Raw genomic sequence first — 576,716 nt, 5'->3', positions numbered from 1 at the left:
ATATATATATATATATATATATATATATATATATATATATTGTCACATCCATATGTTTTTTTGTAAAGTATTGTGTATACTGTGCAGTGCTGTACACTACTGTGCTATTTCAATCCGCATAAAAATGTGTGTCCTTGTTCTTTAAAAAGGGGAGTGGAGGGGCAGTGCTTGGGAGGCAGGGTAGAGTTGGGCACTGCTTAAAAGTTGGGAGATGAGAATACTCTACTGAGATAAAAGAAAAAAGCAATATATATATGTATATATGTATATAAATATATATATGTTTGAATCAATGTAACATTCATCCTAAATCCTGCTCTCAAGTCATAGCAACTGAAGAACTAAAGTCTGTACTAACTTCTGATATAAAGCATTCAGTATAAAATGAAATCTAGAACAATAAATAATGTTTATATTAAACAGCTTTCAAAAATGAACTGAACATAATAAATAAAGTAAACAAAGCACATACCGATTTTATCTATATTAAAAATACGTACATTTTATTTTAATTTTAAGTAATTAGAAAACTAAAAATTAAAGCGGTAGTTCACCCTCCTTCACCCCATTATTCCATTACTTTCGGCATCGTAGCGCGAGCTACGGTATGCCGGTCTTAAATTTTTAATCCCCATACTCACTGTGCTATTGTTGATTGAAGAATCCGACTCCCGCGGGGAATGGGCGTGCCTATGGAGAGGGAGGATGATTGACGGCCGGCTCTGGCACGTCACGCTCCCCGAAGACAGCCGGAGTAGGTCTCGGCTATTCACAGCGCCTGCGCACAGGCTATGCGCAGGCGCCGTGAATAGCCAAGCCTATTTCGGCTATTTCCGGAGAAGCGTGACGTGCCAGGGCCGGCCGTCAATCACCTTCTCTCACCATAGGAACGGCCATTCCCCGGATTCTTCAATCAACGATAGCACGGTGAGTACGGGCATAAAAAATGTAAGACCGGCATACCGTAGCTCGCGCTACGATGCCGAATTTAATTGTCTAATAAAAAAAAACTTTTTTTTTTTTTTTAACAGGGCGAACCCCCGCTTTAACTAAAGAGTTCATTTTTAAACAAAACACAATTTTCCCAAATCCCTGAAAACAAAGCCTTCTAGGCATGGGCTAGCACAAAGGTATATAAATAAATACACAACACAAGATATAATCCAACACTCGTTTATTTACTTGGAATTTATATGGCCACGGTGTTATCCATAAGGGGGTTAAAATTTATTAAAATAAATAATTAAATAAATAATTAAATAAATAAGCCATCTTGGCTAAATATGTATTTAATAAGGAATTAACTGGTGTCCATCCAGCCAAAGCTGGACGACTACTCCCCCGCTTGGACAACAGCATGACTTTCGGAAGAAAAAGGGGACGGGAGGGTGGGCGCTGCTCAGCTGACTGGAGCGGTCTGATAAGCCGGCCACATCTGGATCCTTTATAACCTCCTACAGGGCGGGATGTTCAGCCGACCGTCCGGCCAATCAGCAGCTCTTCCACCTTAGCCAATCCCAAGGCTGTTGCTGCCCAGGGACGGCGCGGACCTGCAAGATACATAACACAGCAGGAGAACTGTATGCTCTCCCTTTGAGCCAGCCCATGTTGGTCCAGCTTAATGCTGTGACCTGTCATTCTGGCATGTGATCTTTATTTTTAAACTAGATAGCATTTAATATTATAATCCATTTCACTGTGTTATGGTAAACTCTCAAGTGCATTAATCATTCTTTCTGCCCTAATGACATTTTCAAAGAAGTAATTCCATCACAGAAAGCTAGCTATGATGTTATCATTTTTTTAAAATGTCACTTAGTAAATGCTACTGAACTTGGTAATCTTTGTATGAAAATAAGTGAATGATGCAAAGTTCTCCTGCAGTGTGCTAGTAATATTTCTCTTTGCCTGTGAAATATATGTTGCATTTGGACATATGGATGGCTCTGAGGTCCACATGGTTTGCAGCTTCCATACGCAATACATTAATTACCATAATTTTAGCATTTACTTTAGCACAGTTGTGCTTAATAGTTTTCCGTCCAGCCAGTGCCGATACTTCGCTGGACTGGAAGTGATTTAATTTTTTAGAGCCGGGAATTCCCTTCAATGTTAAAGTAATCCTAGCAGTTAGGAATCCACTGGATTACTTTTACAGGTGGTGGAAGGAGGTCCCACCCCCCTCCTGCCACTGCCATATTTACCAGGCTCTCCCACGCAATCGAGGAGCCTGGTATGGATGCGACCAGCAGTATCTGGTTCCTGGGAGACAGTGAGAGCAACTGATGTTGTTCCTCCCACTGTGTAATGTCAGAAACCAGAGGTGATGAGGATTTTATCACTTCCAATATCTGTCTCATGTAAACAAGCTGTTACCTGCTTGAACAAGCATCTAAGTAAACTGCTCTTTTTTGATCAGATCCTTAGGAAGCCAAAGGAGAGATATTAGGTCTAATAGACCTCAGATCTCTCTATAAAGAGGACATGTCATAGTCCATGCGATTCCAGGGGATGTTGTTTATTCCCTCTGATAGCAATAAAAGAGATAAACAAAATACTGTGTAAAAAAAAAAAAAAAAAAAAAAAAAAACTTTAAAGTGCCCCCATGCAAATGTGAATGCATACATAGGTCCGGCAAACATATGTAAGTGGCAATTTTACCACACGTGTGAGGTATCGCAGCAAATGTCACAGCAAGGGAAATAATTTTAGTTTTAGTTTAGTTGCCTATGGAGATTTTTTGGTACCGTAGCCACCATTCCATCAGCGGACACAGTTTTAAAGTGTGATAAGTTTGGCATCTAATTACTCAGCATAACACTGTTTAAATTTTACCAACCAATTGGGTATCATATTGTGTTTTGTGCATTTGAAAAACCACTGTGCAAATATGTGACATAAAAATATGCAACAGCCACCATTTTATTCAATAGGGCCTCTGCTTAAAAACATATACTATGTTTTGGGATTCTAGGTAGTTTTCTAACAAAAAAACATATATTTTTTTACATGTAGGAAAGAAATGTCAGAATTGTCTGGGACTGGAAGTGGTTAAAAAATAATATAAACAATTGATATTGTAAGCACATTTATTAAATCAAGCCACAGGCTGTTTAACACTCCTCCAGACTGTGTCTTAGGCCTCGTACACACGACCGGATCTCCGCTGGAAACGGTCCGCTGGATAGATTCCTCCTCCGGATTTGGATCCGATGGCGTGTACACACCATCGGATCAAAATCCGTGCGGAATTCCTCCGCGGTGACGTGTCGCGCCGTCGCCGCAACGATGACGCGGCGACGTGCGTGACGCTGGAAGGTAGATTACGAATCATTACGACGCATGGGAGGGAGGGGAGCGGACGGATTGATCCGGTGAGTCTGTACAGACCACCGGATCAATCCGCTGGTCCCGATTCAAGCGGATAGATTTCTTAGCATGCTAAGAAATTTCTATCCGCTTGAAATGGACTGGCCGGACGAATCTCCGCGGATAAATATCCGCTAGGCCGTACAGACGACCGGATTTGTCTGCTGGAACTGATCCGCGGATCAATCAGGTCGTGTGTACGGGGCCTTTGAATAACAGGAAGGTGAGGCCTCAATCAATCAAGATGCAATATCCCACCCCATTGTGTTTAGCTGTTTAGTGGGCATGGAGGAGGAGGGAGGAAGTGGACTGTCATTTACCACTGTGTATACGCCCACATGTGTGACTCTATCGTCACATGGGCTGCTCTGATGTGCTAAGGAGGGAATGTTCAGGACAGAAATACCCTAAAAACTGAGCATGTGCACTAGCTGCCAACACTGCTTTGGAAAATCCCCAACTGCAGTGGGGACAGAACAACAGAATCAACCAGGTTTTTTACAGAATAGAGAAAAAAAAACCATAGTGACAAAGTGAGTATGAACAGCATTTATTGATAGTTTTTAATGATGTGGGTATAATGACACTTTTGAGACTTTTTTTATGGTGCCTTTGTTCACTCCTCCACTCTATCTATGGAGGGGCTAGGTAGCCACCCTTGGACAGAAGCATTGTCAATATGTGGAAAGGGTATTATTAGATGGGCTAATAGATTCAAATGGACTTAACCCATTATCAACACCAGCTAACACGTTTTAAGGAAATAAAAAAACTTTGGGAAAGGCTTTACATAAATGACAAAAACCTGGCCGTGGTTAAATGTTTGTTTGAACCTTCTAACTGCCACGTTTGCTGGACATCTTGGTCTTTTAAAGAAAGTTGAAAAATAACAGACTTATTAGCAGGATCAACAAGTATTACAACTATTTTACAGTGAAAGGTAAAGTGACGAGCGCAATAAATGTGACTAAGTAATCAAAGTGTTAATCAGTGAACACTGATAATAAACTAAAATTGAAACAAAGTGCTAAATAACATGTAAAACATCAATAATGAATAAAACGTTCAGCCAGCAAGTGGCCAGTGAAAAAATAATATGCACAAGAATAGCTGCAAAAGTCAGCAGGCAAACATAAATATGAAGCCTAAATAAGTCCTGGAATAATAGGCTAATAGTACAGCCTTTATGATATTAAGTGCATAAAAGTGTAGGAAGTTCCATAAAGACAAAAAAATAAAAAATATATAGACTTCTCCAATAGTGATAAAAAAGTGTTTAGGATCTTCTCATGTAGATCTTCAAATAATGTGAGCTCACAATGCGCTTACCTTCCCAAGGTAGTAATCAAGCCTTGATTAAATGGATATCCACAAGAGGTGTTGTTGAATCTGCAACTGGCTATAGATGTCCAGGGCGTCCTGTGTAATCCTATGTTTGTAGGCTCCAGACTTCTATTTGGCAGCGGTGGTGCTCAGCATGGGGAAATAAAAAAGGTAGCTTCCCATAGTGTAGTAAACCAAGGCTATTTTATTAATAAAAACGCTAACAAGTGCATTTTAAAAGATCAGAGAAAACGAAACTGAAAAACAGCTGATGACAGCTTACTGATGTATTGCTTCAAAGATCAGTCCGTCCCTTACATGTTACGCCACGTCACGTGGCTTCATCAGAGGCCTCTGATGAAGCCACGTGACGTGGCGTAACATGTAAGGGACGGACTGATCTTTGAAGCAATACATCAGTAAGCTGTCATCAGCTGTTTTTCAGTTTCGTTTTCTCTGATCTTTTAAAATGCACTTGTTAGCGTTTTTATTAATAAAATAGCCTTGGTTTACTACACTATGGGAAGCTACCTTTTTTATTTCCCCATGCTGAGCACCACCGCTGCCAAATAGAAGTCTGGAGCCTACAAACATAGGATTACACAGGACGCCCTGGACATCTATAGCCAGTTGCAGATTCAACAACACCTCTTGTGGATATCCATTTAATCAAGGCTTGATTACTACCTTGGGAAGGTAAGCGCATTGTGAGCTCACATTATTTGAAGATCTACATGAGAAGATCCTAAACACTTTTTTATCACTATTGGAGAAGTCTATATATTTTTTATTTTTTTGTCTTTATGGAACTTCCTACACTTTTATGCACTTAATATCATAAAGGCTGTACTATTAGCCTATTATTCCAGGACTTATTTAGGCTTCATATTTATGTTTGCCTGCTGACTTTTGCAGCTATTCTTGTGCATATTATTTTTTCACTGGCCACTTGCTGGCTGAACGTTTTATTCATTATTGATGTTTTACATGTTATTTAGCACTTTGTTTCAATTTTAGTTTATTATCAGTGTTCACTGATTAACACTTTGATTACTTAGTCACATTTATTGCGCTCGTCACTTTACCTTTCACCATTCTATTGTATTTTTATTCGATATTTATACATTATTAGATTGAGCAGCATCATCACTATAGTTTATTATTATTATTATTTTACTTTACATCTCAAGGTTTACTAGGTAGGCGCAAGAGCACCCTCACTTTATCAACTATTTTACAGTGAATCTCAGCACGACAAATGTTAGTGACAGACTGTATGATATCTGTCACTTTTTATTTTGTTTGTGGTTCCATTTTAACTGCAGGGTATAACATTATAATATTGCTGCTTTGATAAGTGTGCTAGGCACATACAATGATGACATTTAAACATACAATATTTCCTAAAGCAGTCTATATAGTAAGAAAACAAACATAACTTTCATCTCAATCCTTTGGTGTTAAATTCTGGCCAATATTAAATGAAAGCAGATTTTAGTACAAATTAATTAAACAGCTGCTACTCTGATAGTAAACAAAAACACCAGCCCCAATTAGATGGCATTAGCAATGTTAAAGTGATACTAAAGTCTTGTTTGTTTTTATTTAAAAATAACAAACATGATATACTTACCTGCTTTGTTTAGTGGTTTTGCACAGACCAGCCCAGATCCTTCTCTTCTCAGGTCCCTCAACGGTGTCCCTGGCCCCTCCCTCCTGCCGAGGGCCCCCAGAACAACCAGCTTTCTATAGGGGAACCCGAGCCGAGCCACTGCTCTGTGTGTGTATATCTGCTGTCTTTAACTTTATATACTGTTTAGAAAGTACACATTATGAAGTTTGGGCATACAGCAAAACAGCTGATTGGAGGAAAGGCACACACCCCCTCCACATAGGTAGACTTTTAGCTCTGTTTGTTGAATCATTTAGCATGCTGCTAATCTATTTATAGCAACCTCCCCAACACAAAACTCAGGCTGCTTTCATCGTATGTGACTGAGAACTTGTCAGGAGTTATCTGGCTGATAAAAGAAGAACGGGGCAGGCGACAGCTATGGAAAATAGTGCATTGAAGAGAGATAACAAAGCACTGCAGATATGTGTGTCCAGCTCAAATTTAATGAATCAAGTTTTTACCCGTTTACTATATTCAAGATTTAATATCTCTCAGATATGGTTTGGGTTAAATGAGAGTTCTCTGACCATGAGTGAAAGCTTTAACTCAATAACAACCATTTATTGGTAAGTAGCAAGCAGGCCTAAACTAATACACAATAATCTATCTATTTGAACAGGAAAAGGGTAAAAATTATGGATTACATGAAGGACTACAGAGTATATTCCTTAAAACATTAATCTACAAACAGTAGGACGTAAAATATATAAGACAAACATATTAGTTACAAGTACAAGGCAGATATTTCCCATAGTTACCAGGCTACAGCCTACAAAGGTTTCATTCATGTGACCGCTCTAGTCTGTGTATATCATTACAGGCTGATGTCTCATTGGTTGGCATGGCGTGGCTCTGATTGGTGGGCCTTCCTAATCCTGGGTACGGACATCTCCAATCCCTATACTTTACATAAGTCAGCCCCCTTTAATGCAAATCCTTGTGACCATTCTGAACTATTCTGACAATTCAGTAACTTGACTTTTTCCGGGAAGTTAAGTATTGATTATGGGTTTGCCTCCCTTCATTGCATATCCAAACATGGGATCCTTTGAAGTGAATATTTGTACAACAAAGAGGTTTGGATCCCATTGTTTAGATACACAAGCCTAGGCACCGAATTTTCTGTCTAACAGAGACTTCTGTGAAGATTACACCCCCTACATAGATATAAGATAAATTAAATATATTCATAATTACAATATTTTACAGCTATTAAAGGAGATTTCACATAAACTCATAATAAAAAAGTAACTAAATAAATGTATTTTTTTGACGAAAACAAAATTACGAAACAAAATATTTCAGTGTGCACATGTCTATTAATTTATATAGCTATGCAAGATTCTTTACTGTTATTTTTTATTTACTGAAAATAAAGTTTTCCTTTAAAAGCTACAGCTGCAGAGGTCACCTCTCAAGTTTGTGATTGCTTGAAAGTCTGCTCCTGAATCTGTATTGGTAAATTGTATTTATAGATGATAAGGTTCACACTATTTTCTTTCTGAATTCTTCCTAACCCAAACAACTAAAACTGACAAGAAATCATTGTGCTGTTTTCATGCAATCAGTGGGAGATTGCCATAAGCAAAAGGAAGAAAATCTCACAATGTAGTAGCACAAAATCATTTTGCTGCTGCTTCTGTTTTTAACCTAAATGCCACCAATTTGAGAAACTGCATATTTTACAATTGGTCAGTAAAATAAGCATGTTATTCATTCAGAATACTATCTTGTTTTCTCACGTTTGTAGTAAATTAGTACATTTATGAATTGTTTCAGTGGGAATGGGAAAAATCCAGATTTTAGATCTCTAAAATACTATTATATTATAAATCACTAGAATGGATTTTCAAAGCCATAGTTGGGTTCTGTAGCTGCAACTGCTTCTTCATTTTGTCCTTAAAGGAGTTGTAAAGGATTTTTTTTTTTTTTTTTTTGCTGAAATTACTGTTTTCAGGGTATAGAGACATAATAGTTAACTGATTCCTTTTAAACATAATAAACATAGATACAAATCAATCATATAATGTACCTGTAGTTTCTAGTTTTGTTTTTGCATGTTGTTTCCTGCTTCTGTGATTTACAGACCTACAGAGCCAATACAGGGCAGTGATGGTTTGGAAAACGAAACTGATTGGTGCTGTGGGGTTTTAGACACACAGTAATCACACCTCCTTGATTAGTGACCACAGAGAGAAAGCTCCCAGTACTGTGGTTATCAGGAAACAGACAACTAGGAAGTGTGGAGATCAGAGAAGAATTACAGCAACTTGAGAGCAAAAACAAACAATGAGGACATGAAAACAACACTGCATTAAGGTAAAGGAAGCTATTAAGATAAAAAAAAATCCTTTACAAACCCTTTAATAATATGTAATTGTTTCTAATGAGTACAATTGATTCTTCAGGACCTCTACAAAGGTTATAGGAAGTAGAGTGATCTTGCTATATTTAATTAGCAATTAAAATAGTATTTTTCTAGGACTATTTCCAAAACATAAACTGCAAATGAATTACATAGATTGCATCAGCTGGACACAGTATATTGCCTGTATAACACTAATCATCATTTGTTATGCATTTATTTTTTTAATTAATGCACACAAAGTAGCATGATTAGGATGACTAATTTTGACTTGTAAAGTACAATTTTATAGGTTCCTCTGTAATAAAATTGCCTAATTTTCTGCCATCTTACAAATTAAACTCATTCTATTTGTGTTAGGCTATAACAATCTGCATTTGATACATGTACCAAATGTATAACACCGATTTCTGAAAGAAATAACCCAATTTTAAAACTCAAATGAATGAACTGCAACAATTAAACTTCATACATATAACTGACTGATTTCAAAATGTTCCCACAAAAAATAATAATAGCACCAAAAAGTTTCACAGCTCTGTAATTTTTGTGTGCACAGAGTAAAAGTATTTTTCCAGCTTCAATTAGAAAAAAGAAGCCAAGCATTAGATAAACAGTTTAGGTCAGAATTGTTCTACATTAGGTAAGACAGGTGCCCCAACCGATGATTGCCTATACTTTTTTTAGTACTTGCCCCTTCCTCTTCCAGTCCTAGGCAAGCTGTGCATAGATTACAGGAGGATAAAATATAGTCAGATAAGGCACTATTTAGGGTTACATTTCAGGATGTTGTATCAATGCCAAACGGTTTTAAATTAGGGTCTTCTGTATTTGCCTACAATTCTTGCTGCATTTGAAGTGTAGGTAAACCTTAACTATATAGTTCTCTTTATTTTATTCATGTTGGTCTGTTAAGTTGTTTTAGGACACTATGGGTTTGATTTATTAAAAAGAGAGAGTGCAAAATCTGGTGAATCTATGCATGGTAGCCAATCAGCTTTTCACTTCAGCTTGGTCAATGAAGCTTTGCCCAAAAAAAAAAAAAATCCTGGATTTTGCATACATTTTGTTTATTTATTTATTTATTTATTTATATAATTTTATTTAATTTTAATAAATCTTATCTGTAAAAGCCACCTTTGTGTAGACATCGAAATGGCCTGAGACTTCTCCTGGGTGCCTCCATCTTAGATGGGATGTCAGCATCAAAGTTGTCACTCAAGTGACAGCATATATTAAAGCAGAGTTCCAACCACAATTAGCATTTTTTAAATGTATGTCCTTTCATCCTGCGTTTTTATAATATAAATCTGGTCACTTACTATTTTACAATCCGCCGTTGATCCGCATAGATATTCAAAAAAGATAGTTTATAAAACTATATCTACACCGTTGTCATTTTGCTTGTGGGCATTGTAAAGCCTACAGGCACTTACTTCCTGTAAGTCTTGGATGGGGAGTGATAATTGGACAGCGCACTGCATCCTGGGAAATGATGACACACATTTTCCAGGAGCATTAGAGGGAGATGATGTCAGAATCCTAGGTGGTTTCAAAGGCAGATTTCGTGGGACCGCATAGCAACAGGCATTTCCAGATGAGTAAAAAATGTTTCTTTTTTTTTTCTTTTTTAGTCGTAAGCTACAGTTTAAAGCAAAATAGTTTTTTTTGATGGAACCTACACTTTAATTGTCTTTGCTCCTTCCCAGTAGCTACAAAAAGTTTGTGTAGGGGGGTGAAGGGAAGGGCTGAGGGGTATTTACCTTAGAGGGTAATTAGATACTCCCTGAAGGGGAGAGGGCTATGATGTGTCAGGAGGGAAAGGATCATGCTAGGGCGATGACTCTTCCTGTAGTGGAGTCCTTTTTCTAGCAAGTTTGAAGGCACATCACAAATGAAAACCAAAATCACTGGATGTTAGCATTTAAAATGCCTAATTTTCTGTACTTTTACCTGAATTTCTTTAAGTTGGTGACAGGGTCTCTTTAATCAGAAACCAGGGAGATTAAAGTGAACATGTACTGGAAAAATTAAGTTACGCCGGGTTTTTGTGGATCAGGCCCATAGGGCCAGATCCACAGCCAGCGGGCTTAACTTAAATCTTCCTATTTAAGTTACACCGCCGCAAAATTTCTACCTAAGTGCCCGATCCACAAAGCACTTACCTAGAAATTTTCAGCTGTGTAACTTAAATCTGTCCGGCGCAAGGTGTGCCCAATCTAATGGGGCGAGTCCCATTTAAATTAGGCGCTCTCCCGCACCGGACGTACTGCGCATGCTCCAGACGCGATTTTCCCGACGTGCTTTGCGCAAAATTACGTTACGCCAAGTTTTGTGAATCGCCGGGTAAAAAAAGTTGCGGCGGGAAAAAAAAGAGATGCGGCGGGAAAAAATTTTTTTTTAAAAAATTTGACAGCGTCGCGGGAAAGAAGGGTCTACTTTTACATGGTGTACTAACTTTACACTTTGTAAAAGTAGCCCTAATTTTGCGATTGCAAACTAACAACTTACGGAGACTTCACAAAGGGTTCGTGGATCTCCGTAAGTGCTAATTTGCATACCCGATGCGGAATTTAGACGAGAAATGCCCCCAGTGACGGCCGAGGTACTGCATCCTAAGATCCGACAGTGTAAAACTATTACACCTGCCGGATCTTAGGAATATCTATGCGTAACTGATTCTGTGAATCAGTCGCATAGATAGAAACAGGGATACGATGGCGTATCAGTAGATACGCCGGCGTATCCCTTTTGTGGATCTGGCCCATAATTTTTATCAAGTTGTTATGGGTAAAGTTCAGATTTAAGTTTACAGTAACAATTAATGTAATTCGAGGGCCTACTTAAACCATTATTTTACCTGTATCCAGTCAGAAAGTCATTGCACTACATACGTTTTGGTAGCTCTAAAGGAGATAGTCTAATCAGATCAGATACGAATGGTTAGATTCAGTTCAGGTGTGTTATTGGGACTGATTTTCTCAGACTTTATCTTACTATCCAATGAGAGTGCCCTTAGTGGCCATGAGGCAGTTTAATTGAACAGTAAAACATGCAGGTTATATGGCTTTTGAAGTTAAGGGTCACTAAAGGAAAAAAAATGTTTTGCTGAAATGACTGTTTACAGGGTATAGAGACATAAAAGTTAACTGATTCATTTTAAAAATGATTACAAATAGATAAAAAATCAATCATAAAATGTGCTGATAGTTTCACTTTCACTTTTAAACTGGTTTCATGTTTATGTGAAGTAGAGAGAGACACAGAACAAAAACAAACAAATCCAGGGCAGTGTTTTGTTTTTAAAATGAATCTGATTGGTTCTGAGGAGTTTTAGACACACAGCTTGGACCACAGTGAAAAGCTGCAATGCGATTTTTCATAAGGAGCCAGACAAGCAGGACGTGTGGAGATCAGAGCAGAATTACAGCAACTTCAAAGCAAAAACGAATAATGAGGACATGAAACCATTGCTGCAGTAAGGTAAAGGAAGCTATTTAGCTAAAAAAATATTTTCCTTTAGTGATCCTTTAGGAAAGTCAGCCCCCAGTAGTAATAAAGCTTTTTTTTTGTCTCATAAAGGTATTTGCAGATACGTTGTAATATCTGTTCTTAGTCAGTACATCTACTTCAATCACACATAACAATCATATATGTCAGTAAACTTATAAAACAGTCATGATTAATTTGATAATTCTGATCTTAAAGCCCTACAAATACCTATTTAGCTGGAAGCCACATCATGACATGTTTGCAATTAACAACTTTTAGATGTGTCCACTCTTGCATTGCACTTTATTTTTATTTCTATTCACATAGTGTAACATCTAGAATTCAGTTCAAAAGTCTGCCATGGAAAAAAAAAAACATTTCCCAGTGCAGATATCTTATGTTTTAAATGTGGTTTTAAGATAATTAACATCAAGAATGATTGTAAGTTACTTTTTCTGCAGTAACTCTTGAACTGTATTGGCAAGATGAATTACAAGCCTCCTCCCCTCTCGCACAAAAACAATTGAAAGTAATAAGAAACCTCACAATGCACAGATCAAGTGAGAGCTTAATAGCTTAGTTGAATTCCTTTCTTATGTGGCATCACATTAAAATATCATGGTTGGATAAGGAGGGTACAGAAAACCTTGGCTGTCTGCCAATTATCAATTTTTTTCTTTGGTTATCTCAAGAGATTAAATACAGCAACACAGTAAATGTGTTGAATAATTGAAAGACACCTATGGATTTCTGTTTTACTTGCTGCTACGGAATTACAATTAGGGAAGTTGCATTAACACATTTATTAATACTGTATGTTGTATAAAAAGGGAATCTGTCACAGTATTGTATATAACAGTGATGGCGAACCTTGGCACCCCAGATGTTTTGAAACTACTAAATTGCACTCTGCAGTGTAGTTGAGCATCATGGGAAATGTAGTTCCAAAACATCTGGGATGGCCAAGGCCATCACTGGTATATAAGATTGTAACACAAATGTAACATTTTAATTCATGCTGCCATTGCTAATTAATAAAAAGTGTAAAATCAACAGACTTAGCATATAGCAGTAAAGTTTCAGAAATGATGAATATTGAATTTTGTGTGGGCATAATAAAAGTTGTTTGTTGATCTTATATCGCAGTTTGCCCATTTGACATTTCACTGTATTCACCTGGATGTTTATTCCCACAATCACAGTGCTAAAAAAGGATTCCTAAATACTATTTGATTCTATACTGTGCATACACAAATCACACTGTGCTCTCTAATTGGGCCGGCGGCGGGGGAAGGAGGAGGGGCCAAACTTGCGGCTGAGTTTGCCGCAGCGGAACTTATCAAACCAGGTTCCTGCTGACCCTGAGGCAGATAAGCAGAGCTTCCCTTTTTGGGTGGAGCTCTGCTTTAAGCTGATGTCTTTAGAGAGTCTGGCTACATGTGGCAGTCTCCCCCCTTGTTAGTCCCCAACAGTGTTGCTACTCACTCTGTCCTCTCTTGCTCCTGTGCCTTCAGGAAAGCCTCCTCCTTTGTGTCATAGAAGGATTCTTCCAGCACCCTACCCCCAGCCTAATACAGGACACCCACCATCCTAGCGGGTACCCCTGAGGGCCACGACAGCCTCCTTAACATTATATCTCCATTTTTCACCCAACTTTTCCTGCTGGCATGGCTCATGTCTATTTATGGAGTGGTCTCAGCCCCCTGCCAGCCTATCGCTGAGGATTGACTGAGGCTCCATAAATATTCAAGGCAGCTCCTCCTAACCTTTACCCAGTAATTCTAGAAGATTCTCCAATACCAGGGGGGAGGCACCAGAGAGCTTCCAGGATGAGTCACCCAGCCCTGAACCATACTCAACCCTGACCCAGATCCCATGGCTCAGACTTAGCTCTGAGCCAAACTATATTTTCCATAACAATTCTAAAACACCCTGTACTAACTTCTAGCACACACTAAAGGGTGCTACAGAAATATTGGTCAAATGGTCATTTAACTGTGAATGTTCATTTAACACTTTATTAATAGGGTTAATGCTGCCTAGTGAAATTTCTGTATTTTTTTGGTGATTGTTCAATGGATGTACAGTAAGGCCGAGTACTCACGAGCAGACATGTCCGATGAAACCGGTCCGCGGACCGTTTTCATCGGACATGTCTGCCCGGGGACTGCCCGGGGACTTCTGTTCGATGGCTGTACACACCATCGAACAGAGGTCCGCGCGTAAACAATACGCGGGGCGTGGCCGCGGTGTCGCCGCGTCGATGACGCGGTGTCGCCGCGACAATGACGCGGCGACGTGGGCGGCCTGCCTTTAAAATGCTTCCACGCATGCGTCAAAGTCATTCGACGCATGCGAGGGATGGCGGGCGGCCGGACATGTACGGTAGGTCTGTACAGACAACCGTACATGTCGGGGGGACAGGTTTCCAACTTGTCCGATCCGCCCGAAAATTTTCCGCTCGGGCCTACACACGGCCAAACATGTCTGCTGAAACTGGTCTGCGGACCAGTTTCAGCAGACATGTTTGGTCGTGAGTACGGGGCCTAAATGTCATGTCAAATTCTTTTTTAATAGACCCCTTGATATAGAAGCAGCTTAAATTCCAAAATGTAATATATTAAATGACTAACGACTACAATGCACATTCAGTATAAACGATCTGTGTCCAATGTCCTCCATGGTACATATACCTAAATATGTGTTGTGTTATATTATGACAGTCTTGTTGCATGCAGTAACATGGCCTTTAGTAATGTAAGCCTTGTATAGTACATTTTGCATACGTTTTTTAGAATTATTCCACAGAAGTATTTACCCCACACTTGTTCAGTATTAAGCAACACATTAACAATTATTAATATATTCCATGTTGGCGTTCGTCTCATTCTTCCCTCCTGGCAGATAACACAGATCTGTATCTCATTTCTGAACAGCGTTGCATGGAGGTGGAATTCTTGCATTTGCGCTGAAGAACTGTCACTGTCTGTCACTATGTGACTTTTCTCAGTGCCAGTAGAACTCTTTGTTCCAGTGAGTTGTCAGACCACATCACATCATAATGGTAATTAATTAATGTTGTCAACAGCAATATCATACATTAAGGCAAAATCATTTTAAGAGCATTTATTAATATTTGCAATTGACTTTTTTTCAATGTACGCTCTAATAATTCAGAGCATTTTGACAACAGAGGAGTTAAATATACCCATTTTATTCTATCTATCTATCTATCTATCTATCTATCTATCTATCTATCTATCTATCTATCTATCTATCTATCTAAACATATACATATCATCAGTTATTCCATCCAGCAATAAAATGTTTACTGCACAATATATTGTGTGAATAAAATACAGTTGATTTGACAGAAACGTGTAGATTTCCATTTGTGTGCTTTTTTGTGAAAATAATACCTGCCGCTTTGCATTTAATTTGTGTTTTGAATTACCTTGAATAATTATGCTGCAGATAAAAGTTGAAAATGATTATGTTTATATATGGACAAGCAGTGACTCCATTTCACTGCCAGACCTATTTAAAAAAAATCACACTTATATCAGAAATGAGAGACCCCTATTTGACAGCACAGTAACAGGGCCAGGTTCTCTTTATAGACCCCTTATGTATGTTCTCTGCCCATACATATCAAGGAAGGTGAGGCCCAAATCTGCACCTAAACCAGCCATTTCCATCAGGATACTGAGCCTGTGAAAATGTAAGTGCTCAAATCTGAGCAGTTCAGAAATGGTTACTCTCAGGGGTCATCAATGAATGGGAGGGAACCAGCATGTGGAAGTGTAAAGTCACCCCCATCACTTCTACTGAATAGAAGCAAGCAAGCTCTCAAATTTAAAAAAAGCTCTTGGCCCGTTTTGATGCTTGAGTATGTTTTAAGGCTTTGACGGCTCCCCTATAATAGTTATGACAGTAGAAGTAAAATGGTTAAAGCATCAGAATGACAAGCAGGATCTAGCATTTCCTGCAAAAAAAAGTAAGCAATGGAATCCCAGGTATTTATCTCATGACAGTTATAATTATACAGTACATATATACATATAAACTATTCAAAATAACCACATACTAAACTTGAATATGGGTAAGAGTCCAGTGCAGGCCTTTATACTTAGTTTTCGATCTGTGATGGCATCTTGAGAATGCTCATTGAATATTATTGTATGAAAGTTTTACTCGTGCAGCTATCAGGAATCAAGTACTCACCGAGACCGAACTGCCGAGGGTGGTTCACCTTTACGACCAAGCGCGCCCGCCCACTGAGTTTTGGAACAGGTGGCGGAAGCACGAGGCGGTACCGGTGCCAGTGGAGAAGCGTTGACCGGTGACGGTTGTAGATGACAGGTGCTTCTGGGTGACTGCAGACGGAAACAGGAACAAACGATACTGAAGCCGGATAACCGGTACTGAAAGAGTCCAAGAAACAAACTGGAAAGTCCGGGGTGCAAGCCAAGGTTCGGGGAGCAGAGAAGACAGCAGATCCGTGTCACAAGCCAAGAGGTTCAAGGGCAGGAGAAACAACAACAGAGTCCAGGTCACAAGCCGAGGTCGGGGTCAGAAGAGTTCAATAGAGTGGTGAAGCAATCCGAAGTCAGGTTCCAGGTGAGAGGTGAGTCGGACGGAATTCCAACAGGAAATGGTTTCCAGAGACACAGGTTCAGGAAGTAGCTGACGATAAACCAGCAATCTGTCTACTGACAGGAGCTGGTTTAAATAGGGCAGTCACGCTGGTGATTGGCCCCGAGAGGTCACATGCGTATGCGCACACGCCTAAAGTGCCCAGTTAGCCGCCGGGAAGCCAATCTACTACGCTGGTGTGTTAAAGGAGGAAGTACAGTGCTTTGGCCCTGACAGTGCCCCCCCCAAGGGGCGGACTCCGGACGCCCAAACTGGCCATCAACTCCGGATGCTCCTGGTGAAAAACACGAATTAGCCGAGGGGCATGCACATTTCTTGAAGGTTCCCATGAGTTGTGTTCTGGAGGGTAGCCCCTCCATTTGATCAGGTATTGGAGTTGTCTCCCCTTTTTTCTACAGCTCAAAATGGCCTCGACCTCAAACTCCTCTTCTCCATCAATCTCCACTGGTGGTGCAGGAATAGCTGCCCTTCCCTGAAAAGGGTCGGGGATGGTAGGTTTTAGGAGGGAGGCATGAAAAACCGGGTGGATTCTATAAGAGTTGGGTAATGAAAGTTCAAAAGCTACTTCGTTGATCTTGCGTTTGATTCTAAACGGGCCAATGAATCTCGGACCTAGCTTCCGGGCAGGAACTGGCAACTTCAAATTAGCCGCGGAGAGCCAGACCTCTTCCCCAATTTCAAAAGAGGGACAGTCCTTCCTTCCCTTATCATAGAATTTCTTATAATCCTCTTGGGCTTGCTGCATTACATCCCTGAGTTTCCGAAAGTTAGACTGTAAGGTGGTTATACGTTCCTGGGCAGCTGGGACAGGTATCTCCGGGAGAGGGTCTGGCAGGAAGGCCGGGTGAAAACCGCAATTAGCCCAAAAGGGTGTTTGGTTGGTGGTAGTGTGAACAGAATTATTGTAGGCAAACTCCGCGGTGGGCAATAGAGATGACCAATCATCTTGGGAGGCAGAACAAAAACATCTGAGGTATTGTTCAAGAGTTTGGTTCGTCCTTTCCGTTTGCCCGTTGCTTTGCGCGTGGTAGGCCGATGACAAACATGTTTTGACTTCCAGGGATCTGAAAAGCTCTCTCCAAAATTTAGAGGTAAATTGGACCCCTCTGTCTGAGACAATGGTTTTGGGGACCCCGTGAAGCCTAACGATTTCTTTGAAGAAAATTTTTGCCGTTTCGGCAGCAGAAGGGGTTCCAACCATGGGTAGAAAATGTGCCATTTTAGACAGGCGATCCACGACTACCAGGATTGTCGTGAAGCCCTCCGATGGAGGTAAATCTACGATGAAATCTAGAGCAATATCAGCCCACGGACGTTCTGGAACTGGCAGAGGCTTAAGTAACCCCCAGGTCTTGGTTTTAGGACCCTTGTTGCGTTGACAGATTGCACATGAAGAAATGTAAGTTTTACAGTCTCCACCAAAAATAACGGGAAAGTAGTTCCTTGCCCCAAAATGACCGGCTAACTTACGGTCGTGGAAGGTGCTCAGAACTGATTGCCTGATCTCGGTGGGAACGTAGATCCTGTCTTGAAGCCAAAATAAGCCATCGCGCTCCTTTAGTGACGATGATACTGGGTCCGAGATTTGTCTGGATGCAATTTTGATGGAATTTAACAGATCAGTTTCAGAAACCAAGAGAAAATTCCGGGAAGGCAGGATGGTACTTGGTTCAAGGAGTCTCTGGGAACATCCTGGAAAGTGCGTCCGCCTTTCCATTTTTTGAACCAGGCCTATAAGTAATATGGAAATTAAATCGTAAAAAAAAAAGAGCCCATCGAGCTTGTCTAGGTCTCAAACGTTTTGCGGAGCGCAAGTACTCGAGATTTTTATGGTCCGTAAAAATTATAATCGGTTGAATTGCTCCTTCTAACAAGTACCTCCACTCCTCGAGGGCAAATTTGATAGCGAGGAGTTCTCTGTCCCCTACGTCATAATTCTTCTCTGGAGTTGTTAGTTTCCTGGAGGCAAAGGCCACGGGATGGAGTAGGGACTTTAACCCTTGCCTTTGTGAAAGAATGGCTCCTAGGGCTGTCTCAGAGGCATCCACTTCCAAAGTAAAGGGCAACTTTGGATCAGGGTGCCGTAAGACAGGTGCTGAAGAAAAAATCTTTTTTAGTTTCTCAAAAGCTTCCTGAGCCTCCTGCGACCAGTGAAAATGGCTGCCTTGGTGGGTAAGTTTGGTGATAGGAATCACAATGGCAGAAAACCCGACGATAAATCGCCGGTAGAAATTGGCGAAGCCAATAAACCGCTGCACTGCCTTCTTATCCACTGGTGTCGGCCAGTCTAAGATGGCTTTGATCTTCTGGGGATCCATGGCGACCCCGCCGGTAGAGATGACAAAACCTAGAAACTGTATCGTTGTTCTTTCAAATTCGCATTTTTCGGCTTTCAAAAATAATTTGTGTTTCCTGAGGATAGTAAGAACTTTCTTGACGTGGTGCCTATGAAGCTCAAGAGAAGGGGAAAAAATGAGGATGTCGTCCAGGTATACAACTAAAAAATCGTCCAAATACTCACAAAAGATATCATTGACCAGATGTTGAAAGGTGGCCGGGGCATTGCAGAGCCCGAATGGCATGACGAGATATTCAAAATGACCGAACCGTGACCTGAAGGCGGTCTTCCATTCATCCCCGACTCGGATTCTAACAAGATTGTAGGCACCCCTCAGATCCAATTTGGAAAACACCTGGGCATCTCGAAATCTCTGAAAAAGCTCTGGTATGAGAGGCAACGGGTACCTATTTTTGATGGTGATCCGGTTAAGTTCTCTGTAGTCGATACAGGGTCGTAACGAGCCGTCTTTCTTTTGAACGAAAAAGATACCTGCCCCCGCTGGAGAAGAAGAAGGTCGGATAAAGTTCTTTTGTAAGTTTTCGTCGATGTATTCCTTAAGAGCCGCAAGCTCGGTTTCAGATAACGGGAAGATGCGGCCGAAAGGTATTTCAGAGCCAGGTAAGAGATCAATCGGGCAATCATAAGGCCGATGGGGAGGGAGAGAGTCAGCCTGCTGTTTATCAAAAACGTCTTTAAATTCATGGTAAACAGAGGGGACGTGAGGTGGAAGTTCAGGTGAGGTTACCACAGTTGAACAGGTGGCTACCGTGGGTGCGCAGCAGTTTTGGGCACAAAAGGAAGATGTAAAGTTGACCTCTTTCTTCAGCCAATCGATGCAAGGTTGATGTGTTTGCAACCAGGGAAGTCCTAAAATAATAGGAAAAAGCGGTGAAGGAATGAGATCTAGTCGTAGAAATTCCTGATGACCTGAATCGGTAATGGCTAGAAGAGGCACAGTTTCCTGTGAGACTAGTCCCGATTTAGGAAGAGAGCCATCGGCCAAATGTATTTGCAGGCGTTGATCCTTATTGCGAAGGGGTATGTGGAGTTTAAGGGCTAAATTGGAGTCCAGAAAATTACTGCATGCACCTGAATCAAGGATGGCCGGGAGGCGGATGGTCTTTTCCGGTAGCTGTAAAGAGACGAAGAGTACAAGATGAGTTTGAGAACTATTTGAGACATGAAGGTTGAAAACGGGTTGAATCGGGAACTTACTCGGTCTTATGGGGCAGGTGCGAAGAAAATGACCGGTGGCACCGCAATACAGACACAAGTTATTCTGGCGTCTACGCAGTCTTTCCTCACTGGTGAGAGGGGTTCGAACCAGTCCGAGTTGCATGGGTTCCGGGTCTGGAAGACTGCCGTGTTGAGGAGCCACAGGAGGGGATGCAGCTGGAACTACCCTGGGTGGAACCCAAGCAGGGCGTGAAGTCTGGAAGCGCTCAGTGCGTCGTTCTCGTAAACGTCGGTCCAGCTGGGTGGCGGACTGGATCAAGGCCTCTAACGAAGCGGGAGCCTCGGTTCTTGCCAACTCATCCTTGAGAGTTTCTGAGAGTCCCTGGCGGAATTGGTATTTTAGTGCTGCGTCATTCCAGCCGGTTTCAGCTGACCATTTGCGGAATTCCGCGGTATAATCCTCTACCGGACGCCTCCCCTGGGTTAGATTATGGAGGACGGTCTCAGCAGAAGCCATACGCTGCGGGTCATCATATAACTGAGCCATATGATCAAAGAAAGAGTCCAGTGAATCTAGGATCGGACTTCGTTTTTCCATTAGGCTGTGCGCCCAAGCCTGGGGTTCTTCGGACAAGAGGGAAATAACAAATCCAACTTTCACGGCCTCGGAGAAAAAAGTTCTAGGCTGGAGGTCTAAGTATAAAGTACACGCGTTTTTGAACGCCCGGTATTTTCGGCGTTCGCCAGAAAAACGCTCCGGAGGAGGGACCCGAGGTTCCGGGTGGATCAATCCGACAGCTGAACTGGGAATGGACTGTGATGAGGAAGTCCCGACAGCAGATGCAGCAGGTGGGGGTGCTACCCCAGGAGACCCAGTTAACTGTTGTAGACGGCCATCGACTTGGACATATCCCTCCTGAAGTTTCTGCACCGCCTCGGTAAGCGCGGACACCTGCTGGCAAAGTGTCTCGAAAGGTGAACGCACCCTGTCGGTCTCGGACATTTTTTGTTTTCGGCTGGTTTATACTATCAGGAATCAAGTACTCACCGAGACCGAACTGCCGAGGGTGGTTCACCTTTATGACCAAGCGCGCCCGCCCACTGAGTTTTGGAACAGGTGGCGGAAGCACGAGGCGGTACCGGTGCCAGTGGAGAAGCGTTGACCGGTGACGGTTGTAGATGACAGGTGCTTCTGGGTGACTGCAGACGGAAACAGGAACAAACGATACTGAAGCCGGATAACCGGTACTGAAAGAGTCCAAGAAACAAACTGGAAAGTCCAGGGTGCAAGCCAAGGTTCGGGGAGCAGAGAAGACAGCAGATCCGTGTCACAAGCCAAGAGGTTCAAGGGCAGGAGAAACAACAACAGAGTCCAGGTCACAAGCCGAGGTCGGGGTCAGAAGAGTTCAATAGAGTGGTGAAGCAATCCGAAGTCAGGTTCCAGGTGAGAGGTGAGTCGGACGGAATTCCAACAGGAAATGGTTTCCAGAGACACAGGTTCAGGAAGTAGCTGACGATAAACCAGCAATTTGTCTACTGACAGGAGCTGGTTTAAATAGGGCAGTCACGCTGGTGATTGGCCCCGAGAGGTCACATGCGTATGCGCACACGCCTAAAGTGCCCAGTTAGCCGCCGGGAAGCCAATCTACTACGCTGGTGTGTTAAAGGAGGAAGTACAGTGCTTTGGCCCTGACAGTAGCCTTAAAAAAGCTGTGTAAACCGCCTTGCCACCTATACCCATTACTATGTTAAAGATAAGTTCACATATAAGAAGAATGTACTGAATTTGAGTCTAAATGCAAGGAATGCACCTGGTTATAATTGCTACAGGTGCCACAGTGCTTATGTCAGCTCTCAACTGGCTACTTTCAAAGCTAGTCAAGTGTACAATACCATGACACCTACAAATCTAAATTGAGGATAAGATGGCAATGTCATCGATGGATTGGAGCATAGTAGGGTTTAGTTCTACTTCAATTTGTTAAAGCGGGGGTTCACCCTAAAAAAAAAAAAATGTTCTATCCAGCATACTGCTGACATCAACAGTATGCTGGATTATTTTTTTTTGGTCTGTACTTACCTTTTTCCGTCGTTTTCACCTGGCTTCCGGGTTCTCGCTCCCCCGGGGAGTAGGCGTTCCTAAGCTCTGCATAGATGAGTGACGTGCGCGTCATCGCCTTCCGAAAATACCCGAGTGGGACTCGGCACTTTACGGCGCATGCGCAGTCAGCACTACACGGCAGGCGCAGGCGCCGTAAAGAGCCGAGACCCCGTTGGATATTTTCGGAAGGCGATGACGCACACGTCAATCATCTATGCAGAGCTCCCTGTCGGGGAAAAGGAGCGACATGCCCACTCCCCGCAAGGACGAAGACCCGGAAGTGCGGCTGACGAGAGGTAAGTGTACACAAAAAAAAATTGACAACGCTAGAAGCCTTTATTAAGACTAGAGATAGGTTAGGGAAAACATTTATTTTAGGGTGAACCCCCGCTTTAAGTGAAATAAATAGTGCAGTAAAATAAATATGATAAATTGCTAGCACTTGCTCCTTTTGCTAGGTTTTCAGGTTTAGGCCTCATGTACACTGCTGCTGGTAAACGGACATTAAGGAGTGGTTGGGTGTTTTTTTTTCAGCTGCCCCTGAACTCTCCTCTATGTTATCTTATCAGTACATGTACACAGGGTCATTTATATTTGTTTCTAGGTAGTTTAGAAGCATTTTTTGGAAGGCAAAAAAATGGGTTCAGACGGATGTTCAGAGGCATTTGAAACGCAAATTCCTGTAACAGCTTGTAAACGCTGCTAAGATAAGATTTATTATCATTCTAGAAAACAAATTCACAATGAAATTACATTACTATTCCACACATTATTCAAACATCACAATTATCAACCATGCATTTACCACACAGGATATAATTATACCCAAAAAATCTATATATATAAGTGTCCCCATATACAGTATAAAAAGTGTCCTCATATAAAAAAACTGAAACAAGACAATAAAATAAGACTATGTGACCTGTTTCATTTCATTCTAGCATTCATGCTAAATGTGGTAACTCACGTTTAGCAGCGTTTCATTTACAGACATTTTTAATTTTAACAAAACTCTTCTAGGCTAAACGGACATTTTAGACGCCAGTTTCTAGCTGTCAAGTTAAGTCGTTCAGGAGAGGTTAAACAACATCCTGTGTACATGAAGCCTAAGGCCTCGTACAGACGAGGGGTTATCCGCTGGAAACGGTCCGCCGGACCGTTTCCAGCGGACATTCCTCCTCCGGATTTTGATCCGATGGCTTGTACACACCATCGGATCAAAATCCGCACGGAAAACATCCGCGGTCACGTGTCGCGCCGTCGCCGCGACGATGACGCGGCGACGTGCGTGACGCTGGAAGGTAAATACTTCCATGCATGCGTTGAATCATTACGACGCATGCGAGGGAGGGGAGCAGACGGACTGGTCCGGTGAGTCTGTACAGACGACCGGATCAGTCCGCTGGACTGGATTCCAGCGGATAGATTTTGTAGCATGCTACACAATTTTGATCCGCTGGGAATCCGTCGGCTGGATTTTTATCCACCGGTAAATGTCCGCTCGGACGTACAGACGACCAGATCTATCTGCTGGAACTGATCCGCGGGTCAATCCCAGCGGATAGATCCGGTCGTCTGTACGAGGCCTTAGAAGTAATTAAAATATTCCACCCCTGAACATCATCATTCTTTTGCTGTTTTGTCGTAATTGCAGCAAGTTGAAGTTTAAATGGTCACCACAGAATGACACATTTTTTTTTTTATTATTTAATTCAGCAGGGTATCAAAATTTTGCCTTCCTAATCCTATTAAAATATTGTTTTCATGAGTGCTCTTATTTTAAATTAACAAGAATATGTAGAATTTTTAACTGCTGCTTAATTTATTGAAAGAGATTTATGGTCACAGTAGCAAAATGCATTAAATTCGTGAGCATGCTTATGGCTACAAGCGGGTTTTTAGGTTAATCTAATTTTACAGACATAAATGAGACAACCAGACATTAATTATACTAACACATATACATTGTGTTACATTAATGCTCTTAAGATTGGATACACTCAATTTTCATAGACCAGTGAATTCCATTTTAAAGCCTACAGTTATAAACTTTTTGTTTTTCTTCTGGGGAGCACCTTTTTGTCAGTGATAGAAGATTTTAATCAAAATTCAATACATTAATTTAAGTTAAAAAACATAATATCCCATAGAAACAATTTGGTTTAAAAGTGTATGTGACCCAAAACAAAGAACTTTTCGTTTTTGCTCACCTTTGGTCTGTTAAATATACCATGAAAAGCATATTGTTACAACTGTAAAATGTGCAAAAAAAACTGTTGATTCTGCCATAAATCCTGTGAGCTGATGACATTCTATTTCCCTACCTCTACTGAATGAGTGACAAACACCTCTCTGCTATGTTATTAAGATAAGAGGGTATAGTGTTTTTCAGTCATGTCCTAGGATAGCAAGATTGTTCCTTGATACGTACAGTACCATGAGTAAGCATTGTCATCTTGGAAAATAAAGTGTCATTAATTTGATTAATTATGAGATGCTTGTACTAGCAGGATCACAGGTAAAATAAAAGTAAAAACAAAAAGTGAAAAAAAAAGGAAAATGAATGCAGCCATCATATCTAAGGACTGGTAATCTGTAATATATTCCATTTGTGTTCTTGGGTTTAAGTACATTTTAAAAATAGTTAACCCATAATGAATAATAAATAACTAAGTAAATAAAGAATAGTAAACTCAGAAACAAAAGGTTAACAAATACTTAGATGTGGTGGCATTTTTAGCTCTCTTTTTTTTTCAGCCTAAGAAAAATGTTCACCAAGTACAGAAACTACACGTTTATCTTACCAGAAATCCAGTGTCCTTATAGCTTTATGTACACTGAACTGAAATCTTAAACAAAGTTATCTTCCTTCTAAGCAATCCTCTGTAATCCACAAATTCTCCCAGCCCTATTTAATAATTATGAAGAGAGGAGGACATTGTAGTTCAAATTAGAAATGCAGTTTAGGATTTCAATGCTGCTCCTTCATAGATAAATTATGAAGAAGAAGCATTGTGACTTTAAGACAGGACATTAATGGCAGGACCATTTATTAAAAAATAAAGAAAAAAAGTCTGAAAAAAAAAACTAATGGAATGGAGCCACAAAATCTAAAAACTGGTAAGTTGCAAAGAATTACATTTTGTAAGTCTAAAAACACGTTAGGTTTACAAATACCAGTGAAAAATTGGTTGCATACTATAATTCCTATTATCTTTTTTGATAAAAGTTAATTTATGTATGTATGTGTATGCATACATGCATGAAAACTCGCACTTCTACATTTCTGTATGCAAGAATCCACATAATGAAACTCCTCAACCATAAGCACAATCTGATCCTGTGCACAACAACATCTCATTGTTATTGACATGTGATAGATGCAAGATAGATGTTATTTATTATGTGATTCTGGTACCATTGTAATCACATAAAATGTAGCCAAGATTATGCATCTTCGCAGCCAGATATGTTTTCTACCTTTAATACCCCTGCTGATATGCAACTGAGAGTTATGGAAACTGGAAATCTTGGCCCAGTAAAAAAAGGATTTGCCAAATCAATCCTATGATGAGGCCACAAAGCATCAAAGGGGCCTAACAGAGAGTTAGAAATGTTAAAATATAATAATATAATAATAATAAAATATAATAAATTTGGTTTGTCATCTTAAAATACAATTCCAAGGGTAATCTCTTAGTGCATGTGTAAAATCATATGTAATATACTTCAAAATGTATTTCTGAATTCAGAACCTTTAAATCTTTTAGTAGATGCAAGCTTTACAGTACATGTGATTATTTGACAGGGAAAATGTTAGCTTTGAAATTATAGTTCAAACATATTGTATAGATACTGGTCTAATACATGCCTACATGTTTCTCTTATTTAGACCTTTTTCTGAAGAATATCTGAAAAATTTGCAAAAAAAGCATAGATCAACCAACACGTAATCACTTTTACCATGTTTAAATCTTGTAGCTTCAAAGATATGTTTTTATTCATAGAGAAGCTTTGAACTTGTTTAACTAGTTTAAGACTTTGGATGTGCTACACATGCTCACAAAAAGTCATTATAGTACACAGGACATGTGTAGCATGTTCAATACCTCTGACCTGCTGATGTGACCCAACCCCCCCACCCTCACACACACACGTGTTTCTCGGTCATGGCTGCTTCCTTAGTGTTAGAGATTTCTTTGTCTGATACAAGTGCTTAGTATCCACAATTTACATCTAGAAGCATATAAATACATGTTAGATGCACACACAACAAACTGTAAATATAATCTTCAATCCCATACAGCAGAGGGAGAAGGGAAGGAAGGGGAAGTACAACTGGGGGGATCTGTAGTGGAGAAGGATCTGGGGGTTTTAGTAGATCACAAGCTCAATAATAGAATGCAATGCCAAGCTGCGGTTTCCAAAGCGAGCAAAATCCTTTCTTGTATTAAGAGTGGTATGGACTCCAGAGAGAGAAATATCATTTTGCCCCTGTTCAAATCATTAGTAAGACCTCATATGGAATATGCAGTTCAGTTTTGGGCACCAGTTCTCAAAAACTATATCGGAAAACTGGAGAAAGTGCAGAAAAGGGCAACCAAACTATTAAGAGGCATGGAGGAGCTCAGCTATGGGGAAAGATTAGAGGAACTGAATTTATTCACTCTTGAGAAGAGGAGATTAAGGGGGGATATGATCCACATGTACAAATATATAAGGGGTCCATATAGTGAACTTGGTGTTGAGTTATTCACATTACGGTTAACACAGGACAAGGGGGCACTATTTACGTCTAGAGGGAAAGTACTCTTCACAGTAAGAGCTGTGAAAATGTGGAATAGACTCCCTCCAGAGGTGGTTCTGGCCAGCTCAGTAGATTGCTTTAAGAAAGGCCTGGATCCTTTCCTAAATGTACATAATATAACTGGGTACTAACATTTATAGGTAAAGTTGATCCAGGGAATAATCAATTGCCTCTTGAGGGAACAGGAATGAATTTTTTCCCCTCTCTTCCTGTAGCACATCCGTTTGGCTGGGGGGTGTCGACACTGTGGGGGAAGGACCCTGGGACACACAAAGAGATCTGGGGCCACAGACACAGACATAGCCAGTCACGCATTGCACTTGTGCCCCGCCCCCCTATTCACTTCCAATCTGCTGCCACTGCTCCATGTCAGTCACCGAGAGCCAGGCAAAGCCCTGATAGGAGTGGATTCCAGGGAGCCACGAGAGATCCAGAAGGCAGGACTGGGGGAGCTGTGCAAGGGCAGTAACTACAGAACTGGGGTCAACCCCAGCAGCAGCTGCTGCTACATACCTTTTTACCCACCCACCCTTCCCAACCAACACTTGGTCTATTATCACAACACACAGTGCACCACGTCCACAGCCCAGTGTGCATGCACAAGCAGCCTCGCCTCCTCTAGGTATCTAGGAGGACCGGATGGCAGCTGCCAAGGCAGCTCTCCTGCAGATCTCTGACCCGTTTGGTTCTGGATTAATTCTGGGCTGGGCCCCTGGAAAATGCCACCCAAGGCAAACGCTGTGTTTGCCTCATGGCAGATAAACCCCTGTCGGTATGTCAGCCTGGGTCTGTGCACTAAGATTTATCTTGAGGAGCCTTTTGCTATCTGGCCTGTCCCTGTGGTGGAGTTTCTCGAGATTTCCGGTAGTTGGAGTGCAGGTGGAACGCATACCGGTATTCCCATTACCTTATATACTGATCTTTGTCTACTTTCATGTAAGTGCAATATTATATTTAAATACATCTTTTTAGACTCCTGCACTATGAGAACCCTCTTCTCTCTCCCTCCTTACTCTCATTACGTCTATGAAGTGATATTGGAGTGTTGAAGTGAAGTCTCACCTGGATATCTGGATGGATGTCAATAGTGAACTGGGAGGCTGAAGTGTTTACTTAATCTATTTGGAGTCATGCAGATAGCAGAGAGAGAAGAGATTAGAGAGGAACCTGACTTGGTACAATGGATTCAGGTTAGTACACACTATAGTAGGATGTACTTTATTAATTTTTCATGTCTTACAACCACTTTAAAGGGAAACCCCCACCTGTAGCAAATACAGTGCTAGAAGGAACCTTTTGGATCCTGTTAAATTTGAGCCTCTTGATAGACAGTTAGGGGCCAACTCTTGTAGTAATGCAGCCCTGGTTGACTACAAGTCCACTATTATTCCCAGGAGACCCCACGGGTGCAAGTTGGATCTGTGATCCCTTGTTTTAGAGACCTTAAGTTGTGAAAAGAGAAATGCATTAATATCAACCGGATTTTGAATATCCTCCTCGTGGCCATCTATAACTGTTATAATATCATTGCAGTGGTGCTCCAGTAAAGATGTTCTCTTACCAATAGACCACATTTTTAGTAAGCAGTTTGTTAGTTAGAGCTTGCTCTGTGTCATAAGAATAGCGGTATCAGCTGGATCAAGCTATGCAGTTCAATAACTGCCTTTTTGACATCTGTAGTAAAAAAAATCAAAATAGATGGTACAAATACAAATTTCAATGTGTGGGATGAAATCTGTCCACTTCATGATTTACGTTAGTGTCAGAATGTAGCTTAACATGATGCCTCCATTCATAGTCCAGACTTTCCCAACTGTATTGCTTGCTTTGGCAGTGATGTTTATTTCTATTAGCATTTCAGTGTCATTCATTTAATAAGCTAATCAATAATAAATTGAAGAAAAATAAACTATTTGTAATGTGTTTAACCAAATAAAAAAAGGAAAATGTGTAATATATTTAAATTATGAATTTAAGATTAATAATACCTCAACAATTGTATAAAAAGGCATGAATCAAAGAACATCTGTTTAATCTAATATGCCCTTTAGAAAATTAAGCACACAGAGTAATGTTCTTGAGGGATGTCCTCCAAGGCCAAAACTATTTTGGCTTTCAATTATATAAGGTTAGAACTTAACTGAAACAAACTGCTGAATCTCCAGACTTTTGCCTAGCAAACCCTGAGGCTACACTTGTAGGTGATGAAAAGATTTTCACTTATTTAATAAATTAAAGATCGCTATACTAAACCTAAATGCTACATCCTGTCTGAAGACTACTGTGTAGGGAATAGAAAAAAATAATAATTTGAAAAAATGTAAACTTTGTAAATTTTCCACCAAAATGAATGTGGTTTCAAAATCTTTGAACTATATAATATGCTTATAATAGTGTATTTTAACCACTTGCCGACCAGCCACCGTCATTATACAGCGACAGGTCGGCTCGTTCCCGCAAATTGCTGTAGCTGTACGTACACCGACAGATCCCTGTTCTAACAAGGGCATAGAAAGAGATCGTCTAGTGATCAAGGACAGTGATCTCTCTCCTCCTCCAGTCAGTCCCTTCCAGTTAGAAACACCTTCCAAGGAACACATTTAATCCCTTGATCACCACTAGTGTTAAACCCTTCCCTGCCATTGTCATTTATACAGTAATCAGTGCATTTTTATAGCACTGATCACTGTATAAATGTCACCTGTTCCAAAAAAGTGTCAAAAGTGTTCGATCTGTCCACCAGAAAGGTTGCAGTCCCGCTAATAAAAATAAATTAAAATAATAAAAATGTGATAAAGCTATCCCGTATTTTGTAGACTCTATGGCCCAGATTCAGATACGAGTTACGACAGCGTATCTCCGCATACGCTGTCGTAACTCTGAGTGTGCAGGGTCGTATCTATGTGCCTGATTCTTAGAATCAGTTATGCATAGATTTCCCTAAGATCCGACCGGCGTAAGTCTCTTACACCGTCGTATCTTAGGCTGCATATTTACGCTGGCCGCTAGGTGGCGCTTCTGTAGATTTACGCAAGGAATATGCAAATTAGGTAGATACACCGATTCAGAAACGTACGTCTGCCCGGCGCATTTTTTTATGTCGTTTACGTAAGGCTTTTTCCGGCGTAAAGTTACCCCTGCTGTATGAGGCGTATCTTATGTTAAGTATTGACGTCGGGCCAGCGTCAAATTTTCCATCAAATACGTCATTTGCGTAAGTCGTTCGCGAATAGGACTGTATGTAAGTTACGTTCACGTCGAAAGCATTGCCTATTTGCAGCGTAATTTGGAGCATGCGCAATATTTATGCGAGAAAATAAAATACTACAACCCCAATCGCGCTCTTCGATCAACAAACCAAAACCTACTTCAAATCTCCAAGACCCGCTACAAGTCTAAAGGAGAACGAACATTCGCAGTCCAAGGACCTATGGAACACGCTACCAACTAACATCCGAATGGAAGAAAATCATCGGGCCTTCAGAAAAAAACTGAAGACCCACCTCTTCTGAAGGATAAGGACGATAATGGATAACAAAGATTCGAAGAAGCAGAGAAAAACATACAAACGTTGAATCTGTCACTGAAGGCTTATGGTATCTGTCGAAAGTTCTAAGAAGATTCGACAAGCAGCTAAACTGTACAATGCCTAAATCGTACATTTTCAGTCAAATGCTTTGCCCATAGGCTATAGACGAATTTGAATGTTAGTTGACTAGTAATAATAATTCATAAATATAATTATTACTAGTGTTATACAACACTAGACACTGGGGAAGCATCATGGGAAACATAGTCCACCAGCACCCCATGCTTTCAGTGGTGAGTGCTTCCGAGTCCCTCATCGTTGGATCGCCTCCTCCTTATTGTGCCGATCAATCAGCAAAGCAGCACGCTCCCCCTCCTCTCTGCCAGACCCCCCTCCTCTCTTCCAGACCCCCCTCCTCTCTGCCAGACCCCCCTCCTCTCTACCAGACCCCCTCCTCTCTGCCAGACCCCCCTCCTCTCTGCCAGACTCCCCCTCCTCTCTGCCAGACCCCCCCTCCTCTCTGTCAGACCCTCTCCTCTCTGCCAGACCCCCCTCCTCTCTGCCAGACCCTCCCTCCTCTCTGCCAGACTCCCCCTCCTCTCTGCCAGACCCCCCCTCCTCTCTGTCAGACCCCCCTCCTCTCTGCCAGACCCCCCTCCTCTCTGCCAGACCCTCCCTCCTCTCTGCCAGACCCCCTCCTCTCTGCCAGACCCCCCTTCTCTCTGCCAGACCCCCTTCTCTCTGCCAGACCCCCTCCTCCCTGCCAGACCCCCTCCTCTCTGCCAGAACCCCCTCTTCTCTGCCAGACCCCCTCCTCTCTGCCAGACCTCCCTCCTCTCTGCCAGACCCCCTCCTCTCTGCCAGCTCCCCATCTTCTCTGCCAGACCCCCCTCCTCTCTGTCAGACCCCCATCTTCTCTGTCAGCTCCCCATGTAGCAACATGTGGCACGTGACAATCTGAAATGCGTGGCAGGTGATGTGGCAAGTGACAATCCGCAACATGTGGCAGGTGACGTGGAAAATGACAAACCGCTACATGTGGCAGGTGACGTGGCAAGTGACAATCCGCAACGTGTGGCAGGTGACTATCCGTAATGTGTGGTAGGTGACTTGGCAAGTGACAATCTGCATCTGGTGACAGGCGACCTGGCAAGTGACACGCTGAATCTGGTGACAAGGAACCAGTGGCAAGTGACACGCTGAATCTGGTGGCAGGGGACAGTAGCAAGTGACACGCTGAATCTGGTGGCAGGTGACGGTGGCAAGTGAATGAATGAATGAATGAATGAAAAACTTATAAAGCGCGGCGCATGCGAACTGAATCGCTTCTGGGCGCTAGTTGTTCGTGTCTCATGACATCAAAAAAGCAGAGTTTTGATCCGTCTTCTGAAGGTCAGGTGGTTTTCCTCCAACCGAATGCTGGTTGGCAAAGCGTTCCATAGTCTAGGACCCTGAAAAGCAAACCTTCTTTCTCCTTTGGACTTGTATTTGGTTTTTGGTACCCTGACCAGACTTTGGTCGGTGGATCGCAGAACGCGATTCGAATTGTGAGGTTCTATCTTGTCGCAAAGATATTGCGGAGCCTTCCCATGGATGCACTTATGTGTCAGGCAGAGTGCTTTAAATGCAATTCTGTCTTTTACTGGCAGCCAGTGAAGGGTTCTCAACGAAGGTGAGATTGATTCCCATTTTTTTTCCCAGTCACCAGTCTGGCGGCCGTATTCTGAACGACTTGCAGACGGGAGATTTGGTACTTTGGGAGTCCGAGGTACAGGGCGTTAGCATAGTCCAGTCTGGAATTCACGATTGTTCCCACCACGACTGCTACGTCTTCTTTGGGGATAAATGGAATAAGTCTGCGTAGTAGGCGCAACAGATGGTGCGCTCCGCTGACTACTGACCCTATTTGTGCGTCCATTGTCATGAAGGTGTCGAAGATGACCCCGAGACTTTTGACTTTGGAGCTAGGGGTGATGATTTGGCCCAGAATGGGCGGGGGTGTCCAGGTTGTTGCCAGTTGACTCTTTCGGCTGGCGTGAAACATAAGGAGTTCTGTTTTTGAACTGTTGAGTTTAAGATAACTCTTTGTCATCCAGTTTTCTATCAAAGAGAGACATTTCTCTAAACTGGGATGATGATCCTTTTTGTTGCAGATGCGAAAATACAGTTGCGTATCATCTGCATAAGAGTGATAGAGTAGTTCTTGGCTACTGATAATATCAAGTGACACACTGAATCTGGTGGCAGGTGACGGTGGCAAATGACACGCTGAATCTGGAGGCAGGTGACGGTGGCAAGTGACACGCTGAATCTGGAGGCAGGTGATGGTGGCAAGTGACATGCTGAATCTGGTGGCAGGGGACAGTAGCAAGTGACATGCTGTTAAGTAGAAATATTGTACTTTCATTCTTGAGTAGGTGTGTAAATTGGGGCAGGCTTGTAGGGGCCCGATAGCTTTACTTTGCCGAGGGGCCCATGATGCTATTAAGATGGACCTGCATTCAACAGACACCATAAGCCTTCAATTGACAGATTCGACCTTAATTAATTCAGATTTTGGAACAAATGCATTTTATAACGAAACAAAATAAATAATAATGAATTTCGGGAGTAACTAAATATATTTATTTTTCAGACGAGAACAAAATTCTGAAACAAAATATTTCAGTGTGCACATGTCTAGTGTTTGCTACTGCACCGGAATCCACTCTGAGCTGCATTAAGGCAACTTGCAGATGTAATGGCTACATGGACACAGCTAGACCAGTGTTTCTCAACTCCAGTCCTCGGGGCGCACCAACAGGTCATGTTTTCAGGCTTTCCATTATTGTGCACAGGTGATTTTATCAGTTTCACTGCCTTAGTAATTACCACAGCAGTTTGATCTGAGGGAAATCCTGAAAACATGACCGGTTGGTGCGCCCCGAGGACTGGAGTTGAGAAACACTGAGCTAGACACATCTGCATGACAAAATTTGACATGTATGCAGGAATAAGGATCTAAATGAAGGCAATGTGCAATGTGCATTTGGATCTTTCATCTGCATCCACCACTATAGGCTGCCTGTGCACAGCTTGGGGCAATAAAAAGGTACAATAAAGAAAAATGTCAACGCCCATCTGAATGAAGCATGATAATTGGCTTAGTAGGATATTTACAAACTGTTTGAAGAAAACAAAAAAGTTTGCTTGAAAAACAAAACATTACAATTTTTGTCACTAGATGCTATAAGTTTACATACAGAGTAGCATTTCATTTTCTACTATTGTTAAGACCCTCTATAGTTAGGTAAAAAGTAATTCATATTCACTGATTGGAGATATTTTTCTTTTTCTTCCATCTAACTTTGTAAAAGCAAAATAATCTGCCAATTTCATTTCTACTGTTGAAAGTAATTCTAATATTGGCAAGACAGCCAGATTATAATTAGAATCGTCTGTAGTAAGTTAATAAACACAATCAGTGTAATTACTGTAGTAGTTGCTTCTACATCGAAATATGAACAGTTCACATTACTATACTTATACTGAGATGGGTGTAGAAATGGGAAAGGAAGCCTTTGAAGTTAAAAGAGTTTTGATTATGGAGTTCTTTAATCACCCTACAATCAGTAGTAAGTAATTGAGGGCAGACATTTCAAAGAAATGCTTCAAATTTGTTACAATGTATTTCAAGATTTAGCTTAGTTTAAGTATCAGTTCTTCTTAACCATGATTAATATGGGTTTTGTGTAATTAGTAACTATCCCCTAGTCTCCTCTTTGCAGCAGGCTTTTTAGGAAATAATGAAGTTTATCTTGTACATTAAATACTTTAAGTTATTACAAAATGACAACAAATGATAACGAATGGTAATCTACCTCATGCACTTATATTTAAAGAATAATAAACATGTGTAGTGTTTTAGTAATAATAGCGAAATTAAGGTCACAATTAGAATATTCAAGCACAGCAATATTATAGAGCGCTCACAGTCATTTTATACAGTATGGTACTAATTTTGTGTTGAATAAGACATCACTGGCAATAAATCTGTTGCTGTGTAAGGTGTCCAGTTTTCTCAGACCATAATGACAATTGTATGGAGGTTGACAGATCCTACTTGTCAGTAGAGATGTACAGAACTGTTCGCCGGCAAATAATTTGCGGCGATTTTTGCGCGTTCGCCGATGTGCGCGAACATATGCGCTGTTCGATCCGCCTCCTATTAATTAACATTGAGCAAACTTTGACCCTCTACCTCACAGTCAGCAGACACATTCCAGCCAATCAGCAGCATACCCTCCCTCCCTGACCCTCCCACCTCTCGGGCAGCATCCATTTTAGATTCATTCTGAACCTGCATTCTTAGTGAGAGGAGGGATAGTGTTGCTGCTGCTGAATTTATAGGGAAATCTATAGCTAGGCTAGTGTTTTCAGTGTCCACTCCAATCCTGAAAGACTCATCTGATCTCTGCTGTAAGGACAGCACCCCAAAAAGCCCTTTTTAGGGCTAGTATAGCAGTCAGCTTTTTTTTCCCTGTAATCTAATTGCAGTTGCCTGCTAGGCAGCGTGTGTGTGTCAGGATCACAGCGTACACTGTGCCCAGTGCCACCCACCACTCATATATCTTGGTGGCACAGTAGATAACATATAAAAAATATATATTATTACTGCAATATAATAGTAGTCAGTTGCCTGGCTGGCAGCGTGTGTCAGGGTACAGCGTACACTGTGCCCTGTGCCACCAAGATAGATGAGTGGTGGGTGGCACTGGGCACAGTGTACGCTGTACCCTGACACACACTGCCAGCCAGGCAACTGACTACTATTATATTGCAGTAAAAAAAATTTTAAATGTTATCTACTGTGCCACCAAGATAGATGAGTGGTGGTTGGCACTGGGCACAGTGTACGCTGTACCCTGACACACGCTGCCAGCCAGGCAACTGACTACTATTATATTGCAGTAATATTTTTTTAAAAATATTATCTACTGTGCCACCAAGATAGATGAGCGGTGGGTGGCACTGGGCACAGTGTATGCTGTACCCTGACACACGCTGCCAGCCAGGCAACTGACTACAATTATATTGCAGTAATATTTGTATTTCATTTTTTTTAAATGTTATGTACTGTGCCACCAAGATAGATAACATTTAAAAAAAATGAAATACAAATATTACTGCAATATAATTGTAGTCAGTTGCCTGGCTGGCAGCGTGTGTCAGGGTACAGCATACACTGTGCCCAGTGCCACCCACCGCTCATCTATCTTGGTGGCACAGTAGATAATATTAAAAAAATAAATATTACTGCAATATAATAGTAGTCAGTTGCCTGGCTGGCAGCGTGTGTCAGGGTACAGTGTACACTGTGCCCAGTGCCACCCACCACTCATCTATCTTGGTGGCACAGTACATAACATTTAAAAACCCCAAAAAATTGACTGCAATAGAATAGTAGTCAGTTGCCAGCGTGTGTCAGGCTCATAGTGTAAACTGTGCCCACTTGCCCAGTGCCACCACTCATATATCTGGTGGCATAGTATATTAAATTTAAAAAGAAAAAACACAATTGTGACTGCAATAGAATAGCAGTTAGTTGTCTGCAGGCGTGTGTCAGGCCTACAGTGTCTACTCTGCCAACTTCTGTCAGTGCATAGTGCCACTCATATCTGGTGTCACAGTAGCTTGCGTGACTTATCTGCCACCAAATAGGGTTTAAGCCTCAATGTTTTAGTGCACTTTCTGCCTGGAAAACATAAATTTTTCTGGCCGCTGCTACAGCAGCAGCTGCAACAATACCTACTTTTTCAGGCATGTGTACATGCCTAATTTTTCTGGCCTCTGGTGCTGCACTGTGGCTGCAAAAACAAAACAAAAAAAAGGCACATACATGTGTCAATTACCCTTCGTGATCGTTACATTGTTGTGGTGAAGGGGCTTGCGTATCACAATAAAGCGACCATCTCTATGAGTGTGTTGGCAATGGCAAAGGTTGGCACACCCCAGATGATAAGGTCGTTGCTTCATTGTGAACAGACCAAAAGCGATCGGCTGGATAATTTTGCATAGAAAAAACATTAATTTTCTTTGTGATCATCTAAGGAGATCATTAAAGCCTACTAGGCCAACAATGGGCCCACACTGCAGAATCATTGTTTTCTGGGTCACTTAACTGTCACTGAACTACCTCAGCACGACCATAGGCTTTGAAAAACCCCCATCATCTGCAATCTCCAAAATGTTCATTGACGTCAGTGAGGACAAGGAACGGGACATGGCTAGCTTGGTATCCAACCTTGTGTAAATGGGGAGTTTGCGGTTGTGCAAATGGACTGTTTGCAGGTGTTTGCGGTGCGTTAAATGGGGAGTTTGGTCTGTCAGAGTTTGGTCTGTCACTGTGAACCCTAACCCTATTACAGACAGGGTTAGGGTTACAGATAGGGTTAGGGTTACAGACAGGGTTAGGGTTAGGGTAGGGTTAGGGTTACAGATAGGGTTAGGGTTAGGGTTAGCGTTACAGATAGGGTCAGGGTTAGGGTTAGGGTTACAGACTGTAACCCTAACCCTATCTGTAACCCTATCTGTAACCCTATCTGTAACCCTATCTGTAACCCTAACCCTATCTGTTACCCTAACCCTAACCCTAAGCCTTACACTACCTGATCGATATAACATCATACCTGATGTTTTAAAGCATGTTATTCCAAACAATTTATGAATGTTAGGTGATTTATGCCCTTTATGGATTAAAAACGGACTCTACGTAATTTTCCATGGGAATTTTGCCATGGATCCCCCTTCGGCATGCCACAGTCCAGGTGTTAGTCCCCTTGAAACAACTTTTCCATCATTATTGTGGCCAGAAAGAGACCCTGTGGGTTTTAAAATTTGCCTGCCCATTGAAATCTATGGCGGTTCGCCCGGTTCGCGCATTTGCGAACAAATGCGCAAGTTCGCAATCGGCGTTCGCGAACGCAAAATTTTAGGTTCGCGACATCACTACTTGTCAGGAGACATTTTCTATGTCTTGTCCTGATAAATGCTAAGGTTGAAATTAACGTGTGTTAGGCAGCCTATTAAAATGAATGGGCCACCTTAACACAATGTGCATTAATGCAAAGCATATCTCAATGACATCAAAATCATTCCAGAAAAGTCCTTGAAATGCTGAGGATCCAAATCTCATAGGAATACACTCCTGTAGTATGCAATAAATATTGCATTACAGAAAAAAGAACCCTAGAACACAAAGAAGAACAGATGTAATGTAAATTACAACAGAAACATTTTCGGGATTGAAATCTTTGTGTACAACTGGACACTTTAACTTTGTAACTATTATTACTATTATACCATATGTGGAGTAGATGTCTATGTTACATTAAACTTCCAATTTCCAATTTTAAATGAATAAAACAGGAAAAGACAATCAAGCATACTCAAATATTTGTTAAATATACAAAACAATACTGCAAGTTGATGGGTTGGATGCATTTATCAGGTAAAAATAATCAGCTGTATGGTTTTCATATCTTCACAAAAAAGACCAGAAACACCTGCTTCAACATTGCTCAGAAGGGCCACAAAGGACAACATCCTCCAGGAGGTAATAAAATGGCTTTCAGAAAAAATCCGACATAATGACAGTATTTCAGCGGGCAAGTCGTTCTGCACGCAGACTACCAACAAATACGCTGCATGTCCCGGAGGCTGTTGAGACCCTGCCAATGTCTGTTGATGTATTTGCTGAGCAGATGGTCAGTGCTTGTCACATTTGTAGAATTGTAGAGCAAACATTGCTTTCTATTTAGTTATGTTCTGTTAAATATGTAATTTTAGAACATTTGTGTTTTATCTGTCCATTTTGCCACAAAGAAGACAAAATCACAATGAATTTGCTCCTAATCAAAAACTCAGCATGGCTCATTGACTGCTAAATTTATCTCCCCTTCTTTAAAACAACACCTGCATTTGTTTGACATGGGCCTAGGTCTAAAAATAAAATTGGCTTTAAGATGAAATTACATAAAAACATGACTATTTGTTTCTAAACAATTTACATTAAAAAGAAGCATAGCAAATGTTTTACAAAATAATGGTAATCTTCAAACAGCATGGCAAGTTGGGAATGCTCTTTATTTTCATGAGCAATGTATAATGAACAATACATAGCAGAGATTTAATAACCTGGACTATTGTTTTCTAACAATTATTATAGCAAACCATTTGAACTCAAACCAATATACAGTACCATATTGAAATTGATCTCAGAATATAGAAAAGCGTAACTTTTCTCTGCAAAAGTACATATAAACATGTAAGCTCTTCAAAACAAGTAATTGTGGTGCCAGTAGGACTTTCCACTGTCAGTGGAAAAGAATGTGGATTAAAATGTATGTCATGCGGAGAGCATAGTGATTAAAAAGTAAGCAGAATTGTCTTGCAGAGTTGGGTTCTTTGGCTAGATCGCAACCAAGGGGTCTCTTATACTCATGGAGTTTGTATGTACTCACCACATTTGTGTTCCTTCAGATTGCTCTAATTGTTTCCTTTAGCCCATAAATTTACCAGTGGGTTATATGGTCTCTTATTGGGTATGGCTGTGGTAGGGATATTTGATTTCAGTCTCCTTTGAGAGAAAGAATTAATTGTACATTGTGTAATTTTATCTGTAAGGCTGTATGGTAAAATGTGTGCATTGGATATAGATATTAACTGCTTTCCGACTGCCCACCGTCATATTACAGCGGCAAGTCGACTCCCCTGTGCGAGAGCCCGTAGTATAACGTCGGCTCTAACGCAGGCCACTAAAATACCCCCTATTTTGTAAACGCTATAACTTTTGCGCAAACCAATAAATAAACGCTTATTGCGATTTTTTTACGAAGAATTTGTAGAAGAATACGTATCGGCCTAAACTGAGGGAAAAAAATGTCTTTTTATGTATTTTTGGGGGATATTTATTATAGCAAAAAGTAAAAAATATTCATTTTTTTTTTATTGTCGCTCTATTTTTGTTTATAGCGCAAAAAATAAAAACCACAGAGGTGAGCAAATACCACCAAAAGAAATATGTGGGAAAAAAAGGATGCCAATTTTGTTTGGGAGCCACGTCGCACGACCGCGCAATTGTCAGTTAAAGCAACGCAGTGGTGAATCGCAAAAAGTGCTCTGGTCTTTGGGCAGCAATATGGTCCGGTGGTTAAGTGGTTAAAATAAATAAATTTCAGAGTGTGTGGCCTGGCAACGCATGGAATAAGCAGCAGTCAAAGAGACTGATGGAGGCAGTGAGTTTATTAGAAAACTTATGCTGCATGGGATAGAAATGATTGCCAAACAGTTTTCTGTTTTTGATCAGGTGGACAGATTGTTGGGTTGGGTTGGTGGAGGTCCAGCTGTCATGGCACACATGGTACACATTGGTACAAATTACAAAATCAGAGGAGGATGGAGTAACCTAAAAAAATATTTCAGAGACCACGTGCACAAACACACAGAAGAGCGAGTTTGGGGTGGAGGAACTTGACTGGCCTGCAAAGAGTCCTGACCTCACCTGATATAACACCTTTGGGATGAGTTAGAGTGAAGACTGCAAACCAGGTCTTTTCGAACACATCAGTGCCTGACCTCACAAATGCACTTCTGGAAGAATGGTCAAACAGTCCCATAGACACACTCCTAAACCTTGTGGATAGCCTCACCAGAAGAGTTGAAGCTGTTATAGCTGCAAAGGGTGGGCCAACTCAATATTGAACCCTACGGACCAAGACGGGGATGCCATTAAAGTTCATGTGCGTGTAAAGGCAGGAATCCCAATACTTTTGGAATTGAAGTGTATGTGAGGCTTTGCAGTAGATGTATGTCTGGTTGATATCCTCTACAACCTGTGTGGAAGTTCATCTATTTAGGATGCAGAGACACCTCATTTTGCCTACTTTTGTCTACTTTCTCTGGTATGATCTTGTTTGTCATTGTGGTGGATTTTACATCATGTGAGGAGCTTAATAATGAAAATTGATGGAAAATGTATTCTTAAATTTCACAGTTCACTTTCATTATAGGAAACTTTAATTTAACCATTTAAGCTAAATACTATATATCATGTGTTTGAACACTGGCACTTTTTGGGACAAACCTAATTGGACTACTGCCTTGCAATATCTTAAAAACCTTTGGGCAGATAGTATTGTAGTAACTGAAATGCACCTGGAGCAGGGCACAAGTCCTGCGGGAATGCGTGGGAACGGAGTTCCTGCACCTTTTTCACAGCAGGAACGCAGTTCCCTTTGCAGGACTAGAGCAGCCGAGCCGCCCGATCCAATCCTTCACTAAGCGGCGATGCCCAGTTCGAGTCACTGTCAGGGGCAGGTGAACCTTAGTAATCCTTTATGTTACTGGCCGCTTCCTGTATATGGATTTATCAGGTAGTGTGTGGGTATTCCGTCACTTCCTCGATGCCGCAATGTCTCCTGGGAGCTTTTGTCATTGTTCCTAGGAGACATTGCAAAGGTCTGCCGCAAATTATCGCAGGATTTAGAAAGAACCTGCTTGATAACTCGCAGCAGACCTCCGCAATGTCTCCTGGGAACAATGACAAAAGCTCCCAGGAGACATTGCGGCATCAAGGACGTGGCGGAATACCCGCACACTACCCAATGAATCCATATACAGGAAGCGGCCAGTAACATAAAGGATTACTAAGGTACAGTGGATCGAAAAAAAAAACATGCGGTTTAGTAATTATGCATATGAGCGTATCATTTTTTTTTTTTGGTGGGGGAGTGGATCTTGGGTGGGAGTTCCAACACTTTTTTCCCCAGGACTTGACCCCTGACCTGGAGGGTATTTTGCTCTTAGCCTTGAAGCATTAGTGGGTGGAATGGGCATATCACTCTAATTATACCTCCCAGTCTAGTGGAATCTCAGTTTTTTTGCTGAAATTTGTCCACTTTTTGCTGATAGATCTTAGACTTAGCTTGAACCCACAAAGCAGTTTTATATACAGTATGCTACACTACATTGACAACAGCACCATTATTGGCTTTTTATTTCCCATCTCCATTTAGTTTTACAATCCTGCAAGAGGGCATTTTTTTTTTATGACTAGCTACCCTTTTACACCAGGTATACAGTATACTGTCGGTGTTGATTGGTTTTACCAACAAAGAAACTACTCTCATTAAAATGATAATATGATCTCATTGTCACTTGTAGAGTATTTTGGATTTTCTGAACTATGATGTCAATTTTATATGAATTTGTTTGGTTGTTTTTAATGACCAAATACTAATTTTCTGATGTGGCTTTGTACTCTGTATGGATCATTTTAATACCAATCTCTTTTTTTAATTAAAAAATATACATATTTTTCGGACCATAAGACGCACCTGACCATAAGACACACCTAGGTTTTAGAGGAGAAAAATTTGAAAAAAAAGATTCTGACCCAAATATGTACTAAGATATTTAATAAACTATAACAAAATTATATTTCAACCATGTAAAGTGAACAGCAGTCAACAATGACATTAAGAACCGTCATCACTGTCATTAACAAATAAGGAGAGACTTTAAGGTTTGAGTACTCTTCTAGTTTTCTGGGAACCCCAAGAACTCATCATCGCTAGTGTCAGAATTTATGAAGCTCAGTTGCTCACAATCACTGACATCACTTTCTTCGCTATCTTCATATACGATACAATCTTCAGTTCCATCTAAGGCATTGCTAATGCCACATTTTTTGAATGACTGTACAACAATTTCCTCCTTCACTGAGTGCCATGATGTTTTCACCCATTCACAAACTTGAGTGATAGTGGGCCTCTTCATTCGTCCAGTAGGTGTTAGATCATGATTACCAGCAGCCATCCATTTGTTCCACTCTGCTTGCATAAACACTTTGGCCCAGATTCTCAAAGAAGCGCCTATCTTTAGGCGGGCGTAGCATATCTCAGATACACTACGCCGCCGCAACTTAGAGCGGCAGGTCCCGTATTCAGAAAGGATTTGCGCTCTAAGTTACGGTGGCGTAGTGTAAATGGGCCGGTGTAAGCCCGCCTAATTCAAACTAGGCTGGTAGGGGGCGTGTTGTATGTAAATGATTGGTGACCCCACGTAAATGACGCACTTTACGAACAGCGCATGCGTGCGCATGCTCAATATCACGTCAAATTTTCTAAGTAAATTACGCCCGCTCAATGCTTAGTCGCCGTGAACGTAACCTACGCCCAGCCCCATTCACGGATGACTTACGCAAACAACGTAAAATACGAAGCTGTTCGTACGTTTCCGACGTCCATACCTAACATGACTTACCCCTGCTTTATGAGGGGTAACTTTACGCCGGTCCGACGCCTTATGTAAATGACGTATCTTGATACGTACGTTCGTGAATCGGCGTATATAGCTCATTTGCATATTCAACACGGAAATATACGGATGCGCCCCAAGATACGGCGGCGTAAGAGACTCTTACGCCACTCGTATCTAGGCAACTGTGAGGCGTATCTGATTCTATGAATCAGGCGCAGAGATGCGACGCCTCACACTCAGAGTTACGACGGCGTATCTGGAGATATGCCGTTGTAACTCTTTTGTGAATCCGAGCCTTTAAATGGTTTGTTGATGGAAACGTCGAGAGGTTGCAACTGGCTGGTAAGACCCCCAGGAATCACAGCTAGATGAGTTTTCAGTTCTTTAAAGCACTTTTTTGTAGTTTCTAATATGTGCTCTAAACTGGTAAAGCACTAATAAGGCAGTTTTTTTCAGAAGCCCTCCAGGATGTTTGGACCACACTTTTTCAACCAATACTCTCATTCCATTTTCGTCCATCCATCCTTTGTCATGGACATGTACAACAACTCCTTGTGGAATCACTTTTGGAAAGGTTTTCCTTTTGAAAATTAGCATGGGCGGCAATTTGGTGCCGTCTGCACAGCAGGACAACACAACTGTGTAATGGGTTTTCTCATGTCCTGAGGTTTTTACAGTTATGGTTTTGACACCTTTCTGATCAACAATCCTATTAGATGGTACGTCAAAGGTTAGCGGGACTTCATCCATATTCCCAATCTGGGTGATTTCAGAACCGTTTTTCTTCCTAGAATCAATCACAAATGTGTGAAAAGACAGAATCTTAGATTCATATTCTTTGGCCATTTTTTGCACAATTCTAGATTGGTGCGCATAACAAGGTCAAATCTGTGGCACCACAATGGTGATCCAGTAAAATCCTGAATGCCTTTCTCTACAGCAAGGCGTTTGGCTTCATAAATTATCATGTTTGTAGAGACTGAGAAGCCATTATTCCGATGTGTGATCCGTTCTTTCATGGCCACTTCTAATTGTTGCCTCTGTGAAAAGTGTGCTTACTTTTATTTGCTTTTTGCAGCTGATCCTCCTGTTTCCTCCACTCTCTTATATTTTTTTAGTTGGAGGTGACCCAAAATGTCTCTCCGCTGCTCTGTTCGCAAGTTCCTTAGCATATTTCACTATGTCCAATTTAAAGGAATCTTATATGCAAGCCTTTTCTGCTTCATCATCTTTTCTGCTTTAGGACCTGGTCCCTGGCCCTGCTGTGGGTGGCTGAGCTGGCACCTGGGCCCTGCTGTGGGTGGCTGAGCTGGCATCTGGTCCCTGCTGTAGGTGGCTGAGCTGGCATCTGGTCTTGTAATGGGTGGCTGAGCTGGCACCTGGTCCCTAAAGTGGGTGGCTGAGCTGGCACCTGGTCCCGGCAATGGGTGGCTGAGTTGGCCTGGTCCTGGCAATGGGTGGCTGAGCTGACCTGGTCCCGGCAATGGGTGGCTGAGCTGGCACCTGGTCCCTGCTGTGGGTGGCTGAGCTGGTACCTGGTCCCTGCTGTGGGTGGCTGAGCTGGCAGCTGGTCCCTGCTGTAGGTGGCTGAGCTGGCACCTGGTCTTGTAATGGGTGGCTGAGCTGGCACCTGGTCCCTAAAGTGGGTGGCTGAGCTGGCACCTGGTCCCGGCAATGGGTGGTTGAGCTGACCTGGTCCTGGCAATGGGTGGCTGAGCTGACCTGGTCCTGGCAATGGGTGGCTGAGCTGACCTGGTCCCGGGCAAAGGGTGGCTGAGCTGACCTGGTCCCGGCAATGGGTGGCTGAGCTTACCTGGTCCCGGAAATGGGTGGCTGAGATGGCACCTGGTCCCTAAAGTGGGTGGCTGAGCTTGCACCCGGTCCCGGCAATGGGTGGCTGAGCTGACCTGGTCCCGGGCAATGGGTGACTGAGCTGACCTGGTCCCGGCAATGTGTGGCTGATCTGGCACCTGGTTCTGGCAATGGGTGGCTGAGCTGGCACCTGGTTCCGGCAATGATGATCCCCGCTGATGATCCCCGCTGATGATGCCGCCGGCTGCCTGCCTGTGTTGTGTGACCACCGCTATCCCCGGTATGTGAAATGGCGGTGATGGGGGGGGCTGTCCATTCAGTATTCGAACCATAAGACGCAGGGACTTTTTCACCCATACATTTGGGGGAAAAAAGTGCGTCTTATGGTTCGAAAAATACGGTACATTATTGTACCAAATTATTGCACTTGAGTGTCAAAATCAGATGAATCAAATCATAGGTTGACATGCACAGACATATCTCCAACCTAGAGTCCCCAACCTGTTTTTATAAGCTCTTCCACCACTGCTCATTATCACTGAGTATTTTTCTCTTACATATCCAAAGTATTGCAAGAAGCGTTGGAATCAATCACATATCTTCTGAATGTTTTCTGTGGTCTTCCTTTCCATGCATATGGGCTACATACCAGTGTATATAGTACCAAAGTTGTCAAACTGTTAAAAATACACACACTTATGAACATGTTAATAAATATTTTATTTTTCCCTTACCTCCAGAATATTTTTAAATAAAATACAAATGTATATAAACCAGTATCTGTTGTATAAAATGAATAGACTGTTGCCGTGAACACACGTCCGTTTTTCATGTCATGGAAAAAAACAACGCTTTTCTCGATGTGATTTCTCTCAAGCCTGCCTTGCATACACACGATCGTGATAAAAAACGCTGTAGCAAAGCGCGGTGACGTACAACACGTACAACGGCACTATAAAGGGAAAGTTCCATTCGAATGGTGCCACCCTTTGGGCTGATTATGCAAATTTTCCTTCTCATAACTTGTTTTTGAGCAAGTTCATTTTTTCCCGTCGTTAAAGCCTACACACGACCATTTTTCACGACGAGAAAAACGACGGCGTGAAAAATTACGAGGAAAAATAGATCAGGTTCTAAATTTTTAATGCCCTTTTTTCGTGAAGAAAAATGCTCTGGAGCCTACACACAATCGTTTTTAATGACCAATTAAAAAAATTGCATTTTTCTCATCATGAAAAATGGTCGCGTGTACGCGGCATGAGAAGCGAAAGTGTGAAACAACCAGTAGCATTCCAAAAGTCATCTGAAAGGAATTTAAAGGAATATAAGGGATTCAAATTAATTACTATACCGCAGTCCTTACACATTGGTTGTATAGGTGGAATGGATTATTGTAATTTCTAAGAACCCCGGGCCAGATTCTCAGAAGAGATACGACGATGTATCTCAGGAAACACTGTCGTATCTCTGTTTTTGGCCCCGGGTATCTATGCGTATGATTCCTAGAATCATTTTCGCATAGATACGGCGTAGATCCGACAGGTGTAAGTCACTTACACCGTCGGATCTTATATGTAATTCGATGCTGGCCGCTAGGTGGCGTGTACGTTCAGTTCTCATTTGACTATGCAAATGAGCCTGATACGCCGATTCCCGAACGAATTTGCACCACGTCGTCGTCGTTTACGTTGTTTCCGTAAGTGTAAGGTTACCCCTGCTATATGAGGGGTAACCTTACGCCAGTCTGCCGTATGCCATGTTAAGTATGGCATCGGGTCAGCGTCGTCTTTTTCTGTCGGTTACGTCGTTCGCGAATACGACTTTACGTCAATGACGCTCACGTCGGCGTCATTGACGTTTTCCGTCATGAGCTGGAGCATGCGCACTGGGCTATTTTTCCGCCCGGCGCATGCGCAGTTCGATCGGCGCGGGGGCGCGCTTAATTTGAATACAAGCCGCCCCCTTTGAATTACGCGGCCATACGCTGGGCCATTTACACTACGCCGCCGCAAATTACGGAGCAAGTGCTTGGAGAATATGGCACTTTCTCCAGTAAGTTGCGGTGGCGTGGTGTAAATGGCTTACACTATGCCGCCGCCGATTCTATGAGAATCTGGCCCCCCATATTTAAATTAGTATAATCATTCTGTATAAGTTTTTTTTATCTTGCAGCTATTAACCATAACATGGGAAATGTAATAATTTTAATACTGAGAAGAAGACCCAGTCTAGGATGCAAAAAAAAAGATAACTGTAATATATTTTATGTACCTATTTGTTGAATATTAAAGAATGTTGATGTACATATATGTTACAAAGAACATAATAGGAATACAAAGGAACAGGCATAACAAAAAAGGCATACAAAACATTTGCTAACAGGCTTGCTTGCATGCTGTTCTATCTTATGGAAATACCCACTTTTCCATCATGATGTTGACGTCATGAATCTGGCTGTACACACTTTCTGCTACTGATTCAGTTACAGAAGTTACTCTTATGTGCTTGCTTTTGAGATGCACAATATCAGTAAACTTTTTCTGTCTCAGCAAATATCTATTTGTGTATGAAGTCTTCAGAGGTAGGGAAATAAAAATGGGTTGTCTAATTGTATTATGGATTATAGTATGGTAATCTTCTATAACCCATACATTAGTTAATATTATCCTACCCTAAATAGGTTTTAATATTGAGATAAGACATGGTATAGGAAGCAAAAAATAGAAAATTCTAAATTATTTTAGGTACCTTTTTGTTTAATCAGAAAATCTGGTGGGGATGTTTTATTTGAGATAATAAAAAACACAATCAGCATGTTTATACACCTTTTAGTTGAAGCAGGGTCAATTGTTAACAGCTGCTACAAACCTATTTACTGTAAGGGGACAGAAACCTACTTATCCCCACACAAGGGGCCAGATCCACAAAGCGTTTACACTGGCGTATCTATTGATACGCCGCGTAACTTCTAGTTTGCTCCGGCGTATCTTTGTTTTGTATCCACAAAACAAGATACGCCTGAAGCTGGGCTAGATCCGACTGGTGTACGTCTTAGTACACCGTCGGATCTAAGGTGCATATTTACGCTGGCCTGCTAGGTGGCGTTTCCATTGATTTCCGCATTGAGTATGCAAATTAGCTAGATACGGTGATACACAAACGTACGTCCGGCCGGCGCATTTTTTTACGTCGTTTCGTAAGGCTTTTTTCGGCGTATAGTTACCCCTGCTATATGAGGCGTATCCTATGTTAAGTATGGACGTCGTTCCCGCATCAAATTTTGAACATTTTACATAGTTTGCGTAAGTCGTTCGCGAATAGGGCTTTGCGTAGAATGACGTTCACGACGTAAGCATTGGCTTGATGCGGGTTAATTTCGAGCATGCGCACTGGGATACCCCCACGGACGGCGCATGCGCCGTTCAGAAAAAAACGTCATTTACGTCTGGTCAAGCCGTATTAGCATAAAACACGCCCCCATCTCATCCATTTGAATTGCGCGCCCTTACGCCGACACAGTTACACTACGCCGCCGTAACTTACGGCGCAAATTCTTTGAGAATCCGGGAAATACGCTGTAAGTTACGGCGGCGTAGTGTATCTGAGATACACTACGCCGGCCGCAAAGAAGCACCGTGCTTCGTGGATCTGGCCCCAGGTATGTTAATTGCACTAAAACTTCAAAGTATCCCAACATCTACCCTTGTTTTGGTGGTAGTTATGTTTTGAGAACCTGCCTTTGACACAACTGTCTGACACTGAAGGCTGCAAACAAGTATTTTGCTCTGTAAGGAGGGTACAACAGAAGAAACACGGAGTGGAAATGTTAATCTCTAATTAACCACTATTATAAGCAATTAATATTTGCAAGAATGAGGAAATATTTAATTCCACATGACATTACACTAATCTAAGTGTCCATATCACTTGTGTGAGGGCAAAGATGACAATCCATTGATTAATATTAAAAAAGGAATTGCAGTCATAAATAGAGATGTGCATAGGGTTTGGGTTGAACATGAGTTTGCAGTTCAGCAAATGGCCAAATAAACTGGCTATATTTGGCCAGTTCACCTGCCTGAACATCAGCCAGGAATCTCTTGTTTCCGGTGATAGCACTACTTCAGAAGATCTGCAGATAACAAATCCTGATTTTTCTGTTGCTGCTCTTCTTCAGTTTAGACTCGTATAAATGCTCTTTTTAAGTCTAGTATTCATTTTATTTTTTAGATTAAACTAAAAGCAATTTCAGTTATAAAAGTTATAAAAGCACCGCTAACCTCTTGGTAGTAAACGAAAAATTGCTTTGTGACTAGTTTAGCTTATAAGGTCATACTATGCTCCTTTGTTTTCTCACTATGCAGTCCTTTTGCCAAATGGTTTTACATTTAACAGAAAAATAATAACTATTCAGAATGACTATAAAGCCAGTTCAGGAAATAAATATGCCTTTGGTTCTAATAAGATAATCACTTGTTTAATGCAGCTCATAGAAATTATTGTAATGTGTATAAACTAAAATAATAAAAAAAATAACATTTCCAAATCAAGGGATCCCTGTACAGATTTTGCATTGCCTAAAATAGAAAACTGATAAAACACAGTCTAGTCTAATTGGATTTACAACAATATAAATGTTATTGTTTTCTCTTCACATTGCTTCATCAGATCACTAAGGGACATGCTCTCATATTACATTTTAACTAACACAGTAGCTTAGACTATTGCTGGTCTTATTAGAAGAACACTAAAGCCTACAGAGCACCACATGTATCTGTAGTATTTACAGTGCCCCATCTTCTGTGTATAATGTCACCCAGTGTAAGGGAAAGCTGTTTCCAGGAAAATTTGAGAAATTATGTAAGGAAGGTAACTGACTGCTGTTAAGAGTGCTGTTGCTTTCAAACTATATTGCATTGCAAATATGTAAAATATTTAATCTTTATTCATATGTTTATCTGTTTATATTTATTTTTCCTGATTGCTATTCGAATGCAAAGTGTTATAGCGTTAAGTAATGCACGATTTTAAGGCAGGCTTTGCTATTGATTGGAAGGGAGATTTACTGTTTTACTGGATTGGCGTAAAGTTGTCAGCTGTGAGCGGGAAGATTGGTGGAAGTGTGTTGCTTGGCAATGACTAAGAGTGGAAAATACACGACGAAAAGTGCGCATTGGATCTGAATAACCCAGTTCACACCACTTTGTGGCCTGAGAGGTGAAGCATTACAATGCAGCATTTGGACAGAGCTCCCTGTAATTTTGTATGACTACTTACAATAGGCCCATTCTTCCAATGCACCTCCTCAAGGAAAAAGATACAGCTGCAGGAAGGATACTACCTATAAAAACACACCATATTGAATTCCCTTTTGGATTTAATGTAATGTGACTCAAGGCTTAATGACTCTATAATGCTGAATTCCCATATCATTTTTATATAAGCCATCATATAATAATAAGATGCCATTGGGTGTGGGGTTGCATGTTCACAGTTGCTGACTTTACTAAAAATCTTGACAACACACCTATAGCAGCAGAAAGTATTACCTCCATCTTCTTCAACACCTGCAGAATCAATTCTTCACATAATGTTATGGTCTAGCGCCAAGAGAAATTAGAAAATTATGTTTACGATCATCGCTGAGGCTCTTGCTAGGGCCTTGGTCAAGAGAATGCCATGAGAAAGTTGCAATAGTTTCAATCTACTTTTCATCAAATCCCATTGGATCAGACACAACTTCAGCACATCTTCTCGTTCAACTCTGCTTCTCATTCACAGCCTGGTTGACTTGCAGCATTCATTTTATTACCTCAACAGCAGGGCTATTAGGAGAATTATTTCAATACAGCCCTGGTTGGGCTGTTGTATTCTTAGATACTGTTCAGCTACCAGCCATTTTACTCCATGGATTCCTCGCTTCTCCTGGAAATTATTTATTTATCCGATAGGGACTATTTATGCCCTCAGAGTCCAAATATCTCTACTTACTGGTTATACCCATGTGTAAAAAACACTGGGCACCAGTTTTTTTTGCTATCTTTATCTGCAGGGAGTTATATTACTATTGTTGCCCTATAAAACCTGATAAGGTATCTGCAGTGTGGGGTGTACTGCTATGTTAAATTAGAAGGCCATTGACATTGGCCCTATAGATCAGGGGTCTCCAAACTGCGGCCCAAGGGCCAGATGTGGCCCTTTACTAGCCTTTATGCGGCCCTTGGGGCACTATTCCTCCAACTGATATGAGGCACTATTCCTTCCACTGACACCAACAAGGGGGCACTATTTATTCTATTGATATCAATGATGGGATGCTATTCCTTTTACTACTAGGGGCCCTACTCCTCCTCCTACTGACCACAAACCCGGAGAACACATTTATTCTCACCGGTGCTGGGCCCGGGACATTTTCTGCCCCCGCTGGCCACAATCCGGTCCTCCTAAGGTCTGAAGGACAATAAAGTGGCCCTTTGTTTGAAAAGTTTGGAGACCCCTGCTATAGAGCACACAAAGAATATATGTCCATAGACTATTCTTTTGTGCTTATTCAACCCAATATGTGAATCCCGGGACTGTTCTTCTTATGGCTAAACTTTGGGACTTACAGTATGTGTATAAATGTACACTTTTCTGGAAACCTTAATTGCCTTTGTAGTAACTATCTCGTTTGCAGATATTGAACTATACATGGAGTGAGTTTTGGCACTGTGGAGTTACTCCCACCCAAAATACACAATCTTTTCTTTTGGCTTGAGCACAAATATACTACCACCCTGGCACGTTAGTGTATAATCTCTCTCATTGAGTTTTATTAGTGTCAGGGGACTCTGAATGGCTCCACACCATTTTTCTTTCTATGGGAACTGCACACCTGACCTATTGTGATATAGTTCCTGTGGTTTGTGTTTCTTTAATATAGCAGTGCATGCAGCTTTAGAGTAATAAACTTCATTTTGCATACCATGTTCTATATATTGCAATGTTTTTATATGCCTCGCTGTTTGTATACTATTGATGTTAACAGGAATAATTAACTAGTTGTTAGGGATAGGGCCTGCAGCTGAGTTGATTTTCATCATACAGAGAAATGGATTGTCCCTTCCCAGAGACAGTGGGTCTCCACATCCTGCCACACTCTACGATAACTTAGTTGAGAGTTTTGTTGCATTCATTATGTGACAGTCAGCTTCACACAAACTGATTTTAACTATGTCCTGCGATTCTCACTGCCTATTATCACATCAAATTATATTTGACTAACTAGAGTTTATCTTGAGTTGTGGCTGGTTGCCCCTAGGCAAATCTAACCATTGCTCTATTACACCCTCCCCCAAAAGCTTATAACTATGTATACTTTGAACACTTTGGCCTGGTTAATACCTGTAGGTGTAAGGTTGTTTCCTAGTTCTGTTTACTATAGGTTTTTAACATTGTAACTATTTCATACATTTTAATGCTCATGTATATGTTTATAGTTTATATACTTGAGTTCTTCACTTATCAGCTATTATTATAGATTTGCTTGTGGGGGGGAGTCACTGCTTTCTGATCTATACTTAGATTGTATGGGGCTCCAATTAGTCCCCCTAGGTAAATAGGTTTTCTCAAGCATTGAGAGTTGGCTCGTTTTGTTGTTTTAAAATTTTGGTCTTCTCTCTTTTTTTTTTCAACGGTCTTCTCTTTTTTATCTTCTGTCCTCCTCTTCCCTCTTTTTATTCATCACTCTTAAAGTTGTTGTAAAGGCTCATGGTTTTTTACTTTCATGCATTCTATGAAAAAAAAAGCCAGCCCCCAATACTTATCTCGATCTAGTGATGTGCACGAGAGCAGCAGTTCTTCCGGGTCTCTTTCTCCTCATTGGCTGAGACAGCAGCAGCTTTTTTCAATCACAGTCAGTGAGCCAATAAGGAGAAAGCTGGGGCAGGGCCAAACCATGCTTCATGTGTAAATAGACACACAGAGCAGCGGCTTGGGAACCCACCTTCTCGGGTCCCTCTAAAGCAAGCAGTTTGCTATGGATGCACTCAGCAGAGGGATGAACCAGGAGCACCTGCAGGGGATCCGAGAAGAGGAGCACTAGCGTCATTGTATCACTTTCCCGTGAAGCGCACAAGCATCTCAGACTCCTTGTCACGTACCTAGTAGAAGAGCCCGAACTGCAGAATAAGGCCTCTCTTACGCCTCTGACTCGAGGCCCCTGGTACAGTAAACAGGAGGCACAGTAGTGAGGATTGAAATCAGCGCCTTTGAGTTTAGTGGTTGTTTGAATTTTTTTTTATTTAGCATTACAGAGTCTTTTACTTCAATTGGTCCATGGTAGCACTTTTTCAACAGTATATGAATTTTAACCATAATTTATCATTTGGTTTAACAATAACATTAGTCACTTTACCAATATCATTGATTCTATGTTTAATTTATTTATTTTATGTGTTGGTTAAAGAATATAAAGCCCCTAGCACTTTTTAATATTAATTTACAACATACACCTGTCACATCAAAGAGCAGCGCCATACCCACTATCCCTCTAAACTTTCTCATATAAGATCCTACCCAGGCAGCAGCTCTCATGACATCACACATTTAACCATCTGTGTGGAACACCCACACATTTTCTCTAGTATGACATGTCTGTTATTTAAAAAAAAGTATTTAATGAAAAATGCAAGCCAGAGGACATAAGGAATTTGTTGTGCGGTGACTGTTATTTTATCCAAGTTTACACCTCATTAAAGATTAACGTGTAGAAAATAACGTATGTGTTTCTTCATGCAAGGCACCACTCCTCAGGAATTTCTTTATTGTTTGTACAGTCATACTCAAAAGTTATCATATCCTGGCAGAAATTGTGAAATGTTGGCATTAATATTGAAAATATGACTGATCATGCCAAAAAAACTGCCTTTTATTTAACCACTTCAATAACAGGCACATTCGCCCCTTCCTGCCTAGGACAATTTTCAGCTTTCAGCGCTGACGCACTTTAAATGATAATTGCGTGGTCATACAACACTATACCCAAATATATTTTTTGCATTTTCTTCCTACATATAGAACTTTCTTTTGATGGTATTTTATCACCTCTGGGCTTTTTATTTCTTGCTAAACAAACAAAAAAAGACAGACGTTTTTGAAAAAAAAAAAATTTCTTAGTTTCTGTCATAACATTTTGTTTTCTTCTTCACTGATGGGCACTGATGAGGCAGCACTGATGGGCACTAAAGAGGCAACACTGATAAGGTTGCACTGATGGACACTGATGAGGAGGCACTGATATGTAAAATTGATGGGCACTGATATGCAGCCCGTGGACGTGCTCCGGCATGTTATCTTGCTGGATGTCATATGCCGCCCAGTCAGGATAACAGAACCACTGCCTGGCCATCAAGCCGTCAATCTGCTATAGGCCAGGTGGGAAGTGGTTAGTGATAGCAATCACATGAAGCCATTTATTATTACATCGTTTTTGGATTCTTTTAAAATCATAATGATAACAGAAATCACCCAAATGGCCCTGATAAAAAGTTTACACACCCTGGAATGTTTGATCTTGATACAGACACAGAAGGTGGCACACACAGGCTAAAATGACAATTAAAGGTTCATTTCCCACATTTGTGGCTTTTTAAGTCACAATTAGTGTCTGTGCAATAGTCAATGAGTTTGTTAGCTCTCCCATGGATGCACTAAGCAGGCTAGACACTGAGCCATGAGGAGGTAGAAAAAAACAGTCAACAGATCTGCATAACAAGGTAATGGAACCTTATAAAGAAGAAAAAAGGATATAAAAAGATACCCAAAGCCTTGAATATGCCAGTCAGTACTGTGTAATCACATATTAAAAAGTTGAAATTTCAGGGCTCTTTTGATACAAAACCAAGGTCAGGTAGACTAATGCCGCGTACAGATGATCGGACATTCTGACAACAAAACCGTGGATTTTTTTTCCGACGAATGTTGGCTCAAACTTGTCTTTCCGAACGTCAAGAACGCAGTGACGTACAAGACGTACGACGAGACGAGAAAAATGAAAATGAGAACCAGCTCTCAAATTTTTGTTGTCGGAAATTCCGACAGAAAATGTCCGATGGAGCCTACACATGGTCAGAATTTCTGACAACAAGCTCCTATTGAACATTTGTTGGCAGAAATTACAATCGTGTGTACACGGCATAAGAAAGATTGCAGTCGCAACTGGCGGAAGAAATTCTCAGAATTCAAAGAAAAACCCACAGGTACCCGCAGGAAAAATATATGCTGCTCTCCAAAAAGATGGTGTGGTTGTTTTTAAGTAGCACAATTCAATGATACTTGAACAAAAAAGAGCTGCATGGTTGAGCTGTCAGAAGGAAGCCTTTTTTGAGTCAATGTCACAAAAAATTAGGCATGTCAAGGTGTTGTTGGGCATATTATACCCAGGCTTTTTTGTGGAACTTGTACAGTAAAGGCTTCTTTCTGGTAATTTGACCATGCGGCTCTTTTTTGTTCAAGTATCATCGTATTGTACTCCTTAAATAAACAGCACCATCTAGAGCTTTTCTTTTGTTTGATGCACTGATATTCAAAACTTTTGCTAACTTAAACTCACTTAGTCATATAAAAGTGAACTGGACTTTAACTTTTTCCCTTAATCAGCTTTTCTATTTTAGTTCCTAGTTCCAAAGTTTAATTGCAAGGACTCAGGCTATCACTTAAATTATTGTCAGAATGGACAAACAGAAAGGTTTGAGGATGTCTATCAATCAAAGGAGGACTTGACCTTGCTGACAGCAGGAATCTCTATTACAATTGAGCAGGAAATTCTCAATGTCACAGCAAGACAACATTGAGAACTAAATAGATTGATGGATGGAGTGTAAAATGTGAACTATAAAACAACCTTGGCATTTTAACATCCAAAAATCTCTATGGGAAAAACATGAATCAAATAAAGTTTTTGACAGAAGCTAATTAAGAAGCTACGAGAAGGTTTGGGATACAAGATAACATTTCCATATGCGTTTAAATGATAACTCAGACTTACAAATAGCTCATAACAGTAAAAGACACAACACGCCTAATTTACTAAAAAATACTCCAGAGCAGGGTGAATTGACTATGAAGATAAAGTATCTCACAAAAGTGAGTACACACCTCACATTTTTGTAAATGTTTTATTATTTTATTATGTCTTTTCATGTGACAACACTGAAGAAATTACACTTTGCTACAATGTAAAGTAGTGCTTGTATAACAGTGTAAATTTGCTGTCCCCTCAAAATAACTCAACACACATCCATTAATCTCTAAACTGCTGGCATCTAAAGTGAGTAAACGCCTAAGTGAAAATGTCCAAATTGGGCCCAAGTAGCCATTTTCCCTCCCCGGTGTCATTTGACTTTAATGTTAATGTTACAAGGTCTCAGGTGTGAATGGGGAGCAGGTGTGTTAAATTTGGTGTTATCGCTCTCACTCTCTCTTACTGGTCACTGAAAGTTCAACACCTCACGTCAAAAAACTCTCTGAGGATCTGAAAAAAAAAATGTTGATCTACATAAAGATGGTCTATGCTATATGAAAATTACCAAGACCCGAAAACTGAGCTGCAGTACGGTGGCCAAGACCATACGGTGGTTTAACAGGACAGGTTCCACTCAGAACAGACCTCGCCATTGTCAACCAAAGAAGTTGAGTGCACATCCTTAGCGTCATACCCAGAGGTTGTCTTTGGGAAATAGACGTAAAAGTGCTGCCAGCATTGCTGCAGAGGTTGAAGGGGTGGGGGTCAGCCTGTCAGTGCTCAGACCATGCGCCGCACACTGCATCAAATTGGTCTCCATGGCTGTTATCCCAAAATGAAGCCTATTCTAAAGATGATGCACAAGAAAGCCCGCAAACAGTTTGCTGAAGACAAGCAGACTAAGGACATGGATTACTGGAACCATGTCCGCTGGTCTGATGAGACCAAGATAAACATATTTGGTTCAGATAGTGTCAAGCGTGTGGGGTGGCAACCAGGTAAGGAGTAGAAAGACAAGTGTGTCTTGCCTACAGTTAAGCATGGAGGGGAGAGCGTCATGGTCTGGGGCTGCATGAGTGCTGCCAGCACTGAGGAGCTTCAGTTCATTGAGGGAACCATGAATGTCAACATGTACTGTGACATACTGAAGCAGAGCATAATCCCCTCCCCTCAGAGACTGGACCGCAAAACACACCTCCAAGATGACCACTGCCTTGCTAAAGAAGCTGAGGGTAAAGGTGATAGACTGACCAAGCATGTCAACAGACCTAAACCCTATTGAGCATCTGTGGGGCATCATGAAATGGAAAGTGGAGAAGTGCAAGGTCTCTAACATTCACGAGCTCTGTGATGTCATCATGGAGGAGTGGAAGAGGACTCAGGTGGCAATCTGTGACCCTCTGGTGAACTCCAAGCCCAAGAGGGTTAGGGCAGTGCAGGATAATAATGGTGGTGGTACAAAATATTGACACTTTGGGCCCAATTTGGACATTTTCACTTAGGAGTGTACTCACTTTTGTTACCAGCGGTTTAGACATTAATGGCTGTGTGTTGAGTTATTTTGATTGGACAGCATAGTTACACTGTTATACAAGCTGTACACTCACTAATTTACATTGTAGCAAAGTGTAATTTCTTCTGTGTTACAAAATAGATTACAGCAGACACATACAAAAATTACATTTAAATCCTGCAAGGCTATTTAAAACACCTGAACATATTAAAAAATATGGGGATTTGATTACACCATATGGCCATATAGTGCTACTGCGTCAAAGTACCCCATTATCAGTGGGTCCAACACTATTCATAGAATGAAAGGTTCTGCATCTCAACCATGGGAAAAAAACTCCTCTTTATGGGAGAACTATAATGACTCCTCCTATAACACAGGTGGACACTAATAAGAGGTTAATTTCTTCAATGTGTTCACATGAAAAGATATAATAAAATATTTTCAAAAATGTGAGGGGTGTACTCACTTTTGTGAGATACAGTAATTAGAAGATTTATGAAATGTTAAACCTTGACACATCTGGGTGGAAGTGAGATACTTGGAGTCCTGGTGATATCCTCTGAAGGCTAATTTGGGTTAGATTTAGGTTATGGGTTACATTTGGAGTTTAAATTCAGATTAGCAGTTACATTTATGGGTCATTCTCAGGAAAAGGAGTTTGAAGTTTAGGATAGTGGTTATATTGGGGTTAGATTTAGGGTATATGTTGGATTTGGCAATCAGTGAGTAATACTTTTTTGTGTCTCTCAAAGTTTATCCTCCAAATGAGAAACAGAGGGACCACTGCCCCACATATTACTTTATGTTCTCTGACCAGGGAATACAGTAATTATCATACAATAACCATTATATTGTCTTGGCCATGCCAAAGTTCACCATCAAAGCAGGCAGTGAGCAAGCAATACAATGTCTACTAGCTGCTTCTCAAATGCTCTCTGAAGAGTGATACAAACATGGATTGCTCTTCCAAAAACACCACAAATGTGAACAAGCTCTTAGAGGAAGCTGGAATCTGAAGCAGCTCTGCATAATAAACAGCTCATATCTTTCATTTTCAAAGCTTTTTTTTTAAGTCAGCAGCTACAAATACTGCAGCTCCTGAATTTTTAAATAAGGACACTTACCTGTCCAGGGCACCCGCGATGTCAGCACCCAAGGCCAACCCTTCCCTCGTTCCTCGGATGCTGCCACTGCCATCTTCGGTAGGGGAAACAGGAAGTAAAGCCTTGTGGCTTCACTTCCTGGTTCCCTACTTTGCATGCGCAAGTCATGCAATCCAAATGGTCCCTGCCTTCTGGAAGGTGCCAAATGTGACACCGGAGGGGGGAGGGTTTCGAAAAGCGGAAGTTCCATTTTTTGTGGACCTCCGTTTTAACTGGACAAGCTAGCGTTAGAAGCAGATTGGTTGCTATGTACAGTTACTCTAGATTCTGTCTAGTCCAGTTTTGATAAGTTCCCCTGACTGTGTTTTACAATTCATACTCCTAACTACTGTACTCTAAGAACATTCAATTCTTTATTAGAGTAGGCTGTATGTAAAAAATTCTATAATGGGATAGTTTCATTTTACTAAATGAGTGTGATGAAGATTGTACATGTCTGTGGCATATGTGTGGTCTGACTATAGGGGAAGTAGGCGTAGCCTTCCTAGTGGTATAATTGTGCCAGATTTTTGAATCTCAAAGCGGTACTTTGTTTTGCATAGAAATTTGGCGTTTTATATTGTAGGCCTGTAATTCTTAGAAATAACACAGTTAAATCTGTCCAAACAAAAATCTAATAGACATTCCGGGTATGATAATGTTTGAAACACAAAATCATAAATTATAATATAATAAATAACTGTAAATAATTATAAAAAATAATAGTATAATAATAATAATAATAAAATACATTTCCCCACGGATCACTATCGCTCAATTCTGCAAGTGTTCTAATTTACTATTGCTGTTTTCTAGCTGGTCTAAAACCACTTTTGACTTAAAGGGACACTTTTTGCTTGCCATGGTCAATCTCAAGTTTCCAAGCAGAAAGAACATATATATAATATAAAACTGCATTCAGGGCACTTGACAGAGCACTAAGGACAAAAGGGAGGTGAAAAGATTTGATACACTAATGCAACCTGTAAGATTACAGTGTACTGTATGTGTTATGTATTTTGTACTTTTTGAATTTCCCGCTGGGCTCCGCTCCTATGCATTGCAATGCTCGCAGACTAGCACACAGAGCATCGGGTGGAAGATCCGATGGGAGACACAGCGGGGGGACGTCGAAGGTCCCTGGTAACAAGGTAAGTAACCTGGACCAGGTTTCTGCAATGCAATCCCGAGTGTGGCTCTGGGATTACCGCCAGGAGGGTTAAGTGTTTAACTATGCCCCTTTAATCAGTTTGACCACACCCACAGTTTGCAACAGGACACTAAGTGTGCTGCTTTATTTCTTCCTTTTGGGGGGGTGTAAAAAATGTGTTAGCTACATCACTGTTACACAGCATGCTACAAACTAACAGCACTAGTTGGGTATTAGTTTATGCAGATGGAGAGTTAAAACATTTTTTTGGGTTACTGTAAACTTCCCAGTGCTTTCCAATGCTCAAGGAGCTGTACATGCCATGTACAGCCATCCATACAAGTGAATGACTGTACATGACTAAATTATTGTAAATGTAAATGCTTCTTTGCATCAATATTTACTCACGCATTGCACAGTTCATGCTACATTCTCACCATGGTACCTGTGTTCTGAGAAGAATGAACTCCTGGACATGCACAGATGTTGCATCATCCCACGAACGCCAATCAAGATGGCTGAAGACCCAGCACCTGGAAGAAGCAAGGGATAAAATGTCGATACTGGCAACAAACCTTGGGGATGTCACACCAATTGTTTGGAGAGAGGCAGAACAGTGGTCTGCCTATGTAAACAAGGCATATGCGTTATTAACACGTCATTCTGTAAAGTGTTAATAACAATACAGTTTTGATTACTATACCCCTCAATTTCCTTTGTAAAAACTGAGCAGAAGAATGTATTTAGTACAGATGCCTTCTCCTTGTCTTTTGTATCCAACTTCCCCTGATCATCCCTTAATGGGCCAATATGCTTTGACCTCACTTTCTTACTGTTAATATATTTAAAACATTTCTTGGGATTTTTTTCTAACTCTCCTTCACTGTGTGCCTTTCATGTGTTTTTTTAGTTGCTCTGATTGCGCTCTTAGGCCCCGTACACACGACCGAGGAACTCGACGGGCAAAACACATCGTTTTGCCCGTCGAGTTCCTTGTGAAGCCGCCGAGGATCTCGGCGAGCCGAAATTTGCCATTGAACAACGAGGAAATAGAGAACATGTTCTCTATTTCCTCGCCGAGGTCCTCGTCAGCTTCCTCGGCCGAAAGTGTACACACGGCCGGGTTTCTCGGCAGAATTCAGCTCTGAACCGAGTTTCTGGCTGAATTCTGCCGAGAAACTCGGTCGTGTGTACGGGGCCTTACACTTCTTCTTGCAATCCTTGTAGTGCTGGAATGCTGACAATGACCCCTCAGCCTTATATTTTTGAAGGCCATTTTTTTCTCTTTTTTATGCATTTTTACATCATAGTTTAGCCACCCAGGGTTAACCTTAGCTCTTTTATATGTATTGTCCATTTTAATGCACTGGCCAATACCTTTTATTTAATATGCTCCTAAAGCACTCCTATATTTCCTCATTGTTCATTGTTCCTAAGATTTTATCTCATTTCATATCTTGTAACATAGAGCGCAGTTTAGAATTGGCTCTTTTGGAATTCAGCGTTTTTGTACTACCCTCATGATTCTTTTTCCTGTGATGTATACTGAAAGTAATTACAGTGTAATCGCCATTTCCTAAGTTGTCCCGTGTTATCACATCTCCAATCAGGTCTGTGTTATTTGTAATCAATGGATCAAGCAATGCATTATTTCTTGTTGGTGCATCCACCAAATGACCTATGAAATTGTACTGCAGTTCCTTCTGCTCATTCAATATCTGTATAATTGAAATACCCATTATAATAACACCGCCCTTATATTATGAATATAATTGTTAGATCAAGGCTTTATTTCTTGTGAATACACCGACTGCTAAATTAACGTATACTAATTTATGAGTGTTAAAATTAATTTATATTATTTAAACATGTTTATGCATGCAGCAAGTATCCAAAATGTCAGCCTCATCTTTGGTAGACATAGGACGAATGTACCTGTGCTCGATTTGCAGAATGTTTGCCCAACTGCTTCTAAGTTCAAATGTTAATCCTAACCCCATGGAAGTCAGTGGAAGCTGAATCTTTAAAATCAATTCTGACCATTTTCAATAGGATTATCAAAGGATATGGGTGTAGGGCATCACCTTGGAAGACATGTCCCAAATATAATTCTGTTCAGGGAGGAGAAGCTTGTTTAACACATTTTTTTAAATATTATTAATGAAAATTAATTTTGCCCTAAACCTGCTTGTAAACTGGTAAACCTAGTGTAGAATGACAGTACATTTTTCTGCTGGCTTGTTCTATTCAAAACAGCAGAAGGACTCCCTAAACTCTATACAAAACAAAACCGTTGAGCTTTTATTTAATATCCATACTAGACCATAATCATTGATTAGACTCTGATATGTTTATTAAATGGGGATCCTTCTAAATATTTATTCCAAACCCTAATCCTGGCTTGCAGCCTGGCAGGTCAGGAAATAAGAGGGGACAGAAAGCATGTGCCCATCCCCTTCTGAACCACACCAGGTCACATGTCCTTAACATGGGGAGGGTACCTTACAATGGAGACCCCCTGGGAAGTCACGATGTCCCAAACTTGTTGGGGGCAAGGACTCCTTCCCCACATCTCTGACCTGGTGTATTTTGAAATATGGAAACCCCTTTAGGAGAAAGGGTCAGATAAGGGGTATTCGCCCACTCTCCTACAAGAAGGAGCAAGGGGTACATAGTACACCTTAGTCATTCACAAAAAATGACAATGTTAATAAAACCACATATTTACAAGTATTTAATAATAATTTAAAAAAGCTAAACAAAAAAAAAGCCCATGGTGTAAATGATCTCTGACATCATTTAGCAATGTAAGTTCATCATCAGTTATGATGAAAGATGCCTGCTAACCGAGAAAAACAAAAAAGTTAATCTGCTGACACAGGTGCTCCCATCATACTATTGCCATCAACTAACAGATCCCTATGCCATAGGCTTGATTGTAAACAAAAGGGCAGGAATGCTGGATGATGCCATCAACCAAAAATAGAACCCCCTGGCTGGCAAATTAATGGGGCCGGAAATGCAACACTGGTTGCTGGAGTGGCAGCAACTACTGGATTCCTAGGAAGCCCTGAGGGGAAGCTGTCACATTTAGTAGCTGTAGCATCACCACTGCTAAATGTATGACTTCCTGCAGTCAGAGGTTTGGCTCGGTGGGTAAACACGCCACTGAAATCACCCATTCACCAAGGTTCTGAACTGCATCTTACATCAGTCTGAACTCAAACCTCATCCATAATCATAGACATTGTTTATAAAAGTCCAACCTGTGCAATTCATGTTTTCATTGAGATTTCCAGGAGACATCATATTTCTTCACAACAAAAAATATCATAGGTGGAGATTCACACTGATTAGAATTTCCATCTAAGACTTGCAGTTTAAAAATATACTCCTGTTCCTCTTTCCTCACACACAAAGCCATCATGACATCCAACATACATTAATGCCATTATAACATACACTGCCGAAATTCACCTTTTCAGAAATCTGTATCATACATAGAGTTCAAAAATAAACTCTCTGCTTTAGCTTTGTTCTATTTTAAACATACAATACAATATACTTGATAAACACTATAATTTCTCTTTGTTTGACAACCCTGTTTGGATGCGTTCCAGGGAATTTATATAGCAAAACTATTATATTTATCTCATTGTTTGATCATACATCAGATCATAAGGATTCACCCGGTCTATGGTGGTCTGTGAAAAGAAAAATGCAAAAGAGGTGATTATTCCAAATCATTTAACCTATCTCTAAAGTCCATTTCTAAGGATAACATACATGATTGTTTTTCTCCATTCAGACACACACACACAAAAAAACTCAACTTAGCATTTCACTTTTAAGTGTTTTCTTTCTCTAATTGCTGTATTTTTGTATGTTTAATCATGGGTTGACTTAATTCTTATGCCATGATTTTGTTAAATGTATACCATATCATTTTCAGATGCACTTGCTTGTCCTTAGCTTACAATAAATCACAATCTGTTATGAGCCAGGGCCACCTGTCTTTTGTGAGGGAGTAACCATCCATTATTATGGGTAACATGTAGTTATCCCTAAATAATATAGATAAAACCTGGCAAATGTGTTCTTTCTCATATCCTTGTTTTTCCTGGTAACATGCAGTCTTTGTTCTTTGTCTTTTATAGAAAATGAATAGAAAAAACAAAATCTTGCAGCGCTGTAGATTTAGGAGTGTTCTATACACCATTAGGCACAATATGGGGCAATCATTTTTGAATAGCAAAGGCAGTAGGTTAAAGGCACAATTTCTTTGCACATTACAATAGATTAAGCAATAGAGTGGGGGTTTATAAATGACAAACTCTGAAGACAGTAATGGAAAAAGAATATTTCTGTAAAATCTTTGGAAAGATACAATAAATGCCTAATTTTATTTTAAAGAATAAAGAATTTAACAGATCAGCAGACAATACATAAATTTGACTTCACTGAGATGTTTGTAATAAGATAGAAATCAAACTTAATTGATCTATAGTCAGACAACTAGAGGTTGCCTACTCCTGTTATAAAATAGGACCAGTTCCAGAGAGGCAAAACGTTACATACGTAATAATAACTCAACGGCTGGTACAGTCATCAATTTTTGTATTTAAATATTTCTTTAATTATTATTTTTGTGTACATTTATTAAATAAATCAAGAATGTATTTAACCACTTCAGCCCCGGAAGAATTTACCACCTTTCAAACCAGAGCACTTTTTGTGATTCGGCATTGCATCGCTTTAACTGACAATTGTGTGGTTGTGCGACGTTGCACCCAAACAAAATTGGCGTCTTTTTTTTTCCACAAATAGAGCTTTATTTTGGTGGTATTTGATTACCTCTTTGGTTAAAATTTTTTGCGCTATAAGCAAAAAAAGATCTACAATTTAGAAAAAAAAGCAATATTTTTAACTTTTTGCTATAATATATATCCCCAATATATATATATATATATATATATAAAAAACAAATTTCCTCAGTTTAGGCCGACATGTATTCTTCTACATATTTTTGGTGAAAAATTGCAAAAGGCGTATATTTACTGGTTTGCGCAAAAGTTATAGCGTCTACAAACGTTCATTTTTTTTATTACTAGTAATGGCAGAAATCTACGATTTTTATTGTGACTGCGACATTATGGCGGACACATCGGACACGTTTGATGCTATTTTGGGATCATTGTCATTTATACAGCGATCAGTGCTATAAAAATGCACTGATTACTGTGTAAATGACACTGGCAGAGAGGGGGCTAAACACTAGGGGGCGATGAAGGGGTTAAGTGTGTCCTAGGGAGTGATTCTAGCTGTGGGAGGGCTGGGCTAAAAGTGACAAGACAGTGATCACTGCTCCCGATGACAGGGAGCAGTAGATCACAGTCCTGTCACTAGGCAGAACAGGGAAATGCCTTGTTTACATAGGCATCTCCCCGTTCTACAGCTCTGTGACACGATTGCGGGACACCAGGGGACATCGCATCTGGGGGTCCTGCTGGCATGGTCACAGAGCTCGTGGTGGGCATGAGCGTCCACCCACTATGCCGTGATTTAAAGGGAACGTACAGGCACATCCCTTTGCGCAGCCATGCCATTCTGCTTACGTATATCGTTGTGCAGCGGTCAGCAAGCGGTTAAACAAATATAATTTTGAAACACAATAAATGTGTTCTGTAAGCTGAGCCTTAGTCGGTTAATTCAGAAAAGGAGTAGATCATGCTCATTTTGCAAAGTTAATGTTCACTTAAAGTGTTTGTTTACTCAAAATTATAACTCACTGTCGGCCCCTATATTATAGGCAGGCATACCACACTGTGTAAGTCTTTTATAAAAATGAGGATTATGAATACCTATTTAGGGTGATCTTCAGGCTAGTCACGTGACTCGCGTCTGCTTTACAGCTCCGATACAGTACATGGTTACATCACAAGGGGCTGAGATCTTCCTCTGACGTCAGTCGTTAGCCTCCCGCAGAAGCTCTGTCTCGGAGATGTAAAGTGACTTTTTTTAGATAGCCCCAAAAATGTATTTAGGATCCTTGTTGCCTGCCTATAATAGGGGGGCTGGCAGTAACTATTGAAAGTTTTTTTATTTTTAATAATAGTGGCAGAGAGGGAGACAGAAACACAGACATATAGCTGACAGGTAGGGAGGAGAGGGTGAGGAGGAGAGAGGAGAGCAGAGAGGACAGCTGCAGATGATGGAGGGGCATACGCAGACCACAGTTGTCAGGGCTCAGCAACCCTGATTATTGTAATCAGAGCAGAGGGGGAATACAGGAAGTGGCAGGATCAGCCAGATTTTTTTTACAGTTTATAGGGGGGCAGATTACACAGCACAAGCACTGTTTATTCTGCTTTAAGGGACCAGGATCTGAATATTTTTTGGGAGGTTAACAAACACTTTATGAAAATGAGTTCACACTGCACTACCCAATAAAATAGTTGCTCAACACCTCACCCAGTATTAGTTATAAATTGGCAGATCAATGTTCTACAGTAAGTGCTCTCTATCTCCCAATTTCAATTTTTAGATTATTACATTAAATTCTATCAACAATTGTCCCATTCCAAACCCAAATAACTTATCCTACCACTATAAATTTTAAAGCAGAAGAACCATGGGGATGTATAATTAAATTTTTGGAATCACAGTGTAAATTACTCAACAACAATAAAAATTATAGCTTATTCAGAAAAGGTAGCTTTTTATGTAATACAGAGTTACATGGTTATGTAGTTACTCAGGTTGAAAATAATACACTAGTCAATCTGGTTCAATCTTAAAAAAACACACACACACAAATAGAAAATCCCCATATAAAAAAAAAGAAAACAATTAAAATAAAGCATGATCCAATTCACTCCAGTGTGGGAAAAAAACTCCTTCCCGATGAGGACTCCTTATCCTTTTGTCATTGTTATCACTGCTAAATATTAATTTCCAATAGGGATGAACTTTATGTTCGAGTCGAACAGTGAACAATTTGTGGTGTTCGCGGCAAATGCGAAAAGCCACGGAACACTCTTTAAAAGTCGATGGGAGAAATCTAAAGTGCTAATTTATAAAGGTTAATATGCAAGTTATTGTCCTAAAAAGTGTTTGGGTACCCGGGTCCTGCCCCAGGGAACATGTAGCAATGCATTATTTTTTTTAAATGCCTTTTTTTTCGGGAGCAGTGATTTTAATAATGCTTAAAGTGAAACGATAAAAGTCAAATATTCCTTTAAATTTCGTACCTGGGGGGTGTGTATAGTATGCCCGCAAAATAGCACATGTTTCCCGTGTTTAGAACTGTCCCTGCACAAAATGTAATTTCTAAAGGAAAAAGGTCATTTAAAACTACTCGCGGCTATTCATGAATTGTCGGGTCCCAGCAATACAGATCAAAGTCATTGAAAAAACACCAGGGGTCCCCCCAGTCCATTACCAGGCCCTTTGGGTCTGGTATGAATATTAAGGGGAACCCCGACCCCCAAAAAAAGCATGGGGTCCCCCCAATTCCATATCAGGCCTTTCAGGTCTGGTATGGATATTAAGGTCAACCCCGCACCAAAATAAAAAAAAGGCGTGGGGTCCCCCCAAAAATCCATACCAGACCCTTTAGGTCTGGTATGGATCAATACCAGACCCTTATCCTGGCCTGACAGGTTGCGTGCTCGGATAAGGGTCTGGTACTGATTTTTTTTATTTTTGGTGCGGGATCCCCTTAAAATCCATACCAGACCTAAAGGGTCTGGTATGGATTTTTAGGGGGACCCCACGCCATTTTTTTTGGTGCCAGGCCAAAAGAGGGGGGTGAGAGAGCGCCCCACCCACCCCTTAAAGTTCATGTGCGTTTAAAGGCAGGTGTCCCCATACTTTTGGTAATATATATATATATATATATATATATATATATATATATATATATATATATATATATATATATATATATATATAAGCAATTTAACTGTTATACATAAAATTGTTTTCTAACACATTTTTTAAGCCTTTTTTGGATAGTCTGGGGATTGAGCAGTCAGATTGTATAGGAACATGAGAATTTTTTCTTCTTATTTTGCATTTTAGACAATCTAATGTTACAGAGTTTTTTCCCCCACTTTTAAAAACAAATTAGATAGGCTGCTTATTCTGAGTAGCAAAATGTCATCAATAAATATTAAATTAGAACATATTTTTTAGAGACAGAATATAAAAATCTAATATAACAATAATAGATTGTAATTGTTCTGACACATAATCTAAAAATTATACAAAGTTGCTGCACAGAATCAAATTATTTTGATAGGATGAATTCATGATACTAAATACTAAATTTTTTAATAAAAAAATAGATTGCATTATCCTTGTGACAAATGAAAAAACTTATACACATTATCATCACAGAATTTAACCACTTAAGGACAGAAGGTGTTTTTCAGATTCGGCGTTTACAAGACTAAAACATTTTTTTTTGCTAGAAAATTACTTAAAACCCCAAAAAAATTATATATTTTTTTCTAACATCCTAGAGAATAAAATGACGGTCATCGCAATACTTTTTGTCACACCGTATTTGCGCAGCGGTCTTACAAGCGCACTTTTTTTGGAAAAAATTAACTTTTTTGAATAAAAAAATAAGACAACAATAAATTTGGCCCAATTTTTTTATATAATGTGAAATATAATGTTACGCCGAGTAAAATGATACCCAACATGTCACGCTTAAAAATTGAGCCCGCTCGTGGCATGGCGTCAAACTTTTACCCATAAAAATCTCGATAGGCGAAGTTTAAAAAATTCTATAGGTTGCATTTTTTGAGCTACAGAGTAGGTCTAGGGCTAGAATTATTGCTCTCACTCTAACGATCGCGGCGATACCTCACTTGTGTGGTTTGAACACTGTTTTCATATGCAGGCGCTACTCGCGTATGCATTCGCTTCTGCGCACAAGCTCGTCAGGACGGGGCGATTTAAAAACATTTTTTTTGTTTTATTATTTATTATTATTGATTTTATAATTTTTTACACTGAAATAATAATACAAAAAAATGTATCACTTGTATTCCTATTACAAGGAATGTAAACATCCCTTGTAATAGAAAAAAGCATGACAGGTCCTCTTAAATATGAGATCTGGGGTCAAAAAAACCTCAGATCTCATATTTAGACTTAAATGCAAGAAAAAAAAAGGAAAATTTGTCATTTAAAAAAATGACAACAAAAAAATTGTCTCTTTAAGGCCCCGTACTCACGACCAAACATGTCTGCTGAAACTGGTCCGCAGGCCAGTTTCAGCAGACATGTTTGGTCGTGTGTGGGCGCGAGCGGGCCGAATTCCAGCAAACATTTGCCCGCCGGGCCTTTTCCCAGCGGACAAATATTCCTGGACTTGTTTTAAAACAGTCCGCTGGAATCCTGCCCGCTCGGACATGTACGGTCGTCAGTACAGACCTACCGTACATGTCCAGGCGCCCGCCGTCCCTCGCATGCGTCGAATGACTTCGACGCATGCGTGGAAGCATTTTAAAGGCGGGCCGCCCACGTCGCTGCGTCATTGTCGCGGCGACACCGCGTCATCGACGCGGCGACACCGCGGACACGCCCCGCGTATTGTTTACGCGCGGACTTCTGTACGATGGTGTGTACAACCATCGTACAGAAGCCCTCTGGCAGACATGTATGGTGAAAACGGTCCGACGGACCGCTTTCACCATACATGTTTGGTCGTGAGTACCCGGCCTAAGACGCTGGGCGGGACTGACGTTTTGACGTCACTTCCACCCAGCAAAGCTATGAGGATGGGTGGGGGCCATCTTGCCCTCACTCGAGTCCTCACACACTAGGCAACAGCACCCGATCTCCTCCGCCGCTACTGATGGCTACGGTAAGCGGCAGAGGGCGCGGGAGAGCGGCGGGAGGGGGGGCCCTCTCCCGCCACCGATAACGGCGATCTCGCGGTGAATCCGCCACGGAGACCGCCGTTATCGTTTACCGGACCGTCCACTGAAAAGATGGATACCTCGGTTGTGGCAGCAGCTGCTGCCGTTACCGAGATATCCATCTTTAAAAAGAGGACGTACATATACAGTGGGCGGTCGGTAAGTGGTTAAGAATATTTTATAGATATAGATATTTTAAAAAATCAGAGGAAGGGAGTAAGACCAGATGTTGTAATCCAAAAATCACTGTCAGAATGTATCCCAAAAAAGTCTGGATCAGGCCAGTGCACTCAAAAAGGACCAAGAAATGGATACAAACAGCATGATGTAGCCTGCACGAAAGCCCAAAAATCTGCCGTCCAAGGAGCAGTATGCAGAAACATTAAGAGGTCTATATATAAAATGTCCATTTTACAAATGTCACTCACATTCGTCCAACTGGACACATTTTTCCAGTATATTCTGTAATAGATTAATTCTTATGATTGTCAGCTCCATCAAGTGGCAACCATGCAGTATATTTTCTCATTGAAATAATTCTAAAAACACTACAACATTTTGGTCACCAGATGACGACTGTTTAGTTGAAATGCGTCGGGTTGACCCATTTTCACACACCGCTCATGTAACTGTACTTTTAAGATAAGCCTATGATGATCATTGAAATGTGAGTTTTCACTTTATACTTTTAATTAAACAATCATAGTGGTTGTTCAGCCGATAGATCATTCTTACCGGTGATGGGAGTGGACGTACCCCCCTCCCGCCGCCCTCCGTTGCTTCTACGGGCTATCCATGTGATTAGGGAGCCAGCATATGTAAGCAATGTTCAAACCACACATGTTTTATATCACCGCGAACATTAGAGCAAGAGCAATAATTATATTGCTAGACCTGCTTTGTAACTCTAAACATGTAACCTGTAAAAAAAAACGTTGCCTATGGAGATTTCTAAGTACCGAAGATTGGTTCCATACCACGAGTGTGTGCAATTTCAAAGTGTGACAAGTGAGGTATATATTTACTTGGCGAAATGTACTGTTTTTTTTTATTATTTATGATATTTTTTTCCCCCAAAAAATTGTGTTTGAAAAATTACTGCTCAAATACCATGTGACATAAAAAGATGCAATGACCGTTGTTTTATTCCCTAGGGTCTGCTAATTGTTTAGCAAAAAAATATGATTTTTACATGTAGTAGAGGATTTCTGGAATTTGCACGGTATGGAAGTGGTTAATTCAACTATCTATATATCTATGAATTAAATCAATTAATTTACCCTAACCAGAATACTATTACTTATTTAATGTAATACCTACTTATCTTGGAGTAGAAAAATACAGTACAGTTAAGTGGAATTATATTTACTTGTGCTTGAATATACTTTTACACTTAGCCTTATATCATTGGTGAATTCTACTGACCAGTCTAATATAGAAGCACAAAGAGAGACTCTCTGCCATTTCCCTCTTGAAATGTTTATAATGCTCAGCTTTAATAGCACTTTAAATTCTGCTATTATCAAGATTATTGGTGACAGTTTGTCACTTCTTTAGAACTGGTGTCTCTTTCAATCAGTCAAAAAGGGCAATTTGATTTTACCTAATATGGCTTAGCGATTTCTCATAACTTTTGTCATAATAAACATAGTATATCAATTGTTGGCCCTGAAATATTACATCTTTAGTCAAAGACACTTAAATATCTATGAAAGGGCTAAAGATGGCATTGTCACAGATTAACTCCTGTTGTAAATTAGTGACTAAGGAAAATTAATGTTCAAGAGGGCTTCCTTATATCGTGGCAACCTTTCACATTTCATGTTCAATTAAACATACAATCCATCAAGCGACATGCCACACAAACATCACAAGGCCAATATGAAATGATTGTCACCATTTCTGTCCAAATACAATAGGCTTTGGAAACAACTACCCCGGTATTTTCCCATAGCCAACCAAAATTGGATAACATGTTAATAGCTTGTAATGGATTTTCACAATTGTTATCAATTGTTTCCCTAAAATATGGGTTCAGGTTTGTGTGCTTAATTCATAAATGTGCTAAATTAGGCTTTATATTTATTAAAGAGCTTTTATGTAAAACAGGGGTAGGCAACCACTGCCCTCCAGCTATGGAGAAACTGCAAGTCCCATGAGACATTGCAAGACCCTGAAAATCACAGGCATGACTCCTAGAGGCAGAGGCATGATGGAATTTGTAGTTTCACCACAGCTGGAGTGCCGAGGTTTCCTACCCCTAATGTAAAGAGAGTTCTCAGACTGTCATTGTGTTTCTGTGATTAGTCCAGTGTTTCTCAATTCCAGTCCTCAGGCCCCCCCAACAGGTCAGGTTTTCAGGATTTCCCTCAGATGAAAAGGCTGTGGTGATTACTAAGGCAGTGAAACTGATCAAATCACCTGTGCAAAATAATGGAAATCCTGAAAACCTGACCTGTTGGGGGGGCCTGAGGACTGGAATTGAGAAACACTGGATTAGTCTAATGCACATTATGTTTCAGATTATATCTGTCAAATACAAAAGTAATAATATAATAATATAGTGTGAGGTTCTAGATATAATTTGAATTAATTGTTCTAGTAGGACATCTCATAATACAGTTGTTCTTATTTTTTTTAACAGATTACATTTTTTTCGGAGAATGTGGTGATTTTAAAATTGACATACAGTATGTAGAGGTCTATTTATACAAAATTGCTGCGCAAATGTCTCAGAAATCACAAAAAAGCATACATAATGCCTGTAATGTTTGTAATATGTGTGAAATATCAGATTCAATTTGTTGCCTTTTGTAGGGCCAATATAACATTCCCTGACAGGTTTTTATTGCTATCTGTGTACCATGTGAAATATCTACCCTCTCTATTTGTCCTGTTTACTATTATCATCAGAGTGCTGCAGATGACGAGGCACGTAAACTGACCACTGTAGTCTGTGCTCAGCAGCCATGATTATCGTGGCTAGCAGAGGCAGGGGGACTCAGGAACTGGTAGGATCAACCAGGTGTATTACCAATTAGGAAGAGAAGAATTGCACAGCACAGGCCCTGTGCTGTTATTCATGCCTTCAAATAAAAACAGGACCTTCATTTATTTTTTTGATTTACAAGCACTTTAACCACTTAAGACCCGGACCATTATGCAAGAAAAGGACCTGGCCCCTTTTTGCGATTCGGCACTGCGTCGCTTTAACTGTCAATTGCATGGTCGTGCGAAGTGAAAATTGGCGTGCTTTTTTCCCTCACAAATAGAGCTTTCTTTTGGTGGTATTTGATCATCTCTGCGGTTTTTATTTTTTGCGCTATAAACAAAAATAGAGCAACAATTTTGAAAAAAATTCAATATTTTTTACATTTTGCTATAATAAATATCCTCAAAAAAGATATAACATTGTTTTTCCCTCAGTTTAGGCCGATACGCATTCTCATACATATGTTTGGTAAAAAAAATCGCAATAAGCATTTATCGATTGGTTTGTGCAAAATTTATAGCGTTTACAAAAAAAGGGGATTGTTTTATGGCATTTTTATTAATAATTTTTTTTTACTACCAATGGCGGCGATCAGCGATTTTCTTCATGACTGCGATGTCGCAGTCATGAAGAAAATCGCTGATCGCAGCCATTGGTAGTAAAAAAAATATATTAATAAAAATGCCATAAAACGATCCCCTATTTTGTAAACACCTGTTCCTGAGTTCCTGAGTCCCCCTGCCCAGACACATCGGACACTTTTGACACATTTTTGGGAACCAATGCACTGATTACTGTGAAAATGACAATGGCAGTGAAAGGGTTAACCACTAGGGGGTGCTAAGGGGTTAAGTGTGTCCTATTGTGTGTTTCTTACTGTAGGGGGCATGGCTGGATATGTGACGTCACTGATCGTCGTTTCCTATGACAGGGAACAGACAATCAGTGACAAGCCACAGAGAAGAACGGGTTTGTTTACACTCACCTCTCCCCGTTTTTCAGCTCCTGTGACCAGATCGCGGGACACCCGCGGCGATCGGGTCCACGGGTCCCGCGGGCGCGGTCACGGAGCTTCTGACCGGGTCACGAGCGTGCTCCCGGTGGCGTGTTCGTGACCCACGGCTGGGTTCTTAAAGGGGACATACATGTACGCCCTTGTGCCCAGCTGTGCCATTTTGTCGAAGTATATCGTTGTGCGGTGGTCCTTAAGTGGTTAAGAGGTTTACTTTCATAGGACTAAAACATCTTTATCAACATAGTACAAAATAAATTTGAAGATTTAAAAAAAAAGATAATGACACCCTTCTTTATGATGGTATATTCAGATCTATTTTGAAAGCAATGTCTGAAAGAGGGACCTTATCACAAGAGATTTAAATAGATATAACTTGCAATCAACATGAATGGGGTTATTAAATGTTTTCACAGAAGACTCATGCAACTTTTACTCAAGATTCACATCTTTTTCTAATTAGATTAAATTGGAAAACAAAGTGTAAATTGTGGATGAAAGGTGTGAGAATCATGTGTGAATAAATGCACCAATAGACCCCTAAGATATGTACTGTAAAACCCCGTACACACGATCAGATCTTTGTCCGACCAAAATCACATCGGAATTTTGACAGAATTCCATTGGAGTAAAAGAGTATTAGCTAGATTCAGAAAGAGTTAACTCTGAATCTGCGCCGTCGTACATTTAAGTGTATTCTCAAATGGAGATACACTTAAATGTAGCTAAGATACGACTGCCTGTGCTGTTGTATCTTAGCTGTCTAGTTCCGCCGGCCGCTAGGGGCGCGAATGCTGATTTACGGCTAGAATGCGTAAATCAGCGAGATACGCCTATTCACGAACGTACGCTTGCCCGTCGCAGTAAAGATACGCCGTTTACGTAAGGCGTTTTCAGGCGTAAAGTTAGTGCAACAAAAAGCTGGCCTAGCTAATGTTAAGTATGGATGTCGTTCCCGCGTCGAATTTTGAAAATTTTACTTCGTTTGCGTAAGTCGTCCGTGAATGGGGCTGGACGTAATTTACGTTCACGTCGAAACCAATAAGTCCTTGCGGCGTACTTTGGAGCAATGCACACCGGGATATGCCCACGGATGGCGCATGCGCCGTTCGTTAAAAACGCCAATCACGCCAATCACGTCGGGTCATGGTTTATTTACATAAAACACGCCCACCTCTTCACAATTTGAATTAGATACGCTACGTCGGCTCAAGCATACACCGCCCTACGTGAATCCAGCTAAACATGTTCTCTATCTAAACTCTGATGGAATTCATCCGATGGGGCATAAACACGGTTGGAATTTCCGATGGAAAAGGTCTGTCTGACTTTTTCCTTCGTAAATTCCGATTGTGTGTATGGGGCTTTACAATCTTTTTTGACTTTTTAACAGTTATAATGAAATGTAATCCATGAAAGACAAACAAAAATACTGCATGTTATAATCGTATGTTTACTGTTTTGTACAATAAAACATACAGGAATGCTCTGGGAGGTTTGTCCAAACAAATACATCTTTGCTGCATATCTTTTCTCAGGTGCAGTGGCGGCTGGTGAAGTTTTATGATGGGGGGGCGCAATACCCCGCCCTTCCACATTTGGTCCCTCCCACTTCTCATAAGCCACACCCCTTATAGAATCCACCACTCCGTCCCCTGTATTCCACTCAATGTCAGGAGTATACAGCTCAGCGTCACAACACAGAGTATATAGTCCCAGCATCACAAATCATGGTATATAGCGCAGCCTTACAGATCGGTGCAAACAAACTAAAATATGACACTGTTAGTAATGAAGGACTCGAAATGGGCAGGAGATTACCAGAGACTGCGGACATACTGCACAAGATTACCAGAGACTGCGGACATACTGCACAGGATTACCAGAGACTGCGGACATACTGCACAAGATTACCAGAGACTGCGGACATACTGCATAAGATTACCAGAGACTGCGGACATACTGCACAGGATTACCAGAGACTGCGGACATACTGCACAGGATTACCAGAGACTGCGGACATACTGCACAGGATTACCAGAGACTGCGGACATACTGCACAGGATTACCAGAGACTGCGGACATACTGCACAAGATTACCAGAGACTGCGGACATACTGCACATGATTACCAGAGACTGCGGACATACTGCACATGATTACCAGAGACTGCGGACATACTGCACAAGATTACCAGAGACTGCGGACATACTGGACAAGAGTACCAGAGACTGCGGACATACTGCAGAAGATTACCAGAGACTGCGGACATACTGCGGACATACTGCAGGAGATTACCAGAGACTGCGGACATACTGCACAAGATTACCAGAGACTGCGGACATACTACACAAGATTACCAGAGACTGCGGACATACTACACAAGATTACCAGAGACTGCGGACATACTGCACAAGATTACCAGAGACTGCGGACATACTGCAGGAGATTACCAGAGACTGCGGACATACTACACAAGATTACCAGAGACTGCGGACATACTGCACAGGATTACCAGAGACTGCAGGAATTACTTGTCCTGCGACTTGGGACTTAAATGTTGCATGACAAGTCGTACCCCATGATTTCCAATGAGAACCGTTCATATCTGTGCGACTTCAAAGTAGTCCCTGCATTACTTTGGTCCCACTTTGATGCAACTTGAGGTCCATAGACCTCCAGAATACACAGGTATTTGCTTTAAGTCACATCAAAATTGCAGTAGAATTGTGCAACTTTCAGACTGCATTAGCCTGAAAGTCGCAAGATTCTGCCACAATTTTTTGGTGCGATTTTGCAGCGACTTGAAGCAATGCCTATGTATTCTGGAGGTCTATGGACCTCAAGTCACATCAAGGTGGGACAAAAGTAATGCAGGGACTACTTCAAAGTTGCACAGATATGAACAGTTCTCATTGGAAATCATCGGGTCCAACTTATCCTGCAACTTTCCAGTCCCAAGTCGCAGGACAATTTGCAAGCGGGGGGTGCGGTGGTGTTGACGGCCGATATTTTCCCTGCACATTAAGTATAAAAAAAGTTGTTTTTTTTATAATAACTGGGGGGGGGGGGTGGTCTGGTGGGGTAGTGTTACCACCCGCTATTTGTGCTGTAATTAATTTTTACATAGAAAACAAATGTTGTTAATAAATGGGTAAATGAATTATAAAAAAAATATTTTTTTAATAACCGTTATTGGAAAAATCTTTTTTTTATAATTCATTTACCCATTTATTAACAACATTTATTTTCTATGTAAAAATTCATTACAGCACAAGTAACACTACAGCGGGCGGTAACACTACCCCACCAGACCACCCCCCCCCCCCCCAGTTATTAAAAAAAAAAACTTTTTTTATACTTAATGCTAAATTCAATCAAATATAAAAAATAAACTGTTAATAAGCTTAATATATTTAACTAATATTAAATAAAAAAAAACATTGATTGGGGGGGGGGGGGTTGTTGCCTGGCATTATTTTTGCTGAATATTAAATATTAAAAAATATTTTAAAAAAATATTAAAAAATATATAAAAAAGAAATTGGATTAAGCAGGGGGGGTGGAGGGTGGATGCCAGCCGCCGAATATTAGATAAAAAAAAAGACTGGGAGGGGGGGGGGGCCACGAATATTAAATGCAAAAAAAAGCCTTTGAATAAGCGGGGGGGGGGGGGTGCAGCTGTGAAGCGGCCGCCGGTCGGGCGCACTGTGTTTGACCCGACGTCACTTTCTGTTTTTCCAGTGACGTCGAAATGAGCTCAGAGACGGGCGGGTGCACAAAGACAGTGTTATGCACCCGCCCGGCCATAACTATACACTCCATCGCGCCGGAAGCAAATGGCGCGATGGAGAGCGCCACAAAGGCATATTTTTTGTGCCAATGTAGCGCCGCGTCTGCAATCCCGTGATTGCACAGACGTGGCGCTACTCCTACAGGACTGTTCCCGGCGTCCGGCGCGCGGACATAGAGCCCATAAGGCCCTTTTTTGGGAAAAAAAAATCTTAAAGGGACAGATTTAAAAACAAATTTTTTTTTTTTTTTTTTTTTTTTTACTGACTGTGGGATGGGGGGCGGCGCCCGGGCGCCCCTATGGACGGGCCGCCACTGCTCAGGTGAACCTTACTACTTTGGCATGATTTAGGTCATTACAAGTACTATGTAATTCTCGATTTATCTTAGCTACATATATAAATATATGGTTTGCTTTACTAACCAGTGTGCTTGACTTTTCCTGTCTATAAACATATGTTCCAGTTGTATCCACACAATTATACTGTGTTATTTTATGATGTACTAAAATGGAAAAGACACTCATATTTATAACACCTTACAGAACCATTAATTATATTGGTGTAGGTTAGCAAACACAGTACTGTACATCTAGTAATTATCTCCAAGTATATACATACATTTCTGGGCTTTTGAAAGGAATGAGTTGTCTCGAAATAAAAGAATATCAAAGATCTTGATAAGCTCTGCTGATGTGGCAAGTAATTAACAATGTTCTACAAAGAACACTCATATGGCTGTCTAGGAAATGATGAGAGCCATACACTGAAAGTGGTTACTATTATCCAGGTCTGATAATGCAATTCATTTAACTGAGCATTTACAGGCTGAAGATTAAAGTGCTGTTAAAGTTTTTTTAACTTTATACATTCTCTGCAGCCCCCCTCTACCTACCCGAGCCCCATCTCTATCCAACGCTGTGCCTGAGAGCAGTGGCTCTCTCTGCTCTCTCTCCTCAATGATCATGGAGGTAGCAACGGAGGGGAATTGGCTCCTGCTTCTGTCAATCAAAGCCAGTGAGCAGAGAGCAGGGGGTGGGCCCTGTGTGTCTAGCAGGTTGCTATGGGGGCACTTGGCAGGTTGGACCCCAAAAGAGGAGGATCGGGGCTGCTCTGTGAAAAACCATAGCACAGAGCAGGTAAATATAACATGTTTGTATTTAGGAAAACAAAGTTTACAATCACTTCACGTTATAAAAAAAGCCCTATCTATTGGCACCTTCCTGACAAATGTAATATTACAACGTTGTATAAAGTAGACAATACATGTAGGGATGTACTAATTCTTAACTCAATAATACATCTCCTGAATATTTTTTTATTCACCTGCCTATTCTTTATTCAGTATATTTATCTTGGTAAGTACCATTATTAACCTTTGCTTTATCAGCAGAGATTAATATCTGATAATAAATGTCTTCTTACTCACTCATGTTTTCATGTCAATTGCAGTCTCTGATCTAAAAGCATAGCATTTAAATAGTATATATTTCAAGTATTAATAATTTAAATAATATGGGCCAGATCCACATAGAAATGGATAGGCGCAGCGTATCAGAGATACGCTACGCCGCCGTATCTTACCTGGCTTTAAGTCGAATCTAGGAAGATTTTGCGCCGTAAGTTACGGCGGCGTAGTGTGTTTCTGGCGGCGGAATTCAAATCGGCGATTAGGGGGCGTGATTCATTTAAATGAAGCGCGTCCCTGCGCCGATTGAACTGCGCATGCTCCGTTTCAAAATTTCCCGCCGCGCTTTGCCCGAAATGACGTTGCAACAACGTAATTTTTTGAACTTAGACGTGACTTACGTCCATCCCTATTCACGGACGACTTACGCAAAAAAAAATTTAAATTTCGACGCGGGAATGACGGCCATACTTAACATTGCAAGTCTATCTATACGACGCAAAATAGCAGCTTTAACTATACACCGGAAATAGCCGACTAGAGACGACGTAAGAGAATGCGACGGCCGCGCGTACGTTCCTGGATCGTCGGAAAAAGCTCATTTGCATACCCGACGCGGAAAACGACGCAAACTCCACCCAGCGGATGACGAAGTATTGCATCTACGATCCGAAGGCGTACAAAGCCGTACGCCTGTCGGATCGAACCCAGATGCCGTCGTATCTTGGTTTGAGGATTCAAACTAAAGATACGACGCAGGAAATTTTAAAGTACGCCGGCGTATCAGTAGATACGCCGGCGTACTCTCTCCGTGGATCTGCCCCAATATGTAAAATATGATACAATACCTGGATTCTTATTATTATATTATTTCTATATAAACGTTTAGACAGGATATGCAAGTATGCAATATGGTCAGGAGTATTTCATTCCTTTGCATTAAAGAAGGCAGTGAGAGACTATGTTTCACACATTGATGTAAGCTCTCTCTCACCATAATTGGCCAGAATGTGCCTAAAAACACAGTAGCAGGCCATGTTGAACATATGATTTAGCCACTAAGCAATTATAAATATGAATGTGCATGTTTGTGCTAATAGAGAGGTGACACCAGGTGCCAGGCTGTTATGGGGAAAATCATTAAGGATTGGTCAGGGACAGCCATCCTAATTGATTAAATATTCTGCCATTTATCATGTATTCTATGAATTATTACACAAAATTGTATTTTTTTATAAAATAACGTTTTGTAAACTGTTGCAGTGTTATAAAAATTATTTACTGTAGAAGCTTTGGTTACCTGGTTGAGGATAGGTGTGTGACCTAGCTTTTGAAATAACTCCTCTTTTTATTCACAGAGGCTTTCCTGTAAAGAACATATATGTAGAGGAGGTTGGTGCACGTGTGGTTCTGAGAGGGAGAAGGAAAATAATTCTAGAGAAACGATGCATGTGAACTGTGGAATATAATCATAAGAAGAAACATTTATTATTGAGTGTTTCTCAGTAAAAAAAAATCTTTTTTGGGGCCTGCAATTTTACTGTAATGTTGTCTATAGGCTCCTTAATTCTTCAACTACTCAAAGATAGATTCAAAGCTGTCAGTTTTCAATATAGTTTATATAAAGAATATGTTACCCCAATATGTTACCCCAACATGTCATATTCTTCCTATGTGCCTGTTGTATCATGTGCTTGTGTTAAAACATATCCTTTGCTTTTTGCATTGCTTTTTGTGTGAAATTCCAGGTGTTCCTTCCTGTCCCCCTTTCCTATTTCAAACTGACTACACTAGGCATGAGAGCATATACTTCCCAGCGTGGTCAGATAATAGCCTGCCTGGCCTCCGACGGTCAGACTAACTTGTGTTGACATGCCCCCCCACAGCATAGCCAGTCACTGGAAAAATCAGTGTACTGCTTGCTCTCCACCCCTATATCTCTAAGCCCCTTAGGCTCGATTCACATTGGTGTGATGCGGGAAACCCTGCGATACACTGGGAGTGTCAATACAAAGTTAATGACACCCCCAGATTGGTTCACATATCACAGTGTGAACTGTCAATTCGGACAGGAATCAAATCGCATGGGTGTGAATACCCATGCGATCCAATTCTGGTGCAGACCAAAAAAGGGTCCTGCATGACTTTGGTCCGAATGCAATGCAAATTCAGCTATACAATATGTATGACTGAATTTGCTTCGCACAGACATCACATGTGATTTTCACAGCCGTGTGGTGCGAATCATATGCAATGTCAGAACGCACACCAATGCCGCTGAGAACTGAGATTACATAGTTACTTATAGTTATCTATTTTAAACTGAATATGTTGTTTTACTATGTGATGGTACACATATACTTTAATATAACTGGTGTCTTTGTGGTTCTCCTTAGGAAATTATGCACAAGGCTGTCAGGGGCAGGAATCAGCTGGGGGGGGGGGGGTCAGGAGCTAAGGTTGGAGTGTGCTTTATGTTAACCCTAGGGCAGGGGTAGGCAACCTCCAGCTGTGGTGAAACTACAAATCCCATCATGCCTCTGCCTCTAGGAGTCGTGCCTGTGATTGTCAGGGTCTTGCAATGTCTCATGGGACTTGTAGTTTCAAAACAGCTGGAGGGCCGAGGTTGCCTACCCCTGCCCTAGAGAATATAAGCAAAGGCTGATATGTATCATTTTTTTATGTACAGTTTGTCCTAATGGTGCCTGATTGGAAACGTTAACATTTTCATAATCAGCTTGGAGGTTCGTGTACAACTACCATCACCTACAGTACATTATCATACATTTAATATCCTTCATGTTTTGAAGTTTCAGGTAATCCAACCTAGATTTTATGTTTTTAATTTACTAATTAGCTAAAATCTGAAAAAAAGGACTCTCCAAGTAAAATTAATGTTAACTAAGAAAAAGTAATGTGGTATATGTTTATTCTGAATAGCCAACAACATGCAGTGGATTACACATAAATGAAAAATCCTTGCACATTATTAGGTGATTGAAATGAAACACTAATTAATAAGAGTAACTGCTACACAAAGGCATGGGTATAGTGCTGGGCATGACTTCAAAAGTGCCTGATTCTCTGTCCTGCTTTAAAGCTTGTATGGTGGATCTGCACAGTATATATGAAATGTTGAGGTGACATTTCATAACTACACACAATTCTCATGAATCCCTGCTGCCTTTTTACTATTTGCCACAGGTAAAAATGACCTGAATACACATCTGTAGTATTTCTGTAAGTGTCTGACAGTCATTCGGAATGGCAGTCCAATATGCCCAAGTATTTTATATGTTCATCATTCCCACACACCAATATGTTTTAACATTTCTATTAAGCACACAGACGATAAGAACAGAATAAAAGCAATTCTGTAGCCACCCTGGCAGTATGATTATGTCAGATTTTTGCAACTCAAAGAGGTACAATCAGTGTTTTGCGTAGAAATTTGGAATTTTATATTGTAGGCCTGTAATTCTTAGAAATAACACACAAGAGTCTAGTAGATATCCCGGGTAAGATAAAGTTTGAAACACAAAAACATAAATGATAATATAATAAATAACTATAAATAATTATAAAAATTATAATATAATAATAATAATAAAATGAATTTCTCCACAAATCACTATCACTCAATTCTGCAAGTTTTCTAATTTACTATTGCTGTTTTCTAGCTGGTCTAAAACAACTTTTTCCGTAAAAGAACACTTTTTGGTTGCCATAGACAATCTCAAGTTTCCAGGCAGAAAAAACTGTATATATAATATAAAAGTGCATGCAGAGCACTGGACAAAGCACCAGGGACAAAAGGGATGTGAAATGATATCATACAGTAATGTAATCTGTAACATTACAGTGTACTGTATATGTTATGAATTTTGTAGTTTTTTAATTTGCCCCCATGCGTCGCGACGCTCACAGGGAGCGGAGCCTGGCACACAGAGGCATTGGATGGAGGATACAGCTGGGGGACATCACAGGATCCTGGGGACAAGGTAAGTAAATGTCACCAGGATCCTGAGATGCAATCCCGAGTGTGGCTCGGGGTTACTGCTAATGGTACTGAAATGTAACTCCGAGCAACACTCAGAGAAAACCGCCAGGGAGATTAAGTATTGTTTTATAATCATTTTACTGCCTTATCCTTTAGATTTCTTTTTGAAATACAGAACGATCCTTTAAGAAATGAATATAGATACGCATCACATAAAATCACTAAAATGTAGAAAAAGAGGCAATATTAAAATAAAACCTCTTCCAGTGATTACATGTCTAAGCAGCATTCAATGTAATCGCATAAATAAGGTGATCATAATTTAAATAAAGAGCACAGTTCAAGACATAATAAAACAGATGTTGAAAACAATAGTATATATCAGAAATGTTTTGGAAAACTGATTGCCCATACTTATATGGTAATCTTGCTTGGTTCATGCTATCATGATTTGCAATCTAATGTACATATTCACATAGCTCTAAAATTATTTATAAAAATGTTGCTTTTTATTCCTTTTTAAAAAAAACATGTATGCTAATCAGGGGTGCCAAATGTCAAGAAAATGTTAAAAAGTTATAATGTGGCAAATGTTTTACTGAAAATAAGCTGTAATGGTAAATCATTAGCTGTAGGGGCAATGATTAGGAAAATGTAAAACTCTTAAAGTGAATGTAAATGCTCACATATACACAGTGAAGCGAACAGCCTCAGATGATAAGCAGAGTTGAAACTAATCTCCCTACATAAAATCTACATGCATATCTGCTGTCTTGCCTTTTCTATATTCTTTAGAATTCCCACATCATGTTAGAATTTTTACTTCCTCATTCAGCACTGGGTGTGTAGCCTTGGCTTACACTGGGAGACAGCTGATTGGAGGAAAAACACCCCCCTCCACATAGGCAGAGGCTTTCAGAGCTGTGCTGTCACAGGACAAACTCTCTACTAATCTATATATAGCAACCTCCTCCCGACACGAATTGCAGGCTGGTTTTATCTTTAATCTAGGAGAACTTGTCAGAAGTTATCAGGCTGATAACAGAGAAACTAAACAACAGAAACACACAGGATTCAGGGCTTTAGAGAGAGATAAGAAAACACTCCAGAGATATGTCTGCCTACATCAAAATTCACGAATCCCGTTTGCATCCACTTTAAGCTTTTATATGGCATTATTGTATATATTAATGTGAAATAAAAGTGGGCTTTTAAACTAGATGGTGGGGGGAGGGTTTAGAAGAAGGGATAGCCAGCAGTGAGTGAAGGACATAGGGTACTAGTAACGGCACTAATGATAATAGATCCATAATACCTAAACCTTGGTAAAAAAAGTTGCCATATCAAAATCGCAGTCTCAGAAAACCTAAGGAGAAAATAGTATGCAGACGTACACAATTGAGACACATGTACACAAATGCCAGGAGCCTAGCTAACAAACGTATGAACTGGAGCTGCTGTTACACAAGGAAGATTTAGACTTTGTGGGAATAACTTGGTTTGACAGCTCACATGATTGGCTGGTAACTATCCAGGAGGATTCCTTGTATCAGAGGGACAGGGAGGGTAGAAGAGGGGGAGGGGTGTGTCTATATATCAAGAATGATGAACGAGAGGAATGACATTGTAAGTGTGGCAAGGGGCGAGGTAGGTGGGAGATAATAGTGGGGGTATGTTACAGGCCCCCTAACCTAAAGGAGGAGGAGGAGCTGGACCTCCTATCACAAAAAAGGTTGCGAGGCAGGGCAATGTCAGCATAATGGGAAACTTCATATATCCTGATATTAACTGGGCACAAGGGACAACTCACTCATTAAAGGCCCGTCCAATTTTAAATGTCTTATACAGCAGGACAACTTCATGTCCCAATTGGTAGATTCCCCTAGAAAGAATGCATTGCTAGATCTATTAGATACAAATGAATCAACTATGATCACAGATGTGGAAATTCGGGACAACTTGAGATCTAGTGATTACAGGATGCTCACATTTAGCATAAATCATAGGAAAAGGAGGCATGAGGGTAGTACAAGAACACTGAGAGCCAACTTTTCTAAACTGGCCTCAATACTACAAGACATAATTGGGACCACATACTTGAAACAATGATGGAAACTGTATCATTAGCAGTAATCAGCATGGGTTTATTAAAGGTTGTTCCTGCCAGATCAATCTGTTAACATTCTATCAGGATGTGAGCTGCTATCTTGATAATGGAAGGCCAGTGGATGTGGTGTACCTGGATTTTGCAAAAGCAGTTGATACAGTTCCCCAAAAATGCTTAATCTACAAACTGAGGTCTGTAGGCATGAACCATATATTTTGTTCAAGGATAGAAAAATGGTTATGTTGGCATGCCCAAAGGGTGGTGATAAATAACGTGCATTCAGAGTGGTAAGTGGGGTACTCCAGGGCTCTGTCCTGGGACCAATTCTGCTCAATTTATTCATTATCTGATATAGAGGTTGGCATAAATAGCTCGATCCCAGTTTTTACTGATGACACAAAAGTAAGTAGGGTAATAACTTCACATCAAAAAATATAGAACTTTACAAGAAGACCTGAATAAAATAATGGGTTGGGCAGCTACATGGCAAATGAGGTTTAAAGGGGATGTAAACCCTCCTGTGTTTTCACCTTAATGCACCCTTGCCACTCTGTGCAAAACAAGCTGCACAGTGGAGGTAAGTATGACTTGCTTGTTATTGAAAAAAAAATTGAACCTTTAGTATCACTTGTTGAAAACATTGCACTTAGGGGATAAAAATATAAATGCAAATTGCTCACTAGGGGGAGAACCTCTGAGGAAATCCAGGATTCAGAAAGATCTCGGGGCACTAGAAGAAAACAGACTGAGCAATAGGCCCCGTACACACGGCCGAGGAACTCGACGTGCCAAGCACGTCGAGTTCCTCGTCGAGTTCTAGGATAAAGCCGCCGAGGAGCTGCGGGCTGCCTTCTCCCATAGAACAACGAGAAAATAAGGAACATGTTCTCTATTTTCTCGTCGAGCTCCTCGGCGGCTCCATCGAGCCAAAACTGTACATACGACAGAGTTTCTCGGCAGAATCCGGGTTTTGACCGAGTTTCTCGGTGAATTCTGCCGAGAAACTCTGTCGTGTGTACGGGGCCTAGTCAAGCTGCAAGAAAACTAAGCCAGCAGAATATTGGCATGCATAAAAAAGGGAACTTACTCCAGAGATAAAACTATAAACCTGCCACTTTATAAAACTCTGGTTCTGCAAAATGTGGAGTGTTCTGTCCAGTTCTGCTCACAAATTCTTAGGAAGTTCAGAGAAGGGCAACAACATTAATAAGGGGACTGGAGGACCTCAATTACTAGAAACAGCTAATTAACAAGCACTCAAGGTATTCTCCCTGGTGAAGAGACACTTGAGAGGAGATATGATTGCAGTACACAAATACCTCAGTGGAGATCCCAACGTAGGCAGAAAACTGTTCCGTCTCATGAAGAGAAGTGATTTAACCTTAAGCTGCATAGGGGGATTTTCACTGTCATGGTAATAAGGATGTGAAACGCTCCTCCTCAATTGATGGTATAATCAGGGAGTATTAATGGTTTTAAAAGCCTCTTGGGCTTGCATCTTAGTGAACACAACATACCAGAATAATGATAATGATTATCAACATTGACAAACATACATCTACACAGGTTGAACTGCATAGACTAGTGTCTTTATTCAAGCTTACCAACTATGAAACTAGGAATGTGACCATGCTTTGCTAAGTCCAATGTTACAATGGAGCACTGATGTTAACGTTTATCTAAACCTTAAAACAAAATTATAATATACTTCAGCTTACCAATCTTTGTGGCTGAATTCATATTGTTTGGGCTACTTTTTTCTTTATTTGTATCTCTTAAATCTGTGAATAACCCCCTCCCTGCCATTGGCTGGCTACACTCACTGGGTTAATTTACAAATAGGCTGTTCACTTTGCAAATACAATTTGTTTGTGTTTACCTATATTCATTTAAAGTTATTTTAAAAGTAATTAAAAAAAATATGGATTACATGAACAGTTGCACTAATACTGCGCAACATAAAAAAATGCAATTACTATCTATTTATTATTCGGGTTCTTTTGCTTTTATAAAAAAAGTTTGGATTTTAAGTGTGTTTTCCTGTACAACATGTGTATTTTGTATGTATGAGCAATATTAAAATATAGCTTAGGATATAAAATAGCTAATATATTACCATTGCAGGAAATTGAATGTCTGCACATTAAAAGGGGAATTTTGACATTTTCAGTTATGTGGACTAAGCATATTAAGGCTGGGCAGTCTACAAGGATCTGTCCATTATGATTTTCACCATTTGCCCTATTCACCAAATACATAAAACTATTTAGGGTATACAAATGTAAATCAAACCAATAGATAATGAATTCAATGTGACTGCAAAGGGTTTTGTACCTAAGCTTAAAATTTAAATGGCAAGTTCACCTTCTAGAAAAAAATAATAAATGCAATTTTTTTGCAGGTAAAAAATGTGTACTTACCTTTTTTCTTTTAGGATCCTGGAAAGCATTGCACCAGCGGTCAGCGGGTTGCTAGTGCCATGCAGTTCTCCTGCAGATTGTCAGTGTGAGCAGACAGCTGCAAAGGCTGAACTCTGTAAATTAACGAATGAGGGGGCCGTGTGGGTGGAGCCCCACTCGTCAATACTCTTTTAAAAAAGTGACAGATATTATGGGGAATTTTCCCCATACTGCTGTCACACAGAGGGCTCGGATCGTAATGTCCTGCTATTCAGTTAGTTCAAGAGAAATATTTAAGCCTTGTTCCCAATGACCATATAAGGGAGTTTAGCAGTCGGGTCAGTAAGGGAAGTATAGATAGTGGATATTTGACTTCTTAACAGACCAGTAGTTTGTCTTATGGACAACAATGTTTAGACAACAAAGGAAATAAAGTGTTCCAATTCTTTTTAAAGACTATAAAATCACTCATACTGCCCTCCTTACAGCTTTACACATTTCCAACAATATGTCCTTTTTAGGGTTCTACTAGAATTTCCAACTGTCCATCCCATAACCGCATATACAATTTCTTGGATACGCAATAGTTGTAAGCAAACCCAATTAAGTTCCCTTTTAAAACATAGTCTAAGAATATGAGACTCCGTAAAATCCTCAAACCTACTCATATCCCACCATCTACTTTCAATGTCACTACTAGCACAGTCTATATTTCCAGGCCCTAGGTTTTTCTGAGATCTTCACTTGGTATACCGGAAACACTACAGAGCATCACATGATTAAAGTCAGACTACAAGTTAGTGACGCTAAGGTACTTGGATCCCTCCAGACTTGTCCACTTTAATCCTAAACTCTCAAAAATACCAACTTCAGGGATTGTCAAATGGCATTGTAATGCACATGTGATGGCCATGTCCACTTTCAAAACATTTTAGATGTATGCCCCCTATTTCTCACTTCTAGTGCTTTAGTCACATCACTTGCCTGTAATAAAGGATGTCCCTCATTGTAAAGGCAGATGAGAAATTTTTACTGCAGGAATGCCTGTCCTCTTCCTGTCTCTGAACTTCTAGCAATGCACTGGTTAATAACTTTTGGTCTTAAGCCCCCATTCACATTGTAACACCGCGTACGCAGCGTATTTTGCAGCGATTAGGTTACTTTTTTTTTTTTACAAAGAATTGCCATTGATGTCTATGGCCGAACGCCAATGCTGCCTGAAAAAAAGGGTCCGGGACTTGTTTTCGGGCGTTTTGTCGCCAAGGTGTGAATGGAGCCTTAGGCAGAACTGCAGTACAGATGGTGCAACATCGACACACACCCTTTTTGCTCTTCCTCCATTGAAAAACATTATTTCATTTATTACACTACATGTATCCCAATCTGTGAATGGGGGAGAGTCTGATCTGTCACAGGATCTCTGTCACAAATGCATTTTAATATCTCTATTTGACAATTCACACTTTGAGCCATGTCACTTTAACCATTGACACCTGTCCCAAACATGTTCATGTCACTACAGGAATAGGATTATGTATTTAAAATAGGGTGGTTTCACAGACTTTCACATGTTACACCATGTTATTAGACAATCAACATCTGTCTTGATAAATTCTGAAGTAATTGGATTAAGGTCACTGAATTACCCATGTGGCTATAAATGTTGGATTATGTTCCTGACACCTATTAGAAATCAAGAAACTGCTTGGATAAGCAATTAACTTTAACCACTTTACCCCAGAAGATTTACTCCCATCATGACCAGGCCATTTATTTGCGATACGGCACTGCATTTCTTTAACTGACAATTGCATGGTCATGCAATGCTGTACTCAAATAAAATGTCAAAAAAAAAAAAATCAATGTCTTAATCAATGTATTCCAATATGTATTCTGCTACATATTTTTGGTAAACAGAATCCCAATAAGTGCGCATTGACTGGTTTGCACAAAATTTATAGCATCTACAAACTATGGGATATTTTTTTTTTTACTACAATAGGCAGTGATCAGTGACTACGATATTGCAGCAAACATTCTGACACTATCTGGCACTTTTGACAATTGCCGAACGAACTGCGCATGAGAAAAACTTGCGGTGGCGTAACGTAAATCGTATACGTTACGCCGCCGCAGAGATACGCCCAGTGTACAAGAATGTGGGCCATTGAGTCTGCTGTACCCGTTGATTGTCTCCCGATTACACACATGCGCACTTATTACCCGGAACTGCTATAGGGTGCACCTGAACTGGTTAACCACTTAAGGACCGCCTCCTGCACATATACATCGGCAGAATGGCACGGCTGGGCACAAGCACGTACCTGTACGTCCTCTTTAAGTGCCCAGCCGCGGGTCGCGACCCGGTCCGAAGCTCGATGACCACGGCTGCGGGACCCGCAGACCCGATCACTGCAGGAGTCCCGCGATCGGAGCTGAAGAATGAGGAGAGCTGTGTGTAAACACAGCTTCCCCGTTATTCACTGTGGCACTGTCATTTATCGTCTGTTCCCTGATATAGGAAAAGGCGATCAATGACGTCACACATCCAGCCCCGCCCCCCTACAGTTAGAAAACACATATGAGGTCACACTTAACCCCTTCAGTGCCCCCTAGTGGTTAACTCCCAAACTGCAATTGTCATTTTCACAGTAAACAATGCATTTTTATAACATGTTTTGCTGTGAAAATGACAATGGTCCCAAAAATGTGTCAAAATTGTCCAATGTATCTGCCATAATGCCGCAGTCACAAAAAAAATCGCTGATCGCCGCCATTAGTAGTAAAAAAAAAATATTAATAAAAATGCAATAAAACTATCCCCGATTTTGTAAACGCTATAAATTTTGCGCAAACCAATCGATAAACGCTTATTGCAATATTTTTTCCCAAAAATATGTACAAGAATATGTATCGGCCTAAACTGAGAAAAAAATTGTTTTTTTATATTTTTTGGGGGGGTATTTATTATAACAAAAAGTAAAAAATATTGATTTATTTTGAAAATTGTCGCTCTATTTTTGTTTATAGCGGAAAAAATAAAAACGGCAGAGGTGATCAAATACCACCAAAAGAAAGCTCTATTTGTGGGAAAAAAAGGACGCCAATTTTGCTTGGGAGCCACATTGCACGACCGCGCAATTGTCAGTTAAAGCGACGCAGTGCCGAATCGCAAAAACTGGCTAGGTCCTTTACCTGCGTAATGGTTCGGGTCTTAAGTGGTTAAGGAACAAGTCCAATTGAATGTAACTAACTACTACTAGGCAGTAGATTGATCTTATGAGTATGATTTCCATGGTACAAAACAAAATTTGATGTTTTATTTGTATTAATAATTTCATTTTATATACAGTCTAGTGGAACAGTGTTTTCCTAATCTGCAAAATATATATGGGAGCAGCCATTCATAAATTTGTAATTGTTTAGACTCTGGTACTGTCACCCTAATTCAGTAATAAGTCACTAACCTGGAACATGCATGCAAGATGTAAGTCTAGGCTTTTTAGAAATCACTGAATATATGCTTTTTCCAGCTCATTGGCTCTAACAAGTTATCAGTCTCAGAGCCTGCAGCATGAAAATTCAATATTTCTATCCTCAAAGTCTCCCTTTCCGTGTGTTTGTACATGGTAGGTCCACCTAAAAGTATGTTTGATTAAAGCTGGCATCTTCTAGTTTTACATACACCTCTGAAATTCAACCTAAGCAATCTTCTCAACATGTAATTAAATATTCTTGGCTAAACAGTTACACTTGCAGCATTATTAGCTAGGCTTTACATTTATCACTGTCATGAATGTCACAATGCACTGTGCCCTAAAACAGCAATGTGTGTGCACCATAAAGTAGTTTTGACAATCATTCCTGGAAAGCAATGTAATAGCTAATTTACCCTCTTCATCAAAAAGTGTCCAAAAGTATTAGAAGCAGAAATAATTTTCCTTTGCAAATTTAGTATCCATATGTGCATGGGTTTTAGAAATGATGTTTCAGTTCAAGTGGAGTATAGTCTTTACCAGTTAATCAGATGCACCTGCTGTTTTTAACGTAATTAATAACTTGTTTACTATCACGTTATGCTTCACAGTAATAATTAGCACAGAAGATATGTAATTATAATTAGATTGTCTCTTGGATTCACCAAAGGCATAATGCAATGGGTTAATGTGGCCTTAATCGGGTGCAAAAATGTAGCATAGAACAAAAGTTTAACGCCACATTTAAAGAAAATAAGGCCTTTTAAATAAAATAAAAAAAGACAACAGTAAAGTTATTTTAACATAAAAGTGAGCATACCCCTACTTTTATTGTATCACCGACCCAGTAGTCCTACTAGGTAGTCACTCCTCCTAACTGGAGGTCACCACCGTAGCCAATAATCTTGCATAAAAATTGGAGGAAATATCCCTCAGGAGGAGACCAAGAAGGAATACCCCCGGGGATATAAGGCACTGCCTTAGTAGCCCCTTATGTCCCCGGGGGTATTCCTTCTTGGTCTCCTCCTGAGGGATATTTACTTCAATTTTTTTACAACAGTAAAGTTAGCCCAATTTTTTTATATTGTAAAAGATAATGTTACGTCGAGTAAATTGATACCCACATGTCACGCTTCAAAATTGTACTTGCTCGTAGGATGGCAACAAACTTTTGCCCTTAAAAATTTCCATAGGCAACATTTAAAAAAATCTACAGGTTGAATGTTTTGAGTTATAGAGGAGGTCTAGGGCTAGAATTCGAGCTCTTGCTACCAATCGCGACAATACCTCACATGTGTGGTTTAAACACCATTTTCACCATTTTCATATGCGGGTGCTCACATATGCATTCACTTCTGCACGCAAGCTTGGCAGGACGGGGCATGTTTAAATTTTTTTTATTTTTTTTTCTTATTTATTTTACCTTTTATTTTTTATTTTTGCACTGTTCTTTTTTTTTTAAATGTCGCTTTTATTTATATTTCTAGGAATGTAAACATTCCTTAGGCCTTGTACACACGACTGAACATGTCCGCTGAAACTGGTCCGCAGACCAGTTTCCGCGGACATGTCCGACCGTGTGTAGGGCCTAGCGGACAGTTTTCTGGCCTAGCGGACAGGTTTCCAGCAGACAAAAGTTTCTTAGCATGCTAAGAAACTTGTCCGCTAGAAACATGTCCGTCGGACATGTCCGATGGTTAGTAGGACTCATCGGACATGTCCGCTGGTTATGACATATAACCAGCGGCCCGAAATCCCGCGCATGCGTCGAATTGATTCGACACATGCATGGAAGCATTGAACTCGCGTGTTAGAGAACGTTGATCTCTTATACGTCACCGCGTTCTCTGTCCGCGGGGATTTTGGTCTGATGGTGTGTACACACATCAGACCAAAAACTCCCAGCAGACATGTCCGATGAAAACGGTCCACGGACCGTTTTCATCGGACATGTCTGCTCTTGTGTACAGGGCCTTAAAGATGAGATCTGGGGTCAAAAAGACCTCAGATCTCATATTTACACTAAGATGCAATAATAAATTAATAAATGTCATCTAAGAAAGGAAAAAAAACATTGCTTTAAGAGCTATGGGTGAAAGTGACTTTTTGGCATCGCTTCCGCCCTGTAATGGTATGGAGATGGGTGGGGGCCATCTTTGCCTCACTCATCTCCATACCAAGCCAGGAAGAGGACCCAATCACCCTCCGCCGCTACCGACGGCTCCGGTAAGTTTTCAAAATTAATTTGAAAACTTTTCAAATCGATTTGAAAACGAATAAATAAAAGAAATCCGAAAACGAATTAAATGAATTAAACAAATTTAACTAAACAATTTTATGTAAATAACAAATCAAAACAAAACAAAACTATTTTTGCACATGTCTATTTGCCAGTACAGGTTTGTTCCTATGCAATGGCTTGTTATGGTTCTGCTAACCTCCCCTTCCAGGAAACAGCCATAACACACAAAGCTAGTAATTTAATAAAGTGTGAAAAAGGCTAAGAAATTTGTTTTAATTGGTGCTCAAGAACAGTTATATTGACCTTTTTAATAAAAGGTTGCATTCCTGAAAATGTTTTGACCATAATTTTTCATGATATGACAATGTACAAGAGTAACACATTGATTTTGTGTGGAATATAAGTACAATGCATTCTGAGAAGCAGGAAAATTGGAAAAATATTTCAGGCATAGTATGTCATAAAAAGTAGATACAAATTATTCTTCATAATAGCAATAACAAGCAGTGCAACAGAATTGCTTGATGCCCCCCCCCCCCCCACAGACCTATTGCCCTATTGTATTAAGTTACAGAACACAAAGTTAACAGTGAACATATAAGCTGAATGCTAGATTTGACAGGGAAACAAAAAAAGGTGAAGGTAAATACTATCAACAGAATATGTTGTTTCTGCATTTTCAAGAATTTGTTGTCATTGTTATCATTTTGTAATGAACATTCCTTATAGCCATTCAAAAAATATATAGAAGAGAATATCAAAATGAGAAAAGGAAACAGCAGAAATAAATCACAAAATTTGCAAATTTTGCAGATTACAAACAATATCTATTTTTATTATTTTATTTTTTTAATGAATTTGCATACTTTGTACTACAGTAGCACAGTTTCTCATCAAGAGGTACTGCTAGAGGATAGATGGTGTACAAGTTCAGGGGGGTTAAATTGTCAAGGTTATAGAAGAGGGAAGGCTTTAAGAAGAGTTATTACATATAGGAAGATAGAGGTTATTACTTAATTGGTATTTTTATAGTGCCATCAATTTATGTTGGGCTTTACATATATATTGTACATCCACATCAGCCCCTGTCCTCACGGAGCTTACGATCTAAGGTCCCTAGCTCACATTTAAACACACACATACAGGTGCTAATAAACCTACTAGCATGCCTTTGGAGTGTGGGATGAAACCTATACAGTCACAGGTAGAGCATCCAAATTCCACACAGGTAGTGCCATGGTTGGGATTTGAGCTGCTGAACTTAATGCTTCCAGGTAGAAGTGCAAACCAATTAGCTACTGTTAAAGCTCTATCCACCACAACAGTGCTAACAACTGAAGACAAACATTATGATTCAGTCTTAGAAGACTTCCAAAAAAGGGGAGGTGGGAGAGGAGAGTGTCTCTTCAGAGCCCTGTGTAAAAGAAAGTGGAAGAAGATAGGGGTAGTAAGTTGCAAGCAATCAATTAATTGCATAGGAAAATTATACTCTAAAGCCCTGTACACATGATCAGTTTGTCCGATGAAAACAGACCGATGGACTGTTTTCATCGGATGAACCGATCGTGTGTGGGCCCCATCGTTTTAAAAAAAAAATAGAACCTGTTTTAAATGTTTCCTATGGATAAAAAAACAATAGATAAGAACGATCGTCTGTGTGGAAGTCCATCGGTCAAAAATCCAAGCATGCTCAGAATCAAGTCGACGCATGCTCAGAAGCATTAAACTTCATTTTTCTCAGCACGTCGTAGTGTTTTACGTCACCGCGTTGGACACAGTCGGATTTTTGACCGATGGTGTGTAGGCAAGAGTGATAAAAGTCAGCTTCATCGGATATCCGATGAAAAAAATCCATCGGATTAGATTCCATCAGATATCTGATCGTGTGTACAGGGCTTAAGAGATTCACTAATGCTATGGGGGGTGGCACAAGCTTAAAGATAATACAGAAAGCTATGTAAAAGATGCCTGAATGTTACTGGTGCATCTAAAACTCTTACTCACAAATAATTAATTTCAATGAATGAACATTAACCCATAGCAAAAATGGCCTGGACTATATGATTTTTGTAAAGACAGGTCATCAATGGTTAGAAGTAAAAGTGAAAAATCTCTATATAGTATACAGAGTTAGTCCAGAGACCAATATACAGTAAGTCATATATTAGTGTGTAGATCACATCCTTTTGGTAGTATAAATGTAGACCATATCAGTGATTGTCCAGTCTAAGGAAATCTATAAAATCCAGCCATATTTTGAGGTAAATACCATATTTTAAGAAGAACCAACCAAGATAGATCATGCTATAATAAGCAAAACTGTTATGAGTCAGAAGATATTTACGTTCTTTTAATATATTATCAGCGTGGCATGTTCACCAATGCCAGAAGCCTGGCGGACAAGATGGGTGAACTAGAGATATTGTTGAATGAAGAGGATTTCGATTTTGTGGGAATTTCAGAGACTGGTTAAACAGCTCTCATGACTGGTGGGAAAACCATTTAAGGGTATTCCCTTTATCATAGGGACAGAGAGAGTAAAAAAGGGGGAGGAGTATGCCTTTATATCAAGAATAATGTACAAGTGAATGTGAGAGATGACATCAATAAGGGAGCTAGGGAGGAGGTATAATCCTTATGGTTAGAGCTCCAAAGGGATGAAGCTAAGGGGAAAACAATACTGGGAGTATGCTATAGGCCCCCTAACCTGAGGGAGGAGAAGGATACGGACCTCCCATTACAATTTGGATTAGCAGCAAGGATGAGAAGTGTTATCATAACGGGGTATTTTAATTATCCAGATGTAGACTGGGCAGAGGGAACCACACATTCGTCTAAGGCTCACCAGTTCCTAAATGTTTTGCAGGACAATTTCATGGGTCAGATGGTATCCACACCAATTAGAAACAAGGCATTACTAGATCTACTGATAATCAACAATACAGACCTGATCGCGGATGTGTAAATACAGGGAAATTTAGGAAACAGTGATCACAGGTCAATTGGCTTCAGTATAAATCACACAAATAGGAAACACAAGGGGAACACAATGACACTGCATTTCAAAAGAGCCAACTTCCTTAAACTACTAACTGCTAGTAGATATAAATTGGGATAAAATCTTAGAAACAAAGAACATGGAGGAGGGAAGGGTTTTCTTTAAGAGCATATTAATAAGGGCATTAGCCATTGCATCCCACTGGGAAATACATTTAAAAGAGTGAACAAAAGTCCTGGATGGCTTAACTCTAATGTAAAAATGCATATAAAAGCAAAGGAGAAGGCCTTCAAAAAATACAAGGCTGAGGGATCATCATCAACATTCAGACGTTACAAAGAATGCAACAAGATATGTAAGGGTGCAATTAGGGCGGCTAAGATAGAACACAAAAGACACATAGTGGAGGAGAGCAAAAAAAATCACAAGAAATTCTTTAAGTATATAAACAGTAAAAAAGGGAGGACAGACCATATTGGCCCCATAAAGAATGAGGAAGGACATCTGGTTACAAAGGATAGGGAGATGGCAAAGGGTATTAAATTTATTCTTCTCCTCAGCCTTCACGAGGGAATCGGGGGGGGGGCTTTAGTACACATCACGGGAAGCATCCTCATGGCTAACAGAGGAGAAAATTAGAAATAGACTTGGGAAACTTAACATTAATAAATCACCGAGACCAGCTGGTTTGCACCGTAGGGTACTTGTGAAACTCAGTCAAGTAATTGCCAGACCATTGTTCCTAATTTTTTACTGACAGTCTACTGACTGGAATGGTACCAGCTGATTGGAGAAAAGCCAATGTAGCACCAATATTTAAAAAAGGGCCAAAATACATCCCTGGGAATTACAGGCCAGTTAGCCTAACATCAGTAGTATGCAAGCTCTTGGAGTGGATGATAAGGGACTAAATACAAGATTTTAGTAAAGAAAATTATATCATTAGCAGTAATCAGCATGGATTCATGAAGAATCGTTCTTGCCAAACCAATCTATTAACATTCTATGAGGAGGTGAGCTGCCATCTAGATAAAGGAAGGCCCATAGACATGGTGTATCTGGATTTTGCAAAAGCATTTGACACCGTTTCCCATTACCGTTTAGTGTACAAAGTAAGGTACAGAGAAGCGCAACAAAGCTAATAAAGGGTCTGGAGGATATTAGTTATGAAGAAAGGTTGCAAACACTGAATTTATTTTCTCTGGAGAAGAGATGCTTGTGACGCTATATGATTTTAATTTACAAATACCATACTGGTGACCTTACACTAGGGATAAAACTTTTTTTGCGGAAGGGCATAAGACAGATGGTCACTCACTGAAATTATAAGAAACAAGGTTTAACCTAAACTGCTTATGCGGTTCTTTACTGTGAGAGCGGCAAGGATGTGGAATTCCGTTCCACAGGCAGTGGTTTCATTGGGGGACATCGATAGTTTCATAAAACTATTAGATAAGCGCCTGAACGACCGCAACATTCAGGGATATACAATGTAATACTGACACATAATCACACACATAGGTTGGACTTGATGGACTTGTGTCTTTTTCAACCTCACCTACTATGTAACTATGTAACATATACAGTATATGAATTAAAAAGACTGTTTAATAACAACCAGTAGTGATGTTATAAACATTAAGGAGGATATAATCTTATGAAGAAATCATCTAAGAAACACATTTAAAAGTCATTTTGAATTTATCTACACTCCCCGCTGACACCACCAACTGTGGAAGAGAGTTTCACATCCTTACCACTCTAACAGTAAAGAACCCCTTATGCAGTTTAATATTGAACCGCTTTTTTCTCCAACTTCATTGTGTGGTCGCATGTCTTCTTTAGAGATCTTAGGTTAAATAGTTTCATTCCAATGCTAGAGTCCCCATTTAAAAATGTGTATATGGCTGTCATATCCCCTCTTAAGTGTCTCTTTTCCATCTGGCCTTGCTTGCTGCAGCTTGTTATTACATTGCTGATTCTATGATCTACCAGAACCCCCCCGATCCTTTTCTATCCTTAATTCCCCAAGAAGTTTCCCTTCCAGCAAGTATCTTGCATTAATATTTTTAGATTTCGAGTGCATTACTTTACATATTAAACGTCATTTGCCATATACAGTAGCTGTCCATCCTGCTATTTTAACTAGGTCTTGTAAAGTTGCTATATCCTGTTGTAAAAAGATTTTCCTGCTTATCATTAGCAAACACTGAGATTGAAAAATGTATTTCAACTTCTACATCGTTAATTAACAAGTTCAAAAGAATGTGTTGCAGGAGAGAGCCCTGGGGTACACTGCTCACATTAATCACCACCCTCTGGGTGTGCTCCTGTAACCAGATGCATATGATCTTATCAATTCCAAAATACCTTAATTTGTAAATTAAGCATGTATGTGGTACTGTATCAAATACCTTAGCAAAATCTGGATACACTACACCCACAGGCCTTCCTCTATCCAAATTACAGCTTATTTTTAGAGTCCCTAAAGTCAGGTGTTAGATTAAGATATAAGAAATGCTTTATCCCATCATATATTTGGTATGACAGATAAGTAATATAGCAGCTTGAAGAGCCAGATGGTCTTGGGTCTCTACTCTATTGGGTTCTTCTGGTAGATCTTAAGCATTAAACAGTTCTATGCGGTAAGGGAGGCTGAATATTATTTTTTCAGTATTGGTATCAGATCCATGTCTAAAAACGGGAACACTGTGTGTGACTTTTTCCCAAGCCTTCTGCATAATCTGTTATTTTACAGCGTAAAGGTGTACTTAACCACTTGAGACCCGCGCTATTGACAAAAGAGGTCAACAGCGCGGCTCTCAGGTGCCAAGTGCACGTCTTTGGACGTCATTTGAAAGCATTACCCGCGCGCGCCACTGGGGGGTGCGCGGCGGGTAACCACTGTGCCGCCGGATCGCTGGGGAGCCGATGCGTGTACCTGGAGGCCGCGATGTCCACCGGGTACACGCGATCGTCGGTGACACAGCCGGTAACAGCAGGGACGTGGAGCTCTGTGTGTAAACACAGAGCTCCACATGCTGTTAGAGGAGAGGAGACCGATCTGAGTCTCTTGTACATAGAGACACAGCATCGGTCACCTCCCCCAGTTACCCCCCTCCCCCCACACAATTAGAACACACCCAGGCTACACATTTAACCCCTTCCTCACCCCTAGAGTTAACCCCTTCCCTGCCAGTCACATTTATACAGTAATTAGTGCATTTTTATAGCACTGATCGCTGTATAAATGTGAATGGTCCCAAAATTGTGTCAAAAGTGTTCGATACGTCCGTCGCAATTTCGCAGTCCCAATAAAAATCGCAGATCGCCGCCATTACTAGTAAAAAAAAAATTATGAAAAAAATAACAAAATTCTGTTCCCCATTTTGTAGGCGCTATAACTTTTGCGCAAACCGGTCACTTATTGCGATTTTTTTTTTTTTTACAAAAATACGTTGAAAAATACGTATCGGGCCTTAACTGAGAAAAAAAATATTTTTTTAAAAAAAAAAATGGGATATTTATTATAGCAACAAGTAAAAAAAATATATATATTTTTTAAATTGTCGCTATTTTTTTGTTTATAGCGCAAAAAATAAAAACCGCAGAGGTGATCAAATACCACCAAAATAAAGCTCTATTTGTGGGGAAAAAAGGACGTCAATTTCGTTTGGGAGCCACGTCGCACGACCGCGCAAATGTCAGTTAAAGCGACGCAGTGCCGGAAGCTGAAATTTCGCCTGGGAACGAAGGGGGTTTATGTGCCCAGTAAGCAAGTGGTTAATATTAAATGCCATGTGGTCTGGTTTCTAAAGCAATACATCCTAGAATATAACGTAATCCAATCAATTTCAGTTTCAGTTGACTCAAGTTGGTCAAGAATGGTATTAAAGATTGTAAATATCTTTGTTTCCGTGTCTTTCCCTGGGAAGGTTTTGGATATGACTGAGATTTTGATGTTATTTCCCCTGCTACTATTTTTCAAATTCTGTATTTAGGTCCTGTATCTGTTAATTTCAGACCAAAAAATATATGCCTGTACATAGGTACAATGAGCACCACTTAAGTCATAAAGCAGCTGATGTTCAGAAATACATACAGGAATTGAGTACCCAAAGTGAAATATGAGAAAGATTGCTCAACCATATCCTGGTGAAAATAGGGAGGAGGAGAAAAAAATCCAATGTTTCAGAGGTGCAAGAACCCCCTTTCTCAAAAACATTGTGTCTGACACAACTTTATTATTCAACTTTAGGTACTCAATTCTCTAAAAATGAATAATCTTCAGTCACCGGTGAGCCCTCCTCCTCACTGGCCTCATCCTATGGTCCTTTGGAATCAATAGTTTCCTCCAAGAGCCTCAAAGCATATGCAAAGTCTAGGCTAAATGGTGCCATGCTCCTCCATTTGTCACAATTACTGAGTCAAAATTGCTTTCACAGCTTACTGTACCAGGGCCATTCAAATCTTATCGTATTTACAAGGTGCTCAGCATTACTGACATACGTGTAAGGACTGTTGAACAATGTGCAGTCAAAAATATATATATATATTTTTTTTTTTTTCTCAATCAAGGTATTTATTGAGAGCTTAAACAGAGTATACAAGTGACATTTCTTTTACAGTGTATACAAATGAAAGTTTTGTACATAGTAATGATCGGTAACATCAATGTCTAGACGTATAACATTTGGTATCTTAAGTAGAGGTAAAATACTGAAAAACAGGGTCCGATATCTAGTTACTGTGATAATTACTGAGGGAAGAGGAGGGGGTGGGGGAGAGGTGGGGAGAGGGGGGGTGAGGGAGATCAGGTAGGAAATGTAAGGGGAGATGTATATGAACAGCTTTCTGTTATTTGCTATTTAGGCAGAACACACTTAGAATACATTGACACTATACGTTTTAAATCTTATCGGTTAGTTGGGCATCAAAGAGCTATCCTGTGCTTAGTACATGGAATTCAGTGGATGATTTGAACAAAAACCAGGGTTGCCAAAGGGCATTAAATCCGTCACTGGATTCCTTTTTCATTGCCAGTATGAATGACACTCTGTCCAACCAGTCCTTAATTGTTGGGGACTGCTTGGACTTCCAGTGTAGGGGAATGAGAGTTTTGGCCGCGTTTAGTAAATGTCTGGTGAGAGTTTTCTTGTACTTACTGATTGGGAGACGGTTGATATGGAGCAGGCATGCAGCAGCGTCAAGTGTAATAGAAGTCTCCGTGATGTGCCTGGTCCACTCAACCACCCCCTTCCAATAATCAAGAATTTGCGGGCAGTCCCACCATATGTGTAAAAAGGAGCCGACCTCCCTCTCACAGCGCCAACACACATCAGAGTTTGTGTGGAACCACTTTTTAGCTTTCTGTGGTGTAATGTACCATTGGGTGAGGATCTTGTACGAGATTTCCTGGTACTTAGTGCTCAATGAGCATTTATGTGCCATGATACATGCTTTTTCCCAGGCTGCGTCCTCTATCTGTATCCCTAGGTCACCTTCCCATTTTAATTTGTGTTTGTTGGTTTCATTAGGTAGCGGTTGATTTAACCATGAGTAAGCCAGAGAAGTGGTATGTGGTACCTGCGATCCTTTAAGGCAAATGTGTTCAAGAGCCGTCAAAGGGAGATAGAATGAGGAGCGGGACTTGGTATTAACCAGGAAGTCTCTTAGTTGTAGATAGAACCAGAATCCAGGTAAAACCTCTTTTCTTTCTTTTTGTAAAGTCTCGTAAGTTTTAACTGTGGTGCCAGAGAGGCAGTGTGTGGCCAGAAGATTGGGGGTTTCTTTTCTGTTTAGGCCTGGGTGGAAGTCTGGGTTGTTAAAAATTGGAGTGAGGGGGCCAGGTATGGAGGCAAGATCATGTTTCCCTGCTATTTTGTGCCATATAGTGAGGGTAGTTGCTACTAGAGGGTGTTCTATTGTCTTAGTGTTCTTGGAATGTGCTGTCCACGGGTAGTATATAGTTTGATGAGGAGCTAACTGTTGTTCCAGTCTAATCCAGTCTTTCTCTCTAGAGTGGCAGTGCCAATCAATGATCCTGGTTATGTGGGATGCTTGGTGGTATTTCCTATAATCTGGGAGGCCAATGCCTCCATTTTTTTTGGAGCGGGTTAGTAGCTGAAAATTTATTCTGGGGTTCCTATCTGCCCACAAGAAGCGTCTTTGTATCCTGCTTAATTTAGTGAAGAATGTGTCTGGAACATATATAGGGAGGGCGTTAAATATGTAAAGAAGTCTGGGGAGGACTGTCATTTTTAAAATTGAGGCTCTGCCTAACCATGAAAACAGTTTTAGGGTCCACTTGTTAAGGTCCTCAGAGATAGATTTTAGGAGGGTGGTGTAATTGGAATTGAATAGGGAATCTATGGATTTAGTTAGGTGGATGCCTAGGTATTTAAGTGTCGTGGGGACCCATTTAAATTGGTAGTTTGACTTGATCAAAGTTAGGTGCTCAGGTTTTAGGGTAAGGTTTAGTGCTTCAGATTTAGATTGATTGATTTTAAAATGTGTGATGAAACCAAAAGTGTCGAATATTTTTTGTAGATTGGGGATAGAGAGGTGGGGTTGTGTAAGGAAGAACAGCAGGTCATCTGCATACGCAGCCACTTTGTATTCCTTATCTCCCGCCACAAACCCATTTACCTCTCTGGAAAGATTAATAGTTCGGATTAGGGGTTCTAAAGAAATGATGAAGAGTATAGGCGAGAGTGGGCATCCCTGACGTGTCCCATTCTTAATATTTATCGGGTTAGAGAGTATGTTGTTTACCTTGACTCTGGCTTCTGGGTTCTGGTATAGGGCCAAAATCCATGACATCATGTTTCCCTCTAGCCCTATATGCGAGCACGTGGCAAACATGTAGTCCCAAGAAATTCTATCGAATGCCTTTTCGGCGTCTGTTGATAGAAGCATTCCTTGAAATTTAGATTTTTGGGCATGGTGAATTAGGTTTAGTGCCTTAGTAATGTTGTCCCTGGCCTCTCTTCCTGGCATGAAGCCCACCTGTTCAGGGCCTACAATTTTGTTGAGTATGGGTTTTAATCTGTTGGCAAGAATTTTGGCCAGGAGTTTCAGATCGACGTTTAAGAGTGATATGGGTCTAAAGTTAGCGCAATCAGTATGTTCTTTGTCGGGTTTGGGGACAACAGCGATGTGTGCCATGAGGAATGAGTTGGAGGTGTTTTTGTTCTTTGCTAAGTAGTTAAAAGTAGAAAGCAGGGGAGAGCATAGTATGTTCGTAAATGTTTTGTAGTATTGGGATGTGAATCCGTCTGGGCCGGGGCTCTTTCCTGCTTTCAGGTCTTTGATGGCAGCCTGTAGTTCTAGAACGGTTATGGGACTTTCTAGAGCGGTGATTTCGTTTCGGGTGAATGAGGGAAGTCCGCTATCTCTCAGGAATTCAGATATGGTTTCTGTTTTAGATTTCTTTATATGGGAGGGTTTGTGTTGATTTGGCAAGTTGTATAGTTTGTCATAGAACCTGTGGAAGAGTTCTGCTATTTTTTCAGGTTCATGTCTTAATATACCCCCTTTATCACTAATGGCGTGGACTTGATTCGCTGATTTTGCATCTCTAAGGGCATTTGCAAGGAGCTTTCCACTTTTGTCTCCCTGTTCGTAGAAGATATTCTTCTTAAAGAAGAGGGACTTCCTGATTTTAATGTCTAGTATTAGTTTTAAGGCCGTCCTACATTTTACCAGTTCTTCTTCAACAGAGATTGACAGTGATTGCTTGTGTTGCGTTTCTAGATTGGCTATTTGGTGTGTCAGTCTGGTAATTTCTTTGTCTCTTTCCTTTTTTTTCCTGGATCCCCACTTTATCAACTCTCCTCGTACTATGCATTTATGTGTTTCCCAATTATTTAGGGGGTTCGTGTCTGCAGCTGGGTTATTTAAAAAGAATGTGGTGATTGTTTGATGTATTTCGTCTTTAATCATCTGTAGAGACGCGTTAAGTCTCCAGTTGAAAGTGGATCTTCTGGGCGGGTCAAGCTCAAGGCATATGGCTACTGGGGCGTGGTCCGAGAGCGAGATGATGCCAATCTCAGCCCTGGAAACGTTTCCTAGGTCTCTTTGAGAGACAAAGATCATATCAATACGCGAATATTTTTTGTGGGGGGCAGAGAAATATGTGAAATCCTTCTCGGACGGGTGTGTTGACCTCCATGCATCCACCAGCGTAAGAGACTGTAGCATGACTTTGATACGCTTCAGGATTTTAAAGGAAACATGAGTATGTCCTGAAGAGGTGTCCCTCAGTGGGGAAAGAGGGATGTTAAAGTCTCCTCCGAGGACAACACACCCATCCGCGAATCGTGTGAGTTCATCTATGATCCTGCGGCAGAACGTAATGTGGGCTGTGTTGGGAAAGTAGACATTGGCTAGAGTGATGGGTGACCCTGCCCATGAGCCTTTTAGAAAGAGATATCTACCCTCTGGGTCCGCTAGGAGTTGTTTAAGTACGAAGGGGGAGTCCTTGTTAAAAAGGATGGAAACTCCTTTGGTTTTGGCTAGGGGGTTCGTGGCATGAAATGCTTTCGTGAAGAGGTTATCAGTTAGTTTGGGTATGTCCTGCCCTTTAAAGTGGGTCTCTTGTAAGAAAACCACTGAAGGGCGCACTTTTTTAAGTTCGCGTAACATTTTGGTTCTCTTTTCTGGTATGTTCAGTCCATTGACATTGTGTGATATGATAGAGGGGGCTTTCCCCAGAAAGGCGTAGGCCATGATGGTAACTTTTAGTCCTTAGGTGTCTGTTTTGGGAATGAGGCAATGGATCCCTGGAGTAGGAACCAAGGTAGGTGGGGGGGGTATGTGAGGTGATAGGTAAGAGGGGCGGGGGGGGGGAAATAGGGGTGAGGTAAAGGGAGGGTAAGGTAGATAGGGGGATAAATGTGAGCGTTACTCAAGTACACACTATAGGTGTGGAGAGTCTACTAGATTCTTATTTTACTAAGAATTAAGTTGTGCTCCTGGAGGTAAGTGGGAGGAGCGCGAGTGGAATGTATCAGATCTACTACTAATGTTGTAGAAATCTAGGTAAATGGTAATAAAAACCTGTATTAGTGTGTTCGTGAGGAAATCGGGGGTCGTGTGACCTGGGAAGATTTGTCATGGAAAGGTATCACCCTTTCCTCCATGTTTCCTTTGGCTCAGGCCGGATAGAGAAATGGAGGTGAAAGAGCAAGGTGAGCTAGTATATAAATCAGAACAACCTGTGTATCCTATATAGCTTACAAATTCTATTGTAATATATGCTACGTAATCACAATCTTAAGTTTCTGTGCAACCGTGCTCAGCAACATTGTCCCATATAGAACCTAATAAAATCTAACAGCCCTGCAGGGAACAACGAACTCAGAGTTGTAAAAATATAAGAAAAATGAAACAAGAAAGGAAAGAAAAATTTCCCCCCTAAAACATAGCTGAATTTGACAACCCCCTGAATATAGTAGGTAAGAGGTGCAAGGGGAGTAAAGTCATGTAACTCCTCTTTCGTTTGCTATAGTCTGTGCATATCTCCATGGTAGAAGATGTTGGTTCTTCACCACCACCGTAGAGGCCTCCCCAGTGGGGTGAGGTGCGATCTTGGTTAAGTAAGTGTTGGTATCTGTCTAGAGGTGGTATACACCCTACGGGTATTTTGTAGGTGTGGCGGTAGGTTACTCACGGTTAGGACCGTCAGATGGACTTTATAGAGTGTCGAGTTTTCAACGTTGTTTGACTGCGGTGTGTCTGTCCTTCTGGGTGAGGTAATGTAGTTCCAATCATCCGCATCTGACGTATCCGGTAGATGTCTCCGATCCTGTGGACACAAGGGGTCTAGGGGTTGGAAAGAAAGTTAGAGCCCTGTGGCTACGTTGTATAAATCTGCATATATCTAAGTATGTGTGGTTTAAGGTTTAAGGTCAGCTGCAGTAATTCAGTCATTCCCCTGCAAGAAATGTATTAGGTGTCAATAATCTGCGGAGGTGGAGTTCTTATCATAGCAGAAAGACCACATCAGTTAAAGTGTTAGTTCCTGCATGGTGACAATAGGGCTTGTGTTGAAGTTTCCTTCCTGAGCCAACAACAGTGTCAAATTCAGGACTCATACTCCATCTGGTGGTGGAACTGAGTATTCTCACTCATAGTGTACTATGGGTTGAATTGTGTGGACTTTGGCTCAAAAAAAAAAGAAAAAAAAGAAAAAAAAAATTGCAAAAAAAAAAAACAAAACAGAAGGGAGGATCAAGGACAGACCAAAATCGGGGACTGGAGGTTGTCAAACTTGCTTCAGATTACTGAGGGCTATTCGGGGAGGAAAAATCTGGATGATCGTGGCTCAAAGATGTTTCAGAATCTCTGTGCTTCCTTCATTCTGGGACTTTTGGAACTCCTAGAGGTAGCAGGTGAGTTGCCAAAGCGGTCATTCTGGTTGTTACGTCGGTTCCTTTGTTGGAGCGGGGAGAGCAATGATGGTGGTCCCGGCGACTGTTGAGGATTGTTGACCAGCGGGGGAAGAAGAAATTCTGCATACCAGTCCGGTAGGCTCACTGGCGCAATCTGCAGGTTTTCACAGAACTTCAGTAGTTCACCTGGTATCCTGAGCAGGTGTTGTTTGCCCATATAGTTGGCCTGTAGAGCGAAGGGAAACTTCCACCTATAAGGCACGTTTTTCTCTCGGAGGACTTCAAGAAGGGGTTTCAGGGCTCTCCTGTTCCTTAATGTGATGAGGGACAGGTCCTGGAATAGTTGTAGTACAGTTCCTTCATGTGTGACCTGGTCCGCCATTCTAGCCTTCCGAAGAATCTCCTCCTTCAGACCAAAGTTTGGGAGGCAGCATATAATGTCTCTGGGGGGGTTGTTGTCCGGAGCTCTGGGTCTGAGGGCTCTGTGAGCCCTATCGAGCTCAATCGGGGATTGCTCCGGCCTATCCATGAGGTTGTTAAAGATGGCGGTTAGGGTAGGCCTCACTTGGTCTGGGTTCACCGTCTCAGGTACACCCCTCACCTGAATATTATGTCTTCTCCCCCTGTTGTCAATGTCCTCGATGTGCCTGTTCATGTCAATGAGGTGGTGGTTGTGGTTAGCAGTTATTTCGTCGAGTCTGAGCAGGGCTCTGTCCCGTCTTTTCCCCGCGCGCTCTGTCACGGCTATCTGCTCGGAGAGCCGCATGAGCTCAGATTTAATGTCCGTGATGGCCACAGCAAAAGAGTTTTTGATGTCCGCCGCAATATCTGCCATCATAGCGTATGTCAGAGGGCTGTCGTTTGCGTCGTTACCTCTGGAAGATTCCTCAGAAGCTGGGAGGGATACTTCATCGTCCTCGTCTAGGTCCTCTTCCATGTGCAGTCTATGCGGCGGCGCCATCTTGGAGGCCTTGTTGCTGCTGGTGAAGCCGAATTTGCTGAGGTTAGTCGGCGTGGTCTTTCGTTTAGGGGTGTTCAATGATCGCAGGGAACGATTGTGTGACCCTCTGCGAAGTTGGGAGGACATAGTCACCCTGTAGCTGGCCTTTTTTCAGTTCCCAGGTCCCACGAGTTGCCGGAGCTCCTTCACACTGCTGCCATTCGCATCGCGCGCCAAGCCACGCCCCCTATTTTTTTAAACATTTACTGATATTTAAAATGAGCTTCACAGTTTTATGATTTTTGAAAAATATGTGTCACCTATTACAGCCTATTTCTTGCTGCTTTAAATATCTCTAGCAATGTTAAAGAAAACAAAGTGTTTTAGGGCTGGATGATAGCCATTAATAGTATTTTGTCAGAGTGAATTAGAAAGTCAGAACATGATCTGGGAACTGCTAACATACCCTTTTCAACATTATAAATTCAAATACTTGCCTTTTGGCATATATTCCCTGCCTATGAGCATCTCATAGAGATATTTATATATTCTTGAAGTATTTGATGGCATAGACGTTAATATTCTACATTATTCCACAACAGTGACCTTGAAATAGGCAGTCAATTAACCATTTTTTCTTTTGAATTTACAATAAACCAGATACAAGTGTTTTAGGATTTTATAAATATTACCAATTTTCATTAACTTGAGATAGTTTTTACTATTAAAGCTTTATACCAAGCTCTTTTAACTTGACCGATCTCCTTAAAAGGCTCAAAATTGATCTATTGAAAGATGCAGTGATTTTTAAAAATCCTGCTAGCTTTTTCATGTGAACACATGGCATGTGCAGTGTAACCCATTGTTCCCTATGCATAGCAACTGATCAAAACCAACCAGATGAGGGAGATAATAGTGGGCAATTACTGGTCTAGCAAAAACCGCTTGTTTGCACCCAGCCCAATAATTGTGCATCTCACAGAGAAAAGCAATACAGAGTCAAATTAACATATACAACGTTATTTTTTTTTAAAGAAACATATTCCATGTTATATAATAATGGAACAATTTTGCCTATAAGTAAAGTAGATGTTGTATGGCAAACACATAAGGACATGTATTGATATTACATATAGGTATTCCCACAGAAGTAATTAACATTGGTGGTCAATCGACCACATGCAGGACATAGGGGAGGTTTGGAAGGGAGACAGCTCCACCCGAACACCCCCAAAGGGCGCTAAACTGTGTTTGCATAGAAATGTCCCCCCCCCCCCTCCTGCAAGTTAACTTCTGGATTTGTGGTTCAAAATATTTAACCAGAGAAAATAAAATTCAAACATTATCAAAAGCAAGTAGTAAGTAAGATATCATTAGCAATGAACAGCTAAACTTCAGTAGAACCATGCAGGATGCTTCATTCAGAGTTGAAGGTTAAAAATGTTAACAATTCCTGGGGAGTTAAACCAATCAGTCCATGGTTGCCACATGTGGAGAGTGTGTGGTTTGTTGCTATGATGTAGTGCTAGGGTTGCTTCATGTGTGAAGTGGACGTTGGTGATGTGTACTACGTCTCTTAATGTGGGGGGATCTGGGTCCCTCCATTTTCTAGAGATTCTGAGTCATGCTGCTAAGAGTATATGCGTTAATATATTTCTCTTCGGATTGGGGTATTGTTCTATATCCAGTGATAGTAATGCTAGGGAGGGTCTCTCCATTATGGTAATATTTGTAACCTCAGAAATTAACTGGAAGATTGAGTGCCAATAATGTGTACGTTTGGGGCAGTCCCAGAATGTATGTATTAAGTCACCTTTCTTTAAACATTTCCTCCAGCATGTATCGTCGAGTGTTTCATCAAATTTGGACAGTTTATCAGGGTTCATATACCAACGATAAATCAGCTTAAATGCTTTTTCCCAAAGGGTGGAGCAGCAGGTAGCCTTATATGTGGATTTACATGCCTTCTCCCATTTGTTGATTGTGAAGGTTTGATCTAGATCTTTTTCCCTTCTAAGTAGCGGTGCAGATCTAGTGAATGTGGTCTTATGGTGAAGTAGGTTGTAAAATAAGGATATGCCTTTATGATGCACTGCAGGGGATCTAAAGTATATCCAGGCTGTCTGGGGAATTTTACACATCCAGTATTTGAGTGAGGCAAGGCAGTGTTGGGTGCGAATGTATAAGAAAATATCAGAGTTTGGGAGCTGATCCTTTTTTTGCAGTGAGGAGAACAATTAGATTTTTTCATTGTCTATCGGGTCAGTTATGTAGGTAATGCCCTTGTCTTTCCAACGTAAGTAAGATGTAGAGAACATTAAGTGGTGTAGGGTTTCTATGGGGATGTGTACTGTCGATTGTATGGGGTGAGTGAAAGATGTCTGCGTAAATCTGGACCAGGTCTTAATTGTCGCCATTATAGTCGGGGACAGGCAGTGAGGTAGTTTTGCTCCCAGATAGGTGGTGAATAACCAAAAAGGTAGATTACCACGGGGACTGAGGAAGATTCTACTTTACCCCATAGAGTGGGAAGGGGGCAAGTTAAAAACCATTCCTTTCATTGGGTGAGGACGGATGACATGTAATAGTCTTGAAAATCTACATAGCCTGTTCCCCCTGCCAAGCGGTGTTTAGTTCGTTGAGAGTGTCGGCATCTGGCATTCTTGCCCCGCCAAATACATTTTGATAAGGTCGTTTGCAGCGATTTGAAATAGCTGAGGGATATAGGGATGGGTACAGTTCGGAATAGATATAGTATTTGAGATGGAACATTTTGAACGCCGCTAAGTGTCCCAACCACAAGAACTCAACAGACGTTAACCTATCGTTTTGAAGTTTAATTCGCAGTGGTAAGTAGTTTGATGGAAACAATGTTTTGGTTGAGTTGGTTAGTTGTATCCCGAGATACGTTATGCTATTTTCCTTCCATGCGTATGGGAATTGTGTTTTAAGTCGATTGCTAGTAGGTGCATCCAGATTCCAGACCTAGATTAAGTATATAAGATTTAGTCTCATTGACTTTGTAGTATGAAACCTTACTGAACCAGGCGAGCGTCTTTTGGATCTCGGGCAGGGATCTATTAGGGTCAGTGTTCATGAGAATCACATCAACTGCAAACAATCTGATTTTATGTTCCATGCCAGCGAGAGATATGCCAGAGATTTTGCTGTTAGATCTTATGCTTTCCGCTAGGGGTTCCATTGTAAGATTGATTATTAAGGGCGATAATGGGCAACCTTGAGAGACAAGTAAATCTTGAGGACCCATTCACATTTAAGTAATCTTTTGCAGTGTATTAACAAGATTTACATAATTATTTGTAATTGATTCTTTAACTTTTACATTTAGCTAGGTATAAATACAAAAGTAACACCCCTGTTCGATTAATTTTAACAGTTTTTTTTATGAATGGCTTTTTTATTTACTTTTGGCTGAAACACCTAAATAGTCAGCATTAAGAGGTCACAATAGAACTAAAAGCTATCAGTAAATTTCCACTTAAAAAAATAGGGATAAAGTGGGCCCTGAAAGTCAACATTACCATTTTTAAACAACTTCCACTTGTTTATTTTTGATCTCCTCACAAAATATGTTAAAAAAAATTCTGCTGCAACACATTCCTTTCCTAATCAGTTAGTATTTACTATTCAACGTGTATTATCTGCTTCATGCTTTAGTAAAATAAACAAAAAGCCATCAGTAAGCTCAATGATCTGAAAAATGAAAATAAATCTCTCTTCATTTTGTGCACTAAAGTAATGGTTGGCTAGTTGTATAAATTGGCTAGTGGCACAATAGTTTAATAGTATCATTGTATTCCCCTTTTCCCCAGTACCTCCTTGAATTGTCCTAAATCTTTAAAGTAACACTATTCTCTATTATATCGCTCTCAGCCTCCCCAAATATCTGAGTTCCTTTTTTATTTTTGAACTGCTGTGATGTGACTTCTTGTTAGAAGGTCGCTATGTTTATTCTCCATGGTCCTACTGTATGTAGGAGCACAAGGAGGCGGGAAAACACAGTAGTAAATAATTTAATGAAAAATCGATTATGGGGCCATTAGGTAGTGAACAAAGTGCACAACAAGATTTTAAAACCACAACTCCACATTCCCAGCACCATGAAAAAAATACACACACACACTAAAACCAAGCAGATAAAAAACAACGACAGTCATTAAAGAGGGATGGTTGGGTTTCTAAACTAAGGACACAATGGATACTGAAAAATATATAGCCCCCACACTGCAATCCAAGGTAAATATGTGAAAGAACCCCCACGCTGCTCTGACCTTTCTAGATCTCTCTACTAAAAAGCTTCTCACAACTCTGTTAAGCCACCTATACACAATTGTAATCAATATAATCAATATAGTGAAGTGCTTTTTCAAATCAAGTTACTGATCCTAATACTACCACAAAATTAAAGCGGAGTTCCACCCAAAAGTGGAACTTCTGCTTATTCGTCTCCTCTTCCCCACCTCAGTGCCACATTTGGGGAGGGGGGAAATGGGACCTGTTTTTGGCAGTGCTGACATCGCTGGACTCTAGGACAGGTACAGTAAGTGTCCTAATGTTAAAAGTCAGCAGCTACAGTATGTGTAGCTGCTGACTTTTAATTTTTAAAGGGACAGGCAGAACTATGCTTTAACATACTTTATGCCAGCATGGTAATAGAGCATATAATTAAAAAAAAAATTAATGTCAATAAGTGAATTTAATATAAGAAATCATGCACACATTTTTACATTAAGTCCCATGTCTAAAGGAAAATCTCTCAGTGTAAAAGTTTATAAAAATACTTTATATCCTCACCACTGTAAATCTTTTCCACTTTCCTGTGATTACTAAAAACTTGCCCATAGTGTCATCCACACTCTCCTTGCATCAAGGGTTATTTAGGTGTGCCCTCACCTCCTTAGTTGGACCTTTCAGTCTCTGCATCTCCTGGATTCCTCCTCTCAAACACACAATCTTCTCTTCCACTTCCCCAGAGTAATATTTGCTCATGCTCATGCTGCCCCAAAAAGGTTAATATGTAAACTTGTATTGGAAGCACATAAAGGGTTACACTCACATGACAGAAAACATGTAACAGCTTATCGGGAAACAATATGACAGTCATTTCTCACATCTCCCTCTTATGTCTCTTACAAGCTATCTCGGGAGTACCACCCACCATGGTGATGTCACGGCCCTGCCTCCTTACAGAGTATGTCCAATTCTTTGAAGAAGTTCTGATTGCATGTAATGCATAAGGAGGCAGGACTGTGACATCACCATGGTAGGTAGTACTCCTGGGAGAGCTTGTGGGGGACAGGAGAGGGAGATGTGAGAAAACACTGTCAGAATTTAATACCGTTACACCAGCAAACAGATGTACTATTTTGTAACTACTGTAGCAGTCATTTTCTGTCTACCTTCAGTTGAGAACTGCTGGTAAAAATTAACAGGTAAGAATAGCAATACTTGTTAACAAATATGCACTTACCAAAATCATTAGTATGTGGGTCCAGACATATCACTCCATATTTCATAAATGCTGTGTTTCCTCTAAGGGACAGATTTAGCAAGCAGTGTGTATGTTGCATATTTGGCGATAACTTGAAATTGTATCGGTTCTGGTAGCAGATTTTCAACTTGGTCCTTTTTTTCTTTTAACATACCAGTTCAACACTCACACCTGAAATGTAACATCATACTGTACTCATTAAAAAGATTTTTAAGGCCCATTCCCACCTTTGCATGCATGATCGCACATGTTTTCATGTGCTGAGGCACATTTCATTAAGGAAACCTATTTATTATAAATGAGCACTCAAGTTGTTTCAGCTTTTGAAAAAGCAGCATACCTCAATGCACAGAAAATTCACATATGTTGCAGTGTGCTATAGTCCAGCTCTGTTTATGTCTACTGTATATGTATACTAGGGTGCCATTCAGAATGAATGTCAGTGCCTTGCAAGGCAAATAAATAAGGGTTTTAACACACCTTACAAGAATGCAGAGGTGTGAATGTGCCCTGAAGGTCAATATTACCATTTTTAAACAACTTCCACTTGTTTATTTTTGATCTCCTCACAAAATATGTTAAAAAAGTTTCTGCTGCAACACATTATTTTTCTTATCAATTAGTATTTACTATTCAAAGTGTATTATCTGCTTCATGCTTTAGTAAAATAAACAAAAAGCCATCAGTAAGCTCAATGATCTGAAAAATGAAAATAAATCTCTCTTCATTTTGTGCACTAAAGTAACTGTTTGCAGATGTACACAAAATTTTACATGTAGAGATATAATCTTTCATGGATTTTTGTTTGGTATTTTTTTTAGTTTATTTGTTGTCAGAAGGGGAGCATTTTCTTGGAGAGAGGTTGGAGGATAAAAATAACACTAGTCAAATAGAGGTACCTCTGAAATAGCTATTTTACAAAACTTTCATAAACTACTAAAGTGGAATCCCAGTTAAAAGATGTGTTTCTAGTACTGGGTGGATAATGATGGGTTGGGACCTCTATTATGGTTTTATCCCTGTCTGTGTATCCATTTTGGAGATTTACGCTTTGTTCTGATGACTGTTGTCACTGGTACAAAAGGTGCCTGGAGTTTATACATTTACAGGTGTAAAGTGGAATTGCCTTAGTTTGGCATACCAGACCTGGTGTCTGTTCTCACAAATTAGATTTTCTTAAAATTCCTGCAGTGTCTCTGGGGCAGAGGTTTCATCTATTACTCTAATTTTCACTATAACATTAAATTTACATTATACAAAATACAATTATTTTGACATATTTTTAAAAGAACAATTCACTCAGAAGTGATGTGACATTTACAGGGTTGTATATGCCTAATCATACAGACTTAGGGCCAGATTCAGAAAGATGAGCACATCTTTCTTCCGGCGTTACGCCGCTGTAACTTTGGGCACAAGTTCTGTATTCAGAAAGAACTTGCGCCCTTAGTTACGGCGGCGGAACGTATGTGTGGCGGCGTAAGCCCGCCTAATTCAAATGGGGATGTTGGGGGCGTGTTTTATTTAAATTTCGCTTGACCCCGCATTTTTGACGTTTTTTTTGAACGGCGCATGCGCTGTCCGTAAAATATCCCAGTGTGCATTGCTCCAAAGTATGCCGCAAGGACGTATTGGATTCGACGTGAACGTAAATGACGTACAGCCCTATTCGCGAACGACTTACGCAAACAATGTAAAATTTCAAAACTCGGCGATGGAACGATGGCCATACTTAACATTAGCTACGCCTCATATAGCAGGGGTAACTATACGCCGAAAAAAGCCCAACGTAAACGACGTAAAAAAAAAGGGGGCGGCGGGACGTACGTTTCTGAATCAGCGTAAATACCTAATTTGCATTTGTATCTTGTTTCTGAACCCGGCCCTTAGTTTTCAGGAAGTACAATTGTGATGTTTTTCCACCACTGACCCTTAGGCCTCATACACATGATAGGTTAACCAGAGGACAACGGTCTGAAGGACCGTTTTCAATGGTCCAAATCGATCGTGTGTAGGCACCATAGGTTATTTAACCTTAGGTTAAAAAAATGGCAACTTGCTTTAAAATTTAACCGATGGATTGCTAACCGATAGGTCAAAACCGATCGTTAGTACGCACAACCATCGGTTAAAAATCCACGCATGCTCAGAATCAAGTCGACGCATGCTTGGAAGTATTGAACTTCGTTTTTTCCAGCACGTCGTTGTGTTTTACGTCACCGCGTTCTGACACGATCGTTTTTTTAACTGGTGAAAGACAAAAGAGAGAGAAGCGCCTCTGAGTATGCTGCTTTTAATTTTAAAACAAAAAATATATCCAGCACTTACATCATAGTAATATGGTGCAGTCGTGGGAGCTGGTGTACATCTGTGGCAGACAGTCCGCAAAGCATGAGAGCTGGGCAGCCGGAGGGAGCCGGGGAGAGAGACGGCTAAGTCCTCGTTGTTGTGCCGCTGCTAGGCAATGAATTCATCAGCTGTTGCGTGACGTCAGATCGGACGGAGGCTGAGGGGGACCACAACGCGTTTCAGAGCCTGCGCACGGAAACAACCAGCGCGCTCCTTTTTCAAGTGTGATGGATAGAGGACAAGGCTCATATTTTAAGCAATCATGTGATCAGTGCCGACCAATAGGAGTGCAAGGATAACGAGCAAATGAAAATAAATAAAGCTGCCTAGTTAAAACTGACTGCGGGGACAAAAAATATACTTAAACTGGGGGATGTTGTAGATTGTAATCTGAAGAGGATAAATTTAGCTATAATGAAGTATATATGAGAGGGTTATATATAATAATATAATAAATATATGTATAGAAAAAGGAGCTATGTCTATACATACATACAAAGGGGGAAGCATGATTGACAAGTAGAGGCAACGTGTTACAAACATTGAGCACTAGGGGGCCACTAGAGTAAGACTATATAAAAGGCACCTCAATTTAAAAATATATTATAATGGCAATGCTTGTTAATGGCATTACTAGGGGTGGTATTAGTATTAGTTTAAGACCCGCAAAGCCATAATGGGGCGGATACAAACATAACATAAAATAATACAATACAAGGACAAGTAGGAACAATCATTAAGCATATTAAGCCCAAATGTAAATGGACACTGGTAAGTAATAGAATATAAGAAAATATATATATATAAATATATATGTAAAAAATACATATACATATATATAGATAACAATGTAACAATGTAAGGGTGGAAGGACATTGATTATTAGAGAGAGGAGGGGGGGGGGGGCGTACATGTAGGGGCACATACATAAACACACATATGCATTTGTCCACATACATGTATACACACACAGTAAAGTTAAAGATGTAAGGAATATTATATTTGAAGTTTAAAGAATGGCGTTAACATCTAATTCTTCGTTGAGGCCGAGAGGAGCGAGACAATCAAGAGTGAATATCCAGAAAGTCTCGCGTTCGCACAGTCTGGAAAAGCGCTCAGCCTTTAGAGAGGCCTCTAGGTATGGATTCAATAACCCATACCCGTAGGCCCTCCGTAGATTGATCATGATGTTCCAAGAAATGGCGAGGCACACTGTGTTCGTCACATCCAGCCTCAACGAAGCGTCGGTGCGCACCAAAACGCTGTCTCAAAGGATTAATGGTGCGACCAACATAGAGTAGTTTGCAGGGGCATGTGATGCAGTAAACCACATAGTCGCTGGAGCAGTTGTAAAAGTTGTCCAGTGAATATGATTTACCTCTATGAAAAAAGTCTTTTTGGCCATGGGTAACGAATGGACAGGTTTTACACCTGGGTTTATTGCACCTGTACATCCCTTTAAGTGGGATCAGGCAGGTAGAATCTAACGGTTTGAGACTTTTTAGCCTACTGGGTGCTATCTTGTTTTTAAGGGTAGGGGCCCTTCTGTACGTGACTTTTGGTTTATCACACAAGGTGGTAGCCAAATGGGGGTCTTGTTTAAGTATGTTCCAATGTTTTGAAAGAATTTGTTCCATTTTTTTGTATTGTCCATGGAAACCGGTGATAAAACGCACAGCAGGTTTTTCAGGTGATTTAACAGTTTTGGGTTTCTTTCCGGGGAGAAAGATGTTGTAAGCATGATCTATCAAGGGTTCAGGGTACCCTTTTTCAAGGAATTTTTGTTTTAAGTGAACACTTTGGAGAATATAATCGCTATCTTTGGTACAGTTTTGGCGTAATCGGCAGAATTGGCCTTTGGGTATGTTTTTAACCCAAAGTGGGTGGTGGCAACTGTCATAATGCAGGTAAGAATTTCCTGCAGTTGGTTTAGTGTAGTTGCGAACAAATATGTTATTCTGTTCGTGACATAGTTCTAAATCAAGAAAGGCCAGAGATTCCTGATTCCACACGAAAGAGAAAGAGAGTCCTAACTGATTGGCATTACAGTGATCGACAAAGCTGTTCACCAAGCTGGTGGGGCCATCCCAGATGATGACAATGTCATCGATGTATCGGCCGTAAAATATGATGTGTCTCGAGAAGGGATTGTCTTTCCATATAGCTGAGTTCTCCCACAGACCCATGGTCAGGTTGGCATAGGAAGGGGCAAAATTTGCCCCCATAGCTGTCCCATGGGTCTGTAGGTAGAAGTCACCTTCAAAATGAAAATAATTATGGTTAAGACAAAAGGAGGTGGCCTCTAAAATGAAGGCCATCTGTTTTGAGTTAAGCAGAGGGTCAGAAAATAGGAATTCCTGTATGGCACGAAGGCCAATGTTATGGGGAATGGAAGTGTATAGGGAGTTGACATCCAATGACAACCAAGAGTAGTTCTCCTGCCAAGCATAGGGGGACAAGAGTTCCATAAGATGTATAGAATCACGTATGTAAGATGGGAGTTTCTGAGCTAAGGGTTGCAAAAAAGAATCTATGTATAATGAGAAGCCACTGGTTACACTGTTCATAGAGGCAACAATAGGCCTACCGGGTGGGTGTAGTGAATCCTTATGTACCTTTGGTAAATGGTAAAAATAGGGTGTGCTATAGAAGTCTTTTCGTAGAAAAGCTGCTTCTTTCTTGTCAATGACTAGGTCAGCTGTAGCGTGTGAAATAAGAGTGTCGGCTTCTTCACGAAAGAGGGGGAGGGGATCACTTGTTAGTTTTTTATAGGTATTGGTATCGGCTAGTAATCTCAAGGCTTCAAGTACATAGGACTGTCTGTCTTGGATTACAATGCCTCCACCCTTATCAGCTGGTTTGATTATGAGGTCAGGATTATTGAGGAAACGTTTGAGGGACGCTCTCTCTCCTGATTTAAGGTTGAATTTATGGTGTTTGCTTAGGAGGGCTGACTGTTGGCATAACTGTTGAAATTCAGCAAACACTACTCTATAAAAGGATTCTAAATAAGGTCCCTTAGATTTTGTTGGGAAAAATAATGATTTGGGTTTAAAGGATGTATGTATAATTGGAGGTGAAGTAACCAGGTGTTGAGTAAGTAAATGAAAATCAAGCTCAGAATTAAACTCACCAGAGTCTGCGAGCAATGGGCTCATATGGGACGTGTCATGAAGGGAAAGATTTAATGTGGTTTCATTGGAAGTGGGGATGGGTGAAGACTCTATCAATAACGGTGTCTCTTTAAGAGATTGTATATGATAAAATCTCTTAAGAGTAAGATTCCTAATAAATTTATTAAGATCTTTAAATAATTGGAATGGGTTGGGTTGGATGGTGGGGGAGAAAGTAAGTCCCCTACTCAATAATGCGGAATCTTCAGGAGACAATGTGTGGGAGGACAAATTAAATAACTTTATAGTTTTTGCTGTTTGGCGCTCAGAGTGATGTTTTCTACGTCCTCCCCTGCATCCTCGTCTATGTGTTTTCTTTTTAGCCGGTGTTTGGAGTGGGGACCCTTTTCTAAAAAAGGCGAGAAGGACAGTGAGGTGGAGTATGATGGTATTTCATCTCTATTAAAATCACCTAGAATTAAATCGAATGGAGTAGGTGGGGGGACATCTGGAGCGACAAAACTAGTACCTATATTCGGGGTATGAGAGGTGGAACTGGATGCAATGCCAAGATTGGTAGTACATGGTGCAGCAGTATTGGTGGAAGAGATATTAGGTGTTGAAATTACAGGGGACACTGTTTCACCAGGTATGGGAATAGAGGTGGAGGTAGAAGGTGGTACTATGGGTTGAGTTGATGGCCTGTTTCTCTGTCTGTGCATAGGTTGGGTCCTTTGGGGTAACTGGTGGTGTGTACGCACGACGGACCATCAGTCAGCTTCATAGGTTAACCTAGGACAACGGTCAGACCGTTGTTCTCTGGTTAACCTATCATGTGTGCGAGGCCTTAAAGTGACAAAAGCTTAGATTTAAGTATAACAGATATGTCTAAAGCTTAGATTTTTTTTTAAATAACAAACATGTCATACTTACCTTCACTGTGCAGTTCGTTTTGCACAGAGTGGCCCTGATAGTTCTCTTCTGGGGTCCCACGGTGGATCTCGCGGCTCCTCCCCACAAGAGCTAACCCCCTCTGGGTAGCTCTTTCCCGAGGGGGTTACCTGCAGCCGCGCTCCCAGGCCATACAATCGGTGTCCATAGCCAATGGCTGCTCTGCTATCAATCTATCCAATGAAGGGCCAATCAGGCATGGGGAGAACTATGTGGGATTGCACCCTCGGAAATTCGGGGCCCAGGTTAGTAAAACGGGGGCTCGGGAGGGGGGCGGTGACTGCAAGGTGTTTTTTCACCTTAATGCATAGAATGCATTAAAGCGGAGGTCCGCCTAAAAAAAATATATTATACAGCAGCTGCTGACTTTTAGTGGTCACTTACCTGTCCAGGGTGCCCGCGATGTCAGCATCCAAAGCCAAGCAATTGCTCAGCTCTCGGCTGCCCCTGCCGCCATACTTGGTGAGGGAATCAGGAAGTGAAGCATTGCGGCTTCACTTCCCAGTTCCCTACTGCGCGCGCACGAGTTGCGTTTCCCCCCCCCTCATCACTGGTCCCTGCTGTCTTCTGGGACCATTGTGTTTCCCAGAAGACAGGACGAAGGACGGGAAGGGGCGTATCTATCCCCGAAAGTGGGTGCAAATACCTGTATTATACAGGTATCTGCACCCCCCCCCTGAAAGGTGTCAAATGTAACACCAGAGGGGGGAGGGTTACGAAAAGCGGAGGTTCACTTTTTGTGTGGACCTCCGCTTTAAGGTGAAAAAACACAAAGGTTTCCAACACCTTTAAAGCTGACTAAGCTAAGTGTTACAGCTTTCCATAGCAAATGACAGCAATTTTTTTACAAAATTCAAGGAGAAGTATTGGGTTATAAAAACAAAAACATGTACACACACCTAGGTGGATGCAGCATCAATCTAATGTTTGATCTGTCCCCCACTGGCTCTGCACTGAGAACTGAGCAATCAAAGACTGCTGATTGCTTAGTTCTCTGCCTCCATTGTGGTCAGTCACCAAGCTCCCTGCTTTGCCCTTTCAGGGCTCACTGAAGTGCTGGGCTGTGTGGGGGGTGGGAGCAGCTGGCTCAGTAGGGCCAAATTAGCTTTGCCCATACTTGTCCTTTAACCTGGGGAACTAGTAATTACAGACTTAACCAAGTGTTGTCCCCTTCCAAATGTAGAGGAGGAGCAGGAGCTCCAAAACTACTTTTTCAATATCAAACCCCAACATTAACAAGAATAGTGAACTTGTACCAAAATGAGCCATTTGGTTGATTATAGAACAATTACTGATTTATCTTGAAGTCAATGTACTCTCATTGATAGAACCTGTAAAAAGAAGGGCCTTTCTGACTCTCCACTTGGTTGGAATTGGGTCTGATGACACCCCTTTTGGACAACAGGCATTCGCCCTGGTTTTGCACTGTAATATCCTTGGCCACATGAACAAGTTATCAACCCATAGACTAGTAAGGTGATTTGCCCTTTCTATTTCTGAATCAAATGAAACCCCTACACATTATGTCCCAATGGATGACCTATCAGCAAGTCAAATCAGTTTTTTAATCACCCACCACAATCATTTGATGTCTCAATTATTCTCTTTTAATTGCCTCTTCGTATAAGACTCTCCCCTTGACCCATGTAGTCTCTCAATTATACACCATTCTTTTACAGATTACCCATCCCCTTCTCTCTCTCTCTTTATATCGAAACCTGGTTCAGAGAATTGGGTACACCCATAAACCCTGAATACTGGTAAAAAGTATTTATATAAAAAAAACTGCTGTTCAATCACTAGCTTCGAGTTTGAGTCGAACTCATGTTCGACTCGAACTTTGCCTGTTCGCCTGCTCGGCGAACAACGAACAATTAGGGGTGTTCGCGGCAAATTCGAAAAGCCACGGAACACCCTGTTAAAGTCTATGGGAGAAATCGAAAGTGTTAATTTTAAAGGCTAATATGCAATTTATTGTCCTAAAAAGTGTTTGGGGACCTGGGTCCTGTCCCAGGAAACATGTATCAATGCAAAAAAAAGTTTTAAAAACGGACGTTTTTTCAGGAGCAGTGAATTTAATAATGCTAAAAGTGATACAATAAAAGTGTAATATTACTTTAAATTTCGTACCTAGGGGGGGTGTAAAGTCAGCATGTGAAAAAGCGCATGTTTCCCGTACATAGAACTGTCCCTGCACAAAGTGTCATTTCTGAAAGAAAAAAAGGCATTTAAAACCGGCTTTTCGGCTCTAATGAATTGTCGGCTCTGGCAATTACAGAGATGATTCATTCATAAAGAAAAAAAAATGTGTGGGGGTTCCCCCAAATTAAATTACCAGGCCCTTCAGGTCTGGAATGGATATTAAGGGGAACCCCGCCGTAAAAAAAAAAAATGACGTAGGGTTCCCCGCAAATATCCATACCAGGCCCTTCAGGTCTGGTGTGGATTTTAAGGGGAACTCCACCCCAAATTTAAAAAAAAATGGCGTGGAGGCCCCCTAAAAATCCACACCAGACCCTTATCCGAGCACGTTAACCTGGCCGGCCGCAGAAAAGAGAGGGGGACAGAGTGCGCCCCCCCTCTCCTGAACCGCACCAGGCCACATGCCCTCAACATGGGGAGGATGTCCCCATGTTGATGGGGACAAGGGCCTCATCCCCACAACCCTTGCCCGGTAGGTTGTGGGGGTCTGCGGGCGGGGGGCTTATCAGAATCTGGAAGACCCCTTTAACAAAGGGGACCCCCAGATCCTGCCCCCCCCTATGTGAATTGGTAATGGGGTACACTGTACCTCTACCATTTCAAGAAGGAAGTGTAAATAGTTAAAAAAAAAACACAGACACCGTAGAAAAAAATCCTTTATTAATAAAAAAAAAAAGTCCAGCGATGTGAATCCACTGTCTCCTATCCAGCGATGGATGATCTCTCCAGCGACGGATGATCAGCGGTCCGGTCCAGCGATGCAGAAAATCCATCCGTCCAGAGCGCAGCAGGGGAGCTCCACTCTCCGCTGGACACAGCCCAGCGGAATGACGCGCTGGAGCTGTGACATTACTTATATAGGGGAAGCGGCCACCCGTCACGTGACCCCGCCCCCTCTGACGCACCCTCGTACGTCACTGGGAAAGACCCTGAAAGACCGGGCTTTCCCAGTGACGTACATGGGTGCGTCAGAGGGGGTGGGGTAACGTGACGGGTGGCCGCCTCCCCTATGTAAGAAATGTCACAGCTCCAGCGCATCATTTCCTGACCTGCCAGGCTGCATGCCCTGGTATGGATTTTGGGGCGGGGACCCAACGCTGTTTAAAAAAAAGACCCGAAGGGCTTGGTATGTTTTTTTCTGGCACTTAATTGTAATTGACTCATCCGCTGCTGAGGATGCAGTGGCTGGCTTCCCAGCCCCTCTCCTTAACAACCAGCTTACACTGTGCCCTGATTGAGCAAAGATTTGCCTAATCAGGGTGTAGAATTCACTGTGCAGCGCTCAGTACATCCCATCAGACGAACACCCCAAATGTTCAGGCTGAACTGATACTCAGGTCGAACCTTTTGCCCATCCCTACTCCTGAGGTTTCTGTAGACCTTCTATGTAATTTTATTACGGCAGGCAACCCTGGCCATTGGTAACCATCTCACTAACTTTCTCTTGCTGAATGGATCACTATTAGGCAGATGAAGTGTCTGACAAAAGAAACTATTGATAAAATGTAATTCTTCACAACTACGTGGGCAGCTTCAACAATCTTCAAGGGCTCTCAAGACTTTCACAATCTTTTATTGATATATGGAACATGTTACTTCCCTCCCCAAATTTTAATCCTACTGCTGATTTCCTCTTTTCTTAGCTTATCTTATTTATATGTTACTAAGTTTGAGTTATTTTCATTATTTATGCACATCAATTGAAAAGTGATACTCTGTCTATACTGTACAAAGTTTGATCAATAATTAAAACCTGTAATGACGCGTACAGACGGTCGTTTTTTGTGATGAAAAAAAACATAATTTTTGAAAACGTCATTTAAAATGACAGTGTGTGGGGAAAACGTTGTTTTATGTGTTCTGAAAAACGACAATAAAAAAAATTCGAACATGCTTGAATTTTTTGTGCCGTTTTTCAAAACGTCGTTTTTTGTGTCAATTAAAATGATAGTGTGTGGGCAAAACGACGTTTAAAACAACGTTTTTAAACCCGCACATGCTCAGAAGCAAGTTATGAAGCTAGCTTCAATGGAAAAGAGTGCTGAACGTAACCCCGCTTTGCTAGAGCATTTTGAAAAAACGATGGTGTGTAGGCAACGTCGTTTTTGAAAATGAAAATGAAGTTTCAAAAACGTTGTTTTATTTCATGATTTAAAATGTCGTTTTTTTCATCACAAAAAACGACCGTCTGTACGCGGCATTAGACATATGATGCTGACACTGTAATGCTTGCATAGAGACAGGGCTGGTGCAAAGATTTTTGACACCCTAGGCGAAACCTAATTTTGCCGCCCCCTTGGCTCTGCTCCTGACTTTGTCCCCCTTTCCCTCCCCATGATACAGTAAAGGTGGCTGGGGTGGAGATTTTTTAGGTGCTTCTCTGCCTATTTCTTCAGCTGTGGTCCGCAGTCCCGCCCCTGCGCCTCTGGACCTGGCCTAAAGACATTATATTATATAGGTTTATAGATAGGTCAGTAATCGGGAGGTGAGGGAAAATTAGCCTGGACTTTAAAAAATATAACAGTTATAAAATTATAGTTTTCTTATTAAAACACATTAGGAAAGAGTATGTGGGTGTCAGGATACAAACCAGTTAATCCTGATTTCAGAGGCAAAGAAAGAGATTAAAGCTTATGGCAGATGTTTTACATTTCAACTTCTCATAAAATGTTACTAACCCAACTTATATATTTTTTTAGAACAAATGTGCTTTATCGTATATTTCAGTTCACTTTTTTTATTTGTCATACAATTTTTTTTCTATGTTGAGAAAACCCCTGAGTGCCCCCGGCCCCCCAAGGTCTAAATCTGGCACTGTGCATAGGATCCTACATATTGTAGAGATAACATTTCATGACAGCATAGGTAATTCTATAAAACTGTCCACTAAAAGAATTACTGTATCATAATGTGACCACAGAAGCAATACCACAGAATACCCTTTCTATTTTTTTTTTTGCATGTGTTACGCATTAAAGGCTTATATATCATTTTTATAAATACATTTATTGCTATCACTTGGATTTTTATTCATATAGGATGTATAGTTATAGTTATTTTTAAATGTGATATAAAGGTGAAAGAAAATGTAAATGTGGTGTTAGGATAAAAAATAAAAATGACTACAGTATGCAGCAAAGTACAACATACTGAACATAAAGCTAAACAGACTTGTTCAATATAGTAAAAGCAAAATTAAAGTACTGTAACTTGCAGAAAACATTTAGAGTAAGTTTTCACTGTCTTTACTTCAATGCATTGCAGTGTTTGGTGTTATGACTTTTTGCACATATTAACAGCTGCTCATATTGCTTTATTGAAAAAGGTCAATATTAAATGTCACCAGGCTATCGATTTTGCACTCTGTAAACTTACAGCTTTTAAAGCTGAACTAGAGGTGAATAAAAAAGGAGAATAAGACACCATTGTATGTATTCATTTAACCACTTATGACCCAGACCAAAATGCAGGTAAAGGACCAGGCACTGTGTCACTTTAACTGACAATTGCGCGGTCGTGCGACGTGGCTCACAAACAAAATTGGCGTCCTTTTTTTCCCACAAATAGAGGTTTCTTTTATTGGTATTTGATCACCCTGTGGTTTTTATTTTTTGCGCTATAAACAAAAATAGAGCGACAATTTTGAAAAAAGTTCAATATTTTTTACTTTTTGCTATAATAAATATCCCCCAAAAATATATATATAAAAAAAAATGTCCTCAGTTTAGGCCGATACGTATTCTTCTACCTAAAAAATCGCAATACGCATTTATCGATTGGTTTGCGCAAAATTTATAGCGTTTACAAAATAGGGGATAGTTTAATTGCATTTTTATTAATTATTTATTCTTTTACTACTAATGGGGTTGATCAGCAATTTTTTCCGTGACTGCGACATTATGGCGGACACATCGGACAATTTTGACACATTTTTGGGACCATTGTCATTTTCACAGCAAAAAATGCTATAAAAATGCATTGTTTACTGTGAAAATTACAATTGCAGTCTGGGAGTTAACCACTAGGGGGTGCTGAAGGGGTTAAGTGTGACCTCATATGTGTTTCTAACTGTAGGGGGGGCTGGACATGTGACGTCATTGATTGCCTCTCCCTATATCAAGGAACAGACGATCAATGACACTGCCACAACGAAGAACAGGGAAGGTGTGTGTACACACACCTCTCCCCGTTCTTCAGCTCCGGGGACCGATCGCGGGACTCTGGCGGCGATCGGGTCCGCGGTTCCCGCGGCTGCGGTCACGGAGCTTCGGACCGGGTCGCGTACAGGTACGTGATTGTGCCCAGCCATGCCATTCTGATGACGTATATCAGCGTTAGGCGGTCCTTAAGTGGTTAAAATGATTAAAAGTGATTTTAAATTCAACCAGTGATGGTTCCCAAAGATCCTTGTATATCAGCTTTCTGCAATCCCCTATTAAGCAGCACTAAAACACAGACAGGGTGAAACAGCACTAAATGCCAATCAAACTCTCCTGAGGTGAAATTGTACTGGCAGTGAACATGTTGACAGGAGGAGAAAGCAATAAGTGTCTTGGCTTGCTGATGTGATAGAGATCAAGGGTCTAACTTAAAGGGGTTGTAAAGGTATTTTTTTTCCCTAAATAGCTTCCTTTTTGGAGAGGACTGATAACAAAAATATATGAGGGACTGCTTATAACAATACAGAACCATGCCTCCTTCAGAAGTCATAGGAAATGGGTAGAAGACATTGGGGAGATAAACGAGGAACAGTGGGAAAGGGCACTTGAATCTGTTCCTGTGGTGTCCGTATCTGCATCTCACAAACTATCGCAACTTTTTATTCTACACAGGGCCTATAGAACAGCGCCACAATTACATAGATGGGGAAGAAGGGATACCCCTATGCGCCCAAAGTGCAAAGTTCAGCAAGGGGACTTCATACACTTAATTTGGAGATGCCCAAAGCTACATAGGTACTGGGAGGAAGTATCCCAGTGTATTACCAGAGTAGCACAGGTACCAGTTCCATTGGATCCCCTAGTATACTTGCTAGGGGCCATTGACCCTGGAGAGTATACAAAAGGAAAGTACTATACGATAACAAGGTTGCTGTACCTGGCAAGAAAGCTCATTGCACGTTACTGGATGGCCCCCGGGGTCCCCACAGGGAAGCAATGAATTGCGTATGTCAACTCCCTGTCGGGTAGAGAACATTTGGCATATAAACGAAGGAAAGCGGAGGGTAAATTTGAGGAGATCTGGCACTCCTGGTTGGGAGACGCGAGTGTTGCACCACCAAAAGTGGTGACGGATAGATTCCTTATGTAGAGTGCAGAGAATAGGGGGGGGGGTTAAAAAAATAAAATAAAAAGAGTAGTACATTGGAAGATTATGTGAATGTAAAAATGTTGTACAATGTATTCTAATTGAATTGTAATGGATGCAGAATAGGCATATGTATGTATTAAATTAGAAAAAAATAAAATAAAAATAAAGTGGATTAAAAAAAAAAAAGTGGTTGTAAACCTTACAATACACTTTTTACTACAGGTAAGCCTATAATGAAGCCTGCACGGTTTAGGAAATATCCCCTGTATCAGCATGTGCATTGCTTGCGTTGCTTCAGCTGACGTGCCATTAATGGAGGCTCCTGTGTGAATGCGCAGGTGTGACGTCATGTCGGCTTCGGGCAATCACAGAGCCAGCGCCCGTGATACCCGGAAATAACTCCGGGAGCGATGTTGCAGGCCGGAGCTGTGTACTGGGACTGCTGCGGTGGCTTTGATCTAAGATGAGTATTTCATAATGAGCTAGTATGCCATGCATACTAGCTCATTATGCCTTTGTCTTGTAGGTTTGTTTGTTTTTTTTTGTTTTTTTTTGTGCGTTTACAACCACTTTAAACAGAAGTTCTTTCACTGCTGCTTATTTCCAATGTGGAACAATATATTTAGAAAGGGAAATAATGGGCATAGATACCTCTAGGAGATTTATAAAGAAGAGAAGCACTTACATTTGAATCCAGTGAACTTCTTCGTAGTAGTCTTATGTTTGTCTGGAGAAGTTTTATATACTTATGTTTAGAAGTAAATTACTTATAAAGTATTTCTCCTGTTTCTTATTGCAAAAAAAAAAATAGTTTCCTTTACCTTACTGCAGTCCTCCTTCACTTACCTCATCCTTCCATTTTGCTTTTAAATGTCCTTATTTCTTCAGAGAAATCCTCACTTCCTGTTCTTCTGTCTGTAACTACACACAGTAATGCAAGGCTTTCTCCCTGGTGTGGAGAAAACCTCTTGAGGGAGGAGGGGGCGAGCAAGAGTGTCAGGACACTCTCTACTTTGCAGATAGAGAAAGGAGATGTGTGTTAGAGGACTGCACTAAGGTAAAGGAAGCTATTTAGGGGTAAAAAATTACATTTACAACCCCTTTAATATATAGGAGGATACCTACTGTATATCACAAGACCAACTGAACAGGTTTCCCAATTTTATGGCAGGGAAAAAACATTTTGCATATGTGCATTTCAACTGTGTTTAGTTGCTTACCTAAAATTAAGCTTTAACCACTTAAGACCCAGACCATTATGCAAGTAAAGGACCTGGCCCCTTTTTTGCGATTCGGCACTGGGACGCTTTAACTGACAATTGCGCGGTCATGCAATGTGGCTCCCAAACAAAATTGGCATCCTTTTTTCCCCACAAATAGAGCTTTCTTTTGGAGTGACAATTTAAAAAAAAAATTGCAATATTTTTTACTTTTTGCTATAATAAATATCTCCAAAAAATGTTCCTCAGTTTAGGCCGATACGTATTCTTCTACATATTTTTGGTGAAGCAGCGTTTATTGATTGGTTTGCGCAAAAGTTATAGCGTTTACAAAATAGGGGATAGTGTTATGGCATTTTTATTAATATTTTTTTTTTAACTAGTAATGGCGGCGATCAGTGATTTTTTTCGTGACTGCGTCATTATGGGGGACACATCGGACACTTTTGACACATTTTTGGGACCATTGTCATTTTCACAGCGAAAAAGTGCTATAAAAATGCACTGATTACTGTAAAAATGACAATGGCAGTGAAGGGGTTAACCACTAGGGGGCGCTAAAGGGGTTAAGTGTGTCCTATTGTGTTTTTCTTACTGTAGGGGGGCGTGGCTGGACGTCTGATGTCACTGATCATGGTTCCCTATGACAGAGAACAAACGATCAATGACAAGCCACAGAGAAGAACGGGGAAGGTTTGTTTACACTCACCTCTCCCCGTTCTTCAGCTCCTGTGACCCGATCGCAACACACCGGTGGCAATCCGGTCTGCAGGTGCCGCGTGCATGGTCACGAAGCTTTGGACCGCACGCGACCCACGGCTGGGCACTTAAAGGGCAACGTACCTGTACGTGCTTGTGCCCAGCCATGCCATTCTGCTGACGTATATTGGCGTGAGGTGGTCCTTAAGTGGTTAAAGGAAGGCACCCTTTAAATGTCCACCATCTGGAGGCTGCAATGCTCACCTTAAATCCAGAACTGCTCCTGTTGTTATTTCAGTTTTCCCTAGGGTGTCCTTAGTTTTCTGATCAAATGCCACTGTGGGCGCAGTGTCATAGGCTGCCTCTTTCAAGGGACATTACTATGACACCATAAATTCACTGTGCAGTGGTCTGCATCATTGAGGACTGCCAATCTGTGGAGAAGAGTTAATAGGATCCTTTAACATCACTTGACTGGCTTGAACACATCTGTAAAAGATACATAAGTATAAAAAAGTGTATATACGGTATATATGGTATATATGTAGAGTATACACACCTCACATTTTTATAAATATTTTATTATATCTTTTCATGTGACAACACTGAAGAAATTACACTTTATTACAATGTAAAGTAGTGAGTGTACAGCTTGTATAACAGTGTAAATTTGCTGCCCCCTCAAAAAAACACAACCATTATTGTCAAAACCGCTGGCAACAAAAGTGAGTACCCCCTAAGTAAAAATGGCCAAATTGGGCCCAATTAGCCATTTTCCCTCACCGGTGTCATGTGACTCGTTAGTGTTACAAGGACTCAAGTTTAAATGGGGAGCAGGTGTGTTAAATTTTGTGTTATCACTCTCACTTTCTTATACTGGTCACTGGAAGTTAAAAATGGCCCCACATGGCAAAGAACTGTTGCTCTACATAAAGATGGTCTAGGCTATAAGAAGATTGTCAAGACCCTGAAACTGAGCTGCAGCACAGGGCCAAGACCATACAGAGGTTTAACAGGACAGGTTCCACTCAGAACAGGCCTCGCCATGGTCGACCAAAGAAGTTGAATGCATGTGCTCAGCGTCATATCCAGAGGTTGTCTTTGGGAAAAATGTGTATGAGTTCTGCCAGCATTGCTGCAGAGCTTGAAGGGGTGGGGGGTCAGCCTGTCAGTGCTCAGACCATATGCCACACACTGCATCACATTGGTCTGCATGGCTGTCATCCCAGAAGGAAGCCTCTTCTAAAGATGATGCAGAAGAAAGCCTGCAAATAGTTTGCTGAAGACAAGCAGATTAAGAACATGGATTACTGGAACCATGTCCTGTGATATGATGAGACCAAGATAAACTTTTGGTTCAGATGGTGTCAAGCTGTAACAGGCGCTGCCTGTTCCCTGTTACCAGGCGCTCTGCGCGCCTGTTATTTCCTATAGTGCCTCTTATACGGCGCTCTACTTTGAATCTGACTGCAATGGGTTACACTTGATCTCCTGCCTATAAAGGCCTGCATAGGAGATACGGGTGTGGTTCTATTATTGCCAGCCATAGCCAGCGGTATGTGAGTCGTGGAGCAGTGCTAGAGGGGACTACAGCTTGTCAGCATGGAGGCCCTGTTACACCAGTGGCTTCTTGAGCTCCCTATGCTGCAACACCGTTCCTGGAAACCATTACTCTTTTGCTGCTGATCTCTTCTCTGCAATACAGCTCTCTGCAAAGCAATCTACAGGACATTTGGCAACCATCCTCTTTCATGAGAACTTCTCTCCTATCCTTAGAAGCTACAAACGGATAAGTAACCTTTGCTTCACTTGTAGTCCTATAGAAGTTCTACTGCTAGTGTTTCAACTGCTACAAATGTGTTATTACATATGCTTATCAACATGTTATATGGGAGATACTACTATGCTAAATCCTGCTTGCTAAATACTAACTAAAAGGCTCAGCAACCTACAACATACCAATGCTATGTCTATCTAATATATGCAGCTATAAATACCTCATCTATGCATAATACATACCTGAGCTATACTGTCTTCCTCTTGCAACTAATAATGATATAATGCCTCTCTCAAGCAATACTAATGTCTCAATAGGAATTACTTCAAGTATGCTACTGTAATTACCTAAACTACTTTACTACGTATACGCAGGTGCTATTACGTTACTAAAGTATATACAGTATACAAGTACCCAGTTGTTACTACAACTCTGAAATGACTCAATAGGAATAACTTCAAGTATGCTACTGTAATTACCTAAACTACTTTATTACGTATATGCAGGTTACTATAGTACATGCAGTCTACAAGTACCCAGTTGTTACTACAACTCTCTAATAATACGAGCTTGGCATAAGTACAAATGTCTTATAGGTCTTGTCCTAATAGTTCAAACATGTTTTCCTTAAAGCGGTAGTTCACCCCCCCGACACATTTTACCATCGAGACAGGCATTGTAGCGCGAGCTACAGTATGCCTGTCCCGATTTTTTTAACCCCGTACTCACCTTGTAGTCGTCCATCGTAGATTTCGGCTCCCGCGGGGAATGGGCGTGCCTATGGAGAGGGAGGGTGATTGACGGCCGGCCCTGGCACGTCACTCTCCCCGAAGACAGCCGGAGTAGGTCTCGGCTCTTCACGGCGCCTGCGCACAGGCTATGCGCACGCGTCGTGAAGACCAAGCCTATTTCGGCTATTTCCGGAGAAGCGTGACGCGCCAGAGCCGGCCGTCAATCATCCTCCGTCTCCATAGGCACGCCCATTCCCCGGTATCTTCGATGGACGACTACAAGGTGAGTACGGGGGTAAAAAATTCGGGACAGGCATACTGTAGCTCGCGCTACAATGCCTGATTTTAAGGTAAAAGAACATTTTTTTTTTTTTTTCCCGTCGATAGGGTGAACCCCCGCTTTAAACTTTTCTTGGCTAAGGGTTGATGCTGTTTTGTGGCATCTCCCTTAGTAACCTAATACATGCCTGCATGCTGCAGGTGATATGATGAAGAGAACCTCCAGACTCCTGTTGCTAGGAGCAACTCCTGGGGTTCCTTACTGTAATCACGCGCATGTAGAGGTGTATTGGAATATAGTCCTTGAAACTAATATATATTTTAATCGTTAAGCTCTGGTCACATGTTGTACTACTTCCATCCTTAGTAAATCAACGCCCTTCTATATGTGACAGGAAGATGATGTAGAGACCCCCCAAACTCCTGTTGCTAGGAGTGACGCCTGGGGCTAATACTGAGTTGTCACATACAGAAGCGCATTGAGGTCCTTGTATCCGCAGTTGTGATTCACTCCCGTTTCTCCAGTGCTGTTATACAAGCATGTGTCGTGGCAACCAGGTGAGGAGTACAAAGACAAGTGTGTCTCACCTACAGTCAAGCATGGTGGTGGGAGTGTAATGGTCTGGGGCTGCATTAGTGCTGCCAGCACCGGGGAGCTACAGTTCATTGAGGAAACCATGAATGCCAACATCTACTGTGATATACAGAAGCAGAGAATGATCCCCTTCTTTCGGAGACTGGGCTGCCAGGGCAGTATTCCAAAATGATAATGGCCCCAAACAAACCTCCAAGATGACCACTACCTTGCTAAAGAAGCTGAGGGTAAAGGTGATGGACTGGCTATGCAATTCTCCAGACCTTAACCCTATTGAGCATCCTTAAATGGAAGGTGGAAGAGCGCAAGGTCTCTAACATCCACCAGCTCCACCAAATATACAATATATGATAAAATACTACCTGAGGAATGTCCTTCGGGGGGGGGGGGGTTAAGTTTTATAAAAAGGCATATTCAAGATTCCCTAAATTTGTTTCATGTACATAAACAAAAAAACATAAATGCAGTGTCTACAAAAAAGGTTTTCCTACTCGACTCATGTACTTGTAACAATCAAGCAAGCCCACATTATTTTGCAGTTTCCAGTACCAATATATTTACCAGCAGGTAAAAGAATCCTGTTAGAGAAAAAAACTATGAAGGCAGTTATTTGTGACCTCTGCGTTTGAAAATGATAGTTGCATGTTGTTGATTTTAACACTTCCACCTCGAGTGGCAGGATATTTTTCCAGGTCACTGACACAAAAACGATAAGAGGCCAGACAAGCAGAAAACTAGTAGGATGTTACTAATGCGAGGCTCCATATTTGTCTTCTGGAGATATTAATCTGATTCTACCTTTTCTATGTTTCTTTTTGCAATCATTTGAACACATGACCAAGTAAGGTAATACATGCCTTTAACTCTGAATTGAAAGGATGAAGGAAAAGCAAGAGCAGTCTTTTATATGTCTGTAAAAGATGCTAGATTGGCAGGTATGCTGAAAGGCATCATTTACCATATTTGCCATAACATAAATTGTATAGATGAGGTAATTTTGTATTTTTTTCTCATGTTAGTGAAAATAATGTGTCATACATGATGAAAGTTAAAAGAGAAAAGGGACTGAACACTCCTTTGTGAAAATGAAGGCATGGTTATTAAAGTGCAAGGACAGACTATTTCCTGTTTATCTGTTGAAAATCCATTGATTCCCTAACTTCCTGTTTGAGCTGACAACACTGTGCTTTTGCTGCACTAAAATTCCAAACAGTGTTGTCATCCCTGCCTGATGGACTACCGAACTCTACATATGAGTATATTAACTTCTGTCCCAGCAAAATTATCCTGCTGTCTTGACCGCCAAAGGCTTTTGTAAAATCATTACGGAGAACTGACCTCCCAGCAGCTACCACTGCAAGAATTTTACAAGCTTAGTAATATTCTCAAAATTGGCAATAAAAGCCATTTTTTGCTACAAAAGCAAGGTAAAAAAAAGTATTGCTGGTACATCCTTTAAAGAAGGAAAAAAGAATCTTGGGGTAAACTCGGGTAATTTCTGGACATATACATTATTGAGCAGTGGAATAGCAGGGCTTATATTTCTGACTGGAGTGATAGTTTTTTTTAGCCCTGGGGCACACACTAGTCTAGAGGAACTAAAGTGTCTGTTCAGTTTCACTTGGACAATACATTTATCCATTTTAAAACACACAAAATAGGTATAAACTACATTGTCTACGTCTGAAAATAGGTCATTTTGGTTTCCCAGCAAGATAGTTAATCATTCCAAAATGCTAACTCTACCGAACAGAGGGTCAGTCAATGAAGTTTATTACATTGACAACTTGACAGCTTTTCATATAAATTAACATAATTAAGTCCATCAAGTCCAACCTATGTGTGTGATTTTATGTCAGTATTACAGTACATTGTATATCCTTGTAGGTTGTGGTCATTCAGGTGCATATCTAATGTTTTTTTGAAACTATCAATGCTCCCCGCTGAAATAATGCCTATGGAAGAGAATTCCACATCCTAACCGCATTTACAGTAAAGAACCCTCTACAGAGTTTAAGGTTAAACTACTTTTCTTCTAGTTTTAAGGAATGGCCATGTGTCTTATTAAATTCTCTTTTGCGGAATCATATCCCCTCTCAAGCATCTACTCTCCAGAGAGAACAAGTTCAGTGCTTGTAACCTATCCTCATAACTAAGGTCCTCCAGTCACTTTATTCATTTTTTTGCCCTTTTTAGGACTCTCTCCAGTTCCAGGACATCCCTCCTGAAGACTGGTGCCCATAACTGGACAGCATACTCCAGGTGCAGCTAGACCAGAGTCTTGTAGAGTGATAGAATTATTGTTTTATCTCTGGAGTTAATCCCCTTTTTATTGCATGCCAATATTCTGTTTACTTTGTTTGCATGCAGGTCTTTTTCCATCCTAGATTCTCACAGAGGTTCTCCCCTTAATGTGTAGATTGCATTCATATTTTTGCCACCCAAATGCATTATTTTACTACATTAAACCTCATTTGCCATGTAGTTACCCACCCCATTAATTTGTTCAGATCTTCTTGCAAGGTTTTCACATCCTGCGGAAAAGTTATTGCCCTGCTTGGCTTAGTATCATACGCAAATACAGAAATTGAGCTGTTTATCCCATCCTCGAGGTCATTTATGAATAAATTAATTAGGACTGAACCCTGGGGGACCCCACTTTACACCCAGGACCATTCCAAGTACTCCCCTTTTATCACTACCCTCTGAAATCGCCCTGTAGCCAGTTTTTAATCCATGTACTCACCCTATGGCCCATGCCAATGGACCTTACTTTGTACAGTAAACGTTTATGGGGAATCATGCTTTTGCAAGATCCAGATATACCATGTCTACGGGCCTTCCTTTATCTAGATGGCAGCTCACCTCCTTATAGAAGGTTAATAGAGTGGTTTGGCAAGAACGATTCTTCGTGAATCCATGCTGATTACTGCTAATGATACCTTTCTAAAATCTTGTATATAGTCCCTTATCATCCCCTCCAGGAGCTTGCATACAATTGATGTTGACTAACTGGTCTGTAATTCCCAGGGATGTATTTTGGGTCCTTTTAAAATATTTGTGCTACATTGACTTTTCTCCAATCAGCTGGTACCATTCAAGTCAGTAGACTGTTCTTAAAAATTAGGAACAATGGTCTGGCAATTACTTGACTAAATTCCTTAAGGACCTTCGGGTGCAAGCCATCTGGTCCCGGTGACTTATTAACTGCTTGCCGACCAGCCGCCGCAGTTATACGGTGGCAGGTCGGCTCTGCTGGGCGAGATCACGTAGCTATATGTCATCTCGCCGAGCAGCCAATAGGGTCGCGATCACCGCCAGGCACCCGCGATCGCTCATTACAGAGCGAGAACCGGGAGCTGTGTGTGTAAACACACAGCTCCCGGTCCTGTCAGGCGGAGAAATGCCTGACCGTCTGTTCATACAATGTATGAACAGCAATCAATCAGTAATTTTCCCTAGTCAGTCCACCCCCCCTTCAGTTAGAACACACCCAGGGAACATACTTAACCCCTTCCTCGCCCCCTAGTGTTAACCCCTTCCCTGCCAGTGGCATTTTTATAGTAATCAATGCATTTTTATAACACTGATCGCTATAAAAATGCCAATGGTCCCAAAAGTGTCCAAAGTGTCTGCCATAATGTTGCAGTACCGATAAAATCGCTGATCGCCGCCATTACTAGAAAAAAAAATATTAATAAAAATACCATAAAACTATGCCCTATTTTGTAAACGCTATAACTTTTGCGCAAACCAATCAATAAACACTTATTGCGATTTTTTTTTAATGAAAAATATGTAGAAGAATAGGTATCAGCCTAAACTGAGGAAAAAATAAGTTTTATATATTTTAGGGGGATATTTATTATAGCAAAAAGTAAAAAATATTATTTTTTTTCAAAATTGTCGCTTTGTTTTTGTTTATAGCGCAAAAACTAAAAACCGCAGAGGTGATCAAATACCACCAAACGAAAGCTCTATTTTCGGGAAAAAAAGGACGCCAATTTTGTTTGGGAGCCACGTCGCACGACCGCGTAATTGTCAGTTAAAGCGACGCAGTGCCGAATCGCAAAAAGTGGCCTTGTCTTTGACCAGCAATATGGTTCGGGGCTGAAGTGGTTAATGTTACGTTTTTCAAGTCTTATTCTAATTCTGTCCTCTGGTAGCCATGAGGGTGCTTCTTGTGACATGTCATTAGGATAAATATTGCAGTTTTGGTTAATGAAGCCCCCCTGGTTCCCTCGTGACTGAGAAGAAGAATACATTAAATACATTTTCCATCTATCCCTCCTTAGTAACCAGATTCCCTTCATAATTCTTTATGGGACCAATATGATCTGACCTCCCTTTCTTACTATTTATGTACTTAAAGAATTTCTTGAATTTTTTTACTCTCCTCCGCTATGTGCCTTTCGTTTTCTATCTTTGCCGCCCTGATTGCGCCCTTACATTTCTTGTTGCATTCTTTGTAATGTTGAAATGCTGATGATGATCCGTCAGCCTTGTGTTTATTGAAGGCCTTCTCCTTTGCTTTTATATGCATTTTTATGTTGGAGTTAAGCCACCCAGGACTTTTATTAGCTCTTTTAAATTTATTTCCTAAGATTTTATCCCAATTATTGTCTTCTAGCAAGGATCATAGTTTAGGGAATTTGGCTCTTTTGAAATTCAGGGTCTTTGTATTCCCCTTATGTTTCCTGTGTTTGTGATTTATACTAAAACTAATTGACCTGTGATCGCTGTTTCCTAAATTGCCCACATCCATGATCAGGTCTGTATTGTTGGTGATCAGTAGGTCTAGTAACGCTTTGTTTCTAGTTTGTTCATTTACCATCTGACCCATGAAATGTCCTGCAAGACATTTAGTATCTGGTGAGCCTTAGATGGATGTGTGGTTCCTTCCACCCAATTGTCTGGGTAATTAAAATCCCCCCCATTATAATGACACTTCCCATTCTTTCCACTAATCAAAATTGTGATAGGAGGTCCGCCTCTACCTCCTCCTTCTGGTTAGGAGGCATATAGCATACTCCCAGTATTGCTTTCCCCTTAGTTTCCTCCCTTTGTAGCTCTACCCATAAATATTCCACCTCCTCACTTGCTTCCTTAGTGAATGTCATCTCTCACATTTATTTCTACATAATTTTTGTTATACAGGCATACCCCTCCCTCTTTTTTCCCTCTCTATCACTGCGATATAGGGAATACCCTTGAATGGTTGCCAGCCAATCATGAGAGCTGTCAAAACAAGTCTCTGTAATTCCTACAAAATCTGAATCCTCCTCGCACAACAGTAGTTCTCCCATTTTGTCCGCCAGACTCCTGGCTTTGGTGAACATGCAACATAGTTTAGACCGGTCGCATACTATCTCCTTATTGGGTGCTCTAAAGTTGCAAATAGGACTTGTTACCTTGGGTTTAGGTGCTTTAGTTAACCTATAACTAATGCCCCCAATACTACCCTCTGGAATATGTTCCATACTGACTATCTCTACCTCTGGACCCTCCCCCCATCACCTAGTTTAAAAGCCCCTCTAACTTTTCCACCAACTTCACTCCCATCAGCTCTGCACCTTCCCCATTTAGGTGCAGTTCGTCCCTTTTTTGGAGCTGGTAATCGACTGAGAAGTTCTCCCCTCCACTGAGGAGCTGTTGTAGAAAACCCCCCTTTTCTACATCAGCTCCTCAGCTTTTTGTTTACCTAATCTCCCTCTGCCTTTCTGGTGGGGCTTGAGGTACCGGTAGTATTTCTGAGAATACTACCTCGGAGGTCCTTTTCCTCAATTTAGCTCCTAAGTCCCTAAAATCGTTTTTTAGGACACTCCACCTACCTCTGACTTTGTCATTGGTGCCAATGTGCACCATGACAGCTGGGTCTTTCCAGCCCCTCCCAGTAATCTGGCCACCAGATCCGTGATGTGCAGAACCCGAGCACCCAGTGGACAACATACAGTTCAGCGCTTCAGGTCTTGCCCTCTCTGTCCTTCTAAAGAATTGAAACCCCTACCACCAGAATCTGTCTTTCCTTTCCCTTGGCTTTACTCCTGATCTCACTGGAGGAGTTATTCCCCTGGCAGCTAGGGGAGTCACTTAGCCCCAGCAGTGCTGGTCCCTGACTGGTTTCACCAATGTCACTCAATGGGGCGTACTTATTGAGATGTTCCAGCCCAGGACCGGCCTCCCTGACTTTTTCCCCTCTATCCTTCCTGACTGTCACCCATCTACTCTGCTTTGGTGGCTGCACTGCTGTATGTCCACCCACCTCTGTGCTGGGCTCTGCCGGAACCTGCCTGGTATGATCCCAACTCTCCTTTAATATGGAAAAACTTTTCAGTGTTGACAGTTGCTTCCCTAGATTCAGAAAAAAACACAAGGTAGTGGCGCATAGCTGTAGTATACAATGTGAAAAAACTAGTGCATATAAGTCCTTTGAGCTATATAGCCCTAGTGTGAGATACCAATCTTTTGTACCCAAGGCAGCCTTGCAAGAGGAGCTGAAGCAGAACTCCAAAACATGTAAAGAGAGGAAACAGAGAACAGGTGCCATTTCAGTAAAACTGTATGATTTAAATAGACAATAGCATTAAAACACTCACATGGAAGTCTCTTTATGAAGGCATGGTAGTGTCCGCTGTGATGACAATCTCCATTCGGGTCAGCGATCTCAAAAGGTCCCTGTGATGCTGTAAGGCCGTGTGGAGAAAAGCTGGTATCCTGTCTGCCAGAGCTTGAAAAAGATGCGCACAGTGTTTCCATCTCATCACTGCGCATGCACCGAAACGCATTGCATCTCGGTCCGTGGCGTTTTCCTGCCTCACGTTGTGCTTCAGACCTCATTCAAGATCTGCAGATTGCATCCCAGACCTTGTTCTGGTTGCCGCCCGAGAGTCGGAAGATACCTGGCGGACGGGATACCGTTTTTTTTTTTTCCCACACGGCCTCACAGCATCACAGGGACCTTTTGAGATCACTGACTAGCAATGTGTCCACATGCAAACAGCCAGACGCACTGTATTCCTTTTGAAAGTTGTTTTGTGACTTTTGTGATCACCAGCATTCCTCCAAGCTGGTTTCTTAACTTAATCCCGGTGTGTCCAAGGCTTGCTTCTTGCCTTGCTCCACGTACTGTATGTTCCAATCTTGTGTCCCTTTGCCTGTGTTTTGCTCTTGTTAATCTGTGTACTCCTAAATGCATTCCATCTTCTTTCTCCTTCATGTCTCTACAGTTTCTTACATGTTTCCCTGCACCGATCTGTTTCCTTTATGATTTCCAGCCATCTTCATTGTCTGCACCTGTGCACTCCCAGTCTGAGTTTCTAATTTGCCTCCCAGTGTATGCCTGTGTTTTCTGGATATTTCTTTGTGTCCCTGCTGCCTTGTAGATCCGGTGTCCCTGCACTGCAGGAAGTCTCACCTGCTCAGGTGAGCAGCCTGCATACCACTTGCAACATACCATCTGCACCTCAAGGAGTTCTGTTGAAGACTAGGTGGTATCTTAGATTCTGCAACTTTAGAACTCTTACTGGTACTAATCAAGCAGCCTTCATATCCACTCTATGACTTTTGCTGCTATACACACAGCTAATACACCAGCTGCTACACTAAGTTCTGGTCAGCCACTACACCCCTGGTGGGAACAGGTTCCTAAGTCATAACGCCTATTTTGATATAAACATTTGATGACTAATAATACATCCTAATATCATTACCTCGTTGTCCTAATTGATCAATTTGACTAACCTTTATAATAATATAAATAGCTCTATGAAAGTCTTATGATCTTGATTGATCTGTCTACAATAATATAACTTTTAACAGAGCAAGCAGGACATGTCTACTGGGTCAGGAGGACATATATTTCCTATTCTGGGCTAATTTCCTTAAAAAATAAATTGAAACAGAAAAGATAATTAACTGGTCATATTCCCTAAACAATATAAAATATTTACACAAATTAAATCAGCAGCTTATAATTATTAACAAAATGTGGGAATATACAGCGCAGGTCTCAACATATAAATAAAGTTAATGGTGTAATATTGAAATGTGCTAAATTAATTCAAAAAGAACGAATAATGCTGTTGCAGCAAAAAATGTCAGATATAAACATTAGTAACAGGTAAAATTAAAATAAGCTGCGCTGCATGAATCATTTACTAATCAAGTGAAAAGATAGTAAATAAAACAAATTTCTCAAACACAAATCGTGTGCACAAATTCACCTGTGCAGACACAAAACCGTGACCTTAATTGTTCAATAAATATTTATATATTAATGTGAATAGCAATAGTCCATAAGGAATCCAAATTCCCATGAAGTTCCAAATAGGTTTCTAAAGAAACAGTGCCAAACAAGTCCAAAGGAAACCGTGCCAGAAAGCAGGATAGATGAAAACCTCCACCTCTTATCTCCTATCTACTTACCAACTCAAGTTGATCTCTGTTAGTGAGATCATATGCGTGTGTGGCTAGCAGCCCTGCTTGGAATTTCCTGGAAGCTCTTGTTCGATGTTCTCATGTATGTTCCACCTTTATGTTCTCAAGAAAGTCTCCCCAATATGGATGACCCAAAAAGGAAAGATGCTGACATACTGTAATACTGTCACATAAAATTTATTGTAAAAAAACAGATTGCACTCACATGTTGTAGAATAAAATAGTGCGTGTAGTAATGCTGTAGCCGGCCGGCACTCTCTATCCGCCCGTCCTTCCGGATAGCAGCGAGGTAGACTATGGTGACGTCAGCACGCCGCTCCTCCCTACGCCGTTTCATCAAATCGCTGACTTCTTCCAGGGGCACGAGCGGCACGCTGACTCGCCACTTTTTATTCTTTTGCAACACCCAGGACTGCCCAGCTCTGAGATCTAATTATTGTAATATGAAAAAAGTTATTTTTTTCAATAAGCCATTTTATCTTATTATCACAAAGCCTAACAGCTCATTTCACACTGTGGACAACATTGAAATTTATTAAAGCTGAAGCCTGTACTAAATAATAAGAATACATATCCTCGCAGTGGGGACCACCTGCATTGCAATAGTTAAATGCTTATTATGTCTAAGGCCGCGTACACACGCCCGATCAAAACCGATATGAATGGACCGAGGTTCAGTTTCATCGGTCCAAACCGACCGTGTGTATGGCCCATTGGTCTTTTGTCCTTCGGACCAAAATTTTAAACCTTGCTTTAAAATCGAACCGATGGACTGCTGACCGATCGGACCAAACCGATGGTTAGTACACAAAAGCATTGGTTCAAAACCCGCACATGCTCATAATCAAGTCGACGCATGCTTGGAAGCATTGAACTTTGTTTTTTTCAGCATGTCGTGTGTTTTACCTCACCGCGTTCTGACCCGATCGGTTTTTGAACTGATGGTACACACATCAGACCATCAGGCCACTTCTTCGGTGGAGCGATGAAAACGGTCCGTCGGACCATTCTCATCGGATGAACCGGTCGTATGTACAGGGCCTAAGAGCTAGAGGAAGAGACAGTATTACTTATGTTGATTCCCTGCTCCAACAGGTTTGGTTATGAATTCTTCTCCCTGAAGTTCTGAGCTGTGGGTGGTCACTCTGTGTCTTCACATAGAATGCATGGCTATTAATCCTGCATTGTATATGGAAAATAAAAGCATGCAAACACAGCCATGGGATGCTTAGATAGGTGGCTGCAGGGAACTATTCACATAGATTGAGGGAGCCTGTGGAAGACAGAAATAAGGTATTACTCCTTATCACTGTACCAGTGAAAGAAGATAGGGGGGTTCCTCACTGCAAGGGGTTTTTCAGCTCATAGTTCAGCCTTATTGATTCAAGGTATAAATCTAACTAGAGATAAACTGATATATTGGCAGAGCCTTAAAAAAGGGAATGGTCAAAAACTCAGACGTTTAACCACTTTCCCACCGGACCATTTGTCAGCCTTAAGACCAGAGGTGTTTTTACAATTTTCCACTGCGCTGCTTTAACTGGTAATTGCGCGGCCATACAATGTTGTACCCAAACAAAATTTGCGTCCTTTTTTTCCCACAAATAGAGCTTTCTTTTGATGGTATTTGATTGCCTCTGCGATTTTTAATGTTTGCGATATAAACGGAAAAAGAGCGAACATTTTGAGAAAAAATGATATTTTCTACTTTTTGTTATAAGAAAAATCGAACAAACTCAATTTTAGTCATACATTTTGGCCAAAATGTATTTAGCCACATGTCTTTAGTAAAAAAAATGCCAATAAGCGTATATTTATTGGTTTGCGCAAAAGTTATAGCATCTACAAACTAGGGTACATTTTCTGGAATTTACACAGCTTTTATTTTATGACTGCCTATCTCAATTCTTGAGGTGCTAAAATAGCAGGGAAGTACAAAACCCCCCCAAATGACCCCATTTTGGAAAGTAGACACCCCAAGGAACCTGCTGAAAGGCATGTTGAGTCCATTGAATATATTTTTTTTTTTTGTAACAAGTGATTGAATAATGACAAAAAAAAAAAAAAAAAAAGAAATTACAAAAAGTTGTCACTAAATGATATATTGCTCACACATGCCATAGTTATATGTGGAATTGCACCCCAAAATACATTCTCCTGCTTCTCCTGAGTACGGGGATACCACATGTGTGAGACTTTTTGGGAGCCCAACCACGTACGGGGCCCCGAAAATCAAGCACCGCCTTCAGGATTTCTAAGGGCGCAAATTTTTGATTTCACTTCTCACTACCTAAGACAGTTTTGAAGGCCATAAAATGCCCAAATAGCACAAAATCCCCCCAAATGACCCCATTTTGGAAAGTAGATACCCCAAGGAATCTGCTGAGGGGCATATTGAGCCCACTGAATATTTTTTTTTTGTACCAAGTGATTGAATAATGACAAAAAAAAAAAAAGAAAAAAGAAATTACAAAAAGTTGTAACTAAATGATATATTGCTCATACATGCCATGGTTATATGTGGAATTGCACCCCAAAATACATTCTGCTGCTTCTCCTGAGTACGGGGATACCACATGTGTGGGACTTTTTGCGAGTCTAGCCGCGTACGGGACCCCGAAAACCAAGCATCGCCTTCAGGATTTCTAAGGGCGCAAATTTTTTATTTCACTCCTCACTACCTATCACAGTTTTGAAGGCCATAAAATGCCCAAATAGCACAAACCCCCCCCAAATGACCCCATTTTGGAAAGTAGACACCCCAGGCTATTTGCTGAGAGGCATGTTGAGTCCATGGAATATTTAATATGTTGCCACAAGTTGCGGGAATATGACAATTTTTTTTTTTGCACAAAGTTGTCACTAAATGATATATTGCTCACACATGCCATGGGCATATGTGGAATTACACCCCAAAATACATTCTGCAGCTTCTCCTGAGTACGGGGATACCACATGTGTGGGACTTTTTGGGAGCCTAGCCGCGTACGGGACCCCGAAAACCAAGCACGGCCTTCAGGATTTCTAAGGGCATACATTTTTGATTTCACTCCTCACTACCGATCACTACCTATCACAGTATTGAAGGCCATAAAAGACCAAGATGGCACACAACCCCCCCAAATGACCCCATTTTGGAAAGTAGACACCCCAAGCTATTTTCTGAGAGGCATTTTGAGTTCATGGAATATTTTATATCTTGCCACCAGTTGCTGGAATATGACAAACTTTTTTTTTTTTTTTTTGCACAAAGTTGTCACTAAATGATATATTGCTCACACATGCCATGGTTATATGTGGAATTGCACCCCAAAATACATTCTGCTGCTTCTCCTGAGTACGGGGATACCACATGTGTGGGACTTTTCGGGAGCCTAGCCGCGTACGGGGCCCCGAAAACCAAGCACCGCCTTCAGGATTTCTAAGGGCGCAAATTTTTGATTTCACTCCTCGCTGCCTATCACAGTTTCGGAGGCCATGGAATTCCCAGATGGCACACAACCCCCCCAAATGACCCCATTTTGGAAAGTAGACACCCCAAGCTATTTGCTGAGAGGCATGGTGAGTATTTTACAGCGCTCATTTATTTTTGAAAATGAAGAAAGATATATATATTTTTTTTTTTTTTTCTTTTTTCAATTTTCAAATCTTTGTGACAAAAAGCAAGATCTGCAAAATACTCAACATACCTCTCAGCAAATAGCTTGGGGTGTCTACTTTCCAAAATGGGGTCATTTGGGGGGGTTTTGTGCCATCTGGGCATTCCATGGCCTCCGAAACTGTGATAGGTAGTGAGGAGTGAAATCAAAAATTTACACCCTTAGAAAGCCTGAAGGTGGTGATTGGTTTTTGGGGTCCCGTACGTGGCTAGGCTCCCAAAAAGTCTCAAACATGTGGTATCCCCGTACTCAGGAGAAGCAGCAGAATGTATTTTGGGGTGTAATTCCACATATGCCCATGGCATGTTTGAGCAATATATCATTTAGTGACAACTTTGTGCAAAAAAAATAAAATAAAATAATAATAATTCTCTTTCCTACAACTTGTGTCAAAATATAAAATATTCCATGGACTCGAGATGCCTCTCAGCAAATAGCTTGGGGTGTCTACTTTCCAAAATGGGGTCATTTGGGGGGGTTTTGAACTGTCCTGGCATTTTATGAACAACATTTAGAAGCTTATGTCACACATTACCCACTCTTCTAACCACTTGAAGAAAAAGCCCTTTCTGACACTGTTTGTTTACATAAAAAACATATTATTTTTTTGCAAGAAAGTTAAGTTGAACCCCCAAACATTATATATTATTTTAAAGCAAAGGCCCTACAGATTAAAATGGTGGGTGTTGCATTTTTTTTTACCACGCAGTATTTGCGCAGCGATTTTTCAAATGCATTTTTTTGGGCAAAAATACATATTTTTTTATTTTAATGCACTAAAACACACTATATTGCCCAAATGTTTGATGAAATAAAAAAGATGATCTTAGGCCGAGTACATAGATACCAAACACGACATGCTTTAAAATTGCGCACAAATGCGCAGTGGCGACAAACTACATACATTTTTAAAAGCCTTTAAAAGCCTCTATGGGTTACCACATTAGATTTACAGAGGAGGTCTACTGCTAAAATGACTGCCCTCGATCTGACCTTCGCGGTGATACCTCACATGCATGGTACAATTGCTGTTTACATATGACGCCAAACCGACGCTTGCGTTCGCCTTTGCGCAAGAGCAGGGGGGGACAGGGGTGCTTTTTTTTTTTTTTTTTTTTTATTATTATTTAATTTGCTTTTTTAATTTTATTTTAAAATGTTCCTTACTTTTTTTATTATTTTTATAATTTTTATTGCCATCTTAGGGCATGTAAATATCCCCTATGATAGCAATAGTTAGTGACAGGTACTCTTTTTTGAAAAAATTGGGGTCTATTAGACCCTAGATCTCTCCTCTGCCCTTAAAGCATCTGACCACACCAAGATCGGTGTGATAAAATGTTTTCCCACTTTCCCAATGGCGCAGTTTATATCCGGGGAGGGGACATACCCTCCCACTGCTTGGAAAAGCAGTTTAGAGGCTAATTAGCCGCTAGGACTGCTTTTACATGAAAGCCGACCGCTGGCTGAAAAGAATGATACCAAGATGATACCTAAACCCGCAGGCATCATTCTGGTATAACCATTCAAAGTCCAGCAACATACCATACGTTGATGGTTCTTGTTGGACATGTATTGTAATCTTTTTTTTTTTTCATGCAGCCTGTTGGCTGAACGAAAAAAAGATTGATCGGTGGGTATGCCCACCATTAGAATACCTCCCTTTATCCACCCACTTCTAATGATGGGCATACACGCACCATTTATATATGCCGAAGCATGGGGGCATCCTCCCGCAAAAAAGTTATGCCGCTCACACACGTATGTACGCCGCATAAAAAGTTATGGTGCATACACACGGTCGGACTTTTCCACGGGCAAGCTTCCGACGGAATTTCGACCGTATGTACGCGGCATTAGGAGCAAAATCGCTCCTCCGCCCCTAATGCCCCCATGCTTCGGCATATATGCTCTTTTTTTAACTGTGGTGGTGAAATCACCTCCCACAGTGTTGGAGTCGCGGCTTTATGTATCGTGGGAGCAAACGCTGTTGCTGTCACGCTAAATAAATCCGTGCTGCAACTGAATGGCGTACCTGCTAAGCAAATGATGGTTAAACATTATAACAAAGTAACATTACATTTTAACATTAAGATCTTACCATACCATACCTGCAAAGCAAATACCAAAAAAATAAATACAGTAAAAAATAAAACATTTTTTAACGCAACCTGTGCCTAAAAAATATACATGCCGAAGCATGGGGGCATCCTCCCGCATAAAAAGTTATGCCGCATACACACGGTCGAACTTTTCCATGGGCAAGCCTCCGTTGGAATTTCGACCGTATGTACGCGGCATTAGGAGCAAAATCGCTCCTCCGCCCCTGCTGCCCCCATGCTTCGGCATATATGCTTTTTTTTTAACCGTGGTGGTGAAATCACCTCCTACAGCGTTGGAGTCACAGCTTTATAAATCGTGGGAGCAAACGCTGTTGCTGTCACGCTAAATAAATCCGCGATGCAACTGAATGGCGTACCTGCTAAACAAATGATGGTTAACAATAAAACAAACATTACAGTATAACATACCATACCTGCAAAGCAAATACAAGAAAACATTGTAAAAATAGAGAGAATAGATATAGAACAATAGTGAGTGGACAGTAGAGAGTGAACATAAGAGAACAATAAAGAGAGGAGAAAAATACAACCACAACTATTTTTGGATTTTTTATTTTATATTTTTTTTGTGTTTTTGTGTGTTTTTTTAATTTTTTTTCCACTTTTTTTCACTTTTATAAAAACTGTAAGAAAACTGTAAACTGAACCTTGCAGATTATGGTCCCTCAAAATGTGATGGCCATCACATATTCCGAGACCCTGTGTTGGTGTGCCTAGGACTGTGTGGTGCTGTACCCTACGCTAAAACTCAATTAGTGTGTGGTAGCGTTTGAAACATACACCAATGCAGAGACCAGGTTGGTCAGGACAGTCGGGACAATAAAAGCGGGTGTCACGCCTAAATCCGAGTTTGCTGCAGACACGACATCTTTTTTGGCGGGATCTTTGGGTAGGGGTACCAGGGAGGACAAAAGGAAAATGCCTCTCATACAGCCGGCTCACTGCATTTGCGTTGGGAAGGTGGGGCACAGCACCATCTGGAAACATAAGGGCTTCGACGATCTCTTCCTGGAATTTTAGGAAGGATCCAGTCCGTCCTGAAGCTCTGTATAGCACATGAGCGTTCAGCAAAGCCAATTGAAACAAATACACTGACACTTTTTTGTACCAGCGTTTGGACCTCCGGGCAATTAGGTACGGCGCCAACAACTGGTCATTGAGGTCCACCCCTCCCATGTTAAGGTTGTAATCGTGGATACAGAGGGGTTTCTCCACAACACCAGTCGCCGTAGGAATTTGGACTGCCGTGTCTGCGTGAAGCGTGGACAGAACGAAAACATTCCGTGAATCCCTCCACTTCACTGCTAACAAATTATTACACTGTAAGCAGGCTCTCTCCCCCCGACTAAGACGGGATTCTACAAGCCGTTGGGGGATGCCCCGGCGATTAGGTCGCACGGTGCCACATGCGCCAATTCCATAATCAAAAAGGTGACTAAAAAGTGGCACGCTTGTGTAATAATTGTCCACGTACAAGTGGTACCCCTTTCCGAATAAGGGTGACACCAATTCCCACACTATCTTACCAGCGCTCCCTATGTAATCAGGGCAATTCTCCGGCTCTACGTGACTGTCTTTTCCCTCGTAAACCATAAAGCTAGATGTATAGCCTGTTGCCCTGTCACAGAGCTTATACAACTTGACCCCGTATCTGGCACGCTTGCTGGGAAGGAATTGTTTGAATGACAAGCGGCCAGAAAACTTAACCAGGGACTCATCAACGCAGACAACTTGATTGGGATTATACAAGGCTGCAAACCGTTCGTTGAAGTGGTTTACGAGGGGCCGAATTTTGTAGAGCCGATCGAATTCAGGGTCTCCCCGAGGACGACAGAGTTCATTGTCACTAAAATGCATGAACTGCAAGATCTGCTCGTATCGTGTCCTGGTCATGGAGGCAGAGAAAATGGGCATATGGTGAACTGGGTGCGTGGACCAATACATCCGCAGCTCACTCTTTTTAGTAATGCCCATGATGAGGGAAAGGCCCAGAAAGATCTTAAATTCGGAAACCGTAATTGGCTTCCAATCTCTGGCAAGGGACAGCTGGGGATTAGCGGCGAAGAATTGACCAGCGTACAAATTGCTTTGGTCCACAATAGATCTATAGAGATCTTCCGTGAAATACAGCGAATAAAAATCCAGTGACGTAAAATCAACTGTATTCACCTGAATTCCGGGTTGGCCAGTGAATGGGGGAAGTACGGGTGCTGCAGAAGTGGTGGGTACCCAATCAGGATTGGCGAATGCAGCAGGAAGGGCACTATGGGGACGGGCCTGTCTTTGTCGTCTTCTTCTTCTTGGTGGCAGCGGGACACTACTAGTGCTTGCCACCTCTCCAGCTTGAACTGCACTTATGGGACTCGCCACGTCACCAAGTGTTACTGCAGTGCTGGATATATGACCAGGATGTACTAGGCCGCTGGTGCTTGCCAGTTCACCAGAAGGAATAGCGGCGCTAGTACTTCTCTCCTCCATACGAGAGCCCTGCGGTTCTTGCACCTCAGCGACAGCAGAAGATCGGGGTCTGGTACGCCTGACCCTAGCAGGGACCACTCCGTCGTCAGAGCTATCTGTCAGGGAGCCACTGTCGTCTACAGGATCGTATTCTGAGCAAGAATTTGACAGATGCGTGACCTCCTCATCACTATCCGTCAGGCTCATAAACAAGTAGGCCTCTTCATCACTGTACCATCGATTTGCCATTTTGGGCTCTAAATTTAGGGGTACAGTGGTGAGATTCACAGGCAAAAAAGCACCTGACCTGTTAGTGACCGAGTCAAGCGCTACCAAAAAAACTGTTAGCGATCGCAGAGATCAGGCCTGACTCTGCGAACGCTGCAGTTATGTGTTTTTGTGTTTTGTGTCAGTGATCGATCGATGGATCGATACTGCACTTCGGTGGGCTGGACTGGGCGAAGGGGCTAAACGCAGGTGCTAGCAGGTATCTGGGCTGATCCCGCTAACCATGCGTTTTTGGGAACCCTAAACTGCAGGGGACGCTAGTATAGATCTGATCAGATCAAGTATTGATCCGATCAGATACTATACCACTAAAGGGATGCGTATGGTGCGTGCGTGGGTGTTAGCGCTATTGGCCGCTGCCTGGGGCGACGCAGACCCTATCTGGCGCTAAAACCAAACTTTGATCACCCGCCGGGCGATCAGGGGGTTAAAATTTTATTGCAAAAAATATGGCGGGTGCCTTGATGCAATAAAAAATTAACTAGCTAAACTGCGTCACCGGTGACACTTATACTGTGATCACTGGTGACAGGGGGTAATGATGGGGTTAAACCTTTATTGGGGGGGGGTTAGGGGGGGTCCCTAGACTATTTAGAGCCTAAGACTGATGACCCTAACACTTATTTTTGTCACTAATGACACTAGTACAGCGATCAAAAAAAATCTGATTGCTGTACTGGGTGACACAGTGACAGGCAGTGAATGGGTTAATTTGGGGGGTGATCGGGGGGTGATCAGGGGGTTAAATGTGTGCCTATGTGACCTGGTGTTAGAGTAGTCTTGTGCAACTCACGTTTCAGATGCTCTCTCCCTCTCGGTCTGGAACGGAAAGACCGACAAGAGGGAGAGAGCATGACTTCCCCTGCCAATGTTTACAAAACATTGCCAGGGGAAAACAACCATTGGTTGGAGCGATCACCAGGTCCAGGCCAGATTTTATTGGCCTGGACCTGGTGACTGATCAGTTCTGCATCGAATCTGATCATCGGGAACGGCGGGGGGCGCGCGCGCGCGCCCCATCGCCGTTCACGCGCCGGACGTCATAATACGTGATCTCGCCCAGGAGAGCCACCTTGTGGACGTATTATGACGGTGCGGCGACGGCAAGTGGTTAATGCTTTTTTCCAGTAAATAGATGTATTTAAAGGTGCAATCATGTTGACCATTTTGCAAGGCTCCTAAAACCACCCACACCCAAAGTTAACTGTTAAGAATACATTAAATTGACAGATCCTCCTTAGGGTTTAGACAGCCACAAAAAAACTATTTAAACACAGTGGGCCAGATTCATGTAGATTTGCGGCGGCGTATCGTATCCCGTTTACGTTACGCCGCCGCAAGTGCTTGATTCACAAAGCACTTGCGTGTAAACTTTCGGCGGCATAGAGTAAAGCCATCCGGCGCAAGCCCGCCTAATTCAAATGGGGCGTGTACCATTTAAATTAGGCGCGTTCCCGCGCCAAACGTTCTGCGCACGCCGTGCTTTGCGTGAAATTACGGCGCCCCAAAGTGTTTTTTGAACGGCGACGTGCGTAACATACTTTCGTATTCCCGGACGTCTTACACAAAAAAATTAATTAATTAAAATTTGACGCGGGAACGACGGCCATACTTTAACATGGATGGTCTAATTTGACACCATCTAAATAGCACACTTAACTTTACCGACGTAAGAGAATGCGACGAACACGCGTACCTTTGTGGATTGTCGTAAACAGCTAATTTGCATACCCGACGCTGGAAAACGACGCAAACTCCACCCAGCGGCCGCCGGAGAATTACACCTACGATCCGAAGGCGTACGAAGCCGTACGCCTGTCGGATCTATGCCAAAAGCCGTCGTATCTTGGTTTGAGGATTCCAAATCAAGATACGACGCGGCAAATTTGAAAATACGCCGGCATATCAGTAGATACGCCGGCGTATTTCTGCTGTGAATCTGGCCCAGTATACTCTAGCTATTCTGGAACCAGACAAATGTTTTATTCAACTTTGCACACCACACAACCTCACACTCAATTCAGATGTTCAGCTTAACTGTCGATGATATCTAATATATCTAACTAATATGCAGGCTGATTATTCTGAAAGCTGCTGGTGTCAGAGGTATTTAGATCCAGTAACAGTTGTCTCACTCTCACTGTATAATTAAAATATTACTATTGATTTAGATCATCCAGTGGCTTCTTATACATCCAGTGGCAAGAATTCCATCTAGTAATTTGTGTCTTGATCTCCATTTTGAAGACTATAATCAATGTGCAGCTATTAAAGATGAACTATCCAGTTAAAGTCTTTACTTACACATCTTTGCAACAGTTTTAGCATTTGAGAGTAATAGGGAAATCTTGATGGACTTGTGGTCATGGGGAGTACTCCAGCAACCACATAAAAATCAGGTTTGAGTGTAGTTGGCATTTAAAGCCTGTGCCTTGTGTATTTTAAAGCATATATTAACCACTTCCCGATGGTCGTACGACTATATACGGCCGCAGGGTGGTTCTACTTCTCTGGGGCGCCGTCATTAGACGTCCGCCCCTTTCCGCGTTCCCCGCGTGCGCTCCCGAGCGCGCAGCGGGGAACTTCTGTGCTGGCCGTGTCCCTTGGACACAGCCAATCACAGATCGCCATGAACGGCCAATCGGAGTGGCTGTTTGCTAGGCGATCTGTGCGGCCAATGAGAGATGATCTCTTATGTTTACGTATGAGATCATTTCTCATTGCCGGCTCTCACAGACAGAGGTGCTGTCAGGGAGAGAGGAGACCGATCTGTGTCTCTTGTACATAGAGACACAGATCGGTCACCTCCCCCAGTCACCCCCCTTCCCCCACATTTAGAACACTATATAGGGAATACATTTAACCCCTTCCTCACCCCCTAGTGTTAACCCCTTCCCTGCCAGTCACATTTATACAGTAATTAGTGCATATTTATAGCACTGATTGCAGTATAAATGTGAATGGTGCCAAAAATGTGTCAAAAGTGTCCAATGTGTCTGCCATAATGTCGCAGTCGCAATAAAAATCGCAGATCGCCGCCATTACTAGTAAAAAAAAATTAATAACAAATAATAATTCTGTCCCTTATTTTGTAGGCGCTATAACTTTTGCGCAAACCAGTCACTTATTGCGATTCTTTATTTTTTTTTACTAAAAATATGTAGAATACGTATCGGCCTAGACGGAGGATAAAAAAAATGTAAAAAAAAAATTGAGCTATTTATTATAGCAACAAGTTTTTTCAAAATTGTCGCTCTATTTTTGTTTATAGCGCAAAAAATAAAAACCGCAGAGGTGATCAAATACCACCAAGAGAAAGCTCTATTTGTGGGAAAAAAATGACGTCAATTTTGTTTGGGAGCCATGGCGCACGACCGCTTAATTGTCAGTTAAAGCGACGCAGTGCCGAATCGCAAAAAGTCCTCTGGGCAGGAAGGGGGTTTAAGTGCCCAGTAAGGAAGTGGTTAACAAATACTTTGCAGCAAAGTATGTACCCGTTTTAAAGTATGTGTATTCAAACTTTGCTATGATGAATATTCATCTCTGGCTCTCTATTACATCAAACAAGTGTTTATGCTTCAATTCTTCATGCTTTATTCATGTACTACACCATGTATTATAAACCTAAAATGTAAAGTCTTACAAATATACAAAATTAAATTACAATTATGAATGAATCAGAATTACAATGTTTACTTAGTGTTTACTTCTCAATCAGTCCAGCAGTTTGCATTTTTATTAAATTACATAAAAAGCTATGGGTATTGAAACACTTTTACTATCAGTTGGTTTTATGTTAATGATACAGTAAGAAGAGACACATGTTTCAGAAAAGTGATACGAATAGATGAGTTTCCCTTTGTCTGATTATGTTACCAGGAAAGGACACTTAAGATGTGGAACATCATTTTAACCAAAGTTGTAGATAGTTTATGCTAGTTAATATTGCCTTTGGAATACATGTTTTATAATTATAAGCAGTATATTGATGCACATAATGCATTTTTAAAATACATAATAACTTTAAGACATGGTGCTACCACTCCATACACTCCCATGTCAGTGACTGCATAACAATATATTTTATCACAACTACTTCAGCAGCTGCAAATATGACTTTGCATCAATGTTTCCATGTACTGTGTCTGGCTGAGAGGCTAAGCCAGGTTCCGGTGGTCCCCGGTGTCATTGGATCCTGACTATATGGCTGTACTCTTTCCCTGGCCTGGACTGGCTCTGTGACGTCAGTCGAGAGCGGGCTTCAGCCATCCCGTTGTCAGCTGAAAACGGGTCATAGGAGAGCAGAATGAATTGCCCTTCTGTTATGCAAAGGAGAAGTACAGCCAAAACTCATTTAGCTGTACTTTTTCTTTAATATTAGGGATGAGCAAATCTGCCTGGGTTCAGATCACAAACAATTTCAAAGATCTTGTTATGCTGCATACACATGATCGGAAATTCCGACAAGAAAAGTCTGATGTGAGCTTTTGGACAGAAATTCCGACCGTGTTCATGCTCCATCAGGTTTTTGCTGTCGGAATTTCCGCCGACAAAAGATTGAGTGCAGGTTCTCTATTTTTCCGACAGAAAAAGTTCCTATCGGAAAATCGGCTCATCTGTATGCAATTACGACGTGCAAAAAAACATGCATGCTCAGAATCAAGCAAAAGAGCCAAACTGCCTATTGAACTTCATTGATCTTGACTCGTCGTACATCTTGTACGTCACTGCATCCTTGACGGTCAGAATTTCCGACAGCATTTGTGTGACTTAGACGTTGGAATCTAAAAACAAAACCACCTTAATTAATAGAAAAAAAAATGGTCAAGGTGTTGACTAGCTATTAATAAGTTGTCCTTAACCTCCTTGGCGGTATCCCCGAGCATGACTCGGGGTGGTTTTTCCATGCTAGGATCGGTATCCCCGAGTCACGCTCGGGGTAGATGTGCAGAGCGTGCAGCGGCGCGGCTTACCTTCTCGCTGAATCCACAGGCTTGGTTTACTTACCTTGTCCCTGGATCCAGCGATGCATCCCCGCTGTGTGAGCGAGCGGGTCCTCGCTCGATTCAGAGTGTCCCTGTGTGCCGTCGATCTCCATTCCCTGCGCCGTTACGACGCACGGGGGCGGAGAACGGCGCCAAATTCAAAAAAGTAAACAAACACATTACATACAGTATACTGTAATCTTATAGATTACAGTACTGTATGTAAAAAATACACACCCCCCTTGTCCCTAGTGGTCTGCCCCGTGCCCTACATGTTCTTTTATATAATAAAAACTGTTCTTTCTGCCTGCAAACTGTAGATTGTCCATAGCAACCAAAAGTGTCCCTTTATGTCAAAAATGGTTTTAGAGCAGCTAGAAAACAGCGATAATAAATTATAATCACTCGCAGAATTGAGCGATAGCGATTTGTGGGGAAATTCATCATAAAAAAATAAAAGTAATGACAGTGACAATTCTGCAACTGAGCAAATTTCAGTGATTTTGAGTTGATTACATTATTGAATAATTTTTATTAGAATTATATTATTATTTGTTATGATTATTTATAATTATTTATTATATTATAATTTTGTTTTTAAAAAATGTCATACCCGGGATGCCTACTAGACTCTTGTTTGGTCAGATTTAAATGAGTTATTCCTAAGAATTGCAGGCCTACAGTATAAAACGCCAAATTTCCTTGCAAATAATTGTACCGCTTTTGGTACGTAATTCCAGACAGAATCATACCGCCAGGGAGGTTAATAGGACTGTTGGATGTACAGATCTATGTAAACTGGCAAGATACATAAAAAAATGTTCCTTCAACATTGCAATTCAAAGAAAAAAATTGCAGCTAGCAACAATTAGGAAATATTCTCTGTGAAAAACATATGTAGCCATTTTTTTCTGAAGTGCATGTGGATAGGGACAGGATGTGAAAAAAATAGGACATCTGCCTTGTTAAAAAAACATATGCAGCCTGTTATGACTGTTGTGCATGTGGATACATTGTAAAGAAGCTACAGGACACATATCAGCAGTATTAATATGTCAAAACCTCTCTTCTCCCACCCCCAAATTTGGCCAAAATGAGAACAGTGCCTACAAGCCATACACTAATCTGTCCAAATTACTTTATCTGTAGTAATTCCCTTGCTTACTCTATCACACCTAAACACATTTCCAGTATGGGAATAGGTTCAAGGGTCCTGATGAGAAGGCTTTCTCAAGGAATACCCACAGCTGCTTGAAGGCGTGGATGTTCCAATCCGCGATCCTTGTGAGATGATATGTGCTATGGTATTTTTGAGGGTTCGGTAGACCAATTCCCCCACTAGACTTGGGTAAAGTGGGTCGGGAGTACTTTATGCGAGGTTGAGAACCCCTCCATAAGAAGGCGGAGCAAGCTTTCCTGTAGGATGTGAAAAAACATGGGGGTTGTCACGACCCTGGTGGTAGAGCCTGATGTGCGGAGGACGGCCTCCCTTGCAGCTCTGACTCCGAGCTCCTGATAGAGTGAACAGGAGGCTCAAGAGTGCAAAGTCGCACAAGTGCCTGGCAGGATCGCTGATGAGTCGCTGGGCTGGAGTCGCTGAGAAAGTCAGGTGAGGACCAGGAGCAACTGTCAGCGGGTATCGGAAGTAGGCAAGCCGGGTCATACACTATCGGGCACGTCAGGAACAAAAGCGGAGGCAGGAAGCGAAGTCAAGGTGCAAGCCAGGTCGGTGTTGGGCTGGCAGCGAGGTAGCAGAAGCAGCAGGCGGAAGAGAGGTCAGAACAAGCCGGGTCAGGTGCAGGTGGAGGCACGCTAAACATTATAGAACGGACAGCACTTGAGTCCAGGAAGTGGCCAGCCTAAATAGCCTGTTTGGCGCCCAAACACTCGGGGGGTGCACGCCGCGGCGTGCGCTCGTGCACGCGCGCCTACGGCGTGCTCATGGAAGCTGAGGTCACAGGTCGACCTCTATGGCCGCCATTTTGTGTACTGGCATGACCTTCCTGACAGGGGTAGGGAAATAGAGATTGACTGTATTAGGTAAAGTAGATGGGGCAGAATTATCATTTTAATCAGGGCTGACCGACCAAACCAGGAGATGTTCAAGCCCATCCATTCTTTAAGGTGCTTTTGGATCTGGAGAAGGGCAGGATGAAAATTTTTCAAGTACAAGTCTGTCAGGCGAGCAGGGATTCGGATGCCAAGGTAAGTAAGCGAATTCTGTTCCCACAGAAAAGGGAAAGACTCCTGGTAGTGTGCCACCTCCTGAGAGGGAAGGGAAATGCTTAGCGCCTGTGATTATGTGTGATTAATTATATAGGTTTGATAGGGTACCGAAGTGTTCTATGACTTTAAGAAGGTTTGGCAAGGAAATGCGGGGTGACTGTAAAGAAAGGAGAATATCGTCAGCAAAAGCAGCGACTTTAAACTCCCTACCCTTCACAGAATTCCCCTTAATATTTGGGTTGTCTCTCAGTCTGTTAAGGAAGGGTTCCAGGGTAAGGATATATTTCAGTGGTGAAAGTGGGCATCCCTGGCGTGTGCCATTGCTGATGGGGAAGGCATCCGACAGGTGACCATTGACCTTCACTGCGGCAGAGGGGCCAGTATACAAGGCTGTAATGTAGGACAAGATACGGGTCTCCAGACCCAAAGCTATGAGTACCTCCTGCATGTAGTCCCAGGCCACCCTGTCGAACGCCTTCTCAGCGACAAGTGAAAGAAAAAATCTATGTGATTTGGAGGTCGTGAGCCATTGATGCAGATTCAGTGTACGGATGGTGTTGTCCCTGGCCTCCCACCCGGGGACAAAGCCCACCTGGTCTAAAGAGACAAGTCCGGGCACCAGGGGGATTAACCTGTTAGGCAGAACCTTTGCGTAAATTTTTATGTCCATGTTTAAGAGGGATATCGGTCGGTAATTGGCAACTAAAGAGGGATTTTTACCCTCCTTAGGAATTACTGCAATGTGAGCTGTCAACATTCTGTCTGGTTTAGTCTGGGGGTCCAGCAAGGCGTTGAATATAGCCAAGAGTCTGGGAGCTAGTGCATCACTGAAAGATTTATAATACTGGATGTAAAAAACATCAGGACTCGGGGATTTGTCCGTCTTCATTTGTTTTATGGTCAAATGCAATTCCGACACCAATATGGGGCCTTCCAAATCAAGTGACTGTGAAATTGGTTTGGGGCTGTATCGGGAGAGAAATTCTTTAATTTGTGTGGCTCGAGTGTCAGCTTTGTTCGGTGAGCAGTCATAGGGCTTCAGGTTATTTAGCTTAAAGTTAAATCTCTCAAATTCTTTATCAATGTCCACATTCTTGACCAGAAGATCACCCATAGGGTTACGTATATGGTGAATTGTAGAGATGGCCTTTGAGTTTTGAACTGTGCGTGCCAAGAGATGACCGCACTTGTTACCCTGTTCGTAGAAAATCCTATGGCCAAGAATGTATCGTCTCCTAGAACGCTTGCCCAGCTCCTCCAGGAGGGTTGCTCGGGTGCGTGTCAAGTCCTGTAGGGTGGCTTGCGTGTGGGTCAGTTTGTGAGATGTTTCAAGGGACTTTATCATCCTGATAAGGGAATTTATGTGTTCTTGGTGTTGCTTCTTGGCCTTTGTGGCCAGGGCAATCAGTTCTCCTCGGATCACGCATTTATGCGCTTCCCAGAGGGAAACCAGCGAGATCTCTGGGCTCAAGTTTTCTGCAAAGTATTGCTGGATTTGTGTGCGTATTTGGTCAGTCACTGAGGGTTCCTTAAGCAGGGAGGGGTTCAGATGCCAAGTCTTTGTTCTGAAAGAGGTTTCAGGGGAAAGATAGGGTGACACTAATTGGGTGATGGTTCCGACAGAAACATTGTTTCTATAGTGGACTGCTAGAGTAGGGAGAGATCCAACTGGAGAGGAAAAAATAGCCGATCCTAGAATATTTTTGATGTGGGGCTGAGAAAAAAGTATAGTCCTTATCCGAGGGAAACATTGTGCGCCAGATGTTGTGCAGGGTTAGGGATTGAAGCTGTAAATTGTTCTGTCTTAACGCTTTGTAAGTCAAGGTGGAAGATCCCGTGGAAGAATATAATAAAGGATTTAAGGGGACGTTGAAGTCCCCTCCTAGAAGTACTATGCCCGACTGGAAAGAAGCTAATAGGTCGCATGTTTTCCGAAAGAAGGCCACCTGATGTTCATTTGGGCAGCGTGATTGGTTTTGACGCGTAGGAACCCTTAAGAAAGATGTACCTACCTTCTGGGTCAATAAGAGAATGAAAATTTGCGTTTTTAGATATGAGGATAGAAACATCTTTTGTCTTGGAGACAGGATTAGTGGCGTGGAACGCTGTACGATAGAATTTTTAGGGATGGCATCCGAACAGAAATGGGTCTCCTGCAGGAAAATAAAATGAGCTCTGTGTTTGGTGAGGGAAGACAAGACTTGCAATCTTTTCTCTGGCAGGTTAACACATTTCAAAGTCAGAGGAGGCATAGCTAGTGGCTGATGCTGCAGAATATTATGCGATAAAATGGAGTGAGGTCGCTGGTTTTAAAGGGCAAAGTGCAGGTAGAGGGACGATGACGGTTAAACCACCTGGAAGGGCCGGCACGGATCCAGCCAATAAGAACAGATAGAAATTAGGTAGAGAATAAGAGGAAGGGGGAGAGGGAGCATGGGGATCAGAGAAGAGAGTAAAAAAAAAGGGGGGAGAAGGAAGATGGGGGGGAGACAGCAAAGAGAGGTAAAAAGGGGTACAGAGAAACAAGAAGACGAGAGGGAGAGTAGAGAAAAATAAGAGATTTCAACCAGAGGTGATATTAGTCTTGTTAAATCACCTAGAAAGGGGAGAGTCTGGAGGGTGAGAAAAAAAACCCAATAGGATTGCTGTGTGGGAACAAAACAAGGGACGGAAACCTGAGAAAGGTTGCAACTCAGGGACTAACACACAGGACATGGTTAGAAATAGGTGATTATAGTGGGGAACCTACGAATTAGGAGAAAGCTAATGCTAAAGAGCCCTTTGAAAAGTGTGGGACTAGAAGGTTAGGGAGCCCAATATTCAACAAATATGACATAAGTAAACAATTCAAAATAGTTCAAACAAGGTCAAACAGTTCTGTCAAGTGCCACCATTGATCACACCTACTTAATCTGACAAAGCGTGCGCCATTGATTGAGTGCCTGGAACGTCAAATAAAATTTGGAAAATTGCCCAAGTGATCATTACCTTGTAGGTAAGCATAAGCTTTTGAATCACCTAATCTAATTCAACGGGATTGGAGAGTCATCTCCCATCTCCATAACTGCAAATTTGACGGACATCTCAGGCAGTCAAAGAGAATCACAGTAGTATCAGTGAAGCGAGATTAACCCAACAGGACTAAAGTCTCTGCCTCCCTCATATGCATATATCCTTACCTAGAGCATCGAGGATGTGAGGTGCCATCAAAAAAATATTAGAAAAATACAAAAATAAAAGCAAGCAAAAATGAAAATGAAAAATAAAAATAAAAAATAATAAAGTTCAGACATACATGAATCTAAAAAAGAAAAAAGGGGGGTACCCCCATTAAGGGATTAAAAGGAGGGGCACAATAGTTCTCAATATGGAAGTTCTGCTCACCCAACCCGTGTCACGGACATTGCAAGAATGCTGGCGTGCAGTATAGAGTGATACTTCCAGAGGAACAAGGCAACATCTTCAGGATCGGCCATAGGCTGTGTTGACAGATCCCTGGGGGGGATTGAAGGAGAAGATATCGATGACCGGGGGGATGGAGAATGATGAGTCAACGTGAATAGACCTTCACCTTCGTCGTCTTGCTAGCTGGTCATAGCATCTGTGGTGTAGTAAGGATTACTGGTTCTGCGGAAGATGAGAGCAGGCGACGGCGCTTGGCAATAAAGAGTCTGTGGTTATTAGGCATCTACGCGCTCTCTTCTCCTAGAGGGCGTGGAGGGGGAGCCCAGGCTGCGTTGGTGCAGGTCGCATCGGGATGCATGGTTTCCCGGGGAAGATGAATCAGCTCTATACCTGTGGGATCTGTGGTGCTGGGCCTTCGGCGACGGGTGAAGAGAGACCGGGAGCCATGGTTCAGCGGGAAAATAAAAGGCATACCCCTCTGGAAGCTCGATGTGAGGGAGATCGAGTTGTCCGCAGAAACCATGCAGGTCCTGGGGTGTGCGCAGTAGCGCAGAGCGACTCCTAGCCGATGCTGAGAGTCCAAAAGGAAATTTCCAGTGGTATTGAATATTTCTGGAACACAAGGCCTTCAGCAGGGGGCACAGGGCTTACCTGTTCTGAAGTGTTATCTGGGACAGGTCTTGAATGAGTTTGATTTCTGCTCCATTATGGAGGATTCTACCTCTTTCTCTGGCCTTGTGGAGGATTTCCTCCTTAAGTGGAAAATTAACCACACAACAGATTACATCCATCGGTGGGTCATTCTCACGGGCAGCGGGCGCAAAGCACGGTGGGCCCTCTCCATTTCCACGGGAGGGTCCGCGGGGCGATCAAGCAAATTGTTAAAGATTGTGCATATTGTCTGATGTAGGGAACCCGGTTCAATACTCTCAGGGACCCCCTCACTCTGATATTATGTCTCCGGCCTTGATTGTCGAGGTCCTGGACATGTCTATGAATATCCAGGAGTTGGGCGAGTTGGGCGTTGTAGGTGGTTTATACCTGTCGGATAGCCGCCGCATGCCTCTGGGTAGTTTGTTCCACCCCATCGATCCGATGTGCTACCGCATGTATTTTGGCTTTAAATTCAGTGACCGCCACTGTAACAGTGTTCTTAATATCGGCAGTCATTGCCTCTAAGTCAAACAAGCTAGGGGGGAGCGCACTTCACGGTCATGACTGAACCCCTGGGTAGCAGTGTATCGGTTGTCATGCTAGGCGAGGCCAGGGTTTGGGCCTGTGAGGCCGCGTGTGCAGCCATATGTTGGGACCGAAACAGCTCTGGTATGCTTCTGCTGAGCTGTGTATCTGAATCAAAGGCTGCCCGGGATGCAGAGGAGCTCTGTGTGGATCTGCTCATGGTGATTGTAAGGAGTAGGTTCCCCTAAAAAGCAGAATACAGTCCCTGGATCGCAGGAGCTCTCGGCTTATGCTGCCATTCAGGTCTCCATCCAGTCCACGCCCCCTCTTTGCTCCTGTTTTTATACATGAAGCTCTAGCTGCCTTAAAATATAACTTTATATTTTGCAAGCATCTAGGAAAGTGGCTGCTACAAATAAATAACCAATCAGCTGCCAAAATTAAGGGATTGATATGTATAATAGAATAAAAAAGAAAAATGTTAATGTTTTTAAAAGTGCTAATATCACACCAATGGTGATATTCTTCGATCTATTCAGTTTTGAATATATTAAGCCCTTCAGTTTAGTAGAATATGTTTTTAGAGGGGTCCCCATCTCCTGTAGCTCTTTGTAAACAGCAATGGCATGCCCACTGTGCTATTTTTTCAGTGTTTGGAATATTTAAGTAGAATCTGATGTCTGTGTCATATGATAACATTATATATCTTTTGTAGACTCCAGTTTAGAAATATTCCTGCCAGGGCTCCTGGCTCTATTCCTGCCTGCCTTGGTTTGGGTGTACACCTCTACCTGGGTGCATTCCCACTGTTGCATTCCTCATAGTACAAAATAAACTGAAGATGAAAAACCTCCCCACTTGAATTCCTGAAACATATAAGACTGTTAGATGGCTTATCTCTCCGACATCTTTCAAAAACTGAAATATTAACTTTAGGTGAACACCACATTAACATTTCTTTGTTTCAACTCTCAGACAGATGGCCTCATATTTTCCTCTAGCACTCTTTGTCATATGATATCAAATTCATAATTTTCTTGATGAAAGCAAGCTACCAAGGTCCTGAAGTATCAAAGCAAGCCATGACATCTCCATCTCCATGCTTCACAGTTCAAATGAAGTTCTTGTTCTGAAACTGTCTTTGGTATGTACCAAATGTGTCTACTGTGGCCAAACATCTTTATTTTTAATTCATCCGTCCACAGCACATTTCTCTAGTCTTTGTCTATATATTCAATAGCAAATTGTGGTCTTGCGCTAATATTCTTTTGGGATAGCAAACTGCTGCAGGATTTGACTGGATTTGACTGGAGATGTCATAGATATTTTGGAGTTTTTGCAGACTTTTGTTTGCATCAGACAGTTACCTTTTGTGATGCATTTTCTGGGCCAGATAGTCCTGGACTAATTACCAGTCATTTTAATCCTACAGTTTACAACGTGTTGATTATTAAAGAGGAATGATTGATTTCAAATAATATGGTGATCTATTCTAATCTCTTGCCAGAAAATACAGTGACTGCTGGTGCAAAGACAATGTATACGTGTAGAATAATAATAGTAAGGTACATTTAGAACAGTCAATATTGTAGTCCATAAGCAGTACTACTAAAACTTCAACTTAGAGTTCATGAGTCCATGTAATAAATTAATGGCGGCAGCCATCCTCAGAGAAAGCCAGCTCTGTCGAATGAAGCAAAGGAGGGGAAAACAGGAAGTGCCACCTGAGTGTAGTATTAGTATAAACAATTTAATTGTTAAGATACAAAACACTCACAAGAAATAGGTTTAAAGACATGTTCATCTGTAGTGTGGTGTTACTCAGGTCTCTCCTAACGCACTTTATCCACAGGCTGTAGAGTTAAAGGTGGAGGAAAAGGGAGGTTTCACATTTTTAAGTTGATTTTTTATTAGCGTAGTGAAACTTTGTTGATTGATGTCATCCAAGTATGTTCAACCAAAAATATTTTTTTCTCCTTGCACTGCACAAGATTGGGTATTTTTTTGCAAAGTGAATTTTTACCACATTTACTAAGTTAATGGAAAATTCCCTTGCAAGGTAAAAAATGTCCTGGCTAACTTAACAGCTTATTTGTCTTTAATAAATCAACCCCATGGAAGGGTCATGAACCAATCTTTGCTAGAAGACATTAAATGGGATACAATCTTGGGTACAAAGAACACTGGGCATGATTTAAGAGCATATTAAATAAAGGTATTGGCCTGTGCATCCTAATGGGAAATACTTTTAAAAGAGCTAATAAAAGTCATGGCTGTCTTACTCCAACATACTGATGCATATTAAAATAAAGAAGAAGGCCTTCAAAAAATACAAGGCTGAGGGGTCAACGTCAACATTCCAACTTTACAAAGAATGCAACAAGAAATATAAGGATGCAATCAAGACAGCTAGGATGGATCACAAATGCACATAGCAGAGGAGAGTAAAAAAAAACAAGAAACTCTTTACGTAGAAAAATAGTAAGAAAGAAAGGTCAGAACATGTTGGCTCCTATAAAGGATGAAGAAGGGAATCTGGTTAAAAAAGACGAAGAGATTGCAAAGGTTCAAAATGTATTCTTATCCTCAGTCTTCACAAGGGAAACTGGGGGATTCCGCAACCAAGTCTGCAATGTTAATCTTCATAACACATCACAGGGAACAACCTTATGATTAACAGTGGATAAAATTAGAAGTAGACTTAAAAAAACGTAACAATAGTAAGTCCCCGGGACCAGATGGCTTGCACCCAAGGGTCCTTAAGGAAGTCAGTCAGGTGATAGCCAGACCATTGTTCCTAATTTTTATGGACAGTCTACTGACTGGAATGGTACCAGCTGATTGGAGAAAAGCCAATGTAGCACCAATATTTTAAAAAAGGGCAGAGATATATCCCTGGGAACTACAGGCCAGTTAAACTAACATCAATAATTTGTAAGCTCTTGGAGGGGATGTTAAGGGACTATATACAATATTTTAGTAATACAAATTGTATTATTAGTAGTAATTAGCATGATGAAGACTCGTTCTTGCCAGCCCAATCTAGTAACCTTCTATGAGGAGGTGAGCTGCCATCTAGATAAATGAAGGCCTGTAGAAGTGGTATATCTGGATTTTGCAAAGGCATTTGATGCAGTAAACATTTTTGAGAAACTGTAAATAATTAAGGCCTGTCGGCATAGACCAAAGGTTGAGTACATGGATTGCAAACTGGCTACGGAGGGGAGTCCAGAATGTGGTGATAAATGGGGAGTACTCAGAATGGTCTGGTGTGAAAAGTGGGGTGCCCCAGGGTTCTGTCCTGGGACCAATCCTATTTAATGTATTCATAAATGATCTAGAGGATGGAATAAACTGCTCAATATCAGTATTTGCGGACACTACAAAACTAAAGCAGAGCAATAACTTATATGCAGGATGTGAAAACCTTGCAAGAAGATCTAAACAAATTAATGGGTTAGGCAACTACATGGTAAAAAAATGAAAAATAATGCATTTGGGTTCCAAAAATACAAATACAAATTACTCGCTAGGGGGATAACTTCTGGGGGAATCTAGGATGGAAAAGGACCTGGGATCCTAGTAGATGTCAGACTCAGCAATGGCATGCAATGCCAGGCTGCTGCAAGCAAGGCCAACAGATTATTGGCATGCATTAAAAAGGGGGTTAACTCCAGAGATAAAACGATAATAATAAACAGCTCAATCTCTGTATTTGCGGATGATACTAAGTCAAGCAGGGCAATAACTTTTTTGCAGGATGTGGAAACCTTGCAAGAAGATCTGAACAAATTGATGGGGTGGGTAACTACATGGCAAATGAGGTTTAATGTAGAAAAATGTAAAATATTGCATTTGGGTGGCAAAAATATGAATGCAATCAACACATTAAGGGGAGAACCAATGTGAGAATCTAGGATGGAAAAAGACCTGCATGCAAGCAAAATAAACAGAATATTGGCATGCAATAAAAAGGGGATTAACTCCAGAGATAAAACAATAATTATTTCACTCTACAAGACTCTGGTCCGGCTGCACCTAGAGTATGCCGTCCAGTTCTGGGCATCAGTCTTCAGGAGACATGTGCTGGAACCGGAGAGGGCCCAGAGAAGGGCAACAATGCTAATAAAGGGACTAGAACAGGGGTCTCCACACTATGGCCCTTAAAAATGTTCAGGAACTACATTCCCATCATGCCTAGTCGTGTCTATGAATGTCAGAGTTTTACAATGCCTCATGGGTTGTGTAGTTCCGGAGCACCTGGAAGGCCGAAGTTTGGAGATCCCTGGACTAGAGGATCACAGCTATGGGGAAAGACTGTAAGCACTGAACTTATTCTCTCTGGAGAGGAGACACTTGAGAGGGGATATGATTTCAATGTACTGTACTGGTGACCCCACAATAGGGAGAAAACTTTTCCATGCAAGGGAATTTAAAAAGACACACTAAAGTTAGAAGAGAAGTGGTTTAACCTTAAACTGTGTAGAGGTTTTTTTACTGTAAGAGCGGTAAGGATGTGAAATTCTCTTCCACAAGCAGTGGTTTCAGCGGGGAGCATCAGTAATTAAAAAAACTATTAGAGGGGCACCAAAACGACCACAACATACACGGGGTATACAATTTACTATTTACATAAAGCACACATACAGTAGGTGAACCCGATTTTGTGTCAATCTCGCTCTCTTTCTCGGCGAGATTGAGCACCTACGAGCCCCATCGCGGGAGCCAGCGCCGAGCTGGCTTGCCGCGATGGAGACAGAGCCGTCATAGAAGCGACGGGAGATCCGACTTGGATTCCCGCCAATTCTACACGTGTGCGGCGTTTGTTATGAATCCTGAGGGGGAAGTCCCCGCCGGATTTTAAATAAAAATCCGGCATGGGTCCCCCCCTCAGGAGCATACCGGGCCCTTAGGTCTGTTATGGGTTGTAAGGAGAGCCCCCCTACGCCGAAAAAAACGGCGTAGGGGGTCCCCCTACGATCCATACCAGACCCGTATCCAAAGCACGCTACCCGGCCAGCCAGGAAGGGAGTGGGGACGAGCGAGCGCCCCCCCCCCCCTCCTGAGCCGTACCAGGCTGCATGCCCTCAACATGGGGGGGTTGGGTGCTCTGGGGCAGGGGGGCGCACTGTGGCCCCCCCACCTCAGAGCACCCTGTCCCCATGTTGATGAGGACAGGGCCCCTTCCCGACAACCCTGGCCGTTGGTTGTCGGGGTATGCGGGCGGGAGGCTTATCGGAATCTGGGAGCCCCCTTTAATAAGGGGGCCCCCAGATACCGGCCCCCCACCCTAAGTGAATGAGTATGGGGTACATCGTACCCCTACCCATTCACCTGCAAGAAAAGTGGTAAAAACACAAATAAACCACACAGGGTATTAAAATATTTTATTAGTCTGCTCCGGAGGCCGCCCCCTGTCTTCTTTATTAGCTCTTTTACCAGGGGGGGCTTCTTCTTTGACGTCTTCGGGTGGGTGGGGGCCGCCGTCTGGTTCTCTTCCACCGCCGGGGGGGGTGGCTTTTAAAAAAGCCCCCACCCCCCCGGCGGGTTTCCTCCGGCGTCTTCGGCGGGGCTCTTCTTCTTCCGCTATCCCGACGGGTCTTCTCCGCTATCCGGGGGGTCTCGCCGCTCTCCGCTGTTGACTCGTCGCACCCCGGTTCTTCGTCTCGCAGTCCGGTCCCTTCTTCCGTGCTGTACGTCTTCTTCCACGCTGTGACGTCATGTTCTTCACTTCTCTTCTTCTCCCGATGTTGACTCGCCGGTCCTCCTCGCTGAAATGACGGATGCGCGCCTTGCATCGGACCTATATAGGCCTCACAGTCCCATCATGCTCTGTACCTACCCATGTGATACCCATGTGGTAGGTATCACATGGGTAGGTACAGAGCATGATGGGACTGTGAGGCCTATATAGGTCCGATGCAAGGCGTGCATCCGTCATTTCAGCGAGGAGGACCGGCGAGTCAACATCGGGAGAAGAGAAGTGAAGAACATGACGTCACAGCGCGGAAGAAGAACTCACAGCACGGAAGAAGACGTACAACACGGAAGAAGGGACCGGACAGCGATACGAAGAACCGGGGTGCGCCGAGTCAACAACGGAGAGCGGCGAAGACAGAAGGAGAACCCCGGAGAGTTGAGAAGACCCGTCGGGATAGCGGAAGAAGAAGAGCCCCGCCGAAGACGCCGGAGGAAACCCGCCGGGGGGGTGGGGGCTTTTTTAAAAGCCACCCCCCCCCGGCGGTGGAAGAGAACCAGACGGCGGCCCCCACCCACCCGAAGACGTCAAAGAAGAAGCCCCCCCTGGTAAAAGAGCTAATAAAGAAGACAGGGGGCGGCCTCCGGAGCAGAAAAATAAAATATTTTAATACACTGTGTGGTTTATTTGTGTTTTTACCACTTTTCTTGCAGGTGAATGGGTAGGGGTACGATGTACCCCATACTCATTCACTTAGGGTGGGGGGCCGGTATCTGGGGGCCCCCTTATTAAAGGGGGCTCCCAGATTCCGATAAGCCTCCCGCCCGCATACCCCGACAACCAACGGCCAGGGTTGTCGGGAAGGGGCCCTGTCCTCATCAACATGGGGACAGGGTGCTCTGAGGTGGGGGGGCCACAGTGCGCCCCCCTGCCCCAGAGCACCCAACCCCCCCATGTTGAGGGCATGCAGCCTGGTACGGCTCAGGAGGGGGGGGGGGGGCGCTCGCTCGTCCCCACTCCCTTCCTGGCTGGCCGGGTAGCGTGCTTTGGATACGGGTCTGGTATGGATTGTAGGGGGACCCCCTACGCCGTTTTTTTCGGCGTAGGGGGGCTCTCCTTACAACCCATAACAGACCTAAGGGCCCGGTATGCTCCTGAGGGGGGGACCCATGCCGGATTTTTATTTAAAATCCGGCGGGGACTTCCCCCTCAGGATTCATAACAAACGCCGCACACGTGTAGAATTGGCGGGAATCCAAGTCGGATCTCCCGTCGCTTCTATGACGCGCTTGCTGGGATGTGCTGTCACTATTCCAGTGAGTGTGAGATGTCGGCGAGATCTCGGCACCCTGTCGCCGAGTATCAGCGCGACGCTGTCGTGCTAAAAGCACAATATCACAAACACCTACTGTACAGGTTGGCTTGATGGACTTGTGTCTTTTTTCAACCTCACCAACTATATAATTATGTAACTATGTAACTATGTAAATCAATCTTTAAGTCTACTTCGTATCACAAAGTAAAATATCATAGTCAAGGGCTTGAAATGAATATCATTATAAGTTGGAAGACTGTTTTGATTAGGAACCATAATCTATCTCCCTTGCAAATGTTATCTCCAAACTTTAGATGATTGTACTGAAGTATTTTTTCATGAAGGAGAGCAGACGGTGGCTGGGCATTCATTTTGAATGAAACAAATGACTCCACCAGCGCATGACTTAATCATTGCTTGAAGGCAATAAGCAGCTACCAAGATAATGTTTTAAAAAGCATTTAAATATACATAAAAGCCTTACTTAGTCACATGGTTGCAGTTTAGCCAGCTGTATTTAAGATAAATTAGCTGCATTTAATTTTACTAACGATTTGCCATATATTTAGCATCAGAAACTGCTTCATTTCCATTGCAAGGAAAAAATGGAAAATAAAAATTGTTTCCTTTATTGGAGTTTTGGCAGGAATAAATGTGCATTGAAATTAAAATGTATGAGATCTACAATCTATTGTATGAAATGATATCGACTACAAAGGATGAATTATCCTTTTTCTCTTTCCATTTCTATGCACATTAATCTCAAGGTAAACTTTAGATTGTTAAATTCATGCCTGCTACAATGTAAAAACAGGATATATTATCTAACAAAATACATAACAATCATATTTTAGAGCTGTCTCGTGAATAAGTAATAAAAATAAAAGAACAATTCCACAACTCCAAGTGAAAACAGTGAGCTGTTGATGCTATCCAGCAAACCCTACAACTTGGTTGAAGTTAAACATCTGCAAACAATGAGTGGGCGTATTTGGAAATAAATCTCATGTATGATAAGCAGGGCTTTTCTGATCACCAGATTACCAATAATAGGGACTGAGGTGGAATGGTGCACTGCCACTATGTTTAGAATGGAAATTAGAGGACATAGTAGGTAGACTAAAGAGAATAAAAGTAAAGCAATCGAACTAAGATGGTTGAAAATATAAACCTGATTACAAAATACTCTCAGCTGGATGTGCATACATTTGCCATAATTCACATATGCCATTTGTAAATACAGTATTGTAGGTGTATGCTTAAAATGATAATCAAGCAGAAGAGCAAACACAATGGGCCGGATTCTTGTACGATCCTGTAACTTTGTGCGGGCGTAATGTATCTGATTTACGTTACGCCTCCGCAACTTAGACGGGCAAGTGCTGTATTCTCAAAGCACTTGCTCCGTAAGTTGCGGCGGCGTAGCGTAAATCAGCCGGTGTAAGCCCGCCTAATTCAAATTTGGATCAGGGGGGCGTGTTTTATGTAAATCTTCTGTGACCCGACGTCATTGACGTTTTTCCCGAATGGCACATGCGCCGTCCGTGGAATTTCCATTGCTCCAAAGTACGCCGCAAAGACGTCATTGGTTTCGACGTGAACGTAAATGACGTCCAGCCCCATTCATGGACGACTTACGCAAATGACGTAACTTTCTCAAATTTCGACGCGGGAACGACAGCCATACTTAACATTGTTACGCCGCACTTACGCCACCATATAGCAGGGGTAACAATACGCTGGGTAAAGCCTAACGTAAATGGCATAACCTTACTGTGTCGGCCGGGCGTACGTTCGGGAATTTGTGTATCTAGCTCATTTACATATTTCGATGCGTAAATCAGCCTACACGCCCCTAGCGGCCAGCATAAAAATGCAGTTACGATCCGACGGCGTAAGAGACTTACGCCTGTCCGATCTAACAGATATCTATGCGTAACTGATTCTAAGAATCAGGCGCATAGATACGACGGCACAACGCAGAGATACGACGGCGTTTCTGGAGATACGCCGTTGTATCTCCACTGAGAATCCGGGCCTTAATATATGGAAGTTCATTAGTCCTTAGATGTGGTGGTTGCAATATTTTCATTTTTCAGACCAAGAACATTTTCATTGAATACAGAGAATACCTAGTGCCCTGATTTTACAACAGATGCAATGTCATTGTAAATTTCTGAGAGCTGCACTGCAGACAATTTTTTTTTTTATTTGTGTCAAATAGTAATCCCACCCCCCATGTAATGAACATGCACAAAGGCAAACAAAATAACAGCCCATCCTGAATGACAACCATGGATCTCTCCACATAAATACAGTAGAGAAGTGAATGTAGCTACCCAGGCACAAGAAGTGTGTTATTCAAAGGATTACAAGGTGAAAAAAGGACAGAAGCCAGAAAAAACAAAACTAAAGGACATCCAGCACATGGACCTCCTACAGTGCAAATAGCAGCACCCCATGCCTTTCTGTAAGTCGGTGCAAGAGTAAATTGCAGGAAAATTTGTTCTGCTCTCAAAATTCGAAGGCCTTGTACACACGATCAGTCCAAACTGATGAAAACGCACTGAAGTTCAGTTTCATCAGTCCAAACCTACCGTGTGTATGCCCAATCGGACTTTTGTCCTTCAGACCAAAGTTTTAGAACTTGCTTTAAAATCGGACTGATGGACGCCTGACCGATCGGTCAAAACCGATGGTTAGTACGCAAAAGCATCGGTTCAAAACCCGCGCATGCTCAGAATCAAGTCGTCGCATGCTTGGAAGCATTGAACTTCGTTTTTTTTCAGCACGTCGTTGTGTTTTACGTTGGACTCGATCGGTTTTTGAACCGATGGTGTGTAGGCACATCAGACCATCAGACCATCAGTCCGTTTTCATCAGTTTGTACTGATCGTGTGTACAAGGCCTTACTGTTCCTGATGGAGAAGGGACACATACGTATGTTAATTTATTAACTAGTTACATTTTTTTGCAGATCTTATATTCAGTAGACATTTGAAGGCTTACTCACTAAGGCAGTGCAAAAAGTGTTGATGATACACAAAGCAGAGTAACCTATAGCAACCTATGGTTTCGGACTACAGTTTTAAATAATAGTTTTGATTGCTGGCTAGTATAAGTTTATTACCTACTGAATACATCTGTTGAAATGCGGACAAATTTATAAATATAGTATATTTTGCATTTCAAAGGATGTTTTTATCTGAAAGCCAGCTGTCACTGGACAAGATGTCCCCATTGCAAGACATGTCCTCATTCCTTGTTCTTTGACAACTCACTATTACAGTTGTTACTGGAGTATGTTCTACAATTGGAAGATTTATCCTCACCTCATATGTTGACAACCCATGTATGTACTTGTCACTGGAACAGGTGTCCCCATCAAAAGATATAACATCACCTTTTGTTCTGTTGACAACCTTTCTTTACAGCTGTCACTCGAGCAGATGCCCCATTGAAAGGCATAACCTCACCTTTAGTTTTGGTGACAACACAATTGTACAGTTCTCACCAGAACAGATGCTCCATTGGAGGGCATACAACTCAAAATTTTAGATTTTCCCATTCGTCATAGTGACAAAAGCCACCAGAACAATTAGAGATGGTAAATCTCTCATAGATAGCATTAAAAACTTAGCAGAGTATAATCCTTCCACACTCCATTAAAAACTAAAAACAAAGTTTTGCCTTAATATACACATTTGTGTGACCGGTCACCCACTATTCTTTTTAATAATAAATACAAGAATATACCATGATTATTATGACAAAACAACACTTGGAAAACATGCTATCTTACCTTATTTTGTCCACCACCAACTTCATCTTCTTTCATTAGAAGATTAGTTGGTCAAACAAAATCAGTTACTGAATCTTACATTGTACCACAGTTCAGTAGAAAGCTAATCATTTGCATACCTCAAGATGAATCATTGTATTTGTGTGATTAGTTTTTGACCCAGGGTCAGTTGTCACAGAACAACCAGGCACTACTCTGTACATGGAGAAAGGAAGGCTTCCAGATTTAAAAAGGAAAGGGACTTCTCAAATCCACTAGGCCATAGATGTTGGGATATTGCCCTTGTCCCTATAAACACGAAGACAAAGTCCTTTGCCAGAAAGACCTCCCTTTCAAGGTACCCTCCTTATGTTAAGGGCATGTGGTCTGGTATATTTCAAGGGGGGGGGGGGGTGTGGCACACTTGATGATTTGCTTGCACCCCTGTCCTGCCAGGCAGGCTGTCTGCTTTGACAAGATCTGGTATGGTTTTTGGGAGAAACCCCACAACATTTTGAGAAAGTTGCTGCATAGGTAATCAAATGTGTCATAAATAACTAGCATTTATGTTGTATCTACATCCCCTGGCTTTCCATACAATCTTCTGCACATACAGTATGTTTTCTTACATGTTTTAGATTTTTCTGATTGGGACTGCTGTTACTGGACATGGCCAACACTTTGTATGGCGCAAGGTATTATCAACTGACTTTGATCATATGGCCTTAAAGTGCTTGTAAACCCTTTACAACGACTTTATGCTACAGTTAAGCACATATTAAGGCTTACCTGTAGCTACCCAGGATATCTCCTAAACCTGAAAGGTTTAGGAGAAATCCCCTGTCCCCTGCATGTGCCGAAGAAATGTGTACTAAAACAAACTGAAGCAACGGCACCAATGTGCCATTGCTTCAGTCCATGTGCCGTTACCGTGATGTCATTGCGGCTTCGGCAAATCACAGTGCCGGAGCTGCGATACCCGGAGGTAACCCCCAGGAGAGATGTTGCCGCCACAGGGGGGGGCACGAGGACCGCTGCAAGGGCTTCGTTCTAAGGTAAGTAATTCATAATGCGCTAGTATGCTATGCATACTAGCTCATTATACATTTGTCTTGCAGGGTTTTTTTTTTAGATTGGGTTTACAACCACTTTAACCTGGCACTGAGTGTTCTTTTACTACAGAACTCTGTTCGATTTCCATCATTATATATTTGGATGACACATGCTACACCTATATTTTACATCAGAAGCCTTTCCTAGCTTTTTGACCTGCATATGGTTACTTCATTAATTCAGTGTGTGTTCCTATATTACTGTTGCAACAAACAGATTGTCATTCATTATCATACAGCTCCATTACACATCTTTGAGTCATGTGAATCGCTGATTTATCTAGTTTAATTAATCTAGCTTAATATACTGTATACCGTATGTGCTGTATAAAAAGGAATACTGGATTTTGATGTTCATTTTTGTATATTTGTATGTGTGACTCGTTCACAGAATTGTACTAACTATCTTGGAGGGTGTCTCTATATGTACTTATTATCCACCCATATAGTGATATGCAAAACATACTAGGGGCCCATCTTCATGTAACTTGTCCTTTTGGAACCAAAAACCAAGTGAGCCATTTAAAAGAATTCCACTATATAAAAGCCTGGTTGATCTGTTTACTACTGTAGTCTTATTTTGCATCCTGGGACTACCATCTGTGTGACATCCTGCTCCATTGTGGCTTCTGAATTTATTAGTTTAGTTTTCTCCAGGCATTGTCTGTGTTTAATTAATTCAATCAGAATCACATTATCTCATTATAAGGCTTCAATGCAATGTTGTATTGTTAGTTTTTGTGATTCTCTTTGGAGAAGAATTAATGAGTGGTCCATGATGCTTGTTTTTATTTTATAAATTTGTGTTCAATGCAACTTGTTGAATGTTTTTTATAGGGTATAGTTTTTTTGTTTGTTTATCGTTGCATATATTTTGATTATTATCTTTTGATGGGTTTATAATTCTACTCATCAGTTCAGTATAGGGAATGTGATTATTTTAATTGGTTGTATTCATGGGTAAGGGTTTTGGAGTGCAGTTATGCAAATAAAGATATTTATCTTCTTTTTCTCTCTTTTGATGTCATTGCTTCGGCTGGCGTTTAAGTTGACTATTTAGTTCACCCAAATGATGACTAGTCAGCTTGTAGCTTGACTTGTAGCAGAACCTGTGGCACCATGAGCTTGAGCCCTATCCCTAACCGTAGCTCATTATTTGTGTATCTTACATTTTAGGGCTAGGGTTATTGAGGAAAAATAGAAAAGTCATACCTGATATGCATTGCCATCTTTTCCTTACTCCTTTCTGATAGTCCTACTTTTTTCTCTTCCCTTGTTAATCCCTAAATACATGGGTAAACAAACAGTAAGAAGATAATTTGTGGTTTTGCACATCTGTTTAAAATATTTGTCTACTTGTTTTTACTCAATATCCTCATGTGCTAGGTAATCAGGTGTTTTTCTCTAGATCTTAATTACATCTTAAAACGGTGATCCGCCTAAAAATAAAAAATAAATTAAAACTAGCAGCTACACAATACTGCAGCTGCTGGCTTTTAATAAATGGACAATTACCTGTCCTGGAGTCCAGCAATGTCGGTACCCGCAGCTGATGTTTCCATCAGCTGTTGAGTGCTGCCATCGCCATTGAAAGTGAGGGTACCCGGCAGTGTACCCGTTCGTCTTCACGCTGGGAACCCTACTGTGCATGCGCGAGGCCCGCTCCTCTCTCCTACTGGCCCGGTGGCCGGGGGGGGGGGAGCACTGCACTGACGTCATGGGCCAATTGTGGCACCAGAGGGGGGGCCCGATGAGCGGAAGTTCCACTTTTGGGTGGAACTCTGCTTTAACATCCTGTTTTCATATTCTTGATTTAGTATTTCAGTCTGTTTTATATTCTCTACGAACATTGTCTTTTAGTTAAATATTCAAACCTTTTTATTTCTATAGTATGTGTTTTTATATTTTGAGATAACGTTTTTCTGTCTGGTACTGAACATAATTAGTCCATTTTCTGCTTACATATCCTGAACAATGCAATTACTTTCAAGCACCATATACAATACTCTACTTCTGTTAATGCTGACATTAGGAATAGATGATTCATTCATTTAATTGAATGTGTAATACTTCAATACACATCTTTATATCAACCTCATATACTGTTGATAATTATATGATATTTGCTTTAGTGGTGTTCTGTATTAGAATGTGGGGAAATTAGGTAACTTATATAAGATATTTCTTGTCTCCAACAGGAATACCAAATAGACATATTTTTTGCCCAAACATGGTTCGACAGTCGTCTCAGGTTTAATAGCACCATGAAGATTTTAACCTTAAACAGCAATATGGTTGGATTAATTTGGATTCCAGATACTATTTTTAGGAACTCTAAAACGGCGGAAGCTCATTGGATTACAACTCCCAATCAACTTCTTCGAATATGGAATGATGGCAAAATTTTGTATACATTAAGGTATGCCAGTATACTTAGTTACTATTGAAACTTCATTTGTCATTACTTGACCAGTATAATTGTGCAAATCTATTTTTAACAAATTGTTTTCAAAAATCAAAAACAATAAATTCAAGTATACTTTTTAATAGGGTAATAATAAAAACAAATGAATCACATTCAATTAACTAAATTAAGTAAAAATTAAAGTTTTTATAAAGTTGTGACTCCACTTGTGAAATTGGCCATACATGATACCAGTTTTTTTGTCTAGCAAGTTGACTGGATGAAAAAAAACTATACTGATTCCCCCTTCCACATATTCACTGTGTCATGGTATTCTGACAGTGGGACCCCCTTGCCATCAGAATACATTGATCAGTGCTATATTCTATTGACTGAATGTGGTGACTGTGTGAATTTTTTTTTACAGTAGGACCAGAACAAGACAAGAATGGCCATACATGGATAACCAATTGTCCAGTTCTTGCTGAAACGTAGTCCTATACTATTGATAAAAGAGATGATCAAACTTGTAAAAATCTGCTGTCATTGGCAAATTGCCCCAAGGCAGAGTTTAGGCCAAAGGGGAAAGGGGAGACGTTTTCCTTTGCATATTGCATATTGTTTCCCATCAAGCTTAAACATATATATTAACCTCATGTTATCTTATTAACACAGTGTCACAGTGTCCTAATCAATGTTAGGACAACAAAACAATAAAATGTTCTGTCTGAAAGCAGTGACTCCAGCAGAGACATTTGTTGCCAATAGTTAAAGCATATCTATAGACACAAGTTCATGACATAGAGTGGTGAAAGAACTAGCAACCTTGTCAGGTTTTTATTGCAGTCTGTGTCATCACTGAGGTGATTCGCTATCTCTATTCTAATAACTAAAAATGGCTGAATGACCCCATGTTCAGTTTGCGGTAGAACTTTCGAACATCGCAGAATCGGAGCTTAACTATGAACCCCATTAAAGTCTATGGGACCCAAACTGGAAAAATCAAAGTGCCCATTTTGAAGGTGTATATGCAAGTGATTGGGCATGCAAAGGGAATGGGCATTTGAGTACTGCCCGGAGGACATGTATCAATGCAAAATTTTTTTTTTTATGATGCTTAACCACTTCTAAACCGCACGCCCTCATATGATGTCCAAAAAGGGGAACTTTGTGCAGTGATATCTGAATGATGCCTGCACCTAGAGGCATAATTCAGATATCCTTTTGTTCCGGCGGCGATCCTGCACACCATACGAATGATCATAGCGGCAGTTCCGACACTTGATCATTCTTATAGGCGGCGGGAGGGGACATTCCCCCTCCCGCCGCCATCCTGTGCTTTGTCGGCTCTCCTGTGCCATCAGGGGACCAGAGAGATGATCGCCATGCGCCGGGTGGGAGGCATAGAGATGACTGGTGACCAGATGGTCACCAGTCATCTCTTTGACAGTCAGAGGCCCGGGTTCGATGTGATGATGTCACACCCGGGTACCTGTAAGTAAACAAACCGCAATTGGGGCTAGTAAGAATGAGATCTGTGAATCTGTGAATTTTTTTCACAATCTCATTCTTTCCAGCCTGGAGGAGAGATGTGAGGTCTTATTGACCCCGCATCTCTCCTTAAAGAGGGCCTGTCACACACTATTCCTATTACAAGGGATGTTTACATTCCTTGTAATAGGAATAAAAGCGATCGAAATTTTCTAATTTTTTTAAAAAGTGTAAAAAATAAATAAATAAGTAAAAAAAAAATTAAAAAAACGCCCCTGTCCCCGGTAGCTAGCGCTCAGAAGTGAACGCACGCGTAAGTCCCGCCCATGTATGTAAACGTCGTTCAAACCATACATGTGAGGTATTGCCGCGTGCGTTAGAGTGTGTGCAACAATTCTACCACTAGACATCCTCTGTAACTCTAAACTGGTATGCTGTAAAAGATTTAAAGCATCGCCTATGGAGATTTTTAAGTAACAAAGTTTGGCGCCATTCCATGAGTGTGCGCAATTTTAAAGCATGACATGTTAGGTATCTATTTACTCAGCGTAACATCATCTTTCATATTTTACAAACAAATTGGGCAAACTTTACTGTTTTGTTATTTTTTAATTCATGAAACCATTTTTTTTACAAAAAAAAGGCGTTTGAAAAATTATTGCGCAAATACCGTGCAAGATAAAAAGTTGCAATGACCACCATTTTATTCCCTAGGGTGTCTGCTAAAAAAACGTATATAATGTTTGGGGTTATGAGTAATTTTCTAGCAAAAGAATGACGTTTTGTACATGTAGGAGAGAAGTGCCAGAATAGGCCCGGTATGGAGGTGGGTTTTAAAGCCCTGTATTGAAGTGGTTAAAGTGAAGCAATAGAAATTAAAAATTACTTTAAATATAGTGCCTGGGGGTCCCTTTAGTCATCCTGTAAAGTAGCACATCTGTACCGTGTGTAGAACCTGTTGCAGCAAAAACTTTCCCCGCAAGCTTTCTTTATGTTGTAAACAATGACTTGGGGAGCCAGTCTGTATGACGTTGCCACAATTTTGTGCAGTCGGAACAAGCTTAGAGATTTTTTGGATAAATTCTGGTGTTTGTTTTGCAGACTTTGGATAGAAATAACAGGTGAGGGAAAATTGAGATTTGGGTGTCGGTGGTGCCTTCATACCTTAACCCTATAGAGGTAATATTGATGAAAGCAAGAATTGGCCTTGCTGTAAAAAAAAAAACATTATTATATGCTCTGGTCAAACAGTGGTGGACAAGTGGGCTTTGGGTGTTGGTGGTGCCTACACACCATAACTATATAGAGGTTTTCTTTATGAAAGCAAGAATTGGCTTTTCTGTAAAAAAAATGCAATTATAAGCACCTGTCAAACAGGTGCAAAAAAATGGTCATTGGGTGTTAATTGTGCCCGTAAAAACTATAAATCTTCTTCTAGATAAAGTCAACACCCACAAAGCTAGGCAGCCTAGACAGTCTTGTAGAGATTCCAAAACCCAAAAACACTTAATCGGCGACATCAGCATCTGCGGCTTGATGGCTGCTACTAATCCAGGAATGATTTATTTTGATAAATGTCAGCCGGTCAACGGAGCCTGTGGACAGACACAGTTTATTTATCTGCCACACAACCTTCGGCATTACTAAATGTCTGTTTCGGAAAGCATGCTGGATGCAGGACCGCCCAACAGCTCAATTGCATACTGTGAATGTTCCGCCCAGTGGTTTATTCTCATGACCCAGTAACCCAGTGGATCGTCAACTGGAAAGCTCTCCATGTCTGATGCAGTTGCTGTCAATGGGAGGTGGAAACACCAAAAAAGTGTCAAAAAGTAAAAACCACAAGAGACAGTTTTTGACAATTCTTTTATTAAAAAAAATTAAACAAAGTGTCCCGAGATATAAATCCACCATCAATCACGCCGCCCAACAGACCCCCCCCCCCCAAAAAAAAAAAGAAACTCTGCCTCCATGGAAGGCCTTCTGTCCACTGATGTATTTTCGCTTTGACAGCTCTTATATAGGCATGGGCGGGGCCACCCGCTGATGTAACCGGGTGATCCCCTTTTACATTACATGACATCAGAATGGGGTGGGGTCACTTGGTTATGTCACCAGGTGTCCCTGCCTTAGCCTATATAACAACCGCAAAAGCCAATAGACAGCATTCACCGGGAGGCATCCCATGTAGGCGGAGTTTTTTACATTATTTCTATTTTTCGGGTCCGTCAGGCGTCAAGACTAAAGATTGATGAACATCACGGGACACTTGATTTTTTTAAAATAAAGGAATTGTCAAAAACTGTCTCTTTTTGGGTGAATGGGTAGGGGTACAATGTACCCGATAACATAAAGGAAGCATGTTTTATGACAAGCACTCTAGATTTAAAAAAAACAAAAACTTTAAGCTGTTATCCTTACTGTAACGCAGTAATATTTTCAACAAATATTTTCAACAAAGAGCACACAAGGCAAGTGATAGTGTTTTAAAAATTAATTAAACATGTGCATTAGTCATTGTATTCCACTGGGTAGCAAGCATAGAAAGCATAGAAAACTAAATTTAAACCTACTATAAATGATTAAATCATAATGGAAAAAACTCACCAGAACATGCGAACAGACAAAAAAATTGTGCGAACACCATTAAAATCTATGGGACACAAATGTGAAAAATCAAAAGTGTTCATTTTAAAGGCTTATATGCAAGTTATTGCCATAAAAAGTGTTTTGGGACCTGGGTACTGCCTCAGGGGACATGTATCAATGCAAAAAAATGTTTATTTTTTTTAGGAGCAGTGATTTTAAGAATGCTTAAAGGGAAACAATAAAAATGAAATATTCATTTTAAATATCATGCACGGGGAGTCCCCTTAGTCTGCCTGTGAAGTAGCGCATTTTTCACATGTTTATAACAGCACCGCAGCAAAATTGAATTTCTAAAGGAAAAATGTCATTTAAAATTGCTTGTGGCTGTGATGCAACATATATAAAAAACACAAAAAAACAGCGTCCCCCCCAGTCCATTACCAGGCTCTTCTGGTCTGGTATGAATATTAACCACTTGCAGACCAGCGCACGACGATGTACGTCCTCTTTTTAAAGATGGATATCTCGGTAACGGCAGCAGTTGCTGCCACAACTGAGGTATCCATCTTTAGTGCGCGCGGTCCTGTACACAATAACGGCGGTCTTCGCGGCGGATTCCCTGCGAGATCGCCATTATCGGTGGCGGGAGAGGGGCCCCCCTCCCGCCGCTCTCCCGCGCCCTCCGCCGCTTACCGGAGCCGTCGGTAGCGGCGGAGGAGATCGGGTGCGTTCGGCTGCTGACTGGGGACGAGACTGAAGGAAAAATCTCCTTCGCCCGTCCCCATAGCTCTGCTGGGCGGAAGTGACGTCAAAACGTCAGTCCCGCCCAGCCTCTTAAAGAAACATTTTTTTTTTTGTCATTTGAAAAAATGACAGTTTCAATTTTTTTTTCTTGCATTTTAGTCTAATTATGAGATCTGAGGTCTTTTTGACCCCAGATCTCATATTTAAGAGGACCTGCTTTTTTCTATTACAAGGGATGTTTACATTCCTTATAATAGGAATAAAAGTGATCAAATTTTTTTTTTCAGTGTAAAAAGTATTAAAATAAATAAAAATAAATTAGAAAACAAACAAAAAAAATTTTAAAGCGCCCCGTCCCGACGAGCTCGCGCGCAGAAGCGAACGCATACGCGAGTAGCGCCCGCATATGAAAACGGTGTTCAAATCATACAAGTGAGGTATCACCGCGATCGTTAGAGCGAGAGCAATAATTCTAGCCCTAGAGCTACTCTGTAGCTCAAAAAATGCAACCTATAGAATTTTTTAAACGTCGCCTATCGAGATTTTTAAGGGTAAAAGTTTGACGCCATGCCACGAGCGGGCGCAATTTTTAAGCGTGACATATTGGATATCATTTTACTCGGCGTAACATTATCTTTCACAATATATACAAAAATTGGGCCAAATTTATTGTTGTCTTATTTTTTATTTCCAAAAAGTTTTTTTTTTCCAAAAAAAGTGCGCTTGTAAGACCGCTGCGCAAATACGGTGTGACAAAAAGTATTGCAATAACCACTATTTTATTCTCTAGGGTGTTAGAAAAAAATATATAATGTTTGGGGGTTTTAAGTAATTTTCTAGCAGAAAAAAGTCTTGCAAACACCAAATCTGAAAAACACCTAAGGTCTGGAAGTGGTTAAGGAGAACCCCTCACCAAAATGTAAAAAAATAAATTGCATGGGGACCACCCAAAATCCATACCAGGCCCTTCAGGTCTGGTATGGATTTTAAGGGGCACCCCACACACATTTTTTAAAAGAAAATATCGTGGCGATTCCCCTAAAATCCATACCAGACCCTTATCCGTGCATGCAACCTGGCAAGCCACAGGAAAAGGGGGGGTGAGAGTGCCCCCCTCCTGAACTCATCCCCACAATCCTTGCCCAGTGGTTGTGGGGGCCTGTGGGCAGAGGACTTTTCGGAATCTGGAATACCCCTTTAACAAGGGGGCCCCCAGATCCCAGCCCCCTATGTTAATGGGTATAGCTACATTGTACCCCTACCCATTCACCCAAAAAGTGTCAAAAAGTAAAAATGACAGCAGATAGTTTTTGACAATTCCTTAATTAAAAAAGAAATCTGTCCCGTAATGTAAATCCATCGACAATCACAGTGCAGACGGTCTGTTATATAGCCACGGGCAGGGCCAACCAGTGATATAAATGGGTGACCCTGCCCCCTTTTGACATCACTGAGTGGCCCTGCCCGTGGCTATATAACAGCTTTCACCACAAAAGACTGCAGTCAGTGGAACACCTCCCATGGAGGCAGAGTTTTTCAGGTTTTTTTTCTTCTGATGGATTTACATTGCAAGACACTTTTTTTTAATAAAGGAATTGTCAGCAACTGTCTGCTGTAATTTTTATTTTATTTTACTTGTTTTAACTTTTTTTACAATGTACCCATTCACATTGGGGGCTTACAAATTACAATAAGCCCTTTGCCAGCAGACCCCCAAAACCACTGGGCAAGGGGTGTGGGGATAATGCCCTTGTCCCCATCAACATGGGGACAAGGTGCTTTGGGGGACCTGGTAAGGTTCAGGAGGGGGGTGCTCTCATCCCCCCTCCCCTTTCCTGCAGCCTGCCATGTATAATACACTGCCACTAACAAACCTGCCTGCCTAATTAAGCTTAATCTATCTCTGTACACACACTACACGCGGCCACTATGTAAACAGCCTTATATAGTGTGGGGCGTGGATTTAGTCTCCCTGAGCTAAGATTGGCCTAATGCACCCAGAATTTGGCTAATTATGGCTCTCTCAGCATAGAGTGCTGTGATTGGCCAAAGCATGCCGGTCAGGTGCATGCTTTGGCCAATCATCATACAGCAATGCACTGCAACCTCACAGTGCATTATGGGGCGTTCCACTGCACTCAAATTTTCCGCGAACGCCACATAATATTCGCTGTTCAGTGAACGGGTGAACACCCGATGTTGGAGTCAAACTTACGTTCAATTAAAAAATCAAGCTCATCCCTAGTGACAACCTCAGAATTCCAGATTTACAGAAATACAAGAGATGCAAGGGAGCAATCATGGTGCCTACAGCAAATATACCGTAATATGAGAAACACATTGCTACAGCAAGCAAAATATATCATAAAATAGTTTTCAAATATATCAACAGTATAAACATTATGAAATAACAGCTAGGCCCCAAAACACATGAACATGGGACGTTGAACCAATAACAGTGAAAGGCCAGATGTATTCAATTATTTTTTCTCTTCAGTTTTAAAGCGGCGGTCCAGCTGTGTAAAAAAAAAAAATAAAGTCAGCAGTTACAAACACTGTAGCTGCTGACTTTTAATAAGCACACTTACCTGTCCAGGGTGCCCGCAATGTCGACCACCCGAGGCCGGTCCGTCCTCCGGATCATGTGTTGGTGCCACCATCCTCACTAAGGGAAACAGGCAGTGAAGCTTTGCGGCCTCACTGCCCATTTCCTACTGCACATGCACGAGTCACACGCCGCTTTGTGACATACACAGGTCCCAGAAGACAGCGCGCCCCATTTCCCAGAAGGCAACGCGAGGGGGAGAAGAGAGAATATCACAGTGGAATAGGAAGTGGCATATAAGGACGATCTGCCTAGCAACAGCCATTTCTGGTAAGTATAAAAATTATTTATTTATTTTGGAGCCTTTTTGGCTTTTTTTTTTTTTTTTTTAGGGTGGATCTCCACTTTAAAGAAGAAAAATATTGATTTGATAACCTTAACAGTAATATTATTGGTGTTTCATTGAAGGCACCTCTGTGATTGACTGAAAACTAGGTACAGAAAAACACTAAAATAAATTATTGTGGACAAATCAGCAAGTCCAGATGGAATACACCCAGAAGGCCTTAAGAAACGTAGCTTTGTTATAACCAAGTCGCTATTTGTAATGTTAAAAACCATTTACTGACTGTAATGGTACAAACTGATTGGTATATAGCAAATGTGATACCAATTTACAAAAAAAAAGATAGAGATACAGTATATACCAGGAAACCCCAGACCAGCCAGCCTAACATCAAAATAATTTTAGGTATTTAAGGGAATGGCACGGGGCTCTGTTCAGAGATTTGACCATGCTAAAGTGTCATAAGTGACAACCAACATAGATGTATGAAAGACCGTTCTTGTTAGACCAAACTGTTATTGTTTTATGAGGAAATAAATGAGAACTTGGATGGTGGAAGTCCAGTGGACATAGTTTATCTAGATTGTGTTAAGGCATTTGATGATATACCTCATAAACCTTTATTCTGTAAAATAATGTCTGTTGAAGTTGATGAAAAAATACTTATTTTCTGAATGGTCTTAAAAGTTGAGTGGTGTACCCCAATGTTGTTCAATTTCTTTTATTAATGATATAGATGTTGAATAAAGAGCTCAATTTCAGTGTTTACTGACCATGCTAAACTATGCTAGGAAATACCTTTGACAATGGATATATCATCATCAGAGTTAAACCTTAATAAAACAGAAGATTGGACAGCTACATGGCTGTTAAGGTTCAATATTTATTGAGAAATGTTAAGTTATGTACTTGAGTGCCAAATATTCATATGCAAACGACACATTAGGAGTGTCACCCCTGGGAGAATCGGTAATGGAGAAGGATCTGGGGGTGCTTGTACATTACAGACTTAGTAATAGCATGCCAAGCTAACAAAGCTATCAAAATGCTGTCATGTATTGAAAAGGACATATATTCAAAAAAAATTAAATCAATAAAATCAATAAAAGACATTGCTGAATTAGAAAGAGTTTAGTGACAGGCAAAAAAAAAAAGTAATAGGGGGATGGAGGACCTCGGGTATGAGGGTCTACTACCTAGATCACAATTATTTATATAAGAGAAGTGGCGCTTACGAGGAGATATGATTACAAAGTACATATATCAAAGGTGACTTCAATAACGTTGATAGACTACTATAAAGTCTCTGAATAGAACATGGGACCATGATTTGAGGTTAGAAGGAAGGAGGTTTAACCTTAGATTGTGGAAAGGGTTATTTACAGTTAGAGAAGTCAAAATAAGGATTCCCCCATCACCACCAGGAAGATTTATAAGCTGGGAGTGTCGACAACTTCAAAAAACTTTTAGATGTCTTCCTCAGAAAGAAAAAAATCACAGGGCTATGGGAATTGTTACATTGTCAGAGAATAAAAATCACACAAACATTGAACTGGATGGACCTGTTGTAACTAGGCAACTACAAACTTTTTGAACTACAAATATTTTGTGTGGATTTTTCAGTTAGTAATCTGGCACAATTTATATATTTAAAACAAAATACAGCAAGTTTGAATTGAAGCTAAAACAGAGATTAGGACTCTCTCTTAGCAGCCGTTTGACAGTGCAGGGCCCATAACAAATCACCAGTGAGTCACATGCCATTCTGTACTTAGCAATACTAGGTCATTTCTTTAATAGCTGAGCAGAACAATAGGGGGAGTGTAATAGTGTAGGCAAGGTCAGTATATGCTAAAAGGGGAGTCATTTACCACCTCCTTCCTGCCCAGGACAATTTTCAGCTTTGAGTGCTGTTGAACTTTGAATGAAATTTGCGTGTCCATGCAACACTGAACCCATTTGAAATTGTTATAATTTTTTTCACAGAAATAGAGCTTTATTTTGGTGGTATCTAATCACCACTGGGTATTTTATTTTTTGCTAAACAAATGAAAAGGACACAAAAATATCTTTACTTTCTGTTATAAAATTTAGCAAATAAGTATTTTTTTTTCTTCACTGATGTGTGCTGATAAGGCTGCATTGGTGGGCACTAATAGTCTGCACTGATGGGCACTGATGAGGCTGCTCTGATGGGATCTTTTGGACTTCAGCTGGTCTTTAACCACTTAAGCCCCGGACCAATATGCTGCCTAAAGACCCAAGGGGTTTTTACAGTTCGGGACTGCGTCGCTTTAACAGACAATTGCGCGGTCTTGAAACGTGGCTCCCAAACAAAATTGGCGTCCTTTTTTCCCCACAAATAGAGCTTTCTTTTGTGGTATTTGATCACCTCTGCGGTTTTTATTTTTTGCGCTATAAACAAAAATAGAGCGCCAATTTTGAAAAAAATGCAATATTTTTTACTTTTTGCTATAATAAATATCCCCCAAAAACATATATAAAAAAAAATGTTTTCCTCAGTTTAGGCCGATACGTATTCTTCTACCTATTTTTGGTAAAAAAAATCGCAATAATCGTTTATCGGTTGGTTTGCGCAAAATTTATAGCGTTTACAAAATAGGGGATAGTTTTATTGCATTTTTATTTTTTTTATTTTTTTTACTACTAATGGCGGCAATCAGCGATTTTTTTCGTGACTGCGACATTATGGCGGACACTTCGACAATTTTGACACATTTTTGGGACCATTGTAATTTTCACAGCAAAAATGCATTTAAATTGCATTCTTTATTGTGAAAATGACAGTTGCAGTTTGGGAGTTAAACACAGAGGGCGCTGTAACATTTAGGGTTCACTTTGTGTGTGTTTACAACTGTAGGGGGGTGTAGCTGTAGGACTGACATCATCGATCGAGTCTCCCTAATAAAAGGGATCACTCAATCGATGCAGCCGCCACAGTGAAGCACGGGGAAGCCGTGTTTACATACGGCTCTCCCCGTTCTTCAGCTCCGGGGAGTGATCGCGACGGGGCGGCTATAAACGAATAGCCGCGCCGTCATCCCGGATCGCGACCCGAGGCTTACCGACCGCCGCATGTACCGGGGGGGGGTCCCGATTGGAACCCCGACCCACGTCAAGCAGAGGACGTACAGGTACGTGCATGTGCCTGTCCGTGCCATTCTGCTGACGTATATTTACATGAGGCGGTCTTTAAGTGGTTAAGTGTTAAGCTTAGAGGACGGATAGTGGTTATATTTAAGAGTTAGATTCATGCTTCAGCTTAGAGCGTAGGCTCAAGTTAAGGTTTAGCATTAGAGATACGTTTACAGTACAAACTGTAGCTACTGTACTTACTTTTTATGTTTTTGGGATATGTTGATTAAGGTTTGGAATTCATGTCCTGTATTGCTGTCCCGGTCTCCAGCAGGAAGTTTTCCCTTCACTCCTATTGTGTTAGCAGAACAAGATATAAGGACATTTTTTCTAATGTTTATACAAACAATACAAACTTGTTTTTTATTAGTAGAATGAGGAATTTTATATTCTTTGTGGTTTACTATCAAGATTATACATGACCTAGGTGTGATATTTTGTGCTAATTTCCATGCTTCATTTAAAATTCCTATTAAACTTTTCCATAAAATCAACCTTAAAAACAAAGGGCCAAATCCTCAAAAAACGGGCTTAACTTAACTTTTCCGAGTTAAGTTACACTGCCGCAAATCTCCCAAGTTAGGTGCCGATCCTCAAAGCACTTACCTGGAAATTTTCGGCAGTGCAACTTAACTCCGTCCGGCGCAAGGCGTTCCTAATACAAATGGGCGATTCCCATTTAAATTAGGCGCGCTCCCGCACCGGACGTACTGTGCATGCCCGTGACGTCATTTTTCCCGACGTGCATCGCGTGTTTTTACGATACGCCGAGTTTTTGAGAAAAAAAAAAGATACGGCAAAAAAAATAAAAAAAAAAAAAAAAAAACGCGTCGCGAGGAAGAAGGGTCTACTTTTACAAGGTGTAAACAGTTTACACTTTGTAAAAGCAGCCCTAATTTTACACATGCAAACTAAAACTTACGGCGAAAAAACGAAGCTGAAAAGCTTTGTGGATCGCCGTAAGTCCTAATTTGCATACGCTAGGCGGCATTTCGACACAAAATGCCCCCAGCGGCGTATGCGGTACTGCATCCTAGGATCCGACAGTGTAAGTCTCTTACAGATGTCGGATCTTCTGCCTATCTTTGGAAAACTGCTTCTGTGGATCAGTTCCAAAGATAGGCACAGGGATACGCAGGCGGAACAGCAGATCCGCCTGCGTATCTCTTTTGAGGATTTGGCCCATACTGTTTGCAGTTACCAACACTCAACTTAATTAAGCAATCAATCAATTCCTAAGGATTAACTACATTCTGACCACAGTACCCTACATATATATTGCGGTTTGCAAGTGGTTTCCTGGGATTATGGCTGAAGCTATCAGCCATATACCCGGTATCTTTTTTTTTTTCAGCCGGTAGCTGGCTTTCTAATGAAAGCTGTCCAAGGGGTTCATTAGCCACTGGATTGCTTCCAAAGATTGCCAGTGTTTTTCAGACTTTTTGTTTTCACCAGCGTGCCCGAGAATCAAAGGCGTGGGCTGCTGGTCACAGAGGCAATGAGAGAATAGATCATCTCTGATTGCCTCTATGGCCTTGGAAGACTGGAGCATCATCATGGCGTCACTTCTGGTCTAGAGCGGAATTAAACAACATTTTTTTTTAAAGTAAAAGATTCAACTTTTTTTTCTGATCTTTTGCTTTTAAAGGTAAAGAAGAAATTTTCAGTCTTTTTGACCCAAGATCTCTTCATAAAGAGAACCTGTCATCCTTATTTCTATTACATGAAATGTTTACATTCCTTGTAATAGGAAAAAAAGTGATCAAGAAAAATAAAGAAAAATTAATGGGATAGTGTAAAAATCAAAAATTAAATAAATAAGAAGACAATTAAAGCGCCCCATGCCTCCATACGTGTGTGCAGACGCGAAAACATACTTACGTTGCGCACACATATGTAAACAGTGTCAACCACACATGTAAGGTATTGCTGTAAATATTACATTAGAGTGAGAGCAATAATTCAAGTACTAAACCTCCTCTGTAACTCTAAACAGGTAACCTGTAAAACATTTTAAATCGTTGCCTATGGAGATTTTTAAGTACCATAGTTTGTCATCATTGCACAAGCTAAATTTTAGGAATCCGTTTACTCAGCGTAACATCATCTTTCATATTTTACCAAAAAAATGGGTATATATTGTGTTTTTTTTATTAATTTAAGTGTATTTTTTTCTAATAAATTGCGTTTGAAAAACCGATGCGCAAATGCTGTGTGACATAAAACATTGGAACAATTACCATTTTATTCCCTAGTGTCTCTGCTAATATATATATATATATATATATATATATATATATATGTATATGTATATATATATATATATGTATATATATATATATATATATATATATATATATATATATATATATATATATATATATATATATATACTGTTGGGAGGTTATAAGTAAATTTCAACTGATTTAAACTTGTAAACAAAAGGTGCCAGAAAAGGTTTGGTCTTCAAGTGATTAAGGCCCATTCAGATTGCTGGGGTTTCAGTAATGTGAGTTACTGCAACTCGTGTAATGCAATGCATACTGATCAGTTCATCAATAATGCAGCCCCAAATTATTTACATTGCAGCACACCACAATGCAAGGTAAAGCACTATTATGGGTTTGTGGTTGCTGCTTCAGAAAACATAGTGCAGGTCTGATTTCAGTGCATTGACAGCCCATTTAAAAAAGTTATCTGCCTTAATATCTCACATTATGAACAGCAATCAAACGAGGGGCCACTGGGTGGTATATACTTTACAATAAAGTACCACATCCCAATACTACTAGAGATATACAGTAAATATAAACTTCTTGGACCACAATCCATGGACTATGGGCACAAAAACAAAACATACAAAATGATATGGATATTACATTAATATGTAAACCTTGTCAGACATCATGGTACTACCAACAATAAAAGAAGAATAAATATCCTATGTATTATCGACATTAGGGGTGCCTCCTCCATAATCATAAAGCTCAACATGTTTTGAGTGGTTCAATTTCTTCAGGAGTAAAAGGTGCAAAAATGAGAATACTACCTATAAAATAAGAGACAAAAAAACATTATAGTGCATACAAGTTGGTAATATACAATCTTTTTTAGTGTTTATATTATTCAGAATCCAAAAGGTGCATCTATCATTGCACTTACAAAACAACATGTGCCTGGGGCCCTAAACATCCAAATGCTGGACAGGTGTATATTACGTCTGCAAATTCAAAAGCATCACAATTATTGACAGTCTATATTTACCATATTCAGAAACATAGCCTGTCACATCACATACAATACCTACAAAATTGTAAATATTGTGTTTAACCCTCAGGATGAATCCATTTAATCCAGTAAAGATCTCAGTCCTATGGTGCATTATATCCAGCAACACAAAAACCATAAATAAGGACTGCTACACTCACAAAAAAAGGAGACCAAAAGGTAAATTATTCACTTGTTGTGGTGCCCATAAAGTCCATGGATTGTAGTCCAAGAATTTTATATTTATATATCTATTAATACCTAACATGTTGACATACAATGGAATAGAAAATTACTTTTAAAATGCATAAAAGTATGTATTCAACTATAAACCAGAATATACAGTACATAGCAGTTTGTATGCTATGTATGGTATGTATGGTAAATATCACCAGTAGTTGATAATAGATATACTAGATTAGGCAGTGTAAAATGTATTCATGCTATTATGTTTTTAAAATATGATCTATGGTGATCACCGATAAAGATATAGTAGGAGAGACTTTTACTAAATAGACATCATTATTTGTTTTAAAATTATTTTAAGATTGATATTATTATTATCATCTGCCTAAATGCCAAAAAAATCTGATAAGCATGTTAAACTACCCTGAGTCTGGTATATTGTTTTTATTTAAGGTCAATTTACATCATCCTTATATTTATATTTAAACTCACACGTAAGAATACCATTGTAGCCCAAATAATTATGGAAATTTACCTTGAATTGGAATATATACCAGTATTCTAGTGTATTTTAACCCCTTCCCACTTGCCCCAGTGTTCATCTAACTGTTCTCGTGTGCTACAAGCGCCTAATCATGTGACCACTGTGATTGTCTGTTACAGTGGTCATATGAACTGCAGCCGGTCCCCTCCAGATCCTGATCATTAGTACATACAGAGAGCTGTCTTTGAATTGTATTCCATTTGTTATCAGCTGGGAGAAGAGGCCTTGCTATGGTTTCCATCACAGTTATGAAAACTCAAATTAAAACCTGATTATGCTCAACCAACCCAAATATGAACTAACTGTTACTCCACTTACCATGCATTGGTTGTAAATAGAAAAACGTGTATTGGTATCCAAAAGTCACTGGAAATATCAGCGTTAAAAACATTATTCAAACAGAGCAAACATACTGGTAAAACAGTAAGTCCGCAGATGGCAATTTGTGACCACACAAAAAATGGAAGATGTAAGATTTTAAAATTGTGGTTTCATCCCCAGGATTGTGTGGCATCTCAGGGGGAAAGTAAATATTCTTGATTGAAACCAAATAATGGCAAGTGGGTAAATACTGGAATTCCATAAATCATAGTCCTCTACAAGGCAGTCCATGTGTCTGACAGGACTCAATAGGTAGTCTCTCACTAGAAACTTGCCATCATTTGGTTTCCATCAAGAAAATGTACTTTCCCCTGAGAGGCCACACAAGCCTGGGGATAAAACCACAATTTTCAAATATTATATTTTCCATTTTTTGAGTGCTCACAATTTGACATCTGGAGATGGACTTAAGCCCTGTACACACGAATGGTTTGTCTGATGAAAACAGACCGATGGACTGCTTTCATCGGACAAACCGATCGTGTGTGGGCTCCATCGGTTTGTTTTCCATCGGTGAAAAAAAATAGAATATGTTTTAAAATTTTCCTATGGATAAAAAAACGATAGAAAAAAACAATCGTCTGTGTGGAAGTCCATCAGTCAAAAATCCACGCATTCTCAGAATCAAGTCGACGCTCGGAAGCATTGAACTTGAATTTTTCTCAGCATGTCGTAGTGTTTTACGTCACTGCGTTGGACACGGTCGGATTTTTGACTGATGGTGTGTAGGCAAGACTGATGAAAGTCAGCTTCATCAGATATCCGACGAAAAAATCCATCGGATTAGATTCCATCAGATATCCGATCGTGTGTACAGGGCTTTTTCCTGTTTTACCAGCACGTTTGCTCTGTTTGATTGATGTTTTTAACTCTGATATTTCCAGTGAATTTTTGATAATAATCTATATACATTTAATTGATTATATGTTGCATCCATGCATTAGGCGGCAACTTGAGGGTCCTTGAACCTTTAGTTTGTCATTTTCCATCACAGTTAGCCCTTGTTACCTGTAGATTTTGTTGACAACAAAACTGAATTCCAAAGCTCAGATAATGATCTCCTGTAATGATGATTTTCACCACAGACAAACATTTTTAATTGGAGAGTTTTGTATTTGCAGTGCACTGTACATATTGTATTTTGATTTAACAATACAAATTAAGAGAAGCGAATGACTGCTGTGATGTACATTTTATGTTTGTATTTGAAATGTTTCAATATAAGATGGTATCAAGAAAATGTTTCCTATGGAAATAATTATATTAACATTATAGCAAATTACATAGTGGCCTATTATGTATGTAGGCTGCATTTACAGATTAACAGTGCTGAATGGTGATAATGTTTCTCACTCTCAATGCAAGTGTATCAATCTCTTCTGTAAGGATATTGAAAAAACATTTGGGCAGCATTTAGATTTTATCTTAATAGTTATTCAGAATGAATGCACTCCCTCTTGTAGATACAGGCTTTAAAGGTACAATTTGAAAGTCTTTGTGTGATATACACCCAAGAAATAAGAAGTCTTGAAGTGTATGCAAACCATAACCATGAACGTGTTTTGTTTGCTTCATTTTGACTGTTAGTTACTGTATACCATTGAAAGGGTTTCTATTATCTCTGTTTGATAAGTGAAAATAATACCTGTTGATCTTGTCAAAAAATGAGTTGTGCTTTTTCTACTCTGCATTGTTATTCAGACTGACGAGTCCTGCCCACTCTGTGAACTACAGAACACCCCACTTCCATGTAATCTCACTTTCTATTCTAGGCTGTTGACAGTTCTCTTTCTATAGATACAGCGCAGTGAGTAAAGCCTGGTACACCCCTCAAGTTTTTTTTGTTGTTTAATTTTCGTTCACTGTTTTAAAAACAGCTGATGAGCTTGGGTAAAGCTCACTGTATTAACTATGCAATATTAGTACATCGATCTCCACGCTGAGCTATTATGTTCTGAGAGGGGGACTGCCCCGCCAGAACACACCCGTCAGTGCTCACAGCCACCAGCTGGCAGTGCTGATTGGATGCTGATCAGATGCAGGTTTTCCAGTGTGCCTGCTTGACAGAAGCCAGCTGGTCAGCTTCTATCAGACAGGCTGATGTACACATGGGCTGAATGTCAGACGGTTTTGTTGGACCGGCCGAAACTGGCTGATATTCCTTGTGTACCAGACTTTAGTGTTGTCACCTTAGGACCTTATTGGTGGCATCTCCCAGTGAAAATAGTGGGAAAAAAAACACATAATAAAAACATTAAAAAAACATATTTACTGTCTAGTAAGCTGCAATATATTTTAATTCTGTTCTTTAGCTTAGATACAATTAAAATAATGTTTACATTGAGTGTAACATCAGAGCAAGCACAAGTATGTCACATACACTTGTACTAGGTAATCAGAACAATGTGTATTCAAGTCATTTAAAATTACTGTGGTTTATTATGTGGTATTGTGATATTTTAAAATATAGTTTAGAGGTGATTATTTTGGCAGAAACTGTCTACTATGTGTAGGAAGACGTGGTAGTAGAGCCACATGAAATACAGGGTGGAGGTGATAGTTTATATGAATGGAAAGGTGAAGAAAATGTTTTAATGACTATGCTACTTTATTATCAAGTATGGTGGTGGGGGTCGAGGAGTTGGTGTGGCCTGAATGGGAATAAAATAGCCTAATAATAATGAAAACAGTCCCTTAATGAAACAGGTTTCTCAGGTTACTCTATCAAGCGTTGCAATATTGATTTAGGGAGTTTTTCTTCTTGTTGTTGTCGTATCAATGTCTGTATAGTCCTGATCAATTTATCATCAGCATAATCATCCTCTTAGAAATGTTTTCTATTAGCTGATTTTTAGATTTTTAGATTTAAACTCAAGTTGCCCATGAGTTCAATGTAATGTACCCCACACACTCAACATTGCCAAATGGTATCATGCTTTCACCTGGCACTCAGAAGCAAGTGACAGAAAAAATATTTATATTGTTGTCTTTTTCCATTATCAGCTTAAAGCTAAGCAGTCAAAAATAACAAAAAATAAATAAAATAATAGACTGTTTAGAATAAACACACTCTAATATTTTTTTATTATTTGGAAAAAATATATATTGATAGTCTATGTATACAGTTTTAGGTACAAATATACAGAATTGTGCATTTTAGCCACCAAAAAAATTGTCCCTAGGCTAAAACTTTCAAAGCTCCGATTTCTGACACTACCTGATGCCTGATTTTTACAAAGAGATGATTGGTTCTTGGCAAGGAGACCACCTGCCAGGCTCCCACACTAATGAGCAGATGAGAGGTTTTCTGCATTATCTTGAAAGGTGGAACACATCCTAATTCAAAACTACTTATGCATTATTACCATTTATAAATGTAATGGGAATATGTAATGTATAAAGGCATATCAACCTTTTAGAAACAGATCCAGCTCAACATTTCTCAGTATGACACAGCCTTGGCCTACTAGGCAATGTGTCAGGTCAGGTCTGTACTTCATATTCCCATCGCACACATTCCTGGAAGAGCTCTCAAATTAGGGTGCTGCAGCAACAACCAGCTGGAAACTGGTTCAAATCACAATGTTTACCAGCACAGCATGGAACGACGTGAAAAGCGTCCAAACAGATGATTTATTGCATGATCACAACACAAGGAGAGTGCAACGTTTCGGAGTCATGCAGAACTACTTCATCAGGCATGTGATGATCAGGTCTATGTCGCACCAAAAAACATTCACAGCTCTGAGTTCTGGAACTACTGGATGTCTGATTTTTACTGATGATTGATGTTTGATGATTGGTTCTTGGCCTCCCACACCAATGAGCAGGTGAAAGGTTTTCCACATTATCTAAAAAGTGGAACACATTTTAATTCAAAACGACTGTTATTAGAATTAAGTAGGTTCTGCGTTATTGCCATTTATAAATTTAATGGGAATCTGTAATGCATAAAGCCAAATCAGTCTCTCAAAAACAGATTCAGCTGTGAAATAAGTTTTAGAGAGCATAATGTCTCATATGGCTTTTAATTTACAGGTGCTTAGGTTTTTTTTTTGTTAGATAAACTTTTTGTTATCCTAAATCAGTGATGGCAAACCTTCGCACCCCAGATGTTTTAAAACTACATTTCCCATGATGCTCAACTACACTGCAGAGTGCATGAGCTTCATGGGAAATGTAGTTCCAAAACACGGAGTGCCAAGGTTCACCATCACTGCGCTAGATCTACTTACTGGGGAATTTCTGCAATATTATTTCCATCTATAGTTCATTTTAATAGGGTTTCCATTTATCCTATTCTATTGAACAAAGGAGCAATGGCTACAGATGAAGCTGTTGATCATCTTTCAGGAATGAATAACCATTAGAAGCTCCTTTTTCACTCAACGTGCACATCTGTTGAACTCTTCTCAGGGCTTAAGTGGTACTGGCATAACTATCCTCTGTCAACATAGAACAATAGAAAATGTGTAATTTTTAATGGACTAAGTCAGTGTTTTGATACTTGAAGGCCTATTCATAAAGCAGTAAATGTGACCTTGGTTAAACATTCACTGGTTGTGGTAAATCAATCACTGTTATTGAAAAAACATGCACCAGAAAGATTCACATGAAATTATAGTTTTCTGAATGTCGGTTTCACTGCTTTATACATATACCCACTTTGTGTTGGTTATAATTATCTTCACCATAGCACAATACTGTCACATATTCTTACAAAATTGCATGGGAAAATGATTCTGTGTCAGTAGGTGTCTGGAATGTGCATTATGCATATTCAAATACATAACTGACAGTGTCAATTTTGAAAATTTCAAAAAGAATACCTCTGAACCTGGGTTAACTTTAAGGTTTAACATAATATACCGTATTTATCGGCGTATAACACACACAGGGGTATAACACGCACCCTAACTTTCAGAGGGAAGTTTCAGGAAAAAAAACATTCCACCGCCCCCTGTGTATAACACGCATGCACAGTTTACCCTCTATTTTCAGGGTAAAAAAGTGAGTGTTATATGCCAATAAATGCAGTATATGTGTCCATAATTTTCTATTTTGGTATTTATCATACATATTGTATTTTTTAAATGCTGTTACTGAGTTTTTTTTAATAGTGGTGTAGACTGTAGAGGACATACGTGTGCTGAGACAGAGATCATAAATTATCCAAACTGTGATTTATATGCAGAAAATGTATCATTATTAGTTGTGAGAAACAAACAATAATGAGCATGCAGTGCAGATAAGCATTTCAGTGTCACTAGCCAGAATTTTTCGAAATGCTTGAAAAATGTTGTGGCCCGTAATAGAGTATTTGCATTTCTGATAACAAGAGGCCAGTGATTTTGTGTCAAAATCTAAAACAAAAAAACAAACCTGTAAAATATTCAATTATGAATTTTGATTCTTGATTTTATTTTTGTAGAAATTATATCAACTCATGTATGGCTGGCATAGGTTACATAAGTACTGTTATAACAGATTGTGATCGTGGCAAATTACTGATCAATGGGATTATCAAATTCCTAAATTTTGACATAGAAAGGAAAGGTAAAAATTATGGTGGATTTAAGTAGGTATTTGAGGTACAGTGGGCTTAATCTGGCCCTTGTTTCTATGGAGGCTCCTTTAAGTTTTAGTACCTTATTTACAATTTTCTTTTTATGTGCAGCTGTAAGGAGGATGACTGTTTAATAATGACATTTTGTGATCACCATATCAGTAATGAGCTGACGATGAATGGATTTATTAAAAAATCTATTCATCACCATAGCAGCAGCAGCAGCACTGACATGGTAATCACTTTTATTTATTGAAAACTTTTGATGATCAGTGACTTTGCTACAAAAATATATGCCAAAGGCAGGGTTGGGGTTAATGTTAATTTTAAATTTCTAGAAATGCTAATTATGTTGTTTTTTCAGAACATTAAAAAAATAAGGTCATCAGATTTTTAAGGTCATCAGATTTGTATAATTTTTTAATGGACCCAGTCAGTGTTTTGATACTTGGAGGCCTATTCCTCTGAGAGCATGAGATCTCAGGACATCCGACTGACCACACACACTTTTAACCACACACCCAAAAATTCACACAATCCTTTGTAGCCTCCCCCACAACCCCCTATTTAATATACCCTACATAATTGGTCACATACTTTTGAAACAAGAGACAGAAATTCAAGGTGTAAAATAATACCTGGAAAACCATAATCAGAGAAATAGTAAAGCTTCAGTAAATTGTAGGTGTGGCCAAATTGAACTAACAGTGGTAAGGACATAACAGGGAATGGTTAAATTATAGCTGCACATAAAATAAGGTATTTAAACTGAACCCAGTCACAAGGGTGTAACACGCAGGGTCAGGAGTGCATAGCGCACACAGTTCAGGGGTCAGGAGTCTGTAACACTGCAAAAGTCAGGAGTGTGTAATGTACAGAGTGAAGGGGTCAAGAGTGTTTAACATAAAGAATACAAATATTTACCTATGTTTCCAGTTACATCAGAGGGGGCAAGACAACAGTACATGTCACTGGGTAACCCAGCAACGCTCCCCAGTTGCATCAGAGGGGGCAGGGTCACCCACAGATGTCACTGGTGGCCCCGCCCTCAGCTATTTAAGAGCTGTCACGGCGGGTGTAGTGCCATTTGACGGAAACCCCACCCATGGAGACGGATCGTGGCATCAGGGTTTTTTTTCTCCGTATCCCCCGCTCGAGAATGGATTACATTGGAATTTTTTTATTTTTTTTTTGTTTATAAAGGACTTGTCCCAAGCTGTAATTTTTTGGGGTGAAATGGTAGGGGTACAATGTACCCCGTTACCAATTCACATAGGGGGCTGGGATCTGGGGTCCCCTTTGTTAAAGTGGAATTCCAGATTCCGATATGCCCCCCGCCCGCAGACCCTCACAACCACTGGGCAAGGGTTGTGGAGAGGAGGCCCTTGTCCCCAGCAACATGGGGACATCCTCCCCATGTTGAGGGCATGTTGCCTGGTATGGTTCAGGAAGGGGGCGCTCTCTCTCGCCCTCTTTTCCTGCGGCCTGCCAGGTTGCGTTATCAGATAAGGGTCTGGTATGGATCTTTGGGGGACCCCCATGCCATTTTTTAAAATTTTGGCGCAGGGTTCCCATTAAAATCCATACCAGATCTGAAGGGCCTGGTATGGAATTTGGGGGGACCCCCACACAATTTTTTTTTCATTTTGGTTCGGGGTTCTCCGTAACAGGTTAAGACGTGGCTCCCAAACAAAATTGGCGTCCTTTTTCCCTGACAAATAGAGCTTTCTTTTGGTGGTATTTGATCACCTCTGTGAGCGACAATTTTGAAAAAACTGAAATATTTTTTACTTTTTGCTGTAATAAATATCCCCAAAAAATATATAATTTTTTTTCCCTCAGTTTAGGCCGATACGTATTCTTCTACCAATTTTTGGTAAAAAAATCGCAATAAGCGTTTATCGATTGGTTTGCGCAAAATTTTTAGCGTTTACAAAATGGCATTTTTATTAATATTTTTTTTTTTACTACTAATGGCGGCGATCAGCGTTTTTTTCGTGACTACGACATTATGGTGGACACATCGGACACTTTGACACATTTTTGGGACCATTGTCATTTTCACAGCGAAAAGTGCTATAAAAATGCACTGTTTACTGAGAAAATTACAATGGCAGTGAGCTTCGGCACAGAGCTTCGGACCTGGCTGCTTCGGGCCCACAGCTGGGCTCTTAAAGAATGCCCATTTCCCCAGCCGTGCCATTCTGTCGACATATATAGTCATGCGGCGGTCCTTAAGCAGTTAATATTCATACCAGACCCTAAGGGTATGGTAATTAACTGGGGGGGAACCCATGCCAGTTTTTTCAATGACTTTTATCTCTATTGCCGGGACCCGACAATTCATTATAGCAAGTAGTTTTAAATGACTTTTTTTCCTTTAGAAATGTCATTTTGTGCAGGGACTTCTAAACACGGGAAAATGCACCACTTTACAGGCATACTATAGACACCCCCCCAGGTACGAAATTTAAAGGAATATTTAACTTTTATTGTTTCACTTTAAGCATTATTAAAATCACTGCTCCCGAAAAAACTGCAGTTTTAAAACCTTTTTTGCATTGATACATGTCCCCTGGGGCAGGACCCAGGTCCCCAAACACTTTTTATGACAATAACTTGCATATTAACCTTTACAATTAGCACTTTTGATTTTTCATGTTCGTGTCCCATAGACTTTAACAGTGTTTACCTGTTCGAACACATTTTTTGCCTGTTCGCATGTTCTGCTGAGCAAACCGGGGGGGTGTTCGGCTCATCCCTAATCCTGTTTGCTGTCTCCAACTATGCTGATCTCTGGCTTCATGATTTAATGGCTTGCACCAACTACCCGCTTTGATTACTGAACCCTGGCTATGTTTTGACTATGTTTACTATTCATACAATTTTTACCACTATAATAAAAGGTGTGAAGGGGTCAAGAGTGTTTAACATAAAGAATACAAATATTTACCTATGTTTCCAGTTACATCAGAGGGGGCAAGACAACAGTACATGTCACTGGGTAACCCCGCAACGCTCCCCAGTTGCATCAGAGGGGGCAGGGTCACCCACAGATGTCACTGGTGGCCCCGCCCTCAGCTATTTAAGAGCTGTCACGGCGGGTGTAGTGCCATTTGACGGAAACCCCACCCATGGAGACGGATCGTGACATCAGGGTTTTTTTTCTCCGTATCCCCCGCTCGAGAATGGATTACATTGGAATTTTTTTATTTTTTTTTTGTTTATAAAGGACTTGTCCCAAGCTGTAATTTTTTGGGGTGAAATGGTAGGGGTACAATGTACCCCGTTACCAATTCACATAGGGGGCTGGGATCTGGGGTCCCCTTTGTTAAAGTGGAATTCCAGATTCCGATATGCCCCCCGCCCGCAGACCCTCACAACCACTGGGCAAGGGTTGTGGAGAGGAGGCCCTTGTCCCCAGCAACATGGGGACATCCTCCCCATGTTGAGGGCATGTTGCCTGGTATGGTTCAGGAAGGGGGCGCTCTCTCTCGCCCTCTTTTCCTGCGGCCTGCCAGGTTGCGTTATCAGATAAGGGTCTGGTATGGATCTTTGGGGGACCCCCATGCCATTTTTTAAAATTTTGGCGCAGGGTTCCCATTAAAATCCATACCAGATCTGAAGGGCCTGGTATGGAATTTGGGGGGACCCCCACACAATTGTTTTTTCATTTTGGTTCGGGGTTCTCCATAACCGGTTAAGACGTGGCTCCCAAACAAAATTGGCGTCCTTTTTCCCTGACAAATAGAGCTTTCTTTTGGTGGTATTTGATCACCTCTGTGAGCGACAATTTTGAAAAAACTGAAATATTTTTTACTTTTTGCTGTAATAAATATCCCCAAAAAATATATATTTTTTTTTCCCTCAGTTTAGGCCGATACGTATTCTTCTACCAATTTTTGGTAAAAAAATCGCAATAAGCGTTTATCGATTGGTTTGCGCAAAATTTTTAGCGTTTACAAAATGGCATTTTTATTAATATTTTTTTTTTTACTACTAATGGCGGCGATCAGCGTTTTTTTCGTGACTACGACATTATGGTGGACACATCGGACACTTTGACACATTTTTGGGACCATTGTCATTTTCACAGCGAAAAGTGCTATAAAAATGCACTGTTTACTGAGAAAATTACAATGGCAGTGAGCTTCGGCACAGAGCTTCGGACCTGGCTGCTTCGGGCCCACAGCTGGGCTCTTAAAGAATGCCCATTTCCCCAGCCGTGCCATTCTGTCGACATATATAGTCATGCGGCGGTCCTTAAGCAGTTAATATTCATACCAGACCCTAAGGGTATGGTAATTAACTGGGGGGGAACCCATGCCAGTTTTTTCAATGACTTTTATCTCTATTGCCGGGACCCGACAATTCATTATAGCAAGTAGTTTTAAATGACTTTTTTTCCTTTAGAAATGTCATTTTGTGCAGGGACTTCTAAACACGGGAAAATGCACCACTTTACAGGCATACTATAGACACCCCCCCAGGTACGAAATTTAAAGGAATATTTAACTTTTATTGTTTCACTTTAAGCATTATTAAAATCACTGCTCCCGAAAAAACTGCAGTTTTAAAACCTTTTTTGCATTGATACATGTCCCCTGGGGCAGGACCCAGGTCCCCAAACACTTTTTATGACAATAACTTGCATATTAACCTTTACAATTAGCACTTTTGATTTTTCATGTTCGTGTCCCATAGACTTTAACAGTGTTTACCTGTTCGAACACATTTTTTGCCTGTTCGCATGTTCTGCTGAGAACCAAACCGGGGGGGTGTTCGGCTCATCCCTAATCCTGTTTGCTGTCTCCAACTATGCTGATCTCTGGCTTCATGATTTAATGGCTTGCACCAACTACCCGCTTTGATTACTGAACCCTGGCTATGTTTTGACTATGTTTACTATTCATACAATTTTTACCACTATAATAAAAGGTGTGATTTTTACTGCATTTTCTGTCTCGGCCTGATTCATGGTTCCTGACAGAAACTCCAGGGAAAATGTCAGCCATCTCAGCGGTGTGTGGACAATGCTGGAAGGCTTTGTTCTAAGGTGAGTATTTCGTAATGAGCTAGTATACAGTGCAAACTAGCTTATTATGCCTTTGTCTTACAGATTGTTTTTTTTAAGAGTTTTTAACCTCTTCAAACGTATATGTGAATATCATTGGACTATAGGGGACCCCTCTAGATCCAGGTGGACATCAAATGATGCCCTCCCAGACTTACCGCAAATGCTGCTTTGCCGAAGACTTGCAACATGACGATCGGTGGGAGATGTGTCCCCCAGACACAATGCATCACTGATTGTGGTAAAGAGCCAATGACTTTGGCTCTTTACCACATGATCACTTTGTCAAATCACAGCTGATCACTAATGTAAACAAAGACTGATAACTCACTGTTCTCTTCTCCTTACACACACGATCATGCGCTTCCTCCATTTTAGTGATAATTCACAGCGCCCTCTCCGAGTGCAGCCTGGCTAAGACAAGCTCTACAAAATTCAGACAGAGAAATCTGTTTAGATGAGTCCCTTGTCCACTTCACTGCCTGGCTGGGAATCAAGCATTAAGGGCCAGATTCACGTAGAGCGGCGCAAATTTAGTTTGTCCTAACGTATGTCAGTTAAGTTAAGGCGGCTGAATTTTGTGTTGTAAGTGCCGTATCCACAGAGCATTTGCGCCCAAATGTGCGCCAGCGTAACGTAAATACCGAGGCGTAAGGCGGGGTTATTGCAAGTGGGAAGGAAGTGGGCGTGCTCCATTGAAATGAGCCGTGACCCCATGCAAATGAAGGGCTGGCCATACTGCGCATGCGCACACAAATCTGCACCTCACTGGGCATGCTCAGAACTCGGGCCAGCGCAATCAGTGAGATAGGAAAAAAGGCCAAGCAGACTAAGTGAGATCCACCATGTGCATAAATAGCCCCACACAAACGCACTTCCATTGCAAAAGTACATCCCTGTGTTCCCCTTCCTAAAGCAAGTTGCTTTTGCTCTGTTATCTCTTGGTGTTTGTTGGTGAGTGTAGTATTGTTAGATAAAAGATTTATAGAAGTAGGAGGTTGTAGTAGTTGTGTTTTTTTTCTGAGTGTTTATTCTGTTTGTTTTTTTCTGTGTTTGTTTTTGAATTTGTATTAGCTGTCTGCTTGTGTTGTTTGATATTGCTGTCTTGTGTTTGCGGTTTGATTTTTGTGTGTGTTTGTTCAGTGTCTTTTTGTGTGTGTTTGTTCTGTGTCTTTTTGTGTGTGTTTGTTCTGTGTGTTTTTGTGTGTGTTTGTTCTGTGTGTATTTGTGTTTGTTTGTTGTGTTAGATTTTTGTGTGTGTGTTTGGTGCTGAGTGTTGGGTGTTATGGCACCAAAGAGACGTAAGCTTAATTTTTCTGTGCGAGAAAAGCAAATACTTGCCAGGGCTATCACCCGATTTGGGCGATATTTGCATGGCCCTGAGAGCCGGGACACCACCCCGGCCAGGAAGAGGGCGATCATCCAGGAGATAACTGATTAGATCAATGCGGGGGGAGACGAGGACCCCCAGTGGGATAGCCAAGAAGATAAATGACCTGAGGATCCTGGTCCATGACAAGATGGCCAAGATAAATGCCCATGCCACGGGCACTGGCGGAGGACCACCCTGCTCCGTCAGGCTGACTGAGGAGGAGTGGGCAGTGGCCCGGTGCTTCCACAGACAACAAGTGGCGGGCCTGCCTGGCTTTGACTCCGAGGAGGGCGTGAGGACAGGTAAGTTATTTTTTCTATTTCTATCTGGTGAGTAGCATGTGTGGGTGGGGGAAGGGAATATGTGCCAAGTGTGTGGATCCTCCAACCTGTGAATGTTTTGTGTCATCCACAGATGGCCGGGAGATTGCAGGGCCATCAGGCCAGTCTGCTCCATCCCCTGGACAACAGGCTGCTGAAGAGCCCCAAGAAGGGCAGGAGTCCTCAGGGGAGGGGAGTGGCCACACCTCCCCTCATGAGGAGGTTGAGGGGGGGAGGATGAGGGGAGGAGGATGGGGATGATCGGATGGACCTTGCCAGGGAAATCCTATTGCCTACGGATGTGGTTCCCCCTGAGGCTACCCCTGAGGCTACCCCTGAGGCTACCCCTGTGGCTGGCAGCAGTCAGGCCTCCATCAGGGGTAGCCCCTCCCACTCCTCCCCCAACAGGGCTCCCCCACAAGGGTCTCTCCCTCCCCTCCTCCCAGGCCACAAGCCTCAGCTGCAGGCAGGAAGGCTACCCATAAGACCAGGGGTTGGCCGAGGTTCTGCCGGCCAATCTGCGGAGGGACCAGGCCCAGCAGACCCAACATCTGGGTCAGGTCGCCCGGACTTTGACCCAGATGGAGGACAGCCTGGGCTCAATTAAGGACTCGGTCAATGATGTGGGCACAAACTCCTTGGCGGTCATAACATGCATTTGTGACCTGCAGACCGCCACAGCAGGCGTGGCCCTGGAGATGAGTGCCCTGACCCAGGCTGTCCATGCAAATACCCAGGCTGTCCAGGCCAATACGGCTGCCCTCACTGTGGGCCTGCACAGAATCGCCGTGGCCTTGGAGGGCAGGCCAGCTGCAGGAGAGTCACCAGGGGAGGCTCCTCCTTCCCCTGCTCCCCCCTCATGAGTCTCCCCTGGTTGGCCGTGGCCTAGCTGTGGCCGGCCCAGGCGTAGCTCACGCCACCACCATTAATTTTGGTTGTACTTTTGTTTTTTTATTTTTATTATTTTTTTAATTATACTGTGATTATGATTTGGTTTATGCGTGTGAATGATGTATGAATGTGGGGGTGACATTCCTGGTGAAAAAGGGTGTCACCCTCAGTTTTGGTGGAGTAGGGATCCCCAGGACCAGGGAGAAGTGATCCCAGGTCCATATGAATGGTGTATGAATGCACAGTAACATAATTGGAGCCGTGGCGTGGCGTTGCTGCTCCCTAGTCCCATTGGGGGTAATTGGGTCTAATCCAATTATATGAGGATGTGATGTGTCTGTGCTAGGGACCACAGTGGGTGTGCATGCATGCATTCTCATTGTGCCATGATTAATGTGTGTGTTTACTGTGCAAAGATGCCTTCTGCGAGGCGTCTCCTGGCTGCTGTTCCCTCAGAAGAGGGGGTACCCTTGGTTACTAAAGTCACTAGTATAGCTATGAGCATGGATGCCCCTGGCATGTTGGCATACAGATTGTTGTCCTGCAAGTGTGTGTGCTCAGCTCTTCCCTAACGGTGTTGCTTTAGCTGACATTTACACGGCTGGTGTAAAGTTAGGGGCACCTCTTATAAGGTGTAATTTTACACCGTGAAACTAGCAGATGCGCACAGGGCGTAGTCTACGCCGCACAAGCGTACTTTTGTGGATCGCCCTATCTCCTACATTTGCATGTTAGCATAGAAAATCAATGGTGTGTCTAGCGTATTTTGCGCTTCAAGATGCGCCGGTGTAATCATTTTACGTAGGATGGAAAAATCTGGTTTTCAGGCATATTTCATTTTGAGGATGAGGCGCAAAGATACGCATCTTTAGATACGTCGGCGTAAGTGCTTTGTGAATCTGGCCCTGAAATTCCCAATAAAAGGGCCAGATATGGAGTAAAGTCCTACAAGCTCTGTGAAAGAGCCATGGGATATTTGTATGTGTTTCATGTGTACAAAGACAAAGATTCCCAGCTCTAGCCCCCTGAATGCCCAACCTTCATCAGCACAAGTGGAACAATTGTCTGGGGCCTGGCATTTCCACTGTTCAAAAAGGGTCTCATATCTACATGGATTACTTCTACACAAGCCTGCACCCAAGACAGTGAGCACGAATGCTGCTTATAATCTGGCAGCCATCCCATTTGCTCACATGGTGGAGGCAATTCTCACAATAATCCTGATGTCATTCACAACACTTGTATGGTGCTATAGATAATGGACACTCATTTCTATTGAAGATATTTCAGTTTATACTTTGATTTCGACTTTTTTACTTGCACATATTGGGACTTTGGCCATATAATGTTATTGTGTTTGTTTACATATGTCATGCACTTTATATAAGGTCAAATATTGGTATTTTAATATGGCTGCATTTGTTTTATTTTGTATTACGTGCAGATATGTTTACTGAACCTGCACTCAAATCCAACCCAAGTAGATTAGCTCATCACTACTGGTTACTAGTTTTTGCCCTCTGCTTGCATTTCTCTGGGTTCAAATTTTTAAGTTCAATTTCTCTTTAAAGCGGTGGTTCACCCTCCATAGCAACATTTTAGCATAAATTAAGACATAGTAGCGCGAGCTACAGTATGCCTGTCTTGATTTTTTTAGCGCGGTACTCACAGTGCAATCCTGTATAGAAGATTCCGACTCCCCGCGGGGAATGGGCGTTCCTATCCAGACGGAGGATGATTGACGGCCGGCTCTGGCACGTCACGCTCCCCGAAGACAGCCGGAGTAGGTCTCGGCTCTTCACGGCGCTATACGGCGCCTGCGCACAGACTATGCGCAGGCGCCGTGAAGAGCCAAGCCTATTTCGGCTATTTCCGGAGAAGCGCGACGTGCCAGAGCCGGCCGTCAATCATCCTACGTCTGGATAGGAACACTCATTCCCCGTGGGGAGTCGGTATCTTCAATGTAGGATTGCACTGTGAGTACCGCGCTAAAAAAATCAAGACAGGCATACTGTAGCTCCTATGCCTAATTTTATGCTAGAAGAAAATTTTTTTTTTTTTGTTTATAGGGTGAACCCCCCACTTTAAAACACAGTGTAAAAATTTGGCGGACTTAACAGGCTGTAAAAAAAAAAAAAGATTATTCTTGTTGCTAGTACACATGCCAAACTAAAATGCACTGCTTTATATTATACCACCTGAAAGGCTGTATGTTTTTATAATTTTTTTTTATTAATCACTTTCGGACGGCATGCCATCGTTATACGTCAGCACTTTGAAGAGGAATATCGTTGTTATGGTGGCAGCTAGCTGCCATAAACCTGGTATCCTCATCTTCAGCGGGTGTTCTGCTTTCAGATAAAAGTGGTCTCCACTGTGGATCACTTTTAATCGGTGGCGGGAGAGTTGCATAAATTCAACCATTTTTATGCATTGTTGTAAATAAAGCGGAGTTCCAACCACAATTGCGTTTTTATAATATAAATCTGGTCACTTACTATTTTACAATCTGCCGCCGATCTGCATAGATATTCAAAAAAGATACTTTATAAAACTATATCTACACCGTTGTCATTTTGCTTGTGGGCATTGTGAAGCCTACAGGCACTTACTTCCTGGAAGTCTTGGATGGGGAGTGATAATTGTACAGTGCACTGCATCCTGGGAAATGATGACACACATTACCCAGGAGCATTAGAGGGAGATGATGTCAGAATCCTAGGTGGTTTCAAAGGCAGATTTCGTGGGACCGCATAGCAACAGGCATTTCCAGATGAATAAAAATTTTTTTTTTTTTTTTTTAGTCATAAGTAGAGTTGAGCGGACACCTGGATGTTCAGGTTCGGGTCCGAACCCGAACTTTAAAAAAAAAGTTTGGGTTCGGGAACCTGAACCCGAACTCCGAACCCCATTGTAGTCAATGGGACACGGACTTTTAGAAAAAAAATGCGCGGAGGTCCCCGCAAATTCAATAACCAGACCCTTTAGGTCTGGTATGGATATTAAGGGGAACCCTGCCGTCAATTTAAAAAAAAAATTACATGCGGTTCCCCCTAAATATCCATAACCAGACCCGTTATCCAAACACGTTGACCTGGCCGGCCGCAGAAAAGAGGGGGGGACAGAGTGCGGCCCCCCCTCTCCTGAACCGCACCAGGCCACATGCCCTCAACATGGGGAGGATGTCCCTATGTTGATGGGGACAAGGGTCTCATCCCCACAACCCTTGCCCGGTGGTTGTGGGGGTATGCGGGCAGGAGGCTTATCAGAATCTGGAAGACCCCTTTAACAAAGGGGACCCCCAGATCCTGACCCCCCCCCCCCCTGTGTGAAATGGTAATGGGGTACACTGTACCCCTACCATTTCACGAATAAAGTGTAAATTCTTGTAAAAAAAATAACACACACACCATAGAATAAAGTCCTTTATTAATAAAAAAAAGAAAAAAACTCCAGCGGTGATAATCCACTCGTTCCCGGCTTCCTGCTCCAACGTTGTCCCGATCCAGCGACGAGTGCGGGTGATCTCCAGCGATGAGAAGATCCAGCGATGGGTGATCTCCGCTCCAGCGATGAGAAGATCCATCCATCCGGAGCGCAGCATCGCCGACCTCCTCTCATCGCTGGACACAGCCCAGCGAATGACGTGCTGAAGCTGTGACATTACTTATATAGAGGAGGCAGGGCCACCCGTCACGTGACCCCGCACCCTCTGACGTACCCTCTGCTATGTCACTGGGAAAGCCCAGAGTCTTCCCTCTTCCTGGGCTTCCCCAGTGACATAGCAAAGGGTACGTCAGAGGGTGCGGGGTCACGTGACGGGTGGCCCTGCCTCCTCTATATAAGTAATGTCACAGCTCCAGCGCATCATTCGTTGGGCTGTGTCTAGCGATGAGAGGAGGTCGGTGATGCTGCGCTCCGGATGGATGGATCTTCTCATCGCTGGAGCGGAGATCACCCGTCGCTGGATCTTCTCATCACTGGAGATCACCCGCACTCGTCGCTGGATCGGGACAACGTTGCCATTACCATTTAACACAGGGGGGGGGTCAGGATCTGGGGGTCCCCTTTGTTAAAGGGGTCTTCCAGATTCTGATAAGCCTCCCGCCCGCATACCCCCACAACCACCAGGCAAGGGTTGTGGGGATGAGACCCTTGTCCCCATCAACATGGGGACATCCTCCCCATGTTGAGGGCATGTGGCCTGGTGTGGTTCAGGAGAGGGGGGGTGCACTCTGTCCCCCCCCTCTTTTCTGCGGCCGGCCAGGTCAATGTGCGCGGATAACGGGTCTGGTTATGGATATTTAGGGGGAACCGCACGTAATTTTTTTTTTAAATTACCGGCGGGGTTCCCCTTAATATCCATACCAGACCTGAAGGGTCTGGTTGTGGATATTTAGGGGGAACCGCACGTCATTTTTTTTTAATTGACGGCGGGGTTCCCCTTAATATCCATACCAGACCTAAAGGGTCTGGTTATTGAATTTGCGGGGACCTCCGCGCATTTTTTTTCCCCGAACTCCGATCCCGGACCCAAACTTTTTCCAATTATTCGGGTTTGGGTCCGGGTTCGGGAAAAACCCAAAGTCCGTACCGAACCCAAACTTTACAGTTCGGGTTCGCTCAACTCTAGTCGTAAGCAAAAGTTTAAAGCAAAATAGTTTTTTTGATGGAACCTCCACTTTACTGTTTTTTATTGGAATCATGTCTTAATAAATGTATATTTTTATAATTATATTGCCCTAATCCGGGGATATGCAATTAGCGGACCTCCAGCTGTTGCAGAACTACAATTCCCATGAGGCATAGCAAGACTCTGACAGCCACAAGCATGACACCAGAGTCAGAAGCATGATGGGACTTGTAGCTTTGCAACAGCTGGAGGTCCGCTAATTGCATACCCCTGCCCTAATCCTTGGGTACCGAGTTAGTCCTCAACACAATTGGTGTCGTGGGGCAGCATTTTGGAGTTGCCCCCGACAACCCTTTCCCCCTTCTCCAAAATCTCATACAAGCTTTAACATGTAATGCAAATTTAAAAAGTCAAATGTTTAAATAAGCAATTTTCTTTAAAATAATGCTTGGTATTTCTGACAGCAAGGCCTTTGTTCATGAACTTCCTGTTATGAGATGGCAACACTTTGTCCCTGTCTGCCAATTGTGCTCTTGCATTGTCATCTTACACATATTATTCAAGTCTAGTCCACTGTTGCCACAGAATACCTGTTCTGAGAAATGCTATGCTGACATCACTGAAAAGAATACATGAAGACAGAAAGTGGTTGCAAAGAGGCTGAAGGAGATCCATAGCACTTACAGTAGATGCCTCAAAATATAAATAAAAAAAATAAAGCCAGTGTTTTATTTAAAACAAGGCAATTGCTTATGATACACATCTCTTTAAATAGAAACATAAACACCAGTTGCCAAATATGCATTTGCACATAGCCTGTGTAAATATGCAAGCATATTTCTCTTCTATCAATTTTGCTTGTCAAAAAAACAAAAAATCTAAGTGCTAGAAATTTCAATTCAGCTTAAAAAACAGTATGTGAAAAAAAAGACTAAGATATGCAAACTCATTTCACCTGTTAGCGAATCATGTTGCATGTCCAATAAAAATCCAGGATGGGTTTTTGTGCTTCTTATTTGCCACTTAAATGTTTTACTGTGGTGATGACGATGATGATGATGTTTTTTTTTTTTTTTATTATTGTCATTTCATTGTATTTGTTCATTGCAAAGTAATGGCAAATAACAGATTTCCACACTGGTTATAATGTATTCAAGTAATGCTTTATTTCATTCTAGGCTTACCATCAATGCTGAATGTCAACTTCAGCTGCACAACTTTCCTATGGATGAGCATTCCTGCCCACTCATATTCTCCAGCTGTAAGTATTCACTCTGTGTCAAACCAATATTCTCTGGTTGAGAGATTTTATGCAATGTATTTGTTATGTATGCCTAGCTTCCAAAGTGCAAGATTTTTTGCTGTGTTTGCAGTAAGTTGTGAGCGTCTCATGCTGCTTGCTTGTAAATTCACGTGTACTATGATCTGTTTGACACTGCAGTCAGTTTGTATTTTAGATGTTTTGCTTTTTTTGGTTTTGTTAAGATATCTGGAGATTTTCCTTTGCACCATCATGACTAAATAGCTCTGTTAACTTTTAAACATACAGTAGATGTGTAATCAATGTTTCCCAAATGAAATTAGGTAATAATGTATATAATATGGAACAATAATCAATATAACTAAAAATCTGATACATCTGTCTCAGTCAGAGATTTTAAACAGCGCTAAAGTTAAGTGACAGTATTAGGTGACCAACACCACCATAAAAGTTTTTGACAGAAAAACCATGCAGAGTGTTTCAGATAGTGTCCAAATGGAGATCCTGAAGTAATAGCAGTGTCCACCCTCCACCGAAATCCTTAGCTCCACCACAAGTGAACACACTCCCCATAGGGGTTTAAACTCACCAAAACGAATAAATAAAAGGCCTTTCAGCAAAGCAGTATTCGTCAAGTATGAAACAATGCGGGCTGCATCAGTCAAGGGGATGATTGCTAATGATGGGCCTCAGATAAAGTAAAAAACAGAGAAGAGCGCTCATAGCGTAATCTCATTTATTAAAAGAAGAAACCCCTTCACCACCAGATCCCCTTATACATTAAACTTACATTGCAAATTCAAACATAAGCATGGAAGCATAAATGGCACTGCAACGTAACCGCCGATCTGCGTGTCGCGATAGAATCTTAGGCTGGATGCCGAATGACTTCCTCCTTCCTGGTTCCGCACAGTGGAGCGCACATGTCACTTCCGGCGTGTCGTATGGGTCACGTCCTTACGCATTTCGTCATTGGCTGACTTTAACAGAGGGCGTCTCTGTTGTAGTAAGCCAATGACAAATCACATAAGGACGTGACCCACACGACACGCCGGAAATGATGTGTGCGCTCCACTGAGCGGAACCAGGAAGGAGGAAGTCATTCGGCATCCAGCCTAAGGACACGCCGATCAGCGGTTATGGTGCAGTGCCATTTATGCTTCCATGCTTATGTTTGAATTTGCAATGTACGTTTAATGTATAAGGGGATCTGGTGGTGAAGGGGTTTCTTCTTTTAATAAACGAGATTACGCTATGAGCGCTCTTCTCTGTTTGTTTACTTTATCTGAGGCCCATCATTAGCAATCATCCCCTTGACTGATGCAGCCTGCATTGTTTCATCCTTGATGAATACTGCTTAGCTGAAAGGCCTTTTATTTATTCGTTTTGGTGAGTTTGAACCCCTATGGGGAGTGTGTTCACTTGTGGTGGATCTAAGGATTTCGGTGGAGGGTGCACACTGAAATTACTTCAGGATCTCCATTTGGACACTATCTGAAACACTCTGCGTGTTTTTTCTGTCAAAAACTTTTATGGTGGTGTTGGTCACCTAATACTGTCACTCAACATTAGTGCTGTTTATAATCTCTGACTGAGACAGATGTATCTGATTTTTAGTTATTTTTATTATTGTTCCTTATTTTGTTTGTTTTAAACAGCTGCTGTATCATTATCTTTCTTTGTGGCTGTTAGAGCTATAAAGAACTGTGGTGTTTTTATCTACTTTTGATTTTTGAAAGACCGCAGGGTCCCCATTTTTTGGTGCTGCAATTTAACCATTTACGTCCCTTTTTGGCGCTGAGTGGTGTACTGGAGGCCTATGGTTACACTTGTCTTTGCAATGTATATAATATGTTACTTACTGAGGCACACCACTGCAGTTCAGCCAACAGGAAAAAAATATGAAATTTTGTAAAAGTATTAAACCTGAGACTTTTTGAGATTAAATACCATTAATAGTCATATAAATAATTAAAGGTGGGAAAAAAATATTTGCTATGATGGACAGATGGGATGGTATGTTCAAAATATGCTTTAAATATAATATTGCTCATACTATTATAGGATACATTTTGTAGCTATCTTTATCCATATGTCTAAATACTGCTGTTCCATTTATGAAGTAAAGCTGACCAACAAGAAATCAGGTAAGAAATGTGAATGCTAAATAATTTCATACATACTAATGTTAAGGCATTCACTATATGCACTTCCAGTTTCAGGCTCTCATTCAGAATGAGGCTTGAACCGCACGCCATATACGCCATCTTGGAAAACCTGGAAGTAGCAATTATTTACTGCAGAGCTTTCATTGGAGCCACAGCTCGTTTATGAGGCTTCTTCATTTATTTTATATAAGGGCAATAACGACAGTGGTTCAGTAGCCCAGATGATGTTCTATTGAACAAATGCGTCGGGATGGACTACTGATGCCACTGTTATTGTCGATTCTTTAACGCGTTTTTATATCACCTCAAATGTGAGTGTTACTCCTTTTTTTAAATAAATAGCTGTGAGATACCTTGCAGAATTACGCTATGTGCCCTCCTGTCTTCCTCTTTTTCCATATCCATATCATCCATCTCTTTGAGCATTATAACCTGTAAAATAACATTGGAAGTTCCACTGCCGAGTTCCTGGAATCTGTGTCTGTTGAGACATCCTTTCTTTTGGTCTATTGACCATACAAGCTTGATTGACCTAGTGAATGTATGCTTATCTGGGTTCAATCTTTTTGTTAAGCCTTATGACATACGGTGGTGGATCTTCTGTCAATTTTCTCGACTATTTTCAAATAGACTGTGTTTATTCACTCACTATATGGAACATTGTCACTTGACTTTGAATAATATCATCAAGATTCTTTGAAGGATATTGAATTTATAATTGTTCATCAAAGGACTATTATATTTGCATTTTTTCACTTGATTATTTTTTTTACATCTCACTACGGTGCATACATGTGGTGTTTTTATTTACATTTTCTGGTTTAATTTGATATACTTATGTTATCAGGCATCTGATATCACGTCAATTTTAGCACTGCACTTATACTTTTTATTTTATTTAACATCTAATGTTAGGACCATTTAACACAGATTCAACCCCACAAAAACTGAGTTGTTGTTTAGAGAGGTGGGTTATGATGGATTTAAACACCATTGGTTTCCCAGAAACCCTAACTTAATGTTTGGGAAATTTTGCAATGGTGCTTATTGCCTATGTTGCACAACTTTTTACACCACTGGCAGCATTACCAGCAATGGAAAATAAATGCTTTTTTATGTCTATTACACATGCATTGAGGTGTCCAGGCTCTCACAACTTCTTGAGCATTTTCTCAAGCTACTGGGAGTCATTCCAGCCTTTATGAACAGAGTGTAATACTGTCTAAGCCTAATTTGCTGAGTTAATTCCCAATGCAGGGTACAGTGTGAAACCTGTCTAGATTGCTGACAGCCTGTGAACCATTAAGCCTTTAAGAAGATCCTGTCCAGTTCCTCTTCCCACTTCAGCAAATTTGATAATACAATGTGCTGAGAATGGAAAAAAAATAAGATATATCCTTTAGTATGGGGTTGGGGTGATTGAAATAAGTAAATGCTTGAGATACATAATGATATTAGTAAGAAAGATGCAGGAGGGACAGATTTGCAGTTACTTAAAGAAGTCTCAGGCCTCGTACACACGGCCGAGTTTCTTGGCAAAAACCAGCAAGAAGCTTGCTGGTTTTTTTTTTTGTCGAGGAAACCGGTCGTGTGTACACCTTTCAACGAGGAAACCGCCGAGGATCTCGTCGGGCCAAAAAGAAAACATGTCTTCTTTTTCCTCGACGGCAATGGGAAAATTTGTCGGCGGCTTCACAAGGAACTTGACGAGCAAAACGATGTGTTTACGTGTGTACGAGGCTTCAGTGTGGAAGAGTGTGCTTTTAAGAAAGAGTATCAAATGTGTGGTGTACATCCCCCTGGAACAAGTCCCAAACTTTGGTCACCCCCAGCTGTCTACTAATTAACTAGGTTAACACCAATTATGAGAGCAGAAAAAAACAAGAGTGAAAGATCAAGTATAGATCTTAAAGATGGTTGTCCCCTCTGGTGGAAGAACTGCAATGTTTCCAAAGAAATTTTAATTGACAATAATTGGATGGGCAGCTTAATTTTGGGTTTGAACATGGAAGTTCCAGAAGAAAGGCAACATCTAATCATATCACATTCACTTTCAAGACCCATTTTTTGTACACTCTAGGTTCCACCAGATTTGTGGTTGATCTAATATCACAGTTTTGTAATAATTTGAGTTGTTCAGAGCTCCCATACTACCACAACTTGTGTAGTGAAACATAAGATGTTTATTTACCCTAGGCCTCGTGCCTTGCCAGAAAAAATGATTAAATGTGGGATGGCATCGGCCAGTTCAATAGAATCCGGCCGACATTTTGGCCCGTGTGTACTGCAATAGGTCTGACAGAAGCATTTGCCTGGCTTCTGTAGAAGAGGCACGACTGAAAAAGGTTTGCATGATCAGCTCCCAATCAGCGCTCTTAGCCAATGGCTGAGAGCACTGACTGTAGTGTTTTAGGGGAGGGAGCCCCCCTGTCAGAACACAATAGCACAGCAGGGGAGATCATTGTACTAACCCTGCTGGGTTGAACAAAGAAAACACTACTAGTGTGTAGTAGGCTTAAGAATGGCCTCTAGTTAAGGAGAAAGTTAGAGCGCACTGATCTAATAACTGTACAAAATGTATAAAGTATTCTAGGACAGATCATAATTTTACCAATGAAAATCCCACCTTTCCTACAGGAAACAAAGGATTGATGATATTCTTTACACTCTTGTTGAGTCGGGGTAGGTAAATCTAGCAAATATCTGGGATGCAAGATACCCTATTGATGCCCAGATAAGGGATACAACCATAAACACAGTGGTATGGAAACACGTTCTGTATTAAATAGCATTTCATATTGGCTGGTCAATATGAAAGTACGATATTATACTCTAAAGATAACTATACATAGTTTTGTTCAGTCTGATTAGTCCCCATGTGCTCATAGTTGAATTTAACATGCATTTAGCTAACTTTGTATTGGACAATTGCTTCCACGCGCTTTTGTGTTGATCAGGTTGATGCAACGTTTACTTTTGTTTGTTTCTGTTAAAATACATTCATTTGAAGTTTAAACTTTTTGTAAAAAATTTTACTTGTGTAAAGATTTGTTCAAATTGTAAGTCAGAAAACATATATTTATTACTGAACTGGTTTAATTTTGCATTGTGAAACCATTTATTAAAATGCATTAAGATTGTGAGGTCAAGATTTAGGGCCATTCACATGCCTCCCTGATGGTAGGGCATGTGGATAATTATCTGCCTATATTTCATCATTAAGTCTGTCTGGGATTACATGAAGAGACAGAAGGTTTTGAGGCAGCCTACATTCACAGTAGATTTGTGGTTTGTTCTCCAAGATGTTTGGAACAACCTACCTGCTGAGTTCCTTCAAAAACTGTGTGCAAGTGTACCTAGAAGAATTGGAGCCAATGCATAATCACTTTCTTTTGTTCGCTCACTTTGCATTTTGTAAATTGATAAAAATATACAATTAAAATATATACTTATGAATGCATTCATACTTTACAGAATTTCTTTACACCTGCCTAAAACTTTTGCACAATGCGATAGATAGATAGATAGATAGATAGATAGATAGATAGATAGATAGATTTTTTTGTCTATATATAGCTCTCTATATATATGTTTAGCAATTATATACTTTTAGCTCTCTATATTTCCAAGCAGTTTTCTTTTACAGGCTAAAATCAAGGTGTTCTTTGAGATTGTCTCACTGTTGGACTACCAATTTAATCCAGGCTCTGGTGATAATGAACTTTAGAGTACAAATTCTAAAAAAATTGAGAACAAGCAATGATCATACTGTTGCACACGCAACAAAGGGCATTATACATGATCATGCAAATTATTCATTAATCCCAACATTGGCCACACACAGACTTATAGTTATTTCAAAACCACATCACCCTTTTCACAAGGGTCTTATGGACCTTTTCACAAGGGTCTATGGTGATGTTTTGGGTTCGTTCTATACTCTTGTGGGGGTGGCAGTGGGCAAACATGTAATGATCTGTGAGTGCCATTCAGTGAAGTAGCATTATGAGCCCAAGCCAGGGGCAATACCATTTAATCCTGGGCTTAGAGGAAATGGATACAAGAATGCTCGCCATCAATCAACCTGGAAGACTGCCATTGTTTATTGGTGGAAAGGAATTACTGTTGGGACATCTCCTAATGTACTTTTACATCTCCTAATGTAAGTTGAGTATTGCAGTAAATTCAGTTAGAGTTCAATTTTAACCACTTTAGCTCCGGTAGGTTTTATCCCCTTCCTGACCAGGCCATTTTTTGTTATACTGCACTCTGTTGCTTTAACTGACAATTGTGTGGTCGTGAGACACTTTACTAAAAAAAAATGATTTCCTTTTTTTCCCACAAATAGAGGTTTCTTTTGGTGGTATTTGATCACCTCTGCGGTTTTTATTTTTTGCGCTATTAACAAAAAAAAAATACTTTTACTTTCTGCTATAAAACATATCCAATAAAAAGATGTACATTTAGGCAAATATGTATTCTGCTGCATATTTTTGGTCAAAAAATTCCAATAAGCATGTATTGATTGGTTTGCTCAAAAGTTATATCAGCTACAAACTATGGGTCAGGAAAGGGTTCACAGTACCAGTGTTCACCAGTGGGTGTCTTCCAACACTCGGGACCTGTAGTGAGAGGACTCACCTGCTGGTGGCACTGTCCACCAGCGGATGTATCTCGGCAGTGTGGAGCAGACAGTACCTCCTGCACTCAGGTGTTACTTGAGGCCAATTACAGGCATTCACATAAATACCCGGCTTATGATTGCTCTCATCGTCTTGGTATTGTCCTTGTGCCCTGACCTGCTATCTGATCCTGTTCATGTACTCTGAACCTGAACCTGTACCTGTTACCTTTGTACCTGATCACCTGATACTGTCTCCCTGTCCTGATCCCCATCCGGTCCCACCTATTACCTTGTATCCCTGCCCTGAAGTCTGATCCATCCATCCTCTCCCTGTCCTGTTGTTCCTTACCCCATCTGCTGATCTCCCATTGATGACCCTGGCCTGGCTAACATTTTTGATTCTGGAATTGCACTTTGTTATTTGCTGATCTTCTGTGTATGACCCTGGCCTGGCTAATGTGTATGATCTTGGAAACTTCCCTTTGGCTGTATATAGTTATCTGTTGTCTGTGGGTTTCTGTTGGTTGGTTGAGCACTATTTGTATTTGGGTGTTTCCTTATTACCACTTATCTTTAATAAGCTTTATATTATTCACTTTACAGTACATGCGTTTTGGTTTCCTCTTTGCAATCCACACAGTCTGGTCACACCTGGTTTATGACACTATGGGATAGATTTATGGACTTTTTATTTATTAAATTGTTTACTAGTAATGACAGCAATCAGTGATTTTTAGCAGGGCTGCGACATTGCAGCAGACAAATCTGACACTAAGTGACACTTTTTGGGGACCAGTGACACTTATACAGTGATCAGTGCTAATAAAATGCATTGTCACTACACTAATGACACCAGCAGGGAAGGGGTTAACATTGGGGGGCTATCAAAGGGTTAACTGTGTTCCCTGGGAGTGCTTGCTAACTTTGTGGGGGTGGTTGCACTGTAGAAAAACAGAGATCCGTGTTTCTGCTTAGATCTCCATCTTCCTTACTAGCAGAATGGCGATCTGCCTTGTTTACATAGGCAGACCGTCATTCTGCCTCTCTCCAAACAATTGCGGGGTTTCCAGTGGACATCGGGTCCACTGGACTCACTGATTGGCTCCGGCTGTGTCCAATCATAGCAGGAGCAGGGCTCCGGCCGCATTTGAAACAAAATCATACAGGTACTTGATTTTACCCTGCTGCAATGAAAAGAGTAATTTCACTTTTGTTGAGAGAAAAAAAAATCCCCTCTGGGACATTGCACGGATTATAACAACCTTTGTTTCAGATTCCTACCTTTTGTTATTCTGAAGAAAAATCCCTGTGTGCTTGTCTGTGTCCTTGGGAGCCGTTTCATATTTATGAATCAGCTGCTGCACCTGAAGGGCTCTAATGAGGAAATTTGCAGGGTCTGCATCCCTTTAGACATGATTTCCTAATGGGGGTATCTCACCAAAAATGACATTTTTGTTGCAGAGGATACCTGACATCTGACTTGTAGCTTAGTGTAGACTTCTGGGAAAATCATTGAGCCAATCAAACAAGCAAAAAATTAAATTGGGGGGGAGTTTTGTACACATTCTGTGTACAGAACAGCTCTAGGTTTCCATATTGCATTGCATTTTACAGAAAATTACAGAGCTGCAGATTGAAAAGGAAAGGTCATTTTAAATAACATTCAATTACAATATGACTTGAGCCGCAATTGTATATACTATATTATTATTTTTTTATTTGCTATTTTTTTCCCCACAAAAGTGGAGTTACCCTTTAAATAAAGTAATATATATACATTGAAATAAAATGTAGTTATAGGCAAAAGTGACTGTTTCTGATTATGCCAGTTTGACATACAATAATCTTTTAATGTCAAAAATAAACATAGGTAAATACATACTCAAAAATGACAGTTTTTTTTTGCCTTTTACAGTATATTTGAGCAATAGTTGAATATACTGCTCTGACTGTCATACAGTGTGAACAATTATCAAAATAAAAATAAAACCATTGGCAGATGGTTAAAGGAGTAATCTAAAAGTAGAAAACAATATAGTATTTCATGTAATATGCTGTAAAATGGTATTGCAAAAATTAATGGAATTTAGCCACTAACATAATAACCCATGGCTTCAGTTTAATTCAATTATATAATTTAATAATAAGAAATGGCATCATACATGACAAACAATATTTTAGATAAAATATTGCTTTCATATTGCTTTTATATTATAGTACAATATCAAATGCCAAGAGGAGTTGCATACTGATCAAATCAAGCTGAGCTTAAAAATCTTCCTCATCTATCAAACATATAGCCTTTGGCAGAGAGATAATACAGATGCAGCCTTTGAAGGCCGCCTAAATGTGAAAGTGTCTGGAAAAAAGGAACAGTACTGAATTGAAAAAAAAAAGTAAAACAAGTAAACACGCTGTAAAAAAATGCAACATAGAATATTAAATATATTATGAAGATAACTATTATAATCATAGTGTTCTTGATTGTGTTTCAAATAAATCTCAGCTTCAGGGAGAATACAAGGAATAAAATAAACTCAAATATCAAAGTTTTGTACCCTAGAGTACTTATTATTTTCTAAATAGCCATGGTAAGTCTGTGCAATAAAAACAAAATTGCAATTGACTTTGTAAAATACAGCAAAGCAAGGCAAAGAACAAAAATTATATGAAAAATATAGTAACCCAGATAAACCAGTCAGCTTTTACTTCGCTGTATGATTGCTGCAGGGTGCCTTGTGTTACACATATTCTGTATATTGTGCTTCGTATTATCATTTCTAAAATGCATTTCTCTATTCTGAATCCAAAACAAAAAGAGGCGTAGAGTACGCCACCAGAAATAGCTTAAATTCTGAGCAACAATCTCGATCAAACAGAAAGTTCAACTACAAGAATGTGTAGTATCAGGAATGTGAAATGTTGGAGTAACAAACACTTTAAGGGTTGTTATCAATGGAGTAACAATCTAGAAATGGCACCGCCATTGCTTGGGGAGCTGTATGGGGTATTTGTGGTTATAATTTCCCTGTTGTTATATCACATTTTGGGGAAAGGGGACGGAAGATATAGATGTCAATCTAAAGTTAAAGGGGTTGTAAATGATTTTTTTTTTCATAATAAGCATCCTTTACCTGCAGACATTCCTTTTTTCACTTCCTCATTGTTCGTTTTTGCTCAGAAGTTGCTCTATTTCTTCTCTGTTCACTTCCTGCTTGTCTGATTGTTACTGACCACCGTGAAGGGAGGCTTTACTGCGGTGGTCAGTGACGTGCTCGCCCCCTCCTGGGAACTACATCTGTGTGGCAGGATGCTCTCTACGTGTTAGAGACTTCAAGGAGGTGTGAATTACTGGGCATGCCGTAATGCATAGTGGGAAATGTAGTTCTTACATGAACGAGCGCCGCAAACCAGGAAGTGAATGAGAGAACAGAAACTAGAACGCCAGAGGTGATATAGATGGAGGAATTTAATGGGTATTTACTTGTTTTTTAACAGAATCATTACACTATTCTGTCTGTCTACCTTGCAGACTCTGTGCCAGATTCAGATACAAGATACGGCGGCGTATCTCCTGATACGCCGTCATATCTCTGAGTGCGGGAGGTCGTATCTATGCGCCTGATTCAGAGAATCAGTTACGCATAGATATCCCTGAGATCCGACTGGTGTAATGCCGCGTACACACCATCACTTTATGTGATGAAAAAAAATGACGTTTTTAAAAACGTCACTTTAATTGACCGTGTGTGGGGGAAAACGTTGTTTTATGTCTTCTGAAAAACGACAAAAAAAAATTGAAGCATGCTTCAATTTTATGTGTCGTTTTTCAAAACGTCAACTTTAACTTCACAGAAATTGACCGTGTGTAGTAAAAAACGTCGTTTAAAACGACGTTTTTTCACCCGCGCATGCCCAGAAGCTACTTATGAAGCAAGCTTCAATGGAAAAACGTGGTGGAACGTAACCTCGCTTCGCTAGAACATTGTGAGAAAAACGATGGTGTGTAGGCAACTTCGTCTTTGAAAATTGAAGTTTCAAAAACGTCATTTTTTACTTCACAGAAAATGTTGTTTTTTTTCATCACATAAAGTGATGGTGTGTACGGGGCATTAGTGTCTTACACCGTCGTATCTTAGGCTGCAAAATCACGCTGGCCGCTAGGTGGCGCTTCTGTATAGTTACGCGAGGAATATGCAAATGAGCTAGATACGCCAATTCAGAAACGTATGTCCCTACAGACAAACAACCTGTTTTAAGTCTAATGAAATGCAAGTCAGGGCACGTGGACAACAGGTGGAAAATAGGCACAGACAGGCAGGAACAGCAGCAGGCAATAGTGTATTGCTGCAGCTTGGCTGACAGGTACTTGTGGACAGCTGAGGCTGTCTAGCCTATACAAAGCAATAATGGGCTGAAAGAAGTTTCAGCTGTCTTCATGTATCCAGACATAAAGTGGTTATCCACAGTTATGGACAAATGTCCAACCCTGGTTGCACACAGATGCATTCAGGGAATGGACATGTGTTCCTTTGTGCAGGTAACCTTTGATGTGCAAATACATAGGAGGAATAGCAGACCACAGTCCTAGGACAATGGGAGAGGCAGAATAGGCAAATTCCTAGGCACAGTGTTGGGTGGGCATATTGGGAGATTTGGCTGCTTGTCCTTTACAAGGGGATGTAAAGGTAAAAAAATGTTTCCCTAAATAGTTTCCTTTACCTTAGTGCAGTCCTCCTTCACTTACCTCATCCTTCGATTTTGCTTTTAAATGTCCTTATTTCTTCTGAGAAATCCTCACTTCCTGTTCTTATGTCTGTAACTACACACAGTAGTGCGAGGCTTTCACCCTGGTGTGGAGAAAGCCTCTTGAGGGGGCGAGCAGGAGTGTCAGGACGCCCATTAACACACAGCTCCTTTCTCTATCTGCAAAGTAGAGAGCGTCCTGACCCTCCTGCTCGCCCCCTCACCCCTCAAGAGGATTTCTCCACACCAGGGTGAAAGCCTCGCACTACTGTGTGGAGTTACAGACATAAGAACAGGAAGTGATTCGCCATGAGATCACCGTTATCGGCAGCGGGAAAGGGCCCCCCCTCCCACCGCTCTCCCGCGCCCTCCGCTGCTTACCGGAGGCGATCGGGTCCTTCCTCCGGACTGGCTGGGATATGAGTGAGGGCAAGATGGCCCCCACCCATCTCCATGGCATAGCAGGGTGGAAGCTGACGTCAAAACTTCACTTCCGCCCATGCTTGTTAACCACTTCCATACATGGCACTCACACACCTTCCCGCCCAAGCCAATTTTCAGCTTTCAGCACTGTCGCACTTTGAATGGCAATTGCGCGGTCATGCTACACTGTACCCAAACAAAATTGTCATCCTTTTTTTCCCACAAATAGAGCTTTCTTTTGGTGGTATTTGATCACCTCTGCGATTTTTTTTTGCGCAACAACTAAAAAAAGACTGGAAATTTTGAAAAAAAATTTAGTTTTTATTTTTTTCTGTAATTTTTTTGTAAATAAGTAAGTTTTGTCTTTCAATTACGGGCACTGATATGGCGGCACTGATGGGCACAGATGAGATGGCACTGATGGACATCGGTGAGGTAGTACTGACGGGCACAGATGAGGTGGCACTGATTGGCGGCGCTGGTATGCGGCACTGATGGGCACTCATAGGCGGCACTGATGGGCACACATAGGTGGCACTGATGGGCACACATAGGCGGCACTGATGGGCACTCATGGGCGGCACTGATGGGCACTCATGGGCACTCATGGGCGGCACTGATGGGCACTCATGGGCGGCACTGGGCACTCATAGGCAGCACAGATGGGCACTCATGGGCGGCACTTATGGGTGGCACATATAGGCACTGTGGGGTGGCACAGATGGGCACTGTGGGGTGGCACTGATGGACATTGTGGGGTGGCACTGATGGACACTGTGGGGTGGCACTGATGGATACTGTGGGGCGGCACTGATGGACACTGTGGGGAGGAACTGATTTGCTTATGTTGCCAGTCAGTGCCCATTTGTGGGCACTGATTGGCATCTTTATTTTTTTCCATACTTTTTTTTCAGACTTTTTTATTTTTTTCCATACTTTTATTTAGCCCCTTTTTTTTTTCCTGCCCTTCCATGGTGGTCCAGGGTGGGCTTCCCTGGTGGTCCATGTGGTGATCCGAGGGGGGGCTGCGCTGATAAACAATCAGCGTGACCCCCCCTGTCAGGAGAGCCGCCGATCGGCTCTCCTCTACTCGCGTCTGTCAGACGCGAGTGAGGAAGAGCCATCAACGGCTCTTCCTGTTTACACCGTGATCAGCCGTGGTTGGACACGGCTGATCACATGGTAAAGAGTCTCCGTGAGAGACTCTTTACCGAGATCGGTGTTGCGGGGTGTCAGACGATCATATGACGTCCAGTCAGGATTCTACAACCACTTTGCCGACGTCAATTTGTCATTGGCGGGCAGCAAGTGGTTAAACATATATTTTCCTGTTGTCATTTTTTCAAATGACAATTTGTTTTTTGTTTTTTTGCATTTTAGTCTAAATATGAGATCATTTTTTTTTTTTACTCCAGATCTCATATTTAAGGCCCCGTACACACGACCGAGGAACTCGACGTGCCAAACACATCGAGTTCCTCGTCGAGTTCAGTGTGGAAGCCGCCGAGGAACTCGGCGGGCCGACTTTTCCCATTTACTAACGAGAAAATATGTTCTCTTTCGGCCCGACGAGTTCCTCGTCGGCTTCCTCGCTGAAAAGTGTACACACGACTGAGTTTCTCGCCAGAATGCGGCTCCGATCGAGTTTCTGGCTGAATTCTGCCGAGAAACTCGGTCGTGTGTACGGGGCTTAAGAGGACTGTCATGCTTTTTTCTATTACAATGGATGTTTATATTCCTTGTATTAGGAATAAAAGTGACCCATTTTTTTTTTAAAACAGTGTAAAAATGTATAAAATAAATAAGAAAACAAAAATATTTTTTTTTAAACGCCCCATCCCGACGAGCTTGCGCGCAGAAGCTAATGCATACGCTAATGAAAACGGTGTTCAAACCGCAGTGAGATATCGCCGCGATCGTTAGAGCGAGAGCAACAATTCTAGCCCTAGACCTCCTCTGTAACTCAAAAGATGCAACCTATAGAATTTTTTAAACGTCGCCTATGGAGATTTTTAAGGGTAAAAGTTTGACGCCATTCCACGAGCGGGCACAATTTTGAAGCGTGACATGTTGGGTATCATTTTACTATGCGTTAAATTATCTTTTACAATATAAAAAAAAATTGGGCTAACTTTACTGTTCTATTTTACTGCGCAAATGCGGTGTGACAAAAAGTATTGCAATGACCGCCATTTTATTCTCTAGGGTGTTAGAAAAAAATATATATAATGTTTGGGGGTTCTAAGTAATTTTCTTGCAAAAAAAAATGTTTTAATCTTGTAAACACTGAGTCTGAAAAACAGGCAAGGTACTTAACCACTTAAGGACCGCCTCCTGCACATTTACGTCGGCAGAATGACACGGCTGGGCACAGGCACGTACCTGTACGTTGCCTTTAAGAGCCCAGTCGTGGGTCGCGCGCACGAAGCTCCTAGTGTGATAGTTTTTTCAATTATAAGTGATTGCGGTTTGATTGAACAAAGCTTACCTGCTGGTGGATAGTGCATCTTCCAGGATAAACACGGATATATATTCCAGGCCCTTTATTTTCATACTTGTGGTGAGTGCATCCCCAAAAGGGGAGTTAATATCCCCCCACGTGGTGACCGCCCCCCTTGGTGAAAGGAGCACTGATTAAGGATTTCTTCTGTGTATTTTTCCATCAGCACTATCATCGATTTCCTATATTTTTTTGATATATAGAAGTGTTTCAAACGCCAGTTTGGAAGTAGCGCTGCTACAGTTTTGCATTGGACTTTGGGACTTTATGTTTAAATTGTTTAGTTTTACTGTTTGTTGATTTTAAGCTGGGCTCACAAATCCTGCCGCAATCCACACTCAGGCTAATTTACTTAACACTACTTTTATATGTGGGATTGCCTCATTTAATGGGAATATTGTAAATGCTGCATGCCTTTGTCACTGTAGCAAGTTGCCTCTGCAATTCCAAAATGTATTTGGAGAGGTCAGCATACAGTTGAATATTTGCATATGGGATAGGTAGTTGTTCAATAGACCTAGATGTCACCATTTTATGTGGAAAAAGTGGATGTGCATGATTACATTGCATGGGACAGTGTCTGGCAGATGGTGAGGTTTAGGCAAGCAGTGGATGCGGTCAGTAGTCAGGTCTAGGGGAGAAAACAGATCTTTGGTGTAGCGCTTTAAATCTCCTGGCTGAATTACATTTGGGACTCCTCAGGGTTTCAAGTTATTCCGCAGTGACCTGTCCTCAAGATCTGATTTTTGTGCTCACATCCACTGCCTTTCCTCAAAATTGTCCTTAACCACTTCAGTACCGGGCCTATTTTGGCACTTTTCTCCTTTATGTAAAAATCACAATTTTTTTTTTCTAGAAAATTTATCAGAACCCCCAAACATTAAATATTTTTTTTAGCAGACACCCTAGGGAATAAAATGGCAGTCATTGCAACTTTTTTTCTCGCATGGTATTTGCGCAATAATTTTTCAAACGCCTTTTTTTAGGGAAAAAAACTGTTTCATGAGTTAAAAAATAACAAAACAGTAAAGTTAGCCCAATTTTTTTGTATAATGTGAAAGATGATGTTACGCCAAGTAAATAGATACCTAACATGTCATGCTTTAAAATTGCGCACACTCATGGAATGGCGCCAAACTTTGGTACTTAAAAATCTCCATAGGCGACGCTTAAATTTTTTTTACAGGTTACTATTTTTGAGTTACAGAGGAGGTCTAGTGCTAGAATTGTTGAACACGCTCTAACGCACGCGATGATACCTCACATGTGGGGTTTGAACGGTGTTTACATATGTGGGAGGACATGCATGCGCGTTCGCTTCTGCACGCGAGCCACCGGGACAGGGGCGTTTTAATTTGTTATTATTATTATTTTATTATTTTTTTACTTAATTTTTTTATTTTTACACTTTTTTTTACATTTTTTCTTTTATCACTTTTATTCCTATTACAAGGAATGTAAACATCCCTTGTGATAAGAATCACTGTGACAGGTCCTCTTTACGGAGAGATGTGGGGTCAATAAGACCCCACATCTCTCCTACAGGCTTACAAGCATGAAATCGGTGAAAAAAAAATCACCGATTACATGCCGACAGCCGCGATAGCGGCTTTGTTTACTTTCGGGTACCGGGCGTGACGTCATAATGTCGCGCCCGGTCCTCCGACGGTCATAGAGATGACTGTGACCGTCTGGTCACCAGTCATCTCTATGGTTCACCAACGAGCGCCGGCCGATTCGCTCTCCGGGCCCCCGATGGCACGGGAGAGCCCGGAGAAGCACCGGATGGCGGCGGGAGGGGGGAACATCCCCTCCCGCTGCCTAGAAGAACGTTTGAGTGGCGGAACCGCCGCTTTGATCATTCTTCTGGTGCACAGAATCGCCGGCTGAAGATGGCAATATCTGAATGATGCCTGCAGCTGCAGGCATCATTCAGATATCACCGCACAAAGCCGAGGACGTCCCAGGACGTCCTCTAGGTCTCAAGTGGTTAAGGGCATCCACTAAGTCTTTTACAGTAGTGTTGATATCCCCAATAGAGTTATCTATGGTATTCACTCTCTCTTCCTGAGAATGTATTTCAGAGGAGACTTTATGGGTGAGGGCAGCAAAGTCAGCATAAAGTGAATTTTTGCAGGGACAAAGGCATGTCCTTCAGCAGCATATCCATCACTGGTTGATTTGAGGTGGGGAAGGAGGCAAAAGTGGACTGATAAGAAGTGTGTGGTGGTGTGTCAAGGACAGCATGGCTCACCTCTTTGTCCTGAAGGTCTGCATCTAGCCTCATCATGGCTTTCACTGGGCTGGCACACAGTGGGCTAGGTGAAGAGGGAGAGGATGGTGTGGTGTCCTCAACATTTCTTCATCTAGCTCCAGACAGCTCCTCAGGAAGGTCAGTGTAGTGGCTTTTGTGGTGAGAGGAGGAGGCAGGGGCTGGAACTGCGGCACCATCTTGTCGGACTCCTCGGGCAGGCTGAATGAAGAATGCCATCCGTTTCTGTGGGAGCCAGTTGTCCTTGCATTTCCAGGACATGACTGTGACATTCCTGAGTGTCCTGGTCAGGTGTGGTGGCTGTTTGGGCTGTCAGTGAGTCCCCCAATCTCTATTATTCACCCCAATAGCTCCAGAGCTTGGCACTTATGCAGCTATCCAGTGCGTGCACTGGCCACACCTCAACTACCATTATATGTGACAGATATTTCCTAGAGAATGGTGAAAGTCACAGACATGTACATTCCGATTCTAATCACGCAACACTGTCTTAGGCCGGGTACACACGGACAAACATGTATGGTGAAAGCGGTCCGTCGGACCGTTTTCACCATACATGTCTGCCAGAGGGCTTCTGTACGATGGTTGTACACACCATCGTACAGAAGTCCGCGCGTAAACAATACGCGGGGCGTGTCCGCGGTGTCGCCGCGTCGATGACGCGGTGTCGCCGCGACAATGACGCGGCGACGTGGGCGGCCCGCCTTTAAAATGCTTCCACGCATGCGTCGAAGTCATTCGACGCATGCGAGGCACGGCGGGCGGCTGGACATGTACGGTAGGTCTGTACTGACGACCGTACATGTCCGAGCGGGCTGAATTCCAGCGGGCTGTTTTAAAACAAGTCCAGGAATATTTGTCTGCTGGGAAAAGGCCCGGCGGGCAAATGTTTGCTGGAATTCGGCCCGCTCGCGCCCACACACGAGCAAACATGTCTGCTGAAACTGGCCTGCGGGCCAGTTTCAGCAGACATGTTTGCTCGTGAGTATGGGGCCTAAAGGTCATCAAAATTCACCTTTTCCCAATGAAACGCTCGCTCTGAATTGATTTCTGATATTTAATACTGGTATTTCTGGAGCCAAAAATACAAAAGCATGCCATTCCCATATAATCTGATGTAATCTACGTATCCTGTCAAGTTTTTCATCTGGCTAGGGTTCTCATTTAAAAGTGTATCTAAACCAAAAAAAAAAAATGTAACATATTGTGGCTTTCCAGTCCCTTGATTTAGTCGCTGTATTAGCTTTTCCTTTTTCTTGCTTTCTAAATCCCATGCTTGCACTTACCATTAAAAGAAAATAAATCTACATTTCACTGGTTTGTATATTAAATATTATTAAATGTTTGTATCTTCAGCCATTGTAAAGGAAAACAAATATATTCTCTTTTTTTCTTTTACAATTAAATAGATTCAGTTGCATGAGAAATGCAGAGCATAAAGTATCTAGACTGTATTGTCAGGGTAATTTTCCATGTGCCTTGGGTACTCTCTTTACAATTCTACATTAAGGAGCCAGCTGGAAAATGCTCTAACTATATTTGAAATATGTTAAATAATTCACCAAGCTTGTTTTTGAACATTTTCAAAGTAATTTAACTTTTTAAATTGTGTTGTGTATTGTTGTTTATGGTTTTGTTTTTATGAAATTTGGAGAATAATTATGTTTGCGTTATATTTTTAAATAATTGTTATAATTCTTTTAAACATGCGGTACTGTAAGGCCCCGTACACACGAGAGGATCTATCCGCTGGAATTTATCTGCGGATCAGTTCCAGCGGATAGATCCGCTGGTGTGTACAACCCAGCGGATATTTTTCCCCAGATTTTTTCTCGGGCCGATGGATTTCCAGCGGATAAAAATTTCTTAGCATGCTAAGAAATCTATCCGCTGGAATCGGCTCCAGCGGATCGATCCGGTGGTCTGTACAGACTCACCGGATCGATCCGTCCGAACCCATCCCTCGCATGCGTCGTAATGATTCGACGCATGCGTGGATATCCTTATATGACAGCGTCTCTCACGTCGCCGCATCATCATCGCGGCGACGGCGCGACACGTCACCGCGGTGTGAATTCGGCGCGGATTTCGATCTGATGGTGAGTACACTCACGTGTGTACCCGGCATAAGGGTTACTGATTGCAGGCATTCAGGAGCAGGGATGACCAGATCTGTGTAACTGCACTTAGGAACCTGAAATTAGTTAAGTTAAACAGACAAGGCCCAAAGGGAGGACATTGTGGACATTTACTGATGCATACGGACAGACAATCTAACATTTTTACAACCTTTATTCTCATATTAATGAATAAAAACATGTAAACACCACTGTTAAAATAAACACAATAAAAACCCTATTTAGCATAACAGACTCCCCTGTATGTTGTCAGTATCACACATGGTATGAGATTTATACCGCGGTAAAGATGCGGCTGTATGTTGGCTGTATGTTGTCAGTATCACACATGGTATGAGATTTATACCGCGGTAAAGATGCGGCTAGCAGGACTTTTGGAGCGCTCCTGCTAGCACACCGCTTCAATGTGAAAGCCTTCGGGCTTTCACATTGAACACTACAGGGCAGGTTTTTTCATGCGGTATAGCAGCGCTATTTTTAGCGCTGTACCGCATGAAAAACGCCTCAATGTGAAAGGGGCCTTAGGGATAGTAACTTTAAAAAGGAAAGTCCTCACCGAGATGGTTCCTGTGTATGATATATAGACACATATATACACCCACACTGTATGCTATATTGTCATGTTAGGAGATCTCACTATATGTCATTGTAGAATCCCAGCTGGTCCACCCATAACAGGTCCATCTAAAAACTGGAATAGTATCCAGCTATCTATATACACCTACATACATGTATGCACATATGCACATATGCATAATAATAGGCATGCATATGAACACATACATACATACATACATATGTTTATACATGTGTTACGACACCCATATAGAACTCTTCCTGTGTATATTCCCCCACAAAGTCCACCTTCACATCTTACTCATTACCACACACATTCACAAATCCTCCGTAACCTTTCATCCAACCTCACATCCACATCCATTAACTTCCATATAAAGCCCCCACCCTCATCTAGACATCACTTACATCCACCACCCACCAACCACACTACCACATCAACCCCCCCCCCCCCCCCACACACACACACACACACAAGATTAACCCTTCGACTATTGAGAAGGCATACAATATGCTAGCAACTCCTGTCCAACTCCATCCAAACTGAGCACACCTCCAGTCCCCACACTTCTCATTAATTCCACTGTTACCCAGGCCTCCACATTTATAAATTCAATAATGAATTCCCACATATATGTCCAACCTCTGATCCACAAGACACATTTCTCTACTGTCCCTAAGTTCGACGTCCAATATTACCCCTTTCCACTGAAATCTCACCATATGCTAAAAAAAAATATACCAGAATGGTTTCCACTTACAGGGCTCCTCCAATACATGCATGTGCTCAGTCCCCGATGCTATCCCAGCACCCAGCTGGTCCTATTTAAAACTCCAGACCGGGTGCCAAACACCAGCAATTGAGAGTACTATGTCATGTCGGTTCAGACCTACTGTATCTTACTCGGCTGGGAGTCAGTGCATGCACAGTGCATCATTAGGACGATGTCAGGTAAGGCAGAGTATGATTAAAGTAAGATTATTTAATGCACACAGCACCAATCCAACACTAACAAAAGCAAAACCAAACCAACAACCTAACTAAATACATTATATACAAATGGAGAAAAGCTGACATAACCAAGGCATGAGCAGGACTGGGACTGGGAAAAAGAGGAGAAGAGATTGGGGAAACAGGATACAGAGAACTAGATAAAGGGTACAAGAGAAGGCAGGGATCAGCAAGCAGAAATATGGCTAGCAGGCAAAACACAGAAGCAAAATGAAACAACAGAAGAGGGTAACAAAATACCCTCCCAGCAGCCAGAATCAGGTGATGACTAATTGCTAGGAACTGCTGGTAGCTGAGAGACACTGGAATCACAACCTTCAGATCTAAGAACTGCAATGCCACCAGTTGGTGAACCAGTTCCTCACAGTTCCCCCCTCTAAGGAGCAGCTTCCAGATTCTCCAACCAGCCTTGGTTATACGAGTACATATAAGAGCTCTAACTGCCAAATAAGTCCAAAAAGGATGATTTTTATAGTCAATAGGTGTGCCAGATTTCCTACTTTCTGGATCTGGTAACTGGCAAGATTCCTTGCCAGTATCAAATAGCAGGCTAGATGTCTGATCGCTAGGGTCTGGCAACTGCCTGGGCACCCTGTTGATCAGATTCTTGGAACAACATGATATTTCAAGTTCCTCAAGGAAGCAGGTACCCCAATTGTTCTACACATCGATGACCACCTGTCATGGTAAGGCACAGATGGTACTATAGCATTCCCTGGAAGATAACAACTACCAGGGCTTTGATGGCAAATGCAGCTAACTGTTACAGAAGGAAGGTCTGTATCCCCAGGCTTTGACAAAAACAATGGCAATAAATTGCAAAAGGGGGACCTAGACAAGGTTACTACTGTAAAAATCTAAGACAGACATGCAGCCCATGCAAGGCACATTTTAACAATGGAAACTTAAAAGCTTCAAACCCTGGCTGGGTAACTAGCAGGAAATCAGCAATGTACAACTAGACAGTAAGCATGAAATCAGCAGAGTCTGGCTGGGCAGCAGGCAAAGGATTGATACAACTGGGCACCAGAATTTCAGAGGCAAGCTGGACATCGGGCACAGGACCATCAGAGCCAGGCTGGGTAGCAGGCTCAGGACCATCTAAAGTAGGCTGGGCAGCAGGCTTAGGGCCAAAAGAGGCAGGTTGGGCAGCAGGCTAAAATCCATCAAAGGCAGGCTGCGCATCAGACAGACTGGACAGAAGGCATCAGATAAGGCCGGACTGGAACAGCTGGCAATGGATCAGGCTAGACTGGAGTAACAGATGCTGGAATCCTGAAAGTGATTTCAGGGCTCTGGGTGGATTTTGCAGCTGGTGAGGAAGTAGTGACTGTACTAAGAAGTGAACCAGAAAAGGTAGCAGTAGCAGAGGAAGATTTCTAGGGGTTGCTAAGGCAACATAGTGGTAGAGGGAGCCTAGACATATGATCAGTTCAACCATTTTACACACACACACTATATAAAGGGGGTCAGAAAGAGGTCCAGGTACTATTACTTTTGGCTCTGAGGAAGACGGTTTGCCCTCGCAACGCGTAAGCCTTAGTTGTAATCTATGTCATCTGGACTCTCCACCTGTTTGGTTCCAGTAGGAGACCCTTTCAGAGGCATCTATCCCCTTAATGGAATGATGTTTATGCTTGTTTTTTACTTTGTTTGTGAGTATTCATGACTTTTTATACAATTTTAATTAAACCTAGCCATTGGTAATGCACTAGGTCGGTGCACCCTTCTTTTCCTTTTACATGGTAGAGGGAGCCTCCAGTGGGTTGAATGCAGGGGAAGTACAGCTATGGGAAGAAAGGATTCCCTAGTAGCATCTGTGGTTGCTAAGGGTAATGAAGGGAGGGATTCATGGTATCTAGAGGCAGGACTGAACTGGTGTGAATGAACTGAGTCTGGGGATAATATCTCTGACCAGTCTTGGAGTAGGGGCTAAACAACGTCCAGTTTACATTTCCTGTGTCTGACTAATGACTGCACAGCAGTCATACAATCTAACTATACTTTTTGAATAAACTATTTGAATAAATAATTATATCCCAATAAGATCTAATTTCCTTGGCCATAATTATACATCGGCTCTTTGGTATATGTACATGATTTGTGGTAGATCTATTTGCAGGCTTGGATATATTGAGGCATTACATGCATGCATGATTGAGTGCAGCAACCATATTTATCATGGCTTTTTTTAGCCCATTGCTATACTGCCAATAAAAAAGCTCCATATTCACTATTGTCAAGATAAACAAATAAATGCACTAATCATCTTTTATGTATACCATTCATCTATTATCATCTACATACATTTATCATATAAACTCTGATATGTGTCTACCGGGTTAGTCCACTACATCATTAATTTAATGTATATACACTTGTTTTTTTTTCACATTTTTGCGTATCTAAAATTTATGTTTGGATTAGGAACATAATTTCATAGATTTTTGCAATCATACATTCATTCACATTTCATATTATCACTTATTTTATATTTCACCTATGACTTTTTACTTTTTAACATATTACATCACGTTGCCTAATATATGTCTATTGATTTGTATTCACATAACACAGTTGGCTATCACCAAAGTAAATTGGAAAGGTTTTGCAGCCTTGTGTCATTATACACAATTTTGTCAGACTCCCACTAATTAATTAGTTTCACCTAATACTTATACAAATCATGTTCCATTTTATTTAGTCTCACTTTTGATATATATATTAGCTTAATTTGGCAGCTCACTATTACTAGTTTTATATATATTTTTTACTCTTTTTAATATCCAAGTGCTGTGTGGTATATCATCCTCTTGGAGGCTTTGTTATATATATATATTCTCACAATATCCACACACATGTTTTGTTGCAATTAGATGTGTTTGTGCTATAATGGTGTGTTATCTCTCTCTGATCATGCACACATGTGATGGCCATTTTCATTTAATGAGATATCATCCATGATTGCTCCTCTTCTGATCATGTGATCACCATGTTAAGAGTATTTATTTTGAATGTATTCTTTAGAGTGTCAGCTATGAATAAGCACTGAGTATCAGTGCGAAACATCAGCTCTGTATCTCGTTTTCACCTTTTTGCTGTGAATTGTAGTGAATTCCATTTTACAATTAAACGACAATTCAGGAATATTTCCAGGAGTGCGGGTGTCCAAATATTTTCTTTTTTGTTGTTATAAAACTATCTTTTCTGTTGATGATCACACAGAGCATTGTGGGAACAAAGAGGAAGTATGTGCTGTTGGTAGGGCTGCCATTAAAGTTAACCTGTTTCTGTGAACTGCATAGGCAGTCCCTATAGTAAAGTAAATGTTTTAGATTGCCCAATATATGCAAAGTAATAGAGCATCATGATGTCTGTACTTTTTGGCTCCTGGGATGTAAATCTAATCCTGAATAGTCCTGTTTTAATAAGGCAATTCTTTTTGTTTGTGTCAGGTAATACACTTCTGTATACTCTGTGGGAACAAGACAAAACACATTTGTTTTCCTTCTACCTTTAGACCCTTTTGTAGTCTAACCTTTTACTGGGTGCTATGTAAAAATCGTTCTTCTAATCTTTTAAACATTCTCATCATCGATCAATTTATGAAGGTCACAGATGAAATTAATGAAAAAAAAAACTCCAAGTGGGACATCATGTAAATGCTTGAGGGAAATGAACAGGTCACATTTTCTATGCAAATTAACAGCAATAGTTTAATGGAATATAAAATATGACAAAATCTGATGGAAAATACCATTACTTCAATCTGTTCTAAAGAATGCCACAATGACATCTGGGAAAGGCAATCTACATTTAGTTAAACATTTTTATATTAAATAAGTATATGTAGACACAGCCCTTGTAAATCATTTAAAAATTGTACCACATTAACCCACATTTTTGCAAAAATATTAGCAGAAGACTGACAACATGTTCTGTCAGTGTGCTATACATTTATTATAATTAAATAATATTAATACGTCATCAAGAAATGATGAAGTTTTAGTAGCCTATTACTGGAATAGAAAATGCTAATAAAATGTTAAAATAGAAAACTAAGAAATTTAGGGGAAATATTGGGGATCACCCACTCTCCAAAAGTAGAAAAATTAGGGCCAGATTCATAAAGATCTGCGGCGGCGTAACGTATCGTCTTTACGATACACCGCCGCAAGTTTTCCTCGTAAGTGCTTGATTCACAAAGCACTTGAGTGTAAACTTGCGGCAGAGTAACGTAAAGAAGTCCGGCGCAAGCCCGCCTAATTCAAATGGGGCGGGGACCATTTAAATTAGGCGCGTTCCCGCGCCGAACGTACTGCGCATGCTCTGTTTTGAAATTTCCCGCCGTGCTTTGCGCGAAATGACGTCGCCCGACGTAATGTTTTGAATGGTGACGTGCGTATTGTGCGTATGTACTTTCGTATTCCCGGACAACTTACGAAAAAAAAAAAATAATTTGAAATTTCGACGCGGGAACGACGGCCATACTTTAACATGGCTTGTCTAAAGTTAAGCCATGAAAAAGCAGGCCTAACTTTGCGACGGTAAAAAACGACTGGCGACGACGTAACGAACGTGCATACCTTCGTGGATCGCCGTAAAAGCTAATTTGCATACCCGACGCTGGAAAATGACGTGAACTCCACCCAGCGGTGGCCAAAGTATTGCATCCTAAGATCCGACGGTGTAAGTCAATTACACCTGTCGGATCTTAGGGCTATGTATGCGTAACTGATTCTATGAATCAGCCGCATAGATACTCTCAGAGATACGACAGCGTATCAGGAGATACGCCGTCGTATCTCTTTTGTGAATCTGGCCCTATGTTCCTATTTGTTTTGTTGGTATACCTAAATTTGTTTAAAATCCATAAACAAAAAAGCAGGATAAGTATCATCATCCCCGGATGCTCAAATTATGGGTGGGGCATGTCTTTGACTCTGCATAAATCCAACAGAAGTCCTGGGTATTAATCCTCCTCCATAAAAACCTGGTATGCTACTTGATCCATGAAGTAAGCAACAACAAGGGGTGCATTTTTATGTTGCATCTTTGTTTTCCAACCAGGAGGACCTGATAATTACTAATGTGTATGCCCCTTATTCTCCTAATAAACACTTCTTCCAGAGGGTATTATCACGCCTGATGCCTTACTTAACAAAAGCTCACTTGATAGGCGGGAATTACAATATTGTGATGAATACAATCGAGGATAGGTCAAACGGTAAGCCTCTTTTCGCAATTCCCCCCACAAAGCAAAGCACACCATTATCATACTTCACTAAGCCCTTGAAACTCGTAGACGTCTGGCGTTTGGCACATTCAGCAGATAAGAAATATACTTTTAACTCCTCTCCACACTGCTTACTAACTAGACTGGACTATCTCTTCTGTACTGTACCACTGCTATCATTTACAAGAGACTCCTGTATTCATGACATAGCGATATCTGATCACAGTCTGGTTTAACTCCAATTGACTAAACTTCTAATGCAGGGTTCCACCAGATTATGGAGGTTCCCCTCATACCTTGTGCATAATGCTGTAGTCCACCATGCTCTCCAAGACACGTGGCCAGACTTTGAAGCCATCAACACCTTTCATAAGGATGATCCAAACCTGTATTGGAAGGCTGACATAGCCTTCCTTTATGGTGGGATCATTTTCTATACCTCCCCCTACAAGAAAAACGCTTCCCGACATGAAAAAATTGTCCAGTGAACCCCTTTTGTCTGCCCAAGCTCAGCTCACTCAGCAGAATACCCCCGAACACAGACTGTGCAAGGGTCCATGCAAACATGCAGAGGGGAATCTCACTTTCTCATCTAGTGCTATTAATAAGATTTTTTTACACCAATTTATTTGGCCAGGACACTATAGATTTCTCACTGAAGTTCTAGACCAGATCCTTTTACTGGAAATAGGCCTATCACTCCTGACCTCACTTAACGCTCCTATCTCATCTCAGAAAGTCACATTGGCACACCCAAATTCTACAAATTACCTGATGCCTACTCTTTTGTGAGTGTACCGAGGCATCTGGGAGGAAGGCCTGTATCTCCTGTCGGGTCATCAAGCGTGCATTAAATTGATCGTGAAAAGAATAAAGACCCTACTGAACTGGGTTTGTACCACCCAATATCATAGTTACATAGTTATTCAGGTTGAAAAAAGACACAAGTTCATCTAGTTCAACCAATACATAAAATCCCATATGCACAATCCTATTCCCACAGTTGATCTAGAGCAGTGTTTCTCAATTCCAGTCCTCAGGCCCCCCCAACAGGTCAGGTTTTCAGGATTTCCCTCAGATGAAAAGGCTGTGGTGATTACTAAGGCAGTGAAACTGATCAAATCACCTGTGCAAAATAATGGAAATCCTGAAAACCTGACCTGTTGGGGGGGCCTGAGGACTGGAATTGAGAAACACTGATCTAGAGGAAGGTAAATAACCCTAGCAAAGTATGATCCAATTTGCTACAGCAGGGAAAAAATCTTTTCCCCTATATTTACCTATAAATGTTAGTACCCAGTTATATTATGTACATTTAGGAAAGAAAAGGCCTTTTCTACTGAACTGGCCATAACCACCTCTGGAGGGAATCTATTCCACATTTTCACAGCTCTTACTCTGAAGAAACGTTTCTGTATTAGGAGATTAAATCTCTTTTCCTCTAGACATAAGGCATGCCCCCTTGTCCTATGTTATGACCTTAAAGTGAATAACACAGGATGTGGAAACCTTGCAAAAATATCTGAACAAATTAATAGGGTGGGCAATTACATGGCAAATGAGGTTTAATGTAGAAAAATGGAAAATGATGCATTTGGGTGGCAAATATATGAATGCAAGCTATACACTGGGGGGAAAACCTTTGGGGGAATCTAGGATGAAAAAGGACATGGGGGTCCTAGTAGATGATAGGCTCAGCATTGGCATGCAATGTCAAGTTGCTGCTAACAAAGCAAACAGAATATTGGCATGCATTAAAAAGAGCATTGACTCCAAAGATAAAACGATAATTCTCCTGCTCTACAAGACTCCAGCCACAACTAGAGTGTGCTGTCCAGTTATGGGCACCAGTCCTCGGGAAGGATGTACTGGAAATGGAGTGAGTACAAAGAAGGGCAACAAAGCTAATAAAGGGTCTGGAGGATATTAGTTATGAAGAAAGGTTGCGAGCACTGAACTTATTCTATCTGGAGAACAGACACTGATTTCAATTTACAAATACCATACTGGTGACCCAACAATAGGGATAAAGCTTTTTTGCGGAAGGGAGTTTAACAAGACATGTGGCAACTCATTAAAATTAGAAGAAAAGAGGTTTAACCTTAAACTACGTAGAGGGATCTTTACTGTGAGAGCGGCAAGGATGTGGAATTCCCTTCCACAGGTGCCAGTCTCAGCGGGGAGCATTGATAGTTTCAAACAACTATTAGATAAGCACCTGAACGACCACAACATACAGGGATATACAATGTAATACAGACATATAATCACACACTCCAGCAATACTTCTGTCCTCGGCCTCTCTCAAAGGGTCACATGTGGTCATAACCTTGGATGAATTGAACAAATGAAGGCAGGAGTGGGTGGTGCCTGGTGAGCACCAGGCAGTGCTCACCAGGCACTGCCCACACCTGCCTTCTTTTCTTCAATTTATCCAAGGTTATGACCACATGTGACTCTTTGAGAGAGGCTGAGGACAGAAGTATTGCTGGAGTGGAGACATCAAATCCAGTCATACAGAAACCCAGGCTGGGGTATAGGCCATCTGCAAACAGAGATCTCTCGTTGGGATCTTTACTTCTGGTAAGTGGCAGTTGATTTGAAGGTGGAGGATCTCTTTCCTATCATACAGCACTGTTCCTGGGTGTCCTGTGGTGTGATGTCACCAAGTAAACCTTAGGAAGGACTTTTCAACATCAACTTACTGGCTATACTTTATCTTTTTATTTTAATTTTTTTTGTTAAACACTCAGTTTGTTCACATTATTAACTTTCATCCATTGCGATGACTTGGACTATATAGTGCATTTGTGTAGCAACTGCTGATGCAACGTAGAGGAAATACGCATTTTTGATTCATATTGGATATTGCAATTTTTTCTGGTATGCATTTGTGTTGTCAATGATTGCACCCTAGTATTTAGCCCAATAGGATACATTCACATTTATTGTGCAGCTTATTATTTCTTATAGGTCTTCAATTTGTGTGTGTCTCACATTTAAAGTTGCAACAATATTCACTTTACACATTACTGTTCCTTTACAGGAACACCAAACTGACAGCACAGTAACACACCTCTTTTTTCACATATACTGTAATCACACACATAGGTTGGACTTGTGTCTTTTTTCAACCTCACCTACTATGTAACTATGTAACATTATCCCTACTTTCATTTTTTTAAGTGATACATTTCAATATCAGGGCACTTCATCTTCTTCATTGGATGCACTACGGGCCGGAGAAAGCCCCAATGATCATACTATCGATGGACGCTAAAAAAGCCTTCGATAGGGTGAATTGGAGTTTTATGAGTGAAGTGCTGAGGGGGGTGGGCCTGGGGACCGCATGATGGGATGGGTAATGGCTTTATATGCGGGCCCAAGAGCAAGGGTTAAAGTAAATGGCACAATATCGGATTACCTTAATATAAGAAACGGAACGAGACAGGGCTGTCCACTTTCACCACTAATATTTGCTTTAATATTGGAACCATTCCTTTGTAGGATAAGAAGTAACGGGGAAATAGTAGGGACATGTACTGGGCATGGGGAACATAAAGTATCGGCCTACGCCAATGACTTACTATTCTACCTTTCAAAACCACAGACATCCTTAACAGCATTAATGCAGGAAGTGGATAAATATGGGAATTTATCCAATTTTAAAATTAACTTCGAAAAATCGATACTGTTACCCAGTCATGTATCTCAAGAGATGGCAAGGACACTGAGGAGGTCGTACCCCTTTGTTTGGAAGAAGGATTCCCTGTTCTATCTGGGGGTACACATTTCCGCGGATTAAAAAAAAAAGTATAACCTAAATGATGTACCCCTACTGACTAGGATAGTGGGGGACCTAAAGAAATGGGCAGAACATTTTCTGACATGGTTTGGAAGAGTGAGTGCTATTAAAATGTGTATACTACCCAGAATTATTTACATATTACATACAGTCCCAATTAAAATACCAGAAACCTTTTTTAAACAGATACGGAAGGCATTTGTAGCTTTTGTGTGGAATGACAAGCGACCAAGGCTGGCCTATGACATCCTGCATAGAAGTAAGGTAGAGGGAGTAATGGGTCTGCCAGACATATCAGTATATTACAAGGGAATGTCGTTGGTTTGAATCTTGAACTGGTGCCATGACTCGGCTAATAAAAGGTGGGTCCCAATAGAAAAGACAATAGCGGGGAGGAACTTGGCAGGGGCCCCTTGGATTCCGAGTATGTCAAGGGGACTTGCGAAGTGGACATCTCCCTTGACCCTGAACACCTTGTCAATATGGGACAGGTTGAATAAAATAGGAGAATACTCACCCCGGGTGTTCCCCCTGGCTCCACTGGAGGGATTCCCATGGTTCCCGCCGGGGGAGCGGGGGGATTCTTGGGGGCATGGGGCCAGGGGGAGATGTCACATGTGGCAAGTTCGCTCCGCAGGGAACCCTAGCAGTCTATCCGGACCTGGTCACAGCTCTAGGGAATATACCCTTAGCAAGATGGAGATATTATCAAATGACAGGATTTCTCAATAAGATGAAACCCCCTCTGAGATCACTAAGGATCAATGTGTGCATTTGGGGGATGCAAGGCACTTGTTGTCTCAGATGTACAGACTGATACAAGGCTCCCAACAGAATAAAGTACCATACTTCATTAGGGAATGGGAAAGAGAATTAAATATGATGCTATCAGATGAACAAATAAAAAAAATGATTAAATCAACTTACTCCACATCTATAAGCTTGCATGTTCAGGAAATGGCCTATAAATTTATGACGAGGTGGTATAGGACACCATTAAGGTTAAACCAGATGTACCCAGCAGCAGATGCCCGGTGTTGGAGAGGATGTGAGCAAAGGGGCACATATCTCCACTTGTGGTGGGAGTGCCCCAGAATTAAAATATTCTGGGAAGCAATTGCACCGTGGATTGAGAGATTGACCCCTACACCTATGGAGTTTACGCCCCTATGTTTCCTATTCCATGGAAAGCCTGGCCCTATTAAAACATACAGGAAGAGTATTGTATCACACTTGCTAAATGCAGCAAAAATATTAATCCCCAGATTCTGGAAACAGATCATCTGTCCAACACTAGCAGATTGGAAAAAAGGGGTTAATCGGATAATGGAAGCCGAAAGGTGGATTCAAGTAGTGAAGGACAAAAAAGGGGAATTTGAGATGACGTGGGCAGGCTGGATACAATATGCACCTGAAATGGGCTAGGGACAAGAGAAATGGAATGGGAAAATAGGGGACGTAACAGATATGTGAGATCCCCAGGGTAGTGGTATATGGATCAAATTATGGAAGAATAAGGAGTTAGATCATTGACCAGAGAGGAATTATCTAGATTCTCTTTTTTTTTCTATTTTTATTTTTTACTTATTTTATCTTTCCTCCTTACTGATCTCCCTTGGAGGGCCCTTCTTTTATATCTTTTTTATAGCCGTGATAGTGTGGAGTAGGATGTCCGCCCCGAACTAGGAGAGAGAGAGGGAGTGCAACCATGGTGAAATAGGGGTAGTGAGGAGGGATATGGGGTGGGCAAATGGAGTAGGTGGAATATAGGAGAGGAGGGACTAAAGTACAATGAGGATAGAGGTGGAACACGGTCACTAAGAAAATATAAAATTTTCTCTTTTTTTTTCTCTTTCTCCCCCAGCTCACTAGTATTACTTTGGTGGGGGGGAGGAAGTATGGAGATGGGCACACCACTCAAAGTGGGAAGTAGGTCAGAAGGACCACTAGAAAGTAAATATAGTTGAAAAGACTCTCTTCATCATACGGTACAATTATATATATATACATGTCAACACCATGGCCATTAGGCCTCTTATGAGGTTTTTTTTTTTAGAGGGGAGGAGGACAAATAAATTACACGGGGATTACCCCTCACTTTATTTTCTAGGGGTAAAACTCTTTTTATTTTATTTTTTATTATTAATTGCACTATGTTACGCTAGTTGGGAGAAAGGCCTAGAGGGTCGGCACATATAAACACGAGAGACTAATAACCAAACACTAGGCACTAGGTCAACAATTATTATGTATTTATCATTAAAAAAAAAAATTGTATTGTTTTTTTTTTTTTCTCTTTTACAAAATAAGAATAGACACAAGGGCCAACAGTGGTCTCGGGGAAGTAGGATGGTGGGATTTTTTTTTCTTCTCTCTCTTTGCACGGGGTATAGAAGGACATAGTAGGAGAACACACGAGTCAAGCAGAAGGGATGGAGGGTGTAGGGACAGAGCAGACATAGGCCAATCTAGCGAGGGGTGAAGAGCATTATACTTTAAAACATTTATTCCTTTTTTTTCCCCTCTCTTTTCTCTTTCTATTTTTCTCTCTTTGGGGGGGGGGGGTAGAATAATTGACAAGTTTTTGGATATGAAAATTTTATATTTTCCATGCAATGTCTAAGTTATTTGTGTAGTAAGTAAAGAATGTACAATGCTGTATGGAATATGTTAAATAAAAAAAAAATGTTGATGATACATTTCAATATCAGTTATAATGATATATTCTTCTTTTACTTGTTTAATACCATAGGTATATTATACCTTATGTTGTTAACAATGTGTTTATTATACTATATCAAGAAAAAACAATAAACATGTTAAAACCTCCAGATTTGTTAGTGATGTGATAAAGTCCCAAGGGCAAAATGGATTGTATTGTGTAGTAGACATGTGCACACTGAAATATTTTGTTTCGGAATTTCGGTTTCGTCCTAAAAATAAATTTATTTAGTTACTCCCAAATTTTTTTTATTTATATTGTTTTGTTAAAAAATGCATTTGTACGAAAATCTGAATTAATTAAGGTTTGAATCAGTCAATTGAAGGCTTATGGCGTCTGTCGAATGCTCTGCCCCCAACCTATAGTAGAATTCTAATGTTGTTTGACTAGTAGTAATAACAAACAAACGGACCAGCTAAGATCGACTGTCTGAAATGATTCAGTGTGTCTCTCTCTTCTAGCAATCGTAAGTGAAAGTAAATTGGCTGTACGTGTGTACTTAAGTTCTAGCTACTTTGCTCCTCCTCCTCTTTGGTTATAATCAGCCAATAACATTTATCATTATCATCATTTTACTTCCCCCACCCATTCCAGCAGCGACCACTAACAGCTCTTTTACTATTGTTTCTAGAATGTAGCATCTTTTATTTCTATGTCAAATAATCTTAGACTAATAGAGTTAGGTTTAGGCACATTCGAACGCAGGTTCGATAGACACAGATCGCTATTGTGACCATCATGTTGAATCTTCTATCTATCTGTATTGAACTGTTGTCGCATTGATATAAAAATGTAATGGATACGAAAATAAAGCATTTTTTTGTTTCGGATCGTTCGGATTTCAGATTTTGGGCGTTCGTTATTGTTTTGTTAAGACAAACACAAAAATCCCAGAAATTCAGACAAAAATGCATTTGGACGATAACAAATGCACATGTCTATTATGTAGTATTGCACAGGGATGCAGGTGCACCACTTTTGTGCAAAAGATCCCAACCCATTATTTTTTTTTATTGTCACTATATATATATATATATATATATATATATATATATATATATATATATATATATATATATATATATATATATATATATATATATATATTAATAATAAAAATATTAGTACAGTAATGCTATTGAGACTTGGTTTGACTTAAAGGAAGGGTCAGGCAACAGATACAATTCCAGGCAACAAATACAACTTAATCTAGCTTATTTATGAGCTGCATATGTGCTTAATTACAATATTAAACAGCTATTGAGAAACAAGAGAACTTGCCACTTTATAAAAATTCCCCAAAATCCTGGTTGTTTTCATTGAGTTACTGAATACATCTTAGAGCCTTCAGTGTCATTGCTTTCTTCATCCAGATAGCTATTGTTTGCCATTTATCAAATGGTGTTGCATTCTTTCTCTGATTTACTGATATTAATGTATTTTTCCTTGCTGAATGACACTGGTGTTAACTGGACCCCTTCTTCCATCATATTTATCGACATAAAGGACACTAGTCCCTGCAATGTATCATACCATATATTGTATTATGTCATACCTTTCATTGTTTTGCTTTATGTAGTGTTACAGCTTTATTAAATCATTATAAGCAGGCGACTTATATATATTGTTTGATACTAAGTTTATGTCACTCTCTTTCCTTTGAATTTGTTTCATTCTTCTCATGATTGAATGAATTGCAGGGAAAACAGAACAACATACTACTCCCAGGTTTCATTACTTTCTGTTGAGCTTCTTGAAATATTTCCAGCCAGTTTATCAGATCATTAAAGCCCATCAGCTTGAATCACAATAGCTTTCAACGATTTTCAAGCACCTCACATAATGCATGTCACTGAGCAGAGATTAATGAAAGACTCCTAATCTATATTCTCCCTCTACTAGTACACTCTTATTAATACATACTGGGTTTTCTTTTTCAAGTGAATAAGGTGTATTTGAAAGGAAAAAGTAATAATTTTCGGCTAATATTTTACAAACTGCTTTTTCTTAATTAAAGAATCTCAGTTTTTTTAAACACTAAACATTTACAAAACATCTTATATTTTGTGGTTTTGTATGCAAGCTGAGAGAAGGAACAATACACTGTATAACACCCTTAACCTGTCAAGAAAAAGCTTCTTGCAAAATCTTTATGTTAAAAATCTAAGTAATACTGTATTTTGTAATCAGTTTACTTTACTATGCAGTAATGACATTGTTGTGTTACCATTTTGTTTCTGTCACGAACCCCCATCCTCAACAGGATTATGTCCACCATATATGCTTCCTTTGTCCAGTATCAGCATGATCCAAGGTCCCTTAGCTCACCCAGTCACTTGTCGGAACATTAGTATAAGGTGGAAAAATGTAAGACTGTTTATTCAAACACAGGCACAAAGAGATATACACTCCCAAGGCAGACAAACAATACAACAATGGTTGACTACCCAGAATCCCTGGGTAGTCCCATTCACTTTTACTAGATTAAAAGCCCCCAGTGTTTGCAAAAGCATGGCTGACATCCTCCTGTCTCAGTGCTGGACCATTTACTAGGGTTGTTTCAGTGAAGACCAAAGTCATATCCACTTTCACAGGAACTCCATCTTCTGTGCAGATGTGAGGTGACAATTGCATTCTCTCCCTGTCGCTCCTGTAGAGTTGATTGTTGTGGGCAGAGGTCAACAGCGCAATGCCCTGAAGCCAGCTCTTCGGCTGAAGGCTCACAGGGTTGTTCCTCCTCAGCAGGAATGTCTATCAAATCCCCAGTCTCTGAAACTGGTGTCTGGGGATAGACGTTCACCATATCTAGATTAAAAGCCCCCAGTGTTTACAAAGCATGGCTGACATCCTCCTGTCTCAGTGCTGGACCATTTACTGGGGTTGTGTCAGTGAAGACCAAAGTCATATCCACTTTCACAGGAACTCCTTCTTCTGTTAGTTGAGGGCAGAGGCCATCAGAACTCTGCCCTGCAGATGTGAGGTGTGGATTGCATTCTCTCCCTGGAGCTCCTGTAGAGTTGATTGTTGTGGGCAGAGGTCAACAGCGCAATGAAGCCAGCTCTTCGGCTGAAGGCTCACAGTGTTGTTCCTCCTCAGCAGAAATGTCTATCAAACCCCAGTCTCTGGAACTGGTGTCTGGGCATAGTGGTTCACCATCTCCTGTCTGTGGAACCCAGAAGATGTTATCAGTGCTGGGCAGAGGTTAGTAGAGCTCTGCCCTGTTGTCAGCACTTCAGCTTTGGGAATGGCCATCTCCAGAATGTCCACTGCTAATTCTAGGGCATGCTGCTGAACCGGTTCTAGCAGTTTCCTGAATGCCCTTTCCAGATGCTGTTCTTTCCTTAGCAAATAGTCCAGATGAAGTTTAAGCTCTGAGACCCCTGCGAGACCGAGCCTAGCCTCTCTGTATTCTAACAGGTCCTCAAGAGTAGGTTTCCCTTCATTGCCAAACATAAAACCATCTGTAAGGCTCTCCCACAGCAACCCAGGGCCACCAAAGTCATATACCTCCGGAGAGGATTTTGTTGTCTGCCCTAAATATTCCTGGAATCCGCAACTCTTATTGGTCACTGGCCCATTGCCCTGGGGTTGGAAAGCACTTGCCCTGGTGTGTACCAGTGACCTCGAAGGCTCCAAGCCAAACCTGCACCAGAATCCACCACTTCCAGGTTCTGATTGCCAGACACAGTTCTAGGGATTGCTGAAAGGGCACTCTGCAGGAGCCCTTGCAACTCTGATGCCAGTTCCATATGTCTGCTAGGATGACCGAAGTCTGCTATCCCGACTTTGGATCATGGTGATGGTTTGGGCATGTTCACAGCCAGGAAGAACAATCCCACTGCTGCCACCACTGTCACGGACTTCCGTCCTCAACAGGATTAGTTTTATTTTTAAATATTATATTTTCTATTTATTTTGTTTTCATATTTATTTTATATTTTTCTTTACTTTTCTTGTCATTTTCTTTCTGCCTCCCCCTTTTTCTTGTTTCTGTTTTACTTTTCCTCTCTTCTTTTCTTCCCTCCTTTTTTGCCTCTTCCCCCCCTTTGTTTTCATTTTTTATGACCCTTTTTTCCTTTTACGTTTTTCCTTTTTTTCCCTGTTTCTGTCTGTCGTGCTTTATTTTCCCCTTTTTTCTCTGCTCTCTTGGTGCTTTTTTTCTTTTCTCCCCTCTCCCCTTCCTTTTTCCCTTTTTCCTTTTTATTATTATTTCTTCTTCCATCTTTGTCTTGCTCAACTCCTCTTTAATCTCTTTTTTGTTTACAAACGGTTTATTGGAATATAAGTCTCAATACAGTTAAAGTTCACATTGGCAAGGAGTACAAAAATACATACATATGTAGTGAACATCAGTGAAGGATATGCATAGCATTTATTCGAGAGGCAGAGGAATAGGTTATGGTTTGTATAAAAGGCTGCACGGCAGCATAGTACAGTGATGTAAGTACTATATGAATTAGTTTAATGGCAAGGAGAGGAGGGAAATATAAAAAAAAAAAAAAAAGGGGGGGGGGGATAGCAGACTCATAAAATGATTCATTGGATCAACAGAGATAGGTCCCACGGCCTCCACTTCTGATCGTATATGCTCATAGTATCATATAAGGTGTGATGTATGCGTTCTGCTAGTTTGATGGACAACATACGATCCATAATTTGGGCCCATGGCACCGTGGCTGAACGCCAGTTGAGAGCTATTGCCCAGTGTATTGATGTGAGCAAGGTATGTATTAGCCTGGTATGGGCTATAGGGATGTCGGGAATAGGATAAAAAAGGAGACACATTTTTGGTGTGAGTTCTATTCTTTTACCTGTTATCTGTTCTATTTTGATACTGACCTGTTGCCATGTATTTTTGAGGTGTGTACATTCCCAGAAGGTGTGGATAAGGGAACCTTGTACTGGGCAACCTCTAAAACAAAGGGGAGAAGTTGCAGGATAGAATGAATTAATTCTGTCAGGGGTAAGGTACCATCTATATTGGAGTTTAATGGCAGATTCCCTAATAGAGGCTGTCTTGGTGCATTTCCGTAGGTTGTTAGTCATGCTGTCCCATTGTTCAGTGGAGAAGGATTCATCTAGATCTGATTCCCATTGCTGCATTTGGTGTGTTTTGTCTGGTAAATTGTGTTCGTTTAGGGTTCTATAGATTCTAGATATCAAGCCCCTATCTCGGGGTGAAGTAAGACAAATTTGTTCAAAAATCGTGAAGGGGTTTTGGAGGGAGAGAGAGAAGTTTTTTTGATAGAATAGTTTGATATTATTATAGTCTGAGAATTCCATATCTTTAAGTTTATATTCTGTTTGCAAATCTAAGAATGTGCGAAAAGTATTATTTTTAGTGAAAGCTTTTAGGTTAGATAGATTGAGGAGTTTCCAAATAGAATATTGGTTGGAGTGTAGGTCGGGGGGGGGGTAAATAAAGGGTCCCCTATGAAAGAAGCTAGGGGAGGGATCTCTGAGGAGATGTTAAACTTATGTTTATGTCTGTGCCATAATAGTAGGTCCTGGTGTACTACTTTATTAAGTTGACCCATTCTTTGAGTTTTAATAGATTTAGACCATAGGAGGCCTTGGAGGTGGAACGGTAGGACAGATTGTTCCTCAAATTCTAGCCAGGGGATATGATTGGAAGGTGCATACCATTGTGCCAGTTGTGTATATCTGGCAGAAAGGTAGTATAGCCATAAGTTTGGCATACTCAACCCTCCCCTCGATTGAGGTCTATACATCAGTGCATATCCAAATCTAGATTTTTTATTTTGCCATATAAATTTGTTTATATCTCTTTGTATAGAATCTAGGGCACTCTTAGGGACCAGGATAGGAAGTGCTCTAAAGAAGAAAAGTAGTTTTGGAAGTATAACCATCTTGGTGGCAACTATCCTACCCATAAAGGACGTATGGAATGCTGCCCATGATTTGAGTAGATCTCTGATGTTTTGAAGTAATCTAGGGTAGTTTTTTTGGTATAGGGACTTGTAGGATGGGGTGATAAGGATGCCTAAATATCGGAAGGAATCTGAAGTCCATTGAAAGGAAAATTTCTCCTTTAGTCTGGCAGTCAGATCAGGGGGGCAGTTAACTGGGAGGGCGGAACATTTAGATAAATTTATGCCTAACCCTGAGAGGTCATGAAACGTATCTAAAGTCTTGATTAGGTTCGGTAGTGAAAGTAAAGGGTCAGAGAGAAACAGGAGGACGTCGTCTGCGTAGAGACTTAGTTTAAAATCTTTCAAACCTTTTGTGTAACCTTTGATGTTGGTATTACTGCGGATGGCGCAAGCAAGGGGCTCAATAGCAAGAGCGAACAAAAGAGGGGATAAGGGGCAGCCCTGTCTTGTGCCCCTGCTTAATGGGAAAAATTCAGAGTTATGGCCGGGGAGCTTAATACGAGTATGTGGATCGTGGTATAATGCTTTAAATCCGTGTAGAAATTCATCTCCTATACCATATCTAGGGAGTAGCGAGTCTAAGTAAGACCAACTGACGCTATCAAAAGCTTTATGAATATCTAAACTAAGTAGTAGTGTTGATCTTGCATGGAGGTTGGAGTCTTGGATGATGTTAGTAGCTAATCTTATATTATCCGTGATCTGCCTGTCAGGAATAAAACCTGTTTGGTCTGGGTGGATAAGGGGTGAGATGACTGAGGCCAATCTGTCTGCTAGTATTTTACCAAAAATTTTTAAGTCGTTGTCTATAACTGAGATCGGGCGAAAATTCTGTGGGGATGAGTGGTCTTTGTTTGGTTTAGGTAGAAGAGACATATTCGCTAGGAGCATTTCAGAGGGGAATTGATTGCCTTGTAGAACGTGGTTGAATAGTTTCATAAGATGCGGAATTAATACTGAGGCAAACTTTTTGTAGTATGTTGAAGAAAAACCGTCGGGTCCTGGGGCTGTGGAGGTCTTTAGAGAACCTATAATCTTGATTAACTCCAATTCTGTGCAGGGTGCATTCAATGCCTCCCTCTGTTGGGTTGATAAGGTGGGAAGTGGGATTTCATCTAGCCATTGCGTCGAGGATTGTTTTGGCGTGTTTTGTGGAGATGATAGAAGCTTCTTATAAAATTTCAAAAAAACCTCCATGACTCCTTTAGGATGAGTGATTAAGTGGCCAGCCGAATTTCTTAGTTTATAGGTATGGGGAGGTTTCGTGGATTGGTTCAGTTTTCTGGCAAACATAGTGGATGTAGAATTGCTATGTAATAAGAATCTTGCTTTTGACCATCTAAGTGCTTTTTCTGTATCTAAGGTTAGTAGAGTGTCTAGGGCTGCACGTTTTTCTTGGATTTGTTTAAGTATATCACTAGAGGGGGATTGATTGTGTTTATGATATAATTTGTCCAGGTCTCTAGTTAGTGTTTTTATGTCGGACAGCTTAATCCTGTTTTTAGTGGAAGCCATCTTGATTAGATGGCCCCTCATGACCGCCTTGTGTGCCATCCACAGAGACGTGGGAAGAATATCTGGGGAACAGTTAAGTGAAAAGTATTCTTCCATGTTGGAATTTAGCTGTTGGATGTTCAGATGATCAGTTAGTAGTGTATCGTTAATGCGCCATCTGTGGGGTGTGTCAGCCAGACCTATTTTTGATGTGGTGAAAGATACAATCTGATGATCTGACCAGGGGCAGGAATGGATGTCTGCTTTTGATGAATTAGCGACTAGAATCGGGGTGCAAAAGATGTAATCTAATCTAGCGGAGCAGTCGTGAGGGTGTGAATAAAAGGTGTAGTTTTTGACGCCAACATTGTGAGCCCTCCACGTGTCTATGAGTTGATGGTTTAATAGTGTGCGATTTAATGTTTTAGGGAAGGCTTTAGATGTGGGTGCTACTTTGCTTCTATCTAAGGATGAGTGAGCGGCTAAATTGAAGTCTCCGCCTATAATCAAATGGGGGGAGGAGTATTTATCTAAAGTATCGAAAAAATTTGAGAAAAATGTTGCATGAGCTTCATTGGGTGCATATACCGAGGCTATTGTAACCAGACGTCCTCCTATAGAGCCCTTTACAATTAGAAAGCGACTCTCTGGGTCTCTGAAGACACTTTGGGTGTCAAACACTACAGAGTTTTTAATAAAAATAGCTGTGCCTCTCTTTTTGGAATCGAATGTTGTGAAATAAAATTGACTATATGCCTTATCAAAAAATTTGGGGTGCTTGGATGCCGCGAAGTGTGTCTCCTGTATTAATATTATGTCAGCCCCCAGTCTTTTATAGTGACGGAAGGCTTTTTTCCTTTTTTGGGGAGAGTTTATGCCATTGGCATTATGGGAGATTACTTTCAAGACCATTTAGAGTATGAGAATGAATGCTAAGGGATGGCACCCGGAGATAGCCATGGGCTGTGCTTGTGAACTGGAATACGAAAATATCATACTGTGAGAGGTAAGCAGTATACCAAGCACCCCAACAAACAATCCGAATGTATGTCAGTACAAAGTTTAAGGGAACATATGAAAGTGATGCGTTATCCCTGAGTGAGGAATCCTTACCATACCAATATCCAATCAAATTGTTTCCTATACGAGACTTGAGTATATACAGGAACAACAATATAAACCGTACGAACATTATTTCAAAGAATTTAAAGCAACTAAACATGTTACTAAATTTGCTATAAGGCTGTAAACAGTGTGAATACCTGAGTAAGGGGTCAAACTGAAAATATCGGTTTGACTTAAAAACAGTAACTTTTGGACCTATACGTCCAAATCTCACCCTCGGAGTCTTGCCGAAAAAAGCTACAGCGAGTACGGTCAAAGGCACTAAATAGCATGCCATAAGATTCATACTTTGACTCCAAGAGTGAGAGGGGGGTCAACCAAGCGGAGGCGGAGAGACCAAGCAACACTCCGCATTTTTATTACACGTGTTATCTAGTGGTAACAAGAGGAAAAAGGGAAGAGGAGAGGGAAAAAAAAAAAAAAAAAAAAAAAATCTGTATCCATTCGGTGCAGGTTGCCTGAATTACATTGACCGCCATATTGAGAAGGGGGGGTGGTTGGGTGGGGGGGGGGGGAAGAAAGAAGAAGAGAGAGAAAAAAAAAAAAAAAGGAAGAGGGGGGGGATTCAAATCAAACCTCCCAGAGAGATTGATAATGTTTGAGGTAACAACCATGGTCTGGGATGATTCAGGGCTGCGTACTAAAGTTTGTACTAGCGTCTGTTGTTCTCTCTTGGATCACTTGGGAAAATCAAAATGTAGCAGTTGGTTAAGTGCGCAAGTTCTGGGTTGTTATGTTGCTTAGAGGAGCCAATGATCGCTACTGGATTGGGGGAGAGGAAAAAAAAGAGTAAAAATAGGACCGAAGCAAAAACAGGGACCATAGGAGAGGGATTCAGAATGTGTAAGTTTACAAAGATGTGTCTTGCATGTAAGGGGGTTTGAAGATCCATCTCGATTATGAATTCCGTCCTGGTCCAGCAAAAGTGTAATTGACAAGGGAAACAGTGGACCAGAAGGGAGCTTCCACTTCCTTGGGGGGGAAGAATGCAGAAGAAGTGAAAAAAAAACAAAAAAACAATGGAAATTAGCTAAAAGGGGCCGTCATGGTGCAACAGTTTCTTTTGCGGGTCAGTAAAACATAGATATAAAAAGATAGAGAACCATTCCGCTTCAAGTGACTTTCATGGGTTAGCAAATCGCAATGATGATCTCATCCTTCTCTGATCTCGTCTTGAAGAGGGAGTGGCCCAAATGGGAGATGGGTGCGGAGTAGAAGGTGGTCTTGGGCCCGTTTCCGGTTCCAGCAATCCAAGTTTAATCAGGAGCTCCTTGCCTTCTGTGACATTAACAACAGAGTAGACTGTTCCATTATGGGGTACAGTTAGTTTGAAGGGAAAACCCCATCTGTATCTGATGTGGGCCGATTGTAGGATCGATGTTACTTCCTTCATCCTGCGCCTTCTTTCGAGGGTGGCCTGAGAGATGTCAGGGTATAATTGAATCCTTGTTCCCTCCAGCATGATATTGTGCGAGTTCCTTGAGGCCCTTAGTATATTCTCTTTGGTGATGAAGTCCTTCATGCAGAGGATAATGTCACGGGGAGGTTTGTCTATAGGGGGTTTAGGTCGAAGGGCCCTGTGGATCCTATCACAGGCGAAGGATAATGGCGGGGTGTCTGGCAGAAGAGATTGGAACAGTTTCGACACAGCTGGCATCAGGTCCGTCACTGACTCTGGGACCCCGCGTATTCTCAAATTGTTTCTTCGATTTCTGTTATCCAAATCTTCTACATGGGCCTGAAGATAGGAATAGTTTTCAGCCAGCAACTCAAAGTCCTTCCTTAAATCATTGTGGGCTAGTGACAACTCATCATGCTTTGTTTCTAGCAATTCTGTACGCCCTCCCAAGGATGCTATCTCCTGCTGTAACGTGCTGGTGGATGATTTCAGTTCTGAGTGGAACTTGCTGGCCAGTTTTTCATACATGATGGTGAGACTGGCGTCCAAATCAGATTTAGTGAGCTGAGAGGAGAGCTCCCATGCCTGTTTGGACAGAGCTGTGTCATGAGAGGCGTGTGAAAGTGCCGGAGAGGCCTGCGGAGAGGGATGGGGACTGTTTTGAGACATCTTGCCTTTCGTTTTGGAGCGGAGTAAGATGTTAGTTGGAGGATATTTCGAACGGCGACCACGGTTCCTGTAGTTTCCAGGCATGCACAGAGGTATACCGCTGGTGTGTTGTGTTGGTGGATTACGGGCGCTGTTGATATGTGAAGAGAGTTCTACTGAGATTATGCACCGTGGATAAGCTCTATTCCTCTTTAACCATTGGAGCTTTTATGCAGAGCCGCCGTGGCGTACCTCGCCCCGCATGCGACCCCCCTTAGTTGAGAACATGTCCTTCAGAGCATCTTGAAATTTACATCCCAAGATGATAACTAGCTTCCATCACTTTCATGCGGTACTGTGGGGGGGGGGGTGCTGGGAAATCCTCCCAGAGCTGGTGGGGGATCTTCAAATAATAACTTCTGGATGTGGCTATAATAGCCAAGGGATGTCCACAGAGCTGCTGCTGAAGGATGTGGTCTGTACAGCAGGGGGATGTGTGACACCAGCTCCAGAGCAGCTGTGTAAGGTAGGACAACCACACAGCCCAAATTACACAAGAGGGCCACCCCCCGGTAGAAGGGCCACCCAAATCAGTCATCCAGGGGGATCCACAGGGTTCTCAGCTGTTTTCCAGTAGTTGTGTGTAAATCAAACACAGGAGGCTGCTGCTAGGCCCAGGGTGCAGCAAGATGGCCGCTGTACACCTCTGCAACCAGGGCTATAAGCACAGCTGTGTATCCCCAGAGTCCCACCGAGGGCACCTTAAGATTCCGGGGGGCTTTTTGAAAGTAATCCGGGGGGGGGGGACCAGGTCAGCACGCCAGCAGCGGGGCCTGATCTCGGATAGTCTGCAGGTCCAAATGGCCTCCGGATGGTGGGCAGCCGACAGCGGCCGGAACTGGTAGAGAGCCAGAAAGTCCCGCAACCCGCCCGATCCGGTCCCCGGTGCACTCCGGACGATGCTCAGGGGGACCTCAGATGCCCGGGGAAGCCGCAGCCCAGCGTGGAGGGATCTCCGATCGGGAAGGCCCCAAGATGGCGGCCGGAGCGTGGAGAAGCCGGGGTGATGGGGCCGACGGGGAGCCGGATAAAGGAGGTATCTGGGCAATGAGGATCCCGGTGTAGGCAGGACACTGACCTGGTGAGTCCAGAAGGGGGGATCGTAGCTGCAGCTCCCGGGCAGTCTGGAGACCGCGTAGGCCCAAGATGGCGGCTGGGTTGTGGAGGAGGGTGCCGGCCGGGAGCCGTATTGTGGCTGATGCCTCTATGTCTGTGACCCAATTTTGGTTACTGGGTCTCCCGGAGGGACGTAGGAGGCAGATGGAGTGGGATTTGTGGCGAAATATCCACTCTGTAATGGCAGATGCCTTTAGATTTAATCCAGGCCTGCGGAGCTCAGCCAAAGTGCGTCCTTCTCCTATCGACTTCGGACACGCCCCCAACTCCTCTTTAATCTCATCCTCTCTAATATTTTCCCCGCTCTTGCATCACTCTTCTCTTCTTTTGCTCGCATTTCCTAGCTTTGCTTCTACACACTTGCACTTTCTTCTGCACTATGGTACACCTAATGCGGTTGTACGACATGGGTTTCCATGGCGTTTGCAGCCCAGCAGATAGGCGTCCTCCCGTCCACCTGTTGCCATGAGCTCTGTGCGCATGTGCGGCATGCGTTGCACGCTGTGATTGCCAACTGAAGCTCCTAAACAGAATTATTACTGATGGGGCCTAGTGGCTGCTTGTTTTTGATTGGGTGCATCTGGTTGATGTGCCCGATCCATTGAACATACACTGACGCCATGCATGCATGCTGTATTTTGCAATAACAGGGATTTCCTGCGCTTGCCTGTTTTAAGTTACTTTAATGCCTTTTGATTTTTAAAGTTTTCTGGTGGGATTCTGACATCATATTGACATCACGGGGGGGGTTGTGACAATTTTTTCTATTTTTACATGTTATGATTGGTGGTTAATATATCAATATTCTGCTTTGACACTGTTGCGCTTTATCACATGCCTGACGAAGAGGCAATGTGTGGCTCCAAAACATTGCACTTATCTCTGTGATGTGATCTCTTTCAATAAAACCTTTGGGCGGAAGTTGTTGATCCATGGTGTGCTGGTGAATATGTACACTTGCTTGATTTTCAAGGACCGAACTGGTAATCGATGCAGCACCCACCATTTCAAGAGCCATACTTGCCAGGAACATGTGCTAAAGCAATATTGACAAGATCTCTATAGGATTATTTCTTACATATATGCTTAATTTGTCCAGTACCAGCACGATCCTAGGACCCTTAGCCCACCCAGTCACTTGTCAGGACATTAGTGTAGGGTGGAAAAACATAAGACTGCTTATTCAAACACAGGCACAAGGAGATATACACTCAGGGGACAGCCCCCTGCTTTGCATAATGACCAAGGGTGGGTTAAACTACATTCAGTAACAAGAGACACACAGGTGTATTCAACTTTCCAGCAGTAGACTGTCTTATCAGCAGGGAGGTCCCCCTCCCTCCACCCAGTCTACATGCTAGAAACACATATATATATATACCATAATAGGTTGCTCCCAAGGCAGACAAACATTAGAACAATGGTTCTCAGTTTATGAGACCACGCTCATACAATATTCCAGCATTTGGAAAGGTGGAATATATTTTTATATTTTCTTAAAGGATATTGTTCAGAAATATTACTGCTCAAACTGAAAGAGCATCTTCATTCTTTCAACACAAACCACACATATAAGACCCTGGATAACAGGGGTAACATGAATTGCTGAGTTCGGTGTGGTTGTACGGTGAGTCGGATTAGTGCAGATCAGACTAGGGTTCTCGGTCACCCTGTGCCCTTAATAGACACAGGGAAACTTACACATAGGAGGGGCCTGGGGAGCTGAACCAGGAGTTTCCATAGCTCTCTAAAGTAAATTGGGTTCCACAAGCCCCCCCGCCCAAGCTGACTCCCGTCATAGTGTCTTTATGTATTTTCAAACCTTATAGATTAGACTGCTAAAAAAAATTACGGTGAATGCTACACCAATTTTTAAAACTACCCAAACAGTTTCCAACTGGCAGTTCTGACATGCAGTGCAATAAAAAATAATTGTCAAACATTCTGACTAGATGCTATTACATATTAACATAGGTTGAAAAAAGACACAAGTCCATCCAGTTCAACCATAAAAAATATCATACAATCCCATATACCCAATTCTATAAGCACAGTTGATCCTGAGGAAGGTGAAAAACCCCAGCAGAGTATGATCCAAATTGCTACAGCAGGGGAAAAAATTCTTCCTGATCCAGAGGCAATCTGATTTTCCCCAGATCAACTTTGCTATTAGCAATCAGACATTTTCTTGTAAGTCCACTTTTTATATAGTACTCTAGGAGTAGTAGTATGTTCTGCAGTATTTATTCACATACCTAATTCGCTAATTTGTATGTTTACTTGGGAACTTTTCTAATGGATCAGGTTAAAATATGATATGCAAGTTATTTTACAGTTTTTTTGTCAGGTTAGGAATATAGGTGACAGTTCGGGTGTTCTGAATATGCAGATGGTTAAGTAATGAATAGCACAAACCACAAGCAGATCTGTAGGCAGAACAGGCTTTCTGGTACTTGTGGTGCACCACTGTAGATGTATGTAGCAGCAATGAGACTGGTGTGTTGCAGGAGCAGGTCAGAGAAGGCCAAGTTGTAACAGAGAGCTTGATAACACAGAAAGGTAAGCCAGAAGCATAATCTAGAGTCTAGACAAGCAGGGTCACACAAATGTAGTTTCAAACAGTCCAAACAGTACACAGAGACAGCAGTGAGGAGAGAGCAAGATTATAGTGAGCTGGGTCATACAAAAGTAATGCACAGAGCAGATACAAGTTGGGTAAAGCAAGAGTACACAAGGTAGCGTTCGCTATCTAATACGCTGGTGTTATGTATAAAGGGTGCTTTACCAACTTAAGCCCCGGACCATATTGCTGGTCAAAGACCAGAGCACTTTTTGCGATTCAGCACTGCGTCGCTTTAACTGACAATTGGGATGTAGGCAGTGGCTCCGGTGCCTGCTACTCCCGCAGCCGTGTGTCTTCTTCCTGTTCCTTCAAAGCTAGACATTCAATAGTATTGCCTGATGCTTTGGCCAATCAGGAGACAGGTCTCACTGACTGATTGGCGGGGAGGAGCGTTAGTTTGAAAATAGAGAAAATTCATTCGCTCCCCTCACACAACAGGGTGGGATCATGACGCAGTGCTCTGCCCCCCGAGCCTACCCTATTTTGAAGCCTATTAGAGCCTTTGGCTCTAATCATGTGCTTCAAAATACACACCCCTGCCTATCTATGCCATAGTAATTCATGTGTCCGGCGTCCTGAAAGAGGCCAGGAACATGGATAGGGAGGGTGGCGGAGGTGTTAGGGGGACCGGCGTCCACAATGCACGGGCTGCCACTGGTCCAAATGGCACCTTAGTGATGGAAGATGTATCATTAGAAAAAATATATTTAACTTTCAACATTTGTGTGAGAAAAGCAGGATTCTAGCTTGCAATAGGAGAGAGCTGATCCGTTCATTGCTGCATCAAAGAAACAATGTTTCTATTATATCTACACACACATTATAAAATCTGTGTGTTTACTGTTCTTCATCCATTTTGTAGATATTTTATAACTCTAACTAACTACCCCTCCTAACGTAGAAGAGAATTAAAGCATAGCTTCTATTTCATCCAGATGAGCCAGTTTACTACATGCTGAAAAATCATCTATAACTACATATACCATGACACTGTGTGTGTGTATATATATATATATATATATATATATATATATATATATATATATATATATGTATATATATATATAGTAGTTTTCAGCTAGTTTATTTTTGCAGACACCTTGGTCTGTGAACCTTGTGGCAGAATAGATCCTAAAAAGATTTTCACATTTTTAAAATTCTAACGCTGCCAGGGTTGCTCTGTGTTTTCTGCTGAATTAGACATGAAAGTTTATAGCTGAATAAATCTCACTCGAATGAACTATTTCCCTTTGAAATCCCCTTTGAAGCACAGGTCACTGATATGTGATTCACTACCCATGCTACTTTTTAGCTCTATGGTTTGTACTGCATTCTACATTCATAGAATGTGTACACGTGTGCTACAGTGGACAAGCAGGCTAGTGAGGTGGAAATTCTGACATATTGGATAATCTGTCAAAGTACAGAAAAATAAGCAGTGGCTTGACAGGAGTAAGACCTATGTGCTTTCATAGGAGATAAATGCCTAAGCACATTTTACTTGAGAATAATTTCCTTCAGAAATATTAGGCTTGGAAATCATGCTAATTAATTCTGAATAAAGCCAAAGAGGAAGCGCACAATACATGACATTAATTTATAGATTTGAACAAAAAATGTAGCATGAACTTTTATTTTCCATAATTTAATAAAACAAAACTCAGTGCCCTGCAGGAAGTAAAAAAAGGTGTTTTCCCATATGATCCAAATATGAGCCGTAATTTTTCTATAGTAAAAACTATAGCAAATTTGGAAGGTAAATCAAGCATATAAACATTAGCACTGAAAATAAAGATACAAATCTGAAAGCATATATACTGTATGCTTAGGAAGATGCCTTGCATATAATGTTTTTCCAAGATATACACATAAATGAGAGTTAATTTTGCATTTAATTATCACACAGTATCCTAGAAGCAGTAGCTCTCTCAAAAGTGCATATCTCAAATATTCAGTAACTCTGCATGAGCTATTAATTTATGTTTTTTTATAGTCAAGCTGGTGTGAAACTCATTATGGGTATTTTTTTTTTTTTGGAATGGCTTTTCCAGTTACACACTGTACTTAATATTTGCAAATTTGCTCTCAATTTTAATATATAGTAATTTTTCCTGTAATGATTTAGACACCAAAAGACACAAGGGTTAGTAACATTAGTTATTGTTCTGCTGAAACATTCATGTGAATAGGTAGATGTTGGCGGGAATGGAGTTTCTAATGTTTGCAATTTTATAGTATTGTGAGTCCATAACACAGAATGTGGTGTAATTAGACAGTGGCTTTAGTGACAGGAAACATTTCTTTGCGTGCAGATGATTCGAATTCTCTATTTAACCCGGACCGTTTGGCTGGCCAAAGATCAGGCCAATTATTGCGATTCGGCACTGCGTGGCTTTAACAAACAATTGCGCAGTCGTGCGACGTGGCTCCCAAACAAAATTGACGTCCTTTTTTTCCTACATATAGAGCTTTCTTTTGGTGGTATTTGATCACCTATGTGGCTTTTATTTTTTGCACCATAACCAAATTAGAGCGTCAATTTTGAAAAAAATGCAATATTTTTTAATTTTTGCCATAATAAATATTCCCAGAAAATATATAAAAATAAATTCTCAGTCCGATACATATTCTTCTACATATTTTTGGTAAAAAATTTGAAATAAGCACTTATTGATTGGTTTGCGCAAAAGTTATAGCAGCTACAAAATAGGAGATAGTTTTATGGCATTTTTATTAATGATATATTTTTTACTAGTAATGGCAGCGATCAGCAATTTTTATCATGACTGCGACATTATGGCGTACACATCGGACACTTTTGACACCATTTTGGGACCATTGTCATTTTTACAGTGATCAGTGCTATAAAAATGCACTGATTACTGTAAAAATGGTACTGGCAGTGAAGGGGTTAACCTGTAGGGGGCACTGAAGGGGTTAAGTGTGACCTAGGGAGTGCTTCTAACTGTTATGCCACGTACACACGATCGGTTCATCCAATGAAAACGGACCGATGGATTTTTTCATCAGATATCCGATGAAGCTGACTTTCATCAGTCTTGCCTACACACCATCAGTCAAAAATCCGATCGTGTCCAACGCGGTGACGTAAAACACAACGACGTGCAGGGAAAAATTAAGTTCAATGCTTCCGAGCATGCGTCGACTTGATTCTGAGCATGCATAGATTTTTGACCGATGGATTTCCCCACAGACGATCGTTTTTTTCTATCTGTATTTTAACCATCAGATAATTTTAAAACAGGTTCTACGTTTTTTCACCGATGGGGAAAAAAAACGATGGGGCCCACTTTCATCAGACGAACCGATCGTGTGTACAGGGCATTAGGGGGTGTGGCTTGCCATTACACGTCACTGATCGCTGTTCCCGATGACAGGGAACAGATGATCAGTGACATGTCACTAGGAAGAACGGGGAGATGTTGTGTTTACACTAACAACTCCCCATTCTTAAGCTCTGTGACCCGATGGCAGGACACCGGCAGACATCGAGACCGCGGGTTCCGCGCCATGGTCACGGAGCTCGCGACAGGGTCGCGAGCGTGACCACATGTCCGGCCAATTAAAGGGGACATGTATATACTCCCATTTGCCCAGCCGTGCCATTCTGTCGATGTACATAAGCATGCAGCGGTCCTTAAGCGGTTAAACAAAAACATTTTTTTTTAATAAAAACTGGAGTTGATGAAATACAGCATTTCACTTTGCAAAGAACATTTTTACATACCATAGATGAAGCTACTGTAAGAGAAAAGTCACTTTGTGACTAATTGTGCTACCATTGTTTTCCATGGATGTGCCCTGTGTATGTATTCCCATCACAGTCAGCTACAGAGGAGATCTGGAAGGTGGTAGGTGCCCCGCAACACCTTAGTGTATATCTGAGGTATATTAATAAATTTGATTAAGAGAGTGACTAATTAAATATACAGGCACAGTGTGATGCCCCATACACACGCCCGGTTTTCCCAGCGGTAAAAAGTCTGCCGGGAAAACCAAGGGGAAAACCAAGAACCTGCTCGGTAGCTTTTTCCCCCCTACTACAAGGCCGGTTTTCCTGGCAGGAAAACTGCCATGAGAGCTTTGGTCGGGAAACACAGCCATGTGTATGCTCCACCACAGGCTTTCTCCATAGAAAAACTGCCGGTTTCAAAAACGCAGAGAATCCCGGCAGGAAAAAATAAAACATGCTCTAATTTTTCCCACCGGGACTCCCGACAGTTTTCCTGTCAGGAAAACTGCCATGGAGCATACACACGGCCAGTTTTCCCAGCCAAAAGCTGTCATGGCAGTTTTCCCGACAGGAAAACTGGTCATGTGTACAAGGCCTAACGATTTAGGCTGGATTCACACCTATGCATTTTTAGTGCTTTTTGCATTTTGCAGGTTTGCACTACAGTCCATTTAACATGGTTTCCTATGAAACACGTTCTGTAGTACAAATCTATAAAATACAAAAAGCACTAAAAATTAAGAGGTGTGAATCCAGCCTTATAGTAGCCCAGTAACCCACATATACTTCTGAATTTAGGATTGGTTCACAACTATGCAGTTTGCTTTTGATCCGTTTCTGCAGTGCTTTTTGAGGTGCATTTTGCTTTTTTTGCACACACACGTTTTTGACAAATTTTTCACATGTTTTTTGATCCATTCTTTAGGGGATCTTTTCTGCATTATTTCTTGTTGGGTATATTAAAAAATGCAAAAAGCTAACCTTGGCAAAATTGCCATATAATTGTGGCAAAAATGCTCTACAAACTTTTCTGCAGCTTCTCATTGAAGTCTATTTAACCAAAAAGCATGTTTTGCTTTTTAAAAAGTCCCTGGTTCTTTCCAAAAACACAGAGGCTAAAAAAAGCATAGATGTGAACGTGTTCCATAAGAAACCATGTTACATGAACTGTAGTGCATTTCTGCAAAAAGCATTAAAAAATGCATAAGTGTGAACCGAGCCTTAAAGTGAGTCTTGTACTAACAATATTAGGTTCAGCAAATAATGCTATATATTGTCATAGATGACAGCCTTCAGAAATGTGTCTCATTATATGATATGTTAGTAATAAATATATATTTTATTATTACATTTTTATAATGTGCGTTTCCCCAAAAGCTCAAGGGTATTCTGTCTATGTTCTTAATCCTTAAAGTAGCTAATTAGAATATAAGTATTGGGCTGAAAAGCTCCCCGGACATCAAACATAAGTGCTAATGCTCTTCATCTCTGTCATGTCTTATTAGCAATTCGCATTGTATTTTAACAGATTTCACTCGTCTCTCTTGCATTTTTATTCTTCTCATTATGCATATAGATTTTCTGTCTTGGTTAAATCTGCTGGAAGGATATGTTCATGTTAAGTTTAGGAGGCATTGGCTAAAGACAAAAATGTCAGCATTCCTCTTCATTAATAGTATACTTAATAAACATATCCTTTCCTCTACTAATCAACACCCACTGAGATTTCTACAGATTGACAGATATAACATGACAAGCAGTAAACACTAACATTTCCTAAGGCTGGCCAAACTTGACTTGAACCTAAAATTGAGCCAATGATGGCCCCCTTGGCACCACCTGGCTAAAAAAAAAATAGATTTTGATCTCAACCCCACAACTATCAATGGTTGTTCTTGGCCCAGATCAGCACATTTCTGAAGTGGGTACGATCAGGCGCTTGTGATCTGCTGTGGATTAGAAGTATGTACAAATTGATAACACTGTCAGCAGCTGTTAAAAAATACCTGGCTGTACCTGCTCCTTATAGAAATCGACTGAGCTGGTGAAAAATGTTTGCTGAACAATGACTGCATCCTATCATATGCAGTCACTGTTCATGTCCAGCTATTTACACAGCCCACATGAGATCTTCTTCTATCCATGCTGTTAGCATGGTTAGGGGACTCAATTTATTTATGTTGTTCAGTCCATGGGGCTGAACGAGAGAAATGTAAATGTGTATGGCTAGCCTAACACTAGCTACCTTTATGTTGGTCTGGTAACAGTATGATGTGAAAATGGAGAGCACATAATGACTGAATTGAGAGAGTTTTTGATATAATTAAATAATTGTTTAATTGTTGGTAAAACAAATTGTATCTTTGTTCTTTTTATCTGTGTTAAAGTAGAATTAAAGGTGTTTTTTTTTTAAATTTCCAACACAGTAAAGAAAGGGTTATAACCCTGTCAGTTTTGATTTTTTGCACTATTTCTGAATATCTTAAAGTGGTTCTAAAGACACAACATTCTATTGATGACGTTGTGTCTGGAGGATCCATAGTGTATCAGTGTATGCTGCAGTTCCCTTACAAAGACCCGGGCTGGGGTTTACAGCCACAAGCTGGTTATGCTTGCCATCTGGTAAGCCTGCATCCCTCATGGTGATCTCTGTCGGTGGTGGTTTTTCTACATCAGCGTTACGATTTAAATTTCAGAACTATTGCACTTCTCGTTTGAACTTCACTGATCAACAGGATTTATATCAGCCTATGTGATTTATGTTTGAATTTCATTCATACGGAATTCACACATTGGACACTGCCATTTATTTATATATTTTTTACTTGTTTTAGTTAATCACTCAGCGCAACTACATTTCTTTCTAGTTATAATGTGGGATGGCTTGAGAAGACTGATTCTCGTGGCGTGAGTACCTAATAAAAAATGGGGAGGGGTAAACATGAAAATAGCCCCCGCTAACTTCCCTCCACCCTACCCAGATCCAGAATACAGAGGATTACCCACAGTAGCTTTATGGTGTATAATATAGCTGGGGAAAGTCTGACTTCAAGTATAGTAGCTTTCAATGGGGTGGGCAATTAGGGAGTGTCTCCCTTCAGAAGGGCATAATATGATGAGTCCTGGTAGCCTAACCAGCAAGCCCACATACAAGTAAATCGCGTAGGGGCTTCATGAGCTATACTAATTATCTCCTTCATCTGAGTAATTTTACATATATGAAAGAGACACTATTTGATTGACAGGGTATAAGTAGTCCTGGGATGCAAAGTGTGGTTGTGTTGACCATATGCATAGCTAAAGGTTTGAAGTATACTTTCTTAGTGATAGGGAAGTGGTGCAGTAAAAACTGAGCTGGAGAAAATTCTAGAGAATAGGTGGTAACTGAGGATATGATGGCATGAACTTTGGTCCAGTAGGACTGAATAGTAGGAGAGGTCCAACATATGTGTAGCAAATTGGGTCTCCTACAAGTTTATACCATAATGTGTAAAGATTACTAAAGCGCTGATGTGAATAAATGTGAAAAAAAATTATGTGAACCAAAAAAATTAAGATAATCAAATGGTGATTGCTGCTAATATTGTGTAGTGTACTGATGTGACAAAAAAAAATGAATTAAGGGTTAATACAGCGAAATCATCAACCTTAATAATTATTGCACAGTGATCCAATATGTGCTGCTAATATTATAATAAATAAAGTGCTTCCAAACTGGTATAAATAAAATGTTTTCCAGAGATCTGACAATATAAAACCAAGTCAGACACCACTGCTGGGTGAAATAGAGGATAATGATACCCAGATCATAAGAAGTAATGAAGGTTTGAGAGCAATCCATTACAGCATTGGAGACCAGAGACCAGAAACCTGATCAGCACAAATTGGATCACTGTGCAATAATTATTAAGGCTGATGATAGCGCTGTATTAAGCCCTAATTCATTTATACCATAATGTGCTAGTAGGCAACACATAGGAGTAAATACCGTATTTATCGGCGTATAACACACACTTTTTTACCCTGAAAACAGGGGGTAAACCGTGCCTGCATGTTATACGCCGATATCAGTTTTTTTTACCAACAGGGGGTGGGGATCGGGCCGTTCGCCCAGAGTACCACCTATTGGAAGGTTGTCAGGCCGTCTGCCCCGCCTCTCCGCCTCTCCTGGCCATGGGACAGCGCTGGCAGTAAACATTAAAGTTCAGAAAACAATACTGCTATATATCATCATATACTGCTCCTCCTGTGTAACTCTCAATGTAAGGCTTTGAATCCCTTAATCAACGCTGCTCGTTGTGGCTGCTCTTCTCCTCCCGCTCCGCCTCCTCCTCGTGTGTAGCTTTTGATTGGGGGAGGAGAGCAGTCACGTGACATCAATGAAAGAGAGGAGAGCAGTCACATGACCGGGTCCACAAGAGAGCCGCGTCAATGGAGGTAATCTAAAGCTTTGCTTTACAATGAGTTACACAGAATGAGCGGTGTATAAGAAGGAGCTGATAGACTGACAGTGTGAAGTTTTCCTAACTTTTAGAGTATTCTGGCAGCGCTGACCCTGTCCCAGTGCTGGGAGTGCAGGGGGGGGTCTTTATAATGAAAGGAGGCTGTGTTCTATGCAGGTGGTCTGTGTTCTATGCAGGTGGTCTGTGTTCTATGCAGGTGGTCCGTGTTCTATGCAGGTGGTCTGTGTCCTATGCAGGTGGTTCGTGTTCTCACAGTCCTGCCAACACTAAAGGAAAACAATTAGGGTGCCCTAACAGCCTTCGCCACTGGCTCCAGATAGGCATACTTCTAAAGTAGACTCGATGATGATGCCACAGCCATTTCAAATATAATAATTAAATAATATAAATTTTAGTCTCCATAATGATGCATGGTAAGGAATACAGTTACAACAAAAAGGAATTCTGCGCTCATAAAGGTTTATCACTCTAATTCCACATAATGTTTGTGAGGAATAACATTCAGTAGATCTTAGTTTGTTCGGAAGAACCAGTTCTTTATGTAGAAAAGATAAACAAATGTATACAGCACAACGCAAAAAAATGTTCCCAGTGCCTGCATGAAAACACACACAATCTTTCAGGGCTTCAAGGGTTAAAATTTTGCAATTTTGTTTCCAGCTGCATTCATAGAAAACAACCGTGCTGATTGTAATTGGAGTACATTACCCAGGACGTCACTATGGCGTTTGATGTCACTTCCTAGTTACTATCTGGCATCTGGGCTCCTGTACACTTTTCCTGTATGTGTCCAAACGTGCTCCAGCCTCAGTGTTTGCAGCTGCTAGGAGCGCAGCACAGAGATGACAGCCATGGAGAGACAATCTTCCTGTTGGAACGTGCTGACAAGCAGGCAGAGAAAAGTTCAGCCGAATGTTAGGCGCCCTCCAGTGGACAAAGTGCAAATTGCATTGAGGAAAAAAAAATTGTAAATGGCTATTATAAATGAAAATCTTTTCTTGATATTACTGACTTAGGTCTTCCAAAATAAAAGAGGGGTTTTGAAACAGTCCCAGACTACGCGTTTCGCCCTATCCAGGGCTTTGTCACAGTCACAGTCAAGTTGAATGACTGTGACAAAGCCCTGGATAGGGCGAAACGCGTAGTCTGGGACTGTTTCAAAACCCCTCTTTTATTTTGGAAGACCTAAGTCAGTAATATCAAGAAAAGATTTTCATTTATAATCGCCATTTACAATTTTTTTTTCCTCAATGCAATTTGCACTTTGTCCACTGGAGGGCGCCTAACATTCGGCTGAACTTTTCTCTGCCTGCTTGTCAGCACGTTCCAACAGGAAGATTGTCTCTCCATGGCTGTCATCTCTGTGCTGCGCTCCTAGCAGCTGCAAACACTGAGGCTGGAGCACGTTTGGACACATACAGGAAAAGTGTACAGGAGCCCAGATGCCAGATAGTAACTAGGAAGTGACATCAAACGCCATAGTGACGTCCTGGGTAATGTACTCCAATTACAATCAGCACGGTTGTTTTCTATGAATGCAGCTGGAAACAAAATTGCAAAATTTTAACCCTTGAAGCCCTGAAAGATTGTGTGTGTTTTCATGCAGGCACTGGGAACATTTTGTTGCGTTGTGCTGTATACATTTGTTTATCTTTTCTACATAAAGAACTGGTTCTTCCGAACAAACTAAGATCTACTGAATGTTATTCCTCACAAACATTATGTGGAATTAGAGTGATAAACCTTTATGAGCGCAGAATTCCTTTTTGTTGTAACTGTATTTTGGTGGTGCTTCTAGGTACCTGGATTTCTGCAGCACGGATGGTTTACAGCCCATACGAGGGTCTTAAATATTATATTGGACTATAGTGTTAACCCATAGAGCGCCAGTGAATCTTTTTTGTATCAATACATGGTAAGGAATAAATATGTTTTGCTTCATTAAATGGGGTAGGAGAGGAGGGCTTATTTTATTGCTTATAGTTCAACTGTAATGCTAGTATTAATTGTTTAAAAGGCTTGCTAACACTTTTTTCTTTAGAAGGTATGAAATATCTACAGATCGTGAAGGAATGGAATGCTCTGGGAGTTGTAGTCTTTCAAACAGAGCTGTGAAAGTCTGTACCTGTATTGGAACACTACAGCTCCTAGAACTTCCGAGTCTCTCATATCTACAGCTCCAGAACCTCCAAATCTCATATAAACAGTTCTTAAATTATACTGTATGAATTATTTGACTACATATTCTTCTAATTTTCATATCTGTAGCCTTATAATGTAAGAATTTATCATTTCTGAAGTTATTGTATATTGTAGGGGCTTAGTGTTGGGTTTCAGGGTTTCAAATAAGTGTGCATGGCAAAACGTGAGAGTGTTTTCCATAGAAGATATGGGTGAATTATTTTCAAATTAAATAATGATCTCTCCAAGGAGCAAATTTGCAAAAAATAATCAGGTTTGGAAGCTGTAACACTCTCCATATTATAAGTAACAAGAATATTAAAGAATAGAAAGTCCAGATATCTGAAAAAATTCAACCAAATCATGCAAAATATGCTTGTACATTACAGTTGCAGCAAACAGTGAAAAAACTGGTGGGTGAATGTGCATTAAACCAGTTATTTGCTACTTGAAAGAAATATGCCTTAATCATTGATATTTTTTATACAAAATGGCCAAACAGCACTATTTCTCAAAAGCATAGAAATCTCTTGGTTCCTATAATCTTCATAACACTCATGAAAAAGATCACTATTCCAATAAGTACAAAATGAGAAAAAATCTCATAGCTGTCTCACCAATTTCAACCACCTCACCAAGATCCCACCTACAAACTGCTAGACCTACATTAAGGAACTATGATTGAAAGATACAAGTGCCACCACTCAAAAATGCATGACTTGTTCAATAATAGCTAACAAAATGAAAAACCTTTACATCATCAACACCCATATAATACATAACATAAAATCCATCATCACCTGCAAAATGGATTGCGTTCTACACTTCCTTGAATGCCCCTGCAGCCTACAATATATAGACAGGGCAACACAAAAGCTAAAAGCAACAATATACCAACACTGGAGGAATATCGAAAAAAGTTTCCTGAACCATAGTGTTTCAAAACACTATGCCCTGTCCCACAATAAATGCACTGATCATATCAGAATCACTGCAATTTAATTTATTCCATGTTCGACACAGTCCTGGTTGTAAGCTTGGGATGGTGTTTGCCACACACAAACACGTCTGGTGGTTGGGAACATTGGGATCAACATCCATTGATCCATTGACCCACAATGTATGGGTGTTGCACCACTCCCTCCTCTTCTGAGAATTAATATCACTCTCTATTGGTTTTGCAATTGCAGCTCACTTGTGAATGTTTTGCTTAGGGACATTTTGCTTTGTGGACATGGGCTTTGAAAAACTGAGATTGAGCTCTGCAGTTACTTTTGCAGGAGTTGTCTTCTTATTCTGGATCACAATTCTGCACAATGTCCTTTTGCCTCTTTCGGTCAGTCATCCGCACTTGTCCCTATCAGACAACGTTTTCCTGCAAACTGTATTTGCTGTAATAACCTTTGATACTACCTTTAGATAGGTGCTAAGTGTAGGGTTTTGTGTTAGCTGCCAGTGCAGGTAAATTTAAGCAGGCCTATGCTGAGAGCTAGGCCTGTTTGTTTTTGATCTGGGGCAGGGGAGTGGTTTAGTGTAGCAGTAGGTGACGACATGTGCTTCAACTCTTGGGCGCCTCCCCTGTTTCCAGTGGAGAATGTTCTGGAAAAGGGGCAGGGCTGAGTGATAAAGTGACATGGGGTACACGTGATATTATTAATACCCAATTTTTATTAATACTCAATACCAGTGCACTAGAACTACCCTTAATGAAATGCGAATAGCTGGAAATAATCTGTCCCCCTCAGCAGAAAGAGATCAATTGTACACTTAAAACCAGTGCTTAAGGCACAAATTGTTCTTCAAAATACTACTCAAACAATCCCATGTGCAATAAAGTTCATACAGTGCCTTCAAAAGGTATTCATACCCCTTGACATTTTCCACATTTTGTCATGTTCCAACCAAAAATGTAAATGTGTTTTATTGGGATTTTATGTGATAGACCAAAAGTGGCACATAATTGTGAAGTGAAAGGAAAATGATAAATGGTTTTCAGAATATTTAACAAATAAATGTGTGAAAAGTGTGGTGTGCATTTGTATTCAGCCCCCAAGTCAATACTTGGTAGAACCACCATTTACTGCAATTACAGCTCCAAGTCTTTTTTGGGATGTCTCTACTAGCTTTGTACATCTGGAGCAACATGTTTACCCATCCTTCTTTGCAAAATAGCTGTCAGATCGGAGGGAGAGCATCTGTGAACAGCAATTTTCATGTTGTGCCACAGATTCTCAATTGGATTTGGATCTGGACTTTGACTGGGCCATTCTTATACATGGATATGCTTTGATCTAAACTATTCCATTGTAGCGCTGGCTGTATGTTTAGGGTCGTTGTCTTGCTGGGAGGTGAACCTCCGCCCCATTCTGAAGTCTTTTGCAGACTCTAACAGGTTTTCTTCTAAGATTGCCTTGTATTTGGTTCCATCCATCTTCCCATTAACTCTGATCAGTTTCCCTGTTCCTGCTAAAGAAAAGCATCCCCACAACATGATGCTGCCACCACCACGTTTCACAGTGGAGATGGTGTGTTCAGGGTGATGTACAGTGTAAGTTTTCTGCCACACATAGCATTTTTCTTTTAGGCCAAAAGGTTACATTTTGGTCTCATCTGACCAGAGAACCTTTTTCCAAATATTTGCTGTGTCCCCCACATGACTTCTAGCAAACTGCAAATGGGACTTCTTATGGCTTTCTTTCAACAATGGCTTTCTTCTTGCCACTCTTCCATAAAGGCCAGATTTGTGGAGTGCACAACTAATAGTTGTACTTTGGACAGATTCTCCCACCTGAGCCGTGAATCTCTGCAGCTCCTCCAGAGTTACCACGGACATGTCTTTGTGGGATTGCAGTTGTGACATACTCTTTCCATTTTCGGATGATGGATTGAACAGTGCTCTGTCACATGTTCAAAGCTTGGGATATTTTTTTATAACCCAACCCTGCTTTAAATGTCTCCATAACTTTATCCCTGACCTGTCTGGTGTGTTCCTTGGCCTTCATGATGCTGTTTGTTCACTATGGTTCTCTAACAAACCTCTAAAGGCTTCATAGAACAGCTGTATTTATACTGAGATTAAATTACACACAGGTGGACTCTATTTACTAATTATTGACTTCTGAAGGCAATTGGTTTCACTAGATTTTAGTTAGGGGTATCCGAGTAAAGGGGGCTGAATACAAATGCATGCCACGCTTTTCACATATTGATTTATGAAAAATCCCAATAAAATACATTTACATTTTTGGTTGTAACATGACTACATTTTCAAGGCACTGTATAGTGTGCGTAAACCATCTACCAAATAAGAATTCCACCACATAGAAAACCCTATACCCCACATTCCCATTATGGAACCATCCCCAATGTATACAAATATGCAACCACAATCTCTGACTAAATCACAAAATCATAAGTGAGAGATTATTATGTAATGGGACTTTAAATGTGCCTCAATGGAAATATACAACATAGAATTGATAAAACATGAAACCTTTATTACAATGGTTAAAAGAATACACCAACACACAGTACAGTGCCATATAATAAAGCATTATACATCTAATGAATTTATACATACAGTATTGAATTGGCATAATTGATAGACACATTTCACAAATCATGTTGCTTCCTCAGGATCCACACAAGTAGTTCAGAAAGCAGCGATAATGCTATATGAGAACACATATTAACAGACATCAAACACAAAAGCAAACTAATCATACTTCATGTATTGTATAGCACCCCTACCCCCCCCCCCCAACCTAAAAACCTCAAAGGCATAGACAAACAAATAACTACATACATTACCAAGAATTACAGACTGTACACTTCAAATAATAGTTGAAGGGTCAAGGGTAATATCACTTTAAATACTCCAATAGTGGGTCAAGAGATGTATGAAAAATCTGCAGGTGTTAATTAATACATAGATGTTTCTATTTATGTAGTGTAGAGATAGTGTTTCTGAAAACAGAAAAGAAAAAAAAACACTGCCGTATGTTTAAATTTAGAGGAGATGCAGTGACGGCCTCCACCCCATAGATTTACCACAACCACAATATGATGACATCTATTGTAATTTAACTTGTGGATTCCTATATAAAACCATTAAACTGAGGAATTGGCAAAGTTAAGCAATAAAATGCACCTTGGCTGTTTTCAATAAACCTGATGTGCGATTTAAAACACAATGACTCCCCTCCATATCTAAACACGAGTACATACATCAACAGGCCCGTCTGCCAGTCATGAACTCGATCAGCCTTTTCTTCTTTACAAAAAAATCATCACCCCCCCCCCCCCCATGATGTTCCCTTTATGAACCTAGGAATAAGATATTCAATGTAGTGAGAGCAACCAACCCCACCCTCAGTGAAAACAGGGGTATTCTCAGAGTTGCAAGGACCATATAGCCTCGTTATCTTCAACTTCATCAAATGTAAGTCAAACTGCTTTTTATTTCACCTCAACAATACTTATAAGAATTGGCATTGTCTATGTATTACACTATAAAGGCTCTCCCACCTCTCAAAACAAAAATTGGTGGACACCTTGGAGCCCTTTCTCCACCCTTACCTTTAAGGAATGCCACCCCACAAGCATTATAGTGTAAAATAACTTCTTATCAAAGGGTCACATTAAAAACAGTCCAGTGATACACAGAGTGCTCAGCCAAGCACTAATAAGGATCTGACAGCTAAGATATAAACACCACATCAGTGCACACCACTTTTACACCATGAGTGGTCCTGATGATGTCTCTATAGAGAGGGTCTTGAGCACTGTGATGTCAGCACACAATAGGAGGATAACATGTTTTGGTGTGGTGCTTCTTTTTATCAGTATTAAGAAGATCATGGGAACCATGGGATGTTTTTAGCAATGTTATCCTGAGCTATTTGACCATTTTGGTCAATCAAATCTGGTGAGTGAGTTATGCCATTTGTGTGCATTCTGAAGAATGTGAAACACAAATATTCTACCACACTAAAAATTTGCCATCACATTTTCCACCTTGTGGAAGTTGTTCTTTTAGACACTGCATGGTTTATGCAATTATGCTTGATTTATTATATACAGCTGGATTGGCTCTGCACAATTTTTTTTTTTTTTACTGTATCGTTTGTTGGATGGAACATTGATGTACTGATTGGGTGCATGTATTGATTTGCATAGCATTTGTGTCATACATTGTATATTTTTTTATATATAATTATTGAAGCATTGCTGCATTTATTTAAAGAGGATCTTCACCCTGTAAACAAAATGTTTTAAGTCAGAAGCTGCAAATTCTGTATCTGCTGACTTTTTAAAAACACACACATTTCCCAGAATTCAACAATGTCCTTACTTGACCTGGCTCTTTGCCGGTCTTTGGGTCCAGGCACTGGCATCTTAAATGTTGGCAGGAGACTGTGACTCCTTTCGGCTTCACAGCCGGCTGTCCACTGCACATACGCAAGCCGCATTGTGCCTCATGAATGGTTTTGCAGTCTCCTGGGACCTGTGACATGTCTGAAGAGGCTGGTGGAGGGGAGGAGGAGGGAGAGATCTTCCGCTCAGACCAGTGAGGCAATCAGACCACAAGTGGGAGCGGGTATTTGTCCAAGTCAGATACCCATTTTGCCCCAAAAAAGACATTCGAAATATGGAATAGAAGGTGGGGGGGGGGGGAGAAAAAACAGAACTTCACCTTTTGGGGAAGTTCTGCTTTAATGCACATTTTTATTTCTATTGTTTATTTGTTATGGTATGGATTATTATTTTGTGTATATTTATCTTTTTGGCAGTACTATATGTTGTATGTAAATTTTTTTATATTATTCAGATATTTATACAGTTTGGGTTGAAAGGATTTAGAGTGAACGTAAACATGTTTGCATTTTTAGCCTCCGTTCTAAAGTCCTAATTTTATAAGTATTACATCTTACTTTTCTGTAGTTATTGATGTCTCTGTGTCCCTGGAAAAAGTTCTAGATCGCCATTTATAAGACCATTAAAGTATTTTTCTGATAGTTTTCTCATGGCTTCAAAGTTTAAACCTGTCATATCTAGAGCTCTTTTAGACCATAAGCACCTAACATCTACAGCTCTCCTCACCAAAGTAATTCATGGTCATTTTACATTTAAATGCTCTAATGAACTTAGAAATTTACAAAAGCAACAAAAATTTCAAGAGTACTTACTCTATAGCCTGCAGAGCTTAAAATGAGCAGACCGTTTCAGACAGTTTTGGATTTCATACAAATACTGCTGGCTCATACAGTCAGAAGAAATCTGCAGCATAAAGTGAAATTCATTACATGTTTCAATCTTAATTAACTTTTGAGGAAGATAATTAAATTATAAGCACTGTGTCAGAAGGCAACCATTTGCCATATTACTGAACCTAGATGCTTAGTGCCTTACTTACCCTCTGTTACATATGGTATTTCATATTTACTTCTGTACCCTGGTAAACATTTGACTCAAGAGCAGAGAATATTTTTATATAATTTCTTTAAGGTTTTAGATAAGATTGTGAATGTGATTAGCTGTAGGAAAATATTCAAATGAATACACATTGTAATTTTTTATTTAAATATATGCTAAAAACAAATACACAGTGTTCATTGGACCATCTAAATCTACCGAATTGTTTTACAGGCTAGTTCTCCTACTTAGTAGTGCTCTTTAATCACTGAAAGATAATTTATGCATTTGTTTTAATGGGCCGGAGCAATATACAAATCTGTTCATCAAATACATGAAATAAAGAAAATGTAAACATTTAAAAATGGTATAATAAAAATTCTAAAAATGTATTAATTTAGAAAAGACATGATAAATGATCTTTAATACACCTACACTATATACTTTTCTGCAACTAAATATATGAGCAAAATGTTGCGGGATTTGACTGTATAAGCCTGAACTGTATTTGGTGGCAATTCTTATAAACACCACTGATCCATTGCCATTTCTGCTGACTTTTTTTGTTCTTTTACACTTTCTTCAGGGGCTTATCAACCAGGTCTAGGATAGCTTCCCTCTCTTTCCATGCTTTAAATAAATGTACATGATAGGTCTGCTTTTTCTTCCACTTGCCTAGTTGGTACACCTTATAGTTTACTTCCCCAACCTTTTTCAATATTTTATAGGGCCCTTGCCACTTAGCAAGGAACTTAGGGCCTAATCCTCAAAAACCCGGCGCAACGTAACTTGTTTCCATTTAAGTTACACCGCTGCAAAATCTCTAACTAAGTGCCCGATCCACAAAGCACTTACCTAGAAATTTTGAGCGGTGTAACTTAAATCGGGCCGGCGCAAGGCGTTCCTCTTCTCCAGGGGGCGATTACCATTTAAATGAGGCGCGCTCCCGCGCCGGCCGTACTGCGCATGCTCGTGACGTAATTTTCCCGACGTGCATAGCGCGAAATTACGTTACGTCGGGCTTTGTGGATTGCGATGGGACAATAAAGTTGCGTCGGGTAAAAAAAAAGATACGCCGCCAAAAAAAAAAAATTAATTTAAAAAAAATCGCGTCGCGAGCAAGAAAGGTCTGTTTTTACAAGGTGTAAACAGTTTACACCTTGTAAAAGCAGCCCTAATTTTGCGTTTGCAAAATAAAACTTACGGAGAAAAAACAAAGCTGAAAAGCTTTGTGGATCTCCGTAAGTCCTAATTTGCATACCCGAGGCAGCATTTCGACGCAAAATGCCCCCATCGGCGGATGCGGTACTGCATCCTAAGATCCGACAGTGTAATTCAATTACACATGTCGGATCTTCGTCCTAACTATGGGAAACTGATTCTGTGGATCAGTTCCAAAGTTAGGACCAGGGATACGACGGAGTAACAGCAGTTACTCCGTCGTATCTCTTTTGAGGATTTGGCCCTTACTTTCCACTGTCTGGAAAAGAGAAATATTTACTGATCTATTGTATACTCGACTATGTGCTTCCTGCACTCGCTACATGTGTTTTTGGACAAGGGGCATTCCTAAGGAAATTCTATCCTACCTGCTATATGCTTCCCAGATGGGGTCTTTCAACAGGGGGTGACCCTCCAACCACTCTATCTGGACTTCCCCCTTTTGCCTTTACTGGCTGCAATACTGGGTTTGACTGGGGGGCCACAGGATAGAGCCTATTGACAGTTAGGGATCTTAAAACTGCAGACCCAGTAACAAGGTCCTCTGCAGCAAAGTAGCGTTCCATCAGCTCAACCAGATCATCCTTCGAATTTAGATCAGCTTGCCTCACCCACCTCTGCAACTCAGGAGCTCTCAGAAACCGGGTCATCGCAACTCTTTCTGCTATTTTCTGCAGCCACCATTTGATCAGGTTGAATAGGTCATACATTTGGAAGCAGAGGATCAATCTGCCTAGGAACTCAAGCTGTGTACTCGCTACACTCTCACTGTAGTTGTAACCCCCAGGCGCCACAAGATCACAGCATTTAGTTTGTCATAATTCCGGGAATACTCAGCAGTCAAGTTGAAGTATTCTTTTGGGAGTTCCTTGCTAAAAGTGGTGCCACAAATGCAGCCCAGAGTTCCTTAGACCAGGCCTGCCCCACAGCAGTTCTCTAAGAAGTACTTAAGAAGGCCTCCACATCATCCTAGGCCAGGGATATATAATTAGCAGACCTCCAGCTGTTGCAGAACTTCAAGTACCATTAGGCATAGCAAGACTCTGACAGCCACAAGCATGACACCCAGAGCCATGAAGGGACTTGTAGTTTTGCAACAGCTGGAGGTCCGCTAATTGCATATCCTTGTCCTAGACTGTCATCTTTTGTAGGTGCTTGGTATGGTGTCACCAGAGGATCCAATGGAAATTTGCAGTCTGGGGTGGTAGCCGCTGTAGCACTCCTGCTAAGGTCTGTTGGTCTTTCTCGGCTGCCTGAGCCAAAGTAGCCACTTGTGCCTCTGTTGTCTGAACCAGGACAGTCACTTGAGCCTCTGTGCTTGCCAGCTAAGCGAGCAACAGCCTGCTAGTTTCCTGTTGTGCAGAAGATGCTTGCTGGCTGGTTTCTTGGGCTTGCTGCTGCTGGGCACTCTATATGGTCATTCTTTTAAAATTGGTATTTCATACATTTACATTTTTATAATATTAGTTCTGGTTCATCCCACATTAGTCTCTTTAAGTAACCACTTTCTTGGTGGAGATCCTACTGTCCCTCTCCTTTTTTCTTGTAGTTTGTGCTCTTGGTTACATGATACTACACTAATCAAGTGTGTTCAGACACCAGACTTGTAACTGCTCCTTTAAGAATTTTTAAAGAAGATCTCCAAACTGTAGTGATGAGGGTATGAATATGTTTTATGATCAAACATCTGCAGGAAGAGGGATGTAGAAAATAATTATATTTGCCCCTTAACTGAGTTTGCAATTAAATACTGTTCACTTTTCAATGTTATAACTTAAAACAATCAGCTGATACTTAAAAATATTTAATGATGCTGGGTTATTTTAAATGAATGAGCACTTATATGTTAGCTTTAATCAAATTTTGTTTCATTAAAATAGCTGAAAGATATTTATATATCTGATTTGTTATGCAATTATTAACATAGCATTTCAGTCCTAACTGATGAGTAATATATTATAATGATTTGAATTTTCAGCATAATAATTGTGTATGTATTATATTATATAAGTATTCCTTAAAATGTTGCATGTCCTTTATTTACATCAGATTTGCATTTAAACTTGTTTTTTCAGCTTACTGTTTCCTGAGATAGGTTTATAAACATTTAAATATGATATCCAGTTTCAAGAAAGTTGGCAAACAAGTACACAGGCACAATGTATTTTTTTTGTTTTACAATTGGGGGAAAAAGAGCAGGAGGTGGGTGAAGGAGTGATTCTGCAGAGGAAGAAATGAAGAAGAACCTTTTTTTAAGTGATCTGAAATTTTAAAGAGGAACTGCATTCTGTTCACATAATTTGTAATAAAATCATCTTTGCCATTCTGTAGCTTCCCTCTAACCACTTTGCATATTATTTGATATACTGTGATTCTGTACTTGCCAAATATGCTGCAGAGTGAGAAATAGAGCTGTGCATGATGTCATAAGCCTAGGTTTTTTTCCAGACAAGAAACAGGAATGTCAGGGCACTAACCTTTTACGGTCGCATTCCCCAGTTGGCTCTGGGTGGAATCGAACCCTGGATCTCTTCATTGGTGGTCCGGGTCCTTGCCTCTGAGCCACTGCTCAGTGTTATTCTGTTTGCTGTCCGTTGGAGCCTGGTGCTGAACCTATGTTACTTTGGACCAATCAGTGGCCTGAACGGCCTATTTAAGCCAGCCCCTTCCTCCTTGCTAATGGCTGGTTCGTTGTCAGCTTTACCTGAAGTACCTTTGAAGATTACCTGTATTCTGACCTGTTTTGACCCGGATTTGGACTTCACGACTCTTTGCCTTCGATTACGCTTTGACCTCCTGGCTTGTTTACTGGACCCGCTTCCGTCTCCATTCCTTTGATCCCTGGCTTCCCGTTTTGGACTCTCTATCTTCTGGAACCCCTGACCATTTGGCTTGTTTCCTGGACTTCCTGCTTGACCTGATCAGGCTCTCAAACCCGTGGACTCTGACTTGCACCGGCATCTTCACCTCATCTGCTACAGCTCCCTTGGTGTCTCCGAATCATAGCTTCAGTGACTTCCAGCTAATCATCTTCCGCTGCCGGCAGCCGGTGCCTCTTTGTGCCCCTCCTCGCTGTCTCCATCTCCAGAGGGTGAGGTGCACAGAGTCGCAAAGGTAGCCACCCTCGGCATCTCGGTCTCGGTGAGTACTTACCTTATCGGTCCTGACAAGGAAGTTGGCTGTATAAGGTATTTTACTGGCAGAAACAAAAATGTTTTACTTTCCAAAGTTAAAACAACAAGGGCAGAAGATTTAATAGATGGAAAGCTTTAAAGATTAGAGGTGACAAATGGAAAACAAAAAAATGGTTTCAAATATCTTTTCTGAAAGTGCAAATGAATTGTTAATTACAATTACAATGTCAATTAGTAAAACTGGATAAGACTAGTCTACTGGTCTACTTTTAGATTGTAAGCTCTAACAAGCAGGGCCCCCTGATTCCTCCTGTATTGAATTGTATTGTACTGTTTGCCCTAACCTTGTAAAGTGTTTCACAAACTGTTGGTGCTATATAAATCCTGTATAACAATAGTGGGAAAAAAAAGTAAGGAAGGCAACATATGAACCTAAATTCACTGAACTGAACCAACTACCGTATTTATCGGCGTATGACACGCACAGGCATATAACACGCATCCTTAACTTTAAGAGGGAAGTTTCAGGAAAAAAAACGTTCCGCAGCCCCCTGCATATAACATGCAGGCACAGTTTACCCTCTATTTATAGGGGGTAAAAAAGTGAGTGTTATACACCAATAAATACAGTAATTTGTTTCCATAACAGCTACATGCAAGGTATGCATGATAACTGTAATGCCGCGTACACACGATCGGTTCGTCTGATGAAAACGGTCCAATGAACTATTGGAGTATTTTTTCCTTTCTCTTTGTTTCTTAAATCTTTATTTTTAATGCTTTTGTTACTGCTAATTTTGTATGGGCTGGAAAGGAAGAGGGAAATGAAGACTGTATAGTATATTTATGCCTACATACCTATTGTGGAACTCAAAATCTTGTGAGCATTTTAATACACCTAGGATGCAAATAAAAGTTCATATTTATGGCCTCATTTACACTGAGGCCCATAATCCTTGATGGGCCATGTGTTTATGTGGCATGAGCCGCCAGTTGCTGCAAGCAGTCTGTGGAGACGCAGCTGGTTCATGGACAAAGACACTCTTCCCAACTGGACAGGAATTTAGGGAGCGGGTGAGTGGCCCCAAACACACACTGTCTGCAGTCATGGCTACCCAGCAGCACCTGTATGCCTATTGCATTGGAAAGAGTGGCTGTGTCAGTGCAGCCACTGTGTGCCCATAGACTTGCATTAACTGTCTGCACACAGCACCTGGTGGCATAAAGATGCATAAAGATGATAGTCTGCAAAGCTTCACCTGCTTCACTAAGCTCTGTGGCAAATTCTCTTGTGAACTGCAACTTGCCTTGCAATGTGAACAGTCTATTGGCCTTAGTAAGCCAACCCTAATATCTCCTGTTCCCCCCGGCGATCTAACAACTGTATGTGCATCATCTGTTTCTCCTACAACTTAATAGCATGATATAAAAAAACTCCAAAGCACAACAAGAAATAAAGAGTATGAGTAAAGGTATGGTTCATGTAAAACACCTTCCAGTCTTAGAAACTTTCCTAAAACAAAACTTCAGGCATATATAAAAAAAAACACAATTTTAACTAGATACTTGCAGTATATATTTAAGATCAATACATGTATTTTACATAAAACTAGCATGCATACACTAGTTCTATATAAAATGCATTTACTTATTTTAATGAATCAACACCTGGGTTGATTGTGTATTTTATGCCTATCATTTATAATCCACTGTACAGCAGCATTTAGATTTAGGGAGAGATGTCCAGCTCTCTAAGCTAATCAAGGCTCTAGAATTTTTTGCATAATGGTAAACATCTGAATATACTTACAGAAGCTTAAAAGACGTGAAAAACCTGCGCATGCTCAGAAGCAAGTTATGATATGGGAGCGCTCGTTCTGGTAAAACTACCGCTCGTAATAGAGCAAGCACATTCATCACGCTGTAACAGACAGAAAAGTGCGAATCGTCTTTTGCTAACACAAAATCAGCTAAAGCAGCCCAAAGGGTGGCACCATCTGAATGGAACTTCCCCTTAATAGTGCCGTCGTACGTGTTATACGTCACCGCGCTTTGCTAGAGCATTTTTAAAAAACAATGGTGTGTGGGCAACGTCGTTTTAATGATGAAGTTGGAAAAACTTTGTTTTTTATACATGCCGAAAAACTACTTTTTTTCATGCCGAAAAATGATCGTGTGAGTACGCGGCATAATAGACTATCAGACTTTTTTTTTTTTTTTTAAATCTTATTCTTGCATAATAATTAAGAAACCAGTCAGAATTTTAATTTAGCAAAACTTTCAGCATTTTACAGACAGAATTACTATAATTACCAGTTTACAATTTGCTTGGATTTTTTTTAAGTGGAATTCTAGGCACACAGCTAAATACACAGCTGAAATGCATTGATGTCTACTGCTTTAGCTGCCAAAGGTCACCCATGCTTTTAGCACTAAATAAAGTGTGTTTAGAACTACTGCTTCTTGACATAGCTTTACTGCTTTCTAGCTTGGATTTTTGTTCACTAAACAGAGGTGATAATGCTGATTCAACTTATAATGAAACAGCTGGAAACCGAGAAGTGACACAGAAAGAAGTGCTTAAAATTAATTGCTTAACAAAAAAAAAAAAGAAAAATCTCTGTCACCTGGCTGTGCAAGTGAAAAACATATGTAAATCACAATGTTCGCTGTAAAGAATTGAAGGTTGTAGGAGTGTGCCTAGCGGTTTGACCAGATTTTAACTTTAATGCTCATTCAGACAAGCAACTAGAGGCAGCTGATTTCAGAGTTTAGGTGCAGCTAAACCCCACATCTTTTTTTTTTTTTTTTTTTTCATTTAAAAATGTTTATTAAGAATTTTTTAACAGAGTACAAGTTTGTGAGTAAACACAAGGAAGAAAAAGTAAAACAACAAATAGAAGCACATAGTCAGAGCGAAAGTAGTTATGCATCTAAAGTCATTAGAAACTTAATAACCAATACATTCAGATATTCAGGCAGTATTAAGGTTGCTAGTCCAGATATCCCACATATCGTCGAATTTACTACATTTGAGCGAGTTAATAGCTAAAAGTCGTTCGAAAGTGTAGTTCTGGTGGACTTTTCTAGTTACATCAGTAAGATTGGCTACACGGGTGTTTTTCCAATTTTGAAGTATCAAGGACCTGGTAGCTAGTAGGATGTGAGATACCACATGCCTCATAGTGTACGGAAAGTTTTCAAGACCAATGTGCAGTATGGCTAGTAAAGGGTTGGGGGGTGTGAGTATTCCCGTAATGGATAAAACAAGTTTAAATACTTGATTCCAGAGGCTAATTAAGCTGGGACAGTCCCAGAGCATGTGAAGGAGGTGGCCTTTGTGTCCGCATTCTCTCCAGCACAGAGGTGAGGAGGTGGGAAACATTTTTGCTATCCTACAGGGTGTATAATGCCAATGATTCACAATTTTTATCATTAATTCCCAATGGTTAATACAGTGTGATGTGTGCTGTATAGTTTGAAATGCAAACTTCCATTGTTCATCTGTAGTAATAGTATCTAGATCAGTGTCCCATTTCATGTGTACAGCCGATTTGTGAAATACCCTTTTATTTTGAAGTAGGTTATAATATAATGATATACCCTTATTGTGTAGAGAGCCACTGGTAAGATGTCGCCAAACTTCTGTTGGTAGGTAAGTAATATGTGAAAATCATGTGATCGGGCACATTAAATTCCCTCTTTAAACAGTCCAGTGATTTCGGGCATGTATTGTGGAGCAAGTCTCGCACTGTGGTTATCCCATGGGAGGGGAATGAATTTAGGGACAACATTATTATATTAGCTTCAATTATGCTTAGAGGGAGTTTAAAGTCTATCTTTTTGCAGTTGCTAAGTTGGCGGGTGTGGAGGAATCTCCAGGCCTGCAAGGAGATGGAGATAGTGGGGGATGTTTGCCTGGTGTCCCAGGGTATCCAAGAGTCTCCCATAAGGACCGCCGGGATATCCGGTATAGGAGCCAGGGATGATTCAATTTCCACCCAAAGCGGTGTGTCGGTGGAGGAAAACCAGCATTTAAGTTGGTCGAGTCTAGTAGCCCACATGTAATCATGGATATCGGTTAGTCCCGCCCCCCCTGCGCTCTTGTGGGGAATTAGGTTAGTCCGTGAGCATCTGGCTTTCTTAGTGCCCCATAGGAGTCTCCATTGAAGATTGGAAAGGGCCTGTAGGTACTGTGCTGGGACGGCCACTGGGAGCACCCTGAAAATGTATAAGATCTGTGGCAAGATAAGCATTTTAAATGCTGCCAATCTACCCATCCAGGACAGTTCATGTTTGGCTATGTTACTGGTTTGGGTTTCTATTTTTCTAAGAAGGGGTTTTAGGTTAGAAACCACTAGCGAGCTAGTGGTACTAGTTAGGATGATACCCAAGTATGGTAGACCCTTTTCAGTCCATGAGTATGGGAGTGATTGTTGTAACTGGAGGCAGTCTTTGGATGGCACTCCCAGATTCAAGATGAGAGATTTGGCGAAGTTCACTTTATAATAGGAAACGTCTCCGAATGATTTCAAAACGTCATGTGCCATAGGAAGTGATACGAGTGGGTTTGTTAACAGCAGGATCACATCATCTGCAAACAAGTTTATAACGTGGGAGTTAGAACCAAAGAGGAAACCTTGAATGCTGTCATGCGTTCTGACGGTTTCCGCCAGGGGTTCAATCATGAGGTTGAAAATTGTTGGGGACAAGGGACAACCCTGGCGGGTTCCATTGGTTATCAGGAACGGGGTGGAGAGCATGCTGGACGTGTATACCTGTGCTGAGGGACAGGAATATAGGGCTAGAATTGCATTCAGTATGTGACCACAAAATCCGAACTTGGACAGTGTCATTGACATGTATTCCCAATGCACTCTGTCAAACGCCTTCTCTGCATCTATGGAAAGACTAAACCCCACATCTTGACACAATAGTATTCTTGGCTATAGCTGCATAGAAACTATGGGGCATATCCACAAAAAGCCGGCGCAACTTAAAAAAATCCCATTTAAGTTACACTGCCTTAAAATTTCTACCTAAGTGCCCGATCCACAAAGCACTTACCTAGAAATTTCAGGCTGTGTAACTTAAATCCGGCCGGCGTAAGGCGTTCCTCTTCATCAGGGGCGATTCCCATTTAAATGAGGCGCGCTCCCGTGCCGGCCGTACTGCGCATGCGCAAAGTTACGTTACGCCGAGTTTTGTGGATCGCGCCGGGTAAAAAAAAGTTGCGTCGGGAAAAAAAAATAAAATATTTACAGCGTCGCTCGGCATGCATTCCTGAGGGAGAACTCCATGCCAATTTTCAAAAAAAAAAACGGCATGGGTTCCCCCCCAGGAGCATACCAGGCCCTTAGGTCTGGTATGGGTTGTAAGGAGACCCCCCCTATGCCGAAAAATCGACGTAGGGGGTCCCCCTACAATCCATACCAGACCCGTATCCAAAGCACGCTACCCGGCCGGCCAGGAATGGGAGTGGGGACGAGCGAGCGCCCCCCCCCCTCCTGAGCCGTACCAGGCCGCATGCCCTCAACATGGGGGGGTTGGGTGGTCTGGGGCAGGGGGGCGCACTGCAGGCCCCCCCACCCCAGAGCACCCTGTCCCCATGTTGATGAGGACAGGACCTCTTCCCGACAACCCTGGCCGTTGGTTGCCGGGGTCTGCGGGCGGGGGCTTATCGGAATCTGGGAGTCCCCTCAAATAAGGGGGCCCCCAGATACCGGCCCCCCACCCTAAGTGAATGGATATGGGGTACATCGTACCCCTACCCATTCACCTGGAGGCAAAGTGATAGTTATTAAACACACGACACAAGGGTTTTTAAAATCATTTATTAGTCTGCTCCGGAGGCCCCCCTGTCTTCTTTAGCTCTAATACCAGGGGGGGCTTCTTCTTCCGCTCTCCGGGGGGGTCTTCTCCGCTCTCCGGGAAGGTCTTCTCCGGTCTCCGGGGGGGCTTCTTCTTCCGCTCTCCGGGGGGGTCTTCTCCGCTCTCCGGGGATCTTCTTCTATCTTCGCCGCTCTCCGCTGTTGACTCGGCGCACCCCGGTTCTTCTCCAGCTGTCCGGTGCCTTCTCCTTCAGCGCTGGCTGCCTGCTATCTTCGTGTGTTAGCTCAATTACTAGCAGGCAGCCAGCACGGTCTTCTGTGACGTCATCTTCTTCTCTTCTCTTCTTCTCCCTTCTTCCGATGTTGACCCGACGCCTCTTCTCGCTACAATGATGGAAGCGCGCCTTGCATCCGATTTATATAGGCCTCACCGTCCCATCATGCTCCGGTAGGTACCCACGTGGGTAGGCACCCACCACGTGGGTACCTACCGGAGCATGATGGGACGGTGAGGCCTATATAAATCGGATGCAAGGCGCGCTTCCATCATTGCAGCGAGAAGAGGCGTCGGGTCAACATCGGAAGAAGGGAGAAGAAGAGAAGAGAAGAAGATGACGTCACAGAAGACCGTGCTGGCTGCCTGCTAGTAATTGAGCTAACACACAAAGATAGCAGGCAGCCAGCGCTGAAGGAGAAGGCACCGGACAGCTGGAGAAGAACCGGGGTGCGCCGAGTCAACAGCGGAGAGCGGCGAAGATAGAAGAAGACCCCCGGAGAGCGGAGAAGCCCCCCCGGAGAGCGGAGAAGACCCCCCCGGAGAGCGGAGAAGACCCCCCCGGAGAGCGGAAGAAGAAGCCCCCCCCGGAGAGCGGAAGAAGAAGCCCCCCCGGAGAGCGGAGAAAACCCCCCCGGAGAGCGGAGAAGACCCCCCCCGGAGAGCGGAAGAAGAAGCCCCCCTGGTATTAGAGCTAAAGAAGACAGGGGGGGCCTCCGGAGCAGACTAATAAATTATTTTAAAAACCCTTGTGTCGTGTGTTTAATAACTATCACTTTGCCTCCAGGTGAATGGGTAGGGGTACAATGTACCCCATATCCATTCACTTAGGGTGGGGGGCCGGTATCTGGGAGCCCCCTTATTTGAGGGGACTCCCAGATTCCGATAAGCCCCCGCCCGCAGACCCCGACAACCAACGGCCAGGGTTGTCGGGAAGAGGTCCTGTCCTCATCAACATGGGGACAGGGTGCTCTGGGGTGGGGGGGCCCGCAGTGCGCCCCCCTGCCCCAGAGCACCCAACCCCCCCATGTTGAGGGCATGCGGCCTGGTACGGCTCAGGAGGGGGGGCGCTCGCTCGTCCCCACTCCCATTCCTGGCCGGCTGGGTAGCGTGCTTTGGATACGGGTCTGGTATGGATTGTAGGGGGACCCCCTACGTCGATTTTTCGGCGTAGGGGGGGTCTCCTTACAACCCATACCAGACCTAAGGGCCTGGTATGCTCCTGGGGGGGAACCCATGCCGGTTTTGATTTTACAAATTGCCGTGGAGTTCTCCCTCAGGAATGCATACCAAATGCCGACGCTAGAATTGGCGGGAATCCAAGTCGGATCCCTGTCACCTCTATGACGCGCTCGCTTGAATGTGCTTTTACATGGTGTTACTAACTTTACACTTTGTTTTTTACACTTGCAAACTAAAACTTACGGCGAAAAAACAAAGCTGAAAAGCTTTGTGGATCGCCGTAAGTGCTAATTTGCATACCCGAAGCGGCATTTCGACTCGAAATGCCCCCAGTGGCGGATGCGGTACTGCATCCTAAGATCTGACAGTGTAAGTCCCTTACACATGTCGGATCTTCTGCCTAACTTTGGAAAACTGATTCTGTGGATCAGTTCCAAAGTTAGAACCAGGGATACGCCGGCGTACGCCGGCGTATCCCTTTTGAGGATATGGCCCTATATGATTAGTTACTTCTAGTCTGTATGTGGCCAGAACTGCCATCCCTTGATGCAAATTGTTTGTGCCAGTCAAAATACCACTGGCATGAATGGTTACATGTGAACAGCAGCAGTGAGCTATAGAGTACACATTTGGCCACGCCGCTGCTGGCTGTAGCTGTTCACATGCATCTGGCTAGTTTCTACTAGTGATCAGCTTTGTATTCGAGTCGAACTCATGTTCGACTCGAACATCGTATGTTCATCGAAATACGAACAAAACGGGTCGTTCGCGCAAAATTTGAGTTACGTTTCACAGACCATAATTCACTGCGGCATCGCTGGCTGATGATTGGCCAAGCATGCACTATGACCCGCATGCTTGGCCAATCACAGCTTGCAAAAAACAGAGAGCCATAATTGGCCAAAGCCAGGGTGGCTTTGGCCAATTATGGCTCAGGGGGTTTAGTACACGCCACACACTATAAAAAGCCGCCTGCAGGTCGGCCTTGTGTAGTGTGTTGCGGTGGTTGAGAGGACATAGAGAGTGTAATTTTTTGCAGGTAGATAGAGAAGGCAGGCAGGCAAGCAGGCTAGTCAGTTAATGTTACAGTGTGTAGAGGATATATATACATCCCAGGTGTTGTACATATATTTATACACTGTATAGTTTAGCTAGATCAGTTCTTCCTAATTTACTGGCAGGCAGGTGATTGTGCTAGCTGCAGTATTCTTACGTAGTGTTGAGCGGAATACGCCATATTCGATTTCGCGATATATCACGAATATATAGCCGAATATTCGTGAAATATTCGCTAAAATCGAATATTCGTGATATTTTATCAAAAAAAAATTTTGCAAAGTTTCGCTAATGCGAATGCGAAACTGATTGCGAAATTTCGCTAATGCGAATGCGAAATTGATTGCGAAATTTTGAAACATTCAATTTAACCTGCCCTTTGGAAAAAGAGTGGTTTTACGTAATGGACCCTGCAACTAACAAGGTATTAATAAAATAAATACATTATTATATAGATTTGAGGGTTTACTTTGACCAACTTGTATATTGATTAGTTTAATAAATATTGAATAACCATAGATTTGGAAAATACAAGTAAACCGTTTACGTTGACATCTCTTAAATGTCTTTATGTTAAACAGTTATTATTCTCATTAAAGAGGTGAAATGCAAATGATGATGACACGGGACAAAAGATGGAAAATTCTTTGAAGATGTGATACACTGGAAAATTGCACAGAAACACTCCACTCTCTCCTATGACAACTGTGGTAGGAGAACTCTGATTGGCTCTGATGCAAAAGAAGGGCGGAGAAAGTCTTCGCGAATATTCGGAAATCGAATATTCGCGATTGCGAATATTCGGCAACATAAAAGGATAGCCTCAGCTTAGCTACTCGGCCCAGGGTCTCTAATCATACCAGCAATGCTTTTAGACGTCGATGGAGATCACTAGGATGTGATCTGTTTTAAAAATAAAATTGAAAAAATACGAATATTCGGAATAGCGAATATTGGCCGCGAAATTCGAGTTATTCGCGAATATTCGAATATGCCATATTCGTAACGAATATTCGCAATGCGAATATTCGTGAGCAACACTATTTACGTGGTTTATTGCCTGTGTCCTCTGTAGTTTGCACCTAAAGCTACTTGGTGTGTTCTGGCCGTGTGCTCTGTAGTTTGCACCTAAAGCTACTTGGTGTCTACTGGCCGTGTGCTCTGTAGTTTGCACCTAAAGATTCAGGAGTAGTGATTTTAATGATGCTTAATAAAAAAAATAAAAAAATGAAAAATTCCTTTAAATATTGTACCTGCTGGGTGTCTATAGTATGCCTGTGAAAACGTCTTTGAGAACCCGGGTCTTGTCCGAGGGAACATGTATCAATAGAATTTTTTTTTTCTAAAAACTGTCGTTTTTCCAGGAGTCCTGAAAAAAAACGCCAGTTTTTAAAACTTTTTTTCTATTGATACATGTTCCCTGGGGCAAGACCCGGGTTCTCAAAGACGTTTTCACAGGCATACTATAGACACCCAACAGGTACAATTTTTAAAGACATTTTTTTTTTTATTTAAGCATTAAAATCACTGCTTCTAAAAAAAACAACCATTTTTAAAACTTTTTTTTCCATTGATACATGTTCCCTGGGGCAAGACCCGGGTTCTCAAAGACGTTTTACAACAATAACTTGCATATTAGGCTTTAAAATTAGCACTTTTGAGGGGGAGGGGGTGAGCAGGAGAGTCAGGACGCTCTCTATGTTGGAGATAGAGAAGGGAGCTGTGTGTTAGTGGGCGTCCTGACTCTCCTGCTCGCCCCCTCCCCCCTCAAGGGAGGGGGCGAACACAACACTCCACACCAGGGAGAAAGCCTTGCATTACTGTGTGGAGTTACAGACAGAAGAACAGGAAGTGAGGATTTCTCAGAAGAAATAAGGAAATTTTAAAGCAAAATTTAAGGATGAGGTGAAGTGAAGGAGGACTGCCTTAAGGTAAAGAAAGCTATTTAGGGATTTTTTTTTTTACCTTTACAACCCCTTTAAAGAGAAGAGTTTTCAGGGATCTTCTAAATATGGATAAATTGGGGGAAAGTCAGACAGATTGGGGTAGGGAGTTTCAAAGGATGGGAGAGGCTCTGGAGAAATCCTGAAGGCGAGCATGGGAAGAGGTGACAAGGGCACAAGAAAGCAGGACGTCTTGGGAGGACTGAAGAGAGCGGCTTGGTTGGTATTTTGGGACTAGGTTAGTGATGTACCTGGGGGCTGAGTTGTGGATGTCTTTGTAAGTTAATGTTAGTACTTTGAATTGTATTCGTTGGATGAGTGGAAGCCAGTGGAGGGATTGGCAGAGAGGGGTGGAGGACACTGAATGGTTGGTAAGGTGGATGATTCTTTCTCAGGGTAATCCAATGAGGAGGGAGTGCAGTAGTCAAGGCGAGAGATGACCAGGGAGTGAATTAGAAGCTTGGTGGTGTCATTAGTTAAAATGGGGCGTATTCTGGAAATGTTGCGGAGGGTAAGGCGGCATGATTTCTCCTTCCAATCCAATCAGTGACCCTCACATTCTGTCTGCCACTTCATCATTCACCCCCTTCTCATCACTGGAGTGTATTTGGCAGTAAGATTCTGCTTCTGAAACAACAATGCCTCTTACTGCTCCTTGCCTCATGTCCGTTCCCTCTGAAGCTATCTTCCTCACCCTCAATATCTAAAATAAGAAATACTAGCACATGACCAAGAATACCCTCCTGAAGTCAATGATCAATTTATGAAATAATTATGCTGATTCATTGTTGCTAGTTTGTGGGGCTTTAGCAGGATTAGCAGAAGAGACTGGAATTGAAAAGGGCACATTAGCAGTATTGGCAATAAACTGGCTGTTCTGCGCCAAGTAGGAGGAAGAAAAGAAACACAAGAAGCATAGAAGATGCAGATGTAATACAATGATGAATTTTAATAAAACAAATCATACATTTAGTGTATGTTGTAGTTGGAGCAGTATAATATGCACATAATATGCAGTCAAATGAACCAAGACAATCCAAACACAGGATGTTTGCAGAGAAGAGTAGGCACAGCCACTTGAGACTTTATTGCAGCTGTCAGGCCTGAAATGCTGGCACTCTTGCACTAAACCTGCTACCATAAGACACAACTCATGATCAGCAGAAGCAGACTGCATCTTAAGCTACTATAAAACTAGAAATATCTTGTATCTGGACTGCCCTGGCTCATATCAGTTTATATCTTGTTCACAGGTACACTGTAAGTGTGTTATATTGTTGTCACTATTAAAATTCATCAGTTTTATTACATCTGGGGCCTCAGTGCTTCTTGTGTTTGTCAGCCATCTGCTTGAGTAGCTGCCGGACTTCTTGACCCTTCTAAGCTGATATAGGACTTTATGGACTTAATAGGCTGTTTTATGTGGTAACAGACAACATTTTAGTGTGCCATTTTGTTCTCTGTATTTTTGTAAATGTACTTTGAAGAGAAAGAAGAGGACGTTTTTTTTAAGCCATTCAATTACTCCCTACATGTGCTGTGACTGTATATCATGGTCCCTCTGAGATAGGAAAGGCAGTGTGGCCATACTCACTCCATTTGCTGAACCTTTCCCTCTCACTTTAAACCTGGCTGTCATTTTTAACAAATGGGTTAATTATTGCACATGCCACAAGTATGGGGTGTTGATGTAAGTATGGGGTATTGCTGCAAACAATGGGCATCTTTGAATATGTCGAAAAATTACAATCCAAAATAAAAAACGCACAGCAAAAGATTATAAGATAAAATATATCTTAATCCAAAAATAAGCCTTGAAAAACCCAGCATAAAATAATAAAACATGGATAAACATGCATTAAAAATCTACAGCAAAAAAAGTGTGTGTGTGTGTGTGTGTGTGGGGAGGGGGGGTCAGTAGGTAAACAGTAACTAAAGCTGGTCCTGACACACATGGGGTAAACCTAAAACTGCTCCAACTTGGACTAACAAACAGCCTCAAGGAACCCACCCTGTTAAAGTGAGGGTGCTTGTACATAAACCCCCATTATTGACCCTAAGCATGCTGACCTAAGTTCATGGGTCAAGCAGCGCATTATGGTTGCAAAGAATTTACCATATATTCACTAGGGATGAGCTTCGAGTTCGAGTCGAACTCAAGTTCGACTCGAACATTGCCTGTTCGGCGAACAACAAACAATTTGGGGTGTTCGCGGCAAATTCGAAAAGCCACTGAACATCCTGTTAAAGTCTATGGGAGAAATCTAAAGTGCTAATTTTAAAGGCTAATATGCAAGTTATTGTCCTAAAAAAGTGTTTGGGAACCTGGGTCCTGCCTCAGGGGACATGTATCAATGCAAAAAAAAGTTTTAAAAACTAACGTTTTTTCGGGAGCAGTGAATTTAATAATGCTTAAAGTGAAACAATAAAAGTGAAATATTCCTTTAAATTTCATACCTAGGGGGGGTGTAAAGTATGCCTGTGAAATAGCGCATGTTTCCCGTACTTAGAACTGTCTCTGCACAAAGTGTCATTTCTGAAGGAAAAAAAGTCATTTAAAACCGACTCGCGGCTATAATGAATTGTCGGCTCCCAGCAATTCAGAGAGAATTCATTCATAAATAATAAAAAAAAGTCCCCCCAAATTTAATTACCAGGCCCTTCAGGTCTGGTATGGATATTAAGGGGAACCCCGCCATCAATTTAAAAAAAAATGACGTGGGGTTCCCCCCAAATATCCATTCCAGACCCTTCAGGTCTGGTGTGGATTTTAAGGGGAACTCCATCCCAAATAAAAAAAAAATGGCGTGGAGTTCCCCCAAAAATCCACACCAGACCCTTGGCCGGCCGCAGAAAAGAGGGGGGACAGAGAGCGCCCCCCCCCTCCTGAAACGTACCAGGCCACATGCCCTCAACATGGGGAGGATGAGGACAAGGGCGTCATCCCCACAACCCTTGCCCGGTGGTTGTGGGGGTCTGTGGGCGGGGGGCTTATCAGAATCTGGAAGACCCCTTTAACAAAGGGGACCCCCCAGATCCTGCCCCCCATGTGAATTGGTAATGGGGTACATTGTACCCCTACCATTTCACAAAGGAAGTGTAAATAGTTGTAAAAAAACACACACACCATGGAAAAAAGTATTTTATAAAAAAAAAAAAAAATCCAGTGGTGGTAATCCACTCTCGGTCCCGTCTCCCCGCTCCAACGTTGTCGGTATCCAGCGACAGGTGATCTCCTCTCCGGTCCAGCGATGAGAAGATCGTCCGGGATCCAGAGCGCAGCATCGCCGGCCGCCTGTCTCCTCTGGAGACAGCCCGGCGAATGACGCTGCTGAAGCTAGTGACATTTCTTATATAGGTGAGGCGGGGCCACCATCACGTGACCCTGTCCCCCTCTGATGCACCCTTTGCTACATCACTGGGGAAGCCCAGGCTTCCCCCTTGCGTCAGAGGGGGCGGGGTCATGTGATGGGTGGCCCCGCCTCATCAATATAAGAAATGTCACTAGCTTCAGCAGCGTAATTCGCCGGGCTGTCTCCAGTGGAGACAGGCGGCCGGTGATGCTGCACTCTAGATCCCAGGCGATCTTCTCATCGCTGGACCGGAGAGGAGATCACCCGTCGCTGGATACCGACAACGTTGGAGCGGGGAGCCGTCCCCTCTTTTCTGCGGCCGGCCAGGTTACGTGCTCAGATAAGGGGTCTGGTATGGATTTTTGGGGGAACTCCACGCCATTTTTTTTTTAAATTTGGGATGGAGTTCCCCTTGAAATCCACACCAGACCTGAAGAGTCTGGAATGGATATTTGGGGGGAACCCCACATCATTTTTTTTTCAATTGATGGCGGGGTTCCCCTTAATATCCATACCAGACCTGGTAAGGGAATTTGGGGGACCTCACGCTTTTTTTATGAATGAATTCTCTCTGAATTGCCGGAGCCGACAATTCATTATAGCCGCAAGTCAGTTTTAAATGACTTTTTTTCTTTCAGAAATTACACTTTGTGCAGAGACAGTTCTAAGTACGGGGAAACATGCACTATTTCACATGCTTACTTTACACCCCCCCAGGTACAAAATTTAAAGGAATATTTCACTTTTATTGTTTCACTTTAAGCATTATTAAATTCACTGCTCCCAGAAAAATGGCAGTTTTTAAAAACTTTTTTTGCATTGATACATGTACCCTGGGGCAGGACCCAGGTCCCCAAACACTTTTTAGGACAATAACTTGCATATTACCCTTTAAAATTAGCACTTTAGATTTCAAACGTTCGAGTCCCATAGACTTTAACAGGGTTCTAAAGTTCACACGAACGTTTGGTGTGTTCGCAGGTTCTGGTGCGAACCGAACAGGGGGGTGTTCGGCTCATCCCTAATATTCACCAAACACACAGGAATTATCTTGATCCCATAGTAGCAGTGAACCCAAACCTCACTCACAATATTTAACTACTGTATGTTGTATTGTGAATTTAATAGGGTAGAATAATTGCATACAGAGTAGTAAGCAGGTAAATCTGCATTTGTTGACAATCAATTCTGCATAACAAATACACTACATAGCAGTGCTTCACATTTTTCCAATGAAATCTTAAAAAAATAAAATAAACAGGCGTGTTTTTGCTGGAAGTAGCGCCATTGACACTGAGTGACAGACAGACAATTTAAAAGATAAAAACAGAAACAACATGTATTTTATACAAATCTACTGCTCTGGGTAATAGTAATTTATTTTCATGACATGTATGCTTCTTGAGAAAATGCACTTATGTTTTCCCTTTCAACATCAGACTTCTCAGTTTTCTTGACAGTTATTAGTGCTGTATTAATCATGATGGGAACTGAGCAAAATGAATATAAACAAACACGCAACAGCTGTGAAGGCCAAAATTATTTGATATCATTTTGCTTATTGCAAATCTGGGCTTAGAAATGTTAACGTGTATCTCTGGTCAAAATGTAAAATAATACATTCATTTCCATATTGTATTTAAATTATGTCTAGCAGCTTGTATTTCTAATTTATGAATATCCTCACAAATTTACTTCCTCTAATTCTGTAATACATATTCACTATGTCCTAAGTGAGTAGACACTGCTGTGTCACACATTACACAGAGCCTGCCTTCTGAACTACAGAGTCTCTGGGAGGAGGAGTTTCAGCAGGCAGAATCAGTAAGAAAGTGCAAGTGTCTGTGACCATAGAACGTCTTTAACAAGGCAAGAAGGCACCACTAAAACCTTATGGGATTTGATGCAAAGTATAAAGCAATCTTTTAATATGTCCTTATTGTATTACCTAGAAGTGGTGATATAGTCAAAAACGGTCCCTGTGCAAAACAAATAAATAAAATACAATTTTGAATGCCTATTAAACCATAGCCAAACTTCAAACACAGATGCCCTGTATACACAATCAGTTTTTCCGACAGGAACCCTTTTTTTCTCAGCAGGAAAACATCTCAAACTTGTCTTGCATACACACGGTCACACAAATCTTGTCTGAAATTCCGAACGTCAATAACGCGGTGACGTACAACACGTACGACGAGCTGAGATCAATGAAGTTCAATAGGCAGTTTGTTTTTTTTTGCTTGATTCTGAGCATGCAGGTTTTTTTGCGTCGTAATTGCATTCAGACAACTGCGATTCCCGATAGGAATTTTTCCTGTCACGAAAATTTTGATCCTGCTCTCAATCTTTTCTTGGCAGGAATTCTCACAGAAAAAGTGTGATGGAGCATACACACGGTCGGAATTCCTGACAAAAAGCTCACATCACACTGTCGGGAAAACTGATCGTGTGTATGAGGCCTTATTCACAGTGTTTAGACATATATATAGACTCTGGCTAGCTAGACTGTGACTGTAGGTGCTATGGCCTCTACCTTTTTGTTATATTAGAAACACAATTAAATCTAAAATATATGTTTTTAAAAGTGTTTTGTGATAAAAATCAGTAATAGGCATTGGCCCTGTCCCATCCAATAAGCTTCATCCCCTCTCTAATGTGGCTTGTTTTATTGGTATTGATACTGCACATAAATGCAGATTCCATGCTTCTACTTTACTGTGCATTCTACCAGGTAGCAACTGGGAGTGAAGAGAAAATTTGGCAACCCATACCCTCCAGCATTTAAAAAAAATATATACAGTATATAGGTACCTTTCCCCTTGCCCCATCTACTCTCCCACCCCAACCAGTGTTTCTTAAACAGATAAGACAATGTTACATCTCCAAAAAACAAGAAAGATAGGACAATTACTGCTTTGCTTATACTTTCAACTCCCCAACTGGCAACAAATCATATAAATACACGTGTTCAAGAGATAATATGGAATGAGAGGTATACAAGGGGCTGGAGAAAAGTTACAGTATTCATTCACTAGTGCTGACTGTGGCTCTGCATGACTAGACTCTGCTTGCTTGTGTGCACTTTGTCTTGCTGTGCTCTCTGCCACTTATGTCTTAAAGTGCACATACTTCAATAAATTATGGATTTTGCATTGGTGAGAATAGTATTGTGATAGACCCAACTGAGACAAGGGTTTTGGAGGAGACTGCACGGTAGCCTCTTGCCTACTGACTATGGGTCCTAGCATTGGAAGGAGCTACAAGCATTTAGAAAGATGTTCTGTTATATAATGCAAAAGGACATTACCACATTTAACAGTAAAGAAAGTCATGATGGTCTCTGGCAACTTAAATCTCAGTGAGGAGATGTATGTGAAAAGAAAGGGGGTAATGAGATTTGAACAGGGTTGGGTCTTCTTGAATACTGGTATCGACCTGTCTGGATGGACACTGACTTGAGTCACCTAGGCTTGTATAGATGACTAGTTGTTATTTAGCTTACTGTTTAATTAGATTACTGTTTTTTTATGTTGACTGTTCCTTAGATGTGCTAATGATATTACTGTTTACAGTTTGCATTGTGTAGGATAATGTGATCAAGTTCTTACCTGATTTTGTGTGGTATATATTCTGTGTGAATTTATAATAGTCACTTCCAATTTGCACCTAAGCTTGTGTAGTCTAGTTCTTGAATGCAATATTCAGCTATAATACCTGGTTCCAGATTGGAGGAAGCTTTATCTTGATGGAGGTACCCAGGCTGGGTGCCAGGCGGTCAATCACAAGTATGTTCATTGACCCACAGGGGCATTGTTAGGTGATGCTTACGTTAATTTTGCAGTGGTTTCAAACTGATATACAGTAATAACTAAATGAGGAAGATCAGCAAATCTTAAATTGTGGAATTATCTGATGATTTGATTATGCCCAATTTTGAGAGAAGCATACTAATAATTCAAGCAGTCATGGTTTATGAATTCAGTAATCCTCCACTGAGTGAACAAATATGCAGAGATCAAAATCAGAACCTTTTCTTGACATGATGAGTCTCGGAGGACGACTATAATGTTAGCCTTGAAGTACTCAGCAATTTGATACTAAGCGGTCAATGTGACACAGCTTCTTCATAAAGAAAGAATTACACATTGAAGATTGTTTAGGTATTCAGCATATCGTTTTCAAAACCCTTGCTTGCATATGATAATACACTTTATTCACAGTGTCTTCTAGTGAAAACACTGATTATTTTATAGTTCATTGACTGAAGCTACAAGTCAGATATTTTCTATTTATTTGTGTAAACATATACAATTATGCAGTTCTATAGCATCTCCCACATAACCCCATGTGGATTTACTGAGTGCTAATGTATAGGAAAAATCCTATGTAATGAACAATTGATTACAATTTTACAGCACTCTTTAAAGGAAGAATAGTCAATATATACTATTCCTATATTTAGTGAAGGATCACACAATTCTAAAGAGGACTTGACAGACTGCTAAAGTTTTGATAGTGCTATATACCAGGATGTATACAATGGAGGTAAGTGGCTTTAACTATGAAACAGTGAGATCCTTTAACAATTGCACAGCTGCTAATGGCTGATGAAGCTGTCAGTTAGCTTTAAGGTGAAATGCCCCCTCAAGGAATTTGCTAAGTGACTCATTACTAATTTCCAGCACTACCAAGCTGGTGCCTTTTAACTCCAGTTTGAATATTTTTATTGAATCCAAGGTAAAGCGCTTTACCCACCCTGATCTGTTCTGTTGAGTTTTACAAACACATTAGTAACAAAACTTTATATTTTGCACTTAAAAGCAGAGCTAGCATGTTTTATGTTCTGGACATGCAAGCTAACCAATTAATCCTTAAAACAATCCCAGTGCTCCACCTGAAAATGCTTCCATCTTCCTTTTTCTATAGAAGAACAATGCCATCTTTGTTCAGGAATTGACCAGGGTCAATATCTATTCTCTGGGACTAAAATCATTCCTCTATGACAAATAATATAAGTGCCTTTTCAATAACTTTTATGTTATGGGTTGTGTGTACACATGTTGTTTCACACAGATAAGCTATACAAAGGTTTCCCCTGATGACATTGTTCTCTCAGCCTGCATTTTTCTCCTTAAGCAAAGTCACTAGCCCAGATTTCCCATACTGCTTTTTTTTTTTTTTTTTTTTTTTATACTGTTGTTGCTTATTGTGACGAACACCCTGCAATACACTGAGCTGCACAGTGCATTCTCCCCTAATTGTGCAAAGCTTTGCCCAATCAGGACACAGTGTACGCTGGTTGTTAAGGAGTCGGGAAGCCAGCCACAGCGTACTTAACAACCGATGAGTCATCAGCTGTCCATGGGTTTCCCTGCTGAAAAAAAAAAAGTGTCTGTTAAAATAAAAGGCATGTGCCCTCCCCCCCTCCCCATCCGTCCATACTAGGCACTACTGAGGTAGAAAATATGCCTTTGTGGTTTAAATGTATGTATAGCCAAACATTTTTTTCATTTGTTTTAGCTAGAGTAGTAGAGGGTTAAAAGCTCATGTTTACCCCAATTACATTTTTGTTGTATGTGTCTTGCTAATAAGATTTCTCTTCAATTTATGCCTTGGGGGTGCAACTGGAAGAGACATTAGGGACATTTTAGGAAAGTTTCTATCTTAGACAGTTGTCACAAGAGCATGTGTGCCCTTGGGAAGATTTCTCCTTATCCTTTACTCTCAGTACAACTCTAAAATGTAGAATTTCCACTTTATGTCTCGGTGACAGTGGTCGCCAGTACAAAAAGAAGAGTGAATCTCCCCAACAGGGACAAAAAGTTGGGATTTATGCACACTTTAAAGGGAAATCTATTATGAAATAAGAATATAGGTTTCTGTTGCTGAACTCTCTTTTCCAAATGCTAATGCTGGCGGTTGTGCTGTAGATTTGGTTTCAAAACTTTCAGTCAGTCACTAACATAAAAAAAACGTTGAGATAAGGATTTCTGAAATTTTTCTGACTCATGAGCTGCATGCGTATGCCAACCGTGTATCTCAGATATAAACAAACAGACATAACTAGGTAACCATCATTGTAAAATGGATGTCAACAATGACAGTTCCATATTTCTCCTGTCACGATTAATGGTTCCTTTAATAAAATGTGATACACTTCCGGTTTCGGCGCTGCATGGAGTAGCTGTACTCTGCATTAGCTTCCGTGGATCGGCCCGTAATTCGGCTTGTAAAGCCCACTTGGATAGCCACCGCTACCCGCAGACCTTCCGGGAACCCTGCTTCACAATAATGTATTGCTTCCTGTACAAAATCGGTCTGCGATCCCAAATGGCCCAGCGCCTGCCGGACTCCGTGAAATCAGCCCCGCTCTCTGACATGGCTGATGCGCCTGACATGGAGGTGTGTGCTGGCTCCACCCCTACCTCCCAGCAACAAGAAAACAGCTGCACAGAGCAAATAGCTCTGGCCGTAGCATCACTTCTCGCCACCACTATCTCAGCTTCTGTGTAGAAAGCTGTCAATGCGAGGATTCTGCTCATAAAGAGCTATGGGAACATGCCTCATGGCTTAATGAGGCAGAGCAACGGATTTTCTCCAAAAAGGATGAATTATACCAGGCTCAAACCACTGAACAAGTGAAGGACAAGACAAATCAATATATTAGCCATAAACTGGAAGACCTGGAAAACAGGTCAAGACACAGTAATCTGTGTTTTGTGGGAGTCCCGGAATCCCTGCAAATGTCAGCCATTGCAGAATTATGTGCTTGGCGTATCCCTGAAGCACTAGGCCTACCAGGTCCTTGCACATTAGAGCGGGCCCATCAAATGGGGATATACTCCACTGACCGTACCCCCCCCCCATCCAAATATTGCTAAGTATCTGTACTATGCAGACAAAGCCACTATTTTGCAAACATACAAACAATCCAGATTTCTACAAATCGATGGAATCAAAATTCTGATTTTTGCTGACGACTCCATCAAAGTCTCCAAGAAACATATTTGCATGGGGCTCCACCAACAAGTTAAATTTACACTGGCCTTTCCTGCCATTCTCTAACTCAAAGCTCCCAATGGAGGTCATCATGCTTTCCAAGATCCATCAGAGGCTGAAATATATCTACACTCTTTGTACTCAGGAAGCCAACCGAATCCCCCCTCCAGGTCATCCCCAGTTTCTTCACCATTGGATCATCACAGCCCACAGAAGGACTACCCGAAGTGCCTCAAAATCTGAGGATCACATAATGGCTCCAGGCCTCGTTCTACTACCCTGGAACTCCTCTCATATGTTACATGGGTAATTCAATGACCATTATTTGATACCTTTATAGTAGTGCTTATTGTTTTACTTGTTATTTGTGTATAGTGGCCTTGAACAGGCTTAGGGTCCCTACCTATCCTATTCGATTTTACTAATCTTTCATCACAGGCTTCACTAATTGCAGCTGTTATGCCTCCCTCACTACAGACCCAAGTTAGCTCCATTGTGCTCCTGACCAAACGGGCGAACTCAAGATCCATCTGTCGGATCTGATGATGGGAGCTGGCTCAAACAGTGATCCCATGTGGAAAAAAGTAAAGTCCCATGACTTTTTTCAATTGGTTTAATTTTGTTATCTTTTCTGTATGTTTATTCCTTATTTGTACACCAGTATTCCCCAAGTCCTCATGCCAGTTTAACACGTAGACTAAAGCTAAATTGCTTAAGCAATTTTCACAAACATCCCTCAGTATATGAGTCCCTGTTGCCCTGGACAACTATTTTGGTATCACAAAACCTGGCATAGATTTTAAGGGGAAATGACAAAATAAAAAAAATTGTGCTGGGTTCCCCCCAAAATCCATACCAGACCCTTATCCGAACAAGCAGCTTGGCAGGCAAGGAAAGGGGGGCAAGTGACCCCAAAGCACCCTCCCCATGTTGAGGGCATGTGGCCTGGTATGGTTCAGGAGGGGGGCACTTGCTCGCCCCCTTCATCATGTCCTCCAGGCTGCATGCTCGGAGTCTGGTATGGATTTTGGGGGGAACCCACGGCAATTTATTTTCGCATGGAGTTCCCCTTAAAACCTATACCAGAATTGAAGGGCCTTGTATGGACTGGGGGGAACACACGCCAATTTTTCCTCAATTTTACATCTTTATTGCCGGGAGCCGGCAATACATTACAGCCATGAGCAAGTTTAAATTAAATTTTTTCCTTTTGAAATTTAATTTTGCTGTGGCACTGTTCTAAACATCACACGGATGCACAACTTTACAGGCAAACTAATGGGACCCCCATGCACAATTTTTAAAGGAATATTTCATTTTTATTGTTTCACTTGCTGTGCTAGCTTATACCAATCATCTACATCAAACGTCTCTGCCATATCTTGTTCCAGTTGATACTTTTCCTGAAAAAATTGCTTTGATAAGATGTCATATACAATATTATACAAATCTGCTATTCACAATAAACCTTTGTTAGTCCACCAGGCAAAATCTTGGCGAGAGACTCAGGGTGAAAGTGGAGTTATAGAACAATGGAGCCAGAGAATTATGCTGAGACCTGAATTTGTAGGTCCCAGACAGCCTATCCCAAATATTTTATGAGAATGACAAAGTAGGACATAAGAATCCAGGTCTATCTTTAGCTGGTAACCACATCAGATGGCTGATTATCCTTGGCAGATAGAGGGAAGATCCTAATTTCATCCACAGTGCATATGATTTCTGTGTAGGATATCTGATCAACTGGACCATAATACAGTCCTGATCAAAAGTTTAAGACCACTTGAAAAATGTCAAAAAATCATATTTTACATTGTTGGATCTTAACAAGGTTCCAAGTAGAGCTTCAACACGCAACAAGAAGAAATGCGAGTGAGACAAAACAGTTTTTGAGCATTCAATTTAATGAAAACAACAAATAAACTGAAACTGTTTTTCAGTTGAGCAAAAGTTTAGGACCACACCTCCAAAAAAAAACTAAACATCCCCAAAACTGAAATCCAACTTCCAAACATGAACTCAGTAATGAGTAGCTCCGCCGTTATTGTTGATCACTTCAAAAATTTGTTTTGGCATGCTTGATGCAAGCGTTTCCATGAGGTGAGTGGGAACATTTCTCCAAGTGGTGAAGACAACCACCTACTGTCTGGAACTGTTGTCCATTTTTGTAAACTTCCGTTGCCATCCATCCCCAAAGGTTCTCAATTGGATTTAGATCAGGGGAACACGCAGGATGGGCCAAAATAGTGATGTTATTCTCCTGGAAGAAGTCCATTGTCCTGCAGGCATTGTGTACTGTAGTGTTGTCCTGTTGAAAAACCCAGTTGTTACCACACAGACGAGGGCCCTCAGTCATGAGGAATGCTCTCTGCAACATCTGGACATAGCCAGTGGCCGTTTGACACCCCTGCACTTCCTGAAGCTCCATTGTTCCACTGAAGGAAAAATCACCCCAGACCATTATGGCGCCCCCTCCACTGTGGCGCGTACAAAACATCTCAGGTGGGATCTGCTTGTCATGCCAGTAACGTTGCATACCATCAGGACCATCAAGGTTAAATTTTTTCTCATCAGAGAATAAAACTTTCTTCCACCTTTGAATGTCCCATGTTTGGTGCTCTCTTGCAAAGTCCAAACGAGCAGTTCTGTGGCGTTCAAGGAGACAAGGTTATTGAAGCCCTTCAATCTCAGATGCCATTTGATGGTTATGGGGCTACAGTCAGCACCAGTAAGGGCCTTAATTTGGGTCGAGGATCGTCCAGTGTCTTGATTGACAGCCAATTGGATCCTCCAGCTCAGTGCTGGTGAATTTTTTTTGGATCTTCCACTTGACTTTTTTGTTCCATAACCCTCAGGATCATTTAAGAAATTCCAAATGACTGTCTTACTGCGTCCCACCTCAGCAGCGATGGCGCGCTGTGAGAGACCCTGTTTATGCAGTTCAGCAACCCGACCGCGTTCAAAAAGGGAGAGTTTTTTTTGCCTTTGCCTTTGATTGCCATCAATCATCATGATTTCATTACTGTAGCTAGCTGGGACAAACCTGCCATGAGTCTGAACAGGCTGTCTGCCATGGGTAATGCTGGAAAATTCAATATATTTATTTTAACCACTTAAGGACCTTGCCTGTTTTTCAGACTCTGGGGCAGATCCACAAAGAAATTACGCCGGCGTATCTATTTCAAAATTCCCATGTCGTATCTTTGTTTTGAATCCTCAAAACAAGATACGATGGCATCTCGGCTAGATCCGACAGGCGTACTTCTTAGTACGCGTCGGATCTAAGCTGCAATTTTTCGGCGGCCGCTAGGTGGCGTTTCTGACGAATTTCGCGTTGAGTATGCAAATTAGCTATTTACAGCGATCCACGAACGTACGTCCGGCCAGTGCATTTTTTTCCGTCGTTTGCGTTCGGCTTTTTCCGGCGTATAGTTAAAGCTGCTATTATGAGGCGTACTCAATGTTAAGTATGGCCGTCGTTCCCGCGTACAATTTTGTTTTTTTTTTACGTAGTTTGCGTAAGTCGTTTGCTAATAGGAATTTGCGTAGAATGACGTCACCGTCACAAGCATTGGCTGGTTCCGGTTTAATTTCGAGCATGCGCACTGGGAAACCCCCACGAACGGCGCATGCGCAGTACAAAAAAACGTTGTTTATGTTGTGTCATGACGTATTTACATAAAACACGCCCCCATTACATCCATTTGAATTCCGCGCCCTTACGCCGCGAGAGATACACTACGCCGCCATAACTTACGGCGCGGATTCTTTGCGGATTAAAAAAAAAAAGATAAGTTACGGCGGCGTAGCATATCTTAGATATGCTGTGCCCGGCACAAAGGTACGAGGATCTGTCCCTCTGTGTTTACCAGTTTAAAACATTTTTTTTGCTAGAAAATTACTTAGAACCCCCAAATATTATATATTTTTTTCTAACACCCTAGAGAATAAAATGGCGGTCATTGCAATACTTTTTGTCACACCGTATTTGCGCAGCGGTCTTGGAAAAAAAATCACTTTTTTGAATAAAAAAATAAGACAACAGTAAAGTTAGTCCATTTTATATTGTAAAAGATAATGTTACACCAAGTAAAATGATACCCAACATGTTGCGCTTCAAAATTGCGCAGGCTCGTGGAATGCTGTCAAACTTTTACCCTTAAAAATCTCCATAGGCGACGTTTAAAAAATTCTATTGGTTGCATCTTTTGAGTTACAGAGGAGGTCTAGGGCTAGAATTATTGCTCTTGCTCTAACGATCGCGGCGATACCTCACTTGTGCGGTTTGAACACCGTTTTCATATGCGGGCACTACTCACGTATGCGTTCACTTCTGTGCGCAAGCTCGTCCTCGTACTATAGACACCCCCCAGGTATGAAATTTAAAGGAATATTTCACTTTTATTGTTTCACTTTAAGCATTATTAAAATCACTGCTCCCAAAAAAAAAAAAATGTAAAACTTTTTTTGCATTGATACACTGGGGCATAGACTTTAATGGGGTTCTGCTGCTTTTGAATTTTCCCCAAACTCAGCATATTGTTCGGTGTTCGCCAGAACACCAGAACAACCAAAGTTCGGCCCGAACTTATGCTCGGGCCGAACCATTCGCCCATCCCTAGTCATAACTAATTAGAAGAGTGATGTCTGCATCTTTATATTGGTCAATTGAAGTTTTCTAGTCCAAGAACTTTAGAATATTTGGTTATGGATTGGATTGAAGCAAAAGGAAATTCATGTGGAAATTACGATAAGCTTGATTGGTTTCAATGGTAAATTCTTTTTTATTTATTTCAGAATTTTTTTAAACTCATTGCTGTTATTCCAGAGGTTATATAAACAGGTTAGCTCCTAAATGTTTAAAATTGTGCTACATGTATACAGGGCTGGACTGGGACAAATATTTGGCCCTGGACTTCATCCAGACTGGCCCAATTTGACAGGTCTCTCCCATGGCGGCCGGACAACTCCTGCACCCCCCCCGGCCACCCAATCCCCCTCTCCCCCTTAACTAGCCACTCTACTTTATTAGAGTAGAACGGCTGGTACTGGTACTCTTATGGGCAGTACCAGTGGGGATGCTAGGCATTTTTTCACCCAGGCAAAGAATCCGTTCGGTGCCCCCCCTTATGGGACAAGATTAGGCAGAAGTGAGAAACTCCCAGGCCATAGCGGTTGAGTCAGCTGTCTGTCCCCTCCCCCATGCTCCTCTGTCGTCCCCCCTACTCCTCTGGTCCTCCCCCTGCTTCTCTGTTCCCCCCAGGTGATCACTGCGGGGAGGGAGAGGAGGTGAGCGCTGCGGGAAGGGAGAGACAAAGGAGCGGAGGGGGCGGCAGTCAGCTGTCACTGAAGCTGGCCCACTGAGCCATCGGCCCACCGGGAAACTCCCTGTAGTCCCAATGGCCAGTCCATCCCTGCATGTATATGATTTCTAAGCATTGCCTATAAACAGCATTTTTTTAATGTTTATTATTCATGAAATTGCAATAGAGTTTTGCTAGTAGTTTACAAACCACGCCTAAGTTATGTTTTTATATAATGGTAAATTCAGATAATCATGGAAAAATATTTTTACTGCATGTGGCTTTCCTCTTACCATGATTGAGATTCATGGTTCTTTAAAGATTTGAAGAAAAAAAACCTGCTGCTTTCAAACATTTAAAAAAGAAAATAGAAAAACAATTGACTCGAAATAGTCTTATATAGTATATTAGTCTTATTATAGTATATTATGCCTAGTACACATGACTGGGGTTCCCGACGGGAAAAGGTCTGTCGGAAATCCAGAGGGGAAAACTGAGAACCTGCTCTCTACTTTTCCCCGTACAGACAATCGGTTTTCCCGTCGGGAAAATTCCAATGAGAGCTTTTCCTCAGGAATCCCGACCGTGTTTATGCTCCATCTGAGTTTTTTCCCTTTAGGAAAATTGCAAAAAATGGCCGGTTTCTGCTACACACGGACAGGTTTTCTGACGGGAAAAAGTCAGTCGGCAATCCCGGTGGGGAAAAAAGAGAGGTGGTTCTCTTTTTTTTTCGGCGGGTTTGGCAGTTTTCCCGAGGGAGCATACACACTAAGGGATTCCCGGCCAAGAGCTCTCCGTCGGAAAACCCGGTGGTGTGTACGGGCATTAGTCATGTTTCCTGTTTCTTTGGTATAACTCAAAACAAATGAATATCTCTTTTCAGCGTATACCCATGCTGCTAAACATATACCTTTTACAAAAAAAACTACTAGGAAACTTTGAGAAAAAACTTTTTGTACAGAATAATGTATTGGGCCACACGTTTAATACAGTAGCTATAGTTTAATTGTTATTTTTGCAATAAAGAAGCCATGTAAGATGCATCCAGTTAGAAGAATTTAAAATCAAATGAAGTATGTCTGGAATCTCATATACTCTAAGCCACAGGTGTCAAACACAAGGCCCGAGGGCCGAATCCGGCCCTCAAGGCCATTTTATGTGGCCCTTGCACCTCTCCTGCAGCTGCAGGAGAGCTCCAGGCCTCCTCTGGTCCTTCTCCAGACCCTGTATATTCTGCTTTCATGCAATGTATCCAGCTTCTTCCCAGCAGCAGCATAAGGTAAGGGGGTGCACTGTGATGTAAGGGAGAGTGGGGGACTCAACTTCTGATGGTGAGTTGGCTCTTGACATCTAATGTAAGGGGAGGGGATGCGCTGGACATCTAATCTTACAGATACAACCAAGCCTTTTGAGGGCAATCATAATACTAATGCAGCTCACAATGAAGTTGAGTTTGACTCCCCTGCTCTAAGCTATCATTTACCCCTTTAAAGAAGCATATACCATAACTATAAAATAATACTTTACTTTTATGGTAATATTTTCAAGAAATAATTCCAGATAATTGGTTTTAATATTCTGGCTTTCTAATTCATTGCATTTGATCAGTCTTCCTATTAAAATAATTTACACCTAGAATGCAGCAACAGTAAAATATATTCAGTTAAACTTAATGGTCTATGGATGAGTGTTTTGAGATAATTTCAGTAAATGTAATGAAATTGTATATTTGCATGTGATTGTTTTTAACTACAATACTGTAGGTATTTATTATACATGTGCTCAGTTTCGTGCAGTGATAAGCACTCAAGCTAATGAAGAAAAAAATGCCACACACAATTTACATTTGTGGGTAGGACTGAAACTCCTGTGTGCCATAATGCAAACTGAGGCTTTATATGATGTTCTCATTATGTAATACACCTACCATACTCACAATGCTTCACATGATACAATGTGTTTTAAACATAAATTATAATTTATCATGAGCCTAGTGAACTATGGGCATTCTTGAAATATTGTCAACACTGCCACCAGTGGCAGTGCATCCATTAAGGGCCCACGGGCATCGCCCCCTCTCTCCAGCCACCCCCCTATGTAAAATGGATAAATTCACGCATAGCAATGTCATTCTTGCCGCGGCATGTTCTAGACATCGCACAGATGCGCCACTTTACAGGCAGACTTAAGCCTCGTACACACGATCGGATATCTGATGGAATAAAATCCGATGGATTTTTTCGAAGCTGACTTTCATCAGTCTTGCCTACATACCATCAGTCAAAAATCCGATCGTGTCCAAACGCGGTGACGTACAACACTACGACGAGACGGAAAAAATAAAATTCAATGCTTCGGAGCATGCGTCGACTTGATTCTGAGCATGCGTGGATTTTTGACCGATGCAGACGATCAGATTTTTCTATCAGTTTTTTATCCATAGGAAAAATTTAAAACATGTTCTATTTTTTTTCACCGATGGAAATCAAATCGATGGGGCCCACACACTATTGGTTTGTCCGATGAAAACAGTCCATTGGTCTGTTTTCATTGGACAAACCGATCGTGTATACAGGGCTTAAGGGGACCCCCAGGCACGATATTTAATTTTTTATTTTTTTTTTGCATTGATACATGTCCCCCAGGGCAGTACCCAAGTCCCCATACACTTTGTATGGTAAATGACTTGCACGCAAGCCTTCAATGAGGACTTTTGATTTTACAGGTTCGAGCCCCATTGACTTCAACTATTCCCGCATATGCCGATTTGACATGCATGTTCGCTGGCAATAGCGCAGTTTTCCGATTGCATGTCTGCCCGGTTGAAGTCTTAATTGGCTTAATTGGGTGCTATTATTATGTACCATACAATCACATATAGGCTATAGTAAATGACCCCCATAGTGTTCATTGTGAATAAATCAGTGTTTACAATTCACTGGCAAGCCACAAATACAATGTTGAAACAATGGTGTGTTGCATTGCAACCAGAAAGAATGTTGAACGGTGTGTGTTGCATTGCAACCAGGGGGTAAAGACAGCCTATTATATATCAGCATGACTCCTCTTGCACTCAGTTTTTTTTTTTTACTTTTAACGTTTATGTGAAAGTGGTTGGCAAGTTTATAGGTAATCGGTGTAGGAATGTATAGTGTGGATAGGATAGAAAAAGAGAGTGGAAGGGTAAGGAGAAGAGCTAGCATATTTTATTTTAGGTGCCACACAATGACAGTTTACAGTGTGGTTAAAGAAGACAATATAAGATCAACCAAAAAAGGTAAATCGAATCAATATGGACAAGGGACATTCATGTTTGCAACTGATGTGATCATGGATTTACAGTTGTACCTATTTCATCTTGTATTTTCCCATGACCCTTTAAAACTGATTTACTAAACAGGAGTTTTGCAACCACTGGCCAGATATTCTTAAGTCTCTTATGTCTCCACCTAAAGGGGTCTTGAGGATTCAAGAGGGACTCCTGCTTAGAATATTCCTAGTCCCCAGGATAGATCACACTGATTTGCTCTTAAAGAAATTAGGTCCACACTTGAAGATAATTTTCACTGCTTTACTCGAGCTTGGAAGGACAGGAGAATAAAGGAGATGGAATAGCCAAAACTCAGATGGGCTCCTTCAACACCTTAGGTGCTCAGCATCCAGAACCATCACACAGCACATCTTCTGGTGTATATCACGTATATAAACCCCATAAAACAAGTAGTTTGGGTATAACTTTGTACCAGTTATGATGCCAGCAACATACCTTCCTTGGCCCAAATGCATCCCCACCCAACTGTTCTTCATTCTGTAAGATTGCCTCACGATTTTAACCCAAAACCAGCATCCTGTGGATTCAGTTTGTGTGGGGACATGGGCCTCATCCACACAACCCTTGTCCCGGGGTTGTGGGGGTCTGCGGAGATCTGGGGACCCCTTATCCCACCCCCCCATGTGAATTTGTAACTGGGTACATCAGGGGTGGCAAACACAAGGCCCGCAGGCCGAATCCGGCCCGCCAAGCCTTGTCATGTGGCCCGCCAGCCTCCACCGCTTGTTTCAGTGCCAGTGCCGCCCGCTCTGTGGCCTGTTGATGATCAGGCCACACAATGGGAGGTAAGGGGCGCCTGCAGCCGGGACAGGGTTAACACAGGTTGCGGCCACCGCTCACCTAGCGCTATGCGGCCATGCCTGTGTCATCTCCGGGCTGCGGCGCAACTACGTTAGCGGCTGATTGGCTGAGCTGTAAGATTGCCTCATGATTTTAACCCAAAACCAGCATCCTGTGGATTCAGTTTGTGTGGGGACATGGGCCTCATCCACACAACCCTTGTCCAGGGGTTGTGGGGGTCTGCGGAGATCTGGGGACCCCAGATCCCACCCCCCATGTGAATTTGTAACTGGGTACATCAGGGGTGGCAAACACAAGGCCCGCGGGCCCAAATCCGGCCCGCCAAGCCTTGTCATGTGGCCCGCTTGTTCCAGTGCCAGTGCCGCCCGCTCTGTGGCCTGTTGATGATCAGGCCGCACAGCGGGAGGTAAGCAGCGCCCGCGGCCTGGACAGGGTTAACACAGGTCGCGGCCGCCGCTCACCTAGCGCTATGCGGCCGTGCCTGTGTCATCTCCGGGCTGCGGCGCAACTACGTTAGCGGCTGATTGGCTGAGCTCTGTGTCTCTCTCACACACAGCTCAGCCTCAGAATCAACACTGACAGTTTGGCTCGGACGCTGCTCGGACACTGCTCCTCCTCTTCCCCTCCTCTTCCCGTCTCTCTACACTGTGTGGCCCGTCCACACCCCCTGTGTCTGCCCTGCTCACACATACCTGGGAAAATGTGAAGGAAGATGCAGGCAGCCCGCCCCTGACCCTCCATCCTGGGGTGAGTAAGCTCACCCTCTCCCACCTCCCAGTGTATATATTAAACAAATTTAAGGGGTGCTCTGTGGACTCTGATGCAAGAGGGGGGCTTTGGTGGGCAGAGCCCCCCTTACATCAGAGTTCCCCCTTTACATCCGAGTCCACAGCATTAAAAGGGGGTTTGTGCGGACTCTGATGTAATGGGGGTCTATGCGGACTCTGATGTAATGGGGGTCTATGCGGACTCTGATGTAATGGGGGTCTATGCGGACTCTGATGTAATGGGGGTCTGTGCGGACTCTGATGTAATGGGGGTCTATGCGGACTCTAATGTAATGGTGCTCTGTGCGGACTCTAATGTAATGGTGCTCTGTGCGGACTCTGATGTAATGGTGCTCTGTGCGGACTCTGATGTAATGGTGCTCTGTGCGGACTCTGATGTAATGGTGCTCTGTGCGGACTCTGATGTAATGGGGCAGGGGTGGCAAACACAAGGCCCGCGGGCTGAATGCGGCCCGCCAAGCCTTGTCATGTGGCCCTCCAGCCTCCACCGCTTGTTCCAGTGCCGCCCGCTCTGTGGCCTGTTGATGATCAGGCCGCACAGCGGGAGGTAAGCAGCGCCCGCGGCCTGGACAGGGTTAACACAGGTCGCGGCCGCCGCTCACCTAGCGCTATGCGGCCGTGCCTGTGTCATCTCCGGGCTGTGGTGCAACTACGTTAGCGGCTGATTGGCTGAGCTGTGTGTCTCTCTCACACACAGCTCAGCCTCAGAATCAACACTGACAGTTCGGCTCGGACGCTGCTCGGACACTGCTCCTCCTCTTCCCCTCCTCTTCCCGCCTCTCTACACTGTGTGGCCCACCCAAACCCCCTGTGTCTGCCCCGCTCACATAACCCTGGGAAAATGTGAAGGAAGATGCAGGCAGCCCGCCCCTGACCCTCCATCCTGGGGTGAGTAAGCTCACCCTCTCCCACCTCCCAGTGTATATATTAAACACATTTAAGGGGTGCTCTGTGGACTCTGATGCAAGAGGGGGGCTTTGGTGGGCAGAGCCCCCCTTACATCAGAGTTCCCCCTTTACATCCGAGTCCACAGCATTAAAAGGGGGTTTGTGCGGACTCTGATGTAATGGGGGTCTATGCGGACTCTGATGTAATGGGGTCTATGCGGAGTCTGATGTAATGGGGGTCTGTGTGGACTCTGATGTAATGGGGGTCTATGCGGACTCTGATGTAATGGGGGTCTGTGCGGACTCTGATGTAATGGGGGTCTATGCGGACTCTGATGTAATGGTGCTCTGTGCGGACTCTAAAGTAATGGTGCTCTGTGCGGACTCTGATGTAATGGTGCTCTGTGCAGACTCTGATGTAATGGTGCTCTGTGCGGACTCTGATGTAATGGTGCTCTGTGCGGACTCTGATGTAATGGTGCTCTGTGCGGACTCTGATGTAATGGTGCTCTGTGCGGACTCTGATATAATGGGGGTCTGTGCAGACTCTGATGTAATGGGGGTCTGTGCGGACTCTGATGTAATGGTGCTCTATGCGGACTCTGATGAAATGGGTGTCTGTGTGGACTCTGATGTAATGGGGGTCTGTGCAGACTCTGATGTAATGGGGGTCTGTGCGGACTCTGATGTAATGGTGCTCTATGCGGACTCTGATGAAATGGGTGTCTGTGTGGACTCTGATGTAATGGGGGTCTGTGCGGACTCTGATGTAATGGGGCTCTGTGTGGACTCTGATGTAATGGGGCTCTGTGCGGACTCTGATGTAATGGGGCTCTGTGCAGACTCTGATGTAATGGTGCTCTGTGCGGACCCCTAATGTAATGGTGCTCTGTGTGGACCCCTGAATCCCTGCACTGTGTACATAGCGCAACCCCTGATTTCCTGCACTGTGTACGTAGCATAATCCTGATGTAATCCTGAACTCTGAATTCTGTATGTAGTGCGACCCATATACAACTGGCCCTTTGAGAGCAACCACACTGCTGATGCGGCCCTCGACTAAATTGAGTTTGACACCCCTGGGGTACATTGTACCCCTATCATTTCACCAAAAAAAGTGTAAAAAAAAACAAAAAAAAACAAGAGCCAGCTTGGGACAAGTCCTTTATTAAAAAAAAGAAAAAAGTCCAGCGATTTAATCTATCTCGACCCGACAATACCGTAAAAAAAAGCCGCTACTGTTGCCTCCTGCTGTGACAGCTCTTATATATCTGAGGGCGGAGCCACCTGGAGACTACATAGGGGACCCCACCCCCTCTGACGCCACAGGGGTTTCGTGCAGTTTACCATGGCATCAGAGGGGGCGGGGTCGCCGGGGTATGTCACGGGTGACCCCGCCCCATCTGACAACACTGGTCTGGTATGGATTTTGAGGGGGACCCCTACGCAATTTTTTTCAAATTTGGTGCAGGGTTCCCCTTAATATCCATACCAGACCTGGAGGGCCTAATATGGAATTTGGGGGACCACCATGCATTTTCTTTTTTTTTTTTTTTCATTTTTGTTCAGGCCGTTTTTTTCAATACATTTTATCTGTATTGTCGGGACCCAACAATTCATTACAGCCACGAGCAGTTTTAAATTACCTTTTTCCTTTAGAAATGGCATTTTGCTGCGGGACTGTTCTAAACCCTGGAAAATGTGCCACTTTACAGACATACTATAGACACCCCCAGGTATGAAATTTAAAGGAATATTTCACTTTTAGTGTTTCACTTTAAGCTTTATTAAAATCACTGCTCCCGAAAAAAATGCAATTTTTAAAACTTTTTTTTGCATTGATACATGTCTTCTGGGGCAGGGCCCAGGTCCCCAAACACTTTTTATGACATTAAACTTGCATACAAGCCTTTAAAATTAGCACTTTTGGTTTTTCAGTCCCATAGACTTTAACGGGGTTCCACGGTTTTCGAATTGTCCCCAAATTCAGCATATTGTTCAGTGTTCGCCAGAACATCTGAACAACCAAAGTTCGGCCAAACTTATGCTCGCCCCGAACTGTTCGCCCATCCCTATTGTGGAGTCATTTGTGGGTACACGGACTGCAAATTGTGTACCATGTATACAATATATATGCCCAACCTCTATTTCCACACCAATAGGGCCACACTCAGTTTTCATAATAATTAGCCATGCATAATTTTAGTGCAGCACATGTCCTGCTTTCTCAAATAGAGGCCTACTACACATCCATACAACCTTCTTGAAGTCATTCTTTCCCCAGACATAGGACAGGCAAACTACTTCTTCTACTCAGGAGAGGAGGTGTGGGGGAGGCACCCTCTGTCAAGAAGAGAAGAATAACTAAGAACCCTTCCAGAACCTTGCATCCTTGTTTTGTGAAAGCTGTGTTCAACCCACCAATAAAAAGCAGGTGTTAGCCAGCTGACAAAACTGGCAAGACTGTCTGGGGTTGCTTTACTAAAGGTAAATACTTAGGGCCAGATTCTCGTAGAATCGCGTATCTTTGCGGCGGAGTAACATATCCGATTTACGTTACGCCTCCGCAACTTAGACGGGCAAGTGCTGTATTCTCAAAGCACTTGCTCCATAAGTTGCGGCGGCGTAGCGTAAATCGTCCGGCGTAAGTCTGCCTAATTCAAATGTGTGACTGGGGGGCGTGTTTTATGTAAATGTTCTGTGACCCGACGTGATTGACGTTTTTCACGAACGGCGCATGCACCGTCCGTGGAAATCTCCCAGTGTGCATTGCTCCTAATACGCCGCAAGGACGTATTGGTTTTGACGTGAATGTAAATTACGTCCAGCCCCATTCACGGACGAGTTACGCAAACAACGTAAAATTTTTAAATTTCGTTGCAGGAACGATGGCCATACTTAACATTGGTACGCCGCACTTACGCCACCATATAGCAGGGGTAACTATACGCCGGGAAAAGCCTAACGTAAATGGTGTAACTGTACTGCGTCGGCCGGGCGTACGTTCGTGAATTTGCGTATGTAGCTAATTTGCATACTCGACGCAGAATTAGACGGAAGCGCCACCTAGCAGCCAGCGTAAATATGCAGTTCTGATACGACGGTGTAACACAGTTACGCCAGTCGGATCTACGGGAAATCTATGCGTAACTGATTCTAAGAATCAGGCTCATAGATACGACGGCGCAACTCAGAGATACAACGGTGTATCTGGAGATACGCCGTTGTATCTCCTCTGAGAATCTGGCCCTTAATGAATTGGACCAAGCTCTGCTAACTTCTATCACCATGTGCAAGCAAGAATGTTCTTTTTGTTATTTTTCTTGCACATGATTGGATATTCCTTACAAAGTAAAAATGTTACCACAGTCATAAAGCTCTAGGGAAATTCCCTTGCAAAATAAACAGCCTATTTGCCTTAAGGAAATCAACTCCTTTGCGTCCACCTCACTCATAGGGCTCTAGAGCAGACCTGGGCAAACTACGGCCCGCGGGCCGTATACGGCCCGGCGGACCTTTTAATCCGGCCCACCCCCGCCGCCGAAACCGCCGCCGCTGCCACGTTAATCACCGCGGCGGGGAACATTAGACAGCGTTCGTTTGAACAGCTGTTTTCCCCGCCGCGCATAGACACTCCCCCTTGGACGGATCTGTCCAATCACGAGCAAGGGGGAGTCAGATAGACACTCCCCCTTGCTCGCGATTGGACAGATCCGTCCAAGGGGGAGTGTCTATAGCATAGACACTCCCCCTTGGACGGATCTGTCCAATCGCGAGCAAGGGGGAGTCACATAGACACTCCCCCTTGCTCGCGATTGGACAGATCCGTCCAAGGGGGAGTGTCTATGCGCAGCGGGGAAAACAGCTGTTCAAACGAACGCTGTCTAATTTTCCCCGCCGCGGTGATAACAGTAGGCAGGGCCGGGAGGGGTCACACGCAGCCACTTGTGCCAACACACGCAGCCACTTGTGCCAACACACGCAGCCACTTGTGCCAACACACGCAGCCACTTGTGCCAACACACGCAGCCACTGTGCCACCATAAATTGTCGCCACTGTGCCAATCACACGCAGCCACTGTTCCCAAACACAGCCACTGTGCCAATCACACGCAGCCACTGTGCCAATCACACGCAGCCACTGTTCCCAAACACAGCCACTGTGCCAATCACACGCAGCCACTGTGCCAATCAAACGCAGCCACTCTGCCCATCACACGCAGCCACTGTGCCAATCACACGCAGCCACTGTGCCCATCAAACGCAGCCACTGTGCCAATCACACGCAGCCACTGTGCCAATCACACGCAGCCACTGTTCCCATCACACGCAGCCACTGTGCCAATCACACGCAGCCACTGTGCCAATCACACGCAGCCACTGTGCCAATCACATGCAGCCACTGTGCCCATCACATGCAGCCACTGTGCCCATCACACGCAGCCACTGTGCCAATAACACGCAGCCACTCTGCCCATCAAACGCAGCCACTGTGCCAATCACACGCAGCCACTGTGCCATCACATGCAGCCACTGTGCCATCACATGCAGCCACTGTGCCAACACACGCAGCCACTGTGCCAACACACGCAGTCACTGTGCCATCAATTGTTGCCACTGTGCCCATCACACGCAGCCACTGTGCCATCAATTGTCGCCACTGTGCCCATCAAACGCAACCACTGTGCCATCACATGCAGCCACTGTTTAATCAATTGTTATTGATTAAACAGTGGCTGCCTGTCCCCAGCCTCTGTCCCCCTCCTGTGTCATGTCCCCAGCATCTGTCCCCCTCCTGTGTCATGTCCCCAGCCTCTGTCCCCCTCCTGTGTCATGTCCCCAGCCTCTGCCCCCCTCCTGTGTCATGTCCCCAGCCTCTGTCCCCCTCCTGTGTCATGTCCCCAGCCTCTGTCCCCCTCTTGTGTCATGTCCCCAGCCTCTGTCCCCCTCCTGTGTCATGTCCCCAGCCTCTGTCCCCCTCCTGTGTCATGTCCCCAGCCTCTGTCCCCCTCCTGTGTCATGTCCCCAGCCTCTGTCCCCCTCCTGTGCCATGTCCCCAGCCTCTGTCCCCCTCCTGTGTCATGTCCCCAGCCTCTGTCCCCCTCCTGTGCCATGTCCCCAGCCTCTGTCCCCCTCCTGTGTCATGTCCCCAGCCTCTGTCCCCCTCCTGTGTCATGTCCCCAGCCTCTGTCCCCCTCCTGTGTCATGTCCCCAGCCTCTGTCCCCCTCCTGTGCCATGTCCCCAGCCTCTGTCCCCCTCCTGTGTCATGTCCCCAGCCTCTGTCCCCCTCCTGTGCCATGTCCCCAGCCTCTGTCCCCCTCCTGTGTCATGTCCCCAGCCTCTGTTCCCCTCCTGTGTCATGTCCCCAGCCTCTGTCCCCCTCCTGTGTCATGTCCCCAGCCTCTGTCCCCCTCCTGTGCCATGTCCCCAGCCTCTGTCCCCCTCCTGTGTCATGTCCCCAGCCTCTGTCCCCCAGCCTCTGTCCCCCTCCTGTGTCATGTCCCCAGCCTCTGTCCCCCTCCTGTGTCATGTCCCCAGCCTCTGTCCCCCTCCTGTTTCATGTCCCCAGCCTCTGTCCCCCTCCTGTGTCATGTCCCCAGCCTCTGTCCCCCTCTTGTGTCATGTCCCCAGCCTCTGTCCCCCTCCTGTGCCATGTCCCCAGCCTCTGTCCCCCTCCTGTGTCATGTCCCCAGCCTCTGTCCCCCTCCTGTGTCATGTCCCCAGCCTCTGTCCCCCTCCTGTGCCATGTCCCCAGCCTCTGTCCCCCTCCTGTGCCATGTCCCCAGCCTCTGTCCCCCTCCTGTGTCATGTCCCCAGCCTCTGTCCCCCTCCTGTGTCATGTCCCCAGCCTCTTTCCCCCTCCTGTGCCATGTCCCCAGCCTCTGTCCCCCTCCTGTGCCATGTCCCCAGCCTCTGTCCCCCTCCTGTGCCATGTCCCCAGCCTCTGTCCCCCTCCTGTGCCATGTCCCCAGCCTCTGTCCCCCTCCTGTGCCATGTCCCCAGCCTCTGTCCCCCTCCTGTGCCATGTCCCCAGCCTCTGTCCCCCTCCTGTGCCATGTCCCCAGCCTCTGTCCCCCTCCTGTGTCATGTCCCCAGCCTCTGTCCCACTCCTGTGCCATGTCTATAACACGTACTCGTACGAGTTTTCCAACAATGATATTTACTGCTTTTTATAAAGAAATAAAAATGATTTTATGCAGTATTGAGTTTAGCCTTTTGGCCCGGCCCTCCAAAATATTTTTAGTTTCTCATGTGGCCCCATCGAAAAAATAATTGCCCACCCCTGCTCTAGAGCCTCCTCAGCATAGTGACTGTCAGGCTGTGCCATACAGATCATCCCTGGGTGCAATGTCTTGCAAGAAAAACTGACAAAATCAAAAGTAAAACAAAATACATCAAGGCTGTTAGGAAACACATCTGTACATACTGCAATAGATAAACATTAATAATACAGTTATATTAATAAAAACACATATGCAAAAACAAATGTTCCCAAAAATGTATGCAGTTATGATACACTAATACAAATCACTGTCATAATTCAATTTTCATCAAGATTATGATAACTTAAACTATGGCTGTGTCATTGTGTTTAAATTGCATTAACAGACTCCTGACCATTTTGCAAACTGCTGAAATACTGCGGTTTAAGTGATAGACTGCTGTGCATTCTTTTTTTAGTCTCACTATTTACGGAGTGTTTGAGTATTTAGTGGGGTGCCTAATAAAAGTCAGGAAATACTGATGACTCATGGAGTCATCTGTAAATCCTGTTACTTGAAAGCCTGAATCCGTTTATCCATCTGCCTATATCAAACTTATCATCAAAACCTTTCCAACCAGCTGCAAAATTTCTATTATAGCTGCTCCAGTCATACATTTTCTGAATGCTTCCTTTCAGTAATCCTTTAAATGCTGCAGTATCTTATTATCGCTAATGAAGCCTGAACTTTACTTTTGATAATATACTGTATAAAGTGATGCATGAACAGCTTTATACATAAACTGTTTATACACAAAATTATTTCCAGGATTTCCAGGCATCATAATATGAAAAACCAGCATTCTGAAATAAAATTTCTCCAACAAATTATATCATAGGTGTATGGGACTTTCCTAGGACCCAATATAATACAAGGACAGATAATATATATAAAAGCAGATTATTACATCTTTATTACAGGACATAAAAGCAGTTCTCAAAACATACAATGTTTTTGTTGTAGAAGCTGGCAGATACGTTTCAGGCATAACTGTTCATTTAGGGCATAAATACACGTGGCTCTACAGAATAATTATAAACATTATAAAACAGCAAAAGCAATAAAAACATATTCAAATAAGAAAACAAGTGCAGCACTATCCAAATTAATTTAACATCTTCCTGTCTGGCCTATAGTACAATTACTGCTGGGCATGAGCACTGTTGTTCTGGGAGGACGTCATATGATGTGCTCCAAGAATGCGAGGCCTCACAGTAGCATGATCTGTCACCGGCTGTGTCCACCGGATCACTGTACTGGCCCACTGCCAGAGTCATGTGATTGCTGTGACCAATCACAGCAGATCCCATGACAATTATAAAAAAATGGCTTCCTTTCATGCCAATTATTGTATACAATTGTGCCATCCATTGTATACAATTGTGTGCTAGCTGTGATTGCCAACAGAGATCACATGGTCCAGACAGGACCAGTCACAGCCCATCTGTACCATGTGATTATATTTGACCAATTAAAGCTAATCACAACAAAAGACACGTAAAGTAAAAATAGTTGCTATACCAATGAAATTCATTGGTATAAGCAATCATAATGTGTAAATAAAAAATATCCTGATCACTTCCCCAGAGAAGTACAGTGTTACTATGGTAATTGTCAGGTCACCTGAGGCCAGGTGACAGATGCACACCGTTGGGGTCAGGAGTTCACCCCTAAGGTAGTGGACCCTATGGCTGACTGCTGTGAATGGAGCTCTGGGTAGTTCAGAAAAGCAGCTTCACTGGAGCACCAACACGCCAAAGGTCAGGGTAGCAAGCAGGCAGAGATAGTAAAAAAACAAGCCAAGATCGGTAACAGAAACAGAAGTAGAGCACACGGCAAGCAGAAGACAGGAAACCAAACACACAATATTGCTCGGGCAAGGCAAGCTTGGACATCACAGTGTTAAATAGTGTCTCTTGTAGAGGCTAGGGTAGAGCCACATTGAGGATAGATTACTTAAGCATGCTAGTGTTAGAGTGCAGGCCCAAGGCTGACACACAGACCAGGTAAGCAGACAAACAGGGCATGAAGGTATTACTGCCGATTCATTAACACTGCATTGCAATGGTCACAGTGTGTTAAAAAATGTAATAAAAAAAAAAATATATATATATATATAAACTTTTGTTTTTTGTTACATACTGTCACCAGTAAGTGTCCCTGATCACTAAGGATGGGCCGAACATCCCCCGGCGCGGTTCGCACCAGAATTTGCCGAACAGGCAAACAATTTGTTTGAACGTGCAAACACCATTAAAGTCTATGGGACATGAACATGAAAAATCAGAAGTGCTAATTTTAAAGGCTTATATGCATGGTATTGCCATAAAAAGTGCTTGGGTATCTGGTTCCTGCCCCAATGGACATGTATTAATGCAAAAAAAGCAGTTTTTTTGGGAGCAATGATTTTAATAATGCTTAAAGTGAAACAATAAAAGTAAAATATTCCTTTACATTTCGTATCTGGGGGGTGTCTATAGTATGCCTGTAAAATGGCCAATTGTTGCCGTGTTTAGAACAGTCCCTGCAGCAAAATGATATTTCTAAAGGAAAAAAAGTATTTTAACCACTTAAGACCCGGACCAAAATGCAAGTAAAAGACCAGGCCCCTTTTTGCGATTCGGCACTGTGTCGCTTCAACTGACAATTGCACGGTCGTGCGATGTGGCTCCCAAACAAAATTGGCGTCCTTTTTTTCCCACAAATAGAGCTTTCTTTTGGTGGTATTTAATCACCTCTGCGGTTTTTATTTTTTGCACTATAAACAAAAATAGAGCGAAATTTTTGAAAAAAATTCAATATTTTTTACTTTTTGCTATAATAAATATCCCCAAAAAATATATAACATTTTTTTTTCCTCAGTTTAGGCCGATACGTATTCGTCTACCTATTTCTGGTAAAAAAAACGCAATAAGCGTTTATCGGTTGGTTTGCGCAAAATTTATAGCGTTTACAAAATAGGGGATAGTTTTATTGCATTTTTATTAATATTTTTTTTTTTTACTACTAATGGTGGCGATCAGCGATTTTTTTTGTTACTGTGACATTATGGCGGACACTTCAGACACTTCAGACGGTCCCCGTTCTTCAGCTCCGGGGACCGATCGCTGGACTCCAGCGGCGATCGAGTCCGCGAGTCCCGGTCACGTAGCTTCGGACCGGGTCGCGGGAGTACAGGTACTAGTACAGGATGTACCTGTACGTGGATGTGCTCAGCCGTGCCATTCTGCCGACGTATATGTGAAGGAGGTGGTCCTTAAGTGGTTAAAACTTTTTGCGGCTATAATGAATTGACGGGTCCCACAGTACAGATAAAAATAATTGAAAAAAAACAGGCCCTTCAGATCTGGTATGGATATTAAGTAAGGCGGGGTCACCTGTGTACATCATGGGTGGCCCCGCCCTCAGCTATTTAAGAGCTGTCACGGCGGGTGTAGCGTCATTCAATGGGAACCTCCTATGAGGCATCAGTAGCGGCTTTTTTTTTTGGGCATCATCGGGTCAAGAATGGATTAAATAATTTTTTTTTTAATAAAGGACTTGTCCCAAGCTGGCTCTTGTTTTTGTTTTTTTATACTTTTTTTAAATGGTAGGGGTTAAATGTACATTGCATGCAATTCACATAGGGGGGCCTGGATCTGGGGGTCCCCTTGTCGAATGGGGCTTCCAGATTCTAATAAGCCCCCCACCCAAAGACACCCACAACCGCCGGGCAAGGGTTGTGGGGATGAGGCCCTTGTCCCTATCAACATGGGGACAAGGTGCTTTGTTGAGGGCATGTTGAGGGCATGTGGCCTGGTACGGTTCAGGAGGGGGGCGCTCTCTCGTCCCCCCTCGTTTCCTGCGGCCTGCCAGGTTGCATGCTCGTATAAGGGTCTGGTATGAATTTTTGGGGGGACCCCTACGCCATTTTTTTTATTTTGGCACAGGGTTCCCCTTAAAATCCATACCAGAAGGGCCTGGTATGGAATTTTGGGGGACCCCCACGCAAATTAAGACATTTTATTTTGCTGCAGGGACTGTTCTAAACATGGGAAAAATGTGCCACTTTACAAGTATACTATAGACACCAAATTTATAGGAATACTTCACTTTTATTGTTTCACTTTAAGCATTATTAAAATCACTTCTTCTGAAAAAAAATCTGTTTTTAAACCTTTTTTTTGCAGTGATTCATGTCCCCTGGGGGAAGGACCCAGGTCTCCAAACACTTTTTATGCCAATAACTTGCATATAAGCCTTTAAAATTAGCAATTTTGTCGGGTGCCGACAATTCATTACAGCCACAATCAGTTTTAAATTACTTTTTTTCCTTTTTTTCCTTTAGAAATGTAATTTTGCATACTATAGACACCCCCCAGGTACGAAATGTAAAGAACTATTTCACTTTTATTATTTCACTTGAAAGCATTATTAAAATCACTGCTCCTGGAAAAACTTTAGTTTAAAAAAAAATGGCATTGATACATGTCCCTGGGGCAGGACCCAGGTCCCCAAACACTTTTTAGGACAATAACTTGTTGTTAAGCCTTTAAAATTAATACTTTTGGTTTTTCATGTTAGTGCCCCATAGACTTTAATGGGGTTCTGCGGCTTTCTAATTTTCCCCGAACTCAGCATATTGTTCGGTGTTCGTCAGAACACCCGAACAACCAAATTTCGTCCCGAACTTATGCTCTGGCCGAACCGTTCACCCATCCCTACTGATCACCTCCACACCAGTTATATAATAACCACATCTCCAAGACCTCAAAACATCACATCTCATGACAGGATGATAAAAGTCCAAACTTTTTTGACTATATTTACCACTTTTTTAAATAATAAAATATATGTTTTGCGAATAACGCACTAGGATGGTGCACTGTTTTGTTTCTGGTTTCAGTGTATCCAGACTTCCCCAGTCTTAAAGGGGTTGCAAAGATAATTTTTTTCCCCCTAAATAGCTTCCTTTACCTTAGTGCAGTCCTCCACTTACTTCATCCTTCGATTTTGCTTTTAAATGTCCTTATTTCTTCTAAGAAATCCTCACTTCCTGTTCATTTGTCTGTAACTACACACAGTAATGCAAGGCTTTTTCCCTGGTGTGGAGAAAGCCTCTTGAGGGGGGAGGGGACGAGCAGGAGTGTCAGGACGCCCACTAACACACAGCTCTTTTCTCTATCTGCAAAGTAGAGAGTGTCCTGACTTGCCTGCTCAGCCCCTCCCCCCTCAAGAGGCTTTCTCCACACCAGGGAGAAAGCCTTGCATTACTGTGTGCAGTTACAGACAGAAGAACAGGAAGTGAGGATTTCTCAGAAGAAATAGGGACATTTAAAAGCAAAATCGAAGGGTGGGGTAAGTGAAGAAGGACTGCACTAAGGTAAAGGAAGCTATTTAGGGGAAAAAATTACCTTTACAACCCCTTTAAGAGGGCACCAAGGTGAGGCACGTTCAGAAAATCCAGGATACAAATATAAGCATCTGCTACCTCTGGGGTCCACTCTCAAGCGCAGGAGCATGTGTACTTGTTTGTCAGTTATATGATAACGCTGTACTGCACTGGTCACAGTATGTAAAAAATAAAAGAGATTTGTTTTTTTTATTTCTTCATTTTCCAACTAATTGTGATAAAAATTACAACTTAAAAAAACTTGCCATGCCTCTTACTAAATACCTTGGACTGTCTACTTTCCAAAAAAGGGTAATTTGGGGTTATTTAATTACTCATTTATAAAATAAAACTAAGAAATATATATATATATATATATATATATATATATATATATATATATATATGTATGTATATATTTATACAAACACACACAGAAGCGGTACTTGACTTCAGTAATTCACCCTCTTTATGTGGCCTAGTCTTTATCTCAGCAGTTAATGGAATGGATACTGTATTTGTAATGCACTAATTAATATATGTAAGGCAAGCATGTAAAAAAAGGACAACGTTACAAAAAAAATTAATATTAGGTAACTATTACAGCAATATTATTTAAGGTGAACCTGCAATCTTGATGTTAGTTTGGCCTGTTTCTGAAAATGATGTAACAAGTAAGAAAATAAAATCAAGCCTCAATCCTGGTGCACTACCTACACATTATTTATATGTTACATATTTTATTGCAAATGTCAAATTGTTGATATACAGCAAATCTTAATAATCAGCATTTAAAATATACTGATAGTTATAATAAATGATGGATAAAATCTGGACAATTGATCTCACACTTATGAACATGAATCTAAATGCTTACAAACGTCTCCTTGCTATGTGTCTGCCCTACTTTACAGCATCTGCTAGGCAGAGTTCCAAATTCAAACCCTGTATAAATCATTCTGACATGTGGCAACGTTAACATTCAGTCAGTGTTTTGACAGGTATTATCTACTTGATGCTCGTCTTGGTAGGTGTAGTAATTTTTATAGAGAATATTCTGCATTCATTATTAATGCAGTTATGTCAAATAATGTACCAACTGAGCTCAGAAAGAAACATTTAACCCATGTACACACGATCGGATATCTGATGGAATCTAATCCAATGGATTTTTTCATTGGATATCCGATGAAGCTGACTTTCATCAGTCTTGCATACACACTATCAGACTAAATTCTGTGCCAAAACGCAGTGACGTAAAACACTACATCGAGCCGAAAACAATAAAGTTCAATGCTTCCGAGCATGCGTCAACATGATTCTGAGCATGCGTGGATTTTTCTCCAATGGAGTTCCACACAGACGATCAGATTTTTATATTGTTTTTTTATCCATAGGAACAATTCAAAATGTTCTATTTTTTACCACCGAAAAAACACAGATGGGCCCCACACACGATCGGTTTGTCCGATGAAAACAGTCCATCGGTCTGTTTTCATCAGACAAACCGATCATGTGTACACGGCTTAAGGCTTAAATAAAAATAATATACCTGCTGTTATAAATTGTGTGGTAAAATATGTAATATTTTCTTTAAATATTTTTTTTCAAATAATTTTGTTAAATCATTGATCATTTTATATTTTTAACAATCCATTGTAAATTCTTTAAATTTACTCTTTCCTTTCCCCATGCAGGGTAAAGTAAACAGGTCACTTAACTCTTTCCTTCCCCAGCAGCATGTATACTTAGAACATAATTCCCTCAAGCTGAGTTTAAATACTGGGACCAGGCAAAGCCCTGTGTAAGCTACAAACCAACTTGACAAAGCTTACATAGTGCTATGGAGGCCAATCAAAAGTCACCATTCATGTGGAGTAGTGGGCAGTTAATTACATGCTCACCCAGTATTAACTTTGTTCCCAAAAACATAAGGGCTGAGAGCATACATGACCTGTTCCTAAAGGGTCAGTTTAAATATTTAGATTAATTTAACCACTTCAATACAATACACTTTCACCCCCTTCCTTCCCCGACCAATGCTCTCACAATTCGAATGGCAATCGCTCAGTCATGCAACACTGTACCCAAATAACATTATGACATTTTTTTGAGACAGATAAAGCTTTCTTTTGTGTGGTATTTAATCCCCACAGTTTTTTTTATTTTTTGCTATATAAATGAAAAAATACCAAAAATGTTAAGAGTGGTACAGAAGGAAGAATGCCAAGCAATCAGGAACACTAAAGTCTGTACATTGCTGGGTGATCAGTCTGACCTCGTTCTAAAAGGGCTGTAGTAATGGGCAAGACCAAAAAAGGTGCAAAAGTGTACCTTCGACGTTTTTACAATTCTTTTTTACATACTGTTGCCAGAGCAGTACAGGGTCACCATAGTGATCCTATACTGCTCCGGAGAGTTAAAAAAACAACAACCTATGATTGCTTTTTGCAGTGATGATCACTGTATAAGCAATCATTTTACACTGTGAATGGCATCCAGTCATGTACCATTGTTTACTATTGTGAGAGATGTGATTGGCCACAGCTATCACAAGGTACAGGTCTGCTGCGATTTTTCCCTGTACCATGTGATCACTGTCACCAATCACATAGATCAGAATCGCAAGCAATGGCTATAAACAGTGACATATTGCACCACTGCACAGGCCTTAGGGCGTGCATGAAAAACTCATATTGGGCTCCACATTCAGAGAACAAACTATAATCAAGCTAAATCATATATTAGGATGCTATGTTATAGGATAATAGTGTATTATTTATCTATTTACTGTGAAATTACTGGTTTGAAGTTATAACTTCAACTTTCAGTAATTTGTCTGTTAAGCCACCTGCTTGAGTACAGATTTTGAAAATATAGTAAATTTCCTTAAGGACAATATATAATAATTTGTATACTACCTATGGTAACTAACCCCTTGCCATCCAGGCCAATTCTGACACTTCTCCACTACATGTAAAAATCATATTTTTTTTGCTGGAAAATTACTCAGAAACCCCAATATATTGTTTTAGCAGACACCCTAGGGAATAAAATGGTGATCGTTGCAACTTTTTAAGTCACACAGTAGTTGCGATTTTTTTGTATAATGTGAAAGTTGATGTTACACCAAGTAAACAGATACCTAAAATGTCACGCTTTAAAATTGCTCCCACTAGTGGAATGGCGCCAAACTTCAGTACTTAAAACTGTTCATAGGCAATGTTTAAAGTGGGAGGTGTTTGAACAGTGGACCTGCTGCAGCTGTATACACACCTATCTAGCACCATGCTGTGTGTGAGTGTGTGTGTGTGTGTGTGTGTGTGTGTACACATCAGGGGGTGGGGCTGCTAGTGTAGGCAAAGCAGGGATTAGTCACTATGCAAGGGGTCTTCAGCACCCTTGGGGCCTGTGCTGAATCCAGTCTCCAATATCTCACTCACAGAACTTGTGTGCGTGAGACATTGACTGACACTGCAGAATTGCCACATGCAGCTACGAAGGAAGCACAGTTCACTGTGCACCCAACCCGCTCCCAGCAACGGAGTCCTGGCTGGGTGGCAGGTGGAACATGGAGACAGACCTGACTGCAGTTTTCTTGTTTTCAAGGTGTCGCTAACTTAGTGGTTATTATACTTTTCCATCACTTACCTTAACTATTTAAACTATTTATGCAATAAAAATATGTCAAGACAACATGTTCCGGGTCTTTTTTTAATAAGACTGCCTTTATGTATTAAAGGAGAGTTCCACCCATTGAAACTTCAGCAACTACAAAAAGTGTAGCTGCTGACTTTTAATAATCATATACTCACCTGTCCCACGGTCCAGCAATGCGGGTATAGGAAGCCTTGCTCCTCTCCCCCTCCTCTCTGAGGTGCCGGCATTCCAACTGGGGGCTGTGGCTTCACAGCTAGTTACGCACTGCCCATGCACGAGCCGCACTGCGCGCTGTGAATGGCCACGCAATCTTCTGGGACCTGTAGATTGCAGGGAGGTAGGGGGAGAGGTACATTTCCTTCTGGCGCCGCAGAACCAGGGGAAAAAGTGGGAGATGGGTGCCTTTAAAGTACCCGCTCCTCCCCCCCAAAAAATGACATGCCAAATGTCAGGGGGTCGTCTCCCCTTAAAGCGGAAGTTGAATTTTTGGGCAGAACTCCACTTTAATATGGCTCAGATGAAGCCCTCATCTAATGTTAGGAACTATTCATGCAGAAATCCATAAAATTCCAAAGATTTCAAATCTTTTTTGTTCGAAGCTGAATGTGTATGTTCATCTGCTACACTGACTCTCATTTTACAGAAGTGTATCCTAACGCTGTCTTAGAATAATAATACATAATAATAAATGAGAACTGAAAAGGAACCTGCCTGCCTGGAATAGTGCTTATGAAGCAAGGCTAAATATGTGAAATGTAATTTCAGAACATAACACTGAATAGAATAAAGTAGTATAAAGGTGAAAATCACTCGATCACTCTTTCACATCATTCTTTGCTGTTCTAAAGCCGCAGTTCAAGAAAATTCTAGGGAATCAAATAATATGATGACTTTATCATGTTAAGCACAATGACATAAAATCCCAATATATCACAGAAAGCATAATAATAGGTTCTGAATCAGCTTGTGGTTTCAGCGTGATACGCCGATCGGCGGATAAGGTGTAGTGACATCTTTCACTTCTATGCTTATTTTGATTGTTGCAATGTACGTTTAATGTAATGTTTTTTTAAATAAACGAGATTACGCTATGTGCGCTTTCTTCTGTTTGTTTATTTCATCTGAGGCCCTTTATATCCAAGTGTCTCCTTGACGGATGCAGACCACAGTGTTTCATTTTTGATGAATACTCTCTGTTGAAAGGCCTGGTTTAAAATTTGGTCTGGTGAGTTTTAACCCCTATGGGGAGTGTGTTCACTTGTGGTGGATCTGGAGAATTCGGGGGAAGGTGCACACTGTAATCACTTTAGGACCTCCTTCTGGACACTGTCTGAAGCACTCTGCATGTCTTTTTTTCTGTCAAAAAAACTTGTATGGTGGTGTTGGCCACTTAATATCGTCACTCAACAACAGCGCTATTTATAGTCTATGACTGAGACAGATTTTATCTGGTTTTTAGTTTTTGATTATTGTTCCATTTTTTGCTTTTTTTTAAACAGCTGCTATATCTCACATTTTTCTCTTTGGCTTGATAGAGCTATAAGGAATTTTTAGGCCTCGTAACAACGATAGGTTAAACAGAGGACAACAGTCTGATGGACCGTTTTCATCGGTCAAAACCGATCGTGTGTGGCCCCATAGGTTATTTAACCATCGGTTAAAAAAAAGCCAACTTGCTTTAAATTTAACCGATGAATTCCTAACCGATGGGAAAAAAACGATCGTTAGTAGGCACAACCATCGGTTAAACATCCACGCATGCTCAGAATCAAGTCGACACATGCTTGGAAGCATTGAACTTCGTTTTTTTCAGCACATCGTTGTGTTTTACGTCACCGCGTTCTGACACGATCGTTTTTTTAACCGATGGTGTGTAGGCGCGACGGACCATCAGTCAGCTTCATCGGTTAACTGATGAAAACGGTCCATCGGTCCGTTCTCATTGGATGGACTGATCGTGTGTACAGGGCTTTAGTCTATATCTACTATTTACCTTTGGAAGACTCTACTGTGGCCCCAATCTCTGGTGCAGCAAATAAGTTATTTACATCCTCCTTTGGCGCTGAGTGGTGTATTGGAGGCATATATTTACACCTTTATTTTTAACTTTTGATAATATAATGTATATATATATATATATATATATATATATATATATATATATATATATATAGGAAACCATGGAAAATGGACTGTAGTGCAAATCTGCAAAATGCAAGAAGCACAACAAATGCATAGGTGTGAATTCAGCCTTAGTCCTGATATGGGACCCAGGATTTGCAGGCTTGGAGAGATTTGGGTGGGAAAGAACCTCCAACCCCGGTTACAGATACTTTGGTCCTGGATGGGTTTACCAGAAGTGTAGACGGTTTTGCTTTTTTATGCTTTACACAAGCTGTTTCATTTTAGCAACTAAAAACTGTCTGCTTTTACCATCATGGCTGGTGATTCAAACTATATACAGTACATGCAAATATACTTACACATATTTTTTATATGTTTACATCAAGATTATTTTCATTATTTGCATATGCATCTTTTAAAACCACTTGCTCACCAGGCCAATTCTGACATTTCTCTCCTACATGTAAAAATTGTTTGTTTTTGCTCGAACATTACATAGAACCCCCAAACATTATATATATATATATATATATATATATATATATATATATATATATATATATATATATATATATTAAAATATATATATTAAAATATATATATATATATATATATATATAATTATCAGAGACCCTAGAAAATGAAATGGCAGTCTTTTATCTCACATAGTATTTGCGTAGCAATTTTTCAAAAGCGTTTAAAAAAAAAAAGTTTCATGCATTAAAAAACAAACAATTTTTTTGGTAGAAAATTACATAGAACCCCCAAACATTATGGGCCAGATTCAGAAAGAAGTTACGCTGGCATATCTATTGATATGCCGCGTAACTTCTAGGATGCTCCGGCGTATCTTTTTTCTGTATTCAGAAAACAAGATACGCCAGAATTTTGCTAAGATCCGACTGGCGTAAGTCTCTTACTCTGTCGTATCTTAGTTGCATAATTACGCTGGCCGCTAGGTGGCGCTTCCGTCGATTTACGCAAGGAATATGCAAATTAGGTATATACGCCGATTCAGAAACGTACGTCCGCCCGGCGCATTTTTTTACGTCGTTTACGTTAGGCTTTTTCCGGCGTTAAGTTACCCCTGCTATATGAGGCGTATCCTATGTTAATAAAAAATATAATGTGGCGCCAGTGAGAGACCCAATCAGAAAATGGATCAAATATAACCTCGGAGGTCACAAGCTCTAGACAGAGATGCTTTTCCAAGGCTGAACCTCATGCACTGTGAATCAAAGCAGTGATGTGATGACATATATCTAGAAAGCAACAACTAAGCTGTGTCTGAAGCAATTAAGATGACAGCCTCCTACGTAGTGCAAAAATGTATATGTGCTGTAAATATGCATATGACCACAGCAACTGTGGATGTTCGTAACCGATAAAGTGCAATGTGCACAATGAAAACAGTGAGAAAACAAAGTAAGTCAGCACCGAAAACAGGACAGATGCTTGAATGGATCAGGTGTCCTAGGAGGGACAGCTGGAACAATCTTGGTCAAACACAAAGAGCAGCTGAGTGCAGAAAAGCACCCCCCAAAACAGGTGAATGTACTTCACTTCCCTGTCTAGAAAGGTGTCAATACCAATTGTACCCCATATGTTCAAGCAAGTCTGGCAAATTAGTCAATGAATAATCATAAACATTCCATATGTCAAACTAGATGCGAGCAGTCCTGTGTATCAGTGGTGAGCTTCATATACACCCTAGGATGTGAGATTAGCAACTTCCACTTATGGGTTACTGTTGAAAAGAAAGACCCACTTGAAATGGAGCATAAATCAAAAGTCCATACACCTTACAATAATGTGAATACAATATCCCTTTTTCTGGCAGACTTGAATTATGTACACTTTGAGGAATGATCCAAAAGAACAGTTGAAAATAGGATTAAATGGGGTACTCTTACCAGATCACGTGGACCCACAACTCACCATACGGTGGGAGGGTCTTCAGAGCTTGTATGGGCCGTTCGCCCTTGCTGGTTACCGTCCGGATTGGTGTCGTCTAGATGGTTGCCTTCAGACGAGATGGACGTTCGTATGTGCACAAAGTGCACTTGTAGCCAGAGTTCCCAAATATTTCAAATGTATGGGCATGCGCCGTAGTGATACAGTTCAGTCAATGCCAGAATAGAGGAGAAAGGAAAAAAGGAAAAAAACTCCTCATAGAGTAAAAATGTAAAACATTTATTTAATAAAAATACTTTCAAGCATCACAATGGTGACAAGAAATCCACAAAATTCCCCAAAAAATCTCTTAAAAACACACGTGAGAAATGGTAACACACAGTAACTCTCCACCTTGATGGATGGACAGGAGAAATCCAATATAGTGCAGTGAACAGAGTGGTAGGACCAGTGTACCCGACCGGTTTTGTCTAATAAAGACTTCAACAGGGGTATACAGCTGGTCCCACAATCTCCCCTGCACTTATATACCCTATACACCCACCTGTATGAGACCTTGTTTCCCTCGCCCAGGAATGCTGGCGTGCTTGTCAATTCACAGAAACTTCCGGGAATTTGCGTTCCACCAGTCGGAAGTATATGGGCGGGGTTGTTCAGTCCATGGCCCATAGGTTAATCTAGTCTATGTCCCTCCGAGAGGGTAATGGTTGTACCTCCTCCTCCTTTCTCCATCCTCCAATAAGGAAGAGATGGAGAGACGCTGTATCTCTAGCCTATCGGCACCGCCATGCGCTCCACTGTGCGCTCCGCCCTGCATTCCACGCGCCGCTCTCCAAGCAATCAGACGTCAGGCCAAATCAACGTCAATATCACATGGTGCGGCCGCATGTCACGTGGCACAGGAAGAGCGCTGGCTTCATGCGCTTCATTGGCTGATACCTTGCGTTTCACAGGGCTCCTCGAACACAATAGGGGCTTTACATTCAAAAGTGAAGTGAAAGCCAGTGAGACATTAACTAGCCTCTCCATAAATGCAAATGTATATTAAAATTTGTATAACTAGTTATATATATATTTCTGTCATACCCTCCTATATTGAAACATCAATGTTAAGTATGGACGTCGGGCCAGTGTCAAATTTTCCGTCGATTACGTTGTTTGCGTAAGTCGTTCGCAAATAGGGCTGTGTGTAATTTCCGTTCACGTCGAAAGCATTGGCTTTTTGCGGGGTTAATTTGGAGCATGCGCACTGGGTTATGTTCACGGACGGTGCATGCGCCGTTAGTCAAAAACTTCAATTACGCGGGGTCAGCCTTCATTACCATACAACACGCCCACTACATGGCTTACGCCGGACCACATACGCTACGCCGCCTTAACTTAGGGAGCAGGTTCTTTCTGAATACAGAACCTGCCTCACTATGTTACGGCGGCGTAGCATATCTGAGATACGCTACGCCCGCACAAATTTACACCGGGCTATTTGAATCTACCCCTATATATGTTTTTTTTAGCAAAGACCCTAGAGAATAAAATTGTGGTCATTGCTTTATATCCCACACGGTATTTGTGCAGCAATTTTTCAAACGCGTTTTTTTTTAAAGTTTCATGCATTAAACAAGAAACAGTAAAGTTAGCCCAATTTTTTTGCATAATGTGAAAGATGATGTTACATGCATTTGCTTCTGCGTGCAAGCACACGATGATGGGGCGCTTTAGTTCTTTTTACTTTAATTTATTTAAAAAAAAAAATTGATTCCGATTACAAGGAATGTAAACATCCATTGTAATGGGAATAAGCATGACAGTTCCTCTTTACAGTAAGATATGGGGTCAATACTGTAAGTCCCCACATCTCACCTCTAAGCTAGGAAGCCTGAAATAAAAACAATAAAAAAAGGAAAACCAAAGGCCAGGTGAGGCATCATAACATTGCGCTCGGCCTCCAAACGATCATAGAGACACCGGGGACATCTTGTTCACCCAAAATCTCTATCATCAGCTTCTGGCACTAGCGGTTCTCTTCTCTGACTCACTGATGGCAAGGGGTGAGTCGGTAGAAGCACTGGAGGGGTGTCCCCTCTCACAGCCTGTAAGAACGATCAAGCGGCTAAACAGTCATTCTTATGGTATAAGGAATCGCCAGCTGAAAAAGAAGATATCTGAATAATGTCTGTAGCTGTAGGCATCTTTCATATATCACCTCAAAACCCGATAATGTCATATAACGTGCCGCAAACAGAAAGTGGTTAAAAGGTGGACTTTGCATGACCAATTTGCAAGACGCTTTTTGAATGTATAAAACATCTACTGCACACACAGTATGCAGTATGTATACCATGTCTCTTGAATACACTGAATACTTCATTTTTATTTTTAGTTCTTATTATTTCTTATTTTTTATTTTTATTTTCTTTGTTTTTATTTTTAATCATTCAATGTCTATGTGTTTTAGTAGATCTTCAAACTATGGTCCTGTCAGGGAATTTATATTAACATTTTATAAGACATTCATGCTTGGGGGTGTTTTTTTGTTTTTTATGAGAGGAAGTTTCCTTGGGTGCATTTAAAGCTGAGTATACCCAGGGGAAATGAGCTACGGTCATGTGAATGGGTTAAGCCTGCGCGTGGCATTTTATGTCAACGAGGAAGTGTTCCTGCTTGGGTGTACTCAAGGCCATGTACACCCAGTGGGAAATGATGTCATGGTCATGTGAGTGGGCAGAGCCCGCACTTGGCTATATAAATCACAGTGATGCCGTGAGTCTTTTGTCTTTGATAACACCCTGTGGGAGGGGCGAAATGCATCAGTATACGGCACCGCAGTGACATCACATCTGATGCAAGCTGGAACGCAGTTTAGGTTGTGAAAGTACCTGTTGCTTCCTGGAACGTATGGACTGTTATTTGATGTCTTATCCTTTTGCCCTCCACTATGGAACATTGCAAACTTTACTGTTATTGAATAAACAAGACATACTTTACTATGCAGGCTCTTTCACCGTATGTCTGAGCCTGCATAGTAAAGTATGTCTTGTTTATTCAAGGAAGGATCGCACCCCGGAGTTGGCGTCTCATCACCCTGCTCACTATACTAAGCTTGTTTGACCAACAACGCAGTTCAACCATAAAGGGGGGGGGGCTGTGGATCCTGTTTTCACTATTTTGCAGCATCTTATGATTTTTCAGCACAGCAACACTTGTGAAAGAAACATGCAAAAGGAAGTTTTCAATTTGAACTTCATATATGTTTATTTCCACAATAGTTTGAACTTTCACTGACTATTGATAGCAATTTGTATATTTGCACAATTTGAGTGTTTTTTTTTTTTGCATTTGTATTCTATGCACAGCATTTGCACTTTATTTTATCCACTAATAGACTTGTTTGCGATGTGGTATTTATACCTATTTTCTCACTTTTTTTGACCTATGTTATGTACAGCAGCAGCAAGTCCAAACATAATTAATCACACATAGCACAGGTAATTTATTTTACACTGAATACTTATACTATGTAAATCTTTGTAACCCAGCTTTATATTTATGATTTTAAGAAGTGTTTTATTGTAATATTTATGAGTAAAGGCGTGCATTATGTTTTTATGTCTGCCAGACTAGATATGTCCCACTAGATATATACCATTTTATTTATTAATTGGTTGTTTTATTTATGGCAATATCAGCCTTTGTCCCTGACATGACATCTAGCATTCTTTGGGAACAATTGCAAATTATAATGTTTGCATTGCTTGCTTGTTACATTTTGCTAATTTTAACAAATATATCTGGAATTAAACCCCCTATTTTTAAGATAGGGTCAGTCAGGGGAGTCCATTGTTTGACCATGGCACGTTGTGAAGTTTCTAATTTTGTATTATTAACCTCTTGACCACTGGGCACTTAAACGCCATTCCTAACCAGATAAATTTTCAGCTCTCGGTGCTCTCACAATTTGAATGACAATTACTCAGTCATACAACATTGTACCCATTTGAAATTTTTGTCCTTTTTTTCACACAAATTGAGCTTTCTTTTGGTGGTATTTAATCACTGTTGGCTTTTTAATTTTTTGCGCTATAAAAGAAAAAAGACTGAAAATTCTGTAAAAAAAAAATGAATTTTTCTCGTTTCTGTTATAAAATTTAGAAAATTCGTAATTTTTCTTCATAAATTTTGGCCAAAATGTATACTGCTACATATCTTTGGTAAAAATAAGTACAAATTGGTGCATATTATTTGGTCTTTGTGAAAGTTATATAGCCAGATTCAGAGAGACGGGTGCGTCTTTAGTTCAGCGTAGCGCATCCCATTTGCAGTACGCCAACGTAACATAGTGAGGCAAGGCCATTATTCACAAAGCACTTGCTCCCTAAGTTACGTCGGCGTAGTGCAAATGGCCCGGCGTAACCCCGCCTAATTCAAATTAGGCAGGTAGTGGGCGTGCTATGTGTAAAGTAACCATGACCCCATGTAAATGAGGGCCGTTGGTACGGTGCATGCTCAGAATCACGTTGCAAATACTCAATGCTTTTGACTTGAACGTAACCTACGCCCAGCCCCATTCACGTACGCTTACACAAACAACGTAAAATACGACGGCTGTTCCGTCGTCCATACCTTGCATGGGCTGCACCATCTTTTTGGTGGTTTATCTTTACGCCGGCGTATGTCTTACGTAAACGATGTAGCTTACTGCGACGGGCATATGTACGTTCGTGAATCGGCGTATCTTGCTCATTTACATATTCTACACATAAATCCACGTACACGCCCCTAGCGGCCAGCGTAAATATGCACATAAGATACGACGGCGTAGGAGACTTGCGTCGGTCGTATCTTAGCAACAGTGAGGCGTATCTCATTTTAGGAATGCGTGCAAAGATACGACGGGCGCTTATTCGGACTTACGACGGCGTATCTACTGATACACCGTCGTAAGTCTCTCTGAATCTGGCTAATAGAGTCCACAAGCTATGGTGCCAATATCTGAAAAGTAATCACATCTGAAGTACTGACGGCCTCTCTCATTTCTTGAGACCCTAACATGCCAGAAAAGTACAAATACCCCCCAAATGACCCCTTTTTGGAAAGAAGACATTCCAAGGTATTTAGAAAGAGGCATGGTGAGTTTTTTGAAGTTGTCATTTTCCCCCCACAATTCTTTGCAAAATCAAGATATTTATAATTGATATATTTATAATGTCATTACAACTTTTTATCTTGCACGGTATTTGCGCAGCAATTTTTCCTATTATAAGGAATGTAAACATCCCTTGTAATAGGAATATGGAATGACAGGTCCTCTTTACGGTGATATATGGGGTCAATAAGACCCCACATGTCACCTCTAGGCTGGGAAGCCTGAAATAAAAAAAATTATCCTGGCTTTGATCGTAGCGGTGAGTTGGAAGAAGCACCGTCGGGTGGCGGGGGGGGGGGGGCGTATTGGAATATTGCAGGATATTGCGGAGTATTGCAGAATATTGCAGGGTATTTCGGAGTATTGCAGAGTATTGCAGAGTATTGCACAGGGTATTGCAGAGTATTGCAGAGGGTATTGAAGAGTATTGCACAGGGTATTGCGGAGTATTGCACAGGGTATTGCAGAGTATTGCACAGGGTATTGCAGTGTATTGCATAGGGTATTGCGGTGTATTGCACAGCGTATTGTGGTGTATTGCACAGGGTATTGTGGTGTATTGCACAGGATATGGCAGAGTATTGCACAGGGTATTGCAGAGTATTGCACAGGGTATTGCAGAGTATTTCACAGGGTATTGCAGAGTATTGCACAGGGTATTGCAGAGTATTGCACAGGGTATTGCGGTGTATTGCACAGGGTATTGCGGTGTATTGCACAGGGTATTGCAGAGTATTGCACAGGCTATTGCGGAGTATTGCACAGGGTATTGCGGAGTATTGCACAGGGTATTGCAGAGTATTGCACAAGGTATTGCAGAGTATTGCACAGGGTATTGTAGAGTATTGCATAGGGCATTGCAGAGTATTGCACAGGGTATTGCAGGGCATTGCACAGGGTATTGCAGAGTATTGCACAAGGTATTGCAGAGTAATGCACAGGACATTGCAGAGTATTGCACAGGGTATTGCAGAGTATTTCACAGGGTATTGCGGTGTATTGCACCGGGTATTGTGGTGTATTGCACAGGGTATTGCAGAGTATTGCACAGGGTATTGCAGAGTATTGCACAGGGATGGCTGAGCATGGATGGCTGGATCTGTGACTGAAATTGTCACAGATCCAGCCCACAGCACTGCAGCTGCCATCCGATCCCTCCCCCTCTCCTCTCACAATGTACTGATCGGTACAGAGAGGGGAGGGAGGAACCGGCGTCATCACATGACGCTGGTTTGTTTACAAGTGATCACTCCGTCATTTGACGGAGCGATCACGTGGTAAACGGCCGCTATTAGCGGCAATTTACCACAATCCAATGTCTTCTAGACCCGACGGTCACGGATGATTCAGGGAGCGTGCCCCAGGGGGCACGCGGGAGCAAGATTCTGGGAGGACGTCCATAGACGTCCTCCCAGAATAACTTGACCGTGCTGTAGACGTATTTTGTCTATAGCGCGGTCGTCAAGTGGTTAATTGTTGATTTTTGGATCAGCGCTGTTGGTGGTTATGTTTTAGATTTTTTTTCTTACACTGTTCTTAGTCTCATTCTTGTGAGCTGGCCTTGGATGGTAGAGGACATATCGGGAAATCTGGCCTCATTCACCTTTATTGCTTAGCTTGCATAACATTAAGTCAGCATATAAACTAGGTAGCCTATTTGAATATTTAAAGATAAACAGTCCACAAAATTTGTGCTTACAAGAAACCCAGTTTAACAAAACAGAAATTAGCATTAGCAATTAAAATTATTATTTTAACTCAGTATCTGACCTAGTCTTTGATGGACTGTGACCTATCCAGTCAGAGCATCTCTACTTTACCTACTGGTATAGGGTAGATAATTATGGTAATGTTTGATCATTCCTGCAAACTTACTACACCCTTTCTCGCATAGACCTTGCAGTTGCTAGTGTAAATCCTGTACCTTGATTCTCAGAGCTGGCTTGCTGGGTGTACTACTGTTAAAATGTTTATTAACTTAATGAAGAGAATGCATTAAGTAAAGAACCTTTTATCTTTACAACCACTTTATTGGTGGTGTAAATATCCTTGCAAAACTGTTGGCAAGGTACCTTTTCTGAGGTGGTTTTGGGCCTCATACACCTAGATCAATCTGACTTTGGATCTGGATACAGATTTTATATGCAGACCTCAGGGCATAAGTATGCACTAACTCAGATGTAAATTGATAATCATTTTGGGGAAGTCTTGGGGGGTTAAGGGTCAGCTGGAAAAAATGAATGGCTTTACCTCAATTTATTCCAACCTAAACTAGGCTGAATAATTTAAATACCAAGCAATCACCATCCACAATAATGTAAAACAGTTTCTGGTTCTTAAAATTGCCCAAAATAATTCTCATATTGAGACTACATTACAAGACGGAAACCCATTCTCTCTTAATTTATTGGTAGAACTATATAAAAAAAGATCTTCCTTTCCAAATGACTCTATATATTTTGCTTTTACCATCTTTCTCCCAAAAATATATATTTCCAAAAGAATGTCTTCTATTACATCCTTTATTTGGAAAAAATCCTGCATAGGAATTGCACAAACACCCTTGGAGCCCTCCAAGTTGAATGGTTTATAAAAAAAAAAAATTGGCCTCCAAGCTGGTTTTGTTTCATGATTGGTAATGATTGATTTAGAAATCCAATGCTGCAATATGTGTGGTTGGAGCAGGTATGGGGTCTTATGAGCATTTTAGAACCTTCCACACAGATGGTTGTCCCATGCTTGCAGAAGTGGAACCTCAGTGACAGCCTAATGCCGCGTACACACGACCGTTTTTCATTATGTAAAAAATGACATTTTTTAAAATGGTCATTGTAACGGAATGACCCTTGACACCCAGAGAATTTTGAAGGATGGGGGGTACTCCTGTGCCAGTGTCACTAATGACTCTTGGGTCTAGGGTCACCCTGTGCCCCTTTTGGACATAGGGTGACTGAGAAATATTAATTATAAATTACATGAGATGGGACATTACTGATAATTCATGTATTGCAGGAGATCTGGACATATTACAGGTGATTTCATTCTGACCCCCAACCGGTCAATAAGAGTGTCTCCTTCAATGCTAATACTGTTTTGTGTGAAAAGTCTATTGATGATAGAGGTGTTGTGAGTTAGCAGTCTAAAAGTCAGATGTCTCCTTTCAGGGGTAGGGAATTAACATGTCAATTATGTTTAGTAAAGGAATGTGTATTATGCAGGTGAATCACTTAAAGTGGTGCCAGTCTAAGGCCACCATTGAGGCCCCGTTCACACCTATGCGAATTGGTTGTGGCTTAAACCGCATTTAATTCGCATAACATTCTAAAATACATTGATTTTAATGAGGCTGGTTCACATATGTGCGATGCATTCGCATTGCGCATTGGCCAAAAAATGTGTGCGTTTTCTAGGCATTGCGGTGCGGCTCAGGTGCAAATTCAGACACATATGTTCCGTTCTGAACAGGGATCATGAGGGGAAACTCCACGCCAAATTTTAAATAAAAAAATGGCATTGGTTCCCCTCCAGAAGCATACCAGGCCCTTAGGTCTGGTATGGATTTTAACAGGAACCCCTACGCTGAAAAACAGCGTGGGAGTCACCCCAAAATCCATACCAGACCCTTATCTGAACATGAAGCCCGGCCGGTCAGGAAAAGGGGTGGAGACGAGTGAGCTCCCCCTCCTGAACCGTACCAGGCTGCATGCCCTCAACATGGCCAAATCACCCTGTCCCCATGTTGATGAGGACAGGGCCTCTTGCCGACAACCCTGGCCATTGGTTGTCGGGTCTGCGGGGGGGGGGGGGTTATCGGTATCTGGTTTAATAAGGGGGCCCCAGATCCCGGCCCACCACCCTATGTGAATGAGTACCCCTACCAATTACCCTAGTGGAAAAAAATTTCAATGGTTGTCCTCATCAACATGGGAACAAGGGTGCTTTGGGGTGGGGGGCCGCAGGACACCCCCCGGCCCCAAAGCACCCACCCCCCATGTGGATTTTTTTTGACTGTTTATGTGCATATAAGTTTATGGACTTATATATGGTATTGGATTAATTGAATTTATAGCAGCACCAGATCTTTATGTATTGTTGCTTTGTATCAAAGCCCTGCTGAACTTGCTGAAAAACAGTTATCGCTGGCTGCTATCCCTCCAGTAACCTCAGCCAGTGGTCTGACACACTCCCTTGTAGTCCTTTGAAAGCGAGCAGGGAGTTCTATTTCTGCCTGGCTTGCTGTAGTGGGCAGAGGGGGTCTCACAGCCCCTGGTCTGTGCCACCCATAGAGGTGGTGTCCTCCTTCTCTGCTCCTTCCTCCTCCTATCTGCCAGCCCTGTCCCCATCCTCCCCGCTGCCACCGACCGCCTGTCATCCCGCCATCTGTCTCCAGTGTGGGGAGAGTTACAGATTGTCAGAACAGAGCATCTCGGGCTGATAGGTCTGTATGTGAGAATGTGTAGCGATACGTATAATAAAGTGAAAAGTGAAAATACACTAAACAATCTACACCCAACATGGTGTTGTGTTGAAACAATTAAGATCAGTCCACACGTGAAATGATGATCAATCCACACAAAAATGTAATAATAAAAATGTCCATCATAGGTAAATATACATAACACAGTAGAGATGTCATAGGACTATATGGACCATTCCAGCAACAATTCTTCAAGCAAATGGTGTGGATGGAATACGCTTACCAGAACTGTTGGACCCGACAACGGATCAATCAAATATGGAATATCCCAACTGGCTGGTGTACAAAACTGTAGACGGAGATCCGTAGTGTAGAGTACGCATCACCGGTGTCCGAATTGTATCAACCAAAGAAAAGGCCAATGGACCCGATAATCCTCGACTGAAGGTAGATCCAATGTTAGTATCCCAAACATATAGATGGCTAGAACATTGGTAGGAGTCCACAAGGCATCTGGAGGTAACTTGGTTCTAGTAGGTAAAAACCCTTTCAAGGGTGGTAGACCAACTGGAGAGACTCAAAAAGCTGTCCTGTCCTCTACACTTCGGATCTCCATCTACAGTTTTGTCCACCAGCCAGTTGGGATATTCAATGCTTGATCGATCCGTTGTCAGGTCCAACAGTTCTGGTAAGCGTTTTCCATCCACACCATTTGCTTGAAGAATTGTTGCTGGAATGGTCCATATAGTCCTATGACATCTCTACTGTGTTATGTATATTTACCTATGATGGACATTTTTATTATTTCATTTTTGTGTGGATTGATCATCATTTCACGTGTGGACTGATCTTAATTGATTCAACACAACAGATTGTTTAGTGTATTTTCACATTTCACTTTATTATATGTAGCACTACACATTCACTTGCACTCTTTTTGAATTTTTGTCACATTCTTGTGTAGCTGCTCCCCTCCTTTTTGGTTGTTTGTTTTTTTGGGATAGCGCAAATATTATTCACATACACACTGTATGTGAGAACACCACTTGTGGTACAGCCACGCACATTGGAACAGGGTGCTCTGTGCTATCTATCACAATTCCGGTGCAGGGAGGCGGGCTGAACCACAAGCTGTGTTTTCACATACAGACCTATCGACCCGAGATGCGCTTTGTCATCCCGACGATCTGTAACTATCACTGCTCCGCACTGATGGACACTGATAATCTGCACTGGTGACACTGCACTGATCGACACTGATAATTTGCAGTGGTGACACTGCACTGATAATCTGCACTGGTGGTCCCTGACATTCATCACTGGTGGTCCCTGACATTCAGCAGCTTTGGTCCCTGACATTCGGCACTAGACATGTGCATTAATTTTCATCCAAATGCATTTTCGTCTGAATTTTTTTCAGTTTAGCTGCTTCGTCTAATCATCTTAGAACATTCAACAGACACCATAAGCCTTCAATTGACATATTCAACCTTAATTTGGATTTTTGGACGAATGCATTTTTTAAGGAAACAAAATAAATAAAAACAAATTTTCGGGAGTAACTAAATAAATAAATGTTTTTGATGAAACCAAAATTCTGAAACAAAATATTTCAGTGTGCACATGTCTATTCTGCACTGCTGGTGGTCCCTGACATTCTGCACTGGCGGTCCCTGACATTTGACTTTGGTGATCCCTGACATTTGGAGATTCTTATTCCAACAAGGTCTATTGGCCTTGAACGTAGTATGCCCTATTCTGGTGATGTTTGAACTCCATTTTGTAGGGCTTTTAGTTTGCTTTAGTTATAATTATAATGACAACCTGCATTCCTATCCTTCAACAACTGCTAAACACAAGATTTATACAGTTATATAAGAACAATGTATTTACTATCAATGCTATCTTTTTCATCAATTACAAAAATCGAAATAAAAACGAAGAAAAGGGAAAAAAAATACATGTAGTTCCACGTTTTCACCACACGATGTCAGGCAGGTCTCCTCATCAACATTCAGCAATGGATTTAGAAGGGTAAAAATGGCATACAGATCACAGTTGAAAAAATTGTTTTTGTAAAGAGGGGAAGGTGAAGTGTACATACATATATATGCATATACACATGCATATATAAATTGCTTACTCTGGGGACATCAATGGCTGCGTATTTAGTGAAACTAACCACCAGACAAGGCAAAACAGATAAATCACCAATAGTAGGAAAAAGAGAAGGAAAAGGGAAAGTTAGCATAATAGATTTAGAATGGTAAGAAAAATAAAAAGTTAAGTATGTTGACATAGATAACTAAACACATACCACCATATCAAACAGTCGTTTGCGTTTTGGGTGGTGGTTGGTTAGAATTATTCCTCTATTTTAGAGATTTATTAGGAAGAGCATAGAGTCATATTTAGTATTGACACATAGGGCTGGATTCAGATAGAATGGTCTATCTGTCCGCCCGGCGTAACGTATCTCAGATACGTTACGGCGCCGTAATTTAGGGCGTAAGTTCTGTATTCAGAAAGAACTTGCACCCTTAGTTACGGCGGCGTAACGTATGTGTGGCGGTGTAAGCCCGCCTAATTCAAATGGGCATGCGCTGTCCGTAAAATATCCCAGTGTGCATTGCTCCAAAGTATGCCGCAAGGACGTATTGGATTCGACGTGAACGTAAATGACGTACAGCCCTATTCGCGAACGACTTACGCAAACGAGGTAAAATTGCAAAACTCGGCGCGGGAACGATGGCCATACTTAACATTAGCTACGCCTCATATAGCAGGGGTAACTATATGCCGAAAAAAGCCTAACGTAAACGACGTAAAAAAAATGCGCCGGCGGAACGTACGTTTCTGAATCATCGTAAATACCTAATTAGCATATTCCTTGCGTAACTATTCGGAAGCGCCACCTAGCGGCCAGCGTGAATATGCAGCCTAAGATACGATGGTGTAAGACACTTACACCAGTCGAATCTTAGGGAAATCTATGTGTAACTGATTCTCTGAATCAGGCGCATAGATACGACCACGCACACTCAGAGATACGACGGCGTATCCGGAGATACGCCGTCGTATCTCTGTTCTGAATCCAGCCCAAAGAGTGAAGAAATACATCGCTTGGTTACATAAGTTAGAACAATTTTTTCAAGTGGTCCTTCTATTGCTGAGACAATTGGTCTTCCAGGGGGTAGAGTAAGTGATTTATGCAGCTTGGGAGTAATATAAAAAGTAGGCATGGTGATGTCCTCCGCTTTAAGAAAATAGTATTCCTTTTTGGTCAGGAGATCAGCTTCAAGTCCTAGTTTAAGTTTATCATTCAAAGTAGCAACAAGTGAGGGAAATGGGGTTTGTGATAGTTTTTTATATGTAGATTTATCACTGAGTAGCCTTAGGACTTCGTTTTCATATAGGGTTTCACTCATTAAAACCATATTGCCCCCTTTGTCACTTCTTTTGATCACAAGATTGGGTGCTTCTTCAAGTTCAAGTAGAGCTTTTCTCTCTGCTCCAGTTAGGGTATTTGGTCCAACCCAGCTCCAATTAACCTTACTAAGGTCGTGTTGGACCAAGTCCAAAAATACTTTGAGCCATTTATGTTTGGATAAGGGGGGCATTTTGGTGGATCTAATTCGTAGATTGGCATTTCTCCTTGTTAGATGACTTGATTCACCCTCAGAACCATCATCCATATTTTCATGTAGTAGAGACATAAGATTTTCAATCACCTCTGTTTCTTGTTTATCAAAGGTTTCCTCTTGGGGCTTTGGGTGACTATCTTCTTTTCTGGAGTGCCAGAGTCTAAAGAGTACTTTCCTTAAGAAAAGGCTGACATCCTTAAAAACTTCAAACTCATTCATAGGGGAAGTGGGGGAGAAAGAGAGTCCTTTTTTTTAAAGTTTAACATGATTCTCATTTAGTGTGAACTCAGATAGGTTCACATTCTTTAGGTCATCGATTTGGTCAGAAGATTGATTGTTTAGTACCTCTTTTGACTCCTTAGTCTCCCGCTTCTCCTGCTTCATTCTGGTTCCCTGTCCTTTACTATTCCTTCTATGTCTCCTTTTCCTCCTTCCTTGTGTTTCTTTTTTTTCGGTATATGATTGGGATCTAGTGATGGTGTCACGCTCCCTAGTTTCTCTAAAAAAGTGACTGATTTTAGCACACTGTCTCTTTCACATTCACTATCGGAGGATGATCCTGTGCTTGTTTTTTGGGGAAGTTGTCTCTGTCTGGAATTTCTTTTTTTTTTTTTTTTTTTTTTTTTATCATTCAAGGTTTATTGTAATAAACAAAGGCATAACAGGTTACATCATATAGCAATGCAGCTGCTCGCAGAGCAGTGATATGATAGGAGCATGGCATAGTAAGTTATAAAACATGCCAAAGGCAAACAAAGAAAACCAAACCAATACGACCCATGTAAAGTGGTGTACAAAGACAGAAGGAAAGAAAAAAAAAAAAGTATTTCCAGCATAACCTTGCTTGTCAATTAGTTAGTATTGCCCGAGGCAAAGGTGTAAAATACTGGATAGTAGGCCTCGGCCAGTTTCCCCTTTCCTCTTTCCCCCCTTCCCTCCTCCTGTCAAAAGAAAGAAAAAAAAAGGCAAAAACAAAAGCAACCACAAGAACAGGAGACCCCGAGGGGGTGCGGACCTTAGGTGGTCGTAGCTTACTATTTCATCAAGCAGCCCTTGCTATAATCGCGAATCATAGCCAGAAAGAAGTAGCGAGAAAACAGAAAAGAGAAGCAGTATAAGGTATGGTAAAAAGTCGATGTAGACAATTTCCGGGAACCTCTCAGGCAGACGTCTGCAAGGCCCCGTCAGGGCAAGCAGAGGAATACCTGAAAGCGACCCAGGGTTGCCATATCTTGTGGAGTTTGTCAACTCGATCAGACGCCTGAGCCAGGGTCTCCTCCATTCCATGCACCTCCGATACCCTCCTGAGCCACTCAGCTATGGAAGGAACCCTTTGAGATTTCCAATACAATGGGATTAGTGACTTTGCTGCGTTCAATAAGTGTCTCGTCAGAGAGTTTTTGTATCTTTTCAATGAGAAATTTGTGACATGTAGTAAGCAAGTGGCTGCGTTCAGGGTAAGGCTTGTATCGGTGATTTGTCTAATCAGTCGGATGATGTTTTCCCAGTATATTGCAATGAGTGGGCACTGCCACCAAATGTGAACCAGTGTGCCCTTCTCCTGTCCGCATCTCCAGCAGGAGTCCGAAATTTGTGGGTTCCAACCATGCATCTTAGCTGGGGTATTATACCAATGGGTCATAATTTTATATGCTGTTTCCTGCATAGCAGTGCTTATCGAGCATTTATGTATCAAAATACAAGCGTACCTCCACTGTGTAGACGTAATCTCCATGTCCAACTCCCTTGACCATCTCGCTCTGAGCTCGTCAGCGGCCCCGTGTTCTGCGTTTTGTAGCCATACATAGGCTTGTGAGGTGGGTTTCACACACCTCGTGCCCTCAAGGCAGATCGACTCCAAGGCCGTAGGGGCCCTACAGCATGCAACCCTCCTGGGGGCTCCCCCCAGGTAGCTCCGTAATTGGAAGTATGCCCACCTAGGTAACTGTGGTATGTTCAGGTCCCTCTTAAGTGCAGCCCATTCCTTCACTATTCCGTCTTTGAAGCAATCCCCAGCCAGAAGGGGCTTCAGATTGTCAGGTGGACCGAATTGTGGGTTGTGTAAGCCTGGTACAAAGTCTGGATTATCCTTTAAGGGTGTCAGAGGTCCCGGTTGAGAGGTGATAGTGGATGTTTTAGCTATTTTATGAAGTATCTCTAAAGTGCAACCCGTGACGGGGTGCAATTTGAGATTAGTCGGGCAGCTTTCCCAAGTGATCCATGGTAAGTGTTTGAGTGGGAGCGGGCACAGGTCCGCCTCCAACGATACCCAGTCCTTCAGTGAGCCGTGGCAGTGCTAGTCAATGACCCTAGTCAGGTGGGTGGCCCTGTAGTACAACAGAAAGTCAGGTAAACCCATCCCCCCACGGTCCTTTGGTTTCAGTAACAAGGAGTATTTAATTCTAGCCCTTTGCGAGTTCCAAAGAAACTTCAATATAGCAGATTTCAGCGAGGTGAAAAAGGCCCGAGGTATTCTAAGGGGCAGGGTGTGAAAGAGGTAGAGCAGACGTGGAAGAACAACCATCTTGATGATGGCCGCGCGCCCAAACCATGAAAAACGACCTGATCTCCAGTTTTCGAAGTCCGCCTCTATAGTTTTGAGAAACCGGGGGAAGTTTTGTTTATAAGTGTCTGCTAAATTGGGCGTGAGCCACACTCCCAAGTATTTCAGAGACTTAGATTCCCACCTGAAGGAGGACGATGCCCTCACTTGGGCTACAACGGTATCCGGCAGCGAGACGTTCAGGGCTTCCGACTTGGAGTAATTAATCTTGAGGTTGGATATATATCCATATTTAGCAAACTCATGTAACAAGACTGGTAGTGACGTCACAGGGTTAGTAAGGAAGAAAAGAAGGTCGTCCGCATAAGCGGCGACCTTGTATTCCTTGCCCAAGATTCTGAAGCCCCGAACGTCTGCGTTATTCCTGACTGTCCTGATGAAAGGCTCTAGGGAGAGTATAAATAGGAGGGGAGATAGCGGGCATCCCTGTCGGGTGCCATTCGCAATCGAGATTTTATCAGATAGCGTGCCATTAATTTTCAGTTTGGCCGAGGGGCCTTGGTACAGCGCCGAAATTCTAGCCAACATGTGGGGGCCTAGGCCCACCTTCGCGCATACGGCCAGCATAAAGTCCCAAGCAACGCGGTCGAAGGCCTTCTCCGCATCAGTGGACAGGAGAAGGCCCTCGATGTTCCCGGTCCGTGCCGCCTGTGTAAGTAGTAATGTTTTTATCACGTTATCTCGTGCTTCACGACCCGGCATGAAGCCCACCTGATCCGGTCCGACCAGATCTGCGAGAATGGGGCCTAGTCTAGTCGCCAAAACCTTTGCGTGTATCTTTGCATCAAGATTTAGAAGCGATATGGGGCGGTAACTGGAGCATTCGGCAGGATCTTTACCGTCCTTGTGCAGTACCGTAATGTGTGCTGAGAGAAAATCGGGCGTAACTGTTCTAGGTTCAGATAGTGAGTCCAACGCAGCTCTGAGAGGGTTCACCAGTATCTGTGCAAAAGTTTTGTAGTAGATAGAGGTGAAGCCATCTGGGCCGGGGCTTTTCCCTGGTTTTAATTGCGAGATGGCAGATGCTACTTCTTCCGCCGTAATCGGGCCCTCCAAGAGAGCAATGTTGGAGTCTGAGAGAGTAGGTAAGCCACTATCAATCAGGTAGTCACGATGTCTGGAATTTCTTAACCGACTCCTACTTTTAATTTGTTTCGTTGGATCAAATATATCAACACTTTCCCAGTCTAGTAAATTCTGTTTAAACTTTTCTTGTTTAGTGTATTTTATATTTTTCTGAATTCTTTCTATTACTTTTTTGATAAATCCGTTATTTTTCTCAAAGTCTGGATCGTCTTTATAAGGTTCTAATAACTTAGCGCTGCCTTCAAGTTCCATTCGTAGTTCGTCTATCTGGAGTTCCTCTTCAGCAAAAATAAGTCGCATCAGATTTAGGCCCCTATTTAAGCATTCATTCTTCCATATTTCGAGAAACCTGGGAGTATGAAGGTGCTCAGCAGGGATTACTCTTTCACGTAGTCTTCATGGAATAACTTTATTAGAGATGTTAGAATTCAGGGAAGAGATGTCCCATTTCCTATTCAGAAATGTAATCATTAATTTTTTATGGTTCTTAAATAGTTTTTTAATTGGTTCTCTCTCTGAATCTTGGTTTTCTCCACCAATAGAGAAAGCTGCTTAAATTTCACTATCCAAATCATCATTGATCATGTATGCCATTTGTATACCCAAAGAAATGTATTCAAACCACACTATCAATCTTAAACCACATATAGAAAATGGCAATAGCCAAGAGCTGTGATGGGATTGCAAGGCAAGAACAGGACCAAAAGGGGGGTCCAAAGAACATAAGCAAAAATTGAATTGATGCCTGGATCAACTGATTTTAAATACCTTATAAAGAAGTAGTATAAATAAATCTACATATAGTTCAGTGCATCTATCCCAATATCATTCACATTGAAAACTATGTCAATGCAGTTCTGATGGCCTAGGACCTATGGCAAAAAAGTGAGAGAATACAGTTCTCTCAAAACAGACCAAAGCAGACCACTGTGGATGGTACAATGAACTTTAATCATAGAAAAACACACAGCAATAATTTATTCAAAAAAGAAGGTGGCAGATGGATAGATTGGTTACATAGTTAAAAAAGAAGACAACGTTCTCTAATTAATTTAAAAACAGGGGAATCGCAGCTGCACATATCACATTCATAACCCAATCAAGCAATCAACATATTCAAACACAGTTGGTTGTAGAGCACAGGGCAAAGTATGCCACTATAGGCCAAGAGAGCCACAAACCCATCACAATGCTTGTGAAACATCTTCGGTGTTTACAACCCAGATTCCCAAAACTCTATAAATATACATCTCCCTTTTCAGTTGATTCTGCTGAACAGTTCTTTCACTGTATTAACTTACCTGTTCTTCCTTCGAAACATAATACAAAGCTCACTGTGCAAGAAATTACAAACTCTGTAAAACTTCTTAAAACTGATAAGAGATCCTACTCTGGTGGATATACAATACGTCAATATTCTATAAAAAGTTCTCAGATGTCATCTACCCTTATCTTCTTTCCTCTTTTAATTTCTTATGCCAGGCAATACTTTCCCCTGGATGCATTAAAAACTTCAATTGTTTTGGTCCCCAAACCACATCAGAACCTGCACTCTAGGTCTAATTATAGCCCCATTTCTCTTTTAAATAATGACATCAGTTTTAGCTAAAATACTGGTTTATAGAATTAATGTCTTCACAAAGAACAAATAGACTTTGTGCCAAAGAGACAATCCAGTAACAACATTCATAGTTCTACAATTGATACACATTACAAAAACTAGATTACTTCATTATATGTTTTTATCACTCAACATCCCTAAGGCATTTAATTCCAATTCCCTATCCCTGCTAAATAAATTTTTTGTGCTTCGTAAGTGGACCTATGGGGATCAATTTTGTTTGGTGTGGATAAATGCTCTATATGCTAATCTCATTGCTTAAATTATTTCTTTATCAGCGCCCTTTCCAATTCATCGACCCACAAGACAGGGTTGTCCATTGTCTCCTATTCTGTTCATATTAGCTTTAGAAATGTTATCACTTGCAATCCATACTAATTTGTCTATAAAAGGCCTTGAAATCACCAATATCCATCACAAAATAATACTTTTTGCTGGCAACATTCATTCTTCTAAATATCACACCGACCCTCATTGCTACACTTTTGTTTGAAATAACTTAAATTTTTCATGGCTTTACCCTATTAACTGGTTGCCAACCAGCCGTCGTCGTTTTACGGCGGCAGGTCGGCTCCCCTGCGCGAGGGCCCGTAGCTATAGGTCGGCTCTCGTGCAGGCCACTAGGGGTGCGTGCGCGCCACCGGAGGCACACGCTCGCCCCCGACTCCCGTGCGCGTGCCCGGTATGAACAGAAGATCAGTCATTTCCCCATGTAAGTCCACCCCCCCTACAGTTAGAACACACCTAGGGACATACTTAACCCCTTCCCCGCCCCCTAGTGTTAACCCCTTCACTGCCAGTGGCATTTTTATAGTAATCTAATGCATTTTTATAGCACTGATCGCTATAGCAAAAAGTAGAAAATATTATTTTTTTTTCAAAATTGTCGCTCTATTTTTTTTTATAGCGCAAAAACTAAAAACCGCAGAGGTGATCAAATACCACCAAAAGAAATATCTATTTGTGGGGGAAAAAGGACACCAATTTTGTTTGGGAGCCATGTCTCACGACCGCGCAATTGTCAGTTAAAGCGACGTAGTGCCGAATCGAAAAATATGCTCTGGTCTTTGACCAGCAATATGGTCCGGGGGTTAAGTGGTTAAGGAAATGTATATTACATTTACTTTAGATTCTATTTATGCTGCTAATTACCCACCCCTCTTCAAGGAATCATCTCAACTGATATCCACTTGGAGTACATAACTATTATCCTGGATTGGTCATATAAATGCAGTGAAAATGTCATATCTCCCAAAACTACTTGATTTATTTAGAGCAGTGGTCATCAACCCTGTCCTCAGAGCCCACTAACAGGCCAGGTTTTATGTATAACCTTGGGAAAATGCAGACTAGAATACTGCAATTACTGAGCAGCAAATTATATCACCTGGGATGTATTTCAGTTTTCTTGCAAACCTGGCCTGTTAGTGGGTTAATGACCACTGATTTAGGGCATTGCCTGTTTCCATTCCATCTCATATACTCAAAATTGAACAGCAAAAGATACTTAAATACATTTTTAGTTCCACAAAACCTCAGGATTCAGCTCATCAGAATCATCCCGATTAGTTCAAATTACAGATTTTTTACAAAATTGTCTTTCAAATACCACAACCTGTTTAACAATTTTGACACCCTTTGACAAAATATGCAAATTAGCTCTCTACTCCCCCGATCTTATTAAACTCCTATGCACTTCTCAAATCTCCACTAATAAAACTACCTACAGTATGTTATTGATGTGGAACCTGACATGGGGGAATCTCTAGACATTAGTGAATGGAATAAAATCTGGTCAGCAATGGCTGATTTTTCCATTAATGCTCTAGCTCAGGAAAATGCACATAAAATACTCTCTTTGTTTCATGACTCCTGTAAAACTGATACATTTTTCTCCTTCAGTTCTCGCCTTGTGCTTTAGAGCAGATGCAAATCAATATCATGGTGGATGTATACCGCCAAATGTTGCTTCCAGTGTTGTTCTCAATGCGGACTGACAGTCAATACTGTCAGCGCTTATTGATATCCAATGCCTCCTTTGTAGTTCTGGCTCCTGTGAACTCAGAGGGAGGTACCGGGAGTAGTGCAGAGAATGGGAGAAATCAGAGGGGGCGCCAGGAGTAGTGCAGAGAGTGGGAGGTGAAGAAGGAGGAGACTTCCAATTGCAGTGCTGATCACAGACTGTGGGAGGGAGCATGGAGCTCAAGCACATGGCTGAATAAGGAGGTGAGATCCAATCATTAGTCTGTGTAAGGCAGCATCATGATGCAGAGTGTGGGGGGGGGGGGGGGTCAGAGAGCCAGAGCATTTTGTGTATAACACATGTAAAATTTATGTTAGTGGTCCGTGAAGTTCAAAATCGTGGGTTTAGTGGTCCGTGAGGTCCAAAAGGTTGTCGACCACTGCTTTAGAGAATGCAATGCTAAATGTATTTTTTTGGCTACATGACAAACTATTGGTAAAGCTTGTAGAAAGTCATCCCTACATTTTATAGAGATAAAACAAAGAATAATGGGTACCATCATTTAAGAAAAATTAACCTCTATTCTATTTGATAACCATTGTAACTTTTTTAAAGTATGGCCTCCAAGTTATGCCAGCAAACTTAAATAATATTAATAATTCTTTGCTTACTCTCTAAATAAACACATTTCCATGTATTCTTTATGGAAGAGCCCTGGGGCCATCATAAAAAAAAAATACTAAATTCTGAGTTTCAAAGTCAGAATTCTGAGATTAAAAAGACAGAATTCTGTGTTTCAAAGTCAGAATTCTGAGATTAAATGTCAGAATTCTGTGTTTCAAAGTCAGAATTCTGAGATTAAATGTCAGAATTCTGAGATTAAATGTCAGAATTCTGAGATTAAATGTCAGAATTCTGAGATTAAAAAGACAGAATTCTGTGTTTCAAAGTCAGAATTCTGAGATTAAATGTCAGAATTCTGAGATTAAATGTCAGAATTCTGAGATTAAATGTCAGAATTCTGTGTTTCAAAGTCAGAATTCTGAGATTAAATGTCAGAATTCTGAGATTAAAAAGACAGAATTCTGTGTTTCAAAGTCAGAATTCTGAGATTAAAAAGACAGAATTCTGAGTTTCAAAGTCAGAATTCTGAGATTAAATGTCAGAATTCTGAGATTCTAAATATAGTAGTCTCTATTAGGAGGATTTTAGGAGCAATTAGCAATAATGTAGTAACACCCATAGACCATCATTCTGCAGACATACAAGTCTGGTGCTCTAGATATAGATCTGTAAATCTATCTTAGTTACAGCATACAGTATGGAGAAGCAGGCAATGCTGGGCTCTCTGGTTCCTCTACAGTCCCACAGTTTACTGTCATTTGCTCTAACATAAAGAGGGATGCTGAAAACGAGTGTATTGTGTGTGTGAGTGGGGGGGGGGATGACACAGCTTCCATAGATAACAGAACACAATGCACCCCAACTTTTAGGAAACATTGCACTGTTGCCCCAACAAGAGGGAATTGTGAGCACAATGTGTGTCTTTGTTCAGAACGGATTGATTATAGCAATTACATGTCTGGACCTAATTCTTACAGAGAATGAACCTCATATTACACATAAAAATCAATACAGGTATATAGCTTGAGAAGTAGCTCAATGCATAGGGTGACAGACTTGGGTTTCATATTTTGTGGGTTCGAATCCAGGAGACAGCACAATTTGTTTTTAAGTTATATGTATATATACATATTATTTTATACATTGCTCTTAGATTAAAATAGAGATGTCCCAATACCAATATTAGTAAATCAATATATTGAAAATGTATATGTCTTCAAAAAATTAAGCTCTGAGCTGGATTCAAACCCAAAACTTAAAAACACAGAAGTCTATTACTCTAACCATTGAGCTATAACCCAAATCATACAACTCTACTGTTTTTTTAGGTTTAATATGGGGTTCATTCTCTGTAAGAATTAGTCCAGACATGTGATTGCTATGATCAAGCCGTTCTGACCATAGACACACATTGTCCTTCTGCCTTCTAGCCATTCACAATTCCCTCATGTTGGGGCAACAGTGCAATGTTTCCTTAAAGTTGGGGTGCATTGTGTTCTGTTATCTATGGAAGCTGTGTCACCCCCCCCCCTCACACACAGAATACACTAGTTTTCAGCATCCCTCTTTATGTTAGAGCAGATGACAGCAAATGGAGGAACCAGAGAGCCCAGCACTGCCTGCTTCCCCATACTGTATGTTGTAACTTAAATAGATTTACAGATCTATATACAGAGCAAAAGACTTGTATGTCTGCAGAATGATGGTCTATGGGTGTTACTACATTATTCTTAATTGCTCCTAAAATCCTCCTAATAGAGACTACTATATTTAGAAACTCAGAATTCTGATATTAAATCTCAGAATTCTGACTTTGAAACTCTGAATTCTGACTTTTAATCTCAGAATTCTGACTTTTAATCTCAGAATTCTGACTTTTAATCTCAGAATTCTGACTTTGAATCTCAGAATTCTGACTTTGAAACTCAGAATTCTGACTTTTAATCTCAGAATTCTGACTTTTAATCTCAGAATTCTGACTTTTAATCTCAGAATTCTGACTTTTAATCTCAGAATTCTGACTTTGAATCTCAGAATTCTGACTTTGAAACTCAGAATTCTGACTTTTAATCTCAGAATTCTGACTTTTAATCTCAGAATTCTGACTTTTAATCTCAGAATTCTGACTTTGAAACTCAGAATTCTGACTTTGAAACTCAGCATTCTGACTTTTAATCTCAGAATTCTGACTTTTAATCTCAGAATTCTGACTTTGAAACTCAGAATTCTGACTTTGAAACTCAGCATTCTGACTTTTAATCTCAGAATTCTGACTTTTAATCTCAGAATTCTGACTTTTAATCTCAGAATTCTGACTTTGAAACTCAGAATTCTGACTTTTAATCTCAGAATTCTGACTTTTAATCTCAGAATTCTGACTTTGAAACTCAGAATTCTGACTTTTAATCTCAGAATTCTGACTTTTAATCTCAGAATTCTGACTTTTAATCTCAGAATTCTGACTTTGAAACTCAGAATTCTGACTTTTAATCTCAGAATTCTGACTTTTAATCTCAGAATTCTGACTTTGAAACTCAGAATTCTGACTTTGAAACTCAGAATTCTGACTTTGAAACTCAGAATTCTGACTTTGAATCTCAGAATTCTGACTTTTAATCTCAGAATTCTGACTTTGAAACTCAGAATTCTGACTTTTAATCTCAGAATTCTGACTTTTAATCTCAGAATTCTGACTTTGAAACTCAGAATTCTGACTTTTAATCTCAGAATTGTGACTTTTAATCTCAGAATTCTGACTTTGAATCTCAGAATTCTGACTTTTAATCTCAGAATTCAGAGTTTCAAAGTCAGAATTCTGAGATTTAATATCAGAATTCTGAGTTTCTAAATATAGTAGTCTCTATTAGGAGGATTTTAGGAGCAATTAAGAATAATGTAGTAACACCCATAGACCATCATTCTGCAGACATACAAGTCTTTTGCTCTGTATATAGATCTGTAAATCTATTTAACTTACAGCATACAGTATGGGGAAGCAGGCAGTGCTGGGCTCTCTGGTTCCTCCATTTGCTGTCATCTGCTCTAACATAAAGAGGGATGCTGAAAACGAGTGTATTCTGTGTGTGAGGGGGGGGGGGGTGACACAGCTTCCATAGATAACAGAACACAATGCACCCCAACTTTAAGGAAACATTGCACTGTTGCCCCAACATGAGGGAATTGTGAATGGCTAGAAGGCAGAAGGACAATGTGTGTCTATGGTCAGAACGGCTTGATCATAGCAATCACATGTCTGGACTAATTCTTACAGAGAATGAACCCCATATTAAACCTAAAAAAAACAGCAGAGTTTTATGATTTGGGTTATAGCTCAATGGTTAGAGTAATAGACTTCTGTGTTTTTAAGTTTTGGGTTCGAATCCAGCTCAGAGCTTAATTTTTTGAAGACATATACATTTTCAATATATTGATTTACTAATATTGGTATTGGGACATCTCTATTTTAATCTAAGAGCAATGTATAAAATAATATGTATATATACATATAACTAAAAAACAAATTGTGCTGTCTCCTGGATTCGAACCCACAAAATATCAATCACAAGTCTGTCACTCTATGCATTGAGCTATTTCTCAAGCTATATACCTATATCGATTTGTGTAATATGAGGTTCATTCTCTGTAAGAATTAGTCCAGACATGTAATTGCTATAATCAATCCGTTCTGAACAAAGACACACATTGTGCTCACAATTCCCTCTTGTTGGGGCAACAGTGCAATGTTTCCTAAAAGTTGGGGTGCATTGTGTTCTGTTATCTATGGAAGCTGTGTCATCCCCCCCCCCCCACTCACACACACAATACACTCGTTTTCAGCATCCCTCTTTATGTTAGAGCAAATGACAGTAAACTGTGGGACTGTAGAGGAACCAGAGAGCCCAGCATTGCCTGCTTCTCCATACTGTATGCTGTAACTAAGATAGATTTACAGATCTATATCTAGAGCACCAGACTTGTATGTCTGCAGAATGATGGTCTATGGGTGTTACTACATTATTGCTAATTGCTCCTAAAATCCTCCTAATAGAGACTACTATATTTAGAATCTCAGAATTCTGACATTTAATCTCAGAATTCTGACTTTGAAACACAGAATTCTGTCTTTTTAATCTCAGAATTCTGACATTTAATCTCAGAATTCTGACTTTGAAACACAGAATTCTGACATTTAATCTCAGAATTCTGACATTTAATCTCAGAATTCTGACATTTAATCTCAGAATTCTGACTTTGAAACACAGAATTCTGACATTTAATCTCAGAATTCTGACTTTGAAACACAGAATTCTGTCTTTTTAATCTCAGAATTCTGACTTTGAAACTCAGAATTTAGTATTTTTTTTTTATGATGGCCCCAGGGCTCTTCCATAATTCTTCACCCCTCTCCTTAAAATGGTTAAAAGAAACAGTATAATTTACAGCTAAAATATATTTTAATTTGGGAAGACTTTGGGCGCAGCACAGCATGTGGACCTAATTCTCCCACCACATTTCCAGGCAGAAGAATTGTTGCATTTAACATAATATATAAAGAAAACAGCGATATAGCTGGAGGAGGAGGTGATAGTTGGAGCTAAATAGGCACAGATGGTAAAAGGTATCCAAAGTAGAGGTGATATAAGTAAGTAAATCACACATTTACCATTGATAGTTAAAATACACCACTATGTTCCTATTACTATTTCTGTAAAATGACAAACTATTCATTGATATAGAACTTAAATAAATCAATGTTAGTAAGTCACAGATTGCGATTACATTCTATTAGTTGTTTATGTTTGCCCCACAGAGACAAATCGTGCTAATGTACAAAGTAATCCACTTATCTACTATTTCCACTATTTTTTATATATTGTCAGCTGAGTCAAATCCATGAAAGACCCAGTTATGTGTGCATATTTTTTAAAAGCTTTCAGTTTTGATTTTTGATGTAGATTTTAAAACACAGCAATCAAATAGAGAGAAACATTTTAGTTAGTTGTATGTGTAAGCTAATTTATTTTATTGTACTTAGATGCAATCTTTCAGGCCAGAATTGATTGGATAAAATAACTTCTTCATAATTTGCATGAAATTGAAAAAAAATATGAGCAACTCCAAACAAGTATGGACATCAGAACCCTGACCTTAAGTTGATCCATTGGATGATGTGACATTAGACTTAGGCTGATCATTGATCAACATTTGGTTGGTTCAGCAGGGTCTGGATTGATTTTGATCCATGTATGATCTATCAATTGATTTCTGCACAACCAGCCTGTTGGGTTTTTCCCAAATGATAGGTGCTGCTGGCTATAACCGGCACCACTAATTATTATGTTCTGCTGGCACGCTCCCCAGAATACAATAGTGCTTCAGGAGATATTACTTCATTAACACTGACTGTGTTGATAGGGAAATTGGGCAGATTTGTGAAAAACTATGTCCTGCTTTGCATGAATGTGGATCTCTTTGGCTGAATCTTAATTTCAATGTTACCTTTGGCAGTTTAGGTTTCGAAAAGCTTCTAGAAGAGAGAAACCAAAGGCTGCTCAAAACGCAATTTCTGTCTTGTATCTGCTTCTGCCATTGCCTAGGCACCCTTAGGTTGACTGGCAGTACCACCAGATACCTCTCGCCTAACATAGTATCCCTAGGCTGATTTTTGGTCCAATCATCTCTTCAGACAAGGCTGACAGGAGCTTTCCAAACCATTCTGCACCAATTGCATTTAATACACTATTTTAGAAACTTCTCGTTCAGAGATTCTTCATTTTGAAAGTTGATGAATTTTTACAATTTTAAGCAAACCACAATTAAATGAGTCTTTAAGAAGTTCTTTAACACTAGCATTTTCAGACTGGAACACAGGTATGTTCCAGCTATGTAGAACACATACAGTACATTTTTCTCTTATGACAGGTTTCCTTTAAGATATACAGAAGTATTACATGTTCCTTTTTTATACTCTATGGTTAAAGCTGAAGGCTTAGCGCTTTGCCTTAATTAAGTGCATTAATGGCACATTGTGTTAACATTCCAGGTCACACATTTGCTTTTTAATTTGTTAAATCCATTTGACTTCTTTGTCTTCAAAATAAATTGTTTTTCCTTTACTGCATTAGTAAAAAAATCACACTATAAAATGTCTCAATTAAATACCTAACCTTTAGCTAATATATTTTCAAACATCAACCTAAATTAGCCTATGTAAATTTCTATGCCATTCAAAACTGAGATAATCCACCAAGGGAATCGAAACATGTTTTATTCTTAAGCTATAAAATATATTAAGCATTTTTTCTATGCAAATATCAGAACATGATATTAGGAAAAACTTAAAAAACATATACCATATATAACTGCTAGAGATGGTAGTATGTACGTCCTCCTGCATCTCCTGCTCATGTATGCATTCAGGATTTGCCCAGGCACCATGTTATCATTGTGACCAATCACAGCGATCATATGTCCAGTAGTGAACAATGGCTTGTCCTTTATAACACCAGTGCTAAGAAGGGGGAAGACAAGGAAGCACTAGCTCAGTGCAAAGATTTATTTATTAGTAAGTTAAGATGCACTTATGCCCCGTACACACGATCAGAATTTCCAACACCCTAAAATCCGTTGGAATTTTTAGTCGGAACCCCCGTTCAAGCTTGCATGCACACCAAATTCTGACAACCCAAAATGTGGTGACGTAAAACCCTATGACGAGCCGAGAAAAATTAAGTTCAATGCTTCCAAGCATGTGTCGACTTGATTCTGAGCATGCTTTTTTTTTTTTCTTCCGAGTTGCACACAGACGATATGAATTTCCTATTATTTTTTTCCATCAGAAAAAAATAAAACATGTTCTATTTCAAAACACCGCCGGAAAAAACACACACATCAGACTTTTTTCCTCAGAAATTCCGATTGTGTGTATGCTGCATTACACAATGCAAGTGAGTTTCCAGCTCAGTAGAAGAATTCTCTCTCTGCTCCCATCCATCCATGATGTAATTTCCACCTGTGTTCCACACTGGTTTTACTTCCTGGTGGCCGCAGGACGCCTATGGAGCTTTCAATCGGACAATACATCTCCACGAACGGTGCTATGCCGATGGACTAACTGAGAAAGATTCCCCTCCTCCCACCGTACACCTACTGAGCTGGAAACTAACTTGCATTGTGTAACTGCATCTTAGGCAGCGTACACACGATCAGTCCATCCAATCAGAGCGGTCCGAAGGACCGTTGTCATCGGTTAACCGATGAAGCTGACAGATGTGCCTACACACCATCAGTTAAAAAAACAATTGTGTCAGAACTCTGTGACGTAAAACACAACGTCGTGCAGAAAAAAACAAAGTTTAATGCTTCCAAGCATGCGTCGACTTGATTCTGAGCATACACGGGTGTTTAACCGATGCTTTTGCATACTAACCATTGGTTTCGACCTATCGGTTATCAGTCCATCGGTTAAATTTTAAAGCAAGTTGAAAAATTTTTGACCGAAGGATAACTGACCGATGGGGCCCACACACGATCGGTTTGGACCGATGAAAAGGTCCTTCAGTCCGTTTTCATCGTTTTTTACCGACCGTGTGTACGCGGCCTCAATCTACTGATGAATAGACTGATAAATCTCTGCACTGAGCTGGCGCTTCCTTCTCTCCCCCTTCTTGTTTCTCACACATGGCTGGCTTACTTTCAGGATAGCTGACGCTTTTTATCCACCCCTATCAACTTCTCTACATGAACATTAATTGTTGGACTGTCTATGTATATACTTTATGTATATACTACATGAGCTAATTGTGTACAAGGAATACTAATGCGCAAACAACAAGGGTGAAAAGGAACAACTAACACTAAACAAGTAGCTGCCAACATAAAGGCGTTCTCACACTAGATAAATTGGTTTATATTTGCAAGTGTTTATTTACATTTGTCATTGGCCATTCACAATTGGATTGCACAGTGTCAATCAGAATTGGATTGCACCGTGTATGTGAGCAGTCCATATACATTGAACAATTGTTTGCACAGAGAATTGTTTTGCACATCCACTGGATTGGAAGTTTCGGATTGTTATTTGCACTTTGTTTGCTACTTTTGCACAACTGTAATTTTGCACATTTTATTTGCAATTGTTTACAATTGGCATTGCCATTTTGCACATTTATATTGTTTGCAACGTATTTATACAGGACTCATTAAGGTAAACTATTCAATTGCACATATTTATCTATTAATAGTTGAGTAAGCGCCATTTTCCCTATATTTACATAAGCTAATTGTTATTATTGTGGGACATCCTGTATGCTCACTCAGCTACTGACCTTGCCCCAGAATATTACCTTTTTTATAACACCATTGCTTACTACTGTGATCTCTGTGATTGGTCACAGTGATCACAGTGTTCAGGGCCAAGTACAGCAGCCCTGTACGATGTGATCCCTGTGGCCAATCACAATAGTAAACAATGGCATCATAAAAGGATGCCAAGCACAGTTAAAGACACATTGCTTATACTGCACAGTTAAAGACACATTGCTTAAACTAATGCCCCCCCCCCCCCAGCAGTACTGCACTGCTATGGTGACAAACAATTGTAAATGAGTATATATTACCACCACATCAGTCATATTGTTTCAGATCCCTCCCACGTGAGTTACCGATACACCAGTTACACTTTCCTTGATCACCACTACACCAGTTACACTGTTCTTGATCACCACCACACCAGTCCCAGTGTCCTGGATCACTGCCACATTAGTCATATTGTCCTTGATCAGCGCTACAGCAGTTAGTGTCCCTGATTCACTACACCAGTTACATTGTCCCTATTCACTGCCACACCAGTGCAGTGTTGCCTTTACCATGGACTTTACTAACCATGGCCTGTTTTCTGACTATGCTGCATGAACCGATCCTGTGCCTGTTTGATGACTATGTCTCTGCGGCATGATCTAAGCCTTCTGTACATCCCGCTGACTATGTTTGTGTGAGACACCAGTATTAGCCATCCGCTTTGGACAACTGTACTCCTGGAACCACAGGAACCCTTTTGTTCTTCTATTCTTCAGCCTCCTGCACTTCCTGTACACTAAACAAAGCATTTTTTGCAAAAAAACATGCACCAGTATGCTAGGCTTGCTTGTCTTATAGCAACTGGAACTGATGCTACACTAAGCTATATTGCCTTACCACTGGTACAGAGGATACCATTACAGTATATTAATTTTGACCCATTTGGTTGATTTGTGTGATACACAAGATACAATGATCAGTACATAACCAGTCCAGACACTGAAAAAGACTCAAGCCCTGTACACATGGGTCAGAATCACGTCAGGAAAAAAACGTTGTTTTTCCTGATGAGATTCTTGGCAAGAATCTCTTGCCACCCGAGTGTACAGACACTCCATTCAAAAGAACCGCCGTTCTTTTGAATGGCAAGAACACGGTGAAGTCATCGCATACGACGAGCATACGCTCGTCACATTCAATGCCATCGCCGCCATCTTGCTGCACCCTACACTGCCCTTGGAAGCTACCGCGCATGCGTCTAAGTCATTTTGAGCATGCTCGGGTTTCCACGGCGACAGGTAAGTATACAGACGCTCAGGTTTCTCTGCAGGAAAACACTACCAAGAATCACAATGAGAAAATAGAGAGAAGGTTCTCTATTTTTCTCGTCGAGATTCTGGGCAGTTTTCTTGACGAGAAACCTGAAAGCCTCGTACTAACGCTCGGTTTACTCGGCTCTGCCAGCAGTTTTCTTGCTGGTTCTTGCTGAGAAAAACGAGCTTGTGTACGAGGCTTCACACAGCTAGTATTGTCATATTTAAGAGGAGTGAGAAACCTCTTTTTAAATTGACAACTTTGTGGGGAAAAAAAGACTCTCCATGCATGTTAGTAAATACCTTGAGGTGTTTTCTTTCCAAAGCAAGGTCATTTTGTGAGTGAAACACCTTGTCCTGGTTCTCCAGGGCCTGCAAAAATGTGATAGGTAGTCAGGAAGTTAGATGCACGCTTGTGATATGGCCATAGTTGGGAGGATTAGCAGAATGTGTTTTGGGTCTAATTCTAAGTACTGCTATGCTGTGTGTTGAAAATATCTTATAAATTGACAACTTTGTGTAAATAAAAATTTTAATTTTTAATTTTCTTTCTTGCATTTTACAAAAACTTGTAGCAAAAAATAAATTTTCAAAAGACTTACTATGCCTTTTAGAAAATACCTGGGAGTGTTTGCTTTTCAAAATAGGTAGTCAAGAAATTAGATGTAGTATAATTTTTTACCCCTAGAATGACTGAAGGGGCTCCTTGGATTTTGCACCCTCCATGCATGTAGGCCAGGGATATGCAATTAGCGGACCTCCAGCTGTTGCAGAACTACAAGTCCTATGAGGCATAGCAAGACTCTGACAGCTACAAGCATGACATCCAGAGGGAGAGGCATTATGGGACTTTTGCAACAGCTGGAGGTCCGCTAATTGCATATCCCTGATGTAGGCTGTAAAAAATGTTGTATTCCCATACTCAGGAGGCATAGCAGAATGAGTTTTGGGATGTAATTGTAAGTATGCCTATGCTGTGTGTGAGAAATAACTTGTAAAAATAAAAACTTTATGAAAAAAGGGCTTATTTTTTTTAAATTACAATCTTTATAAATCCAAAAACAAACAGTGGTGATAAAATACCTCTATTTAATGATAAAAACGTAATTTGGGTACAGTGTCGCATACCTCAGTAATTGTCATGTAAAGTGTGGGAGCAAGGAAAACTGAAAAAGGGCCTTGATTGGAAGGGGGTGAAAGGGTCCAGACCTGAAGTGGTTAAAGTGTACATACATTTTTTTAAGACCGAAGTTCACCATACCAGTAATAGGAAGTTAGTTAAAAAAAGAACATAAAACCCATACCTCCAGTTGTGGAGCAATCTCTGGAATCCTTTCCTTCAACAGTGCTATACCTGGTGACTGGTCCAGTGCAGTCCCTGAGCGTGTATATGGGAAAAGGAGTGTATGGTGCAATAAATGCTGAATGTACACAGATAAAGAGGCTTGGGCGGCCTTGAAACATGTAACCTCGTCCTCCTGACACCACATCTGGTCACATATGTATTTCAAGGGAGTCCTCCGCCATATTTTTGCTTCCTTCACTACAGCTGGTCCTGGGCCCCATCACTGGACAAGAAAGACTCCACATTTTAAGATAGGACTCCACGCTTCACGTGTACAGGTCAGCTGCCAACCGCAGTGATACTTTAAGCACTAATTAATTTCCATCATGTGAGTTGCCAATTTACATGCACCCAATACTGTGTGTAAAATACTGCACTTAGTTTGGCACCCCCTGGTATATCCTCTTGGCCCTAAAGGTTACTCCACTATCCTAACTCTTGTGTCTGTCTGGACCCAGGTGCCTTGCTGTGCTGAGGACTTCTACTAGATGCCTCAACTTGTTAATGAAACAGTGTTTTTGCTCTTCAATGTGAGTGGCCAATTTTTCTTTCACCCCACATAAACATGTTTTATACTAGACCTAAAATGCTCCCTTTTATCTCCTTATCTTGGTGTTGTGTAACCTGTGGCTAGGGTATGACAGTTTGAACTTAAAAAAAATCACTATGAATTATCATCATAGCCATACAAGTGACTGGAAGGGGTTGGGAAAATGGCCCATAATGCTTTTGGCACCAGGGCAGTAAGAATCCAGTCCAGAAACTGGGCTTGCTAAAATTGAAGCATGTAACTCTGTGACAGCGGATGTGAAGGGGGGGGGGTGTCTGCAGCACCATCAACTGTAATGTTACTTGGAGTATGTTGGTGATATAATGGTGACCAGCATTTGCAGAAAGTGAGAATGCAGGATGGGTATTAGGGATGAGCTAAACGTTTTATCCAAACATTCTCTGCTTGGTAAAGATCCAAGAATATTCAAAGAATATTCAAATATTCTAAGAATTTTCACCAAGAATTCCTCCTGCCAAATGTCTCACAGTGCATTTCTTGAGCCATTATTGGCAAAGGTTATGCACCTTTGCATGGTCAGGTGCAATACTTTGGTCAATGTTGGTTCACAGTAAAGTTGTAGCCCACACACTATGAAAGGCTGCTTTTCCAGCAGCCTTTTTGTCATTATGTTGGTGATTTTAGTGTGAGTGAGGGACATCTGACAATGGATTATGGGAAAGACAGGTTAGTGTAGTGAGTTTTCAGTATCCTGCAATGTGCTGCACAGTATTATATTGTGTGCTATATATTTGCTATTGACAGTTAATCATCGCAGTTTGTGTGGCCAGGGAGAGTGAAGAGTAAGTCCACTTTTTGTGTCTGTCAGTGGCAGGCTCTGTTACTGTGTCACTTCTTGTTCCCCATGTTTTTAATTTTGATCTGTTTCTGTTTGTCAATAGTAGGTGGTTTTATTTTTATTTTTTCATTTTTTTTTTTTTATGGTGTTCTCCCTAAATTTAATACCAGGCTCTTCAGGTCTGTTATACATTTTAAGAGGGAAACCCATGCAGGCTAGGGGAGAGTGAGAGAAGTGTGCGTCTGACCTCAAGCGAATGCCAGGACCACCAATGACAGATGACTGTTAACAAAGGGTCAGGATCTACTAGTGATGTCATTGGCTTACCCTCTACCACTCTACTCTCCCTTTTTTTTTTCACCGTACAATGTTTTATTGAAGCTAAATAAAGAATAGTACATGTTAGTGACATAAACAAAGTACATTTGTCAATATAATAGCATTTTAAACAATCATCGGAAAAGGATCAGCCGTTGTCATATTCAGTGTACGGGGTATTGTATGTGTAGTTGGAGTCTCAGTTCTGTAAGGTCGCGATTTTGAAATTAGGATAACGGAGACTAACTAATTAAATTATTCAGTAGAATTCAGATCGAAAGTGCATCTGTACCTCCTATGTTATAGATTAAGTGTTAAATTTGGTACAAGCCAATGTTTCAAAATAATAATATGAAAAGCCATGAGGTGGTTTAGGGTTGTCTATATTATATGAGGAGTGTAGGTAAAGGTACAGAAGAGGAGGAGAACGGGAAGGGGGTTAGGGTGGTGGTGAAAAGGAAGGGTGTTAGGGTGGTGGATGGGGGGGTATACCCCCTTGGTCTCCGTGAAGTATACCTTGCAGGCATTAGGTGGCAACATTCTGATATGATAGAAGTGGGGGTATGTTAAAGATTCATGGAATAGAATTTTTGTGAAAAGTTATTAGTAGTGGCGTTGTTTGTTCTTGATGTGATGTCCACCCAGACTCGTGCTTTGGGTAGGGGAGGGAGGCCCAGTGCCTATATTCAGAAGTCTTGTTTGCTTGGGGAATAAATGTTTCTAGGTCTGTGTTTAATTCGCAAAGTTGGTGGGGTCTAGACTGATTAAACGTTTGTTTCTGTCCATGGTTTGGAAATGGGTCCAGCATGCCCATATGCGAGAGAATTTGGTAGCGGTATCATGTGCTATATAGATCAGTTCTTCCATCTCTGCTATTTTGCATATGCATTTAAGCCATTCAGGAATAGTCGGGGTATGGGGCGAGCCCCAGTGTGTTGGAATGTCTACCCTCTCTTTTACTTCTTAATCTATCCAGACTTCCACAGCTCTCTTTCCCTTTTTCTTCTCACTATTTTTAGTCATTCTGGACATTTTACTCACCAAATAATTGTTCTTAAAATAAGTCCTTTTGAGCTTAGGAATGCCTTATTGCCTTCTTGACTATGAGCAGAGCGTATGGTGTCAGAAAGTGTTCCTAATTCTTATTCATATGGCAACATTGTATTCTTGCTATGACATTACCATGCTGTCTCAGTTTAATTAACCACTTATGATCTCCAGTGAGCTATATTTTCTGTACTGATGGTTAAAGTTTCATGAATTGTTCTATATGCTTGCTGAAGTGCGAAGTAAAATGTAAAACTTAAAAAAAATTCTTAGGAATTTCAAAGGGCCTGGTATTGTTTTTTGCTATTATCTTAAAGTGATACTAAAGTCTTGTTTTTGTTTAAAAATAACAGACATGTTATACTTACCTGCTCTGTGCAGTGTTTTTTCACAGAGAAGCCCAGATCCTCCTCTTCTCAAGTCTCTTGCCGGCGCTCCTAGCCCTTTCATCCTGCTGAGTGCCCCCACAGCAAGCAGCTTTCTATGGGAGCACCCGAGCCAAGCCACTGCTCTGTGTGCCTATTTGGCACCACCCCCTCTCTCATCATTGGCTCACTGACTTTCATTGACATCAGCAGGAGCCAATGCCACCCGTTGTATGTCTCATCCAATCAGGAGGGAGAGTCCTAGACAGCCAAGTTTCTCATGCAACATGGCTGGTTCGAGATGGGGCTCAGGTAAGTATTGGGGAGGCTGAGGGGGGTTACTGTACACGAAAGGTTGTTTACCTTAACCAATTCAACCCGGAACGATTTACCCCCTTAATGACCAGGCCACTTTTTGCGATACGGCACTGTGTCGCTTTAACTGACAATTGCGTGGCCATGCGACGTTGTACCCAAACAAAATTTATGTCCTTTTTTTCACTTTAGTGTACTTTTTACTAAAAGTATGGGTTTCATAAATTGTACTAATATTGTGTGTGACATAGCATAAAAAAATATGTATACCAATATTCTCTAGGGTATCTTTTAAAAAAAAAAAAAACATATTTTTGGAGTTTTAACTAATCTTCAAGCCTAAAATGTGGGCAAGAGAAGTAAACATGGTTCTAGCAGTAACCAGTCACTCCCAGCATGTATTCGTTTTAGCAGGAAACATTGCAAAGTTTGGTAAGGTTATAATAGGTCAGTGAATTTAACAAAACTGCAATTTTTATTTCAATCTCTGTTGAAACACAAACATAGCAAATGAAAAAGACTGCATGGAAATTTGCATGCAGATTTCACTGTAACCTTTATTAGTTTCTAGATAAATTACCCTTTAAGACATCTTGGTTCTTTTTAACCATTGTGGTAGGTTTATAGCAAAAATAAAGCAAAAGATAAAAAAAAGGTCCTTTTTGCCATAACAAGTAATAAGGCGATCAGGTAATTTAATCTCTTGCTTGTGCTAGAAAAATTATAGCTGCTGGCACCAGCTTACTTTTTTAATCTAGTTTTCATAAACTAACCAAAACATAAGCAACTGTATCTGTGCTCTTTTATATAATGTATTGTGTACATTATGAGAATTGTATTTAATTTATTATTTGTTGTAAAACATCTCCTTTGCATCATGTAGGCTTTACTGGAACTTTATACATCAAGAGCCCTGGTACATTTTGCAAAAAAACATAAACCCTGATAACCCTTTACAATGACCTTGGACCATACTGTTATTTCCTATGCAGCATATAAAGTAGTGAATGTGATTTTCACCAAACATTCACTAGAGGTGAATCACTGTCATTTTAACTGCATGCACCTAGAAGATACAACTGCAGTGCATGGATGGTTAACTGCTTGCCGACCAGCGAGCGACTGTATACGTCGACAGCATGGCACGAACAGACAGAACGACGTATATATACGTCCCCTTTAAGATTACGGCATTGTGGACAACCCGCGGACTTGATCGCCGCGGGGATACCCGCGATCATCTCACGGTGAGGAAGAATGGGGAGATGCTGATGTAAACAAGCATCTCCCCGCTCTACCTAGTGACAATGACAGTGATCACCGCTTAGTGTAATCGGAAGCGGTGATCACTGTCTTGTCACACACAGCCCATACCCCCTACAGTAAGATTTACTCACTAGGGCACACTTAACCCCTACAGCACCACCTAGTGGTTAACCTCTTCACTGCCAGTGACTTTTTTACAGTAATCAGTGCATTTTTATAGCACTGATCACTGTAAAAATGACAATGGTCCCAAAAATGTGTCAAAAGTGTCCGAAGTGTCCACCATAATGATGCAGTCATGATAAAAATCGTTGATCGCTGCAAATACTAGTAAAAAAAAAATATATTAATAAAAATGCCATAAACTTTCCCCTATATTGTAGACGCTATAACTTTTGCGCAAACTGATCAATAAACGCTTTTTGCGATTTTTTTTTTTACCAAAAATATGTAGAATAATACGTATCGGCCTAAACTGAGGAAGAGTTTTTTTTTTTATATATATATATATATATATATATATATATATATATATATATATATATATATATATATATATATATATATATATATATATATATATTTTGGGGGATATTTATTATAGCAACAAGTAAAAAATATTGTTTTTTTTCAAAATTGTCACTATTTTTGTTTAATAGCACAAAAAATAAAAACCGCAGAGGTGATCAAATACCACCAAAAGAAAGCTCTATTTGTGGGAAAAAATTACGTCAATTTTGTTTGGGAGCCACGTCACACGACCGCGCAATTGTCAGTTAAAGCGGCGCAGTGTCGAAACGCAAAAAGTGTCCCTGTCTTTGACCAGCAAAATGGTCGGGGGTAAGTGGTTAAAGTAACATCCACTGCTTTATAAATTTACTCCATAATGTTGGAGAAAAAATTTACATAAAGTTCATTTGCACTGTAAATAAAAATGGACTGATGATTTGCATTCTTAAATGCACTGTAATCATATTGTCCTACAGCATCACTTATTTTAAGATACTATATTATAACTCCACTAAGTGTTGCTACATGAGTATGCATGAGTAGATGTGGTAAACTATATAACAATAGTTTGATCATACTACTTTTTTGAGCAAAATCGTATTGCTACTACAAGGAGGAGTCCTATTTAGGACACATTTCTTCTGACACCTGGTTTAAAGTCCCACTATTTCTGGATGAAAAGGAACATTCCCACAGAGCACTAATGACTGTCCAATGACCAGCCTCAAAATCTGTCCCAAGCCTAGCATTTGCAAGTACCATTCATATTGGTTATGGCAGTATTTGGTGATGGCAGTGGGAATCAGATTGGTGTCTGGAAGCCTTAAGGAGGCACTGGATGATTTGGAGTAAACGGTGGTAAGTTTAAACCTTGAGATACATACAGTGACCACAGTCTACATGATCAACACTTCCATTTTTCATCCAGACATATCTAGAGAGCACCTACCCACCCAATCCTTTTTGTTGCTAACCACATAATCTGAGAATGTGTTCCCAAACACACCCACTGCAGGATGTTTGTTGACTCTTACAAACACAAAGTTTTAGCCCCTCACTAACTCATGTCATTTGCTGCCTATATAGGTTGCAGTACACTTTCCCCTGTATAAATAGGTGGTATGCCGCATACACACGATCGGAAATTATGACAAGAAATGTCAGATGTGAGCTTTTGGTCGGAAATTATGACTGTGTGTATGCTCCATCAGACTTTTGCTGTCGGAATTTCTGCCAACAAAAGATTGAGAGCATGTTCTCTATTTTTTCAACAGAAAAGTTCCTATCGGAAAATCCACTCGTCTGCATGCAATTCCGATCATTGATCTCGGCTCGTTGTATGTCTTGTACCTCACCACGTTCTTGACGGTCGGAATTTCCGACAAGATTTGTGTGACCGTGTGCATGCAACACAAGTTTGAGCCAACATTCCGTCAGAAAAAATCCATGTTTTTCTTGACCTAATTTCCGACCGTGTGTATGCGGCATTAGAATTTTTTTCTTTCTTTTAACCATGGAATTTTTACCAAAATTATCACTTAGATCATAGTGTTGGTGTTATGACTGTTCATTTTGTAATCAATATTACTTGCATTATATATTACTGGGTCTATACAATATATTATTGCTGTGAAAAAAAGGGTGTGAATTCCGCACCAAAACTAGTATTGAGAATATAAATAACTTATATAACAAATACCAACAGCTGCTCCTCAACACAGTAATAACTGTGCTAGATAGAAAAAAAGGTGATAGGAGGGTGCTTAACTAAGTGTATAAACTATATAATGTTTAACACAATCTATATATAAAATGCAAGTGCATTAATGATACAACAATAATATGGTAAATGAAAGATAGCAAACAGCTATCCACCAATAAATCTTTCAGTCCGTGAATAACAAGATAAATAAATGAATGAATCCCAATATTAAGTGAAGTGAAGTTCCTCCACCAAGATACAATATGTCATCTTCACCCAAAGTGCTCTGACAAAATTATGCGCTTACCACATGATGGCCACCAGGGATGGCGTGAGTAATACACGTGACCAGGTATTCCCGCCGACGTATGTTTCGCAATGTTTACGTCATGCCCCCTGATGATGTAAACATTACAAAACATACGTCGGCGGCAATACCTGGTCACGTGTATTACTCACGCCATCCCTGGTGTCTGTGGAGCCATCAACAGTGGAGGGAGTCGATGCCGCAGCTTGAAAGCCCTAAGCGAGCGGGATCCCCAAAGATCTGTGTATCTTACACGCCTGCAGCCCCAGGGCCGGGTTGGTACTTATTAATGTAAGAGGCCAATTGGCTACCTTTTTTATATTCCATTTTTAAATAAAACGTTATTACGCTATGGGTGCTATTTATTTTTTGTTTCCATCTGCAATTCTATCATGAGGACACTATCCCAGATCCAGGCTTTTCTCCTATGTGTGCAGACACAATCCTGCTCAAGCTGTACATTCCTTTATTTTTCACTAAAGAAGTCGTATCCATGTGGTTTTGTCAGAGCACTGTGTTTGTTAAACATTATATAGTTTATACACTTAATTAAGCACCCTCCTTTCACCTTTTTTTTAATGTATTATTGCTATCTGAGTGCCCCTGTGTCCTAGTAATCTAGGAATGTTCTGGGTTATAGGTGGAGAATAGGCAGATGGGCAGCATGAATATAGATGGAGCTAGAGCCAGTTGGAAGGGGAGGTGCCCCAAGACATGTTTGGTGTGTGTATTTATATTCTGGGAGCACATAGGCTCCTGGTCTTTCCTAGCAGATGATTGCACCAGGCTGGGGAAGAGGCGCTATCTCCCCCAGCACTTGTTGTCATGTGGCCTCAGGTGGGCGACCTGATGGCCTGTAGTCTGTGTGGCTGACACTGGTCTTAGCTGACAGAGGGAGAGTTTATAGTGCATCTGGTCTGAGATCACAGAGAGAAAAGCCTTCCGGTGGTGCTTTACACACGACCGTTTTTCACGATGTGAAAAATTACTTTTTTTTACGTCATTAAAAACGTTTGTGTGTGGGCTCCAGAGCATTTTTCATGACGTGAAAAATGGGCATTGAAAATGTAGAACATGCTCTATTTTTTTGCGTTGTTTTTAACGTTGTCGTTTTTCACGTAGTAAAAAATGGTCGTGTGTAGGCTTTAACGACGTGAAAAAAACGTGCATGCTCAAAAGCAAGTTATGAGATGGGAACGCTCATTCTGGTAAAACTAGCGTTCGTAATGGAGATAGCACATTCGTCACTCTGAAAAGCACGAAGACTGAAAAGCGCAAATCGTCTCTCACCAAACTTTTACTAACACAAAATCGGCAAAAGCAGCCCCAAGGGTGGCGCCATCCGAATGGAACTTCCCCTTTATAGTGCCGTCATACGTGTTGTACGTCACCGCGCTTTACTCAAGCATTTTTTTTTTTCACGATCGTGTCTAGGCAAGGCAGGCTTCACAATAATCGGGTTGAAAAAAAAATTGTTTTTTCTAGACCAATAAAAATGGTCGTGTGTACGCAACATTAGAGTCCTTGGTGTGAATAGTTTAATTTGGGAGTATCCCACTATATACCTTACCCTATCCAAGTTCTCCAATAAAACAACAAAAACAAAACCCCTAGACCCCTGGTCACTGAAGTAATGAACTTAAGTGTGTGTGCATCTGGTGGTGTGAACCAACCTTGTGCCTGGCAGCGGAGCAAAAAGTGGGAAAAACCCGGTAACATACCAGTGGGTCCTGTGGGGGTAGCACTACATATATTAGCTGTTAATTAGTCTATAAAGTAATTATTTTGTAAAGCAATAGTAAAGCAGCCCATACATATTAAACTAAAAAAAATGTAATAAATGAAACAATTCCCTCATCCACACTTTTGATGTTTTTCAATGTGATCGTATTGTACATAGTGATAGATTGTGTACACCAAATATATATTGTGACATTGACAAATTGGGTAGTGACTGTAAAAGAACTGTGTTCAGTAAAGAGTAGCCATGTGTGACATGGTGGGTAATAAGAGACCTAAAAATAATATATATCGTCTACATTCTTTGTTCTTAGTCCTTGTTGTTACATTACTTTCATTTTTTATCAGTAGAATTTCTTTAAATAATCTAATTTGCATGTATGAGCAGTGTTCATTTTTGGATTGATAAAAAAAAGTGGAACTGGTAAGGAGTTGACAAGTTGAGAAGCACCAATAAAAGTAATTAGAGAAGGCACTCTTCTGGCTTCTGTCATTCTGCTCCTCATATCGTATGAACTCCTTATGAGTTGTCTTGAAAACATCTGTTTCATTGTTGATTGCATAAATGTAAGAAATAGCTTACTGTATTTCTGTGATTTTTTAAATCCCAACTCCACATTAAACCTTGTCATGCAAATATAAAAATTTGAATTGCCACCAGAAAAGGAGCAGAAGGTAACATTACTAAAAAGGACATTTGTTTCCATAGCAACTGTTTAAAAGTGGATTTCCCTCATGTTGGAAAAATATCACATTGCAAGTGAATTTGCACTTTGCAAGAGAATTTGCACCAGAGTTTAGTAAATGTGGTAAAGTTTTTACTTTGCAATGAATACCCAACCCCATACAAGTAAAATAAAATCATGAAGCAGATTTGCTTGCATGTGATTGGTTGATGGAAGTCAGCAGAGCTTTACTCCATTCTGTATAGGCTCTGTAGAAAATCCTCCTGCAAAGTGAATTGTCAGTTTGCCTTTATTTTAAATATAAATACCTTTACACCTGAGGTGCTTTAGTATTCCCAATGCAACTGTAAGTGCAATTCTTCTTTTTGCTCCAGCAGGGGAAAATGTCCTTACTGATCCCTTATATTCCTTGAATCAACTTTTTTTTTAAAGCAATCTACTGAGCTTGACCAAACCAGTTCTTGAGGGAGTCTATTCCACATTGTCAGAGCTCTTACAGTGAAGAAACCTTTCTGTATTTGGAGATTAAATCTCTTTTCCTCCAGACGTAAAGAGTGCCATATTTTTTCACTGTGATGACCTTAGAGTGTAAAGAAGTCTTTATCTGCCTTTTGCAAGGATTTCAGAAGGCAGGTAAAGAATTAAATTTACTACAACATGTTTATACATAAAAAAAGCTGGTCATATACTGATTGAAATTCAGTCAGTTCAGCAGTCAGTTCTTTGATCAACTTCAGTTGAAGGAATTTCCTGCTGCTCAGTGTATTCTGACAGTTCAGCAGTCAGAATACAGTGTTCTGGCATGGGTACATTTCTCCATCCACCATGTTTAGTTGAATGGAGAAATGTGTTTTCGTTCAGCCCAGTGGTCTAATGCAAAAAAATGAACAGTGTATGGCCAGCTTTACATGATGGTCATGGTGGAATCTGGAGTTCCTCCTTAATATATAGTTTATTATAGGAAATCTATAGTATTTTTAACATATATCTCCTTTTATATCTATGTGTTCTGTTCAACAGTAAAAATATGATTAAAAATGTATTATATTCCTTTTTTAATCTGACAATTGTGATGTTGGGTGATATATTACAATTTATGTTTCATATTTACCATAACAAGAGTAGCAACTGCAAGTTCTGAAAGTTCATGTAACATCTGTGACATAAAATAAACCTAAATAGCAGGGAAAAGGTAATAAATACACTGTAGACTTATGGCCCGTACGCACAATTCGAATATCGGACGAAAATGATCATCCGAGGAAGAATCGTACGATTTTCGGATTGTGTGTATACTACTTTCGAGAGTCGATCACTACAGTTCATCCAATAAAATCGGACAAGCACGAAAATTTTCCTTGTACGATGCCAGATCGCATTATTTTCATTTAGTCAGTATAGTTGTCGTCCAAAAATACAATACAAATACATTACAACACATGACATCACTTACAATTTTTTTATTTCAGTCGAATTTTCATGACTTAATAAATTATTCAATTTCTACTTGCGACTATTAAGCGAAAAAAGTTGTACAATCTGTTGTACGATATTCGGATCGTGTGTATGGGCCATTACTCACACATTGGCAGCATTTCCCTCCTCCTCTTAATGTAAGTTTGCTGTTGGATTCACCTGCAAGCAGTATTAAGGTTAAAAGTTTGTTTTCAAAATAATGTTTTTATATTAATAAAAGCCGTAATAATTGATAAACTTGCAATAAATGTGTAAAACAAAAACAAAATCAAATTGACCAAAGCTAATTAATTATGATTTCCCTCTAAATATTAGAAGCAACACTTTGCTAGACAATGTCTTACAAGGACAAAGCAGTATGAAGTGCTTCACTTGACTGATAAAGATAAGATCTTTGTTTGTTAACAGATGGTTACCCAAAGGATGAAATGATATACAGATGGAGGAAAAACTCAGTGGAAGCTACAAATCAAAAATCTTGGAGACTTTACCAATTTGACTTTATGGGTCTCAGGAACACATCAGATATTATCAAAACATCGGCAGGTAAGAATCAATTTACCACTAACCAATATAATTCTGTTTTTTCTAAAAGATTTAATATACACTACCATGTGTAGTCAAAGATGCATTTACATAAAACATAAATTACTTTTTATTAAAAAGCCTACAACGTGGATTTCAACAGAAAATTGTGTGTTCTCATTTTTTATGTCAAATTATTTATTATCCACATGTAATTATAATAGAATAAGTGGGTCTCTTTATGCTTTATGGTCAATAGTGGTTTTCTGGGAACTTCTGTAGTTCCTAGATAAATGCAGTTTATACTGTAACTAAAACAAACTATAATGCCCTGTACACACGATCGGTTCATCCGATGAAAACGGTCTGATGGATTTTTTTCATCAGGTATCCGATGAAGCTGACTTTCATCAGTCTTGCCTACACACCATCAGTTAAAAAAACGATCGTGTCAGAACGCGGTGACGTAAAACACAACGACGTGCTGAGAAAAAGTTCAATGCTTCCAAGCATGCGTCGACATTCTGAGCATGCATGGATTTTTAACCGATGGACGTGCCCACAGACGGTCGTTTTTTTCTATCGTGTTTTTTAACCATCAGATAATTTTAAAACAAGTTCCTAGTTTTTTCACCGATGGATAAAAAACCGAATGGGCCCACACACGATCGGTTCGTCTGATGAAAATGGTCCATCAGACCGTTTTCATCAGACGAACCAATTGTATGTACGCGGCATTAGGAAGCAAGTTGTTATGTAAAATATAAGTGGGCATTATGGTGTTGATTTATTAAAGGCAAATATGATGTTCACTTTTTAAGGGAATTTTCACTTTGCCATTGAATTTTTTCTTAGCTTAGAGAATGAGTTGAAACTCTTGATTTCCACCATCCTATCATGCGCCAGCAAAAATACCGTATTTTTTTCCTTGTATGTGATTGGGTATTATTTGCAAAATTTATTTCCACCACATTTACTAAACCAAAAGAATATTCCCTTGCAAAGTGATCGGCCTTTTTTCCATTGGTAAATTAACTCATATGTGTTCAAATTAATTATGCTATGCAAATCTGTGTACTCAATGCTTAAAAGCTTTAGTGTTTCTACTTCCAGGAAATATGCAGGGCTGCAATGGAGACTTGCCGTAAGTGCTTGCTAGTTTGGAGTTTTCTCTAGGAAATCAGTGTATGTGACATGGCATATACAGTTCGGTGCCTGACACAGTTCCTTTTGGGACCACTTTGTGGCTGTAGGAAGGAAAGTTTGAAAAAGAGCTAGCTAGAGGTGAGACCATTTCTGCCAACCATTTGAACGGCTCTGTATGGACATGCTCATAATATTCAATCAGAAATCACAAGTGACGTGTAAACAAAATGGTGGTGAAATAAAGTTAGCAGTTTTCTGATTTTGAGAAATACATACTGTGCATTAAAGCATGAATGTGTTGTGCTTACTGTATATAATGATAGATTGTGTGGGAAAAATACATGGCTTGCAGAGTTGATCACATAACACCAAATAAATATTGTGACATTGACAAATTGGGTATTGACTGTAAAAGAACTGTGTTCATTAAAGAGTGGCCATATGTGACATGGTGTGTAATAGGAGACCTAAATAAAATATCTATTGCCTGTTTTCTTTGTTCATTCTTGTTGATACATTGCTTTCATTTTTTATATGTAAAATGTCTTTGAATAATCTGTTTAGCGTGTATGAGCACAGTTTGTTTTTGTATTCCATAACTGACTTTATTTTTATAAGTTGATAAAAAGAAAGTAAAAATGGTAAGGAGTTGACAATTTAAGAAGCACCAATAAAAGTAATTAGAGAAGGCACTCTTCTAGTTTCTGTCATTCTGCTCTTTATATGAACTCCTCTTGAGTTGTATTAAAAATATCTGTTTCATTGTTAATTGTATAAATGTAAGAAATAAAGCATTGTATTTATGTGAATGTTAAATCCCAACTCCACATGAAACTTTTTTCTAGTTTTGAATTTGTTGGGTATTTTGTTGGGGCACTCTGTGGCAGGGTTGCCAAACTCCTGTAGCATTTTTTTACTGACAAAACATGGAAAATGTACTGGTGGAGCACATTTTTTACTGACAACCTGAGAAATTACAGAACTCCTATTGAAAACTAGCACAGTGAATATGTTAACAGTATAAACATGATATGGAAACACTGACAATACCTATAGCAAAGTAATTTGTCTGATATACACTTAAAAAGTTAACACAGCATGAAATTATCAGCCCCTAAAATTTACTAGCAGTTATAAAAAAATCACAGATTTTTACTTTTTTTTTCAATTTCTTTATTTTAATTGTCATACATACAGAGAATTAAACAATTTCATTAATCCATCAATCATATAAGCTCCAACGAATCAATTCAAAATCCAATTAACAGCATTACTCCTATCTTAACCACTTGCCGTCGCCGCACCGTCATAATACGTCCACAAGGTGGCTCTCCTAGGCGAGATCACGTATTATGACGTCCTACCTTTTAGCCGCCACTAGGGGCGCACGCGCGCCGCCGGAGGCGCGCGCACGCGCCCCCCCGCTCGCCCCCGACTCCCGTGCGTGTGCCCGGCGGGCGCGATCGCCGCCGGGCACACGCGATCGCTCGGTACAGAGCGGGGAACGGGAGCTGTGTGTGTAAACACACAGCTCTCGTTCCTGTCAGCAGGGGAAATGCTTTTCTTCGGTTCATACACTGTATGAACCGAGGATCAGTGTTTCCCCTAGTGAGGCCACCCCCCCCCCCCCCCCCCACAGTAAGAACACACCCAGGCATACTTAACCCCTTCCCCGCCCCCTAGTGTTAACCCCTTCACTGCCAGTGGCATTTTTATAGTAATCTAATGCATTTTTATAGCACTGATCGCTATAAAAATGCCAATGGTCCCAAAAATGTGTCAAAAATGTCCGAAGTGTCCGCCATAATGTCGCAATACCAAAAAAAAAAATCGCTGATCGCCGCCATTACTAGTAAAAAAAATATTAATAAAAATGCCATAAAAATACCCCCTATTTTGTAAACGCTATAACTTTTGCACAAACCAATCAATAAACGCTTATTGCGATTTTTTTTTACGAAAAATATGTAGAAGAATACGTATCGGCCTAAACTGAGGAAAAAAAATGTTTTTTTATATATTTTTGGGGGATATTTATTACAGCAAAAAGTAAAAAATATTCATTTTTTTCAAAATTGTCGTTCTATTTTTGTTTATAGCGCAAAAAATAAAAACCGCAGAGGTGATCAAATACCACCAAAAGAAAGCTCTATTTGTGGGAAAAAAAGGACGCCAATTTTGTTTGGGAGCCACGTCGCACGACCGCGCAATTGTCTGTTAAAGCGACGCAGTCCCGAATCGCAAAAAGTACTCTGGTCTTTGGGCAGCAATATGGTCCGGGGGGTAAGTGGTTAAATACATCCACAGAAAAAACAATACCTAGTTATTTAGGATTGTCCCCATTCTATCTTAAGTTAGACTTGTTCTCTTGTATGCCCTGACAACATACTTTACTAAGAAGAAAAACCTCTACTTATCTGAAGAGGCAAAAGTTAACCCCGCTGGGATCTTGGCCATATTTTTCCTTCTGAAGATCAATCTGTATTTTTAACTCCTGTATCTTTACCCTCTGTTTTTTTATTGACTGCTGCAATGCTTGATATATATTGCCCTCGTAGATACGCTTTAAACGCATCCCAAACAATCTCTACCGAAGAAGATCCGGCATTATTCTCCCAATATTCTATTATTATAGATGTAATTTTTTCTGCTATTTCCGGATGTCCAACCCATTGCGGAGTTAATCTCCACAGAGACGCATTTCTTGGGGTAGGAATACGTATTGACAGGAACAGAGGAGAGTGGTCTGAAAGACCACTTGGTAAATACATTACTTCTGCGATGTCTGCTAACATCGCAGAATCTGTAAATGCCAGATCTATTCTAGACGCCGTTTTATAGGAGGTAGGTTTCTCTATAGGAGTATGCTCTTTTCCCCGGGTTCTTCCATCTCCAAATCTCTGTTACCCCCATCGCTTGTGCCCAATTATATTAATCTGTTGAATGTTGTTTAGGGGGTTTTGGTCTATCCAACTCTGGTGATAACACTGCATTAAAATCTCCAATTAGTATCAGCTTTGCTGGGAGATACTGAATGATTTTTTCCATTATGTCACTCAGAACCCCCACCGAGGATGGAGGTGGAATGTACACTGCCACCGTAACGTACCTCTGTTTACCATTACCAATCATATACAGCAGGATAACATATTTTCCATTTTTATCTATATAAGCCTTCTCTATTTCTCCCAGGAAGATTTTATTTACCAAGATCGATACCTAGCATAAGAAGAATAGGTAGAATGATATGTTTCTCGTATCCAAGCTTTTTTTAACGTTATTAATTTCTTTCCCATTAAATGTGTCTCCTGTAATATAATCAATTGGGGAGTATATTTTCTTATATATTGAAACATCAATGCTCTTTTAAACTTTTAATTTAATCCTCGGACATTCCAAGATAGTATCGAAAAACAGTTCTTTTTCCCGGGCATTGTATCTAAAGTATGAGAAGAGCCCATGCCTCCACCGTATCTTGTACCCCCCAATTTTTAAAGGATACGGAAGGAGATCCTATGTGCTCTCTCTACCACAAACGTTGAAGAGACTTCTGTTAAATGTAATACTTCTGTTAATAATTTTTCTGAAAATTTTATTGGATTATCTCCCTCCACCCTCTCTGGCAGACCCAGAATTCATACGTCGTTTCTTCTTAGTCGATTTTCTGTGTATATTGCTCTATCTTGTAGCTCTTTAATTTGCTTTTCCAATCTTTGCCATTCTTTATTATGCTTTTTTAATTTATCTTCAACTTTTAAAACGCGGATTTCTATTTCTGCTTTCCTCTTCTGAATTTTATCAAACTCGCGTTTTATTGAGCACACATCTACTGCCAAAGCATCTATTTTATTTGTCAGGACTTCACTGCTTGTTTTTATCGCCTCCAAAATGTCTTTCCCAGAGGGCGCATACTCCACCTCTCTTTCTCTTCCTGTCTGAGTCTCGGCTGTTATCCCTTTTAAGGGAGATTTTTGTGGGGATTGTGGAGGTATCTTTACTGTCTTTGTTGCCATGGCCGAAGGGGAGGAGCAGGGGGTCACAACCTGTTGTTTCACACGGGGTTTACCGGGGGCCATTTGTACTCATAGTAGTTAATTTATTATTATTTTGATTCATTTCTTTATATTCCTTCTTTATCTCCTACCCCCCCCTTTTTCTACCTGGCTCATGATTCTCTATCCAGACACTAGAAAATGCTGCAGCAGAGATAAGAAAAAAAAATTAAATACTTTTCCTCCTGTTTTATTCTGGATTATTCCACTACGATTATCCACGCAATCTTTGATTCTGAGAACAGGGAACAAAGGGTTATACAAAAAAAAGTTCAATTCTCTAAGTTATTAGGGCTTAGGTCTCACAACACAAGACAAAAAAAACTGAAACTTCAAGGTGCGAGCTGAGAGCCAAAGCCAGAGTGCAAGGAAGCTCATAATCAGGGGGTCATAAACCAATGTCCATGGAGTATGCCCTTCCACCAGACCTTCACAGCTCTCCCCTATTGCAACAAAAAGAAAGATGGCTAATTTACAGCCAAATGGAATGCCTGAGATGTCCAAGGCATCCAGTGCCCGTCCTCTCTCCTTACCACTCAGTCCGAGAGCTAGCGTTTTCCAGGCTACTACTCCCCCGCACTTCTGCTCCAAGAAAAAAAAACACAGCCCTTTCTCTTTCTCCTGTACTCTTACTGTTTTAAAAAAAAATGTATCAGACCTACTGTTGATGTCTTCCAAGGTCCATCAGGATCAGATGTCAGAGGCCAAAAGAACTGGGGATGGGGGGATCCGAAAGCACCAGCCTGGAAACCACGAGTTGAAGCAGCCAGTCGCCAGGCACCACACACTTAGGATCTCACCTGTCCATCCCAATTTCACAGAGTGCTATATGGCGAGACACAGCTCGCCGGGATTCCTCTCTTCCTCTGCCACCCAGCCGACCAACTACAGGCCCAGAGCAGGCTTATTGACACATCCAAGGTCGCTAGGACTCACAACTCCTTCTCCCCCACGGTCACTTCCCTCTATGATGGAGAGTGCAGAGTGCTGTGTAACAAGTCACAGAGTACCGCAGCCTGACGCTGCCGGGATTCCGCTTCTCCTCCACCACCCAGCCGGCTGATTGACACGCTGGGAAGAGAGAGAGAGACAAGCTGTCGGCACTGGGAGGGAAAACAAGCTGCCGGTGCTGGGAAGGAGGACAATCTGTCTGCGCTGGGAAGGAGGATAAGCAGTCGGTACTTGGAGGGAAGACAAGCTGTCGTGCTGGGAAGGAGGACAAGCCTTCAGAGCGGGGAAGAAAGTCAAGCCATCGGCGCTGAATAGGGAGACAAGCCGGTCCTTAAATTCAAGCTTGGATCTCGGCATTTCCCGCTGGCAGCATTACGAAATCAGAGCCCGCCCTCTCACACACGTCACACGCTCTCACGCATCTTCCGAGTTTTGATCTAATGTTTAAAGTATTTTTAGTATGACATTTTTTAACTAATAATAAGGGAAAATCTGATTACCTCTCATGGGATCAGAAAGGATTCCCCCCCCCTGCTGTAGCAAATGAAAGCATGCTTCGCTGGGGTTTTTCAACTTCCTCTGGATCCACTGTGGGTGAAGGATTGTGTATATAAGATTGTATTTATTTTTATTTATTTTTACTAGATGGACTTGTGTCTTTTTTTAACCTGACTAACTATGTAACTGTATAAGGAAATAAAGGTTATTGGATCAAAGGAGGTCAGCATTGATGCTTCTGAACATTTGTATGTAGCTTGGTCTGAGGACTCCAGGAGTTGCAACAATTTACCTGGTTAACTGGTTTGCCCATCATCCCTATAATAAAAAAAATGAAGAATGTAGGCGTCATATTTCTGACATCTACATATTTTACACACACACATTTTTTAACAAATGAAAAGTAAATAAAGGTTATTGGATCAAAGAAGGGTTTCATTAACATTTGTAAGTAGCTTGGTCTGAGAATTCCAGGAGTTGCAATGATTCACCTGGTTTACTGGTTTGCCCATCATACCTATAAAAAAATTCAGGAGTCATATTTCCGACATCTATATATTTTACACACACATATATATTGTTAATTATAGTAATATTATTGTTATTATTATTAACAGTACATTGCATATATGCCTTTAAAATCTTACCTTAATATCAGTTTAGTTATAATTACAAATGAAAATTCACAGAAAAAAATGTACAGTATTATAATAGGAGAGACAAATTACTATAATTTGACGTTTATACATCAAACGAAAGGAGTGAGAAATAAGCTCTTACCCAAAATTACTACACACACAAACAGACAGTCACATTGAAGTGGCTGCAGCTGGCACATCCCACCAATTTTATTATTAAAATCATTCTGATTCAAGATATGTGTCAGGTCTCCACAGTTTTCACATAGTTGTGGAATCCCTTGCTACAGAACCCCTATTAACCACCTGGATCTAACTGAATTAACTGTCAGGACACTGTGACAAATTGGAAAGTGCACATGTTTTGCCTCTTTTTCCCCTATGTGTCCTGAAAGATGTCTTTCTCTCTGGAAAAGCGCCAGCACCTGTCCATAACCTTGCTTGGAGTCAAACTGTGCATCTTGATTTCAACTTAAAGCATTGTTTGGAAGTCATCTGAAAGTTTATAGACAGATTTCTCTTTTTAGCTAAAACAATTTTGTTGTAAATATGTTTACCTTTTTTGTAAATGTATGCTCAAATTCAAAGTGACTGCAGTATATTTAAGATATATAATAAATTAATGCAAGAATACATGATGTGTATGTAATCTCTAACAATACATATCTCTTATTTGCTCTCTTTTGGTCTGTTAAATATAACTTTTAAATGTTTTATGATATTTATTTGGTGTGTTCAAAAAGAAAAAAAGTAGCTGTTCATCCAGCCAGAAATCTTGTGAGCTAATAACTTCCTGTGCTCTTTGCCTCTTTTTTTTATACAGTATTGTTTTTATTAAGAATTTTTTTACAATATAAAATCAGATTATAAAACTGTATAAAGGGTACACATAAGAGTAACAACCTCCACAACACATCTGACAAAGTCTGTTGTAAACAGTAGAAATGTACAGTAAATATTTTGGTTGTAGTAGTAATCAGAAAATAGGGAAAAAAATAAAAATTTGGGTTAAAAGACTAATAATATAAAGGGAAAAAAGAAACATAATAAAAGAATAATGGCCGTAAAACAGAAGTAATAATGAGGTAATATTGAGATGAACAATCTTAAGATATCAGTTGGATAGCGAAAGGTAACTATTGTATAATGCAGTTATCACTCTTTGCCTCTTATTAGTAAGCATTGTTCCCTGATATCTCTGTGGACTACAAAATACTTCCTGCAGTTATGGAAAAGAGAGGGAGGTGTAATGTAGTTTAAATAAAAATTACAGGAAAACACTGATCCCAACATTGATAAACGCAGCAAAAGGACTAATACCGAAAAACTGGTTAAGTACGAGAAAACCAAACATAAAAGAATGGTTTGAAAGAATTGAAAATTACAACAAAATGGAATACCTTTGTGGTTTCGATATGGGGCAACTCGATAAATATAATAGAAGTTGGGGGCAGTGGAAGGTTTTTAAGTCATCTGAGAAATTTTGGGAAAAAATTATAGAAGACAACAGAGAATGGAATAAGATGGAAAGGAGAGAACAAACCATTTGGGAGAGGGGAGGGATATTGGGAGGGGGGAGGGTAGGGTTTAAAACCAACATATAAGAAAAAAAGAAAAAAAAGAGAAAGATAAATAAATGTAGTAAATTAATAAGCAAATTAAACCAGTCTCCAGAAAACCACAAATGATGCAAAACTGTAGCAGAGACAATATAAACAAATACAATCATGAACAAGTCTCTTGTTCTGGTTGAGTCTGAAGCAGGATTACTAGATTAAATTAAAGGAAAAAAGTGTGAAAAAAGAAAACCAATACAGCCACCAAATCTAAGGACCAGGAAATCGCAATACTATTTTTTTTCTTGGTTTTAGATACATGTTAACTTTTTCACTGCCAAGCCCTGGGCTTCAATTTTATACTCAGATGACCAGACCATTTTTGCAATTTTTCCATTACTTTTTCATTTTTCTCTTACAGCTTTCAGGTTTTTAAAAGACTCCCAAAGCATACATTTTCTGAAAGCACATGACCAGTAGAATAAAAAGAAGGTACTACAGTTTATTAAGGCCCCAAGATATTTGCACAAATGTTTATCAAAAACAATATTTTTGCTAAAAATACACTAAAATAATTATTAGCAGATACGAAGATAGCAAATTCTACTAAATTCCTGCTAAATTCCTCCTAAGTGAAAAAGTCAAACCTGTATTGAGTTAATAAATACCTAGGGCCAGATTCACAGAGCAAGTACGTCGGCGTATCTACTGATACGCCGGTGTACTTTCAAATTTCCCGCGTCGTATCTTTAGTTTGAATCCTCAAACCAAGATACCATGGCATTTGGGTAAGATCCAACAGGCGTACGGATCTTAGATGCAATACTTCGGCGCCCGCTGGGTGGAGTTCGGGCCGTTTTCCGCGTCGGGTATGCAAATTAGCGATTTACGACAATCCACGAACGTACGCGCGGCCGTCGCATTTTTTAACGTCGTCTGTAGTCGACTTTTTCTGGCGTATAGTTAAAGCTGGTATTTTGCGGCGTATAGATAGACTTGCCATGTTAAGTATGGCCGTCGTTCCCGCGTCGAAATTTGAATTTTTTTTTCTGCGTAAGTCGTCCGTGAATAGGGATGGACGTAACTCACGTCTAAGTTAAAAAAATGACGTTGTTGCGACGTCATTTCGCGCAAAGCACGGTGGGAAATTTCGGGACGACGCATGCGCAGTTCATTCGGCACGGGGACGCGCTTCATTTAAATGAAACCCGCCCCCTGATCGCCAATTTGAATTCCGCCGCCAGAAATACACTACGCCGCTGTAACTTACGGCGCAAAATCGTTGAGGATTCGAAATTCCGCCAGGTAAGATACGCTGCGCGGATCCAATTCTCTCTGGATCTGGCCCCAAATATTTATAAGATTGAAATTGTGCATTTTTGCAAAATGGTGAAAATCTAAGGCATGCAAAACTGTAAAAAAACAACTTTCTCTAAAAACTTGAAGGCTTTATTTTTCACTTATAGCTTTCAAAGTTTGTACAAGATCCCCCTTTAGGCTTTACATTAGTGGTGCAAATGTTTATCAAACCGCAGTTTTCCCCAAAAAACGAAAACAAACTTAAAATCCTTATTTGCACACATAACACAACATGACTTATAAACTTCCTGCTAAATTCCTAGACTTTGTTCACATTGGGTATACTAAAGCCTACACCCATAGAGGCCACATTTACCCACACAGGGATGCACAGGTGTTATGTGCATTCCTGTATAGGCAGTCCCATTTACAGTATGTCAATTGGGATGCAGCGGTTGCAAAGAGAGAGCCACTGCTCTTCATCTGACATCTGTGCGAGTGTAGGTGCATAGCCCCAAAGGCAGATAGTGTGAGTTCAGAAACGTGCAGCCGCTGAGTCCTAATTGACATGAATGGGACTGCCTGCACAGAAATGCATGTAACACCTGTGCATTCCCATACAGCTCGCTCTGTTGCAAATGACATCAGTAAGAATGCCTTCATGGGAATGCATGTAACACCTGTGCACCCCTGTGCAGCTAAACATGGCCTTGCTGTAGTATGCCCTGTGTGAATGAAGCCACTCATCAACTGCCTCCCTTTGAGATGCAACTAACAGTGGACAGCATGTTTACATGCTGCAGCCATGATGCTTTGTGTCCGCGGCAAAGTTTACCCAACTAGCAGCGATCTTTGAATGGCAAGCCCACCAAACGCTACATATTCAAGTCAATGGGGAAGCTCCACAAATGCATGAATTATTCAGTAATCAGTGCTGTGGGGGACAGATGCATTTGAGGAAGGGAATTGTAGAGGGGAATTTTGGCAGCCAGTCCAGCAGGGATGTGAAGAGAAAGCAGGAAGCAGGGGGAAAGAGGGCAGAAAAGCAGCAGTGGGTGGGGTAGGGGGGCTCACGAATTAGGGCTGAACAGTTTTGCTATAAACTCACTGAAGTAACTATGAGCTTATGCAGAAGGTGGAATGCCAACTCCATACAGCATACAGACCTGGCCAGCTGGAAGTGGTTCTGTAAATCCATACTCTGTATGGACCTGGTAGCGAAAAGGTTAAAGTGACACAACATTTCATAATCCTGATATGTGTATGTTGTACCATGTACTTGTGTTAAAAAGTATCCTGTTCTCTTAGTAGTTCTTCCTTTGTGTGAAATATAGTATCTGGACATTCTGCCAGTTCCCCTGCATTCCTTTTTCAAACTGACCACACTAGGTATGGAAGCACATCCACCCCAGCATTGTCAGTTTTTTGGCTGTGCTAGGAGCACAAGCTGCCTGTCATCCAATGTCCAAGACTTGTGCTGACATGCCTCCCTGCACAGCTCTTTACTGGAAAGGTCAGTGTATTACTCTTTCTCTACCTCCTGCTGACATACCGCCCTGCAGTCTCCACCCCACCTTTTATGCAGCTGAGAACAGAGGTTAGGTAATCGCTTAAATGAGAAGAATAGCCAAAGCTTGTTTGGCCGTACTTCTCCTATGGATCACAGGAGTGACCCGTTTTCAGCAGAGAGTGGACTGATGTACACTCTCTGCTGACATCACTGATGTACATTCAGGCACTGCGTTATCCCGACCACAGAGTCTGGATCGGCCAGGTGCCTGGACTAACACCTGTCTCAGCCTCTCTGGGAGCTGCTGAGAGCCTGAGATGGCCACTCCCTGCCTCTCCACAGCTCAGTGCTTCTGTGACTGACAGTCTGTAGCTCTCTGCTCACGGAGCCCTGAAAACCGAACGATCAGCAGTGTTTGATCGCTCTGTTCTAAGTGTAGAGGCACCAGGGGACAGATGCAGCATCGGACTGATGCTACATTCACTTAGGTAAGTATTAATCTGCAAAAAAAAAAAGAAACTTTAGGAAAAAAAGGTATTTATATTGTTTTATATATATATACTGTATACATGAATGTATTGCCTGGCATTTCTATTTTAAACAGAATAGGTTGCTTTACAAGATAAGGGTTCCCATATACTTTAATTATTACTATTAAATTAAGAACAATTGATTTAAAATGATAAAAGACTAAAAGAAAAACTTCTTGTCTGTAGCAACTAGTGATATTTTGACTTTTGCTTTGCTTAGCTACTTTTCAGTGCAAAAAATAGAGCTATTATTCTTAATGCCAGGTACAGTTGCATGCACAGTACTGAAGGGCCTGCCAATTCACAGAAGGATGTAAATGCTGCCTTGCCTTGAGCCAAAGTGTTATTTTATCACTACCTGAAATGGCCCTTGTTTCTAATTTCCTCAATATACATCTATTAAAACTCACAGATATAACTACCCTGAGGCTAGCATTATTTTAAAGAGCGATAACAGGTGTGGTAATCGACTTTTTGCATTGATTTATCTCAAGGGCCGATAAAATAAAGCTGACAGTGCTATAATAGCACTAATAAAGGTAAAATACAGCTATTAACAGAACAGTCTAAATAAAGCACATTATACTGCTTTGTAAATTGAGATCTACAAGATATGAGCTAGATAATGTGTGGTATTAAATAAATTGTATCAAAATAGGATTAAAAGAAAAACAGCTTTGTTAATTGCTGTAATTGCTAAACAGGTTACATTTTTTGTGCATCAGTGATGCAGTTATTTGCAACTACAGTGAACCCCTATCACTTAGGACTGTATTAATGATTATGGATTAGTTAACAGTGCAACGTTCAACAAACCAAGCTACAAATCTTTAGCATTGGACACTATTGGGCTTAATGGAAAATGCGTCTTGTAATTGTTTTTTTTTCCAAGGCTAATTTGCAATCCTTTATTTTAAAAGGAGCATGGGTAGATGGACTCTGACATAGCGACAGTAGTGTATTTAGGTTTTGTGCTGCCCTAGGCCTGACTAAACTTGTGCACCCCCCAATTTAAATATCACCCACCCCTTCCTGTCAAGACCACACCCATTGCTGTTTAAGACCCGCCCTGAGATTTTCGAGTGGGGACACTATTTCCTCTCACTTCCTGTTTGGCTATGGGGCAGGAAGTGAAGGGAAATCTCTGCAATGAGACAGGGATGATAAAAAATTAACTGACAGGGGCTACAACCCTCCCTTACTATACAAAATGGAAAAAAAAGCACACATTTCTGATAATTTTATGGAGAGGACTAAGAAGATATAACCATGCCAATGGTGCAGGTTTGTGGTCCAGGATGATAGGACAGTCAAAATTAGAGGCGGCACCCTCCCTCCCCTTCCCCCACAGTTGCGGAATGCCGACCGCCTGCATACCGGAAGCAGCGTGGCCGCTTTATAGGGGCGCTAGACTAATTTTCCTCTCAGCCCAGTCCACCCCATAAAGTGTAGCGCAAGCCAGCGGGGACTCTTTTCGTGCTGCCCCAACTGAAAAGTGCTGCCCTAGGCCTGAGCCTTGTTGGCCTAGGCCAGGATACAGCACTGCATAGTGACATGACCAATGTGAATTACAGAAAATTGCAAGTTAACCTTTTAAAATTAACATTTGAAATAATGTCAATGTTATATGACAGATTGCAGACTGGCTTCTGTTTGTAAAAAAAAACTGGTTGGGGGTGTGTCATTTACCAGTAGTAGTGACATCACTGCTAAATTACAGATCTACAGATGACTTATGTTTGTAAACAAACAGGCCTGGGATTCTGCATGGCATAATTGACCAAATATGGTCACACCATAGGTGGCCACGGAGGTAACCCAGAATCCCCAATTCATTTTACAAACAGAAGCTAGCGAGGGATCTGTGGGAGATGTTATTCTTACCTCTACTGTGGAGTTCGTTTTGCACAGAGTGTCCCCAATCGTCCTCTTCTGGGGTCCCACGGCGGCTCTCGCTGCTCCTCTCTTGCAAGAGCTGACCCCCTCTGGGAAGCTCTCTCCCGAGGGGGTTACCTTGCGGGCGCACTACCGTGTGATAGACTCGGCAGCCATTACTGCCAAGTGTATGACTAGGCCCTGCCCCCTGGCGTGCCTTGTCATTGATTTGATTGACAGCGGGAGCCAATCGCTGTGCTGTTATAAATCTAACCAATAAAGAGCCGACGGGCCATTTGGAAAACTATGTGGGAACGAGCCCACGGAAGTTTGGGGCTCAGGTAAGTAAAACAGGGGCATGGGGGGCCGGAAAGTGCAAGGTGTTTTTTCACCTTAATGCACAGGATGCATTAAGGTGAAAAAACATGAACCTTTACAACCACTTTAATGTGAACGTGTGAGATTTACAGGTGCCAAAAGACTCTATCCCTCCTTTTGTTTGTTTGATTACATGTGCATTTCTAAATTGTCCTGCATATAAAACCAAGTCACAACATGCGCATTTTACTCATTTGGAGGACATTGGTGCAGAAGAGTAGAAGAACAAAAGTGTTGTTTTTTTTAAAATCATCAGTAATCTGAAAACAGCCATCATTTGCAAATAGTATACTGCCCTTGGTCTTCGTATTTTTAGTTCACTAATAGTTTTTGAGGATGATTGTTTTAGATCTGTGCAATAACGTTTGGTAATTTTTTTGCATGGTACTCTTTGGAAACTTTCCCACATGTATGTGGATTGCCATTCCAGGTGCTGATATTGCTTGTCTGCATGTTGTTCCCTTGAGCCTGAGATTAGAAGGATAACTCAACCAATGAGTTTTGTTGAACCACACTGCAAACAGCCAACTCTTCTAAATTCAGGAGAGAACTAAAATGATAATGAATAAGGGCTGTAGGCCATAATATTGCATTTGATGTGTTTTGGTTTAGTGTTGTTTCTAAATCAGATAGCAATACAGGAGTGCGAGTGTAGCTGTTTATGAGAATGGTGTCCTTGAATATAGAATAGGAGTTTCTGCAAAATAAATGACTTTGCAAAAAGTAAAGTTTGTATTTGATGTTGCTCAATACCTCATTCTGTAATGGATGAAGTCATTTTCTTGATTCATCTGTAATAGAATGCTGGAGGAGGTACCTGCATCTTGACCCTATGAACAGATGAGCCACCAGAGCAACAAAGTGACAAGGTGGCTGGTGAGAAAATAGTCAGCCAGCAGACCAATGTCAGATATATAGCTATCTATTTATATATACTATATATATATATATATATATATATATATATATATATATATATATATATAGCTATATCGTGTACAGATATGTATGCAGTATGCTGTAGTATGTATAAATATATACATATACACACTGAGCAAAATTATAAATGCAACACTTTTGTGTTTGCCCCTATTTATCATGAGCTGAACTGAAAGGTCTATAACTTTTTCTATGTACACAAATGGCTTATTTCTCTCAAATATTGTTCAAAAATCTGTTTTAATCTGCATTAGTGAGCACTTCTCATTTGTGGAGATAACCTATCCACCTCACAGGTGTGGAATATCCAGAGGCTGATTAGACAGCATGACTATTGCACAGCTGTGCCTCAGGCTGGCCACAATAAAAGGCCACTCTAAAATGTGCAGTTTTACAGTATTGGGAGGGACCAGGGGGTCTGAAAACCAGTCAGTATCTGGTGTGACCACCATTTGCCTCACGCAGTGCAGCACACCTCCTTCGCATAGAGTTGATTAGGTTGTTGATTGTGGCCTGTGGAATGTTGGTCTATTCCTCTTCAATGGCTGTGCAAAGTTGCTGGATATTGTCAGGAACTGCAACACGCTGTTGTATACACCGATCCAGAGCACCCCAAACATGCTCAATGGGTGACATGTCCAGTAAGTATGGTGGCCATGCAATAACTGGGATGTTTTCAGCTTCCAGGTATTGTGTACAGATCCTTGCAACATGGGGTCGTGCATTATCACTCTGCAACGTGAGGTGATGGCTGTGGATAAATGGCACAACAATGGGCCTCAGGATCTCTGCATTCAAAATGCCATCAATAAAATGCACCTGTGTTCATGTTCCATAGCATATGCCTGCCCATACCATAACCCCACTGCCACCATGGGCCACTCGAACCACAACATTGACATCAGACCACACAACACCATACACGCTGTCTGCCATCTGCCCTGTACAATGAAAAACAGGATTCATTCGTGAAGAGAACACCTCAGTGCCAGACGCCATTGAAATGTGAGCATTTGCCCACTCAAGTCAGTTATGACGATGGACTGCAGTCAGTTAGAGAAGCATGCAGATGAGCTGCTTCCCTAAAATGGTTTCTGACAGTTTGTGCAGAAATTCTTTTGTTATGCAAACCGATGTTGCAGCAGCTGTTTGGTTGGCTGATCTCAGATGATCTTGAAGGTGAAGATGTTGGATTTGGAGGTCTGGGGCTGGTTTGGTAACACGTGGTTTGCGGTTGTGAGGCTGATTCGATGTACTGCCACATTCTGAAATGTCTTTGAAGACGGCTTATGGTAGAGAAATAAACATCCAATTCAAGGGTAACAGCTCTGGTGGACATTCCTGCAGTCAGCTCAGCATACCAATTGCACACTTCTTAAAAAAATTGCTCCATCTGTGGTATTGTGCTGTGTGATAAAACTGCTCATTTTAGAGTGGCTTTTTATTGTGGCCAGCCTAGGGCACACCTGTGCAATAATCATGCTGTCTAATCAGCATCTTGATATGCCACACCTGTGAGGTGGATGGATTATCACGGCAAAGGAGAAGTGCTCGCTAACACAGATTTAGCCCTGGTTCACACTGGAGCATTTTGACATGCGATTTGAATTGTTAAATCGCATGTCAAATGGGCAGCAATTGCCATCAATGGCACCGTTCTAATCCGCATCTATTTCAAAGAGTAGTTTGTATACTACTATTTGCGTTTTTGGGCTGCAATTTACATTGACATCTGTGCAGAAACCTGCACATATATCTTTGAAATTACAGCCGAAATCGGGACGGACAAGCGGGAGTGAAATTGTGCGCGTTCAGTGGAACTCGCACTGCTTCATTCCCGCAGCTCAGTTTGAACCTGGACTTTGACAGATTTGTGAACAATATTTAAGAGAAATAGGCCATTTGTGTACATAGAAAAAGTCATAGATCTTTCGGTTGAGCTCATGATAAATAGGCGTAAACACAAAAGTGTTGGGTTTATAATTTTGCTCAGTGTTTATATATATACAGTACAGACCAAAAGTTTGGACACACCTTCTCATTCAAAGAGTTTTCTTTGTAGATTCACACTGAAGGCTTCAAAACTATGAATTAACACATGTGGAATTATACATAACAAAAAAGTGTGAAACAACTGAAAATTTAGGGCCAGATTCACAAACGAGATACGACGGCGTATCTACTGATACGTCGTCGTATCTCTGTTTCTAACTATGCGACTGATTCATAGAATCAGTTACGCATAGCTAGCCCTAAGATCCGACAGGTGTAATGGACTTACACTGTCGGATCTTAGGATGCAGTACCGCGGCCGCCGCTGGGGGGAGTTCTCGTCGTAAACCAGCGTCGGGTATGCAAATTAGCACTTACGGAGATCCACAAAGCTTTTTCCCTTTGTTAAGTCGCCGTAATGTTAGTTTGCCGTTGCAAAGATAGGGTACCTTTTACAAAGTGTAAAGTTAGTACACCATGTAAAAGTGTACCCGTCTTTCCCGCGTCGCTGTCAATTTTTTTTTTTTTTTCCCGGCGCAACTCTTTTTTTCCCGACGCAATTTTTTTTACCCGTTGCGATTCACAAAACCTTGGCGCGTCGTAACTTTGCGCAAAGCACGTCGGGAAATTTGCGTCGGGAGCATGCGCAGTACTTCCGGCGCGGGAGCGCGCCTAATTTAAATGGGACTCGCCCCATTCGAATTGGCCCGCCTTGCGCCGGCCGTATTTAGGATACACCGCCGCAAATTTCCAGGTAAGTGCTTTGTGGATCAGGCACTAACTTGGAAAAATTGCGGCGGTGTAACTTAAATCGGAAAAGTTAAGTTGCGCCTGGGCTACGTGAATCTGGCCCATATTTCATATTCTAGGTTCTTCAAAGTAGCCACCTTTTGCTTTGATTACTGCTTGGCACACTCTTGGCATTCTCTTGATGAGCTTCAAGAGGTAGTCACCTGGTGCAGCACCCCATCACTCTCCTTCTTGGTCAAATAGCCCTTACTAAGGATGAGCCGAACACCCCTCTGTTCGGTTCGCATCAGAACTTGCGAACACACCAAATGTTCTTGTGAACATTAGAACCCTGTTAAAGTCTATGGGACTCGAACATTTGAAATCTAAAGTGTTAATTTTAAAGGCTAATATGCAAGTTATTGTCCTAAAAAGTGTTTGGGGACCTGGGTCCTGTCCCAGGAAACATGTATCAATGCAATTTTTTTTTTTTAAAACGACAGTTTTTTCAGGAGCAGTGAATTTAATAATGCTAAAAGTGAAACAATAAAAGTGTAATATTACTTTAAATTTCGTACCTAGGGGGGTGTAAAGTCAGCATGTGAAAAAGCGCATGTTTCCCGTACATAGAACTGTCCCTGCACAAAGTGTCATTTCTGAAAGAAAAAAAGCCATTTAAAACCGGCTTTGCGGCTCTAATGAATTGTCGGCTCTTTCAATTACAGAGATGATTCATTCATAAAGAAAAAAAAATGTGTGGGGGTCCCCCAAATTAAATTACCAGGCCCTTCAGGTCTGGAATGGATATTAAGGGGAACCCCGCCGTAAAAAAAAAATTACGTAGGGTTCCCCGCAAATATCCATACCAGGCCCTTCAGGTCTGGTGTGGATTTTAAGGGAAACTCCACCCCAAATAAAAAAAAATGGCGTGGAGTCCCCCTAAAAATCCACACCAGACCCTTATCCGAGCACGTTAACCTGGCTGGCCGCAGAAAAGAGGGGGGGCAGAGTGCGGGCCCCCCCCCTCTCCTGAACCGCACCGGGCCACATGCCCTCAACAAAATCCAGCGATGTGAAACCACACCAGACCTGAAGGGCCTGGTATGGATATTTGCGGGGAACCCTACGTAATTTTATTTTTTTTACGCGGGGTTCCCCTTAATATCCATTCCAGACCTGAAGGGCCTGGTAATTTAATTTGGGGGACCCCCACACATTTTTTTTCCTTTATGAATGAATCATCTCTGTAATTGAAAGAGCCGACAATTCATTAGAGCCGCAAAGCCGGTTTTAAATGACTTTTTTCTTTCAGAAATGACACTTTGTGCAGGGACAGTTCTATGTACGGGAAACATGCGCTTTTTCACATGCTGACTTTACACCCCCCCTAGGTACGAAATTTAAAGTAATATTACACTTTTATTGTTTCACTTTTAGCATTATTAAATTCACTGCTCCTGAAAAAACGGCCGTTTTTAAAACTTTTTTTTGCATTGATACATGTTTCCTGGGACAGGACCCAGGTCCCCAAACACTTTTTAGGACAATAAATTGCATATTAGCCTTTAAAATTAACACTTTAGATTTCTCCCATAGACTTTAACAGGGTGTTCCACGGCTTTTCGAATTTGCCGCGAACACCCCTAATTGTTCGTTGTTCGCCGAACAGGCGAACAGGCAATGTTCGAGTCGAACATGAGTTCGACTTGAACTCGAAGCTCATCCCTAGCCCTTACACAGCCTGGAGGTGTGTTTGGGGTCATTGTCCTGTTGAAAAATAAATGATGGTCCAACTAAACGCAAACCACCCCCACACACCCATCACACCTCCTCCTCCATGCTTCATGGTAGGAACCAGGCATGTAGAGTCCACCTGTTCACCTTTTCTGCGTCGCACAAAGACACGGGGGTTGGAACCAAAGATCTCAAGTTTGGACTCATCAGACCAAAGCACAGATTTCCACTGGTATAATTTCCATTCCTTGTGTTCTTTAGCCCAAACAAGTCTCTTCTGCTTGTTGCATTTCTTTAGCAGTGGTTTCCTAGCAGATATTCTACCATGAAGGCCTGATTCACACAGTCTCCTCTTAACAGTTCTAGAGATGTGTCTGCTGCAAAAGGTGGCTACTTTGAAGAACCTAGAATATGAAATATATTTTCAGTTGTTTCACACTTTTTTATTATGTACAATTCCACATGTGTTAATTCATAGTTTTGATGCCTTCAGTGTGAATCTACAATTTTCATAGTCATGAAAATAAAAAAATAAAGAAAACTCTTTGAATAAGAAGGTGTGTCCAAACGTTTGGTCTGTACTGTGTGTGTATATATATATATATATATATATATATATATATATATATATATATATATACAGTATATCGTATGCTGGTCTACTGGCTGTGGCAATTGATGCAATTTACTACTTGAATGTATTCTACATATAGAGACTCATCTTGAAGAAATGTTGCTAATATGAAATAATGCTTTTTACAGTTTAATTTTTTAACTTAGCCCCTAATTCTGTTCCTTTAACAATTCCAAGCATGTTATGAATCGCCTTTCTCTTAACTTTGACTTGCTGTTGTGATTTTTTTTTATCTTTTAAGGTTATCAACTGTATGTCCGTTCATACAGAATAAAATGTTACACTGTATAATGCTGAGAATCATCGGGGGGGGGGTGGTGTTGGGATTCACAGAAACTAATACTAGAAAACTTTATTGCACCACCCCTTCTGGGAAACATTCACAGTTTTTTCTTTGTCTAGACAATGAATTATCATTGCTTTTGCTACTGTACTGTATACATTGTCATATATTATGTTGTAGTTGAGGAAGCCTGCAGGAACTTTGTCAAGCAAAACATTCAGAAAATTTATATTGTTCCTCTGCTGAGGTTTGTCATTATTAGTTTGAGGCCTCGTACACACGACAGAGTTTCTCGGCAGAATTCACCGAGAAACTCGGTCAAAACCCGGATTCTGCCGAGAAACTCTGTCGTCTGTACAGTTTTGGCTCGATGGAGCCGCCGAGGAACTCGACGAGAAAATAGAGAACATGTTCTCTATTTTCTCGTTGTCCTCGTTCTTCTATGGGAGAAGCCGGCCCGCCGAGCTCCTCGGCGGCTTCATCCCAAAACTCGACGAGGAACTCGACGTGCCAAGCACGTCGAGTTCCTCTGTCGTGTGTACGGGGCCTTAGACATTAAGTTTGGCCCATTAACTTTCCTCTCTTTACTTTTAGAAGAAGATTAAAAGAATCTTACATAGACTATAGTCAGAGCTCTATTGGTTTTACTTTGACAGCTACAGAAAATGCAATGTGGTGTCCAGCAACAAGAAAAGCATGTTTCAAAGGCTTGGAAAATCAGCATGCCTAAATTATTGGTTTGAACACTTAAAAATTTTGGGTTGGAGTATAACACTTTTTAACACACCATTAAAGCGTGTCTCACATGGGCAGTTTTAAAGCTCATTAATGTGAAAGTGCATTTGAGAAGCATTAGATAAATCTGCCCTGTGCTTTTGCAGTGCTTTGAACTTCAAAGAGCATAGTGCGAGCTTTGTTTTGTCCTAAAAGCATTTTAACAGTACCACAGTAACCTTGGCAAGTACATAGACACAGCAACTCACTCAGACAAAACCTTATAGGTAGAATACCCTCTTGAAAGCAACCTTCTTTAAAAGAAAAAGAAAAAGAGAAATATAAAAGCTGAAAAATAGTATAGAAGAGCCTGAAAGAAGAATGTAACATACAAATGATAGACCTAAGTATTTTACAAAATAATGCCATAGTTCTAGGAAAATAAATCATGCTGCCTGTATATATTAATTTTATAAGTGGCCTTGTGTCAGCTTTATTATTGAACAGGATTCTTCTTTTATATTTAGAGATGAGTGCGCCTAGTGATACATTTAGTACATCCTAGATGTCTTGAAATATATTTATATCTTTAAGTTAGTTACCAAGAACAAGTGTTGAACAAGATAGAAAAAGAGTAGGACAGAAAATAATCAGACAGCAACAACAACCACATCTTAACTATTTATATATATATATATATATATATATATATATATATATATATATATACAGTGCTTTAAGTGGGCCAAAAGAGGTGCCGGTACTCTATTAGGCGCCGGTCCCCCCCCCCCCCCCAATACTGAACATGAAAATACCCTTGGCTGCGTGTGATGGGCACAGTGGCTGCATTTGATGGGCACAGTGGCTGCATTAATTGGGCACAGTGGCGACAATTGATGGTGGCACAGTGGCTGCGTGTGGTGGCACAGTGGCTGCGTGTGATGGCACAGTGGCTGCGTGTGATGGCACAGTGGCTGCGTTTGATGGGCACAGTGGCTGCATGTGATGGCACAGTGGCGACAATTGATGGCACAGTGGCAGTGTGAGTTGGCACAGTGGCTGCATGTGATGGCACATTGGCGACAATTGATGGCACTGTGGCTGCGTGTGTTCGCACAGTGGCTGCATGTGATGGCACAGTGGCTGCGTTTGGTGGCACAGTGGCTGCGTGTGATGGGCAGAGTGGCGACAATTGATGGCACAATGGCTGCGTTTGATGGGCACAGTGGCTGCGTTTGATGGGCACAGTGGCTGCGTTTGGTGGCACAGTGAGGCTGCAATTAATGGGGGGTTTTTTTAGTTAGAGAAGGCAAGCTCAAAATAACTCAAATATTTTTTTCTGCCATTTTTTTATTAAAAAACTGATGGTCACCTCAGTCCAACCCCCCCCCCTCCCTCCAATACAGTCAATTATTTTCTTACTTTCTTCTGTTGCAGTCCTGAGTCCAGGATCCAGACAGTAGCAGCACTAGGAACTGTAGACGCAGGCTGAGCTGAGGCTCCTCGTGACTTGGGCTTCTTTCCTTGCCGCCGACACAGCTCCCTGCGCGAGTCCTCCTCTCACCTCTCACCTCGCCTCCGGTGTGACGTCACGCGGCACACGCCGGGGAATGACCCAACTCTCCTCCATGGGGCAGGGGGGGGGGTCGAGGAAACGCACAGGACAGGAGTGACAGGACAGAGGAAAGGGAGCCAGGAGCGCACTCGGCAGCAGTGAGTCGGCTCCGGCGGGGCGGCATACAGTTTCTATTGTGACTGCGCTGCCTGTCTGACACACATTACCGGCCCGCAACTCGACAAGCCCACCGGCTGCGTTTCGGTACTGTAAACCCACGTACTGGGCGCACGGAGAGGTGCTGGTACTCTCCAGGGCCATTTTTGGAAGTGGCGGTACTGAGTACCGCCGCGTTCCGGCCCAGTTAAAGCACTGTATATATATAGAGAGAGAGAGAGAGAGAGAGAGAGAGAGAGAGAGAGAGAGAGAGAGAGAGAGAGAGAGAGACATGGATATGTGGGAAAAATCTATTTTAGTAATGCCAGTCCAAACTGTGCTTCTAGGACAGGGGTATTAAATTAAATTATTACATTTCATGGAGGATCAAACAGTAAAATGTTCTTCAGCAGAGGTCTGAATCGTATGTTTGTCTACGGACTCCTTTACATAACGCCCCCCCCCCCCATCACAGTCCCTCACTTCACTTAAAGGGTCACTAAAAAACATTTTTTTTTGCTGAAATGACTGTTTACAGGGTATAGAGACATAAAAGTTAACTGATTCCTTTTAAAAATGATTAAAAATAGATTAAATTCAATCATATAATGTGCCTCTAGTTTCACTTTCGGTTTTAAACTGGTTTCATGTTTATGTGAAGTAAAGAGACCCACAGAACAAAAACAAACAAATCCAGGGCAGTGTTTTGTTTTTAAAATGAATCTGATTGGTTCTGAGGAGTTTTAGACACACAGTAATGACAGCTTAGACCACCGTGAAAAGCTCCCAGTACCATGGTTATAAGGAGCCAGACAACCAGGAAGTGTGGAGATCACAGCAGAATTACAGCTACTTCAAAGCAAAAACGAACAATAAGGACATGAAACCAGTACTGCAGTAAGGTAAAGGAAGCTATTTAGCTAAAAAAAAAAATCCTTTAGTGATCCTTTAACAGTTTTCCCTTCAAAGCAGTGTTCTCAGGCCCCCTTCTCATCACCCCCACCCTCTTTACAGTAGTGTACTGAATCCCCTTTACATAACACACCCCTTTTATTCACAGCCCCCCTTTCAAATGATCACCCCCCTCAATACTATCCTCTGCCCCTTCACATTACCCGCCCCCCCCCACACACACACACACACACCACTGCCCCTTCACATAACCCACCCCCTCCTTCCAAATCACAAATCCTCCAACACACAGTAGTGTGATCTGCCCTCTTTACATCATCTGCCCCCACACCTCCTCATCACCCCTACCCCCACAGCACTGCTCCTTCCATTAAACTTACCTTTGGAGGATTTTAAATAAAGGTTTTGAATATTGAAAAGGATTTCATAGGGGGTTATTTACGAAAGGCAAATCCACTTAGCACTTGGAAGTGCAGTCACTGTAGATCCGAGGGGGACATGCAAGGAAAATAAAAAACAACATTTTAGGTTTCATATGATTGGATGATAAAATCAGCAGAGCTTCTCCTCTTTTCAGATCTATCCCTCAGATTTACAGCGACTGCACTTCCAAGTGCATATTCAGTGCACTTTTACGTGCACTTGTAGTGCAAAGTGGATTTGCCTTTCGTAAATAACCCCCATAGTGTTAGAAGAATTCCCTGAAATAGTAAGGATAAACACGTAGGGGTCATTTACTAAAGGCAAATCCACTTTACACTACAAGTGCAAAGTGCAATTGAAATTGCACTGAACGTGCACTTGGAAGTGCAGTCACTATAGATCTGAGGGGGACATGCAAGAAAAAAAAATGTTTTAGCTTGCACATGATTGGATAATAAAATCAGCAGAGCTTCCCCTCATTTCAGATCTACCCCTCAGATTTACAGCGCTTGCACTTTCAAGTGCACTTTCAGTGCAATTTCAAGTGCACTTTGCACTTGTAGTTTGCACTTGTAGTGCAAAGTGGATTTGCCTTTAGTAAATAACCCCCATGGTGTTACTATAGAGAGCATCCTGCCTAATAAATTGTGGTTAGGCTTTTTATGGATCTGCCCTCTATAGTAAGTTGCAAAACCTCTGCCAATAAAAATTGAAAACCAATATGCCCCTCCAGTGGTTCTAAGTTAATGAAGAATTTTTACCGGAAATCCTCAGGCTGCTCCAACTGAGATTTACATTGAAATACAACTGTCCCTCATTTAGAGAGAGTGCTCCTCCTTTGGAACCAGATTACTCTGTCCCTCTTTCTACTCAGATGTGCTTATTTTGTTTGTTGTAAAGACCTCTATAAAATTGTACTAGTTAACTGAAAGTATTATACAACCTTAAACTACTTTTATTTTGAAAAGCTAGTTAAATAACAATGTAGTGTTGAACATGAGCACCTTTGCATTAAAAAAAAAATAGTATTTCTGAAGGCTCCATGCCAGCCTACCACTCGGTATGTCCTGCAGGCACCCCCACCTGCAGGACCCATAAACTCATAAATTTGACTTTCTCCCCCAGGTCGGCGTTCCTTTCTTTTCTCCTCATCTCATAAGACCAAGTGTTCAATTACCTGTTGCTCCCTAGGTGCACAACTGTCATGTACCTGTTGGAGTTTGAGCTGTAGAGAGAGATTCTCTTGCACCTCTTGTTCAACACCCCTGGTAGTTATGACAGAAAGTATGAGCGCACGGATTGGCACAAGGGCTGGTGTAACAGGCAGCGCCAGCTGAGGTTTGCATGTAGCAGATGACAGTGGATCGCCAGGCAGGAACTAGAGCACGGTGACATGTGATCAGCAGGAAGTAGCATAGCCAGGACACAAGCCAAAAGATCATCCACAGCTGGACAATGAGGAACATCAGGCAGAGGCAGAGTCAGGTTTGGGGATTGGTGCACAGTTGGGCAGCAAGGTATAGGAGCCCAAGACATGAGCAGGGCCAGAGAATAAGCCACGGGTCGTGCACGGATAGGCAGATATAGCAGGTTATGGTGCAGGTTAAACAGGAACTAGCTGAAGACCTCACAGAAATCTGTTCATGACATAATCCAGCTTAAAAAAGACATTTGGCGCCAGTATTGGGCATACACCTGGGTGAATGTGTGTGAACGTCAGCCTCTACTCAAACTACTCATTAAAAGCATGAGCAAGTAATAGCCTCCTGGTCCCAATACAAAACCCTTTATGGACCCTTAAATAGGCTGTTTGCATGGGTGTTGTGACTGGCATTTGGGATTTATGCCCTGCTAAATGCAAGGCTCTTCCCAAGGGTAACACTATGGCTGTTATGCTGTCTGCTATATAAATTCTGCCTGATTGTAATGCCTTTTTTTTTTCTCTGTGATGCAGTGATGATACTCTAGATTGAATGGAGGCAGCTGGAATGCTTTTTGAGTTCCACAGCGGCTTGTGGTAGAATGAAGGCAGCTGCCAGAATGCATGTATGCTATTTGAAGTGTAACTCCATTTTTGTTAAACATAAATAAATTTAATAATCATATTTATAGTTCCCTTGGGTGATCTGCGTACATTGCAGAATCTGATTGTAAATCTGTTATATATCCCTACCCTTTGTCTCTGTCCTGAAAAACCTTTTCATCATGTCCTGCTTTCTGGCATGACAGGGTTTGATTCATTAACCACCTGTTAAAATCTCAGGGCTCTGGTCTGGGAAGGTGCAGTATCAGCCTCCCTTTTGCAGTAGTTAACCCCTTAGAGGTTTATTACCAAACACGTTAATTCCCATTGCAATGAATTTTGTTTTTCAACTGCTTTATTAAACTGCAGGGCTGTAATTTGAAGTAGATGTGAAATGTTCAATGTCTTTACGTTACCAGATGACTTGAGTAGAAATTTTACATAATATAATGATTCTTAAAAATTGTAGCGTTCTTCTTTAGAATTGATCAGTATCTTTGTTTGTCAGGGATTTATTTTTATTGAGAGAGGTCCTTCTGCAGCCTGCAGTCTGATCCCTCAATGCTGTGACTGGTCTATGCAGGTTAGAAGCTGGTGGATGCTAGTGCCTTTCTTTCTGGTATTGTTGTTGGATTTTCAGCCCTTCTGTGGACCTCTTAAAGCTGTATACTGCTAGTTACTTGTATTTCCTACTGCCAATGGCCATAAAGCCAAGTGCTTAGTTTCCTAAGTCATGAGTTGTCACCTCATCCTTGTAGCCAGTCATTGCAAAGAAGGTAAGGGACATTTTTCGTGTAAGAGTTTTCTTTCAGGTGAATAGAAAGCTAACTAATGGGCTCTTTGTTATTTAGGGTGAGGGATAGCAACAAATAAATTGACATAGATTTTAACTCTTTCCTAGGTTTTATAAAGGAACAATACTACTAATACAGTATGATTCCCAGAAGAATAGATGGTCTTTCTTATTGTAGCAGTAACATTTGGCAAATACATACATACATTAAATGAATGTATATACAATTTTGTAAGCTCTATAATATTGCTTTGTAAAAAAAAACGAGTATTCTGTACTGTTAGTAGAATTGCCTTCAATTGAAGACTATAAAGGCAAAAGTTATTTTAATAGTTTTGCTCTAAGGCTCCATTACAAATAGCCAGCCTTGCAAATGAACTTTTCTAAGGCTAAAAACTGCATTACTCAAGGGAGTGGTTTGGCCGGGAACTAAGATGGCCGCTTGAACCGAAAGCTCCTGCAAGCAGAGGACTATCTTTTGCCTTTAGGGGAACCCGACACATGGATCCAGCATGGGGAAGCTGAATCACAGTGCCTTGACACCTCATCCATCTAAAGAGACCAGGACACAGCTCAGCTGCAACATCCCAAACTGTTCCAGACTCAGCGCTCCGACAGCCACATGGCCTCTCAGGCCTCAGAGCTGTGCTCACCAGGCAGCGGATCTGACTCACAGATGGACAGAGGAGACACACTGAGCCTACACTCAAACCCACCTCTGAGCCTGCCTGACTTGCAAAAAGTGGCCTCAGACATCAAGAACACTCTCTCTCGGCTGCAATATCAGATCTCAAGTCGGAAATCCAGGTGGTAGCTCATTGCCTCACAGATGTGAAGCAGACCTCACAGCTTCATGATGATGCAATCAGGCAAGTACAATGCATTTATGACACTCAGCTATCACATCTCTTTGATCTTCATCATCAAGTGGAGGATCTTGACAATCGAGGCTGCAGACACAACATTAGAGTACAGTGAGTACCTTAGGGGATAGATAGTATGATAATGATTTGTGTGATTGCCATGCAGACACCCTTATTGAGATGGAGAGGTTATACCGTGCCCTAAGACCACAACTCTGGGACTCTGAATCCCCATGGGATGTTATATGTTGCATCGTCAACTTCCCTGTTAAGGAAGAGATATTAAGAAAGGCAAGAGAGAGAGAGGCATATTGCACAATGGCTCTGAAGTTAAACTATTTCAGGATCTCTCCCAAATTACTTGTGTATGTGTTGCGCCCTCTGCTTGAAGTTTTAAGATCCCGCAATATCCAGTATCGCTGGAAATTCCCGTTTTGTCTATCGCACTGCCTTACTGCGAACACCGAAAGATCTCCATGCTTTCTACGAGCAACTCGATCTACCTCTGACTGAACTTCCAGGATGGTGCGTTTTCTACTTTCCATCTGACCCCCGGCACCCAGTGTCACACAATCCATCTCCAAAAGTTTAAAGACAGTGCTCCAGATGATGGAGGTTCGATCCTACTTCACCCAGATCCTGTGCATCTCGTTGAGACCTGAATCAGTGCACCCCTGGACCCTCTTTAACCCGGCGCAGGGATTGTCTAGAGGCCTGGGGCCCTCTCTAGCTGCTTGTAAAAGCCTATGAACCCAGTTTATAATTACTTTGTTCTTGTTTATTTCACTTGTTTATGATCATAGCTTGGGCCGCGCTCCAAACCCCGGATGCAGATCTGTGCTGAGGTTAGCTCGATACTCTTTCCCCTCCTCTTATAAAGCACGCCAATTGCAACTGACATGACCACTTTGGAGACTCCTACCTATTAATATGCTAAAATATGTTCTCATCCTAATAGAATGCTTTAGGAGACCAGCGAGCGGTCACTAGTCTTATATGTTGATAGCTACTCAGCACCACAGTGGCTTCCAGTGCTTATTGGAGACCAATCACCACTATGTAAGCCAACTTATATATTTGGATCCAGGACAATTATCATACACTTTGAGATGAAGACCTCATCGTGTCAAAACCAGGGAGTACTTTCCTTTTTCCTCTGAGAGAATTCCGTGAGGATTTGTCTAACTGGTGTCCTGAGTGATGAAGGGGTCTCACCCCTAGGCAACCTCATTTCTGAATCTGGGAGTGGAAGTATATCCCCCCCCCTCCCCTCCCTTCAGAATGGCTGCAAATGGAAATGTGGAATTGAATAAATAGATTCCTTGCATACTTAATCTATTTTATTATCTTGCAACTGCTTGTATGCCATGATTTCATATAATGGTTTCCCACGGCTCACCGATCCTAACATCTGCATTCTTCTGACCCTCCGAAGATTGGAGCCTATCGCAGAACAATTTTAAAGCGTGACATGTTAGGTATGTATTTACTTAGCGTAACATTTTATTTCACATTATGCAAAAAAATTGGGCTAACTTTAGAGTTATATATATATATATATATATATATATATATATATATATATATATATATATATATATATATATATATATATAATTATTAAACATTTTTTCCCCACAAAAAAAAGTGTTTGAAAAATTGCTGCGCAAATACTGTGTAACATAAAAAGTTGCAACGGCCACCATTTTATTCCCTAGGCTGTCTACTAATATATATATATATATATATATATATATATATATATATATATATATATATATATATATATATATATATATAAATGTTTGGGGGGTTCTGAGTAATTTTCCAGCCACAAAATGATGATTTTTACATGTAGGAGAGAAGTGTCACAATGGGCCTGGGTGGCAAGTGGTTAATTGGCATAAGTAAGTAATATACAAATAATTATTATATATTGTTTTAAGGTAATTTACTATATTTTCAAAAACTGTACTCAACCAGGTGGCTTAATGGACAAGCTACTGAAGTCTGAAGTTATAACTTCAAACCAGTAATTTCACAGTAAATAGATAAATAATAAATTATTATGTTATAACTTATAGCATAATATATGATTTAGCATGATTAAAACAGTACCTTTTCAGCAGGCAGCAGATTCTAATTCTCTTAACAGTGTGAGAAAAACATTATGGGTAAATCTTATACCCATAAACCCTTGCTTTTCCTTCTAGTTAAGAGGGCTGCGCTGGAGGGAAGCATGTGTCTTTTAGACACATGCCCCCTTCTATGATACTGCAGTGAGAGTAGAGCCTCCACTGCAGAATTGTTATTGGACAGCTGTCCATTACGCTCAGTGCTTCTGACAAGAAGTCAGAGGAATGCTGCAAACAAGGTGTACCAGCTTGTATTTAACTGGCCGCTCGGTATGTAGCTTCTGACAGGCTGCACAAGAAGCCCCATATCTCCGGCACCATAGGCCGTAGAAGCCCCAAATTTTGACCAGTGGTGGGGTATGACTTTTTTTTATTGTTTTTTTATGTTTATGGCTTTGCCTCACCTTCCTCCCCTGACTAAACGTATCTGATATACAGGTAGCCTATGGTTGTAGGTTTCCCCCCTAAAAAAATAACGTGGCCCATTTCCACTGATTAAGCATCAGACTAAGACAGAAGGGTGAGCAGGAGCTGGTAATGGTAGCAGGTATTATTTTTTTTCCGAGGGGATTTAAATGACAATTAATTGTTTAGGCTGTCTTACAATAACTGGTGCTCAGCTGTTGGATCTGCACTTCCCCTGTAGCACTTGACTTATGTAAGTAAAGGTTGCCCAGACAAATATGATAAAATCTGGTCTGCATGGTTGAATTATTTTTTCCCTCCTCCCTCTCCCTACCCAGTGATGGTATACACTAGTACTTTATTGTTTCAAGATTGTTTGTCTCTGGATTGTGATATATTTTATCTGGTTTATACAGACTATGGCCCGGATTCACATACATCGGCGCCTATTTATGCGGGCGTAGCGTATCTAATATACGCTACTCTGACGCAACGCACATAGGCAAGCACTGGATTCACAAAGCACTTGCTCCCACTTGCTCTTAAAGATACGCTGGGTTTCCTCTGCGTAAGCCAGCGTAGGTGGAAGTGGGCATGAGCCATGCTAATGTAGCGCCACCTTACTTTTCTGTATGGGCGCTATGCTAAAGTTAGTGGGAATGGGAGGATTAGTTTACTCCCATTCACAGTTTATGGAAATTTAGGCTGTTGCCAATTTCAGAATTTGTCCTGTGGGTCAGTCTGCACTCCGGGGGTGCGTTATCACCCCCGGGCGGCAGCTGGCGCTAGAGGGGTTCTGACTGACCCACCTTCTCCCAGCAGCCAATCAGAAGAGTTCTGCCCTCATTGGGCATGCTGGGAGGGGGATATATCTGGGCAACCACCTTTGGGCCGTTCTGTTCTGTGCGGGGCCCGAGTTCCAGGTGCGGCATCCACATTCAGGGTGCGCGCATCCATGGGCCCCACCACCGTGGCCTGCTTTACTGAGGTCATGCACCATGCGGAGCCTCATCCCAACCTAGAGAGGGGCCCCAGCGACTGGCTGGGTCCCAACCTTCTGCTGAGAGGATCCTAACCCTAGAATCAGAGGTTGTCCAGGAGGCCTAGACGAACCATCGGGGGATCCAGTCACCACACTGCATGACAGGTATGCTCAAGCTGTCAGTGGGTGACACTATCTGAACTGACTGGGAGGATTCGCTCAATCTAATTTCACAAATCTCAAATTGTCAAGCCTGTGGCAGAGGCCTGTTCCTCCCAGTGATCCTTAAGTGGCGCTCCGGCTGCCAGGCCTGTGATAGATGCCTGTCCGAGGGCACTTTACCCACCCTGATTGTGGTGGCGACCAATTGGGTTACATTATTGCTGAGAGCAGGCTTGCTCTCTTTCATATCCAAGGCCTGATACTAAAGTTTCTCTACGCTCATCAACTTTTCTCTATTGTTGTTTTATGTTGATGTTTGCCATGTTAGGCCTCAGAATAAAGCATTGAAAACTCAATTGACGTCTGGACACTTGCTCTTTATTCACACCCACAGCTATCATCCCTAGACCAAGTCAAGAAGGTAACTTAAATAGGCCGATCCCAAACTAAACTCATTAGTGTAGTGAGCGCTACACTAATGAGGCGTGACCCCATGCAAATGATGGGGCAAGCGCCGTAGAAGTACTTAAAATGAACGGCCGCATCCCTGTGCGCATGCTCAGAATCACGTCGGAACTACTCCCTAAGATACGACGTTCACTGCCTACGACATGAACGTAACCTACGCCCAGCCCTATTCACGTACTACGTAAACGATGTAAAATACGACGGCTGTGTTCCCTGGTCCATACCTTAGCATGAGTTGCGCCTCATATATGGGGAATAACTTTACGTCGGACATACGACTTACGCAAACCACGTATATTATGCCCTGGGGGGCGCAAGTACGTTCGTGAATCTGCGTATCTCCCTTATTTGCATATGTGTATAGAAAATCAATGGGAGGGGCAAATGCGCCCAGAGTAAATATGCACCCACGATACGACGGCGTAGGCAAGTTACGTCGGTCGTAGGAAGCCTATTTTTAGGCGTATCTCAGATTGTGGGAACGGCGCACTGATACGACGGCGCATAGTTACACTTACGCGGCGTATCTCGAGGTACGTCGGCGTAAGTGCTTTGTGAATCCGGGCCCATATTTTTATATACAGTATATTGTACGTAAGATACTTGAACTGTGGTACTACTTTTGACATCTCATGGTACATTTTTATTAAAAAACCTTTAATAAAAAGTTTCTACTGTTAAATATGTTTTAGTCTGTAGTGTCAGCAGCAGGGGTTTTGTAGTTATTGGAAATCTAAGACTGTTCCATTTTAATGAAAGTGAGTCAATCAACAATGTCAGGGGATGTGAGAATTCCCTTCTCCATATCAAAGCTTCCTTCTGTGCTGATGGCCCTTTTATGGGATGATGGCAGTAGATCAATTATCCTACCCTTGTAATTCATTTGGACATAATAGTGTGACCACTTAATAGCTGTCCTCCTTTTTGAAGACCCAAATCCATGGGCATTTGAGCATATTAGCAATAACTTGCCTTCAGCAAATAACCCTAACTGCTTGGTGTTGCTGAGAACAACACTGTCTTTAACAATCTCAGCCCACAAATGTCATAGTTTGGAACATTTAGAATCATCCCCCTTAAAGCCTAACCCATTTCTTCCTTCCCTTTACCACTAACACCTCAACCCTTCTATTTCTCATATTTGTTCTCAGGCAAAGTTCCATGCTGGCTTTGAGAAAGTAGTCTTCCTCTTTCCTCTTCGTGCTTCTGTTTCTCCAGTACCTCTGCCGTGTCTGGCAATGACTCTTCTCACTGAGCTACCTGAGATGCTGGACAGCATCTTGTCTGATCTATTGGACAACCCTGCCTTGTGCTCTCTTCAGCCAGTATCTTGCTCTCATCTTTCCTACTGCTATCCATATTTTGCTAACACTCGTTATCGACCCTTGTCTTGTTCCTCAGCTACACTCCTGCTTGATCCCAACCTCCAACTATTCATTCATTACTGATCTTTCAATTTTTTACTGACTACACTTCTCTTTGATCCTTTGATCCTTACCTGCTTACCTGCTACTGGACCCGGCTTGCTCACCTCCTGGTTGGGTGATCCTAAGTACTGTGACCTGGTACTGACATGCAGCAAAATCTATTTCCACCACCAGGAGCTCTGGTGAACACAGGTTAGTACTTAGACTTAGGTGAGTCTGCATCATCCACCAGGGTGACGGCCTTTGTACCTATCCTGCTGGTTGGTGATAGTCAGGCAACTGGTGTTTGAGCCTGATCGTGACAGCACATGTGCCATGTAAGGTACTGTATATGTGATTTCTCCAAGACAAAGGGCAGCCAACACATTATTGCCATTGTCACACATGAATGTGTTTGGTCGAGGGTGAATTTTGAATAGAGATAGGGTTCATTGGGACCCCAGAGGCCCAAAGTAGCCAAAGGGGTAAATAGGGACAGGTGGACTATATCGGTACTAGGTAAGTCAGTTAAACAGAAAAATATAGTAAAGGTAAAAAAGTTCAATTTATTAAAAGTAACATACAGGACATAAGGAGTACACAATTTTTTAAAATTACATCAGTAGAAATGTAAAACAGATTATACGACCAGCCAACACATCATAGAGATGGTATAGAGCCCTAGTCTGAGGGCGGCAATGAAGCGGAGGGGGTCATATAGATCAGGATCTCTACTAGTTTTGCTACTTGTGGTAGCTTCGTCAGGAGATATTAGTCTAAAAAATGACAATATATAGTTATTAACATTACAGGTTGTGCTACATATGGGAACATATGCACAGAGCCACTCAAGTAAAAAATACAAATATATACAATCATCGAGGAATAATATACAAGTAAAAAGTTCAAGGGGACAAGACAAAGACTGCGCGGCTTACCTGTGCACAAAAAAAAAATGTCTCGTTGGGGGAGCATGAGACCAGCGTGGAGAAAGAAATCTCACACGGGGTGTAAGATGGTGAGGATGCCCCAGCACAATGAGGGTCTGTGGTGACTGTATATGAAGTAATAATTAGTATAGACTGGATAGAGTCTTTGTTAGAGCTACAGTGAAGGGGCCACCGTGATAAAAGTAAATAAATCACTTTGCCCAAAACATGCTGGGGAAATTAAATATTGATAAGGTTCCCAAGAAAAAGAAAGGGAATTACAACGTGATTCTTACCACCAGGAGGGGAAAGGGAGAAGGTAAGGCAAGGAGGGGAGGAAGGGGGAGGGAAGGGGTTTGTGAGGAGGTGTAAAGAAGGGAAGAGTGAAGAGAAAGGAACTCTTGGAGCATTTTTATGTTAAAATGCCCCACTTACTGTATACATATTTGTTAGGGTATGGTTTCATACCTTTGATAATTGTAATACATATTGTATCTTTAAAGTGGGGGTTCTGCGGGAATACATGTTTTTTTTTATCTGTTATTCTCCCGCTGTTACATTAGCAAACAGTGTACTCACCAGTCCTATTTTTCCAGCCGCCAGCATTGTCATTTCCCCAAAAAATATAATTTATAAAAATCCTAGATGGACGTTTCCATCTTGTTTTTGGGCACTGTGAAGCCCACCAGGAGAATCTTCCGGGATGCGGTGAATGCCGATGTCCCAGCATTCACCGCTCTATCTTTACTATATTTTCCTGTTTAACTGACTTACCTAGTACCGATATAGTCCACCTGCCCCTATTTACCCCTTTGGCTTCTTTGGGCCTCTGGGGTCCCAATAAACCCTATCTCTATTCAAAATTACGCTAGGATGATGGTACTTTAACTTCATGTTATCTTTTCTACTGAGAGGTCTCCATATAAATCATTGGTCGAGGGTGAAGGTATTCCGCCGCATAGAGAGTATGGGACCAGAAACAGCTCCAAAATGTAAAAAAAGTGATCAAACTATAAAAAGTTCTTAGAGCCCATCATATATACAATGATCATAGTCCATGGTGCTAATTGGATATATCCTTCCCAGGTTCCAGAAGCTGCCATAAAAGATATGTAGTGTGGCTGCCCATGATTACTCATAATTATTGGACCTTGTGATTGCCATCCTGTGTACCCTGCTGCTAAAATTGTGGTTCAGTGGCACACACACATTACATTTCACATGCTGGCAGAAAGCAGGCATGGCCTTCTGGGCAAGATAATGGTGGCTGGGTAATTGCCACTGTGATTTAGCATAGGCCATCATTTCAAGGAAGGGGGCTGACTCCACAGCTGGAATGAAAGCTATTGTAAATCCAAAGCTATTGCCAAACTGGGATTCAAATGCTGTGCATGGAAGTGATGTGGGACATTTATTTCTTCCACTTATAGAGCTGCAGATGAGACACCTGTCTTGGGAAGAATGCTGCTTTAAAGGTTTAAGTCTTTACCTGACTCTAGTTAACATGACCCTATAACCCTCTTCCTGCTTAATGTGGCATATTGTAAGCCCCTAAAACTTTTTAGGAGTCTTCAGTACAGACCTTAGATGTTGCGGCAGATGGATATGGGTGGGAGGAGAAGACTTTTGCTGCTAATTTGTCTCATTGAGGTGCTGCTGCAACTGAGCTCTATGGTGCAAAGTCATGTGTTTTTCACATGTGATACCCAAATGGCTGATGCTTTTAGCACAGCTAATAAACCTACAGGTAGAGGCTGCAGATCAAAATGGTGCTGTCAGCAGAAGATAAAAAAGGCCATATGAAGAGCTCTGTGGACTGGCCCTGTGGCACAGTACTGCCAGATGGATTAGTATGACTGCCCCCTCTAGTTCTCTGCAAGCTGCTCATGCCCCTTCACCTTAAAATAACTTCCTTGCTACTATTCTGCTTCTCTCCAACAATTTTCTTCCTCTCCGGTCAGTGGGACTAAGGCCGCGTACACACGTTTGAACATGTCCGCTGAAACTGGTCCGCGGACCAGTTTCCGCGGACATGTCCGACCGTGTGTACGGCCTAGCGGACAGGTTTCCAGCGGACAAAAGTTTCTTAGCAAGCTAAGAAACTTGTCCGCTGGAAACATGTCCGATGGTTAGTACACCTAATCGGATATGTCCGCTGGTTATGACGTGTAACCAGCGTCCCGAAATCCCACGCATGCGTCAAATTGATTTGACGCATGCGTGTAAGCATTGCACTTCCGTGTTTGAGAACGTCAGTGTCTTCTACGTCACCGTGTTCTCTGTCCGCTGGGATTTTGGTCTGATGGTGTGTACACACATCAGACCAAAAGCTCCCAGGAGACATGTCCGATAAAAACGGTCCGTGGACCGTTTTCACCGGACATGTCTCCTCGTGTGTACGGGGCCTCATGGATAGTGTTCAACCCCCTCATCACTGGATCCCACTTCTCAGCAAATTCTTGCTGCTGAACCATCACTTGGGGTTCCCTAACAAATATCTTCTGCCTCTAGGGTCCTGGCACACACATATTGGGTCTGGTGGATTCCTGCAATAAATCATAAGGACCACAAACCTTGAACATGCATAGTAGAGTAGAGTACATCCATAGTAGAGACAAACCCAAACCTTTGCTTGACCTCTGCTTTATCCTGTACAACCTGCATGTCCCCTGCTACTTCTGCATGCAGAACCTCTGCTTCTCACTTTGGACCTGCATGACATTTTTTTAATAAACTGGATTGCCTACATTTATTTGCAGTGGGATATAAATACAGTATGGAATACCTTGTTGGAGACTACTTTAACATTCAAGTATGTAGTGACATGTCTTCACTCCAAGAGAGGCTTTAGCAAAGGAAAAAAATTAAATAAAAAATATATCCCCCAGAAAAAAAAGAAAAAGCAAAAAATTAAAAAATAAACCTAATACACTAAACCCGACCCATGTAATTTTTTTTTTTTTTTTTTTAACGAGATCACAAACTTTATATGAGGTGAAAATGAGGTGAAGCTTCACTTTGTAAAGAATACCCAATCTTATAACAACAGCAAATCATTAAATGTAACAGCCATATCAACAGTGTCACCCTCCTGCATGACTGATTTTTTTTTAACCATAAATAGGAAAATATGTGTAAAGATATGGGTAAAGCTCAAAAGTAACCCCCTTAAATGATATCTTATTTTTTAAAATGGCATTGCTCCCAATACATTTTAAATATACCACACTACTCTTTTGTCACAAAAAGTAAATATTTTTCTAGTGTAACCCATACATCATGGCCAATTGGCATTTATCATATAAAGATGAAGAAAATATAGATTACGCAGTCAAAATTACTAATGGCTACGTTTATTTTGATTAATATTTGTAACTTTGTTGCCTAGAAAAAAGGGCTGTTCCCTGATAAATACAATTTTGTAATTCAATAAAATCTGAGTGATAAAAAATAAATACAATTCTGTAATGTCAGAATGACAATACTGCTGTCTCATGCCCTACCTTCATATACAGCCATATTCTGAAACAACACAAATGAAATAAGGAACCTGCATTCTAAATACTAAAAACATAAACAGAACACTGACAAAAACAGAAAGCTGAACACATATGGTAAGGTTATATTTATTTGCTATGTGTCACAAGAGGTGATACCCTCATTAAGAAAATGTATCTTATGTCTCTGCATCAGTGCTAATGAATATTCTCCGGGTCAACGTATGAACTAACTTCATAGGAAATACAATTTGCTATTTTTATTCCTCTATAAGATGTGTTGCCTTAAGATATCATTTTATTCTATTATACTAAATCTATCAAGAATTATTTTGCTTCAAGGAATGTTTATGGTTTCATTGCATTTTAGATGTTGCCTGACATAGTCACCAATCAGAAGTTGCCAAAGAATACAATCTTCAACACTATTTATCTAATGTCAATTCGGTGCTGTTAGAAAAAAAATTATGCAGTAATGTGATAAGATTTGCCTGCACATTGTGCTGATTATTTTGACAACCCATCTACAAATTCACTTTGACATCTTGGATAAATATGGGATCACTTCCATCTGGACTAGAACCAGAGCTGGGTCATTTATTAAGGTGAAGATTGAAGGTTAATAGGAAGTGCAAGATGTTATGTAGCTACTGATCTATAAAGCAAAACATCTGCCTTAGAAATAATACCAACATATTTAATTCTAAAGATTATGTTAGTGAGTTAGGAAACACATTGAGAAACATAGATACTGACAGAAACAGACAGACACATACACCACCAGATGTGTATATGTATTTAATATACAAATTATAGGAATGACTAAATCTGTCTGGGTTTGGTTCACAAACAATGTCACAGATCATGTTTGATTTTTTTTTAATTCTGCAGCAAATCCCTTTGAAGTCAATTGGGGGGGGGTTCTTGTTATTCAATTCTAGGCTAATAGGCAAACCAATGTCAAACAAAAGTCATGAGCCATAATGGACATGGAACAATACCAAAATAAAAATGAGTACATGAAAAACAGTATTGCTTTTTACACAAAATCATCAGCCAAAGATTCAGGATTCACAGGCTTTATATATTTAGAGAATTCTCAGCAAACCTATAGTTGCAGAAACCAAAACCTTATCCCGCCTTAAGAAGGCCTTATCCAAGACCCTTGTTGATTTTGTTTTTATTTTTATCTTATGCCCCAAGGCACCATATTGCTATACACTTGTTAGCCATAGGGTTGATTAACTAAAGGCAAATAAACAGTGCACTTTGCAAGTGCAGTTGCACTCTGCCAGGGCATTTGTTCCAGAGCTTGGTAAATGAGGTGAAGCTTCACTTTGTAAAGAATACCCAATCTTATGCAAGGAAAATAAAAAGACTGCATTTTTGCTTGCACATGATTGGATGATAAAAGTTAGCAGAGCTTTCTCGCATTTACTAAGCTTTGGAACAACTTCAGTTGCAAACTGCACAGACTAGTTGTCTCTAATAAATCAACCCCCATGTTTTCCACAATTGTCTTTGCCAAATGGAACTCAAAGAAGGCACATTTGCTTTAGTCAGGAGTGTACCTTAAAGTGGAGTTTCCATCCCCAATTTTTGTTTTCATTATTGTGCTCATTAGACCTAAATAAGTAAAAAATAAATAAATATTTTTTTACTCATCTGGAAATGCCTGTTGCTATGCGGTCCCACAAAATCTGCCTTTGAAATCACCTAGGATTCTGACATCATCTCCCTCTAATGCTCCTGGGAAATGTGTGTCATCATTTCCCAGGATGCAGTGCGCTGTCCAATTATCACTCCCCATCCAAGACTTCCAGGAAGTAAGTGCTTGTAGGCTTCACAATACCCACAAGCAAAATGACAACGGTGTGGACATAGTTTTATAAACTATCTTTTTTGAATATCTATGCGGATCGGCGGCGGATTGTAAAATAGTAAGTGACCGGATTTATATTATAAAAACGCAGGATGAAAGGACATACATTTAAAAAATGCTAATTGTGGATGGAACTCCGCTTTAATAGAGTAATGTTTTGAGTAATCACAAAACATCAGTGACATTTACTTTTTAATGGTTTATTTTTCACTTTAAATTATGTAAGCACACAGCTTGTGTTTAGATATTTCTGCTTTAAACTGCTAATAGAAAATAAAAAAAATATTTTTTCTTTTGTTCTGTAGTGCATATCAACTTAGAACTGAAAGAAAGACCATTGTACTAAACTGCACACTTTGTGACAATAACCATTTTGTAATTCATTTTTTTTTTAATTATAATCTTTCGTTGGCATATGTTTTATTGCAACCAAATGTTTAAAATTAAATATGCAGATAGAGCAATCATAATGAATAGAATTCTTAAAATTGTCAATGCTATGTTCCTATTTCCATAGCTTCTACTTTTCCACTTAACATTTAAAGAGCTATGATTCTTTGAACAAAATTAAATAGTCATGTAATATTTGATAGACATCTGCAGACTGGAATATTTTGTTTCGTTTTTTCGTTTTCGAAAATAAATTTATTTAGTTACTCCCGAAAATCGTTTTGATTTATTTCGTTTTTCGTTGGGAAATAGCTTTCGTCCGAAAATCCAATAATACTTGGTTTCTGTTGAATGGTCAAAAGAATATTCGCCGGAACGTCGAATCTTTGTTGGTTTTTGTCTAATGGGCAAAAAAATATGTCGAATCGTACATTTCCGTTCGAATATTCCGCCTACAAGAATTCTAATGTTGTATGACTAGTAATAATGTCGAATCTATTCTCTATAATGTCGAATCTATTTTCTCATAAATCAAAATCTATTCTCTATAATGTCGAATCTATTATTTCTATAGTGTCGAATCTTTTCTCTATAATGTCGAATCTTTTCTCTATGATGTCGAATCTCTCTATATCTAATTTTTACCGCAACGAAAAAGAAAATAAAGCATTTTTTATGTCGGATCTTTCGCTTTTCGTTTCTTGCACTTTAGTTATCGTTTGTTAAAACGATAACGAAAAAAACAGATTTTCGGACGAAAATGCATTCTAACGAAAACGAATGCACATGTCTAATATTTGATCATAATTCCAGCAGCCCCTTAGTTATTTGTAATTATTTTATTTATCTGCTTGTGGCCGGAATTATTTTTGATATTTTTTCACTAGATTACAGCTCTTAGGATGTTGAGGGTGGCAGTGTGTGAGGAGAGGATGCGTGTGTGATCTCCTAGTGCTCCATCCCCCCCCATTGACAATGGCACAGTGAGAGACTTTCTGAATGTCGGCAATACCGTTGTAGTGCCGCACTGTCCTCCCCTGCTGTGGTCCCTGTTGTCTCTCCCCCTCTGTGTATGCCGCATTGGGTGCGGTGAGCCTGGCTGCTTGTGACACTCCAGCCTGTACTACTGGTAATACCGCATGCTCGTAATCCCGGAGGTTTGCCGCAAATCTTGCGAGATCTGGCTCGGCACGGAACAGCACAGATCAGCGTGAGGTGTGAGGAGAGGAGGAGGAGAAAGTGGAGAGGTGCTGGGTGTGCCATGAATCAGACGTGATATCCTGGAAGTGGAGGGGATCTCCAAAGGCATCGAGACTGCATTGAGACTGCCCCCGTCTGGATCATCTAGCGTCTAGCGCCTGGAACGTGTGGCGCCTACTGGTATGTGAAAAAAAGAGCCTGTACTTGTGTGCAGGTGAAGCTTGTGCTCAGTGAAGATCATTGGAGAGGGCAGCAGGAAATATCACAGAGCAGTGAAGTGAAGTGTTCTATTAACGGGGGCGGGGGGAAAGGAGAAGGGAGTGAAGGAACTTGAGGATTGGCTAACTTGCATACCAGGACTGTTTGTTATCCATCTTCAAGTTTGCCTGCATATATGTGGTTAAATACCTAGAAAATTCAACCTGCCTACCTCTCTCCTAGTTACCAGTTACTTTGACCCTTTTTTTTTCATTTGGGGTGGTTTTGACTTGTGTCTGGCGGTACTCTCTATGTGCTGACCTTTAAACCCTAAACCCTAAAAATACCACTTCAGAGCCATGGTGGAGACCAGCATATAACTGAGTTGTTAAAGTATATCAGTGTGATGCGTTGTGACCTGCTGCGACTTTCTACGATTTGCTGTTTTCTTTCTTTTTTTCTTTTTTTGGCAAACAGAGAAAAATCTTTTCTCCTGCCTTTCTAGTTGCCTGTACTTTTTGGATAGGCTTATATAGGGAAGCCATTAAAAGCGACCCAGATTTAAGGGGAAGAATGGCAGCAGCAGCAAAAAAAAAAGAAGGGCAGCCTAACTTAGAGAGTGGGGGGATTCAGATGACACGGCCTGCAAAATAGAAAGCAACGCAGGCTGCAACAGCTGCGGCAGCCAAACTGGAGCAGTTATCACATACCTCGGCAAACTCACCAGGCAAGGGGACATCGCAGCAACAAGTGCAAATAAAACCCCAAGCAGGAATACCAGCGGACAGGAAAAGTCACGGTCTTGGTGCATCAGCCCCAAAAACAACAAGCAAAAAAGGCCCCACGGGTGAGATAACAGGGGGTACAACTGTACCTGCAAAAGCCCATACAGAAAGTCCTGTAGCAGTGATTGCAGATGACCCACTGAGAGAGGGAGAGCCGACACTCAAAGAAATCCTATGCACTATAAATGCATGCAGGGAGTCACTGAATAGTTTGACCGATCAAATAAAAGGAATAAAGGAAGAACTAGTGACAATGGGCCAGGAATTTCAGAGAACAGTGCAACGGACAACAGAGGTGGAGGAGAGATTGAGTCAAGTAGAAGATGAGGTACACCCATTAAAACAGGAGATGAAAGTAATGAAGGAACAAATGGGGTGGCAAGCATCGTAGAAATAACATACGGATTGTGGGTCTCCCGGAACAAAGTGAGGGTACCCACCCCATAAGCTTTCTTGAGAAGTGGTTCAGAGACATTTTTGGGGTGAATGTTTTTTCACCATTATTTTTGATAGAGAGGGCCCATAGAGTTCCATTCAGAGCCCATTTGAAGGATGGACATCCCCGGCCCCTGCTTTTGAAATTCCTTAATTATAATGACAAGGTAAAAGCATTGCAAAAAGCGAGAGAGAAGGGGGATATTTTTTACAATGGGTCAAGAATTTCCTTATATCCAGACTTCTCCCCAGAATTAAGTAAACGCAGATCGGAGTTTACATCAATCAAGCGCAGTCTTTTAAAAAATAAAATGACATATGCATTACTGTACCCAGCACAACTTCGAATCATGACATCAGTAGGACCCCCAGTTCTTTGACTCACCAGGAAAAGCAGCACAATGGCTGGAAGAGAACAAAGTGCAATTACAGACTAATGACTGACTGAAAAGCCGTGGAGAGGAATAGAGATGGATTAAAGTTTAAGAGGACACTTTGGTCTCCTCCGTCTGGAGTTTTTTTTTTCTTTTGTCTCACCAATGGAAATGGGTGAAGCTTAAGAGGATATTTTGGGCTCCCCCATTTGGGGGGGTGACCTTTTTTTTGGTGGGGAGGAGAGGAGGAGAGAGGGGAAGTGGATTTTTTTTCTTTTTTTCTCTCTCCTTCTCTTTTCTCTTTGTCTCACCAGTGGAAATGGGTGGAGCTTAAGAGGATCCAATATAATGCCAACATTAATGGCTGTAGCTGCTACCTTACAACACAAAAAAAAAAGAAAAAAGAAAAAAAGACTGCTTACGTTTCTTGGCTAAACCCTGACTAGTTTCGTCATATAGACATCATCTGAGGGTTGTCAGGGTGGAGCCAAGAAACGTAACCGGTGACGTCAGACAAGGTCAGGAGCGAAGGCAGCTATCCTCTTAACACAGGAAGCAGTAGAAGACGCCATGTTTTTACTGACACTGAGGTGTTATTAAGCTTTTTCATTTAAATCAGATATAAGCCCTATATGGATGATATTTAATTTGCTAAAGGACTGTGTATCAAATGGCTCTTTTAATAATGTAAGAATATTAATTAGCATTTTAGTATGTAACATTCCTGTTGATTGCTTCAGTGGAGACACGCTAGCTAAGACAGCACCTGAGATGTAATTGTGGACTGTGGATGCTGATCTTGCCTGGAACAGCATGTAAAATATTGTACTTTAACCACTTCAATACTGGGCACTTTCACCCCCTTCATTCCCAAGCCAATTTTCAGCTTTCAGCACTCTCGCATTTTTTTTATCAAAACAAAGTTTTACTTATAATCAAAAGTAACAGTCGTACAATCATACTAGCATTTGTACATGAATTTTAGCATGAAAAATGTGACATTTAACATATCCAGATTCAGTAGGGGAGTGTTCTTCTCCCTTTTTTTTTTCCCCCTTTTCTTCCCCTTCCCACACAACTTTATTGTAACAGAGAGTGCATACATGTCATTACATACATCTAAAGTGTCAATGATGATATGAGGGTGTGCAGAATTCAGAATACCAACAGTTCAAAGCCGGTGTCATGGCCAAGAGAGCAGTCTGGTGCCCACCATGCAGGTACTCTAGACCCGCAACGGAGCGCCCAGCCAGGCGCAGGCCACCCATCTGGCAACATAGACCTGTGGTGACTCACGTACAAGTATCAGGGTCCTGTAACCAACGGTCCCAAATTTTATCATATTTGGTCGGGCATTCCCTGTTAATATACATAATCTTTTTGTATGGAAGATTATTATTGACCTCCACCTTCCACTCCACAAGTCTGGGGGGTACGGGTCGCATCCAGCTCCGAGCAATGACCTTCCGCACCGAGAACAAGGTCTCATGCAGGAACGTCTTCGTGTATTTGTCTATAGTATCTGGAAGCACCCCAAGTAGGCACTGTTTTGGGTCCAGCGCAACCGGAGAGCCCATGTGATCGTGCAGAAATGTTACTGCTTATGTCCACAGGCCCTGCACCTTGGGACATGACCATAATAAATGAAAGAACGTACCCACCTCCCTCCCACACATCTGACAGAGCGTAGATTGGGTGCTTCTATATCTGGCAACCCGGAGGGGGGTGAGATATGCCTGATGAACTATATAGATTTGGGTCAACCTGTCGGAGAGCTTGGGCGAGACAGCCTTGCAGGATTCCAAAGCCTCTTCCCACTCCTCATCCTCCAGGGGGCCCAACACTCTCTCCCAGCGAGGTTTAAGCTTATATGCCAACTTGGTTGAAACGGGGGCAATGAGCATACCGTAAAAGGCGGACGTTAATTTGCGGGGATCAGTACTTTTAATTATGGCTATAAGTGGATTAGGGGCAGACTGGGGGTTGGCCCCTGAAAACTGAGCCCGAACCGCGTGTCTCATCTGCAAGAATTGAAAGAGCATGTGTCTGGGGAGTGAGAATTCTTCACTAAGCGTGGAGAAAGGTTTGAGGGTTCCGTTAGCGAACAGTTGGTTCAGGTAGAGGATACCATAATTAGACCATCGGTCTGCGTCAGGCAGGTGTAGAAATTCTGACAGGTTTTTATTGTGCCATAAGGGAGTATAATCATTGTAGATTGGTATCCCTAGCTTGGTAGAAGCTAAGTCCCATATGCGTCTGTAATGATACAGCAGGGTCCGTCTGTCATCCCCCAGACCCATACCACCAGAGCCCACAGTCAGTGCGTAGATTGGGTCAGTGCGTCGAGCCCATCTCGGGCAAAGCAGCTGGAGAAACCGCTCCTTGTCCGTCTTGTCGATATGAAACAGTTGGCATAATTGCGAAGCGATGTAGTAAAGATTAAAATCAGGGAGGGCGGTGCCCCCCAAGTCTGTGGGGTTTTTAAGCACCTGCCAAGCCAATTTATGTCTGTTGTTTCCCCATACAAAAGGTTTCAGAAGGGCCTCAAGGGATTTAAAATGTTTCAGGGGTAAGTACACCGGGGAGTGCCAAAGAACATAGAGTATCTTGGGCAGGAGGATCATTTTAATGAGGTTCACTCTGCCCCAAACCCCCAGTGGCAGACGGGCCCAGGTCCGTAGTTTGGATTTAACATGGGAAACTAGGGGGTCTAGGTTTAAATTTACATAATCCGCCGGTGTTCTGGATATGCAGATCCCTAAATATTTGATGGTACTTACTCGTTGTAATGGCAAACTGTCCTGAAATTCAGTCGGTGGGAAGCTGTCAAGAGGAAGAATCTGGGACTTACCCCAATTGATCTTAACCACTTAAGGACCACCGCATGTACATATACGTCCACAATATGGCACGTACAGGCACATGGGCGTATAGGTACGTCCTCGCCTATTAGCGGGTGGGGGGTCCGATCGGGACCCCCCCCCCGCTACATGCGGAGGTCGGGTCCGCTCGGGGAGCGATCCGGGACCACGGCGCGGCTATTTGTTTATAGCCGCTCCGTCGCGATCGCTCCCCGGAGCTGAAGAACGAGGAGAGCCGTGTGTAAACACGGCTTCCCCGTCCTTCACTATGGCGGTGCATCGATCGCGTCATTCCCTTTATAGGGAAGACACGATCGATGACGTCATTCCTACAGCCACACCCCCAAACAGTTGTAAACACATACTAGGTGCACCCTAACTCCTACAGCGCCACCTGTGGTTAACTCCCAAACTGCAACTGTCATTTTCACAATAAAGAATGCAATTTAAATGCATTTTTTGCTGTGAAAATGACAATGGTCCCAAAAATGTGTCAAAATTGTCCAAAGTGTCCGCCATAATGTCGCAGTCACGAAAAAAATTGCTGATCGCCGCCATTAGTAGTAAAAAAAAATAAAAAATAAAAATGCAATAAAACTATCCCCTATTTTGTAAACACTATAAATTTTGCGCAAACCAATCGATAAACGCTTATTGCGATTTTTTTTACTAAAAATAGGTAGAAGAATACGTATCGGCCTAAACTGAGGAAAAAAAATGTTTTTATATATGTTTTTGGGGGATATTTATTACAGCAAAAAGTAAAAAATATTGCTTTTTTTTCAAAATTGTCGCTCTATTTTTGTTTATAGCGCAAAAACTAAAAACCGCAGATGTGATCAAATACCACCAAAAGAAAGCTCTATTTGTGGGGAAAAAAGGACGCCAATTTTGTTTGGGAGCCACATCGCACGACCGCGCAATTGTCTGTTAAAGCGACGCAGTCCCGAACTGTAAAAACACCTTGGGTCTTTAGGCTGCATATTGGTCCGGGGCTTAAGTGGTTAAGCCCGGAAAAAGTCCCAAACTGTTCGATTGTCTGAAGAGCCGTATGTAGAGAGGGGCCCGAGTCCGCAAGGTATAATAGTGTGTCGTCTGCATACATGCTGATCTTTTCAGTCAAAGTGCCAGAACTCAGTCCCCTGATCTCCGGGTTAGCTCGAATGGACATGGCTAAGGGCTCCGCGGCCAAGGCATATAGTAGTGGCGGAAGAGGGCAGCCCTGTCTCGTGCCTCTGCTGAGGTCAAACAGTCGAGACGGCCAGCCATTGGCCACCACCCTGGCCGTGGGTGCCCTATACAGCAGTTGGACCCACTTGATGAACCGCGGTCCAAAGCCATATCCCTCCAAGCAGCTCCAGAGATACCCCCACTCCACCGAATCAAACGCCTTTGCCGTATCTAATGTCACCACCACCCGGGACCCAACTTCAGTATGTGTAGCTTGCAGGTTGATGTACAGTTTGCGTAGATTGAAGGAAGTGTTACGGCCCGGCATGAAGCCTGCTTGATCTGCGTGTATGAGGGAGAGAATGACTTGATTCAGTCTAAGGGACAGCACCTTGACCAGTATTTTAATATCAAGTGCAGCGCTAGAGGAAAAGTCCAAATAAAGATCATCCAGGTGATTCTCTTATAAGTGACTGACAATATGAGGCATGCAGGTGATATAGCGTGGGTTAGCAGGAGACCTCCACCAATAGTAACAATGGCCGCTCACCTCACTGATAATAAAAAATCGCTTTCCCATAAGGGTCAATCCCAGGCATGTAACAGCATAATCCAAGCAGGAAAGGAATACATCTCAGGTAATATCAGCATGGATGGCAGATCTCAAGTAATATCAGCATGGATAGCAGCCATGGAATCCGATGTAAGAAAAACAAAACATAGTGTTTCTCCGCAATAACCAATATAACATTTAATAGTGAAAATACACTTACATAAAAAGCACTATATCCAGTGCTAGGAATCAAATGCAAACAAAAACGCACAGCATGGTCCGATAGATGGCAGCGGGTGACGTCACGTACTTACGGTACTTACGTACTTCCCGGTAGGGAAGTACGTGACGTCACCCGCTGCCATCTATCGCGGTAGGGAAGTACGTGACGTCACCCGCTGCCATCTATCGTGGTAGGGAAGTACGTGACGTCACCCGCTGCCATCTATCGGACCATGCTGTGCGTTTTTGTTTGCATTTGATTCCTAGCACTGGATATAGTGCTTTTTATGTAAGTGTATTTTCACTATTAAATGTTATATTGGTTATTGCGGAGAAACACTATGTTTTGTTTTTCTTACATCGGATTCCATGGCTGCTATCCATGCTGATATTACTTGAGATCTGCCATCCATGCTGATATTACCTGAGATGTATTCCTTTCCTGCTTGGATTATGCTGTTACATGCCTGGGATTGACCCTTATGGGAAAGCGATTTTTTATTATCAGTGAGGTGAGCGGCCATTGTTACTATTGGTGGAGGTCTCCTGCTAACCCACGCTATATCACCTGCATGCCTCATATTGTCAGTCACTTATAAGAGAATCACCTGGATGATCTTTATTTGGACTTTTCCTCTAGCGCTGCACTATCTACTTTACATTGACTCTTAAGGAATTTATAAATTGAATCCTAGTGCATAGCTGCTGATTGTGTTTTACCTGTATATTGCGCTGATTTTTTTACTATTTTCAGTATTTTAATATCAACTTGTAATAGAGAAATGGGGCGGTAGGACTCGGGGTAGCCCGGGTCCTTCCCAGGTTTGGGGATAAGGACTATCGTCGCTTCCCGCATAGAGGGGGGCAGGGTGAAGGTTTCAAATAGGTGATTAAATAGTGCAAGCAGTCTGGGAGTTAGTAGTTCACTAAATTGAGAGTAGAATTCCACAGGGAGACCGTCAGAGCCCGGGGGTTTTGGATCTAGCGAAACTGACGATTGCAGTGTCTATTTCTGTCGTGGTAAGGGGTGCCTCAAGTAAGTCTACCTGATCCTTCATCAATTGGGGGAAGGTGATGCCGCGAAGAAAAGCAGTCTGTAGGTCCGTTGGGTCAGTCACTGTCGTTTTATATAGGTCTGCAAAAAAGTCCCTGAATTTAGAGGTTACAGTACTTGGGTCTGTGACCTGTCTCCCCCCCGGGCCATGTAGGGTGATGACAACTGGGGGTTTGTCCTCACTATGCACAAGGTATGCTAGGAGCTTGCCCGCCTTTTCCCCATATTCAAAGAGTTTTTGTTTAGTAAAAAAGAGCTTTTGACGAGCCTTTGTAAACTGTAGTTGGGTTACCACTCTAGTCTGCATTTTAAGTTGGGCCGCCACTGCCGCGGTGGGACTGGCAGCGTATTCTCTTTCAGTGGAGTCTAGCTCCATCACCGCCCTGTCAAACGCACTAGCGGAGTCAGTTTTAATGTTGTTTATGTGTGATATCAGGGTAGTACGGGCGTACATTTGAAATGAATCCCAGACTGCTGCAACAGAAGCCGTGTGGTCATTTTCCAGAAAATATTGCTTCCATTGGGCGATGAGCCCATCATCTTCCGGGAGAAGCGTGAGCCAGAACGGGTTCAGCCGCCACGGCCTCTGTGGCTTCTCAATAGGGACACTAAGGGTGGTCCAAAATGGACTGTGGTCAGACAGTAGCCTGGGGCAAAACGCAGTCTGCAGGACCCGCGGCGCCAGGGTGTGAGACACAAGGATGAAGTCTATGCGGGACATGGAGTTGTGAGCAGGGGAGAAACAGGAGTAGGCTCGCGCATGTGGGAAGTTGTGTCGCCACGTGTCTATAAGGTGGAAGGTGGAGATGAGTTTAGAGAATTTTGTCGCGTCAGCACTACCGCCCAATGTCTGTGTCGTTTGGAGTCTGTCAAGGGCCGGACATAGTGTAGTGTTGAAATCACCTAACCATATTGCCTGTACTGAGGGGTTACGAGACATAAAGGTAAAGCCTTCCAGAACCAATGTTGTGCTAAATGGAGGAGGTATGTAGAAAGCCATGATAAGGAACGGCTCACTGTATAACTTAGCATGGAGAAATACATATCGACCTTCGGGGTCAGTGCGGAGCTCACAGAGTTCAAAATGCACCGATTTGGCGATCAATACGGAAACACCCCTGGCATGAGACGTGTGAGTGGAGTGATACGCCCACCCAACCCAAGGACGGCGGAGGGCCATTTGAAGTCTGCCCTCGACGTGCGTCTCAACCAGCACCACCACGTCCGCACGTTGTTTTTTGAGGAATGCAAGGGCAGCCAAGCGTTTAATTTTCTCGCGCAACCCCCGAACATTCCACGTGAGGAATTTTATAGCCGCCATAGTGCTGGGCATGGATTATAACCTCGCCCCAATAAAACACGTATCCTAAGGTCTAGTGGAAAACATAAAACGTAACAGACCTGAAATGCATTAGACACTGTATATGGCACCCATTCAGCATATATACATTCTTCCCTGAACGGTTTCTGAGACACTGTATGCACTTTTAAAGATTGGAAAAATAACTGTTGAACAATCCCATCCCCCCTCCCCGCCTTACACCCACCCCAACTTGTGCAGGCATGAACCCTTAACAACTCTTTACCGCCATCTGGGAACAATAGTGGCTGTACATGTAAGGAGAAAATGAGGAACAGTCTTAGCAACTGGGTCAGGTAGTGGTTCCAGGACCGCCACCATATGGAATGATGAGGACGGGGCCCAGTAGTGTGCCCCAGCAAGTTGGCATGAGAAAAAAGCAAAAAGACCCAGTTTCTCTGTTCATCCGCATAGTCCGGGTTCCCAGCGGTTAGTGGGGCGTAAATTCGCTGCACTGTGCATGCAGCTGGTAGGACTAGCGTGCCCCCGTGGCTCCGTGTGACAAATAAGTTGAGGAGTATGAAAAAGACCCCCATGGGGGGGGGGGTAACGAAAAGTAGTAAGTTGACTCAAGATATAAAGGGGAAAAAAATAATAAAAAATAACCAAAAAATTATTCATGCCAACGTGTGACATAGTTCAGGATAGCAGTGCAATGAGGAATTCAGGCAGGTCAAGTAGCAGTAGAAACAAGAAACAAAGTGTCCCGCCGTGTGGCTCACCTGGTGAACGGTCAGTCAGCTTCTCCATGTTCAGGCCTGCGCTCCAGCCAGGAGATGACCTCCTCAGGATCCTCAAAGAACGATACGCGACCATCGTGCTCCACCCGCAGACGTGCAGGGAAAAGCATAGAATACTTCAGGTGACGGCTGCGCAGCCTGCGTTTGGCCTCCATGAAGCTCTGTCGGCGTTTCTGTACCTCGGCCGAGAAGTCAGGGAATATTGCCACTTTGATGTTTCCTACTGGGATGTTGCCCTTCTCTCTCGCCAGCCGCAGCGCAGCATCCCGGTCTTTGTAGTTCAGGAGTTTTGCAATGAAGGTACGGGGTGGAGCTCCCTGAGGGGGAGGTTTAGCAGGCATCCTATGAGCCCTCTCTACCGCCAGCATGGGGGAGAAGGCCTCCCGGCCATATGTGGTAACCAGGAGCTGCTCCAGGAACGACGTCGGGTCCCTCCCTTCCGGACCCTCCGGGAGACCAATGAATCGAAGATTGCATCTCCTCAGGCGATTCTCCATGTCATCTTGCTTGGCGATCAGCTGGTTGATCTGCCTCTGCATGTGGTCAGATCCGGCCTGTAGTGGCGGCAGGACGTCCTCCACCGTGCTGATGCGGGTTTCCGTTTCCGTGACCCGGTCGCGAAGTTTTTCTGAAAATCCTGCCTAATCAAAGAAATGTCTACCTGAACCTCTTCAATCTGAGCAGTGAGGGAGGTCCTGCAGAGAGTAATTGCCTCCAGCAGTTTATCCGTGTCTCCTTGCCCGCGTTCACCTCCCGTCTTTTCAGCGCTGCCATCTCCCTCAGCCTCCTCCCCCTCATTTCGGCGGTACGGTGCGAGCTTTGCCGCGGTAGATTGTTGGCTCTTTGGTGGAGACATGGTATCGGGTGTGATGGGTGGCTACCAGGTTCAGTATGCCAGGGAGGGCGGAAAGAAGGCCTCCAGGCCGTTAACAGTGACAAGGCCCTACACTGGATCAGGGGTACCAGAACTGTCACGGACCTCCGCACACAGGCCAAAGCTGCAGTCTCCACCGGGTGGTCAAACGTCAGAGGAGGCCAGGTGTGGAGCAAGGAGGGCCCCCGGGCCAGCAACAGGGACAAGGCCTAATGCAGAGAGGAGTACCAATATGGTCGCCGACCTCCGTGGGTAGGCCAAAGCCGCGGTCTTGCCTAAACGCGGCCCCCGTGCGGAAGGAGCGCTGCTCCGATCAGAGCACCCGGTTGCTGGGGGTCAGCGGAGGCCTGGTGTGGCGTGGGGTGTGCCTCTTGTCCGGAGGCAGGGATCGGGCCCGGCGCTGGGCGCGGAGGGAGAGTGCCAAGATGGCCGCGGACCTCCGCAAGTAGGCCGAAGCCGCGGACTTTCCTAATACCGATCGCCGTGCGGGAGGGCCGCCGCTCCGCTCGGGCCGCCGGATGGCTGGAGGGCAGGTGAGGCCAGGCAGGATGTGGAGGGGGACCCCAGGCAGGCGGCAGAAACTGGAGGGAGGATTAGCAGAGTCCAGGATTAAGGAAGAAGGAGTAATGGACGGAGCCTATGGTGCACACGTCCTACTCCATGCTGTGTCAGGCCACGCCCCCCCAGCACTCTCGCATTTTCAATGAGAATTGCGCAGTCATGCTACATTATACCCAAATTAAAATGTTATCCTTTTGTTCACACTAATAGAGCTTTCTTTTGGTGGTATTTATTCATGACTCCGGTTTTTATTTTTTGCGATATAAGTGAAAAAAAGAGCAGAAAGTTTGAAAAAAAACAATATTTTCTACTTTCTATTTTAAAAGAAATCTAATAAAATCAAATTGGTCATACATTTAAGCCAAAATGTATTCTGCTACATGCCTTTGGTAAAAAAAAAATCCTGTTAAGTGTTTAGTAATTAGTTTGTGTGATCACGGACAAATGTACGCAGATGATCAAGTACAGATGTGCGCAGATGATCACAGACATATGTATGCAGATAATCATTGGGACATGTGATTTTTCTGGGACATATGTGAAGGACAGGTATTTTTTCTGTGTGGGGACATGTGTGTGGTTACACTCTTTTGGTGTGTGTTTACACTGTGTGGGTGACCCTGGGTCGGTGATCAGTGTGTAAAAAGCTGCAAAAAAACAGCTCATACTGACTGATCACTGCCCAGCTTCAGCAATCCGCTCTCCTCTCCTAACTGACAACTTCCATATGAGGAGAGGAGTGCCGATCGCAGAGCAACCTGCTCTCTATTTACATCACATGATGGCTGTGATTGGACACAGCCATCATGTGATCAGGAGGGCCAATCACAGAACCCTCCTGCCGATTGGAGATGCAACATGTCTGGGTGACACAAGCGCATCAACACGCCTAATTTAAATGGCCCGCCCCATTTGAATTAGGTGGGCTTGCGCCGAGCAGATTTACGTTACACCGCCGCAAGTTTACAGGTAAGAGCTTTGTGAATCAGGCACTTACACTGTAAACCTGCGGTGGTATAACGTAAATCAGATACATTACGCTGCCGTGGAGCAACGTAATTCTTTCAGAATCTGGCCCAGAGTGTGTACTGACCACCCCCCAAAAACATAATTTCCTGTTCTCCAATCTGTCTAAGATAGATTTCAGGAATCCCCTGCAACAAAAATGTAATTTTTAGAGACATACTTTCAGTAGGAGCACATCTAAAGGGTTGCAGGCCCAGCAGATTTCCTTATTATTGCCCTGCAGCTGCGCACCTGACAGTTAATGATGAAACCACTCCCATTAGACCCACTCAGTATAGAGGCACAGAAAATATAGAGGTATAGTATAGAGGCACAGGGATTTTCTTCAGAATAACAAAAGGTAGGAATCTGCAACAAGGGTTGTTATAATCCTTGCATTGTACATCGATCACCCAGAAGGGAATGTTTTTTTCTCAACAAATGCTTTAAAAATATGGCCCTTAAAGTGAACCCTTACTTTTCTTAGAATAGAAAAAGTAGCACCTTTATATGGGGTTGAACTAGATGGACTTTTTCCAACCAGACTAACTATATAGCAGGTATAGTAAGCATTCTGTACTTACCTTACCCAGGTTCCCCTGCTGCCATGGTTCACTATCAGAGCCCCAAAAAACTCCTTTGTAAACTTTACATTCCTGAGAAAGTAAAACATTTAAGTAGATCTACTCCCTACTCCTTAACTCCTGTTCCTGTGACAACTCCAAAAAAGTTACGTTTTCCATTAATTTCTGTACAATGACAATGGTCACCAAGATAAATAGTGGGGGAATCTCCCCATCAGGGGCACAGCAATACTCAACAAGGGTTCTGACTCATCCCCTTCTATGTTTATTCTTTTTGAGAAAAAGGTATTCTTATTTATTGAACCAATCAAGTATTTTTTTGCTATGATTACTAAATATGTTTCAGGGCAAAGCACAGTATACAGGTAATTTATACATAAAATGTATGCCATCAAATCTAAGAATTGGGAGGGCGTGCTTCATTGAGATGACGGTGTGAGAGACACGTTTGGCTGGAGCTCCGGGCCTCTTCCATATCCCCATGAGGAATATTGTATGAACCCAGCAACCTAGCACGCATATTACCCCACACTAGCAACTATCGGCGAGTCCCTGGCGGCAGATGAAGTAATACAGCGCGGTATGCATAGTGGTCGCAGACGCATAACGCGAGCAGAGTTAAAGAAGGCGGACTTGGCAGCTGACACTATAGCTGACAGCGCGGTGAAAAACAAACAGGGAGATATTCAGCGATACTTCACCTCAGCGTCCCCTGCATCCCCTGCATCAGCAAGTGAGTCAGCCATCAGAGGTTCCCGAGGACGGGCGAGCGAGTGCTACGTCAGTAGGGGGAGGTCAGCTGAGCAGCGGAGATCCTCCGGAGGGAGTCCCCGAACACGTGTGCCGACAAACACTCAGCCCTTGACGGACGCCCAGAAAGGGGGAGCCGCGGAGATGGAGGCGGCGGAGGTCAGGGAGATTAAAGCCATGTTGGCAGCTCTCCCCACTCGGCAGGATATAGAGAAATTACCTACTCGACAGGAGATTGAAACACTGATACTGCGAGTGGAAGAGACGCAGCGCCAGGAACTACAGGCGGTAAGGCATGACTTAAGCACGTTGACAGAGAAGGTGATGCTGAGAGAAGATACAATAGTCTCTATAGAACAAAGAGTGGGGGCTATTGAGAAAGTAATGGAAGCAAAACAGGACACTGAAGTAAATTGGGTAACAGAAGCAATCATTGACCTACAGCTACAGACGGAGGTCCAAGAGGACAGGAGCCGTAGATGTAATTTGCGGTTGCGGGGTGTACCTGAAGCGGCAGACAATGAGGACTTGGATAATAAAATTAAAGTGATCTTTGAGGCTATATTAAAGTCACCACAAAAAGAGATCGAAATAGAGAGGGTACATAGAGCCCCCGGCCCCAAATCCCCTAACTTAGAAAGACCAAGGGACATAATTTGCCGACTATATAGATATCAGCAGAAAGAAAGGATTCTGAGGATGGCTTGGGACCTGGGAGATATAGAACATGAAGGTGCACACATAAAAGTTCTCTCTGACCTGTCCTGGGCCACACTACAAAGAAGAGCATACCTGCGACCTATATTGGACATAGCCAGAGAGAAGGGGTTCACATATAGGTGGGGATACCCACTAGCGGTGACATTCCGTAAATCTACAAGCTCATTTACGCTCAAAACCCCATTAGAACTTCCGGACTTGTTTCAGTTCCTGGGAACTTCTCCCGTTCAGATAACAAATTGGCTATTTCCCATAACATATATGGGAAGCAGAGGAAGACCCCAAATCAAGTCAGGACAAAGACAGGGAAAGGTCCCAATAATTTATACCCAGGTGGATGCGAAAGAGCCAGGTGACCCATGAAGGGCCTAATAGAGGAAAGGTGCCGGCTATCAGATAAAGTTGGAAATAATGAAATGTATACAGAACAGCGGGACTGAGACAATGAGATACACCTGTATGGAAGGGAAGAAAAAAGAAAGAGAGTAGATAAAAGAGCTGAGAGACTGAAGAGTATTGGGGCGTACCCTATTATATATACCTTTTTTCTTTCCCTTTTTTTTTTTTTTTTTGAACACTGGCCTCTGAGCTGGAATGGAAGGTCCCACTCCCCCCCCCTTTTTTTTTTAGGGGGAGGGGGGGCTCGGTTCAGGAGGGGGGTTTACCCCCTTTACCCCCTCCCTTTTTTTTTTTTTTTTTTTCTTTTTTCTTTTCCGGAGAGGGAGGGGGGCTGGGGGAGGGGGACAAGTAAAATGGCCTTGTGAGGTCTGAAGTAGAGGTGCCCAATGTATAGAAACTGGTATCATGGAAATAAGTTAAGAAGTAAGATAAATGATTGTTTATTATGTTGTCTAATATGTATGGGTAGCGGATGATATGAAGATGGCCTAACAATGGATAAAGCTATGTAACAGGTTGGGAGGGTAGGGGAGAAAGAGGGACGGGTCTATGAAAGCCTCTTTTTTGTTTAATGTATTTTTTTATTTTTTTTCCCTGTTTGTTTTGGATATAAGACACTCCAGGGATATGGTATATATTCCTGCTTAGGGCACTAAGACACTAAATCATATACAGAAATTATAAACACTATGATAGATATTAGATCACATAATAATAAGTACCGTTAACACAACATATAACAAAACACACATATTATTTTATTGCACATCACAGAACACAAACATCTACAGGGTGGATTAACTAAAACTTTTTTCCCGCATGACCACTTAATAAGTGGTACATGGTGGAAATTGTGTAACAGTGGTGGAATTTGGGGTGTATAGGGAGGGTATCCCCGGGGGACACAGATCACAATACACAAATTCTTTTTTTTTTTTTTTTTTTACCCTTGTTTTTCTTTTTTTTTTTTTCCCGTTAGCACATTTCACTTTTTTTGGGGGGATTTGGGGCTTTCTAATGACCGGTCTACATTTTTTTTTTTTGTTTTTTCTTTTGTTTTTTCCCTCCTTTCCCTTTCCAGCAAGGGGGCTAGAAGAAGAGTCAAAGGGTAAATGTAAAGGCTAAAGTGTATATGATTATGTGTACAATAATATACAATAAATTATGATCCAAAAGTTTATGATTAAGGGAATATATGTTTTATCTATTGAATGGGACTTTCTTTTCTTTTTTTTATGGCATGGTATTTCGGCAAGTCTGGATGACTATAGAGGGGCTATGGAGAGGCCCGTAGCTCCAAGCTTTTTTTTTTTTTTTTTCGTGTGGAATTTTTCTTAAATTTCCGACTTTGGATAACTGTTTTTTTTTTTTTTTTTATTCTTGTATACTATTCTTTTTTGTGTTTGTTGTCTCTCTTAAAAGGGAATTTCCATGTCCTGAGATTCTTTTCTCTTTTTTCTTCCTTATATATCTATTTTTCTTTTCTGAGATTGAATCTCTATAAGATAAAGGACATAGGTATAACATAGGAGCCACCCAGGGTACACGCCCCTACACATAGGACGACGCTCAAATACCGTTAATACGGTGAGTGTTTAGTAGCAAGATAGCTAATATTAGTAAGGGGGGACCCCCCACTTGAATACGGGGGAGATTACCCCCCCTTTAAATTTTTCCCCTTTTTTTTCTCTTTTTTTTTTTTTTTTTTCCTCTTCATTTCTCTGCTTTTTTTTTTTCTCTCTCCCCCCCCTCTCCCCCACCCCCCCCGCTCTCTTTCCGTGGTTGGCCCACTTTTACCACATAAGTATAATAAAACATAGGTGTGGAAATAGGAAAATAGGATGGACGCATTAAACGTATTATCATTGAATGCGAGGGGACTAAACACACCCGAAAAAAGGAGGATACTCATGGAGGATTTACAAAAATTAGGAGTAGATGTGGCATATATACAAGAAACACACTTTAGAGAAGATAAAACCCCTATTTTAAAGACGAGAACATACCCAATAGTATATCACGCGACAAACCAGGAGGCTAAGTCAAAGGGGGTGTCTATCCTCATAGCAGGGAGAATTAATTGGACGTACGAAGATGTTATGAGAGATCCGAAAGGAAGATATATATTTGTGAAAGGCAGGATAGGAGGAGTGGGGGTAACACTTGCCACTGTATATGCACCAAATGAAAAACAGGAAATCTTTCTAGGTAAAATGATCACGCGCCTGCAAGATTTTACAGAAGGACACCTGATCTTGGGAGGGGATTTGAATATCCCGCTAGACCCTAAAGAGGATACATCGGCCGGAAAGTCGTATATCTCGTATGGGGCGAGGAATCGCATCACCCAAATTCTGCATAAAAACCAGTTGATTGACATATGGAGGCTGATACATAATAAAGAAAGGGACTATACGTTTTATTCTGTCCCACATAAAACATACTCTCGCATAGACCTTTTCTTTATTCCACATGCCCAATTGCACTCAGTAAGATCAGCCAAAATAGGATCTATTACATGGTCCGATCACGCACCGATTTTCTTGGAATATGAGTTACAAGACCTAAGACAAATCAGACAAAACCAATGGAGACTAAATGAAAGTCTCCTACAAGATAAAGAGGTCTTAGAAGATATAACTAAAGAGCTGGAGTTCTACTTTAGCACTAATGATACCCCAGAGTGCGACCCAGGAATTGTCTGGGAAGCACACAAGGCGGTCATCAGAGGTGTGTTAATTAAACACGGATCCAGAATAAAGAGGAAAAGAACTGAAAAACTAAAAAGGTTACTGGAAGAACTAGTCAAGCTAGAAGGTAGACATAAGCAAACTAGATCAGCAATAGTAGAGGAAGAGATGGTGGGGAAGAGAGCGGAAATTACGGACCTTCTGTACTATAAAGCAAAAGCAGCAATACAGAGATGTAAAAAGTTTGTATATGAATCAGGCGACAAGTGCGGGAAAAGACTCGCTAGATTGTTAAGAGAACAGAAAATGAGCAATTATATCCCACAGATTAAGCCACCAAAGAAACCAAAGGTTACGAAGCCAAATGATATAGCAAAAGAGTTTCAAAAATATTACTGCTCTCTTTACAATATACAGAGTAAATTCCCGACCCAAGACCAAATTGATCAATACCTCACGGAATCAGATATCCCAAGACTATCAGAATTAGACAAAGAGAGGTTAGATGCCCCCATAGTAGAAGAAGAATTAAAAGTGGCAGTAAGTTCAATAAAAATGGGGAAAGCCCCGGGACCCGATGGGTACACGGGTCAATACTATAAAACTCTGTTCCCCTCGTTATCAAAATACATGATTAAATTATTTAATGCATTGGGGACAGCGGCAAATTTAACTAAACAAACCTTATTGGCCTATATATCGGTGATACCCAAAGAAGGGAAAGATTTGAGCTTATGTGGAAGTTACCGGCCGATCTCCTTACTAAATCTAGATGTTAAGATTTTTGCTAAAGTTTTGGCAAACAGGATACAACAATACATCCCAGATCTGATACACTTGGACCAGGTGGGATTTGTCCCCACGCGGGAGGCACGTGATAATACTATTAAAGCCATCAACTTAGTACAGATATCAAATACAACCCAGACGCAATGCGTGTTCTTGAATACGGACGCGGAGAAGGCCTTTGACAGGATGAATTGAAGTTTTATGAGGGCAGTCTTACAACATGGTGGATTTGGAAATAAAATAATAAAATGGATATTCTCCATGTACTCAGGATTAACGGCTCAGGTACGGGCTAATGGAATATTGTCAGACCCACTACAGATTTCGAACGGGACTAGACAGGGCTGCCCTCTGTCCCCACTCCTCTTCGCCCTGTCATTAGAGCCGTTTCTGAGTAAGGTACGCAAAAACCGGGATGTCTCAGGAATACAAATAGGGAAGAACCACTGCAAAATTACAGCATATGCAGATGACATGTTGTTTACCCTCACTAACCCGCTGACTTCAATCCCGAACTTGATGAGGGAATTTGACAAATACGGATCTCTCTCGAACTTGAGTATCAATTTTAATAAATCAGAAGCAATGGGAGTTAATGTCCCACAAACATCTATAACACACCTAAAACAAACATTTAAGTTCAAGTGGACAGATAGAGCACTGACATATCTTGGTATACAATTATCAGGGAAAGTGGATAAGATCTTTGACTTAGGCCTCGTACACACGACAGAGATTCTCGGCAGAATTCGCCGAGAAACTCGGTCAAAACCCGGATTCTGCCGAGAATCTCTGTCGTCTGTACAGTTTTGGCTCGATGGAGCCGCCGAGGAACTCGACGAGAAAATAGAGAACATGTTCTCTATTTTCTCGTTGTCCTCGTTCTTCTATGGGAGAAGCCGGCCCGCCGAGCTCCTCGGCGGCTTCATCCCAAAACTCGACGAGGAACTCGACGTGCCAAGCACGTCGAGTTCCTCTGTCGTGTGTACGGGGCCTCAAACTTCCCACCATTATTGCAAAAGGTGAAGTCGTTACTTGACAAATGGAACCAGGGGTTCCATACTTGGTTGGGTCGATGCAACATCGTTAAGATGAATATACTCCCGAAAATCCTCTATTTACTACAAACACTACCAATACATATCCCAGTGCAATATCTCAAACAATGTCAAAGAGTTATCTTTGAATTTGTGTGGGCACATAAAAATCCAAGGATACAAAGAAAACAACTAATGTATACTAAGCAACAGGGAGGACTTGGAGTCCCAGATATAAGGAAATACTACTACGCTGTACACCTAAATAGATTAGTAGATTGGAATAGACACTCAAATACAAAATTATGGGTACAAATTGAACAGTCACAATCTAAAATACCATTAGAAAGAGCATCATGGTGGTTTGCCGCAGCTCCTAAAGAAATAAATAAGAACCCGATATGGGGAAATACAGTGAAGATATGTGCAGCAGCATTTTCTATGATTGGTATTGATCCAAGGACTTCCCCATTATACCCAGTGATAGGCAACCCCCTGTTTCCGATGGGATACCAAGAGGGTGCTTTCCGACATTTAAGAGATCAAGAATGCACACAGGTAGTTAATTATATTCGAATGGGAAAATGGGTTACAATAGCTGACTTGATGGAACAAGGGAAAGAATTCAGTTTAAAGTTTTGGAATGCACTTCAGATGGTTCACTTCCTGAACACACTACCAAATCCAGAGGTTTTTGAGAGACCACTTAAAAGATTTGAGAAAATGTGCAGTGAAAAGGGAATATTGACACACACCCTATCAATGAGCTATGAAATACTAGCGCAATCAGGGAGCAGTCCTCCGAAGTGTGTCCAGGACTGGGAACAGGAATTAAAAAAGACATTTAATATGGAACAACGACAACGACTATATAAACGAACACATGAAACATCAATCTGTGCGAGAACCCAAGAGACAAACTACAAGATCTTTGCAAGGTGGTATAGGACACCAGAAAGATTAAACAAAATCTTTCCAGAAATGACAGAGAAATGCTGGAGGTGCCAGCAAGCAAAGGGACGATGCTCCATATATTTTGGGATTGTCCCCTGCTAAAATTCTATTGGTCAGAGATTAAAAGGATACTCCAGCTATGCTCAAAATATGAGATACCAGAAAATCCAGAATTTTATCTCTTACACATGAATCCAATCCCCGAGAAAGCATATAAGGAAACAAGTATATGTCACCTATTAGATGCAGCCAAAGCATGTATTACAAAGAAATGGAAGTCACCGGCCCCACCAACTATAGACATGTGGATAAATAAAGTGAAGGAAATTAGTAAGCTAGAAGAACTAGTACTGACAGCACGACATCAACAGGAAAGATATCTAAGAACATGGAACTTCTGGAAATCCTTCTTGGACTCCAGGGTAGAGTCTATGGAGGTGGCTGTGGGTGAGGGGGGGGGGAGGGAGGGTACGGGGAGAGATTAGCTTTTTCCTTTTTTTTTTTTTGTTTTTTTTTTTGTTTGTTATAATCTTATTTTTATTTTTTATTTTTCCTACATACCGTGATGGGTGGCATTGTTGTCTCCCCCGGACAACCAGGAGGAGGGACGAAAGCAAGGTTGTGACTAAGGTTAAAGGGGGATGCTCCATAGTATAGTGCGTGATATATTATCTTATACTGAAATGCCCAGTTGTATCATTTGTTTATGTATTATTTGTTTATGTATTATAATTCTTAAATAAAAAAAGAGCTTGAATCGAAAAAAAAAAAATTATACATAAAATGACAGTAAAACTGTGCATTGGTTTGTACCGTTTACTTTAAACAATTACTTAAAAAAGCCAGATAATAAAGAGAAAAAGTCTACAGATCCTGTCTATGTAATATGTATATTTTTACATTTTTCATTTTGAATCAAAACTGTGTTTGTGTACTCATCTGGTAATTAATTCTAAAAATATTTTCTTGTAAGCGCCAGATTTGTAGTGCTTGGTCTGATTAATTAAAGTGCGGTATGAAGATTTATGTATTAATATGCTCACACCTGCTTTTCCAATAATGAAAAATAAAACTAATTTTGCTAACTGTTTCTGTAGCAGAGCTCAAGAAAGCTTTTTTTTTCTTTTTTTTTGCAAATGGGCATCAAAATCCCCAACTTCCATTTTTTCACAGGTGTAATTGTATTTATAGAGCTAGCTGTAAACACAGGCTCAAGACTGAACATTAGTGAATGAAGCAAATGCCTTACAATTTATATATTTTATCTGCATATATCATACACGTATGTATTATTTATATATATATCTATACAAAATGTCCATATCATTTCATGGATGTTGTAATGTAGTCCAGTGTCACGGTGAACCGCATCCAATTTGTATAGGTGTGAACCCATTCTTATGCCCTGTACACACAATCGTAATTTCCGATTTCCGATGTCGGAATTCCATTCAAGCTGTCTTGCATACACACTGTCAGACCAAATTCCGACCGTCCAAAACACGGTGATGTAAAACACTCAGGCCCCATACACACGATAGGATTTATCCGTGGATACGGTCCACCGGACCGTATCCGCGGATAAATCCTCTGCGGATTTTAATCCGATGGAGTGTACACACCATCGGATTGAAATCCGCGCCGAATTCCCATTGCGGTGACGTGTCGCGCCGTTGCCGCGATGATGGCGCGGCGACGTGCGCGACGCTGTCATATAAGGATATCCACGCATGCGTCGAATCATTACGACGCATGCGAGGGATGGGTTCGGACAGATCGATCCGGTGAGTCTGTACAGACCACCGGATCGATCCGCTGGTGCCGATTCCAGCGGATAGATTTGTAGACATGTCTACAAATTTTTATCTGCTGGAATTCGGAAATATCCACGGATAAATATCCGCTGGAACGTACACACCAGGGGATCTATCCGCTGAAACCGATCCGCTGAGATTTTTCAGCGGATGGATCCTCTCGTGTGTATGGGGCCTCAGACGAGCTCGAGAAAAATTAAGTTCAATGTTTCCGAGCATGCGTCGACTTGATTCTGAGCATGCGTGTTTTCTTCTCCATCGGAGTTCCACACAGACAATCAGAATTCCATGTTCATGTTTTCATGTTCTATTTCTAAACTCCGACAGAAAAAAGTCCGATGGGGCCCACACACGGTCTATGAAATGCAGAAGCATCTCAGTGCACACTTTATAAGCAGACTATCTAATAATTCAGTAAAATAAATGCAAGCGGGCTAATTTACTAAAGGAATAGAGTGTATTCACATTGGACAGCGTATGTTCTCTGTACAAAATGGACGTAAATATTGCCTAGTGAAAGAAGTGAGTTTATGTTCACAATAATAACCTATAAGTATGTTCTAGCAAAAGTCCTGTTATTTCCCTTGCAAATGATCAAGTATTTAAAGTTAGATGAACATACACTTTGCAATGAGAACATTTACTGTAACGAGTGGACAGCCTCTACTCATTCACACCAGTCATGTTGTGATCACTTGAATTCTAAAAAAAATTCCTGCAAGTAATTGGGTATTAAAAACAAACACAGCTTCATTGTGATTAAAGCAGAGTTTAGTTAGAATACATAAAACTTTTCATTTTTTTTATCCTCCTCCGTTCACTTTTTAAAGAAGCTGTTCTTTCTTTAACTAATAGTTTTGTTTACTTTTTTTTACCTTTTTTGCTGGTGCAGCTGCCCCCTGAATCCAATTATTTCTAGGCGAATGACAGCCTCCTGGGATACCAAGGTCACCTATCCCAGGAGGCATTACATTCCACTTTCCATTCATGTAAACAGATGCAGTGCCACATCTTCTATGAGTTTTAGTTTCTGTTAGTATGAAAAAAGCAAAAAAACAAAAAGTTTAAAAGAATAATATAAAAAAATAAAAAGGTAGGGAAAAATGAAATAAAGAAAAAAGTAATGGGTAATATGGGTTCTCAAGAAGCTATAAAACACATCTGTGCCATTATAGATTAAGGAAGTGTGGGTCCAAGTTACTGTAGGTGGTAAGTAATAACTAACCCACGTTTCCCATAGTATTGGTTAGTTTTGCAGCCAATTCTTTATTTATGATTGTCAATGAGTGAATATTTAGATTATTAGTATGCTCTAATTGGGGAAATGGGTGGAGCCAGTGGTTAACCCTCTGACTACCCTTAAAAAAGGCCAGAGCCTATATATTTAGTCAGGATCAAAAGGGAAGCAGGTATTCGCAACACAGTTTACAAATGTATTTATTGGTCAGCTAGCAAAACAAACATGGTCTTCAATTCAAAACAAACATGTAATAGCTTCTTGTTAGTGCATAACATAGGCAAACAGCTCTCTTCTCTTCATGCATCACCACTACAACATTGTCTCTCTGATCCTACCTGTTTATAAGACAGGGCTGAAGGGGAACTATCTTCCCCCCAATTTAAACCCCTCCTAAATTAGCCCCAGGTTGATTATCCAATATATACACTCACCAGCCACTTTATTACGTACACCTGTTCAATTGCTTGGTAACATGAATTTCTAATCAGCCAATCACATGGCAACAACTCAATGGGCCAGATTCAAGAAAGAGATACGACTGTGTATCTCTGAGTCCAGCCGGTCGTATCTATGCGACTGATTCAGACACATAGATATCCCTAAGATCCGACAGGTGTAAGTGTCTTACACCGTCGTATCTTAGGCTGCAATTTCAGGCTGGCCGCTAGGTGGCGCTTCTGTATTTTTACACGAGGAATATGCAAATTAGTATTTACGCCGATTCAGAAACGAACGACCGCCCGGCGCTTTTTTTTAAGTCGTTTGCGTTCGGCTTTTTCCGGCGTATAGTTACCCCTGCTATATGAGGCGTAGCTAATGTTAAGTCGTTCGCGAATACGGCTGGACGGAATTTACGTTCACGCCGAAAGCAATGACGTTTTGCGGTGTATTTTCGAGCATGCGCACTGGGACGTTTTCACGAACGGCGCATGCATTAGGCGGGCTTACGCCGGCCCACATACATTACGCCACCGTAACTTAGGGCGCAAGTTCTTTCTGAATACGGAACTTGCGCCCAAAGTTACAGCGGAGTAACGTATCTAGGATACGTTACGCCGGCCGGACAGATACGCTCAGGTATCTGAATTGGGCCCAATGCATTTAGGCATCTAGATGTGGCAAAGACGATGTGCTGAATCTCAAACCGAGCATCAGAATGGGAAGAAAGTGGATTTAAGTGAATTTTAATTAAAGATTGCTGATTGATTGGCTTGCTTAAGAGTTTTTTAAGCTTTATTTTTTTGGGGTGGTAAAATAGAGTTTCTGTGATAAATAAATATGTTGAATAAAGGAAAAAAGGCAAATCCTTTACACTTAATAGATCATAATAATTAGATTAATGGTTTCTATAGATGTAATAAGTCTTCCTTAGTGGCTCATTATGCATTAATTGTCACTTTATATATGCATACGGCTCCCTGCTTAATTAATTTAGGAGTTTGACCTTCCTTAATTGCTAATTATTTTTTTATTTAAGGGCTTGCCTTAATTTTCCATCGTCCTTATGCTCAACAATTGTTTCCATGTCAAATATTTTGATTAGAGTCTGAAATAAATGGTTTAATTATAAACATAATACTTCATCTTAATGAAGCTTCCATCACCTGCTATCAGCAAGCTAGGAGGTTATCTTGTGGAATATCAAACTAGGATCCAATTATTAAGACAATTTTACAACGAGGCTTTGTATTTCAGATACAAACACATTTTGTTACAAACACATTTTGTTTAATTTAAACAAATATGGAATCTTGGTGTATCACAGAAAATCTATTTGAACCAGTGGTAATAAAACAACATCAAATAATGATGTTATTAAGCATATACATGTATATGCTATGATAATTATGTAATGTTTTATTCTTGCAGGTATACAGTTGAAAAATATATATTTTTAAGGGTTGAAAAAAAATCTGTCTGCCAACACATTGGTACATCTATACCAGGAACAATTCAGCAGAGGGTTCCTCACACTAGACTGTTATGGTTAAAGTTTATCTGTTCCCAGACCAAGCAACTTGAAGTATTTACATATTCTAAACAAGCACTCACATCACTTTAAAACAAGCCCTCAATCACATCTCTATCAAAAGGTAATCACAGTTCCTCCGTCTATATTTTCTGTGGAGAGCTGAATAATTTGCTGTAAGCAAACAGCTTGTGTTTCTAAACTGTTAAACTGTTGACCCCACTTCAAAGTTATTGTTTTTAAGCATGAAGTTCTCTACAGTGCAAATAGCTAGAGAGAGAGGTTGTGATGTAGTCCCTTCACTGCTTGCTAAGAATATGTAAATACTATAATGGCTATGTCTGCACACCAGTGCATTTTAAATATAGGGGGCAGATTGTATTTTGGAACAATGTTTCCAAGTTACCTAATTTTTTAACCAGCATCTTATAATATAATGCCTGAGGGACTCTTTACAAATGCCATTGAGCCCAGGTTCACACTGGGCTGTGGGAGTGAAGCCGTGCGAGTTCAGCTGAACTCGCACGATTTCACTCCCGCTGGCAGTCCCGATTTCGGCCGCGATTTCAGAGACATCTGTGCAGGTTTCTGCACAGATGTCAATGTACAGGAACTACTTTTTGAAATCGGTGCATCGCCGCTGATGTGGCGTCGCACCGATTAAGATGGTACCATTGCCAAAAATTGACGGCAAATGCCGCCGATTTGAGATGCGATTTGACATCTCAAATCATATCTCAAATCGTACCAGTGTGAACCAGGCCTTAAACAGAGGAACTTCTAAGTACACACACTCTGTCTTGGTGCTACATTCAAATATCCCCAAAAAATCAAGGTGTGGCTAAAATGTAAGCATAAATTAAAAATCCCACCTTTAAAAAAATGTAGTTTTACCTTTAGTATAACATATACCTTTATGCATTATAATAATATTCAAATCCAACACAAGTGCTAACATCCTAAATGTGCTTTACTTCATTATAAGCAAAGGATCTAAGTCTGTATTAGCTAATATACCATCTCTAACAAATTAATCAATGCGAAAGATCATAGGTACTTTTTATTGCCCAAGTCTTCATCTATATATACAGTATATAGAATTATTGGTTCAATATTGAGTTGGCCCAACCTTTGCAGCTATAATAGCTTCAACTCTTCTGGTAAGGCTGTCCATAAGGTTTAGGAGTGTGTCAATGGGAATGTTTGACCATTCTTTCATAAGCGCATTTATGAGGTCAGGCACTGATGTTGGACGGGAAGGCCTGGCTCGCAGTCTCTGATCTGATTCATCCCAAAGGTGTTCTATAGGGTTGAGGTTAGGACTCTGTGCAGGCCAGTCAAGTTCCTCCACCCCTCATCCATGTCTTTATGGACCTTGCTTTGTGCACCATTCCTAATTATTTGGTGGAGGGGAAATTATGGTGTGGGGTTGTCTTTCAGGGATTGGGCTTTGCCCTTTATGTCCAGTGAAGGAAACACATAAGCATAACAATACATTTTGGACAATTTCAAGCTCCAAACTTTGTTTGGAACAGTATGGAGATTGCCCCTTCCTGTTCCAACATGACTGCGCACCAGTGCACAAAGCATGGTCCATAAAGACATGGATGAGTGCGTTTGGGATGGAGGAACTTGACTGGCTTGCACAGTTCCTCCACCCCAAACTCACTCATCCATGGGCAGTCTTGTTGAAATAGGAAGGGGCCATCCTCAAACTGTTCACAGAAAGTTGGGAGCATAGAAATTGTCCAAAATTTCTTGGTATGCAGACACTTTTATGCCCTTTACCCACGATCAGTTTTTCCGACAGGAAAATCATGTTTTTTTTCAGCATGAAAACTGCTCAAAATTGTCTTGCATACACACAGTCACTCAAATCTTGGCTGAAATTCCGACCGTCAAGAACGTGGTGACGTACAACACGTACGACAAGCCGAGATCAATGAAGTTCAATAGGCAGTTCAGCTCTTCTGCCTGATTCTGCGTTTTTTTGCACATCGTAATTGCATACAGATGAACATGATTCGCGACACAAATTTGTCCTGTCACGAAAATTGAGATCCTGCTCTTAATCTTTTCTTGGCAGGAAAGCTGACAGAAAAAGTGTGATAGAGCATTCACACGGTCGGTTTTCCTGACAAAAACATCACATCGCAATTTTCCTGTCAGGACAACTGATTGTGTGTACGAGGCATAAGTGTTCCCTTCACTGGAACTCTTGCTTTCCACTTTTTCTGACAAAGTGGGAAAACGCCTATTTTATATTTGTTGCATATTCCATATACATAGCATAGCTTGAAAAATATTTAAAAATGCAACTTACCATTTTAGATGCTCTGTTCTGCACCCCTTTCAGGAATAAGTCGCTACTTTGAAGAGGAATAGCTAGCTACCATAACCCCGGTATCCTCTTCTTCAGCAGATGGTCCTCTTTCAGATAAAAGTGGTCTTTGCGGCAGATACGCCTCAAGATCTCTTTTATCCGCCACTTACCGGAGCTGCCGGCAGCATCGGAGGCAATCCAGACCTCTCCCTGCCTGGGTATGGAGAAGAGTGACCAATGCTCTTTTTTGTTTATTTTTTAAATTACATTAAAAAAAATTTTTATTGCATTTTAGTCTAAAAGTCTTTTTGACCCCAGATCTCATATTTAAGAGGACCTGCCATGCTTTTTTCTATTACAAGGGATGGTTACATTCCTTGTAATAGGAATAAAAATGACCCAATTTATTTTTAAAAGTGTCAAAATAAAAAAATTTAAGTACAATGAATGAGACAATTTTATTTTATTTTTTTAAATGCCCCATCTCAACGAACTCACGCACAGCAGCGAATGCATACGTGAGCTGTGCCCTCAAATGAAAACAGTGTTGAAACCACACATGTGAGGTATTGACGCGATTGTTAGAGCAACAGCAATAATTCTAGACCTCCTCTGTAACTCAAAACATGCAAACTGTAGAATTTTTTAAACGTCGCCAATGGAGATTTTTAAGAGTAAAAGTTTGTCGCCATTCCACAAGCAGGCGCAAATTTGAAGCGTGACATGTTGGGTACAAATTTACTCAGTGTTTTACTCATTGTAACATTATCTTTCACATTATAAAAAAAATTGGGCTAACTTTACTGTTGTCTTATTTTTTGATTAAAAAAAGTGATTTTTTTTTCAAAAAAAGTGCGCTTGTAAGACCTCTGCGCAAATTAGGTGTGACCAAAAGTATTGCAACAACCGCCATTTTATTCTCTAGGGTGTTAGAAAAAAATATATATAATGTTTGAGGGTTCTTGAGTAATTTTCTAGCAAAAAAAAAATGTTTTTAACTTGTAATCACCAAATCTCAGAAAGAGGCTCGGTCCTTAAGTGGTTAACACAGTTCAATGTTTAGCTACTGACAAGTGAGGTGGAGGTGTTTCAGTACCCATTGAGCTATATCATTAGTAAGTGTTCTGCATGGGAAAATGTTTTTCCTGCAAGCTATACCTGCAACGCATTTTATTGTTGGGTGTAAACCATTATTGATACAGGAATGAATAAACAAGCAAAGTCGAGTGATTTATTTTTCACGCACAAATATTTGTATTTGTATTTTAGGGAATAATTTCAATAATCTCTATTAAGACCAAGGGGTGTGTTTTATTCAATTTTTAATACACCAAACTTGCCTTTTCTTCAGAGCTGATAAACAATCCCCCCCCAACCCCCCTACTTAATCATACACCATATTGCTATAGTTCAGCTACCTTTGTATTCCTGTGAATGATGACTTCATTACCTTTAGGTTGGGACCTGGTTGCTGATACAGTCTGTTTGACTCATCCTGCTTAGTTATGCCTCTTGACAAATGATCTTTGTCTCAATCTCTAACCTACCATGGGGAACCCTAAGCCTGAAAAAGTTGCTTACTTGTCTAGTGAATAAACATTAAGTAAATCAAAACCTGTTTTTGCAAAGGAGGTAGGACATATCTTATTAACATATTTCCACATCTCCATATGGACTTTGATATTTAACTGCAGTGAACAAGCAAAGTTTTGCTGGTTTCATTTTGGCTATATCAGCTCTATCAGGTATAACAGGTATACTGTGAAGGACAAAAATGGACAGTGCACCTGCTGTGCTATACGCATGTCGGAGAGGGAGTGAGCCCTTAAAAGGACCTCGGCCCAGATCAACATACAGGTGATACTCGAAAAATTTGAATATCGTGCAAAAGTTCATTTATTTCACCAATGCAACTTAAAAGGTGAAACTAATATATGAGCTAGACTCACTACATGCAAAGCAAGATAGTTTAAGCTGTGATTTGTCATAATTGTGATGATTATGGCTTACAGCTCATGAAAAGCCTAAATCTACAATCTCAGAAAATTTGAATATTACATGCAATCAATAAAACAACGATTGTACATATAACAATAGCAGACCTCTGAAAAGTATAAGCATGCATATGTACTCAGTACTAGGTTTGGGCCCCTTTTGCAGCCATTACTGCCTCAAAGCGGTGTGGCATGGAAACTATGAGCCTGTGGCAGTGCTAGTGGTGTATTTAGGTTTTGTGCTGCCCTAGGCCTGACTAAACTTGTGCAACCCCTAATTTAAATATGATCCAGCCCTTCCTGTCAAGGCCACACCCCTTCCTGTTTAAGATCTGCCCTGGCATTTTCCAGTGTGGAAGTTCTGAGGGCCTTGGGGGGGGGGGGGGGGTTCTCTTAATCAGCAGAGATTTCCTCTCACTTCCACGTTGGCTATGGGGCAGGAAATGAAGGGAAATTAATGGATGGCAAGAAAATAAAAAATAGCAGGGGCTATAACCATCCGTTACTCTATCCAAAATGGGAAAAAAAGTGTTGCCTATAGTTCTATTTTAAGCAAAAATGTCTGCTAAATTTATGGAGAACTAAGAGGATATAACCATGCCAGTGGTGCAGCAGAAAACATAAAGCACAGTGATGAAGGTATGTGGTCTAGGCAGTGAGCAAAGGAAGGATTGGGGGCAGGAACAAATAAATCCATCTGTTTATTTTTCTCACCAGCAATCAACAGAAATAAAATTAAGATTCCTTAATATGTACAACTGACCCAAGCAAAGGATTGCACGAGAGTCCTACTACCTATCTGACAGGTATAGGTGACCACGTCAGTGCCCCTTGTGTCTGTACCATCCCTATCATACCGAATAGTCTTGCGGCCCAGTCCACCTCATAAGACTGGCGCTAAAAGTGTAGCACAAGCCGGCGGGGACTGTTTTCATGCTTCCCCCCTGCAAAGTGCTGCCCTAGGCCTGGGCCTTGTTGGCCTATGCCAAGATACAGCGTTGGGCACTGCTGAGGTGTTATGGAAGACCAGGATGCTTCAACAGCGGCCTTCAGCTCTTTTGCATTGTTCGGTCTCATGTCACCCATCTTTCTCTTGGCAATACCCCATAGATTCTCTATGGGGTTCAGGTCAGGCGAGTTTTCTGGCCAATCAAGCACAGAAATCCCATTATCATTGAACCATGTTTTGGTGCTTTTGGCAGTGTGGGCAGGTGCTAAGTCCTGCTGGAAAATTAAGTCAGCATACCCATAGAGCCTGTCTGGGGAAGGAAGCACGAAGTGCTCCAAAATCTCCTGGTAGATGGCTGCGTTGACCCTGGACTTAATGAAGCACAGTGGACCAACACCAGCAAATCAACACAGACTGTGCAAACTTCACACTGGACTTCAAGCATCTTGCAGTGTGTGCCTCTCCATTCTTCCTCCATACTCTGGGTCCTTGGTTTCCAAATGAGATGCAAAATTTGCTCTCATCAGAAAAGAGGAATTTGGACCACTGAGCAACAGACCAGGCCTGTTTTTCTTTAGCCCAGGTAAGACGCTTCTGATTTTGTTTGTTGTTCAGGAGATGCTTGACAAGAGGAATACAACATTTGAAGCCCATGTCCAGGATCCGTCTGTGTGTGGTGGCTCTTGATACACTGACTCCAGTCTCAGTCCACTCCTTGTAAAAGTCCCCAACACTTTTGAATGGCCTTTTCCTGACAATCCTTTCCAGGCTGCGGTCATCCCTGCTGCTTGTGCACCTTTTTCTTCCACACTTTCTCTTCTACATAACTTTTTATTAATGTGCTTTGATACAGCACTTTGGGAACATCCAACTTCTTTTAAAATTACCTTTTGAGGCTTTCCCTCCTTTATGGAGGGCATCATTGATGGTTTTCTACACAACTGTCAGGTCAGCGATATTTCCCATGATTGTGATTCCTACTAAACCAGACTGAGAGACCATTTAAAGCCTCAGGAACCCTGATTAGAGTGGGACACTTTGAGCCTAAAATATTGCACCTTTTCACAATATTTTAATTTTCTGAGATTGTGGATTTGGGGTTTTCATGAGCTGTAAGCCATAATCATCACAATTGTTACAAATCACGGCTTGAACTATCTTGCTTTGCATGTAAGGAGTCTATCTCATATATTAGTTTCACCTTTTAAGTTGCATTTGTGAAATAAATGTACTTTTGCACAATATTCAAATTTTTCAAGTATCACCTGTATATGCCATCAGATCTTCACCAGAACACTCCAAAGATATGATGAGCTTAACTGGAGGATGTGCCCATTTACAGCTAATCAGGGGTTATAGCAAGTGCATGGAAAATATTTAACAGCCAGATTTAGAAACAGGATCAGACTAAAGGTCAGGACAGGCAGCGAACAATCATATTAAAATACAAGCCGAGGTTGGCAAAAAATTAATGATGGGGCTTACAAATACTGGAGATTTGGGCTAGAAAATTAACCTATTGCTTGGGCAATGGGTAATGGGTGTTGGCATGAACACAGCTCAATAATGAGATTGATTGACAGGTGGGGGTGGGATTAGCTGTGTAGATGCTATATCAATCATCCCACTTCTGTGGATCGGAGCAGGCTGCAATAACAAAGTTTTATAGAGGTTGTATGATGATTACAACTACACACTGTTGCAGGTAAGCTTTGCTTTGTGCTTTGATATGTCATATACAATGTCATAGAAAGGCCCAATTCACACTTTGCTTAGTGGGAATATGCATTCTTTGGGGGGGGGGGGGGGTTGCACAATCACAGTGTTCCTTGAATACAATTTCTAGTGATGCTGAAACACCTTCCAAGCTGATCCTTAGCATAGACAGATTGAACATTTATTCCAGCACTGAAACATTTCTCACAGTCAATGGCCAGTTTCAAATCAGCTTTTGTAGTTGTAGTTGTAGTTGTACATATGATTGGTGATGATGAAAGCATAACATGATTAAGTAAAAAAGCAAGAGGCTTTAGAAAATAAACTATTGCTCTAACAAGTGCATGTAGACAGGTAGTGGCTGCAATCGAATTGCAGGAGATTTGCAGTACTCTGATGCAGCAAAGGACAAAGAAACAGCTGAAAACACTATCTTATGAAAAAGAATGGCAATTGTTTGATACATGTGGATTGAATGACATCAAGTTAGGGTTTAGAGGTGCTTAGAGAATTGAGTTACCTTTCTGATTGTGTCGCAATTGCTATGTTTACAGAATACTATTGGTAGTTTTCTAAATGTACTAGTAAACTAGTAGTTTGCTGAAAATGCTTGCTTTTGTTGCCTAGAATGTACACCAATCAGAAAACTGATGTCCAAAGTATGTAGTAAATCATTATACACTTTGGACATTTTGCCAGCCAAGGTTTTCCAAAATTCCAGAGTATAGAATAATTTAGGCTTATGCATAAGTCTAACTCTGAAGTGCTGTTAAATTTACCCATACATATAGCTGGTCCTGCAATGTATGTGAGAGAGCTTCAACCCGTGGTGCCCAACCCAAGTTGATCATATTCTAGACCTAGTATTGACAAATGGAGATTGACTATCTGATGTTGTGGTGGGAGAAAAAATGGGTTCTAGTGATCACCAATGTCTTTGGTGTGATATTAAAACAAGAACTTAAAAATCATATACAAAAACAGAAATTTTAGATTTTAAAAGGACATTTTTTTCTGCAATAGGGACATTTCAAAAAAAATAATTAAAAGATTGGAGTAAAACAGCAGAAGCAAGTAATTAGTGGGCACTGTTTAAATCTACCATCCTGGAGGCAACTAATGTCAGGCAAGTTAGTAAGAATAAGCTAAAGAAAAAAACAATATGGTTCACTAAAGAGGTAAGTAGCATAGTAAAAGAGGAGAAATATTCATTATATAGAAGATTCAAGAAGACAGGAGTTGTAGCTGACAGAGAAGTGTACAAAAATAGACAAAAGGAGGCCAAACACGTTATCAGTGCTGCCAAAGCATAGAAAGAGGAGGGAATTGCTAAATCTATCAAGAAAGGAGATACATTTTTTTAGAGGTACATTAGTGATAGAAAGAAAAAATACAATGGGATCACGAAAATGAAAAGTGGGCAAAATACTTATGTGGAAGGGTACCGGGATGTAGCAAACCGTGTAATCAATTACTTATGTTCAGTCTTCTCTGAGCAGAATAAATTGTATTAGCAATAACAAGTTGGGGAATTATATTGGTTCTAGTAATGACAGTTCATTTTAAGGATTTTTGGAGTCAGAGGTAGCAGAGCAACTGGTTCAGTTAAAGCCTAGTAAAGCAATGGGCCCTGATGGTATTCATCCCAGAGTTCTAAGAAAACTTTGAGGTATAGTTGTTTGACTATTAAAATAACTTTTTAATCAATTTCTTGTAACAGGAGACATTCCCCATAACTGGTGAACAGCTAATATTGTACATATCACCAAGAGGGGAAGCAAGGTAGAATCTGACAATTACAGGCCAGTGAGTTTAACATCAATTGTAGTCACTCCTGAAAAGAAGGATTGTTGATCGCTTAAAAAAACACAACTTGCTGGACCCAAAGCAGCAAGGATTTACTGAGGGCAGATCATGTCAGAATAATCTGATTACATTTTTTGGCCACTGTTTTGGACGAGGGTGGTGCTGGGGACATAGCATATCTTAATTTCAGCAAAGCATTTGATACAGTTCCACATAATGATCTAATATACAAGTTGTACAAGCTAGGACTGAACCCTTGGGTGGTTCAGTGGATATGCAGTTGGCCAAAGGATAGATACCAGAATGTGGTTGTAAATGGGACCAGGCACTAGTGGTGTACCACAAATCCCTGTACTAGGTCCTATTTAATCTATATGTAAGTGATATATAGTAACTAAAGGTTTGTTGGCCAAGGTATGTATTTTTACTGACGAAACATCAATGATCCCTGGAGCTGTCTGTAACATGGAACATGATTTGGCATTGCTGGAAGATTGGTCAAAGCAGTGGAAACTGCAGTTCAATGTTTCTAAATGTATATGTATGCACCTAGGGCAAATAATCCATTGTGAGAGTACAACATAGTACAGTGTTGGCCAGCACCTCAAGGGAAAAATATTTGGGTGTACTTATTTCACACTATTGCAAAATGAATAAACAGTATGGCCAGGCATTGGGAAAAGTAAAAAAGAAATTTTAGGATGAATCACTAAAGAGGTCACCAGCAAGAGGAAGGAGACCCCGATTCCTACATATAGATCATTAGTTAGACCTCATTTAGAATACTGGGGGTTATTTACGAAAGGCAAATCCATTTTGCACTACAAGTGCAAACTACAAGTGCAAAGTGCACTTGAAATTGCACTGAAAGTGCTTTTGGAAATGCAGTCGCTGTAAATCTGAGGGGTAGATCTGAAATGAGGGGAAGTTCTGCTGATTTTATTATTCAATCATGTGCAAGATAAAATGCTGTTTTTTATTTTTCTTGCATGTCCCCCTCGGATCAGTGCAATTTCAAGTGCACTTTGCACTTGTAGTTTGCACTTGTAGTGCAAAGTGGATTTGCCTTTCGTAAATAACCCCCACTGTGTCAAGTTTTGGAGACGGGTACAGTCTGGAGGATGGAAGGGAAAAGGGAGACATGGTTTAAATCTTAAGTACCTTAAGGGGTGAATAAGGTTAAGGAGGACAGTTTTTTTAATATGAAACCAAAATCAAAAACACAGGGACATTACCTCAAAATAACTGGAGGAAAGTTCAAAACTAATCTTAGAAAATATGGGCCAGATTCACAGAAAAAGTACGCCGGAGTATCTGCTGATACTCCGGCGTACTTTCAAATTTGCCATGTCGTATCTTCATTTGTAATTCACAAACAAAGATACAACAGAATTTGGCTAAGATCCGACAGGCGTACGGCTTTGTACGCCTTCGGATTTTAGGATGCAATACTTCATCCTCATCATAGAAAAGACTTTCTGCACGATAAAAACAGAAGTAGATGGAATACTCTTACCGGATAACGTGGATCTGCTTGTCAGCGACAACAGATCATAAAAGCATGGAAGGACTCCACTTGAATCTGCTCGGCTGGACGATGGCCCAATAGTAGACTCACCACGGGATATCCCGATGGATGGCTGTAAGCCTAGACTGGAACCTCACCGTGGGTGTACTTGCTCCAACTCAGATTCGTAGACAGGAACAGAAGGTCAGCTTGTTTCAAGCGACAAACGATGATGTAAACAATGGTGTCCACTGATGGAAGGTGCACACAGACATGGAGTATGAAAAACTTTGTATCCAAGCAGATCATGCAGGAGAAAGAAAAGAACAATGCTCCGGATGGTGCAGATAAAAGAGGATAGGTTTTATTGTAATAAAACCAAATTACATAAAAGTGATTACTTCAGTATAAAAATGAGTAAAAGCAATATGGGGTGCAGGTATAGCAATCCCGACGCGTTTCGTCCAAGTGGACTTCAACTGGGGCATCAGATATTGCTTTTACTCATTTTTATACTGAAGTGATCACTTTTATGTAATTTGGTTTTATTACAATAAAACCTATCCTCTTTTATCTGCACCATCCGGAGCATTGTTTTTTTCTTTCTCCTGCATGACCTGCTTGGATACAAAGTTTTTCATACTCCATGTACTCCATCGTTTGTCGCTTGAAACAAGCTGACCTTCTGTTCCTGTCTACGAATCTGAGTTGGAGCAAGTACACCCACGGTGAGGTTCCAGTCTAGGCTTACAGCCATCCATCGGGATATCCCGTGGTGAGTCTACTATTGGGCCATCGTCCAGCCGAGCAGATTCAAGTGGAGTCCTTCCATGCTTTTATGATCTGTTGTCGCTGACAAGCAGATCCACGTTATCCGGTAAGAGTATTCCATCTACTCCTGTTTTTATCGTGCAGAAAGTCTTTTCTATGATGAGGATGTGGCCATACACCCCCTATTGATGGACTTTTTGTTTTTGTGTTTTTCATTTTAAATGGACACTCATTCACAGGCTACTGTGATCCTATCACATTGACGCATGTTTTTCACTTTTATATCTTTATAAGAGTTTTATTAGCGCTGCATATTTTTTCACTGTTTCTATTTCAATTTTTGTCATATTGCTTGTGTAGCTGCTCACTTTATGTTTCTAGATTAGCGCAGTTTTTTCCCTTTTTTACAGATGCAATACTTCGGCGACCGCTGGGTGGAGTTTGCGTCGTTTTCCGCATCGGGTATGCAAATTAGCTGTTTACGGCGATCCACGAAGGTACGCGCGTTCGTCGCATTCTCTTACGTCGTCACTAGTCGGTTTTTCCCGTCGTAAAGTTGCACTTTCTATTTAGGTGGTGTAATATTAGACAGCCCATGTTAAAGTATGGCCGTCGTTCCCGCGTCACATTTAAATTTTTTTTTTTTGCGCAAGACGTCCGGGAATACGAACGGACATAACGAACGTCGCCGTTCAAAAAACACGCTGGGGCGCCGTAAACGGGATACGTTATGCCGCTGTAATTCTACATGAATCTGGCCCTATTATTTTACTGAAATGGTAGTTGATGCTTGAAATAAACTTCCAGCAGAGGTAGTGAGACAGTAAACAGTAAATGACTTCAAACATGCTTGGAACAAACATAGATCTATACTCAGACAAAAAAAGTAAAAAAAAAAGGGGCAAGGTCCTTAACCTGCATAATGGTCCGGGTCTTAAGTGGTTAAGGGTTTACATAATTTCACTTGCAAAACTTCCAATTCTTATACAAGATCGAAGCCTCATCTGCAATCCCAATGTGCTGGTAAAGCACTGCTAAGACCCTAACGTTTTAGGGCATTTTTGCAGTGTCTCAGTGTGAAAGGGTAAGGCGTTTTTGCAGCGCTTTCAATTCATTTCAATGGAGCTGCTCCAAAGATGCTGCTTGCGGGACAAAAAAAGTTAAAAAAAAAAACCAAAAAAAAAACTGACAGACTCGATGGCTTACTTGTCTTTTTTCTGCAGTCAATCTTCTGTGTCTTTATGTAATTGTCCAGGCAGCAGCTTTAAGACCAAGTGCAGTAATGTGGTGTAACCATAGTAATTGTATTTCTTTTAACACAGTTTAGAGCAGGTAGATTAATGGTTATTGGATTATATGGTTTACAACACTAACCTTTCTGTTAAAAAGGAGCTTTTATGGTTTGAGATGTACAGTATTTTTTTTTAACTATTATTGTGGTAGAAAAATCTATTTTCATATTAGTCTATCAGTTTTTTGCATTGGAAACTGGAATACATGTAAATGAATGCTACCAATCTAATCTAATATATGTATTGCTAATATCTTGTTTTTTGTTCACTGACACATGAACTCTTGCTGCCCTGACCTCATTCTGTCTTTCCGTTTTTAAAACTGAACTGATCGCTCTCTGCCCCATTTCCCCTTGAACACACTTTAGAGTATATAACCTGCTAGATGCCGCTGAATTTTAATCCCGAGACTCTATGTTATGATGTCTGTATCCCACTGCATTTCACAAACATTCCACACTGGTAGATGCTACAGTGTGATGCTACACATCTGATTTTATTAATAAACAAACATCCAAAAGCCTGCAAACTATGCGTGGTTTGCAGCATAGTAATAACTGTGCACAAGTAACCACTTTATACCTAAATTGATTTCTCAGATATGAGAATTCTGAATGACTTTATAGGGTTAACTGATGATACTACACAGATCTGCTGCTACAAAATGTGTAGCTTGGAAAAGTGTACCTGTTCAATAAACAATATAGCATTTTTAGTAAACCACATATAGCACAGCATACAAAGATCAGATTGATTTTAATCCCTCAGGTATCCCCTGAGGATGTGCATGCACATGAAACGTGTTGGGTTGGGCCTTACGTGCTGACACACAGGACCCTTTTTTTGGAGTGTGACAATCTGAAGTGGGGATCTAAGAAAAGATTCAATGTGCTTGCAAGAATGGCTGTGATTATAGTCTAATGTTTATTAGCTGTCCGGTAAATGCATACGTGTGAAGGATTTCTGCACTACTGGTGACAGAGTAGAGGCATTTTTACAGCAGGAATCACTATTATTGAGGTTCCCAAGAGGATTCTCTTGTACGATTTTGGGACTTTTATAAACTTTTGGCTTACTGTAGAGCACTAGCACTTTATCACTGCTTTGTTTGCACTTTACATGGTTTTTGTATATTGCTGCGTTCAATATTGATTGATGCACATAGGGCCAGATTCTTGTAGAATCCGTGGCGGCATAGCGTAAGCCATTTACACTATGCCACCGCAAATTACTGGAGCAAGTGCCGTATTCTCCAAGCACTTGCTCTGTAATTTGCGGCTGCGTAGTGTAAATGGCCCGGCGTAAGGCCGCGTAATTCAAAGGGGGCGGCTTGTATTTAAATTAAGCGTGCCCCCGCGCCGATCGAACTGCGCATGCGCCGGGTGAAAAACGAGCCCAGTGCGCATGCTCCAGCTCACGACGGAAAACGTCAATGACGCCGACGTGAGCGTCATTGACGTAAAGTCGTATTCGAGGACAACTTAGGAAAACGACGGAAACGACGGAAAAAGCCGACGCTGACCCGACGCCATACTTAACATGGCATACGACGGACCTTCGTAAACTTGCCCCTCATATAGCAGGGGCAAGTTTACGCTTACGGAAACGTTGCAAAATCACTGCGTCGTCTGCGCGTACGTTCGGGAATCTCGCGTAACTAGCTAATTTGCATAGACGACGGGGGAAAACGACGATGCGACGCCTAGCGGCGGGAAAAAAATTGCATTTAAGATCTGACAGCGTAAGAGCCTTACGCCTGTCAGATCTAATGGGTATCTATGCGTAACTGATTCTAAGAATCAGTTGCAATTCAAATGGGGCGAGTCCCATTTAAATTAGGCGCGCTCCCACGCCGGACGTACTGCGCATGCTCCCGACGCTATTTTCCCGACGTGCTTTGCGCGAAGTTACGGTGCGCCGAGGTTTTGTGAATCGCGACGGGTAAAAAAGAGTTGCGGCGGGAAAAATTTAAAATTTAAAAAAAATTGGACAGCGACGCGGGAAAGACGGGTATACTTTTACATGGTGTACTAACTTTACACTTTGTAAAAGGTACCCTATCTTTGTGACGGCAAACTAACACTTACGGCGACTTCACAAAGGGAAAAACCTTTGTGGATCTCCGTAAGTGCTAATTTGCATACCCGACGCTGGTTTACGACGAGAAATGCCCCCAGCGGCGGCCGCGGTACTGCATCCTAAGATCCGACAGTGTAAAACTATTACACCTGCCGGATCTTAGGGATATCTATGCGTAACTGATTCTATGAATCAGCCGCATAGATAGAAACAGGGATACGACGGCGTATCAGCAGATACGCCGTCGTATCCCTTTTTGTGAATCTGGTCCAAGGTCCTTAACCTGCATAATGGTCCGGGACTTAAGTGGTTAAGGGTTTACATTATTTCACTTGCAAAACTTCCAATTCTTATTTAAGATCAAGCGTCTATGTACAGTATATGTAGAGCCAAGCTCATGTTGTATAAGGGCGAGATTCAAAAATATAGATCAAAGATTAAGGCCCCATTCACACTGGGGCATTTTTCGAGCGTTATTCGAGGGTTATTCGAGTGTTATTCAATCGTTTTTCGAGCGTTATTCGATCGAAGCCTCATCTGCAATCCCAATGTGCTGGTAAAGCACTGCTAAGACCCTAACGTTTTATGGCGTTTTTGCAGTGCCTCAGTGTGAAAGGGTAAGGCGTTTTTACAGCGCTTTCAATTCATTTCAATGGAGAGGAGCGTTTTTGGAGAGTTTTTTTTAGCGCCCAAAAGCTGCTCCAAAGATGCTGCTTGCGGGACTTTTCTCAACTCCCCGCCAGTGCAACGCCTCAGTGTGAAAGGGTAAGGCGTTTTTTACAGTGCTTTCAATTAATTTCAATGGAAAGGGGCGTTTTTGAAGCGTTTTTTTCAGCGCCCAAAAGCTGCTCCAAAGATGCTGCTTGCAGGACTCAGTGTGAAAGAGTCCATTGAGATGCATGGAGAGTGTTTTATGAGCGTTTTAATAGCGCTATTTTTAACGCTAAAACGCTGTAACAACTCTTTAGCGTGAAAGGGGTCTTAAAGACAAATAAACCAGCCAAGCCTAAGGCCCCTTTCACACTGGGGTGGGAGCCGCAGTGGCGGTATAGCGCCGCTAAACGCGGTGCAGTATTAACCCCCGCAAGCGGCCGATAAAGGGTTAATACCACCCGCAATGTGCCTCTGCAGGAATTACGGCGGTTTCCCATTAAATGGGAAGGAGCGGTGAAGGAGCGGTATAAAACTGCTCCTCTCACTGCTCCAAAGATGCTGCTTGCAGGAGATTTTTTTCTCTCCTGCCAGCGCATCGCCTCAATGTGAAAGCCCTCCGGCTTTCACATTGAGGTTGCTGGGCAGGAGTTTTTCAGGCTGTATAGCAGCGCTATTTTTAGCGCTGTACCGCCTGAAAAACTCCTCAGTGTGAAGGGGGTCTTAAAGTAGCATAACATTTCAAATGATGGCAGGGTGGCTCTCGTTCTGGGACAACATCATATGATGATGTCCCAGAACGTTGCTAGGACATGGCGCAACCCCGATCTCTGTAAAGAGCCCTGTCCGCGGCTCTTTAACCATGTGATCCGCTGTGTTCAATCACAGCCGGTTACATGTAAACACGGAGATGCCGGTAATCGTCTCTCCTCGCCTTACACTGACAGAGGGACATCTAGGAATGTAATTAGAGCACTGATTATCAGTGCCCTGATTACAGTATAGCAAAGTAGTGTCAGTAGAGTTGCCACCTCATCCCTTTAAAACAGAACACATATGAATTACACAGGTTCTGTGGCTGATTAAGGTGGTAATTGAACTCAAGTGGAGCCTTATCTAAATTAAATTAGCCTGAGAACCTGTGTAATTCATATGTGTTCTGTTTTAAAGGGATGAGGTGGCAACCCTAAGTGTCAGTGCCCACCAAAGCCCACCAGTGGCAGCAATCAGTGCCCACCCGTGGCAGCAATCATTGCCCCTTAGAAATGGCAGTCTGTGCTGCCTATCAGTGCTGCCTATTGTAGAAAGAAATGTTTGGACAGCCGCACTCTGGAAAAACCTTATTGGTTGCCTTTTATTGATAAAAGTTATCAAACACCATACATCACAGCAAAGACAGGGGCATACAGCTGACGTTTCGCACTACAATCAGTGCTTACTCATAGCTAGCATGCAAGAAAATGCACACAAAATATATAGTATCAAACAAAACACCATGTGATCAACATCAAACAATAATACAGACTTCCCAATTGAATGAGAATACATTGTGTGTATCTGTTGATTGGATACCACTTATGGGTGTGGACACACTTGAAAACCATACTACACCAGCTTAACCCTTTGTAACAAAGGACTGTGAACTAGATATAAAAAAAAGGAAGGAAAAAATCCTTTCAATGTGTGCATGGAAGGTGAATGGGCCACTTATGGGTGTGGACACACTTGGAAACCATACTACACCAGCTTAACCCTTTGAAACAAAGGACTGTGAACTGGATGTGAAAATAAAGGAAAATCCTTTTATTGTGTGCATGGGAAATGGATAAAATGTGAAGGTAAAGTGGTAAAATGAAAATAAATAAACTGTGTTGATATTATAGTGACATGGTGTAATGAAATTAAATTAAATTCAGTTAAATGAAATTAGATTAGATCCAAATATATGTGATAGTCAATTTATACAAAAAGAGTAGAGTATATATATGTAAAAATGGAGGTCTGTCCCATAGGGACAATATAGACACACTAATACTTGGAGAAGTGATACTTGTGAGAAATCTATATATGTGTTTTATTATCCAAAAAAAAACCATGTATAACAATATAAATATAAATATAAGTAGTGATGGTGAGAATGTGAGGAAATTTATATATCTGTGTGTGGCAATTAGCGACAATGCCACTATAGTTTATATGTAAGTGTCATCAAAAGCCTATATAGATACAATAGGCGTGTCAATTTGTGAACTAAACTTATAAAAAGATATATGTTTACATAAGAAATGAACAAATTCATGATGTATTGTGTGAGAGATTGGCTGGAAATTGGTTAGATGGCTATGTTTTACCTGTGTATGTTTGCAATATGCAATGCATTATATTATATTATGTGTGGTATGGACATCATTTCTAAAATATAATAGTTTTTAGTCATAAACACTGGTATATAATTCATACATAAAATTAAAATAGGTACAAAGGAGTAAGATTTTACCAATATATGAATCTCTTATGATCAAATCGCCCCAATAAGATGGGTATCAATGATCATGGTGTAATTTCATTGTAACCATAAATTCTCCATTTGCAACCCAACTTTGGGATTACCTATGGGATATTAGCCAAATATAAATAATATATACATCAATCCCATCAGTTAAAAGAAAATACATAAATAAAAAAATATATATATATATATTCATTATCTCAATGTTTATAGCATAATGCATATGCCTGCACATATGGATAAAAGTTCATAGAGAAACAACATATTGTGTTTAGTGTAATGGCCTCATAGTCGTATGGATACAAGTCAAGATGCTCAATGATCTGGCTATATGATATAAATATCCCGACATATGTATATAATGTCCAATGTGGCTAGTCTTTTCTGTTCCATTATGGAGAATGTGAAAACGATAATAGAAAAAGAAAGAAAACAGAACAGAGAAAAAAGACTTAATAACACGTATTTTTACTCAATGTTGTTTCTATTCTGAGAACAAGGCCCTCAATGTTAGTATTTTTATTTTTGTTTTATTTTATTTTATGAGATCATTGAGACTGCCAATGTACAAACGCACAGACCAGAGCCCAAATGTATGCAATGTATTAATATTGTGTGACCTATATGGGATGATATGTCTGTGCGGAGACATTGCTGGCTCAATGACCCTAAACAAAAAATGAAAAGTAAAACATGATAAATAAAATAATCCGAGAAAAAAAAAGAAATATAAAAATATATTTCTTTATACCGTATTTGGTTGTTCGTTATAGGTTATTGATGGTACTCGCAACATGGTTGGTGTGTATTGATAAGTTAGAGATACACGTATCTATATTTAAAAACATCCCTATGTTCAGAAGGCGAAAGGACATGAAGGAGAATATACAAGAATAGATCGACAAATGGAAAAGAGATTTTTTGGGAAAACAGAAAAACTGTGTAGAGAGAAGGGGAAGGTCCCATGAGGCAGCGCAGGCGCAAGGTGCATGTGATCCTTAGTCATAATAGTGGAAGACATCCCAATCAAAGTTCAACCCCCTCGGTATACGAGTATCCAAGGAGAATATCCAATAGACCTCACACTTGCACAGACTCCTGAACCTATCCCCTCCTCTTGTAGGAACAATATTTTTTTCCATGCCTTGGATGGATAGGCTGGATGTATCCTTTGAATGTATTGTAATGTGTTCCAATGATGTGCTACATTGGTTTTGTGATTCTTTTCTATATCATATAGGTGATCGTATAAGTCTGTCCCTGAGTCTTCTTATAGTACGACCCACATATTGTATTTTGCATGAATCACAATTGATCACATATACAACGTATTTAGTGTTGCAATTGATGAATTGCTGTATTTCAAAACTTTTGTCATTGGCTTGCGAATGTACATGTGGCCCCAATTTAATATAACGACAGTAGTTACATCCATTTGTCCCACATTTGAAGGTACTCTTAAAGTGTAACCAATTGGTTTTTGTTGGTTTGGTCTGAAATAGACTCGGAGAAAGGGTGCCTCCCAATGTTGGTGCCCTGCGGGACACTGTTTTTATGCCCTTGGATAATATTTCTAGGTAGGCTGTGTCGTTGTACAAGATAGGAAGATATTTTGTAACAATATTCCTGATTTTATCAAACTCTAAACTGTATGGTGTTGAAAAAATCGGTACAGTACTAAAAGATAGTTGGTCACATGTAATATCTCCTTTTTTCCTATCCTGTAACAACGATGATCTGGGAATGGTATGTACTTTGGAAAGGGCCCTATTTATGATACTCCTTGGGTAACCTCTGTCTTGAAATCTAAGTGTCATCTTTTTGGCTTCTTCAGCAAATTCTTCCGGGACACTGCAGAGGCGTTTGAGCCGTAGAAAATGGCCAAAGGGTATTCCCCTGATGGTGTGATTCAGATGTGCTAAATCAGCCCTAAGAAGAACGTTCCCTGCTGTACTTTTCCGATGAAGACCTGTGGACACCTGCCCATTGGTTCCAGTGAATTTAACGTCCAGGAAATCAATGGTGGTGATCTGCAGGTTGCCGGTAAATTTTAAGTTAAGGTCATTGTCATTTAAGAAAAAGAGCCAATTGTCCAAACTGGCTGACTTGTCAGAGGTGACAAACAAGAGGTCATCGATGTAGCGACAGAAAAATAAAGTGTCTGCACGGCGGGGGCTACTATGTCCAAAGATGCTGGACCTCTCCCACCATCCCATATAGAGATTGGCCAGGGAGGGGGAAAACTTGGCTCCCATCAAGGCCCCGCATCTCTGGAGATAGTAGACCCCGTCGAACATGAAGAAATTGTGTGTTAAAAGATACTCCAATACTTCTAAAATAAATTCCTGTAAAACCAAGGAAAAACTACCTGACTCTTTCAAAAAATTGGCCACAGCTAAAATACCTAAATGATGTGGAATGCTAGAATATAAACTAGCTACATCGCAACTGACCCACCTATAGCTATCATCCCATGTAAATCCATCTAATTTATTTAATAACTGTTTAGTATCTCGGAGATAGCTAGGAAGTTGTGTCACCATCGGCTGCAATTGGCCATCAAGCCACTCACCCAATCGTTCATTCAAAAAATCAATCCCTGCCACTATGGGTCTACCGGTTAATGGGTCTAAACCTTTATGGACCTTTGGTAAATGATGAAATATCGGAATGATAGGAGTGGCTGGGGTAAATAGATCCCTCTCTTTTTTGGAAAAAATGCCTGACCGTACTGCTCTATCTAATAGAGAGATGAGTTCTTTCTTAAAGGGAATGGTGGGATCTGATCTCAATTGCTGGTATGTTTTGGTGTCCGCTAATTGACGAAGTGCCTCATGTTTGTATGTGTTGGAATCCATAACAACAACTGTACTCTCCTTGTCTGCATTTCTGATAGTGATACTGTCATCTCACTGTAAAGTTTTCATGGCGTGTTTCTCAATGGGAGACAAATTGCTGATCAATGCCCATCAGTGTCACCCATCAGTACCCCCACCAGTGCCCATTATTACCGCCTATCCTTGCCGCCTATCAGTGCCCACCAGTGTCACCAGAACTGCCTATTAGTGCCCATCAGTGCCACATAACAGTGCCCATTGGTGTTTATCAGTGCCACATATCAGTGCCCATAAGTGTGTCATATTAGTGCCTCCTCATCAGTTCCACCTAATCAGTGCTCATAAGTGCCATCTCATCAATGCCCACCAGTTCAGCCTATCAGTGTCCATCAGTGCACATCATTGAAGGTGAAAAATTACTTAGTTACAAAATGTACTGATAGAAACTAAGTAAAAAACATTATTTTTTATAAAAATTGGTCTTTTTTTTGTAAAAAATATAAAACCCAGCAGTGATTAAATACCACCAATAGAAAGTTCTATTTGTGTAAAGAAAATTATAAAAAAAATTGTGTACAGTGTAGCATGACCGAGCAATTGTCATTCAAAGTGTGACAGCGCTGAAAGCTGAAAAATGGCTTGGGCAGGAAGAGGTGTGTAAGAGCCCTGTAGGCAAGTGGTTAAACAGTCTCCCATTCATGCAACACTCACCTGTTCCATGCTCCAGTGTCTTCTCCCCGTATGGAGCCATCAGCATGCAGCCAAAAGTTATAGCGTTTACAAAATAGGGGGTATTTTTATAGCATTTTTATTAATATTTTTTTTTACTATTAATGGTGGGGATCATCGATTTTTTTTCGGTACTGCGACATTATGGCGGACACTTCGAACACTTTTTTGACACATTTTTGGGACCATTGGCATTTTTATAGCGATCAGTGCTATAAAAATGCATTGGATTACTATAAAAATGCCACTGGCAGGGAAGGGGTTAACACTAGGGGGCGGGAAAGGGTTTAAGTATGTTCCATGGGTGTGCCGGGCACGTGCACGGGAGTCAGGGGTGGGCGGGGGGCGCGCCCCCCTAGTGGCCTGCGACAGAGCCGACATAGAGCTACGGGCTCTCGCACAGGGGAGCCGACCTGCCGCCGTAAAACGATGACGGCTGGTTGGCAAGTAGTTAAAGGACTGAGTATGTGTTGCTCAGTGTTCTAGCAGCATGTCCACATGCTAACAAATGGGACTCAAGTGATCCTCTGTGACTCCTGCATGTTCCCAGTGTTCCTGATTCCTGTGATTCTTTGAAACTGCCAGCCTGAAACTTGCCACAAGTGACTGTGTGTTTTCCTGTGTGTTCCAGTGTTTTGCTTGCATCTTTTAAAGTTTTTTTGCGGTACAAGCCAGGGAAGCTTAGACTTCTGTAGTGTATCATTGCTTTTGCTAAACAGGGAAGCTGCAAATACCACTGCAGGATACACAATTTATAGATTACAAAATATGCCTACAACATGCACAAGCCAATTATCCTTTCTTCCAAAATAAGCATTTTCAATATGTATGCAATAAGTAAACTAAACAGTTACTCAACTTGGGCTTTTAATTGATGGAGTCATCTCTGGGAATCTAACACCAAACATGTACTGAAGTCTTCCAGCACATGTCTTGCTCCTTTGTGTTCCAACCCAACTCTGTCCTTTGTCTCCCACTTGCCTGTTTCAAAAGTCCTAAAACTCTTCCCCCTAACTTTCTGTATATTGTACCCTGTCCTTTGCTTAGCTCATAAACCAATCCAACTGGTTCGTTTGCATTTTAATAAGGGGAGCTTTAGGTTCTTAAAAACAGCATATGTTCTTAAAAATCTAACTATGCAATCTTACTAACAAATAAATATGCTATAAAATCACCTAAATATCCATAGTAACATATCCAGTCAGCAACTTACATCCCAGCATGTGTGTGAATCTTTGTGTAATTCAGCCTGTAACCAGCTCACCTGTACCTGTGACTTCCCAGACAGCATCAAGTCTTCCTTTTCCTCTTTGACTCTCTGTGTACTGGCAACAACCTGTATTCCAGCTCATTTGTGATTCCCCATGTGTTTCAGCCATCACCCTGCTACCAGAAACTGTGTAATTTTCTGAGCACTCCTGTCTACATCTAATCTCCCTTTGTTTGTGAGTGTCCCGCAATCTTTAGACTCCCATTGCTACCAAAGATTCGAGACTTGTTCCAATCACTTCCAGCGAGCCCTGGTGCAGCATAAGACTTATCCCTGTGTATCTGTACTCTGTCTCCAGTAGTAGTGCTTGCTCAGGTCAGAGGGTCACAACCTGGATACAGTCATTTTCAACCTCAGACTATTTGGCTTATCTCCTGCACCTTGGCCCCCCTCACCTACACTATTTGCGCGGGCACGCTGTACACTGTTTCTCCTCTGCTTCCCCACTGCCTGCCCCAACTGCTTTAACCAAGTCCTTGTCAGCTAGTCTGCCCTTAGTGGGATCAGATTTTCAATCCATGTCAGTATATATGGTTTGTATAAAGTTGGTCCTATGCAGCCTGATAAAAGAAAAAGGTGGCAGATTTAATTTTAACTTCACAAAGTCAGAAATAAGATTGCGGTATTTATGAGTGACATGACCATTCAGAAATAGTGGTCAAATCTAACAAAACCTATTATTGATTAGGAATCTGTACACCTATGGCAATGCAAGCCTGAAAAATATGTATTTAAGGATATTGTGTCACATGTATGTAGTAATGCCTAACAAATACTGTATAGCACTATGACTCTTTAGGAGTGTCTTACGTAAACTTATAACAAGCAGTAAACTAATAGCCTTCAAACTCTGCATGTTGTTTGCCACTCCAAGCATTTTAACTTGTCTTTTGGACACATTCTCCACAATCATTTTTATGGTGGGGTTTTTATTAAAGGGCTTTATGAATGTTAGCCATAACAATAAGAACACATGAGCTGATGTTGTTCAGTAGGTTTGAAAGTGAAATGTATTTATTTTTTTAAGAAAATACTATGGGGCATTTATTTATAAAACAGTGAATCTGACATTCACCAAAAATTCACTGCTGGTGAATCCTCCAGGTACATGTGTTTTAAATGACAGTGGATGATTTACCTCCACCAGTGAATGTTTTGGTGAAAGTCACATGGACTGCTCTATAAATATGCCCTATATCATTCCTGGAAAACCCATTTGTGCCATTTAAAATTGTTTAATTAAACAGTTTAAAAGATAGATGACTCTGAACATATTTGCAGTGTTTAAAATGTGTTGATTAGGGTGCAACTATATGATAATAAGTCTCTGAAGTAAAATACACCTCAAGCCCATCAGTCTCCAGCCACCGCACTAAAGCCAATTCCATTACTTTAATCTCTGCCAACAATGCAGTATAATAATTTCTTTAGCAGAAATTCAGCATATATATGTACTATAAATTGTTTCATATCACCTGCCATTTTTCATCAAAAATTGTATCTGCAATCAGCTAGTACTGGGCACCTGATAAAATGCATGCTCTGTTAAGGCTATATTTCTTATTATAGCAGCTTCATTGCATTCCCTCAAAATCTATTATTTCAGAGCTGCTCAATAAAGAGCAATACTATGTAAAATGAAGTAGTGAGATTAGTTTAAAGATGATTTCCAATGTGTTATTGTAAGCAGTTACTAAAGGGGTAGATCATATTCACGTTTGCAAAGAACACCAATTATGTCCAAGGTAAAATAAATAAAAAATTGCATTTATGTGATATGATGGTTGGAGTGAGCACAGCTTCACCTCATTGTTTAACCCCTTATTTCCAGTGGGATTCAGCTCTTAAGGGGATCTTAATGCCAGAGGCCAATAGGCAGGCTTCCGATCACTGCAATTGCCAAATGAGCAAAAAACTGCAGCACTGGCTGTACACATATACAGTATGTGGCAGTGTTAAAGCTCACTGCCATGCTGCCACATGTACAGTATGTGTATGGCAGGCGGAAAGGGGTTAAGCTATATAAGTGAAAATTCCCTTGCAATTTGCAACCATTCCCTTTGCAAAGTAAACATAATCTCTTCCTTTAGTAAATCAACTGTGCAGAAACACGTCAATCCAATGCTTGTATTTTTTCTGGTTTACTGCTTTTCTAATACTTTTCAGTAAATGTCTTCTGAAAGTACACTTTTCATGAGATAAGTATGGGGGTTGCCATTGCTGGCCTCCTTCTGAATGTGCTAGTTGTCTGATTGTGCTGTTCACAGTGTGAACATATTTTATTCACATAACTGCGACAGGCATGTTATAAATGAGTGTCAAAAAAGGGTTGGATTCTATTTTCTCCACATGGATCACTGTCTAAGATAATCCTAAAGTCAATACATCAGCAGGTCAACAACAGTAGCCTATGTCATTTTAACATAACAAGTTCCTTACATCTCCCCCATTTAGCATGCCCACACATACTACTCTGGTGCAGTGCAGGCCAGCATTCCCTAGATGACTTTTCCAAGCATCTAAAAAAAATATGAGCACCGCAGCACACACATCCTACTGAAAAAATTGTTGTAACTACTGCTCCATGAAGGGCAGGTTCACACGGCACCTGAAGTCTGTGTGAGGACATACAACATAGGAGGGGAGTAAGGGAACTTATAAAGTGAGGGGAAAAATGTATTTGATCCCTTGCTGATTTTGTATGTTTACCCACTGAAATGATCAGCCTATAATTTTAATGGCAGGTTTATTTTAACAGTGAGAGACAGAATAACAATGAAAAAAATCCAGAAAAATACATTTCATAAAGGTTAAAATTTAATTAGCATTTTAACGAGTGAAATAGGTATTTGACCCCTTCGCAAAACATGAATTAATACTTGGTGGCAAAACCCTTGTTGGCAATCACAGAGGCCAGATGTTTCTTGTAGTTGGCCACCAGGTTTGTCCCACTCCTCTTTGCAGATCCTCTCCAAGTCATTAAGGTTTTGAGGCTGACGTTTGGTAACTCAAACTTTCAATTCTCTCCACATGTTTTCTCTGGGATTAAGGTCTGTAGACTGGCTAGGCCACTCCAGGACCTTAATGTGCTTCTTCTTGAGTCACTCCTTTGTTGCCTTGGCCGTGTGTTTTGGGTCATTATCATGCTGGAATACCTATCCACAACCTATTTGTAATGCCCTGGCTGAGGGAAGGTGGTTCTCACCGAAGATTTGATGGCCCCATCCATCGTCCCTTTGATGCAGTGAAGTTGTCTTGTCCCCTAAGCAGAAAAACACCCCAAAGCATAATGTTTCCACCTCCATGTTTGACGTTGGGAATGGTGTTCTTGGAGTCATGGGCAGCATTTCTTCTCCTCCAAACATGGCAAGTTGAGTTGATGCCAAAGAGCTTGATTTTGGTCTCATCTGACCACAACACTTTCACACAGTCCTCCTCTGAATGATTCAGATGTTCATTAGAAAATTCCAGATGGACCTGTACATGTGCTTTCTTAAGCAGGGGAACCTTGCGGCCCTGCAGGATTGTTTTCTTGGTGACTATGGTCCCAGCTGCCCAAACTGTTATCACCCTCCCTTTCAGAAAGTGCTCCTAATTTCAGCTTGTTACCTGCATAGAAGACACCTGAGAGACAATAATCTTGCTGATTGAAAGGGGATCAAATACTTATTTCACTTGTTAAAATGCAAATCAATTTCTAACTTTTTTTTAAATGCGTTTTTCTGGATATTTTTGTTGTTTTTCTGTCTCTCACTGTTAAAACAAACCTATCATTAAAATTATAGACTGGTCATTTCTTTGTCAGTGGGCAAACTTACAAAATCAGCAGGAGAACTTTTTTTCCCCTCACTGTATAGGGTTTTTCTTGTAGGAACGTGACCTTGTGCCATAAGAGCATTGCTTCACAAGCTTGTTAAGACATGTTCAGCTTTGGGGTCACTATGTTTATCATGATATGCATCTCTAAAATATGTTCTTTATTTGTCTTATCAGGTGATTACGTCGTCATGACGGTATACTTTGATTTAAGCAGAAGAATGGGATACTTCACTATTCAAACATATATCCCTTGCATACTAACAGTTGTGCTCTCCTGGGTATCATTCTGGATAAAAAAAGATGCCACACCAGCAAGAACAGCATTAGGTAAGATATTTTTAGTTATTATAGAAATCCTTGAGGCTTAAATGTTGATTAAGGCCTTAAAGAGGGTTTATACCTTGGTGTTGTCTGCCAGTGGAAAGTCTTTGAAGTAATTCATCTTTAGCAAGGTTACCCCACTGAGCAGCAATAAGGTTTTTCGACACTGGAAATCCTCCTTAAAGTTAACTCAATAAAATGCATTTTATTTAAAAAAAAAGTGTGCAACTATTTTTAGTTGTAGGTTAAAGTGGGGGAGGGTTATAACCTTGTCAGGTTTTACTTTCAAAAGATTTTATTTTCAAAGAAGAATAAGATACAGAGTGACAAACATTGTCTCAATGCCCAATTACAAAATAGGATAAAACAGACTTGAATTATACAAAAAAAAAGCAATGTATAGAGGCCATCCAAACCCTGAATATAGACTGTAAAAAAAGAGAAAAAACTGCGCTAATCTAGAAATATAAAGTGAGCAGCTACACAAACAATATGACAAAAATTGAATGGAAACAGTGAAAAAATATGCAGCGCTAATAAAACTCTTATAGAGATATAAAAGTGAAAAAAAAAAAGTGAATATAGACCCCACAGGAAAAACAAAATAAAACAAATGAGTGGATAACGAGTAGAGCATATAGAAGGTAAGCAAATTCCCCTCAAGGCATGTCATAAACTGCAGTATCAGAGAACCCTAGGACAGCCACAGATGTCCCAAACCCTCCAGTGGACAGACACAATGGGCTCCCCTCCCCCCAGCACCCCCATAGGGAACTTGTTGTGCCGAAGGGCTGAAGACCACCCGCTCCCCCTCCGCCCCAGAAAAATGCCCAAGAAAGACTCATTAATCCCCAGACCGACCTCCGGGAACTCACCAAAGTCAGAAAGCAGTTTTTGAAAGAAAAAGGAACAGTAAAAAAAAGACAGAAAAAAGGGAAAGATCAGGAGAAGTAAGGAATACAGAGGGGGGATGGAGGGATGCCCAACTAACTACACATAACTAGTAGTTTGGCTTCATGTAGGTTGAATTCCTGGGACCAGGGATATTCCCATGAACTGGGCCCAATGGCTCCAAACTAGCTCAAAAGCGGGCTTGGTGTCAGTAAGGATGCTGGCCAACTTCTCCTGGGCCATGATCCAAGACACCTTCCTAATCGCAACCTTAATTGAGACTCCCGGGCTTTTCCATGCCCTAGCAAGCGTGTTTTTTGCACCCAGCAAGATAAAGTGGATTAATATGCGAGTATGCTTGGAAGACATGCATTAAGAAGTACAAACTCTGGAGACCTGGGAATCTCGCAACCTGTGATTCTTGAAATGAGGTTCAATATCTTCTTCCAGAAGGACCTGATTCTGGGGAATTCTCACCAAACATGTGCCATTGTGCCCAGAAGTTGACAACCCCTAAAGCACAAAGGATCAGCAGAAGGGAAAATCTTCGCTAGTTTGAAAGGCGTGAGATACCATCTAGTCAAATTTTTTAAACTCTCTTCAGTAAGGGAAGTAATAATAATGCTTTATACGCACAGGTTACAGCCGACTGCCAGGCCCCCAGACTCCACTGAAATTGGAAATCATCTTCCCAGGCTACCATGAAAGAGGATTTAATAAGCGATAAGAAAAGTAATGCGTAGATAATCTAAATGCCCCCTCTCTGCTCCATTGACTGACTGCACCAAACTTCATAACTGGAAAATTTGGGAGGGTTAGGTCTATTAGACCAAATGCTGTGGAGAAAGTGATTAATCTGGTAGAAACTGAATCTTTCAGAATATGGAAGATTCAGATTACTCACACAGTGTGCTAGGGTTGAGGGACCCTTAGATGTCAAGAACTGACCCAAGCGATACAGCCCCTTGTCAAGCCACCACTGGAACTCCTTTATGTCAATCACAGGGGGAAACAAAGGGTTACGAAATAAATGAGATAGGGGTTTAATCACCGAGATAAGGTTAGGATTTATTTTCACTTTATCCCACAAGGCAAAAGAATTTGAGAGAGTAAGAGCCAAAACAGGGGGGTCTATCCTTGGGGGGAACCCAAGCTAAAAAGTCCAATGTGTGAAGGGGGACAGCTTGTAGTTCAATCTGAACCCAACCAGGCTTATGGAAAATTGGGCTAGCCTAGCGGCCAAGTAATATCTATACGTGTGAGGTACACCCAGACCACCTTGTTTTCTAGAAAGATAAAGGGTCTGTTGCTTAATTCTGTAACCCGAACCCCCCCATATAAATTTAAGAATTTTGCCCTGGAAAGAACGTAAATGGTCCATCCTCAGTGGAATAGGCAGAGCCCGGAAGAGATAAAGTATCCTAGGCAGTAAAGTCATATTGACTGTGTTTATTCTTCCCAGCCATGATACATTTTGTTTAGACCACAATTTCATATCCTGTTCCAGTTTGTGGAACATGACATAGAAATGGTTGGGGACTTTGAATGAGGCATATAGACTGCCGCACCAGCACATGCCTCCATCCCCGAAATTGGAACAAGAAAAGAAGTTGGGCCTTTAAATGAGATGCGATTTGATGCAAACAGTAGTAAAGTAATAAATACGTAATAACCAAGCTCAAACTTACCACCCAAACAGCAAGCCACCTTCAACTGTCTAACTGTATGTTAAAAGCAGAGGATTGGTTGCACACATTTGCAAATGCATGGATAAGCTACAGGCCACTCCACGGCTCTCTGCGTTTCTGTAGTCCTAACTAAACTGATATAGTTTCCTCAATAGGGGGCATACAAATACTAATGAGTAGATGGAGGACAGGTGACTGGGAGTATGTGTCCCCGCCTCCACCTAGGAATGGTATGGTAGTGAGAAGCATTGGAAAAGACGCATAAAGTTTGTGGAACATGGGAGGGTAATTTTTAGCATATAGAGACTCGAAGTTAGAAGTAAGGAAAATGCCCAGATACGTAATGGTGGAATCACTCCAGACAAATTGAAAATTTTGCTTAAGCAGGGTAACCATCTAAGGACTCAGACATTTAAGGCTAAGGATTTGGAGAAATTTACTTGCAGGCCAGAAATCGAACCAAAAGAGGAGAGGATCTTATTTAAGTTAGGGATCGAGGTCAGAGGGGAAGTAATAAAAAGTATTATATCGTCAGCGAATAAACCACACTTGTGAGTCTGGGGACCACAAGCCACCCCCTTGACATCAGGATTCTCTCATATAGCAATCGCAAGCATCTCCGTGGCCACGGCAAAGATTAAAGGTGACAGTGGACACCCCTGTCTTGTACCTCTGGCAATTTGAACTGGGAGGGGGGGAATAAAATTCCTGGAGACGGATACGTGCTGTAGGAAATGAATATAGGGCTCTCAGGATACCAACAAAGTGACTACCAAACCCCCACCTCTCTAAAAGGTCAAAGATATAAGGCCAGGAGACTGAATGGAATGCTTTTAGAATATCCAGGGAAAGCAGCATACCCTGTTGCCGCTGGCCCCCTGGCCAATTAGATTGGAGGACAGAGATTATGTCTATAGCTCACCTGGTTTGGTCCGGACCCTGTCTCCCCGGCATAAACCCCACTCTTGATCTTTGTGGATATAAGAGCTAATGAAAGAATTTAGCCTATTTGCTAAGATTTTAGTGAGAATCTTTACATCATTATTAATCAACGAGATTGGCCTGTAGTTCCCTACCTCTTCAGAGTTTTTATCAGGTTTTGGTATAACTGTAATAAAGGCTGCATTTAAGTCAGGGACAAGGCCTTATCCCAAAGTCTTTTCGTTAAAGAATTTTGTCAGGAAAGGGGCCAAAACCTCTGAAAATGTTTTATAATAAGGCACCGAAAGGCCATCGGGGCCGGGGGCTGAACCCCTGTTTAAATTTTCAATGACCTCAAGGGATTCCTCAACAGAAATTGAATCCTCCATAATAGATTTGTGAACATCCGAGAGCTTAGGGATAGGGAGGGAATCAAGAAACTGAAATGGAGCTAACATTTGCCAGATTGTCGGCCTTATAAAGTTTATCATAAAAGTCCTTAAAAGCTATAAGAATTTTGGAGGGATATGATGTCAAAGTCTGATGCTGAGTCCTAATCCTAGGGAGCGCGGTGAAGCTCGTCCTAGGAGAGAGTTTGTTAGCGAGCATCCTGCCCAATTTATCCTTCTGTGTATAAAATTTAGCACCACTCTACCGGATCAATTTCTCAGTTCGAGTGGTGAGGGCGAGGTTAAGATCTAGTCTAGCTGAGTCCAAAAGCTTTAAATTAACACTAGATGGCTCTTTCTTATGTTGGGCTCTCAAAGATGCAAAAGTGTTTTCAAGCTTAGCAATATCCGCCATTCTTTCTCTTTTAATTCTGGAAGCAAGTTGGATAAGCTTGTCTCTGATAGTGACTTTATGAGCCGCTCAGAGAACCTCTGCCGAAACTGACCCAGTATCATTAATAGAGAAATACTCGGTTAAAGCCGTATTCATTTCAGCCACATTAATAGGATCAGACAAAATTGATTTGTTAAGTCGTCATTGAAAAGGTTTAGATCTATGATAGGGTTTATGCATCGTTACTGTTACCATGGAGTGATCCGAAAGCGGAAAATCTATGATTTGAGAGCCAATGACAGTGGAAAGGTAGTTCGTGGACATGAGAATATGGCCAATCCTAGCATAGGATTGATGAGGACTGGAAAAGTGGGTGAAGTCCCTGACCTTCAGGTTCTGTTCCCGCCAAACATCGGCTAAACCCTGAGAATGGACCATTCTAGCACATTTCAAACTAGCTCTTGTGGGGCGGGTAAGGGAGATTTTGGAAGGATTGGATTTGTCGAGACCGTGATCGAACGCCACATTGGAGTCCCCCCAAAAATGGGGGTCCCCTCCAACATGGGGCCCAAGGTGGACATCATTGCTTGAAAAAAATTATGTTGCCCTTTGTTCAGGGCGTAGTAGTGCACAAAGGAGAAAATATGACCCTCTATCTGCCCCTTAACTAGGATAAACCTGCCTTCAGGATCTTTGAAATCAGCCTGCCATAAGAAATTACAAGTCTTGGAAAGCAAGACGGCAACTCCCTTAGATTTTTCCTCTGCTTTTGTCAAGTAGAATAGGGGAAAGTTGTGATGAAGAAAGTTAGGGCTGTATCGCCTGGGAAAGTGGGTCTCCTGCACCAAGATCACATCCAGTTTACGGGATTTATAGGAATCAAACATCTTTCTCCGTTTGATAGGAGAATCAACACCTTGGGCGTTGTGGGTAGCTATCTTAAGTGTGTTAATGAGTGAGTCAGCCATGGAGAGGAGGTGAGAGAGTGCTATACATCCCTGCATCACTTACCTGAAGGAGAGAACGACCAAACATATTCCCAGATGTAGAACGGTCACGAAAAGGCAGGGCAGAAGAATGAAACACAATATGTACCTGGAGCCAGAAAGAGAGAACAACAATCGTTAAGCCTCCCAACATCCATATAGGGAGGGACGGGGGGGGGGGGAAGGAAAGACAAAGTACGAAAAAGGAAAATAGGAAGCGGAACCGAAGAAGCCATAGACAACCTCTTCGAATGATTTGGTTCGGCTTCTCGGGAGGAGAAAATCACCCCGAGACCCGAACCCACAGCAAATGTCCACACCACAGAGGGCAGACAACCTATCCCACAAACACCAAAGAGTCCGGGGGGTAGGTGGAGGCACATGCTAGACACCCCGCCCAGAAAACACATTAAAACTTAGCATTAGACACAGAAGAAACAGTATACAGACATGTAAGGAATACAGTACCCTCAAAGAAAAAACCTCAGTACTGACTAAACAAATATCCCCCCCAAAAAAAGGAAGGGGGAATATTCATTATTCAGAAAAAACAAAGAAAATAAACTGAAGGAGCTGGAGCTCCTGACACCAGCAGGAAGAATTCCCTAAATCCTGCTTCGACAAGAAGCAGTAAAAAGAAGAGAAAAAGGAGGTGCAAAGTCCACAGTCGACAATCAGGTCGGGCAAATATCTTTCTGCTTCTTCGATTTCGGAATGTTCCAGAGAGGCATCAGAGGGCTAGCCGGAGGAGGACATTTGGCAGCATTTTAGGCTGGGTTTGAAGTGTCCATATCCGCTTCCAAGGCAATTAGCTTAATGGAAAAGAGGATCTTCTCACCATCCAGGAAATTGGCAAAGGTGTAATGTTTGCCCTTATAGTGGAATTTAACGGCAAATGGGAACCAATATTTGATGTCCTTCTGGGCCAAGACTGTAAGAAGCGGTTTCAGGGTCCTTCTCCTCTGGATTGTAGAAGGAGAGAGGTTGGCGAAAATTTGAACATTGTGACCCTGACACACAATTTGTTTTGTCACTCTAGATTGCTTCATTAACTCTTCTTTAACCAGATAGAAGTGTGGTTTAGCGATGACATCTCTGGGGGACCCGTCCTTTCTTGGAGGGCCTAGGGCCCTATGAACCCTGTCCAGTTCCAGGCGATGTTGTGGGATGTTCGGGATGAGGGATTTAATTATCTCGACAGTGGCTTGGGTAACATCCGTTATGGATTCAGGCAGGCCTCTGACCCTGAAGTTGTACCTCCTGGCTCTATTTTCAAGTTCATCAATCTTAAGTAGGGCTGAGTCGAGCCTTTCCTGCAGCATCTGGATATGGGATGAATTCTGATTGGTCGTTGCAACTGTGAGATCCAGCTTATGTTCTATGGCTTCCATCCTGGAGCCCAGGTTCTGGAAATCAGCTTTAATGTCACTGGTAATTTTAGCTGCAGTGGAAGCGAGGCCTCTTTCTAGTAGGTCAGATAATTTTAAGAATAAGTCCTCAGAGAGGGAACCAGCCTCAGGGTTTGGGGAGGAAGGGAAGGGACTCACCTGTTGTGAGGATAATGGTGGCCCAGTGATTGCAAAGGCAGACTCCCCAAAGCTTTGGCTCAATAATGATTCAGTGGAGGCTGGGGAGTTATTTACTGCAGCTGTACGTTCTGGTGAGCTGGCGTGTAGGTCAGGGTGGCAGGAGCAATTACTTGCCTGTGTTCAGAGTGAACCTCCGCACTCACAGCGTGCTGCTGGGCTGCGGCGGCAATCTTGGTACACCCGGGCGGCTGAGCCTGATGGAATTGCCGCCCGAGATCCCGGCGAACTGGATTCACCAGCATATGGGGGGATTCCCTGGATGAAGAGGGCACCGGACTGCCCGCTGTGGAATGCTGAGGTAACCTCTGTGCGGGTCTGCGAGCGCCGACGGAGCAGGGTGAGATGGAGCTCCAGCTCAAGCGGCCATATTGGAAACTCTGCGCATGCGCACTCCACCTTGTCAGGTTTTATTGCTACAAAAATGGAAATCAAAGTGCCACAGCACTACTAAGAGGTTCAGATCTAACTTTATTCCAAAATCAGGGGGACAGTGCAAAAAGTACCCAAAGCATTTTGAGGGTTTATTATAATAACGTTATATCTGGACCTCTTAGCAGTGATGTTGCATTTGAAATTCCATTTTTGTTACATTACACCACAAGTCAAGGAGACTGTGGACATCCTCTGGGGAGTTGAAGCTGTCTGCTAAGGAATCAGATCATTTATATCAATATCAATACTATAAGATGGCAATACATGGTGATAACCAGGGTCAAGTGCTATTTTCCACTTTCCTCAACTATCCTAACAAGGTTTTTATTGCTGTGTGTGTCCCTGTTGGAGAGATGCATTCTCTCTGTTATCCTGGTGACCATCATCACTGGGACTGAAAGATGAAGAAAAGTCTAAAATGTTGCCACCAGAACAGGAATAAAGAGGTAATCTTCTAAGGGGGACACTTATTCTGGTGACAGCTATCTAAGGTGATTTCCTTTACTTTGAAGAGATTCCCTTTCACTTTCTGTTGTGTCTGCAGGACAGAAAGTAAATGTATATCTAATAATCGGAACATGGAACCATTTTCTGCTCTATCCAAAACAGTAAAAAAGTTTTACTATAAGTGAAATTAAAATCTTTTTATTCATATTTTTCTGTATTGGTATAATAAGGCAAGCTGTCATGTTTCTTCTCAGAGCTGGCAGATGAGCATTAGTACTTTTTAGGACTCTCCCTGGCAAAAACTAAATAAAACAGTATTAAAATCAAAAACTAAATTTCAATATATTGCAGCTATCAAATGTGAATAGGTCGTAGTATTCGTTTTCTTTTTGTGTCTTTTTTACTTTATTTTCAATACTGTAATTTGGCCAGTTACACACTAATGTCTTAGAGTGTCTCCACTGGAAGGACAATGGGGCCACCTTTGGGCAGCAGTATTGTAAGTCCCCGCATTCAATTTGCATGACATGCGAGTGTGCCCGGCTCGCAATGGAACCAGTTCACACATGTCCGGAGGGGGCCGTGGTCCGCATTCCAAAAGGGCACTGTCCGTCTTTGGGTCCATTTCAAGTGTGAATTTAGGCAAAAATTCAGGCCTTGATTCACATCTGAACTGGTGAACAAGGATGCACCGAACCCCATGCTGGGAACCGTGTACGCACATATATATGAACCCGGCCTTAGATGAAGTTGGCTAACAAGAGAAAAAAAAATCTCAGCTAATGCTTACAGAATTTTTTTTTCTCTTGGGATAAATGTATTACATAAACAAATAAAAGCTGGCCATTGTAGATGTTATACGGTTTATCTCAAATTTACACTTTTGCTGGGGAGCTTGGTCTGTTAAAATGAAGATGAAAAATCGAGGACTTACTGGATGGATCAACAGGTGAAAATACAGGAAAAAATCTTTAAAAATAGAACACAAATTCAGCCACCGCATTTAAGAATTGGTAAGCTGCAATATATTTTGGATTTAATACAACTTTAATCACTTAAAGCTACAGGGCGGCCCTCCTGTGCAGAATCACGTACATATACTGTACGTGATTCTGCACTTCTTCCTAGGGGGAATGCGTGCGCCGCCAGCGGGCCACTTTTTCTTGCGATGACTTACAGCAGAAGCCAATCTGCGGTTGCTGTGCAACGGATGTCCACCAGCATCCGTCGATCATCGGGCAGAGACACAGAACGGAGCTCTGCCTATGTAAACATTGCAGAGCTCCATTCTGAAAGGGGGAGTGATGGATTTTGTGTACCTGCAAAGCAGGGTATAAAATACATCACTTCCCTTAGTAAAAGAAGCACATACAGTACACAAAAACCCTGGCTAGGCACACAGGTAACCCTTTGGTTTCCCCAGATGTCTAATCCCTTCCCAGCCAGTGTCATTAGTACAGTGACAGTGCATATTTAGTGTCACTGGTTTCCAAAGTTTCCGCTTGTTAGCTGCAATATCGAATACCCGCTGTAAGTCACTGATCACTAGAATAAAGAAATATAAATAAAAATTTCAGTATATGTACCGTAGTTTGTAGACACTATGGAGGTTATTTATGAAAGGCAAATCCGCTTTGCACTACAAGTGCAAAGTGCACTTGAAATTGCACTGAAAGTGCACTTGGAATTGGAGTCACTGTAGATCCGAGGGGGACATGCAAGGAATATAAAAAACAGCATTTTAGCTTGAACATGATTGGATGGTAAAATCAGCAGAGCTTTCCTTCATTTCAGATCTACCCCTCAGATTTACAGCAACTGCACTTCCAAATGCACTTTCAGTGCAATTTCAAGTGCACTTTGCACTTGTAGACTGCACTTGTAGTGGATTTGCCTTTCGTAAATAACCCCCTATAACTTTTGAGCAATCCAATCAATATACGCTAATTGTGATTTATGTAGCATTGGATTATTGGTAAATATCTAGCAGAATATATATTGGCTTAAATTTATGAAGAAATTTGATTTAAAACATTTTTTTATTGGATATGTTTTTTTAGCAGAAAGTAAGAAATATTGTTCTTTTTTTTTCAAAATTGTTGGTCTTTTTTTTTTTTGAGCAGAAAATAAAACCCTGCAGTGGTGATCAAATACCACCAAAAGAAAGTTCTATTTGTGTGAAAAAGGAACATAACTTTTATTTTGTCAGTTAAAGTAACGCAGTGTTGTATCGCAAAAAAATGGACGCCTGGTCATGAAGGGGGGTATATCTTCCGGAGGTCATGTGGTTAAATACAACTGCAACAAATGCAACTCCTATAAAGTTAAAAAATAATTACCACACACTGAACCACTGGCCTAATATTTAACCCTTCCCTATGGTAAAACCTAGTACTGATAGCCTAACCAAGCCTTTAACACATAGCCACTCTAATGCCGCGTACACACGACCGTTATTCATGACGTGAAAAATTACATTTTTTTTAATGTCATTAAAAACAATCGTGTGTGGGTTCCAGAGCATTTTTTATGAGGTGAAAAATGGGCATTAAAAATTTAGAACATGCTCTATTTTTGTTGCGTCGTTTTTCACGTTGTCGTTTTACTCGTCGTGAAAAACGGTTGTGTGTAGGCTTTAATGACGTGAAAAAAACACGCATGCTCAGAAGCAAGTTATGAGATGGGAACGTTCGTTCTGGTAAAACTACCGTTCGTAATGGAGTAAGCACATGCATCACGCTGTAACAGACAGAAAAGCACGAATCGTCTTTTACTAACACAAAATCAGCTAAAGCAGCCCAAAGGGTGGCCTCATCCGAATGGAACTTCCCCTTTATAGTGCTGTTGTACGTGTTGTAAGTCACCACGCTTTGCTTTAGCATTTTTTTTCACTATCGTGTGTAGGCAAGGCCGTTTTAATGATCGGGTTGAGAAAAAACTTCGTTTTTTCTAGACCCTTAAAAACGTAATTTTTTAGAACCCGAAAAACGGTTGTGTGTACGCGGCATAACACTTAACCACTGAAGTGAGCGCATTTAAAGCAGAACTTTAATTGTAAAAAAAAAAAACATATCTATCCGGTTTAATTTCCAGTAGTTATATTTCTTTACTTCCCCTGTAGAGCTGCAGTTCTGTAATCATGGCACCACTTACCCTATGTGAAGAATAGGGTCTTTAAGACCAGTTAGAAAGTCTTACAAGAGCCCTTTCTGCTGATAAGGTGAAGACACACACACACACACACACACACACACACTGCTTCTGAAGGCATTGAAAGAATAAACTAGACTTAGAAATTAGACATAGACTGCTGCCTTGGAAGGTCATAGGAGGAAGGGAGAGCAGAAACACAAACGAGGTGACAGAAACATTTTGTTGCCCGAGAAAAGTAGAAGCAAGAATTCAACAAACAAAAGATGCTATTTTATCATGCTACTTCTCTATTCGTTTTGCTCATGTGTAGTGATGTGTTATCTGATATAAATGAATCAGTGTTTGGGAACAGCTAAAAAAAGGCTATTCCTGAACCAGTACTCAGAAGAGTTCTTTAATGTGCCCTTTCCCCGTGAGCTGTAAACTACTTAAGGTCCTGCCTTGTATGCGCCCCCCTCCATTGACCACTTCTGCGTATCCCTTGACCCAGCCCTGCACTGAACAGTCTCAAGTAATAAATATTGGGAGCAATAAATTGAAACAATCAACAAAACACTTTGCATTACCAAATGTTTAAAGTAATTGTGAAGTCTCATTTTTTTTTCTATTAAAATAATAAACATCACTTCTTTGAGTAAAAGCAGAACACATAGTACAGTAAAACACTGGCTAGGAACACAGTTAACCTGTTTAGCACCCTAGATGTATAACCCCTTCTCAGCCAGTGTAATTAGTACAGTGACAGTGCATATCTTTAGCACTAATCACTGTATACGGCCCTGTACACACGATCAGTCCAAACTGATGAAAACGGACTGAGGTTCAGTTTCATCAGTCCAAACTTACGGTGTGTATGGCCCATCAGACTTTTGTCCTTCAGTCCAAAGTTTTAGAACTTGCTTTAAAATCAGACTGATGAACTGATAACCGATAGGTCAAAACCAATGGTTAGTACGCAAAAGCATCGGTTCAAAACCCGCGCATGCTCAGAATCATGTCGGCGCATGCTTGGAAGCATTGAACTTCGTTTTTTTCAGCACGTCTTTGTGTTTTACGTCACTGCGTTGGACTCGATCGGTTTTTAAACCGATGGTGTGTAGGCACATCAGACCATCAGACCATCAGTCCATCAGACCATCAGACCATCAGTCCGTTTTCATCAGTTTGGACTGATCGTGTGTACAAGGCCTTAATGTCACTGGTTCCCACAAAGTGTCAAAAGTGTCAGTTGGTGTTTGACTGTCCACCACAAGATCACAGTCCTGTTGTAAGTCGCTGATCACTGCCATTATTAGTATAAAAAAATAAATGCTAATTCCAGTATATACCATAGTTTGTAGTTAGATTTTTTGGGGATATTTTTTACAGCAGAAAGTAAAACATATTGTTGTTTTTTTCTAAATTGACACCTTTTTTTGTTTATAGCGCAAAAAATTAAAAACACAGTAGTGAACAATTACCACCAAAATAAATCTCTATTTGTGGAAAAATAATTATGTAAATTGTATGTTGGTATGGTGTTGCATGACCGCGCAATTGTCAGTTAACATAACTCAGTGGCGTATCATACAAAATTGGCCTGGTCATTGGGGGGGGGGGGATTTTACATCACGTCGTGTGGGTAATATTTCCAGTATGGACATGTAATTGTATTTGTTGCTACAACTTCTTTTCTTTTTAAAAAGAGTAGAGAAGTATAAGAACCCCTGTCAGGTTTTAAGAATAGTATCTCTGTTAAATTGATTCATCCTCTATATTTGTGCTGGTGTCATCAAAAATAAAATGAATGGGAGATTCATAATTGTAGAGTTCTCACCAGAAGCTGAAATTTCACCTTCCAATTAGGGATATCATTTGGTGCCACCTGTCTGAGAGGAATTCTTCTAACGTTTTGGAGATTTCCTATGACATCCTGGCGCTCAAGAGCCTAAATTTTCTCGAAGTACGTCACTACGTTCACATTTGTTGGCCTACAATTGTGTAGCGTTAGTATGCAAGACAAGATCCAGGCACACGCCCTTTGGACAAAAATCAGACGCTCGGTTGGCCAACAATTGGATTGTGTGTTTAGACTCAAGAAAGTAGAGCTACTGAAATAGCTCTTCTGAAGTAGTGCATTGGGTAAGCAAAACAGCTTGTTTTAGACCTGATTCACACCTATGCATTTTTAGGGCTTTTTACATTTTTGCAGATTTGCACTACAGAACGTGTTCCATAGGAAACCTTGTGAAGGTAATGCAAATCTGCAAAATGCAAAAAGCACTAGAAATGTATAGGTATCCCTGCATCCAATTCACAATAGCAGGAGATTTTGACCGGCTCTCTATAGAGCCGGTTTACATATTACTGCTGCGACTCTGATGCACATTTGCGTCTTTTGGTCCATTTCAGGTCTGAATTCAGACAACATTGGACTTGAAATGGGAGCTGCATGCAGTGCCTTAATAATATTTATTTTTAGATTATTCTGATTTTATTTTAATTGACAATTTAACAAAATTACAGTAAGGATGGATGGATGGATACATTTGTACTATTTTTATGGGTTTAATTATTTATAAATGTAAGAGATTATGAACAAATGTGGTTCTAAAATATGTATATGCCATTGATGAGTGTGGTGTGATTAGAGTGATTGTGGTTAGAACCATGTCCCCCCCTCCCCCCCATGGTCAGTTGTAATGGCTTAGTCAGTATAGCAGTCAATTTGCTCTTAGCACTGCTGTGTTATAAAATTGCATCTGTCAAAGGAAACTGGGAGCCAGCGTGTTTAGGTCTTACCCCTAAAACTAATTCTAGAAAGTATTATTTTACAGAAAGAGTAGGTGATGCTTTTAAAAGACTTCCAGCACAGATAGTAAGTCTGTCAACAGTAAGTGGATTCAAACATGCTTGGGACAAACACAGATCTATTCTCAAAAAAAGAGCTAACAAAAAACAAACGACAGACTTAATGGACCAATTGGTCTTTTTTCTGCCATCGCTCTTCTATGTTTCTGAAGTGGCAAAGATCAAGGGCAGCAGAGTTTGCAATTAGGGCACACAGCCCCCCTATATCACATTGTAAAGTGTCAGTAACACATTTTTTAGTTTAAGAAAAGGATCAAGTTTAACCACTTGCCAACCAGCGCATGACAATGTATGTCGGCACAATGGCACGGCTGCTCAAATGGGTGTATAGGTACGTCCCCTTTAAATTGCGGCTTAGTGGGCTCGATGTCCGCTGGTGTCCCGCGATTGTGTCACACAGGGCTGGTGCAAGGATTTTTGACACCCTGAGCGAAACCTTATTTTGCCGTCCCCATTGGCTCCACCCCTGACTCCACCCCTTTGCCCCATCCATATGACAGGAGGCAGCTCCATACAGGAAGCATCGGCTTCCTCTAGCACTGGCTCCAATTACACCACCGGTTGGACGGAGCAGCTGCCTGGGACTGGGTTAGTTACATTCTGCAGCTTGCAGAGCATGCAGACGCGGAGGGAAACCAGTGTCCCGGCGCCCCTATGCACCAGTGTGCCCTAGGCGGCTGCCTAGTTTGCCTAGTGGTAGCACCGGCCCTGGACCGTCACGGAGAGGCAGAATGGGGAGATGCCTATGTAAACAAGGCATTTCCCTGTTCTGCCTAGTAACATGACAGGGATCTACTGCTCCCAGTGATCGGGAGCAGTGATCTCTGTCATGGCTGTAGGTTCCCCCCTACAGTTAGAATCATTCCCTAGGACACACTTAACCCCTTGATCACCCCCTAGTGTTGTAAGCGCGCCTAATTCAAACTAGGCTGGTAGGGGGCGTGTTGTATGTAAATGATTTGTGACCCCATGTAAATGACGCGCTTTACGAACAGCGCATTCGCGCGCATGCTCAGTATCACATCGAATTTTCAAAGTAAATTACGCCCGCTCAATGTATAGACGATGTGAACGTCCAGCCCAGCCCCATTCACGGACGACTTACGCAAACGACGTAAAATACAACGCTGTTCGTACGTTTCAGACGTCCATACCTAACATGACTTACCCCTGCTTTATAAGGGGTAACTTTACGCCGGTCCGACGCCTTACGTAAACAACGTATCTTGATACGCCGGGCGCACGTACGTTCGTGAATCGGCGTATCTAGCTCATTTGCATATTCAATGTGGAAATATACGGAGCCACCTAGCGGCCAGTGTAAATATGCACCCCAAGATACGACGGCAAAGGAGACTTACGCCGCTCGTACCTTGTCCAAATCTATGCGTAACTGATTCTATGAATCAGGCGTATAGATACGACGGCTCGGATTCGGACTTACGACGGCGTACGTGGAGATACGCCGTCGTAAGTCCGTTGTGAATCCGGGCCTATAACTTTTGCGCAAACCAATCAATATACGCTTATTGCAATTTTTTACCAAAAATATGTAGAAGAATACATATCAGCCTAAATTGAGAAAGAAATTATTTTTTTTTATATTTTTTGGGGATATTTATTATTATTTGTTTATAGCGCAAAAAATAAAAACCACAGAGGTGATCAAATACCACCAAAAGAAATCTCTATTTGTGGGAAAAAAAGGATGTCAATTTTGTTTTTGTGCAATCTCTCACGACCGTGCAATTGTCAGTTAAAGCAACGAAGTGCCGTATTGCAAAAAGTGTTCTGGTCAGGAAGGGGGTAAATTCTTCCAGGGCTGAAGAGGTTAAAACCCTAAATCCTTGTTGTTACTTTGCCTGCATAGTTAGGCCAGATTCAGACCCATGTGCTGTGGTCAGTGGCAGTAAAGCATGGAAGATAGTGTGGTGTTACTCATTTTTTTCTAATGTACCCGGTGTGGGGTCATTCTATTTTTTTGATGTACCCATCCAGCACACAGAAATGCATGTGTGTTTTGATGTGAATCATCTATGCACTGTGGTTCACTGCAGTAAAATAATAACAGTGCATTATCACCGGCCTTGTGGGGCATGGGCTTCCCGTTTAGAATGGAATGCTTCACCACACAAACATTCATGCAGCATCACATCACAATGCAGTGGACAGGTTTGAATTAATGTATTATTGTTCACCTGTTTTTCCTTTATTTGTAAATTTACAGCCAAACTGCTAGCAAGGTCGAGTCACAATTTACCCTACACTTAATGCTCCATGCACACTAGTGTTTTTCATAAGCTTCAAAAAAGCTAAGAAAAAGAACTGGATGAACAATGCTGATAATAGCATTTTTGTGCCAGCTTCTAGTAGCATTTTAGTAGCTTTTAGAAGCATTTAGAAGCTTTTAGGAGCATTTAGAAGCCTGAGGCCTCGTACACACGACCGAGGAACTCGACGGGCGAAACACATCATTTTGCTCGTCGAGTTCCTTGTGAAGCCGTCGAGAAACTCGACAAGCCAATTTTCTTTATTCCCGTCAAGGAAATAGAGAACATGCTCTCTTTTTGGCTCGTCGAGTTTCTCGACAGTTTCCTCGACGAAAATGTACACACGACCGGTTTCCTTGGCAAAAAAATATCTCCCAGTAAGTTTCTTGCTGGTTTTTGCAGAGAAACTCGGTCGTGTGTATGAGACCTTAGCATTTTATTAGCATTTTTGCAGTGCATGAAAGGGAAAAAAAGCTGTTAGTAGCATTTTGGTAACATTTATGCCCTGTACACACGACCGGTTTTCCTGTCGGAATAAACTCTGACCGTTTTTCTGATGGAGTTCAGACGGAATTCTGCTCAAGCTGTCTTGTATACACAAGGTCACACCAAATTCTGACCGCCAAGAATGCGATGACGTACAACACTACGAGCTGAGAAAAATTAAGTTCAATGCTTCCGAGCATGCGTCAACTTGATTCTGAGCATGCGTTGTTTTTAGTCCGTCGGAATTGCACCCAGACGAACGTAAATTCTGATATAAATTTTTTTCAGCAGAAAAATTTAGAACATATCAAATTCCGTTGGAATTTCAGATGAAAAAAGTCCAATGAGACATACACACGGATGGAATATCTGATGAAAAGCTTCCGTCTGACTTTTTCTGTCGGAAATTCCGCTCTTGTGTACAAGGCATAAGAAGCTGATATGAGCATTTAGGGGTGTTTAGCAACATTCAGCATTTTTTTTCTGCTGAAAAAATGTTCCAGAAGAATGCTAATAGCCTAATGTAGTGTGCATAGGATAGCACTATTTACTGTAGATTCTAGGAGCGGAAATGCTAGTGCAGACTCCATGTGGAAATTACTTCTGAGTTTAGTACCACACTAGGGCTATCCAGTTGGTTATGATTGAAGGGGTACAGCTTCACAAGACAGCTGGTCTATGGGACAAGAAGCAAAAACCTGTGATGTGCATACTTTCATTGATGCTTAGGTAATAGTATATGATAGAATACTACATACCTGTGAAAAATAGATTTACATTTACTTATGTTTTGTTACTTACCACGGTAAGGATGCTATGCCATGTTATTGAAGCTCACCAAAATTCTCTAACATTGAGAGTATAATATGTTCCCAAACCCTCTACTCTTGAGTTTTGAATTATTACCATAACATTGTTAATTGTAGAATCAAGAGGTCACAGGTTTGATAGATCTGGGTTAAAATAGCAAAAACTGAAGGCACATGTTTTCTCACCCAGGTATCACTACAGTACTGACAATGACAACTCTGAGCACCATAGCAAGAAAATCTTTACCACGAGTTTCATATGTCACCGCCATGGACCTATTTGTGACTGTCTGTTTCTTATTCGTATTTGCGGCATTGATGGAGTATGCAGCTCTTAATTACTATTCAAGTTGCAAAAAACCGAGAAGTAAAAAGAAGAAAAAATCGGTAAGACATATTGTTTTTCTAATTTATCATGTTTTGTTTGGACTTTATGTTGAGTTTTTATGTATTAATATGCTAATAATTGCCTGTCACATTTATGTTAAAAGAGAAAATTTACCATTTACAGTACATAGTCCAGAGTGCTGAAGATTAGTACAGTACTAAAGCTGGATAACACAGAACAGATAAGAAAGGGTAGAGCTGTGTATTCGAAAAGATTGTGAAATCAAACATTACTTATGTAGGTCCTATGTAAATCGTATTAGTCATATTTATGCATATAGTTCACCAACTTGAAACAAAAATACTGGCTTGAAATTAGTTTCCATGCCATAATGCTTACACCTGACATATGTAATATGCACCCAATGAAAATGAACAATGACATTTTGTACAATCTTTTTGCACAATCTCCTTTAGATTTACCAAAGCTATATAATAGGAGGAGACATCATCTATCCAATTACTCTGTATCCAATCAGGCAGGGCCTTGCACTACATAGTTGACGGTAGATCTAAAAGAGATTGTACAATAAGATTGTATGGTGTATGGCCACTTTTTATACACAAAAAATTAACTTGCTCATGCTTTCATTGCCAGTAAATATTATGCCGCGTACACACGATCGGCCAAACCGATGAGAACGGTCTGATGGACCGTTTTCATCGGACCAAACCGATCATGTGTGGGCCCCATCGCTTATTTATCCATAGGTTAAAAAAAAGCAATCTTGTTTTAAATTTAACCGATGGATACCTAACCGATAGAAAAAAAACGATCGTTTGTAGGCACGTCCATCGGTTAAAAATCCACGCATGCTCAGAATCAAGTTGACGCATGCTTGAAAGCATTGAACTTAGTTTTTTTCAGCAAGTCGTTGTGTTTTATGCCACCGCGTTCTGACACGATCGTTTTTTTAACCGATGGTGTGTAGGCACATCAGACAATCAGTCAGCTTCATCGGTTAACCGATGAAAACGGTCCATCAGACCGTTCTCATCGAATGGACCGATCGTGTGAACAGGGCTTTAATGACACCCCAAATACACATTTTTCCACGTGAAAAAACGATTGTCAAGTGCAGCAAAATGCACATTAAAATGTGCAAAGCAAACAAAACAAGACAGCGCATCCCATGAGCTACTTTGCTGGATGTAGGGCAGCCCATTAAAATAATTGGGCTGCACTATGCATGTCGTGGGAAAAACAAGCCCGAAAAAAATGTACAGTGCCACTACATTACAGTAGGTGTGACTGCAGCCTGAAAGAGAAATTGGTGCGTTTACACAAGAACAATGAGGCTCTATTCACATCTGCCTGTTTCTGAACAAATAATGTGAGTATCACGTACCTGGTGCCAGAGGTCAATGGAGAGAGAGCGCTTCTCTTGCGGCTAAGTTCCAGACCCCCCTGAAGGTGGATACAGGAGAGGTCAGACCCAAAGTTACACAGGTCACCTGCTGGACTGTATGCAGGAGGTTCCAGAGTACAGCTGGTGTGCTGGCATAGAATCAGCAGGTGGTGCATGTGAAGCTTTGCAGGATTCGGATAATGCTGAGACTGGAGCATGATCAGAAGGAGGCCTAGGTCAGAAGCCAGGTGAGTATCCAGCTAGGTGAGTATCAGAGCAAATGTGATCAGGTGGATAGCCAAGGTCAGAAGCCAGGTGGGTATCAGTATCATGTGGATAGCAAGGAAATGCCTGTTATCGTCTAAGAGAGTGTGAGGAGAGGAAAGCCGATCATCAGCATTTCCTCACAAGGGAATCTTGTATAGATAATCAGGGCACTGATCATTAGTGCCCTGATTATCAGTACAATCCCAACAATGCCCAGAAGTGATGCCAGTCAGTGCCCATCGGTAGTGCCAATATGTGCCCATCAGTGATGCCAATTTGTTCCCATCAGTGATGCAGATCATTGTTGCCCATCAGTGCCACCCATCAGTGCCCATCATTGCTGCCTATTATTGCCACCTATTGCTGCCCATAAGTGCTTCCTATCAGTGCCTGTCAGTGCCACCTATCAGTCCTCATCAGTGCTGCATACCAGTGCCGTCTATCAGTGTCCATCAGTGCTGCATATTAGTGACTCATCATCAGTGCCCTTCAGTGTCATCTCATTAGCATTCATCAGTGCCACCTCATCAGTGTAGGACAAAAATTACTTATTTACAGAAACAAAGAAAAACTATTTTTTTTGTAAATGTACGGTCTTTTTTCATTTTTTTGCAAAAAATATAAAGCAGTGATTAAATACCACCAAAAATGAAGCTCTATTTGTAAAAAGCGTTGCAGCGTACAGCGTTGCATGACAGCTCTGAAAAATGAAAATTGGACTGGGCAGGCAGGGGGTAAAAGTGCCCAGTATTGAAGTAGTTAAAGTCAGCAATAGAAGCTTTCATATTTCTATTCTTGAAAGCAGAAAATATATAAGAATACATGCAAAATAAAAACACAATTATTATACTCAAAATAAAACTAGATATAAAGTTTACTTCCATTATTTCTTTTTCTAAACCTTATGTCAAGGGAGAATAATTAATTGTTATGCTACAGAAAGTCCCAACAATTTAAACAAAATCTCAGCGTAACTGGTAAAATATTTATAAAAGTGCAGCACTTATTCCTTAAGTAGACAGTTATGTATCTCCCCAATTGTTTTAAGCCCGGGGTTCTAATAAATAAATCACGTTTACTTCATTTTTATGAATTATTTACTAGGAATTTGGAGATGCTTTCTTTAGATGTATTGTACACATGCAATCACCAATTCTTCTGTTATAAAAAAAAAACCTATTAAGGGGTTTTGGTCAATAAACTACTATATTTGGTGCTACACCTTAGAATTTTCTAGCTTTGTTCACCCACACGTTTTGTTTCTCTACTGCTATGCCTCAGTGCCTAGCTATACTTACCTAATGAATGATTTAAAGCATTTCCCCTCTCCAGACTTTATAACATTCATTGATTTAATTGTGCTTTATGTTTATTTTTATTCACTCAATTTTCTGTTAGATGTTAAAGGGATCTAGCCACTAATAAAGGTTTTGTGATGAGTGGTGCTTAATAAAAATCGGTAAAAAGAATACTTACATTTAAGGGAACACATAGGTAGGGACTGGGCTGGGACAACAGATGACATTTGTCCCCTGGTCCAGTACAAACAATATGTTGGTCTGGTGGTCCTGAATTGAGATACTGCCCCATTCAGATTTCATTTTAGAGCAGGACCCACAGTCAGTGACAGCTGCTGGCCATATTATAACTTTCAAAGTTATATTGTTCAGGTCATAAAGTACTTAATTGCTTACAAATCATTCCCTTCAATCCCCCTTTTAAATATATGTATGTAAAAAGGTATATTATAATAAACCATGATTGCTAAGACAGTGCCCACCTTTAACCATGACCACCTATCCCTGCAGCATGCTTTCTTAACCTACCATGAACGGGCCAGTTAATTTTCATTTTTTGAGAAGTATTCTTCAAGGCTGGTTGTTGTCTCATCAGGGACTACATTGAAAATACAGGGGCAGATCCACAGAGCTAGTACGCCGGCGTATCTACTGATACACCGGCATACTTTCAAATTACCCGTGTCGTATCTTTGGTTTTAATCCTCAAACCAAGATACGATGGCATCTGGGTTAGATCCGACAGGTATACGTCCTCGTACGCCTTCGGGATCTAAGATGCAATACTTCGGTGTCCGCTGGGTGCCATTAACGTCGTTTTCCGCGTCGGGTATGTAAATTAGCTATTTCCGTCGATCCACGAACGTACGAGCGGCCGGCGCATTTTTTTATGGTGTCTCTAGATGGCTTTTTCCGGCGTATAGTTAAAGCTGGTATTTCGTCGCGTATAGTTAGACCTGCCATGTTAAGTATGGCCGTCGTTCCTGCGTTTATTTTGATTTTGATTTTTTGCGTAAGTCGTTCGTGAAACGGGATGGACGTAATTCACATCTAAGTTAAAAAAAATGACGTCGTTGCGACGTCATTTAGCGCAATGCACGGTGGGAAATTTAGAAACGGAGCATGCGCAGTTCATTTGGCAAGGGGACGCGCTTCATTTAAATGAAACACGCCCCCTAATCGCTCATTTGAATTCCGCCGCCAGAGATAGACTACGCCGCCGTAACTTACGGCGCAAATTCTTCCAGGATTCGAACTAAAGCCAGGTAAGATACGGCGGCATAGCGTATCTCTGATACGCTGCGGGGGTGCAGATCTCTGTGGATCTGCCCCATAATTTTAAACCATTTAAGGAGGTTAGAAAGGGGTTAATTTTAAGAAAATAATCAGACATTCTTTTTTTCTTGGTGAGTATTTTCCAAGGTATATGGTGTTTAATTACAGTATTAACAGAACGGTCCAGAGCGGTACTGCTTACCTTCGTGATAAATAATTCTACCACTGCAGTTAGGTTTAAAAATAAATCCCTGTGCATTCAAATTTGGTGTTTGGCAATTTCCAACTTTTGCTAGCACACTTTTTTGTTTCTTTCTTTTTTATTCTTTTTGTTGAAGTTTTAAACTTAGTGCAGACAGAAGGTAAGAAGGGATATTACCGCGCTACCAAAGGACTTGTGGAAGGGAAACTAATGGGAAGGGAGGGGGGATGGGATAGAGGGGAAGGACAGTAAACAAACAAGGGGAGAAAAGGTAAAACTGCTGCGGCACTGCAAGTGTATCAAAACCCAAAATATATGAATAAAAAATAGTGCTGCGCTGTAGGGATCCCTACAGTGCAGCACTATTTTTTATTCATTAGTACAGACAGAAGACTTGTAAAGTGACAACACAAAAAGTAAAAAAATAAAATGAAAGGTAAGAAAACCATAAAAGGCCCCATACACACGAGAGGATTTCAGCAGATTTCTATGCGATGGCGTGTACACACCATCGCATTGAAATCCGCGCTGAAATCCTCTGGCGATGACGTGTCGCGCCATCGCCGCTATTATGACGCGGCGACGGGCGCGACGCTGTCATATAAGGAATTCCACGCATGCGTCAAATCATTACGACGCGTGCGGGGAATCCCTTTGGACGGATGGATCCGGTGAGTCTGTACAGACGAGCGGATCCATCCGTGGGATCCGATTCCAGCAGATAGATATTCTGTGCATGTCGACAAATATTTATCTGCTGGAATTCGGAAATATCCGCGGATAAATATCCGCCGGAGTGTACACACCATAGAATCTATCCGCAGAAACCCATTCGATGGGATTTATCTGCGGATAGATTCTATCGTGTGTACGGGGCCAAAGAGTCACACAACAGCCTAAGTGGCCAGCATGGCCCTGACTAACAGTAGAGGAAAAGCCAACCACATTTCCACATAAATAATTACTTTATTTTTATAATAAAATTATATGCAACCGATTATGGCATCCAGATATACAATCAACTCTTCACAGATAAATCCCGAATGTAATGCTGACTGACCTATTGCCAATCAAATGGTAAACCTGAAACACTACATGCAGTTTTATGGTAATGATAAACAATTGAACCGCATATTCAAAGAGAGACAGCTTTGACTCTGATGCAGTAGATGCAACATTCACCCAGCTCCCCAACACTTTATCACATTTTGCTGGTACCTCTCTAATGGCATATGTAGCCTTACAAAGAGGTAGGGCTTTGTTTATTAGAGCCTTCCAGGTTGTGATGGTTAGAACATTAGATTTTTTTACAAGAAAGAATAATGCTTTTTCTGGCATAATAGAACAACAAGGTTAGGAGAGTGTGGATCACCTTTGTAGGGACTAAGGGTTCAACCAATCCCAGCAAGCAAATCTCCACAGTAGGGATTATATTTCATATTGTGACAACATTTATATATTGTACTACATTGAGCCAGAATTGTTGTATTTATGTAGAATCTCAAGATACATGGATGAAATCCGGGAAGGGAAGAATTACATCGCCAACAACTAGGTGACAGAGAAGGAAATATTTTTAGCCAATTTAGTAGTAGTTAAATACATTCTATGCAAACATTTATATTGGATGATGTGATCTCTCACAAACACCAGTCTAGTGAAAGAGAAGTCCCAAATATACTCCCAGTCATTCCCATCCATGCTATGAAAATTAGCCAACCAAACATTACGACAGGATAGAAGAAGCCTGGCAGTATTTACAAACAGTTGCTTATATATGAATGATGCTTAATTTTCTTAAAAGAGTTTGGTCCTGCCCTCTAATGCCCATCATTCATCTTGGCTAATGAAGGGCATCATGTATACTATGGCCCCTGGGATACGTATGTTACATATCCCAGGAGGCTTAATGCTTCATAGAGAAAGGAGGAAGGGGAGGGCTTAGTGGAGCATCATCCCGAGACTTGTCGGCTAAACCCAGAATAGCCAGTAGGCCTTAGGATGAGGTCTCATGAACGATGGAGGTGCAGATGGAGGTGCAGGACTGAGCAGGGGCAGAAGGTTAGCAGGGGTTTACAAAAAATGGGAGGGGGAGGCTGGAGAAACACAGGCTGGAGAACAGGCTAGAGAACAGGAGCATAGCACCATGTATACACATAACTGTATGACTTTGAGTTGATGTGGGCTTGTTACTCTATCATGGCTCCTAATTATATTTGCACATGAGCAGTCAGTAATATTAAGAGATTTTAGGAAGAACCACTCAGAATCCTAAATAGTTTTTTTTTTCAGTTCTACTAACACTGACTAAAGAGAAAAGCCCATCCTGCACCATTCTCTCCTTGACAATCACAAAATAATGCTGCATTGTTTAGCTTTAACATCTTGGCTTATTTGTTGTTTCATCATCTTGCCCATAATGAAGCTCAAGTGGTTGACTATAGTTTTGCTTAATAATGTTACAAAATCACCTGTCCCTCTATTGTTGGGGTGATGACCCTTTCTTTTACTACTCAAGGCCTCAATCTGTTCTGACTGCTTATGGAGATTAATATTATTGTTGCTTAAAAGCAATGCTAATTCAGAATATGACCTTGCTTTAAATCAGGGTTAAGTAAATTATGAGCAGCTGTATCCTTTCCTCTGTAAGCAAGGCATAGTTTGGTAATATACAAAATGCTATTATTTTTACAGTCTCACTGTTCTAAATTATTGTGTCCTTTTGCTGATTTTGCAGGTTAACAGTAATGTGAGTTTCAATACCTATGCTGTTTTCCAAAGAGAAATATGCATTGGCTGCTGCTTGGTGCTGTGCACATTCCTTGTGTTCCCTGACACGTACATATACATGTACTTTATCAACCCTTTAACAAGTAATGAATGGACTCCTTCTGTTGACACCGAAAGCCATTAAAGTTGAGCAAATCAGTCCTTGTGTTTCTTCAGGGAACGCAAAACTATTTTTATTTATTGCACAATCACCAGGCACAAGGCAAAAGTAGATTTACAGCCTTAGAAATAATACCATTCAGTTGCATTTGATGGTGGCTGGCTGGGGTGTGCTTTCATAAAATATTGTTTAGTAGTAGACTAGTGCTAGACAAAAGGTCTTGTGCCACAAATGCTCTAAAGGTCTGAGATGTTTAATGCCCAGTACACACGATCGGAATTTCCGATGGGATAAAATGCGATGGAATGAGCTGAGAAAAATTAGGTTCAATGCTTCCGAACATGCGTCGACTTGATTCTGAGCATGCGTCGACTTAAATTTCCGATAGGATTTTTTTCAATCGGGAAAAAAATAAAACATGTTTTATTTCTAAACTCCGACAGAAAAAAGTCAGATGGGGCCCACACGCGGTCGGAATATCCTATGAAAAAAATCCATCTGACTTTTTTCATCGGAAATTCAGATCGTGTGTACAAGGCAAAACATGTGAAATACGCTTCAGCAGGAATAGAAAGCTTATCTGAAGATGCAGCAACACATTTGAAATGGAAATGATAGATTCTGCATATGTACAAACAACATCTTGCCATTAAATTACAGACTCAGCAGGTGTGGAAAATTTAACAGAGCAGGAAATCATAGATTTCACAAAATAAGTGCTTAAAGAAGGCATGTTTGTATCAGTCCATCCTATTTTTAAATTGGGCTTTCAGATTCTGATAAGCTCCTGGCCCGCTGACCACCAAAACTCCTCGGTCAGGACTATGGGGAAGAGGCCCTTGTCTTTATCTTTGTTTTCATTCATCTGTTAGCTAACGGCTCAATGGGCTGAGCATTCACTGTCATGGTTGTTAGGACGCCGGCAGCTGCTGGTTCCCTAACAACCAACTTTAGCAAGAAGCTGTCACATTTAGCAGTGATATCAATGCTTCACTGTCCATTGCTACCAAAGGTTCAGCCTGCCTGAGCTGTAATTTAGTTTGTCCATTCATCAAACTTCTGAACAAGGTAGCTGATCCCTATTCACTACTTCATGAGCAACAATTCAAAATTGCTAAAGTTTTACTCATTTGCAGCCAGCATGCAGAACTGTTGACTCCATATCACATGCTGTAGAAAATTATTTTTGTGTCAGATTCAGCCAGTGGGTGGAGCTCTCAGCTTATTTTACATGCCTTTCTATAAAGTGCAAGCAAGTGACCCCCAAATAATAATCTACAGTAGTTATCAGCTAGTCCAAAAATAGTTATTTTTGGTCATCAATGTAGTTATATAAGGCTTAGTTAACTTCATAATGAAAATAAACCATCCATGTGTCTCTTCCTGTATTCTGCACTCTCCCTGTTCCTACAAATCCCCTTTGCCAGCATTGAGTGCCCCTAAAATAAATTATAATATTCTTACTGTGTCCCAGGATATAGTCAAATTTTTAGTCAGTCATTCTCTAAGATTACTTTAGGCTTTCTGGTTCACTAAAGAAGATGATTGAATAAATCCCATAACCAAGCCAGTGACAAGTATTGGTAGGTGTAATTCCATTAATCTGGCATGCGGCAACCTATGACACTACTTAATATCACTTGTTTTCCATCTCTTTCTTTAGAATTATTCGGTTCTGGATATAAGACCTCCTCCAACTGTCATCACATTGAACAATACCATGTACTGGCAGGAATTTGAGGAGACATGTGTCTATGAGTGTCTAGATGGTAAAGACTGTCAAAGCTTCTTTTGTTGCTACGATGAATGTAAATCGGGCTCGTGGAGAAGAGGTCGGGTACATATAGACCTTCTAGAATTGGACTCATACTCCAGAGTCTTTTTTCCAACATCATTCTTGCTGTTTAACCTTGTATACTGGGTTGGATATCTTTACCTATGAAGACTCACATTGTGAAGACTGCCTTTATCTGAATCAGTCCAACAAACAAAGCTGAAGGATACAAAATACTGTTTTTTCTCCTCACAGGAACCATGTTTGTGGTTGACTGAGCAAGAAAAAAGGACTCTATTTAAAGAGCTTAATTGTGAAATGTTACTACCGATGCCTAACTGATTTTTACCACAAGACAATACTTATAAATTCTTATATAGTAAAAATTTATATTTGGCATAGAAAAATTACACTGAAAAAATATCATTGAGTTATATTGTAAGTACAAAAAAGTGAAGAAAGATACCATTGCACCGTTTTATTAAAAAATAATTAAAAATTTATATATAAAATGAAGTACATTTTTTATTAATAGATTACATACCAGATTATTTAAAATAAAAGCCATGTTTATCTTTTTATAAAAGTGGTATAGATGTTACAAAAATCTGTAACTTTTTGAAGATATGACACAAGCACACTAGCTGGCAAAATGTGAAGATACATTTACTTTGGAAAAAGTGAAACAAACTCTTATGTTTACAAAGAAGACTCATTTTGAAAGAACACTATTTATAGACATCCTATGTATGCTCTTGTAAGACTACTTCTAAACAAAGAAAGAAGAAAAAGAAGAGTCATCCTTTTATATTGTGAAGTTTTTTTTACAATTACTGTTTGATTACAATACCCCTATGATTAACAGTGTTTTATGTCACAATGGCTATTTACCATGGTGCCTATCAGCTACATTCTAAACACATATATGAAAGAATTAAAACATCTATAAATATATTTTCTTCATTTTAAACATTTTTGCTCTTCTTTTTTAGCCGTGCAAGTGATCGTTTTCAGATATACCGTTAAAGTATTTTCTAGGATCTGATTCTCCTAACCAGCACATATACCTTCTAATAAACTAGCTAGGCAAGCAAAGGAAAATAAATAACCTTGTTTTTAAAATGATAAGATAACTGCTATCTGGATTTTTTTAAAGGTGACCAAGGACATCAGGAGGTAATTATATTATTATTATTATACACGATTTATATAGTGCCAACAGTTTATGCAGCGCTTACAATGTATAGGGGGACAGCACAATTACAGTACAGTTCAATACAGAGGGTACAGGAGGGTTTTACATTCTAAGGGGAGTGGGTATGCACAGTCTAGTTGTAAGAAGATGTATTCTTTGCACATCTTGACATAAAAGCCGGGAGCAGGAGCAATATACTAAAAAAAAATATACCCTTAGACAATAGGTCAATTGCCTAATTAAAAAAATCATAATATGTCTACATGTACTTGAAGTCAATACTTTATTCATTTCAAAATACACAAAAAATGTGGTCCCACAATTCATGCCAGAAATTGAGGTAAGTTACTAAAATTCAAGTCAACAAAAATTCAAAAGGAGATTTCTAGATTGTACTAACATTGGCCAATTTGCTGATCGCTTTTAATCTGTCACACTTTTCTCATATTACTTTTTTTCATTTTAAATGTAACATACCTATCCTACCAACTAGGGCACACCAGCTATGGACTGGTATCCCAGTAAAAGCCAATGTGCCTATCAGATTTAGGAAAGCCTTTCAAGATGTAGGTACACAAAAACAGTCTGTTCACCCCTTCTAATTCCACCAGCCTGTGCTGAAGGCACATCACAGTCTTACACATCTCTTTCCCCATTCACACACTAAACACAAAACAAGCCCTAAATACCCAAATCATAACCATAGACAGAGTTGCAAAAGATCACAACGTGCCTTTAGCAGTTGCCAGACTGATGCTGAACTACATTTAAGCCAGTATTAACTTTGTAGAGAGTTTGCATTTTAAAGCGAAGCGAAACTCTCCTATCCTTTGCAGCCAAGGAACTTGCTGTCTTAGCTTTTGTTTGATCTGAAACTGTCATGGTTCTGCAAAAGCGATCAGCTATGACACCAGCTATTGGATAGTTTGACAGTTTGCTTGAGAAAACAAGCAAATGTGACAGTTAGCATTCCTGGAATGCCGCCGACGTAACTGTTTTTTTTTAACTGTTAAATCGATGGGTTTAGTTAAGCTTGTATAGTATGATTGACTGAACGTATATTTTTATTCATGAGGGGTAGAAGCATTTTTAAGATGGAGATGAAAAAAAAGATGGATGAAGGATCTAATGTTATCAAGCCTAATTACAGGAGCAGTGTTTTCTGTGGTTTGTTTATTTATATGTTACTGTTTGACAGAGTCTGTGCAGAGTACAATTTTGTAAAATCCATTTCAGTAGATGAGCAGGTTTGTATGGGCAATGACATGACAGTGGACTTCTTTATAAGATTTATTATTTAGTATTAGGGATGAGTGAATAGGTCTGGATTCAGTTCACAGCGGGATTTGTCAAACCCATTCTGAAGTTTGAAAATTGGGTACTTAAATCCAAACCACATTTGGGGGAGAAATCTAGAAAAATTGTTATGGCCATCTTCAAGGCTAATAGGCAAGGGATTTGAAAATAGGCAGGGGATTGTTAAAACAAATAGTATGGGGAGCTGGGAACCAACATTATAGACATGTGCAAAAAAAATGGTGTCCCTTCTTTATGTGACTTCAAGGTGAACAATGGTAAAACATCAATGCTTTCATGTACATGCTTGTACACCCTTATCTGAATGTGATGTTATGGATAAGTACAGTTCTTACAAACAGCATCAGGTACACTGTATTCTGGCATCACATAATTTGCATCTGTAATTACCGGTATTTTTTTTTTTACTTTTATAAGATTGACATAAAAAACAGCAACAGAAACACTCCTTTGTAATTCATTACAATTTAAAAAAAAAGTCGATTTGACTGTGACACCTTATTTTAATGGAGGAAGTCACAACAGATCTAACAGCTAAAGAAAATATAGTTAAAGCCCTCAACTTCAAACCAACAGGTCAGTGGCAAAACAGTTTCATATAGTATAGTTTGTGAGCTTCTTTTTTTCAGCACCCCACTGTATTGTCCTAAAAGTTTAGTAAAATGTCAATAAATGCACAAAATCACTTCAAAATTGCAACCATTGTACAACCCCCTACCAATTCCCATATCCAGAATTATATCCAAAGTGCCCAAAACATGCACTTCAGATACACAGGGTATGTTGTTTATTAATTAGCCAGTGTCAGGGCCAATATGGTAGCACTTAAATTGACAGCAAATCGCAAATAGAAATAGAAAGAGTTCTGCCATGTAGGTCTTTTTTTTAATTGTATCCATTGCTGACAGAACCATTGTGTTCTGCAGCCTCTGCCTGCAGTGTATCAGTAGTATTAGTGATTGGGTACCATGTATACAAGAAATCAACAGTGCTGTCCTTTCTATCATCCTCAAGGATGCTCCTCAAGGATGCATAGTGATCACTTTTGGAGGACTGCTAATGCACATTTTTCCTCTGCCTTTTCCTCCATTACTAATCCCCCCATAGGAACGGGAGAGATTGAGTGCTGGCAATGTGACCCTTTTCCTCCTCCTTCTCCTCAAGAATGTATTGCAGATTTTTTTATTCAGCTTTTTTTTAGCAAGTTGTTTGTGCTCTAGCCTCTCCCATATAATCTTAGGGGACGTTCTTGGCCCTTTTCCTACTCGCCTTCTCCCCAAGGGCACTGGGCACTCTTTTCTTTTTCTTTCTAAAGAGTGCATATCTGTCCTTTTTGCTTGGGCCTGCTAATGTGCCATTTTCCTCCTCCTTCGTAATATGATCTTTTTTTCTTCCCCCTCAAGGGCGCATAACCACTGTTTTTTTTGTTTTTGTTTTTGAGGGGAGACTAATACTCCGTTCCTCTTTTTGGCCTGTGCTACACCAGGAGACAAAGGAGTAATACAAGAAGAAGTGTTAGAGTGCTGACAGTGAGAAGGAGTACATTTTTTGAGGGGAGGCTTTCAGGTTGACTTTGAGTGTGTTGAAGCAATCCAGCACCGGCAGATGCACAGGACTGCTTCCATCTTACAGCCAGAAGTCATCTGTCATACATACACACACTCCTGGTGGCTGAAACCAACGGGAGTGTGTTTAAAACTCACAATATAGACCTGAGAGCAAAATATTTAAAACACACATTCAGTCTGTTATGACTGCAGAAAATTCCTGTAGAGAAGCTAAAAAGAGGTTGCAGAACACACATTAGTAGCATTAACATGACATTTAAATATCATTTCCTCCACCACCCCAAGGTGCACAACATTTTGACATCAGCGCCTACAAGCCCTAATCTGTGCCTATGAACTTTATCAGCAGTCCAGAAGAAACACAGTGGGATGAACCTTGGGAATGTACAGCCATCTTGGGAAGCTGGAACTGCAGGGAGACAGAGACGTGTTTTTATATCTGTGCAATGTGAGTGCAATACTGAGTTGAGACTAAATAATTAATTTAATAAAGCAGTATCACACTAAATGCAGATCCTTTTGATGTTTTTTATGGTGGTCTAGAGACAATTGGAGATTTAACCTACTATTTAAGGGGTCGCAACATTTGGTGAGTGTGTCTACACTTGGGGATTGTGACATTATGAAAGCACCATCATTGAAGTTTCTTGCACTGGAGTGTTTGAAGCATGATACTTTCACAAGAGTGATAATCTGTACTGTTGGAGCAAAGTCCATAAGGACATGGATGAGCAAGCTTGGGGTGGAGGAACTTGACTGGCCTGCACAGAGGCCTGACGTCAACCCAAGAGAACACCTTTGGGATGAATTAGAGCGGGGACTGCGAGACAGGCCTTCTAGTCCACATCAGTGCCTGACCTTTAAAAACGTGCTTCTGGAAGAAGACACACTCCTAAACCCTGTGGACAGCCTTCCCAGAAGAATTGAAGCTGTTTTAGCTGTAAAGGGTGGGCCAACTCAATATTGAACCCTACAGACTAAGGACTCAGATGCCAATAAAGTTCATGTGCGTGCAACGGCAAGTGTCTCAATACTTTTGGTAATATAGTGTATATACAGTATATATATATATATATATATATATATATATATATATATATATATATATTTACATATATTATTATTATACAGGCTTAATATAACTCAAATAGGTTGTGCAGTGTTTTACAACACAAGGACAGACAATACAGTTACAATACAATTCAATTTAGGAGGAATTAGTGGATCCTACTATGTATTTCTACGGTGGACGTAAAATAATGGAGTGCCGTGATAATTAATTGAAAGCACTGTTTTATTCATTTATACATTTTATTTTGTTTTTATTTTGCAGAAATATTTATGATTTTATATGGAGACAGAGTAATATGGTAAATATTGGGTAACCTATGGTCATAAAGATATCACAGTGCACTTTTCCTATTTTATATACTCTCTTTAGCCTCAGGCCCCGTACACACGACCGAGGAACTCGACGTGCCAAACACATCGAGTTCCTCGTCGAGTTCAGTGTAGAAGCCTAGAGGATCTCGGCGGGCCGACTTTTCCCATTGACTAACGAGAAAATAGAGAACATGTTCTCTTTTCGGCCCGACGAGTTCCTCGACGGTTTCCTCGCTGAAAAGTGTACACACGACCGGGTTTCTCGGCAGAATCCGGCTCCGACCGAGTTTCTCGCTGAATTCTGTCGAGAAACTCAGTCGTGTGTACGGGGCCTCATACACACGACCAGTTTTTCTGCCAGGAAAACTTCCAAGAGAGCTTTTGGCCAGGAAAACTGCCGGGATTCCTGGTGGCTTTAAACCCGGCAGTTTTACACACGGCTGGGATTCCCGGCCAAAGCTCTCCCCGCAGTTTTACCGACTGGAAAAACTCTTGTGTTTACACCGAGCAGGTTCTCGATTTTCCCCCCCGGGATTCCCGGCAGACTTTTTACCGCCGGGAATCCCAGTCGTGTGTACAGGGCTTTTATTTTTATTTGATACTCTGTTTTACAATACTAAAACTGAGATTGTAACTGAGATCAGTAACTGTGTCTGAAATTTCCCCTTCACACTACATTATAAAGACTGTCCTCCCTCATTGTTTAATTACTTTATTACTTATGTAGTTAGAAAATAGACATGGGTCTAACACCTCCCTGTTCAGTTCGCAGCAGAACTCCCAAACAGGGGAAATGTTCTAACCGAAACAGTGAACCCCATTAAAGTCTATGGGAGCCGAACAGGTAAAATCAAAAGTTCCCATTTTGAAGGCTTATATGCAAGTAATTGGCAATAAAAGGAGTATGGGGATCTGGGGGACATGTATCAATGCAATTCTTTTTTCTTACACTATTGTTTTTTTTAGGAACAGTGGGCCAGATTCACAAAAGGGATACGACGGCGTATCTGCTGATACGCCGTCGTATTCCTGTTTCTATCTATGCGACTGATTCATAGAATCAGTTACGCATAGATATCCCTAAGATCCGACAGGTGTAATAGTTTTACACTGTTGGATCTTAGGATGCAGTACCGCGGCCGCCGCTGGGGGGAGTTTGCGTCGTAAACCAGCGTCGGGTATGCAAATTAGCAGTTACTTTTTCCCGTCGTTACGTCGCCGCAAGTGTTAGTTTGCCGTCGCAAAGATAGGGCACCTTTTACAAAGTGTAAAATTAGTACACCATGTAAAAGTATACCCGTCTTTCCCGCGTCGCTTTTGAATTTTTTTTTAAAAAATTTTTTTTCCCGGCGCAAGTCTTTTTTTCACATCGCGATTCACAAAACGTTGGCGCGTCGTAATTTCGCGCAAAGCACGTCAGGAAATTTGCGTCGGGAGCATGCGCAGTACATCCGGCACGGGAGCGCGCCTAATTTAAATGGTACCCGCCCCATTTGAATTGGCCCGCCTTGCGCCGGACGGATTTAGGATACAACGCCGCAAATTTCCAGGTAAGTGCTTTGTGGATCGGGCACTTAGCCAGAAAATTTGCGGCGGTGTAAGCTAAATCGGTTAAGTTACGTTGCGCCCTGGCTACGTGAATCTGGCCCAGTGATTTTAATTATGCTTAAAGTGCAACAATAAAAATGAAAAATTCCTTTAACCACTTGGCACCCGTGCTATAGCCCAATGACGGCTACAACGTGGACCCCAAATGCCGAGAGGACTTCAAAAGCTTCCTCCCCTTTGTACGCTCCCCACGTGCCCCTGCAGGGCGTGCGGTGATCACCCGAGTCACTGAGACTCGGGTGATCACAGATCCGAGTAAGGGGCCGGGGGTGGTGGCCAGGGGCCAGGGTGGTGGCTAATGGATTGACCTCTGCCGATTTTCCGCTCTCACGGGGGACGCAGCAGGAATGCCCCATCTCACCCTTATTGTATGCACTAGTGGTAGAACCCAAGGCAGTAGCACTCAGGGAACATCCGGACATCCAGGGGCTAGCTTCTGGCCTGGTGGAGGAGAGGGTGGGGCTCTACGCTGATGATATGCTCTTGTATCTTTTGGACTCTGGCCCCTCCCTCCAGAAGGCCCTTAAAATCATTGAGAATTTCGGTAGGTTCTCTGGGCTTACTATAAACTGGACCAAGTCCCAGATCCTTCCCATTGATGTATTCCCCCGTCAAGAGAGCAGGCTAATTTACTCCTGGTTAGAGTAAGTAAATTCAAACACTTGGGTATACAGATCTCTGAGTCATTAGCGGACTTCATCCTTTTAAATGTGGAACCCCTGTTTTAATTTATTAAATCTAAAACTCAAACGTGGGCAAGACTGCCAGTGGGGGTAACGGGACGTATAGGCCTGATCAAAATGATACTCTTGCCCAAAATCCTATATGTGATTTGGCACTCCCCAGTCTACATCCCTCTCAAGTATTTTAAAATTATGGAATACGCTTCTGCAATCCTTTGTATTGGGACCGAGCAGGCACAAGCTCTCATGGAAGGCGCTAAAGTGCCCGACGGCATTGGGGGCCTCATGGTCCCAGCTATTGGGTCCTATTACCTAGCCGCACAACTCTCTCATCTTTATCACATAGACACAGATATTTGGCTTTGGTACCCGGCACGATGGATTCGCGGTTCCCACATCCCTTTTGTGACATACTGAGAGGGCTTAAGGGCTTGATGATGCCTCTTCACCGCTCTGAGCTTTCATTTCAGCACAAGAGGATTTGGGACCTGGTGACTTCCAGGATGGACTACCCTACCTTTCATGATAATTCCCCACTGTAGTATAATAAGCTCCTCCAGGTACCTGACCCTTCCATCTGGATATCTCAGGGAATATACCTACTGTCACATGTGCTCCATAATGGAGATATTAAAACTTTCGACCAGTTGAAACTGGAATTTAATCTCCCAAATCATATGCTATTTCACTTTTTTCAAGTTTGCCATGCCCTTCATGCTCAGTTTGCAGCTGCGTATCCCACTTTACCCTCCCTAGACATACTTGAGGTGACCTTTCGGGACAACCCTCCCAAGCTCATATCCCACTTTTACAATATGCTCATCACGCCCTCTACGAGCAAATTAGCATATTCCATTAAACAGAAATGGACAGATGGGATAGGCGAAATTGAAGACGAGGAATTGGGTGACATACTAGAAACCCCTAAGCTTGCATTTCCCAAGTTATCTGACAGACTTATACAAACCTATATAACTCACAGGGTGTATCTGACACCACAACGACCTAGCTAAATTCAGCTAATTCTGCGGGAATAATGGCCCAGGTGCCTGCTCTCGATTGGTACCTTTGACCACCTCCTCTGGCAGTGTCCTCGGATCCAGGGATACTGGTCTCAGATAGTACAATTTTTGCATGACCAAATGGGTTCGCCGGTGTCCCTGGACCCCAAACAATGTCTGCTGGGTTTGTTTACACGCCACTTCTTGCATCAAACGCAACTGGATTCTGGCGGCGGCCCCTACGTTGCCTGCCTGGATTGCTGAAATTAATAATACATTGCTGTATAAAAAAGTGGTCTACGCCCAGCCAAATATAATAAAGTTTGAAATAGATGGCTAAAATTCCCCACGACATGCACCTCCTAACTTTGTCTGTTATAGTTGATGCCTATGAAATCGAATCTATTGTTTTTACTTTGTCAATATGTGAGTGCATACTTTTCACTGTTATCACTGTTTATGGACACAACTGACGCCAACATTACCGGTTGAACTCTTGTTGTTTGTTTAGTAATCTTGTATTACTATATGCAGTTTATTGAGCTGTAAGACTATGTGTATTACATTCACTACTGCATACAATGTCTCTGAGAAACCCTTTTTTTTTGTATGAAAGCAACAACTCAATTAACTTGTGTTTCTAATAATAAAAAAAAAAGAAACATTTATGTCCATGAACTTCTTCAGCTCAGGTGGGTGTGCTTTGCTCATGGTGATGCCGTTCCCTCGATTCGCTCCAATCACACAACCTTCTCCTCAATGGATTTTTCTTGACGAATACAAGGATAATTAAGGAAGATGTCTCTTCATTAAAGGAAGATGTGCCAACCAATAAGACCCCTTTCACACTGAGGAGTTTTTCAGGCGGTACAGGGCTAAAAATAGCGCTGCTATACCGCCTGAAAAACTCCTGCCCAGCCTTCTCAATGTGAAAGCCCAAGGGCTTTCACATTAAGACGATGCGCTGGCAGGAGAGAAAAAAATCTCCTGCAAGCAGCATCTTTGGAGCAGTGAGAGGAGAGGTATGTATACCGCTCCTTCACCGCTCCTTCCCATTTAAAACAATGTGAAACCGTGGTAATACTGCCCGCAATGCGCCTCTGTGGTATTAACTCTTTATCCGCCGCTAGCGGGGGTTAATACCACACCAATAGCGGCCGAATCCCGGACCCATTCCGACGGTATAGCGCCGCTATTTTTTGCGGCGCTATACCGCACCTTCCTCCCCAGTGTGAAAGGGGCTTTAGTGACATCTGCTAACCTAGATTTTTCTAATCACAATCAAATAGATTTTTTGGAACCATCCCTAGTCAAATTATCTGAATTTGCAGAAGGTATGGTCATAGTGGGAGGTGACTTTAATTTCGTACCAGATCCGACCATGGACTCATCCAAACCCACTTCCCATCTCTCTCTTTCTGCTTGTAGACATATCAAAAAATGCTTAATTTTTTTTTAAATTAGTTGATGTTTAGAGAATACATCATCCAATGACTTAAGACTATTATTTTTTCTCCCCCGTAACTTAACATATATACTAGAATTGATTTTTTTTTTATTCAACATCATCAATTCTCTTATGCCACACATTCAAATATAGGAAACTTAACATTATCTGACCATGCTATAATTGATCTCACTCTGACCTTAGACGCACCATTATCTCCTTCTTGGTTATGGTGAATAAATGAATCACTCATACAGGATCAGGCCATAATAAATGATCTCTTCTGACCTACATAATTATTTCACCCCCAATAATACCCATAAGTTCTCCTTACATGATCTGGGAAGATCATAAGGCCTATATACAAGGCTCTTTCATTAAGCTGGGAACTACCCTTAAGGAAAAAAAAAGAATGACAAATTTCAGGAACTGATATTCCAAATCCAGAAACTTGGGGCCAGATTCACAGTGAGAGTACGCCGGCGTATCTACTGATACACTGGCGTACTTTCAAATTTGCTGCGTCGTATCTTTAGTTTGAATCCTCAAACCAAGATACGACGGCTTCTGGCTTCGATCCGACCGGTGTACGGCTTCGTACGCCTTCGGATCGTAGGTGCAATACTTTGGCGCCCGCTGGGTGGAGTTTGCGTAGTTTTCCGCATCGGGTATGCTAATTTGCTTTTTCCGTCGATCCACGAAGGTACGAGCGGCCTTTGAATTCTCTTAAGTCGCCGCTAGTCGGCTTTTCCCAGCGTATAGTTAAAGCTGCTATTTTGTGGCGTATAGATAGACTTGCCATGTTAAAGTATGAGCGTCATTCCCGCGTCTAATTTTGAAATTTTTTTTGCGTAAGTCATCCGTGAATAGAAATGGACGTAACTCACGTCTACGTTCAAAAAATTACGTTGGTGCGACGTCATTTCGCGCAAAGCACGGTGGGAAATATCGAAATGGAGAATGCGCATTTCAATACACCGCCGTAACTTACGGTGCAAAATCTTCCTGGATTCGAAATTCCGCCAGGTAAAATACGGTGGCGTAGTGTATCTCTGATACGCTGCGCCAGGGCAATTCTTTGTGAATCTGGCTCTTGAACTTCTTCATAAAAAAATTACAAATTTCTGATAAACTAGAGAAACTCATTCGCTTATGTTTTGACCTCAAGACTCTTTGTTTGGATAAAGTTAAAAACACCCTTGCTAGATGCAAGCGTCACTTTTAAGAATATTGTAACCAATGTAGCCAGAAATATATTCTATGGAGATAGCTTATACTTTTAGGAATTATTATTCCTCCCTCTATAATTTAAACACCCAAAGTGCTGATAAACAATCGGAAATCCATATTTACATCAAAAGATGTTTTTCTCGTTCAGGACTCCCTTCCCTGTCATCTACAGTATATCATCATCTCTCTTGGATACGCTGATCACATACCTGGAATTAGCCCAGGCTGTTAAAGAAACATCAACCTATAAAGCACCCAGTCTTGATGGCTTTACACTCTCCTATTATAAACAATTTTTATCATCTCCACATTTCCTTAAAGTGTTTAATTGTCTTAGCCAACCCTCCTCTATTTGCCCTACTGCATTATCAGCTTATATAACAGACATACCCAAAGAAAGTAAAGATCCTACACAATACTCAAGTTTCTGACCCACTTCTTTAATTAATGTGTACAAAAAACTATTTTCAAAAATAATAGAATTAAGACTTATACCTCACCTTCAGAAACTCATTCATCTAGATCAAGTAGGATTCATGCCAACTAGAGAAGCTAGAAACGGGACAATTGAGCAATACATATTATCCATTCAGCTCTTTCAAAGAACGGTCAATCTTTTATTTTATCTACAGATGCTGAAAAAGCCTTTGACAGAGTAGACTGGACCTTTATACGTCTCACTTTAGAAACTATAGGCTTAGGCCCTCATATGAGATCCTGGATAGAAACCGTGGGCCAGATTCAGATAGATCAGCGGATCTTTAGATCCGCGTAATCTATCTGATTTAAGATCCGCCGCTGCAAGTTTTAGAGGCAAGTGGGTAATTCACAAAACACTTACCTCCAAACTTGCGGCGGCGGATTGTAAATCCCCAGCGGAATTCAAATTCCGCGGCTAGGGGGAGTGTAGTATTTAAATCAGGCGCATCCCCGCGCCGATTTAAATGCGCATGCACCGTCCGCAAATTTTCCCGGCGTGCATTGCTCCCAATGACGTCGCTAGGACGTCATTGGTTTTGGAGTGAGCGTAACTTGCGTCCAGCGCTTTTGTGAATTGACGTACGCAAACGACGTAAGAAAAAAAAATTGACGCCGGAACGACAGCCATACTTAACATTGGCTGCGCCTCATAGAAGCAGGGGTAAGTATACGCCGGGAAAACGCTTACGTAAATGACGTAAAGTGACTGCGTCGGGCCCGCGTACGTTTGTGAATTGGCGTATCTCGCTGATTTACATATCGTCACCGTAAATCAGCGAGAACGCCCCCAGCGGGCATTTTTAAATTGCAGTTAAGATCCGACGCTGTAACATAGTTACACCTGTCGGATCTTAGGCATATCTATGCGTAACTGATTCTATGAATCAGTCGCATAGATACGACCGGCCTAACTCAGAGATACGACGGTGTATCAGGAGATACACCGTCGTATCTCTTTGAGAATCTGGCCCCGTGTATTCAAATCTTTCTGCACAAATACGAGTGAATTGTGTACTCTCCCCCTCATTCTCTATAACAAATGGTACTTGTCAAGGGTGTCCCCTTTCTCCACTGTTTTCATATTAGTTTGTGAGAAACATTTGTGTAAATCCTGATATTGCAGGAATCTTTTGTGGGACACAAGAATATAAAATTTCTGCTTATGCAGAAGATCTTCTTTTTTTTCTTAGTAAACCTATTACTACTTTGCCAATCCTTCTGCAAGAATTTAAACAATGTGGAGCATTATCAAACTTCTACAACTACCAACAATCTGAAGCACTAAATCTCACTATCCCAAATGGTTATAATATATAGTTGAATTTTCATTTTGAATGGGCTTCGTCTCATATTAAATAACTAGGTATTTTACCATCTGAAAACCTGTCTAGGTTACATACTGTACGCTTAATTTTTCTCCACTTGTGTCCAAATTTCACTCTTTATTATCATCTTGGTCATCTTGCAAATTTTCTTGGACAGGCAGGTGAAATGTTTTAAAGCAGAATGTCCTCCCCAGGATTCTATACCTCTTCCAAACAATCCCAATAAATATACCTATAGGTTATTTTAAATTATTGCAAACTATATTAAAAAAATTAGTTTGGACTTCCAAACCAGTCAGGATTAAACATAATATTCTCCACAGACTGAAAATCTTAGGTGGCTTAAGTCTCCCTGACAAAATTGTATTATTTGGCCATTCATCTCTCAAGGACTATTGATTGGTAGAGATTTCCACCGCTCCAGGTGAGTCCTGCAGACAATCAAGGACGGTTGGATTACCAAGGTGCTGGCGATGCACGTAGCAATAGAAATGGGAGAAGGAAGATGGACAGCCGCACTCCGGAATAACTTAAAAGAAAGTTGTCTTTATTTTCAACTGAACATGTACAGTCACCGCAACCAAAAGACAGGACAGCCGACGCGTTTCGCACTTTTAGCTAGTGCTTTGAGCCATGACCATGATTATTCCGGAGTGCGGCTGTCCATCTTCCTTCTCCCATTTCTATGACTATTGATTGGTGTCGACATTCTAATATCAACCAATGGGTCTCCACCTAGCAATCCTTCTCTCCCATACTCCTCCCTACACTGATCTGGAGTCCAATGCTTCCACATTCATCTTATGATCCAATCCTACTTTGACAGCCACATGGAAACATTGCAAATATGCTTTTGATAAGTGCGGGATCTCCCCTCTTCCCTCTCCACTCCTACCCATTCTAGACCATCCTAAATTTATACATAGAAATAGAGATGAAACTTTACGCACACTGACAAGTATAGAAAATCGTCTTGCTTTTCATTTTATACAAGATTAAGCACTCAACAAATCCACCGACCCTTCTTTCTCTTCAATTGGACCATCACAAATTCTTCATATTTCAAAATGTCTATCTACCTTACCACCTGCCACCTTATTTGAACATCCATATACAACATTTGAATGAATTTGTCAGGATAAAGAACCTTTTCCTCGTGCCCTTTCTTTCTCATATAAACTATTACTTTTGGTCACAACAAAACAAGTTCCAGAAATGTATAAATGGAAATGAGATTTGAATATTAAGTTTACACCTTGAGATATTTCTAAAATATTCTTACTATCGTTCCTCTATAAGTAATCGTTACCAGGAATCTGGATATAAATTACTTTCTCAATGGTATCGCACCCCTAAATAATTAACATTCTAGTCATCCTCTTATTTCAGATTCCTGTTGGTGATGTCACAATCCTCAAGCAGATTTATTACATATTTTCTGAACTTGTCCATGCCTTCATGATTTTTGGACTCATGTTCATATCCTTACTTTTTATTATCATTATTAATTTAGTTATTGCAGCCTGATCCTGCATCCCAGCTCTTTGGAAGTTCTCTTCACCTCTCACTATAAGACAATGGTTTAGCTGAATTCGTAATATAGAACATAAGGAAAATCTCAATCTAAAAGGCACATCTGTTAAATTTCATAATATATGGTCCAACTGGCAGGTTTTCTCCCTTTCAGAAGATTACATCCAAGTCCTGACCAACTCTTCCCCGTCCTATTCGAGGAGCCCTTCAAGATAAATAGGTTTCCATCCTCGGACACTTATATGATGTCTTTGCATATTAAGATCAATTATTTTCCTGGTTAGATCAAGAGTTAAAAAAAAAAAATTCTTACCTAACCTTTTTCATGAAAAAGTTATTTTATTTCATTTTTTAATTATTATATTACTTAATTGTTCCTTATATGCTCACAAATTATGTTATGTTTATATTGATATCGCCTATCTTACTATTGTTTGCCAGAAATACCTCTTGTATGTTTTCATGATTTGTTTTATCTTATAAATCTCAAATAAAAAGAAATTAAACAAAATGACTTGCTGTTACAATTGTTGGCACCCAGCTACTGAAAGAATAAAAATGGCGTGGAGTCCCCCCCCCCCCAAAATCCCTTCAGGTCTGGTATGGATTTGGAGGAGAACCCAATGCCAAAATTAAAAGAAAACGGCATGGGGTCCCTCCAAAATCCATACTAGACCCTTATCCACGCATGCAGCCTGGCAGGTCCTGAACCATACTAGGCCACTAGGCCACATGCCCCCACCAAAGCACCGAAAAAAATATCCCACCTTCTGGCACCACCCCCTTCTGACATTATGGACTGGTGCATGCTGTGCTTATGACATCACAAGGAGGCGGGGGTTCCCCTTTTCAAATTAATAGAAGATCCTAAGGGCCTGGTATGGATTGGGGGGACACCACACAGTGTTTTTTTCTTTATTAAACTGTCTGCGGGTAAACCCATTGATAGCTGATGACTCAGTTGTTAAAGATGCCACAGCTGCCTTCCCACTCCTTAACAACCAGCTTACACTGTACCCTGATTTGGCAAAGCTTTGCTTTAAAATTAACCTATGGATTCCTAACTGATAGGAAAAAAACGATCGTTAGTAGGCACGTCCATCGGTTAAAAATCCATGCATGCTCAGAATCAAGTCGACCCTTGCTTGGAAGCATTGAACTTCGTTTTTTTCAGCACGTCTTTGTGTTTTACGTCACCACGTTCTGACACGATCGTTTTTTTAACTGATGGTGTGTAGGCACGACGGACCATCAGTCAGCTTCATAGGTTAACCTATGACAACGGTCCTTCAGACCGTTGTCCTCTGGTTAACCTATCGTGTGTACGAGGCCTAATTGTGTCTCAGATCCACAAAAGTCATAATGGTGTCTGTGCATTTGTCAAACTGGCCATTGCTTTTTTTATGTTGTGCTTATGTGGCCAAAAGGTTGTGCACCTTGGATATACAGTTCTCACTCTCATTTCCCAAAAGACAAAGCTACCACGTTCACTAAATTAAAAACTTTGTAGTTCTTGTGATCAAGACTTGTTACCTACCTGCTGTTGATTCAATTAGCTACATGCCCAGCCAGGCCATTTCCTTTTTCCAATTAAGCTTGGTACATTCTCTTGAACTTTGCTTGAGCAACAGCTAGTTTTCTCAGTGCTAGCTCCACTAGTGCTTCTGAGAAGATTGATAGCAATCCCCCAATGTTTCTTAGTGTCCCTGGCTTCTTGTGAACTGCTTGTGACCTTGATATTCCTAGTGACCCTTAGGCCAAATCCCTTTTGTTCCTAGTGTATATTTGCAAGCTTCTCCCAGTGCTCCTCTGGGTGACCTATGTACCCTCAGTATCTTACAGCCTGCCCCCTGTAAATCTCAGTGTGTTTATGTGGCTACCTGTATCCTTGCACCTTTTGTGCTCTTTGTGCATTCCAGAGTCCTTGCTTGTGCCCTTGGTTTTCTGTGTTCCTTTACCTGCCTTCAGTCTTCTAGCCCCACTGTGCACGTCTGTGTATTCCTGTCTGCTACTCATTTGCATCACCTGAGTCTCCCACTGTATTTCTAGTCTTTTTCCTGCTTGGTGTTCCTATGGAATTTTTACTTACTTCTCATGATTCCAGTTTGCCCTTTTGTTGCATTGTTATTGACCTTTGGTTGTCCTGTGTGTCTCTGTGCACCTGTTCCCAGTGTTTGCATGTTTCCATGCACACCTTCCAGTTTCATTTGTACTACCTACTGTCTTGTGATTTTTTCTGCTGCAAGAATTCCTTTATCTCTTATCAACTCTTATGCCTAAGGCCGTGTACACACGGGCAAACATGTACGATGAAACCGGTCCGCCGGACCGTTTTCACCGTACATGTCTGCCCGGGGCTTTCTGTACGATGGCTGTACTAACCATCGTACAGAAATCCGCGCGTAAACAATACGCGGGGCATGTCCGCGGTGTCGCCGCCTCGATTACGCGGTGACGTGGGCGGGCCTGCCAGTTAAATGCTTCCACGCATGCGTCAAAGTCATTCGACGCATGCGAGGCATGGCGGGCACTCGGACATGTATGGTAGGTCTGTACAGACGACCGAACATGTCCGAGCGGGCAGGATTCCAGCGGACTGTTTTAAAACAAGTCCAGGAATATTTGCCCGCTGGGAAAAGGCCCGGCGGGCAAATGTTTGCTGGAATCCTGCACGCTCAGGCCTACACACGACCGAACATGTCTGCTGAAACTGGCCCGCGGACCAGTTTCAGCAGACATGTTTGGTCGTGTGTATGGGGCCTAACACGTACACACGATCATTTTTCGGCATGTAGCAAAAATGACGTTTTTCCAACTTCATCATTAAAACAATGTTGCCCACACACCATCGTTTTTAAAAAATGCTCTAGCAAAGCGCGGTGACTTACAACACGTTCAACGGCACTATAAAGGGGAAGTTCCATGCGAATGACGCCACCCTTGGGGCTGCTTTAGCTGATTTTGTGTTAGTAAAAGACGATTCGCGATTTTCTGTCTGTTACAGCGTGATGAATGTGCTTACTCCATTACAAATGGTAGTTTTACCAGAACAAGCGCTCCCATCTCATAACTTGCTTCTGAGCATGCGCGGGTTTTTAACGTCATTTTAGCCCACGCACGATCATTTTTTACAACCCGAAAAACGACATTGTTTAAAACGTCGTTAAAAAATGCAGCATGTTTGAAAAAAAATGTTGTCGTTTTTCAGAAGCCCAAAAATGATGTGAAGCCCACACACGATCATTTTAAATTACATTTTTTAAAAACAATGTTTTTTTCATGCCGAAAATGATTGTGTGTTTGCGGCATTAGATCTAAGTAGCTTTTGCTTGGGTGAATCCAAGAATTGCAACCTGGGAATCATCTGCAGCACAACTCATCTGAACCTTTAGGTGTTCTGGAGAAGAATATGCAGTTCCTTAGATTCTGCACCTTTGTCCTTCCAAGTGCCCTCACCTTTTATGTACATACTGTGTTCTCCTCAGACAGTACCACTAGGTATCCTTCCTGACTAAAATTCCACATGTACCTCTTCTGTCACCCTGTGTATCTAAATTCCATGGGACAACTGTGCACCTTAGCATAACTCATACATATTGTTTCTCTGTGCACCTGTAACCTCAGCATCCCACTGCTGTATCCATGTCTCCCTGTTATCTCTGCATCTCTGCACCGTAGTGCAGTAAGTGCCCCTTATGAGTATTCTGTGTCTTGTCTGCCTGTCAGAGCATCACCTCAGTGCTGCAATATACTCATGCCATTCCAGTATTTCAAGTTTTCCAAGATCCTCATCTCTGTGCTTCCCTGTATATAATGCATTAGGTGTGTGACCCCGTGTTGACATTACAAATTGTGGATGAACCCTCTACACAATGCAATATACCCTTTCTAGAAACATGGCCAAAAGGGATTTTTAGTTCATATATTTTGCAATACACGTTTAAGCTGGCCAACTGTGTCAAAGTAATCCCTCTATGGCCCCCCTCTGTTCCGCAAAATGCAAATGCTCCATTGGATATAATGCTAATACGGGCATATAGACACAAGTTGTAGGAGAGCTACAGGGTTCAGATCTGGCCACTGACCTGCAATGCAATAGAAGTAAGATATACAGTACCTGTTCTCAAATCCCAATAGCTTATATTGTATATAATCCACCTGGTATCTTGAACCAGAACACATTGTCCCAACTGTGTCAATGGGGTAATCAAGTTCTGTCTTCTTCTAAATGCTTTCTGGTTTGTTGTTTTAGCTGCTCTCAACTTGCCTAGTATTTATTTTTGCTTTTTGCTTTGACTGAAATACAGAAAAAAACTGTAACATCACAAATAATTGAAATATTGTTCCTATGACAACTTCTTTCAAAGCAAAACAAACTTGCATCTCGGGGGGGGGGGGGGGGGGTAAACATAGCCTTCAAAGAGCGCAGAGCAAGCTGCAGTAATATTTTGTTTTACCGAAAGAAAAAAGTCCACTCATCTGAGAGATCCCCAAATAAAAAATACTAATGATAGGCAAAAATAAAACAGAAGAAACAATACAAAATATTTACCTCAGACCCCAGCTTCTGTCCATTTCCCGAAGGCACTGATAGTATCATTGTGCCTTACTGCTTTTTCCTGGGGAAGTTGTACACCCACAATCCTGCATTAATGTGCTTCAGCAAATGTTTTTCAAAACTAAAGATGATTTCTACCTCCAGGTTTCTTGGGTATTTAAATAGTTTGTTCAGACCAAGCTGGTCAAAATTGTTTGTAGCATGAGTGTACAGTGCTGTGTTCCAACAGTGCGTTACGCCGGAAAAAGCCTTACGCAAACGACGTAAAAAAATCTGCCGGGCGCACGTACGTTTCTGAATCGGCGTATCCAGTTCATTTGCATATTCTACGCTGAAATTGATGGATGCGCCACCTAGCGGCCAGCGTAAATATGCAACTAAGATACGACGGTGTAAGAGACTTACCCCAGTCGGATCTTAGCCTAATTTCGGCATATCTTGCTTTCTGAATACAGAAAGAAGATACGCCAGCGCAGATTTGAATTTACGCGGCGTATCAATAGATACGCCGGCGTAAATTCTTTCTGAATCTAGCCCTTTGTATGTATGAGGTGATAGAAGAGCTGGACCTCAGTGCTCGACGTGACCAGTAAAAAGATGAAAGATGGACAGGGATAAGGAAAACAAAGGCCCAGATTCACAGAGAGTAAGGCGCACATTACGCCGCCGTAGAGCAAACACTGTACGCTACGCCAAAACAGCGCATAGAGGCAAGCATTGCATTCAGCAAGCCAGTGCTCCCAACGCAGTGCCAGCGTGGCGTGGGTTTCGAAGGCGCACGTCGACGTAGGTGGAAGTGGGAGTAAACCCATGCAAATGAGGCGTGACCACTAATGCAAAGAATGGGCCGAGCGCCAGACAGGTACGTATCACGAACTACGCATGCGCCGTGGACGCAATCACGCCTGCGTACGCCGTGAATATAACGTACGCCCAGCCAGACACACGTCCAATGCACAATACGCCTGCTTGTGTTCCCTGGTGTAGACCTGTGCATGTCTGTTGCCGGGTTGCACCTCCTTTATGGGGAATAACTTTACGCTGGACGTACAACTTACGCGCATCTCGCGTAGTATATGCCGGGCACACGCACGTTCGTGAATCGCCGTATTTCCCTCATTTGCATGCCTAAATGTGCGTCCACCCTACGCCGGCGTGTGCAAGCTACGTCGGTGGGGTGTAGCCTGTTTTTAGGCACATATTAGTTTGTGGGTCTGGCGCACACATATGCCGGCGTAAGTGCTTTGTGAATCTTGGCCAAAGACTCCATTCTCCTCTGCCTTTGGATGTCATAGATAATGCAGATACATTTAGGTTAAGAGTTGGGAATACTCATCCATGGTAACAAAGTGGTGCCAACATGACCAAAGTTTGACCAAAGTTTGTTAAATTTGGACAAAAAGAAGAAAAAGAAAGGCGCACCAGCCTAGTGTGTTACCGTTGACAATTTATTAAATAGGTATGATAATAAAAAACTACTCACAAGAGAAATGGTATAAAAGGCTTGTCAACAACGATATGATGAATACCCCTCGAACCGCACTCCCGGATAGGGGGGAAGGAGGTGTGTGTCACTGCCGGCTGACACGTTTCGAGGCAACAAGGACCTCTTCATCAGAGCTCAGCAGTGATGACGAACCTTGGCACTCCAGATGTTTTGGAACTACTTTTCCCATGATGCTCAACTACACAGCAGAGAGCATGAGCATCATGGGAAATGTAGTTACAAAACATCTGGGGTGCCAAGGTCTGCCATCACTGCCCTAGACTGATGTACAAGCTCCTCTATTTCAGCAGTGTTATAGGTTGGAGCAATTCTGTTATTGTTGGGGGGTTGGAATCTCGCCAATGGAATGGAATGCACATTTTAGCTGAATTAACCATATGGATGGCTAGGGAGCAAACGTATGCTTTCTGGGGATTGGTGAGTGATGTAGCAAGGATTGTGCTGGGGTATAGTCTAAAGTATATGTGTTATTTGAGTGGTAAGGCGGTGGACTTCCCTCCAGAAGGGTTGAATTATTGGGCACCACCACTATATTTGTAAAAGTGAGCCCTTGGCTTCCTTGCTTTGCCAACATTTGGACGAGACTGAAGGATAGATCTTGTGTAACCTAGGGTTGTCCTTTACCATCTGAAGAGGATTTTAAATCCATTTTCCTGTGTTGAAATATTAATTGTTTCCTTATGAATGTGTGTAAATGTCTGCGGTTCTTGTTTACTACAAATCGATTTGAATGGCGTGCATTGGTGGGACCATTTCGGGAGTAGTTTAGGATTGCTTAGGAAGTGACGGATTTGAACGTAAGGCCAGAAGGGAAATGTATATGTTGTCGTGCAAGAGGAAGCAAGGGTAAGGTCAGAAGGTTTCCTTTGTCAAAAAAATATTCCACTTGGATTTCAGAGTGAGGCCAGACATTGGCAGGAAAGGAGTCAGACCGGGGGGAAAAGTTTGGATTATGGCGATTGGGGGTGAATGGGCCTGGTGATCATGATATCTTATGTTTCAATCAGGCTTCTTTGAAGATGAAAAGCGTGTTGTCTATTAAGGGGTGGGCTCTACAAGCTGACAGGATGTGATCCGGATCTGTCCAAGGGAGTTGATACAAGGGTAAAGAAAAAAAGGCGTGCTCAATCTGAACCCAATCTCTAACTTTCAAATGAATATTCCAGTCTATTACCCTCGCTAGGTTGCAAGCCCTGTGGTATTTAAAGATGCCCGGTAGGCCTATCTCTCTTTTCAGCTTAGGTATAGTTAGTATTTCATAGCTCAGTCTTGGCCACATTTTGCCCCAAAGGAAGGTACAAGCTCTTCTATATGAAGGGAAGAAGGCTTAATTGGTATAGTTTGCAAAATTTTAGGGAGAATATTCCCTTAATTTTATCTGTAAATAATAGTGTGATGAATGTCTCACACCGCTGTAAATATATATATATTAATGTAAATTATTATACTATATAAAAACATGCAAATAAATCAAATATATAAATATAGTAGAACACAGTAGGATATAATAAATAGATAGGGCCAGATCCTCAAAAGGGATATGCCGGCGTAACTGCTGTTACGCCGTCGTATCCCTGTTTCTAACTATGGAACTGATCCACAGAATCAGTTTTCCATAGTTAGGCAGAAGATCCGACATGTATAAGGGACTTACACTGCCGGATCTTAGGATGCAGTACCGCATCCGCCGCTGGGGGCATTTTGTGTCGAAATGCCGCCTCGGGTATGCAAATTAGCACTTACGGAGATCCACGAAGCTTTTACGCTTCGTTTTTTCTCTGTAAGTTTTAGTTTGCAAACGCAAAATTAGGGCTGCTTTTACAAAGTGTAAACTGTTTACACCATGTAAAAGCAGACCCTTCTGTCCAGCGACGCGATTTTTTTTTTGTTTTGAATTTTTTTTTTTTGCCGTATCTTTTTTTTTCCCGACGCAACTTTAGTGACCCGACGTGATCCACAAAGCTTGGCGTAACGTAATTTCGCAGTATGCACGTCGGGAAAATGACGTCACGAGCATGCGCAGTACGGCCGGCGCGGGAGCGCGCCTAATTTAAATGGGAATCGCCCCCATTTGAAGAGGAACGCCTTGCGCCGGCGGAATTTAAGTTACACAGCCGAAAATTTCTAGGTAAGTGCTTTGTGGATCGGGCACTTAGGTAGAAATTTTAAGGCAGTGTAACTTAAATGGAAAAATTTACGTTTACGCCGGCTCTTTGTGGATCTGGCCCATAATTCATAAAATTATAGTGCCACAAACATGAATCTTAAAGTGCTGTAGTGCATAAAACAGTGATAATCTAATTCAAGATGGAAAATCCATCCAATGTAGTTGATATAAAGTTCTTTTGATATGTAGTTAGTGACTTCAAAAAAAATTGACAAACAGCTTACTACGGTGTTTACACACAAATGCTGTTTGGTCAAACACCCTTTTGAATCACTTTGGATTCTAGGCAGGCTGACTGTTTAAAAGCTGCTTACTGGTGCTGTCTCTTCACATGGAAAATGGTAAAAAGAAACTCAAGGCTGTCTGTTTAAAAGCTGCTTACTGGTGCTGTCTCTTCACATGGAAAATGGTAAAAAGAAACTCAAGGCTGTCTGTTTGAAAGCTGCTTACTGGTGCTGTCTCCTCACATGGAAAATGGTAAAAATAAACTCCATGACATAATATTGTTTAAAACAGTTTATTGTGCAGACAAATAAAACCCCAATGCTGAGTACTCACATGGGTTAGGTGCGTTAAGTGTACCACTCTGTATACTGCCTAAAAACACTGGGTAATGGCTGGAATCATACGTTGATCCTCTGTATGAGAGCTTGAGGTGCCTTTCACATCATCCTGTCCCCTCCCCTTCATGTGACGATACAAGGGATTTTGTATCTTCCTCAGGGGAATACTGATTGGATGGTGGAACTGTCAATTAAATACTCGGCTGTCAGGCATTTTCTTGTGGTTCAAGGACATACTATTGTCCATACGTTTACTCCTACCTACTAAATACTCGGCCATTGGCCATTTTCTTGTAGTGCTAGGACATTCAATTATCCATACGTTTTATTCCTATCTACTGCTTACATAGAACAGATGAACAGGGCGTGCTGTGATCCAGCTCACTGCGGCGTTAGATTACTTGTTCACCCTCTTGTTATATAACAACACACTATGCAATGTGTTTATCTACTGAAATTTTAGATTACAAATACAGCATAGTATTCGATCACAGAACGGTGCTACAGAGTGAGCCTACGACCTCATCCCAGAGCAGCTTACATATTAAATATAAAATACAATCTAATGCAGAATTACATTTAAAATCAATCATAAAAAAATACCTAATTATTAACCCATTTTAGTACATGTTGATGTGTGACTGATTATTAACCCCTTACAATGCATATTAGGGAATACAACTATATATAAAAAAAAAGTATGTCCTTGAGCCACAAGAAAATGGCAGACGTCCGAGTATTTAATTGACAGTTCCACCGTCCAATCAGTAACCCCCTGAGGAAGACACAAAATCCCTTGTATCGCCACATGTAGAGGAGGGGACAGGACGGTGTGAAAGGCAGCTGATGCTACCATGCAGAGGACGAATGTACGATCCTAGCCATTACCCAGCATTTTTAGGCAGTATACAGAGCGCTGCACTTAAGGCACCTAACCCATGTGAGTACCCAGCGTTGGGGTTTTATTTTTTTTATTTGCACAATAAACAGTTTGAAATGATATTATTTCAAGGAGTTTCTTTTTACCATTTTTCATGTGAGGAGACAGCACCAGTAAGCAGCTTTAAAACAGACAGCCTGCCTAGAATCCTTAAAGTGATTTATAAACATGTTTGACCAAACTTAGCTGTTTGCAACATTCTCAGATGTGAGCATCCCTTACTTAACGGTGGGTAGCACCTAAGTGTGATCACTGCAACAAGCTGTTTGTCAAATTTTTATGAAGTCACTAAATACATAACAAAAGAACTTTATATCAACTACATTGGACGGATTTTCCATCTTGAATTAGAATATCACTGTTTTATGCACTACAGCACTTTATGATTCACGTTTGCGGCACTATAATTTTATGAATCATCTATTTATTTTATCCTACTGTGTGGCACTATATTTATATATTCGATTTATTTGCATGTTTTTATATAGTATAATAAGTTACATTCATATATATTTACAGCGGTGTGTGACATATATCACAGTATAATTTACAGATAAAATATATTTCATTCATTTTAATTTGGTAAGATTTTGGGTGAGATAGCGTAGCCCATTAATTAAATTTAAAAGGTTTTATAATAACCTACTGTTAATCCATCTGGGCTGGGGGTTATTTCGGTTTTCAGTTGTTTAAGGGCAAGTGTTGTTTCATCCACAGAGAGAGGATGCTCCAGATCCTTTGCTTCTGAGTCCGATATCTGTTTGGGACTGTATGTATGTAAAACTTCTTTAAGATGCTGGAGACTGGTGGCATCCTCTCTGTGCGGATCTGAGGAAGATAAGTTATATAGATTAGAACAATAACGTACAAATAGCTAACCAGTTTGCTGCCAGAAGGATCAATCAATGAATGTACCGAAATGGGTACTCTTTTAGCTTGGAGTGCTTTTGTCACAAACTTTACAGATTTGCTTCCCATCTAGTTAGTGGGGAAATATCAGAGAGATTGTTTTGCGAAAAATTGACCTAAATGCTTGTGTATCCTGGACACAATGGCAGGGTCAGAGAGGAGGAATGGGTCTAACCGCCAAAGTGATGGGCGGAGGATATGGTCTGGGATTTCTTAAGACATCAAAATGGGGTGTTGATCTGAAACATCGGGTCTATGGATTTTTGGGAGATCAGTGGTAAATCTTTCTGAGAAATTAAAATGTAATCGAGACTCGAGTAACATTGATGAAGGGCTGAAAAAATAGGATTTTTATAACAACTTACCTGTAAAATCCTTTTCTTGGAGTACATCACGGGACACAGAGCACCATAGTCATAACTATGTGTGTTATGCGCCACCTATAGGTGAATGGACACTGGTACACTCAAAAGACAGGAAGTCCCCCTCCCTATATAACCCCTCCCATCTAGGGAGTACCTCAGTTTTTGTAGAAAAGCAATAAATATATATATATATATATATATATATATATATATATATATATATATATGTATATATATATATATATATATATATATATATATATATATATGTGTCCCAATAAGAGGGGTGGGACCTCTGTGTCCCATGATGTACTCCAAGAAAAGGATTTTACAGGTAAGCTGTTATAAAAATCTAATTTTCTTCTTCGTACATCACAGGACACAGAGCACCATAGTCATAACTATGTGGAATGTCCTAAAGCAATGCCATCTGAGGGGAGGAAGACACAAAGCAAAATGGCCACCACCAGGCGTGAGGACCTATACTGCTGCCTGCAGCACACTGCGCCCGAAGGCGGCATCCTCTTGCCATCTTACATCCATCTGATGGAGAATTTTGTGAATGTTTGCACTGACGACCAAGTAGCAGCCTTGCAAATCTGAGCCACAGAGGCTTGTTCATGCACTGCCCATTAAGCACTAACAGCCCTGGTAGTGTGTGATTTAACCTGAAAAGGCAAAACCATTTTCTTCAGACTAATCACCTGACAAATCCACTTAGTAGCAGTTTATTTTGATGCTGCCTGGCCCCTTCTGGGGCCTTCTGGCAGTACAAGCAAAACATCAGTTTTCCGTATCTGAGCTGTCGCCTTCAGATAGGCTTTGACTGCTCTAACTACATTGAGAGAATGCAACAATCTTTCTTCTGCAGAATGAGGTTCTGGAAAAAAGGAAGGCAGGGAGACATCCTGGTTCAGATGAATACCTGACACTACCTTAGGCAAAAAGGTTGGGTGAGGATGCAACACCACTTTGTCTTTATAAATAATTAAGTAATGGCTCTTTACCTACAAAAACAGCCAATTCTGACACTCTTCTTGCAGAGGTTACCGCAACTAAGAACGCCAATTTCCTTCTCAAAAGAAGCAAAGGAATACTGTGTATCGACTCAAAGGGCTGTCCTTGCAAAACTGACAGAACTAGATTCAGATCCTATGGGCACAAAGGTGACCTGATTGGCGGACTTATCTGAGTTACCCCTTGTATAAAGGCCCCGACCAAAGAATGCAAAGCAAGGGCCTTTGGAAAAATACTGCCAAGGCCAAGATCTGACCCTTGATCATACGCAGGCCAGCTTCATTTCTACCCCCAACTGTAGAAAGGCAAGAATTCTACCTATGACATACTTTCCAGGGGGGCCAACCCTTGGTTTCACACCAGGAGACATAGGCCCTCCAGACTCTATAATAAATGGTCCTAGAGGCCGGCTTTTTAGCATTAATCAGAGTGGTAATCACTTACCCTGAAAACACTTGACCCTTTAGAATGGGGGCTACAACAGCCAAATGATCAAATTTAGCCATTGTAAGGTAGGATGGAATACCGGCCCTTGCGACAGCAGGTTTGGACCAGATGGAAGAGTCCAGGAATCACCTACTGCCATCCTCATGATCTCTGCATACCAGGATCTTCTGGTCCACGCCGGAGCAACTAGGATTACTGGCTTCCCTTCTTCCTTGATCCTGCAAAGAAGTCGCGGTAGAAGCTGAACTGGGGGAATGCATAAATCAGTGAAAACTGATCCCACGGGGTCACTAACGCATCTGTCCCAAGTGCCAGTGGATCCCTTGTTCTTGACACAAAGTTGTCCAACTTCTTGTTGAATCTGGATGTCAACAGATCTATGTCCGGGGTATCCCATATCTAGCATATGGCCAGAAAGACATTGGGATGTAGGGACCATTTTCCCGGGAACAACTGTTGGCGGCTCAAGAAATCTGCCTGCCAATTCTCCACTCCTGGGATGAAGACTGCGAATAGGCAAGGAACATGTTCCTCTGACCAAGCCAGAATATGGTTCACCTCCCTCTGGGCTGCTTGACTTCTGGTGCCCCCTTGGTGATTGATATAGGCCACTGCTGTGGCATTGTCGGACTGTATGCTGATGGGAAATTTCCATAACCTGAACGTCCAGGCCAATTAGAGTCAGACGTACTGCCTGAATCTCTAGGATGTTGATGGGCAAGGTTTTCTCAGACGCTGACCACTTCCCTTGGACAGTGGTTTCCTCTAGGATTGCTCCCCAGCCTCATAGGCTGGCATCCGTTGTTACCACCCTCCAGGTAACCGTAATGAAGGATTTTCCTTTCTGTGAATTCTTGTCATTGGATAATCCAAAGCTTGGGTTTTCATGTTCCAAGCGGACAGAGTACTGGATGGATTGCAACAGTCTTGAATGAAACGGGGCATAAGCAACTTATTTGAATGAAGCCATCATCTTCCCTAGCAACCTCATGCAAAGGCAAATGGAAGGACTCTTCCTTGCCCTGACCACCTGGACCAGTTCTCTTACAGCGTTGACTTTTGCCTGGGGCAAAAACACTCTTTCCTAGACTGTATCTATGACCAAGCCCAAATACTTCCGTCTCCTTACTGGTAGTAAGGATGATTTCTCCAGGTTGAGAATCCAACCTAGGTGTTCCAGATACCTGACCGTTCTGGACACCCTCTGGTGTAACCATGCTACTGAGCAGTAGCAGGTCATCTAGCAAAACGTAGAAACTTCTGATGAGTGGGGAAATTTGGCACATGTAGATATGCATCTTTGATGTGTATTGATGCTAGAACCTCTCATCCCCGTAGGGTGGATACGACTGACCGGATTGACTCCATGCGGAAAGAGCGGATGTTTAGGAAGCGATTCCGATCTTTAAGATCCAAATTGCGTCTGACATCTCCAATCGGTTTCAGTACAGTGAAGAGATTTAAATAAAATCACATACCCTGCTCTTCTGAGGGGGTCTCTATGATTACACCCTCAGATATCAATCGGTCTAGCGCTAGAAATAAAGACCTTCTACTTATTGGGTCTTTGGGGATTAGCCTAGTGCTACCATAGAGATGACCCATCAGTCAAGGATCTCTTCTTGCCAAGCCCCTGAAAATCACAGAAGTCTTCCCCCAGATCGATTGGGCGGGGGCCAATAGTCCTATGCAATAAACACATAGGTAAATAGTTAAAGGTAAATAAGTATTATAATTCCCTACATCACAATTAGAAAAAAAATCTCAGGTACCTTCTGGTGCTGTGGGGGCCATTCTACACATATTCTGAAAATGTAGGCACATCTGCTTCTTCCGGCTGACAGTTCAACAGATAAAACTTAGCATTATGACCTATGATATAACCTGTCTTTGTGCTTTTTATATCTGATTGACCTTCCTTTCTCCAAATACAAAAGTTCTCTAAATAGACAACTAACAAATAGTGCATGGACTTTAATACCAGGTCTCTGAAAATAAGATCACACACCTCTGGTTTTCTAAGATTTAAGTGCAAATCCACTTTTGTTGAGAAAACAAAAATCTATTTGGTAGATACAGTATAATATGTGCAAAGATTTTAATAAAATGTGTTACAAATTCATCCTTCCTTGCTGTTTGATTTTGCTTGATGTGTTTTTGTAATCGACAAATTGGGACCCATACATTACATTTCCCTCATGATCACATGCCTAAAATGTGTGACTTTCCCTACATGGAGTTTTCAAAAGCCACAAAACACACAGTGTTTTTTTTTTTACGAAAGCACAATCAACTTTGCACTACAAGTGCACTACAAGTGCAGTGGAAAGTGTACTTGTAGTGCAAATTGGATTTCCATTTTGTAAATAAACCCCACTGTGACAACATGTGCTATCTTCCATCATGTGGTATCAATGGATGTGTTTCAGGGATTCAACCCCTTCCTCTCACCTACTTTAGTTTTGATATCCAGTGATGGGAGATAGCACACGTTGACACACTGTGTTTTGTGGCTTTAGCAAATAACCTGTTTGTACCCACACACATTTTAGGCAGGATATCATAAGGGACATTTAAGGCCGGGTACTCACGAACAAACATGTACGGTGAAAGCGGTCCGTCGGACCGTTTTCACCGTACATGTCTGCCAGAGGGCTTCTGTACGATGGTTGTACACACCATCGTACAGAAGTCCGCGCGTAAACATTACGCGGGGCGTGTCCGCGTCGTCGCCGCGACGATGACGCGGCGATGATGCGGAGACGTGGGCGGGCCTGCCATTTAAAGGCTTCCACGCATGCGTCGAAGTCATTCGACGCATGCGAGGGACGGCGGGCGCCTGGACATGTACGGTAGGTCTGTACTGACGACCGTACATGTCCGAGCGGGCAGGATTCCAGCGGACGGTTTTAAAACACGTCCAGGAATATTTGTCCGCTGGGAAAAGGCCCGGCGGGCAAATGTTTGCTGGAATTCGGCCCACTCGCGCCCACACACGACCAAACATGTATGCTGAAACTGGCCCGCGGACCAGTTTCAGCATACATGTTTGGTCGTGTGTACGGGGCCTAAGAGTTATGCCTCTTCAAAATTTGGCTTTTAAATGGATAAGCTCATCCCACCTGAAGAAGGCAAGATATTCACAACTTGAGAATACTAATATTAATGTCTCATATGGCCTTCAAATTCAAAAGTTGGGGATGTGTATGCTCTGCTTTCAAACATGCCTTTTTAGCTACTAAAAATGCTAAAGAATGGCAAATATACAAGTTATACATAAATAACAATGTTGGTTTGTTCTAAAACCATAAAACACACATGTGAATGTGCTTGTAGTAAAATGTTTTTCATAAACAATGTGTGTCTTCTTATTTCAATGCTCAATACCAGTGTATTTGTTAAGTTGGTGTAGTTACAGTGACAATGTACTCTAAAATGTGTGTAGCAGAGCCACATCACAACATAATAGTTAGCTCAAGGCGAGATTGTCAACCTATGGAGCACATAAGGTACGTTTGCACTATTTGAGAAAATTATAAAGATTAAGGCCATTTTCAAACCTAGTAAACACAGACAACAGTAGTTCAAATTAAATAGTAGTTTATGAACAATTCAAAGATTTAGTCATGATCAAGTACATTTTGCTTCCAAGCCACTGCCCCTCTAACCACAAAGTAGTTCATATATTGTTCACAGACAAGACGGACATTCTGGGAGGGCAAACCAGCATCTCCACTAGAGCTGGCATCACAGCCTCTTCAGCTGGGCGTAAAACGGAAGGGTCAAGATCTGTTTGCCCTGAGGCAATGTAGCTGCTAGAATTTCTCCCTAAAAAATTGTGGAGGATGCAGCAACAGAACACAACATGGTTTAGTTTATGCAAACAAAACGACTAGCCCTTCCTAAAATCAAAGCGCTTGTGGAAGAGAGGAGAGAAACTAAATGAAAATACACAGAGGGACTATAATCACCTCCCTCTAGGACAATATAAAAAAAAACAGTGATTGTAAAAAGCTGCCACCTTATCCCATCTACTGATAGGCAAATTTATAGCAATACAACATACAATGCATTAACAACACATTACATATCAAGGCGACGCTACCTAAAAACATATATCTATATATATATTTTCTAATAAATAAACACTATATCTGAAAAAAGTGAAGACGGTAAAGATCATTAACAGGTAAGAAACAGTAGAAACAAGAGTCCGTGTTTAAAGAAAAGCAAAAGAGATCTCAACAGCTTGAAATGCTCATCCTCTTCCACCAGAACCACCACTCATGAAGATATTTTGGGGTCTAAATACACCCCTGTTGTAATTACTCTTACCAAAAGGTACTGTATATATGAACTCAAAAATGCCTCTCCACTTCTTCAGATTCAAAAGGGTACATAAACGCATCCAGCGACTGGTGCTCAGATATAGAGGTAAAAAAGCCACAATAGTGTAATACCGTACAAACTTTTTATTTATAACCTCTTTCCTTTAAAATTTCACTTACAATATATAAAAAATTCAAAGGCAATACATCACATCACCTTGGTGCAGCAGGAGCATATCAGAGCGATGTTTCCGTGCTTTCATAGTCCAGCCAAACCACCAAACAAACACACTTCTGTGTATCGCGATCTGCGTGATGACGTCACCTTACTGACAGCTACTACAACCAACCCAGATGCGTTTCGTCGATCATCAACATCATCTGTGGGCCAGTGTAGTTTATACTTGGCCAAGTTTATGGAGGTTAAAAACAGCCTAAAGCAACTGGAGAGGATGCCAACGGCATTTTCCACCACCCTTCTGGCACGAGAGAGCCGATAATTAAAAATGCATTGCTCTGGGGTAAGGTTCCTCATAGGAAAGGGCTTTAGAAAATGTTCCCCCAAAGCAAAAGCCTCATCTGCCACACAAACAAAATTGAGGTCCTCAACATTGTCCTGAGCATGTGGCAAATGTAAGGTGCCATTCTGTAGCCGATGGTAGAATTCGGTATGCACCATGACACCCCAATCTAAGTGGCGGACATTCTTTCCCACGTCCAGGTACAGAAACTCGCATTTTACAGACACAACAGCAAGTAGAACTATGCTGCAAAAGCCTTAATAATTGAAGAAATACAATCCTGAGTTGGGTGGTGGGACAATCCTCACATGCTTCCCGTTTCGGTTCGCATCAGAACCTTCGACCGGACCGAACGTTTGCGCGGACTTTAGTTCTATGGCACTCGAACGTTCAAAATCAAAAGGGCTAATTTTAAAGACTAATATGCAAGTTATTGTCCTAAAAAGGGTTTGGGGAACTGGGTCCTGCCCCAGGGAACATGTATCAATACATTTTTTTTTTAAACTGAAGTTTTTTTTCGAGAGCAGTGATTTTAATGATGCTTAAAGTGAAAAAAAATGAAATATTCCTTTAAATATCGTACCTGCTGGGTGTCTATAGTATGCCTGTGAAGTGGCATGTGTTTCCGTGTTTAGAACTGTCCCTGCACAAAATTACAATTCTATAGGAAAAAAGTCATTTAAAACGGCTTGCGGCTTTAATGTAATGTCTGATCCCGGCAATATGGATGAAAATTGTTGAGAAAAATGGCATGGGTCCCCCCCCAGGCCATTACCAGCCCCTTTGGGTCTTGTATGGATATTAAAGGGGAACCCTGCACCCAAATAAAAAAAAGGAAAGGCATGGGGCCCCCAGGCCCTATATACTCTGAACAGAAGTTTACAGGCGGTGCAAACAAGACAGGGACTGTAGGTTTGTTGTTAACCACTTCCCGACCTCCTCATGTACATTTACGTCGGCAGAATGGCACGGACAGGCACAATCACGTACCTGTACGTCCTCTGCTAGACGTGGGTGGGGGGTCCGATCGGGACCCCCCCGGTACATGCGGAGGTCGGGTCGATCCGGGACGACGGCGCGGCTATTTGTTTATAGCCGCTCCGTCGCGATCGCTCCCCGGAGCTGAAGAACGGGGAGAGCCGTGTGTAAACACGGCTTCCCCGTGCTTCACTGTGTCGGCGCATCGATCGAGTCATCCGCTTTATAGGGGAGACACGATCAATGACGTCATTCCTACAGCCACACACCCCTACACTAGTAAACACATACACAGTGATCCCTAACTCCTACAGCGCCCCCTGTGTTTAACTCCCAAACTGCAACTGTCATTTTCACAATAAACAATGCAATTTAAATGCATTTTTTGCTGTGAAAATGACAATTGTCCCAAAAATGTGTCAAAATTGTCCGAAGTGTCCGCCATAATGTCGCAGTCACGAAAAAAATCGCTGATCGCCGCCATTAGTAGTAAAAAAATAATAATAAATGAAAATGCAAAAAAACTATCCCCTATTTTGTAAACGCTATAAATTTTGCGCAAACCAACCGATAAACGATTACTGCGATTTTTTTTTACCAAAAATAGGTAGAAGAATACGTATTGGCCTAAACTGAGGAAAAAAAAATGTATATATGTTTTTGGGGGATATTTATTACAGCAAAAAGTAAAAAATATTGCATTTTTTTCAAAATTGTCGCTCTATTTTTGTTTATAGCGCAAAAAATAAAAACCACAGAGGTGATCAAATACCACCAAAAGAAAGCTCTATTTGTGGGGAAAAAAGATGCCAATTTTGTTTGGGAGCCACGTCGCACGACCGCGCAATTGTCTGTTAAAGCGACGCAGTCCCGAACTGTAAAAACCCCTTGGGTCCTTAGGCAGCATTTTGGTCTGGGGCTTAAGTGGTTAAGTAGAATCTGTTTGTAATTTTGAACTGGTACATTTTTGCAAAGGACACCGTACACTACCGTATTTTCCGGCGTATAAGACGACTGGGCGTATAAGACGACCCCCTAATTTTCCAGGAAAAATTTTGATTTTGGGATATACTCACTGTATAAGACTACCCCCTTCTTACTAGTCTTTCTGGAAGCTGAGGGGGAGCCAGAACCGCTGACAGAAACAGGCTTTTTCAAATCTCACTGTGCCATTACATTCCTCACTGTGCCATTACATTACATGCCCAGACTGTGCCACTGTGCCATTACATGCCCCCACATTGCCATTGTGCCATTACATGCCCCCACATTGCCACTGTGCCATTACATGCCCCCACATTGCCACTGTGCCATTACATGCCCCCACATTGCCATTGTGCCATTACATGCCCCCACATTGCCACTGTGCCATTACATGCCCCCACATTGCCATTGTGCCATTACATGCCCCCACATTGCCACTGTGCCATTACATGCCCCCACATTGCCATTGTGCCATTACATGCCCCCACATTGCCATTGTGCCATTACATGCCCCCACATTGCCACTGTGCCATTACATGCCCCCACATTGCCACTGTGCCATTACATGCCCCCACATTGCCACTGTGCCATTACATGCCCCCACATTGCCATCACTTGCCCCCACTGTGCCTGAACTTGTTGCCCCCCCCCCCCAGTGCAATAACACTCACTTTTTTTCCCCAGCGCTGACAGTCTAACATGCTGCGATCGCGAGCGTGTATTGATTTCAAAGCCGCGCCTTCACTGCAGAGTGTTCTGTGATAGGAGGAACAAAAATCTTCCCAGCAGCGCCTCTGTTATGTTTTCCGCCTATCACGGACGTCTTCTCATCTCGTCCGAGGATGAGAAGGCATCTGTGATAGGAGGAACAAAGAACAGAGGCGCTGCTGGGAAGATTTTTGTTCCTCCTATCACAGAACACTCTGAAGAGAAGGCGCGGCTTTGAAATCAATACACGCTCGCGATCGCAGCATGTTAGACTGTCAGCGCTGGGGAAAAAAAGTGAGTACTGAGACTGTACCCGGCCTATAAGACGACCCCCGACTTTGGATGCATTTTTTTGCATCCAGAAAGTCGTCTTATACGCCGGAAAATACGGTAACTGAAAATACTTGGAGCTCCGTGCCTGTGGTATTCGTATGAGAATACCAGCAATTGTATTCAGGTAGCTTTAGGTGCACACTGTGCAAAGACACAGTACACTAACTGACAATACTTGCAGATCCCTGCCTGTGGTAATAGTATGAGATTACCATCTATTGTATTCAGGTAAGCTTTAGGTGCACACTGTGCAAAGGACACAGTACACTAAGTGAAAATAGTACAGCTAGCACAGTCACCTTCCTGCCTGTCAGTATATTATGAAGAGAATAACGGTTCTAGTTAAACTGAATACAGTGTATAAATATATATACACCTGGGATGCATATATATCCTCTACACCAGGGATATGCAATTAGCGGACCTTCAGCTGTTGCCAAACTACAAGTCCCATGAGGCATAGTGAGACTCTGACAGCATCAAGCATGACACCCAGAGGCAGAGCATGATGGGACTTGTAGTTTGGCAACATCTGGAGGTCCGCTAATTGCTTATCCCTGCTCTACACACTGTAACTGCAGATAACTGACTCGCCTGCCTGCCTGTTCTATCTAACTCTGTCTCTCTCTCTCTATCTCTCAGCAGGCCAGAACACACTACACAAGGCCGACTTCCAGGTGGCCTTATATAGTGTGGGGCATGTACTAAATCCCCTGAGGCATAATTGGCCAAAGCCACCCTGGTTTTGGCCAATTACGGCTCTCTCTACAGACGGCGATGTGATTGGCCAAGCATGCGGGTCATAGTGCATGCTTGGCCAATCATCAGCCAGAAATGCACTGAGATGCCGCAGTGAATTATGGGCCGTGACGCGCCACTCGAATTTGGCGCGAACGGCCCATAATGTTCACAATTCGACGAACGGTCGAACATACGATGTTCGAGTCGAACATGGGTTCGACTCGAATTTGAAGCTCATCCCTACTTCCCATCAATGGCACCACCACATTTGGGGAAATTCCACAAATTCGCAAACTGGGCCACCACATATAGCTACAAAGGTTCACCCAGGGGAGCCAACCTGCCACAGTATAACAGCAGAGGCTGGTAGGGAAGGGGTTAAATAGCCTAAGGTGATTGACTAACATGGTATCTTGTTGTGGTGTAGGTTTCTAAGGTTTACATTACCTGTGACTCCAATGTAATCAGGAAAAAAATATTTGCTTGACTATTAATTAGCTATGTTTTATCATTTAATTTCTCTTATTTTTTTTTATTTTTTTTTATTAGACGCCAGTTTTTATTTAAACAGGTTTTCAGTTGATCATAAAACAGTATATTGAAGACTGGGAATTATGTGTAACTGATGTGATGTTGAATATAACACAATGAGGTTAGGGGGTGATGCAGTAATCTGTAAAAGCCCCAGTTTTGCTTAGAAGGTAAAAAAGAAACTTTGTGTGCATTGGTAGAAAGCTACCTCTAAAGATCCGCGGTTGACAGGGTGAATGACATCGCATAAGCCCAGAGTGACTAACTGTAATTTTGAAAGCCAATTTTCTAGCAGAGCACAACTGTCAAGTTATAAAATAATGAGAGACTGAATTAAAGGAGCTGATAGAATTGTATGTGACAAATTAGTGTACATCAGAGAACAGTGATTAGTCACCAAAAATAAGTAAAAAGGGAGAAAACGTGACATTTTCGTAAGCATACAAATCGTTCCCAGAATTCTGCAGCACTTGAAGAACGTTAACTAGATGCTTGAAACAATGCATACGGGATGCAAATTTTTATTTATTTTTTCTACCTGGAAAAGAGCCAGCAGCTGTAAATCCAAAGGCTTTACATCATTTATGAACTTCACTAGCATATTTTCGTTGTCATAATGATAGGACCTTAAAAACACCTTTTCTTCTCCCAGAACAGTAAACAACCCCCTGTCCTCGGAGTGTACTCAGCACCAAATCCTGATTAAATCAAATATTTTATTGTTTCAGTTTGTTTTGCAAGAAATTCCCACAATGATTGCATACTAATCGGCTCCTGCAAGAGGCTCTGCATTCACATCATCGTGTTAAATTATTTCATGGCAACACTTAATTGTGTGCCTTAATGAAATGCAACTCCCATGTTTATCAATTACCATGAAAAGGAAGGTAATTATAAGAACTGTATCCATAGCCACAGATTTTGGAATGACAACAGAAAATGTTACATTTCTTTTCTTCTGTGGGTAGTTGCTCGATAGATAGATAGATAGATAGATAGATAGATAGATAGATAGATAGATAGATAGATAGATAGATAGATAGATAGATAGATAGATAGATAGGCCCAGATTCACAGACACTTACGTCGACGTATCTTCTGATGCCTAATTCTTAATAGAAGATACGCCTGAATTTTGGCCTCATCCGACCGACGTAATCTCCTACGCCGTCGTATCTTGGGCGCATATTTACGCTGGCCACAAGGGGCGCTTCCATTGATTTATGCGTCAAATATGTAAATGAGCAAAATACGCAGATTCACAAACATACTTACGCCCGTCGCAGTAATCTACGCCGTTTACGTAAGGCGTATGTCCGGCGTAAAGTTAAACCACCATATAGGAGGCGCATCCCATACAAAGGTATGGACGTCGGAACAGCTGTCGTATTTTACGTCGTTTACGTAAGTCGTACCTGAATGGGGCTGGGCGTAGGTTACGTTCACGTCATAGGCATTGAGCCATCGTATCTTAGGGAGTATATGCAACGTGATTCTGAGCATGCGCGGGCATGCGCCGTTCGTTCAGCCCTTCATTTACATGTGGTCTCGCTTCATTTTAATACATCACGCCCACTTCCTTGCTACTTTGAATTAGGCGGGCTTACGCAGGCCAATTTATGCTACACCACCGCAACTTACGGAGCAAGTGCTTTGTGAATACTGATCTTGCCTCTCTATGTTACGTTGGCGTAGCGCATATGAGATGCGCTACGCCGGCCAAAAGATGAGCTGCACTACGAGAATCCGGCTAATAGATAGATAGATAGATAGATAGATAGATAGATAGATAGATAGATAGATAGATAGATCCATCTCTATTTTTTCTGGCATTTTTCAAAAGTACAAGATGTGGAGGAAACATATTTCAATGGGGGCCATGTTAGTGTGGCAACTGTATAAGGCTGGCCAGTGCTGGGACAAGGTCATCCAGTGCTTAGAACAAAGATGCCAAACTGTGCCCCTCCCCCTTCCCTTGGGGTTAGGGCCAAGGTTCCCCCCAATCAGTGCAATAAACCATTGTACCCAGGGTAGCTTTCCCTCCTGCCCACCCCTTGTCCCAGCCCTGAGGCTGACCATAGACACTGGGAGAACACAGTGATTATTGCTAGCAGTGGCTATAACTGTCTGAGACCAGCTGTACAGTGACATGAATGAAGTATACTTTTGTATGCTTCAAATAAAGTTTGTAGAAATACAACAAAATAAGGGGGAGCAGTGTGTGCACTGAATTGTGCACCACTCTGCCCCCTACCACAGTCGGGAGTAAACTGCTCCAGCAGCTTCCTGTTCTAATGTGAATACAGCCTCACTGTAAAGAAATGCTCTCTCACTTCTTCACAAATGTAAAGAAGGATGTACACAACAGGACAACAAACAACCTGGGTTATCATTCCCTATTCTACCTGAAACTTATAATAAACAATGTTTTGATTTAAGAAATACCTTAAAAGCTTATTAAGCTTTAGGAAATGTACTTACCACTACTTCTGTTGCTAGAATTAATTTCTGGTTCAGATTTATTTGCTTTTAGTCTGTTTTGTTGTTTTTTCAACTTAATAGGTGGAAACTTTGGAATAACAATTTTCTAAATATAATTTATGATGTCTCTAATTTTTCAGGAAGCATCTCTGTGTGAAATAATTTATGCAGTATGCTAATCTATATATTCCCAGCAGTCATTTCCTCTCTATTGCTTTTGCTTCTCTCCTTTATAGAAGTACTCTCAAAGGTGAGGATATTTAGCAGCAGACAGTGATCTTTGTGTGCCAATGTGAGATTTTAAACATTTGTTGGATATTTAGATTTCTTCCAAACTAGATAATACTTCTGATGTTTACCTTTCTGTGTCTCCTACATCATGAATATAATCCCTAACAATTACATTGGAAGCTATGAATTTCACAACATTTCTTGACATAGGATGAATTTTACAGATGGGTCTCTATTACAACTTTAAAACCCACACTTACAGAAGTAAACTATGATTTTATCAAATCACATAATTTTACGTAAAATAAAAAAACACCTAATTCAAGACCATGATGTTCTGCATAAAGTGCCATTTGACTCTTGAGTAAATAACAAATAGCCCAATCTAAGATTTACTGCTTAAAGGAGGTGTGTGACCAAAGCTTATAAGCTAATAAGTGCACTTATTTATTTACTCCTGTGACCCAGATCAAGCCAATAGAGAAGCTAAAGCCTGCTGTCGGCTGATGTCACAGAGCCAGTCCAGGCTCTGCAAGGATCCTAACTTTAATGTCAGAATCCACCAAAATGCCTGACCGACAGCTGGCCCAGCCTCTCAGTGCACATCTGAGAGCCTGAGTTAGCCACTCCTTCCACAGCCTGCCACTCTAGTGAGACACTCACTGCTCGTTGTTCAATGAAAATTAAGAACCAAGCGGTCATGTGATCACTCAGTTCTCAGTCTTGCTCACAGGAGAACTGCTGCAGCATTGGACTGATTTTGAAACCACATAGGTGAACAGTGGCGGCTGGTGGGTTCTTCTGTGGAGGGAGGCAAACAACCACCCACCCATGCAGACAGTCCAGCCCGGAACTTACCCGCTCATGTGGTGGGGCTGTGGTGTCCTCTCCTGGAGTGCCGCAGCAGCCGAGACGGCTCCAGTGTCTGCTCCTCCAGCTTCCTCTGCCGTGTGTCTTCTGCCAAAACACTAGGCATCCAATAGGATCAAAAAATAATAATAGTGCAGCGCAAAACAAAAAATTTTAAACTATACATACAGAAAGTTAAAACATATGATATATGATATATAATTAAAAATTATATAATAGAGTCCATATAAAGTGCTCAAGTGCAAAAAGATGATCCAAATCGGAATATAATAGTGCAAAAATCCAAAGGGTGATATCCAGAAGGAACCTCCACCAAATAGCAGGAATGGCCTCTCACCTTACAACTTCGACCTGCAATAGGTCACAAAGCATAATCAGAGAACCACCTGTTCTCAGAGGACAGCAAGCAATGCAGCAGTAGAACCACGATATCAGTCAGACTCAGGATCAGGACATGGCAATCAGGGCATAAAAAACAAAGGAGAGGAAATCTAGTGCTCTCTGAAGCCAAAATACATTTATTTAAGAATAAAAAACGAATACACTCACTGTATAAGCACTCTCAAACGAGTGCAGCGAAACAGCATAAAACATCCATAAGAGCATGGGTTTCAGTCTAGGTCGGCGGTCGCGGGTGACGTCACATGTGGCTCCTTCCCCTCGTACGACGTTACGTCCCTATGAGCGGGACTTCATCAGCGTGGGGTGAAAAAAGGCAGCATGCAAACGTCCCGCTGTCTAGGTATAAGAAGCCTGTGGCTGCCATGACACACCCACTAGTAATCAAGCCCTCCCATCAATCCTAATTAGACAACAAAGACTGTCAGCAAAGGAAGGCACAAACTGCACCATGATGGAAAAAAGTGACAGATTCGATCATAATGGGAAAAAGGAAACACATTCGATTGGAATACTATCAAAGGGCAGACTCCTAAATACCAAAAGTTATATATATGCAATAAGGATAGAAATCCTCAAAGGCAAAAAAGACCCCTTTAAAAAGAAATCTTACATAAAAAATATAAATGACGTCAGCCACGATCGCACACCCAAATTACATAAAATACATCAAAAACACATATGTAAATCCTTATATATTAACCCATTAAGGTCTCGAAAAGGAACACTACGTGTAACAGATAGATACTGGACATAAATGTTAAGAATATTAAAAATAAAAATATTAATAATATTAAAATATATATATATATATATATATATATATATATATAAAATATAATATATACAAAATATAATTAAAAATATTTTAAAATATTTAAAAATATACAGATACATAAGAAAGGGGGATTATCTATTGGAAATTAAACAATTAAGGTCATACTCTACATTTAAACCAGCTGGCGAGGATACTTTAGTCTCATATATCCAATAAGACTCACGCCGACTCAATTGGCGGATGTAATGTCCCCCTCGCCAATGTTTTGTAACTTTTTCAATGCCCCAGAATTTTAACCCTTTTGGATTCCTCTGGTGACACTGCCTAAAGTGTTTAGATACACTGTGACTCCTAATACCCCTTTTGATATTGCTGATATGTTCCCCCACTCTCACATGCAATGCCCGTGACGTGCGACCCACATACTGCAAGCCGCACTCACATATAAACTACGCCGATAGTATCGCACGTAATTAATTGCTTGATGGGATACTCTAACTGGGTCACATTGGAACAGAAAGACTTCCGTTTCTTAATATGCTGTTTGACATGCTTGCAGGTCGCACAGCGACCGCAAGCATAAAATCCAGATAGGAAGTCAAAAAGTTTGGGCTGTGCAACAACTGGCGGGTCAATTACACCAGGGGCTAGACTATCCCTCAGAGAGGGGGCTTTTCTATAGATGAATTGTGGCCGATCCGGAAGGGCCGGACCCAAAACAACATCGCCCTTCAAGATGGGCCAGTGTTTGGCCACTATTTTTTCAAATTTCTTATACTGAATGTTATAGTCAAGCACCATTTTGAAGTTAGATGGCTCCTTATCAGTAATGGGTGGTTTGTCAGCTACAATAACACTCCTCTCTAACAGCCTAACTTTTTCCATTTCTTGCATAATCAAGGGGCGAGAGTAACCTTTGGACACAAATCGATTAGATAATTCCTGCGACTGGGCCAGATAATCCGACTCCAGGGTGCAATTCCTGCGGAGCCTCACAAACTGGCCTCGTGGGATATTGCATAGCCACAGACGATGGTGACAACTTGACAAAGGAATATATCCATTACGATCAACTGTTTTAAAATAATTTTTGGTTAAAAGCACATTATCTGACTTGAATATCTCAAGGTCAAGGAAGTTTATCTTATCATGGGAGACTTTCCAAGTTAAAACTATATTCTTGGTATTAGAATTCAGTTTATCCATAAATAATTGTAATGAGGGCAGGTCACCCTCCCAGACCATGATAAGGTCATCAATGTACCTACGGTAACACCGCAACTGGTGCGGTCTATCTTGGAAAACAACGTCACGCTCCCAGTGCGCCATAAAGAGATTGGCCACACTGGGAGCGAAACGGGCTCCCATAGCAACTCCACATTGCTGAAGAAAGAATTCTTTATTAAACCAAAAATAATTTCTTAACAAACAAAATTTAAGGCAATCCAGCAAGAACTGCACATGATCGTAGCTAAGGTCGGAGGACTCTAACGCCCAACGAACCGAAGTCAAGGCTGCTTCGTGATCGATGATGGTATAGAGCGACCCTACATCTGCAGTCACAAGAATGGTATTGGGAGTGCAGGGGATAGTATCCAAAATCTGAATGATCTGTTTAGTATCCCTGAGGTAAGCAGGCAACCTACATACAAGGGGTTGTAGAAAAACATCAAGATAGTGTCCCAGTCGGGAACTGACGGAATCTATTCCGTTTACAATAGGGCGGCCAGGAGGCCTTTCAGCATCCTTATGTAATTTCGGTAGAAAGTAGATAATGGGAGTCCGGCAGTAAAAAGGATCTAAATAAGAGGCCTCCTTACTGTTCAGAACACCCTTACCCTTACCCACTTCCACCAAAGAATGCAGCTCATTTTTATACATCACCATAGGATCACCCCGCAATACAGAATAAGTACTACGGTCGCTCAAAAGTCTGCTCATCTCCTCGAAATAATAAGCCTTACTGAGCACAACAAGCCCCCCCTTATCAGCGGGACGAATCACTATATCATTCCGTTTTTCTAGTGATAAAATTCCACGCTTAATACATTGAGAATCTTTCACTCTCTTGATGTTGAGACTTTCCAAATCTTTACACACCATATTGCGAAAGACATCAAGATGCCTAGTATCTGTATATTGTGGGTTAAAAGTAGAGCGGTTCCTAAGATTCGAATGACCCGGAGTAATCCCAGAGGAATTCCTCTCTATTGGATTAGACAAGAAATACTTTTTCATATTCAGACTTCTGGTGTACTTTTGTACATTGACATAAGTCTGAAATTTGTTCATATTCTGGATCGGGGCAAATTTTAAGCCTCTATCTAAAACTCTAGTTTCATCATCGGTCAAAGGAACTCCGCTAAGGTTAAAAAATTCCAGTACCTATCAGGACCTTGGCCTTTTGGGCTCTTCTACCGCCTCTGACCCCTCTAGATTTTTTCTCTTTTGGGTTTTTCTTTTTTCTTACTTATCCAATAGGATCGCCTGACCCTTTGACCAATCGGGAAACAGATCTCACATACCTGCCTCCTGATTGGCAGGGTGGAAATTTAGTTTGATAATAGGGAAAATGTATTTGCTATGGTCACACAACTAGGTGGGCTCGGAGCAAAATGTTCTGCGCTCCGAGCTCACCGTTTTTTGAAGCCTATAAGAGCCTCTGGCTCTAATCAGGTGCTTCAAAAAAACACCCCGCCACATTGGAATCCATGGTCCGGCATTATTGATATGTAGATCAGGGGGCCGGATGCATGGATAGGGGAGGCCGCGCCAGTGCGTCCTCTATGGACCGGCCACCACTGTAGGTGAGTTTGTACTGTTTGTTTAATAATCACAGGTAGTAACTTACAATTTGCTAAAAAAAAATAGTCAACACTGTCTGTATTCTGCAAGATAAAAAAAAAAATAGCATGTGCAGTTTATATTATCCATAGGTTGATGATGATCTTGAAGGTAAAAATAAGGCATGTACTAATAGCCAATCCCATTGTGGAATCAGAAAGAGATAACAAGATAGTAGGGCTCATGCACACATGACATTTTAAAAACGCCAGCACTACAGCAGCGCTAAAAACACAATTTTTTTGCATTTAGCCGCATTTTCACATTAGCGTTTTTGCGCGCTTTCCCCATGTTAGCATTTTTGCTTTTTTTTCATAAAAAAAACTCTTTAGAATGTAAAAACACCTAAAAAAAATAAACGTGGCTAAGCGTTTAGACGTGTTTTCTGTCGTTTTTAGTTTTTACTGCTCCTGGAAGCACAGGCTGTGTTTTTTTTCTACTGCCCTAAATGATTATGCCTCCAAACGCATTTGATAGTTTATGTGTGCATGGACACATAGGTTAGCATGGAGTGGCTTTTAAAGGCAGCTAAAAAAATTCAAACGCCCCTAACAGCAGCTGTAAAAACGTTCAGTGTGCATTTGATCCCCTATAAATACTTCAGATCACATGGACAGAATTCCCATGGTTAAAAACACAAGTGAGGTAAAAGGGTTGGGACTATTCCTTCTCTGCATACTTTCAATTTACTATCCCAGAGGACTGGGAGAGTCAGGACAGTTGTGTGAGTATGTGAAGACTCAGGCCCCATACACACCATAGAATCTATCCGCAGATAAATCCCATCAAATGGGTTTCTGCGGATAGATCCTATGGTGTGTACACTCCGTCGGATATTTATCCGCAGATAAATCTCCCCTGGGATGGATTTCCAGCAGATGGATATTTGCTGACATGCTCAACAAATCCATCTGCTGGAATCCATTCCAACGGATGGATCCGCTCGTCTGTACAGACTTACCGGATCCATCCGTCCTAAGGGATTCCCCGCACGCGTCGTAATGATTTGACGCATGCGTGGAATTCCTTATATGACAGCGTCGCGCCCGTCGCCGCGTCATAATAGCGGCGACGGCGCGACACGTCATCTGCAGAGGATTTCAGCGCGGATTTCAATGCGATGGTGTGTACACGCCATCGCATAGAAATCTTCTGAAATCCTCGAGAGGATTTATCCGCGGATACGGTCCGCTGGACCGTATCTGCGGATAAATCCTCTCGTGTGTATGGGGCCTGAGAGATCTGAGGCAATTAGTGATTCCAGGGGCTGGGGGGAGCTTGTGGTGCTTGAGAACCATATCTAGAGGCCCAAAGTTGGCCCCTTGCAGCAAGGTGCTGTAACAACAGGCTAACTGAGTCAGGTAGCTGGATCTCAAGTAACCTGACAACACAGACTGCTTGCTGTGTGAAACTGACCCCTGTGTGGACAACTGTGTGTTAGACTTTCCTTTTCACTGTTTTAATAAAAGTGGGCCCTTAAACCACAGTTTTGAATGACATAGGCCACTAAAAAATGCAAAACCACTGAGCTTAATCACCCCAATTTCACACATTGTACAGAAAAAAATTGAATCAGCCTACATTACATATACTTTTATTTAAACAGGAACACCAAAAAAAACAGATAGAATTAAAAAACATCAGAAAAAGAAGGCAAAAATAAGGCACAGGGGGAAATGATTAGTCAAAGAAAACAATAATTAGAAGAAAAGAAAACTGGTAGAAAATTATTGTCATTTGGAGGTAGAATAATTCTACCTAAGGGATGTTGCATTTGACAGAAAAGAAATCCAGAAAATTCCCAGTAAGGTTTGCCTCCAAGAGTATGTAACACCTTATCTTTTTCATCCTTTTAGGAGCCAAACTTACCTTAGCCAAATCTTGGAAAAAAAACAACTGTTTCTGTTTTGTTAGCCAAAAGAAAATTTCTTGGATCATTGCTCAAGAGAAGCTAGCAGGTACAGTATACTCTTAGACGGCACTCAGAAATTTGAAACAATATGGGAACCGTGGTTAACCTTCATGAATGTTCCTCTAAACCCATAACCTCATACCTATTACACACTGCTTCTCACCTTTGAGTGCTCTCTTCTAATCAGTCCTTCTTAGCTTAATCTTCTTCTGCATTCTTTCTTTTCTCTCCTCTACTCTACTTCTCCTCTTCTCTTCTGTGATGGTTGTAGGCACTCACCTCCACAGCTTTTGCTAACATTGGTGTATGATTGCTTCCCAGAAGCTGGTACTCTATCTCCAACAATGTCTCTATTAAGGTTGAAATGCATCTCACATTATTGCCTTTGGGTTTATTTTTATTGTTACTTTACTGAACAATAGCTAGGTCTCTTCTTGGTGGCTGAGATATGATGGGGGAGTCATCCTGGCCACAGATTTATCCCATAAGGGGTGGACGGTTTGTCATACCAAGCCAACCTGTTCAACATTCACCTTAAAGTGGAGGTTCACCCTAAAAACGATTTTTTTACATTAGAGCCAGCATAGTAAGGACATTTCATTTCGGCATTTTTTTTTTCTCTGTACTTACCTTTATATCCTGATTTTGTCCAGGGCTTCCGCGTTCTGATGACTCCGGAACTGGGCGTTCCTATCCCAGCCTCAGGGTTCCGATGACTGCGGGACTGGGCGTTCCTATCCTTCCGTTCGATGATTGACGGCTTTTGAAACAGGTGACCTGTCACACAACGCGCGTCACCAGATTTCCAGAAATAGCCAAGCTGCGAGTCGGCACTATACGGCACCTGCGCCCGTCGTGTAGAGCTGACTGCGCAGGCGCCGTATAGTGCCGACTCGCAGCTCGGCTATTTCCCGACATCTGGTGACGCGCGTTGTGCGACAGGTCACCTGTTTCACAAGCCGTCAATCATCGAACGGAAGGATAGGAACGCCCAGTCCTGCAGTCATCAGAACCCGGAAGCCCTGGACAACATCAGGATATAAAGGTATGTACAGAGAAAAAAAAATGACCTGCCAAAATGTAATGTCCTTAGTATGCTGGCTCTGCTAGATGTAATTTAAAAATAAAAAATTTGGGTGAACCCCCGGTTTAAGGTTGTAGGTTCAGTTATACATTGAATACCTTGGCTTACTGTATCTTTAGAAATTGTTGTGAAAGATTCATGTTTTTGTAATGTGCATTAAGTGCTATAATGTTTTCCTTATACCTATTGTATTATTGGCCATGTTGGCCGACACAGGACCATTTGTCCTATACATGCTCTGTTTTATAAAATTAAGAAATAATACTGGGAAAAAAAACTAAACCAATTAATGCAATGGGGTCAGTGACATGTCCTGTCATGTATTGAAAATGTACATATTTAAAGGATAAGTTCACCTTTTACTCATATTTAGAGTAGAACATATAACATGTTCCAGCTCCAGCAACCAGTTCGCCCTAAATCTTTTCTTCACACCCGCTGTCACAGTTCAAAAGCAGCCGCATCATTCATTCACAGTTTTGCTGTGAATTAATCAACTACATCTACTGTGTAAAAATGTGTAAGAAAAAACCGGGATGGCCGCACTTCCAAAAAGAAAAATTTGTTCCTTTTAATAAAAACTGGTCACAACATGGATATGTCACAGCAAAAAATCAGGAAAAGGGGCTAACGCGTTTCACACTCTCATACAGTGCTTATTCATATGTGTCATCCACCGCAGCTGACAGCTTCCAGTTCTGAATGAACCGATGAGCACTCTCATAGTTCATTCACAAACCCTGGGGTTTTCCACCTGACAGCCTATATGCAGGTACAGGCTGAAAGCTTTAGGGCTTGTCTGCAGAAGCCAGACATTGATTTCTAATCCAATGATCACAGGTGCAATTCTTTTCAGGTTCCTGCAGGAAAAATAATAAATACACATTGTTTTCCCTGCAAAAATATGTTTCTGGAAGTGCACCAAAGGTCTTGCATGCAGGACTATTGGTGTGCCTTCAGAAAATGCACAAACACCACAGGACGTAAAAGAAGCCTATAGCAAAGGGCAGCTAAAACTATGTGTACACTGCATTGCTGACAAAGTACAGTGACTAATTGTGGAAACCATTCAAGGTTTTGATTTCCATCTATCCACTCCATCAGCAAGATCTTTCTGCCATAATGCTCTGTTCCTGTAGACGCTGCATTTAGATTTGTCTGCACATCTTTGCTTTTCCCAATATATAAACGAAAATACATAATAAATCCAACAAAATGACCTCTCTTATTGGCCAGATCAGGTAAGCAAATTCAGGAACACAAGTACTGGGGTCTCAAAAATAAATACCTGGGAAATATAAGTACCTGCCAGCATCAACCAACATCTGATATATCGGTTTGGGGAGAACTGGCCTTTCAACATTTCAGATGCTATCAGATTGCATAGTTGGCCAAGGCAGTTTTTTCAGTAAAATTATTGTTTTGAGAGAAGAATAAAATCAATCAATTGCAACAAATTTGTTTCATGTTCCCTTCAGAATGTCTGCTAAAAATATATTTCAACATAAACTAAAGCTACGCTGGGCTCTTTCTCAACCTAAAAAAAACAGGAGAATGACTGTGTATTATAAAATATGGCTGTACCTATCACATACTCTTTATGTATTGGATACTAAAAATCAATGCTGTGCAGAACTGTTCTTGTAATGTCACGGGGGTGATAGAATAGAACCGAGTTAAATCAATATAAAGTATATGAATCTGGGGGCTTTTTTAATAATGTTTGCCAGTACGTTTGGGGGTCTGTATTTATAATTGAATACTATTATTAATAGCATAGTTACATACATAGTTACATAGTTAGTCAGGTTGAAAAAAGACACAAGTCCATCCAATTCAACCAAAAAAATTAATAAAAAAACAAAATAAAAAACATATGACTAGTATATCAACCATTCCATAGCAGCATGTCCTTAATGCTAATACCTAATTGTGAAGAAGAAAAATAACATACTATTTATTGCTTTACTAAAATCATAGGTGAATAGTACAGTAGAGAACGTAAATGTCAGTAATTTGGAATATGGGAAATCATAGCTACATACATGTTTTCTCTACACCCTGCCTAAAATAACTTTACCATTTCTTCATATCAGCTTGACAGCCCATAAGTGTACCATTCTGTTACCTTTAAATTGCCTGTCACTGCATGCTCCTGCAAAATTAAATAAGAGGAATTGTTAAGCCTTTCAAATTTTTTCCCAGAGAAATCCCCCTCTATAAGGCATTGCCTTTGCTCTGCACTGATTATATGATGTCAGCGGCTTTACACCTAAGCCTCTTGGTCTTTGCCTAACTGTGAAAGAACAAATCCTACGGCTTTTAATCAAAGCCATTATAATAACTGGTGAGCCTTACGCTGATGTGCAGCAAATGTGCTTGTTATCCTGTGATATAATTGATTATTTTAGATTTTGTGTAATTCAAAATCTTCACAAACAACATATTCAAAAAATAAGCTAAACCAAGATGAACACATCTTTAAAACGTGTTCTATCCTCCAACTATGAACTGCCAAACTAGGGAACTTCAATGGGAATCTGGAACGTTCTAAATGGTCTGTCATGAATAGCTGTTGAAATATTTAAGTAAGAGTTTTCATGGCACTAAACTATAGATGTCAATTTGGAGGGTGATTGAGGCCTTTGTTAAAGCTCCTTTACTTCCATGTAAACAGTTGCTGTAACCCCAATGTACAGTTAAATACAGTACTGTATATTGGAGCACTGACTCACACTTCTCTCCAGATACTGGTCTCCAATTAGACATCACAGCAAGTAATGAATTAGAGCTGCACACACTGACCCCAGCAAACTTTACTTGATTGAGCACACAGCCAATCTCAAACTACAGTTAAGATGAGAAGCAATGGCATATATCATAACTCCAGGAAAGTTAGGCTACCTACTAGACATGTGCATTCGTTTTCGTCTGAATTTCAGGTATTTTTGTTATCGTTTTAACAAACGAAAACCGAAAGATCCGACATAAACAAATGCTTTATTTTCGTTACGGTCGAATGTGCCTAACCTTAACTCTATTAGTCCAATATTATTCTACATAAAGAGAAAAGATTCGACATAGAGAGAAAAGATTTGACATTATAGAGACATGAAGAAGAGTCAACATAGAGAGAAAATATTTGACATAGAGAGAAAAGATTTGACATAGAGAGAAAAGATTCAACATTATAGAGACATAAAGATTCAACGAAGCTTCGATCGCAGCGAGCAGACATTTATGGTGAAATGCTCTGCCCATAGGCTATAGAAGAATTCTAATGTTGGTTGACTAGTAATAATAATTAATAACTATAATTATTATTAGTCATACAACATTAGAATTCTTCTATAGCTTGTAGGCGGAACATTCAACGGGAAATGTACGATTGCGGCGTCGTACAGTTTCGTTGCTCCGTCGAATCTTATTTTTTGTTTAAAGATTCCATCGAATCTTCTTCTTCTTTTTTTTTTTTTTTTTAAGATTCCGTTGAATCTTCTTAGAACATTCGACAGACACCATAAGCCTTCAATGACAGATTCGACCTTAATTAATTTGGATTTTCGGACGAATAAAAATGAATTTCGGCAGTAACTAAATAAATGTATTTTTCTGAGAAAATGAAATTCCGAAACTAAATATTTCAGTGTGCACATGTCTACTACCTACAGACATAAGCAATTAGTCTTAAGAAACCTGCAGGTTCAAACATTCATTCCTCTAGCAATGATTATTTGTAACTTTTTTTAACCAGTCCCTTCAACAGACTAAAGGTACATTTGATCTAAAGATCAAACAAAAAGTCTCTTCCCAAATAGATCTTCCCATCTTAATATAATAGAACAATTGTGCACTATACACATGGTCATTCCATGTGCCTGGAAGCATTATTTAAACATTATCCAGTACCTCTGCCCGTATTTTTTTTGAATGTGCTGTTGTTAAGTAGAGATACTCATTACTGTCAATGGTACAATCTTTGGTACAAACAATCTTGTTTCACATGCTCTTTTTTTTATGACAAACTTCAGTAAAGTCCATGGCATTCACTGTAAATTCTCTACAGCTTAACAGTCTTATGGTAATAGAAAGCTAATTCCTTGATATAATTGTAGAATCAACTTGTCTTCCTTTTTATCATTCTGGCTATCTCTCTGTACATCACTTTGCCATCAAGCCACATGAAAAGTAGAAAATAGGATAATTTATTTCAGTGTTGATTATCAAAAATGAAATGACTCCACCACAAAAAACATGAATACTTAGAACTCTGAGATAAAGCCTCAAACTCCAAGGTGGAAAGTCTGAAATTTAGGAAAGAAAGTAATGTCGCATACACACGATCATTTTTCGGGTTGTAAAAAACAAAGTTTTTCAGCCTCTAGAAAAAACAATGTTTTTTTCAACTTCATCAATAAAACGACGTTGTCTACACACAATAGTGAAAAAAAAATGCTCTAGCAAAGCGCAGTGACGTACAACACGTACGACGGCACTATAAAGGGGAAGTTCCATGCGGATGACGCCACCCTTGGGGCTGCTTTATCTTTTTTCGTGTTAGTAAAAGACGATTTGCGCTTTTCTGTCTGTTACAGCCTGATGAATGTGCTTACTCCATTACGAACGGTAGTTTTACCAGAACGAGCGCTCCCATCTCATAACTTGCTTCTGCGCATGCACAGGTTTTTCACGTCGTTAAAGCCCACACACAATCATTTTTTACAACACGAAAAACGACATTGTTTAAAACGTCGTTAAAAAATAGAGCATGTTTTTTTTTGTCGTTTTTCAGAACCCGAAAAAAATAATTTAAAACGATCGTGTGTGGGCTTCAGAGCATTTTTTGGGTTCTTAAAAACGAAAAAAAAAAAAAAATTCGAACATTTTTTAACAACGTTTTTTTACAACCCGAAAAATTATCATGTGTACGCGGCATAAGAATTCTAAGGTAATAAGGTAGAATTGTAACTCTGCGTTTCAGGGAACTTGTGACTATACATCAGCAGCAAATGGGTCATTGTAGCAGTATGAAGCCAGCAAATGTCATTTAAAATGATCGTGTGTGGGATTCAGAGCATTTTTCGGGTTTTGAAAAACGAGAAAAAAAAAATTCGAACATGCTCTTTTTTTTAACGATGTTTTTTACAACCTGAAAAATTATCGTGTGTACGCGGCATAAGGATTCTAAGGTAATAAGGTAGAATTGTAACTCTGCGTTTCAGGGAACTTGTGACTATACATCAGCAGCAAATGGGTCATTGTTGCAGTATGAAGCCAGCAAATGAGCTAGTGCTACATTACACAAGACAACAATGTGAAATGGTTACACAGGAAACAAATAGATAATGGTGACAATACACCATGTTCATGTAAAAGACATAGTCAAAGGGTATCCTCTGAGCAATCCTCTGCCAGTTGCTAAACTACCAGTGATAAAGTGAAATAAATAAACAAAAACATGTATATTTTCAACAAGTGCAGAAAATATGGGATTGTATTTTTTATTTATTTTTTGGTTGAACTAGATGGTCTTTTTTCAACCTGACTAACTATGTAACTATACTTGTGAGTGTGATTTATTGTTTTGCTTTTAATAACATTTATAGTGTTTTTACAGTGCTACACTATCCAAGGCTTTCTTTTGTGAGTGGAGGAGTCCTGTAGGTTCATGTGGTGTTGATAAGTGATTATCCAGGAAACATTGAGGAGGATAGTGGGAGAGCAGTGGTGCCTTGGAGAGAACCCCTTAAATGGAATGCGCATTTGACCTATTTTTAACCAAATAAACACACAAAAGTGAATCAATCCTTGTGTATGTAGTGAACCAGTGTGACCATAGATGAAGTCACATACTATCCACCATATAAGGAGGGCAGCACAGTGGTGCAGTGAGTAGCACTTTCGCCTAGCAGCAAAAGGTTCGCTGGTTCGAATCCCAACCACGACACCATCTGCCTGGAGTTTGCTTGTTCTCCCTGTGTCTGCGTGGGTTTCCTCCGGTTTCCTCCCACACTCCAAAGACATGCTGGTAGGTAAATTGGATCTCATCCAAATTGGCCCAGTATATATGTATATATGTGTGTATGACTGTGTGTCCCTAGCGTGTCATGATCCTACGGGGTAAAAATGACCGCAAAATGACCACACCAGCCAAGCAGATACTGGCTGGAAAAAGCGCCCAGAGGCAATTCAGTTTGCATGCGTTGCGCTATACAAGTCATTCATTCATTCACCATAAAGTCCATATCTAATTGTAATCTAGACTGTAAATAATCTCCAAAGTGCAAATAAATCCACAGCATCCAGAAGAAGTGATGATAGAAAAGTGCCTCCACCTCAATGGCACACTGCTGCTTACCAGATGGACATGATCGCTTAATTACAGGAGATCAAGAAACGCATGTAATGATACTCTCCACAAAGGTCTCCTCAGGGAAAAGTGGTACTGTAATAAATGCCTCGTACAGTGTATCAATGCAGGATGTGCCATAAAAAAGGGGGAAACTCACATAGCATAAAATCCTTGGTACATTTATTTAGTCATATAAAATGCGCACTTACATCAAACAAAACGATGAAGGCATAACACACAGCCCGTATCTTCCGGGTCCTCCTCAATGTTTCTTGGATAATCACTTATCAACACCACATGAACCTACAGGACTCCACTCACAAAAGAAAGGCTTGGATAGTGTAGCACTGTAAAAACACTATAAACGTTATTAAAAGCAAAACAATAAATCACACTCACAAGTATAGTTACATAGTTAGTCAGGTTGAAAAAAGACCATCTAGTTAAAGACTGACAGAGTGAAAGACAATGCCTTTCGGAGTCCGTTTGTTACCAATTATTCATGTCAACATGCCAGTGTCAAATATATAGTCTGCAAGCACTGGCATATTTTAAAGAACGACAAAGGGCCAGATCCACAAAAGGGATACGCAGGCGTATCTGCTGATACGCATTCGTATCCCTGTTTCTATCTATGCGGCTGATTCATAGAATCAGTTACGCATAGATATCCCTAAGATCCGACATGTGTAATGGACTTACACTGTCGGATCTTAGGATGCAGTACCGCGGCCGCCGCTGGGGGCATTTCTCGTCGAAATCCAGCGTCGGGTATGCAAATTAGCACTTACGGAGATCCACAAAGCTTTTTCCCTTCGTTATTTCTCCGTAAGTGTTAGTTTGCCGTCGCAAAATTAGGGCTGCTTTTACAAAGTGTAAACTTAGTACACCATGTAAAAATATACCCTTCTTTCCCGCGTCGCTGTCAAATTTTTTTTAAAACATTTTTTTTCCCGCCGCATATCTTTTTTTACCTGTCGCGATTCACAAAACTCGGTGCAACGTAACGCAAAGCACGTCGGGAAAATAGCGTCGGGAGCATGCGCAGTACGTCCGGCGCGGGAACGCGCCTCATTTAAATGGGACTCGCCCCATTAGATTGGGCACACCTTGCGCCGGACAGATTTAAGTTACACCGCTGCAAATTTCTAGGTAAGTGCTTTGTGGATCGGGCACTTAGGTAGAAATTTTGCGGCGGTGTAACTTAAATCGGAACATTTAAGTTGCGCCCGCTGGTTGTGGATCTGGCCGAAAGTTCTTGGTAACTTTCTACAAGAGAAACCTCAGGTGGTATTTAGAGGAGTTCCCTCTTTAAAAGACAAACTAGCCCCCAATATCCTCAACCTTCCCACTATTAGGTCTATGTTTTTTTTCTGGCCTAACTGGTTATTATCAGTGTAGGAGATGCCAAGTTTGCTTCTTAAATGGGTGTAGAACTAGAAGAACTACAAGTTTTAGCTCTGGCTGTACATCAAAGAGCTATACCATTGAGCCGTCTATTACTTGCTCCATGGTAGGAGTTGTCTACTGTATATGCTTCAATGTCCATGCAGCCTGCAGTATGTGGGCAGGACCAAGTGCCCACTGCACTGCACTGCCCGCCTAAATGTGCATATTAACAATATTAGGAGAGGTTACACCAAACACTCTGTGTCAAAACATTATTTAGCAGTACACAATAGGGACCCGACCAATACCATCTTTTTAGGTATTGATAAGTTTAGTCCCCATTGGAGGGGTAGCAGTTTAGTTAAGAGCATTTCAAAATTAGAAATGGCGTGGGTATATAAACTTGAATGCTATACACCTTTTGGCCTAAACATTGATGTAGACATCAATTGTTTTATTGATAATTCTTAGGCCGTGTACACACGGTCGGTCCATCCGATGAGAATGGTCCGAAGGTTTGGACCGATGAAAAGGTCCTTCAGTCCATTTTCATCGGTTTGGACCGACCGTGTGTACACGGCCTTAGGGTTTAAGTATTTTTTCTTACTTTGCTATTTAACCACTTGAGACCTGCGCTATTGACAAAAGACGTCAACAGCGCGGCTCTCAGGTGCCAACTGGACGTCTTTGGACGTCATTTAAAGTGCATTACCCGCGCGCGCCTCTGGGGGGCACGCAGCGGGTAAACACTGTCCCGGCGCATCGCTGGGGAGCCGATGCGTGTACCTGGCGGCCGCGATGTCCGCCGGGTACACGCGATCGTCGGTAACACAGCAGGGACGTGGAGCTCTGTGTGTAAACACAGAGCTCCACATGCTGTCAGAGGAGAGGAGACCGATCTGTGTCCCTTGTACATAGGGACACAGCATCGGTCACCTCCCCCAGTCACCCCCCTCCCCCCACACAGTTAGAACACACCTAGGATTCACATTTAACCCCTTCCTCACCCCCTAGTGTTAACCCCTTCCCTGCCAGTCACATTTATACAGTAATTAGTGCATTTTTATAGCACTGATCGCTGTATAAATGTGAATGGTCCCAAATTTGTGTCAAAAGTGTCCGATACGTCCGTCGCAATATCGAAGTCCCAATAAAAATCGCAGATCGCCGCCATTACTAGTAAAAAAAAAAATAATACAAAAAAATCATAATTCTGTCCCCTTGTAGGCGCTATAACTTATGCGCAAACCAGTCGCTTATTGCGATTTTTTTTTTTTTACAAAAATACGTCGAAAAATACGTATCGGCCTTAACTGAGAAAATTTTTTTTTTTTTTTTAAAAAAATCGGGATATTTATTATAGCAACAAGTAAAAAAAATATATATATTTTTTAAATTGTCGCTCTTTTTTTGTTTATAGCACAAAAAATAAAAACCGCAGAGGTGATCAAATACCACCAAAATAAAGCTCTATTTGTGGGGAAAAAAGGACGTCAATTTTGTTTGGGAGCCACGTCGCATGACTGCGCAATTGTCAGTTAAAGCGAAGCAGTGCCGGAAGCTGACATTTCGCCTGGGCACGAAGGGGGTTTATGTGCCCAGTAAGCAAGTGGTTAATCACTTATTCATTCCATTATTTTCAGTATTACAGTATTTGACATTTTTGTGACCACTTTTGCTCTCTGATACCACCCACTAGTATTGGAGAGTGATCATATGAGTCGTTATGTGACGATATGTGAACTTGATGTGAGTCCCGAGTGGCCGATTACTTAGGTTTGGTTTAGTATCTAGTTAGTCACACTTGTGGGGTTTTCATTTCGTTAAGTTGCTTTCGGATAGCAATGGTGGAAGGTATTCCCCAATTAATGTGAATTTTTTTTAAACTTAATGCGAATAATTAAGAAGATTTGCATGTGTGTATTTTTAGTCACTATGGGCCAGATTCAGAGAGAATTACGTTGCTCCATGGCGGCGTAACGTATCTGATTTACGTTACACCGCCGCAAGTTTACAGCCTAAGTGCCTGATTCACAAAGCTCTTACCTGTAAACTTGCGGCGGTGTAACGTAAATCCGCTTGGCGCAAGCCTGCTTAATTCAAATGGGGCAGGCACCATTTAAATTAGGCGCGTTCCCGCGCCGAACGTACTGCGCATGCTCTGTCGGGAAAATTACCTGACGTGCATTGCGCTAAATGACTTTGCACGGACGTCATTTGTTTAGACGTTAACGGAAATGCCGTCCAGCGCCATTCACGGACGACATACGCAAACGACGTGATTTTTAAAATTTCGACGCAGGAACGACGGCCATACTTAACATTGCTTAGAACACCTCGGAGGCAGCCCTAACTTTACAATGCGTATCGCTACGGAAACAATGTAAATTTAGATCGACGGGCATCGCGGACGTTCGTGAATCGCCGTAACTAGTCATTTGCATATTCTACGCTGACCGCAATGGCCTCGCCACCGAGCGGCCGGCCTAGAATTGCATCCGAAGTTCCGACGGTGTAAGTCAATTACACCTGTCGGATCTTAGGGCTATCTATGCGTAACTGATTCTATGAATCAGCCGCATAGTTAGGACGGGCGGATCACAGAGATACGACGGCGTATCAGGAGTGAATCTGGCCCTATATATGTGGATTTGTGCATATTGTTTCCGAAGAGGGATTTTGGTTATGATTATAATCCAGATCCCTTCCATTTAACCATTTTTAATTCATTTGTAATCCTTATTTTTACTGTTTATAATGTCATGAGTTTTCACCTTTAGTCCAATATTACCTATTTACATGAAGGATGCAGCTGTATATTGCGCTGTAGTAGGACTATTGGGGTTTATTTTGGCATTGTGGGCTTCTGAGTTTGCCCTCTTAGTTACTCGATTTGAATCAGTTAGAGATCTTTTTCTTTTTCCATTAGTCAAAATGGCGCTGGTGCAGCCTTTCCGGGACTCACAGCGAGGCTATAGTGCTTAGTTTGTTTTTAAAAGCAGTGGATCAGGACGCCGCCCGTATCCCGTGACCACGTCCCCATTGAGATGAAACGTTGGGTAAGCGACGTTCTGACTTCACCATGTCACATGCCAGACCCAGAAGATACGGGCTGTTTGATCGAGGAGCTGGCCAGCTCGATTGTGTTTTATGCCTTCATCATTTTGTTTGATGTAAGTGCGCATTTTATATGACTAAATAAATGTACCAAGGATTTTATGCTATGTGAGTTTCCCCCTTTTTTTTAATGGCACATCCTGCATTGACACACTGAACGAGGCATTCATTCCAGTAACGCTTTTCCCTGAGGAGACCTTTGTAGAGAATATCATTACATGCATTTCTTGATCTCCTGTAATTAAGAGATCATGCCCATCTGGTAAGCAGCAGTGTGTCATTGAGGTGGAGGCACTTTTTTATCATCACTTCTTCTGGATGCTGTGGATTTATTTGCACTTTGGAGATTATTTACAGTCTGGATTACAATTAGATATGGACTTTATGGTGGATGGTATGTGACTTCATCTATGGTCACACTGGTTCACCACATACACAAGGATAGATTCACTTTTGTGTGTTTTTTTTAATTTATGTCTATTGAACCTGATTTTTCATTACAATTTGCACTGTTATGAGCGCATTATACTAATCACTTTTTCACTAGCGCAGCCACCATAAAGATGTCTACAGATCATCCAATTTAGACCAACTTATTTTAAATAAATACAATTGTATAATATTTGAGGACTCTATTATTACATACAGTTTATTAACTACTCCCTGCCCTTATTGCAGAAAGGCAAATTTATTACAGTATGAATTGGTAAGTAACAATTTCAGTAGTTCAAAGTGCAGAAAATGTAAGTTCTGTATATTCACTTTGCAGAGTCTGTAGTGTATGTAGTTTATATAACTGCATTAATCATATCTCAAAATAATCATAAACATTATCTTGTGCAACAATCAATATATGCAACACAGTGAGGGTTATTTACGAAAGGCAAATCCACTTTGCACTACAAGTGCAAACTACAAGTGCAAAGTGCACTTGAATTTGCACCAAAATTGTACTTGGAAGTGCACTCGCTGTAAATCTGAGGGGTAGATCTGAAATGAGGGGAAGCTCTGCTGATTTTATTATCCAATCATGTACAAGCTAAAATGCTGTTTTTTATTTTCCTTGCATGTTCCCCTCTACAGCGACTGCACTTCCAAGTGCACTTTCAAGTGCACATTGCACTTGTAGTTTGCACTCGTAGTGCAAAATGAATTTGCCTTTCATAAATGACCCTCAGTGAAACAGATAATCTTTGCCCAATAATATACTGTATCCACAGTAGTGCCAGAAATGTCCTCTGTGCTTGACAATAAAACACTATTAGTCCTTCACTGCATGTTGCAGTCAGACTTTGTGTCCACCTGCTCAGGTGAAAAGGTTGCCAGTAAATCACATTGTGCTTCCATCCACCAAGCACAGGGGACTTTTCTGGCACTTTGCGGATATTGGACTCATGATGATCTGTTTTACTGTGTTGCATATATTGATTATAGCACATTATTATTTTTATATGATTGCTTTGAGATATTATTACTGCATTAAGTATTGATTGAAGACTGCGGCACGGTATTCTACTTAGAGTTTTGTTGTTAACTCTTTGTTGGTGCACATATTTAAGGAGTTTTTAATATAGCTATTTCCCTTTATGTATATACTAATCACAGAAGATAATTTATGATCATTTATGTAATAATTTTAATAATAATGTAAAAACGTGTTATCATTTGTATCTAATCACTTGCCTAGGGTCTCAATTAAGGATATGTACACCTGAATTCCAAAAATTCGATCCCAGTAAATGTATGATTTACAAAGCAAACAGGTCTCTCAGTCTGAATGAAGAATGTTATTTTTGCCATTTCTGTAATTGGTGATATTTGTTTTACTCCATTTTTGTGATATATTGCTTTGTTTAATTATTTTGCATGACGGAATGTTAATATGCTATTATGTTTACACTACAGAATGTTTCTATTATTTATTGTAAACTCCTATTGCCTATTGCCATTCTTTCACCTTCTCAAATGTATTTTTAAAATCTGATATACGTGTCTTTAGGTTTGTTTATAAAAAAAAAATGGTGTTACTTTTGAGTATGTTTATTTTTAATTCTAAATTCCTGTTTTGTTGAAGTTTAACTCAAAACAAATGATCCACTTTACGCTACTTGATGCTTTTTGGAATGTAATACCCCTCACAATGATCCCAGAATTTCTCCTTACAATGCTTGTATTTACTTTTCTCTCTAAAAGGATGGTGTCATCTTTGTTTTGGTATCATCCAGGCTCAGCATTTACATTCTGGGTTGAGATGGCCATGTTCACATATCTGACACAGATCAACCTTTGTTGCAGCGTCTCATATTGATGACATTATCTGAACATATGCAGTGTCAGTGGACTTGAGCTCAAGGATGGCTTTTTAACCCCTTCCTGCCGACAGTACGCATATTTTTCTATGAGTTGGAACACATGGGTTTAGTTTTGAGCTGGTGCAGATATAGGTGTATGGTTAAAAATAGGTCCCATATAATATGGATTTATATTTATATTTATAATTTAACATTTTTACATATTTTTAAGCTGCGTAACTACAGAAAATGGCCATTAATATTCACATTTTATTATGGTGCATCTCCATTAAAAATGTTTCCACATCATTATCTTTAGTTTGGAGTTTTCCTGCCTATTTTTACTCTACTTGAGTACTGTGCACTGCCACAGTTCAGAATTATTTTGTATGTATGCTTTTTAACCACCTCAGTCCCAAAAGGATTTGCCCCCTTCCTGACTGGGCCATGTTTTTGCGATACAGCACTGCGTTACTTTAACTGACAATTGCACGGCCCTGCAACATTGTACTCAAACAAAATGTATGTATTTTTCCCCCTATAATAGAGCTTTCTTTTGGTGGTATTTGATCACCTCTGCAGTTTTTATTTTTTGCGCTATAAACAAAAAAAGAGAAACAGTTTTAAAACAAATGTCACTGGCAGGGAAGGGGTTAATATTAGGGCGATCAAGGGGTTAAATGTTTTCCCCAGTGTGTGCTCTAACTATGGGATGGGACTGACTGGGGGATCCCAGATCCCTGTTCCTGCTCTGTCAGGAGCAATTGCGGGTGCCTGATGGACATCGTAGCCACCGGGCATGCGCATTGGCACCTCAGTGATGCCGTGGGTGTAGGCCAGCCCCCTATACCCCTTAAAGTGGCCTTCGTATAGCTTTGTGCAGGGGAGCCATTCTGCTTCTGTCAAACGACGGCGGGCGGTTCGCCATGTGGTTAAAATAGTGTGGCTGCCAGGATTTAGCAACAGAGATGACCAGGTCTGTGTGACTACACTCAGAAACCAGACTATATATGCTTAAGTGAGATTTATTTACAGTGAAACAAAGTCCTAGCAAACATAAAAAAAACATGAACAAAACCCCAGTGACAGAATACAAGAATACTGTCCCAGCAACCAGCAATGGGTGGAGACATCCACTGGTGGACACTGGAACTGTAACATCTTGCTCTAGGAAGCACAGTTTAACCAGCAGGTGATTCAGATCTTGACAGTTTTTCCACCTTAAGGAATGACCTCCAGATGGATTTCTTGCCAAAAGCTCTCCTCGCAGTTTTCCAATCGGAAAACGCCATCATGTGTATGAGGCATTAGGCAGTGAAATGTATCAAATCACCTGTGCAAAATAATGAAAAGCCTGAAAACATGACCTGTTGGAGCGCCTTAGGCTACTTTCACACTGGGGCATTGAGGGCGTTGGTGGCAAATCGCAGCTATTTCTAGCGGCACTAAATCATCGTTTTTGTGTCACTTTTTGGGCGCTAGCGGGGTGCTTTCAACCCCCTACCGGGCCGAAGAAGGGTTAAAATTGCGCTTTGCGGGCGGTTTGGAGGCGCTGCCCATTAATTTTAATAGTCAGGGGCGCTTTCACCGCTCCTACAGCACCTTAAAGATGCAGCTGGCAGGACTATTTTGAGAGTCCTGCCAGCGCACCTCTCCAGCGTGACCCCTCTTATTCCCATCGATTTGCATATGTGGTATTTTAATCTCAGCCATGTAAATAAATGGATTGGATGCCATCAGTAGTTGATACAGACCTAGGGATGCAAACATGACTACCACCAAGTAATGTATGTATTAGCCTCCTGCATGATCCATGAGGTAGCCTCCTAAGGTAGGTCTTGGGAGAGGAGTTGGGAAAGTAAACATAAAATAAAGGCGACATGCAAATTTTAATATGTCTCCCTTCATCATCTATATGCCTTTTTGTTAAGACATATATGCACCATATGCCAGTTTTCTACAAAAACAGGTAAATCCTAATTGTAAGATCCCTGGCTACAGCCATGACCTACACCATATGTCTACCTTTTAAACTGTAGCATATATTGAATTACTACTGTTAGTAGGATACTATACTACAACTGGAAATGTTTGACTCAGTTAGAGATAAATACCTGTGTTTTATATTATTGCTATTATAGAAAGGGTTGTGCGAACCCGAACTGTAAAGTTCGGGTTCGTACCGGACTTTTGGGTTTTTGGTTTTTGGTACCCGGACCTGAACCCGAACAATTTGCTGTAAGTTCAGGTTCGGGTTCGGTGTTCGGCAATTCGGTGCAGGGCAGCCAATCACCATTTGTTTTAATTGTGTGACCTAGAAGCCATTACAGCCATGCCATACTAATGGCATGGCTGTGATTGGCCAGTGCAGCATGTGACCCAGCATGTGACCCAGCCTCTACAGGCATACCCCACTTTTAAGTACACAATGGGGTTTATTTATTAAAGCTGGAAAGTGCAAAATCAAGCTCACTTCTGCATAGAAACCAATGAGCTTACAGGTTTTATTACCAAAACTTTGTTGAACAAGCTGGGGTTAGAAGCTCATTGGTTTCTATGCAGAAGTGAGCCTGATTTTGCACTTTCCAGCTTTAGTAAATAAACCCCATTGTGTACTTAAAAGTGGGGTATGCCTGTATATAAGCTAGAGGCACATAGCACAGCTCGTCACTCTGCTTTAGTTAGGGTAGGGAAAGGCTGCTGCTGCTGCCTGCAGGGAGAGAAATATATAGGAGTCAGACTGTCCTGCTTCTGGAATCAAATTACACCAGCGCTGCATATGTTCCTGTGAGATTCTCTGCATTAGATACTTTAAGGAAAGGTTCCTGATTGTGCTTTTTATAGGGACAGAAATATATAGGAGTCAGTCAGAAATCAAATTACACCAGCACTGCATATGTTCCTGTGAGATACTCTGCATTAGATACTTTAGGGAAAGGTTCCTGATTGTGCTTTTTATAGGGACAGAAATATATAGGAGTCAGTCCTGCTTCAGAAATCAAATTACACCAGCACTGCATATGTTCCTGTGAGATACTCTACATTAGATACTTTAGGGAAAGGTTCCTGATTGTGCTTTTTATAGGGACAGAAATATATAAGAGTCAGTCCTGCTTCGGAAATCAAATTACACCAGCACTGCATATGTTCCTGTGAGATACTCTGCATTAGATACTTTAGGGAAAGGTTCCTGATTGTGCTTTTTATAGGGACAGAAATATATAGGAGCCAGTCAGAAATCAAATTACACCAGCACTGCATATGTTCCTGTGAGATACTCTGCATTAGATACTTTAGGGAAAGGTTCCTGATTGTGCTTTTTATAGGGACAGAAATATATAAGAGTCAGTCCTGCTTCAGAAATCAAATTACACCAGCACTGCATATGTTCCTGTGAGATACTCTGCATTAGATACTTTAGGGAATGGTTCCTGGTTGTGCTTTTTATAGAGACAAAAATATATAGGAGTCAGTCCTGCTTCAGAAATCAAATTACACCAGCACTGCATATGTTCCTGTGAGATACTCTGCATTAGATACTTTAGGGAAAGGTTCATGATTGTGCTTTTTATAGGGACAGAAATATATAGGAGTCAGTCAGAAATCAAATTACACCAGCACTGCATATGTTCCTGTGAAATACTCTGCATTAGATACTTTAGGGAAAGGTTCCTGATTGTGCTTTTTATAGGGACAGAAATATATAGGAGTCAGTCCTGCTTCAGAAATCAAATTACACCAGCACTGCATATGTTACTGTGAGATACACCCTTTACATCATTTTCTTCTATTGTGCTATTCAAAAAACATCCATTTAGGGCAAAAAAAATTGCAGTGTTTCCTCCAGTGTTTGCAGTTTTTCCTTCATATCTGTATGTGTGAGACAAACACTTTAGCTAGTGTTCTTCTATTGATCTATTCAACAAACACCCATTTAGGGCAAAAATGTATATTTTGCAGTGTTTTTTGTATTTTTATTTTTTTATGTTATTTTAAGTTATTTCCATATCCACATTTATTTGCAGAGTACTTGACATGCTCTTACCAACATTTTTCTTCCATTTGCAGCCCTCTAGCCCCTTCCATTAGTGTTTTAGAGACATTTTAGTACTGAAAACCCAGACCATTCCAGTCAGTAGAATGTCAGTAAAAATTAGGAACAATGGTCTGGCAATATCTTGACTGAGTTCCCAAAGTACCCTTGGGTGCAAGCCATCTGGTCCTGGTGATTTATTAATGTTAAGTGTCCCAAGTCTATTTCTAATTCTGTCCTTTGTTAGCCATGAGGGTGCTTCCTGTGATGTGTCATGAGGACAAACACTGCATTTTTGGCTACCGAAGCCCCCCCGATACCCTCGTGGAGACTGAGGAGAATAATAAATTCAATACTTTCGCCCGTTTCCCCATCCTTTCTAACCAGATGTCCTCCCTTTCTTACTGTATATTTTTACTTTATATACTTAAATAATTTCTTGGGATTTTTTTGCTCTCCTCCGCTATGTGTCTTTCGTGTTCTATCTTTGCCGCCCTAATTGCTCCCTTACATATCTTGTTGCATTCTTTGTAAATTCTGAATGCTGATGATGATCCATCAGCCTTGTATTTTTTGAAGGCCTTCTCCTTTGCTTTTATATGCAATTTTACATTGGAGTTAGGCCAGCCAGGACTTGTGTTCGCTCTTTTAAATTGATTTTCCAATGGGATGCACTGGCTGATGACCTTATTTAATATGCTTTGAAATCAAACCCATCTCTCTTCAATGTTCTTTGTTTCTAAGATTTTATCCCAATTTATATCTTCTAGCAAGGTTTGTGGTTTAGGGAAGTTGGCTCTTTTGAAAGATGCCAAAATGGTTGCTCAACAGGCTGCCATAGTCAACAATCTCATGGATGATATTGAAAACTGCCTCCGCCGAAACAATGTGTGCATAGTGGGGATCCCAGAGAAAGTGGAGGGACAGGACCCCACAGCCTTTGTGAAGAAATTTTTGGCAAAGAGGCACTCATTCCACTTTTTGCTGTAGAGTGTGCCCATCGTACGCCCCCGGCCCTTACACCGGGCAATCAACTGCACGCTATGCTGGCCTGCTTGTTGAATTACAAGGATCACAAAATTATACTTCAGCTTGCCAGGGATAATGTTAACATACAGTAAAATAATTAGTCCTGCTAGCAGCATCTTTGGAGCGGTGAAGGAGCGGTGTGTATACCGCTCCTCCACCGCTTCTGCCCATTGAAATGAATGGGCACTGTGGCTATACCGCCGGCAAAGCGCTGCTACAACTGCGCTTTGCAGGTGGTTTTAACCCTTTTTCGCCCACTAGCGGGGGTTAAAAGTGCCCCGTTAGCGGCCAATAACCCCCGCAAATACGACGGTAAAGTGCCGCTAAAATTGCAGATACCCCAGTGTGAAAGGGGCCTTAAGGTACCAAGTTAGACTGCATTTTGAACAGAATGGACCACAGTTAACTTTTTGGTCAACTTTGCAGTGTATTTTTTATCAGAAAAAAAACTAAATATTGTGCAGACTCATATTAGACTCATATTAGATACAATACAGCTTTTTATTTAGACAGCTTTTTATACAGGTAGACCCTTCAATTTTATATAGATAGACTCCTAGGTGCACCACTCTAATGCCGCGTACACGCGATCATTTTTATCAGAAAAAAAACTAAATATTGTGCAGACTCATATTAGACTCATATTAGATACAATACAGTGATTATTTAGACAGCTTTTTATACAGGTAGACCCTTCAATTTTATATAGATAGACTCCTAGGTGCACCACTCTAATGCCGCGTACACGCGATCATTTTTCGGCATGAAAGAAAACTTTTTTTTCAGCATGTCCAAAAAAACTATGTTTTTACAACTCCATCATTAAAAATTACGTTGCCCACACACCATCGTTTTTAAAAAATGAGGAACAAAGCGCGGTGACGTACAACACGTACAACGGCACTCTAAAGGGGAAGTTCTATTCACCTTTGGGCTGCTTTAGCTGATCCCTTGTTAGTAAAAGACGATTCACGCTTTTTTGTGTGTTACAGCGTGATGAATGTGCTTACTCCATTATGAACGGTAGTTTTATCAGAACGAGCACTCCGGTCTCATAACGTTCTTCTGAGCATGCGCTTGTTTATAACGTCGTTTTAGCCCACACACGATCATTTTTTACTACCCGAGAAACATCATTTTTTAAAACTACATTAAAAAATGCAGCATGTTCGAATTTTTTATGTCGTTTTTCAGAAACTGAAAAACGATGTGCAGCCCACACACGATCATTTTAAATGACGTTTTTAAAAACAATGTTTTTTTCATGCGAAAAATTATTATGTGTACGCGACATAACAGTTGTACCAGTATAATAAAACACTGGGGTTCAATGTAGGAATGACCCTGCATTAAAAAAATCCAAAGTTGGCATATGGGAAGCAATTGTGGAAACATTTGTTGTAGATACCTGAAATGTCAGAAGAACTGGACTAGAGCTGTAGAGGCAGAATTAAATCATAATGCTGGCAGGCCCACAGAAGTGGCAGCTGATGGCAATGGTTTCAGATGTTAATAAATGACAGGCCAGCAGTGGTGGTAGATGATGGAGATCGTAACAGGAGATGTTAATAGTGGTAGGCCAGCAGTGGTGGCATGAAAATTGTAATGGTGACAGGCCAGCAGCAGTAGCAGCAGATGGTAATGGTGAAAGGCCAGCAGTGGTGGCAAGAGATGATAATAATGGAAAGCCATAAACAGTAGTAGGTGATGGTAATGCTATATGGTGTAATGGTATTTATTTTTTTGAGCCAGATTCAAAGAAAAAATATAATTGTCAACATCAATCGCAGCAGTTTGGTATTTATCCCTATCCAGGACAGGTTCATGTTTATAAAGGTGAGCTGGTCAACTGTGTCTGAGGATAAGCAGATTCGTTTTTCTGTCACAAAACTACCTGTACTAAATGCCCACTCTAAAAGGACACTGGCCCCGGGGTAGCCCAGTTTTTTCGACAGCATACTGGGCAAGCTTGGGCAATTGAATAGCCCCAACACCCAGACATGTGCAGATTTGTTATTTACAAAAATTTGTTTAGCTAAATTCGTCTAATCCATGTAATTTGTTTACAGAATTTGTTTTGTTTAATCGTATTCAAATCTATTTGAAATTTCAATGATTCAAAATCAATTTTGAATAGTTTTCGAATTCGAATAGTTTTCCAATTTCCAAAGAGAATACAATAGAATAGAAAATAAAGAAATAGAATAGAAAAAATATAACAGGAAATAAAAGAATAAAAGAATATAACAGAGTAAAACAGAACAAAATAGGATAGTAAAAGAACAGAATAGAATGGAATAGAATAGCAAGGAATAGAATAGAATACAAAAAAGAATAGAATTAAATAGAAGGAGTATAACCATCTTGAACCTCCAGCGATCCAGTAAAAGTACCAGAACACATATGCAAATAAAATACATAGGATCTAGTGCATTCCATTTGACAGATTTATTCCAGCAAAAAAAGTATAAAATTCACTTACAAGTAAAGCATTTGAGCCAAGTGCAAGTGAAACAGCATCACAGTATCACATTATGTTTCAAACCATAACTATGGCCACGGGTGACATCAGATGTTAACTCCTCCCCCTGTATGCGCTACATCCTGTGGGAGGGACTTTGTAAGCGGGCACGCGGAGTCATGCAGATGCCCCTGTTATCTACCTTCAGATAGAGCCTGAGGAGCAGAGAAAGGCCTCTTGTACATCCCCAGTTCAAGGACCACTGAGGTCGCAACAGTGGTCACAAGAGTGCAATGGGGTAGGAGTGCCTGCAGTCAGTCAGTCAGTGTCAGTGGTGGAGTAGGGCGCTCCGGACCTTCCGCTACGAGCCTGCTCTCACCCGGACCTGACAGTCAGAAGCTAGGCAGGCTCTGCATACCTTGTGCTGCACGAGGTAAACCGCAGCTCTCAGGAACCAGGAACCAGCTCCTCTCTCCCCGTGGACTCCCTCTTCTCCGCAGGTAAGACCCTGTCTCTCAGGGCCTGCCATCCTGGGGAACCATTGACGGCCGTCCTTCTCAGGACAGCCGTCACACAGGCCCCTCACTGCGGCTCTCTGCCCCGCTTTCTCTCGGCATCGCCGCCCGTACGGCCACCCACGATTGTGGTGGCCCCCAGCCACCCGCCCTGGGTGAATTTTCGGCGTATTTGGGCGTCTTTTACACGCCCGCGCCAGCCTAGTCCTTTTCGCGGCCGCCGCGCCTTAGGAAAGTCCGCGGCTTCAGCCACGGCCTACCGGCGCGCCGACCATACACCCTGCACACGCCACCAAACAGTGCAGATTTCTCAGGACTATTTTCCCCCGCATCCCTAGAGGTCCCCACCATCCCCCGATCAGCAACCAGATCGGCAAAATCAGCTTTTTTTTGTTTTCAAAAGAGCTTTATTGTAAATAGAGAAAGGCGAGACATAGTCAAGTAAAGGCAAGCATACGGCCAAAAGGCACATGTGTACATTGTAGGTATTGGTTACAACAGAAGCAACTTCAAACAGTGCACGTTTCAGAAAGATGCAAATATATCGAATCATGGTACAACTGGAATAAACAATAACCTGAGACATTATCCTAGGTTGCCAACATTGCAGTCCAACGGGAGACCGAAAGGTCGTCATCTCGAGTAGTCGAAAATTAGAAAGAGAACAAGAGAAAAGATGCAAAAATAAACAAAAAAGAAGTAAAAAGGAAGGTCAGTCCTGGAGTCTGAATAGAAACCATGGGTTCCATTTGGCGTCAAACTTAGGTAGCGAGTCATACAGGGTGTGAAATATTTTCTCAGACAGCATCATTTGGTCTACCCTATTCAATATTAGCGTGAAGGGAACTGCATCTTTCTTCCAGCAAAGGGCAATAGCCCATAACATGGCCAGGCAGACTGCGTGAATAAGCCTAGCCATGGGCAACTGTACTTCTTGAATTTTATCGAAAAGAAGACATTGTGTAAGCTTAAGGTCCACATGTTCTCCCGCTAGGGTGTCAATCAGTTTCAATGCTTCTGTCCAGGTGGGTTTGATTTTGGGACAGTCCCAGAACAAATGGACATAGGAGCCCGGTATCCCACAGCCCCTAAAACATAGTTGGGAGACCTGGGGGAACATACTGTGGAGGCGTATAGGGGTGTAATACCATCGGGTCAGTAGCTTAACCGCTGTTTCCCTAATAGAGAGAGAAAGAGTGCTTTTCCGCATATTGATCCAGCAGGATTGCCAGTCCATGTCACTGGCGGTCAACTGTAGCTCCCGTTCCCACCGGGTTCTATATTTCAACCCAGTGGAATGAAGAGCCGCGACCACCATAGCATAGATCCCCGATATTAACCCTCTGCCTCTGGGAGTAGAGTTACATATAGTTTCAAAGTCAGAAGGACGGTCAGAGGGGGGGGGTACCATAATGCGATTGAAAAAAGTGCAGAATTTGGAGAAAATGATAGAATTCCCCCCCTAGTATCCCAAATTTTGACTGTAGAGTGACAAAGGGCATAAACTTGGAGTCCTGCAAGAAATCCCGAAGCCTGGTCAGGCCTAGGTCCACCCAAGTCTGAAAAGCCTCAGGGCAGGAATAGGCTGGGGCAAAACGTGAGTCACCCAAGTATGAGGCGTTCAGGGGTGGCCGTGAGACCAAGCCTAGTTTGGATTTATAACTATCCCAGAGGTGTAGGGAAGAGGCCACTATGAGGTTCTTGGACCGGAGGGCAAAACTTGTGGGGTTAGAGGACCACATGAGGCCAGGGAGATAAAATGGGACTATGGAGTCCATTTCAAATCTAACCCAGGGGACCTTGGGATTGCGGATATTCCATTGGGCCTGTTGGGAGAATCTACTGGATAAATAATAGAGCCAGATGTGGGGAACCCCAAGGCCACCTCTCTTGGAAGAACAGTAAAGAACCTCCTTCGCAAATCTAGGGGGTCTATTTTTCCAGATAAAATTGTTAAACGGGGATTGAATTTTGAGGACGTAAGACTTGGGTAATTTGAGCGGAAGAGATCTAAATAGGTACATAAATTTCGGGAGGCAATTCATTTTCAGGGCAGTCACTCTTCCTAAAAATGAGATGTGGAGGGGGGCCCAGGCTTTGAGTAATTGTCTTATCTTGGCAACTATAGGGGGGTAGTTTGCATCAAAGAGTTTGCGATAATCATTGGTAAGGTTTATGCCCAAGTAGGGGAGCGAGTGAACAGCCCAGGAGAATTTAAAATTGTGTCTAAGAAGTTCAAGTTCAGAATGGGGGTGACCAATTGGGAGAGCACTAGATTTTGAAACATTTACTTCGAGACCAGAGACCCTAGCAAATTTGGACAGGGTGTCAAATAGGTTGGGCAGGGTGATTAGAGGGTTGGTGATAAACATTAATATGTCGTCTGCATACATGCAGAATTTATATTCAGCCCGGCCCTTGTGATATCCAGAGATATCTGGGTTACTCAGCAGTTCAATAGCCAGGGGTTCAAGGGCCAGGGCAAAGATTAGGGGAGAGAGGGGACACCCCTGTCTCGTCCCCCTGCCCAAACTGAAGAACTCGGAGCTACATCCCGGAATTTTGATACGAGTCTGTGGGTTGTTATATAAGGCTAGAAAGCCTCGTAAGAATTCCCCCCTGAAGCCCATACGATCCAGTAGAGCTGAAACATAATCCCAAGAGACGCTATCAAAAGCTTTTTGTATGTCCAAGCTCAACAGGATCAATTTTTTGGAGTATAAATTAGCATCTTGGATTATGTTAGACGCTAAGCGAATGTTGTCTGTAATTAGACGATGGGGGATGAAGCCCGCTTGAAACGGGGATATCAGGGAAGAGATCACTCCTGCTAGGCGGTCCGCTAAGATTCTACTGAAGATTTTGAGATCATTGTTAATGACCGATATGGGCCTGTAGTTTTGGGGGAGGTAGTGATTTTTGTTAGGTTTGGGGATAAGGGACATGTTGGCCAGCAACATCTCTTCTGGGAGGGGGCCCCCCTGTAGGAAAAAGTTAAATAGTTGGGCCATTTTACTGGCAAGCGTGGGAGCGAATTTTTTAAAATACAGGGAGGAAAAACCGTCCTGGCCTGGGGCCGAACCTAATTTCAGGGCCTTAATCACAGCCACAACTTCCTCTTGTGAAATTGGGGAATTTAATTTTTTGACCTGAGAGGGGGAAAGGGAGGGAACTGGGATAGCAGCCAGCCAGGCTAGGTCCCTTCCAGAGGGACTCGACGGAGAGCGTGCCAGGAGGGAGGAATAAAATTTGGTGAAGACCTTAAGGACCTCCTGAGGATGTGAGGTAGTCAGGCCTGGGCCAGTACTGAGTTTGTAGACATGAGGAGGTGTAGTGAGGCAGTTCAGTCATCTGGCCAACATGGCCGACGGAGAACTGCCCTGCAAAAGGAATTTTGCCTTTGCCCACCGTAGGGCCTTTTCTGCCTTAGTGGTGAGCAAAGTGTCTAACTCTAAGCGTTTTTTTATCAATTTCCACCCTAATAGAGTCCTGGGAGAGTCTGTTTGTGTTCTTATATAGGGAGTCTAGTTCTGTCGTGAGATCTAGCATACGTTGTCTGTTGCTCCTATTGCGGGCTGAGGCAATCTCAATCAGCTTGCCCCGCAGAACCGCCTTATGGGCTGTCCAGACCACCGAGATAGGGGTCTCAGGGAGGGCGTTAAGTTCGAAGTATTGATCAATGGATGTTCGAACTGTCCCCTCGACCGCTGCATCTGAGAGAAGGGACTCATTTAATCTCCATGTGAAAGGCATGGGGGCTAGACCAATAAAATCCGTTTCAAAACAGGCGATCTGGTGATCAGACCAGGCACATGGGAGAATTGCAGCATCTCTAGAGTTAGCCATAATAATGGGGGTGACAAAAATATAGTCCAGCCTGGCTGAACTTTTATGGGGGTGTGAAAAGAAGGTGTATTCTTTAGCACCTATGTTGTGGGCCCTCCAGGAATCAAGTAATTGATGGTCTTTGAGTGCCCGTACAAGCGATCTAGGAAAAGCCCTGGTGGATGCAGAGATCGAGGTTCTGTCCAGAGAGGGATTAGCTACCAAGTTGAGATCCCCACCCACTATCATGTGAGGGGACTGAAACATAGCAAGGTGTTCAAAAAAAGTGGTGTAAAAGGAGGCAGGGGGGTCATTGGGAGCATATACACTGGCTATTGTAAGTTCTTTGTTGTTCAACACACCCTTAATAATAACATATCTGCTCTCCCTGTCCTTAAATACTTTCTTGACATCAAAGGGTAGAGAGGAATGGAGAAATATGGCGGCACCCCTGCTCTTGGACGAATGCAACGTATAGAAGGATTGGGGGTAGTGTCTATGAAAAAACTTGGGGTGGGAGGATTCGGAGAAATGCGTTTCCTGAATCAGGAGTATCTTGGCCTTGATTTGAGTATATTGGGCAAAGGCCTTCTTCCTCTTAACTGGGGTGTTAAACCCTCTGACATTATGGGAGACGCATTTAATCCCCATTGCAATGGTAGAAGTGTATTATCATCTGGACAATGAGACCTAGTGGGAATATAATTGAGACACCGTTGCGAGCTGCCGGGGGGCCAAGCACCAGAGCCAGGGGCTCCACCATATCCCCCATCCTCACAAAAACAAAACAGATAACATATTCCTGACTATATCGCATGTAAAACAGCACATAGAGCCAAATGAGATAAGTAGAATATATGTACCGACCAGAACCGAAAAAAAAAAGAATAATTGTGGAAAAAAAAAGAGTAGACAACTAGAGGAAAAAAGAGTTATTTGGATCAGGTGGAGAGTTCAGACCTGATAATAGAAGGAACAAACAGAGACCTCCAGGTCTCGAGACCAGCCATAAACCAAAAATAGAAAAGTCCAAAGCAAACCGGAAGGATGAGGTGAGATACCGGAGCAAGTTGAGTGGAGCTCCACGAGTCCTGCGGGTATTCCGGTTCACTACCGAAGCGATCCAACAACGGCTGGGCGGGGAGGTCATGCAGCAGCTCAAACAGATGAGCCCGAGGAACCAGGGCTAAACAAAAAAAGTAGGCAAGGTGCACAAAAATCATGAAATAAAAAGGACACAGCTCTCAGTCATTTACTATACCGCCGGCATCGTATCTGATCCGTCTGCGATCCCTGCGGGGAGGAGGGGTGCGCCACAGGGGAGATGGTCTGGGAGTAGCGGGGAGACGACGAACTGCCTCGGCGTCCAGGAGGCCCAGTTTCACCAGAATTTCTTGGCCTTCAAGTAGCGAGTTGGCTACGTAGGTAGATCAGTTGTGGGGGATTATCAATTTGAAGGGAAACCCCCATTTGTATCGAATGCGTGCGGCTTGAAGAGCCGTGGTGATTTCCTTGAGGCCTCTGCGCCTCTCAAGGGTGGCCTGGGAGATGTCGGGGAAGATCTGTATCACCTGGTCATCTAGGGTGATCCGATGCTGGTTCCGCGCGGCCCTCAGTATATCCTCCTTAACAAGGAAGTCTTTCATGCAGAGAACCACGTCTCTGGGTGGTTTATCCGCCGGGGGCTTCGGCCGAAGCGCCCTATGGATCCGGTCGCAGGTGAAAGCGGCGGAGTTGCAGTCCGGTAACAGAGACTTGAAGAGGCGGACCACCGCAGGGATCAACTCAGTAACCGACTCCGGGATGCCACGTAGGCGGAGATTATTGCGTCGGTTACGATTGTCCAGGTCTTCCAATTGGGCCTGAATGAGGGAGAAAGCTGAGGCCAGATTTTCATGTTCGCGGCTAAGGTCGTTGTAGGCCAGGGCGAGCTCGTCGTGTTTTGTCTCGAGCCTATCCGTCCTCGTGCCCAAGGCCGCAATCTCCTGAGACAGGGTGTTAGAAGTCTTATGGAGCTCCATCTGGAACTTGGTTGCAAGCCGGGAATACATAGCCTCCAGGCTAGCGTCCAGATCGGCCTTCGACAGAGCTGAAGCACCGGACTCCAAGGGTACAGGGGCAAAGAGTTGGGAAAGGCGAGGAGTCGAGGGAAGCGTGTCACTTCCACACGCGGCGGCGCCATCTTGAGACATACCGAACGTCTCCCTGTTGCGGAGCAGGTAGTGAGTCAGGGTCTTCTGTGCTGTGCCCTTATTCTTCTTTTTCTTAGCGGTCGACATGCACCACAGTCTAGGGACTCGAGGGGTGATAAGAGCAAGGTTATAAGAGATGAATATAGCCCTCTATGAGCCGGGATCAGCCCTGTAGCTACGGAGCTATTCCCTCAGGCGACCATCCTGTTCAGCGCCGCGCATGCGCCCCCAAAATCAGCTTTTTACCCAGCTGACAGCCCCCCAAGCCTGGGTCCTGTGTTCTGTCTGGCGGCCATCTTGGTACACCCCAACAGTGACACCCCGCATCCCCCCTTTTCCCCTCCACAATCTAACAGTGTTAGATCCAATGATTGATCCGATCGCCTTTCAGGGATCAGGAAGGAATTTTTTTCCCTGCCGCAGCACATTGGCCAGCACGGCCAGGGTTTTTTTGCCTTCCTCTGGACCAAAAGCCGAGAGTGAGGATTCAGCGAATCTTCTCTCCATTTTCACGCAACGCCTGCACCCCCCTCCCCGGTGACTGGAAACAATGGTTAAAATGCGATAATCTGCAGAAACTATTTGGGGTCTGAGACAATTCGCAACAGTATTACCAGCCGTCACCAAAAAGGCCTTAAAAATAGATCAACTTTTGAGATTCGATCGACGATCGACCATCAAAAATTTCAACCATTCAACACAGCTCAAGCACATATCATGTGCTTTGATTAACACAAGATCGGCAGTAAAACACTGATCAGAAATCCACGATTTCTTACTACACAACGATCTAGACTGCCTCTTTATTACAGAAAGTTGGCTTTCAGACGACTGCAACACCATTCTCGGAGAATTGGTGCCAGAAAATTATCGCATCTTAACGGAAAACAGAATAGGGCAAAGAGGAGGAGGCCTTGCGGTGATTCATAAGTCTCATATTGCAATCACTAAGCCGGTCCTTCAAAATCCTCTTCCGTTTATGGAAACCCTTACTCTTCAACTTCAAACTAACTCCCAGGAGACTGTGCACATTCTCCTCTGCTACAGGCCACCTGGACCCAAATCGCAGTTTCTACCATCATTAACGGAGTTCACATCCACTTACTCCCTTAACAGCAAACATCTTTTGCTGCTCGGGGATTTCAATCTGTGGGCCAACTCCTCACAGGATCCCATTGCGGATGCCTGCATCGACCACCTGGAAGGGTTAGGACTACAGCAACTTATATGCGGACCCACGCATGCTTCAGGTCACACACTCGACCTAATTTTCAGACAAAATCTGAAAATAAACATTTTGGGAAATGAACCTTTGCCATGGACAGACCACCATGCAATTAGTTTCACAATTTCCAAAATTCCACCAGTTATAAAAGCACCCAAGCCGGTGACAATACACTGGGCTAGATCTCAGAAGAAGCTCCACTCGGAACTCTTCAAATCTACCCTGGGAAACCGATTGTGGCTATTCATCCTCAGTTAGCAGCCTCAGGTACACTGGATGCCATAAATGCAGCTCTGCTACAGTCAGCCGACTTAGTAGCACCAAAACGCAAAGTCCGCATCCGGGAAAAAAAGTCCGGCTGGTTCAACAACCAGCTGTCGCTACTGAAGCAAGAGCGCAGAAGGGCGGAAGCCGCCTGGAAAAGAAGCCCTTCAGAAGATCGCCTCACCATCTACAGGGCAATAACAACACGATATCACAAAGAAATCTTCAAAGCCAAAAAACATCATTTTTCCATGGTGATTAACAGCACCATGAACCGCCCCCGAGAACTCTTCAGGATGGTCACCCAGACCATGAATCCGGGATGTCTTGAAGTCCCCACTTCAGACACCCAAGAGTTCTGTAATGAACTATCGGATTTCTTCATCAACAAAATTGAAAGAATCCGGGTAAGTATTCTGCAAAGCAATACTCCCCTCAGCCCCGCTTCAATCAACTACAAAACACCGACAGAAACCTTCTACAATCAACAAAGTTCATTCTGGAACCAATCTCCGTCAATACCACCAAAAATATCATTGGTGCGTTGCGGAACAGCACAGCACCCAATGACATCATTCCCACCAAGCTACTGAAGGAATGTGCCGACATCCTGGCGCCTCCCATCACACAGCTTATAAATCAGTCATTTAAGGAAGGCATAGTGCCATCCCTGCTGAAAGAGGGCACAATCCAGCCCATCTTGAAAAAAACTAATTTGGATCCCAAGGACCCAACTCACCGCCGTCCCATAACAGGCCTAAATGTTCTCTCCAAGATAATGGAGAAAGTAGTGGTACAACAGCTGTAACAGCATCTGGATACCCACAACCTACTTGATCCATTTCAATCCGGTTTCCGTCCCGGACACGGGACGGAAACGGCCTTACTTAAAATATGGGACGATGCGCTCGAGGCCGCAGACGAAGGAGAATCCTGTCTCCTGGTTCTGCTGGACCTAAGCGCAGCCTTCGACACAGTAGACCACAAATTGTTACTGAGGCGACTAGCAGAAGTAGCCAGAGTCGCAGAAGGTGATTTACCATGGTTTTCCTCTTTTCTTGGAAACCGATCACAAACAGTGAAACTGGGATCTTTCACGTCGGAAAAACGCACGGTGCCATGCGGGGTCCCCCAAGGATCCCCCCTATCACCGGTGCTGTTCAACATCTATCTTCGTCCTCTTTTTGATATTATCAGTAGCCAAGAACTACTCTATCACTCTTATGCAGACGACACGCAACTGTATTTTCGCATCTGCAACAAAAAGGATCATCATCTCAGTTTAGAGAAATGTGTCTCTTCAATAGAAAACTGGATGACTAAGAGTTATCTTAAACTCAACAGCTCTAAAACAGAACTTTTTATGTTTCACGCCAGTCGAAAGAGTCAACTGGCAACAAACTGGATACCACCGCCCATTCTGGGACAAATCATCTCCCCTAGCTCCAAAGTCAAAAGTCTAGGAGTCACTTTTGACACCTTCATGACAATGGACGCACAAATAGGGTCAGTAGTCAGCGGATCGCACCATTTGTTGCGCCTACTACGCAGACTTATTCCATTTATCCCCAAAGAAGACGTAGCAGTCGTGGTGGGAACAATTGTGAATTCCAGACTGGACTATGCAAATGCCCTTTACCTCGGGCTCCCTAAGTACCAAATCGCTCGTCTACAAGTCGTACAGAATACGGCCGCAAGACTTGTGACTGGGAAAAAATCATGGGAATCAATCTCACCTTCACTGAGATCCCTTCACTGGTTGCCAGTGAAAGACAGAATTGCATTCAAAGCACTCTGCCTGACACATAAGTGCATCCATGGGAAGGCTCCGCAATATCTTTGCGACAAGATCGAACCTCACAATTCCAACCGCATTCTGCGATCCACCGACCAAAATCTGGTCAAGGTTCCAAAAACCAAATACAAGTCCAAAGGAGAAAGAAGGTTTGCTTTTCAAGGTCCTAGGCTATGGAACGCTTTACCAACCAGCATTCGGTTGGAGGAAAACCACCTGTCTTTCAGAAAGCAGATCAAAACTCTGCTCTTCTGATGTCTTGAGACACGAACAACTAGCGCCCAGAGGCGATTCAGTTCGCATGTGCCGCGCTATATAAGTTTTTCATTCATTCATTCATTCATTCAGTGTACTCTGTTAGTAGGTATATAGGAAAAGCAGGTAGTAGTAGAAGCAGAAGGTGCTAGTTCACTTGGATGCAGAGGTGATGCAAATGGCAGGTGCTGTGGATGCAGGGATGAGGCAGGTGGCAGGTGCTGCGGATGTAGAGACGAAGCGGGTGCCGGGTGCTCCGGTTGCAGGTGGACTGCGGATGCAGGGATGAGGAGACTGGTGCAAAATAATACACAGGAAGGCAGATACAGCAAGACATTAGGCAAAGAATAGTCAAAATTCAGGCAGATGTTGGCATCAGAAGATCAAGCAGAATAGCAGAATCAGAGTCAAGGGAAGCCGGGGTCAGGTTTGGAGATAATCAGTATAGTCGGGAAAAGCCGGGTCAACAAGATCAAGGATAGGCACTGGATACAGGGGAAGACTGCTGATCAGACAGCAAAGGTCCTAGTGCAATGTAGCGACTGTAACACTCCCCATGGAGTACTAAGATAGTGGCCGTACCACCTCCGGTGGAAGTGGGAAGGGAAAAAATCAACTACGACACTCCGTGAGAGGAGTAGGAGTTTTGGGTGTAGTGGGTGGGTTTTAACACATAAAAGACAGCCAGTCACGGGCACCCCCATAGCTTCTGAAGATGCCTAGTCAGAGGGGCGAAATGCATCAAGCAGGGCACAGAGTGGCACTGGAATCCTCACAAGCAGGAATTGAACACACTTGACACTTTATGTATATGGATGGACTTTTCACTCATGATTAGACATGTGCACACTGAAATAATTACTTAGTTACTCCCGATTTTTTATTTATTTATTTTGTTTCGTTAAAAAATGCATTCGTCCAAAAATCCAAATTAATTAAAGGTCAAATCTGTCAATTGAAGGCTTATGGTGTCTGTCGAGTGTTCTAAGAAGATTCGACGAAGCAGCTAAACTGTACGATGCCGCAATCATATATTTCCGGTCGAATGCTCCGCCCACAAGCTATTGTAGAATTCTAATGTTGTATGACTAGTAATAATTATATTTATTAATTATTATTAATAGTCAACCAACATTATATTTCTTCTATCGCCTATGGGTGGAGTATTTGACCATAAATGTCAGTTTGCGTTGATCATATGTTTTTAGCTGTTTCGTCGAATCTTCATGTCTCTATAATGTCGAATCTTTTCTCTCTATGTTGAATAATCTTAGACTAATAGAGTTAGGTTAGGCAAAAAATAAAAAACCCAACGGTGATTAAATACCACCAAAAGAAAGCTCTATTTGTGTGAAAAAAGGACGAAAATTTCATTTGGGTACAATGTTGTATGACTAAGTAATTGTCATTCAAATTGTGAGAGCACCGAAAGCTGAAAATTAGTCTGGTTATTAAGGGGGTTTACATGCCCAGTGGTCAAGTGGTTAAACTTCCTTCCACAAAAAAGTTTTATCCCTATTGTGCGGTCACCAGTACGGTATTTGTAAATTTAAATCATATCCTCTCTCAAGCGTCTCTTCTCCAGAGAGAATAAATTCAGTGCTCGCAACCTTTCTTCATAACTAATATCCTCCAGACCCTTTATTAGCCTTGTTGCCCTTCTTTGTACTCGCTCTATATCCAATACACCCATCCTGAGGACTATTGCCCAGAACTGGACAACATACTCCAGATGAGGCCAGACCAAAGTCCCTGGAGTAAATCTCCTTTTTAATGCATGCCAATATTCTGTTTGCTTTGCTAGCAGCAGCTTGGAATTGCATTGCATTGCTGAGCCTATCATCTACTAGGACCCCCAGGTCTTTTTCCATCCTAGATTCCCCCAGAGGTTAACCCCCAGTAGATTGCATTCATATTTTTGCCACCCAAAAGCTTTATTATACATTGTTTTACATTGAACCTCATTTGCCATGTAGTTGCCCACCCCATCAATTTGTTCAGATCTTCTTGCATCCTGCAGAGAAGTTATTGCCCTGCTTAGCTTAGTGTTGTCTGCAAATACAGAGATTGAACTGTTTACCCCATGCTCCAGGTCGTTTATTAACATGACCATTCCGAGTACTCCCCGTTTATCACCAACCTTTGAACGCGCCCTTGTAGCCAGTTTTCAATCCATGTACTCACCCTATGGTCCATGCCAATGGACCTTACTTTGCACAGTAAAGGTTTATGGGCAACTGTGTCAAATGCTTTAACAAAATTCAGACACACTACGTCTACAGACCTTTCTTTATCTAGATAACAGCTCACCTTTACATAGAAGGTTAATATATTGGTTTGTCAAGAACAATTCTTCCATGCTGATTACTGCTAATGATATAATTTCTGTACTAAAATCTTGTATATAGTCCCTTATAATCCCCTCCAAGAGCTTGCATACTATTGATGTTAGGCTAACTGCTCTGTAATTCCCAGGGATGTATTTTGGCCATTTTTTAAATATTGGTGCTATATTGGCTTTTCTCCAATCAGCTGGTACCATTCCAGTCAGTAGAATGTCAGTAAAAATTAGGAACAATGGTCTGGCAATATCTTGACTGAGTTCCCAAAGTACCCTTGGGTGCAAGCCATCTGGTCCTGGTGATTTATTAATGTTAAGTGTCCCAAGTCTATTTCTAATTCTGTCCTTTGTTAGCCATGAGGGTGCTTCCTGTGATGTGTCATGAGGACAAACACTGCATCTTTGGCTACCGAAGCCCCCCCGATACCCTCGTGGAGACTGAGGAGAATAATAAATTCAATACTTTCGCCCGTTTCCCCATCCTTTCTAACCAGATGTCCTCCCTTTCTTACTGTATATTTTTACTTTATATACTTAAATAATTTCTTGGGATTTTTTTGCTCTCCTCCGCTATGTGTCTTTCGTGTTCTATCTTTGCCGCCCTAATTGCTCCCTTACATATCTTGTTGCATTCTTTGTAAATTCTGAATGCTGATGATGATCCATCAGCCTTGTATTTTTTGAAGGCCTTCTCCTTTGCTTTTATATGCAATTTTACATTGGAGTTAGGCCAGCCAGGACTTGTGTTCGCTCTTTTAAATTGATTTTCCAATGGGATGCACTGGCTGATGACCTTATTTAATATGCTTTGAAATCAAACCCATCTCTCTTCAATGTTCTTTGTTTCTAAGATTTTATCCCAATTTATATCTTCTAGCAAGGTTTGCAGTTTAGGGAAGTTGGCTCTTTTGAAATTTAGTGTCTTTTAGCTAGATTCACAGAGAGTTACGGCGGTGTATCAGAAGATACGCCGTCGTAACTCTGAATCTACGCCGTCGTAAATTTAAGCGTATTCTGGAAACCGGATACGCTTAAATTAGGATAAGATACGAGCGGCGTAAGTCTCCTACGCCGTCGTATCTTAGGGTGTATATTTACGCTGGCCGCTATGTGGCGCTTCCGTTGTTTGCAGCGTAGAATATGCAAATGAGCAAGATACGCCAATTCACGAACGTACGTGCGCCCGTCGCAATTAGTTACACCGTTTATGTTAGAGATATGCCAGCGTAAAGATAAAGCTGCTCCCTAGGTGGTGCAGCCCATGCAAGGTATGGATGTCGGAACAGGCCTATCTTTTTACGTTGTTTGCGTAAGTCGTACGCGAATAGGGCTGGACGTAATTTACGTTCACTTTGAAACGGCGTACTTTGGAGCAATGCACACTGGGATATGTCCACAGACGACGCATGTGCCGTTCGTAAAAAACATCAATCACGTCAGGTCACGAATCATTTACATAAAACACGCCCCCCTGTTCCTCATTTGAATTAGGCGCGCTTAGGCTGGCCCATTTACGCTACGCCGCCGTAACTTAGGAGGCAAGTGCTTTGTGAATACAGCACTTGCCTCTCTGACTTACGGCGGCGTAGTGTATATGCGATAAGCTACACCGGCTCACAGTTAAGCCATTCTCTCTGAATCCCCTTGTGTTTCCTATTTGTGTGATTTATACTGAAGCCTATTGACCTGTGATAGCCGTTTCCTAAAATGCCCCACATTTCCACATCCATGATCAGGTGTGTATTGTTGGTAATTAGTAGATCTAGTAAAGCCTTGTTTCTAGTTGGTGCGTCTACCATCTGACCCATTAAAATTGTCCTGCAAGGCATTTAGGAACTGGCGAGCCTGAGACTAATGCATGGTTCCCTTTGCTCAGTCTATATCTGAATAATTAAAATCCCCATTATGATAACACTTCCCATCCTTGCTGCTAATCCAAACTGTGATACGAAGGTCCGTCTCCCCTTCCTCCCTCAGGTTAGGGGGCCTAAAGCATACTCCAAGTATTATTTTCCCCTTAGCTTCATCCCTTTGGAGCTCTATCCATAAGGATTCCACCTCCTCCCTAGCTCCTCTCACATTCACTTGTACATTATTCTTGATATATAGGCATACCCCTCCACCATTTTTACCCTCTCTATCCTTGCGATAAAGGGAATACCCATGAAGGGTTGCCAGCCAATCATGAGAGCTGTTGAACCAGGTCTCTGAAATTCACACAAAATCTAAATCCTCCTCACTCAACAGTATCTGTAGTTCGCCCATCTTGTCCGTCAGGCTCCTGGCATTGGTGAACATGCCATGTAGTTTAGACTGGTCGCATACTTTCCTTTTATTGGGTATTCCGAGATTAATGATCTGATGCTTTGGGATATTACACTTTGTATATTGCTCTAACTTTAATTTTTTTCTCCTTAAAAGTCAGCTTTCATAATTAAACTTACTTTGTTCCTGTGTAAGAAAGGTTTGAGTTTCTGATGAAAGAATAATATCATTAGCAAAAAATGATTATGAGTAGATTTGCATTTTCTTATCAGCTTCAAGTTAATTCTGTACTTGTCCTTCACCTGCTAATTTGTACTTTTATTTTAATCCATGATGAAATGCATAGGGAAGGAATTGTATGAAAACGCATTAGTTTCTATATAGAATCATTAACCATTGCCTTTTTGAGGATAGTGCAGTTGCTGTAGTGAGCATTGGAGAATAGTGTATTGAATTGTGTTCTCATATGTAATCTTGGAATAATGTCTGGAAGCTGGGTGCACCTGCTATTAGCACTTAATGAGATCCTGCAAGCAGTCTATTACCAGATGCAGGTGCAGGTATATTTACAGATCTTTATTTCTCAATGTGAAAATTTAAGAATTGTCATAACATGTCACTGGGCATTGGAATTTCAGCTCCGGGAGGGAATCCAAGGACGTACTCTCACTCGTGCGTGCCCCTAGAGGCGGCACAACCCTGCGACCACTGTGTCACAGTGCTTGGTACCAATCACACATTTTGCATTAATAGTTTTCCCGCGCCGAGTTTTGAATTTTTTACGACGTTTGCGTAAGTCGTTCGCGAATATGGCTGGACGTAATTTACGTTCACGACGAAAGAATGAGGAATTGCCGACGTCATTTGGAGCATGCGCACTTGGATTCAGTCGCGGCTGGCATGATACACGCCCCCTACCCGCCGAATTTGAATTCCGCCGGGTGGATTTACGCTACGCCGCCGCAACTTTACAGGCAAGTACTTTGTGAATACAGCACTTGCCTGAAAAACTTGCGGCGGCGTAACGTAAATGAGTTACGTTACGCCAGCAGAAAGATCTGCTGATCTTTCTGAATCTGGCCCAGTGTCTCTAATTACAGCCACAGCAGTGACAGTGTCCCTGATCACCGCCACAGCAGTCAATGTGTCCCCATAAGGACTTTTTCACATGTGCAATGCTCTCTGAAGAGACATCTGTGTTGGGATCGCTCCTCAGATAACATTTGACAGGCAGTAAGGAGGCTTTGTATAATCTCCTCTCTCCCTGCTTTAACCCCTTGGACTCTGTGCAAGCAACTCCATTCACATGAATGGGTCACTATGGATGGGCATACCGGGTGTATAATTCCTGCCACAGCTGCAAAGCTAAGCATCACAGCCAGTGCTGTATCCTGGCCTAGGCCAACAAGGCCCAGGCCTAGGGCAGCACTTTACAGGGGGGCAGCACGGAAAGAGTCTCCACAGACTTGCGCTACACTGTTAGTGTAGCACCAGTCTTATGGGATGGACTGGGCTAAGAGGCAAATTAATCTTCCGGTATGCGGGCGGCCGTCATTCCCCAACTGTGGGAGGGGGTGCTGCTTCTAATTTTGACTGTCCTATCATCCTGGACCACAAACCTTCCTCACTGTGCTATGTTTTCTGCTGCACCATTGGCATGGTTATATCTTCTTAGTCCACTCCATAAAATTATCCATAAAATTATCGGAAATGTGTGCTTAAAGTAGAACTATAGGCAACACTTGTTTTTCTTTCCATTTTGGATAGAGTAAAGGAGGGTTATTGCCCCGGTCAGTTTATTAAAATGAGAGGAAATCTATGCAAATTAAGGGAACCCATTGCCCCCCGCCTCCCCAGGCCCTCAGAACTAGTGTCCCCACTCGAAAATTTCAGGGTGGGTCTTAAACGGAAAGGGGTGTGGTCTTGACAGGAAGGGGTGGGTCATTTTTTAATTAGGGGGTGCACGAGTTTAGTCTGGCCTAGGGCAGCACAAAACCTAAATACACCACTGAATCACAGCCATGGAAGATATACACCCCCAGCCACTGTCTCTGCAGCGGAAGAGGGTAGCAGTTAAAAGGTGGTAAAACTGGAAAAACTGCGGCTCTACTGCAAGGTTTCTTCAGCCCCCAACCTCACATGTGAACGAGCTTTAACAGTGCAGCCAGTCACAGTTCTCTGATCACCATCACCCCAGCCACAGTGTCACCAGACCAGTGTAGCTAGAA

The 576,716-nt window shown here is 41.4% G+C and overlaps 1 protein-coding gene across 1 annotated transcript; it reads left to right on the top strand.

Annotated features, from left to right (window-relative positions):
- The first annotated feature begins 175,032 nt into the window (after positions 1–175,032).
- Positions 175,033–493,143, top strand: LOC120926418 (gamma-aminobutyric acid receptor subunit gamma-3). The gene is made up of 6 exons (XM_040336316.1): positions 175,033–175,270; positions 209,539–209,621; positions 371,960–372,097; positions 465,280–465,432; positions 482,922–483,118; positions 492,063–493,143. The coding sequence occupies exons 1-6, from the start codon at positions 175,116–175,118 to the stop codon at positions 492,339–492,341; spliced, it is 1,005 nt and encodes a 334-aa protein (XP_040192250.1). The 5' UTR covers positions 175,033–175,115; the 3' UTR covers positions 492,342–493,143.
- Positions 493,144–576,716: the final 83,573 nt, after the last annotated feature.

The sequence above is a fragment of the Rana temporaria genome, chromosome 2, assembly GCF_905171775.1.
Source record: "Rana temporaria chromosome 2, aRanTem1.1, whole genome shotgun sequence".
Lineage (NCBI taxonomy): Eukaryota > Metazoa > Chordata > Amphibia > Anura > Ranidae > Rana > Rana temporaria.
This window is presented reverse-complemented; position numbering and strand designations above follow the sequence as displayed.

Excerpts from the sequence above, each read along its gene's own strand:
- LOC120926418 (XM_040336316.1), top strand. The coding sequence starts at position 175,116 with ATGAAGATTTTAACCTTAAACAGCAATATGGTTGGATTAATTTGGATT. Across the intron at positions 209,622-371,959 it reads CCCACTCATATTCTCCAGCT|ATGGTTACCCAAAGGATGAA; the intron begins GTAAGTATTCAC and ends GTTTGTTAACAG. Across the intron at positions 465,433-482,921 it reads ACCAGCAAGAACAGCATTAG|GTATCACTACAGTACTGACA; the intron begins GTAAGATATTTT and ends TTTCTCACCCAG.